At 39.7% G+C, this 576,716-nt stretch overlaps 11 protein-coding genes across 23 annotated transcripts in view; 8 read left to right on the top strand and 3 right to left on the bottom strand.

Annotated features, from left to right (window-relative positions):
* Positions 1–13,781, top strand: part of rbck1 (RanBP-type and C3HC4-type zinc finger containing 1) — a 14,007-nt gene extending 226 nt beyond the window's left edge. The window contains exons 2-13 of the mRNA XM_017450737.3: positions 265–302; positions 1,333–1,477; positions 1,565–1,655; positions 4,268–4,466; positions 6,064–6,182; positions 6,932–7,105; positions 8,393–8,553; positions 8,643–8,754; positions 10,255–10,434; positions 10,519–10,617; positions 11,063–11,206; positions 12,816–13,781. Coding sequence (XP_017306226.1) covers positions 266–302; positions 1,333–1,477; positions 1,565–1,655; positions 4,268–4,466; positions 6,064–6,182; positions 6,932–7,105; positions 8,393–8,553; positions 8,643–8,754; positions 10,255–10,434; positions 10,519–10,617; positions 11,063–11,206; positions 12,816–12,896 — 1,542 coding nt within the window. The 5' untranslated portion in view covers position 265 and the 3' untranslated portion in view covers positions 12,897–13,781. The remainder of the gene's footprint in view (positions 1–264; positions 303–1,332; positions 1,478–1,564; positions 1,656–4,267; positions 4,467–6,063; positions 6,183–6,931; positions 7,106–8,392; positions 8,554–8,642; positions 8,755–10,254; positions 10,435–10,518; positions 10,618–11,062; positions 11,207–12,815) is intronic.
* On the bottom strand, positions 13,780–23,851 carry tbc1d20 (TBC1 domain family, member 20). Of its 2 annotated transcripts, none has more exons than XM_017450738.3 (8): positions 23,017–23,851; positions 21,780–21,965; positions 21,620–21,700; positions 20,998–21,184; positions 18,939–19,040; positions 18,458–18,599; positions 16,783–16,967; positions 13,780–16,082 (listed from the first exon to the last, which is right to left on the bottom strand). In XM_017450738.3, exons 1-8 carry the CDS (start codon positions 23,087–23,089, stop codon positions 15,803–15,805), a joined length of 1,236 nt encoding a protein of 411 aa, XP_017306227.1. In that variant the 5' UTR covers positions 23,090–23,851; the 3' UTR covers positions 13,780–15,802. The 2 variants fall into 2 exon arrangements, with proteins under 2 accessions (XP_017306227.1, XP_017306229.1); XM_017450740.3 differs by having other exon boundaries at positions 23,023–23,486.
* Positions 23,852–25,849: 1,998 nt separating this feature from the next.
* bloc1s1 (biogenesis of lysosomal organelles complex-1, subunit 1) lies at positions 25,850–32,977 on the top strand (the record flags this gene model as incomplete). Its single annotated transcript, NM_001200592.1, is given in 4 exon segments — positions 25,850–25,992; positions 27,836–27,908; positions 28,584–28,716; positions 32,369–32,977. Coding segments are annotated over 4 exon segments (378 nt in total). The 3' UTR covers positions 32,480–32,977.
* Positions 32,978–36,553: 3,576 nt separating this feature from the next.
* On the top strand, positions 36,554–46,698 carry rdh5 (retinol dehydrogenase 5 (11-cis/9-cis)). 2 transcript variants are annotated; one of them, XM_017496524.3, is made up of 6 exons: positions 36,554–36,735; positions 40,368–40,431; positions 41,137–41,462; positions 43,507–43,765; positions 44,903–45,066; positions 46,100–46,698. In XM_017496524.3, exons 2-6 carry the CDS (start codon positions 40,400–40,402, stop codon positions 46,321–46,323), a joined length of 1,005 nt encoding a protein of 334 aa, XP_017352013.1. In that variant the 5' UTR covers positions 36,554–36,735; positions 40,368–40,399; the 3' UTR covers positions 46,324–46,698. The 2 variants fall into 2 exon arrangements, with proteins under 2 accessions (XP_017352013.1, XP_017352012.1); XM_017496523.3 differs by lacking the exon at positions 36,554–36,735 and adding an exon at positions 38,647–38,961.
* A 2,111-nt stretch (positions 46,699–48,809) lies between these two features.
* Positions 48,810–68,519, top strand: gls2b (glutaminase 2b (liver, mitochondrial)). 5 transcript variants are annotated; one of them, XM_017450951.3, is made up of 18 exons: positions 48,810–49,021; positions 50,645–50,744; positions 51,737–51,858; positions 53,157–53,286; positions 53,368–53,447; positions 53,565–53,728; positions 54,892–54,950; positions 55,385–55,417; positions 55,612–55,670; positions 55,756–55,822; positions 55,907–55,957; positions 58,706–58,882; positions 59,245–59,376; positions 60,729–60,821; positions 65,382–65,443; positions 65,541–65,617; positions 67,148–67,211; positions 67,557–68,519. In XM_017450951.3, exons 1-18 carry the CDS (start codon positions 48,810–48,812, stop codon positions 67,693–67,695), a joined length of 1,821 nt encoding a protein of 606 aa, XP_017306440.1. In that variant the 3' UTR covers positions 67,696–68,519. The 5 variants fall into 5 exon arrangements, with proteins under 5 accessions (XP_017306440.1, XP_017306441.1, XP_017306442.1 ...); XM_017450952.3 differs by having other exon boundaries at positions 65,521–65,617; positions 67,557–67,693; XM_017450953.3 differs by lacking the exons at positions 65,541–65,617; positions 67,148–67,211; positions 67,557–68,519 and having other exon boundaries at positions 65,332–65,442.
* A 10,712-nt stretch (positions 68,520–79,231) lies between these two features.
* Positions 79,232–84,808, bottom strand: LOC108255297 (transmembrane serine protease 12). Its single transcript, XM_017451169.3, has 8 exons — positions 84,668–84,808; positions 84,247–84,344; positions 83,996–84,096; positions 82,272–82,397; positions 81,125–81,261; positions 79,991–80,133; positions 79,677–79,826; positions 79,232–79,357 (listed from the first exon to the last, which is right to left on the bottom strand). The coding sequence occupies exons 1-8, from the start codon at positions 84,705–84,707 to the stop codon at positions 79,346–79,348; spliced, it is 807 nt and encodes a 268-aa protein (XP_017306658.1). The 5' UTR covers positions 84,708–84,808; the 3' UTR covers positions 79,232–79,345.
* A 41,154-nt stretch (positions 84,809–125,962) lies between these two features.
* Positions 125,963–475,782, top strand: asic1b (acid-sensing (proton-gated) ion channel 1b). Of its 5 annotated transcripts, XM_053674093.1 has the most exons (12): positions 154,834–154,959; positions 171,011–171,162; positions 174,794–174,989; positions 424,988–425,138; positions 433,306–433,433; positions 446,436–446,586; positions 449,720–449,776; positions 452,677–452,830; positions 460,886–460,977; positions 461,174–461,253; positions 469,713–469,814; positions 474,514–475,782. In XM_053674093.1, exons 3-12 carry the CDS (start codon positions 174,816–174,818, stop codon positions 474,607–474,609), a joined length of 1,185 nt encoding a protein of 394 aa, XP_053530068.1. In that variant the 5' UTR covers positions 154,834–154,959; positions 171,011–171,162; positions 174,794–174,815; the 3' UTR covers positions 474,610–475,782. The 5 variants fall into 5 exon arrangements, with proteins under 5 accessions (XP_017306603.1, XP_053530067.1, XP_053530068.1 ...); XM_017451114.3 differs by lacking the exons at positions 154,834–154,959; positions 171,011–171,162 and adding an exon at positions 125,963–127,808; XM_053674092.1 differs by lacking the exon at positions 171,011–171,162 and having other exon boundaries at positions 154,829–154,959.
* Positions 475,783–493,815: 18,033 nt separating this feature from the next.
* smarcd1 (SWI/SNF related, matrix associated, actin dependent regulator of chromatin, subfamily d, member 1) lies at positions 493,816–516,353 on the top strand. The gene is made up of 13 exons (XM_017450745.3): positions 493,816–494,035; positions 500,092–500,270; positions 500,368–500,410; positions 500,892–501,014; positions 503,162–503,284; positions 504,103–504,219; positions 504,304–504,405; positions 504,784–504,945; positions 506,050–506,147; positions 506,240–506,375; positions 511,567–511,689; positions 512,677–512,778; positions 514,346–516,353. The coding sequence occupies exons 1-13, from the start codon at positions 493,838–493,840 to the stop codon at positions 514,397–514,399; spliced, it is 1,560 nt and encodes a 519-aa protein (XP_017306234.1). The 5' UTR covers positions 493,816–493,837; the 3' UTR covers positions 514,400–516,353.
* Positions 516,354–517,593: 1,240 nt separating this feature from the next.
* Positions 517,594–530,012, top strand: gpd1b (glycerol-3-phosphate dehydrogenase 1b). The gene is made up of 8 exons (XM_017450744.3): positions 517,594–517,752; positions 522,250–522,427; positions 523,377–523,517; positions 524,952–525,090; positions 525,297–525,409; positions 525,537–525,773; positions 525,870–525,976; positions 529,320–530,012. The coding sequence occupies exons 1-8, from the start codon at positions 517,712–517,714 to the stop codon at positions 529,414–529,416; spliced, it is 1,053 nt and encodes a 350-aa protein (XP_017306233.1). The 5' UTR covers positions 517,594–517,711; the 3' UTR covers positions 529,417–530,012.
* A 5,319-nt stretch (positions 530,013–535,331) lies between these two features.
* cers5 (ceramide synthase 5) lies at positions 535,332–572,910 on the top strand. Of its 2 annotated transcripts, none has more exons than XM_053674195.1 (10): positions 535,332–535,743; positions 558,546–558,651; positions 560,323–560,453; positions 561,547–561,604; positions 561,995–562,045; positions 562,690–562,782; positions 566,205–566,333; positions 566,450–566,556; positions 569,067–569,223; positions 572,006–572,526. In XM_053674195.1, the coding sequence occupies exons 1-10, from the start codon at positions 535,571–535,573 to the stop codon at positions 572,078–572,080; spliced, it is 1,080 nt and encodes a 359-aa protein (XP_053530170.1). In that variant the 5' UTR covers positions 535,332–535,570; the 3' UTR covers positions 572,081–572,526. The 2 variants fall into 2 exon arrangements, with proteins under 2 accessions (XP_053530170.1, XP_017306282.1); XM_017450793.3 differs by lacking the exon at positions 572,006–572,526 and adding an exon at positions 572,538–572,910 and having other exon boundaries at positions 535,344–535,743.
* Positions 572,911–575,147: 2,237 nt separating this feature from the next.
* The window catches only part of LOC108255111 (cytochrome c oxidase assembly protein COX14 homolog), a 3,142-nt gene continuing 1,573 nt past the window's right edge, over positions 575,148–576,716 (bottom strand). For both annotated transcript variants that reach the window (XM_017450795.3, XM_017450796.2), the window contains exon 2: positions 575,148–575,476. In XM_017450795.3, the coding sequence (XP_017306284.1) occupies positions 575,284–575,466 (183 nt within the window). In that variant the 5' untranslated portion in view covers positions 575,467–575,476 and the 3' untranslated portion in view covers positions 575,148–575,283. The remainder of the gene's footprint in view (positions 575,477–576,716) is intronic.

The raw sequence follows: 576,716 nt of genomic DNA on the forward strand, positions 1-576,716 counted from the left end.
AATGTCACGGTCTCACTGCTGTTTAACTGTTTACACTTTAATCTCTTTGACTGTAGCTTTCTCCTATACTTATTATTATATTTATATTCCTTATTCTTCTGTATAAACACTCAGTAGGTCACTTCTTGTGAACTCACAGTACTACCAGAGTTCAGTCGTGTTATGCTGGACTTTAAATAGCCTGTCTTAAATGTTTGAAACAAGTTTTGATAAGCATAATTAATACCACCTTTCATTATTTTGTGTTTTTCATGTAAATTAAAGCATGGCTGTGCAATTCACCACCACCAACATGAGGAAAGGTAACTCTAAAGTTACTGGTATTTAATGAACTAGTTATATCTGTTTGGAAATGTATAAGATTTCAAATAGTAATACTACTCAAAAAATCTAGTCTTATTTGATTTTAAAATTATTATATAGCAACCACATATGTAGTACATAATAACTGGTACTTAAATATATCTAGAATATTATGAAAACAACAATAATAAACCGTGTATGATTAAACATTGTTATTGTAATTATTGCTATCCTTTCTCTTATTAAATATGTGTTGAAAATTTGGGATTTTTTTTTTTCATTTAAAATGGGAATAAACAGAAATGTTTACCACTACACTACAAAAATTACTAGTATACTATAATATATATGATAGATAGACAGACAGAAAGACCACTACACTACAAAAATTACTAGTTTAATACAACCATACAGTACAAAATACATTGCTGACAACTGAGATTCTTTGTATTTGGTATGTCCCCTTTTTGCTTTAATGACAGAGTGCACTCGAGTTGGCATGGACATCACAAGTTTGTGCAAAACCTTATGATCCATTTTAGATCAAATCCATCGGAGTGTCCTCTGAACACATGCTTCAATCGAAGAGATGAGTCATGTGGAAAATCTGACCTTTTGTACAAAGCAGTTAACATGATCAATACCTTTGATGACATTTGAGTAGGGTTCTAAATCATGCAGAATCTTATTATATTGAACATTTACTTTCTTTGTTTTAAATATTTCAAAACTTCTAATTCTTTTACATTGTAATCGTTCATTTCCAATTTTAAATGGAAAAAAAAACCAACAACCTAACAAACAATCCCATATTTTCAATGTGATCTCAGACGTTTGGACTTCACTGTGATGTCACGTACACATACTTTTTTACTTTTAACATATATTCAATAATATTAATTGTAGTTAGAAAGAAGTGCTATTGCTTTTATTATTGGTCTGTCAATCTTCAGGCGTTAAAAATGTTTGTGTAAATAAAACCTCGGCATCTGATTAGTCTGATATTTGTGATGTGTGAATCAATCCCAGCGGAGGAAACGGTTCAGTCGCTCAGTGAGGCCATCAATACGGGAGACAAAGCCGAGGCCATCCGATGTGTAGAGCAGCTCCTTACGCTGAACGTGCCTGTGTGTATGCGACTTACTCCGGAGGCCTATTCCCAAGAGTGCATCAGGTATATTCACAACATCCTTCTGATTTTCCCTTCATCATGACCAGAGATTCTAAGAGCTGAACATAGTGCTCCACTGATTCATTGCAGGTTGAGAGTTGGTGTTGAAGATGCGCTGTCTGACGCCTACATCACGATGCTGGTGACTCCTGGCATGACGATCTCAGAGCTGAAACAGAAGGTACAAACTTATCTTAACACTGTGCTGGGATTTATGTAGTGTGTGTCTCTTAATAAACTGCAGCGCTATGAAACATTCAGTGAATTGAAGTATTTAGTTAAGGATAGGTAGAGGGAATTGTTTTGGTTCTACTGATCAGTGTAGATTCAAATGCATATGAATGGAGTTACACAGTGTTGGTAATGTGGGGTCATTACTGCATCACTGCAATACTGTGTGTTCTGTCAGTTTTTTAGGCTTTGGTTGCTTCTCTTATGCTGCTTCGGTTATGTCATTGGTTGTAGTATAATGTTAATACCATGTCAATTGCTAGAAAAATGAACAGACAGAAATGGTTCATTGGTTCTTCCTCAAGCCTTCTACCATGTAAACCCTCATCTTAAATACCTGATGGAGAACAAGGGAATGAATTTTCCCAGTTCTTTGAAAGAGCCTTTGAAATATTGTTGAACATTGCCAATGTCCATATTTCAGCTCTGGTTCAGCTATCACGCCTAAATTTGGAGTTGAAAAACAGCTGACAGAGCATTTACTGGCAGAGCCAAATAATAATGGATTGCAAAGTAAAGGATGTTTGACTATTTCTGTTTTCATCTCTGTCAGTAAGACAGTTGAATTATGTTTCCTCTTTGGGAAATGCAGGTGTTGTGCAACAGGGGTAATCTGCATTTCTCATGCTGTCTCACACGTCCTGGCATTTTTGTTTTATTTTGCTTTGGTATTCAGTTTCTGGTGATCTGGTATTCAGTGTGTGATTTAGACTTTATTACAGATGGAAGCTTTAGGTTTGAAATAATGTTATTAATGGCGGTAATTGTGAATTATTCCTGTAATGCTATACAGATCTTTTGACAATGTTCAGCAGTCTGGGAAAATGGTCAGGACAACTTTCTTTCCATATGGCACTCTCAGAACGGCAACTATAGATCGTGGACCGGTATTTAGATTGTAATTGTATTGCAGATTCTATTACGTTCACCAAGGTTGCATCAGCAATGAGTTTTTTTAACCAAAGTTATTTTGTAAGGTCGTATTAGTTTTTCCTTATACCATATATTAATATGCGTGCTCGAACACATTAACGTCATCTATAGTCTATAGTCTATAGTAACAAATTACACAGGGACTTGTATGGTGGACACTGCACATATTTGAGTTTTTAAAAATGGGATAAAACAGTTCTGCAACAAGACATTTATTAAGCCTTTTTCAAAGGAGTCTCCAGTGTTACTGCTTTGTAGGAGACAGAGGTAAAGCTGTAACTTGTTTTCTAACACAGGAAAATATTCAAGTGTGCAGGCTTCATAACCACTCTCTGTAACATGACAAGGTGCATTTTCCCCCATTAACGTAGAGAGAGAAAAATAGAGCGGTAGATGAGAGGAAGACTGTGTATGGCTACTATAGCGTAAGTGAGAACAGGAACTAAATTGCTGTGGTATAAGAGAAATAAAACACTTCTGGACATGCTGTTACGGGAGGGGGGGGGGGGGGTTGGAAGAATTTTGTTGTGGTAATAGTAACTCTGGCTCATCAGTGCTTCAGGAATGCAGTTGGTCTTCATGGGAATTTCCATTTCCGTGAAAATGAAAGTGACTACTGTAAGCGCATATAAGTGTGTGTTGCTTTGTCACAAACTATACATATGTGTAGAAAGAAACGCACAAATGCAGGTAATTATAAACCTACAAAGTTTGTGAATTTATCATCAAATTTGCTGTGATCTTTGTTCATGTCATCCTAATAAGTAATTACACACAGATTTTTGTATTCTGATGACTTAACTGAACACAAAGATTCAACTTTCAACTTTATCTAGTATCTTCTTTAGCAGCAATAACCTACATCGTTTTGCCATAGGCGGGATGTGGGACTACTGTTTTGAAAAACATCGCTACTGTGTGCAAAAGATTAACTGGAAATTTCACAACAGCTTTAAAACAATGTTGTGGGGAAACATGAAACTTTTTGCTAGAACATTTTGACGCAAAGCTGTTTAATAAAAGGGTATGGCACAACAACAAAAAACAACAGTGAAGCATGGTGGTGGGAGCGTCATGGTTTGGGGCTTGAAATCACTGACATTCATTAATTCAATCAGATAGTGTACTTATTTTATCCTGGTCAGGGTTGCAGTGGATTCAGAACCTATTCTGAATTCAAAATTGTACTAAAATTGTTTACTCAAGAATGTCGGGATAGATGTCTGACACCTGAAGCTTAATGCTACAGACATTATCCCAATTGAGTTTCTATACCATGGCCTGAAAAGGACTGTTCATGCAAAAAAAAAAAAATCACAGAAATATTGATGCACTAAAATGGTTCTGTTTGTTTATTTGTTTGTTTGTTTTTAAGAATAAATGGTCTAAAATTGTGTGCAACGATAACAAACGTTTGCTGCTCAAGGCAGTTCTCCCAGTTGTTAAGTACAAGGGTTCATGTCTTATTTATTATTATGACCTTGATGAGTAATTAACAAATGTTTATTACAACTGTGTCTGTTGTTTCAGTGTAGTTCAGACTCCTGAATCCTCCAGCCATTTAAGCATTAGTGTTCTTGTCCTTGATATCATTGTGTGATGATATCTGTTTTTCCCCTTTACTCACAGGTTAGCCGAGACTATGGCTTCCACCCGTCACTACAGTGCTGGATCATAGGGAAGCGTTTTGCTAAGGATGGAGACACCCTGTTCAGCCACAACGTGACCTGTGATGATGATCAGGCATTTCTTTTCATCAGGTCTGCCCATTCTGCCAATCTAAGCCATGAACAGCAGAAACAAGAGGAGCAGAACAGGAAGATAGGCGGTATAAATACTCCTTCCTGTTCTTTTAACCTTTTATCCAGCTAATAGATTTCTGAATGTTATTGAACATTTGGTTCTTAGAACGTTAGGTGTTAAGTCTCCTGAAAACGCCTATATATAACGTCCTACAACATTTCTGCAACGTTTTTTTTAGTTGTAGGAACTAACTTACCTGACATGTAACATTAGTAAGAACGTTTTTGGAGCAATGCAAGACATGGTTCTGGTAATGTTCTTTATTAGCTGAGAAGTTATATACTGAACAGATTTGTTTCTTTAGCTTACTAGGTAATGTAGCTATTATGTTAGGGAAGCTTAGAGCCAGCAGCTTAGCATTGTGCAAACCGCATAGCCCAGCCATGGATTAGGTATGCAGTGTACACCAATTTAACACGCAGACACCAAACATGTTTTGGCTGATCTACATTTGAGTTATCTGGGCAATTGTAAAAATGGTACATTTTATTTTTGGCTGGATTTTAACTACCAAATAAATCCAGTTCAGCTGTGGATGTTATAATCTGGACTCAGAAACTGTAAAAGGTCATTCAAGCCTAATGAATTATGTATTATACCCTGACATTTGTTCAGGACAGGAGTGTGAGAGCATGGCATATATCACTAAATAGGTATGAAAGAAATCGGGTTTTACAGAATAATCAGTCAGTCATGTGGTTTGTAACTCAGTTAATCAGCAACTTAAAAAAAAAAAGCATGCAAACTGCTGAATGACATAAATAATAAAAAAGTGACGTGAGTATTTAGGTAGGGCTGACATGTATTGACATGACATGTATGCATTTTGTATTTGCAGTCGGACTACATTCCAGTATATTCATTGTTGTTCCTTATTGTAGCCTTTTTAATGATACCATACATGGATAGTGACTGAAATAATCCGATAACCTTTGCAGTGGACAAGTTGCGTCCCAATATCCTTGAGGCTCAGTGAAGGGGGTGTGGCCTCTCTGCCTGCCAGTTTCAGTAAAAGAAGCATGGACTATGTTCTTATCAGTCCCATGAAGGAGGCCACACCTTCTTACAAACCCAAAGGCTGTGCCTCCTTTACTGGGACTGCTGGGACTACTGAGACATTAAATCATATTGCATGGAATCATAGTTCATTTACTAGGACAGGCAGACTCCTTAAAGCTTATTCTTTAACTGTGCGTAGTGCCACATCATATTGCATATGAAGCTCTCTATTCTAGTGTATTAAATTACTTGCTGCTTTAAATGTATATTTCATGAATTTCATTAATACACAGAGATACACTTAAAGTGTTCATATGACTGCAGTTCAAGTCTGTAGTTCATAAAAGCAACTATAAAAGGTCATGCTACCCCGCTGTTTGACATTCAACATTAGTGACATTTAATACCCTTAGTTGCAAATGCGCTGGCACTGGCCTCAAATCAGTGGCGAATGTGCTGCAGTAACATCTGAAGCTGTGAAAATGTGTGTGTGTGTATGTATGTATATATATATATATATATATATATATATATATATATATATATATATATATATATATATATATATATATATATATAATCAACCTGAATGCCACCTAAATTGCTTTTATTGCTGTCTTAAGGTATAATTGAGAACATTGAGGTGCTCAGTAGAGGTGCAGCAGAGTTGGGAGCACGACGCAAACGACCTCAAACACCTCCTGAACAAAAAACTCCCCGAAAGCCTCCTCCTAAACCAGTGGTGAGGTTTGAACCATCCTTTGTTTCCTCCATAATATAAAATAGTCGTAATATCAAATGTATTAAAAGCCTGTGGGATATTAATCTATCTGACCAATCCACAACCCATTAAATTCTTGTTTGAGTATATTATCACATGTTTCCTAGCACATTTATTTTGTAGTACTAGTGTATTGTTGAAATGTGATTCATTTCATTGACTGGCTGTAGTGACATGCCTCTGCTGTGCTGTTCTACATACACTATGCTTTCCGTCAAAATTGTGAGGGTTCAAATTCCTAATCATAACCATAAAAGCAATGAAGATACTGTACAACTCTCCAGATAGTATGTGAGGAGTCTTATCAATTTACACAGTGCAATAAAGGGAGTGACACGAATATTAGATCCTGCTAGGTACATAGTACAATATAAATACCCTAAAAAAATGAACAGAATGGAATAATTTAGACTTTTAAAAATGCAGAAAGACAAGTGGGGGGAAAGACTGTGTGGAGTTTTGCTCGTTCTCCCCATGTTGTCGTCTTCTGTGTGTGAATGAGTGTATTTTTTGACATCGTGCCTACTTTATTTTATGCTTTTTGAGCATTCTTGAGCATCCTGTTTCTCATGTTTTGCACATAATCCAAAGTACTTTGAACTAAAAGTATAGATGAGCATATAAACGATTACTACGTTTTATAGTTTTGTTTGTATCATCATGATTTCACCATGACTCACACGAGCGAAATGTCCATGTTGTGGATCTAGATAGGATGGTCGTGTTTGCAGTGCACGTATATGAACAAACCCACACGGCCAGGGTGCGCAATGTGCAGTGCTGAGAGACCAGAAAACTATCAAATACCAGATATATACCAACCAGATGAAGAGGAAACGCGCAGAATTCAGCAAGAAGAGCTGGCCAGTCTACAGTACCAACAGGTATGACTTTTATTCTTCTATTATAAAAGCCTTTATATTATTCGTATTATTCTATTTGGCATGTTTCCCAGATGCTTTTCTGCTCGGCACAGCTGTAAAAAGTTACTGCAGAATTGTCAGCTCGAACCATTATGGCCTTTCTTGTCAAGAAGGCTTTTGGACAATCAGAACTACCTCTCACTGGATTTTTTTTTTTTTTTTTTGCACCATTCTGTCTAAACTCTAGAGAATACTTAACTGGATTTGCTGGAAGATCTGCAGTTACATGGAGAAGGAAACTAACTTATTAATTAAGAGACATCAATAATTATAATCAGGACCTAGGAGCATACTTGTAAAATATATGGAGTCAATTATTTTAATACATGAAGTGAATGGAAACACCACTATACATTGCTGTGAAAAAGTATTTGCTCCCATCCTGATTTCTTCTGTTTTTGTATAGATCTCATACTAAATTGTTTCAGAAATTCAAACAAAATATAAGATAAAACAAAGGCAACCTGAGTAAACATATAATACAGCTTTCAAATGATAGTTATTTATTGAAGCAAAAAACGTTATCCAATACCAACTGGATCTGTGTGAAACAATTTACACTTTTGTAAATTGTAAAATTGTATCACTTTTTTTTGTGTGTTTACTCAGGTTGCCTTTGTTTTATGTTGTATTTCATTTGAAGATCTAAAACTATTTTGTCTGAGATATACACAAAAAGAAGAAATCAAATACTTTTTCACACCACTGTATTTCAATTGATCACACTCCAAAATGGATCAGTTTGATTTGAATAATACAACCGTGTCATCTCCGGTTTATATAATACGTTTTAGTAATAAGCATTAGCTAAAAATTTATAATAACTTCTGATGACTGATGTAAGTAAAGTAAGTACACCCCTACATGTATCACACTTTCAAATCCATAAAATTTTAATCAGGTGTTGAAGATTGTGTGCCAGTGATTAGAACCTGCTTAGGGAGTGCAGGTGGAACCGGTCTTGTTTAAACCCCTCCCATATCTAGTGTCTGGTGTTCCTTTGCTATTGAGGTATATGGTGTCATCATGCCAAAATCTAAAGAGTTCTGTAAGGCCTTCAGAAAAAAGGTTGTGGATACCTATGAGTCTGGCAAGGGATCTAAAAAGATCTCCAAATTATTTGAAATACATCACTCTACTATTAGGAAAATCATCTACAAATGACGGATTAAACGAATCATACACTGTTGCTGTTTTCAGTGAGTCTCTATATTATTTTAATTTTGTTGATGGGATAAAATCTCTCAGTCCATCAGAGAGGAGCGAGAGAAGAATTTCCTCAGTCTGCTGGAGACCGACAATCACGACCTTGTTAGTAACACAGAGGAGATTTGCTGTCCCATCTGCTGCGAGGAGGTCGTGGCAGGAGAGGGCGTCACTCTCCGAGAGTGCCTTCACAGCTTCTGCAGGTAATAAATAACCACCACTAATTGCACCACACTTTCAGTGGAAATCATAAACATGACCAAAGTGACCGTGACGGTTTTTGTTTTCACAGAGAATGTGTGAAGATGACCATTCTGAACTGTGTGGATGCAGAAGTGACGTGTCCTTATGCAGATGGGGAGTACTCCTGTGACTGCAAGCTTCTGGACCGAGAGATTAAAACAGTAAGTCCTGATACTCAAAGTGCAGGAGAGACTCAAATATTAAAAAATGTATTCATATTGATGGAAAAAGGTAATGATTTGTGTAGTCAAGCTCTGTTTCTGTACTGATTCCCCACTTAAAGGAATAATCCGCCCTGAACAGCTACATTTCCCACAATGCCATTCAGCTACCCGCTGATAGTGGTGTAGTGGGATGTAACCCTTGCTTCATTTTCACCTAAAGAGAGTGATACAGCAGCACTTTAGTCTATTTAGTCTGGCCAGTTCTCTCAGCTCCTCACACTCTGCTGAAACAGATCAGCTTCCAAAGCTTCAACATTCATGCTAATACCGCCATCAATGCCATCGCACTCGTCATCTCATCGATCGCTGATTAGCTGAGCCGAGTCTCTGCCGTAACTACGGGTGGCTGAATTGCATTCTGGAACGAACGTTGTCGTCACTTACTGTATGTTTGAGATGGCTGAATTTTTTTCTTCTGTTCAACACCCTGTGATGTCAGAGCCTCCAACGATGGCTCAATGCACTTGTATGGCCAGATGAAAGAAATGATTGCTGGGGGTTAAAATTCATCTTTATATAAAACGTTCTCTATACACTTTAATGCAGTCTATCTGCAAATACAGACTCTCATAAAACCACAAGGCCAGAGAGACACTGATATGGTGCTCGAACAAAGCGAACGCTTAGCTTGGAATGGATTCGGCATCACTTTGTGTAAAAGCGTCTATAAAATGTGGAGTTTTCCTCTAATTACACATATCAGCAGTACTCAGTTACGAGCCGATATCAGTTATGAGCACCTACCGAGGCTAAAATAAACAGTATAAAAGTAAAGCATGTGTATTCAAATAAATATTTTTTTCTAAACAATAAAGTTGGTAAAAATACTATTTTACATTCAGATGCAGATAATAATCGGTGCGTAAAAAGGTGCCGCTCCCCACTTTGTTGTGACTGGCTTGCACTTTCTCTGTTAAAACAGTTTCTGATATTTTACAGCACGGTGGTTGTGGTGGGTGTGGCAGATTGTTGGTGGTAAGTGTGGAAGAGATATAATACCAATTGGACACCACATGTACACAAACCAAAGTACTTCGTCAAATGGTTCTGTAAACTATAACAAATCCGATCCAATGACGAGGTATCACCCAAACACCAAAAAAAGAGAGCGAGAAAGTTTCAGACCTGGGGTCTGAAACTAAAAGGTGATGTTGATGGCCATTCCAATATTTTTCATCCCTTCCTTACACATACACCCCACCATTATGTCTGGGAAGAGCAGTAAATGGAGTGATAAAATTAGTTTATTGCACTTAAAATTTCGGACATATCTGGTATTTTACAGCTGTACCGCGAAGAAATGTACAGACATTTTCTTTTATATTTATTGCTATAAACTAACACGCCCATAGCTGAGTAGTGAATACAGTGGAAGGATTTCCAGCACAGGTTTAACATTTCCATCAACACAGCTGTTGGCTGAAATATCTCTTTCAGCTCCTGTCACCTGACGAGTGCCAGAAGTTTTTGGAGTTGAGGCTGAATATTGCCGAGTCACGCAGTGAGAACAGTTACCACTGTAAAACCCCGGACTGCCCCGGCTGGTGCATATTTGAAGACGATGTCAACGAGTTTGCCTGCGACATCTGCAATGAAACCAATTGCCTCCTCTGCAAGGTGAGCGAGAAACCCGAGCTATACCGAAAGGGCCTGAGTTTGTTTTCATGAGGTATATACTGTAAAGGTGTGTGTCTGCTATAGGCCGTTCACAAAGACATGAACTGTAAAGACTACCAAGATGACCTTCGCCTCAGGGCAGAGAACGATGCTGCAGCCAAACGAACCACAGAGATACTCGAGGTTAGCCAACCAAAACACATTTACACACCATGTACAGTAAACTACAGTAGCTATATAAATGTAAACATACATGGACGTTATCACACTACAATCGTTTTATATGTAATGACAAATCTAATGTAGATGTCTATTGTTCTACTTACCTCTGATGTAGCCAAGACATAAACTACTTGCAATTAGACAGTTACGTTGAGCATTTCCAGGACAAATACACCTTCAAACATTTGGAGGTTGATACTACATGGTGATCTTTACAGTGTCCAACTACATGGTGATATTTTGTTGTTTATCAAGTCACTGAGGAAAATAAAGATAGCAAACATGTCTTGGCTAATCAGCTACATGTATAAATATGGTGTTCATGAGATTTTTCACTGAACCGTCCCTTTAAACGTATACATGTAGACATTCCTCAGATTGCTAACATGCCCAGTGTGTATTACAGATGATGTTGCAGAATGGTGAAGCCATGTACTGTCCTAAATGCAAAGTGATCATCCAGAAGAAAGACGGTTGTGACTGGATCTGCTGCCTCATGTGTAAGACGGAGATCTGTTGGGTGACCAAACAGGCCAGATGGGGTCCTCAGGTATAACTGCATTAGTGTTTCTTAATTCAGCATGTAATTGATTTACAAAGACATTTCTTTAGTCATGGGGTGTGAGGGTTTACAGATATGGCTGTACTGAGATCAGGAAATCTGAGTATAGTTATACTATAGTTATCGGGTTAAAGTTGTACATTTCCTGGTGTAGCAAATCTTTTGAAATATACAGCAAGAATAAGTAAGGGATAAAAAAAAAAAACAACACTTTGGGCGTGCTGGAAAACATAATCAATGACAGGATTTGACGTTAAGCGGAGATTATTTTCTCTATTTTATTGAGTGTTTAGTTCCTCTTATACCACATTGATTTGCTAATAATTACTTATATACAACTTACTTATGTTATAACAGCTATGACCAGTCATACCCTCACCAGCATCGATTTTTTTATTTTTTCATCTCTTTTGAAGAATTAAAAAAAATGCAAAAAAACCCAGCTTGTAATGTTACAGAGGAATTGGAAACCCCTACGTCCTGAGAGCTTTCCAGTAGCGGAAAACTTAAAGGAACACCTTTCCTCGGACGGTTATAAAAACTGTTTAGACACTGACAACGTTTACATGGACAGCAGTAATCTAATTATTGACCGTATTCTGAATAAGACAATATTGTGATTAAGGTGTTTACATGAGTCGCTTTTAGAATACTCCTTTCATGATCCCGTTTTAAATGTTCTAGAACATAGATCGATTAACGGCAGACGTCATTATGTCCCCGCGCCACGCCGTCCGACGTTCCCTCCAGAATTTCACGTATCGACATACAGTTGGTCTTCGTTATGGTACCGTATACAGTTTTGGGTGTTTTTATTAAAAGTTTTACGAACGCTTCAAGTGCGGTTAATTATTTGTCATGCTGTACGTGCAAATAGACGACTGCTTGATGCCGTGGGCTGCGTCCCAAACCGCGTACTTACCTTCTATATAGTAGCCGAGATACATGTATTTTTCCCCACTACAGACCTATAGTAGGCAAGTATGCGGTTTGGGACACAGCCATGCTCTCGTTTGCCATAAAACGGTTGAGCACTGCCGTGTGTGTACGTGTCCTGTCGCAAAATGAAAACTCTCACACGACATTAATAGTGAGATTAAGGTGTGTACATGTCTGTAATACACGTCCATAATGCGACTAAAACAGGAATACTCAACACGTCTTAATTTGATTAGTGTTTACTTCGAGTATGACCTTAATCGGATTAAGGTAATTAAAAATCGCTGTTTACATGCTAGTTTCTTAATCAGAGTATCGTCTTAATCGGATTAATATCGGATTACTGTTGTCCATGTAAACGCACTGAGTGCTTATGTGAAGCGTGAACATCAATTCATTGTTACTATAGAAGAAATAACATGTTATAACGAGCGCATTAATATAAACCTTGCAGTCAGAACAGCTGTCAGAGCTCCTGTTACTAAAAAGGAATCAACACCTTGTGACCAATCAGAATTGAGCATTCGGTTGTACAATTTATTCTATACTTAAGTCTGATTTCTGGTGTCTTTATTGCTTAGACGGTGATGTTTCATTTGTTGTTGAACCTTTGTCCTTATATCTTGTTCCATAACGAAGGCTTCTTATTCGTCCTCAGGGTAATGGAGACGTCTCGGGTGGATGTAAATGTCGCATCAACGGTGCCCCTTGTCACCCAAATTGTCAAAACTGTCACTGATCACAAATCTACCTAATCTGTGATGGCACATCATATTTTCACTAACACTCTGGAGTAAGGAAGTAACCTCTTCTGTCACTAGCAGACTGATGCTATTGTTCCATAAGCATGTATCCATAACACAATCAGTTTAATCAGTGGAATTACGAATCATCAGTTGGGTATGTGATCACCTTTATATGAACTGTTTACAAAAAAAAAGGATCATTTTCGTTATAGGGGTTTGTTATTTGTATATATTGATGACCAATTTTTTTTTATCTTGGGTAATGACCAAAGCAGATGTTGCACATTAAGCATCATAGCACTAAGAACATTAGGTGGATGAGAGAATATTTGTAGCATTTCTGCGTTGTAGCTCTCCTCTATCGTACAAGATAGAACATGCTTCCGTCGTGACACACGAAGCCAGAACTGCATCTTTTCTAACTTCTGTGTCACAGGGCACACTACAGACGTCCATAATTAGCTAATGTCACTGTGATTGACGGGTTGAAAAATGGAATATCATCCCTCCCACCCAGCGAGCATGGCCAATTTTGCTTTCTTTACTCCTGGTCACGGATGGCTATGGCATCATGAGGATTAAAACTCGTTATCTCCTGATAATGGGGTGCCACTTGGGAGCTTTACATATTAAACCTCGTGCATTATTCTATGTCATTTAGTTCTTATACAGGTGCATATGAAGTTAGCCTTCAAATAAAGTTACCCCCTAAAAATTCTACAGTTAGCCGTTAAAGGTAAACATACAGTACGTATCCAACATGTTAATGGTGCATTAATAATATGTGTAAATTATGAGACATGAATGGAAAAAATGTGCATTGTGTGTATACATGGATCTTTCATAACATTTGCAATAATAATCACTTGTGAAATATTTATGGTTTCCTAGAAGTTTATTTGTTGGTCAACATATTTTGCAGATTAATGAAACATTATTGAAAGAATGACCAAGTCAGAGACATATTTTCACAATTACAAAGTGCAACCAGCAAACATGAATTTATTTTAGTGCAAATAAATGACCAAAAATGGTTTATTAATAACTTAGGATCAAGTGTGTATGAAAAAAAAGGATTAAGCATGGATTGTGAACACGTATGACCAATGAGTGTTGGTGTAGTTCAAGTAATTATGAGTGAAAACGATATTCTGTGCTGAAATCTAAAATAGAGAAACCAGATATTTGTATGTTTGTATGCACCGTTTGTTATATTACATTGGATTCTATAACCACGCCATCAAGTAACTAAAGCAAGCCCACTGTTTACTCCTTACACATTATACGCAGACGTAATAAGGCCTCCGCTTACAGAATATACTGTAATGGAACACAAATTGTGCATAACAGATTGTTGCATAAAACTTTGTAGCTGTTAGTGTCATTAAATTGTACAGTAAAAATATTAGAAGAAAGATCACTGGGCTTTCAAGAATAATGAATTTGTATTAGACATCCAGACTGATCTGATCAATGAACGAGCATTGGATGATACTCAGAGCTCTGTTTTCAGCATCACGTATCAAATTTAAATGGTATACCATAATAATATAATATAGATTTTTGCCTAAACAAAGAGTATACAAACTGTGACCATTTATTCATATTCAGTTAAAGAGCACATATTGAAAATAATGAGCTGTACTAACCGCAAAAAAAAAAAAGAGAAAAAAAAAGCAAGGCGCTAACGATAAAGGTTTTTGGTCTCATTATTATTCATAAGGGACATATCCATTCAGTGCACTCTGCACATTTAGATGGACATCAAAATAATCATGCATAAATTGACAATGTAATCTTATGAAAATCCATAATCAGATTTGTGAATCTGTATTTAGGTGAATAACCCAATAACCTGTTTTGTAGGTATAAACCTTTTTTTACTTTTATTACGAATCTTACTTTCAAAATGTCTTACAATGTTAACGTTGCAAATATTAATTACAATTTACACACCTACAACTTTAATGCTATATTTCTGAATCCCTGGTTATGCTTCCAGGGTTTTTGAGGGTTGGGTCCAACTGAATGGGTGCAGAAAGGTAAGGAGGTGGGGCCAAGTGGTCAGCTTCAGACAACTCATGGGGTTGTTGGCAAGTGGATGGGTCCAGAAAGGTAAGGGGGTAGGGGCAAGTGGAAGGGTCCAGAAAGGTAAGGAGGTAGGGGCAAGTGGAAGGGTCCAGAAAGGTAAGGAGGTAGGGGCAAGTGGAAGGGTCCAGAAAGGTAAGGGGGTAGGGGCAAGTGGAAGGGTCCAGAAAGGTAAGGAGGTAGGGGCAAGTGGAAGGGTCCAGAAAGGTAAGGGGGTAGGGGCAAGTGGAAGGGTCCAGAAAGGTAAGGGGGTAGGGGCAAGTGGAAGGGTCCAGAAAGGTAAGGGGGTAGGGGCAAGTGGAAGGGTCCAGAAAGGTAAGGGGGTAGGGGCAAGTGGAAGGGTCCAGAAAGGTAAGGGGGTAGGGGCAAGTGGAAGGGTCCAGAAAGGTAAGGGGGTAGGGGCAAGTGGAAGGGTCCAGAAAGGTAAGGGGGTAGGGGCAAGTGGAAGGGTCCAGATAGTGTTAGTAAAAGAGTAAAGTATAAACCCATTGTACAAGTTGTACTGTACAAAATGAATAATTACAGAATAAGGAAACGTACAAACCTTTCAACAATTCAACTCCATATTTAGGCAAACGTGTTCAAATAAAAACTTACACTGTTTCTCTCGAACAACACAAATACTTCGAATGGCTCAGTAGTGTGTTACTCATCATACATTCCAGATCCTCAGCTTAAACCTATGGGGGAAAACACTTTACTGTAATCTCTCTTAGCATGACATTAATTAGGCCTCACAAATATAAATATAAATAAATGAAGGCAGCCCATCTCAAAGTGCTTGGAGAGAGACAGGCCTGTTCAGTTCATGTTAAGGGAACAGGAGGTTGAGTTTAGGTGCCCATTCCAGAGCAGAGTTCACTACAGCCAATGCAGCAGCCCCCAGTGCCACGGTGATGCCCATCACTGCCAGTCTGACAAGTCGGCGTGCAGCAGGTCGAATCACGGCCACGGTGCCAAGCTGAGGGTTTGCGGTACCACCATGCTGCTGCTGCTCCTGCTGCTGCTCTCTCCGCCTGCGGCGAAGCACTGTGTCGGGCCGCTGCTGCGCTGAGACCAGCTCAAAGTCTGTGAAGGTGGACGCGGCCGTTCTGGAAGAGACCGAAATCCTCGTCATGACACTTTGCAACTGACCCACAAACAGACCATCACAAAATCAACATATCTGCCTGTTATTTAAAACAACCGTTTAGAGAATTTGCATTATGTTTGCATTACTTTTGCACTGGAGCTACACGACTAACAATTAACTAACAAATAATAGTGGTTTATCTGCCTGAAACTGCATCTGGCCCTTCAGTGACGTCAGACAGACCTGGAGATGTAGTTTAGGACATAGTGTGAAGTACTGTCATTTATAAACTTGAAGAAAAAAAAACTTCCATTTGGGGCCTAACTTTCCTCCTTAGTACAATTTGCCATCTTATCTCCCTATACTCGATTTAAAAATCTGAATACATAGCAGTAATTTTAAGTAAACATTGAGAAGATTTAGGCTGAGATAGATTTCCAATAACTGTAAGCTGCATGAGCCTCATGACTAAAGGTAGTCAGGGAGAAATCTCAGTGAAATCTCTTACTAATGACCTTTCCATTTGAATTAATCGATTTCAATGTCCGGCAGCACATGCTTATGATGAATTATGATCAGGCTTACATGAAATGCGAAATACAAGTCAAATGAAAAACAAACAAACATCAACAAAAAACCCACTCTGAAGCAATAAGTGCTATATTGGTGAGACAAAGGCAGGAAGTAAGAGTGAATGGGGAGCAGGAAAGGTAACTCACTGCTGAGTGCGCTCCCGAGTCGCTCCCTTTGCCAGCTCGGATGGAGGGAACTGTACGAAAAGGTCTCCGGCTCGGCTGATCAGGGTCTCGTAGGGGAGATCCTGAGGGATCCGAGAGAGCAGGTGGTGCATCATGGCCATGTCACACTCACAGTCCAGCACCTCCTCCTCCCGATACAGCACGATCTGAACACACACAGATAATAAACAGATGAGGAATGGGTTGATCATGGGTTACATCAATACTTACAGGCACTATATGGTTCTAATCTGTACTATACTGTATATACCATTTTTTATAATGCTAGGAAACAGAATGAATGTTTAGGCAATTATCCTGTTGAAAACGTAATATATGACCGGGCTGGATGTTATTGTTTCTATAGTAACAGCCAGTTCACAGGGATTTGTATGGTATACGTTCTACATAATCTAAGGCTAAAAAGAAACAGATTAAAATAAAGGTTATTTAACAAAGAAAAATGTACAATCACTGATATGATGACGCTCTCAGTCAAGACATGTTTACTTAATATTTATGGAAGGAGTCTACAGTGTCAGTGCTTTGTAATGGTCAACACATTTTCCCCTGCAGGAAAGTCATCAATGCTTTGAAAAAAAAAAAAAATCAACAACAACAAAAAAAAAAAGGTTAATTTCTTAATACATTTTAAATTATAACCCTTGGCAAGCTGCTGTGGTATAAGATGAAGAAAACACGTTTGGATGTACTGTTGTTGGAAAATAGTCCACGTTAGCATGGTAACGGTAACTCCACTTTATGTCACGCTGTATCACATCATCCTGTAGTTGATTTTTATTTATTTATTTTCTTAAATAAAAGCACAGCACTAAGTTTTAGTTCTTTACGTATCTAAGGTCGCCAGAAATTTTGAGGATGATGAGTAGGCATAGGAAAAATAAGTGAACGGCTTCTATATCAATGCACAAAATTATATTAACAGGATGTTATGGCATTCAGACTTACGATTTAATTGACACCCTACATCAGACAATGGTAAAGTAACCAAATTTTTAGGAAAACTTGATTTCTATAAACTATAAACACTGGTTCAGTAGCAGTCAAACAGTGAAATTCATTCAGACAACCTTAATAGAAATACAATAAGCCTAATATTTTTTTCCATGATGGATGAAAATGATATGTAATCAAACCGTAGGGAAAAAAATCATAACGTATCTTACAGAAATTCCAAAAAAACAAAAAAAACCAATTGAGAATGTTTTATAACCACCTCATAGCATTCTCTACTATCCGGTAGTACTCTATCTATCTCCAATCAAAATGCAAGTTACATAGATATTCCCACAAATATTAGTTTGAGAGTCTTTTCTATTCTTCTCAAATGACCTGCATAGGATCACAATTTAAAAACAAAACAAATGCAGGTGCCATGTCTATTAAGAGCACTCTGCGATAATGGCTACTGAAATATTGATAAAACTGTGTAAGCCTAAGCAAACACAAAGTGCTTACGGCTGCAAAAGCGAGCTCTTATTTGCCCTGTTAAACTCAGCTGTCAAAAGCGCAATAAAAGCCTGCTTTGTACTTGTCACTGCTTACCCAAAATAGCAGAGACTGAGAATACCTGTCCTGAACAAGAGAGCGCTGTCTGACCATAGAAGCATTCAGTAAGCCGAGTGAGCAAACTCACCACAGCGGCGAAATAAATTGGCATCAGTGGATGGCAAGCCAAGAAGAAATCGTACAACCGCACTACGTGGCGGAAATCTGATAACACATGGCCGAACCAGGTGATGAGCCAGCTCAGGGCGAAGATGGTCCCCACCTCAGCTCTAGAGAAAATACAAAGAGCGTCATTGTTTCATTTTAAAGAATCATAAAATGTGGAAAATAAGATTAAATAATGCATCAACTTTGGCAAGAACATGATTACCATTATAATCATAACAGAACATACATCATAATGATAATAACTGTAATTTTAAGGTTATGATAAAGCTTAATTAAACATACACCGCGTTATAAGTCGGACAAAACTGAAACTCATCTTAACTTTCCTTAACAGTCTAAACACACATTCAACACTCATGATGATGATCCGGGCAACTCAGAAATATCCAAACAAGGAAACTTTATTTACAACCGTCTAACTTTCCAATAGGTTTACTCACTGTTGCATGAAGTTGTACACCTCCGGGTTGACTCGCTCTATAATCGGCATTAGGTAGTTGAGGATGTGTTTTGTGTTGTCCATGGTGGGGTCCATAAAGTCCCTGTAATGGGAAAAAAGGCTCGGTTCTCAAAGACAAATAATAAAATCTTACTTAAAAGAAAAGCATGTGGTTTATCACTGATTTATCTACCAAACTAATACATAAATAAATAAATGCGTGAAAAAAATCAATCAATCGATTGATCTAAGGAATAAGAATTGAAACGTGTAGACGTCTGGCAACAAGTCATGACCCTGTCAGTCTCTAGACACGTTTTATTCGGAGCAGTTAAAACATAAACTCAGCAAAAAAAGAAACGTCCCTTTTTCAGGAGACGGGATTTTAAATATCATTTTGTAAAATCCAGATAATCTTTACAGATCTTTATTGGAAAGGGTTTAAATGATGTTTTTCATGCTTGTTCAATGAACCATAAACAATTATTGCACATGCACCTGTGGAAAAGTCCTTAAGACACAGACTGTTTACAGGCGGTAGGTAATTAAGATCACAGTTATTATTAAGTTAGGACACTAAAGAGACCTTTCTACTGACTCTGAAAAACACCAGAAGAAAGATGTCTAGGGTTCCTGCTAGCCTGCGTGAACATGCCATAGACCTGCTGCGGGGAGGCATGAGGACTGCAGATGTGGCCAGAGCAATAAACTGCAATGTCTGTAATGTAAGACGCCTGAGACAGTGCTACAGGGAGACAGGAAGGACAGCTGATCGTCCTTGCAGTGGAAAATTACATGTAACCATGTGTCCCACCAGACGTGATGGAGAACTTGCAGACGCATTGGTGGAAGAGTGGAGGAACATCTCACAGCAAGAACTGACCAATCTGGTGCAGTCCATGAGGATGAGATGCACTGTAGTACTTAAAGCAGCTGGAGGATACACCAGATACTGACTGTTCGTTTTAATCTTGACCCCCCCTTTGTTCAGGGACTCATTATTCCATTTCTGTTCCTCAAATGTCTTTGAAACTTGTTCAGTTATGTCTCAGTTGTTGAATCTTTTTATGTTAATACAAATATTTACACATGTTAAGAAATTTGCTGGAAATAAAAGCAGCTGAATGCGAGAGGACGTTTCTTTTTTTTTTTGGCTGAGTGTATATAATATCGGCACCCTTGGTAAATATGAGCAAAGAAGGCCGTGAAAAATTGTTTCCTCACACCATTACACCACCACCAGCACCCTGAACTGTTGACACAAGGCAGGTTGGGTTCACGGATTCATGCTGTTGATGCCAAAATCCGCATCTGAATGCTGCAGCAGAAATTCAATCAGGTGACATTTTTTTCTAAACTTTTTGACTGAAAGGAGTGGAACCAGCTGTTGTCTTCTGCTGTTGTAACCTGTCCACTTCAGGATCTCTCATGCTTTCTGAGATGCTTTTCTACTCACCACAGATGTAAAGAGTAACTACAGCCTTCCTGTGAGCTCCAAAAAGTCTGGCCATTCTTCTTCCACCTCTCTTATCAACACAGAACTGCCAGCAGTGAGTGTGTATATATGTACATATGAATGCTTCGGTGGTAAATGAGGTTTGTGGTAGAAGTAAATGAAATGTCTCAGACCAGTGGTTTTCAAAGTGGGGGCCGCCAGGGGGCGCCAGGGGACCTCAACAATTTGGTGTGAAAAATAAATAAATACATGATTTTCTCTCTCACTCTCAGACAACCACACACACACACGCGCACAATCAATTCCTAATCTAATGTAATGTAAAGATGTAAGATGTAATTATTAATAATAAAAAAAGGGGGATATATTCAGAAGTCTGTATTTTTAATGTGTTTTAAAGACATCTTGCAAAAGGGGGGCCTCGGTCAAATGTTAATGCCATTTGGGGGGCCTTGCCCTGGAATAGTTTGGGAACCCCTGTCTCAGACAACTCCACAAGTGCAGAGAATTTTTTACTACTAAACATGATTAAGGACGACTTGTGTCCCCCCCCACACACACATATATGCTTCTGAAATGTATTTGTATGACATTGCCGTTCCACCTGAGATGGTGTGTAGAGAGTTTCTCGACCAGTGCAGTGGCAAGACGTTCTCCCAGCACAAGCAGGAAGGTGACCACGATGTCGTGATAGCCCTGATAATAGTGCAGCTGGGGGTTTTTCTGCAGCACGCGCAGGATGATGTTGATCAGCTCCTCCTGCAGTCCCATCCTCTGCTCGTCAGGCATACCTGCACAAAGTGCAATATTTGGCAATGAAGAAACGTCGAGACAAGCTGACTGTTTTATGACCACCACAGTTAAAAAAAAAAAAAAAAAAAAACAACAAAACAACATTTTGGTCAAAAGTGAAACACGTGCAATTTTTTTTCTTCCTTACCCCAAATTCAATCAAGTCAAGTTTGGCATCTGAAGTTTCTGTTCTTAGGTTGTTTTATTTTTGGTTTTTATTTAAAAGGAGCTACAAGATTAACAAGGTAAGATTATAGCTACCGATCCACCCAGCTGCATACATGCAATCATTACACACTCGCCTCAATCTGTCTCAAGCTCTTCAACATGTGGTTTCTGACACTGCATGACTCACTGTTATGTATAATCATAATCATAATAATAATAGACAAAAAGGTATATTACAGCAATGGCAGCATATTGGTGTTACAGACCTGGAGGAAAGCGTCTCAGGGATCTCTGCACATCCAAGAGCACCTGGTTGTAGTCCTTATTATTCTCTCTATTCACTTCATCTGGAGAGAAAGCAGATAAAGATTTGTGTGACTCTACCAACACCAAGTATGGAACAATTTCAGCTCACTCAGAACTGACCAAGTTTTTCAGGGATGTTCTCTACAGGGACGTTCAATAGCCGAGGCCAGACTTTACAGCGGATCTCGTCGGTCATGAGCCCTCCTTCACTGATGGCCATCCTCCTCAGCGTGCCTACGTCGACAGGTGTCGCATTCAGAGCCTGTGTGATGTCGGCCATCTTCCGCTTCCTCTTCGGGTCAGCGCCTGCCCACACAGTTACGGTCAGTCAAAAGTGCAAGAGATATTACCACAACATTATCGAGAGAAAAAAAAGTTTCACTGCTACAGAAAGCCAAAGACAGACATTGTGAAATGTTATTCTTAACCTCTTCCCTCAATCTTGTTATTCTCCTCAAAACACTGACCCTAGGCACACACAGAGCCTGAATCCCAAATGCCTCCCTGTTTGATACATAGTGCACTACTTCTTCAGGTGTAAGAGCTATTAATTCACACCCTATATAGGGCACTTATACACACAGCAGGACGTCATTTGGGATTCAGCCAAGATGTCGTTTTTCCTCTGAGGTTTTCTTTTGAGTAGACTAAAAAAAAAAGCTATTAATATTGACATGAAGTCATTTTCATACGGGTGCAAACTTATAGGAGTACACAAACTCTAAAATAAAACAAAGGTAACCGTTAATATCCCTCCAAAACCATGTTAAAGGTTTATAAACATTTGGTAGCATCAAAGGCTAAATGAAGCTTTACCTCAAGTATCAGTGTTATCACGATGGAATTATATATGGGGAAATACATGGTTTAAGATTATTTATCACTTTGTGCATAATTTAATGTTTAACAATAACACTGATATTTGGAAAGATACTGCTATAATTGAGGAGAGAAAAAACTGTATATTTTGTATACACACTCTCTCTCTACATATACATACATACATACATACATATATACACACACACAATATATATATATATATATATATATATATATATATATATATATATATATATATATATATATATAAAATGTATGTATATATGTGTGTGTGTGTGTGTGTATATATATATATATATATATATATATATATATATATAAAATGTATGTATATATGTGTGTGTGTGTGTGTGTATATATATATATATATATATATATATATATATATATATATATATATATAAAATGTATGTATATATGTGTGTGTGTGTGTGTGTGTGTGTATGTATGTATGTATATATATATATATATATATATATATATATATATATATATATATATATATGCCACACACCTTTACCTTGTTTTCCAATCCCATCTAAAGAGACGCTGGAGGCTGCGATATTTCTGGACTTTTTCAGGTTCATGATGTTGTTGACATATTACACCAACACGGCTTTGTTTTCGCTTCAACTCGCAGGAACAGCACTGAACACACAAGCTCCATCCGAGTTCCTCCACATCACCGGGGTTCTGCTCCACAGTCTGCTAGCATAACAGCTCCGAAAAAGGCCACGACCACTCAGATAACAAACCACTTTTTTACTAAACTTAACACTGATCTCCCATCAAACGCAAACATCTCACGTAGACTCATATATCAAATTTAAGCATAGTGGACATTATTTTATATGCATTAGCTACAAATACAGTGCAGGCTATACAGCATCCTCTCTGAGCTGGCATTCTCTTTGCGGAAGTAAGCCACAATAACTTCACTATGACCAGAATCTAGCAAAATAAAAGTCCTCTTAAAGACCAACTCTAACTGCTGCCTCTCGTTCCAGTTATTCATGAAACGCACAGTGATGATGTCATTTTGTACCGGAACCCGGAAGTTACATTACACTGGTTCCCTCGACAAAAACCCAATAGGATTTTCCCATAGGGTTTGGGGTTTTCGCAAAAACACAAGCTCTATTATCGACAAAAGTGAACACAACCTTTGTGAAGTTTGAAGCCTAAATACAATCTCCAGAAATAAAAAGCTAATTGTAGGCTATAAACGAACTACACCACGGTCGCTCGACTTGAACGTCACCATCAGCAAGCTTCCGACAACTTTTCCAAACTTGATTTAAAAACATTTTCCATATAATACAGATGAATATTCATCCACGTTTTTGGAGGGATTGTGCACAGCATAGCTGAACCAGTTTATCTGCAAAATTTTGTCCTGTTCGGCTTGATGACGTTTAATGTCCCTGACTACGTCTGTAGTCCCATTTAGCAACTTGTGAGCACTAAACCACTAAAGGTGCATTACCGCCACCTACTGGACTGGAGTGTGGGCAGTAGCTTGGCAGGGGAAAAATAATTAAATAAATAATAATAATAGTAATTAAAAAAATAAAAAATAAAATAATAATAATAAAAATAAATAGAAAAAACACTACTACTACTACTACTACTACTACTAATAATAATAATAATAATAATAATACCAAAACAATACTGCATAAATAAAAGAAAATAAAGAGATAAATAGCTATATACTAGTTATTCGTACTATAGATTACTAAATTCTCTCACTTATACCAAGGAAGGGCTAAAATGCTAACTCGTTTCCAGGTTTTGGCGCTACGAAATGACGTCATCCCCTTACCACTCTATTGCACAGGTTCCCTGCCTTGGTCCTGGAGTATTCCCTGTTTTGGTGTTTAGCACTTAATGACTTCTGTTCAGCTTGGCTGTCTTTGGTTATTCCTTTACATCTAAATTACGTTTTCATACAAAACAGTTTGCATCCCTCTCATTACAGGATGCTGAGTTTGAAAGATTGGATTTAACACACTCCACACTTAGGAAGATAGATGGTGCAACCCCAATTCCAAAAAAGTTGGGATGCTGTGTAAAATGTAAATGTAAAAAAAAAAATAGAATGCAATGATCTGCAAATCTCAGAAACCCATATGCTATTCACAGTAGAACATAGAAAACATATCAAATATTTAAACTGAGGAAATGTACCATTTTAAGGAAAAAATAAGGCAATTTTGAATTTGATGGCCGCAACACATCTCAGAAAAGTTGGGACAGGGGCAACAAAAGTCTGGAAAAGTAAGTGTTACTAAAAGGAAGCAGCTGGAGGAACATTTTGCCAGATGGCCCCTTTCGTCTTTAGTCCTCTTTAGTTTAGAGGATGTGGCGTGTGTGGTTTCCAAAAAGAATTTAAAATTTCAATTTGTCTGGCCACAGAACAGTTTTCCAATTTGCCTCAGTCCATTTTAAATGAGCTTTGGCGCAGAGAAGACGGCAGTGTTTCTAGATCATGTTCACACATGGCTTCTTTGCATGATAGAGCTTTAACCAGCATTTGTGGATGGCACGGTGAACTGTGTTCACAGACAATGAGTTCTGGAGGAGTTTCTGAGCCCATGCAGTGATTTCCATTACAGAATCAAGCCTGTTTTTAATGCAGCGCCGCCTGAGGGCCCGAAGATCACGGGCATGCAGTATTGATTTTCACCCTTGTCCCTTGCACACAGAGATTTCTCCAGATTCTCTGAATCTTTTGATGATATTATGTACTGGAGATGATGAGATTCATAGTCTTCACAATTTTACGTTGATGAACATTATTCTGAAATTGTTCCACAAATTGTAGACGCAGTTTTTCACAGATTGGTGAACATCAGCCCATCTTCACTTCTGAAAGACTCTGCACAAACACAAAATCAAAGAAACTCTACGGTATTCGGAGGAGACATTTCACATGACGTCATCACAACGCACATTCAGTCAAAGCCCTCTTCAATTCACGTGTGTTGAACATGAGTTCAGCTTAAAGGTATCATTTACCAACAAACATCACTGCAGAAGACAATTTCGTGTAATTGCAATTTCGCCAATTCAAGTAGTTTTCCACAAAAAAAGCACATTTCTGCAACTACATCACAAATGTGTGTGTGCATATATCAGCAAAGAAATATAACCTGAGGTAGTAAAATGTTTCCTGTTTACATTGAACATGATTTTTTTCCCATTATTTTATTCCCTTTATTTATTCTTATCAATTGTTGTATCATATCCACTACCTACACTTTTTGCGACTTTTAATTTGACAAGTCGCTCGACCTATGAGTGTTCCAACTGATCTGTCACATGACTTTGGCCCAAACGCTGTCAACAAATTATTCAGGGTTTTTTCCCTCCTCGAAAATATTGTGCCTTTTTAAATATAGCGTTAATGCAGTAATCGTTACAGTAATGTTATCGAGGCTGTTAAAGGAACATCAAGCAAAACAAAATGAAAGGAAAGAGCTTCAAGGTATGATTTTTTTTTCTTTTAGAGACGTGTTGAGCTGCAAGATTCCCTGCAGTATGAAGAAGGCGAACCAAGCCTGGTGTTTACATTTCTCTATGATGAAATATTGATTCGTCTCTGAGTTCTCTGATTTGTTAGAGCCAGTATGTTTTCAACCTCATGAGTTGCTCATTTATTAGCAATTCAAACAGCACACACACAGACTCATTCAGGGGAAAGTCGCTAATGTATGCTCAAAAAGTCGCCTAGAAGCCGCCAGATGACGCCACATACTTATTTGCATATTAATCGGCATCCTCATGGTCATTTGCATATCAAAGTGTTTTACATGAAGAAGTCAGATTGTCTGAAGACACTTCAAATAGCATAATAGTGAATAAATTATAACTTATTTGTTGTAGAAAGAAAAAAGACATTGGTTATGGCACCACAAACTATTTATGTATTTACAAATTACACCAATTAGTGATCTGTGATTGGCAATTTGGAATAATAGTGATCAGTGTTGGGAACAATGGTGATCAGTGATTGGTCATTGGGAACGATAGTGATCTGTGATTGGCCATTGGGAACGATAGTGATCTGTGATTGGCCATTGGGAATGATAGTGATCTGTAATTGGCCATTGGGAATGATGCAAGTTAAGGCTTTACTATGCAAAGCAGAAGCCGTACATGAACACTGTCCAGAAGCGCCTCCCAACTTCTCTGGGCTCGGTCTCATCTGAGATGGACAGTAGCACAGTGGAACCGTGTTTTATGGTCCGACGAGTCGACATTTCAAATAGTTTTTGGATAGTCTTTGGCCGTCATGTTCTCCATTCTGTTATCAGCGTCAGGTCCAAAAGCCAGTGCCTGTCATGGTTTGAGCATGTGTCAGTGCCCATGGCATGATTGATTGATTGAGAAAGTTTGGCGCATTATGAATGTGTGGCGCATTATGAAGTGCAAAATAAGGCAATGAAGACCCTGTACAGTTGCACATCTGAAGAAATACAAGCTGCTTGGCAATGGTCTTGTAGCCCATTCCAGACTTGTGTAGGTCTACAATCTTGTCCCTGACATCCTTGGAGAGCTCTTTGGTCTTGGCCATGGTGGAGAGTTTGGAATCTGATTGATTGATTGCTTCTGTGGACAGGTGTCTTTTATACAGGTAACAAACTGATATTAGGAGCACTCCCTTTAACAGTGTGCTCCTAATCTCAGCTCGTCACCTGTATAAAAGACACCTGGGAGCCAGAAATCTTTCTGATTGAGAGGGGGTCAAATACTTATTTCCCTCATTAAAATGCAAATCAATTTATAACATTTTTGACATGCGTTTTTCTGGATTTTCTTGTTGTTATTCTGTCTCTCACTGTTCAAATAAACCTACCATTAAAATTATAGATTGATCATTTCTTTGTCAGTGGGCAAACGTACAAAATCAGCAGGGGATCAAATACTTTTTTCCCTCACTGTACATAATGGATGAATGGGGGAAAATTCCACTTGCTAAACTTAACCAACCGGTGTCTTCACTCAGCATCCAAACTCTTAATAAGTGTTATTAAAAGAAAAGCTGATGTTACACAGGGGTAAACAGTCAACTCTCCCAACGTTTTTGGAGTATGTTGCAGTGATCAAATTTGAAATGAGTGTACATTTTCAAAAATAAAATACATTCACAAAGTAAAACATCAAGTAATGTGTTAATAAAGTATTTTCAGTGTAGTACAGGCTGAACTGAATATTCAATTTTTTTTTTCATGTTCCATACTGTCCCAACTTTTTCGGAGCTGGGTTGGTAGTATTTCCAATAACTTTTGCTTTTGCATGCTTTTTCTCCATGTTTCCCTTTAACACAGAGCGACGACGACGTGAAGCCATCTCAGCCGCCACCTGTTTAACGGAGGCCTTAGTGGACCACCTGAATGTGGGGTAAGAGTCCGACAGAGCTGTTCCCTGTGATGTCAGTGTGACAGTTCAAAGTTAGTTTGAGTAATGAATAGTTTATTTATGTATAACCAGTGCACATAAATAGAAGCACAAAGCCTAAAGAATGAGTCTGTGCATGTGACATGAGGCTCCGTGGTCATAATCGTAATCCGGGATTGTAGTGAAGAAACTGTGTGGGGTAATAAAGATTATAACACACAGAAAAGAGAGAGAGAGAAAAAAAAAAAGAAAAGCACCAAAATAACACAAAAGCACTATTAAGACTATGAGACTGAATGTTTATGAATGAAGGTTTTTTAAAAAATTCAAATAAATGATACAAATTTTCCTTATCCTGATTTTTATGTATCTTTGTATATCATCCTCTCTTTTGTTTTATATCTAATATTTATTTATTATGCTTATTTTCTTGTTGCTATTAATAAACTAAATGAATCTCTTCGTTAATTTTTTTGTTAATTGATCTTTTATCAGCTTTTCTCCTTTTCTGAATGCACTTTGGAAATTAAAATAAATCAGATTGGCTTGACAATAATATTATGGTTCTCTTAATCGTATGATTCTTTGAATTCTGCAAACTTACTGCATCTGCCAGTTTCGTCTTTTCGATCAGGTTCCTTCCCGTTAACCTGTCCGTCACTCTGTCCCTCCTACCAGAGTGGCTCAGGCGTACGTTAATCAGCGCAAACTGGACCATGAGGTGAAGACGCTGCAAGTGCAGGCAGCTCAGTTTGCTAAACAGACATCGCAGTGGATCAGCATGGTGGAAAACTTCAACCAGGCATTAAAGGTGCACTCTCATTGTGGTTGTTCTCATGAGTTCAGGTGTACCGTTTTACATTTTGATATGAAATTATAGATGTCCATTTTAGATCCCTTACTAGGTGACAGAGCCATCGCTTCAGTCATGCATACTAAAATGAAAGTAAGCGCTCCCCCAGTAATGCTTTGTGTAATATTCTAAATATTGTGTAATATTTTATATATTATAAATAATCTGGCAGGAGTTTGTAAGAAAGTTGGCTCCAGGCAAGATCCATCATGAACTTTATTCCCAACAAACAAAGTCTATGCACAGCATGCAAAAACATAGATTTTATAGTGTCCTGTGTCAGTTCTGAGGATCGTTCACATTCCTAAAAAAAAAAACAGAAAACAACTAATTATAACTTGATTGATTTGATTTCAATACTGACTGTTTGTTTTCTGGATCCAGTGTAGTTTATCTTTGTAATGGAACAGAATACAGACTATAGCCATAAAACCCACCCAAATATCACAGCTTTCAGTATAAAATGGCATCTATGTACAACTTGTTTTTAAATAGAATGATATAAAATGCAATGTAACACTGTAGCACAATTAAAACGGTTAACTTGTATACTAGACTATTGTTTAAGATGACTTGTTAAGGGGATCAGTAAAGGCTTGTGTGTGTAAAAACATACAAACTGGATAACACTAGCATAAAATGTGCAAGCTGATTCATTAGCAGAAGCAGAGATCCTAGCTTGTCATGGCTATTAAATAATTAGCATATGCCTAATATATAAATATTGATTCTTTCTCATGTTGGACACATGGATTCATTTATGCAATTATTTGTTTGTAAATCACACACAATGTGACTGCACACTTAAATTAGCCATTTGCGATTTAAAAAAAAATTAGAGCCTTGGTCTTCAGTAGTATAGCTGAAGATCAATTTCTCAGATTTTTGGCCCGGAATGTATTTTAAAAGGTAGGCAACTATTTTTTAAAAAATCTAATAGCTGAAAACTTGAATAATTATAGCATATTTCAAGCTACTTATTTAAAAAAATACTTGCATCACAACAACATAACTATTTCTGGTCACTTACAGTGGTGCTTGAAAGTTTGTGAACCCTTTAGAATGTTCTATATTTCTGCATGAATCAGACCTAAAACATTATCAGTCCTTAAAGTAGTCAAAGAGAACCCAATTAAACAAATGAGACAAAAATATTATACTTGGTCATTTATTTATTGAGGAAAATGATCCAATGTTACATATCTGTGAGTGGCAAAAGTATGTGAACCTCTAGGATTAGCAGTTCATTTGAAGGTGAAATTAGAGTACGGTGTTTTCAACAAATAGGATGACAATCAGGTGTGAGTGAGCGCCCCGTTTTATTTAAAGAACAGGGATCTATCAGCGTCTCATCTTCACAACACGTTTGTGGAAGTGTATCATGGCATGAACAAAGTAGATTTCTGAGGACCTCAGAAAGAATTTGAACTCCATCAATCCACAGTTAGGCAGATTGTGTACGAATGGAAGAACTTCAAGACCATCGTTACCCACCCCAGGAGTGGTCAACCTACAAGAGTAAGACATGTAATATTCTGCGAGGTCACAAAGGAACCTAGGGTAACTTCTAAGCAACTAAACTCTTTTCTCGCATTGGCTAATGTTAATGTTCATGAGTCCACTCACAGATATGTAATATTGGATCATTTTCCGCAATAAATAAACGACCAAGGATAATATTTTTGTCTCATTTAATAATTGGGTTCTCTTGATCTATTTTGAGGAGTGTGAATATCTACTCTAAATTATTCTGCATAAATAAAGGTCGTATTTATGCAGAAATGTAGAAAATTCTAAAGGGTTCACAAACTTTCGAGCACAACTGTATTCCCAGTATTGTCACTTGCATGTAAAAGCTTAAATGACGTCTTTGCTGCATCTGCTAATTTTTGGGTCATGCCTCTAGGTTTATTGGATTAGTTGACTCATAACTGCAAGGATCTTTTGTCTCTCTTAAGATTAAGAGATTTCCAACCTTACAAACATCTGTTAGTAAATCCGTCCCAAGCTGTTTTTAATATTGAAGCCCTGTAACTGGACATGCTGCAATTAGGTTCATGCAAAACATACATATGGGGAGACCTGAGAAAACACTTCACTTGGTCAAATGTGCACATTTTCTATTATATATATAGTTGGGAGTAGTTCCTCTTATGTTCCTCTTAATATGTTCCTCTTTTTGCATTTTAAAGTCTGTTTACCCCCAAAAGTGAAAAAGGAGATAATCATATTTGGAGCTTTCATTCCAATTCCACTGAAATACACACACACCTACAGCTAGATGTATATCCTCTACATCTAATTATATCCTCTACTTGTAGAAAATCAACATTACTGCCAAACGTCACAGAATGATGAATTCACAATAGGAAATGAGTTCTCACTGATTATCAGCATCATCCACATCAATCTCTGCCTCACCATCTAAAAGTCACTCACTCAGTTTAAACACAAGCTTTATCATCTCTGGTCTCATCTCATGATGTATGTCATTTAAACATTTAAACATTGTGTGCTGTTGTCTGTAGAGAGTGTGTAAGTGCAGGAACATTGCAGACATTTCAACAACTGAATTCACTTACACTATATGACCAAAAGTATTTGGACACCCGACCATCACTGCCATATGTGCCCATTCCAACACTATGGGCACTAACACAGAGTTTCTCCCCTTTTGCTGGGAAGGCTTTCTAGTAGATTTGGAGCGTGGTTGTGGGGATTTGTGGTCATTCAGCTACAAGAGCATTAGTGAGGTCACTGATGTTATGTGAGAAGTCCTGGTGCGTAGTCAGCGTTCAAAGTTCATCCCAAAGCGGTTCAGTAGGGTTGAGATCAGGGATTGGGCCACTCAAGGTCCTCCACAGCAACTTTGGTGAACCCTGTCTTTATGGACCATGCTTTGTGCACAGTGGTATGGTCATGCTAGAACATATTTGGGTCTCTTGGTTCCAGTGAAGGGAAATCTTAATTTTACTGCATATAAAGACATTCTATACAATTGTGTGCTTACAAGTTTGTGGCAACGGGTTGGGGAAGAACCGCATATGGCTGTGATGATAAAGTGTCCACAAACATTTATAGTGCAAGTCTGTTTTACTATTGCATATAACTATCCAAAAACTATCTTGAGAAAGATCACACTTAGCTAGCAAGGTTTAAGACATCTTATTTAGACGTCTTTAAGACATTTTATTGCTGCATATGTTGCTCCTTTCTCAACATGATCCTTGCAGGCAGAAAGCCAAGGCAAGGTTAGAAGTAGCATAAATAAAAACATTTCTACATAAATTTGGTAAAATATATTTGTTTTCTCAAAGTAGAGATGTAAAACTATATTATTACTGGCAGAAAAACGCAGTTTTGGTCAAGATGGAGTTTTTTATCAGTTTTGGTTGTCTCCTAGAAATCAGCCACAAGCAACATCTGATGGGTTTTTCTAAACAGCCAAGCATACTTTTTTTTGTCACTATAAGTTACAGCTACTGCTATAGAGAAAATTGTGTCCTACTGGTTGGAAGATATGGTACATAACATATATATATATATATTTTTTTTTTTACTCATCAGTCTTACCTATTTACCCATTCCTGTATTTTCATTTTTAAATCAGGAAATTGGTGATGTGGAGAACTGGGCACGCAGCATTGAGATGGACATGAGGACTATCGCCACAGCGCTGGAGTATGTTCACAAAGGCCAGATTCAGGCAGCGTCATCCTAGAATGCCCTTGCAGAGGGACGGCAGAACAGGGACAACAAATTTCTCTTTAGGATTCTGTAGTCGTGTAGACCTACTGCTACAGGGATGGAAGAATGGACTTGCTTATGATGAACTGCTAATTTCCTGACTGAGACTTTCAGCTCCCGCTTAAACCTAGACATGTTTTGCAGATGATGTTGCTAAATGATGATGTATTTTGTCTGGAAATGTTTTTTCACCCAAACAACTCGTACCAGGAGCACCTGTGTTTTTAAAACCCTGAGCTATGTAACAAATGTTTGCATTACAAATGATAGCTTTGTTTTATTGTTTGTGTCTGTTTTATATGATACAGCATTTGTGTTGTCGTATGTTCGTGTCAGGATGGAGGGTAACAGTCCTGAAGGCGACTCAGACACAAGTCCAACATGAAGCACAGATAAGCCAGATGGTGACATTGCCTCACTTGTAAGACTGAATAAAAATTAATAAATGTAAATGGAATGTTAATGTACTAAACCCACAAGCTGCAGTATGTTATTATTGGGTTTTTATAAGTAAACAAGGCTGGAGGTTAAGATAAGTATTTTCCAATAACAGCATGTCCAAAAGTGTTTTATTCTTATACAACAGCAGTTTGCTGTGTTAATGAATGAAACCTCATGTTTAAAAAAACAAACAAACAAAAAAACCTGTTTATAGTTACATGTAATGTGGAATGTCCATTGATCAAGTTATCGGTTAAATTATATTAGCTATAAACAGCTGTTTTCTCAGCAGCATATCTTTTTTCTCTTTCTTGAAGTTAAAAAGAAAAAAATCTAACACACCTGTTATAGTTGATTGAGAACGTCTTAAGGCAATGTATAGATGGTCAGGTGGGCACGATTATGGTTGGAGCTAAAGTCTTCAGGAAGGTAGATCTCCAGGAACAGGATTGGTGACCACTGAGTGATTGCCACTAAATCCGTGGGATTTAAAAAATCTGATGGGTTGGTATGTTTGGTGGTATTATAGATAATACACTTAATTTAAAATCCACATTTAAAACCTCAGAATGACTTATTGTTGTAAAGTGTGCAAGCAGTAAAATCTCAAGGAACCATGTAACCAGACTGCAAAAGGATAGAAACTACATGCCATTTCAATAGTTCAACATTCCAATGCTTTGTTTCAGCATACAATTTCAGTAGTACTGTATACAAATATGCAAGTGAAAAACTGTTTTAATTTTCTTATTTATTGAAAAAAAAATTCCAGAAGTAGAATTTTACTCAGATGATAATTATTTAAGACTACAATACTGTTTGATCCATTTCCCCCAACAATAGTTAAAATACCATATATTTGTCAAATGGAAAAACACACTATTAACGGGTAAGAGTTAATTGTTTTAGCTTAATATTGAGTCAGTTGTGTGTGTGTGTGTGTGTGTGTGTGTGTGTGTGTGTGTTATGCTCACTGCTTCCATTCAGGAAAAAAAAAAAAAAATCCTGTTTGAATTTGCAATATAAAGAAAGATAAAATGCTGGTTAAGAAGTCAAATTTGTTTTGTTTTTGAAAATTGTTTTTAAAGGAAAAACAGTTCTTATTCATGGCCTTTTAAACTCTTTGCGCAAGTCTCTGTGGTATCACATGAGGATGATTTTACCAGTTTAATTTTAACTCTCACATGATTTTTTTCTAGTGCTGTACAATGCAAGTCCTTTGAAAGAAACCACACTGAGTTTAGCTTTCGATCTGCTTTTGCTCCTTGTACAGAGCTCCCTTAATTAGAACAAAGAGTGCTCACACGGCGATAGGATTTATCGGCTTGTTATTTACTGGGTTAATGTTCAAAGCCACGAGGGTTACTTATGTATCTGCACTCATTGTTAAATTAGAAACCTCATAGTCTTACTGAATTACTATTTGTGTCTTTACTTGCAAATGATTACTGTAGCCTAGTGACGTGTAAAAGCCTACATTCTCAACCCAAATGGGAGTTTTATCTAGTATTGATAGTAGGTGTGTGCCTGAATAGAATTTAATAGGTGTATTGTTTATAATATTTAAATAAATTTAAATAAATTCTACACGACAAAAAAGATCCCTTGGTTAAAGAAGACATTCATGTTACTGCTGGAAAAAAAAATCATAGCATTGCTTTCTCTGAGAATCTAAAATGAGCTCTAAAAGCTGTCTTTATGGTGTCCTATGAAATGAACAGGCTTTAACTGAGGAAGACCTGCAGGGCCCAAAACAATGTAAGCCTCTGCTGAACTAAGCATCAGATTTGGCTGTAACATTCCCCAGCACACGGCTGTTAGTTCTGCTTGGTATCAGCAGTCCATCCATTTTTAACTTTCTTTCTTTCTTTCTTTAAACCTCCTTTTTCATAACATACACAGCTTATTTTCCAGACAATAAAACATTTAAGCAGGTGATGTTATTTGTACAGCAAAGTCATCATTTTTGTATTAACCTCATGTTGTATGTCTGTTCTTATAACACATCAATATAAGCCTTAAAACTTAACCAGTACACAAAGAAAAACGATGTTCTTAAATAATGATTACTAATTAATAATGATCATTTTTGAATTTGTCATGGCAATCAGAAATCATAGCTAAATTTAAACTTCTATTTCCAGCATGTAGGGGTGTGTTTCTGATACTGTGCTGTGACTTATAGTCTGAAAAACACTTTCTTGAGTGTTGTGATGGAAAAATGAGTGTGAAGGGTATGGGATTATAAGCATTTTGTTGAAAAGGAATTACTACAGTTGCAATGAAAAATTATAAATAATACAATTGTCAGAAACCATTAAGAAAATTGAGGCATTTCGCCCTCTTAAAAGGTCATAAGCTTCAAAGGCTTCAAATCACTTATTTATGTGCATGCAATAAATTCACAACGAAAAGTGTGAGCAGGCAGAGAAAAGAGAAATCCATCCATTGTATTTCAGTACGTTTCATTGTAAATAAAGTACAATTTCAACATACATTGCCTAAAAATAGGTATATTTTAACAATGGCCCCAGCGTTTTGGCTTGATTTTGGGGAAATAAGGTTCTCAACACGTCTTGAAAACTACAAGAAATTGACCTGGACCCCAATTTTAATATAACTCGTTATTTTCTAGAATTAAACTAAATAAGATTTAAACTATACATGGTCCAACTAGTTATTAGAGACGAGTAATATAATCCATCCATCCATTTTCTGTACCGCTTATCCTACACAGGATGGTGTGGAGCCTGGAGCCTATCCCAGGGGGCTCGGGGCACAAGGTGGATAACACCCTGGACTAGGTGCCAACCCATCACGAGGCACAATCGTACACCCTTTCATACACTACAGACACTTTGGACATGCCAATCAGCCTACCATGCATGTCTTTGGATTGGGGGAGGAAACCGGAGTACCCGGAGGAAACTCCCGCATTACAGGGAGAACATGGAAACTCCACAAATTTGAGGCAAACGTGCTAATCACTAAGTCACCGTGCACCCCCCTGTCAGTCACATGTTCCAATATTTTTGACCACTTGAATAATAGGTGGGTTCAAACAAACGGTGTCTGGATTTTGTTTCTTTAATGTTCCATTAAAATTATGAGACTAATATTGCTAACATGTAAAGGAAGATACCATTCCTCGTAGCTCCAGTATAAACTTAATGAATGCCATGTCTGATTAACTGACTATATTCAAGGTAAAAGAAACATTGAGTCATTTTTGTATTTAGCGATTACTTTAATCTAATGACTCATAATTATTGCTAGGACATAATTCTGAAATCTCTGCAACTTTTTATCTAGAAGCTGAGCTTCATGTTCTTTTCTCATATTAGCATCTTACAAATCCAAGTCAACCCCAGGGACATAAATCTGAACTGAGAATCAGTGGAAAAAACCTTGGATATATGGTTGTAAACGCAAAGAAGCAAAGAACAAAGCCAATTAAACATGAATAAGAAATACCGTTACAGACTGAATAAAAAGACATTCCAGCGGTATCTTAGGTTTTACCATGGAGACTGTTATATAAGGAATTTTGTTTCTGGAATGTGTTCTCATGTCATTCTGATCTGCCCCTCACACACACTGACACACACACACACACACACACATGAACACAAAGAAGAAGCATTATGCACTGCTTGGAGATTACAAATAGTGGACCTGCTTTAAGGGATAAACTCAAGGGATAAAGCCCTTGCTGAAACCTTCCCATTCTGAGGCAGAAAGTGGACACGCACAGGAGGGCAGACAGAAATTTTAATAAGAACAGAGCAGGTAGGACAAATATGATACTTTTCCAATGATTGAAAAATAGCCTTGTGCAAAATTTGTGACATGCAACATCTAATCATTTGCACAGAAGTTGGTTTTTGTAATACCAAATGCGTTTAAACGACAATATTTATTGAATAATTTTATAGTTTGAACGATTAAGCTTTCCTAGTCAAATCTGACTAACCAGCGATGTTCATAATTGCAACTGAAATAGGGTCAGCAATTTGTTATTGGTCAAATTCGATTTAAGTGTTTGCAAAACCTAAATGTATTTTTTTAATCCCATCCAAATCAACATGATGTTGACTGTTTTGTTTTGCATATGACTAATTTAGCTAATTGCATATGGCCAATATAGCTAACATATAATAATCTATCTGAGCCAAAAACATTTTCTCTTCATACTGTACATGCCCAAATACTCATATACTTGCTTCAAACATTGTTAAACGACATCTCTTATCATAAGATAAACACAAGGGGTACATAAGGGATTATATGGAACTACTGAATTTTATTATCCTCATAACTTATATATTTCCCATATAATTCCGTCTTCAAACCGGGGCTTAAAAAAGTAATTGCTGCACAAGGGGGTCACAACAGATACTGAAAGCAAAGGTTCACATACTTTTACCACTCACAGATTTGTAATATTAGATAATTTTCCTCGATAAATAAGTGACCAGGTCTAATTTTTTTTGTCTCATTTGTTTAATTAGATTCTCTTTATCTACTTTTAGGACTTGTGTGAAAATCTGATGATGTTTTAGGTCATATTTATGCAGAAATATTCAAAATACTAAAAGGTTCACAAACTTTCAAGCACCACTGGATACACTCAGTATCCTACAATCAATCAAGTGTTAACGAACATTTCCTCAACAACAATAACAAAATCCCTAATGAAAAAAAAAAACTTGATGAAAGTATCAGACCCTCAGTTGAATATGCCCTTTCCCCTTCATCTTAGCGCTTTCACTTTGTAAAAGATGATTATTCAAGAGAATTAATTTAAATGTGATGTAGTTGGCTGTGAGAGGCAATAGGGCAACATAGATAGATTACAGATCTGTTTTCTCTGTTCTGAGTATGTTTGCTAGTGGTAAATCTTTGTGGTTAGAGATGCTGTTATGGTCCTGACTTGTTTGGTAACATTAACTTTTTGAATATAGTGAAGTTTTTTGTGATGAAATGTATTAATGTATTTCCTTTAGGAAAAACTGCATTAAACCAATACACATCAAAGTAGGCCAAAGGCTGTAAAGCAAATGCACACGCGTAAAAAAATTCTGCATTTAAAGTCTCCATGAAGTGCCTTGAAACCCATAGCATAATTCGATGTGTTGACGCAATTTCCACGGAAATAGGAAATCAGCGACATATTGAGTGACTACTCCCCCATTTTTAAATAGCCAATACTAGCTTACCTCACAGCCAAAAAACTTACAACTGTTGGGGGTGGGACATTTCAGAGTCTAGAGAACATTTGATTGGACAGAAAATCTGATGAGAAGCCGAAGTGCAGGGCGATATCATCAAAATTGTTGATCTCTATTGGTGGTAGAGAGAGACCGTGCATTTTGAATGCATACATCCTCTAAATGCAAATTATGTCATTGTTTTGGAGTATATTAGCTTATAGATAACCTTAAGGCAAACATATTCATACTAAAAGTCACAAAACTTCACTTTTGATTTCATGGGAACTTTAAGCAGGAGTTAACACTTACAAAATTGTTCATTCTTGTGTGTTGTAATGTAAAAAGAACATATCATATATAATAACATAATATCATAATAATAACATGTTGTTAAAAGAAAAAAGTGAAACTTTCAATGATTCTGACCACTTTTGCTATCCAGACTCTCTACATGCATGTTTGTGATTCTATTGGCTTCCCATTTTCCTTCTATCTTTCCATCTTCTAGTTGTAACAGTCCGTTTTAATAGTACCTCATTTCCCACAACCTCAATTAAGCTCCTTCTTTATCTGTCAGTCTTTGGAATGACCTGTGTGCGTACATCAGTTCTAAGCTATAGTTTTTAGATCATTTTTACTTCTTTCATAGTTGTTCCTCTGCTTCCTGGTTCTAAGTGTATTGTGTTTTCTGCTTGATTTCCTGGTTTATGAGTATGGATCTACCCATGACTGTGTCTACCTGTTCCATGCTCGCACTTAACACTGAAATAAAACAGTGGTTGTATCTATACTGGCATGTTGTGTAAGTTATATGCTTGAAGTTCTATAGATAACAGCTAATTTGATTACTTTATACATTTCTAAGATTTCATTTATAATAGATTTAATCTATAATTCTATGACATCATAATTCTTGTAAGCTTATGTGTGTCTAATTGCTTGTAAGTAAAAAAAAAATCATTACATGCATACAGTAGGCATATATAAATAAAAATGTGTATTGATATATTCTGCTTAATCATGTGTGTGTAAATTGTTAAGCAAATTAGGTGGCATGGTCACTACATTGCTGGCTTGGATGTAAAACCTTTAAAATTGTTGGTCATATACTGTATAACATAACATATAACATGTATAACTATATATGTGTGTACATTAAATCCATCCAAAGCAATGCATCTGTCCAAAACAAGATTACACAAATCACAAGACTAATGACTATTTGTATGCAATTTGTATTTGTAAGTTATGTCAGCCTACACATACTGTATATTATTATAGTATTAGCATTAACAGGCTCTTATTGGATTAATTCTGCAACAGCAAAAATATAGCTATAATATATTACATATATATACTCCTGGTCATATATATATATATATATATATATATATATATATATATATATATATATATATATATATATATATATATATATAGAATGTAATCGAAATTGACAGCATAGTATGTTATTTTTATATTATTTATCCTTATTTCATGCTAAACAATTAGCTCTGAATTACGTGTATGGTATGCACAGGATGGGGGTTTATTTGTTTGATGTGCGTGTAAAATTTGTAAAATGCGTTTTGCGTGTAAAATGTAAAATTTATAGCGCATGAATGCAAGCATTTATACCATATATATATATATATATATATATAAAGTTAAATCATATGCTGCAATAATTATCACACGTAAACAAAAACAAAGGACCAGGATTAGCAGTGAGCGAGCTAAAAAGCCTCACTTTTGTTTCTGTAAGGTTTACGTTACTGCCTGTTCACTATGCCAAGGAGCACAAACATCAAGAAATAAAATTTCACATGCATTCTTAATATGGGTCTGGTGTGTTCTCTGAGTCCACAGTGCTAACCACACTATTAAAACTAATAATGCCATGGCACTAACTAACAATGGCTATGGCACTAAAGTGGCACAATGTAAAGATTTATATGTAGCTGACAGACTGACCCAAGCGAATGAAGACTGTGGTGCCATCAGAGCCAACTGACCTAATTAAAACCAATTGTTTATTAAGCAATAGTCCTAATGAGTGCTATAGCATTAACTGAGCAATCTCTAATTTAGAAAATAGAAATGTTTATAAAAATGTATTTTTCACATTTTGACTGGATGAAACATATTTCTCAAGAGGTCTTTGTTTGATATGGTTTAATTGCTTTTTTTAATGATATTTTTCTTCAGTTGTTTGAATCCTGCATCATTCAGGACCCCTCATGGACATGGAGCTTCTATACGAATATATCGGGTAGGAATGTGTGAAAAATATGATGAATAAAGTCTCGTTATGAGGTGCAGAATGCTCCAGTATTTTTCTTTAAATCTCATTTTCAACTCCATAACAGGTCTGGGTAATTATTTTTTAAATGCTTTTGTAACCCCTGAAGAAATGTTTTTTAAACTAATGTCGAGATGTACATCCAATGTGTTATTACTACACAAAATAATTTCAACACATTTGCTTGTACTGAGAAAAGAATAGAAAACCTGTCTACTTAATTATATAAAGTCTGTGGGCAGTTGTTTTAGATCAGTAAACATGTAAAACTTTCAAAACTACAACCATTACAGTCTTACAATGAGACAGACATTAGATAAGGTCTTACCAAAGCTGTTCCTATGTAGAACGTCCTGGCACTTACCATAAGTGGTAAGTGTATAAGGTATATGAAATACAATAATTGTGCTTCCATTATAATGATTTTCACTGTAAGTGAGTTTTGAGAAAATGGTTTTCTGTATTTTTCTCCGTACAAAGAAAAGTGTCAAAAGTTTTGCTGGTAATTGCACATATACTACAGATAGAGATTAGGTTGAAAAATGCTGGAGAATTTCTTTAAGATCTTATAACAATTTTTATCCTTATCATGAGAGAGTATCATTACATTCTGACATGACTGTACTTTTAAATACAGACATTGTGCCTATTTATGAATGTGTTTTTTCCATGCAGTAAGGATCACCTGGTCTCGTACACTGTTGGTGCCTTTGTGCTGTTGTGGGCTTTGATATGGCTGTACCGTGACAGTCTAGAAATCGACAAAATCAAAGAGAAGTACGTGTTCGTCACCGGCTGTGATTCAGGTTTTGGGAACCTGCTATGTAAACAACTGGACAAACGTGGTTTCCGTGTGTTGGCCGGGTGCTTGACAGACAAAGGAGCAGATGATCTGAAGAGAGTGACGGGATCTTACCTGAAGACCTGCATACTGGATGTTACTAGCACAGTTAGCATTCAGAACGCTGTGGAATGGACAAAAAAGGAGGTTGGAGACAGAGGTTAGTGTACAACACCAGGCATGTGTACAACCCCAATTCCAAAAAAGTTGGGAAGCTGTGTGAAATGTAAATAAATGTAAATAAAAAGAGAATGCAGTGATTTGCAAATCTCATGAACCCATATGTTATTCAGAATAGAATATAGAAAACATATCAAATGTTTAAACTGAGTAAATGTACTATTTGAAGAAAAAAATAAGGTAATTTTTAATTTGATGGCCACAACACGTCTCAGAAAAATTGGGACGGGGCAACAAAAGGCTGGAAAAGTAATTGGGGTTGTATTAGTTATTGTTATGTATAGTTAGTGTTCTTACTGGAACCTCAGCTTGTTTAAAAAAAAACGAGTTAAGTTCAGATAAAATACTACTAAGTACCTCTTTGGTTTAATTTATTTATTTTTTTTGCTATTTGACAGATATAAGCTGATGCGATCTGAATTTGATTGCCTTTTTAGATGTTCCCCAATTGTGGGGCAGTGTTTAGCTACCACAGAATAAATTTTGCACCTAGTGGTCAAAAATGGGAACTGCAACAAGCACTAATATTGTAGAGGCCCATTGGGACAGAAATCTTCCTGCCCCATGCTCAGGGGAAGAGCAGCAGACAGAACAGTTAATAAGGCTGACAGATTAATCTAGTTTAAAACAATCCCTCTTGTTCAGTTCGTTACACACCCACCAATTTTTTTTTTCTTATACACCTTCTCGGTCACTGCTGATGACATATTATGGAGGTGTCAGTGAACCCGGCTGAATATTATTAGCCTTAATTTGCACAAATCTATGGGGCGTGTCACTCTGTGTAATCATCTGACATGACTAGAAGGAAATCAGCTCCTTTTTCATATCGTCCTGTGTATTTTTCTTACAACCATTAGTGGTTCTGTTGCACCTAATCTTACAAAAGTCCATTATAATCTGACCAAAGCATATATTGATGCCTCTTTTGTAATTGAAATAAGGGGGGGGGGGGGGGGGGGGGGTCATAGCCATCTTATTTATACCATTTATACCCTGAATACTAGCATTTGGGATACAGTCCAGTCTCTTCATCTGTCACCCAGTAGAGTTTAGCTCCATTACACATGATATTCAGATAATCCTGAAGGCCTTTATTATCTGGATCATGTGTTAGATTCAGAATGGAAGTAAACTCCGTAGGGGGCCGATTTTGGCAGTCTTGCCATACAGTCAAAAAAAGAGGTAGAATAACAATCCACTTATGTTTGCACTTATATATTTTCCCCCAAATGCATAGTGTGTGTCCCAAAGGTCTTCAGATAAGTGAAGATTTAGGCTGGTATTTGTGTAAAAGATTTAGGGAAAGCAGTGAATCCATTACAGTACTTGTTTCCTACAATAGCATGGTAGCTCTGATGCAAAACTAAAGAAGCAAACTCCAGACTGTCAGACTTGGGCAAGTTGGATGCAGATTAAACCAAAGCTATAGAACAGTAAATAGTTCAGGCGATTAGACATCAGACTGGACTGGGATAAGACAAAATCAATAGCTAGGCCAACACTGACAAAACTGGACAAGCAAGGAACAATGAGTTGTGTAAAGCAATATATGTATGATTGGGAATGGGTGTGTCTAATCAAAAGTGATAGAGCTTGTGAATGAGGTGTGTGTCATGTGATAGCTCATGGTGTGGTTTGTAGCTCATGGCTTGGCTGGGGATCATGGGAGTTGGAGTTTGCAGTTTCAGTGGTGACACTCATCCTTAGTGATGTTATATATACCAAAAATTTTTTGGATAAACGTCCACATTTGCAATAAGTGGGATTTTGCAGTTGACTTTTCCTACATTCCATTCTTCGTAAATATGTTATGTTGATGTTTGAGTCACACAATATTGAATTGATTTTCACAGACTTACATGATGACTTAAAATATTTAGATTCCTAATAGAGGAAAATAGCATTATGCAGGTGAAACATGCTAACTGGTTTCTTCATTGTTATCTACATTGTTGTTTTTTTTGGGTGAATTATTATTATTTTTTAAGTTTTCAACAGATTTGTGTTTATTGCTATGGCAGGATTGTGGGGGATCGTGAACAATGCAGGACGCGCATTACCCATGGGTCCTTCTGAGTGGATGCAGATTGAGGATTTCCAGGGCACTCTAAGGGTCAACATGACCGGTGTGATCGAGACGACCATAAATTTCCTGCCACTTGTCAAGAAAGCCCGTGGGCGAATTGTTAATGTGGCGTCAGTGCTGGGAAGAGTGGCAGCAAACGGAGGTGGATACTGCATTTCCAAGTTTGCAGTGGAATCCTTTTCGGATTGCCTCAGGTATTTCCAAGCTAAGAGTGTAAAATCAAAGGTTTGCGACACCACAACAATGCTAAAAGAGATGTTAAAACATGACAATCAGTCGAGGCAAACCATGAAAATCAGTCATAATTGCTTCTATAAACAGAGGAAGTACTTTTACTATGAAAGTACTTCAAACCAAGCCAGTGAACAGGCATAAAATAAGGATCTACCTGTGTATGTGCCTACATCAGCAGTTAAAGGAATACTCCAGCATTTTCAACCTAATATATACCATATCTGCAGTATGCTGTATGTGTGATTATCACATTGTCCAATTTTTTAAATATGTTTTTCTGTACTGAGAAAAGAAAACAAAAGATAAAAGAATACCTTAGGCTCACATTTTACAGATGTGTAAAAATTTTTAATATTCTTCAGCCAATAGTAAATCTGTAAGTCTTCTGTCAGTGTAGGCATTTTCTGTCTGTTTGTGCATGGAAACCACAAAATATTTTGGCTGTGTTTTGCTGTATTGCTCCAGTGTTGGAAAATTGGATAAAACCCCACCAGGAACCTAGCTTTAGTAAGATTCTTTCTCATATAGCTTATTCTGAGAACCTTAATCTTAGAAGTTGTATTTTTGAATTGACAACTGATGCTTGACCTCCGTTATACTTGTCTCAATTCTGCAACACATGCAATAACCACACATATGCAGTAAACTGATAAATGGTAAATGATAAATAAGCTTGAAAAACCACTAGAGAATTCCTTTAAGCCCCTCCAGCCACAACAAGAAGATCTTGCGTTTACAGTCCCCTTCGAAACTCTTGGAAGGGCAACGTTGATTCTTTGGATTTTGCTGTAGACTGACGATATTTGGGTTGAAATGGAAAGATGAATATGAGAAAATAGTTTAGAATTTCAGCTTTTATTTCCTTGTATTTATATGTAGATGTGTTAAACGACATACAGTGGATATAACAAGTATTCACATCCCTGTTAAAATGGCAGGTTTTTGTGCTATAAATGAAATCACAATCACCTTTGTTGTGAAATTGCAACATGTAAGTGCCAAGCACCCAGAAATGTTAAGGATTAATTGTAGCTTATAAGAATTGGATGGTGCTATGAATTCATCATAAATAACATCACTTCAAAACTTTGTTTCAGGAGGGACATTCAACATTTTGGAATCAAAGTGTGTATAATAGAACCAGGGTTCTTCAAGACCCAGGTGACAAGCCTGGAACCACTCGAACGGGAACTTCATCGCCTGTGGAACCAGCTGACGCCTGACGTGAAAGAGAGTTACGGAGAGAAATATCTGGATAAGTGTAAGTACACCTGATATTATTTATTTATATATATGATTTTAAATGACAAACTTCTCTTGGACGCTTTGGATGCCTAACAAACCCTAGTTTAATTTTACATTTGAGCTAAAGTCACATTTTTCCAGCTCAGTTTGTTATGTGATGGTTTTTAGATGGTTAAAACTGAACCTTTTAGCCACAAAACATGCTTGCTAAGTTAGCTAACTATCGACCTCATTAGTGTTATATTTATAATATTATTATATATTATATTTATTAATTAGGCAGCTAGCTATCACCTAACAGAGATGACTGGAGGACACTGGGCTGTTTTAAATTTGGAATTATTAATGAGAACAAAAGTGTAGAGGTTCTAAGCAATTTTAGTAGAGTCTTAGATAATTAATCAATTTATGGTTGTACATAGATTATTTTTAAATAGTTGTAAAATGACATTCAAGGCTACTTCTAAAAAAAAAGCTATTTTATCTGCACCATGTATTCAGGGTTACCAGTCTCATGGTTTACATGCCAAATTGGGCTCATTATGGAATAAGGTTGTGGTGGAAAAAGTCCATAGCCACCAAGGTTTTGTTTTAAAGTAAATAATCAGAATTAAATCTAACAAATTTTGTAAACAAACATAGGCTAGGGAAGGTGTAAGTGTAGATGGTGCATCTATGATGTACAAAACCTTTTCTGTTGTAAGATACTGCATACTGCAAAGATTGAGAGAGGTACAGTAAGGCGAGATTATGGTTGTGGATAATGGCCGTACCATAGCAAATCAGGAATACATGCTCACCAAAGTGAACAACTCTTCCACAGTAAGGCTGAGAAGAAAAAAACGGCCCAAACTTGGACCAGTTTCTTTTTTGTGTGTGTTTTTGTGACATAATTGGAATGGAAATTTTGCTGAGACCTGGCAACCCTTTATATATTATCACCAGGTTACAAATTATCAAATGGTCAATGGTGCTTTGTTAGCCTCTAAAACACTGATCATTTCTTAAGCACAATGTTTTCCTTTTCTTTTTTTCTGCTCTCAATCCAGACATTAATGTACAGAGGTTGATTATGAATACTATTTGTGATGCTGATTTGAGTAAAGTGACCAACTGCATGGAGCACGCTCTGTCTGCTGCTCATCCAAGGACCCGATACAGTGCTGGATGGGACGCCAAACTCCTCTGGATCCCTCTCTCTTACATGCCAGCTTGTGTTGTTGACATTGCACTAAGACTGGTGTTGCCTCGGCCTGTTAAAAGTGTTTTATAGATCCAAACTTAAGTTGAAATTTATCATACTCAGTGTTCCCTAGCTAATTTAGACAGGAGATTAAAGTAGTCTACTCAAAAGAACAATTTATTTACACTGTGTTTAAATGATGCAAAGTGACTAATCTTGCTGTGAATATTTTTGCCTTATTTGATGAAGCTGAGAAATTGCTATGCTACAGGAGACATCCCTTCAAAATTGCCTTAGCAGCCAGTAAACCAAAAATGTCTGACCAAATTTCTTGTTTATAACCACTCTGTGCCTTTTTCACACTATACTTTTACTGGCTGAACAACAACAATATTTAATCAAAGTATAATACAAGTTTTTAGAAACACTAAAGCTGTGAATAAAACCATACTTTAATACAACTAAGTAATGTTTATGTTAATGAAGTTACTAATGTCTATACTAATGTATAAATGAAAATCACAATCGAATTAAACACTTATCATCACTTGAAACATCTTATCAACACTTCAAAAGGTAAAATTGTCAGCAAACAACTAATCATTCAACAGTGTGTATGCCATTTTCATTCAAAATTATTCATCTTTATATACAATATATAATATTTTTTGTCAGACTCTTAAATTCATCTTGCATCCATTACCTAAATGCACATATTAAACAACCTTTTCAGAACCTTGTAACATAGCCAATGGTTTAAGTTTTCTAGGTGTTTATGAATAGTGGACGATTGTAAATAATGTATGAACAATAATCTGAGAAAATTATAAGGTATAATTCTGCCAAAAATTTAATTTACCATTTAGCCCAAATGTAGTTAATTATACAGGACATGTCTGGTGTCTGAACTTTGTTTCATACGTTTTGTACCAGAACTATCAGGTTAATGTCATGGGGCATAAGTCATTAGACATTCACCTCATACTATGTCAAGTTGTTAGTTATATCAAACAGATTTCCGTGTGGTTTTCCCCACACTGTATGACACACTGCGATCTATAAAAACAGACAGAACTACATGGCAGATCTTAAAACACTGGTAATCACATAATTCTTTAGCACACGATTGCAAGGTAAGGGTTTTAACTGAAACTGCTAATAGTTGAGGGATGGGGCTTAAATGTTTCAAAATCCTCCCACTTCCCAAAAACATGTTCATATAAAACAAATTTGTATAAAACTGGAGAACCTGAAGAAAACCACATGGACATGGGGAGAGAAAGCATATAAGCGTGTAACCTGCACCCCCAAATTTCTACTCTTGAATTTCCTGATAAAAAATAACCACTAGAAGAATTAAACAATTATGTTAGTAAGTAATAAAAAATAAAACGGAAAAAGTGTAAAGGATTAAAAACTACCGCACCTGACCAGAACTGTACCAGCGCCACATAATTACAACCATCAAAAGTCACCTGTATGGTACGTGTACTTGAAAGAAACCACTGACATTCAGTGGGTAAATAAACAGAAAGTGTCAGAATATTGAAATAAGTACTGTAAATATTTAATATGCACTATTTCTAAGTCCCTGTTTAAATGTATTCAAATGTGTGATAGTGACCATGTTGACTACATTGTACTAAAGGTAAAATTTTCCTTGTGCCTTATCTCTTCTTTTGAAGCTTGTGTTCAGATGACACTCCAATGGATTTGATATAAAAACAAATCATGAAGTTTTGCACTAACTTGCGAGTCCATGCCAGCTCGAGTGCACACTGCCATCAAAGCAAAAAAGGGGACATTGCAAATATTTCTCAGAGTCTGCCTCTCTAAGATACTCTTTTCATACCCAATCATGTTACTGACCTGTTGCCAATTAACTTAATTAGTTGCAAAAAGTTCCTCTAGCTGTTTCTTTTTAGTAACACTTACTTTTCCAGCCTTTTGTTGCACCCAACTTTTTTGAGACGTTGCGGCCATCAAATTAAAAATGACCTTATTGTTTCCTTAAAATTGTACATTTCCTCAGTTTAAACATTTGATATGTTTTCTATGTTCTACTGTGAATAACATATGGGTTCATGAGACTTGCAAATCACTGCATTCTGTTTTTATATACACTTATTTATATTTCACACAGCGTCCCAACTTTTTTGGAATTGGGGTTGTGCTAAGAAACTCTAAAATTCATGGAAACATTTCAAAGAGTCTACTTTACACAAGTTGTTCTCAGTAATATAGTTTGTAATGAAATTAGAAAAGGTGGGCCAGCACTGCTTCACGGTCCAGGTCGATACTGAACCGACTATTCAAACAGAATTGATCTGCACACGTAATAACCCTGCAACTTTGTGGATAAACATACATGACTGTTACTCACTAGAGCTGGGTCAGGTTGTAATGAACAGGGTGTAAAACTGGACTATAAATAGCAACTGTATACAGCTGGTGCATATAAACATAGCTGCAGTTGAGTGCCACACGTGCGCACTAGTCTTCCGCACGTGCCCCTTCTGGAAAGTACAGAGACTGTCGACGAACTCTGTGTTTAAGCTTCGCCTGTCTGGAAGTGGATGATGATGTACTGTTTGAGGACATTTGGGAGGATTAATGTCGGAATGGCGGAGTTTCTTGTGGAAAATGGTGCTAAAAATGGCGCACTGGGCTTGTACTGCGAGAGCGCGCGACGAGTCTCGCGACAGAGGAGGTGTTTCAGTAACGGTTCCTCACAGCTTTACCTCAGCAAAGCAACTACTGAACATACTGAACACCCATTAACAGAGGGGTAAGTTAAGACATTACACAAAACAACATGTAGTTCAATAGCCATATTACTGTATAATTCGTGATGCTTACAATGTTTTAATATTAATATATTAATATTCACAGTTTTATTTGAACCTCTATTTAACCTTCAACAGAAATATATGTGGTGGCCTGGGAAAACCCTTCACAAAGTCCCTTTCTGAAATTTTCTGCTGTGTATAGTTCCGAAAACCAGGCTACAAGTTTTTCCTGAACTGAAATATGTTTCACTTTTGTGCCTTTTTCAACCCAAAATAAAGATTTTTAAAGCTTAGTTAACCCCAAAAGTGAAAAGACAGAAAATCTTATTTATGGTTTCATTCCAACTCCACTGAAACACACACCACCTCTACATGCATACCTTATCTATTTATGGTACTGACTATTTATTTATTATTTTATTTTATTTATTAATTCACAGTGGGGAATGAGATATACTTTGGTTATTAGAAACTTTCACATCAGTCTCTGTCTCATCACCTGAGGTGAAAGTCACTCACAGCATTTAAACGTGAGCTTCATCATTGCCTTCATCATTGTTGTTGGTTAAATGTCTTGTAATTAATTTAAATTAGGTCATGAATATATATATATATATATAATTATGTGAGTGTGCCCTGTGATGGATTGGCACCCTGTCCAGAGTGTCCCCCGCCTTGTGCCCGATGCTCCCCGGGATAGGCTCCAGGTTCCCCATGTCCCTGTAGGATAACCGGTATAGAAAATTGATGGATGGATGGATGGATGGATGGATGGATTGATGTAACTATCCAAAAACTTAATTGTCACACTCGTTGCATGAGAAAATGTCACACCAGTTAAAAAGTCTTCATGCATACTGACTGTTTTTACCCCTGTATTTGTTACCCTTAGTGGTTAGCACATTTGACCCGTACCTCCAGGTTTCGGTTATTTGAATCCCGCCTCCTCCCGCAGAGCTTGCATGTTCTCCCTCTGATTTGGGAGTTTCCTCCGGGTAGTCCGGTTTCCTCTCCAGTCCAAAAACATATGTTGTAGGCTGATCGGCATCACTAAATTGTCCGGTGTGTGTGTGTGTATGTGTGTGTGTGTGTGTGTGCGCACGTGTGTGTGTGTACCCTGTTATGGGCTAGCATCCTGTCCAAGGTGTCCCCCATCTTGTGCCACAAGTCCCCTGGGATTGGCTCCAGATTCCCGCAACCCTGTGTAGGATAAGCAGAACAGAAGATGGATGGATGGATGGATGGACTTCTTACACAACATGAATTTTGCAGGAAGAAAGCCAGATAGTTTCTAAAGTACAGATGTCAAATTATGTTACTGTTGGAAAAATAAAATTTTGGTCAACCAATGTTTTTGCTTCATTTTTTTGCCGGTTTTCCAGAATTTGGTCATAATGTCATCCAAGTGGGTTTTGCTGACCGCCTCACATACATTCCCACATTTGTAAATATGGACTATTGATTACAGTATTGTTTATATATAAATACGATTACAAAGAATAACACATCTTATTAGTTAGCTACGTTAGGCCTGTAGCTCCTGTGTAAAACTAAAGAAGCAAATGTCAGATACCAAAACACCGTATTTCTTGGCCGTTAATGTGCTCTCTATGTTTACTCAGAGGTAGAGCAGGTGAAGGTCTCTTTTCAGGACTGGAGGATTTGCTGTTCCACACCATAACTGATGGGCAGGACCGGATCCCCATCTCTCATTTCATCAATGTGAGTCAATAATTAACTACACACTGTCATCTGTCAGCTTTAAAAGGCAAAGTTTGAACACACAAGAGATGGTGAAATTTGCAGGGTTTAAACTTTTATGAGTTGTAAATAATACATACAATGCTTGAACTTGTTCGGTTTTTCATTATGTGCTTGGATGCCATTTTATTAGACACCTAGAAATACCTATACATTAATTGGCAAAATTATCAGGTATGCCTTTCATCAGGGCTGTAACTCGGGAGTTCTGGGCCCCCTGAAAAAATACTGATGTGGGCCCCCATCGCCCTTCACCCATATCATATATGGTATAAGATATGGGCAGGGAGGCCCACATCTACGGTGCCATGTAACCTAATAGGGATTTCGTACAAAATAACCAAACAGACAACATAAAGACAAAGTAATAAAAATAAAAATAAAAAGAAAAGAAAAGAAAATTTTAAAAGGACCAGCAAGATAGTGAAGAGTCTTTGCAATCAGACTGGTGTCTAACAGCTGGAGTAAACATTCAGAAATTGAAAAGAAATGCAGTCAAATAAAACCACTTAAATTACTGAATGTCTTCATTTTTGAACGGCAAGGCATCCCATCACATTGACATCCCTAAAGTGCACTAACCTGTCTTGTTGAAGAAGGTCTTGATAGACTGGGATCCTGGCTTCCCTCTCCTTCTTTCCATTACATTTATGGTACCCAGATTTATGTCTCCCCCACCCCCCCTTTCATTTAGGTGCAATTTATTTATTTATTATTTATTTATTTTAATGAAATACTGGTGGTCCTATGTTGGTCTCTTTCCTTTTAGTGGATGGAGTAGAGCCTCACAGATATGGCTTGTTTAGTCAACACTATACGCTACTGTAGTTATTCATTCTAGACTAAATCACAGTAGTTGATAAACCTGTTGTAGACTATAAACCTGTTGTATCATAAACTGGTCTGTGTTGTGCTAGCATAGTTGTGCTAACCCTCTTTCTCCTGTTCTTCAGGCTGTTAAAAGAACAGGTCTGCTGACATCCGACCCCCGTCTGCGGGACTGTATGGACAAACTGCGGCAAACTGTCCGAGAATCCAACGGTGATGTCATGATGGATCACAAACTGTTTCGAAGGTGTGTGCATTACTCCGAATACTTTTTCTGAACTTACTCAGAAAAATGTAGCAATATCTCACAGCATGATACAGTACTATACAGTACTATATACAAGACGGACACACACACACACACACACACTTACACATGCACAAACTAATCCAAACTAACAATCCCCACACCAAAGACATGCACTGTATGGCGATTGGCATTTCCAGAATTTTCTGCAGTGTGTGAATGTGTGTGATTGTGTCCTGCAATAGGCTCCATGCTCCCCTGCATCCCCAGTGCAGTATGGAGCTTACATTAAAAAAAATCTATTGGTTTGTGCAGGTAAAAGTTCTGAATTATAGTTTTAGACACTCCTGATAACCGACTGTTGCTTGACTGTTATTGATTACATTTATACTCTACCAGTCAAAAGATTGGAGACACTCGACTGAAATGTTTCTCATGATCTTAAAAATCTTTGGCTCTGATAGTGTGTGATTAAATGTTTGAAATCTGTGTTGTAGACAAAAATGTAATCATGCCAACATATTAAATTCTTTCCTTAAAAAACTAACATTTTATTTACAAAAAAAAAAAGTTTTTTTAAATGGATGACTCGGCGTGAAATATTCCGAAAAGCAGCCCATAAGTGTCCAGCGTAGGTGGGAACTCCTTTAATACTGTTTAAAAAGCATCTCGGGGAAATTCCTCAAGAAATCGGGTGAGGAATCGCCAAGAATACATTTCTGGAAATTCTAGGCAGAAAGGGCGTCTACTCTGAAGATGCTAAAATACTAAATTATTTAGATTTATTTTGGATTTTTTTTCACAACATAATTCCCATAGTTCCATCTTTGTAACTCCAGAGTTTTGATGACTTTATTATTATTATAAAATGTGGAATGAGTGTGTCTAAACGTTTGACCGGTAATATATATTTAATATATATATAATATAGTTTTGATTAGTTAACAGAAAGAAATTTGCTACTAACAGTAGAACTCCAATTAGTTTAAATAACTTGGAATAAAGTTGTTGTTTGTTTGACGACTGATTGGTTAGTTGTTCTTATTCACAAGCACATCACTGTTTAAACAAACACGAAGATTGGGAATAGAGATGAATGTCTAGTTCAGCTGTTTTTGGTGACGTGAAGAACATCTCAAACATCTGTCTGGAGGACTGCCGCCCAGCCAATCTAGACTTTCCTAGTCTATCCATTCTATCTATTTATTCTCTGGATATTCTAATCATTATATCTAACCATAGTTCTTAACTTGAATATGAGAATGATGAGATAACTCAGGCTTTTGTCTATCTATCAGGTGTGTCGGTGGAAACATTGTCCTGCTCTCCCAAGCGTTCCGAAAGAAATTTATAATTCCAGAGTTTGAGGCATTTGTTGGTGTCATAAATCAGATCTATAACAGAGCTAAACAGCAACACGAAGGTCAAGTGAGTATTTATATTCTTCATCAAATCCTGGATTTCTGAATGGTTCACTGAAATTGAAATTGAAATGTTTTTGTGTGTCAGGTGGCAGACTACATTCCACATCTTGCCAAGTTCAGTCCCAGTCTTTGGGGGATCTCACTGTGCACAGTGGACGGTCAGAGGTAAAAAGAAAAAATTCCTTATTGCACGAAATGTATGCATGGAGCCAGCACTGCTGCATGACACATATTACACATCAGTAATTTTGTTACGAATTGTGAATTCTATCTCTTTAAAAGGCACTCAACAGGTGACACCAAGGTGCCATTTTGTCTGCAGTCGTGTGTGAAGCCACTGGAATACGCCATTGCTGTACACGAGCACGGAACTGAACACGTCCACCATTTTGTAGGGAAAGAGCCCAGTGGGCTAAAGTTCAACATGCTTTACCTTGATGATGACGGTGGGCATGAGATCAGTTCTACTTCTGTTTTAATAATGACAAAATATTCCTCCACAAGGAATGTTAACATTACTAATAAATGTAATCATTAAAGCATTCTGTAGACGGATCATGCTAATTGCCTTTCACTTGCTGGGTGCATTAGTATTTTTGGGTAAATAATATGTTGCATAATCACTAGCACTACACTACTAATATTCTTCATTGCTAACTAAAACAAAGTCAGACTGAAGAAGTGTAATTTCTCTTCTAGTGACCCTTCACCTGGGAAAGTAGCTAGGAAGAATTTGATTCAGGATTTTTCTCAAGCAAGCCGTTTCTGATTTTGGGCAGAATGCCTGAGCAGTGTTTGGGGAGCCCTTGAACACTCCGCTGTCCTTCATAGTGGCCTTGGGATGAGCGTTGTTTGCTCTTGTTACAGATACAGTAGAAAAACATTTAGAAAGAGCTATTTACACACATTACCGGTCAAAAGTTTGGAAACACTTGACTGAAATGTTTGTCATGATGTTAAAAATCTTTTGATCTGAAGGTGTGTGATTAAATGTTTGAAATCAGTGTCGTAGACAAAAATATAATCGTGCCAACATATTCATTTCTTTCATTAGAAAGCGAACATTTTATTCACAAAAATCTTTTATTAAACGGTCGACTGAAATATTCCAAAAAGCAGCCGATAAGTGTCCAGCGTAGGTGCGGGCTCCTTTAATACTGTTTAAAAAAATCATCTAAGGGAAATTCCTCAAGAAATCAGGTAAAAAATACCAAGAATACATTTCTGGAAATTCTAGCCAAAAAGGGCGTCTACTTAGAAGATGCTAAAATATGAAATTATTTTTGATTTATTTTGGACACAACATAAGTCCCATTGTTCCTTTTGTGTCACTCCAGGGTTTTATGACTTTATTATTATTATTATTATTATTATTATTATTATTGTGAAATGTGGAGAAAGAATGAGCGTGTCTGAACCTTTGACCGGTGGTGTAAGTACATACCAGTGTAAACAGTTCCTCCAATTTTTATTGACGTGACTGATTTATTTCTAAATACACCCCGACCGCCATCTCATAAACAAAAAGAATTGCAGGGCTTCCGGGGTGCAGATCGAGGTTAAGGGAGTTTGGTATCTGTATTAGCATGTGGTTGTTTTGTTTTCTCAGATAAACCTCACAATCCCATGGTGAATGCAGGGGCAATCGTCATCAGCTCTCTTATCAAGGTAAACACACATAAATCATGCTTTGATTGCTGCTAGTGTACGTCACACTGCCGAGTCACTGACCTCAGAATCGAAGATGACACGGGACTGATAACCTGAACCTGGCTGGGTGTTAGTATATGGGGATCTGTGCAACCAATTAAAGGGGAGACTTTGATAATATGTCGAGGCCAGTTTAAAAAAAAAAAGTCCAAAACATGCCATCGAGTGTTCCTGTCATGCTATCTTCAGTAGAATATGAGTACATGAGAGATATGTATCAGTATGAATGGGGATAATGCAGTAACTCAGCCAGGTTGATTACAGATCTGACAGGATTCAACTTTTAACTGTCTCATATTCAAATATGATTTTGTTTTAAAGCTGTGTATTAAGTTATCCTGTATACTGTCCTGTTTGAGAGTGTTAAATGTTTTTTTTTTTCTTCTCTTCAGCCTGGGGCCAACAAAGCAGAGAAATTTGACTATGTAAGTAAGTCAGCACTAAATCGTGGCTGAAAAAGAACTTTCAAATGTTTCAATACAAATAAACCGATGCATCTGTTTAAAATCACATTCAAATTTTTAAAAAAGATGTAGTGTTCTCAAACTCATTTGAACAGCAGTGCGTTATCATAAACAAATACAAAATGCACTAAAAAAAACTTTTTCTTCGCCACCAGATGATGGACTTTGTGAAGAAAATGGCAGGCAAGGAATATGTAGGCTTCAGTAATGCCACGTGAGTCCTTAACGTTTATATTGCTGCCTTTAACTGGCTTTATGCTCTCGGCATTGATTTTGTGTAAAGCGATTTCTGTTTACAGGTTTCAGTCAGAAAAGGAGACTGGAGACAGAAACTTTGCAATAGGCTACTACCTGAAAGAGAAAAAGGTTTGTTCTGTAATTGCCTTTCGAACATTTGTTTAGACCACTCAACAAAACAAATATCGGTTACCTGTTTGTGTTTGTTTGCAGTGTTTTCCTCCTGGGGTAGATATGATTGACGCTCTAGACTTCTACTTCCAGGTGAGCATAACAGAAAATTGTATATGAAATGTTCAGTTCATTTGTAATCGGTGTAAAATCATCCAGCGTGATTGGAAGAGTAGAGAATAATCTTAATAAAGACTTCAATGTTTAAAGGTGTATCTAGACTTCTAATAATTATTGTGATTTTGCCATATTTACATACACACGTTTTTTTCTATCCCGGAAATGACTTCTGGTTCCAGCTGGAGTTCAGCTGTACCCCAATGGGTGGATCAATATGATTATGATCAATTCACATGAATAGGAAATGGGAGTGTCTTCACAATGTAGGCATTGTTATCATAGTTATTGTTTGACCTTTATTATCAATGCTTGTGGCTGCACAAGTTGTGCTCGATTGTTAGTAGGTTACATGCCCATAACATATACACTCACCTGTACACAACTGTAGGAACACCTGCACACCAGCTCATTTATGCAGTCAGCTAGTCATGTCGCAAACAGCACTGTGCATAAAATCATGCAGATACAGGTCAAGAGCGTCAATTAATGTTCATGTCAGACATTAGAATGAAGAAAAAGTGTTGTAATGTTCACATTGATGCTGTGAACATTAAAAGCTATTGACCCTGTATCTGCATGATATTATGCATTGTGCTGCTGCCACATTATTGGCTGATGGGATAAATGAGATGGTGTCCAGGTGTTCCTATCGAAGTGGATGGTGAGTGTATGTAGTTTTTGTTTTTTTTATCTGTGTTTTATTCTTTTGTATTCTTTTTATTGTTGAACTGAGCCAGTACTTGGCTTTGTTTTGGTTTCAACAGAAGACAAAAGAAAAGACTGCTTCCTGCTGTCTTAACCCCACCTCTCCATGAAAAACTTGTCCAATACAAATTGGCTTTAAGAAGAAGACATGATCAAAAAAATCTCTCTTTTTTCAACACGGGCTATAAAGTTTAATAGTGTACTGAAAGTCTTTATAGGTAATATCACAGTACTGAAAATGGAATTGGCTGCAGGGAATGTAAATGACTAGCTGTTCTATGATAAAATGTTATAATTACTTTTAAAGGGTACAGAAATAGCTCACATGACTTTGATTTCTTTTAGCCCTTTCTCCTTTGGTGACTTTTTTTAATTGAAGGGAAGTTTGTTGGATGAGCTGTTGGAGGTTAGAGGGATCAAGTCAAAAGAAGAAACTGTTGTTATTTGGCTATTATTAGCTAAAAGGTTTTGAATAGATGAAAGCATTTTAAATACACAGAAACAAAAATCCTTGTAAAAACACACTGAGATAAACTGAGAAATATATATATTTTAAAAATGTAAATGATCTAAATATATTTGTAAAGGACAGATCTTGATCGATCTAATTAAGAGAGAGCTATTTACATACATTACTGGTCAAAAGTTTGTGGACACTTGACTGAAATGTTTCTCAAGATCTTAAAAACCTGTTTGAAATTGATGTTGTAGACAAAAATATAATCATGCCAGCATATTTGTTTCTTTCATTAGAAAAACTAACATTTTATTTGCAAAATAATATTTTTTTTAACAGAAAACTTGGAGCGAAATAGCCAACTGAAGCAGCCAGTAAGTGTGCAGCGTAGGTGGGAACACCTTTAATTAATTTAATACTGTTTAAAAAGCATCTCAGGGAAATTCCTCAAGAAATCAGATTGAGAAAACACCAAGAATACATTTCTGGAAATTCTAGGCAAAAAGGGCGTCTACTATCTATCTATCTATCTATCTGTGTGTATGTGTGTGTGTATGTATATATGTATATATGTGTGTATATATATATATATATATATATATATATATATATATATATATATATATATATATTATAATATAATATAATATAATATAATACGTGTGTGTGTGTGTGTATATATGTATGTATATATGTGTGTGTGTGTGTGTATATATACATACATACATACATACATACATACATACATACATACATGCGTATATGTATGTATGTATGTATGTATATGTTATCTTACAAATGATACTAGCACTGTCTCTGTGTCCTATTTGTAGACTCATTGTCCAAGTGTTTTGCATTTAAAAAAGCATACTTCACAGTCCTATTAGGATCTGAGAGCAGCCATGCAAAGATTTTGGTCTTTGGTGTAACACTTTATTTTTCTGGGAACAGTTTAATGATCTAAATTGATTGATACATTAGTTGATACACACTTCTATCTTGGGAGGAGAGGTAAAAGATTGAAATGTTGGGTTACTTTACAATTAGAGGTCGACCGATAATGGATTTTACCGATAATTAATTCGGGCAGTGCCTGCCGATAACCAGTTAATCAACCGATAGTTTTTAAAATGGATACTGAATGAAAACACAACACTCAAAGTAAAATATTGCTGAACTTTATTACAAAAATAAACACTACTGGCTGTACTATGAAAATGTTCTGTACTTTTTTAAAACAAATTAAATAAAAGATATACATCCAAACTGAACCAAAAAGTAACACACCAAATGACCTAAACATAGACATCCGAAATGAATTAAAAAAACACTTCAAATAACACAATAAAATCGGACAGCAATAGTTTTTACTTTGCCTCTAGAGGTCGCTCTCGTACTGTATAATGACAGCGGACCCTTCTCAGCCGCTCCCGCACTCGGTGTGGATTTTTGCTGGTAACCAGCAGTCGGTTATCGGTGCCGATCAATCTCTCGACCTCTGTTTACAAACACATTTATGATGGTAAGTTGCAACAATCTGTGTTTTATTCCCCACTCAGCTGTGTTCTATCGAGGTGACATGTGAGTCAGGCAGCGTGGTGGCGGCCACACTGGCCAATGGAGGAATCTGTCCCATCACGGGCGAGCAAGTGCTGAGCTCGGAGTCTGTGAGGAACACGCTCAGCCTCATGCACTCATGCGGCATGTATGACTACTCTGGGCACTTCGCCTTTCATGTAAGTCCCAACTGGATTTGGATGACAACGTGGGAAATTATTTATGTATTATCATTTTATATTTTCCTTTTGATAATTTTATTGACTACAATTGATTTGAATTGCGCAGTACCATATGTGGGAAGAGCGTAAGTCAATAAGAGTATAAGGTAAAAAGCAGGCTCGGAATGCAGGAAGAGATCATAAACACACCCTGAGGAAGGATTACTGAAGAAGAGTTTATTGGAAAGGAAATGTGCTATATAAATAAAGCTTATTCTATTATTGTTTCGTCCCTTATTGTTTAGATCTATGATATTATATTTATTCATTTTTTAAATTAATGAAAATATAAGTGAGTGAGCTTTGTGCTTTTATGTCAGGTGGGATTGCCTGCTAAGTCAGGGGTGTCTGGAGCTGTGCTCTTAGTGGTGCCTAATGTGATGGGGGTCATGTGCTGGTCACCACCGGTGGACAGATTGGGAAACAGTGTAAGAGGCATCAGCTTCTGTCAGGTCAGTTTAAACTCTGATTTCTCCTCAATATACTGTGGACTGTGGTCAATTCTGAATAAATGTAATACCGCCTTACTTCATTTGAACTCTCCAAATTTCACAATGAGAACTCGTCGAAATTAAGACTCATTTGGACCACGCTTAAATGTTATTTTATAAAGACAAAGGCAGTGGTTTTAGTCTGCTTTTTTTTTTTTTTGCAAAGCAAAGGCAAACAAATACAAATGCTCTGGATTTTTAACTTGTTATAAAACAAAACAAAACATCAAATCTACATCAAGGAGATTATTTACCACAGTACTACTACTTGCACATTTATTTATTTATTTATTTATTTTTTCACATTTTAATTACAATTTAATATTACTAAATACACTAAAGACAAAAGTTTTTGGAACCCATGGAGTTTATTCTCTACAGTTTAATCAGTATTATTGACCCAGACTTAACGAAATCCTACATAATAGTAATTGAATAAGGAAACATAAAAGTGATTGTTCTTAGATCCTAACTGGACTCTAAACACATGCTTTATTAAAGCCAGGCAGACTCTGAGAATAAACCCGTTTAGCTTATAGATAAAAGATAACATACAGTGCTAGTATTAACTTTAAAACATAAATCAGGTGCTCCAAGCGCCTGATTAAAATGCTAGAACAATCCAATAAAATAGTGACTTCCAACACTTCTCAGGTCACTAACCATTTTATAATAAACCTTCCTTTTGTTTTAGAGTATTTAAAATGAGATCCCTTAAATAAAAATGCTAAAATATAGGGTGTTTGGAAATGTTCGACTGGCCGTGCGAATTGTTTTTCACTTGAATTTAAGTTTTCAGTGCTAAAATTGCCCAGGGGCAAAGTATACATTAGTTGCTCCCTTCAAATATGGCATTTTGAGGAACCTTCAATGTAAACACTTTTGATTTTACATCAGTTTGTAACCACACTACAGATGGTTGGTCCTCCTTTGAAGTTCCCTGTGTAGGGCACATCAATTCAGAATGTACTGCAATGATCAGTAGATTTGTGTTGATATGCCCTTCACTCCTTACAGTGAATGTGTCTTAATGCATATAATCATGATCTGATCTTTGTAGCAGTGCAGCTGGAAATATAAAAGATGTTTTGTCAATTACCAGTACGTTGACTTCTGCTGACCTGGAGTTTGAAATGCATGTAATGAATCATTGAAGTAATTTTTGTCAAAATCACATTTTTTTATTATTATATCATTGTAAATGTTATTATAGATATTTTTCAGTTATTTTTTTTTTTTGCTAAAGATCCAGGCTTCATATAGCACTAGATTCGATATACTGCATAAACATTTTAAAATTTCTTTGCAATCAGGAACTGGTGTCCCACTTCAACTTCCATAATTACGACAATCTGAGACACTTTGTTAAGAAACAGGATCCACGTCGACAGTCCGGTGATGAAAGGGTGAGACCAAATACTGAAAAACATTGTTGTTTTGCAAAATCCCACCATTTAAATGGGGATTTTTCTCCAGCAGATGGTGCTGTATGTCTGATATAAAGAATCATAAAGCTCTCAACAATGTGTGATGTCTGATTAATGCAGCCCATTAAATCGTTTGATTTTTACAGCACAAATTGACCATTCATTGAAAAACATTGAATATATATAATCTATTTTACAGACAGAAAAGGGGATTCTGTTATCAAACGAGCGTGCAAATAATAAATGGTGGGAATGGCCGATAACATCATTTCTTTGATCATTTTTATTTCTGTAATATACACATATTATGAATATTATTTAGGAAATTAAATCCAAGCAGGGACGCCATAAGAGCACAGAAATCCTTGAGTGATTCAAAGGGTCCAGAGCTAGATACAGACTATGAAACATATGTCTTAAGGCTTAAGTGTTATATTAGGTTGAGATCAGGGACTCTTTTCGAGTGTATGCTTTTTGCCCATGCATTTTTATCTTCATCCTTGGATCCAAGCACATAACATTTCGTGTCGGAAAAATCATTTCTCGGTTATTTTGACCCCAATAGAACAGAAAGATCAACCTTTTCAGAGCTGCTTTGAAATCGTACACATGTCAGACAGACTGTATTGTCATGACAACAAATAGATTAAGTTCCTTCTGTCAGTCAGGAGGTGCTCACTGACTGCGATGCCCTAACCAGAGCTGATAAAATGCACCTGCTGTTTTCGCACTTCTGAATAGGACATTATCCAGCCTATCAGAAGATATCATGATGTTGGACTGAAGGTACGCACCCAAAAGAAGAAAAACACTCATCCTCGGACTGCCGCTGAGGTGCTGAAAGGACGGTTCCCTTTCAGCACCCCGAGTGTTTTGGACCGTATAACTGTGTGGCTGAAAGGTGGGGCGGTCAAAATCACACACGGCTTGTGATCTCTCTGCCATCCGGGAGGCAGCGGCGGAGGGTAAAAGGGCCTGCCGGGAGCGTCAAGGTGAGCGATCTCCTTGTACTAAACCGGCTAACTCTGTGATTCTTTTGCAAATTTTTTCAGAAAACTCCGCCAACAAGGAAGACAACGCTCCCCGGCTGCCCAATGTCGCTGCTACCCTGCGGATGTTTTTTCCCACCTGGGAACCCCGCCTCGACGCTGCACAGCTCTCTGCTCGTGACAATCTCAGCTGGGAAGAGGGATCACCAGACTGCCTTTGATGCACCCTTCATTCCCTTCACTCCTCTCCTTCACGCAACCCCTTTTTATTTTGATTTTGTAAATATTGTAAATAAAACTGCACCAATTCCCCTCCAATCGCCTCTATGTGTCTGTGCTCTCTCTGCGAGTTTCGCTACACTGGTGGAGAACACGGGTGTTGAGCACAGACACTAACCCCACCCAAAAAAGGACACGGAGATGAGAACGTCATGGGAGAGCAAACTCCAAGAGCCAACGGCAAGACAACTTCAGTGTGGAGCATCGAGGAAGAGCTCCATGCCTGGAAGATCTTGCCAGAGCCACCGCTGCGCCCCTCTCTGGCCCCTACCGAGTTATTCAACCCGCTCACCCGAATAACGCCCAGACAGATGACAGCAAGGTACAGCCGAAAACGGTGAGGATGGGTATCCTCAGGCCGGGACTGTGCGAAGAGATAGTAACAGCTGGCAGCTATGGAATTTTAACTTCTGGTGACTCAGCTGAACAGCAGGAGGCCCGAAAAGGAGCCTGGAGGCACCTGGAACTCGGCGGGGAGAGCCGGCGAGTAAGAAGCCTCATCTGCCCCCAAAGTCCTCCACCTTGCCGATTTGAACCTGTTGGTCGTCTGGTCCTACCATGTGGAGAACCCATCCTGTGCACCCACCCTTACAGAGTCCGAAATGTACTGTCACACACGGCAGTGGGTGAGTTTACTTGGTCTTGACGGCCTGCTCAGTCTTTTTGGCAAAAGTACAGCCTGGATATTAGGCAGCACATCACCCTGAGCGATAGTCACTCCGCCTAGCAGTTTGTTCAGCTCCTCGTTGTTACGCTCGGCAAGCTGCAAGTGGCAGGGAATGATACGGGTCTTCTTGTTGTCATGAGTCGCATTGCCGGCCAACTCCAGGATCTCAGCGGTCAAATACTCCAGCACCGCGGCCAGGTAGACCGGAGCGCGGGCACCGACGCTCTTGGCCTAGTTGCCTTTACACAGAAGTCTGTGCACACAGCCCACGGGGAACTGATGTCCAGCCCTGGATAAATGCGTCTTGGCCTTAGCCCTATCCTTTCTTCCGATTGTCCCCCTGCCACTCATTTTGATACTCAGATCTGTTCTAAAAACAACTCCCCAGGGTTAGGGCTGAGGGAAGAAGCCCCCTGGACCTCGGGAAGTGTGGTGGCAGAGGCCAAGATTGATTTCCTGCTGGCTGAGGAGCAAAGGACCACAAACGCTTCAGGCGAATGCGCAGAGCAAGGAGCGTTTTCCCAAGATCAGGAACATGTAGTAGACCCGGGGATGAACCTCCTGAAACGGGCTCCCCACCAGGATGTTGTATGGAGAAAGGGGAAGAAAACTCTGGCTTTCTACCAGAGAGCCAGCACACAAGGGCCTGCCGGGAGCGACAAGGTGAGCGATCTCCTTGTTCTAACTGGCTAACTCTGTGTTTCTTTTGTGACTTTTTCCAGAAGACTCCGCCGTCGCGATCGACAACGCTCCCCAGCTGCCCAATGCCGCTACTCCCCGGCTGCCCAACGTCGCTGCTCCCCTGTGGATGTTTTTTTCCACTTGGGAACCCCGCCGTGATGCTGCACAGGGATCACCAGACCGCCGTTGACACACCCTGCACTCCCTTCACTCCTCTCCTTCACGCTACCTCTTTCTGTTTTTATTTTGTAAATATTGTAAATAAAACCGCACTAATTCCCCTCCGATCGCCTCCGTGTGTCTGTGCCTTGAATCCTGCCTTGTGTGCACAGAGTTTGCATGTTCTCCCCATGCTTTGGAGGTTTCCTCCAGGTACTCCGGTTTCCTCCCCCTAAGACATGCATTATAGGCAGACTGGCATTTCCAGATCGTCTGTAGTGTGTAAATGGCTGTGTGAATGTGTGTGTGCGCGATAGTTATCACTTGTATATAAGTTTAAATCGTCACACTATACATCACCCACAAAGATTGGATCTACTTGGAAACACTGGGTCTTGACAGTCAGCCCAATAGTTCTAGTTTCATAGAAAACAAACTGCATTATTTTCCCTTAAATGAGAGGCAGTGAGGGTGTAAAGACAACAAAGAATTTAAGAAGGATTAACGACTTGCTAGTTAGATAAATACGTATTAGCGCTTGTTTGTAACAGAATCTTAAAGGAGCATTTTGTATGGGTAGTTACAGCCCCCTGCTGCCTGCCTTTACTTTCTGTCTCACTGAACTCCTCTGCTGAAACTACATACTATGTGTGCGCTGCCTTTTAAGAAAAAAGCCAAGTCTATAGCGTTGCAATATTCAGAATCACTGTTTTTCTAAAACAATCTTTATATATATATATATATGATTATTACAGGTGTGGAAATGATCTTAAAATTATATTCTACACACTGAAGAGTGCTATAACATTTCTGTGCAGCAACAATTAAATCATCTTGCTTTTACTGTCTTTGGTAAAGTGCATGAGATTTACTATAGCTTCACTTAATATACAGTATAATTCAGATCTAAATGACTGGTCAAAAGTTTGTGGACACTCGACTGAAATGTGTCTCATGATCTTAAGAAGCTTTTGATCTGAAGGTGTATGATTTAAATGTTTGAAATCTGTGTTGTAGACAAAAATATAATCGTGCCAACATATTCGTTACTTTCATTAGAAAACTAACAATTTATTTACTTTTTTAAAAAAATTATTTTAATGGACGACTTGGAGCGAAATATTCAGAAAAGCAGCCGATAAGTGTCCAGCATAGGTGTGAACTTTAATACTGTTTAAAAAGCATCTCGGGGAAATTCCTCAAGAAATCGGGTGAGAAAATGCCAAGAATACATTTCCGGAAATTCTAGGCAAAAAGGGAGTCTACTCTGAAGATGTTAAAATAATAAATTATTTTAATTTAAAAAAATTTTTTTTATCACAACATAATTCCCATAGTTCCATTTATATTACTCCAGAGTTTTGATGACTTTATTATTATTATTATTATTATAAAATGTGGGGGGGGGATAAAGAATGAGTGTGTGCAAACTTTTGACCAGTAGTGTATATAATATAATCATAGTTTAGTCTTTGTGACTTGAGTTGGAAAAATGCACATACTGTACCTAAAGTCGCATTTCACTCAGGACCACTTGAGGTTAAGGTCTGTTTTTAGTTTTCATCTGCAGGACATAAACATCACTGCATTAAATGTAGTTGTAAGTAGTTTGTAATCTTCACACAGTCATTAAGGATGTTTTATTTGTAACAAATCTATTTGCTTGTATTGGAGATTCACAGAAACATTCACGCGTTATATATTTGTTTTCCAGAAAATAATGAACTGAAACTCTCATCTCTGTGTTTAATCGACCGCCTTTAGAACAAGTCTGTGGTGAACCTGATGTTTGCAGCTCATAGTGGAGATGTTTCAGCCCTCAGGAGGTAATTCACTTCTTATTTAATTGAATTGTATTGGATTCCTTGTGACAATTTCATGTTTTTGAATAAAAAAAAAAAAGGTGTATCTCTCTTCTTTCAGGTTTGCACTGTCTTCTATGGACTTGGACCAGAAGGACTATGACCATCGTACAGCTCTTCATGTTGCTGCTGCAGAAGGTAGATTAATAACTAATAGCTGCTGAAGAATGTACAACCCCGATTCCGAAAAAGTTGGGACAGTATGGAAACTGCTAATAAAACCAAAGAGGAGTGATTTGTAAATGTACTTTGACTTGTATTTAAACAAAAATACGTATAAAGACAAGGTATTTGATGTTTTACCTAATCATCTGCATAGTATTTTGAAATTAATGCATGCAACACGTTCCCCAAAAAAGGTTGGGACTGGGGCATTTAGGACTCATAGCGATGTGACGAATTGAAATAAGAAGGTGATGTGAAACAGGTGAGGCAATCGTCTAATCATAGGATATAAGGAGCCACCAAAAAGGCCTAGTCCTTCAAGAGCAAGGACGGGTCGAGGCTCGCTAATCTGGCAACAGGTGCATCAACGAATAATCCAACACTTTGAGAGCAACTTTCCCCAAAGACAAATGTGTAGGATTTTGGGCATTTCACCTTCTACAGTGCACAATATAATTAAAACGCATGATCTCTCAGACGTCACTGTCTTAAAAACCATCATGTGTCTAATGGATATCCTGACATGGGCTCAGGAATACTTTGGTAAACCTTTCTCAGTCGACACCATTCGCCGCTGCATCCACAGATGCAAATTAAGGCTTTACTATGCAAAGCAGAAGCCGTACATCAACACTGTCCAGAAGCTCTGCTGACTTTTCTGGGCTCGGTCTCATCTGAGATGGACAGTAGCACAGTGGAATCGTGTTTTGTGGTCCAACGAATCAACATTTCAGATGTTTGGACAAAACAGCCGTCGTGTTCTCCGGACCAAAGAGGAAAAGGACCATCCAAGCTGTTATCAGCAGCAGGTCCAAAAGCCAGTGTCTGTCATGGTATGGGGGCGTGTCAGTGCCCATCTGCACATCTGTGAGGGCAGCATTAATACAGAAAGATCTGTACACATTTTGGAGCAACATATGCTGCCATCCAGAGCAGGACAACGCCAAAAAACCCACATTCTGCCCGGATTACAAGCGCATGGTTGCATAAACAGAGAGTGCGGGTGCTAGCATGGCCTGCCTGCAGTCCTGACCTGTCTCCAGTTGAGAACGTGGGGCACATTATGAAGTGCAAACTAAGGCAACGAAGACCCTGTACAGTTGCACAGCTGAAGAAATGCATAATGGATGAATGGGGGAAAATTCCACGTGCTAAACTTAACCAACCGGTGTCTTCACTCAGCGGCCAAACTCTTAATAAGTGTTATTAAAAGAAAAGCTGATGTTACACAGGGGTAAACAGACAACTGTCCCAACTTTTTTGGAGTATGTTGCAGTCATCAGATTTGAAAGTATTTTCAGTGTAGTACAGGCTGAACTGAATATTGAAATGACTCTTTTTTTTTTTTTTTTTTTTTTGCATTTTCCATACTGTCCCAACTTTTTCGTAACTGGAATTGTACTGTATGTCTGCATTTCTAAATATGTTGCTAAGAGTAATTACTATAATCACCACTAGTTTGTTAAATATATTTATGCTGTTTTTTTTGTTGTTTTTTTCCAGGTCATGTGGAAGTTGTGCGGTTTCTAACACGTACATGCAAAGTGAACCCTTTTGTGAAGGACAGGTCAGAGGGTTTTTATAAAAAAAACGATCAAATCCTCATTCTTTATTACTTCTTATGGTACATGTCCATTTGCAAATTAACTGTACCACATTCAAGTCATTTCAATAGAGAGTTCTGAATGATGAATGCGGTGCAGCAAATGCGGTTCATGTGATGGTAAAAGTTCAGCAGTTTGGTTTGTCCACTGCATCGGGTTTAGGGTATAACTCACATAGTGCACTATATCCCTAATTGATAGTTATTTGAGATTTAGCTACTGCAAAGGAAGGAGGATGTAAACATCCCTGTTACTTGTGGATCCACCTAATAATTCATCATCTAATAATCATGTTTCTGTGTGTCCAGGTGGGGAAACATTCCTCTTGATGATGCGCTGCAGTCCGGTCATTACAACGTTGTGACGATTCTGCAGGAATATCAGCGGGCCTGTGAGGTTTTCGCAGAAAAAGACCCCCAAAAAATTGGCTCTGTTGCAGGGCAGTGAATGACTGCTTTGGATTCTGGTGTTAAAAACTGTGATTACACAATCCTCTCTAAAACTATTGGAACGGCAAGGCCAGTTCATTTGTTTTGTGTTATACACCAAAGACATTGGATATGAGACGACAGTTTAGGATTTCAGCTTCTATTTCCTGGTATTTACATCTAGATGCGTTAAACAGCATAGAACATAGCACATTTTGTATCAGACCAACCCGATTTTTAGGTGAGGAGTACAGGAACAGGTAAGTCTTGAAGTAAATTAAAGTAAACACTTAATATTTGGTCGCATATCCATTACTTGCAATAACGGCATCAAGGCTACGATTCATTGAACGAAATTTGATCTTTTTTTAAAAAACTTAACTAACCTTGCTGTTCCAATAGTTTCAGAGGGGACTGTACTTTATATACGAGACATTAAAATGTAGAGACATTCATCTCTCAAGTAACAGATCAGAAAAGGTAACACATCTCTTACCTTCTCTTTTTATATATATATATATATATATATATATATATATATATATATATATATATATATATATGTATTTAAAATTGACACCATTGGACTGAAGTCACAGATTGTGCGTTTAATCCACTGCTACTGCTTTGATCGATGGTAATCGATTGTTGTCAACTCTCATTAGTTGTAAACAGCATGTATGCAAACATACCTCTGACCCAGACAAATGCTAGGTGAATAATGCAGTAAGGAAATCTGTCATAATTATTCCACTTCATGTTATCGTATACCTCTTTAAGTGCTGCACATCCCATGAAATGTACATTTTAAAAGAATAAACCTACTAGCTACAATTAAGAGAATATTTTCTTAATACGTCTTATTAAAAACGGATATAAGGATATAATCCTTGTAAGGATATAATCATTATAATCATAATGATTATATCATTATATATAAGGATATAAACATTATATAGGATATAATCATTATAAGGATATAATGGTAAAGTATATGTCCTGAGGATTTTTTTCTGTGTAGATTGAAGCTTAAACGCATAACGTCGACTCTTTATGGATATTCCTACAAACAGAGCAGCTCCATGAAGTCACATCGACATAGTCTGATTTTCTTCCCAGTTAGGCTTAATCAGTATCTTGAAAGCAAGCGTCACGTTTCGGGTGTGTGTGCTGCATTCCTTATAGCACTAAAAAAACCCCACTGTCACTCTAGTGCCCTAGTACATGCTGTTGTTACGCTATATTAGAATTAGCTTCTTCAGACTTTTATTAAGAAGTAAATGAATAGGAATTTATCAGTCTGGATTTACAGTATTAATAAAAAAACATTCTCGTGCTACATTAGGTAAATAAGTGAAGATAATGATATGTACATGAAGACAAATATAATGCTCGATTAGTGTATACATGGGTATGCAAGTCATGGATGGGGGAATAGATTGATTAAGAACCAGGTTTTAATTCTTCAGCTGAACTTCCTTATAGGTTACTCAGTATGTAGAAGGCCTGACGCATCAAGACGACTGTCACCTGTAGTTTTGCATTGTGTCCTGTGCTGTTTGGCTGTGAGCGAGCGGTTGTTCAGCTGAGCAACACAGTGCAGGGGAAGACATATGGATTGAGCCATTTTGAGCTGCTTGTATACTGTAGATTCACACTGACGTAAAATGCTACCTAGACTTCATTCGTTTATCCGCATCCCTAATACTATACTAAATAGTACGTACAGGTGACGAATTAAAGAGAAAAAATGACCATAGAAACATGAGTGCCTGGACTACTGCATGATACAATTAAGCGGTTAACATTGTACCTTGGACGTGGACATGTATAAATGATGAGTAGGCCTAATTAACCTTGATGTTGGATCAACATGTCAAAAAAGTAAAGATCTAAGAGACTTGAAAATAAGTTTCATGATTGGGGCGGGACGGCAGGAGCTTCAGACGCAAAGATGGCTCAGCTGGCTGTGTTTCAATAGGAACAGGAAATACATTCCTGCATTAAGATCTATGGGAAAGACATCTGTAAAGACAAGGGTTGGAAATTGGGGTTGAAAGAATTCATTGCTCATACGTTAGAGCGATATGTAAGGAGCAACAGAAAAGCCACTGTCCTTGAGAGCACTATCAACGCAGGAGATCTGTAAGTGTCATTGCCCTAATGTTGTGACAGGAAGGTTGTGAGTTTGCATCCCCAGACTATCAGTATCATTTGTAAGTCAAACTGACTTACAAAAAATACTGACTGGATTAAAAAATAATGATACAGTATCATTTCACCGTTCTGATATTGCTCCATATTAAATGTATTATATTTGAATTTTTTTCCTGCCATAAAATGCATTGTATATTACTGTGCTGTATGTTACTCTATATATTTGTCATGGAAAAGTCGCTAAGGACGTTATTTTATCAAAATGATTTCAACAATTTTTTAAAATTGGTAAATGATATAGTCTGTAACATAAAACGTGTATTTTATCAGTCTTTATATTTCAATAGATTGAAATGTTTAAACTAAGTGTTTCTGATTGCAAACGGTATATATGAATATTCAATTCAGTTTTATTTGTATAGCGCTTTTAACAACGGACATCGTTCCAAAGCAGCTTTACAGAAATATATCAGTTCAGGATATAGATTTTAAATGTATGAATTTATCCCTATTGAGCGAGCCAGAGGCGACAGTGGTGAGGAAAAACTCCCGGAGACGATATGAGGAAGAAACCTTTAGAGGAACCAGACTCGTAAGGGAACCCGTCATCATCAAGTTGTGCGATTATAAATAAATCCCTTCCATAAATGTGCCAATACTATATGTTCAATAGTGCAGTTGTGTAACCAGGAAAAGTCATTACAGTTTTTACATGAAGTCTGTTTTGTTGAACTTCTCCACTGTTCACTGATGGAGACTTCAGTGCAAAACTGTTTGTGGCAATTGCAGTGCCGAGGTTGTAATAGCAATTGTAGCCCTAGCCATCACAGCATGACTGTTCGCATGAATTGAGGTCCAATTTAAGTGGTACCATCCACAGTAATCTCGATGGTCTTTAGGCTGCACCATGTGCGTCCGTCCTCTGCAGCAGCATGTAACTTTCAATTGATGAGAACTCCAACCAGAAGTAGGACATCAGGATGGATCAGGCAGGTCCGGAGAGCAGAAGGGGTCAGGATCACTGGTATCTCAGGAGTATCATGTGTAGCTCGACAGAAAGAGAGAGGGAAAGAGAGGGAGAGATTATTACGTATGCTTATTGTCCTGTAATGGTTTAGGACAATGTACTTTGCGCGAGTGCAAGCAGGGACTCCGGCAAGACTGGCTCTGACACCATAATTAAAAGGGAGCACCAGGAGGTAACACAGACACGAAGGCGCCCTGGGACATAAAGCGGCCAGATACTCCACCATCAGCAAACCTGGATGAACACTTGGAAGTGGAGGGGTGATATATCCAAACATCCCTGTTCACCACAACACTCTCTGCCCGTGAGCCCTCTAGATCTTCTCCTTTACCTAAGAAAAAACTATTCAGAAAAAGCTTGAGTAAACATGTTTTCAGCCTGGACTTAAACACTGAGACTGTGTCTGAGTCCCTGTGGATAAGATCGGGGTGATGTGGTCATATCTTCTGGTTCTAGTTAGGACTCTTGCAGCTGCATTCTGGACTAACTGGAGTTTGTTTATGCTCCTACTGGAACATCCAGACAGCAAGGCATTACAGTAATCTAGTCTGGAGGTGATGAAAGCATGAACTAATATTTCTGCAGCACGTAGTGACAATACATTTCTTATCTTAGAAATATTTCTGAGATGAAAGAAGGATATCCTAGTAATATTATGTACATGAGCATCAAATGATAGACTGGAGTCAGTAATCACACCAAGGTCTTTTACTGCTGCACATGATGAAACAGAAAGGCGATCCAGCGTTGCTATGTGATCAGAAAGCTTGCTTCTGAATATGCATGTGGATATAAAATGACTGAGCATAGAAGTGCTGCGCATATTTCTGTAATAGTTTCTCCAACTGAATCATAAACTAATGAAATTGCGTATAACAAAACACAAGATTTTTGTTGTTTTGGTGCCCCGTTGGCATAACCTATGAAAAAATAGTTATTTTAAGAAAAATATTATATAATAATGTGACCGTTTAAACATTTTATGTAAAAATTTATGTTTTTATAGTATAGTGGGATTTTGTGTGTGTGTGTGTGTGTGTGTGTGTGTTTTGAAGGCAGACTTTAGCAGATGATGGACTTCCTCAGTTGGTACCTTTAAGCATAAACAAAGCTAGTAAGTATTTGTGCCAAAAGCTTTTCCCATGCTTGGGCATCCTAATGACAGACATGTGTGTCCAGTTAAATCTACAAACATAAGTCATTTCTTAATGAGCTCATAAAGATTTATATTGGTAAAATAATTGTTAGTGTTTTTCTATTCGTAGGGAGAAAAAAAAATTCAGTGGGCGTTCTGACACAAATGAAACGAGCGGCTTAAAAACAGCCATCTTCCATCTAAGCATGACGTGCTAAGGTTCTTAAAGTAGGACATAAAAGTGTCTGGATGCCAGATGCCTTTGGCTCTCACCGGCTTTGCGTTCTGGCTCAGCTGGTGATATAGCAGGGGTTGTTGTTGGGCACGACCCGACCTTAGGCGAGCAGAGCCGCCAGCTGCACGTACACATTCAGGGTGTGTGTGCATGAGCAGACAGATGCAGCAGAGCGATGAATAAGACCTTATGAAGACCTTAAGAGTTATTTTTAGGCAAAAAGTAAATCTGTTTCAGAAAACTTAACTAATCAATACATCTACTCTTACGCGTCAATATAATATTTAAAATAAATAAATAAAGAATCAGATTGTAGATTTTTTTAAATCCTGACAAACATGTAATATAAGGCTGATATTATGTACCGGGTGCAAAATCCAGCTCTGCATAAGACTTATAATACTGTATATGGAAATATAACCTACCAAGGCCAAATCAATAAATAATGCTAAATAAGTAAAAATACATGCAGTTCCGTAGTAAACCACAGTCTTGCCTTATGTTGCCCCCGCTGTGCATCACAAAACCCCAGAAGGAGTCCTTGACTTCAAAGGTGGTGTGATTGTCACAGCTCTTCATACTGCATCGTTCAACGATTCAGATTTGTTTCTGGTATTTTCAGAAGTTGCCTTCTAATAAATAAAACTTTATATTCTGCAGCAATTGGTCAAATGTACTGTATCAAGGTTGGATTAGAAACCCCAAGCCTTAGCATAGGATATTAACATCATTAACGTGATTATTGGCAAATTGTTCTAACCACTCACTTACAATGAAATAATCATTTTAGAATTGTAACTTTTATGTAGACCATCTGTGTCAAATATTAAACTTGTCAAAGTTCCGCAGAGTTACAGGGCCAGGTCATTTTAAGGTGAATGATCAGAGTTTTAATTGTGCCAGGATAGGTTTGTTAAAAAGTTTGGTGTCATTGTGGCGCTTCGTGTTATCACTCTTCACAATGACCGCAATTTTATTAGTCCTACGAGCCAAACCTCTAGCTTCACCAGAGGCTTGTGTGTTTCATCAATGAATGTTGCCAAGATTTGACTACTTTCACAAGATGAGGCAGTTTACTCACATGGCAGATAACTACCCACACACCTTTTCCTGCAGTAAGCACACGAGAACATCTTGTTTCTTGTTTACCCGTTACTAAGCGTGCCACGCAACTCTTAAATACACTTTAAAAATGGGATCCTGTGAACTTTTTTTTTTTTTTTTTTTTTAAATCCAGTGACTATATATTGTTTCACAAAGCTCATTCAAGGAATCCTGTGGAGGGAAATATGTATACATGGAAGTGCTAAGTGCCAGTCAAATTATAATCTTCAAGATTCTGTGCAAAAGATATCTGACGCTCGATATCCTGCAGATGGATGATTCTATGACTCGGACTATGATTTTGTTCTTTCTAATGTCCAAATGAAAATGCAATTATTTTACATTACATTGACATTATTCTCGACGTGCCACTGTACTTTTGAATGCAAGCTTTACATTTGTTGAATAGCTTGTTAATGCTTTTAGTCTTGGACAAACTGTGATAAAGTGTCTGTCTGTCTGACTGAGTGATGTCATTGTCATAGAAATGATGTCACGGGCTCTGTAATTGGGTCATATTTAAGCAATACTGCACAAGCAAGAGTGCTGTTGTACCGAATACCAGCATGGCTGTGATTTGGCCGTAGGCATAAGGGTGCATGCTGAACAGCAGTACAACAGCACTATTCCAATTCTGCCCTACTGCTTTTATACAACAATTCTAAGTAATTAATATTAATATGTAACTGATATTTCATACACAAAATGACCAAATATTTAGTTTATTTTTGCTCTGTCAGCAAAAATATTTCCCATAGGAAGTGTATTAATGGTTTAAATGTAAAAAACAAAACAAAAAACTATTGCTAGACTTGGAATTTTATGTAGTGAACACTGACAAGCGAAGTGATACAAACGCTGAAATGTACCTGTGCTGTTATAATAAATATCAGCACTGCTGTAATGCCATTTGTCCACTCAAAAGAGTGCACATTTCGACACCTCCGTAGAAGATGGGGAAATAACAAGTAGATGTTTTTCTCTGTATGCTGAATGAAAAACGTTATATATATCTATACAATAGCGAGAGAACTTGTTGATTAAAATTCATTTAATTCATTTCTGTATCTGCTTATAGAGTACTCCTTATTTAGACTAGGGCGGCTGTGGATCAGGTGGTAGAGCGGGTTGTGCACTAATCGTAGGGTTGGCGGTTCGATTCCTGGCTCACGTGACTCCACATGCCGAAGTGTCCTTGGGCAAGACGCTGAACCCCAAGTTGTTCCCGATGGCAAGTTAGCGCCTTGCATGGCAGCTCTGCTACCCTTGGTGAGTGAGTGAGTGAGTGTGTGTGTGAACGGGTGAATGAGACACAGTGTAAAGCGCTTTGGATAAAAGCACTATAGAAGTGCGCCATTTAGACTTTCATTCAATTTTCTGGTAATTTCATTCTACAGTAATAATGTTCTATGCACAGAACCCTCAGCAAAATAAAAAAACCCAAAACAAAACCCAACACTTTACCTTTATCTTGAGCATTATACAAGGTGGTTTTACTATAGCTTGGATAAAGCCAATGTGACAGTGGTGTGTTCAGCTCTGACTACAGTATTGACCTACTAAATTCGCATTAGGCTTTGTCAATAAAAAAAACATATAAACCATTTGAGAAACAGTAAAAATTTATAGCAGTAACAAAACCCATTTATGCCGCAAATCAGATTTATGAGTAATTCTAAGAACTATGACCCGTTCAGCAGCAAAGTATGAACAATAAGGGTAGCTGCCAAAATAACAGAGCTAACTTTTGGAACTAATGAACAGTTTCATTAAAGGTCAAGAGTTTCAGAAGCATTGTAAAGTTAAAAATGTCTTAACTTATCAAGAAATCGTTCAGTGCGATTCTCACTCTAGCATTTAATAATGGTCTTTGTACTGCAGTGCTTTTGGGGAAACTCAGACCAGATTAGTAAATCAGGTGCTTCAAACCAAACAGGGAGAATTTTCCACATCAGCAGAGCACCAAATGATGGCCATTATTCTGGACGCAAGACCATCAATTATATGGTCTTTTGAGTGATAGTGCTGGAAATTAAAGCCTTACTGGCCAATCTGTATTTTCCCTGCGAATATCCCAGCCATCTCAAGATTACGAAGTTTATTGGCATGTGTTTTATGTTTTATGTTTTTGTCTTTCAATGAGCATTTGTCCACATTCATGAGCAAATGTACCGTATATACTATTGTAGCTGCCATACTCTTACTGATTAGGTATGTGCAATTGTTAAAACAATGATCTTTCTCTCTAAATTTAGATTGATTTCCATATATACTCTTTCTGTTTATTATAGTCTCTATCACAGCATACTGTCAGCACTGTTACTGTACATACAGTGGTGCTTGAACATTTGTGAACCCTTTAGAATTTTCTGTATTTCTGCATAAATATGACCTAAAACATCATTAGATTTTCACACAAGTCCTAAAAGTAGATAAAGAGAACCCAGTAAAACAAAAGTGACAAAAATATTATACTTGATCCAAAATGATCCAATATTACATATCTGTGAGTGGCAAAAGTATGTGAAAATTTACTTTCAGTATCTGGTGTGACCGCCTTGTGCAACAATAACTACAACTAAATGTTTCCGGTAACTGTTGATCAGTCCTGCACATCGGCTTGGAGGAATTTTATCCCGTTCCTAAGTGCAGAGCAGATTCAACTCTGGGATGTTGGTGGGTTTCCTCACATGAACTGCTTGCTTCGGGTCCTTCCACAACATTTCTATTGGATTAAGGTCAGGACATTGACTTGGCCATTCCAGAACATTACCTTTATTCTTCTTTAACCGTTATTTGGTAGAATGACTTATGTGCTTAGGGTCATTGTCTTGCTGCACTTTCTCTTGAGATTCAGTTCATGGACAGATATCCTGACATTTTCCTTTACAATTCACTGGTAGTTTGTTCTTGCAACCCTGACTTTGCACACCATTATTTTTCAGAGTTCTCCTGATGGTGTACTCATGAACATTAAAATTAGCCAATGTGAGAGGCCTTTAATTGCTTAGAAATTAACCTGGGTTCCTTTGTGACCTCGTGGACTATTACACATCTTGCTCTTGGAGTGATGTTGGTCGACTACTCCTTGGGAGGGTAATAATGGTCTCGAATTTGTACACAATCTGTCTGACTGTGGATTGGTGGAGTCCAAACTCTTTATAGATGGTTTTGTAACGTTTTTCAGCCTGATGAACATCAACAACTTTTTTTCCGAGGTCCTTCAGAAATCAGCTTTTTTCATGCCATGAAACACTTATACATGTTGTGAAGATCAGACTTTGATAGAACACTGTTTTTAAATAAAACAGGGTGCCCACTCACACCCATCAGCACATCATCCCACTGACTGAAAACACCAGACTCTAACTTCACCTTCAAATTAACTGCTAATCCTGGAGGTTCACATACTTTTGCCACTCAAAGATCTGTAATATTTTCCTCAATAGATAAATGGCCAAGTATAATATTTTTTGTGTCGTTTGTTTAATTGGGTTCTCTTTATCTACTTTTAGGATTTGTGTGAAAATCTGATTATAAATTACAGGGTTGACTTTAACAAGGTTTACATTTCTGTGCATACAATCATTTGAAGACATCTGGAAATTGTTGGCTTTTTTGACATATTTGGACAAGCAAACATTTGATAATCTTTATCTGATTTGATAAACAGTGCCCATTAATAAAGGTGATATATTTGAACAAACCTAGAAGGAAAATTAGCTTTTTTCATTCATTTATTCAACAGAAATATCTATAGATGTGAGATTCTTCTGTGGAAAAACTAAGTACATCCTTGGCCTCAGAAGTTAGTATTGCTCACTTTAGCAGAAATAATTTCTTGTAGGTGTTTTTTTTTTTATAACTGTCCACCAGGCTTGCTGGAATTTTTGACCACTCTTCCATGCAATATTCTTTCAGTTGCTAGATGTTTGAGGATTTTCCTGCATGTACTGACCGTTTCAAATCTCTCCACAACATTTCAGTGGGATTCAAATCCAGGCTTTGCCTAGGTCATTCCATAACCCTTCATTTCTTCTTTTTGAGCCATTCTGTGGTGGATTTGCTGGTGTGCTTAGGATCATTATCCTGTTGAAAGGTCCACTTTCAGTTCAACTTCAACTTTCGGAAAGATGGCTTCACATTATCTTCACGCACCCTTTCATATGACGCAGAATTCATAGCTGAATCACTGAATGCAAGCTGTCCAGTCCCTGAGGCAGCAAAGCAACCCCAAACCATAACATTTCCACCACCGTGCTTCACAGTTGGTATGAGGTGCTTCTCCTGAAAAGCTGTCTTTGGTCTGCGCCAAACATAACTGCTGTTACTGTGGCCAAACAACTCTATCTTTGATTTGTCTGTCCAGAGCACATTATTCCAAAAGCCCTGGTCTTTGCCTACATGCTCACTGGCAAACTGTAATCTTGCTCTAACGTCCTTTTTACACAGCAAAGGCTTTTTCCTGGCACACCTCCCATGCAGGTCAAATTTGTGCAATCTCTTTCTGATTGTAGAAGCATGCACTTTGATGCCAACAGTTCTGAGACTTACTAGTAGATCTTGTGATGAAATTTTGGAGTTCTTGGAGACTTCTTTTTGCATCAGACAGTCTGCTCTTGGGCTGAATTTGCCGGGATAGCCAATCCTGGACAAATTGGCAGTCCTTTGAAATCTGTGCCATTTTTACAGTAGATTATTTTCCATACAGTGGAATGATGTTTTTCAAATTATTTGGAGATCTTTTTAAATCCCTTGCCGGATTCATTGACATCCACAACCTTTTTTCTTACAGAACTCTTTAGATCTTGGCATGATGACACCACACACTTCAATAGCAAAGGTAACACCAGACACCCAGACACTAGATATGAGAGAAGTATAAATAAGACAGGTTCCACCTGCACTCTCTAAGCAGGTTCTAATCACTGGCACCCAATCACTAAACACCTCATTCGAATTTTATGGATTTGAAGACGTGATAAATGTAGGGGTATACTTGCTTTTCACATGTGACTGATCTGTTCATTTAAATTGTGAAGATTATTACAAAATTCCAATTTTATGTGTCACTTGATAGAGTGTATCAACTTTATTAATATGTTTCCAAGAGGATCAAATATTTGCTTGTTCAAATATGTCACAAAAACCAACTATTTCTATGGGGTGTACTTATTTTTTCACATGAATGCATGTCATCCTCATGTGACATTTTCACTTAGGGCTGTACTCACTTTTGTTGCCAGTGGTTTAGACATTAATGGCTGTATGTTGAGTTATTTTGAGGGGACAGCAAATTGACACTGTTACACAAGCTGTACACTCACTACTTTACATTGTAGCAAAGTGTCATTTCTTCAGTGTTGTCACATGAAAAGATATAATCAAATATTTACAAAAATGTAAATGTAACTTTTGTGAGATACTGTATATTCCTTGGTCTTACTCATTGTTATGAATGACTAAGGGAATTCGGCCTATGTGTTACTTCATATTTATACCCCTGTGAAACAGGAAGTCATGGTTGAACAATTTCCTGTTCCTAGTCACGCAGGTGTATTAAATGTTTTTGTTTTTTTTCAAATATCTCATGTGAATTCATAGGGGTGCCAATAATTGTTGCACACCTATATTGAACAAAGGTATTTTTGGATAAACCTGTGTTGAGTTTGCAATTGTTTGAGATCCGTGAGAGCGGAGTATTTTTCTGAATCTTTTAAACAAAATATCAAAAGGTTAAACAATAAAGGTAAAGAAAAAAAAATTCACAGTCTTCTTTGCTCATATTTACCAAGGGCACCAATATTAGTGGAGGGTTCTGTAGTAAAGCATTATACACATTCTGGGCATTTGATTGCAAAAAAACAACAACAACAAAAAAAAACACCAAGACCTAATTGAAGAATGGCTTTAACAGATACAAGGTGTTTATTGCAGATTTTTTTAGTGCATTGCTTGTAGGCATTGAAAACATGTATATCAGATGTCACGCATCAATATATCCATCCAGTTTATCCAGTAATCTGAAATGAATTGGGGAAAATACAGAAAATTACAGAATATCAAACCATATAGTGAGTGATGTCAGTCAAAAGTAACTTAATAGCTTATTATTAGCTTATATCTCACAAAATCAATGTTTTAAACCACTTTAGCTAGCTAGCTAACTATCATGTTGTTTATGTCAAGGGTGAACTTGTGTATTTACTTAACAACTACATAGTAGTAGTAGTAGTAGTAAAACTGGGGCATTCTCCCTTAAAGACGCATACTTTTTTTTTCAACAAATATTTCTTACATTTGAAGTCTCAGTATGACGCGCTAAACAGTAAGTGCACTTACTCCAGTGATCCAGCTAATGTAGGCTGAGACACGGGTGAAGACAGTGGGTTTCCTCACAGTGTTGCAGCCCAGAGATGATACAAAGCTGGTAACTCCATGGACAGCGTACCTCCCGCTCACTTGGCAGTTCAGGGGACCGCCAGAGTCACCCTGTGGTCATGAAAGAACTATTATATTTACTGATATGCGCACACAGACTTATTTTATCTCTTGTGGTGTTAGTAGAAAGTCAAACTTGACTTTTTTTTGCCTACTTAGACATTTAAAATGACCCAGACAACAGAAGACCTTCATTAACATATTTTAACTCAGACCTGGCAACCGGAATCATTGTAGCCTCCAGCGCACACCATGGTGGTCTTGACCGTGCTGCCCCACCAGCTGCTGCTCGAGCACGTCTGATGGTCCACCACAGGCAGATAGGCCTGTTTCAGCTTAGGAGAGAGCTGCCCGCCAGCTGGATAGATGACAAAACACTAAATTTAACCTAAGATAAACTCTCAAGTAACATATACAGCACATTTTCAAACCTTTATATTGGGGCAGCTAACGAAATTTGATCAACAATTTGCAAGGATAAACAACGTTTTCTGAATCAATATAAAACAAGTTGCAAGGGAGATGGAATCGGAGCTCAGACAATATGCATTTGATCTGAAAGACCATATATAAATTATATACTGTAGCTGAACACTGACCTGACATTCCTTAAAAGATTAACTATGTGGGGAATCTTTTTGGGGGGATTATATTAAGTTGGCTGTTATAAGAAAATAGTACATGACAGGATGGAGTGATTAGCACTCCTAAGATAATTATTGTCCTATAACAGCCCACCCTGGAGTGATTTATTTTTCTTATACCACAGATTTGCCAGTGATTATATTTTTTTGTTGATTAATGAATGACCCACCCTGTTTATAGACACCGTTAAAAAGCCACAGTTCTTGAAGTTACTTAAGAAAAAAAATACAGCTTGTCATGTGCTTGCAAAACCAGAAAGCCCTCTGTCCTGAACACTACCCCATGGCGGAAAACTTGGCGGAATCTCCTTACCGAAAGCTTTACCATATCAACAATGACATGTTTTCCTTGTTAATTAGTTCATTATTTAAAATAATAGCCTTATTTGACTATAATACACTTTTAGTAGACTAAAAAATAATACTTATTGAATTAAACAATCAACTTTTTAGCCTTATTTAATACTTAGTCCCTGTGAACTAGCGGTCACTAAAGAAACAACAATGTATTAGAAAGGGCACATTAATATAAACCTATCATTTGAATTACATCCAGGTCTACTATCAAAGCAGCTTTTATGAAATAATAATAATGAAATAAAATTCAAAAAGATCAATACTTTCTAACCAGATTCAAAAATTCAGCAATGCTATGGTGTAATTAGCCCTAAAATGATAGTTGGTGTGTTTGTGTAGTTCACTGACTCTGAGTTCTTCCCCAGCCCGTGATGTAACAGGGGTTGTTGTTGGGCAGGACCTGACCCGAGGGAGGCAGAGTCGCCAGCTGCACGTATGAGTTCAGAATGGCATCAGAAGACAGACGCAGCAGAGCGATGTCATACCTGAGAACAGGGCAGGAAATAGATGGGATTTGTGAGCCCAAATGTAGTATAATTAATCTTTTGGATCTTATCAAATTCATAAAGACTATGTAACATCTTACAAAAATTCCTAATCAGGTATCAAGTCTATGTTCTAAGTCTTTCAACATGACAATTTGTCTCTATTCTATTGGCCAGTCTGGGCCAGGAAATTTATGTCCATATATGATATATATTGAAACATGATTCCGGAATGAACTTGTAAAGTGAACGACTTCATCTTGTGAATCATAAGACATGTCAGTGGACTTTGATTTAATGACATCCAGGTGGAATAATGGCTAATCAAGTCACCTATAAAAAGCCCTTCATTTGAAGCTTACGTGACTGCAAGTAAAAGGTGCACTTAGTGCTGTACATCCCACAATCAGGGAACGGTAGGGATGTGTCCTCTTGAAAATGAAAACTACATGGTTAAGTAGTTCCAGTGCATTATCACTGACATGGTGCCCAAAAGTCTTACTGGTGATTCTCTCCATAATGCTTCAGATAACACCGCAGAAGGCCGTCGCGATGCCACTTGTTGGAATGCCAACAATGTCAGACATTATCAAGTAAAGCTGAACTATACATGCAAATAGGGAATTAGCAGACTAGTAGGATAGATCTGAACAGATGAGTATCTGACGCCTCCTTGTTTCCCAGCATAAATAATTTGGAGGAGGAAAAACAAAGCTGAACAAGTACTCATTTACGTCACGATTCTGATTCAGAAGTGCTTCTGGTGTGAGTCACATTCTGAAGTTATGAAGTTAATACGAGTTAAATTTTAAATCTAGTTTGTTCTGTAACTCAGATTCCATAGCACAATGATTCAGATTCAGAACCTCATCGGCTCGATGATTCTATTTGTATGCTCATCTAATATGATGAAACACGGCGGAATGACCGTTAATATTTGCAACTAGTATCAATCATGAGGATATCTTCTGTACATGTTACAGGAAATGTTAGTTTTAGTGATCTCGTACCCTCCAGCAACATTGTTGCGGTTCCACTGAGGGTGAATGTGGACAGCACTGACGCTCATGTACTGCTCTTTGCCTTCATGGACATTAATGTCATGATCTCCCAGGACAACACGCCATGTTCTCTGCCTGTAAAAATATAATTGCATAACATAAGAAAAACATAAAAATGGTTCATAAGATTACATATCTCTAAGTTTACTGTCAGTAGAAATATCAGTACATGACTGATAAATATTAACTTACTTATTATTACTTCACTTATTACTTTTTATTTTAAAAAAGGGGTTTTCATATCTCCCCATTAGTTTTTTAGTGTTTTCCAATAAGAACAGTTTTTTTTTATTATTTCATTTTAAAAATATTTCTTGTACCTTATTTACTTTTACTTTAGTTCATTACTTGCCATTAAATGCATTTTGTTAAATTATTTTTTATTATATTTGATGTGTTATATGTTTTCTCTTTAGGCCTCATCACAGTAATGAAACAGCGCTGGTTAAAGTAGTTAATACCAATTAAACTTTTGATACCATAGATCACAAGATTCCTTTAGACAGACAGCTTTTTCATGGCTTTGGGCTTTTTAGTGACTTTTCTATGCACACAAAAGTACGATGTTTGACAATTCTGGTTCTAGGGTGACCACATTTGATCCTATACGAGCTACCCCTGGGTATAATTATTTGAAAACTTTTGTCTTAGCTTCCACTGCTATGCGGATGACACACTGCTGTATATTTTACAAAAACCCTGTGACCAATCCCAGCTTAATAATGTTGAAGAAGGTATAAAGGACATTAGATAGTGGATGCTGAGTAATTGCCTCTGTCCGAATTCTGCCAAGAAAGAAGTACTTCTACTATGACCACAGGCAGTTTAAGCAAACTTTCTGATTATGCATTCACTCTGGATGGTGTTTTCAGTTACACCATGTGCACCAGTAAAAGACCTTGTTAGGATTATGGACTTCAGTCTCTTGTTTGAAGTCCATGTAGATAATATTACTACGATAGAGCTTTTTTATTTATTTCATAAAACAAGAAATATAATGTCACGCTTTTTATAATTTCATGCTTTTATTACCTCGAATATTCTTAGTTCCAGTAGTCATGAATGCAGCAACCAGTGTCCTTACTAGAACCACAAAGTTTGACCATATGACCCCTATTTTATCCACATTACACTGGCTCCTAGTTTAAAAAAAAAATCCTTTAATTATAAAAACTACCTTCTAACGGTTGTTGTTATCATAAAGATGTTTCAGGTCTCTAGAGTATTCTCAAGAAGCTCATATTGAACATCCTTCAAGACATTTAGTATTTCACTCTTCTACACCTGAATATTGTAATGATTTATAATCCCACTATCCAGTGTCACCCAGAAGAGGATGGTCCCCTTTTGCGTCTGGTTCCTCTCAAGGTTCCTTCCTCATATCATCTCAAGGAGTTTTTCCTTGTGATTGTCACTGCCGGCTTGGGATTTAAATCTACATCTGAATTTCTATTCAGCTCCTTTGTGACAAAGTTTATTGTTTAAAAGCACGAGACAAATAAAACAAACCAAATTGAATTGACTTGAATCTCATCGGACTGTAGTCATCATTTAGTAATGATGTTTGTGCTGTGAAATTTAGTGACAAATAGGACACAATCAGATTATCTACACAGACCTGACGTTGTTAATAACCCATGTTAGACGACGTTCTGTATGAGTTTATGACTCACGTGTCAACACAGTGAGCAGCAGTCATAACCCAGCGAGTCCTGATCAGAGAGCCGCCACAGGTGTGGTAGTAGGAACTTCCAGACAGATACTGTAGTGAGATCTACAGAAAGAGAACGAGAGAGAGAAGCTGCGATCACATCACATAGTTTATACAAAAATGCTACTTTATTTTTTCATATAAATATACATATATGTGTGTGTGTGTATGTATAAATTAATGTGGACTCCTTATGAAGAAACAATCATTTACCTGCCAGGGCCATGAGTGAGGTTGGGCCACTTCTCCACCCACAACTCTCTCCCCTATATGCTCCAGGAATCTGGGCTCAGGCCTCTCTTCGGCCAGAGCTACACCAACACACACACACACACACACACACACACACACACACACACACACACACACACACACACACACACACACACACACACACACACACACACACACACACACACACACACACACACACACACACACACACACACACACACACACACAGAGAGACAGAGTTAGATACGTCTGTAGCTCTTTATACACTTTCAATGAAAGTATGTTCTACTTGTTATTCAGGAACAGTAGGAACCATCTTAAGATCACATCCATTCCGTTTTTTGCTATTTTTTTGCTGAACTTTTCTAATTTTCTAGGTTTGTCTGAGAGTGATGCTTACCCAGGGCCACCAAGACACTCAGCAAAAGGAATCTCAGCATGACTGCAGACAGTCAGGAATCACAAACTCCAGTATTGTTATGCCAATGCTTTATATACTACCATGCAGAGAGGAATGATCAATTACAGGCGTAAGTTTTCCACCACAGGTGTACACACTCTCATGGTTATCAGAGTCAACAAGCCTATTTTCTAGCCATGCTCATGGTGATAAACCCTGAATCCTGAAATCATTTCCTACTGTGTTATATATATATTTAAAAAAAAACAAACCCTGAATAGATAAAAGGATTAAAAGGGGTAATATGATTCAATTCCATATGTAAAACTATAGACTAAACTGTAGACTGAACCCATCTCAGAGCAGTGTATAATAATAATATGTATAAGTATACTGTATATTTACATTTGCAGCATTTAATAGACGCCCTTATCCAGAGTATCCTAAATAAGTGCTTTGTAGGTTCCATCAGACATATATCCTCATACTAGTTCAATAGGCCAGGGTCTAAAAATACCATCAAGTTAAAACCCTATCAGGGAGAAGTCAGTACAGCAAGAAAAAACAAGTCAAAGGGGTTTTTTCGTTCAAATTAAATTAGTGCTCATTGCAGTTCTCGTTGAAGAGGTAGGTCTTCAGTCTTCATTTGAAGACAGTCAGTGACTCATATGTTCCCACAGTTGAAGGCACTTTATTCCACCACCTCGGTGCCTATATAGAGAGTCTTGATACATGTCTTTTTTGTGCCTTGAGGAATAGTGGGTCTAGTTGAGCCAGGCTAGAGATTTACGTTTATTATGGTCAGGGTCTCAGTGGATCCAGAGCCTATCCCAGGAACATCTTTATCTTAGCCAGTAGACCTATTGGCTTGTTTATGGGAGGTGGGTGAGAAGCAAGAGGACACCCAGGTGGACACATGGAGAACATGCACAGAAAATTCCACACTATGAGTAACCTGAAGCTCAAATCTGGGACGTTGGTGCTGTAAGGAGTCAGTTCTACCTGCTGCACCACCGAACCACCCTGCTTTAGCCTGATCAGGTTTAGTTTTCCGACATGAGACATATTTCAGGATGGAGGGCTTTGCAGTTTTTGGGAACATGATAGAGAGATAAAGAAAGAGGCTGAAGGAACTCTTATTTATATCTGCTATAACAAAATTAACTTGTTTCTATACAAGCACAGTCATGGTCATTAGTATTTGGACAGTGTACATCACCACAATTTTGCCTCTTTCAACCATGATTTAAATGAAGCAATCCAGGTGTGATTGAAGTGTAAACTTTCAGCTTAGTTCAAGGGGTTTCACAAAATTATTGCATTATTGCATCTAAGAAATCCAACCATTTATTACAGAGTCCCTCCATTTTCACAGGTTCAAAAGCAGTTTCATGGCCAGCTGAGGCCTGTTTTCTCATTATTTCATGACATATGTCTGGACTTACTGGCACCCTGTCCAGGGTGTACCCCACCTTGTGCCCGATGCTCTCTGGGATAGGCTCCAGGTTCCCCGTGACCCTGAAAAGGAGTAAGCGGTAGAAGATGGATGGATGGATGTCTGGAGTTGATTCCAAGTGTTGAATTTGCATTTGGTAGCTGTTCATGGGAACTCTCAATATGTGGATCAAAGAGGGGTCAATGCAAGTGAAGGAAGCCATCATTAGACGGAAAAAACAAAAGAGACCTGTCAGAGAGAGATAGAGCAGAAACTTTAGGAGTGGCCTATTCAACAATTTGGTACATTCTCAAAAAGAAGGAATGCACTGGCAAGCTCAGCAACGCCAAAAGACCTGGGAGGCAACAGAAGACAACTAAAGTGGATGATCGCAGAATTCCTTCCTTGTCAAGAACACTCTGGAGGAGGTAGGCATATCACTGTCAAAGTCTACAATCAAGAGACTCATTCATGACTTGCTAAAAAGCCTCTAAAAAGCCTGACCAGTTTTGATTAACTTGCATCAAAATGATGAGAAGAGAAGCATATGGAGAAGTAAAGGAATGGCTCATGATCCAAAGCATACCACATCAAACATGGTGGAGGAAGTGTCATGGGCTTGTACGGCTGCCAATGGAATTGGGTCACTGGTATTTATTGATGATGTGACTGCTGATAGAAGTAGCAGGATGAATTCTAAAGTGTATAGAGCTATACTTTTGCTCAGATTCAGTCAAATGCTACAAAACTATAGGACGGCTCTTCACAGTACAGATGGATAATGACCCAAAATGTTCTGTGAAAGCAACCCAAGACCATCTTAAAGCAAAGAACTTACTTAAATGTTCTTAAATGCCTGATGACCTCAACCCAACTGAGCATGCTTTTGACTTACTGAATACATAACTGAAGGCAGAAAGACCCACAAACAAGCAGCAACTGAAGATGGCTACAGTAAAGGCCTAGCAAAGCATCTCAAGGAAGGAAACTTTGATGATGTCCATGGGTCCCAGATTTCAGGCTGTCATTGGCTGCGAATTATTGGCATCCAAGTATAAAAAAACAGAATCCTAATATTTATCATTTATGTTAGTTTGTCCAATTACTTTTGTGACTGTACAAACAATATTTTTGTTAAACCGCCTGAATTAAAGCTGAAAGTCTACACTTCAATAACATCTTGATTGCGTCAATTCAAATTCATTGTGGCGGTGAACAAAGGCAAAATGACAAAAATTGTGCCACTGTCCAAATACTTATAGACCTGACTGTATGAGTAAAAATATTACAAATTGCAAATATTATAATGCTCTATTCCAGATGCAGCAGTGTAGCTCTGGACTGGTAATTTGCTTTAAAAGAGAGTCTAAAACTGCTTTTCTTAAACATACAGAACACAACCCACAGAGGGTTAAATATGGGAAGATTATTTGGCATGCATTAGATGGGGAGACTGCAGTGTAGCCACAGGCAGCTGGTTATACTTGCTAATTTATTTAGACTTTCCTGAGAAACATCATCAAAATCCACACCTGGAGTCAGAACCCTGGCAGACAAGGTGAACCAAGATAAATCGATAATCGTGTCCGTGACTGGGGCTGGGGTCAAGGCTACAAAATAGCAAAAAGCACACCAGAAGCCATGCCAAAATGCATGGACTTGTGTTCATGGGAGACATATTCTTGCAAAGTTATTTTTAAGAACTTGGAGGACTGAGAAAATTTGTGTAAGAGTTTTTAGAAGCGGTGAATACTTGCTTCCAACTTCACAAGGTAATCTAGCTAACAGTGGTGGCTTTGCGGTTAAGGCTCTGGGTTACTGAATGGAAAGTTGGGGGTTCAAGCCCCAGCACTGCCAAGCTGCCACTGTTGGGCTGTTGAGCAAGGCCCTTAACCCTCACTGCTCCAGGGGTGCTGTATCATGGCTGACCCTGCACTCTGACCCCAACTTCCTGACATACTGGGGTATGCGAAGTAAACAATTTCACTGTGCTGTAGTTTATATGTGACCAATAAAGACTCATCATAATGACCACTGCTCACAGTCCATGCTTGAATTGTGTTTGCTGAAAATATTAACTTAGTAAAGTAACTAAAGTTACCAGAGGACACTATTGTGAAGAGGGTCATTGTTAGCAAGCTTAGCTTACCAGAACCTCTGAAACAAACTTCTATATTAGGAGTTGCTTGAACCAAATGAGCAAACACAGTATTTGACAAATTCTGTCTAGTATTTTGTTATTTATTTATTTATTTATTTATTTAAAGAATTTTTGTTTAACCTACTATTTAGGTCAACTTTCAACTGAAAAAGTATTCCTTGTTGGTTAGTACTATGTTTTTACACTTTTACCAGCAGCTACACTGCTGCATCTGGAATAGAGCTTTATAATATTTGTAATTTTGTAATATTTGTACTCATACAGTCAGGTCCATAAGTATTTGCACAGTGACACAATTGTATCATTTTGCCTTTGTTCACCACCACAATGGATTTGAATTGAACGAATTATGGGTCTTTTCAATTTGCTGTCTTTAGCAGGTGACCCAATCAATGTTCTTTAGTTATGTCCTTCAGGGTTTGAACTGAAGGTGAATAGGGAGTGGAAAAATGAAACTAAGCGGGTATTTGATAACGTGAATAAGAAGAACATGTACTGTTAAACACTCCTAAGTGTTGTGTTAAAATTGTTCTTATTACTAATATTATTCATAGCTCAATGTGAGACCTAGGATTTTACTTTACTAAATTAGACTTCAAACAAAGTTTAGAAGCTTCAGTTATGAATGAAATTCCTCTCACTGTTTACGGCACTATCATGCCGTGTTTTCCAGTCAGCGCCGCTCACTGAGGGAATCTGTAGATATTTTATACTTGTGCCATATTAATATTGACATTTTTTATTAGTAGTCGTTATCAATATTACACAATTTTCCTCTTATTCTATGCTGTCTCATAAAGGAATCGCAATTCTCCCGCAAATTTTCCAAACTTTGTTTTGTAGCTTGTTTTGGATACCGTCAGTACAAACATGGGCACGCCAGATATCTGCACAAGGGCATTTATTTACTGAAAAGGGATTTTTCCATGACAAATCTGTGAACATGTGAGGTATTTCTAATGGTGTTTCCGTTTGATCTATAGCCTGATGATTCCAAATTGCCACTGCTACACTGACAGAAACATTCTCTGCTGCTGAAAGTAGATGTCTGAAAATAGGGGGCAATTTCCTTTAACTCACTAGGACATCTTTGACCTATCCTTCATTTTTGTGCCATTATCAGTTAGGAACCTTGATAGTATAGGACCAAAATGGCATTATTCTCTCTGAGAGGCTTGATGAATCCTGGCCCTAGTCAAGAAAAAAAACGTACTGGAAAAAGAAGGGATTTCGGAGAACAGCTATCTACAGTATAACTAAGTGAATAAACAGTTCATGCAGACCTAATCCTTCCTTAACTTGTGATTTTATAACTTTGACATTACCTGCTTTATTCATGTGTGTGGCACCTGTAGTCTCCACTCGTATCTTTGGTAAGAATGAATTTGGCAAAAATGTGCCTGGATCCTGAACTGAAGCTTTTGGGTCTTCATTCATTAGGAGCAAGCAGAAGATTAACACAGCCTCTGAGTCATCAATCAGTACGTTAATGTGCTGAACACATTGCTTAAGTACAGAAAAGTAGTGTGGAGACAAGAGTCTGATAAGAGAGTCCTTAATTTGGAATAAACACAAAGCATTTTTACTGTTAAAAAATTACTGAAAATTGGAAGGCCAAAAATTGTTTAAGTGTCAAACAATATTTGAATACTTTACTTGGCTGAATCAGATGAACTACTTAACATCTGACTTGCTAATAGTCTAAAAACAAAATACAGCTGTTATTAAGCTGGAAGAGTTAACCTCAGTTCATTGATTTAATGGCTAAAATAACGTGCCAACCCAAATAGGAAATCTGTGATGAGCCAGTAACGATCAACACTTACCACTTTCACCACAAAATGACAGTGAAGAAATTGCCGAGCACAATTTAACCCTGATAACAGCAATCTCAGGCAAGATATGGAATCAGGCATTACATTTGGCTCCCTTTTGGCCCAAAATGTACACGTTGCTTTGCATTGACTTGATTTTTGGGCCAAAATAGAAAATGCAGCTGATTAAAGTTGTATACCATAGCAATAATCAAATGTCAAAAAAGATTTTTAATATTTAATCTTTGTGGAACTGGGGTGGATTTACTCACAGACTAGCTTACACTCTCAGAATGATCAAACTGTACTTCTCCTTGTTGTTGGGGTGGGTACCACCATCAAGGATACTTGTTTTGTACCTTCAGTATGTACAGTATATTTTACATATAAGGTAGATAATTGAACCATAAGGACCACTGATGTACCATTCAAGCCTTAGTCTAAAAGCTAATTATAGTTACCACATGAACTTTCGCAAGTAAAAAAAAAAAAAAACCCAACCCTTTATGGCAACACCCCAATAGCGATAGAAAGTACATTTTGATACCTTTATTTCTGAGAGTGTTGGCTGCAGTTTAGTGGCGCCCATTATTATTAGGGCCTCCTGATTGGTTAGACATGTTTTAGAAATTGGTTTGAGTTTTTTTTAAATAAATAATTCACAAGCTCATGATTGTTTATGGGGTGAATTTGTAAAGGATGAGCCCAGACCTGTCTGTTTTGATCATCCAGAGATTGTAAACTGTTAGAGCAGTTGGAGTTGAATATTGTAACTGATAATCAAGAAATGTGAAAAGGCCCCAGACTTCAGATCAGGTTTACGCCCAGCTGGAGGAAATTGAAGTGTTATCCCAGTAGTAGCCAGTAAAAATCAAAAACGCAAAAACAAGAAGTAGATCAATAAAAATGACTGCATCTTCTCAGTGGACAAACACCCTGTACTAAAACCACTGCAAGAAAAAAAAACTGGTCTGTAATTGCCAAAGCCTTGGGTGAGACCAGGGGCTAAAAATCCTGGCCTCTCTGAGAAAGCTTACCCTGAGCCCCTGATGCCTCTCTGCCCATCAACATGGAATAGCATTTTATAATAGTATTATGAAAGCAATCTCTATAGCTCTATGTGTCCTCAATGTCATTTCAAAATAGGTTAGACATATCTGTAACATTTACAACAATACCAGAACCTCCTTCTAACATTTCTGCATAATGCTACAGGGATTTCTGTCCAGCAGACCAAAATCGAATGTCCATTAATATTATGGGGACGTTCCTTGTTAGCTCACTTCCTCCATCTTATTTTCACTCCCACCTGCACACACATTTGCCATTAGAAGGAGCTTTCACAAGCCAGGAGCTTCTCTAAGTCTTCCCTAAGTATCAAAATTATTCACATTTCCGAGAACTGATAAAAAATAATAATAATAATAATGGTTTGCTTTTTTACCTTTTTGTATTGCTGTAACTATCTACATTGATGTCACTTCCTGTTTAGAACATCTCATCAAATTTGTTTTGAAAGTTTTTATGTATGCTTGTTCAGTTGTGCCCTAAATGGATTCTCACATCTTATATATCTGATATAATGGGAATGTCAGAGTAATGACTCACTTTTTGAGACAGCTTTCATACTGAATGTGATTGATGTGGCGAAAAGCCATTAAATGATATGAATTTGTTCAAGATAAGCGTGAAATCTAGGGAATTCTAATGACCATAACAATCACTTCATCAGATCACTCAGTCATGGCTGTGCATTAGCAGCATAAACAAATAAGAATCTGGACCTGCTGAAGAATTTCTTTAAGAAGACAAATGATTCACTATATTTGTATTGAGAGGCTGTTTTATTTTCCACCGATCATATTAACAAAACCTTTGTCTGGGAAGTTTGATATCATGAATGATGTCCTGATTGAACCCAAAATTTGCCTTTATTGACATTATACATGTACACAGTAGTAATATAATGAGATGCTTTTCTGTATATATTGAAAGGAAGTTTATTGGTCAGAACTGGGTTCAGAGATCGTAGTGCCCTAGTGCGATTAGCGGTTAAAGGGCAATAGTGGAGCATTGACGGTCCTGGGGTTTGAACCCTAAACCTTTCAATTAGTAGCCCACATGACGTCAGTTGCTATATTGACCATCCTGGAAACTATTCAGGACTTCCTCTGTTATAAGTGTATTCAAAGGTGAAGCATTTTATGGTGAAATATTTTCAGTGCCCATGATATTTATCATAATGGCCTGAGCTCTGAAACGACAGAAATTTGACAATACGCAAAAACAATGTTTTAAAAGAGGGGCATTTTGTTAATCCTCTAGGTGTGAATGAGTGGACTGAGACACTAATTCAGGCAAGCTCCTCTCCACATACACAACTCTCCTGCAACATCTGAATAGCATCCATAGCTATGTCTGAGGCTTAAATACCAATGTGCACAATTTTGGTATGAATTCCTTCATTTAAAATACATAATAATAAAAAAAAAAAAATCAAATGTGTTTGATTTTAGTACTCAAACCTAGCAAAGGTTTCACACTCACAACTCTATACATGATGCCTGAACGTTACGATTCTATGGTTCTTTGGTTCATTATGGTTCTATGAGCGGATTAGGATCATAACATTCATGTTTTATCCACAAGTATAACTTTTGCTCAGTTGTAGTAAAAAAAACAACAAAAACAACAACAAAACTGGCATCATATTTGGTCTTTATAGAAAGACCTTCTATCTTTATCTCTGTCTCTCATTTTGTACTTCAGATCTATTTATATTTTTAACTAGTTGGTATATTATTAACATTCATATTAACCAAAGCAAAAGCAAAACCAGTATATTTTATAGACTAAGTTAAATCAATTAGATATTTCTTTGATCATTACACTAAAGCACATGCTCTAGGACAGGGGTGTCAAACTCATTTTAGTTCAGGGGTCACATGCAGCCTAATTAGATGTAAAGTGGGCCGGGCCAGTAAATTCATAGCGTAATTACCTATAAATAACAATAAGTCCATGTTTTTCCCTTTGTTTTCGTGCAAAGAGGTACACGTACATTAGGAAAATCTTCATATTTAATGAAATATCCTTTTACAAGACATATCACGAACAACCTCAGATTTCTTAAGACAAACATGCGCAATTTGCTTCTGATTATCATTTACATGTGTGCAGTACAACTGGTCACAGTGTTTGTACAAATGCAAAGAACTTCACAGGTATTTGTAACTGAAAAATATAGTATTGCACTTTAAAATGTATGGCATTGCATGAACAATAGGATTCCAACAAACCGAACTCTTTTGTAGTGAAGCTGTTGACTAACATTAAATTGCACATGTTTTAACTATTACTACAGCAAGGATTCATTTTCACAGAACTGTATTCTTTAAGTGCAATCAGTGTCTGAAGCAGCATTTTAGAGGAGTTAGTCAAGTCTAGACTACTTGGTTTTTGTTCCTGAAACTTGGCATCTTTTGGTCCTCACAAGTGCATCAATATCAGGCGTCATGTCCTGAGTAGCAGCCAATCTCAGAATGTCATTTAACTGCTTGTGTGTGAGCCTTGAGCGTAATTTGGTTTTATTGATGTTCATTACTGAGTAATCATGTTCACAAAGGTAGGTTGTCCCAAACATGCACAACATTTTTGTGGCCAGGCTGTTAATTTGGGATACCCTGGAAAGAGATAATGATCAAATGTGTCTAAGCCCACTGAGGCAAATTTGTCGTGTATCCACTTTTCTCCTTTTTGACAAAGACATTTTGGCTAATGAGGGTGTGGGGGCGAGTAGAATATAGGGTAGACTACACCGTAATAACAAACAGCAGAAGGCGCATTGCTAACATCTGCTGTTCGGTGTGAGTCCCAGAGTTGTGCCGTGTCTTCTACTCTGTATAAAACAGTGCGCCCCTAGCGGATAATTTAGGAATAGCATTTTATTAAAAAATTCTAGTTTGTGTCTTTTATGCATTTTTTCACTTTCAGAATTCATCCTGCGGGCCGGTTTGAGCCCCCTAGCGGGCCGGTTTTCACCCATGGGCCGTACATCTGACACCCCTGCTCTTGGACATAAAATTGAGCCTCTAGAAATCCAAGGCTACTTTCATGGGCCAATCCAATCTGCTAGCTATAAAGAAAGTTTGAACAGAGTTTTATTAAAGGAACAGTGATATACTTTCAAAATTCAAGAGAAATTAGAATCCTTATTTCTTTTGATTCCCCGTGCTTTCAGACAATTATGCGACCATGAGAGCGTAATTACCATGGAGGGGGTGAAAAAAATGAAAGGAAGATCACAAAATCCATTGGCAAAAGAATATGAAAAACAGACCTATGATTCAGTTGTGCGTCATACAGGGCCTCGGACCCACAAAAGAACTCCGAGTGTCCGTGTAGAGCAGAAGTATAATGGGCACATGTGTGAGAATTCCTGTTTTCATAATCATTTATATTAGACTCTAAGACGTTTTAGATGTTGGCGGAAAGAAAGTCATAATTAGGCGAAGTTGAAGTCAGAGAAATGTTCATTGACATTGACTTTGGCATTGGCTTAAATTACTTCTGTTCCTACTTTTAGCCCATCTCTTTAAAGAACGTCCTTTCAGATTTTCCTTCTGCGCCCCATTAGGGCCGAACGCGTGATCTCCACAAACAATGGCGCCTAAGACGACCAGGGACACTACCGTTGCCATCATCATTGTATTTTTGTTAATTAAAGCAAAAGTCATTAAATCAGTCTGCATTTTGGATTATGCTGTTATCTCTGCCTATTAAAGAGATAGTCGTCCTGCACGGTAATTGAGCCTGCTGTGACACGTACGGAAGGGCCATCAGGTCGGCTTGGCCAAAGACCATGTCTCTCTCAACACTTTCACACGGATTTGTTGGCTTTCTTTTCTTTTTCTCTCCGTCCCAATGGGCAGGAGGGATGAATCCAAAGTGCACATGAAAGGGAAGGAAGTGGTGGGGATGTTTTAATTAAAGATGTTTGTTCTTGATAGTGCACCATCTCTCACCATTCGGATTCCCATAAACGAGTACAGTGCGAGGGAGGAAATTGAGGTTTGAAAGTTAATGGCTTGCGGTGATGGGCTCCGAGATAGGAACTCTTAGGGGGCGTTCACTGCTGCGCCGCTTCTGCCACTGTTTTAATGTGGACAAAAATAAACTGCGCTTGGATTTTGTGCAAACTTTCGAATTATAGAGAGCTGCTAAATGACTCGGAAAGACTGGAATATGGTACATTAGTTTTCAAACTTTTAATTTATTAGTGAGTAAACTATGAGGTTGTACAGGTTTCTCAGCTGAACCTGAAGAATAATAGGAGTCAGGAACCATGCATCATGGCTTTCAGTATATCACATGAAGATCACATGAAATGCAATATAATAAAGCAGTGGCTTTCAAGCAGCAAGTACTGTATGTGAACAGTGAAATGTGTTCAGTAATTTATCTGTTTTCTTTCATTTTGACCTCTTTGAAAAGTAGACCACCCTGTCATACAGATCTTGTAGCAGATTTCAATTGGCTTTAATAATAATGATAATAATAATAATAATAATAATAATAATAATAATAATAATGGGGGCACAGTGGCTTAGTGGTTTTGCCTCGCACCTCTAGGTATGCGGGTTTGATTCCCACCTGCGCCCTGTGTGCTTGGAGTTTGCATGTTCTCCCTGTGCCTCTGGGGTTTCCTCCGAGTACTCCAGTTTCCTCCCCCAGTCCAAAGGCATGTGGTGTGGGATGATTGGCATCTCTAAATTGTCCATAGTGTGTGAATGGGTGTGTGAGTGTGTGTGTGTGTGTAATTATGCCCTGCAATGGGTTGGCACCCTGTGCTGTGTGTCCCTTGCCTTGTGCCCCGAGTCCCCTGGGATAGGCTCCAGGCTCCCACGTGACCCTGTGTAGGATAAGTGGTACAGAGGATGTATGCATGTATGTATGTATGTATGTATTATTATTATTCATACCAGTAACCGATATAACTATTACAAGGTTACAGTATGTTATAGCTTTATTATAGTACACCAAATTGTTATTTCCATATTCTGGAAATATAGTTTGAATAACTTTTGATTATATTAATGTATTATATTCATGTATTGTATTGATAACTGTTCATTCTTACACTACATGTAGAAGAATACCAAACATCATAAAAAGAAACATTGTTCAGAACTTACAGTTCTGTTGTCTGTCCTTTTGTGTAATGCATACTTTGATCGGATGATGTGTGTTTAGTCTACTTTTTGTTTCTCCTCCAAAAGCATTTTTTTGGGGGAAAAAAAGATGACATTACGTTTTACATTTATTCATTTAGCGGGCGCTTTTATCCAAAGCGACTTACAAATGAGAAAATACAAGCAAAGTGAGATATCAAGCGGAGAACAATACAAGTAGTGCTACAATACAAGATCCGTTCATTGAGTTCCAGAAGAAGCAAAGTGTGCAGAGTAGAGGTGTAAGTGCAATTTATTATTATTATTATTAATTTTTTTAATGGGTTTAGTTAGGTGTTCACGGAAGAGGTGGGTCTTTAGCTGTTTTTTGAAGATGGTGAGAGATTCTGCGGTCCAGATTGAGAATGGAAGTTCATTCCACCACTGAGGGAGAGTTAGTGTGAAGGTTCTGGAAAGGGGTCTTTAGCCACGCTGAGTAGGCACTACTAAGCGTCGGTCGTTGATCGATCGCAGATTGCGTGAGGGAACGTAGGCCTTCAGGAGAGAGTTGAGGTAAGGGGGTGCTGTTCCAGACAAGGTCTTGTAGGTGAGCATCAAGGCCTTGAATTTGATCCGGGTGGCTACAGGAAGCCAGTGGAAGGAGAGACAGTGAGAATAATCTACCTTCCCTGTGTCTGAAATCGCATACTGTGACAGTCCCTACTGCATTCGATTCAGTACCTACTGCTCGACCGTTGGTACAGTACGTACTGATCAGTATAAGTGGTAAACATGAATACAATCCGGACGTACTACATCCGGTACGCTGGCATTGTCATGTGACCTACAAGTTCAAAAGAGCCGATGCGCCATTTTTAATTCTGACAGCTCTTTCACGCCAGTCCCGTTGCATTATGGGATAGCGCAGTATCCACAGTGTCATCGGTTCTATACTGCAGAATCGACGCAGTAGCAGTAGATCATCTGAGTATTTCTCGCCTACTGTTTTATGAATACTGAAAATTCGGACATATTATTCCTTTAGCGTACTGCTTTTTGCCTACATTATAGTAGAGTAGTAGGGATATTCGGGTGCAGCCCTTGTTTGGGTTCATTACACCCATGAATGTATTTAACATGCGCCTTTTCAATCACTGCTCATCAAATCTAGAGGTTGTATCTCTCTGTCCATTGTCACTCTGTCACTTGACATGACTGTCACTGATATGCTGCATGAATCTACAGTCTGGACTAGAAAGAAATCAGCTCTGCTGTGTCATTTTTCATACAACCATTGTTAACCGCAAATAATCTGATACAGATGCCAAAAATAAATCTTTTTATTTATTTGTTTACTTTTAAATCTTTGGAAGATACCGGTGGTTAGTCTTGCACTCACACCAACTGCCCCTGGATTGAAATTAAACAAGGACACATCAACCACTGAATATGGTATCGTATTTTCGATACATTTGAAGGAGAAAATTGAATAAATTTCCTGAAGTACTCTGGCCTCAGTGAGCAGAAAACCTACAAACACTTCAGCCAATCTTCTGCATCTATTTCACGGTATTTTGGGAAGTAATTTAGTTCTGAGGAATGAGTCGTCTATTTTCTCATCCTATCAACCTCTCTGCTCCAACTCTTTCTCTGCAGGTATCTTCCTCTCCTGTACTGTCACATCCATGACAGCAGCAGGAACCTTGTTATGCCAGATTAACTAGGAGGCCATCAGATAGTTGGAAGCACAAAAACATGAGAAGAGCTTCTTCCACAGCTGATGGCATCCTGCTGCTGAGGAATCGCAGCAGGAAGGAAAGGAAATGAGGAACGGACGCTGGTTTTCGTGTCGGGGGTTTCGGCTACCCGTCCAGCGCTCAGACATCCACGTGAAGGGCAGATTGTGCGCACAGGAACTTCTTCCCACTGTGTCTTCTGTTCACTTTGTCCACCACAGTGGAAAATAAACAAGCACACTCGAAAATCCTCAACAAATGAGGATTTCAGGATTTCAGGAGCTTGTTTCAAACACTGCAGTGATGTGAGACGTACAGTAGTAAGGGGCTCGGTAGGCCAAAATTGGAGCTTCTACTTGAGTATCAACAAAACCCATCATTAAATCCGTCTCCTAGACAATTGGTCCTTCTTAAAATGCCGTGTCTGGATTTGAAACGGGAAACTTTGTTCATTTCTAAGAAGAATCTCATTCGTTCGTATTACGGAAAATTTGCCTGGAATGCATGTTATTCATGAGCCCTGTACATTAAATCCTATGAATTATTGTTAGACACATTTATGGGATGGTGTATGAATCAGGTTACCTTCTGCTGAGTATTAGCAATCGTAACGCATGAAGCGTGAGACGAGTAAGAAGGAAAATCATCTCCATGGACAGGATAAAAACAGGTCAGGACCTTCCACCCACAGGATTTATATGCACATTGTCAATGATAGGTTCACAGATGTATGCAGTATTGCATTACATTATGCTCATGACCTCGATTTGAAAGCTTTATTTTTTTCCCACCAAAGTTTGCTTTGGCTCAGTTAAGATATTGATTTTGACTTCTCTTTTCTTGTTCTTCAGCCTGATGTATTGACTAAAGTCTAGAAAGACATCCGATTGCCTATAGACATGTGGTCATGTGACATTTGCTGCAGCTCTCTGAACAGAACCAAGGACATTTCCCTGACCATCGAACATAAAATGAGGCATGTGACAACATCAAGCAGGATGTACCAGAGAAAATATGACATGCAGGTCACGAAGAACATAAAGAGTACATGAATAGAGCTTACCCTAGGCACACAAGGACTTTTGCACTAGGTAATATCTTAGGATAGACATATAGACATACAGACAGACAGATAAATTCATTCCTGATCCCTCAGATTCTTGGCTGACAGGAATGGAACACAATGAGGTCTTCTGCTCTTGTAGCCCATCCGCTTCAAGGTTTGACATGTTGTGTGATCTGAGATGCTTTTCAGCTGAACACAGTTGTTACTGTAAGAGTGGTTATGTGAGTTACCATAGACTTTCTGTCTGTCTGGCCGTTCTCCTTTGACCTCTCTCATGTATTAGGTGTTTCCGCCCACAGAACTGTTGCTCACTGGAGGTTTTTTGCACTATTCTGTGTAAACTGTGTGTGAAAATCCCAGGAGATCAGCAGTTGCTGAAATACTCAAGCTCGCCCATCTGGACCAACAACAATGCCATGGTCAAATTTACTCAGTTCACATTTTGCCCTGTTCTGATGTTTGATGTGAACATTACCTAAAGATCTTGACTTGAATCTGCATAATTTTATGCATTGAGTGAAATGATTGTACTTGGAAGTTGGAACCTTTCCTGAAACTGGAATCTACTGTACAGGGGTTCTACATAGAACCTTTAAAACTTCCCCCAGAAGGAAAAAAAAAAATGATCAAAGATCAACATCATGTCTTAAATGCAACATTAAATTCCATACCATTGTCTTACCCTAGACCAGACCATTTTAAAACCCCAAATTTCTATATAAAATGTTCTGCTCCTTGTGTTTGTGGTGTTGAGTGTCCACATTTGTACATCGTCCAGGTATTAGTGCATTATATCTTGGGGAAAATCTCATGGCCTTTTATGGCATTTTAATCCATTTTACAACTTGTGTTTAAAATGACACTGGACTGCAAGTTTACTGTAGTTCATCCAGCAAGAATGTGTCACTCCGAATAAATAAGCTCCTTCATTTCCTAGCACAGTATTCCCTGCACACATTATTATTTGGCGAGTGCAAAATAATTGGGTTTTTTTTGTTTTTTTTTGGTCCCCTTAGTTTCTCAACATGACATCATCATGAGCATACAACAGCGGTTGATGACAACTGTGAGAATTGCTTGGTATGTTGAAGCAATCAAATATCAATGGGTAAAATTACAGAAAAAAGTACAATGGTGATTTCCACAGCGTTGATATTACACGAGAATGCTGCTAATATTGACTGTTATGGCTGTTTCTTTTCTCTCCATCTTTCTGTAGAACAACAGGGATTGTAATGTCTTTACGAGATGGCTTCGGTATCATTATATATGGCAAACTTTTTATAATACATCTTTTTTTTTTTTGGATACGTCTACACTGGAGAAACTTGGAAGTAGGTGTCTACCTGAGGGGGGTGAAGGAAGTAATCATCAGTGGAGACTGAAACCAATACTGCTTGATCAACGGCCAAGTTCCCTGCAATTTCGTTCTCACCCAGAGTTAACACTGTTAGGGTTATAGAAAAGGTGAATTTGATTATGACACTGCACTGCAATCATGCTCCTACAGTAATGGTTCTTTAATTGTGTAGCTTTCTGAAGCAGCTCCCAAAGAAGCGAGTATAGCCCTTAGACATGGCCTGGTTTCAGGGTATGCAGTAGAAAAATATCATCTAGGAAGAGATTCAACCAAAATCACACTGAGCTGCCTGCCTCATAGATCATCCTCACTAGTGTGAACAAAGGTAGTGCATAATGAAATCAGACATCAAGGTGAGCTGGATTTAATGGTTCACCATACAAAATAGATGATAACTTTGATTGATTGCCTGTGTTAGCACCTACTCTCATATGGTGGAGACTGTGTACTGTTATCATATAATTCCATTAGGAGCTGTTGTTCTGAGTAAGATCTGGAGATGAACGAGAGCCACTGTTTTGTTTTACCTTTTCGAAACAAAGCTTCAAGTGGGTAATATGCGCCATCAGACCAAAATCATTTAGTGCTGTGTTGGCCCTAAGACTTTGATTATAATTGAGCATTCACCTTCAAAGAAGTATTTCAGAGTTGTTCATTTCCAGTTTACCTACCAGCCAACATGTATTCTGACTGATTGAATTTGCACCAGAAGTTTGAAAGAAAATGGAAAATGTCCATCATTATTTCTAGGCAAACAGTGCATTTCTTTATTTTCAGACATTACATTAATATTTGCTTGTTTGATTTGTTTGATATCTTGTACACTCTGTAAAAATATTCAATTTAATACTTTTTTGAAGTAATGATAGGAATTCTGACTCAGCTCACCAAATAGAGTTAAAGATTTTAGCTCCCAAACGCCTCATTGCCCTTTTCTTTTATACTGGACAATATTAAATGTCAGCTTAGTGTAAAAATGTGATCTTAGTTACTTTGCCCATAGCATGGTTGGAGGTGTCTGACATCATCAAACTTCCAGTAAGCGGCAGTTCTGCGGGCAAAAAAAATCCTTGTTGAGGAGAGAATGGAGAAAAGAGAAATGGCCAGACTGGTTCAAGCTGACAGGAAGGCTAAAGTAATTCAAATAACCAGTCTTTACAACCATGATGAGCAAAAAAGCATCTCAACCCTGTCCGCCAAGAATCTGAGGCTACAGTGTGCACAGGCATGCCAAAAGTGGAAAGCTGAATATCCCTGGTCTTTCTCCAATCTTCATCTGTAAAAAAGGAATGATTTTTTCATGTAAAATTTAAAATAAATAAATAAATAAAATACTCCAAATGCAGTCAGCCAAGACATCCAAAATGTGGTATTTCAAGTAACTACATTTTATTTGTATAGCACTTTTTACAATTTACATTGTCACAAAGCAGCTTTACATAAATATATATTTCTGCCACGAGGCGTGACCCAGGAGACGTAGAGTGTCGTGAGAGGTGCAGTGCAAACAGGGAGTTTCCACTATCTTTGTCTGGAATGACAGAGAGAGAGAGAGAGAGAGAGAGAGAGAGATTGGTTGATTGATTGATTGATTAGTACGTGTGTGTATGGCACATGAACTCACCCCGCTGTGGCCACCGCTCCCTTTTATAGCGGCAGCCCTTCTGCTGGATAGTAAAGAGAAGCCGCTGTCCAAAACAATCGAGGTGCTGAAATGGTGCTGTCCGTTCAGCACCTCTCCAGCAGTTGAGCGAGGACTCTGCCAGCCAAGTTTGTGATATTTAGGCAGGGAGCGAAAATGTATTCACTGCTGATGTTGGATGTGATAGATGTGATATATGAGGTTATTCTATAATTCTCTGGGTCTGTATGTTATCTCTGAGTTAGGGTTAACTAGCTGGATGCTGTCACCATTTGGAATGAGTAATGCTAACTCTGAGATGATAACATTACTGTAGCATACAGATCGCGGTAATGTTAGACAGTTCCATTACCTTTGTGAAAGTTAACAATCGCATAGCATTACAGCTATTCACCATGATGTAATACAGAGAGTGGGTTAATGTTACCTACATTTAGCAAGTGTTCTGGACAAGGCAAGCTGTAGTAATCAGCATTAGAAGGATGCGTTAAGGCTGTGTTTCTTCATGTATTCGGTGAATGTTAATGCTGGTTAACAGGTGCAGTCAGTCAGTGGCTAACGGAACTAAGCTGGTTCAGTAACGTCGAGGCCAAAAAGAGAATGGGGTTACAGTAGGTTTCCACCATCTCTGTAATGTTGGTTAAATGAAAAAATAATAATCCATCCATCCATCTTCTATACCACTTAATCCTTTTCAGGGTCACGGGGAACCTGGAGCCTATCCCAGGGAGCATTGGGCACGAGCCGGGGTACACCCTGGACAGGGTGCCAATCCATCACAGGGCACACTCACATACACACTCACACACCCATTCATACACTACGGACACTTTGGACATGCCAATCGGCCTACCATGCATGTCTTTGGACTGGGGGAGGAAACCGGAGTACCCGGAGGAAACCCCTGCAGCACAGGGAAAACATGCAAACTCTGCACACACAGGGCCACGGTGGGAATCGAACCTCCGACCCTGGAGGTGTGAGGCATGCTAACCACTAAGCCACCGTGTGCCCCAAAAATAATAATAATAATAATAAAAAAAAAATATATATATATATATATATATATATATATATATATATATATATATATATATATATATATATATATATATATATATATATTTTTGTGTGTGTGTGTGTGTGTGTGTGTGTGTGTGTGTGTACTACATGGTCGAAGAGGGTAACTGTGTAACCAGTAACATGAAGTTTATTTCGTCGAAGTTATCAACAGTTCACTGATAGAGACTTGAGTGAAAAGCTGATCGTGACAATTGCAGTCCTAAAGCTGTCTTAATAATTGCAGTCCTAAGCCATCATAGCAAAACTGTTCATATCAACAGTATCAATTGCAGTCCAAAGCCATCTTCATGGTTTTTAAGTGGTACCCGCTACAGTAATGTCATGTATCTTTCGGCTGTCTGTGTGGGGCCATCTCCAGCAGCGAGTGATTTCCAAGTGACTTTAATCTGGTACTGGAGCAATGATGTGGATCAAAAGTGATGGAGCTCTGTTACACCCAAAATCTTTCTGTAAATATCAGCCTCTTGAGGGATATTACACAGACATTCCGATGTGGTTTAGGACACTGTTTGTTATATAACCTTGTCCGCACACAATTTTTTAAATTGTATCATATATCTGTAAGCCCAGTTTTACAAAGTTTAAAGGTAGATTTGCACTGAAAAGCAGGACGTGATCCTGATTATTATAATATATTTGTATACATACAAATATATATATATATATATATATATATATATATATATATATATATATATATATATAACTGTTAACTTTTTGTGTCACTGCTATCATTTTTTTTCTCAACAATGAAGTTAGGTAGCTTAACAATACTATATGAATATATTATATTAACATAAAAAAAGGATTTAGGGTAACTTGTATGCAACATTAGGGTAAAACTAAAGAGGTTAATGTCCCACTAAATGTCTGATCAACTACGTTTGGTGGAATTCTCAGAAGGAAAGTTTGTTTGGTTACTAAACTAATGCTTTAAACTTGATTAATAAAAAATGCTCCTACTTGTTTATTATAACACCGAACCCCTAAAACATTCTCTGTGTGCTCTCGTTATACATAAAATGGTTGTTCCTTCCTAAAAATATGGTCACAATTTATTTTCTAAACACTTGCCTAAATACTTGTGGTGACTCGTCTTACCCCATTCAGCTCTACTCGAGTCATTTATATCTGCTAGTAGACTGTTTAATGGCATCCTGCGGCTCATAGTCTGTCATCTAGCTAGCTAATTCAAAATGTGCTATTTGCTCACAGGGAATGTATTTGTGGCGGATTTCCAACCAGGAGTCGGCATGCGTTCGGAACTCATCAGTGCTGCATCCTGCATGTTGACAGCAGTGAAACAGATCCACAAGACCTTGGGCAACATTTAATTGCAATTAAGCCATGATGAAAACAATCAATAGCTCCCTACTCTGTCTTATCTGTCTTGCTCTCCCTTTCTTTTCCTCTCGGTCTTTCTTCTCACTCTATTTCTTTCATTTACCTTTTTTTTTTTTCACCACCTTGTTTTCTTCCAAAATGGAAAACATTTTGCTACACAAACACAGGGATCAGTGAACTGGAATGGCCTTTGGGAGATGAAAGACGATCTGAAGAGCTCTGATTGATCTCGGGATGCATCGTCCATACGTCTCTGTCCCCCTGTGTAAATGTTACTTCTTTCGCAACCGAATGCTTCGTCATCGCTCGGCTCCTCCGACATCAGCCCAAATGGTAATTAAGAGCAGGTCCTCCTCTCTGATTTATCAGCGTCTCCATGTGTCATCAGGCCCGAAGCCGACGGCATTGATTTGTTGTCCCACCTCAGAGGAGACAAGGCAATATATTCTAAAATTATTTATTTAGGCAGAGCAGCGCGCAAAGTGGTGCTGCAAACCCATTCCTGACTCCTGGACAACTTAGTCTGAGATTTAAAGCGAGTCTGATTATTATGCCTGCATGGTTCATCCAAAGTTGGGAAACCAACTTGTTTTGCATCTGTCTTTGCAAAAGACTTGATTACTATTCTGAGCCGGAGGAAAAAATAAACACTGTTTAGCTCTGTGTACGTTTAAATTTTGCCGTAACAGAGGCACTTGATTGAGTAAGTTGTCAGCATAGCAGATAAAGAAAATCAATCAATCCAACAGAGATTAATTTTCCCTATTTATTTACTTATGAGCACAAAACTTATTTACATGACAATTAAAGGCTACCAGTGAATGATAATTGCAATACCAGCGACACAAAATATCTTTCCAGGCCTTCAATTTCCAGACTCGCTCTTCGCAGAAACAGTAAAGTCACTGTATTTTTGCAGTTTAAAGCAGGCTTTGGTTATCTTATGAGGATGGAATATTAATGTTTACACACGCTGGGTTAATTAAGAAAACTAATTAATGCAAGCTGCTCAAATCCTGTGGAGGAGTGAACCCATTACTCCATGATGAGGATGGTTTGTGCATTCTGCGCCTTAATCCTGACATTCAGGGAACCTTTGTGCTCCAAATCTGTTGTGAATTCTGTCAATCAAATTCCAGCGTTGACATTTGGCCTGGTCTTTTGAAAAATGCAGGCTCGAGGTTTGTGTAGTCTGAACATGTTTTTTTGTACTTTGCATTATTAGTAATTCGGTATAGTTAAAAGAAGTCACCCACAAAAGCATATGTGGAGAAAAATAAAACCTTAATTTATCACATTCAGAGTTTCTTGCTTTTTAAGTTTCGGAGATATCACTTAAAGATGGATATAGCTGATATTTCGTTCATTTAAATAAAGTCTGAGGCTTTGGGGTGAGCTTTGATAACAACAGGAAATGTCTCAGCTGTGGTGATCTTTTCATCGCAAGCACAAACCCATGCATAACGACATTTTCGTGTGAACTACAGCAGTCGGAAGTGCATTTTGATAATGACACGTCCACTCATCTTTCAAAGACAGCAAAGGCAGAGTAAGGACCATCTTAGTATCTAATCTCTAAATCTTGGCATTGAATTCTGCAAAGTTCCAGGAATCTTACATGTATACAGCGGATGTAAAAAGTCCACACACACTCTTAAAATTGCAGGTTTTTGTGACATAAAAAAATGAAACCAAGCTAAATCGTCAGATTTTATTTTACGCATTTAATATATTTAATATTTATTTATAGCAGCAGCAAAAATTCAAACGAAAAACAAACAGAAATGTTTGGGGGGGGGCCTTACAATAACTTGGGTGCATAAGTGTGCACACCCATTTATAATGGGGCATATAACTGTGCTCAGAATTAACCAATAACATTGAAACTCATGATCAAAAATAATTATCATACACCTGTCATTAATGAAGATTAACCACAAATAAAGATCAGCTGTTTCTGTAGGATTTTCTTGACATCTCATTGGTTTCATCTGACTGTTGAAGCCTTGGTCCGCAAAGAGTTGTTCAGGATCCCGCTGTTAAAAGGCATCAATCATGTGAGAGGTACAAAAGAATTTCCAAACAATTTGTACCATGGAACATCGTGAAAGCATTCATCAACAAGTAGAGAAAATGGGGTGTCAACGCAGTGACATTACCAGGAACAGGACATCCCTTCAAAACCGATGAAAGGACAAGAATAAACCTTATCAGGGAGGCTACTAAGATACCTACAGCAACATTAAAAGATCTGCAAAAATATCTGCCTAGTACGGGTCACTCCCTGAATGGAACAGCAATCTCTCGTATTCCTCACATGTCTGTGCTATTGACCAGGGCTGCATTTATAACCCCACTCTTGGCATTTCTGGTAAAAAACAACAACAACAACAAAAAACAGAAAAGCAAATAGACTCCAACACAGTGACAGCTGGTAATGATATTGAGTGGGAGGGCTTCAAAAATGACCTTACCATTACTTTTAGAAAACCATTAGGGTTGAACCATATCGCATGGGGTCTCATCATAGGTATAGGCATAAGACTATTTATACATACACACATCTTTATCTATAAACACAACTGTCACTGACAACTGTCCCTGGGCTAGAAAGAAATCAGCTCCAGCCTCTACTTTACATGTGTACTTTTTTCTTATGGCCCCTAGTGGTGCTGCGGTAAGAATGAAAGAATAATTCACTCCAAGCCATTTGTTATCAGTAAATAAAATGTGGATTCCAAAAACGGAACCTTTTTTTTTAATTGTGTTTTTATTTTCTTGAACGAAAGAAAGGATTGACCCTTTCTAGGCCCTGCTAGCCATATATTCCTTCAACATATTCAGCTGCTAGAGTCCTTGCCAAATGTACAGCCCACTTTACACCCACCGTCCAGCAGTTACACTGGCTCCCTGGCTCACTAAGAATCAAATACAAATTCCTTTTTCTTGCTTACAAAGCAGTATATAGCTTTGCCCTGCTTTATTCTTTGTCTCTGAGCTCTACAGCCAGACACTGCTGATTAGACGCTCGGGTCCAGACATCAGTGGGGAGTAGATTTTTTAGTTCCATAGTTCCCAAACTTTTGAATGTCAACCCTAGGACCTTTGTGACTGCACTTTGTTCTCTCATAAAACATTTCATTTCTTCCAACAGTTTTCCTTTTCCTACTAGACTTTTCTCTTTTTTTCTTTTTTTTTTTTTGTACAGCTACTTTGAATATTGGAAAGATGCTATTTTACAAAAGTCCTGACGAACAAGTTATGAAGAAAAAAAATGCTACATTGTTATTTCCACTTTATAATAATAATAATAATAATAATAATAATAATAATAATAATAATAATAGTAAATACCCAGGGTAGAAAATACTTGAAAGACAACTGTTTGAAGGTCACAGATGCTGCTTTTGTTAGAACATGCCTTGAGGCCATCATCTATTGATTAAAATGCTTATTTGTTTTAACCAATTTCACCAGTGATTAGCAACACAGCAATTAGCTTTCGAAGGCAGTACACAGCTCAGTGTCTAGACCTCTTACAGCTCTGTCACTCATAGCCTTGAAAAATGTCCTGTTCCTTTCAGGATTTGGATCTGGATAAATATGCCAATAAATAAATAAATAAATAAATAAATAAATAAATAAATAAATAAATCTTGTTCCTGGTAGAAATCTGCTTTCATGTTGATCTGCAGAGTATCAGCTTTAATTACAGAACCCATTGGGTATGAATTAAATCCCACAGCCATTATTTAGAGATGCAAAACGCAAGTGGGGAACATACTTAGTACTCCAGAGAGAGTAAGAAAAAGACAGAGAGCTGTGTCCAGAGGTAAAATGCACAACACATGCTTAATTATCATTCTTTGCAATCTATACAGATGAATTGGCCAATTAATTATAAAGATATGTTCCTTTGTATTACGATCAACAGTAATTCTATTTTCCTGACAGCCTGGAGTGCTTCTCTTGATCTAATTATTATGAAGGACATTGCAGATTAATAAGTAAACCAGTTCCTGGTAGTAAACACACAAAAACAACAGATGAGTCACAGTATTTCTTTATGCAGTATGTGAATGTCAGGAGCCTCCTGTGCCTTTTACAAATAGTTTATGAAGTTGATTTTATGTCAAAACTATTAGAATTTTGTCCTCTTTTGTGCGAGACTTATATTGGAATGTGTCCCTTTTTCCCATGACTAATTTTTTTTCTCCATAATTTGACTAATTTGACTAACGTGACTAATTTTTTTCATTTTCCTTTTTTCCAAGAGAAAAAACATTGCAGATTATCACATTACCGAGAAATTGGTCCTCTGTCCGGAAAACTTTCCCGCGGTCGAAGACTGTCACTGGAGACTCCTTTCAGAAATTTTAAACAAATATTTTCTTACAGAAAACTTCACCATATGGGTTTTTATGAGTATATAATATGTTTTTTTAAATAACATTTTACAAATCGATTTATTTTTATCCTTAGATTATGTAAATTGTCCACCATACAAATACCTGTGAACTAGTTGTTACTATTGAATTCAATTCAACTCAATTTTATTTGTATAACGCTTTTAACGACGGACTCAAATTGTCTCAAAGCAGCTTTACAGAAACATATAAACACAGGATACAGATTTTAAATGTGTGAATTTATCCCTAATGAGCGAGCCGATGGCGACGGTGGTGCGGAAAAACTCACCACGATGATATGAGGAAGAAACCTTGAGAGGAACCGGACTCAGAAGGGAACCCGTCCTCGTCTGGGTAATAACAGATAGTGTGAAAGTAAAGGGAAGTTCATTATGGGTTTTATATGAAGTCTGTTTGTTGAACTAGTCCACTGTTCACCAAAGGAGACCTGAGTGCAAAATTGTATGTGGTAATTGCAGTCCCAAGGCCACAGCAGCAACCGTAGTCCTAGAAACCACAGCGAAATTGTCCATGTGGAATTGAGGTCCAAAACCATTTCTATGGTACTTCAAGGGGCACCGTCCTCAGCAATCTCCATCCAGAGGTAGGGCATCAGGATGGATTAGACAGGTCCGGAGAACAGAAAGGGTCAGGATCACTCAAATTCTTCACACTCATTACAGTTTGTCTAAAAATAGTCTTATATATCAGGTTGTGTTTAACTTTTAAATAAATACTAAAACAATTATTTGAATATTTATGTATTAGTATGGACCCTGTGATACTGTTCCATATTTTCTGTACAAATTGCAACTAAAATATATATCCTTTGTCACATACATTTGATGCCAAACAAGGTTTTTTTGAATGAGCCTGCTACTTTGCTTCCATTTGTCCTTCGCTTACATTTAAAAATTTTGAAACTGGTAACCAGCCGTCAGAACTTTCTGTCTAGACTGATATTCATTGGCCTTATTCATTAGTCTTTCTGCAAATTCCAGATGTCAACACATTCAAAACACAGAAAATTTCCCTGGCTTTGTAAAGTCTAATTGCTACATGTCTTTTACCAGGTTACTCCTATTTAGCTTCAAAGCATTGCGTGGTCTTACCCATGATCTTGAGCTTCCATTCATTTACACATACTTTAAAATTCTCACAATATGATCTTCTTGTGGTTCATAGATACAGGCTGTGCTTAGCAGCAGAACTTTTAGTGTCATGCCAACCAAAATTTTAAATTCCCTCCCAATAGTCTCTTTCATAAAAAAAAAAACCTCATCCCTTCTCTCTGTGTTATCAGTTTACCTCCTGTGACCTTCATCTTTATCAATATCTGAAAGCAGGATGTTACCTTGATATGGACCTTCAGTCTCAGAAAAGCAACATAGAGACTTATTCAGATTTTAGATTCAAGATGGTTGCATTGCCATTCACATTATAGGTGCGTTGAAATTCTCACATAGTTTTTCCATCCACGCATTTTCCTTACTGCTTATCCTATGCAGGGTCGTGGAGGAGCACAGTGCGCACAGTGGCTTAATAGTTAGCATGTTTGCCTCACACCTCTGGGTTTGGGGTTCTATTCCTGCCGTTGACCTGTGTGTGTGGAGTTCGTGTGTTCTCCCTGTGCTGCAGGGGTTTCCTCTGTGTACTCTGGTTTCCTCCCCCAGTCCAAAGACATGCATGATCGGCATGTCCGAAGTCTTTGTAGTGTGTGAATGTGATTGTGCTCTGTGATGGATTGACACCCCGTCCAGTGTACCCTACCTTGTGCCCGATGCTCCAGGCTCCCTGAGACCCTGAAGGATATGTGGTATGGATGGATGGATTATAACAATAATAATAATTATTATTATTATCCTACATGTCCACATCCCTGAATGTGTAAACTGGTTTATTACATTACATATATTTTCCATTATTATTAAGTGATATTATATCAAAAGCATGTAGCAATGAGTGCCACATTTCATGAGTGATTAGTTACTAATTTAGAGACTACATACTGTCATTTTTATATTTTATTTGAATATATTTAATTGTCAGGTTAGTAAAATTCCCTGCTTCATAATTAGTGTTCTAGTATCAATTACTCCAGAATTTACTTTAGCTTGTTTTAATGACCACGAGTTGTTTTTTGGTTCTTATCTAACAGCGTTTTTTTTGTTGTTCTTGTTTTTTTTTTAATGGGATCGGAACACAGAGAAGTATGCAGATCACAATGACCCAACTCACATGGTAATGAAGCACAACTTGTGCTGAAAATACAGTGACACAAATTGCTTATTTGTAGCTTTTGTCAGATCACAGTTAAAGAAGCTAAAATAGTCTCTCTTGTCAGATTTAAGAATAATGTAACATCTTTAGACCCTGGCATGTACATTTCGAGCCTGGCCTATATATATATATATATATATATATATATATATATATATATATATATATATATATATATATATATATATATATATATATACAACGTCTTTCACAACCACAGCAGTTGTGTGTTGAAAACCTTCAATAGTCCTGTATTCAGCTATTCTCTTGACCTATACACCAGTCACTGTAGTATGTCTATGTATTGGGGATACAGCTGTTTGAAAATTCAACGTTGGAAACATTCCATTAAGTCTCATAACCAGTTTATTCATTTATTTTCAGTAACCGCTTTATCCTGTTCAGGGTCGTAGTGGATCTGGAGACTATCCTGGGAACACGGGAATGAGGTGGGAATACATCCTGGATGGGACCCCTTGTCCATCACAGGACATCATGCACACACATTCACAGCTACAGGTAATTTAACGTTGACAATCCAGCAACTGGCATATTTTTGAATTTGGGAGGAAACCACAGTGCTTCAAACATGGGGAGAATATGATCCCGAGCTCAGGATTGAGCCAGGAAGAGGAACACTCCACCATGCCACTCGACATGCCATTCAGTCTCATATACTCCAGGGTTTATAGCTTTCTTTAAATGTAGAACCCTAAATACAGCCATCTCTGAAAGTAAAACACTCTATTGTAGAATTCCACACTGAAACTTTAAGGATTTCTCCTAAAGGGATAGACCTGAAAATGCATTAGGATTCTAGAGTAAACCTCTTTTTTTTTCTTTTCTTTTAAATAAGAGTGTATTGCAAAGAGTTTAATTTGCATCTAATTTACTTTAACACACCAAGTGATTACTTTGAAAGTGACTATTTTTCCACATAAAAAGAGGGATAAGCATTAACCATCTGTAAACAGGGCACATTTTTTCTTTAGGATCTTTAGGAGCAGGCTGTGCTATACAAGAGCAGATAAGCTGCTGTCTGAATGTTGCAGATGCAGTGTCCATTCAGAATTTATTTTAGTATTTTGATTTCATTTTTGAGTCTTTAAAGTCTTTATACAGTATGTATATATTAAATAACTGTAGACCATTCGTTACTTTCCACTTGCGTCTGTTCCCACCGCCTCTGACCACTGTGTAGGTATGAAGTATGTTGGGGGGTAAAATGGTTGCTGTAGCACTAAGGGCAATAGCAAACAATGGGCATCTGAGAAAGCAAGAGATCCGTTCTTCTTAAATTTATTTACATGAGGTAATCCAACATATTCAATCTTGTAAACACCTCCAAAAATGTGCAAGCGTATTTATTAAGAGTGCAGCACAATGGCACAATGGCACAGCAGACATCCAGTGTTCCTGGAATAGATGCCATATGAAGTCTTTACAAAAGACGAACAAAGGAATAAATAATTTATTAACAGGATCACACCTTTTCAATGAGCAAAATAGCACGTCTTGTTCAGATTTTGGTGTGTTTTTCTTTCTGACTTTCTGATGAAAGTGATTTCTACCTGAAAATGCGACATACATGTCAGTGACTTTGAAAGGTATCAATTTAGCACATATAAAGTGTTTTACTAATTGCACAAACCAGAACGCAGGTGCTATATTTTTAGAAGTGTGTTTCCAGCTGCTAAAGTTATACTGAGAATATTTTCCGGATTAGGCCTTAATATCTCAAACTGATCAGAAAATTTTCATTCAAACTGTACAGTTAGTTTCATATTATGTTTTAGTAGCACATTAAAAATGGAAAAAAGTTTCGGAAACGCTCGTTTTCTTCAAACTCAAGTGCGTACGATGATGAATTCCATACACCTGTAAAGTACAAAGTGCGTGCACAGTACCGCTGATTTAATGTACTTTTAGTGACACCCACAAAAAAACATATACGGCAAAGCTTTTCAGAGAACGTGAACTGAAAGTGCAAAAAGACGATTAAACAGCAAAAAAAGAGGCGAGAGTGGAAGCTATTTTGCGTCTTGCCTAAGCCGATAAAAAAACAAACATTTATCAGCATGAATCTAGAACCAAATGACAGAAATTTGACAGAAACAGGCAAATTAGGTGTGAATTACAATGGTTTGACATGACAACTGAGAGAAATAATATATGTACTGTATCCAGATCATGGCCACCAAGCATGGACACGTTTTATTCAAAGCAAAGTGTCTTGAAGTTGTCGACCAGAAGTATCCCCAATGCCATGTTAATAAAACAGGAAGGCATGTGTCATAAGGAAGGTGATGCTGGCCTGCAGCACTCTAAGGAGTGTATCTTCACATTGCAGCTATGAGACACTTATCAGTCACTTATCAGTCACTTATCAGTCACTCTAATGAAATGTGGCACAGCATTAAATGAAGCTCCCATGGCAAACTTGCACTGAGCCACTGCAACCCATACCCATTTTATACAGTGCTATTTCTTCTTAATAGAATACTTTTATTTGTCTTATTTATTTGATTTGTGTTGGCTGGCCTTCTGTTTATTTCATGTTTAATATTTCTTTAATTAATGCAATTATGATCAAACAACTGCGAACTTAACTGCTTAATTTATATAAAAGCAGGATTCCATGCAAATTATATGAGTCAAGGACGATCAAGCAAAGTTTACATTAGTCAGTCTTCTTATACGTAAATGTACACACACTCTGGACCGTGAGTAGGATACGAAGGTTTTTTCCAAAATTATAGGATTTTCATGAATACCAAATTTCATGTGTTCCTAGGAATTCCCAAGCGTGATAAGTTCAGCCCATTATTTGGCATCTTAGTAAATCAGGGCTTGAAGGTTCTTTCATGTACAGCACATAATTCATGTACAAACATTTTATGAATTGGTCTTTCATGTAGCACGACAAATGCTATCATGTCTAAGCGTACAGATTCTGAGAATATTATATTTCTTCATCCCATATCTTCCATGCCACTTTAGCTCCTTTTAAATCCTTTCACAATATTTTCTCCTATAGATCTGGTTAGATTCGATGTGCTGTTTGTTCAAGTAGAAGTTCAGTTAAGTAACCGTTCATGTAACTGGCCCAAACAATGTTACAGTTTAATATTTCTCTGGATTTAAAACAATAACTAATTATCAGGTTGTGATTACCGTCTCCTAGTCTTACTTTATCACTTTTCTGCTTTGCAAATATTCGTGTGTATTTGTGTCTGTCTTCCAATTTATGGAAGTTGTGGTTTTATGTCTTTATATGAATTAATGTTGTGACATTCTGGTCATCAGGAGATAAACATTCCACTTTGACATTGTGCTAATATTCAGTAGAACAAATCGGCTGGTAAGTGCTAGATTCTTTGTTTAAACTTTCTATATGGGAACAGCTCGGATTCTCTATCATATTATGGGGCATCAGTTTTAGGGTCTGTGTAGGTTAATTCCTCTATGTAAGGGGTCTGTCCTTGATGTTACACCATGTGCCTCTTGTCTTGGCTTCATCTCCTGGAGGATGCTGTAGGGCCTCATTACAGGAAATTGTCCATCTGTCCATTTCTCCAGACCCAGCCAAGATCCCTTCTGCAAAGCTGACAAAATCTCAGATTATGCAGCCAAAGAAACAGTTGTTTGGAGAATGCTGGTGGCTTTTCCCTATTTTTTAAGGGCAGGGATCACAGTATGGTGGGGTCAAGAGCTTTTTGCTCAGTGATGAATCTTTTCAAGGCCAGGTCCCTAGGCACTGGCAGGCTATAGGAAGCAAGGAGCATCTGCTATCATTTTGACCACAGGAAAATGTAATGTAAATCAGCATGAATGTCCTAACCACTCGGGAATTTATAAGCAACTTCTTTTATACAGTGCTGTGAAACAGAATTTGCCCCGTCCTGATTTCTTGTACTTTGGCATATTTGCCACACCAATTAGCGTCAGATCCCTATTCAAAATCTAATATGAGACAAGGAGAATATAAGAAAACATGAAACACAGTTTTTAAATGATCATTTCATTTATTGAAGGAAAAAGGTTATGCACCACCTGTGTCACCCATGTGAAAAATTAACTGCCCCTAAACTTAACAACTTGTTGTTCCACCTTTAGCAGCAATAACTGCAACCAATTGCCTCAGATAACCGGAGATCTGTCTTTCACATTGCTCTATTTTGTAGAATTGCTTTAATTCAGCCACATCAGAGGTCCTTTTGAGCATGACCATGTCGGGGATAATAGCTCTCACTTTGGTTCATTGGAGTTCCAGAGCCTTAGAAATAGTAGGTACTGTATGTATGTATGTACTGTTGCAATCAAAATTATTCAGCCCCCATTGCAAATCAGGTTTATTGTGGAAATTTACAGACTATCAGTTATTTGCAATGAACAAATCAAACCAAAGCAATTGAAATAGTTCAACACAACGAATGCTTCAAGTGATTTCCACAAATTCAACTGAAAATGCAACTTATAATTAGGAGCACACTCTTAAAGGGAATGTTCCTAATCTCAGCTTGTTACCTGTATAAAAGACACCTGTCCACAGAAGCAATCAATCAGTCAGATTCCAAACTCTCCACCATGGCCAAGACGAAAGAGCTCTCCAAGGATGTCAGGGACAAGATTGTAGACCTACACAAGTCTGGAATGTGCTACAAGACCACTGCCAAGCAGCTTGGTGAGAAGGTGACAACAGTTGGTGCGATTATTCGCAAATGGAAGAAACACAAAAGAACTGTCGATCTCCCTCGGCCTGGGGCTCCACGCAAGATCTCACCTCGTGGAGTTGCAGTGTTCATGAGAACAGTGAGGAATCAGCCCAGAACTACACGGGAGGATCTTGTCAATGATCTCAAGGCAGCTGGGACCATAGTCACCAAGAAAATATTTGGTAACACACTACGCCGTGAAGGACTGAAATCCTGCAGCGCCCGCAAGGTCCCCCTGCTCAAGAAAGCACATATACATGCCCGTCTGAAGTTTGCCAGTGAACATCTGCATGATTCAGAGGACAACTGGGAGAAAATGTTGTGGTCAGATGAGACCAAAATGGAGTTCTTTGGCATCAACTCAACTCGCCGTGTTTGGAGGAGGAGGAATGCCGCCTATGACCCCAAGAACACCATCCCCACTGTCAAACATGGAGGTGGAAACATTATGCTTTGGGGTTTTTTTTCTGCTGAGGGGACAGGACAACTTCACCGCATCAAAGGGACGATGGACGGGGCCATGTACCGTCAAATCTTGGGTGAAAACCTCCTTCCCTCAGACAGGGCATTGAAAATGGGTCGTGGATGGATATTCCAGCATGACAATGACCCAAAACACACGGCCAAGGCAACAAAGGAGTGGCTCAAGAAGAAGCACATTAAGGTCCTGGAGTGGCCTAGCCAGTCTCCAGACCTTAATCCCATAGAAAATCTGTGGAGGGAGCTGAAGTTTGAGTTGCCAAACGTCAGCCTCGAAACCTTAATGACTTGGAGAAGATCTGCAAAGAGGAGTGATACAAAATCCCTCCTGAGATGTGTGCAAACCTGGTGGCCAACTACAAGAAACGTCTGACCTCTGTGATTGCCAACAAGGGTTTTGCCACCAAGTACTAAGTCATGTTTTGCAGAGGGGTCAAATACTTATTTCCCTCATTAAAATGCAGATCAATTTATAACATTTTTGACATGCGTTTTTCTGGATTTTCTTGTTGTTATTCTGTCTCTCACTGTTCAAATAAATCTACCATTAAAATTATAGACTGATCATTTCTTTGTCAGTGGGCAAACGTACAAAATCAGCAGGGGATCCCTGCTGTAAGGGGCCAATTATTTTTTTTATACAGGGCCAGTTGATGTTATTTTTTCAAGCATTGTTACTTTTAGGGTATGGATGAATTCATTAGTACTGTAAATCATTCAAAGGAGCAAAAGAAATGTGTTATTCATGAAACTCATTTTAGCTCAGAAACAACATTTGTATGCTCATGAGTTTGTGTCAATTTACATATAAGGAGACACGCTTGTAAATTCAACTGATACAAAGGTACAAGTCATATAATTGTCATAAATTACTGCCATTTTATATATGGATTATCTTTTGTGAAATAGTTTACTTATTTCAATTGCACATCTGACTTTAGTGAAAATTCGGTGAAAGATAGCAATCCAAATGACATCCATAAATTAGGACCAATAAGACTAGCCATTCAGTTAGGACAAAAGAAATGCCACCATATAAATAGATGAAGTGTCAGTGTGACCTTGCTGTTTTAATGTTTGGACATCATTTGTCATTTTTAGTTCTGTGAGCATAACCTTTTATGGAGTTTCGTCACCATCGCTAAGTGCGAATCAGCTCTGCCGTGAACATGCTTAGTAATTTTCAAGTGGCATTTATCAATACACACACGAGTATGAAGAAAATCAGCATGGCTAAAGCTTGCGTAACTCGACTAGGAATTTTATTCAGGTTTTGCCTATGAAAAGATTTGCACACAGCTTTAAAAAGATATAATGTGGACCATTGTCCACAGTGGCTATTACATAAAGTTACAAACTTAGAAATTAAATATTCATATTTTCATTACTGTTATACCAACATTGTGTGCTGCATGCATTATTGCAGTGTACTTAGTGGAACTTAACTTGGAGGGATGGTTATACAGATAACTTGTTAACCCTTTCTAATGTATACCAATGATTTCTATTTCTGCAGTGGTTTATCTAGGAAACATCAGTGAAAGCAAATCAAACTCCAAGAAACTCTTTTCCCTGTAATCTCTTTGAGTTCTAGCTTTTAAAGATGCACAGTTTGTTTCTGTCCTACATTTAAAAAAAAAAAAAAAACTATTTTTCATGATCTAATCAAATTTAGCAGAACATTTCAAAGCTTAGACATTCTCATTTTAGTTTTAAACCAGGTCAAACCAGCTAGTAATAGTAAACTTGCTGAATCCCATGGTAATGTATTGTATTGCTGGATGGTTGCAGGGATCTGCAGGCCTGCATATGATTAAATAATTGCTATATTTAATAATAACATGTTTAGAGTAGACTCATGTTGTAAAATGCATGCTGCAGTTACTGTCAGTCATCAGTAATAAGTGTGTAATGCAATGCCTCTATGCATATCTGTATCTGTGTGATGCTCCAAATATGCATATAAATCTGTATTCACATTTAAAGCAGAAGTGGGAATGGTCCAAACCAGAAGGGATTTTTTCTTTCTTTCGTTCTTTCTTTTTTACCTGATGTGGGTGGGAGAGTTTTTAAAAAAATTTTTTTAATTAAATTTAAATCCAGCTGTCAGGTCACCTCAGTCTACGAACTTCACTTCCCAGCAGGCGAAGACGGATGCAGTTGCAGGTTAAACAGTTTATTAAAACACAGGCAAACAAATCCAAGTCTACAGGCAAGTTTGGTGTCAGAAAGCAGGAAAAGGTCAGGTGATGAGCAAACAGACTAAAACAGGCTAGGCAGAGACGTGAATCAATAAACTATAAACAAAGTGAAAACCAGATCAGCAAACACAGAATACAAGCTTGGTAACGTCAAGTGTACAGAGACAAAACTGAGCATGTACTTCGCATTCATGTTGTGAAAGAGAATCTTTTTCAAAGGTGAGTGATATAAACAAACCAGTAAGATAAATTAAACTACTGTGAGCTAGCCCAGGCAGGCATGAATGAATGCTGTAACCGCTCACACGCATGACAGTAAAATAATTCTGTTCACCTCTAGTCTCAACTGGATGTCATGCAAACCTTTAAGGCAAGCTGTCTAAAATAATAAATAAATAAAAAATCAGAATAATGTTTTCATTTTCAGTTATGGCCCTAATCAGTAATGTCAGAAGACCAAACAGCACATCTACAGGTACCCATGTTGGTCATCAGTCGAATTGTTTCATTTGTTTTCAGAGTTAATATTTAAAATCCAAAATTTGAACTCATTGCAAATGCACTTTACAACATAAAAAGGCACACGATATAATATGAGGCTCTGCATACCATTGTACACAAAACATTATAAATCTGGGAACACCCAGACCCCCACCTTGTTGCTATAATGTAATCCAAGCACTGCCATATGCCTTTGTTTACTGTCACAAATTCAGCGAAAAGGGTTTTGATATGACATTGGGTTGCAGTACAGAGTCATTATTCACAAAGAAAATGCTGAGACAATCCATGAGACACCTATGACATCAGACCTCAGCACTGCAATAAATCACCAGAAGATTGATAACAGGCCACCTGACATATGTTGAGTCATACCAATGTTTTCGCTATTGCCACCCAGTGGCTATTTCAATTCCATCACACCTAGTGATTATCGCTGTTTTCTGTGTGTATTTCTGACAGGCCTCATCCACTGTGTTACTTGAGCCATGCTATAACAGCGATTCTCCTTGTGCATAGTCAACGAGCTGCTTAATTTCTCTGCGGAAGAATTCCTGTAAAAGGTCTCAGGACACTTTCTTACTGTCAATAAATCTTTGGCTGAGCTCTCAACCTCTGCTTTCATTACCAATTATCTTGCCGCCTTCGCTTTCATGCAGCAGTGGGCCATTTCATTTGCTGCACGCTGCAGCTTCACAAATGCATTATGGGGCCATACGAGCCAACGAGGAGTTTGGAACAAAGCTATGCAAATGGTCGTGACGAACGTTTCCATTTAAACATGCATGAAACATTCATGTTTTACTCACCTGCACCTAGAAAATCAAGAAATCTGGGTTTGATCGACAAAATATGTGGTAAAATCATAAAAAAAAATATTTGATCAGTTCTCAAACATGTAGGATTATCAGGTCCTGCACATTTACAATGTACACAGATGTTATTATCCTTACATTTTAAAGGCTTTATCAGTTTGCCTCTATGGGAAAACATTTATAGTGAACCTTACAATACATAAGTTCCCTTTCTAACGGAACTCAACGTTGCGTGAGCTTCACGTTGTGGGACCGGCATCTTAAGCTTGTGTAATATCATGCCTATTCAAAGGCCTGCCATGATCACTTGACGTGGCAATTAAGCGCATCACGTGATACATAACGGCACCTGTTAACCGGTTGATTCCTGGCCTACGTGACTCCATATGACAAAGTGTCCTTGGATAGGACACTGAACCCCAAGTTGCTCTCGATGGCAAGCTAGCACCATAGATGGTAGCTCTGCTACCATTGGTGTGTGAGTGTGTGTGAGTGTACGGGTGAATGAGAAACAGTGTACCGAGCTTTGTAGCAACCGCTAAGGTTAAAAAAGCGCTACATAAGTGCAGACCATTTACCATTTCAATATACAGTATATACACACAGAACTGTGCAAGTCTCAGGTGATAGAACATCAGATAGATGTTCAGTATTACTGAATCTGTACAAAACCATCAAACATCACTTTTCCAACAAAAAATTCAATGTTTCAGAAGCAATGTGAAAGAAAGCAACACATTTCTTATGCAACAGACCACTTTGCAGACATTAAAAAAAAACCCATAATGAAGGCAGCTGGGTTTTGCATGCACAAAAGAGGTAAGTGTGACTATCTCCAGAAGAACCATGGCAGATTCTCCAAGATGCTCAATAAAACTTACCAGCAAATTTCTTTATAAAACAACACAATGAAATTACAAGCTCACAATTTTTTTTTAATCAAACCGTATTTTCATGAATACCATATTGCTCCTGAACAATTTACAAATCAAATTGTTTGTATACAGTTTGAAAAATGCTGTTTTTCCACTGAACAAAATAGCCTCATGTAGATAGATTGTTTTATATGTTGCACTATAATCATGGAAGATCTTGATTTATTCCTTGGGATCGATTTTTAGAGCAAAAGTGTCAAATTAAAGACATGGTAGGTCACACTACAAGAGAGCTTAGTGTTTGACCTGCTCCAACACACCCAATTCAGCAAAGGAACGTGTTTTTTTTTTATATAATTGGGTCAAAATACTGTGTGTTAAACCACAGTAAACACTAAATGTTACAGTGGTTTGGCCGCATTTTCATTAAAGAGTGAATTGAGAACTATTTTCCTTTTCACATCCTGTGATGAGCTTTTGGGCAATTTATCTGTATTTATTTCAGGGACATAAAATGAACCAGCCTTCTGTTTTTTTATGCATGCAAGATCTAGAAATCATTTCCCTTAAAAATTCATTATGTGTCCACCATTACTACATTTAAAAAGCTGCTTGAGACACTACATGCATTACACTGTATTATTTTTCTTAGAATGGTTTTAATGATCTTAATTGCTTTTTTATCACCTCTGTTTATTGCTAATCTTTCACTCTTCTTTTTAATGATTGCATCTTATTGGTATCTTTTCATGATCACTTACTGATTTATTCATTTTTTATTCACCATCGCTTATTTGGTTATCATTTTTATTAGAGGTTTGGACAGGGATTGTTACTGGATGCAGGTCAATAAAGCAAGGCCATCACCATTGACAAGGTCATGATTCAAGAGAGAAGTGTCACCTGATCTCTCTACAAGCAGATTGCTGGAGTGGAGGTAAAGCTTTGTCCAAGCCTACTGGGAAAAGCCCTTTACCCTCCACACGATCAATCCCGCAAACGCTAATGGTGCATCAATCCAGATTATACTATCATGGGATTCATGAAAAGGCTTTAAGCACACAGTTGCAAATGAAGCAGAGGTCCCTCAGGTGTATCTACGTGTTTAACTATCTTGTCAGTGTCATTACAATAATGAGCAGTTTCCCAGAATTGTGTCAATAAATGTAGCTGCAGGAATAGGTTCCTAAACCTGGTGTCCAACTGTGACTAAATGAAAAGGAAAATCCCTTAATTGAACCAGAATTTCATCTTTTCTTCTATTGATACTATCAGAGACAGCGAAACCAGGACAGAGTCAATACTATAACAAATGGGGATTAAAGATACATTATGTGCAATTTCACGGATGGTTTCCTTTCGCCCTTTGGCTGTAAGTTTCTCAAATAGTGTTGACAGGATCATGGCATCAAGTTATTTCTCACGTATACCCTTGTTCTTCACAGTATTTTATATTTCATAGAGTGCAAACAGAATGTTAAACATGTAAGGCCAGCATTTGTTGTTTTTGGACTAAACTGAATAATGCTAATGTTGATCAGACCATTGGAAATCCTTTCAGTCGGCGCTTAACTGAAATCGGGGAAAGAGTTAGACTGGCCTCGAACATACAGTACATGTCTGCAGAATTCTCTACTATAACAGAAAGAGAATACAGGTCTGTATTCATAAATGTAAAATTTCGATCAGATTACTTTCTCAACGGTTTAGAAATAGGAAGATGTAGAAGAAGGGGAAGTATGGCTCACTGGAAAACATTTAGAGTAAATTTGACAATAATTTACTGCCAGCAGAATTGCCAGTAATGTACTCTACATTTACATGTAATCCATGACTGATTCTTGTTTTTACATGACGTACAATTGAGACAGGATACAACTGAGCAGAAGGTTATCGGCTTAACTCGAGAACCCAGGCATAGCAGGTTAGCAGTGCTGAGATCTGAACATACAACCTTCTGATTTGTAAGACAAAGCCTTAACCACTGAGCCACCATGACCAGTTAAACTAGCTGGCACTGATTCAACCACCTGTACCACTGAATTAACTTACACTAAAAGATAAATATCATATAGTCATTAAAATAAAGGGGACAAAAATGATCCACTAATTTGCAGATGTTGACACAAGGGCATTTGACCACTCTCACCCGTGACAAAATACAGTATAGAGTATATACACATGTTTGACCCTAATAAGTACAGCTGAGTGGTTTGTGAACCTTTGTGAAATTTTTACATTGACTACGTCTACATGGACAGCAGTAATCTAATTATTGACCTTATTCTGAATAAGACAATATTGTGATTAAGGTGTTTACATGAGTTTCTTTTAGAATACTCCTCTCATGTTCCCGTTTTACATGTTATAAAACATAGATCAATTAATGTCACACGCCATTACATCACTGCGCCACTCCAACTGACGTACCCTCCAGAATTTCACGTATCAACATACAGTTCGTCTTCGTTATGGTACCGTATACAGTTTTGGGTGTTTTTATTTTTCATTTTACGAACGCTTCAATTGCAGTTAATTATTTGTCGTGCTGTACATGCAAATAGACGACTGCTTGAAGCCATGGGCTGCGTCCCAAACCGCATACTTACCGTCTTTATAGTAGATGAGATACATGTATTTCACCTACTATACAGTTGGTAAGTACGTGGTTTGGGACACAGCCGTTCTCTCTTGTTTACCGTTAAATGGTTGAGCTCTGCAGTGTCTGTATGTGTCCTGTCGCAAAATGCGGTGAAAACTCCCACACGACATTAATAGTGTGATTAAGGTGAGTACATGTCTGTAATACACGTCGATTATGCGACTAAAACAGGAATACTCAACACGACTTAATTCGATTTGTGTTTACTTCGAGTATGACTTTAATCGGATTAAGGTCATCAATAATTGCTGTTTACATGCTAGTTTCTTAATCAGAGTATTGTCTTAATTGGTTAATAATGGATTATTGTTGTCCATGTAAACGTACTGAATGTTTCCACAACAGCTCCATTTTTTACACTCCTAAAGCCTGATGGTAAACAATAGCAATATTGACTCAGTCATACTGAAGCAGTAAAATTATTAACAATAAAGTTGACTGAGGTATTTTATTTGTCCTAAACACAGGAAAAAAGCAGACATATTTACATATTTTCTTCAATTAAATAATTCTAAATATTAAATAATATAACAGTACAAACACATGTCCACCAAATGTAAAGGTACAAATGTAAATTTATAAGATTGCACTCTAAAATGAGATAAAACACAATAAACACAAGCATGTGTTGGAAACATAGGTTTTTAACAGACCTGCATTCTCCCACTTTCTTTGCAAGTCATCTGGAGGATGTATTTTATTTATTGTCTATGAGGCATGAGTTTATAGGAACTGTCCTTATTCTGAGATTTTACAAACCACTGACAAATTTCAATAAAGTTGTTGTGAATCAGATAATTATCATATAATCCGGTAATTATATGTATGTGTTTATTCATTTGAATCAGAAACACACCAGATCTGAGTTGTTTAGGGTTAATGCTGTGCTCCATTATACTTAGAACTACTGCCCTCCTCCGACTTGAGAATGAGCAATGGAACGCTCAGTATTCCCAGTTGGAAATTTGGGCAAGGTCTAGCCGATAGCTCAGTCAAAGTTGCAGTGCATACAGTGAACGTTAAGCATTACTCCAATGTTTATTTTTTAAAGCGTTATTGTAACGCTGTTTTTGAATTCCATTCAAACAGTATTTGGGCGATGTCTACTAAACAGGAATATATTTTTCTCCCTGTAGTAGGCTACAAGCTAACATAAAAATAACCAAAGGATAAGTGTTATATTAGTGAGTGGATTTATTTTGTTGGTACGTGATGCTCTAGGGGGACAGTTAAATTTTAAGCATCAGTTTGTAATTATTACATCCCAACTGTTACCTCTTAAGTGAACTGCAATTGCAATATATATATATAAAACATTAACAAGGCTCATCATTCTCAACTGTCTGGACCCTAAACTATGTTTGCACCTCGATTTGCTTTTTAGGGAACAAAAACAAACCAATCCTGTTTTGGAGCTTAATTTGGGGCCAGAAAATAATGTAAACAAAACCCAGAAATTTAGCAAGTAGTGAGATTTGTTGCATGGTAGTATTGTTTATTACATTTGTAAAGGCATATTTCAAATATGAAAAACTGAGTAAGCCTGCTTTGGCATGGGGTTGAAGCTAATTTGTATTCTGGGCCAGAAATAATATAAACAGAAGCTTTAACATGAAGAAACCAGTTAGATATCCATCTATCCATTTTCTACGCAGGGTCGTGGGGAGCCTGGAGCCTATCCCAGGGAACTCTGGGTATAAGGTGGGGGACACCCTGGACAGGATGCCAACCCATCGGAGTACACAATCACACACACACCCATTCACACACTACAGACAGTTTGGGAATAGGCATCAGCCTACGACGCATGTGTCTGGACTTGGGGAGGAAACTGCAGAACATGGAGTCAACCCCCGAAGCACAGGGAGAACATGCAAACTGGAGTGGAGGTGGGATTCGAGCCCCCAACCGCTTAGGTGCGAGGGAACAGTGCTAACCATTAAGCCACCATGCCCCTTCAGTTAGATATATTGCAAGTATTTCTTATAATAGTTTTATATTTTTGGCACACTTGAAATATATGTTCACGTATGGAACACTTTCAAAAATAACAAACCGCACCTTTAAAGGAACTGAAAAGGTACTGTTTTTGGTTACAATATTCACGATATGGGCTTCCATCTAAACGTCTCTCGTGGTTTCAGGAAGGACCACAGGCATGACGATGTTTACCTGCAAACTGAATAGAAAGATTTCTTTCTATCTAATGATGATAAAGCCAACCGGTGTTTTTATTTATTCATTATAACTTTTTTTTAAAAATATGATGACTGAGACAACTTTGTAATGTCTTTGTTCCGTTGCGTTTTCCTGAGGAACTGAGTTAAAAGCAAACAGATTCATCTAACTTTTCACATTACAGCTAAATAATAATAAATAAATATAATACTTTTTTAACGTTCGTATGGTGGAGCGTTTAGAAGAAGTTTAGACATATATCCAACACAACTAAGAATTGCCCTGGGGCTCGTGCAGCACTTCTCTGGTAATCATCTCATGCTCATGGACCTGATTGGAAAGCATTTGAAATCTTCAGTCACATCTATGCGTGTTTTGGTGAATTAATTCGGTAAATCCATGACTTACACTGGGGCAGTGGAGTTATCTACAAGGATAAGATGTATGATTGCTGTGATAATGACATTAGCATACTGTGACCAGGTAGGTCGGGATCAATCTTGTTAGACAAGGCTAAAAGCTGCACATTCAGACACTTCACAGTCCATGGCGAGCTCACGTCAGCAAAAAGCACCAACAGCATCCCATCTCTCTCTCTCTCCCACTCTCTCGCTCTCCAATCTCTCTCTCTCTGTCTCCCACTCTCTCTCTCTCTCTCCAACTCTCTCTCCCCCACTCTCTCTCTCTCTCACTCTCTCTCTCCCACAGACGCAAAAATGGTCGAGATGGTCCAAAACCAAGGCTAATGGTGCACTGATGTGAACGCAGCGTCGCAGCGTGTGTGTGAGTGTATGAGAGAGAGAGAGAGAGAGAGAGAGAGAGAGAGAGACGGTGTGTTTTCTCCTTTCACATCCCCGTGCTGTGTGGCTGAAGACGTCAACATCCGCCACAGCGAGCCTTCGTGTCGGACTCCGGCGGGATTCAGGGCTTCACCTCGGTCAGTAGAAACTGAGAGCAGACCTAGCCGAGTTGTAGAGACGTTTCCACAGCGTGTCAGTCGGATTTACCGACCTCACAGAGTCAAGCGGATAAACCGAGACACTTATTTGTTCAGGTTTGGACCGAATTCTCTTTAAAAAAAAAAAAAAAAAAAGAAAGAAAGAACGAAAGAAAGAAAAAAAAAAGAAAAGAAAAGCTGACAGGATTGTTCTCGCGTGCGTCTCTGTGTTGATGTTTTTGGATGTCTCGTGCTGACCGGAAGCACCACTGGGATGGAGATGACACATTTCTTTCTGTGTAATGATGCTGTTTTTAAACAAACCGGCGATGTTGTTGTTGTTGTTGTTATTTATTTTTTTATTTACGCGTGCGTGTTAAAACGTTTCAGTAATGCCTGAGACAACATTGTAATCTCCGCTTTGTTGTATTTTCCTGTCGAATTGAGTTAAAAAGCAAGTGGACTCATTGGGTTTTTGACATCTTGACATTATCACAGCTGAATATTTCTACAGTAATATAGACTACTCCATCAGGACTTGGAGATTTCTCTCCAGGACTTGTTTCATTGTCAGCCCCGCAGTCATTAGGAGTCAGTGTGCTGTTGTGAATTAACGTCGTCTAACGAGTGTCGTTATAGAGGGGGAACAAGAAGAAGAAGAAAAAGAAGAAGAAGGAGAAGAAGAAGAGGCAAAGCTCATTTCCGGTGTGTCAATCAGTCGTGGCGGTTTTCTCTTGAGGGATGAAAGTAAAAGCTCCATCACTCTGAAAGGCTGGACTTGTTTTCCATTAAAGACCTCGCGCAGGAGAAAAGGGCGGGAAACTTGGCGCTGTCATCACGCGCTTCTTTCACGCGCATCCTCTGCCTTTCTGCGTTTCTCGTCCAGGCTCCTGAGTTTCGGCTGTAATCATGGATCTTAGAGGCGAAAACGACGACGACAACGTGGACTGCGAGCGACCGGCGCCCATTGAAGTTTTCGCCAGTAGGTCCACTCTTCACGGCATCGCCCACATGTTCACGTACGAGCGGCTGTGCGTGAGGCGCTGCCTGTGGATTATCTTCTTCACCGGCTCGCTCTCCTTCCTCGTGTTCGTGTGCGCGGACCGCGTGCGCTTCTACCTGCAGTATCCGCACGTGACCAAGCTCGACGAGATCTCGATCCCGTTGATGACCTTCCCCGCCGTGACCTTCTGCAACCTCAACTCCTTCCGCTTCAGCCGCGTCACGCGCAATGACCTGTACCACGCGGGAGAGCTGCTCGCGCTGCTCAATGGCAGGTGAGCTCCCAAATCTGGCAACACCGAAACTACTTGGAAACAGTTGTGCTAACACTTCCTATCAGGACCATATGTTTCACGACCTATGAATGCATCCATAATATGTTATAATGCATTCACAAGGCATTATACACATTGTTAAAATAAATATTTTAAAAAAGTAAGACTTTTTATGATGGCCATGTGTATGATGACTTATGGATACATCCATACATGTTATAATGCATTCATAAGGCATTGAAAAACTTTCTATGAAGGCAATATGAATAATGACTTATGAATACATCCATACATGTTATAATGCATTCATAAGGCATTGAAAAACTTTCTATGAAGGCTATATGTACAGTGACCCATGAATGCATCCCTACATGTTATAATGCATTCATAAGGCATAAACATACTTTCCACGAAGATCATATGTATCATGAGTTATGGATACATCCATAACATGTTATAATGATTCACAATAAATTAAAATGCGTTCTATGAAGGCCATCTGTTTAGTGACTTATGGATGCACCGCAACAGGTTATGCTGCATTCACAAGGCATTAAAACACTTTCTACGAAGATCAAATGTATCATGACTTATGGATACATCCTTAACATGTTATAATGTATTCATAATGCGTTTAAATGCTTTCTATGAAGACCACATGCATCATGACTTATGGATTCATCCATCACATGTTTTGATGCACTCATAAGGCAGTAAACCACTTTCTATGAAGGCCATATTTATAATGACCTATGAATATATTCACAACATTCTATAATGTATTATACACATTATTATAATTGTTTTTGGTAACAGTCTCTAAGAAGGTCACATCTATCCTTACGCATGAATACATTCATAACGTGTTATAATTCATTTATAAATGATAATTATTTTCGGCTATGGAAAGACATTACAGGTTATAACAATGTTTCAAAATGACGTTCTAAAATGTCAACAGAATGCACTATAAGCAGTGTTTATAACACACTATATAAGCCCCAGTTCACTGAGTGCATTATGTTCAGTCATAGACACACTACCAAGTTCTTTCAGAAGGTATAAAGTTGTGTAGTGTAATATCCTGATCATCTCTCAGGTATGATTTATATCTTAAAGAAAATAAACCAGTCCAGGTTCCCTAATGCAACACAAAGAGGAGCTCGGTTTCTTTAGTAGTTTTTCTGTAATATGTTGTCCAAACTACTTATAACGCATCATGCTAACAGTTCATGTTGCACAATAAAGGCAGCTATAAACACAATAAAGACAACTATAACCACTAAATTATAGTGCATGCATGATAACATGATTATGAACGTGTTCTGAATGAATTGATTATAAATATAACCGTCATAGAAAGTTGTGCCACATTTTCATTGTAAATAAGAAGAAAGTAAATGAGGAGAAAAAAGCATTTAGGTAAAAAACAAACAAACAAACAAACAAACAAACAAAAAATATCCAATCAGATGAGTGCAGTGTGGCTGGAAGCTTAGCCTGTATGGTTAAATGAATAATTCCAGGTGAGTTCACGTCTTAGGGTTGAATTAACAGCGTTTTCCAACCTAATTTCTAACCTATTCAAGGCATGCGTTTGTTTTATGTGTGTGTGTGTGTGTGTGTGTGTGTGTGTGTGTGTGTGTGTGTGTGTTTGTGTGTTTGTGTGTAATTACCACTGATTTCACTGAGAAAAGAACAAAAAACTGCGCACTCCATTCTCATAGTAGAAGTACAGAGCAGTTAGAAGTCTAAATAAATGTTTAAATGATGCGGATATTAAATCTACACAGCTTTAATTTAATTGACAAAGCGTATTAAAAAACAACTTGCATTGTTTGCTTTATTAACTCTCACACTAACTCTTATGTAACATGGATTTAGTCTCGTTGGTATTCTTAGACCATAAACTATTTGGATTTAACTACTAGCATGAGACTATGTTTTGTTTTGTTTTTTTTACAATAAATTTGCTCTGGATTGGAGCATCTGCTAAACGATTTCAATTTAAAGTTCAGTATATTTATCTTGCATTATTAGGAAGACACAGTCATGGGAGTATGTCCCACCAAAGCTGTGGTTATGTAGTTGATCTTTTTATCTTTCAAACGCATAATCACCAAAACATTTCATCAGTTTTCATAAACAGATTAAACTTGTATAGTTGTGTAACAAACATTGATAGGGTGATGTTTATTTAACATTTATGGAAGGAGTCTGGAGTCGGTAAGTTTCCCGACACAGAGGTTATAGCTCCTCTTATTGATTACATTATAGTAGATATATACACTCGGTCCTTCACCCAGATCTCCTATTGTTCTATCTCTTGAAGCTAATGAGGAAAAAAAAAAACCCACAAAAAAACCCACAGCTCCTCATGTTACTGGGAAACCGGAAAGAACAAATTCCTCTGTCCTCAAGTCTCGCAGACGTTCCATAAAAAGCACAGTGCATCGTTCGTTAATAAATAAAAATGCAATTGTTGGCAAATCACAGTGGAATACAAAGAGGAAAAGTAAGCTACTCAAAAATATGTTTATTTCTTTATTATTATTATTATTATTATTATTATTATTATTATTATTTCTTCTTCTTCTTCTTATTATTATTCCTCTTCTTCTTCTTCTCATTATTATTATTATTATTATTATTATTATTATTATTATTATTTTATTTTTCTTCTTCTTCTTCTTATTATTATTATTATTCCTCTTCTTCATCTTCTTGTTATTAATATTATTACTCTTCTTGTTCTTCTTATTATTTTCAGTTTACGGGAATCTTGAAAATCTGCTTCCTGCATCTTTGGCTTTAGAGCTTAATTTACAAGTTCATTTTACTGAAGCCTTAACGACTGCATCTACACAAATAAGTGCTACTCATAAACCTTTATTGATGGAATTTAATATTTATTGACGAAACGTACTGTAACTTCCCTGAGACTTTCCTTATAAGTGACTTTTGAGTAACCTGGTCTTCTGTTCTTTTCACAAATGCATACAGATTAAAGTCAAAGTTCTTGTCTGTGGTAATCACACAGATGTGGTACATAGAGATTCATTTGAAAAGAAGTACCAAGTACTGCTTATATACTTAATAGTGTATCTTAATCTCAGTTCCTAGCAACATGAAACAATATTAATGGGAAGTAGCTCAAAAAGCCTTTCCCATGTATTGGGGATTGTCCTGGAGGGGAAGAGGGAGTGTGTTTCAAAATGATTTGTGGTACATTAGGAAATGAAACCAAGCACATTGTATTTCAGTGTAGTAAAAGCCTATTTTTTACTCAAACAGAACACAGGGGTTAATGTTAACTGATCCTGGAACATTATATATTTTCAACCAATATCTGTATATGAAAAGTCTATTCAGCTCAATCTCTAGAGATCCTATATGTAGCTGCATGAGCTGTCCGGAAGATTGTGTAACTTTATCCTGAACCGGTACATTATTGTTACGGATTATGATCTCTTTTAATAGTATACATGAGCTCTCCGTAATGTATTTATGAAGATTGGAAAGGTAAGGTTTGTTCAACGTTCAGCTGTCCAGTTTGGGTGAACCTGTGCCCACGATAGCCTCAGATATCTGTTCCTGGCTGACAGGAGTGGAACCCGATGTGGTCTTCTGCTGTTGTAGCCAATGTGTTGTGCGTTCTGAGATGTTTTTCTGCACACCGTGGTTGATTGGTGATTTGATCCTCTGAGCTCTCTCATCAACAAGGAACTGTTGTTTGTGAAAATCCCATATGATCAGCAATTTCTGAAATACTCAAACCATCTCATCTGGCACCAACAACCATGCCACATTCACAGTCACTGAGATCACATTTTCTTCTAATTCTGATATTTGATGTGAACATTAACTTAATGTGATTTTATGAACTGCGCTTACTCCCACATGATTGGCTGATTGCATAATTGCATGAACCGCTACTGATGTAATGTCTATGAAACGTGCCGGATCTCATATTGTAATAATCAGCGTGCACAAGATCTACATTCCTCATGGGTTCCTCATCACTATGCATCATTTGTACTTCTGGGATGATATCTTGAAGAAAAGATAAGGACAGATGTTTCCTAAGGAAGGTTCTGTGTCTTTATTGGAAATGTCAGACTCACAGTTCTGTTTAAATTCACTTAAGAAGCTCATATCTATAAAAAAGACATCTGTGACTATGTTTACATGGACAGCAGTAATCTAATTATTGAGCTTATTCTGAATAAGACAATATTGTGATTAAGGTGTTTACATGAGTCGCTTTTAGAATACTCCTTTCATGATCCCCTTTTACATGTTATAGAACATCGATCGATTAACAGCACACGTCATTACATCCCCACGCCACGCCGTCCGACGTTCCCTCCAGAATTTCACGTATCGACAAACAGTTCGTCTTCGTTATGGGTGTTTTATTTTTAAATTTTACGAACGATTCAAGTGCGGTTAATTATTTGTCATGCTGTACGTACAAATAGACGACTGCTTGAAGCCGTGAGCTGCGTCCCAAACCGCGTACTTACCGTCTATATAGTAGATGAGATACATGTATTTCTCCTACTATACAGTAGGTAAGTACGCAGTTTCGGACACAGCCGTGCTCTCTTGTTGGCCGTAAAACGATTGAGCGCTGCCGTGTGTGATCGTGTCCTGTCGCACAATGCGGTGAAAACTCTCACACGACGTTAATAGTGTGATTAAGGTGTGTACATGTCTGTAATACACGTCCATAATGCGACTAAAACAGGAATACTCAACACGTCTTAATTCGATTTGTGTTTCCTTCGAGTATGACTTTAATCGCATTAAGGTAATAAAAAAATCGCTGTTTACCTGCTAGTTATTAATCAGAGTATCTTCTTAATCGTGTTAATATTGGATTATTGTTGTCCATGTAAACGTACTGTGTTTTATACAAATTATTGGTAGCACGTTGCCACCAAGGTTCCTGAACTTTTGGAAGAACTTATGAGTTTCTGAACTCTTCAGAATGGGAACAGTTACTAGGCAGGTTCCTGCTGTGTGTTCTCACTGTGCTGCAGAAACAGTGACTGTTATATAAAATGACTGAAGTAATGGCACAGCGTGGAATGTTGCTGCCTTACAGCTCCACAGTCCTGGGTTTGATCCTGAGCTTCGGTTAGAGTTTCCATTGCTCTTCTCATGTCTATGTGGCTTTTCTCTGGGTTCTCTGGATCCATCCCACTTTTCAAACACATACTAATAAGTGGATTGGCTATGCTAAATTGCCTTTAGATGTGAATAAACGTGTGTGCGCATGGTGCTCTGCATCCCATCTAGGGTGAAATCTTCCGTCTTGCCCATAATATCACCCGGACTGGCTCTGGATCCATCATGAGCCAGACCAGCATGGAGCGGGTGATGAAAATGACTGAATTTAGGATGCACAGTTTAGTCTTTTATTTTTTGCAGCTTTCCACAAATGGTGTGATATGAGTGGCATATATAAAACACACTCTTATGACTTTGTGACTCTCCTGTGGAAACATGGACTAAAGCAAGTGTTAGTAATAGTTTGTTAAAGTGCAAACTGAAAATGCCGGATGCATTTGACTAACAGGTTTTCAGGCTGTTTCCATGTTTCAGGATGATCCATGTTAGATCAGATGCATCGGCGTGTCGTCTGAAGAAGGAACTGATAAGACTCTGACCTTTTGTTACAAAGGAGATAACATGATCAATATCACAAGTTTGCGTAAATTTAAAATAATGACTAGAGCTGCAACAACTAATCGATAAAATGGATAACAATCGATTATGAAAATCGCTGTTAACTAATCTCATTATCGATTAGCCGTTCTGCCCTGCAATCTAGCACATGAATTTTAGAAGGGTAACATCGTCTCAAAAGGAACATGAGAGTTTTTTTAAAAACTGGAAGTATAAGCCGTTTCGCAGACGATGGCACATGACATCAAATGCACGTAATGCGACGCCGCTAGCTTTAGCAGAAGTCTATGTTACCTTTTATGCCCATCATGACCTCAGTCACTATCAGGCAGAGGCGTAATCGTCAAGTGACAGCGGAAAAAAGTGTGACCCAAGTCCTCTAAGGCAGGGGGACATTTTATATTAAATGTAGTGTGGAAGAATGTAACCTGCAAACTTTACAAAGCGAAGCTTGTGTAGCACGTACACACGACAGTGATGCAATCATGTCTTAATTATGTACTAATATAAATGAAAATTAACAACAAAAAATGTGTTCCATGTTCAAGTGTTTTTAACTATCCAATTAGCCAATGCATTAGTTACCTTCTCACTTACAGGTTTCGTTATTCGCCCACGAGCACCGCACTCCTGCAATATAGACTGGCGATAGAGATAGTAAAGATAGTTTCGGAAAGGTGTTTTGCTTGGAGGTGATATATCAAAGACGAATTACTTCTGTGCTAATTAAATTCGGCTTTGCAAACTGTGCAGATTACTTTTGTTTTCTCCAAAGATCTGTCGAGCAACTTTTTAGAGTGAAACTTTGCACCTAAAACTCCTTCCTTCCTCCTTATCCATCTTTAGCGAGGATGGTTCGGTTTGATGGTGCACACACTGTCACAAGTCAGAGGTCATAGGTCAGCCGGCACAGGAAGTAAACAAAATCCAGCTGCGTTAATTGTGTAAATTTTTTTAAAAGCATTCAATATTTCAAATGAATCACAAAAATATTTTTTTTTATTTTGTGGTTAATTTTGACAGCACTAATATTTATATATACAGCGCCCTTCACTAATATTGGCACCCTTGGTAAATATGAGCAAAGAAGGCCATGAAGAATTGTCTTTATTGTTTAAACTTTTGATCATATGTTCAAAAAATTCACAAAAATACTCCGCTTTCATAGATATCAAACAATGCTACCTCCCTTTGCCAAGATAACAGCTCTGAGTCTTCTGTAATGTTTGATGAGGTTGGAGAATACATGGCAAGGGATCTGAGACCGTTCCTCCATACAGAATCTCTCCAGATCCTCAATTTCGAGGTTCACGCTGATGGACTCTCCTCTTCAGTTCACCCCACAGGTTTTCTAAGTCAGTGGACTGGGATGGTCATGGCAGGACCTTGATTTTGTGGTCAGTAAATAATTTTTGTGTTTATTTTGATGTATGTTTTGGATCATTGTGCTGCTGGAAGATCCAACCACGGCCCATTTTAATCTTTCTGCAGAGGCAGTCAGGTTTTCATTTAATATCTGTTGATATTTGACAGAGTCCATGATACCATGTATTCTAACAAAATGTCCAGGTCCTCTGGTAGAAAAACAGTCCCAAAACATTAAGGAGCCACCACCATATTGCCAAAAAGCTCTATTTTGGTTCATCTGACCATTGAACCCGATCCCATTTGACGTTCAATTAGTGTCTGGCAACCTGAAGACGCGTGAGATGAGATTAGAGGTGAGATGGATGAGAGTAGAGACTTTTTTCTTGAAACCCTTCCAAACAACTTGTGGTGATGTAGGTGACTTCGGATTGTAGTTTTTGAGACTTTCTGACCCCAAGACGCACCTAACTTCTGCAGTTCTCCAGCTGTGATCCTTGGAGATTTTTTGGTTACTCGAACCATCTTCTTCACAGTGCGTTGAGACGATATAGACACGCGTCCAATTCCAGGTCGATTCATAACATTTCCAGTTGACTGGAACTTCTTAATTATTGCCCTGATGGTGGAAATGGGCATTTTCAATGTGTTACATCATATTTATACCCCTGTGAAACAGGAAGATATGGTTGAACAATTTATTGTTCCCAGTCACCTAGTTGTAGTAAAAAAAATTTAAATATCAATGGGAACTTCAAATATTTTTTTCTCATATGAATTCATAAGGGTGCCAATAATTGTTGCACACCTATATTTAACAAATATATATATGTATATGTGTATATACGTATATGTATATATATATATATATATATATATATATATATATATATATATATATATATATATATATTTATATTACTGTAAAGAGCAGTGAATGAAACAAAACTGATATTTGGTGTGACGACCATTTGCTTTAAAAAATGTATTAGTAGTCTCAGGTATTACTAATTTGTGTAGTTTTATAAGGAAATAAGATGGTAAGTTTTATTGAGCATCTTGTAGAACCAGCCACAGTTCTTCTGGAGACAGGGGCTGCGTCCGAAATCATGTACTGCGACAGTACCTACTGCGCGGCCGTTGAAACAGTGCGTATTAATCAGTATGCGTGTGTAGTATGAATACAACCCCGGATATATTACAACCGCCATGATGGCATTATCATGTGACCTTCGACATCATCATAGACACAGAAATCTTAAAGCGACCACCAGATTAAAGCAACAGCACTAACGGTAAAATGCACATCAGGAACGTGAACTGAATTAGTAATGTCATGTGGGCGGGGTTAACAGGCTGAGGTAAATTCATTGCCGTTAGCTTGGACGGCCAAGGCATGATGGAGATCACAAAAAAGATTTGTTTAAAGATTTGTTTAAACCTTCAACAAGTTAACAGTTTATTTGGGTATCGTTAAGCAAGTCCTGTTTAACCAAGGTTTAAAATTTAAAAAGAGCCGACGCGACATTATTTTTTCTGAGTTCGTCCTCACCAGTCCTGTTGCATTATGGGAATTTTTGACTCACGTAGTGTCCATCGGTTGCATACTGCAAAATCTCGCCGGAAGCAGTACGCCATCCGGGTATTTCACGCCTACGGAGAATTCGGACATTCTACCCCTCTGACGTACTGCTTTTCGCCTACTTGTAGTAGGGTAGTACGCCGTTTCGGACTGACAGCCTTTGACTTGCTTATTATTTTGGCAGCAAAACCCAGCAGCCTTCATTATGTTTTTTGTGTGAAAAGTGGTCTCTTACATAATATCCTGAGATACATATCTCATATAAATTAAACGCTGCTTTCCTAGTAGCAAACCTGTAAATCATGAGCGTGTATGATATTTTAGTCACGTCGCCCAGCCCTACTCAACATTGTACCGAAAATGATGTATCAGCCAACAATTATGTCATCAATTTGTAAACAATAAGTGTATTCTTTTTACTTGAACTGCTCAACTCTACTGAGAATATCATCTGTTTACTCTCAGTGTTTAGTATTGCCATGTGTTTGGCTGGCTTTACGGGATGAATATTTAGCTCATTTTATTTCAGTGTCTTCATTTAAAAAAACCCTGGGTTAAAAACAACCCAAATCGGGTTATTTTTAGCCGGACGGCTGGGTAAATATAGGACAGAACACATTTTGGGATAAACAAACCCATCAGTTTGGGTTGTTCATTTTAACCCAGCAAATGGATTGTTTTTCAACCCAAGGGAGTTTTTTTTATTTTATTTATTTTTTTAACAAAACGCTGGGTTCATTTTTTTCCATAAACAGGTTAATATTTTCAGGGTTATTTTTACCCTTTGAAACTTTCAAATATACCACATTATAAACAAATATGTCAACTTGGTGTCTCCTTTATTTATACACAAGGTGTTCAGAAATGTATTGCTAGAGCTGCTAAAGTGGTGTTTATATATAGACTTTGAAGTAAATGACTCAAATAATCATATACTGAAGACGAAAACGTCAGATTTTGATCAAAGGAGACGTTTAAAACATCCAAAACCCCCCCTGAGCAAATAACTTATGATCCAGTGGGCATTACAAACAAGCAAGCCAAAGATAACGAAGATAGCGGTGCATTTAATGTCCTGTAAACCGGACTGGTATCGCACATGCTTTTTCTAGTGTATGGTAATGGTTTTATGGATAAATATATTGATATGTAGCTTGTCTCTCCAAAATAAATCTAACAGTCTGTCCGTGTGAAAACTGCTACTTCCACCTGAGGTTCACTAACCCAGCGGTTGGGTAACACAAAATCTACCCTAAACTGAGTAAATAACCCCGTTAAATCACACCAAAAGGCTCAACCCAGCGTTTGGGTAGAAAAATAACCCAGCATTTTCCAGAGTGTTCTTTTCTCTCAATCAGACATGTTGCCAAGGGGTTCTGTCTTCAACCTAACATTTACTACGAATCACTGAGTTAAGAAATATGATTATTTACTTGTTATTGTTTCAAGCAAACATCTTCATGTTTCACGTGACAAAATGTCTTAAACTTAATTAAAGTAGCTATGCGCTGAATTCCCTGTAGACTAATTAGCTTAAAAGATGACAAGGGAGGTCTTCAGTTGTAGAAATGCTGCGATGTGTTAAGAAAGAATTTTCACTGGTAATCAAGAGCAACAGAAATTTTAAGGGCTTTTAAATTTTTTTTTTACTGCGGTTTGTTATTTTCTCTTTTTTTTTTCTTCCTTTCACAGTTGTTCAGTTGTTGGCTGTGTGCTTGGCTTTGTTCTTAAGACAAGACAGAAAGTGGAAAATGCACACACCCAAACACATACATGCAAACCTTGTAACCATGTATCTAATGGTCGGTCAGTCGCTCGAGTATTTTTAGCGTATTGATCCGGTGTGCAGTTTTGTCCCACACTCAGTGAGACAGTGCCTCTGCAGTATTAGAATGTCACGAAAACCATCTCAATTTTCCAACACAATTCAAAGAGTGAGCTCTGCAGCTCATGTTACACACACTGTAGCTGCAGGGGGAGGTTATCGCATCCTTCCACCATGGCACTGGGTGCATTTAACGGCACGCTGCTCCATAGCCTGAGGGTGTGAGGCATTATGTAAATCTAGACTCTAAGCCAGAATTTGTCTTAATGCTCAGTGAAGTAAACAACTAGCTTTTACGATTTCTGACCCCTTGCTACACCCGAAAACTACACTTTTCTGCTTTCAAAGCAAGTTCTGGGTTCAAACCAAATGCCTGGCAGTGAAGTGAAAAGGACACGAAAGATGCACATTCTCCTCTGGTAGAAGTTACTTTTACTTCACTCTATCTAGACTTCATCGAGGTGAACTCTGACCTGCGAATTCGTGAGCCCTTGTCGTATGAACCAACAGAAAACAAGTAGGTAGGATTGGCACATACTGTAAAAATAAAAAGAGCTGACTCGTGTCTTGGGGTGACTGGGGATTCTGTGGTAAAATTCAGTTGTTTTTTTCCTCTCTGCTGCTAGGATTTTTGTTAGCAATGTTTACACCTCTGGCTGTAGCACATGTAAGAACAATCATGCAATCAGGGTTCACCAATCAAGAACCATACATTTGAATCCAGAAAGAGGTTAAAGTAGTGGCAAGCAGAGCTTGTAGGTAAAAACATCAAGTATATTGTGTTGAGTGCCTCTTCGGAAGCATATATTTTTTCATTCAAGAAGTGTTTAATATCTGGAGGAGGGTCACTCATATTCACACTATGAGACTAAATACGGCTTGTAGCAGCAGTCAAACATCTTTTTTTTTTTTCCCGACAAAAGGTGGGATCTGCATGGAAAGTAATGGGCATGTAATATCCTGACAGGACTAAAATTATGAGACGAAATTATTTGGTCTGCAAATGTCTCAGAGGAAAGAGAAAAACACTCGGATTCGGATGGAAATAAAATCAAAGAGTAGCAGGTGTAAAATAGGAAATTACCCCAACTATCCCATCCGAATATGGCTTAAGTTACATTTGTCGAGGTCTGGAACCTAATAACAATGAATGCAACAAACCTGTAGCATTAATTAGCAGTTAGTTTTTTTTTTTTAGTCTTCTGATTTGTAGTTTGGTCTTTTTTATTGCTTTATCAGTCCGTACAGGATTTCAGGAGTTTTTCGTGATTGTTGTGGTCAAAAACGCTTGATTTTGCTGCGGCTTACCAAGTTTTTTTTTTTTTTGGTCCTTTTTTTGTGGAATACTACGTGAATTGACGAAATTGCAATTCCACGGAAATGTTTTTCACAGTGATGTTTGTTGGTAAATGAGAGCTTTTAGCTGTGCTAATGCTCGACGCATATGATTCGAAGAGGGCCTCGGTTTGAATGTGCGTTGTGAAGTCACATGACTCGTCTTGGCCCAAACCCGTGGAAAATCTGCGGTACTTAAAAAAAAAATCGCAAGCTCCTCCAAACATTGCGGCGTTTGCTTGATTTTACACTAATTTCTACGATCACAAAATAGCAAAATCCTGGAGGGACTGTTTATTCTTTTAAATGTTTTATTGTATTTTTATTTTATTTCATTGCCGTTTTGATTGACCTGAGTACATTATACTCAGGAGTGGAAAAAGTACTGAAAAATGATTCTTAAGTGAAAGTATATATATAAAGTGTCTCAGTTAATAGTGGGGGTTTCTGGTTGCTCTTGAACTTGACTTAGTCCATTAAATACTAAACGTTTCACAGTTATCTCGCTTTCAAAACCGAAAATAGCCAAAAGTGTAAATTCACTCACGGATATCTGATAATCAAATGCTGGAAACGCATCTGAAGTGTGCCTGATGTGATCGAACTGGGGGATCGATGTGACGTTTGGCGCAACCCTTATGTTATGAAGCCAGTGTGAACTGAGGGTAACTTTTATTACTTTTGAATATGAGACTAAAACTAGACATAACATTATACGAGAGTGAGTCAACTGAAAAGCTAAAAATTGAATTGAATTGAATGTAACTGTCACAGGTGATCTTGTGACAATGCCTATGTGTAAAAAAGCACTATACTCCTATTTGAATATTTTGAATGCTTACATTTTAGGATGGTTCAAAAGAGAACCTCGAGCGGAAATCCTCTGTAGAAAGCCTTACCTCTTGCCCTAGCAGGTGATCTGCTTGAGCTTTGGATGATTTTTAGCTCAGGGAAGGTAGATATGAGCAACTTGCCAGATTTCCTTGTTGTCTCGAAACTAATGGTCCATTGCAAGCACATCTGAAGACTCCCCAGATCATAGAAACAGAGGTAGATGATACTTGAGAATACACTGAAAGGGCATTTGTGGATGTGTTCCTGACAGGATTTTGCAAATGCAAATTCCAGTTTTATCACAGTGTCTAAAAAAGGCTTGCTACAAGCATGCTACAAGCAGTCACTGCCTTTAGTGCTGTGAAATAAAGCACCTTAAAAGACAGCTGTGCCTTATGTCCTGAATTAGATCTTTACTGTGTAGAATTGTCCTAAATGAGTGCTGATGGAAATGTCCAAAGCTCAGAATGCAATCTAATGCATTCCATTTATACTTTCCTAGCGAAAGTGTAAACCAAGAAGAACTACTTACACTTAGTTAGGTTTGTCTATACAACCTTCCATTTTCTATACCACTTATCCTCAGGGTCGCGGGAAACCTGGAGCCTATCCCAGGGAGCATCGGGCACAAGGCGGGGGACACCCTGGACAGGGTGCCAATCCATCGCAGGGCACAATCACACACACACTCACACACCCATTCATACACTACGGACACTTTGGACTCATTTGGACTTGCCTACCATGCATGTCTTTGGACTAGGGACTAAATCAGAGTACCTGGAGGAAACCCGGAGAACATGCAAACTCCACACACAGGGCCGTGGTGGGAATTGAACCCCCAGTTTGTTGTCAAACAACAAATACGGTTCAGCAAGTTCAGCAAATTAAAGCATTAAGCGGATAAAGAACTACTTCTTACCGTTTTAAAAGGTTGCTGAATCAGCTTAACGTAAAGCCTTATATGTTTTTCCTGCTGTGGGTTTAAGACCGGACTCGGTAGGTGTTCCGATCCATTTCACCTTCTACTTGTCATTCTAGAGAAAACGACTGAATTGTGCTGATGATGAAAGTTGAGAGTGGAGAGAGAGTGAAGTGCAGAAATCACCAGCTGAAGCAGACTGAAGTGTACGGAGGGGAGAGAGAGAGAGAGAGAGAGAGAGAGAGAGAGAGAGAGAGAGAGAGATGACAAGCTGAGGCAATTAACTTGTGTCTCGTAAGCTAGGTGATAAACAAGGCTTTATCCCCGTGTAATTAGCACTGTTTGTGAAAGTGCACTGTTGCCGCACTGATAAACAGGTGCTGCATCTCTACTCAGTCTCCGACGGTGAGAGCCGTGTGTGTGCGTGTCCGTGCAGACTCGGAGTCGTAGCATTAAAAGAAAGGAACGGAGAGACTTGTTTAAGGATGAGAGATAGGGAAAGCTGAGCATGGAGAATAAGGAATGAATTGGAATTGGAAACGTGGCATAGCCTTTCAGCCCCATATTTATGCACTATTATGGGGCACGAAAGCGTCAATGAAAATGAGAGATGTAACGGTATGGAAATTTCATGTCACAATTATCGTGACCAAAACTATCACGGTTATCAGTATAATCACGGTATTGATAAAATGTGCTGAAAATGTACAAAAAGTACTGATACACACACTGAAATCATTTAAACTGCTTTTATATTTGACTGTAAAGTGATGGATGGTTGTCACTAGGTTTGCTGCGATAGTCAGTGTTCCCGGTGTTACACGGTGTTTGGCATTTCACTTTCTCTTTCAAATTAGCAGCAATACGGGGGCGGCAATTGTTTAAATTGTGGGTTCATTATTATTCTTAATGAAAAACACAACAACAACAAAACAGTACAATGACAAACTTCCTTATAGTGAACAAATCTTCCACCATCTTCCTGTCAGTCGGCTCGCCTCGCTGATCCCGTCAGTCGGCTCGCCTCACTCTTCCCGTCAGTCGGCTCGCCTCGCTTTTCCCGTCAGTCGGCTCGCCTTGCTCTTCCCGTCAGTCGGCTCGCCTCGCTCTTCCCAACAGTCGGCTCGCCCTGTCAGTCGGCTCGCCTCGCTCTTCCCGTCAGTCGGCTCGCCTCGGTCTTCCCGTCAGTCGGCTCGCCTCGGTCTTCCCGTCAGTCGGCTCGCCTCGGTCTTCCCGTCAGTCGGCTCGCCTCGCTCTTCCCGTCAGTCGGCTCGCCTCGCTCTTCCCGTCAGTCGGCTCGCCTCGCTCTTCCCGTAAGTCGGCACGCCTCGCTCTTCCCGTCAGTCGGCTCGCCTTGCTCTTCCCGTCAGTCGGCTCGCCTCGCTCTTCCCGTCAGTCGGCTCGCCTCGCTCTTCCCGTCAGTTGGCTCGTCCCGCTCTTCCCAACAGTCGGCTCGCCCTGTCAGTCAGCTCGCCTCGCTCTTCCCGTCAGTCGGCTCGCCTCGCTCTACCTGTCAATCGGCTCGCCTTGCTCTTCCCGTAAGTCGGCTCGCCTCGCACTTCCCGTCAGTCGGCTTGCCCTGTCAGTCGGCTCGCCTCGCTCTTCCCCTCAGTCGACTCGCCTCGCTCTTCCCATCAGTCGGCTCGCCCTGTCAGTCGGCTCGCCTCGCTCTTCCCGTCAGTCGGCTCGCCTCGCTCTTCCCGTCAGTTGGCTCGCCCTGTCAGTCGGCTCGCCTCGCACTTCCTGTAAGTCGGCTCGCTTCGCTCTTCTCGTCAGTCGGCTCGCCCTGTCAGTCAGCTCGCCTCGCTCTTCCCGTCAGTCGGCTTGCCCTGTCAGTCGGCTCGCCTCGCTCTTCCCGTCAGTATGCTCGCCTTGCTCTTCCCGTCAGATGGCTCGCCTCGCTCTTCCCATCAGTGGGCACGCCTCGCTCTTCCCGTCAGTCGGCTCGCCTCGCTCTTCCCGTCAGTATGTTCGCCTCGCTCTTCCCGTCAGTCGGCATGCCTCGCTCTTCCCGTCAGTCGGCACGCCCTGTCAGTCGGCTCGCCTCGCTCTTCCCCTCAGTCGACTCGCCTCGCGCTTCCCATCAGTCGGCTCGCCCTGTCAGTCGGCTCGCCTCGCTCTTCCCGTCAGTCGGCTCACCTCGCTCTTCCCGTCAGTTGGCTCGCCCTGTCAGTCGGCTCGCCTCGCACTTCCTGTAAGTCGGCTCGCTTCGCTCTTCTCGTCAGTCGGCTCGCCCTGTCAGTCAGCTCGCCTGGCTCTTCCCGTCAGTCGGCTCGCCTCGCTCTACCTGTCAATCGGCTCGCCTCGCTCTTCCCGTCAGTCGGCTTGCCCTGTCAGTCGGCTCGCCTCGCTCTTCCCGTCAGTATGCTCGCCTTGCTCTTCCCGTCAGATGGCTCGCCTCGCTCTTCCCGTCAGTCGGCTCGCCTCGCTCTTCTCGTCAGTATGTTCGCCTCGCTCTTCCCGTCAGTCGGCACGCCTTGCTCTTCCCGTCAGTCGGCACGCCTCGCTCTTCCCGTCAGTCGGCTCGCCTCGCTCTTCCCGTCAGTCGGCTCGCCTCGCTCTTCCCGTCAGTCGGCTCGCCTCGCTCTTCCCGTCAGTCGGCTCGCCTCGCTCTTCCCGTCAGTTGGCTCGCCCTGTCAGTCGGCTCGCCTCGCACTTCCCGTCAGTCGGCTTAGCCTGTCAGTCGGCTTGCCTCGCTCTACCCGTCAGTCGGCTCATCCCGCTCTTCCCGTAAGTCGTCTCGCCTCGCCCTTCCCAACAGTCGGCACGCCCTGTCAGTCAGCTCGCCTCGCTCTTCCCGTCAGTCGGCTCGCCTCGCTCTTCCCGTCAGTCGGCTCGCCTCGCTCTTCCCGTAAGTCGGCTCGCCTCGCTCTTCCCGTCAGTCGGCTCGCCTCGCTCTTCCCGTCAGTCGGCTCACCTCACTCTACCCGTCAGTTGGCTCGTCCCGCTCTTCCCATAAGTCGGCTCGCCTCGCTCTTCCCAAAAGTCGGCTCGCCCTGTCAGTCAGCTCGCCTCGCTCTTCCCGTCAGTTGGCTCGCCTCGCTCTACCTGTCAATCGGCTCGCCTTGCTCTACCCGTAAGTCGGCTCGCCTCGCACTTCCCGTCAGTCGGCTTGCCCTGTCAGTCGGCTCGCCTCGCTCTTCCCCTCAGTCGACTCGCCTCGCTCTTCCCATCAGTCGGCTCGCCCTGTCAGTCGGCTCGCCTCGCTCTTCCCGTCAGTCGGCTCCCCTCGCTCTTCCCGTCAGTATGCTTGCCTCGCTCTTCCCGTCAGTCGGCTCGTCTTGCTCTTCCCGTCAGTTGGCTCACCCTGTCAGTTGGCTTGCCTCGCACTTCCTGTAAGTCGGCTCGCCTCGCTCTTCCCGTCAGTCAGCACGCTTTGCTCTTCCCGTCAGCCGGCTCGTCTTGCTCTTCCCGTCAGTTGGCTCACCCTGTCAGTTGGCTCGCCTCGCACTTCCTGTAAGTCAGCTCGCAATGCTCTTCCCGTCAGTCGGCTCGCCTCGCTCTTCCCATCAGTCCGCTCGCCCTGTCAGTCGGCTCGCCTCGCTCTTCCCATCAGTCTGCTCGCCCTGTCAGTCGGCTCGCCTTGCTCTTCCCGTCAGTTGGCTCACCCTGTCAGTCGGCTTGCCTCGCTCTTCCCGTCAGTCGGCTTGCCCTGTCAGTTGGCTTGCCTCGCTCTTCCCGTCAGTTGGCTCACCTCGCTCTTCCCGTCAGTCAGCACGCTTCGCTCTTCCCGTCAGTCTGCTCACCTCGCTCTTCCCGTCAGTCGGCTCGCCTCGCTCTTCCCGTCAGTATGCTCGCCTTGCTCTTCCCGTCAGTCAGCACGCTTCGCTCTTCCCGTCAGTCTGCTCGCTTCGCTCTTCCCGTCAGTCGGCTCGCCTCATTCTTCCCGTCAGTCGGCGCGCCTCGCTCTTCTCGTCAGTCTGCTCGCTTCGCTCTTCCCGTCAGTCGGCTCGCCTCATTCTTCCCGTCAGTCGGCTCGCCTCGCTCTTCCCGTCAGTCGGCTTGCCTCACTCTTCCCGTCAGTCGGCTCGCCTCGCTCTTCCCGTCAGTCAGTTCGCCTCACTCTTGTCACGTGATAAATGAAATCTGACTCCTGCTGATCTGTGTTGCGACTCTGACTCATTCGGCTCATGCCTAATTGAGCAGACGCGTTCAGTTTTTAATTGTAGTGTCTGTTTTCACGCTCAAAAACAATCTTGCATGCTGCGCCTGCGTTCGTCAGACTCTTGCTGGGTGTGTGTGGACAGAATTTACCGCTGATTTTATAAATCACAATAATCGCGCATGGTTTTAATGATAACTAAATATACACTAACTGTCGGGGAAAGTGAATTTGTTACATTTACTCAGAGAAAAGTCTTGCAGTGCTTAAACCTCATCATGTATATGCAATTATTTGCTTCCCCAGCTAGAAATGATTTCAAAGTGTAATCAAAGTGTATTCTCTTTTCCAGAAAATTCCACTGGAATGTCATTGCTATTGCAGCTCAGAGATGAGAGCTGCTTACAACCTATGGCACATGCCTTATTCAATTATTTACTGCAGTGGGTCTCAACGTGGGGTCCGTGGGGTCCCCCCCATTCAATTACAGTGTGGTACACTACAACAGCACACCTCCAAGTGTTTTATTTCTTAGATGCCACAGCTTCAACCTATTTAAATACAGCCCGAACGTAAAGCTTGAGGAGCATCCACAAAGACACGCTTGCATTAGGCTGACATTCAATATGACTCAGCAGTATATGAGTGAGTAAATGAGAAATGACCCAGCATGAGTGCAGCATAAGAACCCAAGCACACATTATACCGGACAGTCACATAGGAGTGAGGGCGTTTCAGAAGCTCTCATTTGTAAATGAATGTGTGATTGAAAGTGGGTCCATAAATAATAGGCTCGGCATAAATGGCTGCTGATGATTGAAGAGGAAGAAAATGGCCACTGCCAGCCACTTGGAAATGGAGAGGGCAGAAGTGCCAAGCTGCTTATGACTCCAGCAATCACAAAACACACCACTCTCACTACTCATTAGGCATGTGCCTATAAAATTTTCCTATTACTAAAATTCTCTGAAGGTTTACCACAGTTTACTCTATTATTTTGATGCTGCATTTAAAAATGACTGCAAGAAAATGTGTACACTTACTGAAATTAAACAGGTTCCTACATAATAGAAAAGTATGTAATTTGATTTTGATGAACCAGTGTAGAAGAGTCCTGTGTGGGTTCATTCTAACTAAACAGAAGACACACCTGAGTCTATTGAAAGCCAAGCAGTTGTGGCTCCTGCTTGATTGGAATGAAAACCTGCACCCCCACCAGCCCTTTGCGGATAAGGTTGGACACTATATGTTAAAGTGAATAAACAAAGCTGCAGTTTTGTGTAAATCATGTTTTTAGCTACGTATTTCTGTAATTTTTTAAGTGAGGAAAAACCAAAAAAACGTAAAGCTTAGCGTTTGTTAAAGAAAAAATCTGTTGGATGAGTATCAACTTAGTTTCAGTATCAGTGTCAGTATTAGTATTGGTGGTAGTCTGACTATACATCCTTTTTTCACAGGCAAGGTCCCATTTTTCGGACCTTAAAATGCGTCCGGACGGGATTTCTAAATTTGAGAAAATGTCCAGGATTCAGCTTTAGTTTCATGTGGGGGCGCACAGTGGCTTAGTGGTTAGCACGTTCACCTCACACCTCAAGGGTCGGGGGTTCGATTCCCACCGTGACCCTGTGTGTGTGAGTTTGCGTCTCCCCGTGCTATGGGGGTTTCCTCCGGTTTCCTCCCCCAGTCCAAAGACATGCATGGTTGGCTGATTGGTGTCCAAAGTGCCCGTAGTGTATGAATGGGTGTGAGTGTGTATGTGATTGTGCCCTGTGATTGGTTGGCACCCTGTCCTCGTGCCACCTCGTGCCCCATGCTCCCTGGGATAGGCTCCAGGTTTCCCCGTGACCCTGAAAAGGATTATGCGGTATAGAAGATGGATGAACTACATCATGTGTGCGCGTGTTTGCATTGCTTTGCCCTCTCTGTAATTCCCGCCTTTTCACACAACAATCGGTCAATTATAAAAAGCTTGCAGCAACTATTGGCAAAGTCCTGCCTCTCAACCATTAGCCTCTAAGTCGTTCTAAGTGAACGACGTACATTGTTGTGTACGGCATCAAACAGTTGCTTGACAATAGCAGCAAATGGCAGCTGTCCGGAGTCCAAACAATGCCCATGGCGTTATACAGTACAGTCATTTTTAATTTCATGCTTCATTAGTGTTTGTTATTCCATCTCAAGTGGTCCTATGCAGGTTGCTTGATTTTGTAAAAAAAATTTTTGACTGAGTACCTCTATGTATTGGCATATCAAAATCACCATTTTTTACTTGGTTTAACTATGACGACCATCTTTGTCTCATGGCACATGATAAAGGCAGTAATTGACTACAGCTCAGAAGTCACTTCCCCCGTGATACAAGCAGTAAACAACACCACCGTTCTGTTTATTACACTCTTCATTTGTAAACACCCAACTGAACATTTTACTTCCATATTTAGATAAAAATCTATTTGGATAAAATCTGTCTATAAAATCTAAGCTAAGCATACCAACCGCTGGTTCTTCAAATCTGGTCTTAGAGGTCCACTGTCCTGCAGAGTTTAGCTCCAATCTCAAACTCACAATTTTTTACAGCAGAATGTTACTATCGAGGACTTATTTATGTCAAAATTTCAGGGTCGTATCTGGTCCCCCACCGGAGATATTCAACTCAAAAGTGAGGAAAAGTGGGAAAAAAATTCTCACCCCATAAAACAGAAAAAGAGAAGTCTCAAACCTGACATGTTCTGCATGCACAGTATACTTACCTAGGTACCCCTAGACTGAGACTCAAACCCTAAATGTGGAACTGTGGAAATCTTGAGCATTACATTTGGACTTGAATGTGCAAAATGTTTATACATGTACATGTACCTTGTAAGGTGATCTGGAGATCAGTTTTTGTTCCAAGGAGCTACAGTAGGACCATCCTGAGCTGAGATATTGAGGTTTCCCTAAACAGCTGTATAACCAGAATTTGTTGTGTGTCATGACACAAAGATAACCGTCATAGTTAAACCAAGTAAAAAAACAAAACAAAAAACCCTGGTGATTTTGCAATGACAATACATAGATGTAATCACTTTGTAACCAACTTTGTAATTATCGGACCACTTAAAATGGACTGTCCTGTGTTTTATTTATGAATGAATGACAAGATAGTTCATGTTATCACTTACATTATAGCAGCTATATACCTTTTTACTATTTTGAAGTTAGTAAGACAAAAAAAACAGCTTTTCATGTTACAGAGAAACCAGAAAACGTAAAGTCCTCTGTACAAAAGACTTTCCTGTGTCGGAAAACATAATGACCTTTACAAAGCTCTGACACCGGAGACACGGGATAAATGTCTCATATTCTTTGTTAAATAGCAGTACATTTTATAATCCACTTATTATTAGTTGTAGATTATGTAGCACGTCTGACATACACGTTGCTGTTGCTGTAGAAACAATGATGTATCAGAACGAGCGGATTATTATTAACTTGTGATTTGCCTGGCAACTGGCACTACTGTCAGAGCTGTGTTGTGATACCAAGTTAATGACAAAACCAGTCGGTCAGATTTCGAGAATTCAACACCTCTGTGGCCTCATGAAATCTCATGAAGCCATATGTTATTCACAGTAGAACACAGAAAATATATCAAATGTGTAAACTGAGGAAAGGTACCATTTTAAGAAAACAATAAGGTAATTTTGAATTTGGTGGCAGCAACACGTCTAAGAAAAGTTGGTACATGGGCAACAAAAGGCTGGAAAAGTAAGTGTTACTAAAAAGAAACAGCAGGAGGTTAATTGGGAACAGGTCAGTAACATGACTGGGTATAAAAAGAGTATCTTAGAGAGGCAGAGTCTTTCCGAAGTAAAGATGGGCAGAAGTTCACCAATCTTGTCACGTATCGTGACAGAGTGGAGATAGGACAGATGCAATCGCAGTATGAACAGTTTTATTTAAGAGAGAGACAGGCAGACAAATCCAAAGTGTGAGCCACAATTTTACATTGTAAAATTACAATGTAAAATTGTGAAGACTATGAATATCTCATCAGCTACAGTACATAATATCATCAAAAGATTCTGAGAATCTGGCGAAATGTCTGTGCACAAGGGACAAGGGTGAAAATCAATATCGCATGCCCATGATCTTCGGGCCCTCAGGCGGCGCTGCATTAAAAACGGGCTTGATTCTGTAATGGAAATCACTGCATGGGCTCAGAAACACCTCCAGAACGCATTGTCTGTGAACGCAGTTTGCCGTGCCATCCACAAATACTGGCTAAAGTTATATCATGCAAAGAAGAAGCCATGTGTGAACTTGATCCAGAAACACCGCCATCTTCTCTGGCCAAAGCTCATTTAAAATGGACTGAGGCAAAGTGGAAAACTGTTCTATGGTGCAGACGAATCCAAATTTGAAATTCTTTTCTGAAACCATGGACGCTGCGTCCTCTAAACTAAAGAGGACTAAAGAGGAGAGGGACCATCCGGCTTTCTATCAGCACTCAGTTCAAAAGCCTGCATCTCTGATGGTATGGGGTGCATTAGTGCCATGGAATGGACAGCTTGCACATCTGGAAAGGCACAATCAATGCTGAAAGGTATATACAGGTTTTAGAGCAACATAACATATTCTTCCATCCAGATTCCATCCCATCTTTACTTCTGAGAGACTCTGCCTCTCTAAGATACTCTTTTATACCCAGTCATGTTACTGACCTGTTGCCAAGTAACCTCCAGTTGTTTCTTTTTAGTAACATTTACTTATACAGTCTTTTGTTTGCCCCCGTCCCAAATTTTTTGAGGCGTGTTGCTACCATCCAGTTTAAAAAAAATTCTTTAAAATGGTTCATTTCCTCAGTTTAAACATTTGATATGTTTTCTATGTTCTATTGTGAATAACATACGGGTTTATGAGATTTGCGAATCATCGCATTCTGTTTTCATTTACATTTCACACAGCGTCCCAACTTTTTTGGAATTGGGGTTGTACTAAACTTCAATGATGAGATACCACAAGTACAATTCAGTGTCCCAGTATCTGTAAGAAGCATGACTATTAAAATAAGCAAATAAATAAATAAATAAATAAATAAAAAGAGCAGGCAGCCATAGCTGTTTTCAGCATGTAATAATGTGAAAACTTTCTTCTTAATGCACAAGGCTGTTAGACGTAGCAGATTAAAGAACTGAGCGTAAGTCTCCCACATGTGTTTACTGTAGTGTGTACTACAGCAAGAGACACCATTGCATAGAAGGAAGTCTTCTACTTTCATTACAAACAGCTTTAAAAAAAACTTTCCCGAAGAACTTGTTTATCCACTGATAAGTGAACTCAATTCTTAAACCATGTGCTTGTGAAAAGATTTAATAACACTACATCTATTGGGGATTGAGATATAATGAAGCCTGCATGAAGTTTTCTGTAATCTGTAAACGCTGTGTGAAATGCGCCTTATTTACTGTGGCCATATTGCCGAGGTGCAGAGCTCGAAGAGATGATGCAGATGCTCTGTCATTCGTTACACCATCATCTGGAAATTAAAGTGCTCATGGCCCATAATCCAATTGTGTCTCTCCGTCCCCCTCCTGCCGCAACCCACACTGATTACTTTAGGGAGCTGTGGTGGGCCAATATTAAAACTCAGCACACACACACACACACACACACACACACACACACACACACACACACACACACACACACACAAAACCACACTCTGTTAACGGTGGCATCCGCTCGCACCAAACCCCTTAGACCAACAGTCGGGTAAAAAGATGGAGCGTGGTGTCTTAAGTGCTCTCCTGGCAGCTTCAGCCCCTTGAGACATCAGCAAGCCACAGGTCCAATTTAATTAACTCACTTTGCTTAATCAAAGCGAGGTGCAGTGATTTTGTGGAACAGCTGATGTGGCATGAGTACTGAGGCCTGGAGCTTCTTTTTCTCACATGGTAATGCTTGTGTCTGGTTTGAGCTACATGTTCCCTAAGGACTGAACAAGGGCGTGGAGAAAATGACACAATACATAACGTCGGTAACGCATCCCGCATGCATTACAAGGCTTTTGTATTTGGAAGCCCCTGGCAACATGGTTTCAAATGTTAAAAACAAAAACAAAAACAAAAACACAACCTGCCATTTAACAAGTACTGTTGAGGTCATAAGTTTGCATGCAACTTGCAGAATCTGCAAAATGTTAATAATTAATAAATATAATAGGGATCATGCAGTTTTCTAAATTATTTTGTCTTCTGTGAAACATGTAAATATCTCATGCAGCTTCTGAAGGGTAGTAATGAAAAACACAATTTAACAATTTGCACCGATCATCCTGGCTCTTCATGCATCGTGTTGCCTTCTTGAGCATCAGTGAATGTTTGCACCTTTTGTAATAGTGTGTACGAGTCGCTCAGTCGTCCTCAGTGTGAAAAGATGGACTTCAACATCATGTAGTAACTGTTGGAAAGGGACATAATATGTAGAAGATGCTGGAAAACCAAAGAATATGTAGAACAGTGGGCAAACAAGCGACTCATGAACAACATGGATCACACAACATGAAAACAGTCGTTGATCATCCAGGTAACACACAGTATTAAGAATCAAGGGTATGTAAACTTCTAAACTGGTTCATTTGTGTAAATTCAGTTATTATTGTGTCTTGTAAACATCCATCCATCCATTTTCTATATGTTATCCACAGTAGAACACAGAAAACATATCAAATGTGTTAACTGAGGAAAGGTACCATTTAAAGAAAAAAATAAGGTTATTTTGAATTTAGTGGCAGCAACACGTCTAAGAAAAGTTGGTACATGGGCAACAAAAGGCTGGAAAAGTAAGTGTTACTAAAAAGAAACAGCTGGTGGTTAATTGGGAACAGGTCAGTACCGTGATTGGGTATAAAAAGAGTATCTTAGAGAGGCAGAGTCTCTCAGAAGTTAAGACACTGCTTATCGTACAGGGCCACGGGGAACCTGGAGCCTATCCCAGGGAGCATCGGGCACAGGGCGGGGTACACGCTGGATAGGGCACAATCACATACACATTCACACACTACGGACACTGTGGACATGCCAATCAGCCTACCATGCATGTCTTTGGACTGGGGGAGGAAACCGGAGTACCCGGAGGAAATCCCCGCAGCACGGGGAGAACATTAGGGTTGCAACTAACTATTATTACTATTATTAGTATTATAACTATTATTTCCATAATCGATTAGTTGGCCGATTATTATTCCGATTAATAGATTAATCGGATGGGGGCGGGGCAAACTTTCTGTACCTTTTTTTGTTATTTAAAATAAAATCCACAAACCGAGTGTTACAAATATAAATTCAGGCTAAAACTTTACACAACTGTTTGTCCAAAACAGAAAAGAACCCAACACACACACACACATACACACACACACACACACAAACACAAGAATATATATATTATTAATTTAGGAATGTAGTTTAATTCTGTGCTTTTTGTAAATCCATAAAAAAAATAATGGATAAGTACTTATATATAATATAAATATAAACGAAATAAATCATATATATATATATATATATATATATATATATATATATATATATATATATATATATATCTGATTTATATATATTGTATTGTATTGTATTGTATTGATCCACCACAATGCTTTTAGTTTTACAGGCGGGTTATGAACTATGTGTGTTGTGTTGGTGTACTAGGTATAAATCATGATAATCTCAACCATAGTGTATTCCCATTCCTTTCACTGTTTTAAAGTAGTGTATATAAAATGGCAAAAAGTTTTAACTAGATGCAGTTTTGCATACGCTGGGGTGAAAAAAAAGGCTGAATAAGCAGGAAAGAAGTCAGTTTAGTTTTTGTGGTTGGTGTAGAAGGGGAGCCAGCATACAGATGGGTAATTCTCCAACTGATAGTAAGAAGCTAATTATGAAAGTTGAGAAGAGCTTTAATGGTGGAAATGCAATCAAGTTTGAATTCAGTGCAAAATGGCTAGTACTGCCAGACACGATTCATGTGAGCGGAAAAAACAATCTGCTGCTGCTGCAAAAAAAAACCCCATAATGACACCGAAAAAAATTAAACACATAGGTTGCTGTTGGGCTTGAGCACTGGAGGTTTATAGCTTATTGATCCAGGTGCCTAATACAGGCTGTAAGCTTTGTGCAATAACAGATTGCTGAATTATTTGGGGTGTATCTTGTGTGTTTATATCTAGCTACGTTATCAATGGCAATCAACAAATAGTCAACAGTGTTTGGAAACTAATTAGCCAGATGAACTTCTCTTCCCATTTTCTCCCATTTGGTCGTTTGCCAATTCTGACCTACTAGCCTGCTCTCCCCTGTCCGCACGCCAGCTACCAACCGAGGAGGGTGAAGACCTGCACATACAGTACTGTGCAAAAAGTCTTAGGCACATTCAAAGAAATGCTGTAGAGCAAAGATGACTTCGAAAATAAAGAAATTAAATGTTTCTCCATTTAAAAAATGCAATAAAGAGCAGTAAACAGTAATAAATGAAACAAGGGTAATATTTCGTGCGATGACCTTTTGCTTTAAAACAAAACAAAAAAAGTAGTCCCAGGTAGAATGAGTGTGGATTTTGTAAGGAAATGAGCTGTAAGTTTTATTGAGCATCTTGCAGAACCAGCCACCGTTCTTCTGGAGACTTTGACTGTCGCGCTTTCTTCTTCAGTGTAATACCATTGCTCTCTTGGAGCTCTCATGGTTGTCATATTGTCTAGATTCAATACAAACGCTTTTCTGTTGCGTCACTTGGGTGCCCCGTTCTGAATATTCTTGGTTCTTACATTTACTTACATTTATCTCATATATGTTTGAGTGGCAGAAGTCTAACATCTTAACCACTGGGCGTTCCACTGCTTTGATGATATTGGTGGTAATTGAGCTAATTACAGTAACATCAACAATAAACAGTACACTAAAGAATAACGCACAGGACAAGACAACAAATGCAAGAAATGTGGATTAATACTGAGCAGATTCAGCAGAATGTTGCAATAGTACAGATAGAATGAATCCAGTAGCAGCAGTAGTGAATGAATTGAAAGTATTGGCACACTTGGTTATGTTGGGGTGAGATTAGTATCATTACAACAGGACAACCACGTGCGCATGGTTTCTAAGTGGAAACCCGACGTTAAACAAAGCCAGCACAATGGCATGGAGTCACATCACAATATTAAATAGACTCTGTATTTTATTTTGCATCACATTTCCAAGACAGTTGTCATGTAATGAGAGAAGGAACTCTGGACTACAGTTCCCAGCAGCCACTGCACCTCACTGCATCACGGTCACATGACCACCTGCACCTGAATCACATCATGTTAATGAGCACCTGTGTATATAGCCACAGTTCGCAGCGCATTTCTTGTCTTACGTTTGTCTTTCTTTGCCGTGTTTTTGGTCACGCTTAGCCTTTAGTAAATCTTATTATCTGCTTTCGCATCCATCTTCATCTCCACCCGTGACAACAGTAAGCATTTTAACTATTGTCTGACTTATTTTCAAGAGGTCAGTTTAGTGTAGGATTCGTGCATGCATAACTTGTTTTACTTGAATGGAAATGTATTTAAAAGTTTAAATGTATACAAACCATACAATGCCCCCATCAGTGGACAAAGAACCAACCAACCAAACAAACAAATAAAATCAAACCCTAGCTCTAACACTCCCATACTAACTAATTAACATACATGGTTCTGTTAATAAATGTAATAATTTCCATAATAACGAACATATTTTGACCTGAAAGCTAGCTTATATCTAGCATTACTTACTTAGCTAGTAAACATTTAGCTAACTTACAAGGGCTAATTATCTAGCTAAGCTAGTAGTATTGGTCTTTGCGGTAAGAACTATTTTCTATTTTTATTTTATTTATTTATTTATTTATTTATTTTTAAACATTTGTGTTTATTTAAGCTATGAGGCTAGTGAGTGTACATGAAGAAATAATACATCATGCTAAATGTGATGACTTTGAGAACCTTTAGATTCTGCTAGTTCCTGTATGATTCAGTTCCGCTTAACTAGAACAGATACAGGTTAACATTTAGGCCTTAAAAAAAAACTTCATATCATGATAGTATTGCAAACCATAATAAAACATGCAGATATATGCAAATATTGTGACATAATATTAAATAATGTCTCAGACCTCTTCTGAATTGTGCAGAAGTTATGTAACCCCTTGTAGCTGATATTCTTTTGAACTGTGCTGCAAACACAAGGCTTCAAGGATACTCCATTTTCTGTACTGATATAATAGTGACACGATGATTGCACACATTAGTGAGAAATCCTAGGAGTGATTTTCAGGTTTTATGGAAGTTTTTCATAAAGTGGTGTATATTATATAACAGGAAAAAGGCATGCTATAGTGTGTCTTAAATTAATTTTAAGTGGATATCTAAGGATGTCACTTCTCTCTACTTCTAGGATTTCTGGCTCCTTGATTTGAATAGTCATATCCCATTTGTTGTTGTTTGCTTTTTTTTTTTTTTTTCTTTCTTTTTTTTTTTTTTGGAGAGTGAATAACATCCATTCATTCCAAGTAATCAGGTAGTTTGATAAAATTCAATGTTCTTTGCAAATGAACAAATCGCCTTGAATTTTTAAATTTTTTTTTTTTTAGTTACATTTATAGTTATTTTCTAGACATTCAAAGTGCTTTACGTTGTATGGGGGGAAAATCTCCTCAACCACCACCAGTGTGTAGCATCCACCTGGATGATGTGACGGCAGCCATAGTGCTCCAGAACACCCACCACACACCTGCTATTAGTGGAGAGAGTGATGTAGACAATTCCGGGATGGAGATTATTCGGGGACCGTGATGGATAAGGGTCAATGGGGGAATTTCACCAGGACCTGGGGGTTATAGGGGTTATACCCCTGTTCTTTTAGGATAAGTTTCATGGGATTTTTAATGACCACAGAGAGTCCTGACCTCGGTTTAACTGTAACCCCGTCCTCTCCATCACGTTAACCTTGTGAAGAAAGTTTGGCCTTGACATTATTGAGCTAGCTAAGTTCTGTTAGCCACTGACTGACTGCACCTGTTAACCAGCATTAACATTCATTGAATACATGAAGAAACACAGCCTTAACCCATTATTCTAATTCTAATAACGATAACTTCATTATAACGAGTCATTATTAGTCACGTATACATTATGTGCATTGTGAAATTCTTTTCTTCGCATATCCCAGCATGTTATGAGGTGGGGTCAGAGTGCAACTACAGCTTGCCTTGTCTGAAACACTTGCTAAATGTAGTTAACATTAACCCACTCTCTATTACATCATGGTCAATAGCTCTAATGCTATTAACTTTCAAAAAGGGAATGGGAATGTCTAACATTAACACGAGCTGTATGCTACGGTAATGTTATCGACTCAGGTGAGCGTCTAGTTTAGCATCACTCATCTCTACTGTGGCAGCATCCGGCAAGTTAACCCTAACTCGGCGCCTCAGATTAGATCCAGACCCAGAGAATTATAGAATAACCTCAATCCTTAGATCACAGCCAACATAAACACATGACACTAGTAGTGTAGCACCAACACTGAGGGAGCAGTACATGATCTTCACTGTTGAAGCCGTAGCGATCGGTGAAGTTAATTATCACAATTATCACTTATCACTGAGTTACTGTTTTCCATTGAATACATCTTCGAGAGCTCCCTGCTTAAATATCATAAACTCTGCCTGGCATTTTCAGCAGCATTAACGCTAAATAGTGATGAATGCTAACTTGTGGACATTTCGGTTCCTCGTTTAAAAAACCGCTACCTCCACCTGAGGCGATGTCAAACAGTCCACGCCGAGTTAATTTGACCCAAGGCGTTGGGCTGATGCGTCCTGGAGGTGGATGTCTGGGTGAGGGGTGGATTGATTCAACTGTCAGTGAAAATGACCCAGCCAATAACCCAACAGTTTGGTTACACAAAACTACCCAAGACTGAGAAAATAACCCTATTAAATGACCCAAAAGGCTCAAAGTTTTGGGTGGAAAAAATAACCGAACAGAGTGCAGTCTCAGGAAAAAAGCCCACTCGTCTGTCTCTACTTGTTGATATTGCATTAGACCAAGAAGTTATTTCATGTTTCTCTCTCTCTCTCTCTCTCTCTCTCTCTCTCTCTCTCTCTCTCTCTCTCTGTATACAGTATGTGCTCCCCTTGGCTTTGAATGTAGATAAGTTTCTTTTCCCAAAGGCACCAAGACCTTTCTTTCAGTAAGGGCAGGAGCAGGCACTGCAGTATGATTATCGCCTACATCCCCTTCCGTTTCTTTCCCCTCTAATCATTATTTATATCAGGTGTGTAGGCTCAAGTCTGAGACTGTCTGGGTCTCGTTCTGCAGAGGTGACTCGGGAGTTGGGACTTGAAACAGCTGGATGCTTGCGGGGATGAAAAAACGGATTGTTTTGATGGGATGCGGTTCAGAAATATCAGCAATAAATAGCTCTAATATAAAGAGTTATATAAATATCTGTTCTGTTCCTTCAGCTAGAAAAATTGAGTTTGGATAGATATAACGGAGTTGTATATCGGTCACAATATTGTATGAGTGGTGTGCAAGTTATTTAAAATGATGTATTATGTTAGTCTGTTTGCTGTTTTTTTGTAAAGATTTTAAAGTCATCGGTGCTTAAGTAAAGATTAAAATCGGAGTTAACAGTGGGCAAGGGCTCACTGAAACTGGGCAGCCTCAAGGTTTAATGTGTTGTATGTTCTGAGATGCTTTTCTGCTCACCATGGTTGTGTAGAGTGATTATTTTATTTATGTGGCCTTTCTGTCAGCTTAAACCAGTCCATTCTCCATAGAAGTTTTGTCAACAAGGTGTTTTTTTTTTCGTGCAGAACTGCTGCTCACTGGATGTTTTTTTTCACACCATTCTGTATAACACATGAATCCCGAGAGTTCAAGCATTTCTGAAATACTCAGACCTGCCCGTCTTGTACCAACAACTATGCTATGGTCTATAGATGTAACAGTATGAAAATTTCATATCACGAGTATTATGACCAAAACTATCATGATTATCAGTATCACGGTATTGTTAAAATGTGCTGAAAATGTGTAAAAAAAAAAAAAAAAAAAAAGGCAAAAAAGTACTGATATAAACACTGAAATCATTTTAACTGGTTTTATATTTAACTATAAAGTGATGGATGGTTGTCACTAGGCTTGTTGCAGTAGTCGGTGTTGCATGGTGCTCGGCCGCACACCGATAGCATCACTTGCCCACTGTCATTTTACTTTTTTATAGTAATAAAATTAATTTACTTTAGTTAGAGAAAGGACGCTACAATTAATAACTGAACTCGTTTGCTCAATTCAGCATGAGCCAAATGAGTCAGTCGTAGCACAGATCAGCTGGAGTCAGATTTCATTTATCACGTGACAAAATTGAGGCAAGCTGACTGACAGGAAGAGCGAGGCGTGGCGTGCCGACTGGCAGGAAGAGTGTGGCGTGCCGACTGACCGGGCGAGCCGACTGACGAGGGCCGAGACGATTTGGTTTAATATAAGCAAGTTTGTCATTGAACTGTTTTGTGTTTTTCATTAAGAATAATTCGAAAGTTAAATGCGCGTGGCCACATGTTCTGAAGTGATTTTAAATGCAACAGAGACAAGCGCCAAAACCCCTTTCGCAGCAACTTTCTTCTGGCAAGCTCTGTAGACAAGGTTACCATCTTCTATTAAGTTTCCCTCAGCAATATTATAAAATCCAAAATATAACCACACTTTAGATTTGATCCTCTTGGAATGTTGGAAAATCTCCTGAGCGCCGTCACTGCTTTCCTCTGTGGTCTCTTGCCCAAAAAAAGCAGTGTTGCATGCTGCGCCTGCGTCAGACTCATGCTGGGTGTGTGTGGACAGCGTTTACTGCGAGTTTTACAAATCGCCATGATTGCGCACGGTTTTAATGATAAGTGTAATGAATGAACAGGTGTTCCTCTTCACTGAGTGTAGCTATAGTAAAACTAAATGTCCAAAATTACCTGTAGAACTTTTTTTCTGAAAATCAGTGGTAATGTTAATAAGGAGTTTGTTTGTGGTTCTGGATGGCTTTTAACTAAATGCTGCAATATCGCTGCTAAATCTTGCTGGCTTTCATTCTGAGCCGAGAGCATTCGTGAGGTCAGGCACTGATGTTGGATGACTGGGTCTTGCACTCTGCTTAATCCCAAAAGTACCTGATGAAGATGGGTTTAGGGCTCTGTGGAGGAACTGCTTATTGGAGCCATACATCAGCTAAGATGAACGATGTTCCCCACAGAAAAGGTTCCACTCTAAGAGGCTCCTACTTTGACCACATAGGTTCCTGGTCTATCGCCTCTTGATCAACTTGCCTTTACGCTTGTACAATTGTATACTGTAACGATTTTTAATCGCACTACCCCGCATCATCTAGAAGAGTAAGAGTTCTCTTTTGGGTCTGGTTCCTTGCAAGGTTTCTTCCTCATGCTGCCTCAGGGAGTTTACATTGCCACTGTCGTCTCTGGCTTGCTCGTTAGGGATCGAGCGCTACACCTGGGATTCTGTAAAGCTGCTTTGTGATGTCGAATTGAATTAAACTTGTTCAATCAAGGAATACGTGTGAATGATCATCAGTTTGAAAAGATCCACCTGTTGGCTTCTTGCTAAGGTGCTAATGGAGGAAACGTTGGGTAAAAGCAGCATTGTGTTTGGTGATCATAGGCTTATGTATCACTATTCTGCCATGGCAACTCTTGCTTTTTGACTCCTGACAGACAGTTACAGACCATAGTGCTCGTGTTGGGCAAGGCAAGACATTTCCACTTCACAATAATATCACTTACAGTTGACCGAGGCAGATTTGACAAGCTGTGCAGAAACCTGACAAACCGACACATTGGACAGGTGCAGCGCTGAAAATCACTGTGCTGTCCAAAATGTCCCATTGTATTACCTGGGTTTTTCTGGTTATTACACAAATGTGGGCTCAATAGGCGTTAAAAGAGCAGTCCATCATAAAAAAAAATCTTTATCTATTGATCTCTCTATCTCTCTCTCCCTTTCTCTATCTATCTCTCGATTTCTCTCTATTTATCTCTCCATCTCGTTATCTATCTGTCTCTCTATCCATCTATCTCTCTCTATCTCTCTATCCTATCCATCTGTCTCTATCCATCTCTCTCTTGATTTCTCTCTCTTTCTATCTTTATCTGTTTCTCTCTCTCCCTATCTATCCATCTATCTCTCTATCCTATCTCTCTCCCTATCTCTCTCTATCTAGCCTCTCTCATCTATGTCTCTCTCTATCCATCTCTTTCTATCCTATCCATCTCTCTATCCTTCTCTATCTCGCTATCTTAGTCTCCATCTCTCTCTATCTTTATCTCTATCTCTCCCTATCTATCCATCCTATCTATCTATCTATCTATTGCTCTCTATCCTATCTCTATCTATCCTATCGCTCATCTTTCTCTCTATCTATCCAGCTATCTCTCTATCCTATCCATCTCTCTATCCATCTCTCATCTATCTCTCTCCATCGCTCTCTATCTTTATCTGTCTCTATCTCTCTCTCTATCCTATCTATCTCCATCTCTCTGTCCATCTCTCTATCTTTATCTATCTTTCTCTTTGTCTATCTCTCTCTGTCTTTATCTCTCACTGTCTATCGATTTCTCTCTCTATCTTGCTCCATCTTTCTGTTTTTCTCTATTTCTCTCTGTTGCTCTCTCTATCCATCTCTTTTTTTTTATTATAATATATATTTGGGAGGATCGCACAAAAAGATGCATTAAAATCCTTTCTCAGCACAATTTGATTCAAGAAAAGCATTGATTCTGCAGCACGTTGACAAGCACCACATAAAACAGAGTTCCACCCTTATTCGTTATGACCACTGACCATAGACGTGGTACCACGTGTCCTCAAGTGCACTAAAGTAGGAAATTGGGATAAACAACTTTGGAAAGCTTTTCTTTTTTTTAAGCAAAAAATGTTGAAACAAACCAAAACGCCCACTTGGAGTGAGCTGGAACATGGAAAATGGAACTTGTTCAGTCTGGCTAAACAAAAATGTAATATTATGTAATGATTGATACTTTCCTGAACAATGACTAAATGAGTTAAGTGAATATATGGAATGAGTGAGTCATGGCTGCACTTGCTTTCTCACTTCTAACTCACCAATGGTACAGTGTGCATGTTGGCAGAAGACCAGTAAGCTGCCATATTGAATCATTTTTAGGCTTTTGGAGAACAGTAATTTGTTCCTTTAAGCATGTAGATGGGCTGCTATTCACAAACATCCACTACTAGAATATCTGCTACAGTAATGGAGTTTGTGCAATGTACAAAAATTACATTAACATAAATATTGTATAAAAATTAAATATGTAGATCTATGCAAATTTGGTGTATTGAACGGTGTAAAGGATTACAAAACAGTCCAACATGTAGGAACAGGGTGTAAGATGCATGCTGGGATAGCATACATAGAGAGGCATAACCAAGTGGCTGGGATTGTGTTTATAGAAACATCTGTTTTGAGTATGGGTTAGACATCCCCGAGTCCCAGTGGAACACACCACAGAAAGTGGTTGAGAATAGAGCTAAGATCCTGTGGGACAGCTGCTGGCTAACCAACCAGGTATAGTGGATATGGACAAGGAGCAGAAGATGGCAGTTAGTTGTGGCAATCCCAGCTGTGGGTAACATCAGAAAGAAGGCACGTGGGAAAAGTGAGAAGTATGAGGGACTTAAGGAAGAACTGGAGCAGATGTGGAAGGTGAAGTCCAAAGTGGTCCCAGTGGTAATAGGATCGTTAGGCTGTTACCCTAAACCTGGGAGAGTATCTCCCACTGATTCCAGGTACAACATCTGAGGTCTCTGTCCAGAACAGTACAGTCCTAGGATCAGCTAGAACCCTCAAACTCCCAGTTTGGGAGTCCAGTAGCGGGTGTCCAGTAGAGGACCCAAGCTTGAGGAAGACACCTGAATTATCTTGCACTAAGCAATGAATTTCAGTGCTTTTCTAAGCCAAAGTTATTATTTTTAAACTAGCATTTAAAGATGCAGTACATTTTAAAGATGTGTTCGCCTAGAATAGTCACTGAAATCAAGGGAACAAAAACAAACCAGTCATTTTCAGATGTTGACACAAATACACTTTACCATTCCTACTCCTACTTAAACATATTAGCAATCCCAAGATGCATTACAACTGGTGTGGGGGGGGGGATGAATATTTTTAAACTGATGTCAATATTTTAATAGGCTAGCAAAATGATTTGTCGTTTTCATCATGCGTGAATTAACGGTAGGCCTAGCCCACATTCTGAACAAAGATATCGAACAGGTTAATAAATTGTATCATATTGTAACTGATTTCGTAGTATCGTCAAATGTCGTATTGTTGCGTTATGAATTGAAATACTGTTTTATCCTTGCTGATTTAGTGGTATAGCCAGATTCTGTGGTTGCCTCAAGAATTGAAATCATATCGTATGGCGTCCAAACATAACATCGTGTATAAGCTTGATGTTTATACCCTTATTATGCATTGTGTTTTCTGGTGTTTACGGTAAGCTAATGCACTGCTCTAATCGTGCGATCGTTTACAGTACAATCCTGTTAAATGCTGAAAAATCCCCTTTAATCAAGAATCATGTTGCTGTGGTGTCTAGTGGATACTAGACATACTGTATGGCCTGAGGTATCAAGCTGTTTTTCATGTGCATCTTTGGTTCGGCTGGTTTTGCACATGATTTTGTCCGCCACAGAAAATCAAGTTTAATTAGCACCTTGTGTGTTGCGTGGAGTGAGCAATGTTGCCAGGTGCACAGTTATCATGCAGAATTACTGAAGCAGGTTGTATTTCTTTTATTCCTTCTCACAGCCATTTCTTTGGTTAGGGCAATAATATGAGAGCATTTCACAATCTAGATGAAAGAAGACCAACTACAAGTTTAAATACCGCTTTTCATGCTTCTCCTGTCGTGCCGATCTTGCAACCCTGGTGTTAGAGCTTGTCATGAACGCATACAATTTCCTCACATCTAACAATGAAATTCAACAAATTAACCGGGGCTTTTGTGACGGTGACAATTTTGAAAGTGCCACAGTCGACCAAACGAAAAATGGAATACAGTTGATTTAATTCCACACTTTATATGAAGTAATTGCATTTTTGCTATTTGAGCGTTCACCTCAAGTGGAGTCATGTGGGCTGAGAATCGAACTGCCTACCCTACGATTAGTGGACAAGCTGCGCCACAACTGCCCACAATGAGCTGCAGCCATGATAAACTGATTATTAATGTCAGGGTGTAACGTGAGTGCGTATTGTAGCTGCTTCTTTATGTATGTAGGAGAGAGCTGGGAAAATTGTAATACGGTGCACTTGTAACTTTTTTTTTTTTCTTTGTTTTTATAGTGGTGTTACAGTTGACCCACACAATGAATACAATCATACCATTTTACCAAAAAACCACACACAAAAAAACCCCCATAACACAGGATGCCTTCTGGTTTCAATGAAAACATAACAGTACAGCTCACCTATGGCTCTGCAATTTTACTTCATTCCCTTATGAAGTCTGCATTAACTTTGGCTTGTGTTTCCATTGTTTAGCAAACAACTTCTCAGTTATATATTGCTTTTCTCTGTAAGGTTTCAGTTGTTTCCTTTGCCTGGATTGTGATTCCATGATAAAGGATTTGATGTAATAAACTTGTCAGCTTGTGTTTTTTATCCCTCCTGACTGTACCGACAGTGATTCCTGGATATATCCCAGTAGACCTACTCAGCACCTGCTGTGACTCTGCTGCATTACAAAAAGCCCTTTCTGCATGCCAGTACAGCTCTCTGAAAATCTAGGTGTATCAAAACAAGAAAGGAAATGCTCAGACAGTAATGCCCGTATTATGAAGTACCTAACACCTGGATCTTTTATAACGGCTGTGTGTGAGCGCAGCGTAAAGAAGCTGGATCATGTTAAAGATCTCTTTTCGTTCAGGTGAAGTAACTCTTACCATGATTACTCATTTAAAGATACTGTGCTTGCTGAGGTTGGGTACATCTACAGTACCATCAATCCTACGCCACTGAAGTTGCCATATTGATTCTTCTCTGAAAGGGTTGTAAAGACTTACGGATTCGTATCGGTGCACTAGTCTCAATATTTACAATACAGCTGTACGTTTGACTGCGTGTATTGAGCAAAAATTTGGAGGCAGTTGCGGATTAATGGGGAGTTTTTGGTATTGGTAGATTGCCATTCCACACACAGCTCTTATTACTGGCGCAGTAGTATTTGACAGATGTTCTGTTGATTTGGTTGCCTTTCTGGATGTTGTGCAACTGTAGTAAAGCATGCTTACTGACTCCTCTTTAGCTTCCATAGTGTTCTATTGCACCTAGTGGTCAAAAATGGGAACTGCAACAAGTGTAACTAGAGGGCCATTAGGGCAGGAATCACACTGTACCATGCTGGGGGGGGGGGGGGGGGGGGGGAGCAGTGGACAGAGAGGTAATGGAGTTGCCAGATTGGGGTAGTTTTAAAATACTATGTGCAGTCTGTACAGGAGTTTGGAGTTTTTTTTTGTGATCGTTGCCAAGATTTTTTTTTGTGATTGCTGCATTTATCAAAATTTGCGATGCCACTTCCTTTTTTTTTTTTTTTTTTTTAATTTGTGAAATTGCAATTTTTTTTTTTTTTTTTTTGTATGGTCTTTCTCAGTGATGTCTCTTAGTAAATGAGACCTTTTAGCTGCACCCATGTTCGAAGAGGACGTCACATGACGCGTCTTTGCCCAAATCTATGGTAATTTTTCTTCTGAATATTGCGGTTTGCTTGGTTTATAGCAAATCAGAATTAAGTCTAATAAAGTGCAGACAGAGCATCTCTAATGTACTGAGTCATTTCTACTGTGAGATATATTGCAAAGATTGGGAGAAGGGAAGGGAGATTATGGAGTGAATGTCTATACACGAGAAATGCATGTGCCCCGTGCCGACATTGTTTCTCATACAAAGACTGCTTTTCCCTTTTTAGTTGAAATCTGGCAACCCTGGATAATGCCATTAGCTCTTCTGTGTTCATCTCACGCCCAGAAAACACACCTGCTGTATCACAGCTGAACAAAGGCACTTCTAAAACCTCTCAAAACAAGCCTAGATGGTTTGCTGGGTGAATGTGTGATGTCAAATTTCTGCCTATTGTGGCACTCTTAAAATTCATTAGATGTTAGCCTATGGGATAAGTCAAGTGCGATTGCCTCTTGACTGAATTGTCATCCTGCTTCATCATAATCTATGGTCATGAGCCACTGCTGGAATTGAAGCACCTGCTTTCTGGAAATTGACTGCGTTCCGGGGCTTTTTCTTTTAATAAGAATTTATTATTATTATTATTATTATTATTATTATTATTATTATTATTATTATAATAAGAAGAAAATAATTGACAGAAATGTCAGAAGAAGCATAAACACAATATCCCTGCTTTAATCATATAATATGCTCATCAACTGCCCTTTACTGAGTTGTCCTCTTATCTATTATTCTAGCTTATTTTATCTTGTATTCGAGCATGGTCGAGACATTCATGGTCGTATTTATCAATCTTTCCAAAAAACATTATCTTGTGCCACTTTGGCCACAACGTAGGTAGTTTGTATTATAACTCCGAGGGTTAAAAATGATTGAACATGGGCTCAAATGATTAACCAACTCATTTCATGAAGCCTTTGCATTGGGCAGAGTTGTGTAGTGAGTAGCGAAGCTATTTGAATCAGTTAGCTGGAATAACACGCGCCACAGCACAATATATTTTTATATAACGATACAGAAGTGTTGCATGTCAAGTGTCCGTCCTGCTTTTGTTACAACTCAAATTCAATTAAAAAAAAAAGAATCGACTCACTGATTCCAGGCATTGAGTCAACTGCAAGGCTTTGGAGTCGATTGATGGGTGTTCGATTCAGAGGGTTAGGGTTAGTGAGACATGAAGTGGATATTTATTTAAATTTTATTTTGAATTTGTAAATAAATGAGGGCTTGAAATGCAGACTAGATATATTTGCAAAAAAAAAGTAGTCTGCAGTTCAAAAATGTACCGAATGCCATGAGCTTGTGTTAATTTTTGGGTGTCTCATTTGGTTGACAAGCACTTGATATTCTCATGCTGTGATGGATTATCTGATTAATGTCAGCAATGTATTGCAGTTAGTGACCTGCTGTTTAATTGAGCTTAGTTCAAAGTTCTGTAGTAATGTTTGTTGATTTGAAATGCTGCAAAGAAATTATTTATATGAATATTTTTGCTATTTAATATTTAAAAATCGAGCCGCGTGTGTGGATTTCTAAAGGACACCACATTCTTGGTTGACTGCATTGTGGAGTATTTTGGATAAATAGGCAAGTCTTTTCATCGCTGTTGGTATTTGTGGTGTTTTATTCGTGTTTTGTCTAAAAGGCATCCTGTACTTTTGTAAGACCCAGTATTCTGTGTGTTTGAGCACGTGACTTTTAACACATTGTAAATGTGCAGTTGACTCTTCCAGTCCTCCCACAGCATCAGTGAAATCTTATGATTGCAATCCCTCATTGTACAACAGTCATCATACCTACACTGTTAGCCCTAGGTCTGTGGATTACATGAAGTGCTTGGAGCACTGTATGTTCCAAGATCTTTTGTTTTCTTCCTTGTCCACTTTCTGGATCGACCTCTCGCTTGGAGTTCCAGTACCTCATGTCTAAATTAAGCACTTTAGAAATGTATATCCAATGAAATTTCATTTTCCATTGGCTATATATGTTGGACATGGCTTGCAAAATAACTTTCCATTCGCTTTTTATATCAAGATACTAAGCTTTGACGAACTTTCTGCCTTTCTTTCGTTCATTATCCATACTTTAATGCGGACGGGATATTGTATCTGTGTTTTTTTTATTTTATTTATTTTATTTATTTATTTATTTTCTACAGTCAAACTGTTGTAACTTTGATTAACTGTTGTAGCAACGTACAAAATGCTCGCTCGGCATGTGCATAGATATTTAATAATAATTAAAGCTGCAAGTAGCATTTTTAGGGGCCAAGCACCCAGACTCAGTGAGCCACACATTCACAGATGTGCTTCAATTGTTGCATGAGAAATCACAGGAAAGCAGAGCCATGACTATAGGTAAAGGGATTCAAGACTTATGTATAGTTTCATGCATTTGCCAGTCTCTTATGGGAGAACAGTTTCAAATGGAGTTTGTTTGACAGGTCTCAAGATGATGTGAGCCAAATTTAGTGGAGATTGGACATGTGTATGAGGAGTAGCTAAAATAGCAGTTGGATATAAGCATTTTTAGCATGTTATTTTGACTGTTGTTGTATTTGACTAGTAGGTGACATTGTTATGACATTTGTATAGCCTCAGGTCATTGTCCTGAGAATGCCCACCAGGTTTTCAGTGTGCACGTTGTTGCTGAGATACAGCCTCACTTCCTTTTTGGTGGCTTTGCTGTCAGATTTGTTGGCCCATTATGGGCAAACCATTTGGAGTATTCAAAATTCTTCTGATAAGTTTTGTTAGGCTTACTCTGAAGATGATGTGTGCCAAAATTGGTGATTGGACAAAACATGTAGGAGGAGTAGCGCAAAAACTGTTTTTGACAAAATCCAAGATGGCGGAAAATCTAATTGTGGAAATTGCTTTCCGATGGTACATTTGAACTGCTCTCAATCCAGGGAATTCAGGGATGCCTTGTATTTTTAAAAGCCATACCTGGTTAAAAAGTTATGACCATAAATGCAGTTCCAAATTGGGCTCATATTCAACCCGATGGTGGAGTTAGGATGTTGGCAGCATTTGGCCCAAATTTGGTCAGAATGGTCCTTAGGCCCTCCCCAATCAGTGTGCCAAATTTCACATTTTTAGCCGATGGTATTATGGGCTGCAATAGACACCCTGCCAGAAGAAGAAAATGAATAATGATAAAAGGGTAGAATAATAGTAGGGTGCTATGCATAATACAATATTATATTAATATATTATATTAATGCATAATATAATACAGGGTGTCCCAAAAGTCTCCATATATATAGAGGACTATCTATGCCAGCACCATGTCAGTTGTGCCTGAATGTTTGTAGACGTCCACTTCTCAGTTTGTCCGCAACACTTCCAGTCTTTTTGAATTTGTTAATAAGTTTGGCAACAGTGTCATGTGTGATGTCCTCGCCATGTTTCCTGTTCAAGTCCATCGCAACCTTGCGACAGCTTCCCGATCCAGCCATGAGAACATTTCAATATGAGCTTCTGTCATCAAAACGAAGTATGAAAAATTTTGTAAGACATTTTGCTGAAATGTGTCAATTTCAACTATGTACGGAACTAAAGGTGCACATTGCTATTATCCGATATAACTTTTTCCTCTGTATCTGCGTGGTTGGATTTCTGAACATGGAGGTAATGGTGTGAAAGCTGCACTGTCGATATACTGTCATGCCCAAATCTCATAACGCGTTTCTCTTGAGACGTCCTGCCACTGTTTCCTGCCCTGCCAATTAATCTTTTTACACTCAAGTCCCAAAACATTTGTTAAAGACCACCTGACATGGTTGCTCTGTACAGGGAGTACTTTTGAAGGAACGTATAGAATAATGGAAGGTCACGCAATAAATAGGTTCAGTTCGTCATGAAATGTCACCCTGCAGACTGCTGGCTTGGTGTAATGATAATAGCAGTATGTGCTGCTCGTCTTATATCTCTTCCTCTGAAGGTTTAGCAATGCCTTATGATGTTTTATTGCAGCATCGCTACCTCCTTATCTATTGTTATAAATATCTCACTCAAATTGACTTCCTTTTAGCTCCTGTAAATTGGGTTTAGTTTCTACATTGGGGGTTTTAGATACAACACCTGGAGGCATCTTCATGCTCAAGACTGATTACAATAAATCATACTTTGGGTTTTTATTTTTTTTATTTTGCTTTTTTACTTTGACAAAATGCAGGCTGTTGTGATACAGGCTGCAAAGTTGTTGTGAAATCTTTTGGAGCAGCAGCACCTCGTGTTTTATTCCTCTTATATTACTCCAATTTGCCAATGAAAAATTTTAGCATAGTAAACAATGACATCATGCAGTTTAATCATTTAGTTCCATTTAAACTTGACAAGTTAGTTCCCGTTATCACTTACATTATAGCAGCTATAAACAGTCATAACTTCACCAGCCTCTCTTATTTCCCCTGTTTTAAAGTTAATTATATGTTTTATTACTAAGAAATCACAGTTCCCTTTCCTAAAGACACAAATGTTAATCATGTCCTTACAGAAAGATTTACCCTATGAACGATTACACATTTTTCTTTATTAAATAACATGTTCTTTAAATCTAGATTGTCAATTGTTCGCCGTACAAATCCATGTGAAGGAGTTGTAACGTATCTGAAGGTCTGCATTCAATGTGCAGCTGAGTCTATTTACAGAGCTGCTGTTATAGAAATTTAACCAGCACCGTCTTGACCGATTATGTTTCGAGACTTCAACAAATGAATTAAATAATTTTATCTTCTGGGAATCATGTCATCTTGTCATTTTTGATGGGCAGTATTAAATGAACAAAACAAGATATTTAAACAAAATACTAACAATTTACTCAGCTCATCCTGCTCAAAATTTTCGCCCCCGGCTCTTGATGCATCGTGTTGCCTTCTTGAGCATCAGTGAATGTCTGCAGCTTTTGTCATAGTCGTGTACGAGTCCCTCAGTTTTCCTCAGTGTGAAAAGATGGATATCAACATCTAGTCACTGTTTGAAAAGGGTCAAATATGCAGAATATCATGGAAAAGCAAAGAATGTGCAGGACCTGTCGAGGATATCTACAGTATCACAAACGATCATATAAAAGATGAATACAGTCGTTTATTATCAAAAAAGGGAATTTCAGTCACTAAATATATATATATTACTACTAATAGTACAATAATACTACTGTGACAAACATTTTAAAAAGAATATTTTTCTGTTTTTGTTTATCTGCTCTGGTTACTGGTGTCCAAACATCACCAGAGAGGCTCTCCATGAACTCTGAAGCAGAACATCCTTATGAATATGCAGAATCCTGTGGCAAATTAAAACCCACTCTGAAATACTATACACTATCCTAGGAAACTGATTCAACAAGGCTTTAAACAGGAGATATTCCACTTGTATTTCTTTGCCATTGTGTCATGAAAATCAGGTAATTATGCACGCATCTTGTGTGATGTAATTGTGGAGTGAAAACAGCGGTTCATTTACAGGTGGGTGTGATTGCTTGTTTAGGTGTTAGTTGATCATTTTGTATTTTCTCAGAACGAGAAACCAAAACATTTGTTTTTGAATACATGTTCATGCTTCCAAGGTTCACATTCACAGGATTAAAATTAATTTAGCTGAATTGCTGAAGTGAATTTTTCTCTTATTCGCACGTCCTTTGCCATTGAAGTGAATTGGAGGTTGTTTTTTTTTTTTTTTTTCTTCTTTTCCTTTCTCTAGGCAAATATTTTCATACAAATTCTGACACCTCGCTGTACTTTATGCTGTTACAAACCTGGAAATTGTGGTACCTGTTTTGGAGGCCCACTATAAAGATGTCGTTTTGTTTGGGAATTTCTAATACTCCGAATGAATCTATAACAAGCTTCAAGGTAAATACAGACACATTCAATATGGGCAAATTCGAAAACTTTCCTGTGGTGGATAGTTATAAAGCACTGACGCTGGAGACTCCTTCCATAAATGTTACAGAAATGTCTTCTTGGAGAAAACATCATAGCTATTTTTATTAAATTTGACTCAATTCATTGACTTAAGGAAACACTGCCATATATTGAACACCAAGTGCTGATTCCATCCATCCATTTTCTGTACTGCTTATCCTACAGGATCGCAGGGAAGCTAGAGCCTATCCCAGGGAGCATGTGGCACAAGGCAGGGTACACCCTGGACAGGGTGCCAATCCGTTGCAGGGCGCAATCTCACACACTACGGACACTTTGGACACGCCAATCAGCCTACCATGCAATGTCTTTGGACCGGTGGAGGAAACCGGAGTACCCGAAGGAAACCCCTGCAGCACGGGGAGAACATTCAAACTCCGCATACACACGGCAGTCTGAGGCGAATGTGCTAACCACTAAGCCACTGTGCATGCCAAAAAAGAAATATTGTCGACTGGGGCATTAAACCACTGACTGCTCTAAATCACTGTTCTTTTATTGTGAATGATTGAACAAACATTTGTAAATTTTTGCAATTTAGTAATTAAGTAAACAGACTTGCTTGCTTTACTCCACAATTGATGTGCTTTAATTGTTGCTCTGATCAAACTAATGTTTCTAATATATAAAAATAGGACTGTAAATGAGGCAAATTGTGTTTTGAGCGCATTGCCAGGATAAACTGCTCCCTTTGTATAATGATAGACAACACATCCACAGACACAGACGCAGCTCAAATTTTACATAGATGTGTTTTTCTGTGCCAAATGTGGCTGTTCTGTTCAGAGAGTTGTGGCCTCACATGGTGGAGAATTTCTGTTTCGCTGTTTGAACGAGTCATCAAGAAGAGGAAGGAAAACAGCAGGACAAATGTGTGAATGCCAGAGAAAACCCATCACATGGTGAAATTAGAACATTTTCTACTACGGAGTGTCCCAAAGATCTCCATACTGGGGGGCGGGGTGGATTAACATTGTTTAGTAAAGTGTCTTCCAAAATTCATTCATTTGTAGTTTAGAATATGTAATGTTTTCAGATGGTCTTTAAGAATGCCTTTGATGAAAGAAGAACGTAACAAAATCATACTCGTGGCTGGATCGGGGATGTATGGAGACTTTTCGGACACCCTGTACATACAGTTCTAAAAGGGGGCGTGGTGGCTTATTGGTTAGCATGTTTACCTCGAACCTCTGGGGTTAGGGGTTTGAATCCCATCTTCTCCATGTGTGCATAGAATTTGCATGTTCTCCCCATGTTTCAGGCCTTTTCTTCTGGCTACTCAGAATTCCTTTCCCAGTCGAAAGACGTGCATTGTAAGCTTATTTCCATTTCCGAATTGTTAGTATTGTGTGAATGTATCCTGCTATGGCTTGGTGCCCCCTGCCTTGTTAACCCAAGCTCTCTGGGATAGGTGCCAGGGTCCTCCTGGATAAGCAGTACGGGAAATGGATAGTTTTGAAAACTACAGTGTTCCTCTTTGACCTATATCTCCACCACAGCATTTTGAATTCAAAAGTGAAAAAAAGGAGCCGTTTCACAGCTGGTATCTGATTGCAAACTGATTTGACTCAGTTTATGCCAGTTTCTCTACGCCATGCAGCCATCTAACAACTTGTTCATCTTTACCGTCTGAGGAAGTCACCCTTGGCTAGTGGGTTTTCAGGCATCGGTAGCCAGGCTGAATATTTTACTCAGTCAGCAGACAGACAAGGCAAAATTCAAAGTGAAATAACATTGTTTTGGTGGAATATCTTTTATGGTTTCTCTGTCAATGTAAAACTTTTTCCTTCCGGAATTCAGCCACTGCGATATCAAACGGTTTTTCCCATACCACCACACGCATTCTTTGAAAATCTTTGACATCATTGCTCCTTCGGCCAAACATTACATCCAATTTGTATTAGTTTTGACTGAATATGTTGTGTATATAATATAACCTTGGTCTCTAGCTTTCACTAGAGAGTCTGGTACATTGCAATTGACCAACCATTAATGTTTTCTTACTAATGATTTCTTTAAATAACTCTGAGCTGTTTTCTTTCAATCCAGTGACTATATTTTGCTAAGAATACATTGAAATATTGCAACCTTCAAGATTCTTAAGATTGTGACCTGAAAACTGTACATTGACCCATGGACATGTACCATCTGAGGCTGAAAGTAAGGTTGTCTGACCTTAGTTATGTTAGTTAGCATTATTAATGTTGGATTGATCTATCTAAATGTCTACTGTGTAATTGATAACTTTTTGTTTAAAATCAAGGAAAAGTACTGAAAGGTCCCTAGAGCACATTTTGTTTTTAACATGGGACAAAATATTTGTTTAAGGAAAGACATGAGGTATGTATGTATATGAATGAATGATCTCACAATCAGTCTTTGCCTGTTGATTGCTGATAATCTTACAAGACGTTTGTTGTCTTTACATTTATTCAAATAAGGCTTTGAATTAGATATGCATGGTTTGTAGTTTAATGTTTTGACTGTAGTAAGTGTGGTTTAAAAGGATTAGAAAGGAAACTGACATGGATATGTCATAATGACTCATTAATTGAAATATACTGTATATTACAGAACATGCTTTTCGGTTATGACGTTATGCAATTGTGCCAAGTGGGAGGAGCGTAAATCTTTAAAGTTGCTAACTTTCATATAATATCATTGTTGCAAAAGAGAAATTTTGATATTTTTAATTACTATAGTTTAAGAGAAGACATGGACTGCATCCGAATATCCCTACTACCCTTCTAGACTGTAGGTGAAAAGCAGTACGCTAATGGAGTAGTATGTTCGAATTCTCAGTATTGATAAAACAGTAGGTGAGAAATACCCGGATGGAGTACTGCTTCTGCGTCGATTCTGCAGTATGGAACCACTGGACATTGTGGATACTGCGCCATCCCATAATGCAATGAGTCTGGAGCGGAAGAGCTGTCAGAATCCACATCACGTAGTACGTCCGGATTGTATTCATGCATACCACCTATAGTGATCAGTACGTACTGCATCAACGACTGAGCAGTAGGCACTGAATCGAATGCAGTAGGTACTGCGATTTCGGATGCAGCCACGTTGTAGATTTCTGCAAAAAACTTTGAAAAATGATAGAACTGAGCGGGTGCACGGTGGCTTAATGGTTAGCATGTTCGCCTCACACCTCCAGGGTTGGGGCCGCTGCCCCGTGTGTGTGGCGTTTACATGTTTTCACCGGGTACTCTGGTTTCCTCCCCGGGTCCAAAGACACGCATACACACGTGTCCGTACTGTGTAAATGTGTATGCGATTGTGTCCTGAAATGGATTGACACCCTGTCCAGCGTGTTCCCCGCCTTGTGCCCCATGCTCCCTGGGATAGGCTCCAGGTTCCCTGCTATAGAAAATGGATGTATTGACACGTGTAAAATGATCGATCTTGACTATGGTTTCTACATATGTTAACAAGCGTCATTAAATTCGTTGGACTATCACCAAATATTACACCGGTAGCAATAAGACTTCCATTACGTTATACTATTATATTAGCACTAAGTGGCAATTTGCTTTTTTTTGTGTGTCTTCAGATATGAGATTCGGGACACTCACATGGTAGAGGAGAGCGTCCTGGAGACCCTGAAAGTCAAGGCTGACTTCCTGACCTTCAAACCGCGACCCTTCAACATGCGCGAGTTCTACGATCGAACGGGCCACGACATCAAGGACATGCTGCTCTCCTGCTACTACCGCGGGGACAAGTGCAGCGCTGAGGACTTTAAAGTGGTAAGTCGACATGTCTCGTAGCACCCTTTGCTCTCGCGCTGTCTCTGCTCGGGCGCATGTGAGATATCCGAGGAGTGTATTTCACCAACAAGAATCTTATTGATCAGTTGCCCATATAATGCAATAAGGAAGATGCACTTAGAGTTGGTTTTCCTAGTGGTCTGTGGGTTGGGTGTAGGCATGTGCTGACATTACACGGTTATCTCATGATAATTGACCAACCTTTCACTATGATTTATGTTTTTTTTTTGTTTTTTTTATATTGTAAATGCTGTAGCTGCACCTGTAGGGACTGAATTCCTGGCTGGTGAATAGGCTGCTTCTAGAATAGTAAAGATTATGTCCACATTATTGTGGAATGATAAATTGTGGTATACAGCATAACAATGTCTAGTGGGTAAAAGTTCTGCATATGAACTTTGTTCAAGTGGAAACTAGAACCTGTGGAAAACAACTCCATATTTTCATCACATTGTGAGTATTGAGCAGCCCTACTGTTTAACCAGTCACCGGTCTCGTCTGTTTGTGTTCACTTTCTTGGGTTTATTTAAGGATTTTTCATCTGTCGATCAAGACAGAACTGGAAGCAGCCTTGTTTAATTTGCATTTACGATGAATTAAAACTCCAGTGCCATAGCCAAACTTTATTTGGGTTTTCGGGTACACACTGGAGAGCAGGATAAGTGGCGCAGATAAGTTTATAGAGGGAGACGGGTAATTAAAACTCGAGCGTTTAAGCTTTACTGTGTTTGAAAGCCAAAAAAGCCCATGAACCTGTAAAATTCATGGTTTTAAAACGCGTCATCTTTAAGTGTACGACGAGTATATAAAGACGTCGCACTCGGATCAACCGATGTGTACACACCCCCGACAAGTTCCACAGATGGAATCAATATAAACCGTGATCTACTTACGCAAGAGTGCCTGAAAGGCAATTCCAGCAACCGCTAGACTGAGAAGGTAACAGATGGTAACATTTATGGTGCAAAATGCCACACAGACCATACACCGCTTTAACACTAGCAGCAATCTCTCTTTATTTGCAGTTTAGGCTAATAATCCCAACGAGCCTCTTTTATCAAGCTGAACACGAACACATTTATTCTTAAATCTTGCGTATGAGCATTTACACAAGAAATTTGATGTTCATTAAAATCCTGTGAATCCGGAAAACGTCCGCATCCTACTCGTGCTTCCGAGTGTGTGTAAGTTAACACATACGAATGCTAAGTAATGTAAACCTTGACTTTAGTGACATGACAAAAGGAATGGCACTGTGTGAATGGGGGATGGGCACACAGCTGTAATGCCTCAGACGGAAAATTTAGCACTTGCATATTATTATTATTATGCATTATCAAATTTTTTTTGTCGTATAAGCGAGTCAAAATCACTTCTGCTTTTACTCATTGTTCATTTCCAGTCAAAAATAACTTCCACTTTGAACACTTTTGGAGTTTTGCAGGTGTGACGAAATGCAAGCGAGCCATTTACACGCACGAGTACGAAGAAAAGTCAGCCTTTCTGAAACGTTTTCAAATCCGGCAGAAAATTTGACTTCAGTTTGGCTTACACAAACGTTTACACTTGACAACTTTAACTAAAAGACTGACAAATGAGGCCCGTTAATGGTACGTCACACTTCACAACGGCTAAGCGTTCCTAACGTTTGCAGATGTGAAACACGGTTTAGCTGTAGCGTTTAGAATTTTTAAAGCCATGCTTCAGCTATATGGGAGACACCTGAAAAAGACTCTGGAAAGGCATAGCGGCTCACTGAAGGGGAAAGGACGAAGGACATAAACACGCCTGTGCATTTGGAAACGGTTATTTTTCCTTTGCACTGACTATCTAGGTGAACTTTGACCTATGAATTCACAAACCTTGGAGCCAATAGACTGTTGTCTTGGTTAGTAACAGAATTTAACTGAAACAGGTTACCTGGTAAAATGTCTTTTCATCTCTGACTGCTAGGATTTTCTAGTTAGCAACATTAGCAACTCTGCGTTTAGGAAGTCTCTCTAGGAAAGACTGCTGGGAATACCCTACCCATTACACATTAAAGAGGCTCTTTAAAGATTAAAGAGGCTGTTTTTTGGTTTCTAGGCAAGGATTTAATGCCGTTATCTTGCCATGTGTGCATTCCTATTGAGCTTACAGTGCACATGCATAATCAGTCCATACAGGACTTCAGAGTTTTTTTTTTTTTGTGTGATTGTTGATTTTACTGCAGCCTTTTTTTATGTGTGTATGTATATGAAAATTTGCCATGCAACTTGCAGAGTTTTGTGCTTTTTTTTTTTTGTGGAAAACTACATGCAATTGCACAAAATTGTTTCGCACGATGTTTGTAGGTAAATGGGAGCGTTTAGCTGTACTCATGTTTGACGCACGTGAATCGAAGAGGGATTCTCTTCCGCAGAAAATCTGCGGTAATTTTGAAAAATTGCAAGCTTCTGCAAATATTTATTTATTTTTTTTTTTTTTTTTTTTTTTTTTTTTTTTTTGCATTTAATTCTGCGATCGCAAAATCGCTACATCCTGGAGGGAATGTATAATGCATTATGTGATACCTTGTATGACTGGTTCTACATTTGGGGTGCAATTTAACGTGTGGAGGGGGGGGATCCCCTTTTTCCTCCTTTGTTTAGTTTTTTGTTTTTACCAAAGTTAGAAAAATGTAGTTAACTAGTGTCCATGCTAATGGAACGAGGAGGTTAAGGACACTGATTAATTGTAAAAATTATTTCACATAAATCAGTCGTTTGCTTTCAGTCTGTCAATATCCTAATGTCATTGAAAATAACCTTCACGATCTGCTCACGCTTACTGTATGCGCGGCTTTAAGATAATAAAATGGCTTTGCTTTGGCCTGATTGGTTGGAAGAAACCATTTTTAAAGGTATCGTTGTCACCGTTGATGGTTTTTGTTCAGAATGCAGGATTTGAGTTTATAGACAGGATACAGGGTTTTCACTGGGTGTTCAGAGGGCTTGGGTGCAGCCTGGGCTTCGGGGGCATGTTGGGGGGGGGGGGGGGGGGGGGGTGACGAAATTATTCGAAGGAAATTTAACGTTTTATTGGGTTTTTTCATGTTTTTGACCATTTTCCTAACCATATTTGTGAAGGAAAGCAGTACTCAAAGGTACTCAAGTCTACTCATTTCCCCAAATAATATGTTTGAGATTTATTGAAAATATGTGGACCCATTAAAATACGTTTCACCTTTTAAATGATGTTTCAGCACCTGTTTTACATACTACTAACATTTAATAAAAAACAACAAAAAAACACTCTGACCATCGGTTTTCAACTTTGTTTAACAACCAAGCCACATTAGATACTAACATTAGTTCGGTCGAGGTATATTTATCTAACGTTATCTCACTAGCTTCACTGGCTAACGTAACTTAATTGAGTACATGAATACCTACATACATTAGCTAGGTTAGCCATTTCTTTACTTGTATTATAATATTAGCTATGCTATCGCTCTCGCATCCACAAGAGTTACTCCCTAACAAAAACTGTTCATACGTCACTTATCCTTTTATTGAGTTTTACCTCATCGATGGTTCGCAAGTTGCTTATCCGAGTCGATGGTTGTAATTACTATCCCAAGGTGACGGTACAGAGAGACAGCCAATCAGCTGTTTGCTTATGACCATTTATCACATGGACTTCTCCTTCCTGTGCTAGTTTACCTTTCCATTTGAGATCAAGCCAGTTCTGTTTTTTGGGGTTGTTTTTTTCTGGGGGTGGTTAGGCATTGCCTAAATGCCTTTTTACTTTCATTCAACTTAAGACGCTCCAAAAAAAAAAAAAAAAAAAACCCTGGAATTCATGTCAAATGGTCAAAACATGTAAAATACAGGTGAAGCATTCGCAGTATGATGAACACACAACCAGATGTCGTGATTTTAATTTTTTTTTAATATATATCAAGCAAGAGGAGGCTATATAACAATGGAATGCAAGTAAATTTCACTGGATATCACATTTATTATAAATATTAAGCACTGTTCATGTTTATCAGTAACCATGTTAGAGCCTAGATATGCAATAAATGGTGCAATTTTAAAGACACTGCTCCAGTGACTGCCCCTAGAGTCTTGCCTTGCTGTTTATTTTTTGTCAATTTGTATTTGCAAACATTTTTTTTTTAAACATGTGGTGTTAACTTTTAAAAATTAAAAAAAATAAATAACGCTCTCAGAAAAAGAGCACTGAACTGTTCCTCCCTTGTTGCCAGGGTGGTATCCTGAATGTATCTTGAGTTGTACTTTCAGCGTGGAAACGTAATGCACATGCCTGCATGTATGTACTTTAAAGCTTTAATTAGCACCAAAAGGTGATTAAAAGTCCAACAGTGGTCCTTACGACGATTAAATCATACTGAATGTATACGCTAATCACATTTCCAGCCGACGACTCAAAGTAAACTGATAAGGAAAGGTGCAGTTAATTAATATTTATTTATTTATTTTTAAGATCGTATAATTTTGTTTAAGAACAAAACCTACGGTCACTTCACTGCACGATTAAATAAAATCCTTGTTACATTCTGGATTAGATTTTTGGGATTATTTTTATTGCCAGTCCTGCTCCCAGTGTTGTGTGCTGTTAATGTGCTCGACTTTCACACCTACTCCATTTATTTTGGTACTGAGAGGTCAGGTGTAGTCACACTATTATAGAAATAACACCACACACTCCTTTCTCAATCTCACACCTATTGTCTTACTGTGTCTCTCTCTCTCTCTCTCTCTCTCTCCCTCCCTCCTTCCCTCTGTCTCTCTCCCTCTGTCTCTCTCCCTCTGTCTCTCTCCCTCTGTCTCTCTCCCTCTGTCTCTCTCCCTCTGTCTCTCTTCCACTCTGTGTCTCTCTCCCTCTCCCCCTGTGTCTCTCTCCCCTTGTCTCTGTCCCTCCCCTTGTCTCTCTGTGTCTCTCTCTGTCTCTGTGTGTCTGTCTCTGTGTGTCTGTCTCTGTGTGTCTGTCTCTGTGTGTCTGTCTCTCGCTGTGTCTCTCTCCCTCCCCTCCCCTCTCTCTTGCTGTGTCTCTCTCCCTCCCCTCTCTCTCTCTCTCTTGCTGTGTCTCTCTCCCTCCCCTCTGTCTCTGTGTGTCTGTCTGTGTGTCTGTCTGTGTGTCTGTCTCTCTCCCTCCCCCCTCTCTCTCTCTCTTGCTGTGTCTCTCTCCCTCCCCCCCTCTCTCTCTCTCTTGCTGTGTCTCTCTCCCTCCCCTCTCTCTCTCTGTCTCTCTCTCTCTCTCTCTCTGTCTGTGTGTCTGTCTCTGTGTGTCTGTCTCTGTGTGTCTGTCTCTCTCCCTCCCCCCTCTCTCTCTCTCTCTTGCTGTGTCTCTCTCCCTCCCCTCTCTGTCTCTCTCTGTCTGTGTGTCTGTCTCTGTGTGTCTGTCTGTGTGTCTGTCTCTCTCCCTCCCCCCTCTCTCTCTCTCTCTTGCTGTGTCTCTCTCCCTCCCCCTCTCTCTCTCTTGCTGTGTCTCTCTCCCTCCCCTCTCTCTCTCTTGCTGTGTCTCTCTCCCTCCCCTCTCTCCCCCGCTGTGTCTCTCTCCCTCCCGTCTCTCTCTCCCCTGCTGTCTCTCTCCCCCTGTCTCTGTCCCTCCCCCTGTGTTTCTCTCTCTCGCTGTGTCTCTCTCTCTTGCTGTGTCTCTCTCCCTCCCCTCTCTCCCCCGCTGTGTGTCTCTCTCCCTCCCGTCTCTCTCCCTCCCCGTCTCTTTCGCTGTGCGTCTCTCTCTCCATCCCCCTGTCTCTCTCGCTGTGCGTCTCTCTCTCTCTCTCCCCTGCTGTCTCTCTCCCCCTGTCTCTCTCCCTCCTCCTGTGTGTCTCTCTCTCTCGCTGTGTCTCTCCTCCCCTCTCTCGCTGTGCGTCTCTCTCCCTCCCTCCCCTGTCTCTCTCGCTGTGCGTCTCTCTCCCTCCCTCCCCCTGTCTCTCTCGCTGTGCGTCTCTCTCCCTCCCTCCCCCTGTCTCTCTCGCTGTGCGTCTCTCTCCCTCCCTCCCCCTGTCTCTCTCGCTGTGCGTCTCTCTCCCTCCCCCTGTCTCTCTCGCTGTGCGTCTCTCTCTCTCCCTCCCCCTGTCTCTCTCGCTGTGCGTCTCTCTCTCTCCCTCCCCCTGTCTCTCTCGCTGTGCGTCTCTCTCTCTCCCTCCCCCTGTCTCTCTCGCTGTGCGTCTCTCTCTCTCTCTCCCTCCCCCTGTCTCTCTCGCTGTGCCTCTCTCTCTCCCTCCCCCTGTCTCTCTCGCTGTGCGTCTCTCTCGCTGTGCCTCTCTCTCTCTCCCTCCCCCTGTCTCTCTCGCTGTGCGTCTCTCTCGCTGTGCCTCTCTCTCTCTCCCTCCCCCTGTCTCTCTCGCTGTGCCTCTCTCTCTCCCTCCCCCTGTCTCTCTCGCTGTGCGTCTCTCTCGCTGTGCCTCTCTCTCTCTCCCTCCCCCTGTCTCTCTTGCTGTGCGTCTCTCTCGCTGTGCCTCTCTCTCTCTCCCTCCCCCTGTCTCTCTCGCTGTGCGTCTCTCTCGCTGTGCCTCTCTCTCCCTCCCCCTGTCTCTCTCGCTGTGCGTCTCTCTCGCTGTGCCTCTCTCTCCCTCCCCCTGTCTCTCTCGCTGTGCGTCTCTCTCGCTGTGCCTCTCTCTCCCTCCCCCTGTCTCTCTCGCTGTGCGTCTCTCTCGCTGTGCCTCTCTCTCCCTCCCCCTGTCTCTCTCGCTGTGCGTCTCTCTCGCTGTGCCTCTCTCTCCCTCCCCCTGTCTCTCTCGCTGTGCGTCTCTCTCGCTGTGCCTCTCTCTCCCTCCCCCTGTCTCTCTCGCTGTGCGTCTCTCTCGCTGTGCCTCTCTCTCCCTCCCCCTGTCTCTCTCGCTGTGCGTCTCTCTCGCTGTGCCTCTCTCTCCCTCCCCCTGTCTCTCTCGCTGTGCGTCTCTCTCGCTGTGCCTCTCTCTCCCTCCCCCTGTCTCTCTCGCTGTGCGTCTCTCTCCCTCCCCCTGTCTCTCTCGCTGTGCGTCTCTCTCGCTGTGCCTCTCTCTCCCTCCCCCTGTCTCTCTCGCTGTGCGTCTCTCTCCCTCCCCCTGTCTCTCTCGCTGTGCGTCTCTCTCGCTGTGCGTCTCTCTCGCTGTGCGTCTCTCTCGCTGTGCGTCTCTCTCGCTGTGCGTCTCTCTCGCTGTGCGTCTCTCTCCCTCCCCCTGTCTCTCTCGCTGTGCGTCTCTCTCGCTGTGCCTCTCTCTCCCTCCCCCTGTCTCTCTCGCTGTGTGTCTCTCTCTCTCTCTCCCTCTCCCTCCCTCCCCCTGTCTGTCCTTTAATTGTCCTTGTGTGGGCATAAAGCTCACCATTTCATGCCTCCCCATTGATGTGTGCCATGTGAGTGTGTGGAAATCGCACGTGTAGGTGTACGTTAATGCTGATGTTTCTGCAGGCTTGTGCTGATGGCAGACGGGAGGCTAACAGCTCAGCAGTGATCACAAATAACGTGCGAGAAGTAGTTCTGCGCTTCACATAAAAACAACAGGGCTCCACTCACATTTTCTTGACACTTGAGCACACACACATACGAGCATGCTTACTCACACAGCTTTTATGCTCTGTTTCTCTACACATGAACAGTATATGCTGTATATTGCATGCCATTTCGTACATGTTGCATTTGTTCAGATCACTAGCATTTATCAGTCGACTTCAATATTAGGTACTGTTTATTTACTCACTCTTGATTTGTTATAACTACTTGAGTTTATTTTGGGGTGGCATGTTAATGTTTAATTGTGTCTTTAATTCTGCGAGACCGCATCAGCCCCGCCCCTCCCTCTTCGACTTTCCTCGTCACAGCCATCACAGTTAACCCACGCAAATCGAGCGTCCTGCGGAGCAGCATCCGCGTCTCCCTGACCTGACTTCGTTAGTTATAGCCAGGTAACGATAGTGTGTGATCTAAGCTTCAGCATTGTCACTGCTGTGAAATTAAACATCTCAATACAGCCTAACTTGTGCAATAGCCCTCCATTAAGCTTAACAAGCAAGCTAGTCTGGTGTTGGGGTAAAATAGCATCGTGCAAGGTCGGAAATGCCACCAAACTGAATAAAAATGCCCCCAAATTTCAAGATATTAATTGCCCATATACGAGTTCATGTTTTTGTAAACATTTATAACCTATATAAGCAATATTACATGAGCAAGAGTGCCGTTTTCCCAAATATCCTGTTCCTGTGACAGCCTCCATGTAGAAATAGTGAATGCTAAAGACCCTTGTCTCTTTATGAATTGGTATTAAACATCTGCATGGGTGTACAGGTATTAAAATAAATACGTCAATAATGAAAAGATGTCCAACAATATCCAACGTTATTTTTTATAAATGACTGAGGAATGCCTCTAATTCTAATTAGGAATGCAGGCATACAGCTCTGGCCAATCTTTCACTGGTGTGACTCTGATAGGGGTGTGTCTGACTATCTATATACAGTCTCCTCCTGTAATATTGGCACCCTTGGTAAGTATGAGTAAAGAGTGCTGTGAAAAATTGTCTATCGTTTAACCTTTTGATCTTTTGTTAACAAAATTCACCAAAAACACTCTGCTCGCATAGATATCAAACAACTGCAACAAAAGTTTATATATTAAAAAGTATCTTTGTTAAATGTAGGTGTGCAACAATTATTGGCACCATTTTAGTCAATACTTCGTGCTATCTCCCTTTTGCCAAGATAACAGCTCTGACTCTTCTCCTATAATGGCTGATGAGGTTGGAGAATACATGGCAAGGGATCTGAGACCGTTCCTCCATACAGAATCTCTCCAGAGCCCTCAAATTTCAAGATCCACGCTGGTGGGCTCCTTCAGTTCACCCCACAGGTGTTCTATGGGGTTCAGGTCAGGGGACTGGGATGGTCATGGCAGGATCTTGATTTTGTGGTCAGTAAACTGTTTTTGTGTTGATTTTGATGTATGTTTTGGATCATTGTGCTGCTGGAAGATCCAACCACGGCCCATTTGAATCTTTCTGGCAGAGGCAGTCAGGTTTTCGTTTAATATCTGTTGATATTTGATAGTCCATGATGTCATGTATCCTAACAAAATGTCCAGGTCCTCTGACAGAAAAACAGACAAACATTAGAGCCACCACCATATTTACCTGTGGGCATGAGGTACTTTTCCATATGGCTACCTCTCTGTGTGCTCCAAAGCCACCTCTGGTGTTTATTGCCAAAAAGCTCTATTTTGGTTTCATCTGACCATAGAACCCGATCCCATTTGAAGTTCCAGTAGTGTCTGGCAACCTGAAGATGCTGGAGTTTGTTTTTGGATGAGAGTAGAGGCTTTTTTTTTCTTGAAATCCTTCTAAACTACTAGTGGTGATGTAGGTGACTTCAGTCTTCATTGCGTTGAGACAATAGACACACGTCCAATTCCAGGATGATTCATAACATTTCCAGTTGACTGGAACTTAATTATTGCCCTGATGGTGGAAAAGTAATTATTGAACAATTTCCTGTTCCTAGTCACCCAGGTTTAGTAAATTTTTAAAATCACTGGGAATATACTTCAAATATATTTTTCTCATATGAATTCATAGGGGTACCAATCATTGTTGCAAACCTATATTTAACAAAAAATATTTTCTTTTGAAAAACCTGTGGTGTTTGCAATTGTCTATCCATGACAGCAGAGTATTTTTGTGAATGTTTTGAACAAAAGATCAAAAGGTTAAACAAAGAATTTTTCACAGCCTTATTTGCTCATATTTACCAATGGTGGCAATATTAGTGGAGGGCACTGTATTCATCCACCCATCCTCTCATTGTGCTTTTAGTTAGTATGCTGTTGAAGTCGTGCAGCTCTCTCTAGCTGTAGATGTGTTTAAACCTGTGGTCTCATGTGTAGCTTTGAATTTCCCAGTCGCTCTGGTAATTTCTTTAACCCTGACTGGATCAGTGAGGAAAATGTCTGGTGGTGGATCAGTGTGCTTAAGAGAACCAGGTTTTGTTCTAAATCCCCATAGTCGCCTCCTCTTATTTGAGATGGACATTTTCTGAAGAGGGAATGTAGGTTTGAAGTTCAAATGTTTATTATATTTCATGTATTATACACTGTGGTATTTTGTGATACATAGTCTACTTTATTATACAGTCTGTTGACTTGTTCTATATTGCCTTCTTTACTAATTTAATACAATATTCATTACAAATTGGTGTCTACATTTACAGCATTTTGGCAGACACTCTTATCCAGAGAAACTTGCATGTATCACATTTATACAACCGAGCAGTTGAGGGTTAAGGGCCTTGATCAAGGGCCAAGCATTGGCAGCTTGGCAGCGCTGGGATTTGAACTCACAGCCTCCCAATTCTTAATATTTCCCCTTTTTTGCCTTAATGATGGTGTGCACTGGAGCTGGCATGGACTTCACAAGTCATTAGCCTGTTACCAATGCACACCATGCTGTCATATGCTTGACCCATTAGTATTGGACCCTAATATAAAAGAAGCACTGTGAGTACTACAGGTAACATTACATCTACCTCTTCATATATCTATTCATTGCTCGTTCTGTCACTCGTGTTTATATTTAATCAGTTGGCAGACTGCTGATCCAGAGTGATATACAGTCGAGAATGGCTGCAGAGCAAGCATATAGCTGAAGGTTGAGGGCCATGCTGAAGAACCTGGCAGCACAGAGTACCTTCAGCACTGAGGCAGCGCGGCCCACGTAGTGCGCATGGTTGCTGCTTGCATCCAGCTCCCGTTTGCGCAGCCTTTGATCAATAGAACATGGAAAGAACCTTGTTGGCTTTTAACGTTTCACTGTGAGAAACACTGCCAGTGTGTGGGAGCATTAGGGATGCTAGTGAGACCTGGAGATGGATATGTGATTGAGTGTGTGGGTGTGTTATGACAGATTGCATTATAGCCTAAAACTATGATCCACATGCAGCCATATTCATAGTCTCTCTCTCTCACGTGCGTGCACACACAACTCGGTTTTGACAAGTCAACTCTGTTTAGTTGATCATTTTTCCCACAGATTTTTTTCAGAAAATTACAATGGGGCTTTAATTAACGGCAATTAAAGGAGACCTATTATGCAAAATTCACATGGTTTTTGAACGTAAATGTGTCGGCAGTATACACAACCACCCTACAATGGTAAAAAATCCCCCCCCCCCCCCCCCCCCCAAATCATAAACCTCAAAAGGAGTTGTTTTCACTCCAACATGACATCACATTGGAACGGGCCCCGCCCACGACTGGTGACGGACTCTGCCCTATTAGCATAGATCCTCCCCTGAGTGAGTTGCACACAGTCTGCCATGTTCTCTGCTCTGGAGCAGCTACAGTGATGAGAAGACATTCTGGTTCATTCTCACAGCTGTCCATCAGTGTCCGACTCTGGTTCATACATTATAGGGCTGAACATCGGTATTTATGGTGTCAGTCGTACTGTTTCTCCTGATTTGTTGCCGTAGTATTTGAAGCACGAGCTGTAAAGGCACAGCCCTCTTCCAGAAAGGGGGCAGAGAGCAGCAGCTCACAGATCGGTGTAAAAAATGATCCGTGGGATATTTTGAGCTGAACCCTCAGACACCTGAGACTTATTACATCTTGTAAAAAGGTTCATAATCGGTCTCTTTTAATGGCAATTTTGCTAAGTGTATTCAAGCTCCGCTGACTTAAATTTATTGACGCCCACAGAACTCCATAAAAGGCAAAGCTCACTAAGCGCCAATAATGACATGACGACTGAATAACGAAAGTGCTTCTATAGACACACTCTTATTGGGTGCCATTACTTTTGCCCTTATTGAATAGCTGATCTTATTTGTCTTCATTTTTATGGATTTCTTTTGAATTCATTTTCCTTCATATTACTAATATGGAACTACTGGGTTTCATAGAATTGTCATTAAATATGTGTATAATAGATGTAAAGTAGAAGTATATAAGTTAAGACTTGACTGCGTAATCCGAGTACAAGTTGCATTTTAAAAAAACAAAAACACATCGGCAATTATACAATTTGAAGCTGATTAGACCAGGTTCACATTAATGAGTAACACAGGAGCTCTCAAAGTCTTAATAGGATACTGTATCTAAATTTTCCTGAATGTGACTTCTTGTTTAAATGCTCTTGCATCCGAAGAGATGCAAGACCAAATTAATTTAGTAAAACGTGGTCCTTGCTGCTACCTTCATTTTAAAAAGGTTGACACAATCTAGCCCCCCCCTGCCTTTCAGGTCTAATTTTGCCTGATCAGAGCATTTTTTTTTTAAAGACAATTGGACGGTATGGAGCTGAGGCTCTCTTCACTGGTCTTTAGATGTTTCATTCTGACTGAAGCGATTGCTTTGGCAGACAATTCATTTAACTGGGTACAGCATTTCTCTCAGATCAAACCATGACAAATCTCTTGAGACCATTTGATTCAGCTTTTCATCCAAGACAAAACCACTAGGTTTTTCTAATATAGAAAAGAGAAGTTTTCAGATATACTGTCTCCTTTTATGTTCGGCGAAGTCCTCATCGGGTGTTTTCTATAAATGCCTGGTTGCAAGCGCACACACAAGGCGATGGAAGACTGGAATTGCTGTATTTTTTGAGTTCTTTCTGTTAAAATAAATAGCTGGATGGTTCAGCACAAGGACAACCTCCTGAAGAATTTTTGGAGATGTTCTACGTTACAAATGTAGTTGCAGAGCTACTTTCCATACATGTGCCTTGATCTACCAAGTTGATCTACTCCGTTTTTATTTATTCAAGGATACATCAACTAATATAAAGAACATGCAGGCTTGCATTAGCCCTTATTCGGCAAAGTAGATTTGAGCACCCAAGATGTTTGGACAGCTCTGCATCTGATTGTCAGATCGACAGGAACTCGGATAATCACTCTTTACAACAGTGGTGAGCAGAGAAGCATTTCAGAACACACAACACACCAACCTTGAGACAAATGGGTTACAAAAGCACTGATTCCACTCCCATCAGCCAAAATCAGGTATCTGAGGCTTCAGTGGGCACAGGTTCACTGAAACAGGACAGTTGAAAATTCGGTGGGGGGGGGGCTCACTGGGTCTGATTTCTGCTGTCAGAATTTGACATCAAGAAGATGAATTCATGAACCCAAGCCAGCCATGTGTCAGTCGTTCAGGTAGTGCTGTTATTTTTGGACACATTAGGCCAATTAATACTAATCATGCATCATTTTAATGCCACAGTTTCTGAGTACTGTTGCTGACTCTCATTGTGGCCACAATTTATTTGTGTCAATTGTGCCCAATTATGGGTTGGCACCCTGTCCAGGGTGTCCCTCGCCTTGTGCCAAGAGTCCCCTGGTATAGGCTCCAGGCTCCTTGCATCCCTGTGTAGGATAAGGGTACAGAAAATGGATGGATGGATAATGGCTACTTGCAGCATGATAATGCACCATGTCATTTAGACCGATTCCATGAACATGACACTGAGTTCAGTGTACTTCATTGTACTTCCCAGTCACTGGTTTCAGATGAATAGTCTAGGAAGTGTAGGTGTAGTAAAAATTTAGTGTAGTATACAAAGTATCCAGAAAAACAGGACGTTTTTGAACAAATGTCTTTCATAAGCTATGTAGGAACTAAATCCAGTAGATGAACTGCTTATATCAACAGCAAAAAAAAATCCATTATAAGCCGTTTGACTTTTTAAACTTTACCTGCAGGTATTTGTGAACTCTATTTATAGCTAGATTTCTTTTTTTTTTTTATTCATATGAGAAGTTAAACAGGTCAGATTTAACTGGACGGGTCTGATTTTAATTTTTATTCATAAATATAGATGAGCCAAGTTCCCATTCTCAGCCCACAGCTGGTGTAGCTCCGAGGTGCTGGAGTGACACCTTGGGTCCTGTGCGGTTCCGAATAAAGTGGTGCTAGAAAGGTAACAACATCATTTAAATAAACAAATCCTCATTTGAAATACCAAAAGAAATGAACAAAACACTAAATTTATGAAATGTAAACTAGCAAAATTCATAATCGCATTAAATAGGTCTGGATTGTTTTAGCATTGATGTAAAATCTAAATAAAATGTAAAAAAGTGCAGCGTTATCCAGGCATCTTTAAATATACTGGTTGAGAGGTTCACCTGAACATGACTTTTATATCCAGTCTTCAGTTGGTAGAATATTTATTTTTTTGCACAATAAGAAACATTTACACATTCCTTGTTGATATATTGTGTCCTACAAACTGCATGGGTTTCAGTCTATCCTGGGAACAGTGGGTGTGGATGGGACGTCAGTTTATAATAGGGCACCATTCGCATGTGCACAAAATTTCCACCCTCATTCACACCAATTTATCTTAGCCAATCCAACTACTGGCATGTTTTTGGGAGGTGGGAGGAAACCTGGAGGAACCCATAGGGATATAAGAACATGCAAAATTCAGCCCAAACAGCAACCCCAGCTCAGGATTCTCGTCAGACCTTGGAGTTTTGAGGCAGCAATGCTACCTGCTTTGGCACCATGCCACCCGTTGACCCTTGTTTTATGAACGATTTGATTGTCCAAGTTGAACTTCTGTGTTTTGAAGCACACTGTGGCATTACATCACTTCATTTAGACTAAAATGTGATGGGAAATGGTGACATGTTACAACAGAGCCCTCTGAAGTATGGGAACTCTTTATATTACACAATGTGGTTAGCCTTTTTATATGTAACATTTTGATTTGTCATTTGTTTGAGGAATGTCCTTGATTTTGAACCACACTTATTAACCGCTGTGCATTGAAGTCCATATGTAATCACGTTTAAAGTTGTGTGGTATGAATGTCAGCCTTACGGGTATCTATAGGCTAGTGTGCTCCAAAACAATGACAAAATTCACATTTAGAAGATATATGCATTCGAAACTTACACACTCTACACCACCAACACAGAGCAGCAATTTTGATGACATCACTCTGCACTTCGGCTTCTCATCAGAATTTCTGTGCAATCAAATGCTCTCTAGAATCTGAAGTGTCCCACTCCAAACATTATAAAACTACATGGTACGACTTGTACGGCTTAGCTCGGACTGTGAGCTAAGCTAAACGCTGTTGGCAATTTAAAAAGGGGGAGGAACCACTCAGTGTCCTGCCATGACTTACTGTTTTGATGGAAATTGTCAACACAACAAAGTTGTTAAATTGTCCTACTTTGTCGGGTTTGTTAGCGGTATCACATTTATGGTTGTATTTATTTCTTTCATGACCTATCAGAAAACATTCTTATATTCTGGCCAAAGAGTAATTTCTATGACAACTAGAGGGGTTGAAAATGATTGAACATGGTCTGAAATGAATGATTAAACTACGAGATGAACGTTTTCACTTCAAGCCATGACTCTTGTCATGAAGCGTGTGCATTATGCAGTGTTGGGCAGTAGTGTAGTGCTTCTTAACATGCACAGTACAAATTGTCGTCCTCAAAATTCACCGATTCCTGGCATCGAAAACTAAGTGTCAAACTCAAAGCTTCGGAGTCGATTCCGCACACTGAAAATGATTCGGCTCGTGTGCACTGAGTGTTTTTATTAGCAAGACAGCCAGTGGATATTTAGTTTTGCCCTTATTTGTCTGGTTGGAATTGAAGAAAAAAAAATCATGGGTTGAATTGCAGGTAAGACATAACTGCAAAAAATAAAATAAAATTGCAGAACCAGTAGAAAAAAAACAAAATACCATCACCTTATGTTTAGGTGTTGACATAAACACTTGATAATATTCTCATGCTGTGATAGATTTTCTGATAAATGTCACTAATATTACATAGCAGTTTAGTGATCATGTTATTTAACCCTCTCACAGTACACTGGCTTAACGTTCCACTTGCGGAATGAAAATGGACTTATCAGACATTTTCAATCAATATAAGCAAGTTATTTCATCACCGCAGGTCCGTTATAAGATTAGTCAGGACACAGTTGGGTTTGTGTGTAGGGTATCGTGACGGTGTGTTTAGCTACTGGTGAGCAGGGCGATGGGAAAGGGGAGGGGTGTGAGCACACTGCAAATTCTTAAAATCCTGAGTGTGTACTTTCATACGAGGCATTAATCACTACTGTGGAGTGTGACATCACAAATTCAATGCTAAACACGGGCACCACAAACAGGTGGAAGTTCCATTGTTTGGTCTCTGGTAAAAGAGTTAATTAAGCTCAGTTATGAGTTCTGTACCAGTATTAGTCGATTGATACTTTTTAGTTGCAGCCCTGGATACAAGCACATCATTGGAAAATGTAGAACGTTAGGAAAACTGTACTGTTTCTTGGCAGTATACCAATTACCAGAGGTACCACATCATTACCCCTCTGCGTTTGAGAGCTCTCATCTCCATGCGCTAGCCTGTTGAGAGTTGATATGGATGACACGAAAGATCTCTAATACTGGTGTAATCCTCCTGACTTTACTGTTCCACAAGCTTGTATCATGAAACTTTTGATCTTATGAAGGCCTAAATCACGGGCCTACATGCTGGAGAAATTAATCCTCATTAATATTAATAAATAAGCTGACTAACCGTAGAAAGGGCCAGGTATCCTGCAGGGTATCATAAAAAAAAATCTAAATTACAGAGACGCCATGATTTGAGATTCATGACCCGTGTTTAATTAAAAAGACTCCCAGCAAGTTGATGGCTTGCTAGCAGTCATAAATACAGATGACAACAGGCACAGTGACCAAAAAACAACCTAGTCTACCATATTTTTATCAAGGCTCTGCACAGCATAGTCAATCATTTCCCTTGAGAATTATTATTTTTTTTTAGTCTGTCTATTCTATTAACACCAATAACTTAAGCATTGAAAGTAAAATATATTAGGAAGTTTCTAGGGAGCAGAGACTATTGCACTGTATGAAGCATTAGGCCTACAATAGATGATTAGATTTACTAAGGTGATTAAAGTTTGTTTAAATATACTCCGTATGGCCAAAATAATACTGTGGACAATTGACAATCATTCCCATATGTGAGTCTTCCCCAAACTGTTGCCAAGTTGAAAGCACACAATTGTATGCGATGTCGTTGTATGCTTTAGCATTACAGTTTCGCTTCACTGGAACTAAGCAGCCTAAACCTGTTTCAGCATAATGTCACTGTGCACAAAGCGAGGTCCACTCCAGGCCTTCTCCCCAACATCAACGCCTGACCTCACTAATACTCTTGTGGCTGAATGAGCACAAATCCCCACAGCCACATGCCAAAAATCTAGTGGAAAGACTTTTCAGAAGAGTGGGTGTTACTATAATGGCAAAAGGGGATTCAATCTGGAATGGGATGTTCAAAAAGCACACGTGGATGTGATGAGGTGTCCACAAACTTTTGGCCAGATTATGTGATTTTGCTCGGCTGATTCATTTAACTCGCAATCTGCTACATTATTCTCGATAACTGAAACCTGGCTCAGCGTCCCTGTACGCTTGGCCAGTGTTCTAAATGGCAAAAAATCAAATTCAGCTAACTGCTGCTGGGAGTTAGTATACAGCAGTAAATAATCTATAAACAAATCTTTGCCTCACAATCCTTAATAGATCCAAAGCCCTTTTTGAGCACAAGGTGCGCAGAGAGGAAACGGAGAATAACCAAATGTTCCTCTATTTCCCCTTTGATGGTGAATCTTTCAATGCTTTTGAGGATGGAAGACTGTGAAATTGCTATCTATGTGTCTGCTCAATTCTAGTCTATGATTGGTCAGGTGGTGTTGATTCATTTTCAGTAAGTTTTCACTTGATTAATTCTGACAAATCACAGGTTTATCCAGTATTAATGTGCTCGTTCTAATGTGTTATCATTTGTATGGTAATTCAGAGACTTGCCAGATGCTCCGTTTAATCTAAAGAATCTAATAAATAGATTCAAAACGCGTTATTTAACAAAGACAAATGTATAATCGTTGATATTTTCAAAAAAATTTCTGTAAGGAGACATTTATGTAGTATTTATGGAAGGAGTCTCCATTGTCAGAGGTTGGCGAGAGATCGACTATTTTATCAGTTCTAACATAAGTGATAAAAGGAGTGAACTTGTTTCATTGATGACCCATAGCGTTAATTATTCAATACAGGCTGATTCCATCAATGCAGGTTTGCCTGACTGTTTTTCATTTTCCAAAATTTTCTTGGGATTACCTCTGTGTTGCCATTGCAAATCCACTATTATTATTATTATTATTATTATTATTTATTTATTTTATTTTTTTTTACTTGGTTTAACTATGACTGCTATCTTTGTGTCATGGCACACAACAAATTCTGGTTATACAGCTGTTTAGGGAAACCTCAATCTCAGCTCCTTGGAACAAAAATTGATCTCCAGAGCACCTTACAAGGTACATGTACATATATAAACATTTTGCACATTCTTGTTCCTTAGATTTAGAGCTTAAGTCCAAATGTAATGCTTACATTTTCCACATTTAGTCAATTTATAATAGGAAGGGTTTGATTCTCAGTCTTAATTTTTTGCAGAACTTATCAGGATTAAGACGTCTCTTAATTTACTCAACATGATGGATCAGGCTGGTCCTTCAAACCCTAAAGGTCAACTGTCCTGCAGAGTTTAGCTCCAATCTCGTACTTTTTGCAAAAAAATTTTTTTATTTCTGTCAAAATCTCAGGTTTGTGTCTGGTCCCCCACCAGAGTTATTAAACCCAACATTGAGGGGAATTAAAAAAAAAAAAATAAAAATACTTTGTCTCCCACATTTAAAGAAAAAAGTCTCAAACCTGAAATGTTCTGCATGCACATTTACCTAGATAACCCCTGGGGGGGGGGACCATGACTCAAACCCTTCCCATTATAACTTGACTCTAAATGTGGAACTGTGAGCAATTGTGAACATTAGATTTGGACTTGGAATTAGATTTGGAAAGTTCTAAGTCTAAGTACAAGAATTTGCAGATGTTTATAATACGTACATGTACCTTGTAACATGCTTATGTTCCAAGGAGCTAGGTCCATCCTGAGCAGAGATATTGAGGTATCCGTAGACAGCTGTATAACTGAAATTTGTTGTCATGACACAAAGACGGCCATCGTAGTTACATGAAGTTTAAAAAAAACAACCAAAAAACTTGGTGATTTTTTGCAATGACAATGCATAGAGGTAATCACTCAAAAAATATTAAAAAGCAACCAACTTTGCAATTATTGGACCACTTGAGGTGGACTGACTACAACATTATAATCTGATCAAAAATGAGTTGTTTAATCAAAAATTGTAACAATTGGCAAGTCATTTGAGAGGAGTAGAATCCTTCGGGATGTGGTGTTATTGCAAAATGATCAGCTTCATGGTGGTAACAGTAACTCCACTTCACATTGCATAAAACAAACTCATTGTGAAGAGTTTATTAATTTTGTAAAAAAATAACAAATTCCTGTTTATCTTCCTGGGCAATTCAGATGAGGTCAATAATTTTATTTATTTGTTTTTAGCTAGAAGTATGTGTGTATATATACACACTCACTTACAACTGGAATTTGGATGGATTTAGGAGAATGTCTTAATACAGACACTGTAGCATACAGCATGAACTTCTCATCTCATCCCTCCATAGATTGAGTCACTCCCAGCATAACATAATTGCCATGATCTTTCTCATTGAACCAGCGAATCCATTTCCCACCTGCACTCCCCACAGAGCATGAGACACCGATAATGCGATTGAATCAATAAAAGCTCATCTCAGACATCTCTTAGTGGTCCAGCTCACACAAACACTGTTGTTGGGTAGCTATTTTTAGCAGAATGCTTCATTGGACCTGGGTCATGGCAGAGCGTGCATGGCATTAGCTGTGTGTGTTGCAGGTTTTCTGAACAGGGACGGGGACAGATCTCAAATCCAGCAGTGATCATAATCCACAAAATTTGACTCACGATAGCAGTTTGGAACATGCCGGCTGTAATGCAAATCACAGGTTTATATTAATGTGCTTGTTCTAGTATGTTATCGTTTCTGTAAATGCGTTGCCACTGTAGAGACTTGGCAGACATTTCAAATAACTTAAGACTAATAATGAATGGGATTACATGATTATTTGTTATTTAAGAAAAACAATACAGGGTGGGCACAGTGGCTTAGTGGTTAGCATGTGTGCCTGGAGCCTGGATGTTTTCCCCATGCTGTGGTGGCTTCCTCCAAGTAGTCCAGCTTCCTCCCTCAGTCCAAAGACTGATTGGCGTCTCCAAATTGTCTGTAGTGTATAAATGGGTGTGCGATTGTGCCCTGCGATGGGCTGACACCCTGTCCAGAGTGTCCCCCGCCTTGTGCCCCGAGTCCCCTGGGATAGGCTCCAGGCTCTCCAGTGGTCCTATGCAGGATAAGCACACCTCTAATTTTAGTGTTTACATAGTTTTTCATTCTCATTAACATTCAGATGAAAATCTGGTTTGCCTGTTCATTTATATCCATGCTTTTCTGTAAATGTTCCTTTTGTAGATTTGAATTATGAACACAATATTGCATGGTATCCTGATACTATCGTAAAAGATGTTTATGGTATCATGACAACTCTAGTCTGCGTCGGCGTCATCGATTCAATTTATTTCTCTAACAATTTTTCATAATCCACAAAAACATATTCCCTCATTTCTCCTCTTGAAACGAGACTTTCCGATAATGTTTCTTTATGAAAAGGCCATGCTCATCAGAGACCTCGGCTCAGGTGAATCTGCCAGTCATATCAGCCCAATCAATTCCCACAACTCTGTCCGAGTCAGATCAATCAATTCTCAATTAACGTAGTGCTCAAAGACAAGCGATCAATTGGGTTCCACTTGATGAATAATAAACGCATGGCTAATGAGGTTTATTACTCAGGGCCTCATGCCACACTAATCTACACAGTCTGCCCTGTGTGCTGTGGCGTAATGGCCGAGCGCCAGGAGCGGGATCTTCTTCCCACTGAAGAAGCATGAAAGGGCTGGCGCACGGGAGGGGATGGATAAATCTGGGGAAGGATGCGCCAGGCTTTCGAAAGATGAATCCGAGATAAAAACACATCCTTATCCTGGCTTAACAAGTGGATGAAATTACGGATGAACTGTTGTGGAAATTAATAAATGGCCGTTAGTTTGAGACAATCATCTTTGAGTACTGATCTTCAGTAAAAAGATAACATGGAATTATTAAACATTGTAAGGACAGAGGCTGTACTGTTTTATATTGTGATATAGAATATAAACCTTTTGGGTTACTGGAGTCTCGGTTGATCATGGAAAGTAAAACATGAACACACTCTTGATCAGTGGAAGGTTGATGGTTGTAGTAGTTCTGGTAGAACCCTTAAAGTTTCTAAGCAGAGCCCTACCACAGGATTTTCCTTTCCTAAAATCTACCGTCTCGCTAACGTCGCTACAATTTTCTGAAACACCGGAGAAATCATCTGTTGTATTGGCGTATGCTTTACATAACCCCTTAAGGGTTGTGCCTAATTGGTCGATCAAGTAGCAGTTTAGAGCAGAGGTTCTCAAACCATTTGCAGCCCGGGACGTTTAACTGTACAGATTTATTAGAACACAATCCAGCTATTCATTCCGGATATCAGGCGTATTTTTTGAAGGTGCACAATAGGCATGTGATATTACGTCTACATTACGATGATATTATCGTTCCATCATGATTACATTACAATGATCTCCAGTGACGTTTTCCAGTCCGTACAGGATTTGAGTTTTTTCGTTGCAGCCAAAAATGCTTGATTTTGCTCCTGATTTTTTCAAACTGTGGTGCAGTTTGTGTTTTTTTTTTTTTTTTTTTTTTTTTTGTGTGTGCATAGAACTGCTTGAATTTGTTGGTAAATGCCCTCAGAATATTGCAGAGCTTGCTTGATTTTGTGTTAATTTCTGCGATTGCAAAGTCGTGAAATCCTAGAGGGGACTGATTTACCTCAGATATATTACCTACCAACCATTATGCGTTTTGTGTAGGAGCTCGCATCGGAGTACGCCTAGTACGAGTTATTACTCAAAAATACACCAAAAGAGCGTTCTCTTCCTCTCCGATAAATGGCAAATGAGCCGATCGACATGTAAATCTGGAATGATTTGCGCAGGGGTTTCGAAGTCTCCCATATTAAGACACCTCCTGGAAGCCGAGGCCCGTTCACCCAATCTCACGTGGTCTCGGCTTGCGTGGAGATCCTCACGCGGGCGCCATCACTTTCTGTCAAGATCAATGGAGAATCTTCCGAGTTGATCGATGTGAAATAAAAAATCTGAGACTGTATGTTTGAGTAACCTGACAGACACTGACAAATTATTCACCTATTTTGTCCCCCGAAAAGGCCTACAATGAGGTGTCGAATCTAAGACTTTCAAATAAATTCACCAATAATATTACACTGAGCAGCATCGATAATGTCGAACACCTAAACATTAGACAGCCGATTTGTAAAAGGATTATACAATGTTGAAAGGTGACATTGTTTTATTTAGCTGCTTATTTCGTATTACTGTAGTATCACTTAATTATCCACTGTCCAGCTGAGTTTTTAGGACTGCCACATTTTCCAGTTGCACTGCTGGTAATATTATGCTTCCCACACTCTCTTTAAACCTGAAATTATGTACAAGCTGGTCTTCTACTCTAATAGTTCTGGATGATTTAAATCATTTATTTGTTTATCGCTTAATCATTATTGTACACTAAATAGTGTACGATATTTTGGCGCTTTATTAGATCTTTTTTGGATTTTTTTTTTTTACTCACAGAATAAATCAGGTTTATTAAAATTGTCATAACGTATTGTTGGAGCTTAATGAAAATAACTGGTGGGATGGGATTTTCACCACTCTACACACCCCCCTTGGCTATAATACTGGTTCTCTGGACCCCACTTTGAGAACCATGGCTTTAGGATATTAAACGGAACTTAAACCTGTATTCCGACACTGGTCCTACTCTCGCTGTTCTCACTTCATTGGGATCTACAGCTCCAGAAATACTCTTGAATTCAACTCGCACTTTAACCTCACAGTCAGTGCTTCACTCTTTCAGTTTGCATGAGTAGGAATGTAGCCAGCATTTTCAACGACTTGCCATCTGCAGTGTTTATTAAAATGGCCTCCACTTTGTTAGTAGGGTGAAGTGATAGAAAAGTCTCTAGAAGATCAAGCGAACAAAGAAATTCTGCACAATTCCAAATGGAGTGAGTAGCTCTGCATGTACGAGTCATTCCCGTTTATCCGGGTTAAGGTGCCGGGCCTCGTTTATCAGTCTTTCAAGGTCAAGTTGTGTGTGAATGTTTGCGTGAACCAAACCGAACTAAAAATCGTTACAAAAGTACAGAAACGCTGATTTTCTTCGTCCTTGCACGTGTACGTTGATGGACGCCGATCATCTGTAAACTACCAAGCGAGAATTGAGGTTTTTTTTTATTTATTTATTTTTTAATTTTTTAATTTTTTTTTTAACGTTATGGACTATGTTGACTCGCTTTTTTTAAAAAATATTCTTTAATACCAATCATATAAAACGACCGGTCACAAAATGTTCTCCAATATACTGTAAGTCCCTGACCGAGTGAAATAGCACGAGGGTGTGTTTTGGATAGAGACTCCAAAGCACTTCTCTAAGTCGCTCTGGATCACGGCGTCTGTTAAGTGCTGTCAAAGTGATCAAAACAAGCAATATAAACCTGGCAGAATGTTCCAGATATAAAATATCAGCAGTCCATGCAAATATGACTTGAAATTGATCAGTTGGCGGTTTACATTAGTAAGGAGCTCTTCTTATGCGTAAACTTACACACACTCAGGAGCAGGAGAAGGATACGAGTGTTTTTCTGAATTTATTGGGATTTTCATGAATACCAAATTTCTTGTGCAAACGCTCGTATGAACGATTTACACACACCTGTTTGTTTCCACCTTCGTAAATGAATCCCAATGAATTTAGACGTATTGAAAAAGACAGATGTTTTGGAGAGCAGAGGTTTCTGCATAGCGCTTCAACCTTTAATATGATTCAGACGTATTGTAGCACAATTAGAATTAAAAAAAAAAAAAAATAGTTCCGCTTCAGTGATTAGTTTTTCAATATCGCCCATTCCTCCCCAGTGAACATTTAGCTCTGGATTGCATTTACCAAACACCAAACAGGCCCGAAATCCTAAATCAATATTACCACTTATCAGAAATTGATGTTTCTGCTGCACAAGCTTTGATATAGCGGCGGTGATTTTCATGATATCTGAAGACGTCCAATCTTTTCCATACCATCTAACGTAGTTATGCAGCCCATTGCGTCTGACTGCTCACGTGGATGATTCCTTGCAGAACTTTCTCACATGGAAAGCAGATTGCTCGGGGGACATGCCGCCATTAATTTCTCACAAGTGCCGTCTGTAGGATGGCATATCATTTCTAAGCTCCTTTCCTGGCGACGCAACAAACATATTAAAGCGGCTGCTGGCAGGGGTTTTAAAACGCTGCCAGCCATCATCGGTTCCACAGTTCCAGCACAATCCCAACGCAGCTATTTCCCCGTGTTGGTATATTTATCTAGGCTGGCGGTCTCATTAGGGGGGGTATAAACTAGGCCTACGCGTTCCGTTTGAGCCCCAGCTTCCTCTCACGCACTTCCAGAGGCGCACGAGTCCCAAGCATTCTTAACCGAGCCAAGAAACGAAAGAGGGGAGATGAATGAGAGAACCAAAAACAGATGTGTATTTTTCCCCAGTGACGGATACAAAGGAGACAGGCCTGCTATGTAAAGTTCAAAACAAATCTGGGAAGATGAATAGTATCTTAAGAATCAGTCTTAAAGCTGTTCCATGCTGTCAGAGTGATTGAAATATGAAATAATCACGAGTCCCCTGTCCCTTAAATAATCAATTATCAATGCTTTGGCAGAGATCACAAGCACTGGCTGACTGGATGGAGCTTTGTAGTGTGACACAATAAAGGGAAATGGGGACAAGAGTAAGAGATTTAAGCGAATAAATATGTCCGTGTATACTGGAATGGGTTCAGTACTTGTAAAGAGGTGTAAAAGAAGACGGTGGGGTTATAAAAAATAAAAAAAAATTAAAAAAAAATTGTTTGGATCACTTTTTTTGGTGAAAACCCTGTCAGGATAGATCATATTTATTCGTTATATGCTAACCCTTTATCCTTCTAAGAATGATGGGGGATTTCAGTGGCCATGCTCAGATCTGGACCGTTGAGCCCCCACACACAGTGAAGTGAATTTCTAAGTGCACTTGGTAATTATCCCATCCAGACTACTCGGATGCTCATAAACACCCGCTTCCTTATTTATATCGGAATTGCCTGATGTGTGTACACGGTAAGAACAGAAAATCTACCTGAAACACTAACTAGAACTCTAACGTTCGTCGAATGCATTTCCCGCCGTATTGAATCCTAATACTCGAACGCATCATGAAACGGGGAGGTGTAACATGGAGCATAAAGAATAGTAATGGACCGTGGGTGTGTTGGGATGTGACTCTATTCAAAGTAGATTGTTGGTACGTAATAAACTAGTAAACACGTTGGTCGTAAGAATCACCCACATCAACACCTTGTATTGGTTTTGTAGATAAGTGTCCGTCGTGCTCTGACGTCAGTGCTGAAATGATCTCGGATTAATTAAACGAGTTTTGTTCAGCTGTGACGGTGCATGTCCGACAGAATTTGACATGTGGTATTTATACCTTGTACAAACTGAATATATTTGTCTAATGCCAGTTTTGCTGTGGTGCATATCAGAAACACGATCAAAGCGTTACCTTTACTGGAGTAGAAAACCTTTAGTTGGCAAGTTAGTGATTTAAACATCTGACCATTTTAAAAAGGATTCTTTGCAGGTAGAAAGCCTAACACGCTAACCCAACAGAATCTACATAGGCAAGGTCCACAGCATATGTTGGAAGCCGGGTCACGGCACCAACCTCTTAGATGTTTGGCAGTGACGTGTCAGGAGACTGGTTTGAGCTTCAGATTCTTGATGTTTGTTCTCACTATTGAAAAAGATCAGCCTTTTTCACCAACAGAAGTGTAAATTAAGAAAGGCCACACAAGTTTAAGCTACAGATTGAACATTCCTAATTTGTGTAGGGAAGAGTAGAAGGGGGGGGAAAGAGAAGGGAGATAAAAAAAAAAAAAAAAAACAAGCCAGGGTGTTCCATCAGTTCTGACCTTTTGTGTGTTGTAACACAGACACCGTACCAAAACATATGAAATGAGAGACATCGGATCTTCACAGACAACCTAGGTGTAAAACTTTCATGACCAATATGAAATATAATACATGGATGAACTCAAAACATTAGAAAGTGGTTTTCGTATCTGAGGCAAATCATTAGAAGAAATATTTATTGGTAGCATGGTGGCTTGGTGATTAGCATGGTTGCCTCACACCTCTGGGGTTGGGGGGTTCGAATCCCACCTGCGCCCTCTGTACATGGAGCTTTCATGTTCTACAACTGCTTCAAAGGTTTCCTCTGGGTACTCCGGTTTCCTTCCCCAGCCCAAAGACATGTATTGGCTGATTGGCATTTCCAAATTGTCCATAGTGTCTGAATGTGTGTGAGGGGTTGGTAAGTGGTATGGAAAGAGGATGGATGGATTTTCTTTTTCGTGTACATAGTTTAATATACTGTAAACCCATTTTTTTTTTCTGGTCATGATTTATTTAATCAGTGCAGCAACATGGAATTTTCTATTATTAAGCAGCACTTCTAGGGATCCTAAATATGACATTTGCCAGGAATTCATTCAGTTAAAGTGCTCCTTACTGAGCCATGGACAAAATGTCATTGTAAAATTGTGATTAAAGGTAATTGTTGCAGTATGAAAAATAACTCTGCACATGTAGCAACAGCATTTCGAGGTAACTTGACTGACAAAAACAGGAGTGACCTCAAAAAGTAGGACGACGCACATTCTTTAAACATTCATTGTACTGAAAGATGGCTGTATAATATAACTTTATGGTTAGAAGCACTGTATGTTTCCTGTTTTGTTACTAATATGGCTGGAATCTCGGATGGAAGCAAAATCGCCTGCAGAGAGATTAAGAGTAGTTTATTTTTAAATTTTTTTTTTTTTTTTAGGGAATTATCAAATTTTTTCCCCTCTGTTTTAACAGTTGGAGGTTCTTTCTAGAGGCCTACCAATTTGCACCAAGACTTTTGCAGAATACTCGTATCAAGCGGGAATTACAGTTCATTACGAGAGGATGGCTAAGAGCTTTTCTTCGTCTCCTCTGATTAAGACACGAGACGATTTCAGTGGAAATACAATCCACGCCTTAACATCTTTCACTAATGTAAAGATACGAAGCGTAACTACCTCATACTATTATTATGCAGTCAACTTTTGCTGTGTTTGATGGACATAACACCCCTCTATACTTAACTCTAGAAACCATTTTTATTTCCAGCCATGCTTGCTAACAACGTGAGGTCGACACACTCAAGTCAGAGATTACAGAAAATTCAGAGTTCCCAACCGGTAATTACAAGTTGGACGACAAAGTGAGTGCCTTTTTCAAGTTGAAGGTCATAATTATAGTAATTCCGACATGAATTGATGTACATGCCTTGGTTGGTTTTAAGAAGGAAAAAGAAAAGGGTTTTAACGAGATGTTAAAAATCATATTCTGACAGAATGACGCACAGCCAGTGTTCCTGGGCAGGGGCGTTCGCTGGACTGTTAATCATTCAGGGCAGAACCCAGATTCTGTTCCAACAAAAAGCTTTTAAAAATGTTCTAAATAGACTGTTGCCATGCATTTTATCCTTGTTTGTGAGGGCTAATTGCTTAAAATGTGAAAACTGGAGAAGGAACGAAAGGTTTGGATTTGATTTGCCATATAATCTGCACGTGAACAATCCAGCCGCTCGAAGGTCTCAAAGCAGAATATTAGACAACTACTACCATTATTACTAGGCCTACGTGATGGAAAATCCTCAAAACCCATAATATAATGGCAGTTTCACGAACGAAAGCAGAGTCAACTTTCATAATCTGGTTGTAAAAACCTTGCTGATGGACCTACTTGATATGAGTCTCTTCTCGATAGTCCAGGGAGTGAAACATGAAAAAATATTAAATATAAAATGAAGCCAATGACTAATTCTGTCTTTTAAAAATGATGTCTGGTGAAATTGAGCCTACTTCAGTATCGTTACAACTGAAGGTGAGAAGGGATGCCAGGTTGCAATGAAATGACTGAATTTTTTGCAGTTAGAAAGAAAGACACGATCAGACAAAAAGTCGGATCTATCATAAAACCTGCCTCGGGTGTTATCACGGTCTGTAGGACTACCAGACCGATAAAATGTACAACTTTTTGGCTATCTACTGTAACACGAGACAGTTTGGTGTCGCTAGCCAAGAGGAGGCACAAGTAAGCTATCACTGTATGGGTTTAGCTGCTACAGTGCCATGCAGAGTACTTTCTGTCCTTATGCTCTGCTCATATCATGTTCATGTAACTCAGACATTTATACACCTTGTTTTCCTGAGAGGATGTTAGTGTTGTAGTGTCAACCCATTCACTGGTTAAAAAAAACAAAATGTAATTTTTTTCCCCCTCACCTTTGACTGACTGTGTGAGCTAGTGTTTGGCAAAATCGAGACATATCGTCCAATAAGACAAGTATTTTCATGTAAACCCTGTCTGATTGGTCTTCCCTCCATTCACTGAAGATAAAATAGAACAAATCTTGCCCAGGCCAGGTTACGCCCTTGTTCCTGTGGTTGGGATCCACTGCGACCCTAACTAGGATAAACCAGTTTCTGAAAGTGAAGGAAAGAATTTCATTCCTTTATTTATTTTTTACACAAACCATAGCACCGCATTTGAACTTTTATACTTCTACCTTGCATGTAATCACTGCTTAACAGCTCACCAATAATTAGGGGAACGGAGCTCAGTACATGATAAATAGCAGTTCTGTTAACAGACCACTTTAAATGAGACCTTATTAAAGCGTAATCTACTATCTGTAACTTGGTGGCCTGAACAAGTGAAAAGACGCACCAAACAAACGACTTTCAGGCATTTTCCAAGTGCACCACCTAGGGTAAAAGGCATTGTGAGATGATGAACCAGGAGAACATAAACATAGTCTGTTTAAAAAAAAAAAAAAAACCTGTTCTATAAAGCTATGCTATATTTCTGCACTGTGGAAGACGCAGCATTTAAAGCAGCGCTTGAAATATTTTACAGATGGTATGAGAACCAAAGGAGGAAATATTTCTCTCAATCTGGCAGCCGTTCAAATTCAGAAATTCGTGAAATATAGTCTAAATCCTGCAGATGGTCTTTCATTACTGTATACTGTGTGTATTGGTGAGGGTTGGGTTTTTTCTTTTTTTTTTTTTTTATCCTTCTCACAGCTTTGACTGCCACATTTACTTCCACTTTACTCAGTCTGTCATGTAAAATGGTACCAAACCCCACCTGGACATTAGACCGCTTGGTAGCTTTTGGTTCAGGAAGCTTCACTAAGAAAAGGAAAGAGTTATAAGCTGATATTCAATGAATTAGCTTGATTGATAAGATTGTTAAATGGAGTGTTAAATGCTAAGTTGAACTGATGACTTTTCAATTAAAAACATGTGGTTAAGGCTTCTGTGAACACTAACTTTAAACAATTTTTTTTTTTTTTTTTTTTTTTTTTTTTTTTTTTTTAAATCCACCACCAAACTCTGTTTGATTTTTTTCTAGTGAGATTGTCAGATTGTGTCACTTATGCTTGTCATCTGGAGCCGTGAGGTAATGACTTCAAGCTTTGTGTTGAAATGTAAGCATGCTATACCTCCTTAACCCTGTTGTGATACAGTGGCTGACCCTCCCTCTCTCTCTCTCTCTCTCTCTTTCTGTCCATGCCTTCCTCACTTGCACGTCCTCTACACTAGCTTTCTAATTAGGGCCCCTGGCCTGGTTGCCATAGCACTTTAGTTGCCATGGTGTCTATGAGAGCCGACAGACACAATGCTAAATGAGTGAAAAACTGAGTCATGACCTCAGCTTAGAGAAAAGAATAGATAAAGAGAAGGGATACACTTCTGATTCCACTACTTGGTATTACTTGGATGATCTTTCTGTGGTTTTAACAAAAGTAATACAAATGTATATTGTGCTGATGTTTATTGTTCCCATCATGTCCTGGATGATATAACGCGAGATCAACCGTTATGCTAAAAATTATACTGTATCAGAAATCTCTTCCCAAAGACATAATGGTGATAAACATCTGTACCTTCACAGCTGTAAGGCTAGACGTCTTCTGATGGCAATTATAGACATTTTCCATTTGTTTAAATGTGGGTGTTCAGTTTCACCTCGGGGTTTGAAATTTTCACAGCATCATAACCTAGTCTAAAAATATTATGGTTTCATGGTATTAATTAAGGGTGCACTGCAGCTTAGTGATTAGCACGTTCGCCTCACACCTCAAGGGGAGTTCAATTCCTGCCGCGGTCCCGTGTGCGGAGTTTACACGTTCTCCCTGTGCTGCGGGGGTTTACTCCGGTTCCCTCCCCCATGAGAGTAAAGTAGCCCACACGCGGGATTTGTACCGGAATGCCAAACGTAAACTTGCGGGAGCGTAAACAAAACGTTTGAAAGTGTAATCTCTGGCAGTGCATTCATAAACCATAATTGGCGAAAAGGAAGGTTTGAAAACTCTTAAAGAATGCGTTTTATTTGACGACCCTGTAAAGTTTTTGCCACACAACCTCTGTGACTCCTTCAATCAGACATAATGACTAAACCCTCGCAGCACACTGCAATCGTACAACGTACAACTCCTGGACAACAACGCTGGCTTTGATTGCATTATTATTATCTGGGAGCAGTCGAGATTTTGCTTCAAATCACTGCGAATTATACTCCAATGTGACCTTTAGAGACCATTCTCAAGATGTTCATCATTAACATTTCTTTTCACACTCAAGTTTTCTCTCAGCTGTAGAGCGCTCCTCTAAGCTAAAACGGCTAAACAAGCTAGTTAACTGTTACCAATTAAACGAAAAACATTAAATCATTCTTTCCCAAATGGAGGTTTAGCACATACGTAGCTAGTACTGAGTCTATATAGGTTTAAAAAAAAAAATTTAGAAGCCCTTTGTACAGCTGGAATCAGAAATCCGGTAGATAACAGGACCTGCAATCAGGTAGCTCTGCCATGATGGAGACACCCCAGCGCGTCTTCTGCTGTTGGACCATTGTTAGAGAGCGCCTGATTTGATCTCTCCCCCACAGAGAACAGTCTGAGATGTCGTATTGATAATGTGCTAGCTACACTTCTACTTAGAGCTCTGATGGCTCTGTAGATCAGTGAATCTCTGCAGGAAGTCTGCAGCAATAAGCGAACTTCACTTTTTCCCCTGCCTGTCCGCTAAAACTGGATTAAACGGTAAAAGTACAGCTAAGGTTTGGTTTTTTTTTATTTGTTCAGGTTGGTGAACTCCGCCTGGAAATGCTGCTACTGAGACTGTGCATGTTGAGTTAATGGTGAGGTCAAGAGAGTCCAAAGCATTAATTATATGCGTCAGTACACTAGCAAAAATACAGACACCAGCAATGGAAATTTCTATTAGGCTTATTGATGTCTGGGGTGTATTTTTGTAGAAGGTATGTTTCTCCATGTGTTCATTACTTCATCCAGTACCAGATTATTCCATTATGTTGTGTGCTTAATAGCCGCTCTTTTTAATATCTCTCTTCAAATGAAATTATGGAGCTGCTGAGGTGACATGGTGGTTAGTAGGGGTGTTGCTGTTCCAAATGCCTGTATCTACAGTACTGTGCAGAAGTTTTAGGCACCCTATGTTTGTAGTACAAACTTTGGTTTATAGAATTTTAAAAAAAAATTATTTATTTTTTTAATTTGACGATTTCTACATTATCGAGTCAGTACAAAAACCATTTTAGATTCCCAAACATTAGTTTTCAAGCACAAAATGAAATGTTTGAGAAATGTTTGTCAGTAACGAAAGCAGCATAGTAAGTGGTAAGAGACCACTTTTCAGGCAAAAACCATAATGAAGGCTGCTGGGTTTTGCTGCAAAAATAAGAAGCAAGTGCGACAGTCAAAGTCTCCAGAAGAACCGTGTGTGGGTCTGCAAGACGCTCAATAAAATGTACAGCTCATTTCCTTATAAAACTGCACACGTTGTATCGGAGACTACTCTTTTAATTACACTTTTTTTTTTGCCACACCACATATTGACTTTCATTTACTACTGTTTACTATTTTAATGTAGAAACGTTTAATTTCATTATTTTGAAGGCATTTTTACCGTACAGCATTAATTTGCATGTGCCGAAGACTTTTGCACTGTACTGTATATCTAAATAACCATATGTGGGTGTGGCATAAACGGCCATTGGTCACGAAGTCTGAACGAGCTTTTTCTCCTACAGCAAAAACAATTGAATTGGCCTTGCTGTTCCAATAGTTTCGGAGGACACCGTATATCATTCCAGTTCGTAATCGGCCTCAGCTAGAGATGCGCGCAGGAATGTATTTTAGTTTGGTCCTACTTGTTTTTAAAATGAATTCAGATATTCTAAAATATGAACATAGTAGCAGCCTGATTTACACCACCACAGGCAGTTACTCAGGATGAATGAATGAACTTTATACCTTCATGTTAATAGACGCGGCCTGACTTTGTCCGGCTTGTTTGCACCAGCACAAAAGTAAAACTCTTTCTCGTGTGGGATCCTACTGTAGTTCCGGGGCAGACCTCTAGTCTCAGCACTTTAAAAAAATAAATAAATAAAAAAGCAAAATTACACATCTTAGTATTTGTTTGTATCCATGTAGAAAATATTTGTTCATTACAGATAATGAATTTGTATTTGGTTACATTCTCAGTGGTTAATTTTTAAGGCATAGCAATGAATAAATATATTGAGGCCATCAGTTAATATTTGGAGGCCACAAAAGCACAATTATATTGTCACAGGATAACGGTCACAGATACAAAATGTGTATCTTGATGCCATAACTTAATATGGTGTGTAAACGTCATACTTGATCAGTGGCCTCCAGACAATGATTTGGTGGAAATGGGCAAAAACAACCACCGCACTGAGAATTTGCTTGTGACGGGGGCTAATGGTATATCCATTTTGCAATGCTAGTGAGTCTTGTATGTGTCTGTGCATTGTTCCAAGCCTAATATTATGTCATGTCTATGCAACAGTTGCCACACATGTAGTACTTAGTGGCCATGAAATGGATAATCCTCAATCTTATAAAATAAAACTTCAGAACCTCCAATATAGTAATGTGTGGCTACATCTTATTAAAAAATATCCACCCTGTCTCTCAGCCATAGACATCCACATACAGTGGCTGTTCCTAACTGTGAATTTTAGCATGTGCATGCTACAGCCTACAAAAAAAAAAACCTCAATCACAACTCTGACAGCCATGACGCCTTTCCTGAAACTTTCTGGCGTACCGTGAAGACGGGGAAAAAAAGTGTCTGAGATTCATTCTGATTTTTGGGGTCATAATAAGACAGCTGTCCAAAAGTGATATCCTTTAGACTTGTCATATTTGCCCTAATGGCCAACCCAGTGACAGCACAAAGCTGGACACAAGATAAGACAAGTCCAGTGCAAAATCTCATGCAAACTTTGAATGAATAAAGTTTTAAGATATGCTATAACTGCTAACCCCACCCCTTCACCAAGCTAGCATGTGCAAATTTATATTAATGTTTAATCTTGAGACCATGTTGGAAAGACAAAATCTGCTGGCAAAAGAGATGTCCCTTGGCTTCAAGGGAGGAAAGGTAATCTTTATAGGAGTACCTTCAATTCCAATGAAAATATTAACACACTACTCTGGCTTTCCTTAATAGGAAGAGTGTCAAGTGTACATGGGATCTGTGCCCAAAGCTAGATCAAGCTAAATACACCGATGCATTATTGACATGGTATACGTCTTTAAATGAATTTTTACTCTGGAGTAATAGTGATGCCTCAGTAGTTAAGCTGTGGTTGTGTTAAAATCTTCCAGAGAGCCACTGTTGGACCCTTAACTGTGACTCTATCTCACAGAAGAGTTTCTCCTTCAATCGAAAAACATAACATAAATAACAGTAATTATTTTTGCAACCAGTTTTTAATTAAACGAGTGTCAGTTTTGAGAAGTTGAAAGCCTAGTTCACGTTGCACCGACAGGCGACGGCCAACGGCAACAGACACGTTTGTCAGATCGGTGTGTTAACCCTGTGGGCGTTGGTCGGCATTTGTTTTCACCAACTGAACACGTTCAATCGGCGTTGGTCGGTCGTGGGATGTCTGAGGAGAGGTGCAAGATTTTCCAATAAACTCACTTAATCTGACCTGGGCACGAACCGTTGGCATGACGATAAGCCAAACCTCCCTGAAAATTCAAAATCGTTGCTGTGGGTAAAATGGCAGATTTCTGGACAATGAGAGAGAACAGGATGAATCGTGTATCGATGCGTTATCTAAATACTATTGTTTATTTTGTCCCCTGGCGAGGATCATCTCCATGTTTTGGATTTAATCGGGATCATACGCTAACCGCATGCCATCTTCCGTGCTCCGTTTCATGAAGAAAGATGTGAAATTGCCGCAAATGTTTAACTTAGATTTGCATAAAATAATATTGCTCATAATGTGTGATCTAATAATGATGTTAGTTTACCACATAGCCTACCATAAGATGGCTTTCTCAGAGTTGCTGAAACGGCTTGGGGGCAAACTGAGCAAAATTCTGAAAGCTTTGCACATCCTCTGTCTGCAGTTCTCTGCATTAATTTAAGTAAGCGCCCTGTCTCTCACGTCAGGGGGGAAAAAAAACTAGGTCTTTTCCGGCACGTGAAGACACTGGTAATAATCAAATTTGGATTGTAAAAGGATCATCTGTTTTTAAACCAGCCTGACTGACTGTAAAAGTAAGTTGGTGTCTGTTGGGGAAGTGTGAATGACAGTCGTGTCTCCCAACACTCTGAATCCATTTCAAAGTAGGTGATTGTCCATGTTGGTCGGCGTCTGTCAGTGCAGTGTGAACTAGGCTGAACACTACTCCTTTACTGGTACTGACATTCACAGTACCAGATGTCAATGGACCTCTCAGGTTATTTAACATTTTCTAAATAAAATTTGTGTTTTTAACATGGTAAGGCACAATGACGTTCGCTGTTCAAGTGCTGAAAATTGTGAGAACATTGTTGCACATTAGCTAGCTAATGCATTGGTTTAAAAATTAGCAATCTATGCATGCTAATTTGTGTGGTGTGCATGTCTCGGTGAGTTCTGCCCCCCCCCCCCCCCCCCCCCCCCCCAATTCACACTGCACACTTCATGTCCATGTTTAAATGCGAACCACTTTCTGGCTTGTAATCCACCATGTTCAACAGTCTGGGTTTTTCACAAGGTGGAGCACTTTAGTATAGGAATGGGGGCAGTGGTAATATGCTATAAACTACATTTGAGCTATAATGTAAGGGGCACCCAGGTTAACACACTGACACTGGGCTGATGTTGGCAGAGTTGTTATGAAAACTGCTTCTTTGCAAGCATTGGGCAAGCATTGTGGCAGCTTTGGCAGAGATGTTATGAAAAGTGCTGCTTTGCCAAACTTGGCCCAATGTTGGCACAGTGTTGTATAGGGAGGGCCAATAGAGTCACCCAAAATAGATTTCTGGCTGAAGTAAGTTTGCTTCCCGAGTATACCCATAAACTAAACGAGACATTACTATATTTCAGCTCTTACATGTGCACTGGCACATGCTCTCGCCTCAAGGACAATTCATAAAAATTTTGTGAAGGTACTTTGTGTGTGTGGGGGGGAAAGTCACTGGATTAACAAACTCTTATTTTTCAAACTATTTGATTGTATACAGTGAACACATGTTCCTAATGATTTGCTGGCCTGTAGAGATATTTGTGGTTTATTCACTAACCCAGTGAAAGAAAGTGCCAACATGTCAATGTGTAAATCGCTACACTTCTGCTACTCATGTCAGATAACTAACAATCGCCAGTGCAATTTCTCATTTTTACTTTTAATACGTTAGGGTGGTTTGTGCTACTGCAACACTTAACTAATGTGTTTTGTATTTCTATTGGCACAGATGTAAGAGGCGCTTCAGAAAAGCATCAGTTTTCAGTCCGTACAGGATTTTCTTTGCGATTGTTGCGGCCAAAAATGCTCGATTTTGCTGCGTCTTAATTTTTGAATCAACTTGCTGAGGATTTTTTTTGTGCTTTCTTTGTGGGAAAACTACTTGAACTGGAAAATTGCAATTGCATGAAAATTGTGTATGTATGTGTGTGTATATATGTGTAAAAAAAAAAAAAAAAAAAAAAAAAAACACAATACACACATGCGCGCGCACATTCACCTCACACCTCCAGGGTTGGGGGTTCGATTCCCTGGTGTTTTCTCCGGGTACTCCAGTTTCCTCCCCAGTCCAGAGACATGCATGGTAGGCTGATTGGCATGTCCAAAGTGTCTCTAGTGTATGAATTGGTGTGTGAATGTGTACGTGATTGTGCTCTGTGGTGGATTGCCACCCTGTCCAGGGTGTACTCTGCCTTGTGCCCGATGGTCCTTGCGATGGGCTCCAGGTTCCCTGCGACCCTGAAGGATAAGTGGTATAGAAGATAGATGGATGTTTCCAAGTCACCCTGGAAACAAGACAGCACCGTCAGGCATGTAAAATCTTTATTTGTTTATTTAAAGAAAAGTAAAATTTCTTTAGCATTAGCTGCAGACGAAGTTGCAGTGTCGAGAAATGTCAGCTTATGAAATGGTGATTAGTGTGAGAATATCGTTTTTTTTTTTTTATAGAATCATATTGTCGAGTCAGTAAACAAGGCAGGATTCGGATATAGTATGAATTACAGTGGAAGGCCACAGTGGAGGCTGTTGATGAAGCGCAGTGGCAAGTCCACAGAGACTCCCATCAGGTGCATTTCAGTGAATCTTCCTGTGTTTACTTACACTTTGGGATTTATCAGCTTACTCTTGTTTGGCATTGGTAATGAAAGTGTGCCAAGAAATGAGGTTACTGACTGTGCTAGCATTGGAGCAAAAAATCCCTTCCAGTTTTTGGTTTATTCTGTAAGTGTGTGTATGTATGTGTTGAGCAGCATTGAAATAATGTAGCACACCTGACTGATTAGGGTGGAAGGCTGTTTACTCGGCAGTCTAATGATCTGAAGTGTGCATTCTCAATCCAAGTGTGACTGGTGTGTGTACAAGTGTGTGCGTGTGTTTTATTTATGGCTAGATTATGCCCTGTAGTGTGTTGTGGACTGTGTTTTGGTGGTTTGAGCCATGTATAGTAGCGGCTGTGTTTTCTTGTGATCTAGACTTAATTTTCTCGTGATCTCGACATAAAAGTTGTTCCCTTTCAAAGGGTACTCAACGTTGTGTTCTCCATGGTGTGGGAAGCACCCTTTTTTATTTTTATTTTATTGTGAACGCCTTACAATTAGGCAGCTCCGCTCACGGCTTGCTCTCTTCTCCGCGCAAGGGAGGTGGGTTTCAGAGCCTCGTGGATGTGGGCCGGCCGCTAGGAGCCGGAGACTAGTGCTGCTCTATCCCTTGCTCTCTCTTCTGGGTCTGGCTCTTCGCCGGATTTTGGAGGTCGCGTCGCAGCGACTCCTTCCGCTATGGAAAGCCAAAAAAAAGAACCTTCTTTCGGACTCTGAGGAGCCAGCAAGCATATAAAGAGCTGCTTGAAGTGATTACTAAATCTGACCGAGCTTTTTCTCCCCAGTGAAAATAAATCTCCCTCACACTGCAGAAAAATCCCCGTTTTTGCAGAAGTGCATGACAAAAACCATACATAAGCCGTGTTTATAACCCTGCAATGTCGGATTATTCGGCCATCATAGGGAGTGAAGGGCACGGCTCTTTAGCTATGCTGATGGTGGAGGAGGTGCGTGTGAGCTACGTCTCTCCATTGACTGCAGGTAATTTAGGGTGGCTGGCTTTGCCGTCCAAGCCATGTAAGGCCAGCTTGGTGGAGAGCCAGGGGAACCAGGCATTCACAGTTGCAGCCAGCAAATAGGCCTTATTGGAGAAGGTTCATAAAGGCCATGCAGACAAAGAAGGAGCGGTCCTGAGGGGCTATGGAGGGACACATTAGTGGACATGAAGTTGTTTGGGGAGTTAGCCACCAGTACCAATGTAGGGCCTCCCCTAGCAAGGCCGTCCCAAGTTTTCAGTGTTCTCTGGTTAGCAAGCTGTCACAGGGCAATGAAAATAAGATTCTTTCCTTCTAATGGAATGTGGAAAAGTTAACATCACTTAAAGACCATTTGGCAGCATGGAAACTGCTGCCAAATGTCTCCATGGGTTCTGTCTACCGTAGAAAAGGGTTACCGGGTCCAGAGCTTGACCCCCCAGTTCAGAGGTGTGCTCACCACAGTAGTTGCACCGATCGGAGCCCAACATTAGCACAGGAAGTAGGATCCCTCTTGGACAAAGGGGCCATAGAAGATGTAACCCATTCCCTGAGGTAGGGAGGTTTCTACAGTCGTTATTTCTTGGTCTGCAAAAAAGATCTGTCATCTGAACCGTACTTTTTGGACATACAACTCAAACTTCTCATTCTACAGATTCAGTTTGAGGACTGGTTTGTGATGATGGATCTAAAAGATGCTTATTTCCACATCGAAATATCGCCCTGTCACAGGATGTTTCTGAGGTTCATATTTGGAGGCAACGCATACTAATATTGGGTTCTTCCCATCAGGCTAGCATTATCCCCTTGCACCTTCACAAAGTCCGTGGATGGGATGCCATTCTGGCTCGTTGTGACTAAAGGGCATTAGTGTACTAAATTACCTGGACGACTGGTTAATTCTAGCACAATCCAGGGAACTGGCGATTCAACATTGAGATATTCTCACCCACACGAAGAGCTTGGGGCTCAGGGTGAACCTCAAAAGTATGCTTTCTCCAGTGCAGAGGACAACTTGTAGGATTGTGATTCTACTACGATAAGGGCATTTCCCCAACATGTGTAGTGTCAATCCTATCAACATTTGAGCAAGATAAAGCTGGATCTGGGCATCCCCTCCAGTCTCTGAGACTGTTGGGGCTTATGGCAGCAGCCAGCGTCGTACCTTTTGACCTACCACACATGAGACCGCATCAGTTGTGGCTGAAAAGTCGGGACTTTAGTCTGAGGACTAACCCTCTGAGAGTAATCAGTGTCACGCGGTGATGCCTACGTGCTCTGAGAATTTGGAGGTGTCCATGGTTTCTAATCTTGGGTCACACTCTAGGGGCATCTCCTTATCACAAGATGGTAATGACACACCTCCTCACAGGATGGGGCGCAGTCTTGGATGGCTGTTCAGCTCCGGGTCTTTGGAGCAGCCCTAATCTGGAGTGGCATATAAATCACCTAGAAATGTGGGCCGTATTTCTAGCACTGGAATTCTTTCTTCCTCAATTAACCATGTGTTTAGTTTTGTCAAACAACACAGTGGTGGTCTCATCAACTACCAGGGTGGGTTATGTTCATGGCTCCCTGTTCAGGCATTTGCAACTAATTCTTCTCTAGGTAGAAGTAAAGATCTCGTCAGTGACTGCAATGCACATTCTGGGCAACTGGGAAGTGGGTTCAGACATCTTGTGGAGGCGGGGGCTGAGGCCCGGGGTTGGAGGCTTCATTCTCAGGTGGTGGAGTCCGTATGGCAGAGGTTCGGCCAAGCAGAAGTGGATGTGTACGCCTCCGAGGAGACAAGACACTGCCCGCTGTGGTTCGTTCTCACTCCCCCTGCATCATTGGGGCTGGATGCCATGGTGCACATGTGGCCAAGGTCACATCTGTGTGCTTTTCCCCCCGATCGCTCTGCTCCCACAAGTTCTAGCGAGAGTTTGCCAAGACCGTCTACGTCTGCTGCTAGTAGCACCTTATTGGCGAGCTCGAATAACGTTCTCAGGGATATTCCAGCTAGACGGCACTCCTTGACAGATTCTGTCTCATGTCAGAGGGCTGATTTTATCACCCTTGGCCAGAACAATGGAAACTGTAGGTCTGGTCCCTGAGGGGCACCAGCTCATAGATTCTGGTCTCACAACTGAGGTTGTAGAGACAATGTTGAATGCTAGAGCACTATTCACGAGGAAATAGTATGTGCTCAAGTGGCGATTATTTTATTTATTATTTATTTTTTTGTCTCGTGGTGTGAGGAACTTCAGCTAGACCCAGTGAACTTCAAGCATGGTACTTCAAGCAGGATAGTAGGCTTGCTATTCGATTATTTATAAATAATAATAAAAAAACCCAGATGAAACACAGTATATTGAATGTCAAAGTTTAAAAATTACTTGCGTAAGTAATCATTTGAGAGCTACGACGATAATCTACTTATGCTCGTCATTTACAGTAAGGGAACATGGTGAGCATCGACGCACCCTGTTTTTTGGAGGGCACTGAAAGGATTTTGCGATTGAGACAGCCCTTAAAATGGCCAACTCCCTGATCAGTCCCCTGATGGCTGAACTAGGGAGCTGATTGAGACATACCCAGTGTTATGTTGAGTACACAGAAAAATTATGCCATGATCATGAGAAAACGAGAGGAAAAAAATATAATGCTGAAGACTTTTATAGTTCTTGGAAAATGGAGGCAGAGTTCCTTTTACCACCCTGAAGTTGATTGTTTTCTAGTAACAGCATGTTCTGATATTTTATTCCTCTTATGCCTACAATTAGCCAAAAATTAAATTGTTAATTAAAAATCACACATTTAAAACAATGACGTGTTGCAGTTGCGAACGCTTACTTACTCACCAGCAACCCCCCCCCCCCCCCCCCCCCCTTTAAATTTTTTTTTTTCATTTTTACACTGTGTTACTGAGAAACCTCTCAAAGTCCTCTGTCCTTAAAGTCCCTGTGAAGCCTTGAAACATGTAGCATTTATTCACACTGAAACAGGAAGTCAGGGTCTGACACATCAAGTGGTCCCTCCCACTTTTTAAATATCCAATATTATTTAGCCTACCTCACAGCCAGGAAACTTACAAATGTTATGGGCGGAGCAGAAAATCTGATGACTAGGCAAAGTGTAGTGTGATGTCATCAAAACTGATGTGTGTTAGTGGTAGAGACTGTACATTTTGAATGCATATCTTCTAAATGCGAATTTTGTCGCTGTTTAAGAGCACACCAGCTTATAGATAGCCTTAAGGCTGACATATTCATACTAAGTCACAAAACTTCAATTTTGATTTCATGGGGACTTTAAAACTTTCCAATGGCAAACTTTTCTGACCTTTTCAAATAAAGCACTGACACTGGAGACTCCTTCCAGAAACTTTTTAAAAATCCATTTGTTTGCCTTAGAATGTGGAGCGACTAGCATACGAGTCCTTGTGAATGAGCTGTTTAGTATAGAAACGGTAACGTATTCGAGCAAGCGCATTAATTTAAACCTGTGATTTGCCTTGCAGTCAGAAGTACTGTCCATGTTATAGAAAATTCATCTGCACTGTACTATAAACGTGTGTATATTTTATTTATTTATTTTAATATTATCTTTAGCTAATATGTCTGACGGTGAGTATTGCCGAAGCAGAGAGTGAGTGAGTTTGGGTTTGTATTTTTCCTAATATAGGAAAGTAATTCAGTGCTAAAGCCAGACTGACAGCCACAATAGATGTTCTGAGCCAGGGTTACAAATCAGCAGATGAGAGCAGGCAGCAAAGTGCAGCTCACTGAAATACCGCTGCTTTTTCCGCTTCAATTTCCCCTGTTATGTCGCTACTCTCCTGGCACAGGTGACAGCCTCAATAACAATATTTGTATTTTGCTTATCATGGAAGTACGGCGCAGCATTGGGAGTCAGATTATTTCCAGCGGCTATCTCTTATTTATGACTAAGTCATAAACACGAAAAAGAGACTAGCGACGTGTGAAGTGAAAACAATGATTGAGGAGTGGGCCTGGGGTGCAGTCACTGTTCCAGTTTATCGAAAATGGGGTTTAGTAGGGTTGAGGTCAAGGCTCTGTGGAGATCACTTAAGTTCTTCCACTCCAACCTTGGCAAACCATGTCATGTCTTCACTTCATGAGCTCACTTTGGACATCGTCATGCTGGAACAGGTTTGGGCTTCACACTGGGCATGGTTGCTGTGGTCCGAATCGAGCACTATTGTTCCCAGTTCCTCCCACAGCATTGGTCTGGTTTCAGACTCACTTGATTCTATCAAAACCCACTGCATTTGCGTTCATCTTGCGTCATCTCAAACACACATGGAGAACACAACGTGACTCACCACTTTTTTTGTTTTTTTTATGCACAGCAGTGGACCACTTCTGTGTCCCACAAAATGCCACTCATGGTACACGTGGAAACTAAAGATGTCTTCATTGGCTAAAGCACATGCACGTGTTTTACTTCCTGAACAAGTGCGGACCTGATGGAGTTGTTCTCATTCACGGGAATCGCGGCACAGTTCCAATGCAACTGATCTCGGGTGCGGTACCAAGGTGCGCTTCCCTGTCTGCATGACCGCTTTCACCTTACCAATTTTTAATGCAAACTACAGTTTAGTCTGGAACAGAGCATAATGTTATATATTCAAATGTGAAAATGGAGGAAAAAGTTGAAACACATTTGAAGAAGTAATGGAGAAGAAATAGTCAAGATCTCTTGTTTGTGATACTGGCCAACTTTATAAAAAATTAAATAAATTACTTTACGTTTGATCCCAACTGAAGCATGTCTTTACATGACACACAGATGGATTTGATCCAACATGAAATCAGGGTTTATAACGAGTGCACACTGTCATTAATGGGGGTGGGGGGGGGGGGGTGAAGGACATGTATACTGGAACATACTGAAAAAGAAATTGCGAAATTCTTGTAGATATTTCAAAGATTAAACTTTTCAAGTTGTTATGCTAATATTTGTAATGACAAATATTTTCATGGATTCAATTTAAAAAAGACTTTTGGACTGCACTGCATATAGTGTCTTTGAGATTTCTAGGAGGTAAAAAACTTTTGCATAAAATGCACTGCAGGAACAGTCAAAAAAACAAAAAAAACCACATGGTACGAGTTGCTTTGCTTATAAAGTGCGATAGACAGATTTGAATCCTGCTAACCAGACATGTTCGCTTACAAGTGTAAATGGTCTAATCTTATCAGGACTCCAAGCAAGAAAAAGCCAGGTGTAATGAGTATATTTTAAATCCCAGTGGTAAAATGTCACGGAAATTAAGGAAGTGATGTATATGAGGAAATATGTAAAATAAATAAATAAATGCATTCCTTTTGTGAGAGTCAAGCTGGCACAATAGTGATGTCTTTTCTCATTAGTGCTGCAACGTGTGCACCGAGACTAGATAAGCGTTCAGCCAACTGTATTTTAATCTTTACACTAAATGAAAAGCATTTGTGTGTGTGTGGGGGAGAGATTTACTTTAAATAAAACTTTATTGACACAAAAAACATAAATTAGTTAAAGCACTTCATCATAAGAGAGGGGAGAGAATGAGACGTTATACTGTAGATTTAAAGGAATAACTCGACCATCCATGCTAATGAATGGAAGCTTGTATCTGCAATTATGATATTCACATCATGCTATTTCGAGGATATTTCCTTTCACTCTTTGTTAGCTACATTTTTAATTAAAACTGTTCATACTAAATGTCGGGGGGGGGGGTAAAGTGCTGTAGCGAAAGTTTGACACAGAATTCATTCCAATACGCTTTAATGTTGCTTTAAATTTTCTATTCTCTTTTCTAACAAAATGTAGAGGCCAGTGACGCAGTAAAAACCCACTTGCTCTGTTATGACAATGTTCCCATTCTGTTTATATAGTGATGAACCGTTTTACTAGGTGGATTAATTCAAGTGAAATATTAGGATTCAAAAATGTGCAGCAAAACCGTTATATACTCCAACGTTCCTGCGTACTACACAAACGTCGATGCTAACAAGGCACTAGAATATATGTTCTGTATGATGCCAGGACGTTAAAAACACAACTCCTAACCCTTTATTGCATGGTGCTGTCATATGGCAACAATTAATTTATATCCAATTTTAATTTTTTTTTTTTTTTTTTTTTTTTTTGTTTAGGCAAAACATTCGTCATTTAAACAAGTTTGTATATTTGGAATGTTCTATTAAATGGTTAAATGTAATTGTTGCCGTATGGTAACACCATGCAATAATGGAACTGTGGTATGTGCGTTTATGAAGTGAAACAGAAACTAGGCTTCTATAATAGTGTGTATATACATTAAAAAAAAATTTTTTTTAATTTTTGTTCACATTTCAAAGTAAGGAAAAACTGTTGTAATTTCAGACACTTTGCAATAGTTCCTCATTTTATAAATTTTATGTTTCAAGAAAGAGTTCAGAATTCACCCAAAAACATGCTTGGATCTAATTCTTCTATGCGTTTTGAGTGAGTAAATTCATCCAAATACTTTTTACAACTGTAATTTCTTACTAGATTATAACATGTACATGCTTACCTGGTAGCAAAAAACCTCTCCAAATTATAGTCTTGAATATTGGAATTGTATCTCCAACATTTTGATATTTTTGACTGATACTTTCCACCACTGCACATTGCCATATGACGACAATTTACCAATGACACTCCTAATTTATTTATTTATTTTATATACAGTATATTTGTTTTACTTGAACAAAGTCAATTATTTAAAAAAGTATTTTATTTTTTTTAAATGTAGATGTAATAATTCATGCAGTAGAGGACTAAAAGAAACCTTAGCCACGAAATTGGTTGACAAACATATCCAGGGCACAAACATTGTGTGGTACATTAGAACCTAGGTTTCTAATGAAGAGGCTAATAATTCTGTAAAGTTTGTAGTAATGCCCTTAAGTAGCTAACTAACTTGCAGTTTCCGTTAAAGTAGCTGCCTTTTTTGTCCTAGTCTGTTTCTAGGCAACTAAAACATGGGTCTGGGTGCTTTTACGTGTCTAGTGATTTGTCCATCCTTGCGCACATTTAAGTATATGCATTTAGATGGACGCCAGAGCATCATGCGCACTCAAACCCGGTGAAATTTAAAGTAGACAGACCACCGAACTGCATGTTTATGGAAGGAAACTGGAGAAACCCTGAGGAAACCCCTGCAGGCACATGGGAGAACATGCACAGAAGCTCCACACAAACAGCCAGAGGCTTTAAAGAAAATGCTTGGCAGAATAAGAGTTACACCTTGGGAAAGGTGATGATGCCTGGCAAGACATCCATCGTCTCAAATGATAACACCAAGCCAAGGGCTAACACAACCCACCCTGGAGCTGTAAGGCTTTATTTCAGCTGTAATTTACATTCAGCCTGTGGGGATAAATTGTCGAAATCAATGAAATCAATATGAATTCTGTGTGTAGTCAACTTGATAAGGAGCACACAGGAATGGCTAGCTATCTATGCGCTATATTCAGGCAGTTTTGCCGTTTTAATGTGTTTTGCAACAAGCTTTTAACGTCGGAACTGAAATGTGTCCCATAATCAAACCCCATGAATATTGTCAAGCCAATATTAAAATGAACAAAGCCTGCTAAGGAATTACAAAGCACCACAGACCCCACAGTTCACAGCAAAACATAACATGATTAGTGGTTGTAATATTTAGTTAGGGTTCAGAAATGCAGATGTAGCTCATTTACACTTCCGTGTTGATGCTCATGAACGCACTACTAATTTCCCACTGGCCTGCACACAACCCCTATATTTGATTTGCAGATCACTGCTGTAGTGTTATTGACTCAGTGATGTGATATTAAATCATGATCTATTTATTTGTGTACACCATCAAGGACACTTCCTGGACTCCCAACAAGCAACACAGGAACTTCAGACTCAGCAGGTTATGGAGCGCTGTAAATCTTGCCATTGTAGCCGATTGAAGAGGCGCATTCTGCAATGATGTACACACTATGATCAGCTGATCGGCTTACCAAGAAACAATGAGACACACTCTTGTAGGGTTATTTTCAGGGTTGGGCAAAAAGATACCATCAGATTATTCGTATGTGAAAGTATAGCTTCTGTAGTCAAAATCTTACTCTAAGAGTGCAAGTTGTCAAGCTGAAAATGTCCAAGTGAAGTTAAAAATAAAAAAAAAATTCATGTTGCAGTATCTACAGTTAGCTAGAACCTGACTTGCTGCCAAGACAATTTTGTTTTGCAAACGAAATCCATACCAGTCTGACCTGGCATTAGCAAAGAATGCAAGCTAACTTGCTTAGATGTAGATAGCTTATTGTAATGTTTGGACACCAGAGGTCCAAATCTATGCCGCCCATGGAGTTAAAATATATAGAGAGCATGCTGGTCACATGATCGCCTTCTTTCATGGAGAGCCTTGAAATTACCGGGAATTACCTGCACTTGTGATGTGACCGATAGCTCTGGATAACTATTGCTGACATGCTTTATAGGTCATGCGGTTAGACAACCACGTTATAACAGTTTAAAAAAAGAGCTCTTCTGTAATCTCCAGTGCCCGAGAAAGATGCAGCGGAAGCAGGGCATTTTAGCCGACTTTGGAGCTCTAGTTCCGAGGCCTCAGGTCCTGCTACTAAGCTCATTATGTGTCAGTTGATCATTTTCCCCAGGTTAGAGACTTTGTTTATTGAATCAATTTTTTGGGAGAATTAAATGTTTATCGTGAACCAGTAGTAAATTTCGTTTACAATATTAAACCTCTGTTCATAGTAATTTTTTACTTATATTTAGTTTTATATCGACAAAAATGCACCCTTGTTTTGCATTTTACTTTTTTAGTTGTAATTTTCCATCAATAAACGTTTGTTCATAATATTCTGTAAATTCAGTTTCATCGAATTGTGAAGGCAGCATCATGAATCGAATTGTTTTGGAGTGTGTGTGTGTGTATGTATGTATGTATATATATATATATATATATATATATATATATATATATATATATATATATATATATATATATATATATATATATATATATATATATATATATATATATATATAAAATATATAATAAATAATACACACAGGTGGATAAGTCAGTAGCTCAAGCAGCACAGTTCTCTTCTTAACAAAAAAAAAAAACCTTATAAAAACGTGTATATTTTATTCACAACTGCCTGGTGGACAAGCAGGGCCATTTCATTAGACATAACATGCCCCAACTGGTTCTTATATTTCACACTGCTGCAAAAAAGCATGCAAACTGCTTACTTGCTCTGGCTGTTGGTAGGAGCTGCTATAATGAGCTTGAACAGATTCTAGACAGTATTCACACATTCAGCAGTACAAATGGATGCGGAAACCTGACAAAAGTGCAGTGCTGAATAAAAACTGTTACATAACTCTACTGCTAGCACAACCCAGTCACCTCGCATTTAAACACTTTACGATATAGAAAATTAAAACACTAGCTCAAATATCATCTTTCTGTGCACCACACCACATAAACAAATCTCCAAACCAAAGACTTTCTACCTTTTTGTCGAGGGAACAGACACGGTGCTTTATCTCTAGGGGGTATACACTATTGCTCGATGAGGTCACCTCTCCTAGGGATTTCAGTACTCGCTTAGTTTCCACAGTCTGCATGATGCACCTAATTAGCACTTCCTGATTAATTAAATTAAATAACTAAGTTCATGCTTGATGCTGCTTTTTATCAGAGTTAATTGGACTTCCAGACAAGCATAACATGAGAACTGTAGCGCATTGGACTTTTTTTGACTTGCCTGGTGAGCTAGCTAATAAATTTATTCGTTCACTCCTCAACATAGGTTTATATTGTATTTTTCATAATGAACACAGTTGTGAGATGAACACTTATGTTTATGTAATGTTTATTCCACTCAATTGGAAGCACAGGTCTGGCAAAGTGGAGCATAAATCAAAATTAGGCATTGTGATAGCTATATTTCATATTAAAAAAAAAGTTTAATTGATTGTGTAACTTTGTATAATGTGTATGACTGGAACATGCACGTCGGCATGAGAACATCTAAACGATAAAGAAGCGTTTCAGGACTTAACCAGCGTAGAACGCTGAAACGGCCATCAAATACGATGTCAGTTCATGAAAGTGATATTAGGCTGGGTTCATTTCTTAAAGCAAAACTGGCACATACTGGCAAGGTAGGAAGGTAGAAAATACTAGAACCTGAACAAACTCTACAAAATTAAAATGAAGAATAAAGTGAAATATTTACGAACAGTTAGAAATTATGAAGGAGGTCTAGGCTTAGGGTATTTATTTAAAAAAAAAAAAAAAAAATAATAATAATTTATTAGTAAGGTTTAAGAAAATAACATCTGGATAAACGTACAGAATACTGACAAAGAAGAAAAGGACAATAAATAAATAGTGCTGTGTGTATGTGTGTGTGTGAAAATGCCTTTGCAGATTTAGTCTCCTCTCTGCTGTTATAATAACCGCCACTCTTCTTGTGAAGGCTTTCCATTAGATTTATGGGGATTTGTGATCATTCAGCCACCAGAGCATTAGTGAGATCAGGCACTGATGTACAGTGAGGAGATCTGAGGTGGGGGTCAGCATTCCAGTTCATCCCAATGGTGTTCAGTGGGGTTGAAGTCAGGGCTCTGTTCAGAACACTCGAGTTCCTCCAGATCAACCAGGGCAAACCATGTATTTATGGACCCCGCTTTGTGTGCAGGGGGTGGAACAGGTTTGCATTAGTTCCAGTGAAGAGAAATTGTAATGCTACAGCATACAAAGACATCCTGTACAATTGTGGCAACAGTTTGGGGAAGAAGCACATATGGCTGTGATGGTCAGGTGTCCACGTATTGTCCAAAACTATGCCTTGCAGTTAATGCATGATTGATTTCTTCATTGACACACAAGGCCAGTTTTGTGTTGACAGTTTATTAGGTACTACACACTATTTGATCAGGGAAACCTACCACATAGACACACATGGTGCTATGCGTAATTTGTCAGATCCTGCCAATTCTGTTTATCATGGGAAAGATACAACCAAAGGACGACTACTGACCAGATATTATTCAGCCCAGCAAGGACAGTGTGTTACACTGCTCTCAGCAGTGTGGATTTTTTTCCTCAGCATCACTGATGGGCTGTGAAACAGGAAACAATCCGTCAACCAAAACTCTCCAGTCAGTAGCAGTCCTGAAGGCAAAAACTGACAGTGATAAAAGATTGTGGATGATTTACACATGCAGTGCCATGGAAAATGAGCTGTAATCTCTAACTGTACCAACACAGCAAGTGCATCTGACAAAATTCTCATATGGAAGATGTTTCTACCGTACATGACATGTATCATGATGTATAGGTGTTCTAACAATTTCCCAGCAATACAGTAGTGTTTTTTTTTTTTTAAATCTGTATTACTCTTTAATGTATATACAAATGCTTTTTTGCTTTTATATAAAATTTTTTTCTTTATGTAATTTTATATATAAAAAGTAAAGCATAGGATATTAAACAAAAAGACTGTAAATGTTGTAACACTTTACTGACGACAAACTTTTATCAAATCAGCTGCTTGTAGGCAGTTCGTAATTTAAAAGCATAAAATATATATTTTTAAAAAAGATGCCACAATCTGACGTCACCACAAAGTGTATTGTGACGACATTTATCATGAAATCGATATTATCATATCATACATAGTGTCTCCTAAGTTGGCGAAACATTCCAATGGTTTATTTAATTTCCATTAAAATACTTTAGATTTTTTTTATGATTGAAAATTACACTTTTATTTAAATTCAATAAATAAGGGAGAAGGGAGAGTAGTTTTTTTATTTATTTATTTACGTGTTTAAAAAATATTTCTAAGAAATTAGAATATTAAAATATGCAACACTAAAAGGCTATTTCCCCCTCCAAAATATAACACATTAGCTTTATAGGAGTTTCTGTTTTTCTTATTTAAAGGGTTAAAAGATCACAATACATCTACAAAATCTCAACATTGTGACATTACAGTAGATCACAGTATTGCTATACCAGTGTGAGTGTCTAATAAATTGACAAATTACGAATAAATCTTTGCTTTATTACTGTCTAAAAAATATTCATAGCTTAACATTTGTTCTTTATAACATACATGAACTTCTAAAAAAAAAAAAAAAAAAAAAAAAAAAAAAAAAAAAGTTTGTTTTTTTTAAAATGTAACAGTGAAAGGAAAAAAAAATCTAAACTAAAAACATTTTTACATAATTTACAATTTTAGAGTAAAGGTTAAATCAAAGCAGCTGCTTTTAGTCAGTTGATGATTATCTGGAGAAAATTACATTAAATGTATAATAAAATTGCGATATGGGGCACAGGTGGCTTAGTGGTCAAGGCTGGGGTATGCGAAGGAGATAATTTCACTGTGCTGGTGTGTGTGATCAGTAAAGACTAATTGATATTCATTATCTCCACAATATCTCAAAAGTGCATAGTGACAAATTCTCAAACTGATCAGCAACTTGATATTAATGCAGCAGTTAGTTCCAGATCACTAATATGATTGGAGTGTTTTTTTTTTAAGTGACTATTTATAAAAGCACTGTTAGATTTTACTATTTGTATCACTTGTACATGTGTTACACACAATTTCAATTCTAGAAAGACCGTCCCCTATGAAAGCATTGGAACAGTAAAGCCAATATGATTTTCACTGCACATTGAAGACATTTGGGCTTGAGGTCAGAAGATGGATGAGATGCTGGATCAGAATTTCAGCTTTCATTTCCTGATATTTACATCTAGATGTGTTGAACAACTTGGAACATGGTCTGATATCTTTTGTATCAGACCACCCAATTTTTAGGTGAGTGAGTATAGGAACAGATGGTTTTAAAGTTAAAATAAATAATAATAAAAAAACTTAATATTTGGTTGCATATCCCTTACTTCAAGCCTGTGACCAGCCCTATCACCAAACTGTTCCCTTTTTTTTATTTTATTTTTTTTTTATTTTATTTTATTTTTTTTTTAAATATATAAATGCTTTTCCCGGCTTTATACTGCAGCCTCTTTTAGTTGTATTTGGTTTCGGGGTATTTCTCCCTTCAGTCTCTTCAGGAGGTGAAATGCTGCTCAGTTGGGTTAAGGTCTGATGACCTTAACCCTTAACACCCCCCCCACCCCCCCCCCCCCCCCCCGATGAAGTCCTTTATTGTGTTGGCACTGTGTTTTGGATCGTCTTGCTGCCTGATTAAGTTCCTCCCAATTAATTTGAATGTGTTTCTGTAGACTTCTGAATTCATTCTGCTGCTACCATCATGAGTTGCATCATCAGTAAAGATTACCGCCACCTGGGCAGCAAGAAACAGAAATCAGTCGTGTGTTCCAATATTTTTCGATCACTTGAAAAAATTGAGTTCAAACGAAAGGTGCCATGTTCGAAGTTGTTTAACAGCTCTAGATGTAAATATGAGGAATTTCTTTTCCTCTCAAACCCAAATGTGAAAACAATAGAACTGGCCTTGCTGTTCCAATACTTTTAGAGGGGACTACGAATCGGCGTGGGCTCAACAAGCAGCAAGCTAGCCAGCTAGCCTATGGGTTGTCATTGAGTCTGTGTTACATGGCAATACTCTTTCCATGTCTCCTTTCTGCTTTTGTGTCTGAAATGTCAGTTACTGTTCATTTTCATCTTAATAAAACTGTTGTATGAAAGTGGTTGCATGTCGCACTTGCAATCATGATGTTGTACTGAATATCCTACACCTCTCTTACTCGTGTGATATTGCTTAAATATATACGCCAATGAGCGTGTGTCATTCTTGCTGCTCACTAGATTAATGCACAGCACTCTAGGCAGTTGCTGGCATGTCAAGGCGCTGCAAGGCTGGTTGTTACAGTCTGGTAAGCCATCTGGCTAGAGGGTTATGTTGTGCTAAAATGACGTGAGACCAGTCCTCTTCAATATCAGTAATATTCCACCTGGTCTGATAAAATCTCATGAGTGCTGGGGATTATACGCCGCTACTGACTCTTTTGTAACCTTTTTCAGCCTGATGAACATCGGCAACTCTTTTATTGAGGTCCTTGGGAATCTCCTTTGTTCGTGCCATGATGCACTTCCACAAACGTACTGTGAAGATCAGACTCCCTGTTCTTTAAATAAAACGGGGCGCTCACTCGCACCCGTGTGTCATCCCATTGATAAACGTGACTCTAATTTCACCTTCAAATTAACCGCGAGTCCGAGAAGTTCACGTACTTTTGCAACTTACAGACATGTAATATCGGATCATTTTCCTCCATACACAAATGACTAATGTTTTGTCTCATTTGTTTAATTGAGTTCTCTTTGTCTACTTTTTGGACTGATGGGGAAAAAAAAACTCATGTTTTAGGTCCCATCTATGCAGAAAATTCTAAAGGGTTCACAAAATTTCAAGCACCACTGTATGTCTATCTAGAACACGAAGTTTATCCATATATGTGAATGTGTGTATGTATGTGTTGGTGTTTTTAATAGCAATCCTTATCCCCATAAATGGTGTGCACTGGAATGTCAGAAGCCATGAATCACAGCTCTGGTGTGACTGTGGCTGCATCGAGGAGCTAATATTTTATGCAGTTAAAGAGCTGTTTATTGATGATGAGCCAGCGAGCGAGGAAAGGCTAGGCACCGAGCCGGATGCATCTCCCCCGATACTTTCATTACCGCGCCACAGTGTTGGATAGGAAGGCAGATTTGTCAGCGGCCAGCTCTTGCCTGGCTGAAAGAATGGCTCCTCCTTCTTCTATCAGAGTGAGCCTCAGCCTAGCTTCATAAATATCTGTCTAAATCATATGCATGATGTGCATATGTAATGTGTATAATGTTCCCATGCGGGAGATAGAAGCCATTGACTCTTCAAGACAGCTGTTGACTGGGCTTTTATCGCTAATGTCCCTGCCGCGTGTCAAATCTGTTATAAATTAACTTGGGGCTTTATGGGATCTAATTTCATTCTGCTGTGATAGAGACGCGATCATGCTTTTGTGCACCATGGTGTACTCGATCTGTATAGGTATGGCGACCTTGGGCAAACTAAGCGTTCAAGTGTTCAAATCACAATGACACGACCATTCGTCGTAGCACTTGGCACTTTTCTCCAAGCGAGTACGCTCTTTCAAAAAGCTGAAATGACTGGCGTGCTTCCGAGGAAGATTTTCAGATTCTTAGATTGCTAGCGATGAGGCGGCTTGAACTAAATAATCGGAATGAATTCAATCCTGAGTAAGGAATAAACATACTGTAATATCATGCTTCACAATGGTAAAGCATAAAACCAACGATGGGGTACGCTGTTGGAGGAAAACAAGCGTTTTACTTGGTAGATTTTGCACATTTTAACATTTCGCTCACCAACTCACCGTCTGTCTGAATGGCAGCTCACCAGCAAACTGAAGTGCTCCCATACACCAGACCTTTTCGGATATGTTCCAGTTTCTCCTTTCTTCTGACTGAAGCCGGTGCCGTTTTCACGAACGAATACACTAGTAGAATAATCACAATGTTTAGAAATCAATAGCCTCTCCTGATTCAGGATAACAAGGAAGCTAGAGAAGCTTTTTCAGAAGAATGGAGTGCAGGCTTGATCAAGTTTACCTTATTATTACACCTCATGCCGATAAACCAGGTGGTAATATATTCAAGCCGTATCATATGAGCAAGTGTGTGGTTATACTGAACGTTTGGTATAACCACACGAGTGCGATATTGCTTTCATACGACCGTTCTGTAAGCAAGAGATTAATATCGAATAAGTGACATTTCACACAGTATGACCCAGGTGTTCTGTTTATTTTCGCTCCGCTAGCTGAAATAGGTTTATATAGCTAGCTGGCCAGCTAGCTCACGTTGAGTTGTACGTTCCTGTTATAGGTGCTTCTGGTAAAATTGCCGTCCCTTCCTTTTCATCTTCATCTGAAGAACTTTTTTAAGCCAAAAGCTACATTCCTGAAAATGATAGTTTGCCATGAACGCTGCTGTAGTATGTTTCGAACTAGGAAGTGGCGTGATGGACACGGTGAATCATCCCATTCTGGTTATAGGAAATATAGGCACTGCTGGAACGCCGCTCGACCATCAAATTAGTAGCCCAGAACTAACCGTTGTATAAAGAGGGTTATTCACATTTTGTCACAAACAGCCTACTTTATTATGCAGTCTGTTGAATGTATTGTCCCAGACACATTGAACTGAGAGCCTTGTCTCGAAATGAAACAATACAACACGCCATAACAGTATAATGTAAAATACATGCGTGGAGAAAATGTATGTATACAAACATGAGCCACCAGAACAGCTTCACTGCACCTTCTACAGTCTGTACAAGTCTCTGGAGCTGTACTGAAAGCATGAACACTGGTCTGCCGAAAGATATTCTCTCAGTTGGTGTTTTGATGAGGGTGCCGGAGAGCGCTGTCTAACACCTCGCTCCAAAATGTGTTCAGTTGGGTTGAGATCTGATGACTGATGATAAAAAATTCAGTGAGCTCTCATGTCCTGTGGAAGTGGGCGGGGTCATAGTGGAAGAGATGACGCCCATCAGGATAGAAATGTGTGCTCATGGGAGAAAGCTGGTGAGTCAGAAGAACTTTGTGTTGATTTGCAGTGAGCCTTCTCTTTAAGTGGAGATGCGAACACTAGCTATGTAAGCAAAATGCCTAATCAGCTAACAGAGCCTTTTTTTCTTCCTGTCACCCATCTGTATTAGAAAATATATTGCATATCGCGTAAGGGAAAAGCCTAGAGGTTCTATCCGTTATGAAATCAATCACGGCTCATGGTTTTTGACACTACAAGACCATTTTGTCACAGAAAGAGAAGCACATTCCTCTTTAAATTTTCTCTGTACTGCGAGTGATTACGTTATGAAAATACGGAGAGTGAACAGTCTTTGTCCTCGCCTCTTTCATCGTGCCTGCAGCCCTCCTACTCATTCTGATTGTCAAAAGAATGTGTTTCAGCAGGCCTTTTGGACCGAGAGACGATCGCCTGTGGTCCTCTTCGCACCTTCGTTGTCCGATAGAAATGCAGAACTGCAAACACAACCTCAGACCACCGAATGACGCACAACAGTATTCTCAGACAAAGCATCGAGAGCACCTAGCAGTGAGGAGAAGGCAAAGCAGACATCGGAGCCCCTGGGGGTTGTGATGCTTTAATCCCTCCCAAAATGAACAAAAAAATTTGCTAAGCATTGAGGCTAAAACGGAATCGGTTCTGCCACAGGGATTTCACTGTAACAAGCATAATGTTCATGCTAATACATCAGCCTCAGCAGGGAAGTGGATTAAACTGAGGCCCTTCACTCGAGCTTTAGAGTGCTCTAACAATCTACCTCTGGCAGTTTGTAGTTTTTTTTTTTTTTTTTTTTTTTGCAAAGCTGCAGCTTGACTGAGCTTCCTAGTGACATTGCATTCACTGCTTGACACATTTCAATATTCCGTATCATTAGTAACTACAATAGTGCCCCAAGCCATTATGACGATTAATAATAGTGACCTTTGACAGGCACAGATTCAATTTTCACTTCACTGACCTTTTGTTCAGCATGTGCTACAGCGTTACTTTATTTTATTACTTTGAGTAGGTCACTATAGTTCTTTTTGCACAGTTGAATTATTTTTTTTAAATCAGGCTGAAACGATGCGATTATAAAACGATTCTCTATGCACCTTGATGCATCTGTTTTATTGTTCTGTTTTTTTGTTCGTGTTTTTTTTGTTTTGTTTTTCTTTTCACTGAATCATTTTGCATTTTTTTTTTTTATTGCATGCAGTTTGATTCACTGCATTTTTTCGTCTTAAAGGATAAACGCTGTACCTCGGGTCCTTGGCGCAGCGCTGAGAAAGTCCAGATTTTCAACAATGACAAAGTTGCAATGAAACTTGCGGTTTCCGAATTATGTGGAAACATTCTTAAATGCTTGAGCAAGAACCGAAGATATGGCATACATTCCCCTCCAAAACTACTGGAACAGCAAAGCCAATTCATTTGTTTTTCTGTAGACTGATGTGTCTGAGAGAAAGATTTGTAGGCGAGCAAAAATATTGGAACATGTGACTGACTGGTGTTTATTACCCAGGTGTGTCCTGTTAGCTTGACTGACTAAACAGTAAATATCTCTGAATGTCTGCGCTTGGTTTTAGGGTTTGCTTTCTCCTGTGAAGGCTGCGTCTGTTAAAAAGGATAAGACAACATGATCAGCAGCGAGCTGTCTATGGGAGAAAAGCAAGCCCTTTTGAAGCTGAGAAAAGTGGGGAAGAAAACAGCGACACCACCAACAACCTCCACAGGGCAGGGATGAAGGCTTCACAATCCACTGTTCGAATACGACTTCAAAAGCAGAAATATAGATGTCATGCCACATGATGTAAACCACGCATGAGCAGTAAGAATAAGAGAGCCAGTTTGGAATTCACAAAGAAATAGAGGTGAGCCACAAACATTCTAGAGGAACCTCTACCAAAGTGATGGAAAGGCCAAAGTGTGGAGAAAGAAAGGATCTGCTCATGATCCAAAACATACAAGCTCATCTGTGAAACATGTTGGAGGTAGTGTCATGGCTTGGGCCTGCATGGCTGCTTCTGGAACAGGTTCACCAATCTTTATTGATAAGTCATGATGGTAGCAGCAGAATGAATTCAGAGGTTTACGGGAACACTCTGTCTGCCAATTTACTTCAATTTAAGCACGAGGAACATGATGCAGCAAGACAATGATCCAGAACACACTGCCAACTCAACAAAGGACTTCATCAGGGGGAAAAGTGGAAGGTTTTAAACTGGTCAAGTCAATCACCAGACCTTAACCCAATTGAGCAGCATTTCACGTCCTGAAGAGGAGACTGAAGAGAGAAACCCCCGAAACAAACAACTGAAATAGTCTGTGTTAAAAGCCTGGAAAAGCATCACAAAAGAAGAAAACGTTAATTCGGTGATGTCAGTGAGTCTCAGGCTTGATGTGGTTATTACAAGCAAGGGATATGCAAACAACTTCAGGGTTTGTTTGTTCCGATAATTTTGCTCACCTAAAAATCAGGTGGTCTGCTACATTTGGTTCTATGTTTTGTTGTTTAACTTGTCTACATATGAATACCAGGAAATAAAAGTTGAAATCCTAAACTCTAATCTCATATGCATCTTTTGATCTCAAACGCATCTGAGTTTGGTGTATTGCGCGAACGAATCAATCGGCCTTGCCGTTCCAATAGCTTCATTGTGGACTGTGTTGTATTCCCAAAAAACACTCATGTCTGCCACTTTCAAAGTGACTGAGTTTGTTCATCTTCAAATCTGCTAGCTAGCGTGGTTAGTATCTAAAGCATGCACAGTATAAACACTAGCTTGTGTCCTTTCTTTTCACCACCAATCTTGTGTAGCCGATTTTATACGACTGTGCTGCAAGAATGAATTCGTTTCAACCTTTAGAAATTCGTTCATGGTTATAAGACAATTCAACACGATTGGTGTGTTCAGTACACGGTAGTACACTACAGCTTACCACTTTTGACTAGCGGCATCTGCTTTGAGCAGATGAGACATGTCGGAGTGGGGAACATAAACCTTTTGCAATTAATTAAGCATTTTGATTTTATCAGTGCCTTTTCTTTTTTTTTTTTTTTTTTTTTTAAGCCATGTCACTTTATTAAGCAGATCAGAGTGTAAATGAATTTAACTTTGCCCTTTCTGAATTAATGTGTGTAGCCATGTGGCTAGTCTCTGGTTTGATGGGTTGCCTTTAGCTAAATAATTAACATAAATGCACGTGATTGGAAAAGCCATGAAAGAAACTCTGCTCCAGAAATCAGAATGTTGTGTTGGGAAACTTTCCGAACTGTAGGCAGAGTTTTTCCACCCCATACGTTTAACAACTCTACTAAAGTATTTTTCAAGTACTCGGTTTGGTCTGCTGAAATACTTTACTAAGTCTGAATCTCTACCGAGGTCAACCAATTGATGACCCCCTAGTTTTGACTTGCAGTCAGAAAAATATATATTTTAGCCAATAATGCATAAATGTAACTTGCTTCATATTGTCTTTGAACTGTTTTGTGGTTCATTGAAAATATAAATAATAAGACACGTATGGAGAGCTGTGTATTGAATCAGAGTTTGATTTGAATATAACTTTTTCTCATTCCTAGTGCTGGAAGAAACGGCCAAAATCAATTCCGGCATGCTAAAAGTATACTGATTTTGCTTAAGTTTATTTCTAACAGTCGTGATATCAACTACTGACATCCTAAATTCCTTAAAGGGTGAGAAAGATTTCTAGAATTGTAAGCCCAAGAAACATTCCTGAGTCTCTCTGGTCCAGATTCTGCACCATCAACTAAAGACCTATCCATGAGGCAAGATTAGTTCACAGACTCTATTGTGGCATGTATCTATTACGCGGCATTGTGTCCTGGTGCCTGCCCAATGGGTACATTTAATACACAACCGTCTGTGACAAACAGCGAAAGTGTGATCCGGGAAGCCGAATCAATAGCACTTCCCTAAAGCACTCTCAGGACATATGATTCCCCAACTGGCTGCAGACACACAATAATAAGCAATTAAGTACTACATCTCATGCTGGCACAACAAGAGTGGTTCAAATCACATCGCACTTAATGACTGGGAGATGCGCACACCCACTTGCGGGTCAATATCAGGCAGCTGGCACGAGGTGGCATGTTGGATTAATTAAATGGAGATGTAGAAAGACACATGGCTTCACTATTAAGAGTTTAATCAATGAATGGTCATGATTATGATGTACTGCAGGGCTGTTTTCACTCATTTGCCTTGACGTGTGGCTAAATTTAATATCGTTAAACGCTGTATCTCGACTAAAGCCAATTTTTCTGTTTGTAAAGTTATAAAACGCTCTGCTGCAACTCATTAACTTAGAGTTGAAAAACAAACACACAAAAAAAAACCCTTTAACTTTATGTATTAGAATAGAATTATATAGAAAGTGTTATAAATCAGTGGGCCTCCATCTTCGTCTCTAATGCTAGCCAGCTAGCTAACATAAACGGATCTTCTGAGATTATTTAAAATCATGTTCATACATGTTTCATAATAGTCACTTCTAATGATTGCAGCTAGCTAACATGAGCTAATCTCGCACAACTTCTGCGAGGAGTTTTAAAGTCAAACCGATAAATTCTCAGCCCCTATTTCTCAGGGAGCGTATCTCTGTAACCAGGGTCCTATGTACCCTAGCTTTATATGGCACATAATGAAGACACTGTGATTTAAAGCTGGAGTTAAGTTTCAGCACTAGTGTGAGCTGGGGCTTGTTGTTCCTTTTTATGACTGTTTTACTGTGTTTTATAGGCTTCAGTATGGTATTTCATTTTAATGTATACATTTTAGTATTGTTAATGCATGGAGTTGAACTGTATGAATGTAGACAAACAGCTATTTTTAGAGCAGCACTAATGAGGGTTCAGCGTGTACAACCGAATTCATTTTGAAGTGTAGATTAAGGATGTATTTTAAACTAATGCATGTTATTCATTTAAATGTGTCTCTGGTGTTTAAAGTTGAAAAGTAATCAGGTTAATAGGGCCTAAGTTAAATGAGTCCTGGCTACATAAAGCCTTTTGAAAAGTTTACTTAGTGTGTTAACAGAATATTGAACCGGGGAACATAAGGCCCTGGGAACATGGGAATGACCCCAATATGAGCTAACCTGACAGGATTTCTGAGAGGAATCTTAAATCATGCTTAAACTCCTGTAATCCTTAGCTGTTATGCTAGCTGTTTAGCGAATATAAACTAACCTGACAGGATTTCTGACAGGATTTTTTATGTCACACTTAAGTTCATATAATGTTCAGTCGTGATTCCAGCTAGTTAGCGAATATAAGCTAATCCGACAGGATTTCTGAGAGGATATTTAAGTCATATTCATAAATGTTCAGAATCTTCACTTGTAATGCTAGCCACCTAGCTAACCTGATACTATTTTTGAGAAGAAATTAAGATATTTAAATGATAAATGTTCTTAATCCTGACTTTGAATGCGAGCTCTGGATAAGTTTGGTTCTTTTGTAGGTCTTCCTTAGGCTATTTACACTGGTTTTTATGGTTTTAGAATAGAAATATCACAATGGTATGCCATCAGTAATTTTATTTTAATTGAAAAGACAAAGATGAACATTAGTATTGAAGGAATGTCATGAGGAGACCATATGCAAGCAATTTTCTTGATTTACAATGAAGTGACTGATCAACTTATGATGAAGTGACTGAATTCAGTATGCTTAACCCCTGCTGAACAAAACCAATAGAAATCACTGAAATTCTAATGGTTTCCACTACAAAACCATTATCATTACTGGTCTTAAATGGAATCCACTAGACATAAGATGCCACCAATAGCCAACAAATTATCAGTAGGGCCATCACATTTTCCATTAAAACCAATACAATTCCCATGAAAACTATTAGAAATTGAGGGGTTTTTTTAAAATTAAGATTGGTTTAGATCAAATGCCAAGCATAATCTGGCTAAAAAGATAGTAATGAGTTTTTCAATTTCTTGAAGCAATTCAAAGTAAAATCTATAATCTACTCTGGATTTAAATTGAATTTGTATTATAAATGATAAAAATTCAAGTAGAACTTGAACATAGATTTTGTTTTTCCTAACAGCTCCATTGCATACTGTATAACATACTGTGCTTTTTAGTCTGTTCATGATCTCAGACGAACTCTATGTACCCATTTCTTAAAACCCCTGAAATACTACACTGAAATAAATAACGTTAACTGTATCAGCCCTAAGCACAACCTCTAATACATTAAAATGTATTCATTTGGCAGACATTTTTAATCACAGTGAGCTGAGCAGTGTAGGGTTTAGAGCCTTGTTCAAGGGCATATTATAGCTGTAGTTCTCTGTGGGAACACAATCGTTCAACAATTAGCTTGGGACCCACCTTTAAATGTAGGGATAAAAAATATTAGAATATTGCATGATGTATGTTCAGTCTGTGGGGCTTCAATATGGCAGTGAATTTAGCAGATGTAGCAGTGATGGAGAAGCTTGTGTCTCTGTTGCCGTAGTGTCTAAAGCCTGGCTCGCTTTTCTGGATAATGAGCTGTGACTGGGCATCTCTCTGATTTCTCCTCTAAGCCCGGCTTCGACCACAATGTGAGCGCCCAAAGCCCATCAGCAGCAGTGTGCCATTACTATAAATTACACTGGCTGTTTTTTTTTTTTTTGGTGTGTTACTATGTGCAGGTCTGTTTTTTGGGATAGTTTGTCTCTCTCTTTCTCTGCTTTTCAAAGCCTTTGATTATAGAAGTCCTCCTTCCCACAACATCGAGCTCCGTGTGAAATTGCGACATGATTTAATTATAGCAGAAATGTATTCTCTATTTGTTTCCACTTGCTAATTTAGTATTCTGTGTACCTCATTTAGAATCTAGTGTTTCTAATGAGTATATTTAATTCACCGAGACACAACGGTCACTGTTAACAGACTGAGGTTATGGTAAGCTTGAGGGCTATTCCTAGATTCGTTTGTTTCCTTAGTGTGTATGATGTGTTTTTTGTTTTGGCTCTTGGTTAATGGTTGAAACAATTAATGGGCACAATCTGTGTGTGGCAGGGCGTTGTGTGTCAGCATTTTAGAAGTAGGATAAAAATAGTTCCGCCTAATAAGGACATAAAATACAAACGTTTTTCTTTTTAAGGCGAGACGCTACGCGTTTTCAGATTTGCGAATACACTTTCATCATATATCACTTTCATATGTCTACAGTGAAACTGTAGTAATAAAAATATCAAGGTCTACTTTAGTTTCTGCAACACTGACGAAGACTTTAGCTCCGCCCACTTGGCACAGCCACAAAAGGTTGCTCTCTGGAATTGACGTATTAGAGATTTCTTTATAAACTGCACTTTCTAGTTTGGGAATCTACCGTGCGGTTCTTGAAGCACGAAAAATCAGTGTGGTATTTTATGATGAACACTCCAATAATCATTGAAGTTCATAGCAGGGTTCAAAGCACAGGCAGAAAACATAAAATAAGGATAATACATGATCAGAAAGGAGAACACGACCACGAGTCAAAAGCACAAATTAATGGGAAACCGTGGCTCAGATCTTAGTGCGCCTATTATGGTTTTTCAAATATTACCTTTCATGTAGTGTGTTAGAGCTGTTTGTGAATGTAAAAAGTCTGCGAAGTTTCAAAAATCAAAGCACACAACAAAAGGAGTTATCGACTCCTAAAAGAAGGAAGCGATTCTGAACAGCTGAAACGAGTCGTTAGTGATTCCAGGCTTTACTTCCTGTACAAACCTACGTAGGTTTGTGACAAAAACCCCCGCCTCTGGTCTTCATCGGCTGCTCGCTGACAGATGGAGCTGAAACTCGTTATGGTAGTGGGTGTTTCCTTTTTGAAACCCGCTGACAGCGGTAGACCAATCACAACAGACTTGAACATCTGACCAATCAGAGCAGAATATGCTCTCTGAAAGGAGGAGTTTAGAATAGAATGAATCCTAGAAAGAATGAGTTGTTTGACACTGGGGGGGGTAAACGCTGCAATTTAAATTATGAGCACATTAGTGTTTTTTTGATCTTGGATGCATGTAAATCTATTGTATGAGACCTTTAACACAAAATTAGGCACGTTTCAAAACCATAATAGGTGCGCTTTAACCATATAAATGCACAATAAGACTGTCGTGAAAAACAAGGCATATGAAGGCAAACTAATCAAGGACTTGACGCAGAACAGGTGAACAGTCAGGTAACGTACGGAGGACAATTGAAGACACAATCGCAGGACATGACATGAATTCAAAGCAAAATATGCAGTCAGCGTTCATCTTTCTGAGGGAGAACTTGTGTAGTAATTCAAAATTAATACAGTGACCTTTTATTGTCGTCATTGTGAATATTGTTTAGAGCCAAAAATCTTGTTACTAAAAGACCTGCATTCATGAAATGAAAATATTAATTCCTAGCCCTATTTAGCATCTTATATCTGATGAATTTCTTAATGTTGATGATTGTTGGATTCGACTTAAATCTGAATGACATCAAAACGTTTTTAAAACCGCGCAACGTTTTTAAAACCGCGCAAAAATCCAAACTAGATTTTTAGTTTTCTAAAGTATGCACGTGTACACAGTGTTGCTCGAAAGATTGAACCCTTTAGAATTTTCTGTATATCTGCATAAATAAGATGTGAAACTGCATCAGATTTTCTCACAAGTCCTAAAAGCAAATAAAGAGAACCCAATTAAACAAATGAGACGACAATATGCTTCGTCATTTAATTATTGAGGAAAATAATCCAATATTACATATCTCTGAGTGGCAAAAGTATGTGAAACTCTAGGATGAGCAGTTCATTTGAAGTTGAAATGAGTCAGGTGACTTCAATCAATGGGATGATGATAAAACAGGGTGAGTGAGTACCTTGTTTTAATTTAAAGAACAGGGATCTATTGGAGTCTGATCTTCACAACACATGTTTGAAGTGTATCATGGCATAAAAAAAGAGCTGTCTGAAGACCTCAGAAAAAGAGTTGTTGATGCTCATCAGACTGGAAAACATTACAAAACCATCTCGAAAGAGTTTGGACTCCACCAATCCAGTCACAGATTGTGTACAAATGGAGGAAATTCAAGACCACTGTTACCCTCTATAGGAGTGCTCAACCTACCAAGATCACTCCAAGAGCAAGACGTGTAATACTCCATGAGGTCACAAAGGAGCCCAGGGCAACTTCTAGGAAACTCTAGGCCTCACATTGTTAATGTTCATGAGTCCACCATCGGGAGAACTCTGAACCCCAATGGTGTGCATGGCAGGGCTGCAAGGAGAAAGTCACTGCTCTCCAAAAAGTACATTGCTGCCGGTCTGCATTTGCTAAAGATCACGTGGACAAGTCAGAAGGCTAAAGGAAAATGTTTTGTAGACAGATGAGACAAAATTAGAACTTTTCGGTTTAAATGAGAGAGGAAAGAATTGTAAGAATTGCATCAATCTGCTGAAGGATTTTTTTTTTTTTGTGTTTAAAACGACTCTCCTGTAGTGTCTTGCCATGATATGTAATATTTGACTTCCCCGTAGTAGTCCCAGGTTATGAATTTAAAAAGGCAAGTTTGCTCTAACATGTTTCACCCCTGACTGCTAACAAGATGGTCCTAATGCTCTGAGAACCAGGCACTCTGTCACTCTAATCTGTGGGCATTACTAATGCAAATCCATATTTTTCTATTTTTATGATGCTATTTTTAACACCAGACTAGCATGGTGTCAGGACAACGTTAGCAGCATTGACTTTAATTAACACCACAAGGAAAAGATGGCGAAATCACGTCACTAAGCGGTGTGTTACAGGCCACCATCTATATCTTTGGGCCTCGTTTCACAGAGGTTGAGAAGGTTTACAACCTAAAAGATGATGTCCTAATAGAGATGGGGATTTACTCAAGGTGGATGCAAATAAAACAAGACGGCCTCACCCCTGTCCATAAATAAGACACTGGCTCTCTGCTCAGCCATGCAGCGTGCAGCTCCTAAATCAGAAAGCAGCTCAGGTCCTTCTCCTCCCCATCCCTGTTCTTGATCTTGCAAGAGATGCGTCGGCCATAATTTCCTCGCCATCACTCTTCCTGCCCCCATTCCTTTTTCACCAGCCTCATTATTGCTGGAGAGGCCTCTTGTGTCTCAGTTGTCCATCAAGCAGCCTGCTTTGATATTCATGTTTTGGGGCCGGAACAATTGGCATGCAGCGTGCGCCCAAAAGCCTGAGGTCCTCCACTTTCCTGCTTGGTCCTCTTGGCCTCCTGCTGTTCCTTTCATCGTTATGTTTTGTATCAAGCAGCAGTCACTCATTCCCGTTATACCCTGCTATTCTCGAAAAAAGAAAAGAAGAAAAATTGCTTTTATGTGCATATCATTGTACTTCCTTCATTTTTTATTTAAAGAGATACAAGAGTATCTCTTTTGAAAATAAAAATGTAGATTTAGAGATTTCATTCGGTATCCATAGTTTTCTTTACTGAATTGAAAATGATTCAGACAGAGGAGGAGAAATCCAGCCAGGGACTACGTCTGGATCTGCTGGCTATGTCTGGATCTAACAAGCCTGAAAAGAGAACAAAAGTCTACATTTAAATAAAATGTACCTCAAATGTCACCTCTTTCCAAATCTCAAAATCTCTTCACCCTCAGGTCTGTGCTTTGAGGATCAGCCAAATCTCCGAGATTCAACTGGGTCAATCAGTTGCAGGGTCTGCGGTTAGTGCACACTAGGGGTGTAACTCTGTCTGTCTTCTGTATCTGTTTAATGCTGAGCCCCCACTGGTGACGTCCCTATTTAAATAAATAATGCGTGGCTATGACATGGTAAAGCATGGCACTGATATTAATAAGTCGAGGGAACGAGATAATTAATTGCAGCCACATACTAATGTGGTGTGATATCTTGCTCAAGGGCCCAACAGTGGCAGCTTGATGGTGCTGCGGCTTGAACCCCATATTCTTTTGATCAGCAAATCAGAGCCTTAACCATTGAGCCAGCACTGTTCAGTCAAAACATTCACTTTGTATGTAAATAGATTAGTTTAGGCAGGTAGGAACACAGCAATCGCATTCGAGGGCTGACCAAAACTCCTGGTCTGAAATGATATCACTCCGGTTTCAAGTAACTTCTAGTGTGGATCATTTTGCAGCGAGAGAACGATTTGATCCTAAATCAACCCGGATGCAGGAAGTGAACCAAACATGCTGTATTTTGGTCATGTACAGCATTTTAATTTTGTAGATGTGAGCTGAACTGACCCACAAGGCTCAAACTGAGCCAGAGGACAGAGCTGTAGTGCTGCACAAATGCCACAGGTTCTGGAAATTTAGGATCGATGACCAGCAATGATGAACGTTGGATGCGACACACAAAACTGCCTATTTATATAACTGTCTAGTCATTTATATAGTGCTGGTGATCTCTATGAACACTTGGCACTTGTTTAAAATTCATATATATATATATATATATATATATATATATATATATATATATATATATATATATATATATATATATATATATATATATATATATATATATATATATAAATGAATTTTAAACAAGTACCAAGTGTTCACTATATATATATTTACCTTTTTCTTGTCTATTTTTTTATTTTTTTTTCTTCCAAGGACTTTCACAGCCCTACGCTTCCCGCTTGTTTTAATTATGTGCAGTGTGAAACTGAACCAAATAGCAGACGCAGCAAACGTGTATCCGCTTCTCTCCTGATTTGCACTCTGTTCCTAGAACTGTAACAGTCAGAAAACCCTCTGCTCAATCTCCTTTGTAAGTCGCTTTGGATAAAAGCGTCGGCTAAATGAGTAAAGTGTAAATGTAACCGAAGATCGCTAGCCGAGTTGGGGTTTTAAGTGTTTGTTAGCATCAGGGACCTTCCCATAACTTTTCCTATAACTTCCACATTAGCGCACCTAGCATAAAATGTAACAAATGGGGAAACTGTTGCTTTACTGTATAAGTCACGTAAGAAGCCTGTCGTATACAGTGTATCCTGAAATTACAGTATCTATACAGGGCATGTGTGAAATCATTTTCGAATCATTTTAACGACATAAAAGCATTTGATATCTGGTACGATTTGTATAGCCATGATTACTGATGCATTTACTCTGTACTTGAATTCGAGAGGTGACACGCAAGTAAATAAAGCCCGGTAGTGTCCTGTCACATCACACATGTGCTATAGTGAACGATGAGGCGTTCTGTGACTCTCGCTTACCCTGTCCTCGCCATCATTTCGACCAGGTCACAGTTCATGGTACTGTAGGTCCTGCGTGTTTGATGCAATGTGGCCTTTTGCCTTTTTCTTTTCAAAATCTTCTTCGGCGTAAAACGTCGCTTTTGAATCCATCCAGTTGACCTTTACACACGTGCGCACAAGTTATTTCATTTGGCCTATGAAGTGCACATTTGCTTTGCAGATCCAAGTGCCATTGTGGTGCATATAGTCCCACCGGTCACAAAAGGGAAAGGCTGAATGCTCGTGTTCATAAAGCATATACAAGTCATTTCCCCTTTAAGCTGTCTGAGAGAGCAGGGTGAAAAGCTCCTGGGACTGTATTTAAATTGGCTGAGAAAGCGTTCCGTTCAATCTATGCCCCTGGTGAAGGGTTTTAAATCTTCACATCGCCCGACTTTGAAGAATTCATCCTTATCCTTTTTATGGCGTGAAGGCGAGGCCTGATCTCAAGCGCTTGCTTTCATGGAAACGTTCCAAATAAATTACACTTACGGATTTCACATCCTTTTTCGGAGGAAAAAGCCGACAAAGAGAGAGAAGTTACGGAGTCTCTTCTGCTCTATAAACGTTAACGGTAACGGCGTTCCTACAGGCCGATCGGCTTCTGCGACTTCTAAGAGAGGCGTGTGGTGTCCACTAACGACCTGATAAAGTAAGTTTGACTGTCTCACCTCCAAGGCCAAGGGTTTCATGATCAATCTTTATTGCTACCGAAGTTATCTCCGCTTCACATTCCTGAGCGAGAAGAGCCTATCGTGTTGTGTGGAGCACTTAGAAAAGATGGAGTTTTATATCTCTGACACCAGTTGGTCTGCCCTACATCCTCAAGGCTTTTAGAAGCAGAAGGTTTATACTGTAGCATGATGGGATGAGTGCTGAAGTATTACAGATATGGGGAGTGGGTTGGGAATGATATGGAGGGAGAACTTTGCCCCTAGCAAACCAAATATCTCATTCCAGTACACATTCAAAAAGTTCGAAGTGCATATAGCAGACTCTCGAGTGACACAGCCGCTGGGACAGACCTGCCAACCTTAATGCATTTTGCAGCAGAGCTCGACGTTAACATCGGAGTATGCTGCTACGAGTTATGACTCAAAAATACACAAAAAGAGCATAAAAATATCAGGTCAGCCAGTCGACACATGAATCTGGAATGATTAACAATTGCGTAGGTGTTTTGGACTCTCTATTAATTGATCCCTAGGAAGCCCCGCCCCCCTTCACGCATCTCACATTAGCAGCCTCATGTTTCGGGCAGTGCTCTTGTTTTCTAAAGGTGAACTGAGAGAGGTTTCACTTTATTAATGTGAAATAAAAACTTTGTTTAAATATTAGCCAGGTACAAAGTTAGCAAATGTAATATTTATCAGGGAAGAAAATCTGTTTGCTCTCCTGCTGGTCAGTGCAGGTGCAAAAAACAAAAAAGTCTACATCTTCACTGACAGCCAAGCAGCAGTTGTTTTTTTTTTTTTTTTTTTTTTTTCCTTCCAGCATCTGGTGGTTGCTGTAAAATCCTGTATATATGCACACTTTAGCTTCTACTGTAGACAAGTGATGTGTGAAAGGACTATACAGTCCTCTCCGAAACTATTGGAGCGGCAAGGCCAGTTCATTTTGTTTTGTGCTATACACCAAAGACATTCGGGTTCGAGATCAAAAGATGGATATGAGACGAGAGTTTAGGATTTCAGATCCTATTTCCTGGGATTTATATCTGGATGTGCTAAAGAATTTAAAACGCAGAACCTTTTGTATTAGACCACCCAATTTTTAGGTGAGCAAAAGTATAGGAGCAGATAAGTCTTGAAGTAAGTTAAAGTAAATAATGTTTGGTTGTATATCCATTACTTGTAAGAACTGCATTAAGATGGTGACTCGGTGACATCAAATTGTTGTTGTTTTTTTCTTTTGTGATGCTTTTCCCACAGTCTTTCAGTTGTTAGTCATTTGCTGAGTTGACATTGTGTGGTCTTGCTGCATGATGATCATGATGAAATTAGCAGACAAAATGTACCTGAAAGCTTCTGAATTCATCAATAAAGTTGATTGAGTTACACATCAATAAAGATTAGTGAACCTGTTCCAGAAGCAGCCATGCAAGCCCAGCCATGACACTACCTCCACCATGTTTCTTTCTCCACACTTTGGACTTTCCATCACTTTGGTGGAGGTTTATCTTGGTTCCAGAGCTTTCATGGCTCATCTCCGAGCAGTCTGAATGAGCCGAGAGGGAATTGAACAAAGGCGCTCTCTGCTCCGGTGGAATTATCAGCTCTCTGCTCCACTCGCATGCTCGGATTGCAATATTGTGATACAGATGGTATCATGATATCTTTTTATTAAATTTTAAATGTTTTTTTTTTTTTTTTAAATCATTACAAACTGGAAGCATTTTTTTGTTACAAAAACATTGTATTTAATCATTTTAAATTGTAAAATGTTTTTGTTTTTTTCTTTACAGATTTTTACACTTTTGTCTCCTTTTCTGTGTCAAAGAAATGTCTTTGAAAATGGTGATATCATATCTTGGTCATATTGCCCACCCTAACTACAGTGTATATATAGCCACATTGCTGACTGTGGCCTGGAGTCAGAGTGCATACACTCGGGGAGGGAAGGAAACGGCTTGTGTTAGCATTCACCTCGCTAGATTATTAGTTCTCATGCAATAATGCAGACTTGGCTAGTGAGTGGGAGTTGGCCCTAAGAAAGCATCAAGCAGTTTGAGCTTTTCTGAGAGAATCGATATCATTCATACCTGTATAACAATTACCAGCTGCATTGATGATACGGTAACAATTACTCTGTTCACTCTAGCAAGTGACTGGTCGCTTATAGTTTTTGTCCTGTGGGCATGTAGCGACCGCTACTGTAGTAGCTTGAGTCTGTGCACTATCCATTTTTTAAATGAGAGATGATGATTGCTATTAGAGGTCGACCGAGTAATCGCTTTTGGTGATTAATTGGCACCGATAACTGATTGTTCCATCAATCGGATATCGGCAAAAGTCCACACCGATCAGTTTTCCCGGTTGCGTCCGTTGCGGGAACGGCTGAGAAGGGTCCGCTGTCGGAGTACGAGAGCGACCTCGAGGCAAAATAAAAACGATCACTGGTAAATTTTGTCGTGTTTTTTAAAATTAATTTTGGATGCCTCTCCTTTTTGTTATTTGGAGTGTTAGTTTTTGGTTCAGTTTGGATGTATGTCTTTTTATTTACTTTCATATTTACTTTTTTGTAATAAAGTTCAGCAATATTTTACTTAGGTTTTCATTGTGTCAATTTTAAAAACTATCATTTAATTAATCGGTTATCGGCAGGCACTGCCCGACTTGGATATTGGTAGAATCCACTATCGCTCGACCCCCTAATAGCTATGTATAGCTTCTAGATCAGATAGCTAAATGAAAAACTGTAGCGGCAGTGTACGCTCACTGGAGGCACCAAGGATTTGTTACTTTCTTCCAAACTTTATTTTTATTAATGTCTGTGCACATTTATTGCTTGTTAAAATTGTAAGATTATGTGACAGGAAGCTTTTCTTCCATTTTTGCATGTCTGAGAGTAAATGGGAGCCAATTCCAGGTAGGAACTAAAGTTGAGAGTGGAGAATTGATGAAATGTCAACCACATATGACAAAGGAATTATTTAAATCATTTGGATTTTGCCACAATCATTAAGAATGATGCCCAGCACGGTGGCTTAGAGGTTAGCACATTTGCCTCGTACCTCTAGGGTTAGGGGTTTGATTCCCGCCTCCAGCCTGTGTGCGTGGAGTTCGCTTGTTTTGCTTCGGGGGTTTCTTCTGCCTACTCCAGTTTCCTCCTTCATGTGCTATGGGCTGATTGGCATTTCCAAATTTTCCATAGTGTGTCAATGGGTGCGTGTGATTGTTCCCTGCAGTGGATTGGCACCTGATCCAGGGTGCCTTGTGCCCAGAGTCCCCTGGGATAGGATCCAGGTTCTCCCGCGACCCTGTGTAGGATAAGTGGTATGGAAAATGGATGGATGCTCAGACATCCAATCATTTTTTTTTTTAACACATAGTATTGTGCTCCACCATGTTCCAGCTAATAGCACCGGTTTCAAATAAGGATGTACAGGTTCTCATATTTGCAGGCAAGGGAGTCCTGGTTTTGAAAAGCGCTTACGTGATTTATGCCAGAACGTGACAATTCAGCTTAATCCTCTGGTCTATAGTGTCACATTGGGAATAATTACTCACTTAATAGTGTGTGAATGTGCAAAGCGGAGGCAAAAAGAGCCATGACAGCAGAACTCTCAAAGTGTTACGGTTACATTTTTTGACTTTCAGTAGCTGCCAGAGCACGAGTGTGTGTGTGTGTTTGGGAGAGATACAGACTCCTAAAGAAAAATCAACAAAGTGAGAAGGAAAGAGATAAGGAAAATCAGAAATAAAGATGGAGAGAGGACTTGTATGTTGACTGTTTTCCAGGTGCCATAGATTTATCAGTCGAAGAAATCCTTGCTCTAATATGGCTGAAATAGGAGTTCGATGTCTGGGGAAATTGTTTCCAGCTCTATATTTGTTTTGAACCTGTAATAATAAATAAAAAAAACTATCTATGAAATGGTCACTTCAGCTGCGTTTCTCAGATTGTTTTCTTTTTAAAAGTGTCACTGCCTGCTGAGAGAACATTCTAGAACTAGAATGAGCATTTTTTTTGGCATGAAGCCTAAGTTCAGACCGTGCCAAAGCATGACTTCCAGCAGCCTAATCATGTATACAACTTTCTCTCGTTTGAGAATGACTAGCCTTGGATGATTCATGCTTGTTGAGCATCTCATTCCATAACCATAGGCATTAATAATTGATCCTGCCTGTGCATTTAAGAATACTCCACTCCACTCGTGGCATTGTGCATGGTGGTCCTTGGCTTGTGCTAACATTTCCAGAGGCAGTTGGAAACTCGTTACTGAGTGTTGCAATGAATGACAGATTTCCACTTCACAATAACAGCACTTACAGTCAACCATGGCAGTTACAGCAGGGCAGAAATCTGAGGAACTGACGCGTTGGGAAGGTGTCATCCCTGTAATGCCACGTTCAGCGGCACCGTGCTCATCAATACGACCCGATTCTGCCACCGTAGCTTGTCTGAGGAGATTGCATGGCTGTATGTGTGACGTAGGCACCTGGTTAAATGATCTGAAACCACTAATTAAGAACAGAACAAGGAGGTACTCCAGGACCAGACATGGGGATCTGTGCTTTAGAAAATGTCGATCAGATTTTTTTATTTTTTATTTTAAAACATCCAGAAATCTGCACAACGTGCAAATAGTGTTTCTAAAAACTACAGTTTATTGAATGTTCTAAAGAAGAACGTAATCAAAAGACTCCATCTGGCTGGTGGCTTATTGAAAGTCATTATCCGAGATAATATCCAAGGTTACTGCTTAAAATATGAATGAGGCGGCATGTAACGCTCAACGTGGCGGCTGTATGTATCACGTTAAGTCCGTCCCACGGTGAAAAGATTCAGTTGCTTATTTTAATGTAATATTAACTTAGGTTAATGAACAGATATAAAGCAGTTTGCTCTGTTAAGCACTCACACATCATACAATGCTTCTTTGGTGTAAATTTCTATCAGTGGTCATAGAATGTGTAAAGCAGTGGTTCTTAAGGTTTTTGCAAGTGCGACTCACCCATTTCAAATCCATAGCTGCATCCAACTATCTCTACTACCCTACTAAAGTAGTACACCAAAGGAACAAATGGACACTGCGCTATCCCATAAGGCAATGGGAGTGGCGCGGAAGAGCTGTCAGAATCCGAAATGTCGGAAGGCAGCGCGTCAGCTCTTTTTAACTGTAAGTGCTATAGGTATTAAATTTTGTTCCTTGTGGTTAAACCGTACTTGTTTAACAACACCTAAGTAAATTGTTGAAGATTTGAACAAGGAAAAAAACAGGTGCAGGTGCTCTAATCTAATCTTGCAGGCTCTTTAAATGTGTGCAGATATTATGATGTCATAGGTCACATGACAATGCCAACATGGCGGATGTCATACGTCCGGATTGTATTCATGCTACACATACGTATACTGATCATTACGTGCTGTCTCAACGGCCAAGCAGTAGGTACTGACTCGAATCCAGTACGTACTGACAGAGTATGTGATTTCAGACGCACGATAAGTTTAAAGCATCGTCTCGTCAATCCTTTCGTTATATGGGTCTTTCCCCATTCAGCAGATGCTAAGATGGCTGCCAGGTGGATATACTTTAATGGAATGATTTTGTACCAGACATTGATTGCCATCATTCATCACTTCCTCCATACTAATAGGGCTTAACATAACATTTGAATGGAAACCCAACCCAAAGAGGCTAGTTTCATGGCTTTGTGAATACGAACCATTCTGTCCTCTTTTCCACCTGGATGAGACTGTAATAGTGCTGGAGCCAGTGGTGAACCTTTTTTGTCCCTGGCAGCACGCGCTCACTGTTCCTGTTTCCTTGAATAGTAGAATCTGTGCACCATTGACCTTGCAATCAGGGGTTGTATAGATATTCTGGACTTTCACTCTAGCCTCTACAAAGCTAAGCACCGCGGCACATGTTTTTGTATTTTTGCCATTTTCCCAGTTCCTAGTTTGGTTGGTTATTGGTTTGTCGAATGTGCCTGCCTGACCTCTTGTTACGTTCCTAGCCCAATTTTTTTCTTTTGTTTAGTTTTTTTTTTTCTTTGTTTCTTGGTTCCTGTTGCATATAATCCTAAAGTTCTAGTCTTCTTTCTGTTTACAGCGTGCTACAATATTATCTTTGTTTTATTTACGTTAAATGAAGCATGATTACAATTTTTTTTTTTTTATCCATTTATAACTATATTCAATGTGGCTATCGACAAAATGAGTTTGTCATCACGCCTACACTGAAATCCATCAGGAACTCCACATCCCAGAACATACCATAATCTACAAACATGGCCGACTCGGAGGCGTACGTACAGGACAGACGTGTCTGCAGTCCCGCATACTGAGAGGACCCCCGAGGGCTGATCGCTTAAATAATATGAAATTTTCATTTTAATAATGTGCTACAACCTCCCAGCAGCCCCCTTAAAGGGAGCCCCTTTGGGGGGGATGTTATGTTTGCGGAGCTTTATTTCTAAAAATGAATCTGAAAAATGAACCCATCACATTAGTTTAAGACGGACATTTCGTTTCCTCACAGGAGTTTGATTTCCTATTTGTAAAAAAGTGCTGACAAAGGAGGTTCTGTGGTTATATTGAATAGTCAGAGATGCAGAGACAACTTTCCATTACTACCTTCTATAAGGAATTCAAATATAATCCTGCATCTTCAAAAGTACACGACTTTTGGAAACAATCTTTACAGCGTGGTTTTATTACCGAAGCAGAGTTCGATTTAGGGATGCGCGGAAATTTCGGCCGCCAGAAAAATATCCGATAGTGCTTTAAAAAGTGCTTTTTGGACGAAAGAGAAAACGGGCGGAAAATGTATTCCGCCCCGCCCCTCCGTGCTCGGCGCTCAGATTTCACTCTCGATCTAGCCAACTGTTATCGTTGCATTGCAACACTAATAGACCCGTGAATTAAAGAGCATCATTTTGGCCCGAGGGAAATGTGTGCGTACAAACGCCCTCGCTTCCTGACCTGTTTGACGAGAATCTACAGGAGAACGCCCGATCCACAGCAGCGCCGCAACAAGCGCGGCTACGCTTTCCATTGCTTGTGCAGGTATTTCTCTGCCCCAAGCACCGGCACAGAGGGCGAGAGACTGTTCAGTGCAGCATCTCATGATGTTCATAAGAAGAGGAACCGTCTCTCCTGCCAGAAAGCTGAGCAACTTTTGTTCTTGAAGAGAACCTGGCACTTTTGCTTAAATAGAAAGCAACATCTGTTGTTTACAGTTCGAGGTTGGTTTTAGTTCTATTGCTGCTGTTTTGCATAGTAATCTTTAATTAGTGTGGAAATACATCTGCATAAACAGAATAGAGACCTAGTTCATTACTTGACTGCTGGATTTGGACAATTGGGTGTAAAAAAAAAAAAAAAAAAGTTTGATTGTTACAGAACTGAATGAATAATTTATTGTTTTTGTTTGTGTGTTATTTCAATAAAAATGTGATCATTTTACTGGTTTGTAGCTTTTCAATTCAGATTCATGAAATGAATTAAAGTCTAATACAATTATATTTTTAAAAAATATATATATTTTAAAATGGGTTTAAAAATTTTTTTTTGCCAAGTGGATCCTGAATTTTTTCCCGTTACGTCCCAGAATTTTTCCTTTCAGTGCATCACTAGTTTGATTGCGTGTCGATCATCCAGTATGGCCTGTTTGGTACACACTCGTACACAGATATTCTTCCTGCTAGGCTGATGGTGTCTATTGCATGATGGCTATTGGCTCACTGACTGGAAAAAAAAAAAAAAGAAATTCTTCAACCTCCTTGTTTGCTCTCTGCCTTCTTATATTAGGGATACAATGGATTTCATTGGGATGATGCGATCTGTACGATCGCCTTCAACACCCGTGTCCTTAGTCACGATGGATGTCGACGCTTTGTGTACGAATGTCCCATTCGAATGGGGTTTGCAGCCACAGAGCACTACTTGAATCAACGATCCCATAAGGTTCCTAACACTGCTTGTTTAATTGATCTCATGACACGTGCTTACACAAGTATCGGATCTCATTTTTATCTGCAGCTTTCTGGGGTTAGTATGCGCTCAGAAACGGCTCCGAGCTTTGAATCTCTATTTTGCGGGTTGTTTGAAGAACAGTTTGTGTACAGTCAAGCATCTAATCCGTTCATTAAACCTATCGTATTGTGGAAGCGCCACGTCGATGATATTTTCTTTGTTTGGACTGGCACGGAATCCCAGCTCTTAGTTTCATAGCCTTGTTAATGCGAACGTATTACAGTGACTTTTACGATGAATGTCCAGCAAGATCAAATATTTATTTATTTATTTAAAGATGTTCTCACTGAAACCAGGCTTGAAACTAGTTTATATCGTAAACCCACTGATCGTAGTACGCTTATACGCGGGTCATCGTATCGTACTGTTCCTCTGAAGCGTTCCCTGCCTATCTCCCAGTTTAGCCGTATTCGTCGAATCTGTAGTGGAGATGAGGATTATCAGCGGCAAGCAGAGATCTTGGCAGGCGGAGGGTGTACAAGGAGGAGTGGGTTCAGTCTGCTGTAGCACATTTCAGGAAGTCTTCTCAACAACATTGCCTGGTCAAGATATCCAAACAACAGCGAGTTAATTGCTTTATCCAATATTCTCTACTGGCAAAAGACCTCGATTTGCAATTGATTTCTGCCAGACCACCTCGTGTGGTTTAGAAGAGACCTCCAAACTTGCGCAATATGCCGGGAAGGCCGGATCTATCGGTTCATCAGCCTACACATCTTTTGAGTAAAATACCTTTTGGTAATTTAAGTGTGGTGGTGGTCAACAGTGCAATTTGACAGAAACACAAACGTTTAACCATCCCTGTACAGGGAAAAAGTTTAATATCTGACGAGCTGCGATTTCCTGTGTAACAACTAGTGTAATTTGTTAGGTTGCCCTTGTGGACTTTGTCGGCAAAACGAGTAGACTGCTTAAAACTCGTGTCGCCGAACATCGAAGCGCATCGTGATCCTAGACGTCCAGTAACACAACTCATTTTATTATTATTATTATTATTATTATTATTTTATTTTATATTTTTTATCTATATATAAGTTCGGCATTCGGTTTCTACTTTGCAATATGTAAAGATGTATAGTGATGATGATAATTTACTTTTAAAACCTGAAGCATATTGGATTTACACTTCGAACACATGATCACCTAATGGTCTTAACCAGGGGTTATCCGGAAAGGGCCGGTGTGGGTGCAGGTTTTCATTCCAACCGAGCAGAAGACACGCACCTGAGTCTATGGAAAGCCAAGATCAACTGAGGAAACAGGTGGAATCAGGAGTGTCTCCTGCTTGGTTGGAATGAAAACCTGCACCCACACCGGATCTTTCCGGATTAGATTGCCCACTCCTGGCACGAACAGCTTGCCATTCGCCCTTTTCTCTAATAGTGGTATGCATTTATGTTTGGATTTATTGCATTACTTATATTTTGTTTTGGTGTTGGGTATTTTTTGATATGTTTTTTCTAGTGATTTGTTCGTTGCCCTTGTGTTGAGCACAATTTTGTGATTCATCGTGTGACTCATCATGTGATGCAGTTCGTGTGTGTACAGTAACGGCTCATCGGTGTATGTGGTCATTGTCTGGTGAAGAACTTTTCCTTCCTTTTTCCTATTTGCAGACATTTTAAAAGCAATGACCATCTTTAATGTTCGTTTCAATTTCTCACAGTCTAGCTCTAGTCCTCCTGACAGTTTGTTCACTGTGTAGAGTCTCAGTTCTGCTTCTTCTCATGTATTTATATTCAGTGAGCAGTTGAATTTGGTTTGTTTATTACATTTATCCCTGGCTGCAGTACTCTTGTTCACGTGTTTTAGTTGATTAATAAAGCCTCTTGCGCTGGCAATTCAAGAGGCTTTTGAGCTGCATTCTCCACACACAGATTCACTAAGATGAGCTTTTTGCGAATTGTCTTTGGCATCATTAGAACCAGGTCTCAGAGGTTTTTAAATGTGTTTGGTTTTGTGTGGGGAAAAAATGGGTATTTTGTTTCGTTCTTTATTATTTATTTATTTTTTTTTAGTCAGACGCTAGAGTTGATGTTTTCTCCAAATGGCTCTGAAATGGACTGCACATTATTGTCGTCCACAACAAAAATGTCTCATTAAGATCAAAGAGTAATGAGACTCTTAATGGCATTATCGAGTAGCGAGCGATGCACAGTCACATCTCCCTCTCTTTTCTGTACCTCCTTATGCTCTCTTTTGATGGTAATTGAACTGACCTGTGATTGGGGGCAGATAGCTCTCATTGGGATGCTGCGTGCGAGAGTGTGTGTGTGAGAGAGAGAGAGGTGCTATCGTCATCTTTTAGTCATTTGACGCGACCGATGGAACTGGGCCCGAGCAGGCATCTTTTACTTTTCCTCCGAACTTTTCTCTCATACTCTCTCCAGACCACTTTTCTCCCAATTACTGTCTTATTGTGCCCATCGTTCGCCCCCTCCATTGCACAAGTAATGGCCCTCTCATGTGTTTTTCCACCTTTAGCAAGTGCGGGACAATTACAAAACTCCCACAGTGCTTTTACATCACATTTTTACTCATCCAGGGGACTTTGGATGGAGTAAGAAGCGAAAGGAGGAATGGAAAGATGAGGTTCAGATCAGAAAATAAAAGTACTAAAGCAAAGCTTCTAAAAGTATGCTACAACAACTACTTTATATAACACAAAAAAATTCACAACATTATGACTAGGTGTAAATACGCTGTGCTTTAGCTAGGTTTGTCCTGATAAGCAATTATGGAATAAAGCACGACTGGACGTTGTGATTATTTGAGCGTTGATACTTTTCCTATAACAGCATGTCCTAAAAAGGTTTTATTCCTCTTATACCACAGACATTTACCAAATATTACATTTTTTATTAACGAAAGAATGCTGTTGAACGTCCACAAAATAAGTTGGTTCCAGTAATAGATTTTTAATAAGACCATGGAAGGCCATTTCTACCATGGAGAATTTATTTATTCTTTTAAAGGTAATTGCGACTTTATATATTGCAATTCTGACTTTATTTCTCACAATTGCGAGTTCATATCACACAATTTTGACATTATTTTGAATACACTGACAAACCACCAGTCATTTTTTATAAATAGGCTATGTGAGAACACTTACCCCCCCCCCACCCCACCCCCTTTTCTCTCCCTTTGTGGTAGAAACAGGCTTCCATATAAGACAGGAAAAAACCCCAAACAAAACAGCATTTCATGTTACTGAGAATCCAGGACTATTAAAGTGCTAACACTGGAGACTCCTTCTTTCATGATTTTCTATGTTAAATAACAGCATGTTTTTTTTTTTGTTGTTTTTTTTTGTTACCAGCCTCAGATCATGTGACATGTACGTGTGAATGATCTGTTACTATAGAAACTAATGAATTAGTACGAGCGCTTTAATATAAACCTGTGACTTAGAAAAAGTAATCACCACCTTCTGACCAATCGGATTAGAGAATCCATCAGTGCTGTGATATACAGTATCGTAAATGTGGAAAGTTTAAAGAACTGTTTTTTGGTTTTTTTTGAGCTCTAGTTTGAAAGGCAGTGCAGCGTCCGTTTATTTTAAAGAGAAGTTTGAAGGATCGTTGCGCGTGTGCCGTTAAAGTCGGCAAATCGCATAGTTCCGTTCACTGGCGCTTATCTGATCTATCTATAACTAATTAAATAAATAATAATAGCTAAGTAAAGCAGTGTGCTCAGGATTAGCAGTCTGGCTGAGAGGAAATGCATAAATACTGTCTAATGCCGTTGTCAGTGTTAAACTAATAACAGTGTGAACACATCTTTTGACTCTTTGGTTCTTTTTGTTCATAACATGTCACTGTGACACTGGCCTTTGAATTGCCGGCTGTTAGCTCCTTTTATGAATTTATTACACCGAGCTGTCAAGGGGCGTGAGTGAGTCACAACATGACTAATGACAGTACCGAGCGATTCCTGCAGTGAGCGAGCCTAGTGTTTGACAGTGAAACCACAAAGCGCTGCGATTTACCATGTCATGAATGTGTACAAGGCTGTGCGCTGTTGCGCTGACGGTTCACGCACGAGAACGCGAAGAAAATACGGCATTTGCATCTGTCGCAGTCATCTCTCAACATAAGGACCGAAGAAGTGTCGATGCCAGTAAACGAGCCCATCTTGTGGCTGACGAAATAAATAAATCATTCAGGGAAATCAAAACATGTTGTGGATCTGTCCAAGAGACTGCACTGGTGTGTGATTGGAACCGGACTGGAAGTGTTATGGACAGATGAGATCGTAGCCCAGTGAAGACCAAGAAAATAATGTTATGTAAAATGAACTTGCCTAAAGCTTCATGTTGTAGCAATTATGGTAAACTGGGCTTTTTTGTCCACGATGCTGAGAAAGGAAACGCAGGAACCAGGCGTTTGCTGTAGCTGGTTGATGTTTAAAGTGTTTTTTGACGTCATTTGGAAAGATGAGAGATGGGCATTTTATGACTGGACCTCGAGTACTCTTTGTGCTGGAATCTCTGCACCAGAGGAGGTTCAATAATATCGTTTGTAACCTGTTTGACAGATTAATTTGGAAGTGTAATTTGCACAAAGTTTCACACATAGCCCAGATGCAAATATCAGCGCACAGCAGACATGACAGTCAAGCAATTATAGAAAAATATGGGAAGACAATAATCAGCGCGCGGCCAGGTCTCTTACGATGTTTTCTATTAAATTCGAACGAGGTTGATTTGAAATTGCGGTTACTCATATTTACTAAAAATCTACGCTTGGTTGAACACGGAAGGTAATTCCTTCTGAAATTATGACTCTTCAGATGGGCATTGCTGATTAAAATCGCAGAAGTTGTTGGACCTCACTTAAAATACCGTAAGCGCCAGGAATAATACTAATCCATATAATCCTTTCTTACTCAGCCAGAGAGTTTGGCTGGAGGAAGAAGCAATGGAAGAGTGGAAAGACGGGCTTTCAGGTCAGAAAATAATAGGATTAGAGCAAAGTATGATGCGACAATTACCGTATATACTGTATCAAATCACAGACTGTAATTATGCTGTGCTGTGCATACATACCTGTAAGTATGGCCTGATAATTGATTGAGGAATAAAAGCGATGCCGAGTTGATCGTTTTCCTGTAACTATACATCCCAAAGTGTTTAATTCCTCTAATACCACAGCAGTTGGCCAACTATGAAGTTTTAATCCGTTTATAGTTATGTTGTGGAAGGTCAAACACGTACGACTGAGACAAAGTCCTATAGACGTGTGCTTTTGTAAGACAGTTGACCACAGTCGTGTATGACTGGGACAAAGCCTTATGGGCCAGTGAATTGAAAGAAACACAGAAGACTGTACCGGTACGTGACTGAGACAGAGACTTAAGGCTGGAGCTTGAGGGCCATGGGCAACTACTGTATGCCAGTGCTCTATAATTCGGATAGGCTGGTCAAAATGGAGACGAAGGTTTAAGTCCTCCCTCTCTTTGAAGAAAAAAGTCATCATAGTTGCTCTTAAAAAATGGCTTGGTGTGGATAATTATTATTTTTTTTTACTTTTTACCCAGAACAATACCATTACCATCAGTCATAAGAGACTGGGGCTGATTTCTTTCCACCTCAGACTGTAGAGTAATGCGGGCTATTGTTGATGCTGTGTCAAGTGTTTATAAACAGAGAAATGCCCCATACACATGTCTATATATAATAGTTTTATGCCTAGGCTGACAGTGAGATTACATGCTATAAGGCCCGACCTTAATGTTTTCATAATAGTAATAGCAACTTATTTTTTTTTTTTATCCCTCCCATTCAATATCACGTCCAGCTGTCACTGTGTATAACTAGGATCAAGATAAAATGTACCAGATTGATGCAAAAGAGGAAAGTGTGTAGTAAAAAACACAACTACTCGTATTAAAAAGCATCCCACTATATCTGAGAAACAGCGTTCCAGTAGTACTACAAGGCGCTCAGATGGCTGCCAGTACCATTGGCTCATTCAACTACAGATCACAAGAGCAGGATGGATTTTGAAGTGAGGAGAAACACATTTTACTACAAACCAACCAAATTCCTCAAAATACTCCAGTGGATGCTGAGTCACCCTGTTGTTGTAAGATGATGGCCTTAAACAGACTGCCACAGCTACTACAGAGCTTTTGAGTGCTGAAATGTGGAATATAGACCTATTAGATGGAAAGATGCTCAAGTTCTACAGCAAAGTATATGCAGCCAAGGATTAAACATGACCATTTTTATTAGCCCTCTGTATACACGTGTCTGTTTAGTACAGCAAATAGCTGTATGTGTATTTGGATTTAAACCCAAAGTGGGCATATCCGGTCTGAGATCCTGACAGGAATGTGAACTAATGTCATGACCGTTTGTCATTTCATATCAAATATGAAAGAAGCCTACTTAATGGCGCCATGTTAACGTCTGTCTACGTATAATGTGACTCAAGATGATTTGCTCTTGAAATGGTACTTTTTAAATACTCTAGCACTCTAACATGCGCTCTAAACCAAGATAATTCTTTCTTTAACCAACACGTAATTTATCTTTAATGATATTTTTGTCTATACTTGGGGCCCCAATACGACTCACATTTATTTTGGCATTATCAACTCATTTATTTTATCATGTGCAAATAGCAGGAAAGGTCACATACATAATTAATTGGAATGAAATATTTGGGCATGGACAGCATGCTAAGATGGATGGAATCAGCTGTTCTCAACCTACACACTCAGCAATAGTGCCACAGGCGAAAGAATGAAGTGGTTGAATGTGTATGAGATACAATAAGTTCTGCATTTTCAGAGCTTTGAGGAACAGAACGTAGTCGTATTGCATGATAAGAAAAGGTACATAAACAGTTGCTGTAGAGCCACTGCTGGGCCCTTGAGCAAGGCCCTTAACTTCTAGCTGTACAGTATGTTTGCATTCTGCCAGAAATTTGGTAAACGAGTCTGTCAAATGACTTAAATGTCAATACCGCAAAGCACACTTTGTTTTGGGGACTCTTTAGAGTATCCATGCAGATGAGATACTCTAGTACAGGGGTGTCGAACTCAAATCCTTTGCAGGCCTCATCAGCATTTTGTGAGCCCTTGAAGGACCATAAACTACAGCTATTAGTTGATCACATATTATTCTCTACTCCATCAATTAAGATTAACACCAATAACTACAAACTCCCCAGATCTCCATCCGATCAATCATCTGTGGGATGTGCTAGACAAGTAAGTCCGATCCACGGAGGCCCTACCTCACAACTTACAGGACTTAAAGATCTGCAGCTAACGATTTGGTTCCAGATACCACAGCACCCCTTCAGAGGTCTTGGGGAGTCCATGCCTCGATGGCTACGAGCTGTTTTGGTGGCCTTGCTCGGGGGACTTGGCAATATTAGGCAGGTGGTTTTAACGTTATGGCTGATCAGTGTATATATCGGTTTTTACAAAATATAAAAATATATAATATTAAGAAAGAGATTCAATGTTGGCAAGAACACAGGCTACATGTCTTTCGTCTCCCAACTTCTTCCACAATACATGTGGGTATCTATGCTTGGTGATGCGTTTTGAGACTTGGAGTCAATTATTGAATCATACTACACTATATAGCCAAAAGTACAGTATGTAGACACCGGACCATCATACCCTTAAGTGCCCATACCCAGGAACCCACACTCTTCTGGGAGGGCTTGTTCAGTGGGGTTGAGGTCAGGGCTTTGTTAAGGGCATTTGAGTTCCCCCACATCAACATTGGCAAACCATGTCTTCACTGACCTCACTTTGTTTACAGGAGCTTTGTAATGCTGGAACACATTTGGGCCCCTTAGTTCCTTTGAAGGGAAATCTTAACGCTACAGCATGTAAAGTCATTTCTGTACAAGTGTGTGCGCTTCCAATTTTGTGACGACAGTTTGGAAAAGACCCACATATGGATGTGATGGTCATGTGTCCACATAACTTTCTACAAATAGTGTATAAAGACCATGGATTTTCATTAGGCCCACACAAACTTACAAACCACAATACTTAAATATTATTTTTGTAAGTGTGCACAAGCTAAATACAAGACAGACTGCACCTTGGCCCTTAGTACCTACTACTCAACATTTTTTACACTAGATCAGCAATATATAGCGCGCAGGTTCCCAGTCCTGGTCCTTTACAATTTTCTTTTCCTTGCTCTAACAAACCTGATTCAACTAATCATCTAATTAACATGCTGAGTTGAAGAGTGTATTAGAGCAGAGAAAAAAAACAACAGTAAAAGGTACTCCAGGACCCGGATTGGGAACCACCGCTTTAGAGTATCCATGCAGATGAGGTAGTCTAGTAGAGTGCTCGGTAAGCTTGTCCTTTAAACCTTGGGAACACTTAGTTTACATCAAAGAATACTGAACTGACAAAAATATAACTTGACAATTTTATTAATTGGACAAATTCAGGGCTCCCAAGTGGTGGAAAAGAAAAGCACCAGAAGCTTGCAAGTTCGAATCCAGACGATGCCACGGCCCTTCATGGCTGGAAACCAAGAGAGCAAAATCGGCTGTACTGTCCGGGTGGGAGAAATGGCATACTCTCGTTTACTTGTCAATCACATCGAAGGGAGTCAATCGTGGTCAGCTATGAAGTCCTGTATGCGGAAGAGGGTAGATAGCGCGTTCCTCTAAACGTGTTGTTCCGCCCTGTGGTGCAGCATGAGCAGCAGTTCAAAACGATGCAGTTGGTTGGCTTCACGTGTGTCTGAGGAAGCATGTGTTAGCATTCACCCTGCCCCATTGGTAGCTGCTGTGTGATGGACAAATTCAGTGTTAAATGTAAATGCAGTGAAGTTGATGAACACATTTGGTTTTCAACCCTGATTGAAAACGTTTCCTATACTCAAACACATGATCCGACAAATGAGCTAATTAACGGACCCTATCTTTGTCAACGTGGATGTGATGGTTCAAGGCTCGGGAACCACTGTAAGATTATTAGTGATGACTACCATATTTGACACGGTTAGGGTGGGGGTCAGATTAATGCTCATAGTTTTTCTTACTTTATTCATTCCAACTCGCTTCCGTTTAGAATTCCTATGATGTTTCTGCATGGTGGAGTTGCTCATGACATAAAAATCAATGGCCTTTTTGAACAAACAGCATACAAGATGAAATTGCGTGCTTGTGAATGTCTTGCTATATGGTTCCATCATCCTCCCTTGACAGTTGTGTGGGTGTCCGAGGGGACAAAGCAGCGCCGGCCTTGCAGATTGGACTTCATTAAAGCGTGCCAGATTGCTCCAGTCAGGGATCACAGAACGCCCTCTACACTATTTCTTCCCCCCGCTTCCTTATTCCACGGAGTCGAAGCCCTTTATCCCAACGGCGGATTAAACGAAGATGGAGGAAAAAATAAATAAATAAATTTAAAGTCGAGAGGAAAAGGAGTGGTGAAAATTATCTTATTAAAACTTGAAAGGGAAGTGGTGGAGAGGGCAGGGCAGAACCTTCGGAAAGATTTCACACCATTGATGGCTGTATGTGTATATGAATGTGCAGTTAGCGTTCCTGCTGTGCCTCCAGCCCAGGGTTCATACCATTTAGTGCCCAGTGCTATATTAAAAAAAAAAATAAATAAATAAAAAAAACCCTCAAAAGCTGTATCCACACACATCTGTAGCACAGAGAAACAGCTGGACATCTGTTAAACGTTTTTCTTTGCTACATGTGTAACTATTTCAGTTTTAAACTGTAAATTAGCGTGGTTTTAACGATACCAGGCAGTTTCATTCAATAGTGCGTTAAATGTTTAGCACTTTTAACAACGGGAATTCAGATACACACAAAGCAAGTTTTACAGGAACATGGATGTACCGTAGATTTAAGTCCAGTGGCAACATTGCCATGGAAAAACTCCGAGATGACATGAAGAAAGTTTGAGAGGAAGCAGACTCAAAAGGGAAAACATCCTCTTTTGGTGACACTGAATAGTGGGATTATAAATTATTACCGTATGCAGGTGTAGAACAGCAAATTCAAACAGTACTATGTGTGCTGAAAGGATGTTCAGAGTCCTGGGATAAGCACATCGCAGTCTTAATGATTACTGCAGCAGTTCTTGGGTACAAATCTACAGTGTCCAGGTGAGACATGGACAGAAAGTGCAAAACTTTAGGGTATCTATGTGGAATCATACACGGTGGCAGAAGGAGAAGCTCCAAGCAGAAGTAGGAACAGTATTTAAAATGCTAAAGTGCGTTATTACGTAATATCAATATCTTTTTCATACATAACTCGGTCAGTGGGAGGCCACATTAAGATTTCCAGATTGAAATTCAGATCGAAAAGGTTCTCAGCCTAGAGACCTAAAGATGGGTCCTTGATGGGTCCAAGGCTCTGAACCAAGTGCTTAGCTTTATGCTTGGACAGATGGTCTGACATTTTCTTTTAGAGCTCACTGGTATAATTCAGAATTTATTGTTCCATCAATGATGGCAAGCTGTCGAGGCCCAAATGCAGCAAAATGCAGTCCAAACAAGACACTACCACCAGCATGTTTCACAGATGGGATAAGGTTCTTATAGTGGAATCTAGTGTTTTTCTTTCTCCAAACATAACGCTTCTCATTTAAACTAAACAGTTGTATTTTGGTCTCATACACCCACTAAACGTTTTTCCATTAGCCTTCTGGCTTGCCCACATGATTTTTAGCAAACTGCAGATAGGCAACAATGTTCTTTTCGGAGAGTGGTGGCTTCCTCCTTGCAACACTGCCATGCACAACATTGTTTTTCAGAGTTCTCCTGATGGTGGACTCATGACCATTAACCAATGTGAGAGGCCTTTAGTTGCTTAGACGTTGCCCTGGGCTCCTTTGTGACCTCATGGAGTATTACACGTCTTGCTCTTGGAGGGATCTTGGTAGGTTGAGCACTCCTGTAGAGGGTAACAGTGGTGTTGAATTTCCTCCATTTGTACACACTGACTGTGGATTGGTGGAGTCCAAACTCTTTAGAGATGGTTTTGTAAGCTTTTCCAGCCTGATGAGCATCAACAACTCTTTTTCTGAGATCCTCAGAAATCTTCTTTGTTCGTGCCCTGATACACTTCCACAAACATGATCAGACTCTGATAGATCCCGGTTCTTTAAATAAAACGGGGCTCTCACTCACACCTGATTGTCATCCCACTGACTGAAAACACCGTACTCTAATTTCACCTTCAAATGAACTGCTAATCCTAGAGGTTCACATACTTTTGCCACTCACAGATATGTAATATTGGATCCTTTCCCTCAATAAATAAATAAGCAAGTATAACAATTTTGTCTCATTTGTTCAATTGGGTTCTCTTTGTATACTTTTTTGCACTTGTGTGAAAATATAAATGTTTTAGGACACATTTATACAAATATATAACTCATTCTAAAGGGTTCACAAACTTTGAAGCGCCACCGTACAGTGTTATATCTCTGGTAGCACACTTGTTTATTAAGTGTAGGGTGTGGGAACTTGTTTGTAAGGTCTGTGATTGTACACGAAAGCATTATGTAACCAAATAGAATGTTTATTTGGTCATTTAATGGCTAGATAGCATTGTCTTTGCGGATCAACCCATGAAACTAAGTACAGGGTCACAGTGCAAGGTCCTCTTTTGTGCCCCTGGGGCCGCTGGGAGTTAATAAGCTTGTTGAAAGGGCAGAAGAGGACAGCAGCACTGAGATGCCTTCAGCTATAGGCTTGCACCTGTCAGCTATTCTACTTGAACTCAGAGGTTCAAACTTAATAGATATTTTGAATAATATACGGTTTTGTTTTCCTTTTCAAACATTATTTCATGTTATCTTGGAACATTTTTGAGAACATCTACGGCAGTTAGATTTTTCAGCTTGTCCCCATATTTTAGTGTGAAGCAAAGACTTAATGTCTGCAGTTTTGTGATAAGACACAAAACTGCATAGCACATTAAACATAGCGGCACATGTTTAACAGTATTATGTTAGGGCATTTGAATTAAAAGGCTCTTTGGTTAAAAAAAAAAAAATGCAAGGTAGGAAATGTTTAGGTCACCTTTTAAATTTGCATATCCAGAGTATCATTTTATAGTAATATTTGCTTTGCTACTTGTGTGGTTTGTAAAAAATAAAATAAAAAAATTGAGGGTCGTAATATTAGCAATAATGCCCCATGAACTGCCATCTAGGACTAGTGACTAACACATTTTATTGGTTGCTTCGGTGGGGATATTGACTAGTCAGGGTGGTGGGTTAAACAGTGAGGCATACAGTAAGGAGAAGGAAAAAAAGCAGCTAAATGTATTTTGACCAGTGATGTGTGAAAGAGCACTTTCAGAGCCACGGGTTGCACATCACGATCCGATCTCGCTCAGTTCATTTGGAGTCAGATCAACGGCACATGCCGGCTCAGAGTCCTTGTGTGCAGACAATACTGGAGTAGACATCACATCCTCCATCCTTCATAAATGCAGCTTGTCCACATGAGTGCATTTCGAGAAGTCGTAGATCCTTACGTAGTGTAATATGATACACACATTTTAGAAGTTTAACTTGCAGTCTGTTGAAGGCTGTTAATTGCTGCACAAACAAAACAGCCCAAAAATACAGGGTGTCTGTATATAAGTCTCCATACACAGGGGATTATGTCTGCGAGAACCACGTCGGTTGTGTCTTCGTGAGTGGATGTTCGTGGACGTCCACCTCTAGGTTGGTCCGCAACACTTCCCGACATTTTGAATTTGTTAATAAATTTGGCAACAGTGGGGTGTGTGTGATGTGCTCGCCATGTTTCCTGTTAGTCCTTCACAACCTTGCGACAGCTTCCCGATCCAGCCATGAGAACGATTTCAATACCTTTTCTTTTTTTGGTCAAAGGCGTTTTTAAAGGCTGTCTGAAAACACAATAATATAAACTAAGTATGAAGAGTTCTGGAAGGCATTTTGCTAAAAAGTGTTCATTTCCCCTATGTATGGAGACATTCGGGACACCCTGTAGTGATGTCCTGAAACCGTTTTTGCTGTTTGCATGTAAAAGACGACTAGTCAACTACTGTGTTTGGGTGGGGGAATGGTACTTGTACAACCCTACCAACCTTTCTTTACTAAGGAACCAAAGTGAAGAAACATTTGATATTGACCTTCCTTAGACTCACTTTGCTCATAAGCTCACAAGTTCCTGTTTACACAATTGCAATTTGACTATCTAGTGTACAGAAGGGAAATTATTTATTGACATCTTTATTCACTGTCTGGCGTCACCCAGGTGAGGATGGGTTTCCTCATGTCATCTTGGAGTTTCTCCATGCCACCGTTGCCTCTGGCTTGCTCATTAGGGAGAAATTTATACATTTAAAATTTCTCTGGAATATATAAAATCCATCCCGATATTTTGTTGTTCTACACGATGAAAACTTTGGATTAAACTTATGATAGTTCACCCAAAAATGAAGGGAAAAAAATAAATAAAATTTTTACCCTCATGTCATTCCAAACCCATAAGACTTTCATTCATCTTTGGAACACAAGTGAAGACATTTTAATGAAACCTGGGAGATTTCGGTCCCTCTGTTTTAAGTCCAGTAACAAATTTTCACATCACTTCATAAAATTGGGACTAAACCACTGGAGTCACATGGATTACTTTTATGATGCCTTTTATAAACCTTTTTGGTGCTTGAAAATTTTGGTTACTGGACTGTAAAGAGGGACAGAAATCTTCCAGGTTTCATTAAAAATGTCTTCCTTTGCATTCTGAAGATGAACGAAAGTCTTATGGGTTTGGAACGACATGCCGGTGAGTAATTGATGACCGAATTTAAATTTTTGTATGAACTATCCCTTTAAGAAACGTAAGATTCCTTTGATTGGTTGCAATGGCCTGTTTCATTAAGTATATCCAAGTGCTGTTACAGACTATAAGGAACGCTCAGGATAGTGTGTAAGACGCATCTTTGCTATTGTTTATAGCTAACCGCGTCGATAGAAACATGTATGAATTACCATGAGCTTGCTCGCTAGCTAATGAACCTAGCAAGCTATTTCATGTATTTTTATATACAGGTACTGTTGATAATGGAGGTGGTGTTTACTTCAGCATAGCTCACTTGGCTAGTTAACATTGTTCAAAAAAAAGCATTTCTCAAATGTAGAACGTTTTTGGGCAACTTGTCCGTTGTAGACGTGTAATATTTTTCACCAGATAATGTACTGTGTTTACTTTAACTTGAGGAATTTTTTTAAACTCTACATTTCCTTTTACGGAAGTGAATTATTACTACAGTGGCAGTACACTGAGTTTTCCTTTCTACAGAACCCCGCACATGTCATGCAGGTCAAAAAAACCCAACGATGTTATTTTGGCCATGTTTTATTAATTAGTTTCTTTGTCTTAAGTAAATCATTGGCCATGTTTTACTAAATTGTTCCCTCATTTTATGTAAATGTGATCAAATTAATAAAACATGGCCACGATTGACCTAAAACGAGGAAATGAGTCATGGGAATTCATTCTTAATTCGTGATCACAATATATTGTGTTTTTGTTTTTTTTTTGTTTTTTTAAATACGCGTGTGTCATGTGTGCGGCTCTGTACTTTTCACTACTGGAAATTAGACCTAAAACCATTCAATTGAAGCTCCAAACTCCTAAATTAGTTCTGAAATTACACTACATTCTCTAGGTCCTCTAAAGATACTACCCCCCTCTAGGGAGTCACCCCCTGATTAGTATTTGTACCCTGAAAGGTATCGCTTATTACCTGTCTTCTGAGAGTTAAAATATCAAGTGCTCTTGACTTGTAGCATATGTCTAGGTTACAAAGTGGAAATTGTCTACCTTCGTGAGGAAATGTTCAGCGTATTTGTGGTATTCATCATTTTAACAGCAAGCAGAGCTAGCCAGGTTAGGGTTGTTGGGACCACACTGTATATAGAGGATATACAAAAAGCACCTAACTGACTTAATAGACAAATGTTTAGGGTGCAGCATAATAAATGTGGTAGTCTAGGCGCACTCCGGCTTAGTGGTTAGCACGTTCGCCTCACACCTCTGGAGTTCGAGTCCCGCCGAGGCCATGTGTGTGCGGAGATGGCATGTTCTCCCTGTGCTGCGGGGGCTTCCTCCCCCAGGCCAAAGACACGCATGGTAGGCTGATTGGCGTATCCAAAGTGTCCGTAGTGTATGAATGGGGGTGTGTGTGTGCCCTGCGATGGACTGGCACCCTGTCCAGGGTGTACCCCGCCTTGTGCCCGATGCTCCCTGGGCTCGTTTTTTAAGCAACTGAAACAAGGAGGTGTCTATTTTATTATGTGAGAGATTACTTGCTTAAAAGCTACTTGATTTAAATAAATAAATAAATAAACCAGTGATAATAGACTCCATATACACCATACTCCTGGAACATGTAGTTAGTAGTTACCCTGCTGTTTAACATGGCCTTCTTTATAAATGCTTGGTTACATTAGTTAGATGACTAGTTAGCTATGATGGTGTACACTGCAGAGCCGAACTGATGATGGAGTGGGGAAGGCATTTACTCTACCTGTCTACAGTCGTACTGCTATTATGGTAGATGATGGATATATATATCTGGCTGATCTAGCTCACTAGAATTGGCTCCATTCATCCCTTTATAAAGGAGTCTGAGAGAACTCGTTCTCCAAGGCTAGAAGAACAATCCAAAAAAATGAGCACTGTAATTTTATTTGAAGGTCTTCATCAAAAGGCCTCCAGTATCTCGTCTTCAAACCTCGAGGCGAATAGATTACACAGGGGAAAGACTCATCTTAGCGCCCACATATATAAGCTCTTCGTTAGTGTGTTTTTAATACATTTTTTTTTCTTCCCCCCCCCTTTCTCTGGTTTCTTCTCCTAGACATTTCAGATGTTCCATGAGTTTCATCTCATGGCAAACAGTTGCTTTATTGCTTTTTTTTTCCCTTTTTTTTTTTTTTTTTTTTTTTTTTTTTTTTTTTTTTTTTTTTTTTTTAAGTTATTGAAGAAAATCTGGAGCCAGAATACGAAAGCGCTCATCCCGTGTCAGACGCACGTGTGAGGTGCCGTACTTCGCTTCCATGCACATTTATATTACCATCTGTGCCCTGAGGGGGGGGGGGAGAGAGGGAGAGAGAGGGAGAGAGAGGGAGAGAGAGGGAGAGAGAGGGAGAGAGAGGGAGAGAGAGGGAGAGAGAGGGAGAGAGAGGGAGAGAGAGAAATGTAGCTTGAGGTTGATGCCAATATGCTATCTATCCATCTCCTTTTTTTTTTTTTTTTTTTTTTTTTTTTTTTTTTTTTAAAGTAATACTCAGGTAAACACAAAGCATGAGTGTGTGAAAGAGAGATGAGAATCTAAGTGTGAGAAATGAATAGTGCGAGAGGGGAAAAGGGGAATGTTTTTTGTTGTTGGTTTTTCAGTAAAGTGTAAAGGGAAAAACTAAGTAAAATGGATGGGAGAACGGACAAGAAAGCGGTGCGAATGAAATAAAGAATGATGTGGACACTGAATAGTGTTTGTAATATACCAGTCCAATACTTGATTCCAAGTATTGTGTGCAGTATCCCGGTGCAATACTGAGTATTTTTGTAATATTTGATGCTAAGTATTGTTTATAATGTTCCAGTCTGTACATTATTATATTACTGGATACTGAATATTGTTTGTAATGTACCAGTCCAATACTGGATACCGTGTATTGTTTGTGTTCTGCCAGTGCTATACTGGACATTAAGTATTGTTTGTAATGTACCAGTTCAATAATGGACATGGAGTATAGTTTGTAAAATGCCAGTCCAATACCGGATAGAGAGTATTTAATAATAAACCAGTGCACTATGGGAGATTGAGAATTATTTGTAATATACCAGTGAAATACTTGATGCTAAGTAGCGTTTGTAATGTACAAGTCCAATACTGGATACGGAGTGTTGTTGCAATACTGTGTATTGTTTGTGAGTTAACAGTGGATGCTGAACTCTAATTTTTATATTATTTATTTATTTATTTATTTATTTATTTACCAGTGCACGCATGGTGGTTTAGCGGTTAGCACATTTGCCTCACACCTCCAGGGTTACGGGCTCGAATCCTGCCTCTGCCACATGTTCTCTCCGTGCTTCGGGGGTTTCCTCTGGGTACTCCAGCTTCCTCCCCCAGTCCCAAGACATGCATTGTAGGCTGATTTGGTATCTCTGCATTGTCCGTAATGTGTGATCGTGGCCTGCGATGGGTTGGCAGCTCATCCAGTGCGTCTCTCGCCTTGTTCCCTTGGATAGGCTCCAGGCTCTCCCAAACTCTGCGTAGGATAAGCGGTATGGAAAATGGATGGATGGCTGCACCAGTGCAATACTGGATACGGAGTATAGTTTTTAACGTACCCGTCCACTGCTGGATACAAAGCATTTTTGTGATCTACCAGTGCTATACTGGACACCAAGTATTGTTTGTAATATACCAGTGCGATACTAGAAACAGTATTTTTTTTTTCCTAATGGATCGAGAGTATTGTTTGCACAACACTGGAAACATCCATTGCAATACTAAGAAATTTTTTGTAGAGTACCAGTGCAACACTGGATACAGAGTTGTTGTTGTTGTTGTTTTTGTTTTTTTATGTACTAGTGTAATACAGGTTACTGAGTATTGTTTGAAGTGTACCAGTGCAACACTGAATATTGAGCATTTATTTTAATGTAAAAGTCCAAGACTGGACACTGAGTAGATGTTGGCTTGAACGAATATTTCAAATCGAGTGCAGTGAACATGTGGTATTGACTGATAGCACAGTTAAATGGAATTCATGAATTCCTGACCTTAACACAGGAGTCCTAACACATGACATGCTTACTGCTTAAGTGGCTAGGGCCAACAGCATTGCTTGGCAGCTGGGTAATATGGATTCTGAAAGATTTGTCACTGTTACTGTAAATAAGGCAATTTTACTAGCTTGCTCAGAGATCCCAAGTCTTTTACAGTATAAGGTTAATGTAAAAACACAGTGGCTGACATTATAGGGGCGGCCGTGGATCAGGTGGTAGAGCGGGTTGTCCGCCAATCGTAAGGTTGGCCGTTCGATTCCCGGCCCACTTGACTCCACATACCGAAGTGTCCTTGGGTGAGACACTGAACCCCAAGTTGCTCACGATGTCAAGTTAGCGCCTTGCATGAGAGCTCTGCTACCCTTGGTGTGTGTGTGTGTACGGGTGAATGAGACACAGTGTAAAGCTCTTTGGATAAAAGCGCTATATAAGTGCAGACCGTTTACCATTTTGGTGCGAAGACATCTTTTTGGAAGAATAGTGTTCCACCCTTCTATGCCAAGGTGCACTGGAGCTTTTCTGACAGCTCGTGGTGGCACTCGGTGGCTGTTTTTTCTTTTAGTTTGCCACATTTTCGGACTTTGTATAATCCTCTGAATGTCCACTTCCTGCTTTGCAGTTTGGAGTGAAGAGGCAGGGCTGAATGGACTCTTGCTCCTTTCCTCCATTTGACTTGGTCATTTTCCTCTCCTGCCATATCCTCTGCTTTTCTGCTCCCTGAGCTGCTGCGCTGGTCTGTGTTTCTCCTCTCCGTTCCTTCTGTCGTTCACACTCCCGAGTGGGAGCGCGCTTGCACACTGCCAGGATAACGAGAATGGAGCTGGCTCACATTGGGGCGTCAGTCAAGTCAGATTTGATGCACTTTCCAAACGTTTTGTTCTTACATTCTACAAACCACTTCATCCCTCCTTCCTGCACTTATTTTTTTGTCCCCCCCCTTTGTGTTCTTTTGTTCTGGTCCTAAAATGCACTATGTTTTAAAAGAGAAAATCAGCAGTAAGTTATTTTGTTCTTCTCAGTAATAGACGCTGTGTGCCTTATGTCTTTCCTGAGCCCAGGGTACACGCTCACTGCTCTATGAATCATACGCCGGTCAATGCCCCTCCCCAGGTGCGCCTAGCTGCTCACACTGGGAGGAAAAGCGGTGTTTTTGTTCTCATTGTCATTAATTCTGCAGGCCTCTCCACTTGGTTGGTGGTGTTTTTGTTAGATGTGCATAGTTTGGGAAGAGGAAGTTGGAGCAGAAGTTTTTTTCAACATGGGGGGGGGGAGCTTGGCAGGCAACACTGGGAGATGTGGATGCAGTTAAGTCAAAGAGATGGGGCTAATGGAGCTGTCTGACTGTGGATTGGTGGAGTCCAAACTCTTTAGAGATGGTTTTGTGATGTTTTCCAGTCTGATGAGCATCAACTACTCTCTTTCTGAGATCTTCAGAAATCTCCTTTGTTCGTGCCCTGATACACTTCCACCTAATAATTTCACCTTCAAATGAACTGCTAATCCTAGAGATTCACACAGACATGTGATGTTGGATCATTTTCCTCAATAAATAAAGGACCAAGTATAATATTTTTCTCATTTGTTTAATTGGGTTGTCTTTATCTACTTTTAGGACTTGTTTGTGAAAATCGGATGATGTTTTAGGTCACATCTCTGCAGAAATATAGCAAATTCTACACTATTCCACAAACCTTCAAGCACCACTGTACATAACACTATCCAGATGAATTCTCAAATCGGATTGGTCAGATGTTGATTCATTTTCTAGAACAGCACAGCTTTGACTTCAAATCACAGGTCTATATTAAAGGGATTTTTCTTAAATGCTATCCTTTATGGTAATGAGACTTGTATGGTGGGTACACTGCATAGTCTAAGGCTAATAACAAAGACTTTTTTTTTTTTTTTTTTAATTGAAAAATGTAACATCTTTGATATGGTGATGTTTAACATTGATGGAAGGAGTCTCTAATGTCAGAGCTTTGTAACAGTCAGTAAGATTTCCACCATTGTAAGAAAGTCTTCAAGACAGCGGACTTTGCACTTTCTGGTTTATCCATAATATGACAAGCTGAACAAATTATTTAGCTCGCTTCAAGAGGGGAAAAATCGAGGCTGCTGAGGGAATGCCTGGTTATAGATGTTTTAATAGAAGGGATAACAGGAACTAACTTGTTTCATGGACTTTCCACAACATTAAATGTAACTATATACTAATCTGATGGCGTCTGATTCTTTAATTAATAAAAACATGTTGGGAAATTGCTTTGGAATAAAACACGAGGACATGCTATTAAAGGAAAATTTCAGGTAGCAACAGCCAGGCGCACTATTTTATCACCCGGAGTAGTTCAGTTTGGGGTTTTTTGTATTTTTTTTTTTTTTGTATTTTTATTTTATTTAACTTGGATACGAGAGAAGGAGGTTTCATTTCAAATCATGCACACTCTCTGCTTTTAGAGCAGGAAGTGTTGCCTTTACTCTGTGAAGCTCAACAAGATGTAGTGTACTATTAATATCAGATATGCTTAAACCAGCAAAACTGAAGAGTGAGATGCTGGATACTTTTGACACTTGGTGGTTGACCAAATTCACGTCATATTGATTCCCAACCAAGAATAGTACTTCAGCATGCACAAAATACAAGCTAAAAGCTTAGGGCAGGCACTATGGATTTTAAAATTGGAATTTGTTTCAAAATATCAAGATGCTCATAAAATATATAAGATTATGTACAAGTGTAATCTCTATGGTTAAATGAATTCAGTTAAATTCAAGTAAGCAATGTCACCAGATTTGCTTGTGTTTTTGCAAGCACTGTTGACAACTTTGTCCAAATCTGATTGCTTTGTGAGTTTCCTTCAGGATTTGTTAAGAGAAAAGCATTTAGGTCTTTTACCAGAGGTAAAGATCATTCATTCATCTTTGTTCTGGTCAGGGTCGCAGTGGATCCGGAGCCTATTCCCAGAACACTGGGCATAAACCTGGAATACATCCTGTAAGACACCAGTCCTGGTTTAGTGGTTAGCATGTCTGCCTCACACCTCTGGGTCGGGGCTCAAATCTGTGTGCACAGTTTGCGCATGTTCTCCGTGTGCATCGGGGGTTTCCTCCAGGTACTCCCCTTTCTTCCCCACTCCAAAGAGATGCATTATAGACTGACTGGCATTTCCTAATTGTCCGTAGTGTGAGAATGTGTGCAGTTGTGCCCTGCGATGGAGTGGCACTCTGTCCAGGGTGTTCTCCGCCTTGTGACCCGAGTGCCCTGGGATAGGGTCCAGACTCCATTGTGACTCTGTGTATGATAGGAGATGGATGGAAGACACCAATCCATTGAAGGGCACCACACACGCACACCTAGGTGCAATTTAGCATAAACATTTCACCTATTTGCTTTTGAGAGATGGGAGGAAACCAGAGAACCCAGAGGAAACCCACTCGGGCGCATGGAGAACATGCGAAACACCACACTGAGGGTAACCCAAGCTCAGGATCAACCCCTGACCCTCTCTTCAATTGATCTGACATCTGCTTGGAACACAAATGGACCATTTCAACTTCTGAGACAAAGTTATACACAGTAAACACCGTCTTCATCATTCAGACAATGGGACAATGTTTGGGGACAGCCAGAACCTCTCCAAGAACATTTGAGCAGGGAAATTGAAGCCATGCATCACTTCAGCTTGACTGACAAACAGAAAAATTCCATTAAAGAATGTTGCAGCCCTATCAAGGTAGGGGTGCGCGTGTGTGTGTGTGTGTGTGTGTGTGTGTGTGCATGCATACATAGGAACTTTAGGGAGAGGACATAAGGAAGCGGCACAGGAACAAAGTGGTGCTCCACACTCGTACATCATTGTCATTGTGTTAAGTAAGACTATTACCGACTTTAGAGTTCCTCACTAAGGCAAGCTGAGGTTCCCAGAAGCACATACATCTCACTACACACACATTAATAACTTTATTACCTGCCATGTCAATGTGGATCTACTGCTAGCGCTTATAAAGCTGAATCGAGGAAGATGAAACATGGCCATAGAGGGCCAAAATGTAAAATCTAATTACGGTGCGGGCGGCTTATTACATCGTGGGTTAAGTCATTTTTACAATGTGCATAACCTCAGCTTCTTACAAGCTTTTATTATTAACTGAATTAACTCCTCATTCAAAGGCTGAATTCTAAGCCAAGATTTGAGTTCTGCCAGAAGTAGTTTTTTTTTTTTTTTTTTTTGATGTTTCTATCTATCCATCCATCCCCACCCCCATTGTCTCCAAATTTGGTCATTTTCCAATTCTCACCCACCCACTAGCTAGTTGTATTTTCCACCATGTGGTGTTTTGTCAATTCCCACCCACTAGCTAGTACTCCCCTATCCCTCCCCCCCTAATATATTCTCTCAGTATGTTCTTTGCCAGTTCCCACCCACTAGCTTGCTCTCCCCCATCATCCCCCACCTTCATTTTCTCATTTTCTTCCAATTTGGTCATTCACCAATTCCCTCCCACTAGCTAGCTACACTATATGACCAAATGTATGTGTAAATGCGACTATCATACCCATATGTGGACTGCTGCCACAAAGTTGGAAGCACACAAGTGTACAGGATGTCTTTGTATGCTGTTGCATTAAGATTTCCCTTCACTGGAACTAAGAGGCCCAAACCTGTTCCAGCATGACAGTACCCATGTACACAAAGTGAGCTCCATGAAGACCTGGTTTTCTAAGGTTGGTGCATAAGAGCACGAGTGGCTTGCACAGAGCCCTGACCTCAACCCCACTGAACTGGAACTGTGACTGCGCATCATGCCGCCTTGTCTTACATCAGAGATTTACATCAGTAATGCTCTTCCCGCTAGTGGGAAGTCATCTCAAAAGATTAGAGGCTGTTATAGCAGCAAAGCATGGACCGAGTCCATATCAATGGCCAGTTTTTGGAATGTGCTGTTCAAGGATAGACTGAGGTGTGATGATCGGATGTCCACAAACTTTTGACCATAGTGTCTCCCCACACTTCTTTTTGCTAATTTTTTCCTCCATTTTATGCCAATTGATTCTTTCGCCAAATCCCACCCACTAGCTACTTACCGCTCCCTTATCATTTCTTTCCCAATTTAGTCCCACCCACCAGCTAGCCCCCCCCCCCCCCCTCCCAATTTGTTCCAGCCTCCACATCTTCTCGACCCGCTGCTCATGCTACTTCATAGATCACTGTAAGACACTTGAGTGAAAGTACTAACCGTCATCTTCTGCATACCTGAGCTTGCTGGCACCTTCGATTGTTCAGGGAAGAGAGTAACACCGTCCTTCCCACACATACCGCATGGGCAATTACCCTTTTGGACTCCCAGCTATGGAAGGCTGTTGCATTATCGGGATTAAAACTCAACATCATGGCAAACGCTCCACTGCGAAACGCTAATTTTTACCACTGTACCTAATGTTTACAAGTGTACAACTACATGGCTGCTGATTTTTATCAGCTCCCAAGAAATAAGCTGTGGTGTAAAATAAAAGTTTCATGAACTGTGAAATGTGTAGAGGTAACAAAAGCAGCCGAGCATGCAAATGCAACCAACAACAACAAAAAACCCCACGTTTGTTCCTATGTTCTTGAGAATAATGGGATCTCTTTGAGCTTGTTACCTAGTGGAGCAGCTTTACTTTTCTTTTGGCAGAGGTTTATTGCTAATGTTCGTCATACTGCTGTTACTACTACTCACTTCTCTGGAAGTCTTGTTGGACTGAGTGGCACAGGTTGACATTGACTTGATTGTTGATTGCTGGTGGCTACTTGGGTAGCACAACAAGCTATCCATTAAAGCTACTCACCTCTGGGTTCCCTGGTAGACAGATTTCCCGAGAGGACTCATGAGAACTCCTGGAAAAAATGAAAATTGTCCAGGCGAAAGGAGGAAAGCTGCAAAATTCCTATTTTTACATTCCATTCTTTATTTAGGATTTCATTACATTATTGGCAATTTCCAATTGACATTAATACAGTTATTACACTACTGCAATTAAATCCTATCAATATTGTTGCTTATCGTCATGCCATTGCCTGCCCATAATGTAATAATAGATCATTCATTTTTGGCCTTATTTTATTTAGTGCCTCTGCTTTTTTGTTTGTTTGTTTTGTTTGTTTGTTTGTTCCCCCCCTCCTCACTCAGTCACCAGGACACGTGTTTATAAAAAATTATACGGTAGTATCGCACTTGAATTTCTAAAAATCTCTTGAAGCTGAGGCCTAATAATGAACCTGAGCATAAAACTGCATGGAAAGAAGAACTGAAATTGTGTCCTAAATAAATAAATGCAAATGCTGTTTTCATATTTGGACGAGTCTGGATTTGCGAAGCTGGAAAATCGAGCCATCGCCGGGGCAGAAAGAAAGCAGAGCGAGTGTCTTGGATGTAATGTCATGCTAATTTGTGTTTTCATTAACTACAGTAAAACTAATCACTAAAATTGTTTGATTTAAAAATTGAAAAACAAAACATTTAACCCCATTAACCCATCGACCAGCCCAAACTTCGATCCCTCACTTCTGTAATTACATAATTAATTTTACTATTAATCTCACTGTAGTTAATGAATAATGCATAGTAGTTATAGAATATAGATCTTTCTGCCCTGTCGATGGCATGACTGTTTTATTTTGAACTTTAGCTGTTTTTGTCCATGGATCTGATCCTGATCCAGACAGGTCAAACATGAAAAGTTGCTAAGCCTTTACATTTATTCATTTAGCACATGGATTCATGCCAAACACTGATTTAGTCCTACTTGGAGAGCATGGCTAATTCCATCCTTAGTTTTCTATCACAAAATGAAGTGTTACAGAAAAATGTTTGTGCATCAGTTAAAAGAAAAAAAAGGGCAGAATGTTATGCATGACTAAACCACGTTTCATACACACAAAAAAACCCACAATGAAGGCTGCAGGGTTTTGCTGCAATAATTATAATTTGAAATATTAATCTAAGGATATTCTACAGCAAACTGGGCAAATACAAAGGCAGCTGTGCTTTTAACCTACCTGCCACATCTGCTGAGGTTGAAACAGACATGGAAGGATCAGTGGATGCAGGTGCTGGTAAGTGCTCCTCACCTGCAGAGGATGGAGCTGGAAATAATAATAAGCTAGCTATCTTGGATGTCTTATTAGAAGGTAATGCAATTGCCATTAAAAGGCATGGTTAATCCGTATAAATATATTGATCTGCGATTGTTGAAAACCCACCTGCTGTATCATCACCTGTAGTATTGGCACTTGGGGCAGGTGGTGTTGGTTGTGCTCCACCTCCAAAATATTTCAGCAGTGCTCCTAGAGAACTAAGGGAAGTTTCAAAAGAGTACATGGTTCATGGAACAGAATGTTATTTTAACATAATACAGCCGCTCAGGGCCGGGACAGGCAGAACAGACACTCGGGAGGCAGAGATGGTGCAAAGGGTGTGTGGTTTTTATTTAAGCTCGGGTGGAAAGGTGTTGCGGGAGTGAGAGACGAAAGACGGATCACTGGCCGTGTTTTGAGAGAATAAACTCACCACACCGTGTCTGCTGCGCCCTTCTGTTGCCGTTCCTCTTCTCCGACAGTGAGGAGAAGCCGCTCCAGTCATCCGCTGCCAGCCGTGTTTTGTTTCTGCCGCCCCGCCTCGCAGCCATGTGCGCTCTCGCTGTCCCAAACAGCCTGTGGGGTGCTGAAATGGCGCTGTCCGTTCAGCACCCCGCCAGCAGTTGCGTGACGTGTGATGTGCATTGTGTGTGTGAGCTGCAGGATCGCCGTCACGATAAATTATTATACACAGCAGCAAGCCATACGTACACGTATAACTAGCTACTTGAGGCATATTGATATTGGAATATAATGGCAAAGACCCCAGAATGGGCGGCTAATGTAAATAATGTTAAGCTGTTATCAGTACCTAGTTTATGCAACAGAAGCTCATATTTATTACAAAAAGATTTACCCGGGAAGTTATTTTTACATAGAAGACGCAATCTTTCATCTAAAACTAGCTAAGTAATATGGTGTACTATAATATGTACTTAAAAAAATAAAATAAAGATATGCTACCTAGGCCATGTTAACTAACCAGCCAATGTTAGCTCGCAACATAGTCTACTGTAGCGTGCTGTTTTTCTTTTCCTCGGTTTTCTGCTTTTTCCTTTTCTCTGCGCCAGAGGGTTTTTTTTTTTTGTTCGTTTGTTTTTTTTTGTGAAATGTTTTGTCTGTTTTGCTTGGGGTGGAAACCTCGCATCTCCATATTTCGTCACTTTTTTCATGAAGCAGTGCTACTGGTCACCCTTTGTCTGTCTCCTGGTTCTTTTTTATAAATATTTAACCAATGAGAAGCATTAAAACAGCTTGTGACTCGTAACTCTTGGATCCTCAAACTGCCAGTAAACCTCCTAGCTCCACCCCTCCTCCATCTTGAATGAACTGCTGCGTACACCATAGACAGCTCACGAACACTGATCTTAAGGGTAAATGAAGAACTGGTTGTTTGAATAAGTACAGCATTTTCATTACTCAAGAGAAGCAGTATGTCTATAAAGGCTAAACTGTGACATACTGTGTTTGATGTAATATAGCCAAACAAACGAAACACCTCAAGCTATCATTTCATGTGCTCTTGTGGGCCCCCTGGTGGCCACAGGGGCCCTAAGAAGCCGCTTAGTTTGCTTATGCCTTGGGCCGGCTCTGGTATAATGTTATCTATGTACTTTCTCTATGTGGAGTCCACTAGGATGAAAGAAGTAAAGACTATCATTTGATTAGTTTAACCATCCATCCATTCATCTATTTTCCATACCGCTTATCCTGCACAGGGTCATGGGGGAGCCTATCCCAGGGAGCCTATACCTGGAGCCTATCCCAGGGAACTCAGGGCCTGGATGGTGTGCCAACTCATTGCAGGGCACAATCACGCACACTACAAACGATTTTGGAAATGCTAATCAGCCTACAACACGTTTTTTGGACTGGGCAGGAAACTAGAGTTCTGATGCTAGCAATTTCAGCTACAGCCGACTCGTAACCAGCTTTCGATATTTTTTCCCCCTGCAATAAAGTAAATCGTAAGCGACATGCGTCACATGTCTGGCCATGCCTGGCCACAGGCGATACTGTCGTCAATCGGCGGTGTTTAGGAGGCACGATAGGCTGATGGCATTTTACACATGGTCATACAAGACTACTTTCTCGAAGGCCTAGGATTGCCGTAACCGTACCCCTTCACGATAAACAAAGCCATATTCAGAGTTCTTGAATTAAGCTCAAAATTTATGCCAGTATTTATGCAGGGAAAGCTATTAGTATTCAGAGTTTAATTAAGCACGTGCTTAAGTCAAGTTTTCTAGGCTCTCCATTCAGATTATTCGAATGCCCTGCACCGACAGATAAATATGCACACAGCTTAATGAAGCCACGAGATACCAAATCAAGGTCATGAAATTGGAATGTGTCCACATGATGTAATCTGTTTTCCCTCATGCTTTTAATTCACGATTTCAAATAAATAAAGCAGATACTCAATAGACGGACTCCGGTCTTGATTCGGACTGAAGCGCTCTCCAATCAGTGTAAAAGCTCGGTGTGAATGTCCCTTTAAACTGGCATGTTAAATGTCTGCAACAGAAACAAGCAAAAAAAAAAAAAAGAGAGCCAGTAATTTAATGCTTGTGCTCCCCTTCTGTTCTGTTCTTAACCGTGTTCATGTGAAAGCGATGTTCAGTCAGAGCAGTGTAATGGCATCACTATGACCACCCTGTATTTCCACACACGTTTGTCAGGTGGCGAATTTGTTTTGGCGAGTGGCGTTTTAGCAAATTTGGAAAATGTCGGAAGAGCTACTAAAATGGCCCGGTCCAAGTTGTTGGATCCAAAAAAAAAAAAAAAGGAAGGTTGACGATGAAAAGTGACTGAAGATGTCTTCTCCTTAATGGAAGCACCAAACCTGTGTGCTTAATTGCAGCGAGACACTGGCAGTTGTTCAGAGTGGTGACGTTAATCGCCAGACATTTTGGAGTTTTTATTCTTTTACGTGGTTCTGTGCTTGATGGGACAGTGTCGTAGTGTGTGGACTTTCAGCCCAGCGGAGGATTGGTGGGTGATCCACACAGATTTAGATTTGAATACCCCTGGAATATAGTAATCCAGCATTTTTGTTCATTCGATGTGCTCTCCTGTAAAGAAAACATGATCTCTACTATGCTTATAGCTCACTGTAAGTGTCTCTCAGGATGTTATGTGAAAAATATGTGATGAGCAATTTTGCCCATTAAGATGTCGTCATCTCTGCGGTTATCTTTAAGGGGATGGGGGTTTTTTTTGTTTGTTTTTTTTTTTTTTAAACCTCCAATTTGGTCACCTGCCAATTTTCACCGATCAGCTACTAACTGAGGAGGATTATTCCGAGACGCATGCTGCTCATGCTGCATCACAGGGCAGTGTAACACTCTCAGAAAAGTGCTGTCGGCCCTCTTCCGCACATACACGAGCTCACAGATGCTCCTGATTGGCTCGTGTCACTATAATGGACCGAGAAGCGAGAGTATGCCCCTTTCAATTCAATTGTTTTATTTGTATATTTATTTGCCTTTAACAACGGACATTGTCCCAGAGCAGCTTTATAGAAATGGATCAATTCAGGATATAGATTTTAAATGTATGAATTTATCCCTAATGAGTGCGCCAATGGCGAGGGGGGAAAAACTCCCTGAGACGATATGAGGAAGAAACCATGAGAGAAACCAGACTCAGAGGGAACCCGTCCTCATCTGGGTAACACCGTGCGATTATAAATGAATCCTTTCTATAAATGTGCTAATATTACATGGGCTCAGGTGGTAGAGCGGGTTGTCCATTAATCGTAGGGTTGGCGGTTCGATTCCCGGCCCACGTGACTCCACATACCGAAGTGTCCTTGGGCAAGACACTGAACCCCAAGTTGCTCCCGATGGCAAGCTAGCACTTTGCATGGCAGCTCTGTGTGTGTGTGTATCATTGAATCATTGGTGAATGAAAACCAGTGTACAGCGATTTGTTTTAGCCCGCTAAGGTTAAAAAAAAGCGCTAGATAAGTGCAGACCATTTACATGGTCAAATAGTGCAATGGCCCTCCCACCCAGACAGCACAAAAACTTTACCACTTAAGAGGAATCTCTGGGTTGCGTCCCCACCTTGTCTCCAATACTCTTTTCTTTCATATGATGACTGTAATCAATCAATTTTCAAGGACGCAGTTCTTTTCATTTGCAGTCATTTCTCGAACCCTCCTTGTTTCTCAGCACGCAGAGGTGAAATATCTGAAGTGGAATTTAGGATTAGACCCTCTTATTCCATAATGAACATGATGTCATAACACTGCTTTCATTTTTTTCCCCCCCTCACTGAAGTTGTCCAGATTAAACCTGAGCAAAAACTCTCCTTCTGCTGAGTTTGCTGATACACACTTCTTTGCTGAATGGATGATGAAACTGGATGTAAAAGCTGCTGCTCCTGTTTGAAATGGAATCTATCCAAGTTGTTGAAAGGGCAAGCCTACTGGGAATAAAACAATGTGAGCAATGTGCTGTTGATGCTCCTTTTATTATTTATGCTATTAATTTACACTGTTAGTACCCCATTGGACATGTAGTTGAGGTGATGGGTAGTATAATAAAAATGATATTCATAATTAGATTAATAATAACGATGATGAGATTTCACTATTCTCCCATTTGCCTCGAAATTTTTCAGCTAAATAAAGAGCATTACAATACATTCAAACACGTACACAGATGGGACAACCCTGGACATACTACTGGAAGCGTTCTCTAGTGTCCAGGTGCTGTAACCTCACTCCATACTGCCGTGTGTCTGAGTCGGAGACGGATGCGATTGCAGATTGAAAGTTTATTAAAACTGGTAGACAAATCTAAAATGTTCAGCAAACTTGTAAACAGGGACAGGCAGAAAGTCAGGCAATTCAAATATAAAAACCAGGAAGCAAAGCGAGATCAAAAAACCAGGAGAGCAGACACGTAAACAAAGGCTTGGTAAGTCAGGTACACTGTTACTTCGCAGAGAGTCATTGAGAAAGTTAGTGTATACCGTGTATAAGGATTGGAAACGGCCGGCCTTGACGGTAATCGGGTGAGAGTGAACGTGCTTCTGGGGCGTGGTCCACGGCGGCCATGTTTGTATGCCACAGTGTGTTCTGGGAAGTGGAATTCTTTCTGGATTCCAGCGTTGACATGCTAGATACACTCTGTATTTCATGACACCGTATGATATTTACATTCACCTCATTTGGCAGATGCTTTTGTCCAGATGCGACTGTCCAGTTAGGCTGAGCAGATGAAGGTTAAAGGTCTTGCTCAAGGTCCAATCAGGGAGCAGACAAGATTTGAGATCTTCTGATCAGTAGCTTAAAGCCTTAAACACTGAGCCACCACAATTACTGACCCACTATTGATTAAAAAACAAAACAGGAAGTAATCCAAGTTTGGCTGAACTATCCGGGAAGAAAGTTATTTCCTTTATAACAGTATTCGGATTTCATTCTTTGTGATCTTGTTTCTGTCCAGTTTCAGCCGTGTTGCTGCATTTGTTTATTAAAAAAAGCATTAATTGTACTTTCCTTGTTGCTGGGGTGGAACCCGCAAGAGTACGTCGTTTGTACCTTTTTTACTATATATGCTTCACCTGGGAACAGGGATATAGTGTACCTTTACAAGTAATTTAAGGTAGAGAAATGTTCTGTTATTAGTTTGTTGAGAAAAGCACTATTCTAGTTTAAACAGCATTTTAAATGTGAGTTTTTCTGAAAATGTTATCTATCCATCTTCTAAACCGCTTCTCCTATGCTGGTCACGGGGAACCTGGAGCCTATCCCATGGAGCATCAGGCACGAGGCGGGGAACACCCTGGACAGGGTGCCAATCCATCACAGGGCGTATACTCACACACCCATTCATACACTACGGACACTTTGGACACGCCAATCAGCCTACCATGCATGTGTTTTGACTGGGGGAGGAAACCCCTGCACACACAGGGCCACGGTGGGACTCGAACCCCCGACCCTGGAGGTGTTAGGCGAACGTGCTAGCCACTTATTTTGAAATAACACGTTCTAGCTCAGATGTACATGTGACAGCACGGCACACGAGTCCTAAGCCTAGCACTAGATTCAGTTTTTACGTTCTCGTGAGGTCGATTTGAACGGGAATATGTGCCCTGGGGGTGCTTACTATTTGATTACTTTTCATATGAGTTCAAAAAAAACAACCTATGGCCATTTCTGATATGTAACGGATTAAAATCACAGTTTTCATGAAGAATCACTTCAGTTAATTTCCCTTGTGAGGCGAAACTAATTCAGCACAAATACAGCCTTAATCTTGTACATTGGAAGATGTATTACGAGCTACCCGGTTATTTGAATTTCCATCTGTAAAATGTTTAAATACTCTACATGCTGGAGTTAGTTTCCGTACTGTGTCTCTTCAGATGGTATCACTTCACCTCCATACAGCATTCACTGGACCTTCATTAGAAGGAAAAAGTCAGTAAAGAACAGACATGCCAACAAAAGCTGACCGTCACTCTCCAATCACTTTCTTACTGGGTGGCATTGTGTACCCTATAAAACTCCATGGCAGTGGATTGGTCCTGACAACTTCTAATAGAATTTCCTATCTAATGTTCTTGTAAAAGTTTACCGGTCATACAGTTATGCTTACTGTGTGAAAACCACAAAGCCTGCTTCCATGTATTTAAGTGGGACTTGGACTAGGATTTTTTTTTTTTTTTTTTTAAACTCTTTTCTTTTACTTTCTGATTAGTACTAGCAAGTCCAGGCTTATTCCATATGTGATTAAATTGGCTTGCATTTGAGAAACTTTGTATAGCTTGTATAGCACTGCCAGCGTTCACCTGATAGGCTAGCACAGGGATGGATGGAGGGCCATGAATAGGTCAAACGCTCTGTATTTCGTCGCTTCGTCGGCCCCGAGTCTATCACTCAAGGAAAGATTTTGCATTACTCACTCTCCTGCTTTATACCTGCTGGGCCTGGTTGTGTTTAATGGTGCCAGAGATAACCGGAGTGGGAGAAGGGGTGTGTGTGTGTGTGTGTGTGTGTGTGTGTGTGTGTGTGAGAGCATGTACCACTGCAGCTGTGTTAAAAAGATAACAAGATGCTGACTTTGGCGAACCCACTACATCTCCACATACAGAGAGAGGGGGAGAGAGAAGGAGCCTTTTAGAACAGTTGAAGGGAAAGGGCAGATGAAGGAGGGGTAAAGACCAAGGAGGCGGTCAGCAGGAAACAGAAGGTGCCCACCGAATTATGATGATCCTCGCTACTCCCTCCTATTATTTTTGTCCACTGTGAGTGGGCTGCTCAATGTCCAAGGGCTCAGAAAGATGTCTCCTTCCAGGCTGTGTGGTGGTGGGGGGGGTTGATGTGACCGAGCAGTCTACCTGACACATTGTCTCATAAAGTCTAACGTGGTTTTCATCACCCAGATGGCTCAGTGGATATTGGGAAATGGTTGTAGTTTTGCTCAGAAAAGATTGCTGTCGCCACGGTGATCAAAAGTATGTTTGACTTTTGCGCGGATAAAACTGCTGCATGGAAGTGCAGGCAACTAATGAGAGACTATGCTGGTTTCATCCAGTTAAATTTGCAGTGCCTTGCGTAAGTATTCACCCCCTTGAACGTTTCCACAATTTGTCCTGGAATTTGAATGGACTTGAACACGATACAGCACGAAATAATCGCATAATATTTAACTGGGGGGAAAATCAATATGCATCCATCCATCCATTTTCCATACGGTTTATCCTACGCAGGGTTGCGGGGAGCCTCAGTATCCCAGTGGACTCGGGCATGAGACGGGGGACATTCTGGACAGGGTGCCAACCCGTCACAAGGCGCACACGCACTCGCCCATTCCCATACTACAGATAATTTAGACATACTTAGTCATATTTAGTCTTAATTTCATTGTACATTTGTATAGTGACAATAAAAGGCATTCGACATGCCAATCAGCCTACGATGCATGTCTTTGGACTGGGGGAAGAAACTGGAGTGACCGGAGAAAACCCCCGAAGCACGGGGTGAGCATGCAAGCTCTGCGCACACAGGGTGGTGGGAATCGAACCCTCAGCCTTGGAGCTGCGAGGCAAACATGCTAACAACTAAGCCACCATGCCCCCTGGAAAAATCAATATAGTTTGCAAAATAACTTACAAATCTAAAGATTGAAAAAGTATTCAACCCAATTGGACCCCGATTAGAAGTCACGTGGTGCCGGACATGTCTACAGTGTCCAGAAGTAAAACTGACCAGTCCTGCACACATGCGTTAGAGTTGTTGCTTAGTAACTATGGTTTCCGTTGCAAGTTCTGGTTGCTGTAGCCATCCCTACAGCCGTCATTACTTCATACGGGTTCTGACGAGACCAGTCACGCGCTCGGGAAATCATATTTTCGATGTATTATGATAGACACCGCATTTCATTACTATTCAGATTTCAATAGTATACATTTTAGTCCTGTGCATCTGTAGTCAATGGTGTCCACCATGTATCTAAAACACCACGTCACTCCATCACTGCACAGCTCTAGGCTTGAAATGGCACTGATATTGCAGTGCAGATCAGAACTTTGTCTCCGCACCATCTCATTCTCCAAATGCACTTTAATATTCTGTTATTGTGAGTGCTTGAAGAAGCCCCAGTTTAAAATTCAATATACGGATACCGAGTACAACTGAATACAAATGCATTATTCAGAAAGCAAACTGTTTGTTTTTTTTTCTTCTTTTTTTTTTTTTTTCTTTGAAAAGTGTCAAGTTCATAGGACGTCTGGTTATGACGAAGTGTGCATTGGGACCGGGATAATGTGAGGTATGATATATACCGGGGCACCTTGGCGGTTAAGGCTCTGGGTTACTGATCAGAAGGTTGGCGGTTCAAGCCCTAGCTCTGCCAAGCTGCCACTGTTGGGCCCTTGAGCAAGACCCGTAACCCTCTCTGCTCCAGAGGCGCTGCATCATGACTGACCCTGCACTCTGACCCCAGCTTCCTGACATTCTGGGGTATGCAATGAAAAGAATTTCACTGTGCTGTAACGGGTTAGGGTTTATATGTGATCAGTAAAGGCTCGTTAGCTTTATAAGGAATAATTGACAACAGGCCGTTGAGTTATTAGAAAATAATGAGTCGCAGTTACACCTCAGGTGTGCATTATTTTCTAATAATTCAGACAAATATTCTGCTTTTACCACAGTTACCACACCTCAAAACATTGTTCAGATGTCTTATTCCATGACATTTGCCGGGTTTTTGTCCTTAAAATGCTCTTACGGCATCCCATCTCAAGCCTCTGTTAAGTCCAAAACGTAATTTTAGAACCTAGAAAGCCATTGATATGCAGTTATTGGAGAGGGAGAGGGAGAGAGAGAGGGAGAGAGTTCACAGTTCTAAAAATAGAACAAACAAATAAATAAATATTGATACTTGTTCATGTGCACTTCCTTTTTTTTTCTTGCTCTTCCTCTCTCCAAAAACTGCATATCAATGGCTTAAGCCTCTGCTGCACCTCGCGCAGTCGTTACCACATCGAGTGCGCATTACTTTTTTTTAATAATTAAACGCAGCGTCTTCAGTTATTACTTACTTATTTCTGGAAAATGTAATGTGTCCGTCCGTTTGTTTGGTGTTAAATGTGTGCGCTGTGGTGGACACCAGGCTAACTTTCCCATTATCTCAGTTCACTTGGCGAAGTGATGGGGAACTGTAACGCGGTCAAGACCCGACTGGAACTACTTTAGCTGTGCATTTACTGAAAAATAAGTGCACTCCTCAGAACGTCTATCAGCCAATCAGAATCGAGAATGCAACGCCACTGTGGTATAAGTAAGAAAAGGATACACAGCTATCATTCAGTCATCCTTAGTAAGTTCCTGGTCGGGGTCGCAGTGGTTCACATTAGGCAGCTAATTTGGTTTTGTTTTGGAAAATAAAACCAACTAATAAATAAAAATATAATACATTTTAAAAATAAATAAAATACAGTCCTGCGAACATTTCTACTTGGAGGTTGAAGAACTGTTATGGCCAGAATTCACACACCATCTTGACAGTGCTGTCCCCCCCCCCCCCCCCCCCCCCCCCCCCCAACATTTCTCCAATGTTTCCAACGGCATAGTGGTTGGTCATTAAAAAAAAAAAAAAAAATTTATTTACGCCACACCTATTTGAATCTGAGTACAGCGATATCTATAGCACTAAACAGATAAAGATAGTGGCATTGCTTTACACTCATACAGCATGTGTGTACAGTACAATACGTATCCTCCAGATCAGCCTCATTGTGTGATTGAGGCCTTTCTTGGTGTGTGTGGGTGGAGGTGGGTTTGTGAGGGGGTATGTGTTTATCCTGAAAATGCCTGCTGGCATTAAGGAGTGTTTAGTATCAGGATGGTGATGGAGTGAGAACAGTGGTGTGCAGCATGTGGCCAGTGCTGCAGGGGGGCTCAGAGGAAACCAACTGTGTGTGTGTGCTTTCTCCTGATGCAAACCCCAGCTGCTGTTCTACTAAGAAATCCATTTTTCTCATTGTCCCCCCCCCCCCCCCCCCCTGTTATTTCTGGCCCTTTCCTCATTGTGAGTGGGTCTCTTATCCAAAAGCAGGACAGAAGCCTCCAGATGTACTTACTGTATGTCACCACTCATTAAAACCGTTGCTAGGGTACGTTAGCCCTGAGAAGGTGTAACAAATGCTGGAGGTCTTTTCCCTTCTACTGGAGTGCTACAGAGCTGAGACTGATCGACATGATGCACTGTTCTAGCTATGCTAAAAGCTAAATCACCGCCATACTGGTACGAGTTTGAAAGAAATTCTAAAGTTACTTAGCAAATCTCATCCAATGTTTAAAAACAGTTTCAGTACAGCAACAACAACAAAAAAAGATTTGGATATTAAATTTACACTTAACCCAAACAGTCAACCAACTAGGATGTCTTTGTAGGCGAATGTCTCCTTTATGTCTGTTGTTAGCAAGCTCTAAGAAAATGCAACTTGCTTACAAGTCCTAATTTAAAGCCTGGTATGTTTCTGTACAATGGCTCTCCCTGATCAAGCTGGATACACATGACTTTATTTGTAAATTGTTTACTGAAGAGTTTACACGATAAATTGCTGCCACGCATGAAAATCCAGTGAGTCCGGCGCAGCTTAAATTTTATATACAGATTACACAGTCAAATTTAAATAGCTTATTTATTTCGAATGCACGCACAAATTACACGAATGTTTCGTGTAGCTGAGAAAGAAAAAAGCAGTCTAAAACACATCCACAAATTAAAACCAAATAAGACGAGATATTCAAATTAGGACAAGAGAAATGCAGACTCGCTGCAGTGGCTGAGCTGCGTTATCTGAGGAGTTTTTCACCTCATTGTGAGCTTTACTGACAGTTTGCTCGATTGACAAGTTTCAGTAATCAAAGTTAATCAGGTGGAAATGTTTTATTCGGTATGGCCTACAGCAACATTTACTCACAACGGCATAATGTACAAGTGAAAACTCATTGAGATACTTACAGTAGTAACTTTTTTTTTTTTTTAATGGTACATGATCTATATTCCAGTGTTTAGCTTTGGCAAAGATTTAGAAACAAGCTGTTATAGTCACAAACATATAAACTGCAAGCGTAGGAAAAAGAAGCTATTTAACAAGGAAATGGAGCAAAAAATCAAAACTGGTCAAGCTACTGTTGCCTAACCTGGGACTGGATTATTCTCAGTCTCACAGGCTCTCTCAAAGCCCATGATGATGCCCGGAGCATATGATGTTTTATACACTTAGCTGGCCACATACACAAAATCTTGAAGGCTGCAGTCTAATTGGCTGTCCAGTTGGTTTTGATTTTTTTTTCCAATTGGAAACAACCTGTTTGAGTTTTTAAGAGCAAGAAAAACATTCATTGCATCATGTTTTTGAAAAGTTGTGTGTGTGTTTTATTTATATACATATATAGATATATATAGATATAGAGATATGTGTATATGCGTGTGTGTGTGTGTGTATATAAATAATATAAAATATTTTAGTTATAAAGCGCTTAAACCTGTTATGGTTTTAATAAGTGCCTAATTTAGTTTTAAAGCTCTCATCCAATAGATTTACATGCATCCAAGATCAAAAAACACGTTCTAAAGGATTCATTCTAAACTCCTCCTTTCAGAGAGCATATTCTGCTCTGATTGGTCAGATGTTCTAGTCTGTTGTGATTGGTCTACCGCTGTCAGCGTGTGTTGAAAAGGAAACACCCACTACCGTAAGGAGTTTCAGCTCCGACTGCCAGCGAGCAGCCGATGAAGACCAGAGGCGGGGCTTTTTGTCACAAACCTACGTAGGCTAGTACAGGAAGTAAAGCCTGGAATCACTAACGACTCGTTTCAGCTGTTCAGAATCGATTCCTCCTTTTGGGAGTCGATAACGCCGTTTGTCATGCGCTTTGATTTTTGGAACTTTGCAGACTTTTTACATTCACAAACAGCTCCCACACACTACATGAAAGGTAATATTTGAAAAACCATAAAAGGTGCACTGTAAAAGTTGTGTAATGTCCTCAAAACAAGCTAGTTGCTGTTTTACTTAGTAATAACAGTAGTTTTCTCACCAGCTCCTCACGCAACTCAGAAATGCTCTCCATTTTGAAGACCTTCCTCATGTTGGGGGGGCTGTAGCTTTACCTTTGACTGTTGATCAATAAATATTAAATGAATGTCACCTCACAGAAAACTTCACAATGGCGCGTCCACCGTACGAGACTCTGTGAAGAGCTTGTTACTATGGAAATTATAGCACACTAGAACGTGTGCATTTAATATAAACCTCTGACTTGCCTTGCAACGAAATCCACTTTCAGAGCTGCTGTTATTGAAAAGCAGTCAGCACATTCTGACCAATTAGCCCGCTCGAACTGCATATTACACACTATTACATATCACTAGTCTTGGCAAAGTTGTTGAGCTGTACAAAATTCAGTACTTACTGCCTCAGAATTGTGCAGCTGTGATAACGGGCATGCTATTGGAAATGACATGCTAAGCTTCACACTTCAATTCCTACCACATCCAGAGGGACGGCACATCCAAAATACAACACCCGCCCCAAGTCACGTCGTGCTCTCTCTCTCTTTCTTTTTAGCCATAGCCTTGGATTTCAAATGGCGCTAAAATTGCAGATGATTGTGCTTGCATTGAGCTGGGATAGAGGTTAGCTTCAAAATTTGTTTATATGCCACCATCTTCAAAAAAAAGTTGATTGAGGTTGCCAGCCTGTGAAATCAGAAGCATAATGGAAGCGTATTTACATGTCTTTAATGGAAAGATTGAAGTCATGTTTCTCATGCGGAGCTGAATAAATAGTCATATAGACCCTGAAGGAAACTAGTATTTATCGTGAAAATACAGTCCTCTGGGCTTGCTTTTCCAATACTTTACAGTTCTTTTGTTTTTGCTATACACTGAAGACATTTGGGTTAAAGATCAAAATATGAACATGAGACGACAGATCTGAATTTCAGCTTTCATTTCCTGACGTTTACGTACGTTATCTAACTTGGAACGAATGACACGTGTATTTAACTTTGGTGGCAGGCCACACAATTTTTAGGTGCACAAAAGTATAGGGACAAATGTGTGTGGGGGGGTTGGGGCGGCGTCTCCCGTCAGTCTCCTCTTCAGGAGGTGAAATGCTGTTCATTTGGGTTAAGGTCTGGTGATTGACTTGGCCAGTCTAAAACCTGCCTCTATTTCCCCCCTGATGAAGTCCTTTGTTGAATTGGCAGTGTGTCTTGGATCGTTGTCTTGCTGCATGATGAATCTCCTCCCAATTAATTTTGTAACTTCAATTTGTAAATTAGCAGAATGCTTCTGTAGACTTCTGACTTCATGCTGCTGCTGCTGAGTGTTCCAGAAGCAGCCATGCAAGCCCAATCCATGACACTCCCTCCACCTTGCATGACCAGTGACCTTGTATGTCTTGAATCATGAGATGCTTTCTTTCTCCATCAATTTGGTCTCGGTTCCAGAACTTCTGTGGCCCATGTCTGTCTTTCTTTGTGATTTCCAATCTGGCCTTCTGGTTCGCACTGCTGGATGGTTTTCATCTTGTAGTATGGCCTCTATAGCGCTGCTCTTGCAGTCTTCTTCGAACTGTGGATTGTGATCCCTTCACCCCTGACTAATTGCTGTTTTGGGGTTTTTCTTCACAGTTCTCACAATGTTCGTCATCAACTGCTGCTGTTTTCCTTGCCTGACATCTAAGTATCTGGTTGTTAGTACAACAGTAGTTTCTTTCTTTTTCACGATATTCCTAATTGTTGTATTGGCTATGCCCAATGCTTGTTCAGTGGCTCGGATGGATTTTCTCTCTCTTCTCCGCTTCGAACAGCTTGCTTTTCTTCCATAGACAGCTTTCTGGTCTTTATATTGGTTTGTCCTTATAGATTAAATAAATGCATTTGTTTAAAAATAAATAATTAAATGTAGCGCTTTATTTGAAGCATCAGTACCTATAGTTGTATGGAAAGGTCTGGGCACCCCTCACCAAATTGCATAATTTATTTATTTTTGGGGAAAAAATAAAATACACAAATGCTAAAGCAAAATAGTTCCATAATAAATGTTACTATATAGTTACTTTATATTTTATTAACCCCCTTTGGCAGGTATCACAGCTTGCAATGCTTTCTGTAGCCAGCTAAGAGTCTTTCTGTTCTTGTTTAAATAATTTTCACCCCTCTATTCCTTGGAGAACATTTCTAATTCTTATATACAGTATTCTTGGGCCATCTGGTATGCACAGCGGGTTTAAGAAATACAGATTTTCATTTATTCAAGTCAGGGCACTGTAAGGCCTTCAGCTTGCATTTCTTGAAGTAGTTGGTAATGGATTTTGAGGTATGTTTTTGGAATGTTGTCCTGTTGTAGATGTCAGTCTCTTTTCAGCTTCATTTTCTTGACTGGCTGTGTAAGACTGGCTGTGTGTTGCATCCAGAATTCGCCGGTATTTACTGAAATCCATTCTTCCGTCTACCCATGCAATGTTTTCTGTGCCACCGGCTGCCACACGTCCTCAAAGCATAATAGATCCACCCCACGCTCCATTTTTACTTCACCAGTCCACTGTCCAAACTTCCCCTGTCTTGTCTACTGTAGATATTGCCTCGCATTTATTCATTTAGCGGACGCTTTTATCCGAAGCGACTTACAAATGAGAAAATACAAGCAAAGTGAGATATCAAGCGGAGAACAATACAAGTAGCGCTACAATACAAGATCTTTAGTTGAGTTCTAGAAGAAGCAAAGTGTGCAGAGTAGAGGTGTAAGAGCCAGAGTAATTTTTTTTGTTTTATTAATTAAATTTTTTTATGGGTTAATTAGGTGTTCACGGAAGAGGTGGGTCTTTAGCTGTTTTTTTTTTTTTTGGAAGATGTGACTGATTCTGTTGTCCGGATTGAGGTTGGAAGTTCATTCCACCACTGAGAGACAGTTAGTGTGAAGGTTCTGGAAAGGGACCTTGAGCCACGCTGAGTAATAACTACTAAAGCGTCGGTCGCTAATCGATCGCAGATTGCGTGAGGGAACGTAGGCCTTCAGGAGAGAGTTGAGGTAGGGCGGTGCTGTTCCAGACAAGGTCTTGTAGGTGAGCATCAAGGCCTTAAATTTGATCCGGGTGGCTACAGGAAGCCAGTGGAGGGAGATGAAGAGGGGTGTGACATGGGTTCTCTTGGGCCGGTTGAAGACGAGGCGTGCTGCTGCATTCTGAATCATCTGGAGGGGTTTGATGGCGCTGGCTGAGAAGCCCGAGAGTAGTGCATTGCAGTAGTCCAGTTTTGATATGACGAGCCTGGACTAGTAGCCGTGTAGTCTGTTCGGTGAGATAGGGTCTTATGCATCGGATGTTACTTCCGTGATGGTCACAGGTAAGGTTTCCTTCTAACGACTCTTCCGTGCACCATGATTACGGTCTCAACTAAACCTACCTACAGGTCCTTAAGGATTTTGGTTTGTTTTTCTGGTCAGCGTATGCGAAGGTCTATGCAAAGGTTTTCTCGGTCTTTCTGATCTCGCCTTGACTTCCACAGTTCCCCATACATGACATTTCAGACAGTGAAAATTGTGAGCTAGAACTGCTTTGGTACCTTTCATTTGATTCATTTCAGATGCTCAGTCAGCTGTACCTGTTGAGTGTTAGCACAGGGTTTGAAGAGTCAGAATTTATTACGCTCTAGAATTGTTTTTCCTAATGACAATTCTCGACCGATCTAACAAGTCCTAATGAGTCAATTAAGGCCTAACAAGTTAATTAAGTTCGGAGACCTATTCTGTGATTTAAAATAGTTTTCAGCAGGGGTTGTGTTTACTTCTTTTCACTTCCAAATTCAATACATTGTCATTTGGCCAGGGGTGCCCACACTTTTGCGTAGAACAGTACATTGTCATTCATAACGTCTTCTATTACTATTTGTGAAGTAACACTAGAGATTTAAGGTAGTGGATCTTTACATGAGGGAGAATAGAGCCTTTTGAATTTTTATTGCTTTTCTTCCTACTGTTATATTGCAGATTTCTTGCTACGGAGATTCCCCCAGGAACTTTGCAGTAAAGATCAGCAGCACATCGCTTTATGGAAGATATTTGCAATACTACCCTGGCCATCTGAGAGACAGACAACAGCGTGCTAGGCTTACTATCTCTGCTGACTGTTCTGAAGGCCGGAGGTTATATTGGGTACAGAACAAAGCATTTCGGTGTGAGGTAGACAGGCTGGGAGAGTCGGTGTTGGACGTTGATTTGTCTCAGACGTTGCGGGAAATGCCTTCAACAAAAGGCTGAATTGTAGCAATCAAAAGCTCCGAGACTACACTATTCAGACAACATCCTTGCTATTGTACATCCCGCTTCAAAAGAATAACTCTAACCAGTGAAAAATCCGATTCACTATATAAAATAGTTTTTATCTCAGCTTCTCATGTGAAGTAGTGACGTAGGCGTGCATTCTTAAGTGTAATAAATGCTAAATCAATGACCAATTCATAAATATCTGTCTTGTACTTTTATTTTTTTGGCATTTGGCAGACGCACTTATCCAGAGCGACTTACCAACTAAGCAGTTGAGGTTTAAGGGCCTTGCTCAAGGGCCCAGTAGTCCACCATCTTAACCAGCCAGCTACCACTGCCTTCATGTGTAGCTGGCCTGGGCTTCTTAAATGAAACTGTATTGATATAATACAGGGTGTCCCAAAAGTCTCCATGCATAGGAGACGGGTGCGTCTTCGTCAGCGGTTGTTCGTGGACGTCCGCTTTCTCGGTCAGTCTGCAACACTTCTGGTCTTTTTGAGTTGTTTAAAAAAAAAAAGTCTACCAACAGTGGTGTGTGAGAGATGTGCTTGTTTCCTGTTAGTCCATCACAACCTTACGACAGCTTCCCGATCCAGCCATGAAACTTTAAAGGTGAGAACATGCTATTTCAAGAGCATCAGAATACCATCTCTTGCAGAAGCAACTTTTTTTTTTTAATTTATATTCCGGTGAGTGTGGTTAGTTAGCTAGCTAGAGCTATTTAGCAGCAATATTCAAGGTGCAATAGTGTGTGTGTGTGTGTGTGTGTGTTTTTTTTTTTTTTTTTTTTTTCTTTTTTTTTTTCTTTTTTTCTTTTCTTTTACAAATAATCTGGAAGATGATTAAAGAATAATTGTTAAACTATGACCTCAGCACAGTTGTACCAAGTGGCTGAGAGAACCCATTTGGAAAACTGACTTCTGGTCCGGACTGCTTGGCCTCCTGTCAATCATTTTACACACACTTTACAGGCCACTGTAGAATCTGGGGGCAGAGAGTTGTGAACATGGGTTGTAACTGTGGGTGTAAACTTAAATAAATAAATAAATAAATAAATAAATAAATAACCCCATACATTAAGTCATCAGACTTGATGTCTAACTGACTGCTAGGACTAATCTTGATTGCTTAATGCACTTTCACATAAGAATAAGGGGGTATAAATTGTTCTATAGGGGGCACCTCTGGGGTTGGGGGTTCTATTCCTGCCCCTGCTCTACATGTACGGAGTTTGCATGCTTCAGGTGTTTCTACTGGGTATTCCTGTTTCCTTCCCCAGTCCAAAGACAAGTGTTGTAGGCTGATTAGCATCTCTAAATTGTCCGTTGTGTGTGTGATTGTCCCCTGTGATGGATTGGTATTTTTATATGGTCTAATATGGATGCCTTTTGAAAAAAGTTTGGACATCCCTGGATTAGTGTGTCAAGTGGTGGAGACGGTCACAGTTTCAGGCTAAGCTGCTTAATTTTACCGAAGGTGAACAAATCCCACATGATAAGCAGAGTGAAAGTCAGTAAACAGGAAGAAGTCAGGCAATGTACTAACAAGTATACTTGTGCAAGAGACGTAGAAATGAACCAGAAACGTAGTCATAACCATAAACACTGTAGCACTGAATAAAGGCTTGGTATAGACAGGTACGCGAACCTGAAGGTTTGAGGATCATCAAGGTGTGTTTTGGCGAAGTTCAGACGAGGCTTATTGTTCTTCTGGGTTAGCGGTGGTTTTCGCCACTCTTCCATGAATGGCATTTTCCCCCAGAGTCTTTCTGATAGTGGAGTCATGAACAGTGACCTTTATTGATGCAAGAGAGGCCTGTAGGTCCTTTGATGCTGTCCTTGGTTCTTTTGTGACTTCCTGGATGAGTAGCTGTTCTCTTGGAGGAATTTTGGAAGGTCGGCCATTTCTGGGAAGGTTCACTACTGTGCAGAGTTTTTCCATTTGGAGGTAATCCCCTTCACTGTGGTTCTTTGGAGTCCCAGAGCCTTTGAAATATCTTTTGTAACCCTTCCCAGACTCATGTATTTCAACCACCTTCTTCCTCATCATTACTGGAATTTCTTTCAATTTCAGCATAGTGTTAGATTTGGTGTTAATTTCTGAAACAATCTAGCACGAGATGTAAACAGAAACGGAAGAAATCAGTAATCAGCAAATACTTTGTTCTTTTATATGCATTGGCAGTTTACATATAAAGAATTTATTTGCCAGCATCTCAGATAAATATGATGCATGTTATTGTGGCACATATTTCTTTATATATGTAACTGTCATTAGAACAACTCCTTTAATCACAACTCCTGTGATCTTTTGCCCTTCTAATTTTGTGATTCAGGCAGTGTTTTATATGGATACACACACTTGGTGAATAAATAGGGCAAGTACCAGCGGTCAAAACTTTTTCTGATGAAATAGATACATGGCCAATCTACTGGTGTCACTCCAGACAGGACTGAAATGATGGTTGGTTAAAAAAAAAAAAAAAAAACCCACCAGTAGGTAATTTGGTTTTTAATTTTCTCAGGGGAAGAGGGAGAAAAGCATCTACGTAGCTGATCCAGATGGAAATAAAATCACAGTAGCACCTGCAAATGCTGGAAGTGTCTTAAAGGGCCCCTATTATGCTATATAAAATGCCTGATTTGGTTTTAGAGGTCTCATACAAATAGGTTTAAATGCATCCGAGGTTAAAAAACACTTTAATCCTCTCATAATTTACATCTCAGCGTCACATCTTTTTCTCATCGTCACAAACGACTCGCTCAAGGATCCGTTCACTCTAAACTCCTCCTTTCCGAATGCCTACTCTGCTCTGATTGGTCACATGTCCCAGTCTGTTGTGATTGGTGTACAGTGTGTGTCTGAAAGGAAACGCACATTACCATATCTAAATTTCAGCTTAGTAATAATGTCTTATAAATATATACATAAATAATCATGCTTACAGGTTGTGATCCAGAAATGCGAGATGGTTCAAATAAAGTGGGTACGACTCTGTCTTTAATGCACAATCGTTTCGCAAATCCCACCTTGACTTCAGCCAGATTTCAGAAGCAGTCGTCTGAAATGATGGGAACACAAGCGAAGGTCAGAGTTGAACGGCTGTGGTATCGTTTTAAAAATGAATTCTAACCACTGACGCTTTACATCCTCGTCCTTTGGGAGTCCATGCGAAGCGGTTTTGCTCTTGCACCGCAGAAAACAACGTCTTCTAGTCAGGAACCAAACTCTTTCAGGACGCAACTCCCGTAGTGTTTGAGGGCGAGTCAAAGTACACGTTGTTTGCGAGCAGCCAATGAAGACCAGAGGCGGGGGTTTTTGCTACAAACCTATGTGGGTTAGTACAGGAAGTAAGTCTAGAATTCCTGACGACTCGTTTCAGCTGTTCAGAATCGGTTCGTTTTTGATCGCACTTTTGATTTTTGAAACTTTGCAGACTTTTTACATTCACAAATGGCTCTATAACACACTACATGAAAGGTAATATCTGAAAAAGCATAATAGGTGCACTTTAATTCCCCATGTAAATCTAATCCTGTCTGGTTCGGGCTATAGGCAATCAATATCTTCTAGTTAAATTCATTCACAATTAGTCAAGGCAAAGTAGTAACTTGCAAGGTAAGGATTAAAAAACTCATGTATAATAATTGTGTGTGTGTAAGAGTTGGGACATCCTACAGCATTTAAAAAAGATTTAAGCAATGCTTATGTCTTATAAAGGCCCATAGTGACCCTTGAGCGGACCCATTACCCGACCCTGGGGTATGCCGTGCAGAACAAACCCATACACCGATCTGTAAGTCTGTTACTAGACAACTCCCAGCTCTTTGGCTCCTGTTTGGGGTCGCCACATTGGCTCACCCTTCCGCATATTTTGATTCTGGCACGTTTTACGCCGGATGCCCTTCCTGACACAACCGTCTCCATTTTCCGGGCTTGGGACCAGCACTGAGAGGGCACTGGCTCGTGTCCAGACTAGATCAACAAAAATAAATGGCTGATGTGACTAGAACTGTGTTTGCTTTATGGGGTTTTTTTTGTTTGTTTTTTTTTAGGAATCAAAATAAATAGTCGATATTGTCTTTGGAATATCTCCCTTCTTTCCTACGAAGAAACAAGAAGCAAAAACGCTAAACAGAAGCTGCATCAATGTCCTACTTCCTACTCTATCTATTTAAAGTGCGTCGTAGTAATACCGCAAGTGAACGACAACACAAAGCAAGAGAAATGGTCTGCCTAGGTATGTATCATGTTGAGTCGTCATGGAGAAATCCAGAAGCTTCAATCCAACGGGAGAGAGCAAGGTAGTGATGGGTTCATGAACAATCTGTAACACGTGACGAATGACTCGGACCAGAGCAGACATTCAGGAGGTGAACTCATTTTTTTTGTGTGTGCGGCCTTCACATGACAAAAGAATGAACGACTCGTACCTGAAGACCCGGTTGAGTGCTGAATGAATCATTTCTGTCTCGTCATTTGTCCTTGACTGCATTATCACTTTTCCTTATTCACTATACAAAGAAAGTTTGCTTAAATAGACATGTTGGGGGGGGGGTAGCTTAAATTAACATTTCAATTTAATTCTAGTCGAATGAGCGAAATGATTAGAATAAAGATTCATTCATTTTGCTGAGTGAGATTCTAAGATCCGAGTCAATAAAATAATCTGATCTTCCCATCACTAGCAGGTGGTAATCAATGATCATCCAATGAGGTACAAGGTAACGGGCTGGACCTGAAATATAAGACACACCCACCAATATACCAACATGTACAAATACACAGGAGACATAACAGAGAGAAATACACTGTATAAACCACTCGTTTAGCTATAGCTAAACGCAAATTAACGTGACGGTCAATTGCATGTGAGCTAAATAAATACTTTAATAAATCGGAACTTTTTTCTTTAAATATTCAACTCAAAACGAAGTTATTCTAAACATGTTTCTCTGGTTAAATCTGTTTACTGTATTCATTTTTTTTCTGTTTAAAAAAAAAAAAGGTCACATCTTGTACTGTTGTATTCACGTTGCCATTTTGAAGGTTGCAATTATAGCACGCTGCACCAAACACTTCACTGCATACCAATAATAAGCAAGAAAAGTGATCTAATGCCTCACGACGTCGCATGAATGAAATGAAATATCGATAAGAGATCCAAAGGGGATCGGAAAAGAGATGTCAGTGGTGCAAGCAGGATGATTTTTGTCAGAGCCAGAGGTATGGTAACTTGTTCAACTCGAACTTGGTGTGTACACACACACACACACACACACACACACACACACACGAGCACTGTTCCCCTTACTTCAGACTTTTTTTTTTTTTTTTTTTTTTAAAGCTCTGGCTCTAATATTAGACGCGCACCCAGCTTTCCTTTTGTTTAATGTCAGCGAGTTTATGTTATGATAAATGTGCCTCAATTAAGCTTTGCGTTGTAGACTATAATGTGTCATTTTTTTCTGCAGACGTTGATTTAACATTCATTCAATAAATCTAGCGCGCTGTCTGGAGAGGAAAAAAGGACCGCGAAGATAAATGAACAGCGAGATTGCAGGTCATGCGCGCCATATCTGAAATAGCGCCCCTGATTATTATTGCACTTGCAGCGTCGCTTTGCGTCGTATTCATCAAAAAGCCCCAGCAGCAAGTTGTTTGATTGGGTTATTTTCCGCTGACTAATGTCCATTACTCTTCATGACTGGAATTTGCTTTCTTGCATTCGTTTCAGTAAACATCCTTCGGCCATTTCCCCAGCATTATTTGAAGACGGGCTCCGTGCTCGTCTCTGGAAAACAACCTGCGAGATTTGAGTGAAGCTTCCAGATGAAATAAAAGTGAGAAACGAGACAAGATTGCCCAGGATTGGGAGCGCGAGCAGGCAAAGAGCACTGTGGTAATTTGCTGCTGACTGATAAAGGCCAGAATAGATGAGTGGTCAGAGGGGTGCGTTAGGTCTACGTTTAAAAAAAAAAAAAAAAAAAAAATCCTCATTACTGTTTGAGTGCGCAGCAGAACGGGTCACCTTCAGGGCAAATTGCTTTCTCTAAGCATTTGATTAGAGTGCCATTCTGTCTGAAGATTCTATGAAGCTTCCAGAGATATACATAGACATCTGATACTCAGAATCTCTGATCAATAGCGCTGCAAATGAATTCGATCGAAAGCAACGATTTCTTTCGACAGCTACTTAAACGTTTGTTTCAGTGCAGTTGTTTGGGTGAACATGCAAAAGTGAAGAGAAAAGAATCTCTCAAAACAGCACAATTAGGAGAGTCCATTGTGATGATTTCAATTAAGCGTGTGTGATTAATGAGATTTCCGTATGCACTTTAATATATGATCGGGATCTGATTTCTGGAGTGTGTGTGTGTGTGTGTGTGTGTGTGTGTGTGTAATAAGGCTCTTGACAAAAACCTGATCTACTGAGAAGGCCAAAACAACACTGGAGACTAATTGATCAAACTGGATATGAATGGATTTCTTCAGAAATTGTGCACAAGAGCAGTTACACATGAAATCGTTGTATTCCTGAAAATCCAAGCGGTTTGGAAGCACGTTCGTCTTCGATGATTCACTTGAGTGTACGTTTACATGTAAATATGAACCTCCGGTTAATCGGCTTCAAATCATATAATAAGAAATGACTTGCTGCACGTTTATTACGGGACGAAGGCAAGCCGGTGGTGGGAGTGTGATGCTCTGGGCAATGTTCTGCGGGGAAATTTTGGGTCCTGGCATTCCTGTGGATGTTACTTTGACACATACCTCCTGCCGAAACGTTGTTGCAGACCAAGTACACGTCTTCATGGCAACGGTATTCCCTAATGGCTGTGTCCTCTTTCAGCAGGATAACGCGCCCCTGCCACACTACAAACATTGTTCAGGAACGGTTTGAGGAACATGACGAAGAGTTCAAGGTGTTGACATGGCCTCCAAATTCCCCAGATCTCAATCCGATCGAGTATCTGTGGGATGTTTTGGACGAACAAGTCTGATCCATGGAGACCCGACCTCGCAGCTTACAGGACTTAAAGGATCTGCTGTTAAAGTCTTGGTGCCAGATTCCACAGCACACCTTCAGAGGTCTTGTAGAGTCCATGCCTCAATGGGCCAGAGCGGATCTAGTGGAACAAGGTGGATCTACGCAATATTAGGCAGGTGAGGTGGTTATAATGTTATGGCTGATCGGTGTATAAACAGATTATTGTGTCGGATTCAATAGCTTATTTGCATACACAAATGTACTGACAATTTTGTGAGGTTTTTTTTTTCCTTCATATTTACAGCTTGAAAGAAAGAAATCCAAAACTTTTCAAATAAGAAATTTAAAATAGGACAAAATGAATGGCACCATGTGAAAGGAGGACGGGTTAGTGCACGTCTATGGTAGCTGCTGCGCTGCACCGGCCCCCGCCTCATGCCACAAGTTTCCTGGGATAAACTCCCTGCGACCCAGTGTCAGATAAGACTACATATCAAAGATTTAGAAAGAAATGTGCTTTTTGACAGGCTTAACATTTTCGCATGATTATATTACGGTCATGTAAACGTGTTTAGTCTCCAATCGGAGATCTGTTTACACTTATTTGAATATTTTGAGCATATAAACATGTATTAAACCGATCAGTACGATGCTATATTGTGACTGGAAGTCTGTAAAGGTTGGAGCAAATAAAAAAGGAGAGAAAGGAATGATGCTAATAACTAAACCTTTCACTGCCACCATACCGTTATATGGCATTAGAAAATGTGAGTTGTGACCAGATACTGTAATGTATTGAAAGCTGAAAATTGGACGGTTATCAAAGCGTGACATTTTCATCCATTTCCAGCTTTAATTTCAGCATTCAGTGCAGATGGCTAATGGATGGCTTTTTACTTTAGGAAAAAAAAAAAGAGCAATGATGTGCAGTAGTCGTGTAGAAAATAAGGGATGCTTTATGCAGACATCACCACACATTCAGAAATAAAAGGAGGAGCTGGAGGAAGAAAAAAAAAAGTAGCCGTAATGAAGCCCAGGTGTAATGTGCAAGGGAACAGCCTGTGAGTTTTATGAGAAGATAAGGTGACATTCTGGAGCCGTGACCATTACTGCTGGTTTATGCGAGCGCACACGCGTACATGCTTACACACACTATTTCACACGTTGTTATAATAAAGAATTTAGGAGACGGTGTCATTTATGTGTGTGGTACGGAATCAGAGAGAGCTTTGTGAATATGAAAGTACACACATCAAACGGTATAGGTGGATAAAATGTATCCAGTTCCTTCAATGACGCAAATATGCTCAGCAAAATAAGCACTTTATTTAATCGTCACTAAATAAGATTAACATAAACGTTTCAAGAAAGAAAAAGGAAATGAATAGTCATGCAGAGGATTTCCTTAGAAATCCTCAGGAGATTCACTCGGAGTAGTTTGACATATCGATTCAGACAAAGAAAACAAACACACTGTCAGTAAGTTAATTACAGGTTTATAGCTTGCATTTTAAAGTACTCTGTTAGACAGGAGCTTCCAGTTTCAACATTAAGATCTTTTATGTAAATCTTTTCCTTTTGGTTGGTTAAATATTCCTATGACCTTGTTATAAAAGTAAGAGTTTACGAATGCGCCAACGTTACGTACGTGCTGCAAATGTCCTTTTATTTCCTTTATAATAGATTAGATTATGCATTATATTGTCATGTTCAAAGCGTTAGACAAATATTGTGCTGGTCAGAATGTTATATGCTAACTGATCGATCAGCCAATCATGTGACGGCAACACATACAGTAAAGCCCAATGCATAAAATCAGGCAAGAGCTTCAGTTAATGTTCACACCAGACGTCAGAATGGGGCAGCAATGTGATGGCTGCGACAGTAGCACTGGTGGTGCCATTGGGCACTAGCTCATCAAAACTGAACAGGTTGGAAACACCCCCCCCCCCCCCCCCCCCCTTTCCCTCAACTTTCCAGTTTAAATGAACCTATACGTTTTGTAGCCTCAGTTCCTTGTTCTTGGCTGACAGGAGTGGCGCCTGACGTAGTCTGCTGTTGTAGCCCGTCCACCTAAAAATTTGACGTGTTGTGCGTTCTGAAATGCTTTTCTGTTCACCACGGTTATAAAGAGTTACTGTAGCCTTCTTGGCACCTCCAGCCGGTCGCGTTCTCCTCTCACCTCTCATCAGCAAGGTGTTTACGGATGATTTTAGGTTTTTCGTAGCGTGGGTGTGAAAACTCCAGGAGTTTCTGAAATATTTAAAAAAAAAAATAAAGATAATTCATCATGCATTAACAACCATGTTTTTTTTTTTTTCTTTCTCTCTCATTCTGATGTTTTGATGTGAACATTACCTGATGCTTTGACCTGCATCTGCATGATTTTAAAACGTAGCACTGCTTTATAATCTTGATCGTTTTTGCCTTGCTTGTCTCCGGTTGTTTCTTGAACTTATAAACTCTTTGCATTTTCTTCTGAATTATGTATTTAGTGCTACTTCTCATATCCCAGCAAACCAGAGACTCAATTTCCCAGAATGCACCACCGACTGCAAACATGTGCAAGAGGACTACAGTCCTCTAGTTGAAATATGGTGAATGGGACTGGTGTTACATGCACGTTGGCATCTTCCCCTTTCATAAATGTAATAACTGCCCGCTGTAGAGATGGACGTTATCTCCACATTAAGAGAGAGGGATGCCCCCCTTCTCAAGTGTCGGACGCTAATGTGGAAGTCGTCAATCCTGCAGGGTTGACGTATTTTTGTAGGCTACACCAGAATTTAGCATCACCCTGATTCCCTCGACAAAAAGACAGTAGGATTTTTCCAATAGACAATAGGATATTTGGCTCTTGGATTATTGCAGAAAATAAGCTCTGTGACCAACGAAAGTTTCTGATTCTGACATGTTTTGTTCATTAAGATAAGATTCATACGATTTTGAAGACTGTACCCTGCCCAGAAGTAAAAAAACGAATGTTGGGCTGTAATGTTAGGCTACGCTTCCGACAACTCTTTCAATATTTATTTAAAAAAATACAATACAATTGGAAAATACTATAGCTTGATAAATCTGTGTATAACCACAACGAGGCTGTAATAGAGTTTTCCTGTTCGGCGTGATGACGTTTATGTCCCTGACGACCTCTGTAGTCCCATTTAGCCGCTCGTTAGCAACCGTCTTTTTCAAGACGCGTAAAAGCTTTTTAAAAACTCCCGAGTTGGGTGCTACCGATGTATTTTATGGTGTAGTATAAAACATGATCATATCTTGAGCTTGTATTAACCGCAGACCTTATTTTATGCATTTAACCAAAAAAACCCATTGACTTCGGGATGATGGATGTCCGGTACAGTAGAGATCACGAGGAAACGACGGGGGGGGGTAATAATGCATGGCCGCTTAGGGCTCGGTTGATTTGTTCTCTGTCTATACCAAACTGTGATACCGTGTTTGTTTTCTTGGTGTTGACTTTGTTCTCGTATACGACCTCGTTTCTCTGTTTGTCCGATCGCCTGACCTCTGCCTGTTTGAAGTTGTGGATTTTTTTTTTTTGTATTACTCTTTGGATTTGTTGTTTTTGGATTAAACAACCTAACCCGCACTCGCTTCTGTCCACACCTCCTTTACGTGACACTACTGCTTATCCGTGTGCGCAGTTACAGGATTCATCACATTAAAACGGACAGAATGACCCATATAAAAACTTTACGAGCTGTATACGGAGGCAGTTAGTTTTCATTCCATGTCTCCAAGCAGGCAAACAATTGGCTTGTGAATGATTTTGAATTTCTTTGGGAAAATTAGTTGGTATACAAAGACTATAAACTGTTCATTAACTCTTAATTAGAAGTCTGTGTACACACAACAGCCTGATGAAAAACCGAGTCTACGTTCTGAATATACACGCCAGTATAATATATATGCGCATGAATGGTCACTTGCTTTGCTATTGTATTGTATTAATACCTGTATATCGAATAATTGTATCCAGAGCTATTTAGAATGGAGGCGGGAATGTGCACGCGTATGTAGAGCTAAGCAGTTGAGTGTTAAAAGGCCTGTTTGTGACTCTATGAAAATCCTCAGATTTAAACTCTTAATTAAACTTTTTTATTTATTTATTTATTTTAGTGGTATATGATACCTGGAACTCAACACATCATTCGAGAGTATAAAAAGATTGATAATGTACCGAAATCTTCTCTTATGCCAGACTTTCTGTCTAGATATTCTCTCCCGGCTCCCGTGGACCATCACAAAGCAGAGTGGAAGAATATCGCACTCATCGTCGCCTAATATATTCAAATAAAAGCGTTTCCATGAGGTGATTTACTCTCTATTGCTCTCCACTCCAGTTCATCATCGGATATTGTGGGCACTGAATGAAACTATTCACAAAGTGGAAATTGCACTTGTGTAATGGGATCTTTCTTTCTCTGCAATATGAACGCGGCTCCTTCTACACCACTGTTCTCGATCGTATAAAAAGCATGTGATGACTTGGATATTTCCGTGGCTAAGACAAATGCGGTCGTTTAAGAAAGCGTACACGGGCTTTAAAACGTGATTACCTTTTTGTTGCAATACAGTGTAACGTGTTCTGCTTTTGATTGCACATGGGAAATTATATTCACACAAGGAAAAGAAAAAATAATAGATTAAAATAATAAGGCTTTGGTGATGTAAAAATGCAGCACCAGAATTGTTGGCACCCTTGAATAAGATGGCTTAAAAATGGTTGCACTAAGACTTTTGTGTAACCAACCAATGGCACCAATGGCTCTTACACCTCTACTCTGCGCACTTTGCTTTTCTAGAACTCGATTACAAGATCTTGTATTGTTCTCCGCTTATAGCTCTTCTGTGAGATCAGACCAAACGGACTAGCTGTCGCTCCCCACACTCATCAATGAGCGTTGGAGGTACGCGTGACCCTGTCGCTGGTTCACCGGGTGTCCTTCCTTGGACCACTTTTGGTAGGTACTAACCACTGCATACCGGGGAAAACCCCACAAGACCTGGCCCTTGTCAGAGTCACTCAGATCCTTATGGGACTCAAAGACGCGTTAAAAACTTGTTGTCCAATGAGGGATAATCTTTCCTCTTGTTGCAACAGTGAGTACAAGAACACCTAACAGACACTAGTTGATGCCAGGCTTCAATGGGTGTTTGTTAGCACTGTATCCAGGAGATTTTCATGCAGGCTGCATCAATCACCCAAAACAGTTTAATGTGCAAACAGTGAGAGATTGCAGTGAGATCTGATCATTTGATTTTTTTTATTTATTTTTTTAAATACTGAGTTCCACTCAGATTGATGAATAATGTAGATACTTCAGTAAAGTCGCCTTACGTTTATCTCATTTACACAACTGAGTATATGAGGGTTAAGGGCCTTGCTCAAGGGCCCAGCAGTGGCAGCTAGGCAGTGTTGGGATTTGGACTCGCGACCTTTTTGTTCAGTAGTCCGACGTCTTAACCACGGAGCTACCACTGACCCGTTCAGTGCCACACATCATTAATATTTTCACTAATTATACTCTGTGCTTCTTCACACAACAAATTCTTCAGCTTCTTTGCTTCCATGTGGCTTTTTTTTCTTGTTTGTTTGTTTTTTTTTTTTTGTTTTTTTTCTTCCTTCTTGCTTTCATCCCACACAGCAGAATTGTTGCTGGGTTTATATTTCGTAAAGTTCTACTTATGTAACATACAGAGTGACAGATTCTTCACCTGAACAGCAAGAAGGCAGTTTACTTTTTAATACTCGCCTCAAGTTGTCTAACCAAAAAAAAAAAAAACCCCATGAAATATATATTTATACGTGCATGCCTCTCTTGGCACTTATGACTCCAGCGCTGAAACCACAGGTCTTGTAGAATCACGCTGAAGTTTCTCCTACTTGCACAACTGTAATAAAACACTGACATTTTTCATAATAAATAAGATGTTTTAAGCCGCACTGCACGATATACCGAGAGTTAGCTATATGGTGCTAACTGATCAAATGTTAATTTCACTGCTGCTCACGTTTCCATTTTTGGATGAGCGATTAATAATGGATAGTCCTTGGCGAGAGAGTGTTGAGTGCAGGAACACATGTATAGGTCTGTGTCTGTTGTATGAATGCAATGTGAATGTGTTCAGCGCAGTACTGTATGACGGGCGCACTGCGTCGAGTCCTCGCTGTCCGATAGAGCCGTCACGCGGCTGCCTTATTGGCTCCCATGTGCGTTTCTATAATGTGACCTTTTCCCACTCGCACATGAGGTCTCAGCCTTCCACGCTAACAAATATGACCGAGGGTGAGCTGCTCAGGGTGAAGAGCTGCTGCCCTTTTAGGAGAGACAGGTTTAACTGTTAGCATTTACTTGTGTATGCGGTGTAAAGATGCGTCTGGACAGACTGTAAAAGCCAGGCAGGTTTTCAAGTGGCGAGATTTGCGGCTCTGATCATATACACACTGTTAATCGGCACTATAATGTAAAGGGATTCGCAGGTATTATCAGGTTTACATTACTACGCCGATGAACTCGAGTTCAACGAGATATTAAATGGACCAGTGGTGCTACAGTACATCATTTAGATATAGCTTTTGCTTTTACTCCTGCTCTGCTATTGATTCTTCATTATGCTCAGTAACTGGCAGGATGCCCCCTCCATGCTGACCAGTGAGCAGCGAGGGAGTGATCAAAAGCTGTTTCAGTAACAGCCCCGGTGCTTAACACAGCCTCTGCTGAGCAACATGGTGCGTGTATTGCCGTAAATTTTTAAGTGTACAGCTTGCAACCTTGTTTGTAGGACGAAATGGACATGATTCGCACGGTGGACTTATTTTCAACCCTCTTCGGCTTTTTTATAAAGAAAAAAAAAAGAAAAACGAACGCGGTAAATTTTACATAAATCATCGTGATCATTCGTATTTTATCAAGTGGACCCAGTCAACCTCACTCATTTGCTTTGAGTACCCGTCGAGTCTTTACGTAGGTGAACTTTAAGTGAAATATTTAAGCGTCATAAATGGCAAAACTTGTTAATTAAAGCGTGTTACTTTTCCGTTTGTGAAATACTATGTACGGTGCTGCTCGGAAGTTTGTGAACCCTCGAGATACGAAATACGACCTAAAACCTCATCATCCAAAAAGTAGACAAAGGGCTCATTTAAACAAATGAGACAAAAATATTATACTTGGTCGTTTATTTGTTAAGGAAAATGATCCATTATTACATATCTGCGAGTGGAGAAAGTATGCGAACCTCTAGGATTAGCAATTCATTTGAAGGTGAAATTAGAGTCAGGTGTTTTTATAGCGTATTTTCTAATTAAATAAATGATATGTATTGAGTTATTAAAGTCCTGTGACTTCCAGTAGAGGAGTGTTTTAAACCAGCAATTAACCACATGATTAAAAACAGCCAAGTAATAAATCAGCATGTAGACATATTAAGTGCATGCTTATGTAGGAAATGTTTGACTCAATGAATGCATTAATCAGCTCGTATGTAACCAGTGTATATTGTGACACAGTGATATTCACAAAAGTGGATTAGTCGCAAATGTCTGCGCTTGTGCTTAAGCTGGAGGAAAAAAGTTCTTGTTAATAATGTAAAGGACTTGGGATGTTCAAACAGAACAATATGGAGGTCAGAGACGGCATTTGGACATATGATTGATGTAAAAGTAAACGCCGCCTAGTTGAGCTGACTGTTTCAGGACAGTATATAAGCCTGTGTTACGGTTGTACCGATTCAGACAGCAAGACAACGACCCTAATCACGACCCTAACGGTTAAAGAAGAATAAAGGTAATGTTCTGGAATGGCCAAGTCAAAGTCCTGACCTTAATCCAGTAGAAATGTTGTGGAAGGACCTGAAGCAAGCAGTTCATGTGAGGAAACCCACCAACATCCCAGAGTTGAAGCTGTTCTGTTCTGCAATTCCTCCAAGCCGATGTGCAGGACTGATCAACAGTTACCCCGAACGTTTAGTCGCAGTTATTGCTGCGCGAGCGAGTCACACCAGATACTGAAAGCAAAGGTTCACATTCTTGTGCTGCTCACAGAAATGTAATATTGGATCATTTCCCTCAGTTTTCCCTATTTCAAACTTACCGTTTTTATCTAAAGTCCTAGAAAAGGTTGCTTTAAGTCAATTGCAGCTTTTTCTACTTCAGAATGATATATTTTCAACATTTTTCAGTCGGGGGTCAAAGCGAATCACCACACAAACGGTCTTGTTGAAAGTTTTAGATTATATTTTGATTCTGGTAGTTCTGTGATTTTTAGTCTTATCTCGGCGCAGATGTCAGTGATTTCCATTACAGAATCAAGCCTGTTTCTAATGCAGTGCCGCCTGAGGGTCTGTAGCTCACGGGCATACAATATTGACTTTCACCCTTGTCCCTTGTAGAGATTTTTCCAGATTCTCTGAATCTTTTAATGATGATATGTACTGGAGATGATGATGACATTACTCTGAAATTGTTCCACAAATTGTAGACGCAGTTTTTCACAGATTGGTAAACTTCCGCCCATCTTTACTTCTGAAAGATACTCTTTTTATACCCAATCACGGTACTGACCTGTTCCCAATTAACCTCCAGCTGTTTCTTTTTAGTAACACTTACTTTTCCAGCCTTTTGTTGCCCCGTCCCAACTTTTTTGAAACGTGTTGCGGCCACCAAATTCAAAATTACCTTATTTTTTTTTCTTAAAATGGTACCTTTCCTCAGTTTAAGCATTTAATGTGTTTTCTATGTTCTATTGTGAATAACATATGGCTTATGAGATTTGCAAATCATTTGCATTCTGTATTTATTTACATTTTACACAGCGTCCCAACTTTTTTGGAATTGGGTATGAAAGTATGAAAACGTTTGGTAAACATGTTGCTAAAAAGTTATAATTTCCCCTATGTATAGAGACTTTTGGTACACCCTGTATATTAAAGTATTTTTATCTCCACCACTAGGTCTCTGAAGAACGAGTCGTTGAGTGTCTATTGAAGTTTGGTATGATCATTGTAACCCGTACTGTAGATGAACTGATTAGATTCTGGAATTGACGATAAACAACAAACAGGGTCAAGATCACAGCAAGGTCAAAAGCTTCCTTCCTGTTTAAAGCATATTGTAAGACTATTTAAGGCATACAAATGAGTAACAAGAAGCACTGTTGACACTGTTAGCATCTAATTCTACTTGTTGTTGTTGTTATCATTTTAACTGCAATCCAATATTTAACCATTATGCAACACACTCCTATGGCTTCACACCCCCCTGATTGAGAAACCCTGTAGTAATTTTACATTAGAAGTTTTTTGCATAATAAAAACAACCTATCCGCACACAACTTAATAATCTATTGCAGCACACGAGTGGACACCCTCCCTGATTAAAATGAATGAATTTTATCCCACCTTTTGAGACACAATCTGGCAACTCTGTTAGAAATAAACACTTGTATTGTAGTGAAAGGTGCAGGGAAATACACTTTTTAAAAAAAAAAAAAAGAAGAAGCAAACTCTACAACAAAGGGTGTGGACTTGGTTCACCAGTATAAGATGTCTGTAATACATTTTTTGATAAATATTTGTGATTGTGTTGCATTAGACTATTATACTAGCTAGATTTCTTGCTCTGCTAGATTGTTGCTAGATTGTTGCACAAATACGATCCATGCAGAATTTAATAATCAATTGCAGCACTAAGCTTAGAACATAATATAGGCTAGAATTGTATAAAAACAGCTGTTATTATTGTTTAAGCATTTTTTGGTTGTTGAAAAGATTTCAAGATTCCTGAATCATTTCTTTATTCTGAAGAATATTGCTATAAGGAATAAAACACAACAAAGTGCTGTTCCAAAATATTCCATGATATTACCACATACTGCAGTGTTTTATTCCTTTTATATCACGGTGATTCGCCAAAAAAAATTCCATATCTAAAATGGACTCTCTCACAGAATTGTTGAATAGAAGTGAAGGATGCATATTCTCACACTATTCAGGTTTTTTTTTTTTTTAGGTGAGTCGTAGACCACGTGTGTTTTAGCAGATGGCTCCAAGAGATACTTGCACACATCACCCACAACAACAGATGCTCCTCTGCCAAAGCCCAATCCAAATTGGTCATTCTGTCGCCTAAATCTCTTCAATCGTAAATGACTTTAGTGCAGTTCACTTGACTTCTAATGCTATCCGTTTAGCTGAAAATGAAGCAGGCATTAGTCTATAAATGAATGGGACATATATGGCACATCTGTCAAGAGATTTCAGAGGCTGTCAGATACAAACTCAGATGCAAGAAACCATCAGGCATTAAGCCTGCAGACTGATGACTCGTAGATAAAGGAGTGACAAGTGAGCAGAAGGTCTCGTCCCAGAGGGATTTCCTAAACAGCCATGGTAGGCTTAAGAGTGATGGGAATCTTCAAGTATGGAGCGAAGATAGCAAAAAGATGTTCTTTACTTCCTGACCGGCGCCCACTCGGTTTCCCTCATTAATGTTCACGCCTTCTCTTTCGCCAAGGGGTCAGTCCATCTCAAGTGGTCAATAATTGTAAAGTTGGTTACTTGACCATTTGAATTACTTTTTTTTTTTTTGAGGGATTACCTCTGTGTTGCCATTGCAACACCACCACGACGGCCATCTTTGTTTCATGGCTCACAACCACTTTTGTTTATACCACTGTTTACGGAAACCTCAATATCTCCGCTCAGGATGGTCTTAGCTCCTTGGAACAAAAACTGATCTCTAGAGCACGTTACAAGGTACACGGATGTCTATAAACACTTTCACATTCATGTTTCTTAGAGTTAGAACTTAAGTTGTAATGTAATGCCCAAATGTCTCACTTTTAGGGTCGATTTTATAATGGGAAGGGTTCAAATCTCATTTATTTATTTTTATGGGGCTTTTTAAAAAAAAATTTTTTTATAAAGATTCCCCTTTTTTTTCCAGGTTGAATATCCCTGGTGGAGGACAAAATACAAACATGAAATTTTCACCGAAAATAGTGTTCTATAGTAGCAATCTGCTGTAAAAAGTTTGCGTTTGAGAGTCCAGTGTTTACAGAGCTAGGGCTAGTAGAAATCTGAGGAAAAGCCTACTTTATTCATGCATTTTGAGAAATGAACAGCTGTAATATAAGCATAACAAATAATAAACATGAACAGTATTTTATAGAAATTATGTTTGTCATACAATAGCAGAATGCTACTATAGAAGACTTATTTCTCTGAAAATTCTGGTTTGTATCCGGTCCCCCACCAAAGATATTCAACCCGAAATTTAGGGGAATCTAAAAAAAAAAAAAAAAAAAACCTGCACTTTCTTTAAAAATTACGAATATTAATAATGGTCAAGCAACCTATATTGGATCAGTTGAGATGGAATGACCCCTGTCTTACATTTTGTGCACTTTTTCAGCTCATTTCCGTCATTATTTTAACACAAATTCATTCACACGCTTTTTTCTTTTTTCTCCCCCCTCCACTCATTCTAGCATGCCCCCCAGGTCGCAGCCCTTGACACAATTAGACTATCAACGGTAGACTAAAGGGTTCTTGGCATTACACAGCCCCTCTTCTCACTCAGTTGGGTCTCAATCAGAGGTTGCCCCTGAAATGGGCCAGCATTAATTAGCACTACAGAGCCACTCCAAATCCTAACGCAGAATCCCCAGTCTGATCCGGCGCATGAGGGATCATGACTCCCAGCCTGGCTCAGAATTCTGATGGCTTAGTTCTCATCCTCAGGACTGTTTTCCTTCATTTATCTTGTGGACACACATCGCTGCCTCCCACGTCTCTTGGCCGATTCGGCTCGACACCGGCATAAGCTGTGACAGAGCCAGATGGTGCAGCTGCATGAGCCTTCAGCTCCTGTACGGCTTCTGCAAACAGGTGAGGAAACATGTAGCAAGGAGAGCTGGAGGGACTGCAGTGCCAGTACAAACTCAAAACCATCAATGGCTTACAGTTAAGACGCAAAGGAAAAATCCACCCTGAATGGCTTGCGTATTAATATTTATAATCAATACTGCGCAAAAGATAATGTTAGGGTGAAATTTTAAGTGAGTCAAATTTTTGTTGGTTTAAACTTTTTTTTTTTCCTCAATAAGTTTGTCTATTTTTACCCAGAATTCTGCTTGGTGGCCACGACCAGTGGGACTTTACGTACCTACACTACTTCTCTGTTGGGTTTCTCATTAATACGACACAGAATGTCACTCAAATCTTGTTTGTTTGGTTTTTTAGGAACTAAAAGTTGAATGTGACAGTGGCCACTTGTGTTTGAAATGTTTTTCCTCTATTAATCTCTATATGTAACTGCATCAGCACCACAATCACTAACGTCATGACAAGTATTTAAATATTGATATACATGTTTTAGGGTTTAAAAAGACTGGGATGACTTTCTGTCTGAGAACACTCAGATTAGATTTGTGATGCCTAACCTTGAGTTTTTATTTGGATGGATGCACAGATGGATAAACAAATCTGCCCCTCTATGGAGAATTATCTTTTTTTTTTTTCCCAGTACACACGAAATGCTCAATAATGGAATTAGTCACCATATTGTATATAGTCATGTGTATCCGTCCCAAATGGCTTCCAAAACCTTATGCAGTCATCATGAGCTCTTCAAGTGCCGTGTAGATGGATGAACGACGGGTAGCTCACTTCTTTTACCGAGACCGACTCTCCCAGTCACTGTGAATGTGCTAGGTGTTGACTACTCGTGTCCACTTCAGTACGCCCACATGGCACCTCGCGCTGCTACGTGAAAATTGAAAGGGTAAAATTAGGCTGTAGCTTCAAAAGTCTGGAAGTGTTTTGCAGGCGGGAAAAAAATTGCACTTTTTTCACTCCAATATTCTCATGGGGTTTGTTTTGTGAGTGCTTGCATTTGTACTCCGCCCCTAAAGTGGAATAAATGAACATTCATCAGGACTTACATCCAACAAAATTGCCCTGATATACATAATAGTACCCTGTATAAGTATTCACCCTGCACCCCCGCTTTGGTAATGGGTAACAGCTCCAGGTTCCTGCATCAATCCTGTTCCTGGGTTATCGTCTGTGCGTGCTTCCAGTTCGAGGGAGTGAACTGTAATGGTACATATCTTTACTATATATGGCGAATACATTGCTTCGATGATGTCTACGAAGGTCTCGATGGATTTATCTGTCCCAGACAATGTATATATATAATGTGATCTTGCCATCTATCTCCACATTTCTCTCTTATTCCATCTTTTTTTTTTTTTTGTTCCTCTTTATTTTTGCCCTTCCTGTCTTTTAAGCATCTGTTATAGTGCTCATATATGCTCACTATACACTTGGCTATTTATAGATGCTGAGGCATATTTAGAGCTAGATTGAATAACCTTATACAAATTCTGAGGAATTGATTTGGAGCTTAACTAAGGTTGATTCATGCAATATACGCAGATTGCTGTTGTCCGGCGATTTCAGTACACTCCAGGATCGTCTCACAGATTGAGCTAGGTAGCCCGGATGTATGTGCTAATTGCGTCACTTCTACCATTCAAAGGATACTGAACATTTATCATTATTGTAGTATAAAAAGGCAGATCAATTGTGATAAATTGCATTTCTGCTCCAGATAATAAGAAAATGCACTCAACCTCAGAATTGCACCCTAAATGCACAGGTGTTGCCTGCATGCCTGAATAACTATACATAATTGAATTGTAAATAGTAATGAAACACACATTTGTTTAGCTTTTTCACTGCCACATTTATTATGAAGCCCAGCTTTAATGAAGACATGCAAAGCACAAGTAGTAAATGGTTTGGTTAGGAGAATTTTTAAAAAAAAAAAATTTCCCCTTTAAATATATGTTTGAAAATGAGTTGTTAAGATAATTCCTCTTAGTCTTTAATAGTTTTATTAAACCAATGCGAGGGGGGAAAAAAAGCTTTTCATTTTCACCTGCAGTGTTTACTTTTAATGTAAACAGAGGGCAAGGTGGCTCAGTTATTCGCATGTTTGCCTCGCACCTCCGAGGGTTGGGGAGTCTAATCCTGCCTCCGCCCTGTGTGCATGGAATTGGCAGGTACTCCGGTTCCCTCCCCCGGTCCAGATACTGGACGTGGTGTAGGTTGATTGGCGTTTCCAAATTGTCCGTGTTGTGTGTGTGATTGTGCTCTGCGATGGTTTGGCATCCCGTCCAGGGTGTCTCCCGCCTTGTACACCGAGCTCCCTGGGATATTAGGATGGATGCACTAGAAATAATGATTTAATAACAGCTTAATCTATACTTCATGGGTTAATTTATACAGTTAATGTTTACATCAAACATCAGAACGGGGAGAAAATGTTATATTGATGACTTTGGCCTGTAACTGCGACATGGGGGACGTTTTGTTTGCACAAAATTGGTTCCCTTAATACCGATCGAGCATCTCTGGAACGCCCAATTTGCCCATCTTATAATATTATAACGACAATGCACCATGTCATAAAGCACGGGTCGTCTCAAAATGCTTCAATGAACATGACGGAGAGTTCAGCGTAACTCCACTGTGCTCCCAGTCAGCAGATTTGAATCTAATAGCTGCTGACAAATCTGCTGCAATTACACGATACAATCATGTCAACATTGATCAGAATCGTAGAGAAATCTTTCCAATATCTTGTTAAATCCACGGCATGAAGAATTGAAGCTGTTCTGAGAGCAAAGCGAGGTCCTAAACAGTATTAGCATAGTGTTCATAGTGAAGTGTCTACCGAGTGTAAAAAGTACAGTATACAACTTTTATTTTTATTTATTTTTTTTTATTTTTTTCCCCCAGTTGTACAGGACACTATTTAAAATGTCTTTGTGCAAAAAACGACTCGACTCAATTAGAAATGCAGCATCTCGCTCAATTAAACTTTGCTTCATCCGGGACAAGTTGATGAATGCGCACGGATGAATATAATCTATAATTCAGTTTGACAAAATGATTAGTCGCGTAGTTATCATCGGTCGATTCGCTCCGCTCGGTGAAAATCTGATGGCGATCCTAGGAAAACTCGGGCTAAAACGTGAGACGTAGAGATAAGCAGCGCATTGGCCCGATATGCTCGGGACATCTGGCAGTTACGGCTTAAGGAATTTTATCAGCCAGCATGCCTCCTTTAAATCGAGCCCAGTGATGAGGGGTGTAGGTCCTCAGAGTCTTAAAGATGGACAAAGAGACAGAACCAGAAGACAAATGAAATAGGGAGCAGAGGTTCGACTAGATTAGACTGGAACATCATTTGTAAGACCCTGGCGTGGACAGCTGGCAATACAACAATATTTGCTGTGCAGGAAAGTTTGTCTAGGTGAGTGGGTTGGTGTTATAATCTTTATGTAAGATGTTTCTTCACTTCTAGGCTTCAGGTGGGAACTGACTGGTGGGAACATGCGAATATATATTGGGATTCACGAGCTTAAGATTGATGAACTGCCAGAACAGATGGTTGTCACAGTTGAATGTAGACAGCTTCCTTTACTCGTCTTTCACATCAGTTGTCTTCTTTGCCCAGAATATCTCCCTTTTTTCTTTGTGGTAGACCACAGTCTTGGTTTAAGAAATTGGCAGTTTTTACATCAAGACCTTCTTATATAATTTGAGATGACTGTACATCTTAGACACTTTAGATGGTATGATTTATGGTCAGATTTTGCTGTTACAGTCGAAAGTCGCACATTGTGAAAGAATTCTTTGGTTGTGACTTGAGCTCTGCGGAGAGTCTTAAAACGTAATGTGACAGTATGACCTGTGGCTGATCCAGTGCAACCAAAGACACCCGATGACACAGTTCTGGCAAGTGTGAGAGATTTGATCAAAATCTCAGTGCGAGAGCTTCTGTGATGCTCGCCTAAAAGCCACTTATAGCAAGACGGCATAGGATCATGCAAAACTCGCAGGACGGCTACACATACAGTAGTGTCAATGGCGAAACGTGAAAGAAACCTCCTGATAGACGGGGGGCATTTTTACCTCAAGCTTACTTTGAAGAATATTTGTTAACCCAACCCCATTTTTACCATGATGCCAGTAGCAATTTTCTTCAATCGCAGGCCCATCGTCCACTGTCTAATCCGACGCAGAGAACACGTTATCACACGGTCTGTCGTAGAATTCGGACAAAATATTATTGGGATGATGTCATGCAGTGTGACGGGTCGTGATCTTAAACGACCGCTGTGATCGCATAGTTGAAAACTGGCTTCATACAAAGGAATCAAAATGGCACCTTTTGATTAATGGAAACCTGCACAGACGCTTGACTGGGATTCTTAAGAGGAAAATGGGTTGGAATTACAACTTCAGGTCTTAATTTAGGCCGTGAAACGTATGAATAAGTTGTATATGTCGTGATGGAAACAACCAGAATGGGTCATGTCTGAGACGGAATTCATTGCGATGCCCTGATTAGAGGAATTAATACATAAAACATTTTGTTCAAAGATGAAGTCGCATTACAAAGATGGATTAAAAAAATAAATAAAAAAAAGAGACAAAAAGCAGAGCAAGCAATCCAACAGGCAGCAGGACCTTGTTTTGCATTTTCCACAATAATGAAAGAACGCGCACTGGCTATTTTAATATTCAGTAAGACCTGCATCTCTTTGCCTGGGAGACAGTGGCGTTGTAAATACAGAGTTTTCAAGGACATCCAACATCACAGTAAATTGGCCCTCTCTGGAGGGAACGGACTTCCCATTTGGTTATTTACAGTTTAATAGAAGGAAACAATTGTCAAACCCCAAATCCACACCATTTTATATTTCACATCAGGGCATAATCTTATTGCTGAATACTGGCCCAGTCCGATTCCTGCTAATCAAATGAGTAGTCCGTATGCTTATGGTAAAAGGATAGGCTTAGCACCAACCTGTTGTTTTCCCTAGCATGCAATATCCAATCATCACACTTCACAAAGATGAGTTACTGTACTAGCGAGACCATCATTATCCAACACAAATGTAATCAAATTCACAATATTCTAATGAACAACAGAGCATGAACTCTCTTTACTGCCCCATCAAACAGCTGGCGATCGGCATGAGCGCTGAGCGCGTACTCTATATTGTCTGCTTATTGTCTTGTAGGGATATATATCTAGGGGACTTGCTGGGGAAAGGAAGTGACTTCATGGTGAAGCTATGTTTTTAACTACAGAATTTAACCTTCCATATGAAGGAGGTTGTGTTTTTTTTTTTAATAGTTTTTATATAATATATAATTTTTTTATTTATTTACCCATTTATGACTCAATACAGCCGATTCTGTCCAGTCACCCCACAGACCTGGGAGGACGAAGGCTAACGTCTCCTCCAAGACATGTGAAGCTACTTCATATTTTGAAAGTGTTACTGAAGCACAATCATAAGGCAGCTGAATGCGCTTGAGCAGCTCTAACCCCCAAGGAAATCTGCTAAAGGTTTAATCTGAAGATTTAATTCCGATTCTCGGGTGGGATTCGTTTGGGTATTTATTTATCACACGTGTTACTCCTAAAATCAATTAGGAGGAATAGAGTGAGGAAAAAAATAGGGATGGGATTTATTTTTTACCGCTGCACCACTTTGAAAGTTGTTAATTAATGGGTTAAACATTTAGTTTTCTTGTTTTTTTTGTGTTCTTTTGTGTGTTGTGTTCTCTTGTTGTGGTGTTCTGTTGTGTTCTCTTGTTGTAGTGTTTTGTTCTGTTTTGTTGTGTTCTTTTTTGTGGTGTTCTGTTTTTTTGTTTTTTTGTCTCTTTTGTTGTGTTCTTTTGTGTTCTCTTGTGTTGTGTTCTCTTTTGTTGTTTTGTTCTGTTGTGTTTTTTGTTCTCTTTTGGTGTTTTGTCGTGTTGTGTTCTCTTGTGGTGTTCTGTTTTCTTTTGTAGTGTTCTCTTTTGTTGTTGTGTTCTCTTTTGTAGTGTTGTGTTCTCTTTTGTTGTTTTGTTCTGTTGTGTTTTGTTGTTGTGTTCTCTTGTGGTGTTCTGTTGTGGTTTGTTCTGTTGTGTTCTATTTTGTTTTGTTGTGGTGGTCTGTTTTTTTTTTTTTTGTTTTGTTGTGTTCTCTTTTGTTGTTTTGTTCTGTTGTGTTCTCTTGTGGTGTTCTCTTGTGGTGTTCTGTTGTGTTCTTTTTTTTTTTTTTTGTCGTGTTCTATTTTGTGTTTTGTTGTGGTGGTCTGTTTTTTTTTTTTTTTTGTGTTCTCTTTTGGTGTTTTGTTCTGTTGTGTTCTCTTGTGGTGGTCTCTTTTGTGGTGGTCTCTTTTGTGGTGGTCTCTTTTGTAGTGTTGTCTTGTGTTCTCTTTTGTAGTGTTTTGTGTTGTTTTGTTCTGTTTTTTGTTGTTGTGGTGTTCTCTTTTGTTGTGTTCTCTCTTGTGTTTTGTTCTGAGTTAGAATGATATTTGAGTAAACCAGAATTGTAATCTCTTCTCCAAATATAAATTTAAATGCCCGCTAAAAAATGTTCTGTAAAAATGTTACTGGATCAAAACTTGCTCTCTCATAAACAAATAATTTAATGTGGACAATAAATAAGTGCACAAGAGTGTTGAGAACTCATACATTTTATACCTGTATTACTACAACTAAAATAATAGTAGGAATATGGATTACTTGTCCTCTAGACTACTTCTCTTCTTATATGTACTTTTTAAAGGTGGGGTATAAAAAGTACACTAGTGTAGCTCTCTATAAATCATGGGTGCTCATTATGTCGTCGCGATCGATCAGTTGATACGAAGCCTGAAACCAGAGAGAGATGCAGCTTGGCAGAGCTTGCGAGACACTTCCTCCACACCGGAGTTCTACACAAATAAATAAATAATCATTATTATAATAAAACAACCTCCAAGATCACTTTTATTCACTATCCCTATGCCTAATGATTTATAAGAGAGATCTCCAATTCACTGCCATCATACGATTGTGATCATACGCTTCTGAGGGTATACGGTTACCATAACAACCTATAGCAAGTTCATCAGCAGTTAAAGCATATTACGGTTGCAAATTCAAAATGGCGGACGAGGCAGATGCAGGTAGAGCGCCAAAATGTTATTTTATTCAAAATGTCTCATTTGTCAAAAACAAATCTCTCAATTAATTCTCAGACTCTAAATTTAGCGTGGACGTGCGTGTTTTACATGCTGGATCTTGCCGCCATAATGAAAAAGTAGCTCTCTTGTCTTAGAAGTGAGTGCACCCCTGATCTAAGTACAAAAAAATATCAAAGCATAAATAACACTAGTGTGCTTCTCCTCAAATATTTTTAGACATGATAGAATATGGAAAGCATGCATCTATATTTTGCTTCCATTTGCTGTCTAGGAGAAACTATAGAGGTGATGAGATCTGTTTCTAGATTAGTCTGTGGGAGCTACTCTATTGTAGAGTGGCACCGCTCTGATCTGCAGGCAAGACAGTCAGGTGGTCCTTGCTACCCAGAGAGCATGGCCAGGGATCTTGGACCCATAACTTGCCGTTGTTGTGGTTTGAACTTGTGATGTCCAAACAAAAGGGTGAATATTTTAGTCGTGCTTTTTGTTGATTATTTTCTTTAGTGTCAACTTGCACCATGGTCTCATAGTCTCTTATCCCTAATGCGCGTCACATGATCGGTATGACTGAAAGCTGTGGGTTCAAAAAAACGAGACAGATTTCGGCTGTGAGTGTTAACCTTCAGTGCACTCTAACTGGTCTCAAAAAAACCAACAAAGAAGCAACTAACGATTCTCCATTGGTTTGAGATGAAAAATAGCTGCACGTGAACACTGAAGATCAAAACGATGAAAACATAATATGAATGGGAAGATAGCAAGCATTTCGATGCGTAAACCTTTTCATAGGAGTCTAGTTTAGGGCCGGTATATCTTTCAGTACGTTTACATGGACAACGATAATCCGATATTAAGACGATACTCTGATTAATAACTAGCATGTAAACAGCGATTACCTTAATGCGATTAAAGTCGTACTCGAAGTAAACACAAATGGAATGAAGACGTGTTGAGTATTCCTGTTTTAGTCGCGTTATGGACGTGTGTTCCAGACATGTACACACCTTAATCACACTAACGTCGTGTGGGAGTTTTCACCGCATTGTGTGACAGGACACGATCACACACGGCAGCGCTCAACGGTCTTACGACAAACGAGAGAGCACGGCTGCGTCCCAAACTGCGTACTCACCTACTGTATAGTAGGTGAAATGCGTGTGTTTCTGCAACTATATAGATGGTAAGTACGCGGTTTGGGACGCAGCAGTCGTCTATTTGCACGTATAATATGACGAATAATTAACCGCACTTGAAGCGTTCGTAAAATGAAAAATAAAAACACCCAAAACTGTACACGGTCCCATAATGAAGACCAACTGTATGTCGATGCGTGAAATTCTGGAGGGAACGTCAGACGGCGTGGCGTGGGGATGTAATGACGTGTGCCGTTAATCGATCTATGTTCTAGAACATGTAAAAGGGGATCATGAGAGGAGTATTCTAAAAGCGACTCGTGTAAACACTTTAATCACAATATTGTCTTATTCAGAATACGGTCGGTAATTAGATTACTGCTGTCCATGTAAATGTAGTCTTTGTATCAATAGTCCCAGTTGTAAATATCACACTCGTTATTCTTTTTTTCATTTTTACCAATATTTTAGTTTGTAACAGTGTTTTGATGCAACAATACGGCTTCCGTCTGCATTATTCGGAAGCTTAGAAAACGGCAAACAGTGGAGAAGAAAAGACCGAGGCAAAACACGGGGAAGTCTGTTAATTATATTTTCTCTTTTTCAGTCAATTCAGTAGCGAATACAATCTCAGGACTTATTGGTGAGCCTCATCTCCTGTAAATTGGGGGAGGAAAGAAAAAAAAAGCAAGGAGCAAATTTGGATGCAAATCTATTTCTGGAGATTAGAGTTGTGCCACTTGTTATTACACGACAGTAAATTGCTGCTGTGGCAACAATTCGCAGTCCCTGTTATAATTACGCGTTGTGCACTCGCTTTATTATTGGCGCAATTTTCATAACGAGCACATTTCCAGCCGCTTGCTGACCGCCAGATAAAAGCAACTTTTTCCTCTCTTCTCACTCTACTTTGCTTTTTTTTTTATCATCTTCTCATTTAAAAACAAAACAAACGTCTAACCCGACGGAGCAATAAAACGGGTTCGCCCCGGCATTCGGTGTTAATGACGATAACGAAACTTCCAGAGATGGTGATTTTTGTTTTTTTTTCATCACCTATGTTTAGCGGTTTCTCTGGCACGACGTTATTGAAAGTCTCCAAGCAGTTTGGATATGAGCAGACGCAGCTGGAGGTGGTGAAAGGCTCGTGCACTGTAATTACATCTTCGAGAGGGGTGACAATCGATGGTGAAGTCAGGGAACAGAGGCCAAGCGAGAGCACCCTTAACCTTTAGCCTGAGCACTGACTGGCTGCCAGGCTTCAAACTGAGAACTCTGGGATTTTTATTTATTTTTTTTTGTTCTTCTTTCAAAGCCTACATGCTGGGTGGAAGGAGATTGACCTTTTAAACTATACAAACGCTTATTAGGCGGGAGCGTACCAGTCTCGCTGGGATCGGTTTACCAAATTCAGTAGTGATGAATCTTAATCACAGTTTCTGTCCAGCAATCAAGTGATCCTAGGAAACCGCTACACCAGATACCTGGTTTAATTGGCTTTGATAACACTTTTTAGCGTACTCTAATGCAGAACTCGAACATCATTAAGCTTTTTTTGGATTGATCTTTGAAAAGTTTGAATGTTTCACATTTTCTGAGCCAGGTATGCCATTTCAGTTCATTTCTCTTTATTTATTTTTTGCCTGAAGCCCCTTCCCACATGTATGGAGAAAAAAAAAAAAAAAAATCCCCTAGGATTAAAAACAAATTCCCCTCGATACAATGATCCCGCCTACATTTTCAAAAATGTCCACATGGCAATGGTTTGAAAACGTTCACGAGCTTGGCAGGCCAGTGGAAGTATAAACTGTTAGGAGAAATACCTCAAGGATAACGTTAAGATCGTGCGTATTCGGCAGAAGGCGAGATTCAAACCCAATTGTTTTTTGTTTGTTTAATGTGTTTCTGAATTAGCGTTTGTCTTAGCGTTTCTGAAATGGGCTGCTTTTTAAATCTGCAGTTGCGTTTCTAGAATTCGCTGTCCTGCACCCGAAATTGCCGCTGTTTCGAAGTTCTCTACCCTGTTTCCGAATGTGCTGTTGTGTTTTGCAAATCTGCTACCGTCAGTGCCGGTCCTAGACTTCTGGGGGCCCTGTGCAAAACTTTGTCAAAGGTGCCCCTTTCAGTGCCTTCATAAAAACCCCAAAATGACCCGCACCCCTTAATCTGTACCTTCAGAGCAGTTTCACTGTCAACAAACAACACAGTGCGTTAATACGTCAGTGATTCTCTAAATATGCAAACTTTTAGAACCATGGGCATTGTTTTTAAAGCACTGAGAGGAGTCATATGACGGCTTGCCTTGCTGAACAGGAATATGTTTATTTCCTATACAGTAAAACACGTATAAGGACGTTTTGATTGTTGATACGAGACAAACTGAAAAGGACATTTCACCATGGGGCATTTCTAACACCTCACAGTGGACTACTAGTGAATCTGTTGCTCTTGACTGGCTGGAGTGTTTATAATTCATCCATTACATGGTTTGTCAAGACTAAAGAATTTCCAATATTACAAAGCATACATACCTTTTTAAGTTCTTCTTGCTCTTTTGCTTCACTTTCTTGCCGCTTTTTCTTTCTTTATTCTGCTCCCAACAGATGGCTTCATTTGGAAGCCATAGCCATGTGTCGATGATGTCATTACCTGCCGCACTGCGCACGATGTCCGCGACCGAGGCAGTAATTAAATAAACGTAACCGTGTGTGGAAATTTCCACTTGACTCCTCTAAAGCCGAATCCGCATTTATATTTGCATGTTATGCAAAATTTTACGCACTGTAAATAACATACGAGCTCAAGGGGGCCCCCTGGTGGCTCGGGGCCCTGCGCAACTTGTGGTGTTTGCGTATATGGAGGACCGGTACTGGCGATCATGTGAATTTGAGGTTGTGTTTTTGCGATATTAATGTTCCATACGGGTTATTGTACAAAACCAAAAGACAAAAAAAATATGTTCAAAAATGTGTACGTGTGGGCGGGAAGCTCTGGGTGTGTACGGCGGCCGAGCGCTGTGATCCTTCCTTCATGTCGAATTGAATCAGGCGTGTAGAATCCATCAGCACCAGCTCTATTCCCCTGTACCCTCGAGTTGGCTTCCTGAGAAACCATAAATACATGGACACACACACACACACAATGGCAAACCCAATTATGTTGGCTTGATACCTTAATGCTGCATTTTCCATTTTCTCCTCTCTTCTTCTCCACCTCCAGGCGACTTCTGTGGTGTTTTTGGTTCCTCCTCTCTGTTATTTATGGCTTTGAATAGTGCCGCGAGCGGTGTTTCTCCCCGCATTGTCCTCGTGTGTTTGGAAAAGTCACTTGCTTTTTAATGAGCTCCGTCTGCTGGACTCCCATCCCGAGGCTGCTCAGTGCTGACCTGGTGGCATTTGTCTCTTTGTCTCCCTCTCTTTCTCTCTCTCTGTCAATCTTTGTCTCCCTCCTCTTCTCTCTATTTTTTTTTTCCCCCCTCCATTTTCTCTCCCACTCACTGCTTCTCTTCTTGCTGTCTCGGTCATGATCTCATTCATTCTCTCTCTCTCTTCCTTCCATTTCATCTCTCTCTTTTAGTCTAGACCTCTCTCTGTCTTCCTCTCTTCCTTCCATCTCATTCCTACTCGTTCTTTCTCGTCTTTTGCTCACTGACTCCATTTCTCTCTCGCTGCCTTTTTCTTTCTTAACTTGCCTTTCACTCTTTTATTCACTGTTTTATCTCTCTCTCTCTCTCTCTCTCTCTCTCTCTCTCTCTGGCATGAGCTCTCATTCTTTGTTCTCTTCCTCTATCCCTTCCATTTGATCTCTCTTTCACTGTCTACTTTTCTCAGTCTTTGTTTTATTCTTTCTCTTCCTCTTTCCCATCTCTTATTCTTTCGTTAGATTATCACTTTCATTCTCTTTTCCCCTCATTTTGCTCGCTTTATCTCCGTTTCTTTCCTACTGTGTTTTTTTTTCTTCCTCCCTTACCTTAATTTAATCTCTTTTAGTCTGTGTCTATTTTTATCCCCATCTTCATCTCTCTCTCTCACCCACCATTCGTTGTCCTCTCACCCTCTCTTAATTCGTCACTGTTTAATTCTGGGGTTTTTAAATCGCTTTCTCTTACTCTCCTCCTCTTCCTATGTTTCCAACTCTTTGTCACTACTTTCTCTGTATTTTTTCTTTGTTTCCTGCGCTCTCTCTCTCTCTCCCCTTCTCTCTCACACTCATTCACGTTCTCCTCTCCATTTTGCTCTTTTACTCCTTCACTTTATTTCCTCCTGTGTTACTCTCCCATTCTTTTCTCTCTTTATATTTCACTTTACGTCTCTGTCTCAACTTCCATCATTCTCTCTCTCTCTCTCTCAATCAGGATTCTCATCCCTTCATCCCTCTAACGCTCCTTCGCTCTGTGCTTTTGTCTCACTCTTCCTTTCTCTACTCTATTAGTCTTTCATCACATTTTCCCTCGCTTTGCCTTCATTTTGCTCGCTTTATCTCCATTTGTTTTTTCATTCCTCCCTTACCATTAATTTAAACTCTTAGTCTCTCGCTCTCTTGCCCTCTTTCTCGCTCTCTTTTGCTCACTCACCCTTTTCCTCACCGTTTGGTTCTCTCTTTCCCGATCACTTTCTCTTTACTCTCACTCTTCCTCTTATTATCCGACATGTTCTCTCTTTTTCTTTTTCAATGTTATGTCATTCGCACACTTTTCTCCTCACTCCTTCTGTCCATTTCACACTCTGGCTCTATTTTATTCTTCCCTTAACGCCCCCTTTCACAAACTTTCTCTCTTTAAATTTCGCTTTCTATATATTTCTCTCGCTTTCCCTTGAAATCTCACTGTCTCTCATCCTTTCTATTTCCTTCCCTCTCTCTTTCTCCGTTTCATTCTCTCTTCCGCCTTACACTCTCTGCTCCGTCTATAGATCTCGTTCCTATTTTTCTCATTCTCTGTGTCGTGCATTTTTTTTCCTCTTCGTGTTCAGTCTCTCTCAATCTCTCACAGCACCTCACTCCGAGTTCCTGTATGTTCACGTTGTGTGTTTTTCTCTCGTTCTCTCTCTCGTGGCGTCTCCTTTCTCCTCCCCCCTTTGTCCTGCTTTCACCGTAGTGAAGGAGGTATAAAACGTTAGCGATAGCCGTAGATCGAGAATTGTCGAGCCAGGCAGAACAGAAGTTAATAATGTGCTGATGTTTTCTTTTCTCTCCAGCATGTCCTCTCGGGCTTTTCTTGGACAATGGCGAAGACACATACATCATAACAAACAGAATCGTCCCTTTGTGTCCCCATTCACTCCGTTTTGATTGACCTCCGTAGAGTCCTCCTCGCATGTGCGGATCGACTATTTAGCTTGCGCGTGGACTGAAAGTGATTAGCGGACCGAGGAAGCTTCATGTCCTCCAGTGGACATGTCGGTTAGCAGTGAACAAAGTCTGAAATGGTCTTTTTACACAGCACATGAGTGATGTCCAAAAGCTGCTCCTTTTCAAAACCGGAATAAAAGCGGCTTTCTTCCCATCGCCGTCAGCGCCAACACGTCCGGAGTTGTTCTTGAGTCCCTTTAATAACGTCATTTAAATTCTCATTTTAGATAGCGCTAATGAAATTAAGAACTGGTTCTTTTGAAGCCTTTGTGCGTGTGGGCTGGGGTTCTGACAGTCTCGTTAGATTGAAACATGAACAGTCGGGTCGAGATGGAAGGGCACACTTGAGTCGCAGTGTTGAATCGACTCGGCTGGTTTAACAGCTGATGAGTGCAGAGACATTTTCTAAAAATAAATAAATAAATCGTTCATCTTGGCCGTGCTTTCTTTTTTTTTCTTTTCTTTCGTGTTTTAGTAGCAAAGCACCTCACGCACACTCTTGATCGTTTACTTGCAGGCTGAAGATCTGCCGCGGAAAACCTGTACAATCCTAGGCGGTGGTTTGAATTGAAAAGAAGTCAATAAAAAACATCAAGAGAGAAAGAGTGAGAGGAAATACTTTGCTCGAACCTGGATACACCTCACTGAATCAGTAGCATTTTAGGAAAACGTGTCACCCTGCGCTGTAGTACCGAGAATTAATGTCTCACCGATTCTCAGACAAAGAGATGCTTTAAAGGGTCAAACTTATGACGGATCAATACACAGAAACGCCTCTTATTGGATAGGACCTGAATCTAATCATATCCATGCTGAACTCCATCAAATCAGAGTCAGTAGTGAATTGAAGTGTATCGGATTATCTGTCCTGTATTGTATGCTTTATATCGAGATGTGTATCGTATCATCTGAAAGAGAGATTCGTTCCCCGAGTCCTACAGGATTGTCTTGCTGAACTTGTCTGCATGATGGGGACACGGTGTTTCACAATGTGGCCAACTCTCTGTAACGTGAACGCGTCGTTACGCTTGCGCTCGGATACACGCTTTCACGTTCGCTCAGCCCCTTGAGACCCGTCCCATTTCCGCGAACACCGTGAGGGAATCCAACCTACCACAGGAATCTACATCAAACCAATCCAGCGAGTACCTCAGAGCAGACTTCTCATAGAGCCGAGCGCACATCTGAGGAACGCACAAACGGTGATTATATCCGACGACGGAAAAGCAAAGGAGAGTAAAACGAAGGGAGAGCTTCTGATTAGAATCCGTCTGCCAGATACAAAAACACTTCCTGAAGAGTATTCACTCAGCCTTGTACAATGATTAGGTTTCGAAACATAACAGTTCTGCATGGGTGCCTTTGCAAATGAATAGTGAAGCATTGCTGACAAGATGCAACAGCAAAGATAATGAATTCCTTCGTCCCGGGCACTGAAGAGATATTTCCATGGCTTCTTGTTATTCGGGACTGGGACGTAAGCTACTTTCACACTCCATATCATACTGACCGCCAACACTCCAGCAGCCTGGGACATCAAGAGGCTTTTATGGGGGATCAGAGTTTATTCAATTTGGTTTGCTTCCCAATTTGACCCACAAAGTAAGAGAAACTCCAGAAGCTCTTCTGGAAAGTCATAAAAATATGGAGCACAGAGCTGGAATATGGTGATTTCTACGACCGTATCAATGCAGAAACAAAATGGCAGAATTGTAAAATGTAACGATGAGAGAGACATGTTGCCGTATACGTTAAGCGCCCACGAAATGGTACGAGAGCCGGGATTTGAAGCCGTATGTTGACGTAATGTCTTTTGAAACGGGGAGTCGGGGAAAGAGCGTGTCAAAGGGACTGACTGACTGTCCACAGCAGCCAATAGCGTTTGAGATGCGCCACGCCGAATCTAAACACACTCGAGAGTGTATTTGAAAACCAGCTAAATAAGAAGCCACAAGTTGAAATAGAGCGTGTAGGTAGCTTGTATGCCAGATTTCTCACTGCATCCTTATCGTGCCCAGTATGTTTAGCAAACCCCAGAGGGTATATGGTTCAACCCCAAAGGGTATATGGTTCAACCCCAGAGGGTTCATGGTTCCAACCCCTGAGGGTTCATGGTTCCAACCCCTGAGGGTTCATGGTTCCAACCCCTGAGGGTTCATGGTTCCAACCCCTGAGGGTTCATGGTTCCAACCCCTGAGGGTTCATGGTTCCAACCCCTGAAGGGTCATGGTTCCAACTCCTGAGGGTTCATGGTTCCAACCCCAGAGGGTTCATGGTTCCAACCCCTGAGGGTCCATGGTTCCAACTCCTGAGGGTTCATGGTTCCAACCCCAGAGGGTTCATGGTTCCAACCCCTGAGGGTTCATGGTTCCAACCCCTGAGGGTTCATGGTTCCAACCCCTGAAGGGTCATGGTTCCAACTCCTGAGGGTTCATGGTTCCAACCCCTGAGGGTTCATGGTTCCAACCCCTGAGGGTTCATGGTTCCAACCCCTGAAGGGTCATGGTTCCAACCCCTGAGGGTTCATGGTTCCAACCCCTGAAGGGTCATGGTTCCAACTCCTGAGGGTTCATGGTTCCAACCCCTGAGGGTTCATGGTTCCAACCCCTGAAGGGTCATGGTTCCAACCCCTGAGGGTTCATGGTTCCAACCCCTGAGGGTTCATGGTTCCAACCCCAGAGGGTTCATGGTTCCAACCCCTGAGGGTTCATGAGTCTATGATGAAAAGTTCGATGTCATTAAGTTCAAAAATACATTATTTCAAACAACTAATATCCAAACATGTTTCCGTAACTTCATAATTAATAAGAAATATAAGTTGACTGAATTACTCATTGATCACATCATGTGCTAATAGTTTTTAGCATGCGAGTTGTTAAATGTTCATTATAGTTGGTTATAAATAGCTATCGAATTCATATTTTGTGGCTAAAACGTTTTTCTTTCAGCTCCTTGCGATCTTTTTTTTTTTAAAAAAGGTACATGTACACTATGTGGCCAAAGTTTTGTGGACACTTGACCGACCATCACACCCGTATGTGCGTCTTCCCCAAACTGTTGCTCCAATGTTTGAATCGCATAATTGTATAGAATGAGTCCAACTAAGAATACTGTATTCTGAGTGTTACTTCGCAAGGGCTTAAATGCACCGACTAATCAAGGGAAAAACAGAAAACAGGTGAAAGTAATCATGACGTTGGTAGACAACCAGTGACGATACGCACATGGCCACATAAACACACCAAACCCATCTAACTTCCTCAGCCTTTCAACTCACCCTATTTTTCCAGTAGTGTTTCCTATTCTGTCCCTGTTCTTTCCTCCGTCTCGGTCTCTCTTTCTCTCTTTTTTTTCCATCTCTCTCTTTCCCTTTCATTTTTTGTCCTACACATGTGATGCTATCAGCCTTCCAGCTTTTGTTACCAAGGGCATTTACTGGATCGGCTTCAGCTTTCTGTACGAATATGAAATCCCCTTTGAAAAAACAAATGAAAAACCCCCAAAACAAATGGTGTCGGTGAGAAACGCCTCTCTATCTTTTTCTCCATCTTACTCCCTGCCTGTCCCTCTTCCTCTCTTGCTTATATACTTGCAGGTCTTAGCACTTTGCCAAAAAACGACTCATTCTGATCCCTGCAGAGACATCTGTCTGTTATTTAATTGGTCTCAGAACACAGACTGGTTCCTCCATCCATGTGGCACGCCGCTCCCATCGCTGGTGCTGAAGCTGATCGGCCTGGTCTTTATAAGCCTATGCCAAGCTTTCTTCTTCTTCTTCTCGAGTCTGATCATCGTTGGGAAAATATAATCGCCACCTTCTCCTGACACTCTTCCACGCTTCCCGACAGAGCAGAGATGACATCCTGTTTGAATTTTTCCCACAAATACGGTGGGGTTAACTCTTCCCCTGGGCCAACTGTCATGAATTATGAATCAAGTTAAAAAAGACGTTCTCTAGTTAAGGGTGCACATTCGGAAAGGCGAGTCACTCTCCCCGGAGCCAGATTAGAGTGTCCGGATCTGAGTGCATCATTATTATACAGAGGGCATTTCAAAAGCCCTGATACTGATGAGTAATGTCATGTATACCAACAACAAAATGCTCACATGTTCCTTTCAATCAGAGAATATCCCATGCACATGCATTATTCATGCTTCTCGTTTTTTTTTTTGTTTTTTGTGCTAGTAAGCCACAGGGCTACAGACAGTGAGGTGTTAATGAAAGCGAAAGCGCTGCACGGTAGGTTGAATGGATCCCCAGGGAAACTTGACACTTTCTACAGGCGATTGTGATCAACACTACACTTAACCATAAAGAACAATCCACCGTTGATTAATTCGTGCAGAGAGTCGTTCAGAGCCAGGTGTTTGGATGAAAAAAATAAGGCCGCCTCATATACTGTCCTACAGCTTGTAGAATAATGTTTGTGATCATACAACGGTTTTCTCTGTATCCGTCCCCTAACTGGCTCCTTCCTTAATTTTCTATTTGGTTCCCTTCATATTTCACGAACATCTCCCTGTTCTTTGCTGTATGAAATGACAATGGTAGCAAAGTGATTCAACCTGACCTGCTGGGCTACACATTGCTAACAGCATCGTCAAAGCTAAATGTTGCACCTGTACTGTATCCTCAAGATCCCATACTGCACTCTACACTCTTTAAAAAGTTCCTAAAGGGTCCTTTGGAGAGTTAAGGGTTCCCACAAGCTGAAACTGAAGTCAGATGTTCTCAAAAGTTTTGCAACAAGGGAACCCTTTAAATGTCGAATCAATTCCACGGACCTTCGCGAATTATTTAAATATGTACACTTTATTTGTTGGCTGTTTATTGGAGCCGTTTTTAATTCGTCCAAGACGTTACTTAAACTGTGAGTCGTTTACTGAGGTTTGGGTTAAACCCATTGAATTGTGGGCTCAAAGTGACCAGTCAAACAGGTTCATAATTACTGTCAATTATCCAATCGGATAATCATGTGGCATCAGTGGGGGGGGGGGGCATTCAGAAACAGATTTAAAAAAAAAATTTGTTTGAATATGGAAAAAATGTGATGTCAGTGATTTTGGTGTCAGACAGTCTGATTGGACAGTCTCAGAAACTGAGGGATTTCATGCACGACAGTCATCAGAGTTTACACAGAGTGGTGTGAAAAAACAAAAAACATCCAGTGAGCAGCAGTTCTGCAGGCACAAATGCCTTATTTAAGGCATGAGAGAGACCAGTGGAGAATGGCCAGATTTGTTTGAGCTGACACGAAGTCAGCAGCAATTCAAATCACTCTTTAAAAGCCGCTATGAATTATCAACCACGCCACAAAGTCAGAACGTTAACGCTTTCTTTTTATACATTGTGCCGCTGCCACATAATGATCTAACTGGATGAATGCACAGAGGTACAGGTGTTCCTATTAATGTGGCAGGTAGTGTATAAGAACTCAATAATCAATTTAAAAGACTAGAAAAAGGTGGGTTGTGATCGCAGACCCCTAGGGGGACCTCGGACCCTACTATACAAAGCACTGGACTAAGTACTTCCTGGGGTGTATCATACTGTAAATACACACTTGTTCTCCTGAAAAATCCATTGGCGTGGTTGCCAGATACGCAGCACTGCATGACCTTTCCGTATAAGTTTTCCTCTCTAGCAGGCAGTCAACAGCCCAGAGCGTTTAAGGTTTTTCATCCTCACACTGCACTCTCAGACTAATGAATTTGATCTTAATCTTGTGAGATCAGGAAACCTTGCATGTTAGATAGACTCCTAGTTCAGTGACCAGGGTTTTCATCCTGGCTCACTGTCGGAAATGGATACCAGCTGTCTGGTGTGTGTGCGTCATGTTTTGTGCCGAACTCCGACTCGGATTATGTACGGAATGAAACGTGATGGGGAATGCTGTTATTTTCCTGTGACAGCACCCCGAGGTGCGAGTGTGTTAGTGAATGTGCGTACCATTCACGGTGTATTCCCAGCTTGCGCCCAGTTTTTATGGATAGGCTCCGGCTCTACCACAACCCTGTCCAGGATAAAGCGCTTACTGAAAATAATTGAATGAATGAATTAACTAGATCAGCCAGTTTGGTAGCATGACATGCAGGTTCTGTGGCTGAAAGATTGAGTACCACGTCATCCTCTAATAATGGACTGTGGTCGATCAAACGCCGTCGAGTCCATTTCCTGACACCACTAACTGTGCTTAAAGTGGTCTTTCTTTGTCCTGTGAGCTTCATATCACACCACTCGTGCTCTGTTTCAGTGATCCCTTTCTGGCAAGAAAACATGAATAGTGTTTCATCTTTTCCTATCTGTATTCAAAGCCATTTAGAACGCATTCTGTTCATTCCTCATAATGTATTTGCATCTGTTTTGCTTCTCTTGCATGCCTTGTATACATATCCATGTACAGTATAGTATGTGTGAGGCTGTGTATTTCTTCTTTTCCGACCGCTTTTGTGCGACAGCTGTAGAGTTGTCGTCCTAGGGCCTGGAACACCTGTGAGGCAAATGGAGATGTATAGGGGCAGGTGTAACAACACTGACTTAGCTAATGATACAATTTAGCCACAGGGGCCGTTCTATTAAAAACAACAACTGTGACACGCGCGCGCGCACACACACACACACCAACCGACGCAATGTAAGCAGGGAGGCATTCATTTTGCTGAGGTAAAATTAAAAAGCCTTCCATCAGTCGAAACACTCATGTCCCAAGTGAGCCTGTTCCCCTAAGATAGATAGAGACTGAAAGTGAAAATATGATTGAAAAATGTTACTTCGCAAAATGTGACTTCGAGCTAGGTGTTGAATTTGTAGCAGATCTGAGACATTACAGATGAGACAGATGGATAAGATAAACGTTTTTCCGTCGCTTGAGTGCAACTACTTATTTTCCTGTACTCAGTATTTCAGACGTATACCTTATCTGGGATAATAATCTGGAGTGTCAGTCACTTTGAGTGGCAGTAGTAGTGATGACCACTGCAGTTGTCATTGTTATGTATATAGATATCCTTTGTTAAATGTGTTGTTTTAAGCTTGCGCTGATTGTACAGTGTATTGACTATGGGCTCGTTATAGGCCTGAAATGTAGGAGGATGGTTATCATATTTGACAGTTCTGATGTCATCAGTGTGTGTAATTTTAATGGCCTGCTGCACTGCCTCAGTTCTGATCGATCGATTAATTTTCTGTAGCAGCAGTTCTGGCAATAGTTCATAGTAATAAGTTTATATCAATCTATATCAATCTAAGACGTTTTTGTAGTAACGGCTAATTCACAGGGGTTTTATGCACGTTTTCATTCTTGGCCCAGATACAATACTTGAGTCTTAGATCGATCGCGCAATTCCGTCCGTCATTCTCGTGCACGTCCATAATAATAAGCTGTGTTTTCACAGAGCGCCTTTAAAAGCAGCTTCTCAAAGCGCTGAATTCTTTTAGAGGACCAGAGATCCTGGACCGTTCCAGTTCTCTTTCACACTCCACCAAACTCTTGAAACCAACAGCCTTGAGTCCTGGGGAAAAAAAAAACAAACAAAAACAACTTCAGAACAATCTATGACTAATATATGGACTAAAAAAAAACATGTTCTGTAACGAAGAAAACGTATAAATGTTGATATGGTGAAGCTTTCTGGAAGGAGAAGTTTATTGGACGTTTAGGGAAGGAGTCTTCAGTGGAATTGCTTTGTAACCGTGAGTAAAAGTGGCACATCGCTATGGTATTTGAGGAATAAAACACTTCAGGGAGAACGCTGATGTGGTAACAGTAACTCTGCTTCATCACGCACCATATGACTGATTATTCTGCTCTAACATACACTAGCACCACAACTCATTACTGTGAGGACGTCAACATCGGATCAGTATTATCAGTAATAGCTTGATGGCTTCAAAATGGGAAAATTACATTGGGACATAATTCTTCGAGAGATTTAACAGTTACAAAGACAATTTCCACTTTGCAGGTATAACGTGTTTCAGATTAATCACTGAGATTAAAACGTAACATTTGAGTGGATGAGTCCAGCCTGTAATTCATTTTTTATTCTCCACGTCTACACTTCCGTCACGAAGAAACGTTGTGCATTTGCCGTCCGTCCAAACTCGACGTGCATTTCGCATCGTTTCTCGTTATTGTCATTAGGCACGAGCTCTTTAGATGCCAGTCATTGAAGTGACTCGAGTCTCGCTTGCAGTGCCAAACCCATTAGCACTTGGCACATCACTATAGCCTAGCGTAACACAATTGCAATTAGACTGAGATGAATGAGTGGGCTTTTTAGATTGATTGTCGAAATATCCTGTAATCTTCCTGTTTGAGTGCCATTCTTCATCGAAATGCTACCACTGATAAATCCATCAGCTCCAGAGCCGTTAGCGAGACAAGATGATTCTGAAACCGAAGAGGTCACCTCGAAGTTTTAGAACATGACAACTGCGGTCTCTTCGGCATGAACCTTAACAGGATGAGCTCGCAGTTCTTCATGGATTGTCACAGAAATGCCTCTTAATGAGCGTCTGAGGCTGCAGAAGGTTAATGTATGCCGAGTCGGTGCAGGACGTTTGGCTCTTTTAATAATAGATGCTAATTTCTCAGAGCTGCTTCCGTCAGTTGTGTGCATCCGAACTTGAGCATTGGTGTTAGACGGTCTCATCTGTACTTTTCTCCTCCCCACCTCTGGAGCTGTTTTCCTTGACTTCGGCAACAGCCCTGGGTGATTTATATGTTTATGGCCATTACTGACGTTGAGTAATCCATTTCAGGGTTCGTTCTTTCTTTCTTCCTTTCTTTCTTTCATTTTTTTCGCCACTCTTGGCAGCACCATGTAGCTTCTCTGAGGAATATCAATTACTCTAGTTCTTTTTTTCATCACGATTTTCCACATGTTCATGGAAAGGCCGGCCGAGACTGCTGGTGCACTGTGACATTGAAGAATTCCTACTTTGTGTATTATCTCTATACAGTTATGCTCACATATGAGATGAAGGTTGTTTCAAAGTATACCAATATAGATGTACAGACCAAACATACGGTAATGTATCATGCACCTGTAACATACAGGAGTCAAGCAGAGTTAGGATCCATGTGCAAAGAGGTCTTTAATGAGATTCTCAACAAAAATATTGAGACGCAATCCAATGTCAAGGTCAGTAAGCAAGCAAGGGTCTGAAATACGGCGGATAGTACAAATAAGGCCAAAGGATAATCCAATGAGTAGATCGGCAAACACAGAAAGGGTCTAGTACACAGTGAGGTAGTCAGAACGGCATGGAATTTACACGAGCTAGGATGGGAAGACTTTGCAATGAGCAAATACTGTACACATGAGCTGCTTAAACGGTCCAAACTTAGGAAGTGTCCCGGAAATGAGGTCACGCTAGAACCAGTCCCTCCAGGACTGGATTTTGTGATTTCAGAAATTAACGCGAAATCAAGCAGACTCCACGATATCCGGAGGAGCTTGCGTGTTTTCAGAACGACCGCAGATTTTCCGCAGATTCGAGCCAAGACGTGTCATGTGACCATCACAACGCACATTCAGCCTAAACCCTCCTCGGTTCACGTGCGTCGAGCATGCGTACAACAAAAAGGTCTCATTTACCAGCAAACATCACTGCGAAGACATCACACAAATCCACGCAAGTGCAATTTCGCCAATTCAAGTCGTTTTCGGGGGGGGTGAGCGAGCACAATAAAATCTCAGCAAGCTGCTTTGCAAATTTTGAAAAATGCCACAGCAGAATCAAGCATTTTCCCACCACAATCAGAAAAAAAAAACATTCAGAAATCCTGTACGGACTGCCAGAACTCCGTTGAATGCACTCGTGTAAGACTCTTCTTATATACACCAGTCAGTGGTTCTGCAGTATTTAGCCTGCATGGTTAGTACTAGGGATGCATCAATAGCATTTTTCAGGGCAAGTATGAGAACATGTTTTTTGCTATACTTCGATATCTCGAATAGAGAGCATGAGGGCAGCTGACCTGCGAGTCCAGAGCATTATCATATGTAACCAACTTGGTTATTATGACTCAGTGGTCGCAGAACTGAAATGCTTTCATGTGCTTCAGTTTCTTTTACTTCACTGCTCTGTATCTGTGCAGTTCACTGCTCCATGCGCTCATTTTGTAATGACCACGCTCGCTGATAATGATCTGCACCCTTGAGCATCTGCCCTGACATTCTGTGTTAGACAGTGTTTACTAACCCCGTAAAGATGTTTTATCAGTTACTTGTATTGTAGAAAGATTCTGTAGTAGCTCATCTTGATATTTTTGCAGATTTTAGTTTGCAGTCAGCTTTGATTTGCTTTGAGAATGTCACATGGTATTAAATACAGTATAGAACTCTGACCTTTTTTTTTTTTTTTTTTTTTTTTTTTTTTTGACTGTGTGCATGGAATTGGACCAGTATCATTATCATTGCATCCCTATTTTATACCCATCCCTGATCTGCTATCATGTCTCTGCTACAGTGAATATACAAGGTTTTAATAACTTAAATAACTGCATAAACTTTGATAATGGTGCTGCTTGGCCCTTGGAGCAGGGTGTGCTTTCAAATGAATGATTTGCATACCTCTTTCAGTTGCTCGATAGCACAGAAAATGTGTCAGGTTGACCTTTATGGTGAACATTTCCATGAAACGTTGAAGATATTAAACTGTGATTTAACTGTTTGGTTGATTCTGAATTTGGGGGACTTAAAGGAGAAATACAGTACGGTTAAGTGAAAGTGTTGGTGTATCTTGAAATGTGTTCATTAAGATTCTCTTTATAATACTTTTAATAATCCACACTCTAATTTGAGTATCTATTACTATGTAGTTTGTAGGTGTCTGTTTCAGACTAATATGAATTTCTGTCAAAGGTTCTATCACAGTTCTCGGGCCATAATGATTGAGCATAACTTCCTTGAAATCAAAAGTTCTTCCAAAAAACTTCCAAGTAAATTTTTATTTCCTGCAAGATCGAACATCTTTTAATGTCCTCCAAAAACTCTAGAACTTTAAATTCCTCTATACCAAAACACCGTTTAACTTCCTCCACACCAAACACCTTTTAACTTCCTCTAAACCAAATACCCTTTAAATTCCTCTATACTGAATATCCTTTAACTTCCTCCAAACCAAACAGCCTTTAATTTCATCCAAATCAAATTCCTCTGTACCAAACATACTTTAACTTCTTCTGTACCAAGCACCCTTTGATTTCCTCCAAACCAAACATTTGAACATCCTCCCTACTAAATACCCTTTGATTTCCTCCACGTCAAACGCGTTTCAACTTCCTCCATATCAAATATCCTTTTAACACCTTCCAAACATCCTCCAAAGAATCCTTTCACTTCTTCCAAGCTAAATATTCTTTTATATTCCCTCAAGCCAAACATCATTTAACTTCTGCCAAGACCATTTCATTTTTTAATTTTCTGCAAAATGTTTTTGGCTTCCACCCACCAAGTGTTATTTGACTTCTTAGAACTTATTTCATCCAAAGCCAAATCTCCTTTATTTCCTCAGACCAAACCTCCTCAACTCCCTCTGAACCGGACACCCTTTAACCCTTTCATTTTATTTCCTCCAAAACGAACCACCCTTCATTTACTCCAAAACAAAAAAACCGCCCCATCCATTCAGTTCCTCAAAACCACTTCGTAACATCGCCTAACCCAAACCTCATTTGACTTCCTTTTAAGCCAACATACATTAAGTTTCATCAAACCAAATGTCCTTTAAATACCTGCAAACCAGACTTCCTATAAATCAAACATCTTTGAAATTCCCCTAAACCAAATGTCCTTACATTTATTCCAAAAACAAGACAGCTTTCCGTTCAGAGACCCCTGCTGAGTCGCCTGTCAGTAATGTTAATTCCTTCCAGCTTCCTTGCACTCCCTTAATGCCAGATTAGCTTCCGCTGGGTGACGAGAGAGTGGCAGAAGGAGGTTAAGAGTACATCATCAATATTCATTTGGATGCTGTTCAGATGTAATCTTCAGGGAGACTCTAGGCTTCCTCTGCCTTCTGTCTAGCTGTTGACTCGTATCTGGAAAGGATTACTGTATACTGTTTTTTTTTTTTTTTTTTTTTTTTTTTTAACTACTTCTCTTAGCTCACCACAGAAGTAATGTACTATGTTTACATTGCATGACAGGTATGATAATGATGAGTCTTTATTGGTCACATGTACACTACAGCACAGTGAAATTGTTTTCTTCGCATACCACAGTATGTCAGGAAGTTGGGGTCAGAGTGCAGGGTCAGCCATGATACAGCACCCCTGGAACAGTGAGGGTTAAGGACCCTGACCCAGTGAGGGTTAAGGACCTCAAGGGCCCAACAGTGGGGCTTGAACCCCCGACCTTCAGATCAGTAACCCAGAGCCTTAACCGCCAAGCCGTCACTGCCCCCCGTGTTTGCTCTGAGAATCATAACTCATTCTGGTCAGTAACAGTACGTTTAGCAATTATGTCATTATGCAGAACAGCGAGCGATGAAGTGCATTTATTGTAACAATAGTATTCACCAGACTAAATGGTTGACAATAAGCATAATTATCAATCTCATTTCTTAAATGCCACATGGGACAGGAGACAGGACATAGCGTACGGGATTGATCATGAAAATTAGACTGTGCTATCTATAATTGTCAAAACACCAACACATACAAAGACAGCCCACGGACTGTAATTGGCATTAATGGACCCAACCTGTTAACATCTGGAGAATATCTGTTTATGCAGCCAAACATTGCAGACCTCATCCCATTATTCTGTCCTCATGAGGTTTTATTTTAATCAACACACCAAAAAGCCACAGCCATCTCTGTTTACAGCGCGAGTCTCTAATGCGGTGTCCCATTACGGCTGATGCACCGTGTATACCGCCTGAGCTCCCCTAATGACCATATTTACACCGTGCGCTGCTGAGAACAGATCATTAAGTTCAGTCAGAGTTTGCCAAGGTGTAAATTAATGCTCTAAGAGGACTTTATGATGAAAATAGATCATTGATTATTTGTTGTTGAAATTGTGTGTTAAGTGATTTCTTCTGGCGTCATGCTTCAGAGATTCTGACAGGAACAAGGCAAGGTATTAGATGGCTTTGATCATAATAAACACAAAATGTCAAGTCTGTAAGTTGGGATGTGCTTACTATCAGCCAGGTAATGTGCATGCCATTACCGAGAATTTACAGTAATTACGGTTATAGAGGTGTGTATCTCTCTCTCCATCCTAGATGCATTGCAGCATGTAATAATCAATGACAAGTTGTGATATAAAAATTTTCAGATACAAGGTAATGTGATGTAGCATTGTGCAAACAGTTTAGAAACAACTGATGACACAACACCTTTATGGCAGCTAACAGGCATGAAGGCCATACCTCCTTAACTGCAACTAACAGGCATGAAAGCCATACCTCCTTAACTGCAACTAACAGGCATGAAGGCCATACCTCCTTAACTGCAACTAACAGGCATGAAGGCCATACCTCCTTAACTGCAACTAACAGGCATGAAGGCCATACCTCCTTTACTGTGACTGACGGGCATATAGGCCACACCCCCTTTACTGTGACTGACGAGCATGAAGGACTTTACTGCAACTAATAGGCTTTAAGGCCACAACTCCTCTGCTGTGACTGAAAGGCATGAAGGCCATACACCTCCTTTACTGTAACTGACAGGCGTAAAGGCCTCGCCTCCTTTTGTTACTGACGAGCATAGAGGCCTCACTTCCTTTATTGTGACTGACAAGGATGGTCACAAATCCTTTTCTGTGGCTGACAAGCATAAAGGCCACACCTCCATTACTGAGACTGACAGGCATAAAGGCCACACCTCCTTTACTGCAACTGACAGGGATGAAGGCCACATCTCCTTTACTGCAACTTGCAAGCAGAATAACAAGCACTTCCTTTACTGTGACTGACAGGCATAGAGGCCCCACCTCCTTCACTGCCACTGAGAGGCATAGAGGCCCCACCTCTTTTACTGTGAATGACAGGCCTAGAGGCCCCACCTCCTTCACTGCCACTGAGAGGCATAGAGCCCACACCTCCTTTACTGCGACTGACAGGCATAGAGGCCACACTTCATTTTGTAAAGCCTCTTACAGATGACACACATGCAAAAACATCCTCCATATTTGCTCACACGTGAATCAGTGCTACACTTCAGTATTTACAAATCATTGCATCTTGAGTAGGAAATGCAAAGTGTGTGGATTAGATGTGCTTTTGCACTCAGGCTGATTCCTCCCTCATCACAACACAGAGACTTTAGTAAATAAACCCAAATTAATTTGCTTCATGAGAAGCCACGTGTGAATCATCTTCCTCTGCCTGCCTGAGGAACTCCACATCCTTACCAAGAGGCTGGTTACTGGCTGTCCCCTGGAGCCCCGCTCATCTTCATGTGACATGACAAATAGATGGACACACACACTCCCTTGGGGCATGTGGAGGAGGATTGGACCGCTGCATTCTAAAATAGAAGAGCAGGTGCTTCGCTTCACCTTCTGCCTTTCCGATTGGACCCGACATGCAAGGAGAGTTTAGCGGCCATCTGTGGCATCGCTGACAAAATAGCTTGACCAGTGTAAATATATATACTGCACCTCCTCCTCGGCTTTAGGGCAATGTTAGTGCCTGGAGCGTTATGATGTAGATAGATGTAATGTGTGTGTTAACCTTCCCTCACTGTCACAATTCCCCAGAAGCACACCAGTGAATGACACTTAAAGTCCCATTGAGTATTGGATAAAATATTAAAGATGCTTGTCTGATACAAAAATGAAACCCAATGAATCACTGTGGAAAAATACAACAGGATGTGCTGACTGGTGGGTGTGGTCTAGTATTATAATGAGCAGCCTCGATAGGTTCTACCCATGAATCTCAGCAGGCATACCGCTCAAACTGAACTAAAACTAATCTTGCAAGAGGGCAGAATTCATGTTCAAACTGAATCGTAACCAATTACCCAATTATCACAGTAGGATACACTCACTAGTTTAGTCTTTGATCACCATGTTATCTTTGCTGTCACTTCAAGAGTCTGTACAAGCGTGAACGCATAATTGTGATACAAGCTCCGTGGGAGAGACAACTGATGTTACCCAAGATTAAACATTTTTTTAAAAAAAAGTTTGCAAATATACTTTATCATGTCTACAAGTCATACGTTGTCCTAATAATAAGGAAGCACTCACACATTTAGCTGCTTTTAGGAAAAATGCGTGACAGAATGACATGGCTGCTTGAATGTTAGTGTTCAAAAATAAATATGCCACTGAATTATATTAGGGTTTATGGCTCTTGGAGAAATTTAACTCGAGAAAAGTAAGAAAGAAACTTCTAATTTATAATAAAATAACTTGGGTCACCCTCAATAGCCAGATTGTGGTGGGGGGGATGCTAATGTAGACCAACATAATGTAACACACATTAGAAATAAAACGATCTATGCATGAGCTGTACTATAATCTATAGTTAACAATGGTTAATGCTGCAATCCAGGGTGTATTCCTGTCTCACACTCAATGAATCCTAAACTAGGATAGGCTCTGGATTAACCAGGATAAAGCTAAATGAATGAGTAATGGTTAATGATTGTTAATAAGGGGTTTAGTGGTTTGCATCACATCTCCCGGTTTGGGGTTTCCATTGCACGTTCTCTACGTGCTTCGGGGGTTTCCTCCGGGTACTCCGGTTTCCACCCCCAGTCCAGAGACATGTATTGTAGGCTGATTGGCATCTCTGAATTTTCTGTTGTGTGTGAATGGGTGTGTGCGATTGTGCCCTACGATGTGTTGGCACCCCGTCCAGACTGCCCAGTGCCCCAAGTCACCTGGGATAGGCTCCAGGCTCCCCGCAACCCTGTGTAGGATAAGCGATATAGGAAATGGATGGATGGAACATACTTTGCACGAGTTTAGATGGAAAATGTCTGTTTACACAACTATACAAGCGTGATATTTAGGGGGTCTTAGTCCCCGTCTGAATCCAACATATCAGTAATTGTACAGTACAGACTGCACATGTGTGTCTGGAAAGAATATTCCATATATTACTTTTAGATAAAATGACCCAGGCAGAAATTCGATTCCAGCCTCCGCTCTGTGTGTGTGGAGTTTGCATTTTCTCCCCGTGCTTCAGGGGTTTCCTCCAGGTACTCTGCCCCCCCCCTCAATTCCAAAGACATTCATTGTAGACTGATTGGCATTTCCAAATTGTCCGTAATGTGGGTTGGCACCCAATCCAGGGTATCCCCTGCCTTCTGCCCCGAGTCCCATGGGATAGGCTCCAGGCTCCCAATGACCTTGTGTAAGATAAATGATATAGAAGATGGATGGATGGATGGATGGATTACCCATTCTTTCTGTGTTTTGAACTGGTCTAAGGACCTCAACCCATGATTTAAGAATAAACTCTAATAAAGACCCAGCACATACTGTAAGTCCACATTTCTTGCACTTCATACAAGCCCACCCTTACACCTTAACTTTTTTTTTCCTTGTTGTATTTGCCATGGTATACATAAATTCACCAAATCACCAACAAATCCTTTATCACTGTATAGAGCCATAATCCCCTCTTCCTAGCCTGAGAACACTCTGCGCATGATGCAATGCCGTTTTCATCATGTTTTTCGACAAGTGCATTGCTGAGTAATTCTCTGACATCACTTTGCCTTTGTTACTGTGTTTAAAAGGGCTTGGACACACATCTCAGGCAGGAGAGTTAAACACTGGCAGCCATAATGCAAACTCGCTGAGTGATGATCATATTTTTGGCTGCTCTCACCATGTCCGGCCACACACGGAGTGGGGAAGGAGCGATTAAAAAATGAGCACGCTGGTGCCATATTCATGAACAGATGTGCAACTCTTATTCTGTACATACTGTCCAAGTGTCCCGATGTTTGTTTAGAGAGGATGTCATGTTCAGCCAAGAGTAATCTACAGCTAATAAATAAAATCTGTGTTGTGTCGGTGAATATAACACGATCACATTCAACTGTTGAAATGCCATTGATGCTACGGTCATCCATGGCAAAGAGCCCAATAGACCAGGTCTGGCGAATCTCAGAATGTTATGTTAGAAAACACTGTAACAGATATCTTGGGTATACAGGATAGGGCAGGTAGCATTCTCCTTCAAGTGTGTTTAGCCGGTCTACAGTATGACATTCAAAAAGATGTCGGGGTTTTGTGTGTTGTAGGGAGCATGTGTTCACCTTCACCCTTTAAGCTGTCATGCCATGGTGGAGACTAATGACCAAATTAAATACTTCACTGGACTGGAAAATATGTCCAATAAAATGTGAAACCTCAGCTTTTCTGTGCAATATTGATCTAATAATAATAATAATAATATAGTTTAAAGTTAAATCTGTGGAGTCAGTGCATCTATGGAATTCCTTGGATATAAACTCAACCTTGTCACTAGGACAGAACCTTAACCGTCTGGCTATGCCTGGTTCTACCACCATCATGCTTCACAGTGCGGATAATTGTGCAAATTTTAGGGGTTTGTTTGATTGTTGTTTTTAAGTTTTTATAACTCAAATATTGGTGTCAAAATGTTGAGCCTTGAGGAGGATGGGTTACACAACCAAAGGTGATTCTGAGAGGCCTTTGTAAATAGTGGTTGAGTTACCGCAGCTTGCCTGTGAGGTCAAACCATTCTAACCTCTCTAATCACCAAGGCAATTCCATCCACAAAACTGCTGCCCACTGGATGTTTTTTGTTTTTCCTCACCATTCTGTGTAAACTTTACTATTGTGTAAGGGGCGGCTGTGGCTCAGGTGGTAGAGCGGGTCGTCCACTAATCGTAGGGTTGGCGGTTCGATTCCCGGTCCGCATGACTCCACATACCGAAGTGTCCTTGGGCAAGACACTGAACCCCAAGTTGCTCACGGTGGTAAGCTAGCGCCTTGCATGGCAGCTCTGCTACCATTGGGGGGTGTGTGTGAGAATGGGTGAATGAGACACAGTGTAAAGCGCTTTGGATAGAAGCGCTATATAAGTGCACCATTTACCATTTGTGTGTGAAAATCCCAGTTTGTGAAATACTCAAATTAGCCTGTCTGGCACCAACAAACATGCCATGGTCAAAGTTACTGAGATCACATTTTTACCTTGTTGGGATGAACATTAACTGAAAGTTCTTGATCTGCATGATTTTATGCATAGCATTGCTGCCACATGATATCTGAATGGTTGATTGGATTATTGCATGAATGAGCAAGTGCACGAGTGCTTCTAATAAATAGTTTTTCATTATGTACCTCACTGCCTACTAATTGCCAGGAACTTTCAATTGTAGGCCTAAGCTGCTTATTTTTTTTTTTACAAAATAGCTCCTTATGTAACCTTCAAGAATCATTAGGCTATTAAACTGGCTCATTTTTATGGATGGCTACTGTAATTTTCTCTCTGATTTGCTTGGAAAGTGCCGGAGAGCGAACAGTCTTTCCTCTTAGTATCCGTCCATGCTCTCAGGACTAAAATGAGATGATGGGGTTCCATTCATTAAAATGATCAGGTGAACTTAACAAGGGGCAGAGGGAAAGGATGTTCTGCTTCAGCCGGGTCATCATCTTTAGCCTGTCTAATGGTCTTTTGCAGTTCTGGATGCCGGTCTTATTACAACCCCAAAAATTCCCAAAAAGTTGATGCTGTGTAAAATGAAAATAAATGTGAATAAAAACAGAATGCAATGATTTGCAAATCTCACGAACCCGTATGCTATTCACAATAGAACATAGAAAACACATCAAATGTTTAAACTGTGGAAACGTACTATTTTAAGAATAAAATAAGGTAATTTTTAATTTGATGGACACAACATTCTCAGAAAAGTTGGGACGGGGCAACAAAAGGCTGGAAAAGTAATTGTTACAAAAAAAAAAAAAAAAAACAGCTGGAGGTTAATTGGCACAGGTCAGTACTATGATTGGGTATATTTCACCAATTTGTGAAAAACTTCCTCAATGTAAAATTGTGAAGACTATGAATATCTCATTATCTCCAGTACACATCATCCTCAAAAGATTCAGAGAATCTGGAGAAATCTGTGTGCAAGGGACAAGGGTGAAAATCAATACCGCATGCCCGTGATCTTCGGGCCCTCAGGCAGCGCTGCATTAAAAACAGGCTTGATTCTGTAATGGAAATCACTGCATGGGCTCAGAAACACCTCCAGAACTCATTGTCTGTGAACACAGTTCACCGTGCCATCCACAAATCCTGGTTAAAGCTCTATCATGCAAAGAAGCCATGTGTGAACATGATCTAGAAACACTTCCGTCTTCTCTGCGCCAAAGCTCATTTAAAATGGACTGAGGCAAAGTGGAAAACTGTTCTGTGGCCAGAATAATCAAAATTTTAAATTCTTTTTGGAAACCATGGACACCGCGTCCTCTAAACTAAAGAGGAGAGGGACCATCCGGCTTTTTATCAGCGCTCATTCCTATGGAATGGGCAGCTTGCACATCTGGAAAGGCGCCATCAATGCTGAAAGGTATATACAGGTTTTAGCGCGATATATACTGTATGCTTCCATCCAGATTTACTCCCATCTGAAAGACTCTGCCTCTCTACGATACTCTTTTCATACCCAGTCATGTTACTGACCTGTTGCCTGTTAACCTCCAGTTTTTTTTTTAGTAACGCTTACTTTTACAGCCTTTTGTTGCCATGAAATTCAAAAGTACCTTGTTTTTTCTTAAAACAGTACGTTTCCTCAGTTTAAACATTTGATGTGTTTTCTATGTTCCGTTGTGAATAACATATGGCTTCATGATATTTGCAAATAATTGCGTTCTGTTTTGATTTACATTTATTTATATTTTACACAGCGTCCCAACGTTTTTCCCAACGGAATTGAGGTTGTAGTGTTTTTGCTGCAGATCAGTCTCTAATAGGCTTTCTCCTCACCTCTTCAGCTTTCACTGGTTTGACTTCTAGTGCTTTCTGGTGCTGCTTCAAAAGCTGACCAGTCCCACTCATTGAACCGAGTGTGCTTCTCTGCTTGCCCTTTTTATACTGCCATATTGGAAATCATTGGCCATTAATTCAAGTTCATGATCCACTATTTATGTGCATGTGGTATGTTTGTGTGTGTGAGAGATAGAGATGGAGAGAGAGAGTCAGTACTGCCTGATATTGGTCACACCCCAGCAAGCCCAATCTCCACTTAGGATGAAGCCAAGATAAAACAAACAAACAAAAAAACATTGTAATTCGATATTGGCAAACCCGCTGCTGTTCTGTCCTTTCCATGACTTTTATCACGTGCTAAAATGTGGCACACAGTGGATCTGCCTCAGTACAATTACCAGTGTCGTGGTATTAGCCTTATTAATACTCTGAGCTTGCACATTTTTACAGTAATATTCCAGTGCGGGAAAAAGTGCACTAGTTCTCACTTACCCCAAAGTGTTTTTCACACAAGGTTTGCTGCTTTAGTTTTGCACAATTTTGTACTTGAAAGTCTGTCTGACCCAAACTCTTTTTTGTAAACATTCTATAATTTCTCAAATATCTTACAGTATGACTTACCATTATCTCTCTCTCTCTCTCTCTCTCTCTCTCTCTCTCTCTCTCTCTCTCTATATATATATATATATATATATATATATATATATATATATATATATATATATATATATATATATATATATATATATATATATATATATATATATATAAAAATAAAAATATCATTGGGGTTATCCATGTAAACAATTAGGATCACCTTTTTTTCCCCATTAATTTAATTTAGCAGCTTCCTTCCTTGTTATTTTTCAAAATGGTGACATTAGCTTCATCGCTTCAGTGAAGAACTACAGAAGAAAATGTCCGACACCAAACCTATGTGACAGATTACACGGATAAAACTGAAGTAATCTGATTTTTCAACAAAACTCCGCCTTTGAAACCCAAGTGATCCGTTTTTGCCTTATCAACATTCAACGCGTGATGGTTTTCCCTTTCAGCAAGCTCATGTGCTATCGCTATCTCTTGACAACCCCCCCCCCCCCCCCCCCCCTGTATTTTCACATTAAGGTTCATTTAAACCCTCTCAGTGAGGCACATGTGCGAAATGATCCATAAAGTATGTTTAATGGACTTCTCATGTTACGTAATACTGCTTGTATGTAGAAACAGAGCTTGACCCTGTGTTCCTGCTAGAAGGTCACAAGTCGGTAATGCTAGCCATTTTTTTTCTTCCGGGCCATGCACTTTTTTGATCTTCTGATAAGAAATCATAGTAAGTAGCCACGGTATTAATAAAAGGATATTATTTCTGGTGCTTTTAGTTTTTTTTATGAATAAACCATGATTATAAAATGGGGTGGCATTCTATTTTCCATACCGCTCACCCTACAGAGGGTCGTGGGGAGCCTGGGGTCTTTCCCGGGGAACAAGGCGGGGTCAACCCATTGCAGGGCACAATCACACACCCATTCACACACTACAGACAATTTGGAAATGGCAATCAGCCTACATTGACCCCAAACAGACGGGGTAAACATGCAAACTTCACGCACGCAGGGCAGACGCGGGATTCGAACCCCCAACCCCCGGAGCTGTGAAGAAAACATCCCAGTGGTCTAGTATTTTCAACATCCCTAATGACAAAATGTTATGCTTTTAAGCACATCACACCTAATGGTGGTGTCTCACGTCGATTCTGCAACTATAGCACATGCTTCTGATTCCAAACGTTGGTCGAAGTGTGACCAGGCTGACGCTCGAATGAATTAGAGGTTGTAATGAATTCGTGTTGACGGAAGACATACGAATTTTCCAATTCTGAATATACAGTTTGGTGCAAGGCTGTCATGGCTTTCCTGATGTGAGGAGAGAACACTACAGGACAGAACCGAAATGCTCGGCAATGGCGTGATGAATTTTTGTCACGATCACAAACGTCACGTGCTACGTACTCTCGGTCATTCCCCGTAGTTCATATATTAACTAGTTAACTAGATTGCTGTACATTATCTGATTACATTAGCTACTACTTTTTTTAATCCTAGTCCGTTTCCAAGCAATCGGCTTAGGGCTGGGCATCACACTGGAGCTTTTAATTGTGCAGTGGACTAACTGCTGAGTTTTTGATTTGTTCACACCTTCCAGTCATGCGTTCCTGCTTCAAAAGTAGCCATCTGACTTAACAAAAAATGTACGCCGTCTGTTTTATGTAACACCGATGGAGTTTGGTTAACGCTGTGCTTTATGCGTACGGTGGCAGTATAACATTCTGTATGTTGATAGTTCATGGGGACCAAATGCAAACAGGAATCTCCGTAGGAAGAAGAAAAAAAAAAGGAGAGGAGATTAACTTGATGGACGTCAGACACTTTGATTGGTCAGAGAGATTTACCGAAGTCATTTGCATTTGCCCTTTTACTGCCGTAAAACTAATTTGCACAAGATTTGATCAAATCGAATTTGATCGTCACTTGTTTCCAGGGTAGCCTCCTTGAGCTGTCTCTTCCAAGGTTCCTTATTGTTTTCCGTGGCCTCCATGCGGGCTGGAAAGCTCAGGCTTTGTGATTCAGAACTTTATAAATATCAAGTTAAATCGACCTAGCAGAGTGTAATTTATTGACACGAGAAAGATTTATGAATCCCATGTCCCCGTTATACAACCAAGCACTCTGTACTCAACACGCCTGTTCTAGTCATCACGCCTGCTTCCGCTACACTGAAATGGTGGCCTGCTGCTTTGTCGCATTTTGCAGCGTTCGTAAGTTTCTCAGTGGAAGAACCTGACGTTAATTCCGACAGGAACTCTAATGAAGGATTGTGCAAATGGAGCGGATTTTCCCTTAAAAGCCACACTGTCAGGGCTGACTGCTTAAACTGCTCACAGACTGTTCACGTTCATACAGTAATGTGTGTTCCGAGCCCTTCGGTGACACTAAATGTTGCTGTGAGGTTGAAAAGGCTGAACCCCTTGCATATCAATAAATGCTTGCTCTTTTGTGTTGCAGCTGGCAAGTGTAAAATGCTGTGATTAGACCTGCTGATTTGTGCAGTCTACTTTTTCTTTCCCCCCCCCACCCCCCCCCCCCACCCCCCCCTTCAGAGTTATTACGGTTTTCCGTACTTTAAGTCAAACCAGAGTTTAAGAACCTCCCCACTGTATTTGTGCTTGGAGATCAAATGGAAACCAACTTCATGGTAAGTGTAATGTATTTTTATATAATGTTTATTGAAAAGCATTACCGCCAAGTCAGCTTAATCCAATGTAGTTGTACTAATTGAACATACCATATTCTAAGACTTCAAAAGATGAAAAGTAAAGGTGCACACTGGCTATACCCATAGACTACTTAAATGTTAAAAAATAAATAAGTGTTTTCTTATAGGACAAGACATGCATATCCTATATATATATATATATATATATATATATATATATATATATATATATATATATATATATATATATATATATATATATATATATATATATATATTATAAGGATTTTTAATAGGGTCCATTTGGGTTCTTGTTCAGGTCTATATGGGACTTCAATGTGAGCTTTTTAAGAATCCTATAGGTGTACTTTTCCACTGTAATTTATTATGATTTTTTTATTTTTTTTATTTTTTACAAAAAATAGCACACTTTGTGTCTTGCAGTTTGATCAAACTCACCTCAATGTATACTATACAGAGAATATCAACTTATGTTGCACACTGGTCAACCTACAGGATCATAAACATAAAGGGCAGCAGCATAGAGAGTAGTGGCAGCACAACTTACCAATGTAATCACCTACTGTATGCTTGGTTCGAAATAGCATACCACCTAACTACTCTTATTATAGTATGTTGTGTTGAAGTTGCTGTATAAATGTTTGCAGAATTTTATTGTAATTAGCTGGGAAAACAGCACATTTTGCACAGTGTAATGTTAATGACTAATACAGATGAAGTTGCTTAAATGATGGTTTCTTAAGATTTATATGATATTTATTTATAAGTAATAGTTTTAAAATACTCTACTTTTTAGAATTTTAAAACTCCCAAAAACACCCTCTGTAATTTCCAATAACTTTTCAATAACAAGATATTATTTCCAATAAAAATACAAGTCAAGTTAAAGTAAGATTATAAAAATCCAATGTCCTACAGGACAAACTGAAATTCCATTTTTTTTAAAAAATCACAATTGTCCAATAAGATTGTCCCTTCAGGACTTTTTTTTTTTTTTTTTTTTTTTTTTTTTTTTTGCGATCGCAGAAATTAAACCAAAATCAAGGAAACTCCAAAATATTCACAGGAGCTTGCGCGTTTTCTAAATTTCCACAGATTTGGGAAAAGACGCGTCATGTGACATCACAACGCGCATTCGACCAAAGCCGTCTTCGATTCACGTGCTTCAAACATGAGTACAGCGAAAAGGTCTCATTTACCTCAAACATCACTGCGAAAGACCGTGCGAAACTATTCTGTGCAATTGCAGTTTTGCCGAATTAAGTCGTGCCCACCCCACCCCCCCACCCCCCCCCCCCTCAGTTTTTTTTTTTCAAAAAACTGACATTTTGAAAAAAGCCACAGCAAAATCAAACATTTTTGACTGCTGAAATCTGGAATAATTATACCAGAATTTGTTCGTTCATTTTCAATAACAGCTGCTCTGACAGGAGTGCTAACTGTACTTCAAACTGTAGGTTTATATCAGTACATTATTGTTTCTATAGTAACAGGGACTTGGACAATCCACATATTTAATCTAAGACTAATAATAAACCATTTCAAAATGCATGCTGTTAACTAAGAAAGTCATACGGATGAGTAATTATGTGGTCAAGCTTTCTGTAAGGAGATGTTTATATAATATTTATGGAAGGGGTCTCGTGTCAGTGCTTTGTAACAGTCAGCTGTAGCTTTATGGGGTTTTTTCTGTGGGGAAACTCTGTGCTTTGGCGTTCCTTGGTAAGAGGTTGTTTTTTGTGTAAGAACAACAGATCAGTTTCATGTTATCTGCTTAAACATAAGAGATGGCAGGAACTAACTTGTTTTGCGGACATTCTACAAAAGGAAACGCATGACATTCTTTAATAAATAAATAAATAACTGTAAATGTTGGCACAAATTCTGTCCTATAAGGGGAGTAAAACACTTCAGAGGATGCTACAGGAAAATAACGAACCTCAGGGTTGTAACAGTAACTCTGCTTCATGTCGTTGATGATTTTCCTATAACAGCATGTCCACTTCTTTTATTCCTTTTTTTTTTTTTTAAATCACTGAATTTCTCTTCATGTATCATTTTGTTTTAATATTTGTATGTATGTGTTTGAAAGATACTGTAGTTTAATAACTTCCCAGCTTTTTCTTTTCTTAATATCTGTGGTCGATAATATACATGATGCATATTATCAATAAGAACATCATGTGATTATAGAGGCACTACAATGTTCATTTTAGGATCTTAAGTACGTATTTGAATAAAACTGCACTCTATGCGGCCATAAACACAACTGATTGTATCGATACTCACAATTTCATATTGGATAAATAAACCTAATCTCGGAGTCCATGCGTTTCTCTCTTCCGGACGGTCTCTCTCTCTCTGTCTGTTATATAAAGTATAATCAACGATACGATCCTGAGTCATTCTCAGAATATGGTATCAACCCTGTCCTTTAACTTACAGCTTATTACTCTTTTATATACTTATATTCTACAGTTTTTTGTGCTTGTGCCTGTGCTTATGACACCAGTGACAATTAATAACTTCAGTGACTTAAAGAAGTGGCACCAGATTATCGATTTTTCTTCTTCTTCTTCTCTCAGCTGCTTTTGTTAGGGGTCGCCACAGCGGATCATCCATCTCCATCTCACTCTGTCCTCTGCATCTTGCAAACAAACCCCCCCCCCCCCCCCCCCCCCCCCACACACACACACACACACACACACACACACGCCCTCTCTCACCACATCCATAAACACCCTCCTTGGTCTTCCTCTTTTTCTCCTTTGATTATTCATTGACAAAGGATTTAATTAGACTTAAACCTTGTATGTCATGATCGTAGCACATTCTAAAAAAAAAAAATAAAGAAGTGGTTTTTGGTTTGTTTTTTTTGTTTTTTTTAATGCTGCAAAAGTGGGCTTTCTGGAGCAAGATATGGTCAATGGACTGAAAAAAAAAAGTTTTTAAGTTATTAGAGGGTTTATTTTAACAGTTAGTCTCTTCTCTCTCTCTCTCTCTCTCTCGCTCTCTCTCTCTCTCACACTCTGCTTGACTATTCCTCTCTGTCTCTTTCCTTTTTCTTTGTCTCTCTTGTTTCTCTCTCTCACTCGGTCTCTCTCTCTCTCTCTCTCTCTCTCTCTCTCTCTCTCTCTCTCTCTCTATATATATATATATATATATATATATATATATATATATATATATATATATATATATATATATATATATTGTGTGTGTGTATATATGTCGTTCTCTCAAATGAATTCAAAAGTTGCTTCATTAAAATGGCAAATATGAATATTCGTATCGCCAAAGCTTTGATGCACTCTGAGATCACACCAGAAAGGAACCACTGATATAAATAAATGCATATAAATATACATAAACTCAAATCCATAATCAAATCGATGGAACAATACAAATGCACTTTTTGATTTACAAACATTGCGCCTCATTTATCAAGCGGCATGTGAGCTGGTTTATTCATAAATAGTCTGCAGGAGCATTTACACAAGAAGCGTGGCTAACATGAACGTCGGTTGACTGGCTTCCGAGTCATATTTTATGCGGTCATGTTGAAATTGCTTATTTATTTCAGTTATACTCATGACTTGAATGGAAATTTGCGATTTCATATTAACGACGTGAAAGAAAGCAACCCCGTGCAAATCCTTAAATTAAGACAAATAAGATCAATCATATTCACATAAGACCAAAGAAATGTCACAGTAGGAAGAGTTAGTGTGTGTGTTTAATAGCAGATGCGCTGCAGTGGCTGAGCTGCATCATTGGAAGATTTAGTGCACGCTCTGTTTGGTCATTTTTAGTCGTCATTTTAGTAATCTGTGCTTTTCCTGTTATAGAGTTTTGTGGGTGTGGCTAAATGTATATCAGCTATGTAATGAATGTGCTTGGTAATTTACAGGTCAGTAGGCGCATGCGAGTATGAAGGAAATCCGAATTATCGGACCTTTTTAAAGCTCTTGGCAATATTTAGTTGAGTATACGCCGCTTTATGTGCACTATCCTCACTAGAATTCTGGGTTTGATGCACAAAGCACTCGATGTGCACCACCATCACTCGCCTGTCCTGTGAGACAACAGCTCACCGTAAAAGCTTTCAGTTGCTCAGAACTGCAAATATGACCAGACATGTTTCTCTAACTGCAGTTCTGTTTCTTTTAGCGATTGTTGTTGGCTGTGTTTGATCTGCCTCTTGAAATCATACACACTCATTTCACAGTTTGTGTGACTGTGTGTGGGAAGGACTGGTGCATGTTTGGAATACGACCTTGGGTAGGAATATCTGGCAGTTTTGACCTTGTGGGGTCCCCCTGAGAAATAAGGGTTGGTTTTTTTTTTTTTTTTTTTTTTTTTTTTTTTTTTTTTTTGACAAAAACTGGGGCTTTTTATTTAAAAAAAAAAAAAAAAAAAAAAACCCTGGTTCCTGAGGTTGAGGTTAAATTTAGGTGTAGTATAGCATCTAATTATGCCTTAGTTGAAGGTCCTCACAAGTATAACGAATGTGTCGAAGTACACATTTATAGCCATGTACATCTATAATAGTAGGCCTTTGTGCATCCTTCCCTCAGCTGTCGGGTCTCCATGGTAACAAGGGGTCCGGCACGGTTATCAAGGCTGAGCGTAAGGGAAAACAGCATAAACTCTTGTCATTGTCAACACGTCACACTTCAGCCTAAACACCCACCTCATCTTCTACAGTTTGTCACTCCAGTTGCCAGTGCTTTCTACCCCAAACATATTAATTAACCTTGGTAATAGCCTGAGCACGCAACTCACGAGTATTAGAACAGTAAACATAGTAGTAGGCTAGAAAACTTCGAGTAGTCTTAGATGATGTTCCATCATCACTTATAAGGAACACACACACTGCCCCCCAGTGGCTCAAATAATAATAACAATAATAAGCCACTTTTCATTATGCATTAAGATCTCAGTGGTTTGCATCAAATGAGACAAGGAATCAAACAATAAGTATAAGGAAATAAAGATCGCAATAAAGAAAAAATGTCAGAACAATTAATATATAACAATGTTTTTAAAAATTTTATTGTAATTGATTTATAGAATAGTAATTGATTCATTAATAAAAAAAAAAAACTAATCACCAAATTTTTCTTTATGTATAAACTCACTGGCCACTTACCCACTGTTCAGGACCTGGCTTTCTCTCAGAACACGCTCGATTCATCATGTCATGGATTCTACAGGGTGTTAGAAACGTTCCCTTGACATTCTAGTCCATGTTGACATGACTGCATCACATAATTGCTGCAGATTTGCCAGCTGCACGTTCATGCCGTTCATCTCCTGTTCTACAACATCACAAACATGCTCTATTGCGTACCGTGCTGGTGACTGGGGAGCACACTAAAGCACACTGACCTCATTGACACGCTCATGGAAGCAGTTTGAGACTCGTGCTTTGTGACGTGGTGCATTATTCTGCTGAAAGTAGTCATAAAATGGGTAGATTGCTGCCATAAAGAGATGCATGTGGTCAGCAACAATCCAACAAAAAGATGCTGTGGCATTCAAACAGTGCTCAGTTGGTATTAAGGGACCCAATAAACAAACATGAAACCATTCCTCACACCATTATACGACCACCGCCAGCCTGAACTCTTGACACGAAGCAGGTTAGGACCGTCCGCATGTCGGAGCAGAAATCGAGATTCATCAGACCAGGTCATGTGAATGAGCAGGTGTAAAGGTGTTCCTATTAAAAGTGCATCATATAATAGTTTAGTATTTTTTATTTATTTATTTATTTTGGGTGGTTTTAGCTTGCTGGCTAATTTGTAACATTTGAATAGTCTCCATAGTCAGTAGTGCGCGAGGATGTGATTTCAGACACAGCGTGGGGCTTAATTTAGGGCAGACTCTGGGCCTCACGCTCACCCGAGTGATGAAGACATTCTGGATTAATCAGATCTCCTCCATCATCAACAACAGCCTGACAGGAATCAAGGTCATAATTAAGGTACTAATAACATACATACATAGATGTGTGCATGATCATTTTATGAAGTAAATAGTTCCAGTGATTAGTTCATTACACAGTAAATGCTGTAATTAGCTCATTTTGAAGTCCAAAAAAAAAAAACACAAAGATGGTGGATGGAAACGAAATGATAACGAAACAATCCACATAAACAATCTGTTGCATGCTAGTTTCCCTGATATCTGTAGTTTCACAGAAATAAAAAAGGCTTCTCATGCAAAGAATTGAAAACCAGTGATGCTCTACGGCGTGACGTGGAAAAGTGCAGAGATTCAATAAAGTTAACAGCTTGTGCAGTTATTAATGTGAAAAATGAAAAATGGGATCAGCGAACCTCGAATTCTTTGCTCTGAGCTTTTAGGATTGCGGCTCTGAGCGCCGTACCCGATTGATCCTCTGGTCGATCAGGCTTTAGTAAATGTCATACGGTACAACACGTATCCCAACCTTTTATTTAATCGTTAATGAATATCTGAACACACGTCCGGCCGCGCTGCAGATTAGAAATAGTACTTTCTTTCTTTAACACTAACTTTACAGGATGGGAAAGATTAGACAGCGTTGCATACGTAGAGCTTAAAACAATCGTGAACACTGGTTCTATAGGCTGAGCTTTCCGAGTAATTGCATAAGGTGTGGTTTATTTGACAGGAAAGTACCATTCATGGTCTGACTCATGGTAAATTGTGTTGTGTTGACACTATTGTAAGGACCAAATGGTGTTTGTGTTTGTAGTACGATAACAATTCATCAATAATTTTAGGAATAGTGTGGTTTTTAGTTTAGGACCGATGTAATATTTGAAATTTTTACGTTGTGGATTATATCAGTAATGGTGTTATTTCTGAGTTTGATTGGTCTGATGCTCTATTATTCTGGGCTGTTATGACGTCAGGTGTAAGAGGGATTCAGTGTAGGTGATGCAACTGTTTTTAGTATAGCAGGGATGCATAGAGCAGCAGGTTTTTGACCATAGTGCTCAATTTTTGGCTTAAATTATTACTGAAGTTCAGTAGTCCTAACTTTCACATTTCTGTATGAGTATTATAGAGCACTATAAAAACTGTATATGGTGTTGGGGTCATGACCACCTTAGCGAAGACAGAAGCAAGACCATAACCAAAGCCAATGGAGTCCCAGTCAAGACAGAGAATTACAGGGGGGCAAGACCAAGACGAGACCAACACCACACACTGACGAGACCAGACACTCGGATGTGTTCATTTTCTGGTTATACTGTAGTATCTTCCTAAACTGACATGGAATTTCTCTAGAATTAACTCAAATTTAACCCATCTGCTTTGGTATGGTGAGGTAAATGAAATGACACAGGGTTTGCTAATAATACGAAACATTTTATTTATTTATTTTATTATTTTTTTTAAAGAAATGCTGCAGCACATGTAAAGAGTTACAAATCAAAACGCTTCCTTTGATTTAAGCACACAAGGTAAGGTAAATAAAACATGTTAAAGACTATAGGGTATCCCTAATGTCTCCATACACAGGGGGGAAATGAACACGTTTTAGCAAGAAAAATTCATTCTAGTTTATATTGTGTATATATATTTTTTTCAGAATGCCTTATATATGCCTCCATATATGGAGATCCTGTAGAATGTGTTTTGGCATAAAATTGATATTATGGTCTGGGGTGGTGTCGGAAAACCATTCCGAGTCCTCGTAGGCCGAGACTAGACGGAGTAAAATTTCTGACAAGAAATTAGTAAAAGTCTGAGTAAAAGTTTATGACAAGGGTGAGACCACTGGTACCAGAACACTACAACTATAATGTGTTAGACAGGAAAGGTTCATGGTTTTAGATATAAATACTTAGAACTCTGCTGCCATCTGGTGGCTGATGCTGGCACAAACTGGTGGAACCATTTTTTCCATTGAAGCAGCTTTAATGTCTTCATGGGTTTTTACAAAATATCGAATGAAGAATTTTGATTTGGCTTTGTGCAACAAAGGTATATCTCACAGACTGGTGATGAAAGCTGTATGTTTTGAAGGAGTGTAAAATTACACTTAATCCTTTTATATATGGGGAAAGAATCTGTAGCACATTCAGCAAACACGACACATACAAAGCATTGCCTTTAATGAGTGTCCATCAAACCCAGATGAAAAGCAAAAGTTTAATTTCACGGTTTTCACATTACTTAATATGAAATGAAAAAGATACTTGTACCGAAATACATTTAGGTATTTACTTTTAAAGTAAATAAAATGTTAAATTCATGTCCAAACGGAATGCAGTCCACTCAGTTACAGTGCTGTTGAAAAGTGTTTGCCCCATCCTGACTTATTCTGCTTTTGTGTATGTCTCATACTAAATTGTTTCCGAAATTTAAATTTCAAAAATTCTTATAAAATCTAAGATAAAATATCGGCAACCTGAGTAAACACAAAATACAGTTTTTAAATGCTAATGTTATTTACTGAAGCAAAAAGTTTATCCAATACCAACTGAGCCTGTGTGAAAATGTATTTGCCCCCATAGTTATTAATTCCCTCAGTCTATGAAACATTCATAATGGGGTTCAGCTGGACTAGACACAACCAGGCCTGATTACTGCAAACCCTGTTCAATCAAATCAACACTCAAATAGAACTTTTTCAACGGCATGAAGTTGGGTAAAAGGTCTTACCCAGTAACACACTATGCTGAAATTGAAAGAGATTCGAGAAATGATGAGGAAGAAGGTGATTTGAAATACATCAGTCTGGGAAGGGTTACAAAGATATTTCAAAGGCTCTGGGACTCCAGAGAACCACAGTGAGAGCCGTTATCTGCAAATGAAAAAACTCGTCACAGTAGTGAACCTTCCTAGAAGTGACCGACTTTGCAAAATTCCTCCAAGAGCACAGCAACGACTCATCCAGGAAGTCACAACCGTTCCAAGGACAGCATCAAAGGACCTACAGGCCTCTCTTGCATCAATAAAGGTCACTGTTCATGACTCCACTATCAGAAAGACACTGGGCAAAAATGCCATTCATGGAAGAGAGGCGAGGTGAAAACCACTGCTAACCCAGAAGAACATTAAGCCTCGTCTGAATTTTGCCAAAACACACCTTGATTATCCTCAAACCTTTTGGGAGATTGTTTTGTGGACTGATGAGTCGAAAGTGGAAGTGTTTGGAAGACAGGGGTCCTATTACATCTGGCGTAAACCAAACACTGAATTCCACAAAAAGAACATCATACCTATGGTCAAGCATGGTGGTGGCAGTGTGATGGTGTGGGGATGCTTTGCTGCTTCAGGGCCTGGGAAACATGCAATAATTGAGGGAAACATGAGCTCTGGTCTCTAGCAGAAAATCCTAAAGGAGAATGTCTGGTCTTCAGTCTGTAAGTTGAAACTCGAGGAAAGACTGATCTCCAGTTATCAGAAGTGTTTGCCATTATTACTATTATATAAATAGTAATTGTTGGTAATGGTGGCACAACCAGATTTTAAGTTTAATGGGGCAATTAGTTTTTCACATGGGTGATTTGATGTTGGATAACTTTTTTTGCTTCAGTCCAAAAAAAACAAACAACAAATAAATAAAAACTGTGTTGTGTGTTTACTCGGGTTGCCTTTATTTTAGGTTCTATTTCATTCGAAGCTCTAAAGCTATTTAGTATGAGAGAGACACAAAAACAGAAGAAATCACTTTTTCACACCACTGTATATAGTGCTTCCTCGAGTGCTTCAAAATGAAATGTCAAGTACATCACATCGCATTTCTGCACATTTTATTATAGTCTTATCACAATCCTCTACTGATTTGGGGACCCAGTTTAAGGTTACATAGTTTCACAGAAGGATGGTTCAGCTCCTCAGAGACGACGCTTTTCATTATCCGGCTTATGCTTCATGACAGACCGGTTACCTAAAATACGCCCCTGAGTTCCCTACAAGACGGTGGTTTTATATTTAATTTTATTACATTCTGGCACAACTCCTGCAATGTTGATGGAAAAGCAGAAGAAAATGCAAAGTATTACACATGCACAGTGAGCTATTTAAGTGAAATCACTGATCTAATTTTATATTGCCTTGAATAATACAGTACTTACACACGGTTTATACCACAGCACTGTTGATTTCCCAAATCTGATTGGTCAGAAGGTCTTTGCTTTCTCCATTGGGAGCCACGGGGGGGATGTTTAAAAGTCCTATAAAGGTCTCTATAAAAATTGTACCAAATAAATTCTAATTAAAAAAAAAAAAAAAAACAGGGTTTCCCTTTCAGGAAAAAATATAAAAATCCAAGTAGAACCTTTTTCCCCCCTATGAGTGCACATGTAGCTGCGTTTCAAACAGGGTTATGTTCAATTCTTACACAAATTCACTATTTCATTCTATAGACATGCATTCTAATGTATTCTTTTTCATAGTGTGTACTATATAGAAATATTTATTGTTAATATAATTTTAATAATAATTATGATTATTTTCTAATTTTCCTGCACTATTTAGCATGTTTTAAAAATACATCTCATTGTAATTATAATTGTAAATGGTCTGTACTTGTATAGCGCTTTTATCCAAAGCGCTTTACACTGTGTCCCATTCACCCTACACTCTCACACCAAGGGTAGCAGAGCGGTCATGCAACTTGCCATCGGGAGCAACTTGGGGTTCAGTGTCTCGCCCGAGGACACTTCGGTATGTGGGCCGGGAATCGAACTGACAATCCGCTCTACCACCTGATCCACAGCCGCCCTAGCTAATACATTCCTTTTATAAGCTCCATGAAGAAAAAAACTTCTTTTTTTTTTTTCCTCTGTGAAGATGGTATTTAACTGTGGCAGAGATTCTGCATCATCGTTTCTGAGATGTATTAACTACTGTATCATTGGAAAAACTCATTAAGCTACAACCTATTTTTAACAAAAAAAAAAAACGATTACTTACATTCTGGGCTTGAAATGAAAGACATTGGATCCTCTGCTGCGTTAGATGACTCTGGAACATCAAAACCAGGTAATAAACCTTGTTTATCTCTGTAAACATTTGGCAGCAGTTTGTTTTCCTCTAAATGCTTCATAGGGGAAATTTCCTTTTAAGAACAGATTACAGATTTGTACAAATAATAATTTAAAAAAAACAAAAAAACAGAAAGCTTAGGATTCTGCAGTACTGAGAGGATGGTTGTAAGTCCAGACCACATATTTGCAAGAGAGCCACTCTTACCATAGAATCCTTGAACAAAGCAGTGTCGACTACACGTGGATAAACGCTTCTATCAACTGAAAAAAATGTAATAAATACAAATCTATTACTATTAATTAGAATAACACTATTACTAGCACTAGTATTGGGGTACGGCTTGATGAATCAGCTTTCAGTCATCTTTGCATGTAGTTTGAATTTTGTAATGAGTCATACTGTCACCCACTTTCTTTAAACATTAGGGAAAACATGCACTGTTAATTACCCATTAACAAATAGTGATAAAACACAGCAGCTGTGCTCACTAGCTCCAGTTCATAGCCAGACTGTTGAATTGCTAATGCAGTGTGTGTTTGCCTTGAGAGAAGCTACAGTTTCCTTGACTTGCACTTTGGAAAAATAAATCTCTGACTATCTGATTTCGCCAAAGTCAACAAATCCAGTGTACTGTATGCTGAGAGCTGCCTCTGACCAGCAATGTGATCTAGGAAATGTGGGTTCAAGAGAGATTATTAAAAATAATAATGATGATAAATGCCTCCAGGCTGGTTTTGCTTCCAAATGATGAAATGTGTTCAAATACGAAGCCTTAGGCTGTGATAGCTCAGGAGTGGAGAAGGTTGAGGATGAGAAGTAGTGTTTGAAAGATTGAGATCCTGCAGAGAAAGCAGGGTTTTTATCTCCTTTCAACGTTGTTAGTTTGGATAAAAGCATCTGCGTTTGAAACAAATACGTGTAACTGTATATAACTCCAAATAATCTGGGAATTAAATAAACGGAAAAGAATTAAAGAGATGAGATGTTGGCATACAGTATTTAAGCAAAATGTACAAACGAGCCTGTATTTCATCCTGAGAGCATTCACGTTCCACATAGCTCATTACAGATAACACTTTGTTAAAAGGAGAAAAATCCACCCTGAAGCACTTGTATGGCGATATTTAAAATCAATACGTGATCTTCCGATTTATTTTAGGATTCAGTTCTAAACCAGCTTTTTTCGGTTTAAACGTTTCATCTACATGTTGGTCTGTTTTCACATAGGTCAGCGTTTTCCTGTTACCCACAATGCTGTAGGTGTGTGATGGCTATATGAAAGATGAAGAAATGACAGGGGTAAAGATTCCTTCATATTATTACACTTTCTTGCCACAAAGCCAACAAAAAATGACCAACATCCTGTATTTCACTAAGCTTTATTTACCCCATGCCCCATAGGTTTGTGTAGTAGGTGCTCAAGAAATCTGGAACTGTCTTAGAAAAAGTGGTAATTTAGTGTTTATCTATCATGTGCTTGACGGTCAGGGCTACCCAACAGGTGATACTTGGATGATCTAAATAGATTTGAGCTTAGCAATCTATTGACACATTAAAAAAAAAAAAAGTCATTTACTGTATATGTCCTGGTGGGAAGGCAAGAAAGATGATCAGGTTCTGACATCATGCTGTGAGTGCAGCAGTGGCAGGGCCTGATGGGAGTATAATGTATCAGTGTGGGTGTGGAGGGGCAGGAGGTGCTCATCCCAACCTTGAAGATCCTCCTCAGATGCTCAGATCTGAGAAAAGGGACATATATTGGACTTCCGACCCTTCAGGCTCATTCTCTTTAGAAGGTTTCCGCATCTAGATTCAGGTCTTGTAACGCATTAGTAGCGTGACCTTCTGAGTCATTCTTCCAGCAAGATTGATCAGTTACAGTTATTTGAGGAACTTTAAACCAAGAGGATGGTGTCCTAAGCTGAACCGAACTGTTATGAAGATTATTTTACTGCTCTTACTGCTCTACAGTTCATTTTGGGCTTTCCTTGGTGTCATTGACTTTTAACAAGGAAGGAAGGTCATAATCCATCAAGCTGCGAATTCCGGTTGCTTTCCAAATTCTTGTCCTAAGTACACTATATATACGCTTTATATATCCCTGCACTTCGAAAGCCATCTTTTCCGTGCTGGACCCATCTCTACTGCAAGCGAGCGTTCTCTCGATCCGGACGGTTGTTCTTGAAGATAGACGATTTTAAACATGGTGCGAATTACATGCACGATCTCTGTTACGACAGGAGATGAGCCCACTGGGGGGTCCTACGCGAGCAGCTTTGATGATCACTACAAACGGGTAGCGCGGAGTGGAGAAAGCGATCTGGGGAATTACAAGGAAGAGAGTGGTGAGCTGGAGGTTTACGAGGAGGAGGAAGAAGAGCCACCTAACATTGACTTGGCAAACTTTTTTAGTGGTTGTACCCTTCACGGTGCCAACCACGTCTTTGTGGAGAATAAGAAGTTTGGGGTGAGGCAGGGTCTCTGGGCGGTGTCATTCCTGTTGGCCCTCTGTATGTTCTTGATGCAGGTGGGTGACCGAGTTGTCTATTACGTTCAGTATGACCATGTCACCATGCTGGATGAGCGCAATGCACCCAACATGACCTTCCCAGCCATCACTCTCTGCAACTTCAACACCTTCCGTCGTTCCCAGGTTAGCTACAGCGACCTGCTCTTTATGGGACCACTCATAGGGTATGAGGACAACATGGCACCTGGGTTCCAGCTTGCCCCCGAGCCTGATCGCCAAGGTGCCCGGTTCAGCATGGCCGAGTTCTATAACCGGACACGGCATCGTATGGAGGACATTCTTCTGGAGTGCACATTTGCTGGAAAGGATTGTGGTCCTGAGCACTGGAGAGAGGTAGGACAAAAAATTAAGGTCCGAACCTAAAGCCGTGGCAAATAGCAGCTCTTGTCCCTTTTCCTCAGTGTCTTATTTAAGATACAGAGATTTAATTGGACTAATTGTGCCAGAGAAAATGAATATGAAATTTCAGAGCAGCTAACAGGAACCAAATAATCATTTATTCGGAGTGCAGTGTTTGTCTCGGAGAAAAGACAGGTCCCCATAATTAGAACAGGGTGCCTTGTGACTGATAATCATATGGTGCGGCACTCTGCTCATGGTAATCGGTCTCTTTATTGCTTCTCTGAGCACTCTTAATTGCAAAGGAACGTCTAAAAGTTCTATAAATGACTAACCCTTATAATAATCAATGGTGTTTTTGCAAGGGCCATATTAACAGTTGCTACTACACACCATGGTAGCTTGGTAATCTGTAGAGCTTAAGAGTGAAATAATTATATAATATAAAACTTGCCATTTACCATCCTGTCTTATAGCCTTATATTCATTGCAGAAAACGCCTGGCATGATTTGCATCCCGAAAAAGGTGAAAGTCATTTTTCCATTTACGCATTATCAGCTCTGCAGAAGTTCACCACTTTAGCAGAAAGCTTTCGGTTTTATCAGTTGAAGCCAGAGGGTTTGCATACAAAAGAGTTCAAGAGACTTTGCATCACATGCTGGGGCAAATGGAAAAAAGTTTCCACCATGTGCTTATGGAAGGTCAGATTCCCATTTGAGAAAACAAGTCTTGCTTGGCACGGCGCTAAATGATCAAGCTGCGAAAAAGGCACTGATACCAGAGTGCACTTCATTTTGTTTCTTTCTTTCTGCAAAACACCTATTGGGTTTTAAATTATAAAATGGCTTGCAGTGCGGTAAAAGGCATGCTAGCATTCACATTTAAGTAAGGGGTTTGCGCTATAGTGTTTTATATAGATAGGATATATAGGATAGAACCTCTTGGGTAAGGGTATTTCGGGGTTTAAAATCAGCCAGCTGTATGTCGTTAATGGCTTTACATCCTCTGAGATCTGTAATGCACTCGCTTGAGATCTTATTTAGATTATCTGTAAACACACTTGTGCAGCTACAGCATCACAATAGCCTTTCCGGCTCCTATAATCCACCTATATCAGCGTAGCGGCTTGCCCAAAAGCCTCATGATGTATCACCTTGCACATTTATCCGCTTATTTAGTCCATCGACGATGTGTGTTTATCCATGCTGATCACGTTATCGGCATCAGCAGAGCACTACAAGCAATGATGAGTGGTTGGCTACAGAGCATGTTAGCTAATTATTGGTGTGTTAGGATGCTCAGAGCATTTTACTGGTGGTTGAATAGGCATTGATTGTCAGAGAGGATATTTAACAGAACTCCAGGTCGGATCGATAGAGAGCCAGACTGTGCCAAGGAGAAGGGCAACTCGGATTTCCATCCGGGGGGCAGAATTCGAGACGCCACAGGCAGCGTCGACATCCGCAGCCTCCATTAGACACAGCTCTGTTTTCACTGTCCAAAGATCGGGTCGTGTTTCATTCTCCTGAGTGCCTCGTAAGTGCAACAGCTCAATAGACTTTCAAGTAGATAAATGAAAAGGCAACTACTGTGGGGTCAGACAGTGGAAGACTGGCCTGTGGGACATTTTAAATCACGTGTGAATGCGCAGTCAGAGTGGAAGCTTTGCTCTCGGAACAGCTTCAGTTCTTCGTGGCAGGGATTTCACACGATTGCATCACGTTAGTGAAGATTTGTCAATTGTACATTTGTGCTGTGAATGTCCTGGTCTATCAAATCCCAAAAGGGGTTGTGTTGGATCCAGATCTGGTGACTTAGGGAGTACACTGAACTCACCGTCATGTTCATGAAACCAGTTTGTGACATGCCACATTATCATCCTGGAAGTAGCCATTATGAGATGGGTAAATTGTGGCCGTAGTGGAATGCATGTGGTCAGCAATAATACTCGGATTAAGCTGTGGCAAGCAAACGATGCTCGATTGGCACAATGTGTGCCAAGAAAACATTCCCCACACCATTATACCACCACCAGGTTCAACTATTAACACAAGGCAAGTCGGGTCAGTGGAATTGTGCTGTTGCTGGCAAATTCCGACTCTACCTTGTGCAGTAGAAATCGAGATTCAGTAGAACATACAACATATTTCCAATCTTCAACTGCCTAGTCTCCTATAGATTCTTGTTGTTAGCTGACAGGAGGGGAACCTGTCAAGATTTGACGTGTTGTGCATTCTGAGATGCTTTTCTGCTCACCGTGGTTGTAAAGAGTGGTTATTTGAGCTACTTTAGCCTTCCTGTCAGCTCGAATCAGTCTGGTCATTCTCCTCTGAACTCTAATCAACCAGGCTTTTCTCCCCACAGAACTGCAGCTCACTGGATGTTTTTTTTTTTTGTGTATTAGAATGATCATGTTGCGGACTATGAGAGCACGGGCTTTCATAGAGGATGCGAGTCGGCCTAGTCATGGCTGATTTAGGGCTGAGAAAAAGACGCAAAATATCTTCGACCATGTTTCTGGCTCTATGCTTGTTCTTCAGGTACACCGGTGCTGAAAAACCAGCCTCACAGAGATAGATCTATGCAAACGAGAGAGTTTATTTATTTATTTATTTATTTTAATCCAACTCCATGTCTCTAAGTGCTCGGTGTGCACAGAGATCCCCCCCAAAAAAAAATCCACAAAGGGTTTTCTCTGAAGCTCTGTTTGCAATCATTTAAGATAAGTTTCCCCCGTGCTACCGCTTTGCAACCCCCCTGTTAAGAACCGCTGCTCTAGACGCATTGCGCTGTGCTGCTACTATGTGACTGACTGCCTGGATCATTCTTGAATGAGAAGGTGTACAGGTGTCTGTATTAAAATTCCCAGCGAGTGTATATATTATCATGTTTACTAGCCAAGAAAGTCACATGATCAATATTAAAGATTTAACAAAGGCATACGTATTGCCTTTTCCATAACGTGAACTATATTTTTAGTTTGTGCTCTTTGCATTAGATGGGTCCAAACCCTTTTAAATGTTTAATAATTTACAGGTATTTCACCTGTATTTCATCTCTTATACACCGTTCTGTTTGCCGTAAGTACACTATATAGTTGATAGTGTGTTTTTTTTTTTTTTTAATAACTAAATTATTCTCTGCATCACCAGAGTCATGCTTTCATGCATTGTCGCATAATATCCTTCACACTTTGAGCAATCACAGCTTCATCTATGCTGTCTAATTGGAAATTTTAGAGCAGATGGGTTCTCTGGAGAGCTGACGACAGCAAGCCATCAAATATTAAAAAAGCCGCAGCGCAGATATCCTTCTGAAATGTCCCCCCACAGATTTCTCTGCAGAGGTCAATTTCATTAACTCTTCCTCCTCTGTCAACAGCGGTATAAGTGTAGAATCATTGGTAATAATAGTGAGTTTATGTGACTGGACTCCTGGTAGAATTTGGTCAGTCTAAAGAGTTTCATAAGTTCTCTGAACTGTCAGTCTGATTTAGTACACATTTCAATAATGTGTACTAAATCAAACATTAAGGTTCCCTTACATCACTTAAAGCATTAGTTAACATCAACAGATGACCAGATTTTGACCTTTGAGCCTGCTGTTTATAGTACATATAGTAACTTCCATCGTGAATGAATCCAATTCAAAACCTTTGTCGAGTGTTGCTTCATATTTTTAAAAAAAATCTTTTCTTTTTTTTTTTAATGCTAAACTCTGACTGAATTTGCCATTTATATTTTTTCCTCCTGTTAATGTTTAAAATCTAATCAATCATGCGAAATTTATCAAGCAGAACAGTGTTAATGAATGAATCAGTGATCTTTTCATTTACCGATATGATTTATTGCAAAGGAAAGCAACAGTCGTTGCTGTTAGACAATCAGTGTGTTGTGTTTTAGTGACGTCACAATGACATCTTTCAATGCAATTTTAAAGAGACTTTAAAATGGCTTCGCTTTGATTCTGGTCCAGATACTGTACGTGTATATTAAAAAATAATTAAAAAAAAAAATTAAAAATTCAGTTCAAAATATATTTCAGTTCAGGGAAACCTGTAGTTTAAAAACAATATACACTCGAAACTGTCAAAATATGAAGATGTAAAGAGTTTTTCCAGGCCACCGCACAAATGTGTTTGTGTTGCTCGTATCAAGTCTGCTTATTTTCTAATGCAAGGCTGTAGAGTTTCAGAAATACTCAATTTGATGTGCTTAGTCAGATCTAGCTTGTAGCAAATAACTATCATTTGTGTATTTATCTGTGCCTAGATGTTACAGACTGACAAAAAATAAACAGGAAATGGGTTACTTTACAATGCTACTGCTGGAGCAGACAGAGGGGATCCTCAGGCACTAGATGGTGCCATGTCAGAGGCTACTACTGCGATGGCTTAAACGTTGGAAGCCAACATCTAAACATAGAAGCACAGACACTCACATAAAGACTACAGCGGACTTGAAATCAAAGCAGGTCACAGCTCAAACAGGGTAAGTACAAAGCAAGCGAACAACAAAATAAGTTAATGTTTTAGGGCTGTCCAGCTTCAGTGCATTTGTGAGAGCAGTTCTGACATTTACCTTATATTTAATAATTAGGTTTGGTACTCGCTTCTATCCAAAGCAAGTTATAGGGTGAAACAGAATCCCATGCAATCCAATCCAAACCTGGAGCTGAGCAACTGAGATGTGAAGTTAAGGACTGAGATTCGAACCTCTGTTCATGTGTGTATACTTCATTAAAATAAAATAATTTTAAAAACTTTATTTAAAAAAAAAAACAATCTTGCATCGTAAATCCTGTTTTTAATCTTCTAGATGTCAAAATGTATAATAACAATCAAACAAAACCTAGTCCGTGGTAGTGTTATAAATAACGTGTTGTGTTTTCCACTGGGATGGGATACAGGTATAATATTCAGCTGTACTCAGCTCTATATGAATGCATTATTGAGCTTGCGAGACAAAGTGACCACATTCATTAACGCCAATGCATTTACCACATTTATTCATTCATCCGTAGTAACTGCCTGGTCAGGGTCATGGTGGTTTAAATTTAGCATAATAGTTTGTTTATATTTTGGGAAACTAAATTTCTTATGAAATTGTTGTGGGCAAAAAAAAAACCCAAAACAGTCCAACGAACAGCTCTATAAAAATTAGTAATAAAACAAAGCAAGAAAACCAACAAAACACTAAGATGTAGGCCACACCCACTTCCATACGCATACAGACATCCAGTAACACACAAATGTAATGATCAAAGCTATTTTCTTCCTGACTCCTGAGGATGGAGAGACTGATTGTGTGTCTACTATGGCACAATTATCTGTAAGACAGTCAAGAATTACACGTGACGATGTGTTACTGTGTTCAGAGGGAGATTCAGAACATATGATGCGAACCAGCTGTTGAGTATGAAAATAAAAACATAATGCCATCTTATTTATTTAAGAATTTACAAGCCAAATATATCTTATTCTGAGTATTTCTCTATTAAATGGTTTAGTGGGTTAAAAAAAAAAAAAAAAATACAACCCTTCTTACCTATGCCATTAACGATGAGTAAAATGCATGAGCTAGAGTTGACACCTAATGGATACAGGCACTTATCACTGGCTAACTGACTGGGTAATTAATTGCAAATGGCTTCTTAATGCTCTAATTTTCAGCACGGGCGTCTGTGTTCGGCATGAGCAATCGTTGTACTAATCGTTGTTTTTAAAAACAATTCTCAGGTGAGCAGTTTTTACCATTTCAGCAGTTACGCTTGGAAGGGTAGAACTTGTACACACATTGCAAAGTAAAAGACAACGGCACATATCATCTGGTTCACACTTGGCTTCTTTTCTCCTTTAAGCAATCCTGTGAGTTAAAAGTCAGCAGCAGCCTTAAAACCCTATCAGCATCATTCAAAATCATATTGGAATCTCATAGATTCGTGTCTTAACATTTTTTGTTTGTTTATTATGAAACTGCGCACATGGACATTGAGACCTCAGGCATGACTACAGACTTAAGTGCTATTTAGACTCATTTGAGTGAGAATTGCACTCGCAGGACAGAGTTTGGCAAAAATAAATAAATAAATCAATAAAATTCTGACCTTGAAGCCAATTTTTTTGTCTGATATCGGCTCGAGTGAGGAGCAGTATCGGGTCCGGTGCCACTGTGTGACCATTAGATGCAACCATGATCAAGTTGCATCTATATGTCATGTGGATATTTATGTGTTGAGCAATAAATACACTCGGAAAGATTACTACTAGTCATTTTTCATATATAAATTAGCTTTTGCTTTTATGTTGCATAGTATTAAACCAACTCTGAATGCAAGGAACTTTCCTTGTTCTAGATGCGCTGCTTTGAGTATTTCAGAAACTTTCACACAAACCAGTTTGTAGAGTTTACACAGAATGGCCTGATTGGTTTGAGCTGACATTAAGGCTATAGTAACTCTCATAACCGCTCTTTGCAACCGTGGTGAGCAGAAAAGCATCTCAGAATGCACCTGAATTGAACCTTGAGGCAGATGGGCTACAACTGCAGAAGACCACATCACGATCCACTATTGTTAGCCAAGAACAGGAACCTGAGGCTACGGTGTGAGCACATGCTCACCCGAACTAGAGAGTCGAAGACTGGAAAAAGAGCAGGAGACATTCAGTTGTAGCGCATCTGCCTCAAGTTTTGATGTGTTGCGCGTTCTGAGACACTAAAGATATATAATTTCGTTACACTTGCGCAAATGCTTTTCATAAGACTCAACTCTCCGTCTCGTTCTCTCTCGTGCTTCCATCAGGAACAAAATGACTGCCTTTCCGATGACCCGTATTATGCCTTGAGAGAGTCCAGCTGAATGTGCTTATTGAGCAGTGAGCATGAATAATATTTTAAAAAGCACTCTTTTAATGTCCCATCATTAATGTGAAACCAAGCACATACATCCATTTACTGCCTGTATTCACTTGGTATTTGAGAAGACAAGGGTTAAAGTTCTGCTCTCACACTGTGTATCTTTCACGCTCACTCAGACACACACATCTTCCCCAGACCTCACACAGACGTGTCTTGCCTCATTGCCTCATTAACCCTGTCTGGCTGACAGCTTCCTGACACGAGCATCCTGTTTTCTGAGATCTGCCTTCCTCCAACCTCATCTTTTACCAAGTGTTATGGCAAAATGAGTAAGTAAGGGTAAAAATGGCCAAGTAAAAGAGAATGGAGATGCTATTAAAATCTGTCTGGGAGGGTTTTCAGTCATCCAGGCCATTTTTGTAATGTAGCTGCCCAGATTGCAGAAGTATTGTTGTTCCAATTTGATTTACACTGATCCTGACGGTTTACCATTGACTGTAGTTCATCTGTTGTGGTCTTCTTCAAAGCTCCACTTTATCCTGTCTGCCCTTAGAGCAGATATTGTTTGGACAGTGGTTCGTTCTCAGCATAGCAGTGCTGCTGACATGGTAGTGTATGTTGTGGTGATGTGTGTGAGGGCATATGAGACATGTCACTCAAATCACCCATAGGTGTTCAACTGGATTAAAATCTGATGAGTGTGAAGGCCAAAGCATTTGATTTACACCATTTTCATCCTCAAAGTATTTACTGAGTCCTTGTGTCCTGTGGATGAGGGTGGGGTCACCCTGGGAGAGACCACGCCCATCAGGTTAAAAATGTTTCTATCCTGATGGGATAATGCAAAAGTGATCAGTTAGAATAACTTTATAGAATAATTTTGTATCCCTCTAAGGGGATGAGTCGATCCAAAATATGTCAGTATTTATTTTATATATACTGTAAACTCATTCCCAAGTATTATATTATGCTAATGCATCCTGCTTGCTTTGACAATAAGCTTAAATTGCTGAGTGACCTCTGAAGTTCACTTACGGCTAATTACTGTACACCGAGGTAAGTGTAAACAGCCATTAACCTTCAGCCACGCTACTGTACATACACATAAACAACAAGTAAATCCTGTAATTTTCTATTTGATTGCCTTGTTTTATTGGTATCACGTTGAGCAAATGAGAAATAATAATCCCTCTTGTAGCCACAGGTCAAGACAAAGTGAGCGCTGCAAGACGTGATGAGATTGGCTTTAGCTGCAGAGACAGGAACATGGCGTCCTGGAGGTGCAATAACATTGTTTCTATATATTTTGGTGAAAATCTCTTGGTTCAAGGGTTGCACACATAAATGCTTACTGTACCTTTTCCATCATCGAGATCAGTCAGAAATGAACACCTTCAGATATACGGAACATGTTATGACGAAAGAAAAGAACAAGGTGGACATTTCTTTTGTCAAGTAAGATATAGGTCTATTGTGGAATTATAAGTAAATTACAGCTTCACCGCTTATGAGAGGTTTTGTGTGAAGTTTTATGAAGTTTTGGATTGGCACTACAACACTATACAGATTAGCAGAAGGTATCCAACTCATTCACCAGACATATGTGTTTAATGCCAACACATAGACTTAAAGTTCATGAAGGATCTATTTCAAAGAAGCTTATGCAAACGAGACGACCCGAACACAATCACGGGTCTAGAAAAGTTTTATTTATTTTTTTTTTTTAAATGAGCTTTCTAAATACTTAAGTCTTAATTAACACAATCAGTCTGCTTTCACTGCACTAACCCAACCCTACTTCTTACAACAGTTTAATAATAATCAATGATAATGAAATAATCACATGCAAATGGTTTGCAAATGGCACCCATTTGTGAGAGATTATTTTTAATAATTATTTTTTTTTTGGCTGTTTGTGAAGAAGAATCAAAAGAAAACAGTGCACTTGACTAGTATATTTATATGGTAGATGCACTGTCTTCCTCACTCTTCTAATACCTGCTATACACTTGACCACCTGCTGTACCCTTGACCAAGACGATCATAATTTTATCAAACAGATAAATATTTTTTGCCATCTTTAGTTGCATAGGCCAGGGATCAGTGTAGTCCAGGCGCAGACCACTGTAGCAGACTGAACTGAAAAATATATTGTATTGTCTTCACTGTACGAAAAATCGCTGTAGTTCGGTGACTCCAGATTTCTAAACATGACGCAGGACAACTTCAATAGCAGATTTTTAAATTATTTTATTTGCTCTCCAGTATGATTAGTGAAGTGATGACATGACTTGTTTATAAATAAAAAAAATTTTAAAAAAAGAGAGCGAGAGAATGTTTAAGGACGAATGTACAGAGAAGTATGCGTTTTTTTCTCCCGGCATATGTCTCCTCTACATGAAGCTCCACTATGAAACAAATCCTAACCACTTCAAATGATCTTATTTATAGCTGTAAAAGAATCATTTTTTGGTTAAGCATTAAAATGTAAACCATTCTGTCACGTTGGTTCCTTTGTAAGCAAGGAATTTTATGGCGCTAGACTTTCACAAATTTTAGTTAAATACCCCTGACATACCAATTACATTTCTTAATTTGGCTGATGCTTTATCTAATTTACAAGTAAGGCCAACTCCACTGCCAGTGTACAGCTAAACAGTTGAAGTTTTAACGCGTTGCTTAAGGCCCGAAAAGTGACCATCTGACAGCGCCGAGATATTTAAAACCTTCTGGACCCTTAATATCCATGTCGCACTGTCACCTTCAAGCATGAACACCTTCCCATCCCAATTTCTCAGTTTATCTTAAGGCATATGTGCCATCAGAGCGAAGTTTCAATAGAATGTTTTTCCACCCATAACATTGATATATTTGAAAGCAAAAAAAAAAAAATTGAATCACCTCATATAACACATTCCATAAACTTCTGGGCCAAATGATGCAAGTCGGTTGGCAGTTAAGCAGTAAACATATTTATATTTACCATTTTTGCTTACTATTTCTCTGATAATTACATGGATCACAGGCAGCTTAGGATGTAAAATCTAATTACTTTTAAATCTAGCAACAGGTCAAATTTTTCTGTGTGAGAATAAACATACAACAAATCTGAACCATTTAGGTTTGTGATTTAAAAAAATTGTAATAGAGAACAGGGGCGCACAGTGGCTTAGTGGTTAGCACATTCGCTTCACACCTCCAGGGTCGGGGGTTCGTTTCCCACCGAGGCCCTGTGTGTGCGGAGTTTGCATGTTCTCCCCGTGCTGCGGGGGTTTCCTCCGGGTACTCCAGTTTCCTCCCCCAGTCCAAAGACATGCATGGTAGGTTGATTGGCATGTCCACAGTGTCCGTAGTGTGTGAATGTGTGTATGTATGTGTGAATGTGTGAATGAGTATGCCCTGCGGCACCGAGGGTGTACCCCGCCTCGACAACTTGGAATTACAACTAGCTGGAAATCGCTACGTTCGTGACTGCTGTGTTTTGATTATTACTGAAACCTGGCTTCATCCGAGGATACCCGATGCTAGCATGCAGCTAGCAGGTCGTACTATGCTTCGCTGGGACAGGACTGAGGACTCCGGTAAGAGCAGAGGGGGGGGCTCTGTATGTATGTGCATGAGAATTGGTGTAACAACGGAACAATGATAGATAAACATTGTTCCCCTGACCTCGAGTACATGTCTTTAAGATGTCGGCCCTTTTTTCTACCGAGAGAGCTAACAGTAGTGATTATCACGGCTGTGTATATTCCACCTGATGCCAATGTGAACACGGCGCTCTCTCTCCTGTTGAACACCATAAACGAGCAGCAGAGGGCTTACCCCGACGGTGTTCACATAATTGCAGGAGACTTTAATAAGGTGAACTTGAAGACTGTACTCCCAAAATTCTATCAACATGTTAAGTGTTTTACTAGAGGGGCTAACACTCTGGATCATGTTTACTCCAACATTAAGCACGCGTATAGAGCCATACCTCTCCCTCACCTCGGCCAATCAGACAATCTCTCCCTCCTGCTCTCCCCTGCCTACACCCCCCTCAGACGCAGTGTCAAGACCACTATAAAGACTGTTACCACCTGGCCTGATGATGCATTCTGCAAACTACAGGACTGCTTCGAACAGACAGACTGGGATTTGTTTGAACATCAAGAGCTAGAAACGGGAACGGTACTGGACTATATCAAGTTCTGTATCGGAAATGTGACTGTGGGGAAAAAACATCCGGGTTTTCCAAAACCAGAAACCATGGATGACCAAACAGGTCCGCACACTACTCAAAGCCCGCGACGCTGCCTTCAGGTCTGGTAATAGAGCTCTGTACAGAGCTGCCCCTGCCAACCTGAAAGGTGGTATTAAGGAAGCTAAGGCAGCCTATAAGAGGAGCATAGAGTCCCACCTGTCCAGCAAAAATAAACGGGAGGTGTGGCAGGGCATACAGAACATCACGAACTACAGAGGCCGTGAGGCGACAACAGGAGACCTGAGTGCGATTCTGGCAGAAGAGCTAAATTGCTTCTTTGCTCGCTTTGAAACATCACAACAACAGCACTCATCTGCTCCAGCCCCACCTCCACCCTCATCTGGCCCCCGTACCAGTCCAGCCCTGCCTCCATCCCCTTCTGGTTCCTGCACCACTCTACTTACTGTGAGGGAACACGATGTTAGACGGATGTTACTGGCAGTGAACCCCAGGAAGGCTGCTGGCCCAGACGGTGTACCTGGTAACGTGCTCAGATCGTGTGCCCACCAGCTTGCCCACATCTTTACCAGAATTTTCAATCTCTCCCTGGCCCAAGCAGTCATCCCGGCCTGCCTAAAATCAGCCACAATCATTCCAGTGCCAAAGAAGTCGCCCACCACTAGCCTGAATGATTATCGTCCTGTGGCCCTCACTCCAGTTATCATGAAGTGCTTTGAGAGATTGGTTCTTCAGCACATCAAGGACTACCTCCCCCCAGGTTTCGATCCTTTTCAATTTGCTTATCGTGCAAACAGATCCACAGAGGATGCTATAGCCGTAGCTGTCCACTACGTGTTGAGACATCTAGAGCAGCAACAGAGCTACGTCCGGATGCTTTTTGTGGATTACAGTTCGGCTTTTAATACAATAATTCCGGACATTCTCGTCACCAAATTGGTCACCCTTGGCCTCCCCCGCCTCACGTGTGCCTGGATAAAGGACTTTCTCACCAACCGGTTCCAGACAGTGAGACTCGGACCCCACCTCTCCTCCACTCGCACGTTGAGCACAGGTTCTCCACAGGGCTGTGTGTTGAGCCCCCTCCTGTCCTGTCTCTACACATACGACTGTAGACCAGTTTACAACAATAATCTTATCAAGTTTGCTGACGACACCACAGTGGTCGGACTCATCTCAAAAGGAGAGGAGGCAGCCTACAGAGAGGAGGTCCTAAACTTGGCAGCCTGGTGTTCAAAGAACAATCTGACTCTAAACACCAAGAAAACCAAGGAACTTATTGTAGACTTCAGGAAGCACAACACTGAGCTGGCCCCCCTCTTCATTAATGGTGAGTGTGTGGAGAAGGTCCAAACCGTCCGGTTTCTTGGCGTCCTTATCTCTGCAAACATCTCCTGGACGGACAACATCACAGCGGTTATCAAGAAGGCTCAAACGCGGCTACACTTCCTGAGGGTTCTCAGGAAGTACAATCTGGACTCCAATCTGCTGCTGATCTTCTACCGCTCGTCCGTCGAGAGCCTGCTGACATACTGTATCACGGTGTGGTACGGTAGCTGCACCGCAGCAGACAGGGAGAGGCTTCAGAGGGTAGTAAGAGCAGCACAGAAGATCATTGGCTGCCCTCTCCCCTCCCTGATGGATATTTACACTTCCCGTTGCCTCAACAGAGGAAAAACCATCATTAAGTACAGTTCTCACCCTGGCTTTGATCTGTTCAATCTGTTGCCCTCAGGGAGACGTTACAGGTGCATCAAAACAAGGACTAGTAGATTTAAGAATAGTTTCTTCCCGAAAGCTATTACCATGATAAACAAACACATGTACTGAGTCCACAGCATATGTATATAGTGTCTCAAAACTGTGCATTTCATAGTACCTCCCCCATCCACCCCAATATCTATCTTGCATATCTATTTTGCATATCTATCTTGCATATCTTGTTTATTTATTTTGTTTATTTACGTGTATTTATCTGTTTATTCTTCGTTTATTGAATGTACATGTTTGCACGGAACAAAAAAGGAGTGGTTCTTAATTTCATTGTACATATGTATAGTGACAATAAAAGGCATTCATTCATTCATTGTGCCGGAATGCTCCCTGGGATAGCCTCCAGGTTCCCTGGGACCCTGAAAAGGATAAGCGGTATAGTGGATGGATAATAGAGAACAGCAGAATTGACGTCACATTCTGTCTCAACAGAGAGTCAGAGAAGGATGCATACGCAGTTTATTTAATAAAACTATTTTATTTAATTAAAGTCCAACAAACCAATCCAATATGTAAAGCAAGTACAAAGTCAAGGCAGGTTTTAAAAAAAACCCAAAAAAGGTCAGGCGATCAGCAAAGAGGATATCGTAGAGAAACCAAAAACACAAAATACCAGGAAACATTCCAAAATTCCAAAAAACAGAATAGCAATACGGGAAGAAAGGCTCGGGAATGACTGAACAGAAGGAAATTGAGCAAATACGTTGCAGGGAAGCTGTGACTGAATGAGGCTTAAATAGGTGATTAGTGTGAAATTGAGAACAGGTGCAAACAGTCATGTGACATGGTCAGGTGAGGTGCAGTGGCTGATTGGTACTGGCAGTGGCAGTCCCTTTTCCGGTATTTCCTTTATAATTGGTGTATACAATATGGACAGATAGTGTAGAGGTACTGCTGAGGTTCAGTCTGCATGGGGCAGTATACATTTATAGGCTCATTAATATTCCAATGCGTCTATCCATCCATTTTCCATACCGCTTATCCTATACAGGCTCGCCCGGGAGTCTGGAGCCTATCCCATGGAACTCTGGGCACCTGGATGCGGGCCACCCTGGAAGGAGTGCAAACCCATCACAGGGCATAAACATACACCCATTCACACACTACAGACAATTTGGAAATGCTAGTAAGCTTACAACACACGTCCTTGGACTGGGGGAGGAATCCGGAGTACCCGGAGGAAACCCCCAAAGCATGGGAAGAACATGCAAACGCCACACACAGGGGGGAGGTGGGATTTGAACCCCCTTCCCCATAGGTGTGAACCACTAAGCGACTGTGTCCCCATATTCTGATTCATCTGAGTACTAAATATTTGAAGTTTACAGTATATGCCATTTTAAAGGAATTTGACACTCACTCATTCACTCACTGAAGGGATAGCATATAGAATACTATAGGACTCGTTTGAGAATTGTAACGAGAAGAAGAGAAGCAGGAAGTGGATGTTCTTGTGTGCAGTCTGCATTAGGCAGATAATGATTGTTCTGGATCAGTCCATCTGAGACATTTACCTGAACTGTCTACTCGTACCCAAATGCTCAGCGAACCAAGCTGTCTAAATCTTTAATGCACTGGATAATTTAGCTCGGCTAGCCTCAGCCATCTGAGACATTTACCTGAACTGTCTACTCGTACCCAAATACACTTCACTTTTTCTTCAGTAGCACTTTCTCTCTCACACACTGCTAGTCTTTTACTCTGTTTCTCCATTCCCCCCCCCCCCCCCCCCCCCCCCAGTTGGCTCGATCTGTCCTCACTCCATGTCATTAATAGGAGCTCGAACTCCTTCCATCTCATCTCTTTCTTTCTACCGTCAGTCCTTCTTCTTTAGTGTATCCCTGAAATAGGTGCTTCTGTCTTTCTGTTGCACTTCAAAACACACAGTGCAGGGCTCATTTCACTCATTGTGTCCATCCTGCCTATACAACCTTCCTTTCCATGCAGTCTACCATGAAACAACCATCTGCCGCTTCTTTTCTTTTTGCAAAGCTCATCGATGTGTGTGTGTGTGTGTTTGTGTGTGGAATGGCCTTGAAGCTTGAAGAAAGAGAAACACCTTGTGCTTAAACAGCAGATCATATCCTCAATTATTCTCCAGGCTGCCACAGTAAATCTCCACATGCTGGCAGATATGTAGTTGGCAACCTTCTTCTCCACCAGTGGTGTGGACTGAAAATACATACTAGTTAAAGTCTACTACTTTGGGCAGGGCTTCTCAGCTCTGTTCATTGTACAGTTCGACTAGTGCATTTTGAGGTTCTTCCTATTCCCAATACACCTGATCCAACTTGTTAAAGCAGGGGTCGTGAACTGGCCTCACCAGCTTCATGCGCAACATTGCAGGTATAGAGCCTCTGAACTCACCACTACAGTTTCCTGAATGAATAAATGAATGAATGAACTTTCTTATTTATACCCATAATCTAATCATTAATGTTTAAGTTGAATATTCCTGCATTAGGGGCTTGGCCAAAAGTATGTGGACACCTAGCCATCACAATCCTATGTGCTTTGAGATCCCATTCCAGATTTCCTACCTTTGCTGCTGTGTAACAGCCTCCATTCTTCTGAGAAGGTTTTACATGATATTTTGGAACGTGGCTGTGGTGAGGTCAGATATTAATTATCAGGCGAGGAGGCCTGGCATGCAGTTGGTGTTTCGGTTCATCCCAAAGGTATTGAGTTCTTCTACACCACTACACTTGTCCTGGACCTGAGGCAATGTGCATCTGAGGTTTGCTACATTTGACTGTTTTTCAACCTTAACCGTACAGTTGAGGTACCCTTGAATATGACAGTTTAGGGTTTCTGGTCAAGGTTGTATGAAAGCCCCTGCTCCAGGGACTGAGCATCAGATAACTTGACTGGTTCTACTTGTCACGCTACTTCCTGTTTCAAATTTCACAATGTCGGAGAATAGGATGTCGTGTAAAGGAGATTTGCAAAAGGGGTGTAACACAATGCCACTGCCTGCATCTATATCTGTTTAGTGCTCTAAATATCAATTTATATATGGATTCAGTGGGCATGTCTTTAACTGGAAGGTTGGTTGTTTTTTTTTTTTTGTTTGTTTTTTTTTAATGATTATTAAATATGAGCCCTGCTACTTTGTCCCATGGAGCACTGGGTGGAAAAAAAAAAAAAACCCAAAGGTAAAATGGCAGCACTATAAGCATGCTCTGTGAATTCTGGCTTTTACAGTTCCTCAGCCTCAGCTACATCACTCAAGTTCATAATTGGTCTCAACTATAGATAGTGTGTGTGTTTTGTATGTATCTGCCTGCAATATTTTCCAACCCTGTTAGAAAGGATGCTGTAAATGCGCTGCATGTTCATGTTGTCTCTCTCTGTCTAACCATTCGTTCATTCCTGCATGTAAGTAAAAACCTCCCGTTCATGAAACTTTTTTGGTTGGGTCCTGCAGGATCCTAGTCCCAGTGAACATCTCTAGTCTCATCCAGATTCCTTTTCTGGCAAGGTTTCTATTGATGTGTTTGCATCCATTTAGGACACATTATCTGTTCATTCCGAATAATGTATTCATATGCAGTTACATCCCTAATGTGCAATGGTGAAGTCTGGAAACAGTACTGACTGCAACTCATTAAAAAAAATATAATACATATATATATTTTTTTGTATAAGCACCCAGCTTTAGCTAAACTTTTTACCCATGTCTATGATTTGTGTCACTAAAAGAAAAACTAATTAAATGAATAATACATGAATTACCTTTTCAGATACACTATACCCGTTATGTCCAGCTTTGCAGAAAAATACAGTTTTAGGAAGAATTGTATGAAAACAAACCTGTTTTCTTATTAAATAAACGCTTTCGTATATATTTATGACTACCTTATCTGCCATTGTTTGTTTTAAAATAAATGCATCATGATGGATCAGACACCCATTTGGATAAGAAAATATGCGTTTTCAAATTTACCCGTGTTACATCACACACTGTAAAACCGGATAAGTTCGTTTAACTCCAAAAAAAAAAAATTTGAGGAAACTAATCAATTTCTTTAAGCCAAATACACTTAAATGTAACCAAAAATAATTTTAAATTACAACATTTGAGTTAAATTTGTTAAAGTGTACTTGGATTTATCAACTTAACAATTTTGAGGTAATTAGTTTCCTCAAATTTTTTTTTTTTGGAGTTAAACGAACTTATCCGGTTTTACAGTGTGTGATGTAACACGGGTAAATTTGAAAACGCGTATTTTCTTATCCAGTGAAAATTGTCCAAAGAAAAATGAGTTGTCTTCTACAAGCTTGAATCCAAAATAAATTTCTAGTTTAGCTCAGGCTGAGAAAATTGGGGGCTGGGTTTTTGGCACAGACATTGCCTGCATCCCAGTCGGCACACTAATATGTACTTTTTTGTGTGAAGAGATGTGTATTAAGAGTTTGCGAGTACTGGGACATAGTAACGCGTCGTGTGACGGAAGAGAACGTTGTTGCCCGGAAGAGAAAACCAGAAATAGACCATCCGGGTACTTTTTGGATACTCATTTCAACATCCTACAATTTGAGATATACTAATTCTAATCTTGGATACTATTTAGTACAGAGAGTATACCGATTGGGACGCAGGGATTATAAATGGGGGAAGTTCATAACAAATAAACAAGTCAGACTAGTAAAGAATAACTTTTGCACACTTTTCTGGCTATAAGCTTCTGAATCAGACCGGCGCTCTGCAGTTCGGTGTAAATACCTCTTGAACACTGCGACACGATGAGCGGTTTGGAGGATGGCACAATCCCTGGATCGAAAAACATGTTTGGACACATGAAATCTCAGTCAAACGGCCCGTTTGAAAGTAGTCATTTCTCGGCCGTGTTTATTGAAAAATATTCCAGACTCTCTGTTGAATGTTGAAGTAAAGAGTGTTTGAGAGTTTCCAAGGGTATACGCTGTAATTGTAGTAAGTGGACCATCACGCCTTGACTCAAAGCTGTCTTCTTATAAATCAGTGTTTTATGAAAGAAACCTTCTTGACATTTCCCAAAAGTTATTTTCCTATTGAGTATGTAGACCGTAAAGTGTTATTTTCCACAGAGGAATCAATAAACTTTCCACCAAAGCTTCTCACTGACTTTACTATTGGCCGTATAAACGAAGGGAAATTAAACTCCCACGGTGGTTTGTGCTCTGTGCTCAAAATCAATGATGAGTGCTTTTCTCTCCGAGTTACCCATGAGCTGTAAATGCTGTTATTTCCACACCGTTTTCAGACTCACTGAAAGCAGTTCGTTTTCAGCAGCAACTTACACTGAAACGAGACGCCGGCCATTGTTTAGTAACCAGCCTTTTAAAGATTTATTGTCCGGAAGCTTTTTTTTTTTGTAAGCGTATATTTAACTTGAACTCTGTAATACAATCTTTATGTGCTGTGAATCACAGCCACGAAGAGAGATGGAGAAGTTTGGAGGGCATTCAGGCGCTGTATTAGTTGGATTTTTAGATAATTCTCATCAGAAGTTTTACTGGAGGCATTATCGCCTGAATGCTCTTTATTAATGACACGTTACAGCTCGTTATTATTTATTGCTTATTTGCTAATGGCAAAACTGGTCATGTGACATGGCATACTGGAGCAGAATTTTTAAAATACAGCTTTATTGTTTGAGGTTTTTTTTTCTCTCAGTACTAGTAATCTGATGCTTTTATCCAAAGTTATACAAGCAATGGTCAAACAATGCGGCTCTGTTGTGCTCTAGCACAATGTTTTTTAACAACCACTGCAACTACACTGCAAAAATTGTTCCTCTGGATTTTTTTTTTTTTTTTTGGATAACTAAAGGATATTTGCTCTGTTGTAGGATTCGATTAAGGGTTTCTCTCCTTATGTTTGATTTTGGGAATCTGTTTGTTTTCGGTTTTTCTATTCTAGTCCTGTCATTGGTTTATTACCAGGTTGTGTGCACATCATCTATGTTGCCTCCTGCTGTTTTTATTCCTCCACCACCTAGTGGCGTTTTCGGGTTGAACATGCCTTTGTCTGTCCGTCCATCTGCCCATCCACCGGTCCATCTGTGCGTCCTTCCGTTGAATATCTGTAGGATCTATATGAAATTATCATTGTAACCAGCAGATGGATTGATAAAAGTTTGGAATTGATCCAAACAGGGGCAAGGTCATAGAAAGGTCGAGTCTGAAATAGATTTTCTTCAATCGCTCCTCGTTTAAAATGTATATTTTATGCGTAGCTGAGGCATACAAATTAGTAACAAGGACTAGTGATGTCACAGCTTTGAGTTCTACATGTTTTATAGTGCTGTCTTTGTACCGTTTTCCTGATTCTACCTCCTAATTTTCACTCTCGCCTGTTTCCCTGTTTATTGATTATGGATTATTCCTGTTTGATGTTGTCGGTCTGTGTTTTGAGCCCCACTTTATACTCTGACTACAGCTGTTGGATTTGGTCCAGTAAAGCATAAGCTGAATTTATGCACTTGTGTCCTGCTTCTACTCACCACACATTACAAAGAGTTCTAGATTTAACATTGTGTTACCTACCTTACCTATTGTAACACCATGTAAGGTCAACCCCATTATCAGCAACGAACTCCGTTTCCCAGATCCCACCACAGACATACAAACATGACTGCCCCAGATTACACTTCCCATAACACGCACACCTTCCCTGCATCCCAATTGGCATACTTATACTATGTACGGAAAAGTATGTACTCTGTGAAGAAAAAACACACACTTGAGTGTGTAGTAAGAGTACGCGTGTACTTGGACACACTAACATGTCGTGTAACGGAAGAGAACGCGGTCACCTTAAAAAATAAATAAATAAATAAATAAATAAAAATCCTCGTTGCACTTCAGCTTTTCTTCATTCATTATCATTTATACTATATCATTTCACTTGTCGTTCCCTTGATTTATTTTTCCACATTTCATTTACGCCTTTCTAAAATGCATCCTTGAACTCAGCAAAGCACAAACCGTCACAAAACTCCACCTCCCTCGTGCAAGGACTTCTGGGACTTAGCTGAAAAAGTGCCCACGGATCCACACTTTGAAAATGAACTGGAAATAGTGGACCATCTGGGTACCGTTGGGATGCTTGTTTCAACATACTATGACTTGACAGACTATTTCTCATCTCGGATACTATTTAGTATGGATAGTATGCCAATTGAGACACAGGGCTTCTCGGGTTCATAGTCACCAGACTTGAAATCATGCACACCTGTCACTAATCACCACCGGCACTATATATTGGACTCTCTCTTACACGCACTCTGCAAAGTAAATGCTCAGTGTACACGTGCCTGACTGGAGCAAGCCCTTGTTCTCTGAGGCTATTCACTGGTTTCCTGGCTCTCTGTGTTTTGGATTGTCCATGCTACAATTATTTGCCGATCGCCTGACCTTTGCCTGATTACTGATTACGTCTCCCGAGTGACGATTTGGATCGGATTGCCAGTACCTTTTTAAATAAAGAGCAGAACTGCGTTTGCATCCTCTTCAGCCGTTCCTTTTTGACACACTACGTTAGAAATCAGTCCAGACAACCTCGTACATATTCTCAGACGTTTGAAATTGAAAAATCTGTCTATTGAAGTGGAGGGAAATCGTCTGTTGTGAGGTTTTTCTCTTCCTCCCACGTTTGCACTCTCATCAATGGAAATGAGATCATAGCCCGATGAAGGCAGAGTGAATTTGGCAGAACGCGGTTTGTCTTGTCTGTCTGTAGTGTTAACATTTCATGTAAACACCAACTACCCACACAGTTCAATTATAAATGAGTGATTTAGTGAGTCAACGTGTTTGCACTTTCACAGTTCTATATCATTTCACCTGAGCTACTCTCTTTGTAAAATTGATTAATTAAGCAGAGGGCAGCTTTTATTTATGTATTCATATCACATTCCAGCACCAGTCTCACCATTTATACAATATTTATAATACAGCTAACATTGATTCAAAACAGTGCATCAGGCAAAAGCTGGGAGATGATGGTGACTGAAGAACTAGCGTTAGGGTTACGGAAGTCTGTTATCGCATGTAGAGCTCTTTTCATTACAAATCTTTATTATTTAGAACTGGTAGCAAATTCCTTCGTCCCAGCTTCTAGATAAAATTCCTACCCATTAAAGGAGGCTCAGTCCCAGTGAAGGAGGTGTGGTCTCTGTGCCTGTTTGTCCCACCGAAGGAGGTGTGGCCTTTTTCCCTCAGTCCCACCGAAGGAGGTGTGGCCTTTTTCCCTCAGTCCCATTGAAGATGTGGCCTTTTTCCCTCAGTCCCACTGAAGGAGGTGTGGCCTTTTTCCCCTCGGTCCCATTGAAGGTGTGGCCTTTTTCCCTCAGTCCCACTGAAGGAGGTGTGGCCTTCTCCTTCAGTGGGACTGAGGGGGAAGTGTGGCCTTTTCCCCCTCGGTCCCATTGAAGGTGTGGCCTTTTCCCCTCAGTCCCACTGGAGGTGTGGCCTTTTCCCCCTCGGTCCCATTGACGGTGTGGCCTTTTCCCCCTCGGTCCCATTGAAGGAGGTGTGGCCTTTTCCCCTCGGTCCCATTGAAGGAGGTGTGGCCTTTTCCCCCTCGGTCCCATTGAAGGACATGTGGCCTTTTCCCCCTCGGTCCCATTGAAGGTGTGGCCTTTTCCCCTCGGTCCCATTGAAGGAGGTGTGGCCTTTTCCCCTCGGTCCCATTGAAGGAGGTGTGGCCTTTTCCCCTCGGTCCCATTGAAGGAGGTGTGGCCTTTTCCCCTCGGTCCCATTGAAGGAGGTGTGGCCTTTTCCCCTCGGTCCCATTGAAGGAGGTGTGGCCTTTTCCCCTCGGTCCCATTGAAGGAGGTGTGGCCTTTTCCCCTCGGTCCCATTGAAGGAGGTGTGGCCTTTTCCCCTCGGTCCCATTGAAGGAGGTGTGGCCTTTTCCCCTCGGTCCCATTGAAGGAGGTGTGGCCTTTTTCCCTCAGTCCCACTGAAGGAGGTGTGGCCTTTTCCCCTCAGTTCCAGTGAAGCAGGTGTGGTCTCTCTGTCAGTCCCAGTGGAGGAGGTGTGGCCTTTGTGCCTCAGTCCTAATAAGGACATGTGGCCTCAGTGGTTGCAAGAAGGTGTGGCCTTTGTACCTCAGTCCCAGTGCAACAGACGTGGTTTCTGTACCTGTCAGCCCCTGTTATAGAAGTGTGGAATCTGTGACTTTCAGTCTCAGTGAAGGACGCATGGCCTCCCAGTCCTCAGGTCTAATGTTTCTTTTAAGTGCTGTCGATAACTGGCTAGTGCCGATATTCATACTCAAACACCTGAGAAATCATATTTACAAGTGGGTCATATAATGTGACTTTTGAATTGTCCAATGGTGAAAACGTGAACATATTCAATTAGTTATCAGAGTTATCAAATCAGAGTTTTATAATAATGGTATTTTAGGTAGGTTATTTTATCAGTCTGAAGTGAAGTCTAAATATACATGCATGATGTATTTCAATGATTGTTTCCACTTCACTGTAAGAAGTGCGAACATCTAGATTTGTATGTTTTTCAAAATACCAGACAGACATTTTTCCATTTTTCTGAGTGAAGTTGTATTTACTAGTTCTTATATGTACGATTTTCCAGTGAACCCCTGAACACCCTAAATTTTTGAACAGGTGTAAAATACAAAGTATTTTTTAAATTTACTAAGAAATAAATATTATAACAGTATATATGATTCCATCCATGTACCTATGTACATCCATTAAAAAAAGAATATAATTAAAGACTTTACAGTATACTGCATAATAGAGGGGCATCCAAAGTCCAGGGCTAAACGTGGCCCACAGACAGATATTAACTGTCCCACGGCTTCTCTATTAAGAATTATATATTATATTATATTATATTACTGCTTTTCAGAGTCAGTAGAAAGGTCTCTTTAGTGTCCTAAGTTATTGTAACTGTGACCTTAATCGCCTAGCGCCTGTAAACTGTTCCGGTTTTAAGGACTGTTCCACAGGTGCATGTGCAATAACTGTTTACGGTTCATTAAACAAGCATCAAAAGTATTGTTTAAACCCTTTCCAGTAAAGATCTGTAAAGCTTATTTGGATTTTACAAAATGATCTTTAAAATACCGTCTCCTGAAAAAGTGACGTTTCCCTTTTTTTTTCTTTTCTTTTTTTTTCCTTGAGTTTATATCACATTGTATTCTCCTTCAGTTTTGTAGGGTGTTAAAAGGAAAATAGGTGCAGAGCTTCCGCTGAAAATGAAAACCCAGACAATGTTATTAGAACGAACCAAATGAAGCCTGGTTTCTGCTATTACCTGGCTGTTATGGGTGATGCTATCTGCTATTATATGCTGTTGTGGAGTTACTCATCCCTATGTCAAATCTGATATTAACTCTGCAATAAGAACAGTGTGTCATTAGAATGGATGCATTTTCTCTTTCAGCCATGCACTATGAATCTTCAAAATCGCCTTTAATATAGAGAGAAGCTGTTGATGCCGAAGCATCGTTTGCTTTCAGTGACTGACGTCATTTGCTCAGGTTGAGCTAAAACAGTTTTGTTAATTGTATTCTGTGGGTGAACTGCTGAGCAGAACCATGTGCTCTGATTCGCATTAAATTAGAAGTGAGCTTCAAAGATAATCAGCACAAGTGGCGAGTCTCACTTTAATTGATTTGTGGCCTGCGTTGATGATGATTTTTTTCCTTCGCAGGCTTTCACTGAAGGTCAAAAAGGACAGTGTTGCCATAACTGTCAAACCAGGCAGATATATTTAAGAATCGTGGATATTTTTTAACTGAAAATGGCTGACCTTCATCTGTAAATGCGGCACTGATTAATGCTCCAGGGTTTGGATGTTTTGGTATTGGTGCATGTACAGTATATTGGTGCATGAAGCAGTATTTGTGGTAAAGGCTGATTTCTCAGCAAGAAATAAAGGAGCGGCGTGGGTGGTAATGCCAAAATTTTATTCATATGTAAAGAAGATAAATGGAGATCATCTTCTACAAACTACCCTTCTTACTGTATATAGAGTTAGAGATTGCGTAAGAGAGCAGTTGATTGAGACACTGGAACTTCTGACCAGAAAGTCATGAGTTCAGCTCTCAGCGCTGCCACCGCTGGGCCCTTGAACAAGGCCCTTAACCCTCAACTGCTCAAATGTATAAATGAGATGCATGTACGTTTCTCTGGATGAGCGTAAATGTAATTTATTCATAATCTGTCAGTGTGTGGAGTATGGTTCCTCTCAAGGTTTCTTTAAGTCATCTCAGGGAGATTTTCCTTGCCAGTGTCACCTCTGGCTTGCTCATCAGGGACCCTACATCTGGATTTCTGTGAAGCTGCTTTGTGACGGTGCCTATTGTTAAACACGCTATACAAATCAAATTTAAAGGTCCAGTAACATTTAATTGATTGTGTACTGAGATAAGGTGTCATCTTTAAAATGCAGGTAGTCCTTATTTATTTAGCAACCCTAAAGCAAACAAACAAAAGAACTTTTCACTTATACCCTCACAGGTATATCTTTTGTACCTTTTAATATTTAATATTTCCCACCCTAGAAATGTCGACATAGTGTACCTTGGAAAAAAGATTTAACTTGCATAAAAGGACTATTATTCGTTTTTGGAGTAAAGAGTAAAGGTACACTGCATGCACATTACCCTTGAGAGTACCACTACAGTAACAAGAAAAAGTATAAGGGTACCTTTTATTTCCGAGAGTGTATGAACTGCTGAGTAGGAAGTCTATTAGCTAGGCAAAGATGAAGTCATTTGAATACTTGCATCAATGTATAAATGTATAAGGTTGTTAAACAACTGTATATGTTCCTGTAGAAGCCATAAGTGAGTCTAAACTTTAAAAAAAAAAAAAAGTATGTATGTATGTGTGTGTATATATATATATATATATATATATATATATATATATATATATATATATATATATATATATATATATATATATATATATTTATATTTATATTTATTTTTATTTATTAGTGTAAAGTTTACAGGTCACAGTTCTTAAGTGAGACCCATAAATGCTGACACCCCCCCCACCCCCCACTTTTTTTTTAACCAAACTTAGTTCTTGAAATACACTAAGGCCAAAAGTATTTGGACACCTGACCATCACACCCATGTGTGGGTCTTCCCCAAACAGTTGACATAAATTTGGAAGCACAGAATTGTCTTGACGTATGCTGTAGCATTACAATTGCCACTCACTGGAGCTAAGAGGCCCAAACCTGGTCCAGCATAACAGTTCCGCTGTGCATAATGCGAGATCCATGAAGACATGGTTTGCCAAGGTTGAGGTGGAAGATCTTGAGTGATCTGCACAGAGCCCTGACCTCAGCCTTTGAGATTAACTGGAACACTGACTGCACCCCAGGCCTCCTCACCCAACGTCAGTGCCTGATCTCACTAAAAAGGTCATTTTAAGTTTATTTCCCTATATAACACATTAAGTGCAGTCTTATGCCATTTTTTCCCCCCATTAAAGCGATATGATTCATTTCATAGTTGGCTGTTTTCTCGAATGTCTATTGAACTGATGACTGAAACAGGATGTTGTTGAGGGGAAAAGTACTGTACAATGCTGTGTAAAAAATTTGCCCCATCCTGATTTCTTCTTTTTGTGTATATCCCATACTAAATAGTTTTAGATCTTCAAATCTTCAAATAAAACATCCTGAGTAAACACACAATACAGTTTTTATATATAATTGTTTTTAGTGAAGCAAAAAAAAACAAAAAAAACTTATCCAACACCTATCACCAATGTGAAAAACCAATTTCCCACTCAAACGTAAAATCTGGTTGTGGCACCTTTAGCAGCAATAACTGCAACCAGACGCTTCCGATAACTGGAGATCAGTCTTTCATTAACTCCTAGGACTAGGATTTACTCCTATGCTTTGGATCATTGTCTTGCTGAATAATCCAGTTACACTTGAGTTTCAACGTACACACTGAAGGTCAAACATTCTCCTTTAGGATTTTCTGGTAGAGAGCAAATTATGACCCAGTATCACCAACACTACATACTGTACATATTTGTTGGAATGAAAACTCTCCAACACGATGTCTCCTCCTTCTGTCTCTAGCTAGCCATTCCTGACCTTCAAACAAAAGGAAGGGGTATTCTATTTGCTTGAGCAGAGAGGGCACTGTGCCAGTTACAGAATACTAGTAGTTAATCCACTCAGACTTTTTTTGGAGGCTCTCTCTTTGAAGCAGCTCTGACTCAGCCACATTTTAGGAATAAGAGTGAATCTTAATGATTCAGAAAACAGGTGCGAGTAGCAGTGGGATGTGACCTGAGGGCACAAAGCCAATTCCTTCCCACATCCACACATCACAGGTTTCAGATCAGAGCCCTACAATGAAGTCAACTGACCATGAAAGAGACAGATGAGGAAGAGAGAGGGAAAGAGGTGTCCCTATCTTAGGGACGTGCAGTGAATTCTAAGCATTGTAAAAGCATTTTGTTTTTCTTAAGATCAAACTATAAAAACTGATGTCGGCTTGATTTTCAAAGGAAAGAAATGGTCAAAACATTCAGAACATCTCTTTTAACTGAAATAGCTTTTAGAATTGTTTGGGGTGTAAGTGCACTTCAAATTTGACATTGAATTAGATTGTGTTATCATACATCCCAGGTCTGATCTACACAACATGGAGAATCTTCTCTATTGTCTTTATATTGGACGATTGTGAGCAGCGATGGCTGGCTGTGATATTAGATGGGAGCTTCACAATGAAACTATTATGGGTTGTAATTGAAACTATTAAGGTCTCGTCAATGGTATAATAAGAATGATATCTGAAAAACTATTACACGCACAGGCACAGAGGCAGGCCCATTTATAATTTCCAATTAATGTATTTCAAGGCTGTGTTTCCTCTGAATGCTAAACAGAAAAGCTGGAGAAAAAAAAACTTGCAATTCTGTCATATGTCCTTTTATGTGATTTGTAATTTGATTGGACAATGTATGATTGGTCTACATGTATTTTCCCATCCAAAGACATTTTTTTTGGGGGGAGGAAAGAACGATACGTGTAAATAATCCACCTCATTCTTTTTCATTACACCTGCGATGAGCTGTTGGTGACATGTTACAGGTTAGTGATATGGGCTGAAAAATCGTAAATATTATCCCCTATGCACACAAAGTCTAGGGATTGCTAGATTAATTAAATGTAATCACCTGACTTGAGTGTCACTGGTAGGCTGTGTGGACCTACAGTATGGGCTAGAAAGAAATTAGCCTCAACCTCACTTATTCATACAATTATGTATTAATTTTATGACCACTGGTGGTGCTGTTATGGTTGGTTCTCAAAAAAAATTCCAAAAGAATCCACTTTAAGACATTTGTTCACTGCGAATAATCTAATGTGGATGCCACTAGAGGTCGGCACTGATAACCGATTGATGGAAATATCGATCCACACCGATAGCTTTTCCCGGTTGCGTCCGTTGGGAGCGGCTGAGAAGGGTGCGCCGTCATTATACAGTACGAGAGTGGCCTCTAGAGGCAAACTAAAAACTATCACTGACATTTTGTTGTTTTATTTGCAGTGCTTTTGCTTCCTTTTGGATGTCTCATTTTATTTTTGCTTCCGTTTGGATGTGTATATATTTACTCTATTTATTAATAGTTAATATACGTTTATCTTTATATACTTTTCATTTTAAAAACGTACAGTACATTTTCATGGTACAGTCAATATTGTTTATTTTCATAATACATTTCAGAAGTATTTTTACTTTTAAGTGTTTTTTTTTCAGTAGCAATATTATCATAATAATTATACAAAAAAAAATACATAATTTTGTCTTTTAACCCTTAAAGAAGCACCGTGCAGCATGATATTTTTTCTTTTTGGCATGTCTTTGCCACAGAGAATACAGTCCTGGCTCCTTGTCTTCAGTTGGCGCAAAGGGCAGGGGGGGGACTTCCAAATGCACACTTGCATCTTTCACATCTCATATTCTTTCCCTTTCAGTGAGTTGGCTTTTCCTCCAGACAAATTTCATTCTCATTTGGTCTAACCACTGCTTTAGCTGAGTTAACAGAAAAGTTGTCAGGTGTCTCCAGTATTACCACGGCAAGGAGTCGAAACGTTAAAAATGCTACAGCTAAGCTGTACATGTTGGCACCTCTGCTTAGTGGTAAGACATCTGATTTATTGTCAGATGGTGGTTTTGTATGTGTTTTGTAGATATTTATGAAGTTTGTGCAACCATATATTTCAAGCCTCAAGGGAAACCATGGAAACTGGCAGTAATTCAAGATAATAGTATAGAAACTTGAGCAGTGCTCAAGGTTAGTCTGCTGTTTTTGCTTCTAAAAGCTTCTTGGGCATGTCATGAAACTAGCCTTTTCATATTGTGAATGGAAACTGTTATGTTCTCTGACAATTGATAACAGTATGGTATTTCACGAGAAAGTGGGTTGCCACTTTGAGGCTTAGATGTTGTAAGAAAAATGTGTCAATTTCCCAAATATATTTAAGCTTCCCGTTTATTTTAAGACCCTTGATTGTCAGTGTCTAGTGTATATTATGATTTTGAGAAGATATGGAATACCTACAGTATATATGGATTCACTGGCAATTCACTGTGATCCTCACAGAACAATTCACTAACAGTTCGCTCACTAAAGAGAGATTACTTGCGTACCCTGAGTGTACTGTGCGCCACTGATTGAAGGGTGCATGAGTGTACTCGAAGCTAAAAAAAACCCCGCCAAAAGACAAACCGAGACCCACTCGTTGCGTGGTAAATGCCATGCCATATAACAGTACAGTCTGCAACAGCCATTAAATCCTTGTCAGAGTCATGGCAGATCAAAACTGATTGTGTCTGTACTCTGACTGCTTCCTGTGAAGTCTTATGGACAGTAAAATCTATATCTTAATCAGATGAAAAAGATAAATCAGAGTAGAAGGAGGAGGAGTGTATTCCAGGAAGATCGGAAATAACTGCATATGATGAGAAATTCTTATCATGAACATTGTGCTATACCTATATACTGTAGGTAATGATTATAGCAGTCTTTTAGTTAGTGGATTTATGTCTCAGGAGAAGCGAGGGTTAATACTAACCATATCGGATTTGTCAGCAAATATGCCAATGAAAAAACAGGCTGATTTGTCCTACAGACTTTTTTTTCCCCCCATTTGGTCAGCTTATCTACTGCCAAGCATTCAAACAAAGCAAAATTCTGGTACCATCTGGTATTACAAATTTCCCTCTGAACCATAGCACCTTTCCCCCATTTGTTGAATGGCAAGTGTAAAACAAAGTATTCTATTTACTAAGGAATAAACAGTATAATAAATTACAATGTAATAAAGACTCCAAGTGGAAAATGATCAGTCATCAAACCAATAAAAAATATGGTAGAATTAAAAAAGAACTGAATCAAAACAACTCCAGAATTTTACTTTAATTTTTCAAAGTGTTGGACTATTGATGTTTTACGTTGGTGGTGATGGGGGGGTGAAAAAAGTAATAAAATAAGAAACTGTTATGAGAAGGAACCAAATGAACCCTAGTTTACTTGAGCCCCCCGTATGAGATTGTAGCTGTTGTGCAATGGGGGTAACAAGCTACTGGGTAGGAATTGGCAACTAACCTGGAAGAAGGAAAGTAATTGGTTTTAAGAGAGGATGAAAGAACACTGAGGATGGTAATGGTAGGTTTATAACTAAAAATATGGCAACCTTTAAGTGATCTCTGGCTTCTAACTGAGAAGTGTCGCACGTCTTTCAGTCAGGGATAGGAAGAAGCAGAGTAATCATTTCCTCTCAGTGCTCAACAGGCGGCTCAGGACTCCACTAAAAGGAATTGATATGTTCATCTGAATTTGTCCAGTGGCTGAATGTAAAATGGCTTCCCACACATTATAATGAAGGTGCACCACATCTGAAATGAAGAAATGGCTTCTATATATGGTTTATATATATATATATATATAATATGCGCATATTCAAGCCGTTTGGGAACGATGCGTTCTGTGATTGGGCGAGTGCCCTGGGGCACCAGCCAATGGGGGGCAGCAAATGAATGATAACTTTAAGTGTGGTCACCCTATAGGGCACCACGCTGTGTTCATCCAGGCCTGTTGATTTTCATGGTTTTTCATATATAAAAAACCCCCACTAAAGTTAGCACTTTGTACAGTAGGGACTCCAATAAAAATGAAGGCAAGATGAACTAGAAATGCACAGTTAAGCAGTTTGGGTGGAATATCCAGAACAGTGAGAAATAACATTTATTCATGCATTCTTCTCCAATAAGTGCTTGATCCTGGTCATGATCCTTGATCAAGGTTGTGATGGATCCAGATGCTATCCCAGGGCACAAGGCAGAAATATACCCTAGATCTGATATTAGTCCATTGCTCATTCACACTTGGGAGTCATTGTACCAATTAGCATGTTTTTGGGAGGTGGGAGGAAAACCAAGAACCCACAGGAGACCCACAATAAACGTGCTGGAGAACATGCAAAAACCATGCAGAGGATTGAACCCGGGAGCTGTAAGGCGGCATCACTACCTGAAATCTGCAGATTAGTACACAGTTAGTATTGAAAATGTGACATGCAAGTGTTACTGCATCATAAAATACAAAACCCAGTCATGTTCTAGCATGCAAATCCAGACTAGGCAACACTGGTTTATCAGAATAAAGAGTTAGGTGTGGAGGTTGTTGGTAATTTGCATAGTCACCAAGTTTGTTTAAATGGGACGGGGGAAATGTAGGTCTGTGACATTACGGTGTTTGATATAGAGCTGAGGGTGTGCATGTGGGTGTTTTTGATATTTAATGGATGATCACTTGGAGCCTTGCGGTGGACCTCGTACTCCCTGATCATCGCTCCACTGAACACATTGGGTTCCTGAAATTTGATTCAGCATACAGATTCTTATTGTCTTCACAAAACATCAAATATAAGCACAGTGAACAGGGCATTCGAGTCAGATGAATCACAGCTGCGTAAGAACGGATTGATGGCCAGAAACCTGACTCCAAAAACATGTACTTCTTTCTAATTAATTGACAGAGCAGGTCATAAGCAAGACTTGATGTCATGTCATAATTAAGCACTTAAAAGATGCCAGATTGGACTCTCTTCAACCCACTTGCAGTGCTTTTGATGGATTGTTACTGAGCCGGTTGATGTAATAAGGGAAGGTTTATTGCAACAACAAAAAAAATTCATTTCAATAGAACAATCAGAAAATGTATGGTTTATTCCAGATTCTGTAACCGAAAAACTCCACTGTGGAATAAACTGACACCGATCTCTAGACAGCAGATTTTCATCTGGTGAGGGAGCGCACATGTTTATTTTCAGAAACTTCCGGTAGGAAGACGAAAATGGCTACAAAAGAACCCAAAAACCAGAAAGCTAAACATAGTCTCAGGGTGATGTATATTATTTTGGTGATATATATTATTTTATAATAATAATATTGTTGTTATTAGTATTATTGTTGTTGTTTGATAAAACATAGGCCTAGGCTGTAACTGTGTATAACAGTACACTACGCCTCTATTCACATCTACATCTCTATATATCTCTATGTATCTATTCTTTAGGGAACATCTACATCAGAGAAGTGCAGACTGCAGCAAGAAACAGTTTTAAGTAAAAAAAAAAAAAAAAAAATAGGTTAGTCACACACAAGCAAGTCAGACCTTTTGAAAACAAAGTTATGCCTACAGGAACAGAGTAAGTTAGTATTGGGTAGAACTGATGAACAGTGTGAATATTTGATATTATCCAGTTTTAAACATTCGCATTTATTCATTTAGCAGACGCTTTTTATCCAAAGAAAATACGAGCAAAGCGATATATCTAAGCGGAGAACAATACGAGTAGTGCTACCATACAAGATCTTTTAATTTAGTTCTAGATAAGCAAAGTGCCAGAGTAAGGTTGTTTTTAACAATGTGGGGGTTGGCATTTTAGGGGTTAGTTAGGTGTTCACGGAAGAGGTGGGTGTTTTAGCTGTTTTGTGAAGGTGGTGAGGGATTCTGTGGTCCGTATTGAGGTTGGAAGTTCATTCCACCACTGAGGGAGAGTTAGTGTGAAGGTTCTGGAAAGGGGTCTTGAGCCACGCTGAGTAGGAATTACTAAAGCGTCGGTCGTTGATCGATCGCAGATTGCGTGAGGGAACGTAGGCCTTCAGGAGAGAGTTGAGGTAGGGCGGTGCTGTTCCAGACGAGGTCTTGTACGTGAGCATCAAGGCCTTGAATTTGATCCGGGTGGCTACAGGAAGCCAGTGGAGGGAGATGAAGTGGGGTGTGACATGGGTTCTTAAACATTTAATATATTCTGCCATTAAGTACATAAGTTGAGAAGGGTACATGAGCAATAACAGGCAACATCTAACTTTACTTTTACACCATCTCTTATATCACATTATATCCAACTCAGTGAAATGCTGTATGAAGAGAAGCACAGTATGAGTAATGGTGTGGTGACAGGTTTGGGTTAAATAAGACTGTGAAACATCAGTCTGTGTAAATGCTTGTGTATTAAAGCTGTTATTGTTCAGTGGCTCTGTTAACATACTGTATGAGAATGTAAACAGTGGTGCTTAGCTAGTTTAACACAGAGGGAGACACAAGACTACAGCACGTAATATGCTACATGTTTCCTGCTTCTCACTATATTTATGGCAACTTTTTAGACCCCATTAATGACTTTATTTTTAAAAAGAGCCGATGGACAAACCTAGTGGCTTTTTCAGCAGATATTAGAAACTATCCTGCACTTGATACAGCTGTCCAGGTCACATCACAACTGCTGGTTGTAAGAGTTGAGAGAGCAGGTTCAGTCCACTCATCCCCAGTGTGTAAAGCCCAAATTTCACTTGTGCAAACCAGTGTTTCCCTTTGACCAATCAGTGATCACTATTATTCTCAAAGACCAACCACTGATTGCAACTTGTTTCCTTAAAACCAATCACTGATCACCATTGTTCCCAATGACCAATCACCGATTACCATTATTCTCAGTGACCAACCATTGTTTCCCTGCAACAAATCATTAATCACCATTGTTCCCAACGACCAATCAGTGATCACCATTATTCACAATTCCTTCATGCCTATTTCTCAACTAATTATTACTACTGCTTCTATAAGAAATAAGTTCTATTTGTATTTATGCCACAGCATGGTTGAATTATTGAATTTGACTGGTCAGAAGGAGTGCATTATTTTTGCACAACAGCCCTTGGCTTGGACAGTGAGCTGTAACGTGAATGACGGGTTTATATCAGTGTGCTCATTCTACTACGGTACAGAAACATGTTTAATAATCACTGATGCAGCGATGTTTTTGTTAGGAGAGATTTATGTTACATTTATGGAAGGAGTCTAAGATGTAAGCATTTTTACAACGGTCATGGTACTTTGTAAAGTTTCCCTAGCATGGAAAAGTCTTCAGGACAGAGGAGTTTGTACTTTCCAGTTTCTCGGTAAAATGACAAGCTGCGTTGTTAAGGAGAGTGGGGAGAGAGAGAGAGAGAGAGAGAGAGAAATATGCGGATGAGGGAATGACTGTTTATAACATAAGTGATGACAGGAATTCACTTGAATCTCGGACTTTCCCCAACATTATATCTAACTACAACCCGTTAAAATGTGCTACGTGTCATTCATTCATTCATAAATGAAACATTTTTGGCAAATTTGCTGTGATCTAAGCGGAATAACACACTCCAGTATGTGCTGTTATACGAAAATAATGCACACCAAAGTGGATTATTTTCATATAACCACATGGCGGTCGTGTTTTATTCCTTACGTAATAATCTGTTATTTCTATTCTATTATTTCTATTCTATTGTATGTGTCTTCACCCTGTAATGGTTATAATGGGAAGTGTATTGGTTTGAATGGAACCTGTAATGGTCCCTGTAGGTCTCTACTGGTAATTTATTACCTTCTGTTGGTGGCATGTTATGTCTAGTGGATACCATTTAAGGACTGGTTTTAATGGTTAGTTAATGGTTTGTAATGGTATTTGTAGTGGAAACCATTAGAAATTCTTTGTTTTTTTTCCCCAGCAGGACAGGAAATCACCCTTCTTCATATAACAAGTTTTTATAAATATGCTAATTAGTCTGTGGCGTCATCCAGTGAATTGTACCGACTTTTTGAGCATGCACTGGCTACTTTTCCCTGAAAAGAGTCGGAAACACTGTTTTGTCCTTCATCATATCTTCTGTCTGTTCATATTCCACTTTCAGCACCTCGAGCAGGACTGAAGCATTTCTGATGCCAAACTGAAATTCACCCAAAAGAATGGTGATCTTAGTGTAGAGAGAGTCTTTGATGATTGACGGTTTAACGCAGTCGGACACTCCTCTCAGTCAGTAGAGCGCTGACGGTGCGGTGGAGCGCAGGAGGTTCTTCATGCCCCGCGCAGAGCGGAAACGTAACGGCAAAAGAGACGGAGTAACAGGGCGCGCGCGCTTTAACGGGCACCGCGCGGCCATGCGCCTTCGCCGCGCTCCGGATAAGTGACTCAGACTATTTTTTTTTTTTTTTTGGGTTTGTTTTTCCGGGGTACCTGAGCCGCGCGCTCACTCCGCGTCTCTGATATTTTTCCCTTCAAAATGTGCCTGAGTGAATCGGCGCCGAGGGAAAAGCGCGAGCGCAGCTCCGTGCGCGAGGCCAGCGAGCTCTTCCTGAAGCACACGACCTTTCACGGGCTCAGGCACGTCTTCCTCGGAGGCTCGTATCCGCGCCGCGCGGCTTGGCTCATCGCATTCATCGCCTCGCTCGCGCTCTTGGTCGCGTGGTCCTCTAACCGGGTGCGCTACTTGCTGTCGTCGCCCGTGCACACGAAGGCGCACGTGGTGTACGCCACGCGCCTGGTCTTCCCCGCGGTGACCATCTGCAACCGGAACCTGCTGCTGCCGCGGCGCATGAGCAAACCGGATATCTTTAGCGCGGGACGCTGGCTCGGGTTACTGGGGAAAAACCGGCAAGTGTCCGCGAGCGCAGCGGAGGCGCTGGGCGCGCGAGGGGATTCGTCTACTCCGTTCTGGGCGCTGGATTTCAGTCGCTTTCTCCCTCCGCCGCGTGAGGCGCAGCCCTCCATGAGGCAACTGCTGGACCGACTCGGGCATCAGCTCGAGGAAATGCTGCTGTACTGCCGCTTTCAGGGCGAGAGATGCGGCCCGCGTAACTTCAGCACCGTAAGTGTGTGTGTGCGCGCGCGCGCAGCTTCACGAATCTTGTTTTGTTGTTTGCGCCTTTGCCCGAGCCGCGCGCATTATCTGCAACAGTTTTTTTTGTTTTGGTTTTTTGCCAGATATACAACAAAATCCCTCAGGGTTTCATTCAAGACTGTAGCACATGTGTTCTTTCAGTATAATCAACAGAAATTGTCCATCCATCCACTTTCCGTCCCACTGATGATACACGGGGTTATAGGGGAGCCCGGAGCCTTTCCCAGGGAACTCTGGGCACAAGGCGGGTGACACCCTGGACAGGGTGTCAACCCATCGTAGATTACAATCACACGCGCACACACCATTCGCACACACTACGGACAATTTGGAAATGCCAGTCAGCCTACAGTGCTTGTTTTTGGACTGGGTGAGGAAGCCGGAGTACCCAGGGGAAACCCCAGAAGCATGCAGGGCAGAGGCGGGTGGCAAATCGGCTAACCACTAAGCCACCTTGCCAACCCACCCCCCGCCCGCCCGCCCGCCCATATATATCGTACTGTATTCAAGTAGTATTGAAACTCTATTTCGCTTAAAATATTTTCCATAAATACTTGTTCGATCTTTCATGAATGTTTAGAGATTTTTTATTTTTTTTTAAAATTACATTATTTTCTAAAACAGCGGGGACAGACCATATTTACACGTTTACATTCAACATGGACTTTTATTGTCATCCTCCTGATTCACCTCGTACTTAGAATTCAACTTTTGGGTGCTTTAAACAGAGGGTGGAATTATACATCCTTGTTCCTGGGGTGTAGTACCCTTATGTTCTGTACCTCGTATCTTCCTCATGGAAATGTGGATGTAGTGTTCAATTTATAAAAAAAAAAAGATTTAAGGTAGATAATTGGGCTGTAGTTACCCTTTAGAGTAAAGCTTTAAAGGTAGATTATATGCACAGTTCTAGGGAAACGATACACACTACAGCTGCGAAAGGTGTATGCTCGAGGGTAATACCCCAGTAGCAAGAAAAGGTAAGAGAGCATAAGGATTAGTTCAGAAGTATAAAATGAAATAAATGGTGTGACAATGCCTCCAAATTTCCTCCATACCCCAAATGGACACGCCTCTTCCTCTTTAGTTTTGTATTCTATCCAAGTAGTAATGGAAGTTCTGACCGAGAATCTTTTTCATAAAAATTCATAAATTCAAACACTTGCTAGTTACAAAGTCAAAATGTTAACGTGGATTTTGTGCAATAGCAGGGACAGACTATATTTCGAAATTTGAATTCAAAGTGTATTATTATTATTATTCACATAAGTAAATTTCCCCATACAATTACATCCTTCAAATTTTGGATGCTTGAACCAGAGGGTGGAATTATACTCACACAGAGGAAAAAAGGGATTCCAGATGTCCAAGATGTTTGCTTTCATAACATCACATTGTTCAGCTGTTCACTGAACATTGTTCATGTAAGGAATGAAACACAACAGCACATACTGAAGTGTTTTATCCTCTTATACCACAGCGATTTGCTACTGAAACCGTACAGGATTTTGCAGTTTGTTTGTGATTGTTGTAGCCAGAATGCTTGATTTTGCGGCGTCTTTTTTCAAAAATTTGCGATGCAACTTGCAGTGTTTTTTTTTGTTTTGTTTGTTTGTTTGTTTGTTTGTTTTTTCTGCCTTTTTTTTTTGTTTTTTTTTTTAAGAAAACTACATAAATTGGCAAAATTGCATGAAATTGTTTTGCACGGCCGCACGTGACTCAGAAGGCGTTGGCGTTGTAATGTCACACAACACGTCTTGGCGCAGAAGTCAGTATTTTTTTCTCTTTTTCTTAAATAGTTCAAGTGGCTTTATCATTTCAGCTATGTACAGCTGGTACAGTACACGGTGACACAAAACAACGTTCCTCCAGGACCACGGTGCTACATAAAACAACACACTAACCACATGAGACGACACAGAACTAAATAAGATCTACACGTTTTTACTTAAAGTGCACGTGCAAACGTGTGCGAACAACACAGGACAGTACAGTACTACTAAAACAGGACAATAGGCACAGTAAGTGACAGTGTAGCACCGAACAGTACACAGATCTAGTGTGGAAGTGTCTGATATAAAGGTAGTGTATTAGATAGGTGCCAAAGAGTAACAAAGTCATTTAAAAATGGTATAAATGTCAACATAGCATGCTATGACTTAATGTTCAACGGATTAGCTTATGCCAAATATGGACATAGCAGTTATTGCAGTAGCAGCGAGGTAAAGTGTATAATTGTGACAAGAAATTAAATACGATAGTGCAGTCGCAGCAAAAATGCAATAGAGTCAATGCAGGGATGTGGAAATATTGCAATGGGAGTGGGTTGGTGTTCAATTCAGAGTGTGTGTGTATTAGTCCAGTCTCTGAGTATTGAGGAGTCTGATGGCTTGGGCGAAGTAGCTGTTACACAGGCTGGCCGTGAGGGCACGAATGCTTTGGTAACTTTGTCCAGACGGAAGAAGGGTGAAGCGTGTGTGTGGGGTCGTCCATAATGCTGGTGACTTTGTGGAGGCAGTATGCGGTGTAAATGTCTAGACCCCAGTGATCTTCTCAGCTGTCCTCGCTATCCGCTGCAAGGTCTTGCGATCTGATAAGGTGCAATTTTCGAACCAGGCGGTGATGCAGCTGCTCAGGATGCTCTGAATAGTTCCTCTGTAGAATGTGGTGAGGATGAGGGGTGGGAGATGGGCTTTCGTCAGCCTTCGCAGAAATCCGAGATGCTGCTGGGCTTTCTTGGCTATGGAGCTGGTGTTGAGGGACCAGGTGAGGTTCTCCGTCAGGTGAACGCCAACGAATTTGGTGCTTTTGATGATCTCTACAGAGGAGCTGGCAACGGAGATTGGTCACTCCGTGCTCTCCTGAAGTCAGCAACGTTTTTTGTCCACATTCCGAGTCAGGTCGTTGGCTCTGCACCAGTCTGTTAGCCGCTGCACCTCCTCTCTGTATGCTGACTCGTCATTCTTGCTGATGAGACTCACCACAGTCGTGTCATGGGCAAACGTGACGATGTGATTTGAGCTGTGAGTTGCTGCACAGTCGTGAGTCAGCAGTCATGAGTGAACAGTAGTGGACTGAGCACACAGCCCTGAGGGACCCCTGTGTTCAGTGTGGTGGCGCTGGAGATGCTGTTGCCGATCCGGACTGGCTGAGGTCTCCCAGTCAGGAAGTCCAGGATCCAGTTGCAGGTAGAGGTGCTCAGGCCCAGTAGGTTCAGCTTTCCAATCAGGTGCGGAGGAATGATTGTGTTGAATGCTGAACTGAAGTCTATCCGAGCATTCGGATGTAGGTGTCCTTTTTGTCGAGGTGAGAGAGGGCCAGATGTAGGGTGGTGGTGATGGCATCATCCGTCGTCATCCAGTGATGGGGGCAGCAGGGTCTTGATGTGCCTCACGACGAGCATCTCTAAGCACTCTAATTATAAATAACATTATAGCTGTGTGTTAAATGACAATACTTTATTCAGTTTATTTTAGCCTTTAGATTACTTAGAGCATCAATTCACTGTGAATGAGTCATTACTCTGGAAACATTAACATCCATCCATGCATCCATTTTCTGTTCCGCTTATCCTACACAGGGTCAAAGGGAGCCTGGAGTCTGTCCCAGGGGACTCGTGGCACAAGGCAGGGGACACCCTGGACGAGGTGCCAAGCCATCACAGGGCACAATGGCGCACACACACAGTCACACACTACAGACAGTTTAGAGATGCAAATCAGTCAAGCTCTGTGCACACAGGCCGGAGGCGTGAATCGAGCTCCCAAATCTGGAGGTGCGAGGCAATCATGAGAACTACTAAGCCACCATGCCCCCCCCTAGAACATTAACATATTTAACATATCATTTTAAAGATTGCAGTAAGTTTCCTAAACCACATCAGCAAGAACGTGCAACACCACTGAAGAATTTTTGGATGAACTGTTCCTTTAATTCAACAGTGAAGTGTTCTTTCAGCACTGGGGGAGTTTCTTCAGCACTTTCTTTGTTAGATTGCCCAACAAGGTTGGATGATTTTCAAGTTCATCAATCTGTGTTATATAGATGGCCAGAGTACAAATTAAATGGTTATAGGAACAAATACAGAAACACTTTTCAGATCATTATAGCAAGGCTCTACAGTATGAGTGCTTTTTCCGAATTTGGTCTTGGGAGCACACATGCAAGGGCAGATTTTGACCTGTGCAGCGTGCTACACCTGAGGTAACTTTATTTCTTTGATAAACAAAAGTATATCTTGGTAAAAATGAGGTGTTTTTTTTCATACAGCACTGTTTGCTGTGCCTCTCTCTCCATTTCACAGATCAGAATTCCCACTCGGAAGCTTTTCATACAGCTAATGATGAAATCTTTTGCGTTTGCCATGACCGGAATTTTGTTAATGTAACATCCAGGCTTGTTTAACGACGTTAACGAATGTTAGAATTGTTGGTCGGAGCAGAATCAATATTTATTATAATATCATAACTGCAAAAGTGCTCATCTTGGTCATACACGGATGCATTCTCACTTGCAGTCTGCACGTGCCCAGGTTACATGGGATTTGGATCCGGATCTGGAGATGAATGAGTGACTGTGTTGAGTGGAAGACAGCAAAGTTAACACAAGCCAAGTTTCCAACCACTTTGTGTTTTTCTGTTATCGACAAAGTGGAAAGTTTGCTGTCTACCGCCTGTTTACATCCGATTGGCGTTTTCCCGATAAAATGGTGCGAGTGATGATGTATTCCTTGAAAAAACAAATTGTCGCATACGTTTTGGTGCATCGCAAAAGAAATATGCCCTTGAAACTGCCCCAAATCGTGTCCTCAAATCTCTAAAACGGAGAGAGTATTGAGACAATTCATTGGAGTTGGCCAGCTTACGGTCGTTTTAATTTCACAAATAATTGCAATTGTATGAAATATCAGAAGACATCAGAATGGAGCAGTTGCTCATCTGATAGTGCTTCAAGTAACTGCCCTTATGCGACAGAGCTCATGGGTCTGGGAGAGACCACGCAGTAGGGCGTTCTAGGAAGCTGTGGTGGAGAGACGGCACGTCTCTGGCTGAAACATTTTAGAATGTCACGGCCCACGTTATTGGTCCTGATGTTATGTCCATCGCATGTTGCCTCCACCCACTGGTTTCTAATAGTATTATTTCTGATGATAAAGAAATGAAACAATTTCCAGAGGAGGGCAGTGGTGGCTTGGTGGTTAAGGCTCTGGGTTACTGATCGGAAGTTCGGGGGTTCAAGTCCCAGCGCTGCCATTATTGGGCCCTTGAGCAAGGCCCTTAACCCTCTTTGCCCCAGGGGTTCTGTATCATGGCTGACCCTGCACTCTGACCCCAGCATCCTGACATGCATCCTGACATGCTGGGGTATTCGAAGAAAATAATTTCACTGTGCTGTAATGTATATGTGATCGATAAAGCTTGATTCATTCTAATGTTTGACACCTGCCCAAAGGAAAGTATTTTTTATTTAACCTCTTGAAAGTAAAGCCTACCATAGAACCTTGATTATTCGACTTTAGTCGTGTTGTAAATAATCAACAGATGGTCATTAGACATCGAAAGCTCGCACTGCGTACTTTAGTCAACAGTTAATGCTTAAGCAAAGATAATATTCATATTAAGTACGTCACTAAATATTGGCTACCAGTAATATGTTGATATAAAAAGTTTGTCGGTCAGACTAAAAACAGTGAAAATACAAAGCAAATTCTTTGCAGATTGTAACTTTTTACCCTCCCTGGTTGGGGTTTTTAATGCTTCAGTGCCATTTTCATTACATTTCCATTAACGGAAATATCCTGGCACTCAGTATGAATCATAGTTTTAAAGTTTTTCCCACCTCAGACCTCTCTCCCGCTCGCACCCACACGCATGCACATGCATCCCAATACTCATTTTTCATACTACATAATTCAATTATGAGATAATTCAAAAGTGTGGCGCTTTTGCATAGTTGAAACGAGATCAACTGCCTTGTGGATTGCTGGAGTCTCTGTGGGGCCTTTGCGTAGATTCTCATTTAAATTGCCTCCACATCGCACGATCGGTGCTGGGATTGTGGCTCAGTTGAGCTTGAAGGAAACATCATAATTACTGCACTGGAGCGCATGCCCCATGTTTGATTCATTTCAATTTTCATCATGTTCCCTACTAACTTTTGCAGCATTTCCCTTGATGCTATCAGGAAAAAAAAAGGTCTGCACAAATTAGAGCACCACTCTACGCAAAGTTATAAGCAGCTGTTGTAACAATTTTAGCCTGTTGTTTGAAGATTTTTTTTTTTTTGGTCCAAACTATATTCAATTACATGTATTGATTTGGGAAAACCTTTAATACAAAATAACTTACAACTTACTTCTGGTCAAATTTCTGGTCACAGAATATTAAACCTAAATATGGGATTGTTTTATAATCAGGATGATGGTGGTTTTGTGGGACATAATATACAGCGCATACCTCACCAGGAATTGTTCCTCTCTCATGGTTTCCCCATTTCTCCATAACACCCCTGTCCTATCATTGGTTTGTTACCTGACTGTGTTCACCTATTCTGTGTTGCTTCTTCATTAGATTTAGTACGTACACCCTGCCACCCAGTCCAGGGTGTCCCCCGTCTCCTGGGATAGACTCCTGACTCCCTTCGACCCTGTATGGGATAAACTGTACACAAGATGGATGGATGGGTGGACATATACCCTTCTTTTTTTTTGTTTTGCTGCAAAGCCAGTTCCAGGTGAAGATTTTGTAAGTCTCCAATGTCAACAATTTGTAACCGTTAATAAGTTTTCTTACGGTGGGCTACTGATCGGAAGGTCATGAGTTCAAACCCCATCACCACCAAGCTGTCACTTTTGGGCCCTTGAGCAAGGCTGTTAACCCTCAACTGCTCAGATGTATAAATTAGATAAATGTACATGACTCTGGATAAGGGCATCTGCCAAATGCTGTAAATGCAAACTATATATAGATTTTAAAAAAGTCGTTCATTAATAAATAAATAAAAATTGAATCATTGGAAAATTGCTGTGGTATAACAGGAACACAATGCTTTGGAACATACTGTTATGGTAAAATAATCAACTCAACTTTGTATCAGGCCATATCACCCCACCCTGCCATTGATTGGTTTCCTATCTATAAAACAGCATGTCCCCATGTTTTATTCCTTACATAAGAGTACATTTAAATGTGGATTATACAGCTTCTGTAATAATAAAATAAATACCCATTATACTGAAAGGAGAGCTGTAAAGCAGTTGCGCATTTCTGGATAATTACATCATTGATAATTCTGGTCACATGTACGTAAGATTTAGAGCATTAGATGGAAAGAATAGTGTCTTAATCAATTCATGTGGACGTCTCATGGCACAACACAAAGCTTCTTTGCGGTCACTGAGCTGTGATTCACCGCCTGCAGATGAATGCAGTTAGCACAAAGACTAAGAATGAAGTAATAGAGCTGTATGTGAAAGTTCCCTCTTAAAAAGAACTGAGACATGGAGTCCACAGGGACCAATTTATCCACTGATACGTCTCTAATTCCTTATTTCCGAAGACACTAGAGTCCTGCAGATGGCTATTACTAGGAGCTGATATCTAAAGTAGCAGAATAATTGGCACTGTATTGATTTTAAATTATTTAAAGTGCATCCCTAAGCTTTTCTGCCGTCGTGAAGGTGCGCACTGACTGGCATCATTACCCCTGTTCGGAAGGGGACATAAACTTATTGTTATTATTCATAAAACTGTATTTATCACAGTCTCAGTTTTATTTTACGGCTTAAGGCATGGTCCCTAGCCATATGTATGCAAGCTGTATCTTTTTCTGTCGCACTGTTTAAGGGTTTAATGCCCGTTTTGCTGTTTAGTGCCATTACTGTTCAGTCATTACTATCATATACCACCCTTGAGACCAAAGTGGGTATGCAGAAGGGCAAACAGGTTAAAGGAGGACAGAAAAGTACATCATATCTACGCTGGTGCTTGAAAGTTTGTGGAATTGTGTATTTCAGCATAAATATGACCTCAAACACTTTTTTTCTATTTTTCTAAAAGTACATAGAGAACCCAATTAAACAAAAATATTATACTCGGTCATGTATTTATTGAGGAAAATGATCCAATATTACATATCTGTGGGTGGGAAAAGTATGTGAACCTTTGCTTTCAGTATCTGGTGTGACCGCCTTGTGCAGCAGTAAGTGCAACTAATTTCCGGAAACTGTTGATCAGTCCTGCATATCGGCTTGGAGGAATTTTAGCCCGTTCCTAAGTACAGAACAGCTTCAACTCTGGGATGTTGGTGGGTTTCCTCACATGAACTGCTTGCTTCAGGTCCTTCCACAACATTTCTATTGAACTTTATTCTTCTTTTCCCATTCTTTGGTAGAATGATTTGTGTCCTTAGGGTCGTTGTGCTGCTGCCTGACCCACTTATTCTTGAGATTCAGATCATGGACAGATGTCCTGACATTTTCCTTTAGAATTCGCTGGTATACTTCAGAATTCATTGCTCCATCAATGATGACAAGTCGTCCTGGCCCAAACCATCATACTATGACACCACCATGTTTCACAGATGGGATACGAAGGTTATTATGCTGGAATCCACAATTTTCCTTTCTCCAAACATAACGCTTCTCATTTAAACCAAAAAGTTCTATTTTGCACTCATTCATCCACTAAACATTTTTCTATTAGCCTTCTGACTTGTCCACATGATATTTGAACTGCAGATGGACAGCAATGTTCTTTTTGGAGAGCAGTGCTTTGCTCCTTGCAGCCCTGCCATGTATACCATTGTTGTTTAGTGTTCTGCTGATGCTGGACTCATAAACATTATTAACCAATGTGAGAGGCCTTTAGTTGCTTAGACGTTACCCTGGGTTCCTTTGTGTCCTCACGGACTATTGCACGTCTTGCCCTTGGAGTGATCTTTGTAGGTTGAGCACTCCTGTAGAGGGTAACAGTGGTCTTGAATTTCCTCCATTTGTACACAATCTGTCTGACTGTGGATTGGTGGAGTCCAAACCTTTTAGAAATGTTTTTGTAATGTTTTCCAGCCTGATGAGCATCAACGACTCTTTCTGAGGTCCTCAGAAATCTCCTTTTGTTTGTGCCATGATACACTTCCACAAACGTATTGTGAAGATCAGACTCTGATAGATCCCGGTTCTTTAAATAAAACGGGGCTCTCACTCACACCTGATTGTCATCCCACTGACTGAAAACACTGTACTCTAATTTCACCTTCAAATGAACTGCTAATCCTAGAGGTTCACACACTTTTGCCACTCAGATATGTAATATTGGATCATTTTCCTCAATAATTAAATGACCAAGTATTGTAATTTTGTCTCATTTCTTTAATTGGGTCCTTTTTGTCTACTTTTAGGACTTGTTTGTGAAAATCTGATATTTTAGATAACACACTATACGAGTAAAAGTTAGTAGATGCCAGACCATTACACTCATGTGCTCGTTGAGCATCCCATTCCAGATTTAGTCCCTTATTTGCTATAATAACCTGCTACCTGCTATACTAATTTTTGTTGTTATAACCACCATTCTTCTGGGAAGGCTTTCCACAAGATTTTGGAACATATATGTGGAGGTTTTGCGCCCACTCGGCCACAAGAGCATTAGTGAGGTCGGTAAAGTCAATTAAAGGGGGCTTTTTAATGCTGTGACATTCTAGCGTGCTTCAAAACTTGTGGCAACAGTTTAGGGAAGGCCCACATATGGCTGTGAAGGACAGGTGTCCACATACTTCTGTCCATGTAGTGTATGTTTTTTTAAGTAATGTTGCCAGAGGAAGTCTGCGGTAATTATGATTAATTAGAACGGGAAAAGTGATCTTTGTATAAATCACATACTGTAGGTAGGAGTGTCTTCACAATTCTGTGAGTAATGCATACACCTCATATTAAATCCACATTTTGGCGTCTATTATAAACACTTGATGTAGTGTGCATGATCAGCAATAGGTCACATGACTAACACGTATGTATGCTATACCGTTTCTGGGAAATTGATAACCAACCTAAAGCCCCATCAGAAGCCTTTTCAAATTTGTTTTAAACTCAGACTTGGTTTCAGTTTGGTTTCAGTAGGACATGAAAAGAGAAAGCTTCTTGGAGTGTCTTTATGATAAGGAAAAAGTGCAAAAACTCATTTTCCACAGGATATGAAAGAATTTCCATAAAATTTCTACATTCTAAGTATTTATCATGTATTTTAATCAGTATTTTGTTAACGTAAGGTCTTGAATCCATGACACAGCTACAACCCTACTAGCATTGCATCTCAAATAAAGCAACACCGTTATTCTGTTCAGCAGGTAAGAGCATTATGAACGTCTTCTGAATAACAGTATTGCAACATCAAAAGCCATGATGAAACATAGGACGGTATTTCTGATGGGAAAATATAATATCGGAACACCAGTCTGTGCACCCTAGGTGATTTTATTGTAGTCAATGTGACTAGTCAGCAGTCGTTGTGGCTCAGAGCCAATTCAGTGAATTAAGAGAGAGGAGGAGGATATGGAAAGGTAGTGTGTAGAGATGGAAGTTGGCTGTTTCCCACCATCATGACATTGACAAATGAATAGCGCACCTTCCGCCTTGAGACTATCCCACCAAATTGTGGGCCGTTACATCATTGACACCTCAGTCAGAAATATCTGTGACTCCCAGCACTCCGCCAGTCAATAGTCATCGGCATCGATTTCTTCGTGACTAAACCATCACGGAGCACAACAGGGTCCCTCCGGCCATCTTTGTTCTTGTATTGATCTCCTCTCCTTAGAACCGTCTCATACCCCTCCGAGCTGAAAGAATAGAAAGAACACTGTGTTTTTCGCAGACTAGAGAAGAAATAGCACAGGAAGAAAAGGAAGAAATGAAGACAGATTTTGGACAAAGAAATAATGTTAGGCTGAACTGCGGACTATTAAATCTTTGGTACATAATCGGCGATAATAAAAATGTTATGGCTCCATAAGGCAGGAGACTTGAAATCATGTACAAAAGCCAAAAAAAAAAAATATATATATATATATATATATATATATATATATATATATATATATATATATATATATATATATATATATATATATATATATATATATATATATATATATATAAATATATAAATAATATAATATAAAAATATCTCCGACTTCACATGAACAATAGAAGTCATCTTTGAGAATAAGTGTTGCTATTATTCCATCAAGCAGAGGAGCTCAAAACTGTCCTGTCAGTGATGCGAGTGATATAACAAATATTGTCATCAGTTTCTCATGCAACATTATAATGCTCTGTATGGCTGGACAGTTTGTTTTTCTCCTTGTAAGATGTGTCTCTGCAATTTTGCTGTTATGTTTACATTAATTTGACTCCTCAATTCCAAACCAATTTAGAAGGCAGACTGAAATCCCTTTGAATTAATGCATGAAAATGATAAGAAAACAAACTAATACCAGGACAAGTGCAGGACTAAAACACTAAAAACAAAAACCAGAAAGAAAAAACAAGACGGGACACTTGCTGTTTCCGGGGGGGGGGGCGCACTGCAAAACGGGGAGGTTGAGATCACAACTAAGAAGCCTATTTTGGAATTTGATCTCACAACCTTCCAGTCACAATCACAGAATTTTTCTTCTGAAACCAAATGTAGTAGATGAGTGAAGATGCGTCCTTGGAGCTACAAAGCCTATAGGCACCAATCAGACATTAAAACCACCTGCATAATATTGGGTAGGTCCCCCTTGTGTCGCCAAATCAGCTCTGACCCGTCAAGGCATGGACTCCACAAGACCTCCGAAGGTGTGCTGTGATATCCGGCACCAAGAAATCAGCAGCAGATCCTTTAAGAAGTTGCGAGGTCGGGCCTCCTCGGATCGGACTTGTTTGTCCGGCACATCCCACAGACGCTCGTTTGGATTTAGATCTGGGGAATTTGGAGGCTGAGTCAACACCTTGAACTCTTTGTCATGTTCTTCAAACCGTTCCTGAGCAGTTTGTGCAGTGTGACAGGACGCATTATTCTGCTGAAAGAGGCCACTGCCATTAGGGAATACCGTCGCCATGAAGGGGTGTACTTGGTCTGCAAAATTTAGGCCATCCACATAATGTAAAAGAAAATTCGATTCATCAGACCAGGCCTCCTTCTTCCACCGTTCAGATGCTCACATGCCCATTGTAGGCACTTTCGGAGGTGGACTGGGGTCAGCATGGGCACTCTAACCAGTCTAAGGCAACATAGCCCTATACACAACAAGCTGTGATGCACTGTGTGTTCTGACACCTTTCTATCATAGCCAGCATGAACTTTTTCAGCATTCTGTTCTACAGTAGCACTTCTGTGGGATTGGACCAGATGGGGTTGCATTCGCTCCACATGTGTGAGCCTTGGGTATCCATGACCCTGTCATGTACACCAGTTGTCCTTGCTTGGAGCACTTTTGGTAGGTACTAACCACTGCATACCAGGAACACCCCACAAGACCTACCGTTTTGGAGATGCAATGACCCAGTCGTCTAGACATCACAATCTGGCCTTTTGTCAAAACTTTGAGAACTGACTATTCACTTGCTGCCTAACAAATCTCACCCCTTCACAGGTGCCATTGTAATGAGATAATCAATGTTATCCACATCACCTGCCAGTGATTTTTAATGTTACGGCTGATCGGTGTAGCTGACAAGTCCGCCTTAACCAAAATCTTTTCCTCAAACTGCATCTAGTTCTTCAGTGGTATAATGTAAGCTCATCGAGTGAGTCAGAAGTTTATAAATCCAAACAATTCTGTAAATTGAAGTTACGTATCAGTTCAGCCAGTGCACTTTTCCCCATTTCCCCCCTCTCTGCTATGATGTACTTGTTGGCAGTGCTACGACTTTGATAAATGATCCATTTAAAAAGAAATTGTGTCGATTTCTGAAAAAGTTTACCTAGACACACTTACATACTAGCTGTAAAACACCATGGAATAGTCTTGAAAATGTTTGGTACCACTATGCTGTTTTTCAAACCAGCAAGCCTCGAGCTTAAAGAAACATGTCTTTTGGCTACAGATGAATTATTCATTTGGAAAGCAATAGCTGTCATTTGAACAAGTAGGAAGAGTACAGCTGGCTGTATCAATCTGTGCTTGCTGGTGAGAACTATCCAATACTCAGTCTGCGAATGTTTTTATTTCTTTCCCTCCTGATTCCAGATGAAATATGCATTAATTAGGATGCTTGGTGTGTGTGATAGTGGTGCGTTGAGAGACTGCCTTTCTGTTGTATCAGGAAATTGCTTGCAGAGGTGATAACTGTGTGATTGCTATTTATTTACATATGGGGAGCATTTCAATGGCAGCCTGCAGTAAATTGACTGAAGCAAACATTCATCTGAAGTTCACGGATTATAGAAGAATAAGTTTTAACTACTGGAGGGTATTTAATTTACTAGCACGTTTATAACCTAAATCCGTCTCTGGTCACATTTTACATGTGTTACTTTGTGATAAGTGATACTGTAGCTCAGCAGTGGAAAGACTAATTGGGTAAAATAAATAAGTAAATAAATCTCGTACAAAATTTCCCCTACTTCCACTTTGTTGTCTTGGTTTTGAACTGGAGCTATGAGGCAAATGTAGCTAACAAGTAATGGAAGTTTATATGACTTGCATTTCATTTACAGTGTTACATCATTAACATTTCGTCTTCAGTTTTGTTCACATTTATGACTTAAATAAAGTTGCACTGTTTCCTAAACTAAGTCTGTGTGGCATTCGCTGACCAATTGGATGCAAGATATTAACAGAAACAAATTTAGGTCACATGATTGTCCATTACTTGTTAGGAGAAGTAGGGGAAATTTTGTACATTTGATTTTTCACCAAACTAGTCCTTCAACTTCTGAGCTACATTATCGCTCACCATAACGTGCACTGTAAACAACGTAAAGTTGACAGTTGTATGCTGTAAAGCTGCAACACTGTAAAGCTGTAATAATGGAATGCTGTACCATGGCAAAGCTGTATCACTGTTAAGCTGTACAGTTATACACTGTAAAGCTGTACATTGTAAACTGTAACGCTGTAAAGATATAACAGTGTTACAGCTTTACAGTGTTAGTTTTACAATATATAACTGTACAGCTTTACCATTTTACAACTTGACACTGTTACATCTTTAGTGTTACAGCACAACACTGTAAATATGTAACAGTGTAAAGTTACAGTTGTAAAGTGTCATGACAGAGTAAAGCTATACCAGTATGAAGACGTAACACTGTAAAACTGCAACACTGTAAAGATGTAACGGTCAGTGTGTTTACATGGACAACAATAATCCGATATTAAGACGATACTCCGATTAAGAAACTAGGATGTAAACAGCGATTTTTAATTACCTTAAGCCGATTAAAGTCGTACTCGAAGTAAACACAAATGGAATTAAGACGTGTTGAGTATTCCTGTTTTAGTCGCATTATAGACGTGCATTACAGACATGTACACACCTTAATCACACTATTAACGTCGTGTGGGAGTTTTCACCGCATTTTGTGACAGGACACGTACACACACGGCAGCGCTCAATCGTTTTACGGTAAACAAGAGAGCGCGGCTGTGTACGAAACCGCGTACTTGCCTACTATAGGCCTGTAGTAGGAGAAATACATGTACCTCAGCTACTATATAGACGGCAAGTATGCGGTTTGGGATAACACTGTACGGCTTTACAGTTGTCTGCTGTAAAACTGTAATGGTGTAAAGCTGTAACACTGTAAAACTAAAGGTGTAAAGCTGTAATAATATAAAGCTGTAACGGTGTAAAGCTGCAACACTGTAAACTACAGTATATAGCTGTAACATTGTGAAGCTGTACACTGTAAACCTGTATGGCTGCAGCACTGTGACACTAACATTATAAAGCTGTAACACTGTAAAGCAGTACAGCTATACACTGAAAAGATGCATCACTTTAACATTATAAGGCCATAAACCAGGAATAATATAATGCTATAACACTAAAGTTGTCACTTTGGGGGATGGTCATCTTGGACAACCATATTGACCAATTTCTTTGGTATCATTTATGGTCTTAATTGAATTTTTGTATTTACTGAATACTCGTACTGCAAAATCAAGAAGACAATCTCATGCCAAACATCTCTTGGCCATTAACAACACTTGGTGTCAGGGGAAATTAATTTTGAAGATTCCTTCAAAGTTTTGTTACTGACCCATCCGGATTCAAAGACTGCAAGTGCTCTCTTAATGTTCAGTTGCTGAGCTCATGTGCTAAGCTGTTTTGTATAACAGGCTTTGCCTGGTGCATAAATGCTTACGTTTACATTAGCTGAGTTGGGTCATATTCAGTCCATTTCAAAGGCCTGCTCTGTAATTCAGTGTTTTTTTTTGTTTTGTTTTTTTATCATTACACTAGAGGAGGTTAAAATGCTTATTTGAAAACATTATAAGACAGAGACCTGTTTCCCAGTGGGGTCTCGCTCGCTCGCTCGCTCGCTCGTTCTCTCTCTCTCTCTCTCTCTCTCCAACTCAAACACTGGTGTGCACAGTGTAAACCAAAGTTCAAAGAAGCTCTCCATTTTAAAGTGTGTCTCAGTTCACAAACTCTTTTTTTCACAGTACTGTTGTAATGTTTGATGTTTTATAGTTTTTCTGAGGTTTCAGATGGAACTGATGTGTCAGAATACGGGTTGTTGGTTGTTAAAAAAAAAATAAAAAATCCTTTGTGTACCATTCACTGTGCCATGTACTGACATCTGTATGCAATAACCGAGTGCCTGTTCCAGGGGCCTTAGCTGGACTGTTAATCATCTGAAGCTGAGCCTAGATTCTTCTCCATCAAAGAAAAACTTTTTAAAACACACTTCTAAATAGACTGTTTCCATGCATTTTATTTTATTTATTTTTTGCATGTGAGGCTTCAAAATGTGAAAATTAGACAAAGTTGGATTTATCCTAAAAGTTTCCTCGGGTGTTATCACTGTTAACACTGGATTAGAAGACCGATATATAAAATATAAAACTCTTTGGCTGTCTAACACAAGGCTAGTTTGGTGTTGCTAGCCAAGGGGAGGCACAGCTAAGTACATTAGCTGTCCTTATGTTATGCTCATATGATCATGTGACCTGGAATTTACACAACTTGTTTGTGAGCTAGTGTTTGGCAGAATTGAGACATGTCAGCCAATAAGACACTAGTATTTCCATGTATTTTTCTGTAAACTCTGTAAACCTTGTCCGTTCACTGACGATACAAAATTTCAACAATGCCGTCGTCTTATACTGACGTTCAGTTGCGTAGTGACGCACCACTCCAAGTGGAGAATTATTCGGGGCTAAAGTAAAAAAAAAAAATCAAATACCCAGGCAAGGTTACGCCCCTGGCCTGTCCCTTACATGTCATTTTGCCTTTCAGTTTCATATCCAGTCTGGAAAAGCAACTTTAGCGGACGAAGTGTTGTGTGATGCAAAACTAAGAATTAAATCGCTCTCATGTATTCTGAGGAAAAATATTTAAAAGCCCTATAAAGTGCTCTATGAATGAAACACTTGATTATAAGTCACGAGCTTACTGTATGTATGAGAAGATGCCATAAATAACTCGGTTCATAATGGTAAGCAGGTAATGCTAAGTGTAATTATAGCGCCATATTTGCCCTATAGAATCTGAGCTATATATCTGAGGAAAATGTGATGTTCCCAATAATGTAGTCTCAATTTCACCATCATTCAGATTCTATACAGTCTGTACAAAAGATTTAATGGCTGAACTATTAGCCTCAATCACAGGCTAGGTTATAAGAAAGGGAATGGCAGTAAGCACCGAGCTGGTTTACAAATGCATCATACAAATCTTTTGTGTAAGCGAATCCATTTTGTTATAAAGGGTTTTTTTATATACTCTAGCTTGAACTCGTATTTGATTACCATTTTTATGACCCGTCAGGCTTTACACAAGTGTGTTGATTTATGTAGTGTGCTGTTATACATTACTAATGAGCTTTTCTACTGACAAATCTATTAACATCATACCACATTGTACCATTAGTATTGTTAGCCAGGTGTTAAGCTATTTCAAACTCATTCCTATAAATCTGAGAGAAAAATAACACCACCAGATAATTATCAGATAGTCACAGTTGCATCCAAAAACACAATCTACCCTAGTTCACAATAGCGCGTTAATACCAGAGAGGGGCAAAGTTCTAAATCTTAAATCTTGCAGCGTTAAGAAAGAACACTCTCTGCGTATCAGTGTATGACTTGTGAATTTGTCTTCCTCTGTTTTGACCAGAATTTGGATTATGATTTGGAGAATACTCAGACTTGGACTCGAATGACAAAGGGTTCCTGTTTTTACAGACACAACTGTTTTGCTTCATGGGTTTTTTTTTTTGTTTGTTTTTTTTTATTATTATTATTATATTAATTTTAAAGTGTCCCTAAAATGGATTTTTCTATATGGACAAGTGTTCTCCATCACAAGGTCACCAGCCCCGAAATGAACACGTTACCACAGCAACTCGACCCAATCATGTTTGCCCTCGTCTGTTCATTGTATCTCGGAGACAATTGTCGCTCTTCATGGCTGGTTGAGGCACTCGTACACTCAACCACTCAGATGCTCAAGTCATTAAAGGATTAGAGTCATGTTTATAGCCTCTCAGGAATGATGATCTTAAATTGCAAGAGGAGAAATGGTATAAACATTGGCTTTTTATCTCTTAGACAAACTTATTATACAATCTCTGTTCTAAGTAATTTGGACCAAAGGTTTCATATTACTAAAAGAAGAATAAATGAGTTTCACTAACGAAGACTCCCAGTCAGTGTAGCCAATTCAATCATTTTGAAAGTTACTGTGCTTTCCAAAAGAATTTATAAGGCATGGGGGGACTATATAATTCAGGAGGTTTATATTAATTAGACTGTAGTAATTTTTGTGTAAGGTTTACAGTCCCCTCTGACAGGGCCAGTTCTTCTGTTTTTGCTATACACTGAAGAAAGAAAGGATCTGCTCATGATCCAAAACGTACAAGCTCATCAGTCAAGCATGGTGGAGGTGGTGTCATGTCCCTTACAAATTGGGGGGTCTGCCACCAAATGTTTTAAGTTGTAAATATCCGGAAATGAAAGCTGGAATTCAGATTTATCGCCTCATATTCATCTTTTGAACTCCATACCAAATGTCTTCAGTGTATAGCAAGCACAAATTAATTAGCCTTGCTGTTCCAGTACTTTTGGAGGGGACTGTATGTGTAATGTATTTTTTCTTGGTTGCAGTTCAAGATGTCTGACCGGTTTGCCTGTTAATCTCAGTAAAAGTGGTGTGGACACTTTGTCTGTCAGTTCTAGTAAAACATGAGTGGCCTCTTTGCCGGTGAGGCTTAGTAAAGGTGGTGTGACTACTTTTCTTGTTAGATCCATTAAGGAAGGTACAGTGAAGGAAAAAAGTATTTGATCCCCTGCTGATTTTGTACGTTTGCCCACTGACAAAGAAATGATCAGTCTATAATTTTAATGTTAGTTGTATTTGAACAGTGAGAGACAGAATAACAACAAAAAAATCCAGAAAAACGCATGTCAAAAATGTTATAAATTGATTTGCATTTTAATGAGGGAAATAAGTATTTGACCCCCTCTGCAAAACATGACTTAGTACTTGGTTTAAAAACCCTTGTTGGCAATCACAGAGGTCAGACGTTTCTTGTAGTTGGTCACCAGGTTTGCACACATCTCAGGAGGGAGTTTGTCCCACTCCTCTTTGCAGATCTTCTCCAAGTCATTAAGGTTTCGAGGCTGACGTTTGGCAACTCGAACCTTCAGCTCCCTCCACAGATTTTCTATGGGATTAAGGTCTGGAGACTGGCTAGGCCACTCCAGGACCTTAATGTGCTTCTTCTTGAGCCACTCCTTTGTTGCCTTGGCCGTGTGTTTTGGGTCATTGTCATGCTGGAATATCCATCCACGACCCATTTTCAATGCCCTGTCTGAGGGAAGGAGGTTTTCACCCAAGATTTGAGGGTACATGGCCCCGTCCATCGTTCCTTTGATGCGGTGAAGTTGTCCTGTCCCCTTAGCAGAAAAAAAACCCCATAGCATAATGTTTCCACCTCCATGTTTGACGGTGAGGATGGTGTTCCAGGGGTCATAGGCAGCTTTCCTCCTCCTCCAAACACGGCGAGTTGAGTTGATGCCAAAGAGCTCCATTTTGGTCTCATCTGACCACAACACTTTCACCCAGTTGTCCTCTGAATCATTCAGATGTTCATTGGCAAACTTCAGACGGGCATGTATATGTGCTTTCTTGAGCAGCGGACCTTGCGCGCGCTGCAGGATTTCAGTCCTTCACGGCGTAGTGTGTTACCGATTGTTTTCTTGGTGACTATGGTCCCAGCTGCCTTGAGATCATTGACAAGATCCTCCCGTGTAGTTCTGGGCTGATTCCTCACTGTTCTCATGATCAATGCAACTCCACGAGGTGAGATCTTGCATGGAGCCCCAGGCCGAGGGAGATTGACAGTTCTTTTGTGCTTCTTCCATTTGCGAATAATCGCACCAACTGTTGTCACCTTCTCACCAAGCTGCTTGGCAATGGTCTTGTAGCCCATTCCAGACTTGTGTAGGTCTACAATCTTGTCCCTGACATCCTTGGAGAGCTCTTTGGTCTTGGCCATGGTGGAGAGTTTGGAATCTGACTGATTGATTGCTTCTGTGGACAGGTGTCTTTTATACAGGTAACAAACTGAGATTAGGAGCACTCCCTTTAAGAGTGTGCTCCTAATCTCAGCTCGTTACCTGTATAAAAGACACCTGGGAGCCAGAAATCTTTCTGATTGAGAGGGGGTCAAATACTTTTTTTCCCTCATTAAAATGCAAATCAATTTATAAAATTTTTGACATGCGTTTTTCTGGATTTTTTTGTTGTTATTCTGTCTCTCACTGTTCAAATACAACTACCATTAAAATTATAGACTGATCATTTCTTTGTCAGTGGGCAAACGTACAAAATCAGCAGGGGATCAAATACTTTTTTCCTTCACTGTATGGCTGCTTTACCTGTCAGTTCCGGTAAAGTACATATGACCACTTTGCTAGTCAGTCCCAGTGAAGAAGGTGTGGCCACTTTGCGTCAGTCCCAGTGAAGGTTGCTTCTGGCTCCTGTGACTGTCTATTGAATTGAATCATTTACTGCTTTCATACATTGCAGTGTTGTTGACATATTAAGAGGGACATCAATATGCACACCCCTATTTTCAACCTTTATGGTCAGGCTTCTATTCCAGTGAGTCCATTAAGTTAATGCATTTTAGGGAAAATAAGAGTGTGTGTCCTGCAGTGCCTTTTGAAAATACAAAACATCCATTACTCTGTCGTTGACTTCATGCATGAGGTCGAATGCATGTCTGAACGCAGACAGAGCTTTCTTGATTTGCCTCCCGACACAAATGTATGCCAAATGGATTCAGGTTGTTTTTCATTTTCATTGGCTTGAAATTGGTCATGTGACTCAGCAACATGACTACTATGATGTACTTTGCCAGCAATGCTCTTCAGAGGGTCCTTGTTGAGTTTATTTTGTATTCACTTTTGTTTTGGCCAAATTCTCATCATGCCCGCTGTCATTTAATGTAAATTAAGGGAACGAACAAAGAAAGTAGGAAAGAAAATTAGCATATTACACACAGTGGAAAAACTACAGCAAAGCACTCCACTGAATTCATTTTTATTTCATTTCCGGCCACTGACTGAGCTTACTATTTAAGTGTAGCACAATATAATGAGTCTAATCTAGATAGCAATCTAGGCTAGTTAGTTAGCTTGCACTAGCAAGGTATGGCTGTATTTGCAATATATACACTGAATGGTGTGATCTACTTTATTTCATAACAAGAAAAGCACTCCAGCCAGCGATTGTTGTTTATAAAAAAGCAGCCTCAAATTTCCTGCCTCTTTTTTGTTCCTGTACACTATTTATGGTCACTAAATGTGAAATGGAGTTGGCATGTAGCATATAATTAAGAAAAATGTTATAAAAACCGATTAAATACAAAGCTTGCCAAATTTACTGGCATCACAGAGATGAGGGATTACAGTGGTGCTTGAACGTTTGTAAAAACCTTTTAGAACTTTCTATATTTCTGCATAAATATGACCTAAAACACCATCCTATTTTCACACAAGTCCTAAAAGTAGATACAGAGAACCCAATTAAACAATTGAGACCTAAATATTATACTTGGTCATTTATTTATTGAGGAAAATGATCCAATATTACATATCTGTGAGTGACAAAAGTATGTGAACCTTTGCTTTCAGTATCTGGTGTGACTCGCTTGTGCAGCAATAACTGCGACTAAACGTTCGGGGTAACTGTTGAGTCCTGCACATCGGCTTGGAGGAATTTTATCCCGTTCCTCAGTACAGAACAGCTTCAACTCTGGGATGTTGGTGGGTTTCCTCACATGAACTGCTTGCTTCAGGTCCTTCCACAACATTTCTACTGGATTAAGGTCAGGACTTTGACTTGGCCATTCCAAAACATTACCTTTATTCTTCTTTAATCATTATTTGGTAGAACGACTTGTGTGCTTAGGGTCATTGTCTTGCTGCCTGACCCACTTTCTCTTGAGATTCGGTTCACAGATAGATGGTCTGACATTTTCCTTTAGAATTCGCTGGTTATAATTCAGAATTTATTGTTCCATCAATGATGGCAAGTTGTCCAGGCCCAAATGCAGCAGAACAGGCCCAAACCATGATACTACCAGCACCATGTTTCACAGATGGGGTACGGTTCATAGCTGGAATGCAGTGTTTTCCTTTCGCCAAAAATAACTCTTCACATTTAAACCAGAAAGTTCTATTTTGCTCTCATCCATTCACAAAACAGTTTTCTATTAGCCTTCTGTCCACATGAACTGCAGATGGGCAGCAGTGTTCTTTTTGGAGAATAATGCATTTCTCCTTGCAGTGCTGCCATGGGTACCATTGTTTAGTGTTCTCCTGATGGTGGACTCATGAACATTATTAGCCCATATGAAAATACCCTGGGTTCCTTTGTGACCTTGTGGACTATTACACGTCTTGCTCTTGGAGTGATCTTTGTTGGTCGACCACTCCTGGGAATTGGTGGAGTCCAAACGCTTTAAATCCTCAATAAATAAATGACCAAGTATAATTTTTTTTTGTCTCATTTGTTTAATTGGGTTCTTTTTGTCTATTTTAGGACTTGTGTAACAATCGGATGGTGTTTTAGGACATATCTACAGTATGCAGAAATACGGATATTTATAAAGGGTTCACAAACTTTCATGCACCATGTAGCCCCCTGCTTTGTTCTCAAAACAGGCTTAATTATTCCTGGCATGAATTCCACAAGGAGTAGGAAATCTCAAATTCCTTTGAGATTCCATGTTGGCATGATCGCATCACATAACTGCTGCAGATTTTTCAGCTGCATATTCATCCTGCCAGTCTCCCATTCTGCCATATCCCCAAGGTGCTCTATTGGATTCAGATCTGCTAACTGGGGAGGCTGAAGTGTACTAAACTCATTGGCGTGTTTATGGAACCAGTTTGTGATATGGTGCGTTATCATTTTGCAAGTAGCCATAATAAGATGGGTAAATTGTGGCCATAAAGAGAGGCACATGATCAGCAACAATGCTCAGACAGGCTGTTGTATTCAAATGATGCCCGATTGGTATTAAGGGACCCAATGGATGCATAAGAAAATATTCCCCACACCATTACACCACCTTCAGCAGACTGAACTGTTGACACAAGGCAGGTTGGGCCTATGGCTTCATGCTGTTGACATCAAATTCTGACCCCACCATCTGCACGGTGCAGCAGAAATACAGATTTATCCAAATCTTCAGCTGAATTTTCTCCCTGTAGCAGATGTAGCCTCAGATTCCTGTTTTGGCAGGCATGAATGGAACCTGATGTGGTTTTCTGCTGTTATAGCTCATCCGCATCAAGATTTGATGTCTTGTGTGTTCTCAGATGCTTTTCTGCTCACCACAGTTGTAAAGAGTGGTTATTTGAGTTTCTGTAGCGGTCCTGTTAGCTCAAACCAGTCAGGCTAATCTCCTCTGACCTCCCTCATCAGCAGGTGTTTCCGCTCTCAGAACTGTAAGCACACGACACATCCTTGTAAACTCAGCGTTGGGTCTTTTGAATGATCTAGTGACCACAGTGCCCACTTTTTAAAACTTTTCCTTGGCGTGATTTGACTTGAAGCATCCTAACTATGTTTTATTACTGAGGTGGAACTGAACTTTCAAATTAGCCAGTGAATTTAGCTTGACAGGATGGAGTGTGAACCCAGAGACTCGCAGTGCCACAAAACGCCTTTTGTAATTGTCTAGGAATCGTTATGATTATTCATGAGTCCATGGAGTGTGAGTTAACATTAGCATAACCAAAACAGGAAGTCACATTAGCCTGGCATAATTGTATAGAAATATGATTCAGCTTTAAAAAAAAAAGATTAAAGACATTTGAATTTCAATAGGAGCATCTACATTATTCTTTTCCGGCATTAATTCTATTATTTTATTTTTTTTACCTTCCTTGCTCAGGCTTAGACTTGCCCACGCCTCTTCATCAGTATTTATAGCTGTTGCCCATGGTTAGTCTTGTTAGGACTAATTCGCCTCTATATCTATCCTTTGGGAAGGCTTCTATGTTTTTATTGTAGTTTTGAGCTTCTTAATTACCTTATTTTTATAGTACTAGTTTCCCAGTTCCCAAAGCTTGCTCAAGTAGTTCCTGGTAGTGATGTGAAATCATTTGGAAAGTAAGTGTAAATTAAAACAATCCAAGCTAGTGGTATCAGGAAGAGTCAAATATGCTCTGCAAACTGACCACTCAATGCAATGCATGTCATTCATTCAGACATAAACAAAAAAAACAGGCAGAGAATGTTTGTTAGTTAGTTAGTTAGTTTGTTTCTGCTGTTTTTGGTGTACGAGTCTCATTCAGGATGTATTCTTGCCTCACAGCTTCCCAGGATAGGCTCCAGATCCACCACAATGAATATCCATCCATCCATTTTCTGTACCGCTTATCCTACACAGGGTCACAGGGGAGCCTTGAGCCTATTCCAGGGGATATGGGGGGGGAGGTGGGGATACCCATACTCGCACACTACAGACAATTTAGTGATGTCAATCAGCCTATATATAACCAAACATGAATGCATTATTCGGAATGAACAGATAATGTTTTCTAAATGGATACAACTACAGATATGAACAGGAGGTGCACTATTAGTTAGTTTGTTTGTTTTTAGAAAGCATTCCATAAAAGATTCACAAAACATCTTATTCAGTCTAGAACTGTGGATCAAAGCTGCATTCACACCATGTCGTAATTACGAGATTCCGACTTGTAAAAAGTGTTCACGTCCTCGTATAACTTTCAGAGGAATTTTCTGAGAGTTCCGACTTGTACCCCCTGAATGCTGCAATGTCGTGCAGAAACCCTGCAGTAATATGTAGTTAAGCATATTTCTGTGTAATAATTTGAATAATTGACTATTTTATTATTGTTGTAACACATTACCAACACCTGTGTTATTTCGCATCATCTCGCACAGATTCGTTTTGCTGTATAGGAACGCGTAAATCCGAGTCCGAGGATGTGAACAGCTCCGAGTAGAACGTCCCGGTTGCCATGTAGTAATTACGGTAATTCTGACATGGCGTGAACACAGCACAAGACTGGGACCCTGCGAGATGCAACAAAAACAGTACGCCGGAGTTTTTTACGTTCATATGGAAGTGAGCGAGTGGTCCGATATGAAGCTCGCAGGACAAATAAAGGCCATGTTCCTTAACGTGAACATGCGCCACTGTGCAATGCATTTACAGAATTCTTAGTAAATGCCTGGTCAGAGTTGTTGTGGTTTAAATTAGGCTGGCAGTTTGTTGACTATATTTTGGGGAACCAATTACATTTGTTAGAAAATATCGCAGGCAGGTACAAACAAATAATAATAACCATGCGAACGGGCTTAAAAAAAAAACCAGGCCCGAACACGAGTGCTGTAGCTGAGGTTGAGGAACTGTCACAGCCGTCATTCACAGAGACCATGGTGACAGTGCTGACATTTCTACTGCTGTTCCCAACCCCAGGGTTTCTGTGGGCAAAGTGGTAGGATTCATGTTTAAAATAAATAAACAAACCAATAAAACCCCTTTCAGGTCAGGCTTTACCTACCTTGCATTTACATTGAAGTCCAGATACGGATGCAAATACGGATGTTTGGCGCACTAAACGCATGCAGATACAGATAAAACCTGGTGTTTATGGGTGCAGAGGAAAACTCGGGAGGCAGGCGGAATTTCAGCAGCGATCCGGGGTCACTTTTTTCTCAAAAAAGCCAAACCAAACGGAAATGCGACCCAAAAGGGGCCGTCACCATCTCGTAGCATTTGCGTCGTTCCACGTTAAGACGTGAGTGAGTGTGTGCAAGATCCTTCAGCTAAGTCTGTCCATCTCTCCCTCTCCCCACTGCCACACACCCCTGTTAAACACATTTTTGTACATGATTTTATCCAAATAAGCAGAAGAGCACATCATTCTTGTGGTATAATCACTGCAAGTGGAATCCAACATTTGACGATTCGGAGAGTTTTCTTCGGAATGTTTCAGGTTTCAGTACAGAGGTTCAAACAGAATTAAAATGCTTGAGACTATTTCCACCATCATTACTTTCTGACTCTTACTACTTTCACCTCTGTCTGTCTGGTCACCGTTTTATTACTGATTTTTCATCTACCTGTACTCCTGCCTAGACCTCTTACTCCTGCCTAGACCTCTGTTATAGCCTCTGCCTTGACCCCAAGTAAATAGACCGTGCCTTTGTCTCCTCTCGCTCCTGGCTCTCCTGCATTACACTGCAAATTCTGTTCTTATTTGTACCACATGGATTCAGTTCCTGAACTCGGGTCTCTATTTAAAGCACAGCAGAAAATCAATATTGAGATGTATTCAAAGCAGCCTTGCATTTCCTCACGTCACATCAGACAGAGTTTCTGCGAGAAATCGGTTCTGAATGGACCCGTACTTCCCGTTGTATCTTATATGATTAGCTCTTCATCCATTCATTCGGCTTCAGTAACTACTCTATGCCGCGTTACTTTAATTCCAGTCATGTGAAACTCAAAATACCTATTACTCCATTATGATCCTGCTCTTATTTTTAAATGAACAATTTCAGAGATGTTCAGTGACTAATTTCCTGAAAGCATTAAGAAAGCGCACGCCAATATCCAAGGGAAATGAATAACGTTCTCGATACTGATGCGAACTTAATCATTACTTCGGAAAAGCTTTTCCAATTACGAGGTTTCCTGTAGGGATGTTCGTTTAAGGCCCGTCTGATTCTGTGTTATCTTGTGTGATAACGTTTTGTTTTTTGTTTTCTTTATTTCTGCAATCATCATTTTCAGTAAAGGCTACCACTCTATGTTGCTACAGGGACGGAAAATTAAGAAGTGTGTGCTGGAGTGTTAAAAATGACGCAACCTTGCTTCTGTCGAACGGATGGAGTTGTGTTTTCCATTATGTTCCTCTGTATTGGAAAGTTCAGGGTAGTTTTTTTGTTTGTTGTTCATGCGTAGAAATGGAGATTATATTAATAGACACACAAATACATAGAAATGGAGATATATTAATATCAGTTTGATAGAGAAATGACCTTGTGTGTGTTTTTTTGTTGTTTTTTTTTTTTTTTTTGGTCAAACTGGCACAGGGCAGTGGTTTTTGGGTCCAATGTGTTGATAGTGTGTTTAAGTGGAAAAAGAATAATCGGATCATATTGGCTAGGTTGTGCTGAAGAAAACGATACTTGCATGGGGAACGTTTTTAAAGCTTTTATATAAAGGCAAAATCATGCAAAACAGCCAAAATAGCACTTTCCCCAAGGTTAATTGATCATCTTTGTCATTAATTATTCCAGTTTTATTAATTGTAATGATAAATGTAGAATCCTGGCACTGTAATTGGAGGTAATTCAGCTTCAAAATAGTTATTGTTGTATTTGTATTGCAGATTTAAAGAGGGGGACGTGGTTGCGATGCACATGCACATACTTCAATCTCAGTTTGAGTGAAATTTCTTTTCCATCCTGCCCATTTCTTCTTTCCATCATTAGGGATTTTTTCTTACTTATACCAAGCTACTGCTGAATTCTTGGTCAGAAGGTGTTGATTCATTTTCTACAAAAGCTCTGATAGTAGTTCCGACTGCAAGGGTTTTAATAACGAGCTCCTTCTAACACCCTATCGTTATCTACAGTATATTAACAACTGACACATGGACGTGCATGGCGGATGCTCCACATAAGCGGATGGTGAAGTGTGTGTAAATGTTGGCTTGGAGAGGTTTTCAGTGAGGAGATTTTTATTTTGCCTGTTACTCCAGTGTCAGCGCTTTGTCACAGTTCAAGCCGTTCCTTTACGTTTTCTGACATGGGAAAGTCTTCAGGGGGTGTGTTTTTTGGTCTCATTAAATTTAAGAGAATAAACGAAGAGCGGCTGGTGAAGGAATGGCTGTTTCTGGCTGCGATAATTTAAGTGATAATGAGATGTTCCACGGCATTAGATGCAACTATAAAAGGGTAATATTATGACACGTCATGCTTTAATAAATAAAATATTGCAACTGTAGGAATTAATAGGCTGTTTTGTTTACACAAGGCCGAAAACCGTATCGTACATCCTGCATGTTTTAAACATGAGACAGATGCAGTGCAGGCCAAAAAGTTGAATTTGTTTTTTCAAAGAAAAAGGTTGAATTTGGTCGTTGATGGCTGCCTTCAAGGCTAACAGCATGACATCACAAACATCTATATATATAAAGCCGATATGTCGAGAAGCCTGTATGTCTATATAAAAAGACTTTTATGTCTTTTTCTGCAAAATAATAAGAGCTTTTGGTTGCGGCAGATGTTATTTAGATTCTCGTTTTGTTTCTCTGCAGATCTTCACTCGATATGGCAAATGCTACACATTCAACTCTGGCCAGGATGGACAGCCACTGCGCGTCACCACGAAAGGGGGTATGGGCAACGGCCTGGAACTAATGCTGGACATTCAACAGGACGAGTACCTGCCAGTGTGGGGAGAGACAGGTAAAACACACACTCGCGCACAATTCTACACACTCGCTGGAAACAAATGCCACTAGTACATTAAAATACTAGTAGGGGAGAGAAGAGCCACTAAAGCTTGAGCCGATGGAGGGGATTTGTGTGTGTGAATAAATAATATCTCAATAAACAATTAAAGGATGCACGAGAAATAAACTCTGTACTTTTTTATATATAACAAGCTCAAATCAAGGCAAGGGGATTCCAAACAACATGGTACAACTTGAAATGAATGAGGTTATAGAAAATCCTCTCCAAATGATGTTTTCCCATTAGTCATGAAATTATAATAAAAATGACATTTCAAAGTTAAGATTTAACTCCAGTACAATGAATGCACTTTTTCCCTGTTCGCTTACTTAGATTAGTCCTAAACAAATATGCAAATGCATTTTGCCCAGAGATAGTAGTAAATTCTGTCGAAATAACAGCTTTAGCCATTCCTTTTCTGCCAAACATGCATCTTCTCCTTGGTAAACTACACTAATAAGTAGTCGATCCCCAGCTCTGTGGCATGGTGGTCAAGTCAAAGTGACAGGAAGTCACACAGTGATGTCATTGCACTTCGGGCCCTGCTTTGCAATCCTTTCTCTGTCTCCACTGAAGAAGAAGAGCTCTCCTCACATGCAGACAGCGGAGTTGTGCAAGCTAGTCACATACACACGTAGAGTCACAAACAGACCCACACATCCAGCAAGACAAGTTAATTACACATTAAATGACATTTGGACGTGCGGAGCGTTCAAGTCCGTCTTTTGCTTTCCGCTCAATAGCTTAGTGTAGCTGAACTTGAGGTCCCATTGTTGTAATTGAAAAGAAAGCACGGAGAGGCGGATCTGGGAGGAGCAGTGCGTCAGTTTATATAGACAGCCCGAGATGTGCCTGTCTGTCTGACCTGCACTTCCAGAATGCTGATTTTGCAGAGCTGTGTGTAGCACTGTGTGCCTTTCCTTCGGAGATAATATGATGTCCGTGGTACAGTTTATAAAGGATACATTCAAAGCAGCTAACGATTAATACGATATGATGAAGAGATGTTTTAACGTGTGACGTATACGATGACTAGCATGTTCCATACTGTCCCATCTTTTTCGGAATTGGGGTTGTATATCATTTGTGGTCACATCAGTCCCACGAGAGACAAACTGGCTGTGACATCTCCGACTTGCGAGTACGAGAACATATTCAAGGCCAGTTCACACCAGAAGCATTTTGAACTTCTTTTTTTTTTTCTTCTTCTTCTTCTTCCCCTCATTCATGCGCATATGTGAAGCTCGAACTCAGTAGAAATTTGGCTGTATGGTACTGTTCCTAATGGATAACCAGGGCAAAGATGAATAGGTTATTTGTTCACTGACCCATTTTTTTTTTAATGCCACATTTTTATTAACGTCTCTAATGTTAAACTGGTACAGTTCTGCATTTGGGCAGTAAGTAGTTTTATTAATGAAAATGAAGTGTAATGTAATGCACCGCTCCTGCAGCGCATCCCCAAGATTACATGACATGAATTTGGGTCACTTCTAGCTTCCGGCGTTTTTCAGAAGTGCTTTTCCAATAACTGTGGTCTGATTTAAATGTAGTCGGTACATCAGGAATCAGTACATCAGGACCCAGGAATGCAAAAACTGAGTGAATAGCACATTATTAAAAGAAAAGACAGACAGGAAACTAGGAACAAGGATAGAGAGATCAACTCCTGTCTGCGATCTCACACATGCAATATTTTACCCACACTCTGAGTCAACCAGATGGGTATAAATACACAGCTTAATGAGAGGTGATGGGGAAACAGGTGGAACTAATTGACTACCGTAGCAACAGCGTCACAAGAACAGGAAGCTCTGACCATGAAAGGAAAGTGTAGGGGATAAGGAGACAGACTAGATTGAGAGAAACAATTATTTTATTTTTTAACCCTTTTATATATGGTGTCCATACTTAAACCGAGAATTTAAGAGAAGTACACTATGTGGCCAAAAGTTTGTGGACAGCTTATCACGCACACCTACAGTAAATGTGCTTGTTGAACATCCCATTCCAGATTTAATCCCGCTTTGCTGTTAGGAAAACCTCCATTCTTCTGGGAAGACTTTCCACCAAATTTTGGCATGTGGCAGTGGGGATTTGTGTCCATTCAGCCACAAGGGCATCAGTGAGGTCCGGCCATGATGTTGGGTGAGGTGCAGGTTTGAGGTGCAGTCGGTGTTGCAATTCATCCCAAAGGTGTCCAGTGGGGTTGAAGTCAGGGATCTGAGCAGGATATTCGAGTTCTTCCACTCTATATTTGAAAACCATGTCTTCATGGACCTCGCTTTGTGTAGAGGCGCACTGTCATGCTGGAACACGTTTGGACCCCTTAGTTCCAGTGAAGGGAAATTGTAACGCTACAGTATACATAGACAATATGTTTGTGCCAACATTTTGGAGAAGTCCGACGTATGGATATGACGGTCAGGTGTCCACAAACTTTTGGCCATATAGTGTGTATAAGAGATAAATCTCATGTAAATCTCCGTAGCAGTTCAATTGTATATAGAGCTTTTCATGATTGTTTATTACTCCATCCCCACACTCCCAATCCAACATGGTTAACAGTGACGAAACGTTTCTACACGAAAAGGTCTAATCAAGTAAAAACAATTAATAGGATGTCGTCATGTTGTAGCAAAACTGCATAATTGCATTTTGTTCAAATATACATTAAAAAAAAAAATGATCAACACAAAAACCTAAAATATTATTGAATAGATTTATACATTGCAAGTATTTTCCCATCATTTACATTTATTTACATTTATTCACTTAGCAGACGCTTTTATCCAAAGCGACTTACAAATGAGAGATACAAGCAGAGCACAATACAAGAAGTGCTACCATACGAGATCTATTAATTGAATTCCAGAAGAAGCAAAGTGCAGAGTGGAGGTGTACGTGCATTTTTATTATTTTTTTTTTTTTATTATGAGTTTGTTAGGTGTTCATAGAAGAGGTGGGTCTTTAGCTGTTTTTTGAAGATGGTGAGGGATTCTGCAGTCTGTATTGAGGTTGGAGGCTCATTCCACCACTGAGGGACAGTTAGTGTGAAGGTTCTGGAAAGGGACCTAGCACCACGCTGAGTTGGAACTGCAAAACGTCGGTCGCTAATCGATCGCAGATTGCGTGAGGGAACGTAAGCCTTCAGGAGAGAGTTGAGGTAGGGCGGTGCTGTTCCAGACAAGGTCTTGTAGGTGAGCATCAAGGCCTTGAACTTGATCCGGGCGGCTACAGGAAGCCAGTGGAGGGAGATGAAGAGGGGTGTGACGTGGGTTCTCTTGGGCTGGTTGAAGATGAGGCGCGCTGCTGCATTCTGAATCATCTCAAGGGTTTTGATGGAGCTGGCTGGGAGGCCAGCCAGCTCAATCATTTGAATATTTTTTTCCATTTTACTTTTACGTGGTGTCTGCTAACTAAAGTTACTTTTTAACATAAGTGAAGTCTAAATTTATTTGAATGATTGCCATTTTTTTGAATAATAAAACCATCTAAAACGATTATATTTGAAAGGGTTGTAGCTTAGCAAAGCTAAGTAACTTGAGCAGTTACACAGTTAAAATATATATATATTAAAATGTAGTGAGCTCAAATTATGGTTGTCTGTAACAATACAGTGTTTCTGTGCTGTGTATAGAAGCATTTTCGGTCATGTTTCCCTCTGGAACATTTGGAAAATCCGATTTCATTGTTCAGTTGTTCGAAGCTGATGAGGCCCCACTTAAATGTGTGTGTTAACCACTGGACTATTTTATTATCATTATAATCAGCTGTCAGAATAAAAAACTGCTTGAACGATCCGTTTGATCCTCCATGTTGTGTGCGTAGCCCGTGTACGGTGCCATCCCACTAGTTAATGTAAAATCCATAAAGGAAGAATACATCTGAGCCTTACACTGCCAGTTAGTATTGATTTCTCTATAATCATAAGCGTTTGTTTATTCACATATTCATTACGGAGGTGGCGTTGCATCCACGTTTAGGGATCACAGTGAAGCAGTTCAGACTGTATTTCAGTGTTTCTCTGCTCTGCTCCTCGGGTAAATATACAGCCGGCTATGACACGAGCTAAGAGCTTGGCAGCCTTTCAGCAAAGCAATATGATACATATGATTTAATCAAGGACGGAGCAGACCTAATGTTCAATAGAGCATTTTATCACCACTTTCCTGATGACCTTTGCCAAAATGCTTCAAAGCAATATTTCCAGAATTTATCTCATCTCACGGTTTAACCAGACTAAGCACTAATACTCGCCTTTTTCAATATCTGTACAGTGGAAGAACAGAAGAAGCCTTTATTTTTCACATTTACATTACAGCACAGTGAAATTCTGTTTTTCACAAATCCCAGCTTGTTAGGAAGTTGGGGTCAGAGCGCAGGGCCAGCTATAATACAGCACCGCTGGAGCAGAGAGGGTTAAGGGCCTTGCTCAACAGCCCAATTTGGTGGTACTGGAGCCCCTGACCTTCTGATCAGTAACCCAGAGCATGTTAACCATTGAGTCACTACTGCCCCTCTTTTTTTTAATAGTTTATTACTGTACATTGTGAGCTGAGTGAGCTCAGCTGTGTGTAAGAATATAAATCTTTACTTGTTTGAACAAATGTCTAACAAACAAACTATTTATACATCTTCAGAATTTTGTTTATTCTTTAATTGTTCCTTAAAATTTACCATAGTATCTAGCAGCAGAATGATCATGCACCAGTATTTATTGCCTTCAATTACATTCAAGGAAATAGAATTGCATTTTTAGCACAGATTGTCTTTATATCAGTGCCTACATCACTCTTGAAGAGAGAAAAAAAAAGACAGGCTGGTGCTGGCCATTCCATCTCCGGTGGTCCAATATGGGTTGCTTGACCATTTCAGTTTTTTCTTTTTCTTTTTTTTTTTTCTTTTCTTTTTTTTTCTTAATTTTTTTTTGAGTGATTATCTCTATGTATTGGCATTGCAAAAGCACCTTTTTAAAAAAATTTTACTTGGTGTAAATATGACGGTACACAAATTTCGGTTACACAGCTGTTTACGGAAACCTCAGTAGCTTGGCTCAGGTTGAGACTAGCTCCTCGGAACAAAAAGGAGCACATTACAAGGTACATGTACGTATATAAACATTTTGCACATTCTTGTTCCTTAGACTTAGAACTTAAATCCAAATGTAATGCTTAAGATTGCTCACAGTTCCACTTTTAGGGTCAGTTTACAATGGGAAGGGTTCGAGTTTCAGTCTTCATTTTTTAGGGGGTACCTAGGTAAGTATAGTGTGCATGCAGAACAGTTCAGGTTTGAGACTTCTTTTTTTTTATGGGGGTGAGGGAGTACATTTTAAAAAAATAAATAAATAAAAATAAATCCCCCTCACTTTTGGGTTGAATGTCTCTGGTCGGGGACGAGGTACGACCCTGAAATTTCCACTGAAATAAGTCCTCTACAGTAGCATTCTGCTGCAAAATGTTTGAGTTTGAGAATCCACTGCTATAGAGGACTTATTTCTGTAAAATATTTACAAGGAGCTAGGACCATCCTGAGCTGAGATAAACATGTTTCTTTAAACAGCTGTATAACCAAAATTTGTCGTGTGCCATGACACAAAGATGGCAGTCAGGGTTAAACCAAGCAAAATAAACAAACAAAATGGTTTTTCAATGCCAATACCTAGAGGTACTCACTCAAAAAAATTTTTTTAACTCAAAACGGTCAAGCAACCAACTTTACAATTATTGGACCACTTGGACATTCTGGTAACAGTACCTCAAGCTATATCACCGCATCCCAGCCAACACGCTCCATCATTTTATCCTGTACTTATTGAGCTAGCCAATGTCAAAGAAAAAACCTTTGCAGGAACCAAGATTCAGTAGGGGGCCGTAATTCTCTGCATACCTGCTCTGTGAATTATGAGAGGGTTTGTGTGTGTGTGTGTGTATATATATATATATATATATATATATATATATATATATATATATATATATATATATATATATATATATATATATATATATATATATATATATATAAACTAGTCTAGGATATGTTATTTATATGGTATAAAAGTTACTGGTTAGTGATATGCATCACTGAAATCAATATACTGTAGGTAAAGGAAACAGCTTATTAGTCTTTTATTTATATTGGAGCATATTATTCAGAAGCGACAGTAAGTTTTTGTTTATGACAGCGAGGAATATAAGTTTAGACCTGGGAATGTAACGTTTATTTTTCGTTTATTTACTTATTATGCAAATGAAGTAAAATGGAGTGTACACTGATCGATCAAGGCATACTTTAGGGAAAAGATCTATGATGTTATTTGTCTGTTGTGCTACTGCATCTGACTGATCAGATGCAACTGACTCAAAGTTTGAGGGATACGTGCTTGCTCAGTTAAAATGGGCACAACTTCACAGTTTAGTGTAGTTTAGCTCTGGAATGTCCGCAAAACAAGTTCCTGTTATCACTTATGCTATAACACTTACGAACAGGTTACTCACCAACACCCCCCCCCCTCCCTCACTTGAAGTTAATATACTGTAACAACAAAACATTGTTGTAGCTTGTCATGTTTCCCCCAAAAAACACAAAGTCCTCCATCCTAAAGACGGATGTTTACAAAGCATTTACCCTGGAGACTCCTTCCAAAAATGCTAAGCAAGCGTCTCTTTACAGAAACCAGCACAATGACTACATTTACATGCACATTAATATTCCGATATTAATCAGAATTTGGCAATATTCTAATTAATATTGAGTCGTGTAAATGCAGCAATCCGATTGCCCGATGGAGATTAAGACAATATTCTGATTCCTCAAATTCTGATTCCCACCCCGGATTATGTCTGTTTTAATCGAAATTGTTTCCTTGTAAACACCTTATTCAGAAAATCCACCAAAAGGAGATATATGCGCATGCTCAGTGTGCAAGGAATTGTGGGTGGTAACAGATGCTTAGCTGTAGCCTAAGTATTTAAGAATGGCAAATCGGACATACTTACTGCAACCATGTATACAGGAATATTCCGATGCCTGTACGCATATAAACATCATATTCGGAATATGGCTGCAACCCGAATATGGACCTTACAAGGAATTTGATGTGAATGTAAACGTAGTCACTGTCAACAATGTATGTGGAACATTCACCTGTGAAAGTTTCTGTGTAAGTTGTTACTACAGAAACAAGAACATAGACTAGAAGGCCAAAAGTTTGTGGACACCTGATCAATCACATCTCTATGTGCTTGTTGAACATCCCATTCCAGATGTAGTCCCCTTTTGCTGTTATAATAACCTCCACTCACATGGAATGGCTTTCCACTAGATTTTGGAGCATGGCTGTGGGGCTTTATCTTTCAGCCACAAGAGCATTAGTGAGGTCAGGCACTGACTTTGGGTGAGGAGGTCTAGGGTACAGACAGTGTTCCAATTCAGTGTTCAGTGGGGTTGTGGTCAGGACACTGAGCAGGCCACTCGAATTCTTTCATGTCAACCTTGGCAAACCATGTCTTCATGGACCTTGCATTGTGCACAGGGGCGCTGTCATGCTCTAACAGGTTTGGGCTACTTTGGTTCCAGTGAAGGGAAATGTTAATGCTGCAGCATACAAAGATGTTCTAGACAATCGTTTGCTTCCAACTTTGTTTAGGGAAGACCCACATATTGCCGTGATAGTCAGGTGTCCACATAAGTTTGGCCATATAGTGTATTAGACATGCTGTTATCAGAATCAAGCATTCAACAGTGCTATAGTATAAATATATATGAAGAATGAGTACATTTTTATTCAAATGCAACCTCTTAAAGTGTTTAAGGAAAAAGGTTGCCTCTGTACCTTCTGCATCTGTGCTTTCATATTGTAATAGATTACTAATGAGTGTTGGCATGACTCCTAATCTATTGTATTGTATTATAAGCAGTATATCTAGCGCAGTTCCTCAGTCATATTGGGAAGTCAGTGGTCAGCACACTGTCAGGGATCCAGCATGGTAAATCAGACTCCGGTACCTTTTCTGGCACATTCCCACATCCGTCACGAGAACCAGGATCCTAAATTGTTAATGCCACCATGTATAGAGGATCACGCTATATCATATCTTCTCTTCCCCTACAGATGAGACGTCTTTTGAAGCCGGCATCAAAGTGCAGATCCACACTCAGGACGAGCCGCCTTTCATTGATCAGCTGGGATTCGGAGTGGCGCCAGGCTTTCAGACGTTTGTGTCTTGCCAGGAGCAGAGGGTAAGCGACTGACTGCTGCTGTCCGAGCCCCTGAATTAATCCCTGCAGATGTGACTGCTAATGGTAGTCATGCAGCAATAATTTAAAGGGGTTTCACAAATTGATTTTTCTAGTGAGTTTTGTGTCTTCATTCTCAAATGACATTGAGAAACTGCTAATGAATATCATTCTGTGTTAATCAACTGAGGACTCCAGTCACGGACTATTATGGACCATATGCAAAGATATTGCACACATTTTGATACCAAAGCTATCAGATCTGCAAATTCAGTTCAGCTCAACTCAGTTTTATTTGTATAGCACTTTTAACAATGGACATTGTCACCAAGCAGCTTTACAGAAATGTATAAATTCCGGATATAGATTTATGAATTGATCCCTAATGAATAAACCAGAAGTAAAGGTGGCAAGGAAAAACTCCGAGACAACATCCTTGAGAGGAACCAGACTCAAAAAGGAAAACATCCTCATCTGCATGACACCAGATAGTGCGATTATAAATCATTTCCTTTCTATAACTATAATAATTCCTTAGCTTTATATTAGATTTACATTGTGGGGGGGCGGGTCTCCTTAACCACCAACTGTGTGTAACATCGACTTGTATACCCAAAAAGTGCATAAGAGCTTATGAGCAACTTATGAATATGAGCATCTGAGTTATTTCTGAATTTATTATAGTTTTAACTTGAAGTCTGTTTTGTTGAAGTTATGAACTGTTCAGTGATATGGACTTGAGTGCAAAACTCTTTGTAGCATTCGCAGTCCTAAGCCATATTTATTTTTTTAAACGGTTCCATCCGTTTGAGAGTAATCTCATTGATCTTAAGCCTGTCTGTGTGGAGCAATCCTCAGCAACAGCAAGTGGTTTTCAGGTGATGGTTTCAGGTAGGACATCAGGATGGATCAGACAGGTATGGAGGGCAGAAGGGTCTCAGAGAGAGAGAAACACAGATTATTAGGTATGCTCATTGTCACGTAATGGTTAAAGGAAATGTACGCTGAGCGCAGAATATACAAGACTAGCTATGACAGCATAACTAAAAGGGAGAATCGGATGATAACGGTCATGAGGGTGTGCTGGGACATAAAACGACCAGCCATTTCACCATCAACGAACCTGAGTGAACGTGTGAGAGTGGGGGAGCGACAGCATCCAAACATCCCAGTTTACCAAAACACGTGTCCACGAACCCTCCAGATCTGTAACTTCGCCCAACAAAAAAAAGGGACTACAAAAAAAACACTTTTTTTTTTAATGTGTGTAGCTGACTTTGTTGAACAATTGCACTTTCGTACTGCGCGTGTTTATTCACAAGCATTTTGATGGGGAAAGTGGCAGGTGGCATTACGTAGTGCACTCTGCCTTTTTGGTCACAGCAGAGCTTTCTTAGGTGATTTCGGAAATGTGCCGATTGACTTCAAACCTTATTTATTTATTTATTTATTTTACCATCTGAGGTCGCAAGTTGGGGGCAAGCAAGAAAACAAATGTGGAGGACAGAATGCTGTTCATGTTAGCAAGTGAATATGAGCAGATTGACATGCTAAATCTATATTGCAGTATAACAAATAACAACTGTCGTGTTGGGACGTTCACTGGTATGCAATGTGATGCCCCCTGTGGCTGTAATCAATTCGCACAAGCAGCTAATAATAATAATAATAATAATAATAATAACAATAATAATATGTTTAGTTTATATAGCACCTTTCCAGAGCTTAAGGACACTTTGCAATAGTAATGCAATAGTAATACAATGAATAATCATGGACAAACACAAAATGTGAAAAGCCATGAGCAATCAAACACTGAAAATGAAATACACAGTACAGATAGTACAGTCACTGAGAAAGATGCATAGCAGCAGATTAGGACGGATAACACTGAGAAAACAGATACGTTTTTAATTGGGATTTGAACTCTGAGATGGATGTGATGCTGCTAAGAGTCAGAGCGAGTGAATTACAGATTTTAGGTGCTACAACACTGAAAGACCTGCCACCCATGGTAGAGAGACGAGATCTAGGGACAGAGAGGAGTCCGAGCCCAGAGGACCTGAGAGAGCGGGGTGAGTTGTAGGGGAGAATCAGGTCACTAAGATAGAAAGGTGGCAAACCGTGAAGGGATTTAAATGTGAGCAGGAGTATTTTATATTTAATGGAAATTAAACCGATAGCCAGTGCAGTTCAGACAGGATTGGAGTAATGTGAGCTGAGTGCTTGGTATGTGTAAGAAGTCTAGCGGCAGAGTTTTGAATATTTTGAATTGGCTTCACTTGTCTTGGGTTAAATTAATCTGTATTTCATCTCTATTGCTGCTGATAATCTAATCTATGTAGTAAGCTAGGCTAGGTAATTAACCAGTATTAGTTGGGACTATTACGAATGTTGTTTGGTTAGAATGTGTACATCACGTGATCCACTTTTATGACACTGAGGTGTTGTTTTTGGGTTGTCTGCTTGTCCGAGATTAGCATGATATCCCAAGAACAAATGGTTGACTCTTTGTAGTATTTGGAAGAAGAAAAGCCTTATGTACATTGCAGTACAATGAAGTGCTTTCTTTGAGCATGCCAGATAGCTAGGAAGTTGGGGTCAGAGCAGAGGGTCAGCCATGATACCGTGCTCATGGAGCAGATAGGCTTAAGGGTCTTGCTCAAGGACTGAACAGTAGCTTTTATATGGAATTATCATTGTAGCCAACAGATGAACTGATTACATTTTGGACTTGATCCAAAGAAATACAAGTCAATGTCACCGCAAGGTCAAATGTCTGAAAACGTTTTCCTTCAATAGCTTCCTTATGTTTGAAGTATATGTTAAGAGTATTTTTGCAATGCAAATTAGTAACAAGAAGTACTGGGCTTGTGCTGGATTCAGAAGCCTTTCATGCATGGAAAATAGGGATCCAGAGACCCAGGACACATTTGTGTGTCTGGACTACCAGATTTTCATTCGTAGTTGGCCAGTGTACTAGTAGCTCACTTGCCGCAACAACTGTGATTTTAATTTACTGAGTTTAATAACTGATAAATTGTTCAAGCATGTAATTTGACCATGTTATCAGCAACAAAACACCAAAACTCCTGCACTAGCAGGTGTACCCAAAAAATTTCCACGTCTTACGTTTATCCTAGTGCAAAATAATATGCACCACTTTGTATAGATGTCTAGGTGTTGGGAGCTGTTAGGAAATAAAGAGCCTTATAGTCTGGAAATGGTAACAAACACTCAGGGTTTTTTTTTTTAAGCCCGTGGAGAGGAAATGCCACTCTTAATCCTTTCAGCGAGCAAGTGAGAGGTGGTCTGATGCTGATATGTTGCTAGTCAGCTCTCTGGCCCTTGTAATTGGAGACAAGTGAAATTTCGACTCGAGGCAAATCGATTTCTTGAACGTCCAACTCACTTAACTTTGCGGTTGCATGCAGATCTCATCACAAGTACTGGGTTTCTCGCCCTCTTTACTCAGTGTGTGTTCTGCTCTCATCGCTTTATCATAAACCACTCTGCATGTAAATCACGTAAAAAAAATTAACAACAAAGACTCACAGGATGGAAGTGCTTGCTGATACAACGATGATATACAGCTAAACATAAATGAGCATGTTTACATACCCGATATGTGTTCAAACCCTCAGCACAGCATGTGTGGGTGGCTTTGTTTCCACTTATGTGGCTGTTGGTTTTTGCCATGCTCGTAGTGAATTGGCTGCAGGCCCTTGGCTTTGAAGACGGTGCGAGTGTTAGTAGCTTGCAGTGGTTTAATGCCCCACCCTCCTTTTCTTTCAATTCCAGATGACTGCATTTAGCTGGAGCTATTCATGTTCAGCAATGCTAATGCGCTCCATGCTCGTTCCTCTCTCTACTCCAGCATGGACTGACAGAGAAAACTGTTGTAAACTGAACAGCCTGTTCTCACTGTATTTAATTAGCCCGGTCACTCAGGCTGTCTCTTCCATCTATGACAAGCTGTCACTCCCTAGCTTACTGTGACTGACACGATTACAGCCGACCATTTCAAGTAAAGTCGGTTAATATTTTGTCGACTCCCGGACTGATTTGAACTTTGTTCTGCTTCTTTATTAGGAGTGTATCACAATTCTATTACTTATGTGTCAGTTTCTGTTAACTAATCCAAATCTACACATCTGTATTTGTAATTGAATTTAAACATGAAGTGGGTGTGGTCTAACTGGAAGGGTATTTATTATTATTATTATTATTATTATTATTATTATTATAATTATTTAAGAACCCTGCTTCAATGCGCATAGAAACACTGGAAAACAAAACCCGAAGATAGAAATGTCAGTATGGTGTGTGAATTCTGGCTCTGACAGTTCCTCAACCTCAGCTACCTCACTCCAGTTCATGTTTGGACTCAACTAGAATAGTACATTTCCTATTCGTTGCATCTCTATTCTTGACACACAATCTGTGACTGATAGCTAGAAATCTGACCACTAGTCAGACTAGAGCGTCTGATGTGTTTGGTCTCTAATTGTGGCCATTTCACTGACTTTATTGCTCTAACCAAAGTCCAATGTCCTTGCAGAGGGGGTCATTATAATTACGGAATAGTTCAAACAGAGAGCTGTTGCATGTCAAAAATGATGATATGATCTGAGAACAAAATAAGACTCTATATACAATATTTAGGTGTTTTATTTATAAATAAATTGAAAGAAAACCTTTTTGTAAGCTTTCTTTAAACACGGTTGGTGTCAGAGTTGTGAACATGGAGCGACGTGTGATCGCTCGACGCTGCAATATTAAGGTCATATCAATTATAATTTTGAGAAGCGTTCACATTATTTTGAGATACAGATGCATAATTTTAATGAAGTATTGGTGTTTTTAGTCCTCAAGTGCAAATATAATACCTGCTCTTCACTCGTATTACCTTACAAACATGATTGGCATTCCTGAAGTCATTTCCTGGCTGCAGCAAAAGACATATGGGTGCTCAATTAATCCCACCCTGTATACTGTATTCATAGGCGGACACACTCTAAATGATGTATTCATTAAGGCAGATATGCAAAATAGACATGTTATTTTGCTCATAAGAAATTAGCAGTCCTATGTAGACCCCGGTACTAAATCAGCTTGTGACAGATTGCAATCTTTGAGATGCTGAAGCTAAGTGCGCAAAATAAGAACTGAAAATATCGGCTGCAAATGTTTTCTTTGCGAGTTTGCTTGGGGGAAATGTTGCTTTATCACTATTTTTTTTAAGTCCGTTTTTGACAGTGTTACCAAGAGAGAGTCCGTAGACAAGTCTATGGAGCCAATTGAGTTCCAAAACTATATAAACATTATGTTTTATAAATATTACTTGCAAACTATGTGTAAATAGACTCATGGTGCCATCTGGTGCTGAGGAGGAAAACGTTGCCCCGTGAGGGGAAAAAAAAAATCACGCCAACAGTAATATGATTAGTGCAATGTATTATTTTTTTAATTTGTAGAACATGTATTTGTTTGCAAAATGTGATACAGACTTAATAGATGCGTACGTTATTTCTTTATTTCTATAACTTTTTCCCCTACTGGTAAAACGTACTTATCGGTTACGTCGAAGGTGTTAAAAATGCACAGTATTTGATTTACATTTGAAGAACTCTATTGTGTTTGTTTAATACTCGTGTTTTGCATTTTCGATGGGGACAATGGGCCTCGTTTATCAATCTTTTAGTAAAGTTGTGTGTAAATGTTTGCATAAGCCGAACTAAACTAATAATTTCCACCGGATTTACCAAAGTTTTGGTGAACGTCGATGTTCTTCGTACTCGTGTACGTACAGTATGGTGATCACCTGTAAAGTGTGTTCCCAACACAGCTCATTTGCATGTAGCGATGCCCACAAAACTCCATATAAGGTCAAGTGCACAGACAGCTAGAAGCACAAAATGCCTACTAATGGTGAAAGAAAAGGCAGAGGTGTCATTTATTTTGACTCACAGCTCCATAAAAGTGCTACAGTTCTGGGTCACACAAAAGAATGGAAAATTCCCCCATGACGCTTGGAAAAGTCACCGCTATCGCCAGCAAAATCCACCTTGATTATGCATAATCAATATTTTGTCATCAGTGCTGCAGAACATTTATTTTATGATTCAATTCCGAGTTGACTTTTTTGGTTGAAACGTCACTTTCCTAAAAGACCCACAATGCCGTTCGCCAACAGTGAGATTCCAAGACGACTAGGAACCTCTTACTTCCCACATTAGAGCGTCAACATGAACTCAGCTGTCTGAAGTCAGAAATAAAATGAATACTCACTTATAAGCTGTTTATGAAAACAGAAATGAAAGAGTTGTTCGGTTAGTGCTTAATTTATTTTTAAAGCGAATGTGATAATTCGCTGTTACAAACTTTAATTGTCATGCTAATACCACGCTTGTCGTTTTGCAGATCGATAACTAGCCAAGCCGAGTCTTTGCCGTTAATCAGCGTAACTGTGTCGTAAATCTGCATTGCATTCTAGAACTTTTATTAATATGACATTGAACATTCCTGGGAAATGGGGAGTGAGAAAAGAAGCCCTCGCTCTATCATTTTTAGGAGCTAACACTGAAATCTGATTATCATCACTTAAGTTTGAGATTGTTTCAATTTTTCTCCTATTACTCACTATTGCAACCATGCTAGCAATGTCCCCATGTGACATCAGCACGGAAGACAACTGCTAACTTCTCACTGGATTAACAAAAATACATCAACTAGGGGCGTAGTGGTTGCATGTTTGCCTCGCACCTCCGGGGTTGGATGTTCGAATCCTGCCTCCTCCCTGTGCACGGACTTTGCATGTTCTCCCTGTGCTTTGGGGGTTTCCTCCCCCAGTCCAAATACTTGTGCTGTAGGCTGATTGGCCTTTCCGAAATGTGTGTGCGATTGTGCCTTGCGATGAGTTGGCACTCTGTTCAATGTGTTCCCTGGGATAGGTACGACCCTGTGTAGGATAAGCGGTATGGAAAATGGATGGATGGACAACATTAACCAAAAAAAAAATGAGCAGAATCACTAAACACATCATGAATATTTCAATGTAAACGTGTTTCAGGGTAGAATTTTTTTTAGACTTGTGACTGCTGTCTGAAACACACACACACATATATAAGCAGTCCCCTTTCCTCTCCCAACACAAAACACATGACACATTTCAGAAAGAAATGATGTGGTGAGAAAATCTCTTTTTGTCTGTCTTGGCAGGATGATCTGTTATTTTTGTCAGTAACACAGACAAAGCATTAGCAGGAAACTGGACATTTTAGAATTACTATAATGACTATAATGTCTTTATAATGAATACATTTTATTATAAAATTACCTTCTTTTTTTTATGAAATAACCTTTAGACGCTCCATCTCTTTCTCTCCACTGAGCCATTTACAAGGTCTAGCTGCACAGTACCCGGTAGAGTGACTATTCAATCAACATAGACTTTCATTCAACATTTTTCATTAAACTTCCTGCTGTACAATCCAGGTGTCCAGGTTCAAAACATGGGTAATTATATTTTTACCCTGACCTCCCTGTTGTCAAACTGTCACACAAACTATACACAGTACTCTGTTACACTGCATACCAAAGCAATAGTGCATTAAATACACTGGAAAAATCTAGACAACCTGTAGCGTAAATCTGTTTCCCGTGTTTCCAAAGACTAGTAAAAGATTAAAAGATTAATAAAAGAGGACACCCTAATACTGGGTATGAACAAGTCTCAGCCGTAGACACGTACCTACAGTGCCCTCCACTAATATTGGCACCCTTGGTAAATATGAGCAAAGAATGCTGTGAAAATTTCTGTATTGATCTTTTGTTTAAAAGAAATTCACCATGTACTCTGCTGTCATGGATATCAGACAACTGCAAACGCAACACTTTTTTTTTTTTTTTTTAAATCTCAGTTAAATCTAGGTAATGCAATAATTATTGGCAACCCTATGAATTCATATGATAAAAATATATTTGAAGTATATTCCCATTGATATTTAAAGTTTTTTAGTACACCTGGGTGACTAGAAACAGGAAATTGTACAACCATGACTTCCAGTTTCTCAGGGGTATAAATATGAGGTAACACATAGGCCAGATTCCCTTAGTCATTCATAACGATGGGTAAGACCAAGGAATATAACTGTGGTGTGCGTCAAAAGGTTGTTGAGCTTCACAAACTAGGAAGTGGCTTTAAGACAACAGTAAAAGCATTGAAAATGTCCATTTCCACCATCAGGGCAAAAATTAAGAAGTTCCAGTCAACTGGAAATGTTATGAATCGACCTGGAATTGGACGTGTGTCTATATCGTCTCAACACACTGTGAAGAGGACGGTTCGAGTAACCAAAAAATCTCCAAGGATCACAGCTGGAGAACTGCAGTAGTTAGTTGTGTGTTGGGGTCAGAAAGTCTCAAACTACAATCCGAAGTTACCTACATCACCACTAGTTGTTTGGAAGGGTTTCAAGAAAAAAAGCCTCTACTCTCATCCAAAAACAAACTCAAGCGTCTTCGGTTTGCTGGAACTTCAACTGGGATCAGGTTCTGTGGTCAGATGACCCCAAAATAGAGCTTTTTGGCAATAAACACCAGAGGTGGTTTTGGTGCACACACAGAGGTAGCCATATGGAAAAGTACCTCATGCCCAAGGTTAAATATGGTGGTGGCTCTTTAATGTTTTGGGCTGTTTTTCTGACAGAGGACCTGGACATTTTGTTAGAATACATGGCGTCATGGACTCTACCAAATATCAACAGATGTTGCATGAAAACCTGACTGACTCTACCAGAAAGATATTAAAATGGGCCGTGGTTGGATCTTCCAGCAGCACAATGATCCAAAAAATGCATCAAAATCAACACAAAAACGGTTTACTGACCACAAAATCAAGCTCCTGCCATGACCATCCCAGTCCCCTGACCTGAACCCCATAGAAAACCTGTGGGGTGAACTGAAGAAATTTGAAGGATCTGGAGAGATTCTGTATGGAGGAATGGTCTCAGAAGCGTGCCAATATTATTGGAGGCCACTGTACCTGACGGTGGAGATTCAGAGGATTCAGAATGTATTCACATCCCTTTGGACTTTTTTCCCCATCATTTTGTTATGGCCTCATGTGAAAATGGATTATATTCCTTTTGTTTACTCTTCAATCTACAAAAAATATACCAAAAAATGCATAATTACAAAGCATTATTACAAGTGAAACACATTTCATACTTTTCATACCCTGTACAGCAATTGTAGCTTTAAATCTTCTTCAATTTGATATTTCAAGCTTGTCACATCTGGATCTTTCTCTGCCTCCATATCTGCAGAATTCCTTGAACTTTGTCAGGGTGGTTGGAGAGTGTCTCTCTTCAGGTCTCTCCAGATATGTCCCACAGACCTGACCCAAAGCCACTCCTGCATTGTCTTGGCTATGTTTCTGGACTGGAAAGTGAACCTTCTCCCCAATCCGCTTTTCCTCCATGGTGTCTCTGGTTGTCTCTATATTATGATCTATTCACTTTCCACCAATAAATGGAATCATAAAGGCCCAATTGGTGGTGCTGCAGAGGTGGTTGTCCTTCTGGAAAGTCTCTTATATCTCCACATAAGGAAATGTGGAGAAGTTTAATTTCTGAATGTAACTTCTGTCAGAATCTTGTCATTTACTCGCCATCGTCATTTGTGTGTGTATTTAGATTTGATTTTACATGTTGCCTGCTGGACTTCATACAGTATTAGCTTCATTGACAAATTAGCAAAGCAAGCAAATTGTACTTCTTTCCAAGCTTTATTTTTCTTAGCAACATCTCTATGCACATTTACTAAGAGGTTGTATATGACAGCATAGAATGAAAACAAGGTTATAGGTGTTTTTCGTTTTTCTGCTTCAAACAGGAAATGGAAACAAATTACGGGTAGGAATTGCTTTATTCTGGTCAGGTTCACGTTGGATCCAGTGCCACTGATCACAAGGCAGGAGAATTCACCCTGTCTGGGGTGCCTATCCATCACAGGGCAGCATGCACGCACACATTTATTCACCCATTCGCACCTAGGCGCAATTTAGCATAGCCTGTCTACCCACTGGGAGGAAACTAGAGAACCCCAAGGAAACCCACATGAACATGGGTAGAACATGTAAAATGCTGCACAGGCAGTAACCTGATCTTAGGATCTCAGGATCGTGCCGGTACCCTGGGGCGGTGAGATGGCAGTGCTATCTACTGCACCACCATGTCAACCAGAATTGAGATTCCCAGTTCAAATGTTGCACTGTTGCTTTGTTGTTTGACACTGTCACTGAAATCGCGGTTCTGTCCCATACTTGCATAGAAACTGATCAGTTACCTGTCGCTTTGCAGCTCGCTAATGTGAACATAGGCTGAGAGCTAGCTAGTCTCGAGGAACCCATTCTGCATCACATGGCAGGAAGCATGAGATATCACGCAATAACAGGCAATAACAGGCAATAACAATGTTCGGTCTGTGGTTGGTTGTGTTATATATGAGTCAAACAGCCTCTATCTGGCAGAGTAGGTGGTTTTTGGAGATAATGAGTGACATAAAAAAAACATCTAGTGGTAGCACCACTAGTCTGGCTACGTATTTCAAAAAGTAATGAGGTCCAATGAAGCAGGAGGATACAAACTTATACAAATGTGAAAACCAACAGTAAGAAAGCAAACAATGTGCAATAGGTTTCTCAGGATAGTTTTCTTGCCACTGGCTGGTTCTGTAAGAAGTAGGTTTTGTTGATTTCTGATGCATCTCCAAGCAAAGTGATGGTGGGATATAGTTGTTCAGCAGGATGGATAATTGACTAAACACTTTTGGCAACATGCCATTAATGGCTGTTCAGTATCATATGGCAGGTATGCTGTTTAACATTTTTGCCTTGTATAGTGTGTTCTGTGGATCAATGACCTACTTGGGTACTAAAGTATCTTCCCAGCTGTCAGAGCTACACAAAGTTCAACTTAATCCCATTACTCAAAACTGTAAAGTTGACTTTGTGTAGCTCTGACAGCTGGGAAGATATTTTAATGCCTAAATATGTACTGTGGTCTTTGCTTATGGGGACACATAGGGTCATGATGGTGGCAAAGTAATGCTAGAGGCAGGATGCATCTGTGTTTGCTTGCCATGAGCTTTATTAGGGAAATCCAAAACTCAAACACAAAGCTCGGTACAGGGGTCACAAAACACATGCAGACAGAGTTGATATAGAAAATTCAATACTCTTAAACATAAGCAGAGGCCAGTTGCACAAACAGGTAACACACTAAGATTTCAGAACTACAAACAAGGCTTAGAAGTGATAAGATGTCGCAAAGACACAGGGTAATAACGAAAGGTAGAAATACATACTAATTAAGGGGGAACAATGTACAGGTGAAAACAGTCGGGAACACTAACTAATGAGGGTAGAAACAGGTCCGAAAAGTCACACTCACTGCAATGAGAACCATGATGTTAACATGGAGGGAGAAACTGTGACACTAAGGTGTTCAAACTGGAAAATGCCAACAGTTGTAGTACAGTGAAACGAGCTGGGTGATGTGCTATTTCTGCCGAACAAATGAAGTATGGAGTGATGGACACTTTTTGCACAAACCTGTCCCATCATGCACCACAGAAGAGAAAAAGAGATGCTTGAACCAAAATGCCTAGGTATTACCTCAGGAGAAATTTTCTCCATGGGGCTGCTTCTGTTTGTTTAAAAAAAAAAAAAAAAATCATTACTATTGAGCTATATATTAACATGAATTTAACAAACGTCTCGTGTAAACGAACAAAACATTTCAACCTATGTTCTGTGTTCATATATTTTAGATTACTATGTAGTATATACCTTTATGAGGTTTTAATGAGTGTGAAACACAGCTTAGGTGCTGCATAGTGATGTTTACTTTATTTATTTATTTGTTTATTTTTCTGGTTTCTGGGAGCCTATCTCCAGGCACAGGGCACACACCCGCGTACACACACACACACACACACTTCCTCCATATCCCCTGAAGCAAAGCCTCTTTCAAATCCTGCACAGTCATAGTTGGCTTTAAAACAAGCTTCCTGTATGCTGCTGTAAACAGGTAAGCGAGAGCAGATTAACGCTGTACACATTTGATTTCCTCATTTGGCATGATGCTTTTACTCAAACGGAATAACAAGTGAGGCAGAATTCAATTCAAGTTTTTAACTGAGTAATTGAGGGCCATTCTCGGCATTGTTCAGGGTGCCAACATTGACTCCTGCAGTCTTGAGATTTAAACGCACAACCGTAACTACTGAGACACTACTGCGTGTTTGGCATGGGTGAAGTCATTACTGGGCAGGATGGATTAGAACACTGTATCTTCTGACTAAGCGTCCCTGCTCTGAACTGTCATTTGTCGGTTGTATATTTTTGAAGTCATTTTTTTTCTCATCCCCGCTAGTCGGAAGAGAAAATGATCACGGGGATTTTAGTAATTAGATTGGGCTGTAAACAGTCATGATATGAGAATTGATGTCTCTGCATGCTAATGTATTAGTGCAGAAGTGCTTTAGAGGAGTCAGGAGCAGAGGACACACAGATTGAGGACTGTGTGTGTGTGTGTGTGTGTGTATGTGTGTGTGTGTATATATATATATATATATATATATATATATATATATATATATATATATATATATATATATATATATATATATATATATAAAAATGTATGTATATGTGGGGGGGGGGGGGGGGGGGGTGTTTTGACCTTTTATTGATTCCCATGAAGAAAATGCTGCAGCATTTATTTAAAAAAAAAAAAAAAAAAAAACAGCTAAAAGATCCAAGAAGCTTCCTTTCAGTTGCTAACATTAATGTATAATCAGTGGGCGGGTCCTCGCATGTGAGTGTGTAACACAAAATGGCTTCAACAATTCTGTTACAGTCTTCTCTTTTTGAATATGAATTAATGAATTCTTTCTTTCTTTCCATTGTCCTTCCTTTCTTATCATGTTTACTTGCAGTTGACCTACCTGCCCCCTCCATGGGGCGACTGCAGGTCCGAGCCCATTGACTCGGACTTCTTTACCACCTACAGCATCACTGCGTGCCGCATCGACTGTGAGACGCGCTACCTGGTAGAGAACTGTAACTGTCGCATGGTTCATATGCCCGGTGAGGACTTTACCTTCATTTATCCTTACTCCCATCTTTACTGCGATTCTAGAAAAACATCAGCAGCAGAAACGCACGTCATGTTTGATTTCTGTAGCAGCATTAGCTAATCCAATCTGAATCCAATTTCTGTCCAGGTGAAAATCTGTGCATTTGCTGTAACAACATAAAAATGGCCCTGTGAGAAAACAGTGAGGAAAAGAATTACAGCACATAGAGGGCATTTTACTGACATGTTTTCAAATTTGCGTATTAGAGAAGACGTTTCTACTCGTTTCTCAGCGTGTACGTGTACGACGTTTGCACACAGAATGAAAGTGATATTCCTTGTTTGAACGATCCATCTATTCCACAATACCGACAATTCCAGCTCAGTGGTGGAGCATGAAGACCTGTTTAGTGCCTCACTCAGCCTTGACTATGACTTGGTTGCCATGACTACGTGCCAGTGGGGTTTAATTAGGAAAGTTTTCATGAGAATGGGCTCCACTTATCGTCGAGGCCTCGGGAGCTGACGGGAAGAGCTTGTTTATGAGATGCATGACCTTGGTGTCTAGGCACTGTGTTATTTTACCTGCAGGTAGAAACAGGAAGTTTGAGAAGGTAGTTTGCACATGGTGGAGGAACATCTTGAGGGTGATGTGTGGGGTGCCAAGAAAGTACTCGCTTGTCCCCAAGTTTTGTACCTGCTTGCAGCTTAATCCTGGATCTTGGCTGGAGTTTTAGGAAAATCAAATATCCGAAAAATCACTGCATATTACTCTGGAAATCAAGGCTGCGATCATCATAAAGTATTCCTCAAGGAGTTCTTAACTTTCTAAAATAGATCCTATTTAGAGCGTTCAAGAATAGGGAAAAATGTTTTTGTAGAGGTCTATATAGAATGAAGAGAGGGACAAAAAAAGGAACCCTTTTGGATTCTTTTACCCAATTTTCTCCCTGAGTTGGTCATCTGCCAATTCCTACCCACCAGCCAGCTCTCACATATCAGCAGCTTTCAATTGGGGAGGATGAAGGCTAACCTCCAAGACACGTCTAGCCAGCCATCTTCATCTTTTCAAATGGCTGCTCACGCCACACTGCATCACGGGGCAGTGTAACACACTCTGAGGAACGCGCTATCTGCCCTCTTCCTCATACATGAGCTCACAGACACCCATGATTGGCTAGTGTCACTGTGATTAACAGGGGAGAGTGAGTGTGCATACAGAGGCCTGCAGATGCTTACAGCTGGGAGCTATTGGCTGGAAAACGCAATTGGACCACAGCATGAAGCCTTTCCTTGTCCAAGTTCAAATACCAAATAAAATGAATAATTTACACGTTTTTCTAAGGGTATGTCCATGCGTTTTGGAGACTCCAAAGGGCCCTTGGTAACCATGTACACCTAACTCAGGATAAAAGTTTGCTGCTCTTGATTTTTCTTATGATTACCATATCACATATCCAACAATCTACAAAATGTATATTTTATATGTATTTTCATGTGTGTATTCATGATTGAAACCTTTGTGCACTTTTGTGTGCTTTTGTGCCATCGTTTACAGAGCATTACGCAGGGACTTTTAAATTGCAGTGTTGAAACACACCCTTGAAGCAAGATATCATTCTTTTCAGCAGTTCAGTGGCTATACGATAGGCAAGTCATCGACACAGCCGGGAACACTTAGCTCGCGCTATTCGCGTAGGAATGGGGGAAGGAGCTTCGCTTCAGCACGGACTCTCATTGGATTTTGAAGCCTATAGACATGACGTGGACACTCCTATGGGTGCAAATGAGGTGTCCTTGGATAGGTCACAGCCCAGGGGACATTTTGAAATCTACCGATTTAAAGGATTTTCACTCGTGTGTTAAACAGATAAGAAGAAAACATGATCATCTGAGATCATTTGGAACGACGCAGAAGCAGTGCGTGGGGATGTATTGATGTAAAATGTGTTTTGGACTAAATATTTTTACGTAATTGGATTGTTTGGACCTTTACCGGTGCAACACGTTTTTGTCAGGATGTTATGGATCAGTGGACTGCTATGAGGCTTCAAGGGTTAGTCGCCTCCGTTTGGTGTTTTTGTTTGTATGGTGGTGGTCTGACCAAGACGTTGATTGTAGCTGCAGTTGTGATGGTATCTTTAAACAGTTTGTATCAATCAAATGACAAGATTCTTAGCTTTCCAACGGTATATTGCATGAGTACATGCGTACTATGTACAACTGTGTAAATGGCAACATTCTCCTAATAACATTGCAAAAAAAAAACCACTAGGCGGACAAGAGATCAGCCGATATCTCAGAGCTCTGCTATTAGTCAACGTCTTAGCGGAAATGAAAATTGGTATCGGCTTAAACCTACTCAATACAAATTATCAGGCTGTTTTGGATTTGGCCAGGCTTATGTTTCCAGCTTGATGAAAGCAGGTGCTTTTAAAGCTGTTACTGTGCTTTTGTAAATGGCTCAGGGAGTTTGGATGCCACTGAGATTTTGGCTTTTGGACACACCGTGTTCTGGTTGATAATTTCTCAAGACCTTACTCATTAGTGTGATGTGTGAGTGGCAAAACATAATGAGCAATGAGAGCAGTAATGGCATATGGTAATCTGCTGTATTTTGGATGCATTTGTTATTCTCTCTCTCTCTCTCTCTCTCTCTCTCTCTCTCTCTCTCTCTCTCTCTCTCTCTCTTAAATTTGGAGGTAATAAGGTACAGCATTAATGAAATCAATTAAATGATGAGATCAGATTTGAAGGAGAGGTCATAGGCAGATAAGGACAGCGTGACTGACAGAGACACGGTTTAATTAAAAGAACTGACTGCAGATGCTTCACTACATGTTATCTGCGTTCAGAGCCAGAACATCATGTTCTCTTGGTCCTCCTTTCATTTCTGTTTTATGTCTCCCTTGTTTCTTTCTACTTGATTGTCTCGGTTGCTTGATTTGGGATTCTGATTAGCTCTCATTCTTAGGCCTGGTGTTTATGGTAGGTTTTTTTTCCTTCTTTCTTTTTTTTCTCTTTTTTCTTCTTTTTTTTTTTTTTTTTTTTTACAGTCTATGTGATATGGTATTTCTCACCTGTCATATTTTTCTTTTCCTTTTTTTCCTTCTTCCTCGCTGCTTGTGCTTCCTGTCTTTCTAGGAGATGCTCCATACTGCACGCCGGAACAGTATAAAGAGTGTGCAGATCCAGCTTTGGGTGAGTAGAAGCAGACGCGAACCACAAGAGATTTCTGTGGACTAGAGATCTAAAAATAAATAAAATAAATTACCTGCCTGAAAAATATTACGTTCATGCTCTACAAGTGTTGTAGAAATTGTCTTATTTCCCTGTTAAAGTTATACTGCACTCTGAAAGATTTGCATATTATTCTTTGTAATTAAAATCTGATCTTCAGTAGCGCACACAATTTATTTTGTTAAGAAATTCTTGGTTTACTGTTTCCCACAATGCCGTTTGACTACCTGCTGATAATGGCACCAGTGGGATTTAGCTCTTGCGTCATCCCTTTAGCATGTCCAGCTCTCTCACTTCCTCATCTGTACAACCTGCTCAAACAGATCAGCTTCCGAAAGCTTCAACTACTGTATCGTGCTCGTAGCACCATTACCACCATTGTGCTTGTTACCTTGTAGATCACTAACTAGCTGAGCTGAGCCTCTGTTGTAACTCAACAATATATAGCTGCATTGCATTTTGGGAACTTTGAGTGCAGTGTTTTCTGTCTCCACCACTCCTACATTGGATTTCTCGTTATTATGAACATTCTGCTGGAAATGGTGAGAGAGAAAAAAGCTGGGGTTTTTTTTTTTTTTTTGGGAGATAACAGCGAAGGAGAACATTTTTTCCTGGTACTGTAAATGTCACTGTAACAGCACTAGCAATGTTCCCCTGTGACAAAATACAGCACCAACTAACAAATTAGCCCTGGAATCACTAAATACATTGCAAATATTCCGTACGTTTCAGGGTAGAGTTTTAATTTAAGTTTTGGTTAGAAACGAGGGGTTTTAAATCATCAGGGTGTTTTTTTTTAAACCCCCTTTCTGTTATCTAGGTATATAGAGACAATTGAGCAAATCCATTAGTTTCAGGAGCGGAACAGGATTCCTAATGCACTCGATTAATCACCAGAATAATTAGGAAGTGACCGTGGAATCAGCCAATAGAGTTTTGATTTTCAATCATTAGGACCATTTCATTTGGAAAAAATACATTGCTTCTGGAAGTCCAAGACGCATCACTGACTGTGAACAGACTCAGTAGCCCAACCATTACCTGGCTGTTTTATGCAATCATGCATGTTTATATGCAGTCAATCACCCTGTGTGTGCTGAGGTTGTGAGACATAAGTAGAGACATTAATGATTCTCAAATTTAATTCTCAGCGAGCATAGACAAAAATAATTCAACTGATCACGTCCTAAAATTTTTCTAAGTCGTTAAACGTTGGCTGGCAAACAACTTTTTACAAACGAAAGCAAACCCGTTCTGATTTTAGGTTCCTCTGTGTCCTCCTTAGCTGGACTGGCTGCCAAGTTAGGTCCTGTCTCGTCGAATGTACAAGATCGTGTAAGAAGTCTTGGAGTGATTTTTTTTTAAAATTCATTATTACTTTTCAACAAAGCGAGTTAGTGCAGTTGTAAAGGGGAGTGTTCTCCATCTTAGATCTGTCGCTGAAGTCAAATATTTTCTTTAGCAAAAACCTGGAAATTGTGATTCACTCGTTAAATACATCGACTATTGTTATCCGTCGTACATTGGTCTCCGTAAAACTGCGTTATCCCGCTTACAACTAGTTCAAAATGCGGCAGCTAGGCTTTTAACAGGGTCTAGAAAGAGGGATCACATTTTCCCCGGGATTAGAGTCTCTTCATTGGCTTCTCGTGAATTTTAATATTCTGCTCTATGCCTATAAGGCGCACTCTGGTCTCGCACCCAAATATATCAGTGATTTTCGTCATGCTTACTCCCCCACGAGAGCGCTCCGGGCGTCGTCTTTTGAGAGTTCCCCGTGGTCGCTATAAAATCAAAGGCGTTCGTGCCTTTTTTGTTGTAAGAGCTAAACTCCTTTCCATGTGAGGTCAGCTTCTTCAATAGTCACTTTTAAACCTTCATTGAAAACATATTTTTATTCTCTAGCTTTTGAATAGGTCTTTTAATAGGTTGAAATATGAAAATACTCAATGCTGTATTTAAAGGTATCTATTTATTAATCATTATTATTGTTGTAATTTTTATTATTTGGTTGATTTTGATTTGTAAAGCACTTTGAGTCAGTTTCTGTTGTTGGTCAACCAACTAGTTAACCTCAGAAACTCAATCTGTCAAGGTGGTATAATGGCAGATGGAGTGTTGATTTGGTTGTTGATTCCCTGTTGATAAGGAAAAATTGGACGCATTTGGAATAGCCAATCAGCATCTGTGTTAGCACTGAGCATTGAGTACGACTATTTTTACTGTCCTGCAGCATCAAAGTTTTTCTTAATGGTTGGCTGTTTAGCATTTTAGTTTTAACTGTATAATAGTTTTGGTGCATCAGCTGAGATTGTTGGTCATGAGCTGATGGACACGTTGAATTGTTATTGGTAGATATTTGAGTGCTATAGCCAATGTCCTTTTATTTAAGGTAGTTGTGGAAGATGAATAATGTATGGTATGCACATGTCTGCTGTCTATTATCCAAATGGAAACTGCTTCTTTTAGTGCCAAGGAATGTACTCAACTGAATGTAGAGAATTGTGTGTAAGAGGGAGAAAGAGAGAGACAGAAAGTGAAATTAGCCCATTTAGACTGAAACAGCTAGATCTGCCAGGCACCTCACTCTCTCTGAGCACAACCACTCGTTATGGATAGCTGAGCCTGAGGCAGTGATGGGGCTCAATTTATGATTCCTCTTCTCATCCCCTTCCTCTGTTCTTCCTCCATCCACCCCCGTAGCTCTTCTCATTGCCCCCCACTACATCACCCACTTCACTTCACTTTTTCCACATTTTGATTTTTTTTTCTTTTTTTTTTTCTTGCCATCAATCTGCTGTGATCACCATCCTGCCTAATGGTGCCTCTTTCTCTTCCATTCCCTCCTCTGATCTTGCTAGATTTCCTGGTGGAGAGAGACAATGATTACTGTGTGTGTGAAACACCCTGCAACATGACGCGCTACGGCAAAGAGTTGTCCTTCGTCAAGATCCCCAGCAAGGCTTCAGCCAAATACCTGGCCAAGAAGTTCAACAAGACAGAGCAGTACATTGCGTAAGTGTCCGTGAACCCAGGTACAATTCATTTATTCTGTGAGATGTTTTACAAGTCCATGTGCTCAGGGCCACTTTACCCAAAACTAATTCTCACAATGTTCTCTAGTTCATTTCTAGTGTAGCGCAGTGGTTATCAAAGTGCAGTCCAGGGACCCCCAGGGGTCCGGGACGCATATCTAGGGGGACAGAAAAAGGTCAACATACTGAAAGATCCGGCCATGGCCCAGGTGTAACTCTTGACAGAGGCAGCAAGTTTTTCATTTAAAATCTGCTGAATCTATAAAGGGGTGGAAAACATATTTAAGAGTTTGTTTTTTTTCCTATATAACCATCTTTTATATATATATTTTATTTTTATTTATTCTTTTTTTTTCTGTTGGAACACCCAAAAAACAGTTATACGGTAGTCTAAACAATAACAGATGAACAGCTTTCTAAGCAACAACACATACAGTAGTTTAAACGACACATTACACCATAGTCTAAACAACAAAGTTTACACAGTCGTCTAAACAATAAGTTATACCATAGTCTAAAGCAGTGGTTTTCAAAGTGGGGGCCGCCAGGGGCCGCCAGGGGACCTCAACAATTTGGTGTGAAAATTAAATAAATGTATGTTTTTCTCTTTCTCACTCTGACACACACATACAATCAATTCCTAATGTGATGTAAGATGTAATTATTAATTAAAAAAAAGGGGGGGGGGGGGGATATATTCAGAAGTCTGTATTTTTAATGTGTTTTAATGACATCTTGCAAAAGGGGGGGCCCTCAGTCAAATTTTAATGCCATTTGGGGGGCCTTGCCCTGGAAAAGTTTGGGAACCCCTGTTCTAAACAAGAACAGTGACACGGTAGTCTAAACAAGAACAGTGACACGGTAGTCTAAACAAGAACAGTGACACGGTAGTCTAAACAAAAGCACATACACAGAGGCATAATGAAGAATCCAGACAACAGTTGTTGTTTTTTTTTTTTTCCTTCCCCCTCTGTTACAACCAGTGAGGCTTTCGTGTTTACCAGACTGGAGATCTAAAAGCTGCAGCTGCTCATTTCAGTCTCGGCACTGTGCCTTTGTAGGAAAGAATCTGAATATTAAATTAGGCTCTCATCCAAAGGTTTTCAGCTGTCGCAATAAGAAGGGTTCAGATGGGAAAGGTTCAGCCTATCTGCATCAGATATGAGGAAGACGTGTAGTTCATTAGATTAAGTTCTTATACTCCATGGTCTTAAATTTGTCATGTGAGTTTGTCAGTGTTATGGGTATAACATAAAGTGTTTTCATTTTCATTTCCAAACCAAATGCTTTGGCTGGCAGGGACTGTTTACATGAAAACATGATTTGTTTGAATGAATCCATTAATTGATTCATTAATCCATGAATTAATTCTAGTTGCAGTTTCCAAACAGACTTTTTAGGTATTTACCCGAAACTTGGCACTCTGTCCTCCGTTTATGTAACATGTAATCCTAACCAAATCAATTCACATTTAATGTCTATGTTCCTATAACAAGTGTTGAGTCTTGTTAATATCAAAGTGACTAGTAGCTAATATTTTCTCAGTTTTTAATCGTCTCATTTTTAAATTATGTTAGTTTAAGCAAAGGCAATTTTAAACACACTGAACAAAATATTAGAACTAGGATTTGTGTCCCAGATCATTCTTAAAATGATCATGTAGATGCCCATTTCACCCATCGACCTTTGCAAAAAAAAACATTTAGAATCTGTAACCCGAGCTCCCATTTAATTTTTCTCACACCATGCATCATCCAAATGATGTATCAAAGCTGTTTTAGACACCTGGATGCCAAAGAGTTTCACAGATACACTCGTTTTGAACTGATACTTTTTTAATTTCCTACAGAATAGTATAAACTTCGACTTATAATTCATTCTGTGGCGTATAATAAAGTTGTATCTAATTAAATGCTCTGTAGACTGTGCGAATGATTCATTGACTTTTGGGGGGTGGGAGGGGTCAGCTCTTTTTAGTTTGGCCAGATAAACTAGTCCGTGTAATACAGACGCATGCTTCAGTGAACCACTATGCTGTGTCCTTAAAACAGCACATGAACACACTTTAAATCCTATAATTCATACAATGCTGTTCAGCCTCATGTGACGAATAGTGCCATGAATGCCTTAAAGTAGTCTGTACTTTCTGAACTATTCCTCAACTTACTTGACTTTTCTTGCAAGTGTAAAAAAAAAAAAAAAAAAAAAAGCCTTATGTCTGTTCCCTTTCTCTGAATCATGACATCACCAGTGTTAAATTAAACCTGAGTGCAAAAAAAGGCCTCTGTTATTTCTATGTGTAAAGGTCACTGCATTAAGTTTGTATTTATTATCAACTTAAACTATACACGGATAAAACAGACGTTTGTGAGTCATGACTCAAGGGTTGAGTCTTACACAATGGTGTGGTATTGAGCAATTTAGAAAAGGAGAGCAAAAAGAATATATTTTAAAATGCCACAGTTTTTACAATGATGCACCATCTCCTATCCATTTGACCGCTGTATGGATGATCATGAGAGAACATGCACACACATGTAGCTTACTGTCAAGCGTGAGAATATGTGCCAGTTAAAATACACACTGTGAGTAACGTATTTGGTCTAATTTGTGTGGTTGCAAATTATTTGTTCAGATTCAGAGTTGTATGCTATGTTAATTAACTGTATTTTATCAGCTTAGTTCATTTACACTCGAGACTTAAAGTGACCTCATGACAACAGGTAAACTACATCTTGATCATTTCACCATAAACATTTCATTTTGATGAACTGTGCGGGAAATTCATGCTTGAGGTTGCAACTATATTTAGAATACGACATTTATTTTCCCAGAAAAAGTGTCTTTCAAACATTTACGGTATCTCCCATGCTATCTGTATTGCCTTCGGCTCATTGAGTGCACGATTGACCCATTTTAGGGGTGGTCGATTTGATATTGGCATTTTCCTTTCAGATAGATTGAGCAGTGTCAAGACCCCTCACACAGGTTATTTTGATGTCCTTCAGTGGGGGATCAAGCCTTATTTAGAGGGTCACCCCCAGCCTTCCTCCCAAACCCCCCGTAATTCACACCCTGTATCTATAATGTTTATGTCCATCTAGCATTCAAAAAAATAAAAAAATCCACATCTAGCAGGGATGTGACGTATCTTGAGTTTTATTGAGTAATTAATTCAAGCCCCTCAATACAATACATATAACTTTCTCTCTCAAACAAAGCAAAATATGCTCAAAGAAAAGTTCATACTAATATTTTCCCCTTAAAATAAGCATGTATTGAATGAGGTTTTTTTTGGCAGTCTTGCCAGAATACACCGATTTTTATTATCTTGTAACCTCTTTATAACGTTTTAATGACATGTTTTTCGGTTACAAACTCAAATTATGCTTACAATAAAGAAAAAAGAAGAAAAATAATAAGAAAAAATAATAAAACTCCCTCACTCCAGATGTTAATCCAGTCTGAGACGTCAGAGTGACATTTATTGAGTCAAGAATAAAGCATGATGGATAAATGCATTTAGTCCAATTACTTGCTTTTAAAAATGAATTGTTTGGAAAAAGGAAGAGAGAGTGTAAGTTCTAACCTCCAGTGAAGTTTATTGCATTGGTTCAGAAGTGCAGTATGCTTCCCCGGTCAGGATAAAACGGCACTCAGTAAACATGAGCAGTTGTATTAATCACGTATTATTGGTACTAAATTTCCTGCTCAGCATAAAAGTGATCTATAGAGGCAGATTACAGTGAGCAACTTTATTAATAAACAAGCACAAAGTTCTTAAAGGTCTTACTCTGACCAGACCATCCAACTTTTCTATATAAATGATAAGGATGAGTAAAGCTGAATGATAAATAGCTACAGGAGATTTGTGAAAAGAAAAGGCAGATTGTAAATAACCTCTCCATAATTAAGAAATAAGAGGAACAGAACCTCTGTGACCTTCAGAGCTTAATAATATGTTTTGCTTCTTTATAGCCAGCCAAGTTTCACCTTTTTTTTATTCTAAATGTGATTTTAAAAAGAACTTATTATTAAGCAAAATGCCACCATATTCATTCAGAGCCACACTCCCCGCTGTGCCATTGTCCTGCTCCAAAATGCCAAGATATTTATAATAAAAAAACACAATCATGTACCTGCCATCTAAATTGTAAATATGGATTTTGCTGTTTTCATGATTTCTGGCAGAGGCGAACAGACTAAATTTGTTCCGTCAGCATTTATCTCCTATTTGAGATTGATTACAACCTTTTAAACATTATTAATTGCACATGAAGGCTTTTTGGCAATGTGAACCATTTCAGATAAGCAATACAGCATCATGTCATCAAAATCAAATGCACAGAAATATATGGAAAACAGGATAGGACCTAACACGAACCTCTGTGGGACACCTCTGACTAAACTGGGAAAGCTGACTAATTAGGAAGTACTTCGTAAAAACTTCGTAGTTTTTAAGGGTTCATAAAACTCATTCATTGTTGATTCTTTGTTCAATTTTTTTGTCTGTCAAGTTGCTGTTTTGTACAGTTGTGCACTGGAAGCTTCTGTCCCCAAGACAAATTCCTTGCATGTGTAAGTCGAATTTCTGGGGTCTTCATTCTGATCATACAAATGAAAGTTACCTGCGTGTAGTTCACGCATCCAAGGGTTGCCAGATTTTCTCGAGAGGTGTCAAAGACGGGGGGTTTCGGTAGTCGAAGTTAACTGTCATTTTTAGCACGTTGCGTGGCTAAAATAAAAACATAACACAGTTCCTTCAGGAAACTACTGTGCAACATGTAGTAGACATTGACGAGGACTAAAAGACAACAGTAAATACAGAATAATCAGTTGTTATTGTAGAAACAAAATGATGCTGATATGCACACAGTACACAGAACCACCCACATACACGCACATGTAGCTCCCATCTGCAGGGGAAGCTTAAACTTATATAGTTTTATCATTTTTAAATATATATATATATATTTTTTGATATCTCTCATGCCTCAGGCTGTAATATAATTTCCATTTCCTTAAGCTCACTCAAGCATATCCGAGTCAGAAAAACAAAACTCGGAAAAAGAATACACTGGGGTTTGCTCTTTGATATGTACTATTTAATGACTAGGTTAGATCTACAGAGAACGTGCCTGCACACGGTTGTTCCACTAGAACTGATTCATCTGCCTAAGGTCAGTGCAGGTTTTCTGGCTTGGTGCTTCTTCATAGCAGACAACACTTAGATTTGACCTGGAGTCAAATTCTTGCAGAATAAATACATTTTGAGTCAGACACTACCCAACACCATACACACTCTAATACACAAACTCTGGGGCAAACAAATGAGCCAATGTTCTTTTTGCCACAAGTGTTCATTATGCAAAATTTGGACCCACTTCATGTTAATGTATCATCTGAATATCACCTGTGGGAGGCCATTAAAACTGAATGGACAAACACTGACATGTCCATGGGTAAGTTTGTCAGCAGGTTAATGCCAAAGACTTCATTATTATTTTAATTTTATTTTTTTAATGAGGGAAAAAAAGGGAAATGTTTTTGAGAATTCAACTGTGCTGTGATATAATAACGTTCATATCACAGCCCCGCTGAATTCTTCAATCTGATTGGGTAAAATCTGTTTATTAAATTCTATAACAGCAACTCTGACAGCAGTGCCAGCTTTAATTCAAATGATGTACAGTATATTAATGTACTCATTCTAATACATTATGGTTTCTATAGTACCCGCTAATTCACAAGGACTTGTACTGTATGTTGGACGATCTACACAGACTACGGCTAAGAAACAGATTTTTAAAATGTGCTGGTAAGCAACAAAGAACATTTTGAATTGTTTTATTTGTAAGGAGATGTTAATAAAAAATTTTAGGAGTCTCAGGTGTCGGAACTTTGTAACAGTCAGTATCAAGTTTTTATTAAAGGAAGGAACTATGGGACTTTGCACTTTCTGGTTTCATGGTAACATAAGCTGCGTTTTTTGTCTTGTTTCTGTCGAGAGAGGGGAAAAGAGAAGCTGGTGCTAGAACATAAGCGATAATAGGAACTAACTTGTCTTGTGGACATTCAAGAACATTGTCTTTATATTCTTAACATTGTAAATGGTTAGAAATATCACGATGTGTTATTCATTAATAATTAAAACTAGAAATCTTTGGCAAATTATTGTGGTATAGGAGGAATTAAATACTTCAGGATATACCGTTATAGTTAAATGATCAGCTTTATGGTGGTAACAGCAGCTTTGCTTCTGCCAGGCTGCATCACTCTATCCCATCATGGATTATTTTCCTGTAACAGCACACATCATGTTTTGGTCCGTTCTAATTATAATGGTTAAAAATGATAAGGTATTTAAAAACAGTACAAACATTCAGTGCGACTGAGAGAGATTTCTTGTTTTGAGAGATCAGTTATAATGATTGAAATGTTTAATTTAAAAAACCAATACGCGGTACACAGTGTTCTACCTACATTTGATATTCGTTTCATAATTGATATCTACCGTTTGATATTCAGACAGGAAAAAAAAAATGAATGGGAAAACCAGAGCCAAATGAAGCGCAGTACAAAATACACCTCTCTTTACATATTTAAGTGAACGGTTATGAAGTAATCCCAAATAAAAGCACTCTTCCCAAATACGATTTATATAAAAAGCTCACCGCCGCTTCTCATGTTTTACAAGAACGTGTACGGACTGAGATGGATCTCATTTAAAACTGAAGTGCCTCTGCTTTTAATTACTGATTCCTCCTCAATTACATTCTTGTTCTTCACTGTTTGTCCAACACTTAGCCTAACAGCGCTTATCTTTTGCAGTCCTAACAGCTCTAATAGCAGTGCTTTTGGCTATGTATGTGTACGTTTTCACTCTGCAGTCTTGTAATGATGTGACGTTGTAAAGTGTATGTAGATCAGGCAGGACAAAAGTAAAACCCACGTGTGGTTTATTCGTACTAATCCAACAATCATAGTCAAAGTCCATGGTCAAAACACAGGCAGACCACCTCAACCTGCGGATTCTCCATAATCATAATACTAGGATCACGGAAACACGGAACACTACAAACCGATGAACAAGACAAAGGAATATGAGGGTATTATGAAGGCAGATTAATCATGGGATTAATACGGAACACTTGGACACAATCGGAAAAAACACCAATGACAGGACCGAGGCGGAGACGAGATATGAATCAAAGCATAGGCAGAGGTCGGTGTAAACAAGAAGCACATGAAGTGAACTAAATCTCAACATGATAACAGTGTTCATTACGCTTTAAACAAACGGATCATGCTGAAAGGGGGAATTTGTGACTGTACTCTCCTGGGCAAAAAAAATGGGCCACGCCCAAAATGGCAAAATATTAAGCTTTTAATGGTCTTAAAAACAAATCATTGGTGAGAAAATGAACAAGAATTAAACACATGCACTCCTGTGGCCTGTTTGGGGGGGGGCGGGGGGGGCTAGAAACAGGAAATTCACTTATATAGTGTTCTCGTACACACGGGTAAAATCATGATTAAAATGCAAATATCTAACATTCAAACCAACACAAGTCTGGGTGTACAAACTTTAAATAAAATAAATAAAATTTCATTTAAAAAATCTAATAAAAAGCTGTCTGCAAGTTTACCTAAGGCTTAAACATTTTAAAGAAATCACAGGAGAAGCTATTCATACTAAGTTACTTTATCTATTTGTTTAATTATTGCTAATTTCCTGACCAATGATTTGTTGTTAAGACTATTAAAAGCTTAATATTTTGCTATTTTGGCCATCTATTTTTCCCAGGAGTGTATGTAATTACACATTTCAGTAGGTCTTGATCATAAGACAGTATTCAGTACTCTTTCAGCACCCTTTCTTTTTTATTTTTATTTTTTTTTATAAATGTTACATAATTTTTAATGTGACTGCAAAATTGGAGAACATTTGATTAGGTGTAAGTGGTCCAAGTTGACAATGTTCCAACAGAAATAAATGAAAGTTTCCTGAATAAGCTTCTCAATCTGTTGACAGGGATAACATCTTGGTTCTGGATATCTATTTTGAGGCTTTGAACTATGAGACTATTGAGCAGAAAAAGGCCTATGAGCTGCCTGGATTACTGGGTAAGTCCTATAAAATCAGGTAAATGTTTTGGATTGGAAACGAACCTGTATTAGTAAAAGTAGTGATATTTAGTATTGTAATAAGTCTACAGGTTAATATCTGATTTTACATCCTTGTCACATATGCAGTAGGTAAATATTGATGAATAATCAGAGGAACCAGCAATGTCCAACGTCCAGTGTATTCCTTCTCCAGGTGATATTGGTGGTCAGATGGGTCTTTTTATCGGAGCCAGTATTCTGACAGTTTTGGAGCTCTTTGACTATCTTTATGAGGTAAGATCTTCCAACGTATATTAGCATTTTGAAAGCATTCAGAAAGGCATAAGTGATTTCATAGATGGTGCATTGGTACATTTGGACCCCCTATGATTGGGATGAAAATGTTGTGGAAAATTAACATTTAACAGAAAATATCTTTTAAATATGTTTCAAAATGATTTATGCTTTGTTGATTAATTAATGTCTGCACTCTCAAACTGCTGGGATAAATGTAACCCAGTGCTGGCCCAGTACATAATATAACTGGGTTGCTTTAATTACCCAAAGCGTGGTTCATTATGATACTGTTACTTGGTTTGTTCCTAATTATTCATAACCCAGATGTGGGATTTGAATACATTTTATATCGGAAAATGGAAATGTTTCTGGGATGTATTTAGTTGTTTACATTTACAGTATTTCAAGAAACCTTTGCAGAACAATTAGTTTACAAAAAGGCCAGTGTGAAATGTTTTTTTGTTTTTTTTTATGTATGTACAGTATATTTTTATTTCTTTCAAATACACTTCACTGATACAATCATGCATTATAGTAAGCAGAAACTGACGTAATTCTATGTCACTACACGTGTACGGTAACTGTACCTGCTGTTTCAGTGACCGCAGTCTGAAAAAAATTGAATAGAAAATTCCAGAAATAAAGTAAACATTCATACTTTAAATAGCGTGCTGTTCGGAGTAACATGATGAAGTTAGTCATCCTTTTGTCCAGGGTATCCATGCTGTACACGCTACTCAGCCTTTATCAGAGCACCTCTCATGGTATCGCAGTGCTTGTGTTCAAGTAACCCTTTTGTTGTTTAATAATGGCCCCAAAGCGCAAGAGTAGTGATGCTGGCAAATCGGATGTGCCAAAAAAAAAGTCGTAAAGTTCTTCCTTTAAGTGAAAAGATGAAAATTCTCCATTTAATAGGGAAAGAAAAAATGCTGAGGTTGCTAGGATGTATGGTAAGAACAAATCTTCTGTCCATGAAAAAAGGAAAAGAAATTTGTGCTATTACGAAACTTTATCATACCTATGTAGCGTATATAGTGTTCGCTACTATCCACCATTTCAGGTATCAGCTGGGGGTCTTGGAACCTATCCCCTGAAGATATATATATCTCACCTAAGCAAAATAGATATATCAAGAAAAAAAAGGTGATATGTTTTTCCGCATAAAGAGTCTTGATGGTGGTACTTGTAATTCAATCATGAAGATGTTTCGTTGCTCATCACAGGGACTCCATTAGTTCTACTTGCTGATGGGAAGATCTCAAGTATTTAATCCCAGTTTGTGATTCACACTTTTAACAACACATGAGTCTAGAAATGTGACTCAGAGTCAGGATAAACATGCCAGGATGATGTAGACAGCCCCTCTGTTCAGAAAGAGTTGTCCCATCCAAGTTATTTAATTAAGGTTATTTAGACTAATCTTAGCTTGCTAATGGTGTTAGTTGAGATGACCTGATATCTAAGTTTTCTTTTACATGTTGTGTGCATTGTTTGTACAAAATACAATGTCATCCATATCTTTATTTCAACTAACTTCTACATGTTTTAATAAGGTATTTTCTCTCAGCCGTTCACGTCGCCTCTTAACTGCTGGCTTCATGTTCTCTCGCAGCAGAACTACCACCAATGCAGGGTTATCACATTCCAGTCGAAGAATTTAAATCAAATGCTGGGTTCAAATGGCAACCCAGCTGTTACTGGATACTGTGTGACTATCCCAAACGCGGGATTAATATACAATGAAAGAACCCAGCAAAACCCACTCAACCCAGTGATTGAATAATGTAAATATCCCAGCATTTTTTGAGTGTAGGGTTTCAATTTTACATCTGCTTAGTGACCATGTGACATAGCTAATGACCTCAAAATTTGAGGACATTTTCAGTCATTTTTTGGTTAGACTGACAAAACTTGTTCTCGCCATTTCTATGCTAGTAGACTGATATAGACTGAGTGATATCTTCATTGTCACATATATACTTGGATACAAGTGCAAAGCATTTACTGAGGGGGAAAAAGCAGTCCACACGCCACAATCAAGTTCAGTCAACAGCAGAGAATCAAAGCATTGTATTCTGGGTAGTATTTGAGGGAAAGGCAGACCAACTAAACAAGACAAAGGTCAAAAGTTATATATAGTGGATGCACAGATTGACATTGGCAAGACATTAGTTTGCAAGGACAAACTAAGACATGTAATGCTGTATGTGTATTTCAGTCAGGATGGATTGGGATGTGTGCTTTGGTTTGATGTGCTGCAGTAATGGCATGGCCTCTCAGATGTAGGGTAAAACAGTGCTCATGGTGATATGATTGCAGTGATGATTATCTGTGCTGGGTTTCATTTTTGATCCTTTTTTTCATGATGTACAGTTGTGAAAGTGAGCCTTATCCTGATGTTACCTTTAGTCCTATACACCTAAATTTGCATAGCCAATATGTAGCATTATCTCTCTTTAGCTCCGGTTCTCACACACCATGCTTTAGAAGTGTAAAATTGCATGTGACTCAAGATTTTGTTTGGAGCAGTGTATGCTCACATGGATAGTGCTTGTGATTTTGAATCTGGCAAATCCCAGGTCTATTTTGTAGTTACTGCTGTTGATGTGATGAAGTACTGTGACACATACTGTAAAGAGATGTACTGTTTATAGTTTTGGCACTTGGGGAATTTATATTATATATATATATATATATATATATATATATATATATATATATATATATATATATATATATATATATAAAAATAATACACACACACACACTCATTTATTAGTTTGATAAAGTAGGCCTGTTACTATAGCAGTTGCCGTAGTTTGGCACCAAGGTAGTAAATTAGCACTATTGCTAGATTGGTGCTAACAATAAAATTGAAAATCTCATTAAGTCTCAATAATAATGATGATGATTAAAAAAAAAATCCATTATCTTAGTGGCCATGATCAGACAAAAAGAAGCTATGTATGACGTGATTTACAAGGGTTTGACATTAATTTGATTAATCAAATTAATTTCTGGGCCTAGCCGGAAGGCGCAGTGAGCACTGTGACTGAATTACGTGACAATATATTAGAAATGCTTGAATTCTTTTGACAATGACATACTCAATATAAGCTGGAACATGAGCCATATTAATAGCCAGCTTCTTGAGAATAAGTTCAGAAATAGCATCTAGTTCAGAAATAATTGTCCAAGTTATCTAGTTAAGAGGTGGGTGCACGGTGGCTTAGTGATTAGCATATTCGGTTAGGGTTGAGGGTTCGATTCCCGACGCTGTCCTGTGTGTGCGGAGTTTGCATGTTCTCCCCGTGCTGCGGGGGTTTCCTCCGGGTACTCCGGTTTCCTCCCCCAGTCCAAAAACATGCATGGTAGGCTGATTGGCATGTCCAAAGTGTCCGTAGTGTATGAATGGGTGTGTGAATGTGTAGTGATTGAGCACTGAGAGGGAATTACTTGACACCATATTAGAAATGCTTGAATTTAACTTCTTTTGACAGTGACATACCCGAAAAAAGCTGGAGATGACACTTAATTTGTTACAACGTGCTTAAAAAGTGCTTTGATTAAAGAAAGGCATTTAGGGACATTTAATGTCAGAAAATTGTGGAAAATTTTGTTTATACATTTTTTTCATGTTTACATTTATTAATCTATGCGATTTTTTAAAAAAATCTTTGATTTTGGAAAAATGTTCCAATGTTAATACAAGGACAACACTGAATTTTAGCAGAAGTCCTCACCCTCATGCAGAACATCCTCTGCCCTTATGCATAATACTTGACTGAATAATGATATATTTTATGAGGCCCAGAAAATGCAAGTCTGGTCCAGTCTGACTGGAAAATGAGCCATATAATAGCCAGCTCCTTAAAAAGAATATCCATCACACCCATTGTAAAAGTTGGAAAGTAAAAAGATGTGATGGATAAAGAACCTGTTCAGAGCATGACATATTGTATCTTGTGTAGTCCTTGAAACAAAAAGCAAAAGTCCTTCAAAATCCTAGGAAACCAAGAGAAAACTGTTTAAACAGATTGTCTTTGTATATACAGCTACATACTAAGATAAGCAAGGAAAGTACGGAGGGCAAAGCACAATGAAGTACAAAATAGGCAGCAGGTCATACACAGCCAAAGTTTATATATGTTTCACTTGGCCAGGCAAAACAAAGGCAATGTACAGTCAAGAGTGTGGTGCGTTACTGAATAGAAACCAGGAGCAGCTGCTATCCGATCAGAAGTTGGAGGCAGGAACAAGGCACGTGGCAGCAGCTATCATCCAATTAGAAACCAAAAGTAGGAAAAACGCAAATGGCAACAGTTATCATCAAATAAGGAGCCAGAGGCAGGAAAAAGGCACATGGCACAGCTCACATCAAATAAGGAACCAGAGGCAGGAATAGGGCGATGGCAGCAGCTCACATCAAATAAGGAGCCAGAGGCAGGAATAGGGCGATGGCAGCAGCTCACATCAAATAAGGAACCAGAGGCAGGAATAAGGGACATAGCAACAGGCAATCATCTAATCAGGAACTAGAAGCAAGAACAAGGAACATGGCAGCAGGCTCGACATGACACAGGCAAAACAGAAACCAGTCATCCAATTTCATCCAATCAGAAACTGGCAGTGGAAACAAGGCACGTGGCAGAAGACAATCATCCAATCAGAAACCAGAGGTGGTACTCGGCACATGGCAGCAAGCAATCATTCAATCAGATGCTGGAAATGGGCACATGGCAGCAGGCGGCACGTCACGCCCAAACATCCAGCTCATGGAACAGGTTTTAACAGGAAATATCTCTACAGAAATACATCTCCTGTGTCACATAATAGGTATTTTAATTGGTGTGTAAATCTTTGTGTTGCTACAACAGTTAAAGGTCGTTATTATAACAACAACAATAATTATTATTATAGGGGAAAAAATAATTGTCTGTATTGTCTCCTCTGGACACACATTTTATGATCTGTATCTTAATTAGCATGCAGTTTGTTAAGGCATAAGCGGATGTTGTTCTCCTGACCAGTGTGAAAATGTTTCATTGTCCATGCCTAGTAGAACAAATATTTCAGAGGCTGTTAGCTCAGCTCTGCCAAGCCAAACCCCAAAGTCAAAAAGCTGTATTTACTGTCCGATAACAGCAACACTGGTGACAAGGGCAGGACTAATAAAAATGAAAATAGTCAGCAGAGGCTTGTTTTTCTCACAGTGCCACATGTACACGGAGTATCTGTGCAGCCGTGTGATTTATAATGGGTTGTCCATCTCCAGCAGGCTACAATTATAGAGACACTGCTGACTCTTCACAACAGTACACACTGCAGCTATCTCACAACACGCAGACACTGGAGTAAACAAACACAAGCTAAATAATAGCCATGAGCAAGTATTGCTATTATTGTTCTTTAATATTAGGATCAATTTGTAACCTTCAGCTATATACAGTATTTATATCATCAGTTCAGAGGCTAGATGTGGCAGTTTGTTTTGAATATTATCTGTTCCATGAATAGTTATCAAATATTTTTTAACAAGTTGAACGGTATTACTTTAAAAGTTATTGCGAGACCAATTGATGGGACAGGGCCAAGTGGAGTGGCGCATGTTGCTTACTCTAAGACAAAAACCACACGACTTTTGGTTTTTCTCTTACAAAATGCATGTGAAATTTGTGTACACTCGCTTTACGTTCCAATTTGATCATATGCACCTTTTGATGAATTTTAGAGACAAGATGAAGAGACTCAAATAAAAGAATATTAGAAAGTATACTTCCAACACAGTACTGTTTTTCCTGTGTGTGTGGTTTCATGATAAATGACATCTCAGAGCTACAGCAGTTAGCTACTCCACAGAGCCCGAAACAATCCTCACTTGCAGGATCTTCAATGAATTGCCTTCTATTTACGGGCTCTGACGGACCAAACATATGGCTTCCTGATCCACAGTGGCGATCCCTAAAGCATCTGGCTCATTTCATTTTCACATTCCCATTAGTACAACAATTTGTTTGTGAAGCTATTTGGTTGAAAATAGTTTAGAAGATTTTTTGTTGTTGTTGTTCCAACAATGAAGATAAGGGGTTACTTACATACCACCAATGTTTTTTTTTTAGTTCTCTAAAATTAGCAGTTTAACAACCATAAATTAGACAGGCTGTAAAAAAAAATAAATAAGTAAATAAAAAATTGCTAATGTAAACTAGGGATGTCACGATACCAAAAATCTAGTAGTCGGTACCGATACCACCAAAAGTACACGATACTCGATACCAAAGTTGATACCACGGTGTGGTATAAAAATAAAATTAAAAACTCCTGGAGGACATCCTCCTCTGGCTGATACTGGCAAAGAGAGAGAGAGAGATTTGAGTTATCAAACACTGTCTGACAATGACTAATAAAACAGTGGAGGCTACAAGTGCTAAGGTGCACTCCTAAACACACACACACCTTATACTCTGAATGCAAGCATTAGTTTAAATTCACTGATATGGTGGCAGGCCAAAAAGATTTATTAAAAGCATGAACATGTGAATAATTATTAGTGACATTAGGTTACATGTTGCTACATTGTTCACTCTTACCACTTTTCCTCTCAACGAGTCGGGGCGGAGCTAAACTTGTCACAGTTTCCTATAGTTTTTCCCGTGTGCTTGTAGGTGGTGTTCTTCTTTACCACTTGTGGACAGACTAAAACACTTTCGCGTATTTGCTGCCCCCTTAAGTTCCAAAAGAATTACAACCTCGTTATCTTCATTACCAACTGTACCAACGCTAATGCAGAAAAACAACTACAGTCACGTTTTAAGAATGTTGGTACCGACTTGGTACCGAAGTATCGGTTCTCGTGACATCCCTAATGTAAACGTACCAGAAAACAATGAACACAATTTAATTTTTTAAATTTTGAAGAAAAAAAATGCAGCAAAATTAAGCATTTTTAGCCGCAACAATCACAAAAAAAGTGAACTCCTTACGGGCTGCCAATAAATACACTGAGTACGAGTTGCATGTATGCAATGAACCAGTTCACAATGGAAAAAGGGAAAACTCCAGATGAACCTTCCATCTTTATAAGAGATGATGACGATAAGGAATTATAATAATGCCAGGACAGACACCAGCTATTAGAGGAGGGGAGAGTGATGGAGATTTTTAATGGGGCTATGATGGAGAAGGGCCAATGGGGGATTTTTAATGACCACAGAGAGTCACGACCTCGGTTTAACGTCTCATACGAAACACAGAGCTGTTTTTACAGTATAGTGCCCCTGTCACTGGGGCATTAGACCACACAGACCACATTGTGAGCGCCCCCTGCTGGCCTCATTAATACCACTTCCAGCAGCAACCTTAGCTTTCCCCAGGAGGTCTCCCATCCAGGTACTGGCCAGGCTCAACCCTGCTTAGCATCAGTGAGAAACCAGGCAAGATGTGCAGGGGGATATGGATCTGGCATAATCAGATCGACAAATAGCCTATCGTTTTGACTATCTGTCTATAGACAAATGGAAAAGAAACCGTATGTTTTATGGCAGGGCGGACCCCCAGCTGATTAGCTCACCCTAAGGAACTGTATGTTAATTAAGTCCCCGAGAATGATTCGGTGGGAACAAAAGGCAAAAGATCTCCCCTGCAGACCAGGTGGTGCTAGTATGTATATGTGTGGGTGTAGGGGTGTGTGTATGTGTGTGGGAAGCCAGAGCACACATTGCAACATATACTGTAAATGTTGTTTCCTAAACCTATATGATATTGATGTCACCACGTTGTTCACCATGAAATATGGATTAAATTAATACCAAACATGCCCTGAGGAATACTGTAATTAAACATAGTTTAGATGACCAGTTTAAGTTCACATGGTGTCTCTGAAACACACTTCTGAATCAAATTACTGCCACGATTTATAAAATACTACAGGCATATCAGAGCTAGTCTTTGACATTCCAGGGTTTGGCATACCATAACTGCCATATGGCATATTAGAGCTGCCGTTTGGTCTAGAAAATCACCAGAGCTGGTGCAAAGCTTGTCAAAGCTGCTCACTGATGTGTGTAAGATGGCATTTAGCATACTCGATCTAGTGTTTGCCATACAGAAGCTGGGATCAATCATTGTAAAGCTGACCTTTAGCATTTCAAACCTGACATTTTGTATTCTGAGGTTGGTGTTTGGCACTAAAAACTCGTGTTTCATTTTGAAGGTCATTTTGAAGCTAGAGTTTAGCATCCTGAAGCTCACATTTGCCACAGTTAAATTTATGTAGGTCATACCAAAGGCCATGTTCTAAGCTATGTATACCAAGCTGATGCAAGTTCTTGCAAGCTGATGCAAGAAGCATGTATCCTTTGTTGTCACTTAATTCATAACAGAAGGTAACGGACATTGTGGACATGAAGAAAGTGGCATATCTTAAGTTCAAACCCTCCGTGTGCTCTCTTTAACAGGTGATCAAGTACAAGCTGTGCCGCTGCAGGAAGCAGAACCAGAAACGCAGCAACAACAACGACCGAGGAGCCGTGCTGAGCCTGGACAACGTGCAGTGCCATGTCAGTAACTAACGGACAAGTGAACACTTTAGAAAGACATAGAAAGGAGAGCGAGAGAGGAATAGGAGAGTGGGGGATAAGACACATGACAGAATGACAGATTAATCTCAAATATAACATGAAAAGTTGCCTAAATGTTTACATAATGTTTCTGTACTCCTAACGCACTGACCAAATGTGATTTCCTTGCCCGTGATGAAATTAATCTCAAGGCTCGGGGGAATCTGTAGGAGAACAAATAAAACTATTTGAACTAGAAACTTTAATTATTCTCTCCAATTACTTAAAGATGGCACAAGCCTAGATAATGAGTTAAGACTACTAAAATTGAACCGAGTTAAAAAGAAAAACAACTTCAGGCAAATGTACTGGTAAACAAACACATTTTGGCAAAACTGTGCACCGCTGTAGGCAGTTTTACCTCTTTAAAAACAGTTTTTTGCTGTAATCTGACTTGACTCGAAGCAGGGTTTGATCAAAACTAGCTGTGAAAATGTCAATTGAACAAAGGAAAAGGAGAGAGCATAAGCAGTTGCAGTGGATGGATGTCAGGATTGTTGACTGTTTACAGCTCTGTGATTTCAAAGAGGCCAGTTTAAGCTTTAATTGCAGGTGAAGCGGATTATGAACTAGTCAGTGTGATGTCTATTCTCTTGTCCTCTCTTCTCCCCTCTCCTCTCTTCAGTTTCTCTTCACTCTATCCTTGTCGTCTTTTCTTCTGATTTGCGCTCTCTCTCTCTCTCTCTCTCTCTCTCTCTCTCTCTCTCTCTCTCTCTCTCTCTCTCTCTCTCACACACACACACCATAAAACATAAATCTCATTGGTCATTTGTGCTGCATCCTCTCTTCTGCTTTATTCCTATTTCTTGCCTTTCCACACTCGTTTATTCAATAAGTTACACAAATAGTGCGGTTAGCTTTATAGAAATGAGTTACTGGAAAACAGTGTCGAAGAGAATTTTATTCTAGCAGCATATATTTGAAAGACATCCGAAAAGTACTACAATTACCATGTACAGTCAGTCAGTTTTCTTGTGATTGTTGCGGCCAAAAATGCGTGATGTTGCTGCGACCGTTTTTTTTTTTTTTTTTTTTTGTGGGGGGGTGCGGAAAACTACTTGAATTAGCGAAACCGTAATTGCTTTGTAGCGTGTTTCACAGTGATGTTTGTTGGTAAATGAGACCTTTTAGCCGTATTCATGTCCGACACGTGAATCAAAGAGGGCTTTGGCTGAATATGTTTTGTGATGTCACATGATGCATGCGTCTTGGCCCAAATCTGTGGAAAATCTTTTGAAAAATTGCACGCTCCGCTGAATATTGCGGAGCTTGCTTTATTTTGCATTAATTTCCGTGATCGCAAAATCCTGTACAGTGTGTGTGTATATAAGAACACTTTGTTAGGACACCCGTACAAATACTGATTCATGCAATTATCTAATCGGCTGATCAAGTGGCAGCAGTGCAACGCAGGTACAGTTCAAGAGATTCAGCTAATATTCACATGAAGAATTCAAAATGGGGGAAAAAATTGAATTCGGTGACTTTGGTTATGGCGTGGTTGTTGGTGTCAGACGGACTGGCTTGAGAATTTCAGAGGGGAATGGCCATAATGGTTTAAGCTGACAGGAAGTTTGATGAGCAGAAAAGCATCTCAGAATGCACATCATGTTGAGCCTCGAGGCAGATGGCTCTAACAGAATAAGGCACATCGGGTTCTCCTCCTGTCAGCCAAGAACAGGAATCTGAGGCCACACTGGGCCCAGATTCACCACAGCTAGGCAGCTGAAGAGCAGGCGATGTTTTCCCAATCTTCAGCCGCCCAGTTTCGGCCCACTGTAGCCTCAGATTCCTGACGAATAATGTATAATAATAATGTGATTTATAAAACACAGCCAACATACACAACCAGTCAAAAGATCACATATCATTTCCCCCCAAATTTTGTGTCATTAATAAAGACAACAAATCATCAAATAACGTGAAATTTTGCAGCGATAGAAGAAAAAATGTATTAGTCAAATTAATTCAAACTTATCTTTTAAATCCTTTAAAGTAGCTTGATAAAGCTTTCCATGCCCTTGATATTCTCTCAGGAGCTTCATGCTAAACAGCGGCTTTTCCTCATTATGAATTTCAAAAATATATTTAACATTTAAAATGTGCAAATACTGAGACATTAATTTTTATTTAAAATTGTTTTTGCATGCAAGCTGCATTCGTCCCTCAGGGTGATGTACATATGTAATGAAAGATTTTGCTTCTGTGATAAGATTTTAGAGTGCATACAGCAATTTTTCCCTTATAAACACAATGTTTGTGTCATACCTGGTGATACATGATTGGGAATTTGTTCATGAAACACTGCAATTATGACATTGTGGCATTGCAATTATGAAGGGAGGCTTTATATTTCTAGCTGTCATTATAATAGCCTGTTTAATCAGCCTGCAGGACTGTGCTCTTTTGAATGATTTTCCTACTAATGTGCTCCCAATGAGGTCAGTATGGAGATAAAGTGATAGCGACCCTACTCGCTACGTTTTTAAACATTTTTTCTGTATACTTATGCAAAAATGAAAAAGCGTGGCATGCTGCTGCGGTCAAAATGATTTCCAACACACGAGGCGGTTGCTTGTACAAGGTCTGTTCGGAGAGGACTAAAGGAATTTAATCAGGGGTGAAGAGAGAAAAATACCAACATGCCACTGTTCAACAGAATGAAAATACCTCAACTCCAAATAGAGCTTCAGAAACACTCTTTCTTACCGAGAAAGAAAGAAAGTCTTTAAGATTATCAATTAGGTTTCCAAACTTTTTACAGTACTAGAGTAACCTTGTACAACACATGGCACAAAGGACTGACCACAAAAACTCCTACAACCCACAATGGGTCAAAACTTGCCCAACAGTTAAACTAGAACAATAATCATCAGCGGCTACTAATACATGTGCTACAAAGCGGCATCACAAAATCACTCAACTTCACGTCATCTCTTAGATAATCATTAAACTGATTTCTATACAAAAAGTTAGACAATACTATTCAAATGTTTAGGATTTGATATGACGGAACATTTTTAGATTAAAAAAATTATATTGACTGCCCCTTACACTACCACCGCATACCACTAGGGGGCTAAAGCTCACAGAGTTCTTATACTGTGGTGCATCTTACAAGCTATGTCTCAAATAGCGTATTCATACTGGGATACTTAGCATCATAAGAATTTTTCAAAATGGCCGACACGTTTACATCAGTGCACAAATTTGTGTCGAGAGTAACACTTTACGTTAAGATTCCTAACAATACTAACGTCATTTACTACATTAGTTAAAATGAATAAACTTGAACATCAGCATTAATAAATCATGAGTAATGCTAACAAAGTTAACACATGTATTAGTTGATGTAGTGTAAGTTTAAATGTTAACTAAATACACCTGCACTGACTAACGTCTATTCAGTTCTGAATTTTGCTACGTAACAAACCTGTTCATGAAGTTGTTTGTATTTGTCATACTGGACTTAATTGTACTCATTCATGGTATTAACACTGTTTAAATCAGGTGATATTTTGACTTATTTGCTTTATAAAAAAGTTAATAATGTTATAAACGTTATTATGGCAGTGGCTGTTAATATGACAGTAATGTACAGTTGAGGTCATAAGTTTACATACCCCTTGCAGAATCTGCAAAATGATGAGAGGGTCATAAGTTATATTTAGTTTTTCATTTAGTCCTGCCCTGATTAAGCTATTTCACATAACAGATGTTTACATCTAGTCGACAAGACACAATAACAACTGAATTTACACAAATGAACCGGTTCAAAAGTTTACATACAGTACGCTTGAGAATTAATTCTGTGTGTTGTTACCTGGATGATCAACGACAAACATTTTTATGTTTTGTGATAGTTGTTCACGAGTCCCTTGTTTGTCCCGAGCCGTTAAACTGTCCGCTGTTCTTCGGAAAAATCCTCCAGGTTCCGCACATTTTTTGCTTTTCCAGCATCTTCTGTATATTTGACTCCTTTCCAACAGCGACTATATGATGTTGAGATCCATCTTTTCACACTGAGGACAACCGAAGGACTCGTGCACAACTATCACAAAAGGTGCAAACATTCACTGATGCTCAGGAAGGCAACACTTTAAGAGCCAGGGGGGTGTAAACTTTTGAAAAGTCTTCTGGGAAACATGCAAATATCTTATGTAGCTTCTGAAGGGGAGTACTAAATGGGGGGGGGGGGGGGGGGGTCTTTAAACAAAGTAATAGCAATGGACTGGAAATCACAATCAACCCTTATCAAAATGATTATCTGTATTGTAGTTCTTATAGTTATTAGCCTATGTGACTTGAATTAGATAGGTCATGAAAAGTACAATAAAAGCTCTTTGTTCCTAAATAAGTAACCTAATCGCTGAATTATGTTCAAAATTTGCAAAAAGTTTTGAGAATCCCCGTCTTATGGGGTTTTAATGCTGACGCTCATATTAACTAATGTGTTAAATCATGTCAGTTAGGAGAACCTTAAAGCAATACTGTCGCAAAAGATTTATCTGCCATTTGGATTTCAAAATTAGTGTTTGTTCCTGTTGTCCTCTTCCCAAAACCCATGCGAGTCAGATGCATAGAGCACGACTTGAGACCGATAAAGAGACTTAAATAAACATTTCGTCTCTGTTTTCAGCCTCCCTGTGAAAACCTGCGCACTCCCTCTACGTATCCGGCCAACATCCTACCTCACCATCCAGGGCAGGGCAACTTCGAGGACTTCACCTGCTGAGTGAGTGAGAGTAGAGTTGGACTCCAGCTCACAGTGTACAACCAAAGCCGTCTGACTACATCCTCACGAACACCCACCCATCCCGGACCACACCGAATCGATTTTGGCTGGATGTTTTAACGCACCGCATTGTGTCATGTAAAATAAAAGGAACATTGAAACCATGAAAGACTATTTTACTGTTCCATAACACAACCATGTGTGTACTTTTAAAGGATTTTTGGAACACTGCCTCAAAAGGGAACTCCTTCTTGACGAAGCCTCTGAGACATGGAACAGCGCAGCTCAAACGGACAGGCTTCCTGTGGGCGGAGTCCCCTGCCTTTACTGTATATAACAGCGGATATACACCGTCGTAACTGAGTGGCTTAATTAGATTGTTAGAAATAATGTAGTGCTTAATCCATGTAGCAGCATTCGTGGTGACTGATGGACTCCAGTGATGTTCCGCTCACGATCAGTGTGTCTCATTTAAGAATGTATTTTTCCAACTGACAGGAAACGATCAACTGTTCGTGGTGACGGAAACTGCGTTCAGCAGTCTATTGTTCCATCCAGCTCTCATCTCGTGACTGCATGCTTGTATTCGTCTTCCTGTGCATGTTTTCAGTTCTTTTCAGTAACCATTCTTATTATTGCCAAGTTTGCCTCAATTATATATGGGTGTGGGTGTGTGTGTGGTGTTTGGGTGCCTTAACCCTACAACTGTGTGTACTATGTGTGATTGGATTAATCATGTGTGTCCTCTGCCTGAGGGGTGTGCGTGTGTGTGTGCTAGATATGATGTGTATGATAATGACATGACGTGTGTGTGTGTGTGTGTGTGTGTATGGTTTGCTGCTTATCAATGAATTATTCTCTCTGTTTCACTTCTGTGAGATGATTATTATTATTTTTCAGAATGATCACTGTTTCAAACCTCATATCGAAGCACAAGACCACCATTATGTAAAAGCTGAAGAAAAAGAAAGGCAGGATCATATTCTTTCAGAGACTATGATCATCATGATAATCAGAATCGTTATTATAACTCTATTATTCCGATTTTCGTTTTTCTATGACCAAAAAAAAAAAAAAGTAGACTTGTTGCCTGATAGTCCAGTCGCCATCTTTACAGATATTAGACTGTTCTATTTATCTATGAAGGTATAATAAATATCATTGAGAGTTTTAGATGCGTTCTTTGTGTTGTATGTTTCGGGTTTAGTTTGGGAAGGAAGAAGAAAAGAAGAGATTCCGTTTGCATTTGTAATATGTGTATGAAATAGGAATGCATCCAGTCCCAGATAGTATCTGGATGTGGGCCAATTCAGGAAGTGATGCGGCACTGCTGGCCGCCTTTTGGCCTGGGTAAGATGGATATGAGCCTGAAGTGGCCCACATGTAAAATAGCAAATATGGCACGAATATCCCAAATCACAAGTGGGACTTTTTAGGCAAAGATGCTGTGTTCATGGCAGTGTGTAATCTGGGTGTGATCCTAAAGTAGACCATGTGCTAAATAGTGAATATGGCCCAAATATCGCAAAGCAAATGTGGGCCACCTTTGGCAAAAATGTGTCACATGCGGCATTGCTATGGCTTGCTTGTGGCCCAAATCTGGCAAACAGGAGAGGACCGCCCAAGTGCCATAATTCTACACGGTACGTGGGCCGGAAGTGCCAAGTGTGGGATACCGACATCTGCATGCAGGTGATACTATGTGACACAAGCATACTGCAGTGCACGTCGTCACGCTAATGAACAGATGACACAAAATGACTGCGATCTAGACACCTATCACGATTAATGATCGCAATCAAAGCAAAGCAGACTGCAAACTGCTCTGTGGAAGCATCAAGAGGAGGAACTACAACATCTTTAGTAACCTATTAAAACTTCTTTATGGAGGTTAAACAGTATAACCTGAGCACTCGGAGCACTATCAGCGAGCATAGTCATTAAAAATGAGTGCAAGGTGCAATGAGTTCTGCACACAAAAGTATTCAGGAACATGGAGCAGTGAAGCGAGCGTGCAGGTAGAGAAACTGTTGGATGTGAGCGAGAGAGAGACAGCACATCAATTATGTGAGCAACTGAGACACACCTGCTTCCTGGGCCACCAGGGTCTAAACATTGCTCTAGAGTTAAGGTGCAATTTACACCAATGCCATAACGTCCATCCTTCCATTTTCTGTACCGCTTACCCTACACAGGGAACCCGGGGCATGGGGACATGCTGGATAGGGTACCAACCCATCGCTGGGCACAATCACACACATTCTCACACAACGGACAATTTGGAAATGCCTGCCAGCCACAACATGACTTTGGACTTGGGGAGGAATCCGGAGTACATGGAGGAAACCCTCGAAGCACAGGGAGAACATGCACGGCAGAGGCGGAATTTGAACCCTCAACCCTGGAGCCACTAACCACTAAGCCCCAATGCCATAACATCTTCAACATGAACAAAAAAAAAAAAAAAAAAAAGTCTACAGACAATGGTAAGTGAGTGAAAATAACAGCACTTACCCAGTATGTTCTTGACAATCAGCCACTATAGGTCATTGACAATGAAAACCATGAAACGTACTTTACTTACAGCTGAACAGAATCACTCTACTGGAGTGAAACAAAACCAGCACTACAACCCTACTCAATGCAAGGTAACTAACATCGCTGGCACTTTATCCATTAAAGATCAATTAGCTAGCATTATAAAGAATGAGTTTAGTAGCCTAAGTGCATGAACATGCATGTCGGTGCTATTCAATTCAATTTTATTTGTATAGCGCTTTTTACAATAGACATTGTCTCAAAGCAGCTTTACAGAAATATCAACACGGTATACAGATAATAAAGGTGCGAATTTATCCCAACTGAGCAAGCCACTGAGTGGCGACGGTGGCAAGGAAAAACTCCCTAAGATGTTTTAAGAGGAAGAAACCTTGAGAGGAACCCGACTCAGAAGGGAACCCATCCTCATCTGGGTAACAACAGATAGTGTGAAAAAGTTCATTATGGATTTATATGAAGTCTGTATGGCGTTAGGAGCAGCCGTAGTCCCAGCAGTCTGGAATTAAAGAAGATTTGAGCTCCATCCAGAGGCAGAAAGGATCTGAATCTCTAGTATCTCCATAAATTCGTGTGGGGCTCGGCGAAAGGAGAGAGGGAGAGAAAAGATTATTATGACTGCGAAGTAGTAGAACAGAATCTAGTCAGGGTAGGCTTGAGTAAACAAATATGTTTAATATGTTATATGCTATTAATGGCCAATATGTAAACAGATGGAAACATAAACAGAGATAAGTAAATAGCACTTTGCTTAATACCAAGTAGGTTACGCATTTCGATATCAGTATTTGTATTGTACCAAAAAACTCAGTACTCATTCTGAAAAGAATGGTGTCAGTGCATCAAATAATCCGATCCCAGACGTGCATTTGCCAGTCCCTCCAGGATTTCATGATTTTGCGATCACAGGAAAGAACACAAAATCAAGCAACGTCCACAATAGTCGGAGGCGCTTGAAATTTTTCAAAATTACCACAGATCTTCTGTAGATTTGGGCCAGAACACGTCATGTGTTTTCATCACGACACTCATTCAGCCAACACCCTTTCGATTCACGTGTGTTGAATATGAGTACAGATAAAAGGTCTCATTTCATCACTGCAAAGGAATGTGCGAAAGAAAAGCATACGATTTTTGGCCGCAACAATCACAAAAAAAAAAAAAAAACTGTATTTACGTGTGTCCTCATAGCTGGGATCGGATCTGTTTCTCCTTCATGATTTGTAAATGATCTAGCTAATCATGTAGTGTGGGAAGTCAACAAGTGCTCAGCATAGCAGCAGTTAGATCAGTGATGATTATTAAATTGTATGTCCTGTACTTCCTCTCCCAGGGAATTTAAAGCTTGTGTTCTCACTGATGATGGAAAATTAACCACAACTCTTTCAACTTTTTGCTACATCACGCACATCAGGATCAGATGTTTTCAATGTGCTCAAAAAGCTTTCAACACTGGTAGTTTTGCGACCAACATTGCACATGGTCATTCCTCTTTTTTTTTTTTTTTTTTTTTTTTTTTTTTTGAAGAATTGCTTTCACCTGAGTGGCAGTAAGTGCAATAGGATCTTCTGTAAAGTCTACTACAGTGACCCAGTTGATGCAGATGAGAGCGTGTAGTGATGTCTCGTGAGAGCAGATCGTCTGGAGGAAATTTTAACTGAAACTTCTTTCCTTTCATCAGACATCAAAGGAGCACATAAAATGAAAATATGGAATAAAATAACACGAGCTGCCAGCTCAGTTTCTGCAGACAAATGTAAAGGCCATGTCGTTTGAAATCTTTTTAGCAGATATTCTAAGTATGATGGAAGTGACAAATAAATATGCATGTATATTATATATAACAAATTTAATTTACAGTTACGCTCTTATGTGTCTAATCAACTGCAATGGGCTGTTTTACCTCGACCCCAGACCTCACCCCGCTTTCAAACTCAACTGTTAGTTGGACTGGAACTAGCAATAGCACTGAAATACTGCGTGTTCCTCATTAGTTCCTATTGTTATCCGAGTTAAATTCCAGATTCATCTGAATTCATTAAACCTATGGTGTTGTATATCTATGGTTTTCAAAGTGGATCAACTTTGCATTGGAAGGGGAGAAATTCTGGTGAAGTACATGTAGAAATTGGAACGTCACCAGTTATACTTTGTGTATTATGACCTGATCACAGGTTCCCGTTCCAGAAAGTGTCTCCATAAGTGTATTTACAGTAGCTGTATACCTGCTCAAGATCTTAACCTGTATCTGCATGATTTTATGCATTGCACTGCTTGCACATGATGGGCTAATTGAATAATTGCATGAATGAGCAAGGGTACTTTAGGGTACCTTACCTCCACCATGTTTCTCAGATGAGCTTGTAGGTTTTGGATCACGAGCAGATCCTTTCTTTCTCCACACTTTGGTAGAGATTCATCTTGGTTCCAGAACTAGTGGTTCATCTCTGTATTTCTTTGGAAATTCCAATTCTTACTGCTGATGAGTGGTTTGCATCTTGCAGTATGGCATCTATATTTCTGCTCTGTATTTCTTCAAACGGTGGATTATGATACCTTCACCCCTGCCCCGTTGGCCGTTGAGGTCACTGACTGTTGTTTTTAGGTCTCACGATATTTTTGTCAACGGCTCTTGTTGTTTGATCAACCCAGTCGGTGTCTGTTGCTCAGTACACCAGTGGTTTCTTTCTTTATCAGGACATTTCTCTCTTTTCTCAGCTTCAAAATGGCTTGCGTTTCTCCCATAGACATCTCTCTGATCTTCATGTTGGCTTAACCTTTTTAACAGATGCAGTCGTCACAGGTGAAACGGAAGGCTAAAACCAAGAGTGCTGTGTTCTATGTCGTTTAACACGTCTACACATAAATTCCAGGAAATAAAATCTTTTGATCTCAAACCCAAATGTCTTTAGTCTACAGCAAAAAAAAACAAACAAAAATGAATTGGTTTTGCCATTCGAATAGTTTCAGGTGGGGACTGTATACAGTACTTCACCATAGGAAAATATTGAGACCATGTCCTTAAACATTTCTGTCTGTCTCAAACAAAGAAAATGAACATTCAGCAAGGCATAAAAAGGAGGTGGGACAAGAATGAAGAATTTACAGATCATTTTAAGCTGGAAGCTGCTGAAGGTAATCGCCATGGTCTGGAATTTCACATCAGACTATTCCTACAAGTTGTATCCAATCAGCTACTGTTGTCTGCATACACACTAGAGGACACTTGACTGAAATTACAATCTTGACATTTGAAGCCAAAAAAAAAAGTTGAAAAATGCCATTCCCCAAAAGGTAACATCTTGTTCTCTGGAGTCTGACACTTACAGCCCCACTATGCAGGTCATGCTGACAGACCTGTGTTAATCAGATAATATAATGTCATTCTGTATGACATGGCTTCTCACATGTTATTTCCATCTACTGCTTCTGCTGACATACGCCGCACTGAGATTTGTGGTGATATTTGTGGTAACAGAGTCTCTCTGTGCATTCAGATGAGCCCGCCTATCCTTCGAAGGGAAATTATACATCACCTGATTTTTCAGCCTTAAGACAGATTTAACCAGTGATACTAATGACAGCTATATAATAACTGTCAGACTTAAGCGTTGATTTATCTGTATTATAAAATAAACTGCCATTTGGTGTATTATACACCACCTGATTTCGCAGGTTGAAGTAGACATGACTGTGCATTAACTTCATTATATTGTCAGGTAGATAAGAACAATATCACACAGTGCCCAGAATCTTAATCCTACTGCCTGTAGATATTCTACTATTCTACATCTTGTACGGGATGAAACACATTGACTACCAGCCTCTGATCTTCTCTGTTATAAGGATTTAAACTCTGAATGTCCCTGGATTGTGAGACACTGGCATAGCTTCTAAAGTTATGGATGTTATTATTATAATAGTTGTGTTGGTACAGTTCTTAATGGGATCCATTAACCATGAAATTGCAGTTGTAATTGCCCATATAAGCCTCTCAAGATCCTGTCAAGAGAACTGCTACTTAAAACTACTTGAACATGAAACCTCATAATCATATATACTGTAAAACATGTTTCTAATTTCTAACCTGGCCTTACTTGTCCTCCTCACAACTCAAAAGTAAAAGTGTTTGACAATGTAACATACAGGGAATGTGCCACAACCACAAATCTAGAGGGAAGAATAGGCCGTCTACCAAAAGTCAGTGGCCAGGCAAGTGAATAACAAATAGTAGTGAATATGGTGTGTATATATGTGTGTGTGTTTATTTTTATATATATATATATATATATATATATATATATATATATATATATATATATATATATATATATATATATATATATATATATATATATATATATATATAAAATATACACACACATATACATACAGTCATGTGAAAAAATAAATACACCCTATATGTGGCTCAGGTGTTAGAGCGGGTTGTCCACTAATCGTAGGGTTGGCAGTTCGCACATTCCCGGCTCACATGACTCTACATACTGAAGTGTCCTTGGGCGACACACTGAACCCCAAGTTGTTCCCGATGGCAAGTTAGCGCCTCGCATGACAGCTCTGCTACCGTTGTTGTGTGAGTGTGAATGAGACAGTGTAAAGCGCTTTGTGGAATCACTAAGGATAAAAAAGCACTATATAAGTGCAGACCATTTACCATGGAAATGGTTGTTTTTTTTGGCATATTTGGAAACATTTGATCCTCTTTGAAACAGTGCCTATTAATAATTAAACACTCTATCAAACGACACATAAAATTGACATTTTGGAATAATTTTCACAATAAAAAAAAAAAAAAGGTTTACTCAGAATGGTGCAATAAACAAAATCCATCCAGTGAGCGGCAGTTCTGTGGACAAAAGCCTTGTTCATGAGAGAGGTCAATGGAGAATGGCCAGACTGGTTCAAGCTGATAGAAAGGCTACAGTAACTCAGATAACCACTCTGTACAATTGTGGTGAGCAGAAAAGCATCTCAGAATGCACAACACGTTGAACCTTGAGGCGGATGGGATACAAAAGCAGAACACTGTCAGGTTCTATTTCTGCAAGTATTCTATCAATCAATCACTGCTTGAAGGCCACAGTTGATTTGCGTATTGCTGCTGACCATGTGCATCCCTTCATGGCCACAATTTACCCATCTTCCAATGCCGACTTCCAGCATGATACTGCACCATGTCATCTCAAACTGGTTTCATGAGCATGACGATGAGTTCGATGTTCTTCAGTGGTCTTCCCAGAGTCACTGGACCTGAATCCAGTAGAACAGCTTTGGGATGTGGTAGAACAGGAGATTCGACGCATGAAAGTGCACCTAAAAAAATCTCCTCTCCACTAATAGCTGGTGTGTGGTGGGTGTTCTGGAGCACTATGGCAGCCGTCGAATCATTCAGGTGGATGCTACACACTGGTGGTGGGTGAGGAGATTTCCCCCCATACAATGTAAAGCGCTTTGAATGTCTAGAAAAGTGCTGTATAAATGTAACTAACTAACTGTATCCAGTGTTAGTGTAGTGTTCGTAATAAAGTGCTCATTCAGGGTATTACTGGCATATTAGCTGCATTGGAACTGTCCTTCAATCAGCAAAGAGATCTAGGGAACCATTAACCATGAAATTAAGGTATGAAACATCATGCACATCATATCGCCTTCCCCTCACCATGCCATTTCCATGCCGGGAAAAATTTCTACTTCTACTGTATCTTAATAACTATCAATCAGAATAACAGGAGGACACCAGATTTGCCTCGACTACACTTTTGTCATGTAGATAATAATGGAAAATAATAATGGCATAGGTTTTGTCTAGGGTGTTAAAGCTAATAATCAATCTGCAAAAACTCTTAGGAACCATTAACCATGAAATTAAGGTCTTAAGCATTTTAATTGCTCATTTCTAACAATATAACCCTATCAAGACCCTGTTAGGAACTTTTTAAATGATTGGAGCTGAAAGTTTGAATTGATTTTAGGTCCTTATTAGTCTATTTAAAGCCATCATATTTCCTCCCACTGAAAGTTAAATATTAACAAAATTTCACTCCGTTCTTCATTTCCCACGAGCGTCACAGCACTTTCCCCAGACTAGGAACGAATTTATCCTGTCAGATCTCGAAGGGCAATTAGCACGGCCAGCCATTTGTCGTCCATAAGATTTCCAGAGTGTTGCTCGGGGCATGACTTTCCTTCCCACTCATTACAAGGATTGATATACTTTTTATACTTTTTTTTTTTTAAAGATCCAGTAAGAGATTGTGCTTTGATCATTGACAGATTTGCATAAATTCATACTGCTGATTGAGGAACAACAGCATCTGGTTATTAAGTCTGATGGAGCTGTCAAGTGTGTATATAAACATCATTAATAATGATTTTTCGCTTGGAGAATGGTGCAATGTTTCTACTGATGTGAAAGTCTGACAACCAGGTATGCATGATGAATCTTTTCCATATATATAATGTGTGTAGGTCTACTACAACAGATAATAGAAGCTCAGCAGATAAATAACCAGTATTTTATGAGCTCAAAGCCCAGGACAGTTAGAAATCACTGTTGGCAAGATCTACTCAGCTCTATGCGTGGATTGAGTTCTGTCGCATAAAGACACTTTGGAGGAAAATACAGTGTTAAGGAGGTAGGACAGAACCTCACAGACACAGTGTAGCCAGTTTAGCCATTTCAGATGGTTTTAATTTCTAAAGGTCTAGTTTGATGTTTCATTTTATTACAGTAACATATTGTATATGGAGACTTTTTTTTTTTTTGCCAGACTAGCTAGCTCAAGTTAGCTTCCGAATAGCTAGCCCAAACAACCTCCTATATACTTTGAAACATAGCTGGTCCTAATGCTGTGTTTTTAGTACTGTTTTAAACATGCCAATGTCTAACTCCCAACTTGCAAGTATGGACCATCTACGTATGTCACACAGATGCTTTGATTTTCCTTAATTATATGGAGTAATATCAGCTTACTAACTAACTAGCAAACTTACTGGCTTGGTAACCATCTGATTCTGTAATTGTCAAATTCAATGAGATAAAAGGTGTCGACTTTCATAAACGGAGCGATGGCTATACAGATAGCTAGAACAATTGTAAGACAACCAGAGCTGTAATGAACGTGCCTGGGAAAAGATGCATGTGCATTTTGCTTGTATGTATACTGCAGTATGGTTAGAGAGGCACAAATTTCTCCAAGGAACACCAGTAATTTGTGTATTCTCTCTAAAAGAATACTGGGCCAAGCCCAAACGTTTTCCAGTACGACAATGCCTCTGTGCACAAAACGAGATACATGAAGACGCAGTTTGTCAAGGTTAGTGATAGAATTTGGGATAAATTGGAATGACTGCTGCGCACCAGCCTGACACCAGTGCCCAATCTCTTGTGCTCTTGTGGCTGAATAGGCAAATCACCCCAGTTATGCTACAAAATATAGTGGAAAGCCTTCCCAAAAGAGTGGAGGCTGTTATAGCAGCAAAGGGGGAGCAAATCAATATTAATGCCCATGGTTTTGTAATGAGTTGTTCAGTACACGCGTCCACATACTTTTGGCCATATAGTGTATATTGTGATTACATTTTAGCAGATAAAGTATAGACCTGATCTCTCACTTCTGGAGTTGAGTAGCACAGAGATCATTACGGTGACCAGCTGACACTGCCGTCTCGCATCTGTGAATTAATTTTTAGAATGACAAGCTCGGACAACAATCCTGAAATTATGGATCTTTTTTGCCTCGTTTAAATCATCATCGTGGTAGTAATTCAGTTTTACCATTACTTATAAGGACAAGAATTATATCATTGATAAAAACACCAGTGTGTGTCTACAACATCAAATACTGCATACGCATGAGGTAACATATCCATCATGGTAGCAGATCTTCAACGGCGTCTTCAAAGTCGTGCCAAACTCTGCCTGTATCATATTAGAAAAACAATAACCAAGGCCAGAGTGTATTTCTTGTTGTTGGATATCTGCAGTGTAATATAGTGACATTTGGATTAGATTGTTGTTTTTTCCCCCTATGTGATTGTACTGTATATAGAATCTAGAGCTGCATGCTTCAGTTAACAAACAGGTATGAAGTGGTCCAGCCCATTGTGGAGGTGTTTTGAATAATATGGTAATTCTGTCATTTTTAAGAACTCCAACCTTTTACTTAAAAGTGTCGTCTCAGCACTGGTGATAAAATGGCTGATAAGGACTCTATAACCCAGCAATCAATGATTGTTTTTCTTTGTGAAATAGCAGCACTATATTATTTGCCTTAGCATTGTCGAGCATCCGCGATACACATCCCTATGAATTACTTGATCATACATGTCAGAGCTGCTGTTATAGAATATTAATCAGATTCACGAAATAAATAACTATTTAAAACCTGTTTAAGTTTAATATTTCATGACGATAACCATGATTGTCCTACAAAGACTAATTTTGCTGAAAGCATTGCTAATCTTACCTATGTATTTCTACCCGTTTACACCTGTTATTCCTAGCAGAATGGACTGAACACATAATGTAGTGCAAATCTTCTCACATCTGCATGCACTATAAATGCACTAAGAGGTTTTTTTTTTTTTTTTTTTTTTAAATGTCTTGAGGTCCAAAATGCACTGCATGCAAGGAATAACCTGTAAAAGGCTGAGAGAGTATTTCAAGAATATTCAAGTACTCATTATGGAGAGTCCCCCAAATGTCCTCATCAGTACAGTTTATTTTATGAACTATTCAAATATTAGGCTAAAATGTGTACAATAATATTGAATATTCTGGCTATTGAGGGGTCACTGTGGCTTAGGGGTCAGCATGTTTGCCTTGCACCTCTGGCGTTGGGGATCGAATCCCATCTCTATCCTGTGTGTACGGAGCTTGCATGTTCTCCCTGTGATTTGGGGGTTTCCTCTGGGTACTCCAGTTTCCTTCCCCAGTCCAAAGATATGCATTGTAGGCTGATTGGCATGTCCCCTGTGCTCAGAGTTCCAAGGGATAGGCTCTAGGTTCCCTGTGACCATGTGTAGGATAAGCAGTATGGAAAATGGATGGATGGATTCTGGCTATTGAGGGCTGCTTTTTATTTCAGAACTTTTCACTGAGAAAATAAGTCTTTGACATTAATTGTAATTTTATATAAAATATACACACACACACTCGATTTTCAGTTATTAAGGTAATTAAACCCATTTAATTCAAGCAGCAACCACAACATTATTTTTTTTTTCCACATTTATTTATTTTTCCCTAGCCCCTTTAGATTATTTTCCACTGTGCAAAAATTTTTACCCACTTGATATTTACTCCTCTTCTTCAATTTAGAAATGAATCTTGAAAAACAATTTGTTCCAACTCATGTTTTTGTTAGATTCTTTTCAATTCCGTACAGTCTTATCAGTTGATCCCCCTCCCACTGCTTCATTATACAGCCTTACTACCTCCAGACAGGTTACCTTCACATAACTGGTCTACTTTTTGTCCTAACATTGCATCTCATCCACATTTCCAGCACCAACATAGTTTGAAGCCATGATGACCGGTATATTGTAAAACCATTTGACCAGTGCCACCCTCCCATCATGGCTCACAACTTGGTCATACATTCCTCACTCCTTTCTTGACATGTATTTGTCGGACATGAGTGTTGGCTTTGTAAGACAGCAGGTCCTTGCTGCCCTGGCAGCATGAATTTTCTTCTCTGCCAGTACATCCAACAGATTATATGTTGTGAAAATATTATTTATTCATGTATTTATCATTATTTTTTTTCCTGGTTTCCTTGTCTGCCTCATCTCCTGACTCCAAGCTGTCAATACTGGATAGTTCTTCACTTAACAGAAGTTCAAGAAAGTCTGTCAATGTTTACTCTAAAATATAATCATATTAATAATTAACAAACATTAATGTTCATAAAACATTAACATGATAATTTTTTGCTCTGTATTTTAGCTCTGAAATCCTTGCACAAATTTCACAGCCTGGCGCACTAAGTCATGAGGTTCCTGCTGATATCTTTCAAGATCTGATGTCCATTACGGTGGACTTTTTTTTTTAAAAATCCCGTGTTCTACAACTCTGAAAGATCTTCAAATTAACTTTGAATCTTATCACCTGATACTATTAAGATTTTTGATGAGGCTACTATGAACATAAATTAGTATATATGAGGTGAATATAATGCTTACTCCTCCCCCATCCGGTTTAGTTGGTGAGCCATGCCTGTCTAATGTGATGCTTGATGCTCTCTCAGATTAATTCAGGGCTCATGTCTTCATTGTGATTGGTTGATCAGGGACCAATTAGTGACCAGGCATTAATCATATTATAAAAGTGTACAATTGTACTGGTTTAAACCAAACCAATTTTATTATAGCCAAACTATGGTCTTAAAAGCAAAGACTAGACCCAACCACCCACCAGTTACTTTAACCCCTATTAAATACTAAATATAAATCAAGCCTAACCGAACATATTTTTAACACCAAATCATTTCATTATGGGCTTCACAAAATTATTTTGTTGATAGCAATCCACAAAGAATGAAGTGTTTTGGAACAAAAATGAGGTAAATGCACCTCCAGAATTACAACTGTGTGAAGGAAACATTTAGAACAATCTGCTCAAGTGTTTTCTTCATTACGTCAATGGGAATTGCACATGGGCAGGTCTCCAGGCAAGGTGGATAATCTGGGTTTGGATGATTTCCACACTGTGGTGTTTTATATTCAACACCTGGTACCTTGCACCTGGCAGCGCTGCCTATTAAGCTCCAAGCAACATGCTAATTTACACCTGGTTTTGGGAGGCAGATAAAATTATATGCAACGCTTAGTACATCAAACCAAGTATATAATCAGCCACTCTGACCATTTATCCACCCTTTTTTTGCCCTGACTTCTCACTATTTGAACCCTCAAATACATATGTATGATTGGGCAGTTTTGTTTATACTATTCGAGGTTTTTCACACCTTAAAACAGAAAGAGAATCTTCAATTTGGATCAAAACACACACCACACAGAGATAAGAGCATGAAAGATAAAAAAAAAACAAAAAAAAACAAGCATAAAATGATGCAGCTTTGTTTGTGATAAGGTGAGAGAGATTGCGTCTGTGGTTTTGATTCTCTTTGATGCTCAGCTTTTGTTTGTTCTTTCAGTATCTCAATGACATTTTATATACCGCAACCACTAAGCTTATTCCACCGTCTTTTTGAACTTGTTCAGAGATGGACTGGTTAGAGACTCTGTTGTCGAATTCATATAGGATGTTTGAGAAGGATATTTGTCGTCAATTTTACTGCCTGCTTTTTGAAACTCGGCAGACAGTCTTTTAAGAGCAGACAATAGGTCAGAGATCTCTGCTGTGTGCTTCTTAATGGTAGATGAAAAGTTAAAGTGTGTGTCTATGGTGTACTTTGATACAGGACACTCAGGAAAAGGAAGGTCAGGGCCATAAGACAGAGAGATATCTAGCCTTAAAAAAGACAGGAATATTAGCTCTAGATCTCTGAAGGGGTCGCTTACTTTTTCCGCTCATTAGATATTTCTAAAATAATCATCATCATCATAACAATAATAAATAACTCTCATTCCCAATCTTCCACTGCCCAAGTCTATTTCTAGTCATGAAGTAAGAAAAGAACAGTTAAAATACCTGGAAATTTTCTTGATCCAACTTGAATATGGAGGAAACTTCAGTTAGTGGCTTGTCAATGATGATGATGATGATGATAATAATAATAATAATAATAATAATAATAATAATAATAATAATAATACATTTATTTGGATTATTTACCCAAGATACCTACAGTAGACTAAGCACACACAGTCCAAATCAAAGACAAAAGGGTTGCAATTTTTCAGTTTTGCATGTTTGATTATTCAGCAGAAATGCAGCAGAAATCACAAATGCCTGTCTGCTTTTAAGTATATATGTGTAATAGTTTTCCCCATAGAGTGCTGCAGGAATGAATAATAGCACTCGGAAATTACTTGGCAGTTTAGCACTTCCGGTTCCATCAAGTCAGGGGGGTTTATCGAAAAGGTTTTTGTTAAAAATGCCTGAAATAAGGTCTGTGGTAAATACAAGCTCAAGGCATTTTTATGTTTTATTCGATGACATAAAATACATCAGTAATACCTCACTCGTGATTTTTTATTTATTTATTTATTTTTTAAAGCTTTCACATGTCTTGAAAAAGACGGTTGCTAACAAGTGGCGAAATGGGACTACAGAGGATGTCGGGGACATTAAACGTCATCAAGCCGAACAGGAAAACTCATCTACTACAGCCTCGTTGTGTTTATACTCGCACTCTTGCAAACTATACCAACTCAAACTTTCCCCCTTGTAGATTTATCGGTTTATAGTATTTTCCATTTGTAGTCTTTTTTTAAATAAAGATTTAAAGCATTGTCAGAAGCGTAATGGTGGTGACGTTGAAGTCATGTGACCATGGCGTAGTCCGTTTATAGCCTAATTTTAGCTTCAAATTATTTCTGGTGATTGTATTTAGGCTTCGAAATTCATAAACATTGGGTTTAATTTTGAGGATTATCTTGATGAACAAAACGTAAAAAATGTAAGAAACATACAATTTTATTGGTCACAGTGCTTATTTTATGCAATGATCTAATAGTCGGTGGAAAAATCCAGGGTGATGCTGACATCCTGGTTGGACTACAAAAACACATCATCCCTGCAGCACTCTATTCTTAATGTCGTCTATAATCAGTCCTAATTGTTTCTTTGTGGAGTTATTGGTAGATATTAGATTTTAGCCTCCCATCTAATATCATAAGAAGCTGTCACTGGTTAACTATTTGAAGAACTATTCAAGGTTTTGTGTTTTGTGTTCTTTTTAAGAGTGTAGAAGTAATATCTTCCCAATGAACAAATAACCTGAATGCTACACAATGCAGATCATTCTGATCATTCATATCATTCTGTACTTTGTAGCTCAGCAGCAAATAGAAATAACCTTCTACCACTCTTAAGGGATGAGGTAGATGAATTGACCATTTATTTGAACACAGCCCTTTTACTTTCCTTCTAGCCTTCAGCACTGTTAATTGCATGATTCAGGATGATGCCCCATCTTGTCCCCTACTCATTGCTTTTACTCTGGCTCCAACTCTGGTGATGGATGGTGTTTTTCCTCAGTGGTTCAAACCATTTAATTAGAAATGCATTCTACGTGGCCAGTACAATAAACCAAGTCATCAAACATCTCCTGTCTCATTGCTTATGTGTAAATTAAAATGACTAGCAGTAAGCACTACTGAACAAATCAGACCAGATGACTCGATATGAAATACCCTTTGTGCCACAATGAACTTGATTAAAAAAGGTAACTGTGAAATAAATATTCACACAAAAATAAGCACAAAAAAAATACATGTTTTAAATAATAAAGGTCCTCTAATTATTATGAAATACATTTGCATCATTTTTCAACAAGGTAGTCTTTTTAAATTTACCTCCTGCTGATACTGATTCCCAAACAACACTTTTCCTGAAGACTCGTTACTCAGTTTTCTCTCAAATTTAAAATTGAATACCCACTCTTTTCACAATGGTTTTGTAATAAATTGCTTGCATGTTTGCTTTCATAAACATTTCCATTTGTCCGTGAGTAATGCTCGGAGATAGCGACTCTATATTTCTAGTAAAATGTGAATGTGGAAGGACAGCTATTTATCATCAACTTGAAAATGTCACTGGATAAGGGTGAGCATGACAAAACTTTAACCACTATATGAGGAATTACTGCTGGTGTAGAGCTTTAGCCTTCTAAAAATACATTTATTGTCATATAAGCAACAGAAATGACTACCATTCATGAACATAACATTTCAGAAAATTAGGAGAGGCAAAGGATGACTGTTTTTATGAGCAACTACATTATACTGGTCAGGGTTGTGGTGGAGTCATTGCCTGTCCTGGCAAGCAAGGCTAGAATACCATCTGGATGGGATGCCCATCAATTGCAAGGCACCATACACTCACATTTATAACTAGGGGTAATTTATTTTAGACAATCTGTGTACCAGCATGTTTCTGGGAGGTGGTAGGAAGCTGGAGAACCCACAGGAGATCTACTGAGAGAGTATGTGACTACTTTGTGCACAGACAATAACCAGAGCTCAGGATCAAACCTGAGACCTTGTAGCTAGGCTCGTAATTGTCATTGGCCCAAGTGCAGAAATGCAACATGACCAGCTGGGCAGCAGACATAGGCACTTTAGGAATATAATCCAGCCCAGGATATAGGAAGGCCTTGGCTATTCCAGGGGCAAAGTCGAGGCAGGAAGGGGCAACAAAGAAAGCTTGTAGATCTTCTACTCGCTTGAGAGATGCCAGGGCCAGCAGAAGAGCTACCTTTAGAGTCACAAGCTTCTCTGAGGTTGACTCTAAGGGCTCAAATGGGGCGGCTGACAGACCTTCCAGGACCACAGAAAGGTCCCCGGAAGATAGGCGTGGTCTGCAGATGGGCCTCAGCTACCTCTAAAACTCTCTCAGGACTGCACACTTGCTATGTTGTGCTTTGGCCACCAGAGGCTCCTATTGTTCCCCCATGTTTTCCCACTGTTTGTTAATTATGCCAATTTTTTCAAAATTTTACATTTTGCAAATTTTGAAAAAAGCTACAGCAAAATCAAGCATTTGGCCAGAATAATCATGCACACAAAAAAATACTCAGCGAAATCTTGTGTGGACTGAGTAGTGGCACAATCTCAGATCTAACACTTTACAAATAATGTTAATGGTATTGAAAATTAAAACATTGTTAAATACAGTTTGTTTGTTTTGCTCTTCAGCACTCAGACATGTTCAAACACTTTGAGCAGCAGATCAACAGCGAAAATGTCAGCCATGTTGACATAAGACGACCTTTTTGTTAAAGGATTCAATGGCAGATTATCCTGACATAGTGGAAATGCTCATTTTCCTGTTCTTTTTTTAGGTGATCAGTTCTGAATGATTAAATCATTAATTGTGTGTTTGTTGTTTTTATTTTTATTTTGATGGTAAATTGTGTGCAGAGAAAAATCAACATCATACAAGCCTTACTGGAGCTGTGTGGTGGCAGCTCTACCTGCTGAGCCACCATGCCATCCCAGTTCCACGTCATTTTGGTAAAATATACCTATCTTTTCTAAATGTAGCAATCTCAGATAGGTTTTCACAGGCTGCCACATATATATGCAAATAATGTTACATGTAAAAATAAGCTCAATGTGCAAATCTACACATCAGCAAAAATGAGCAGGAAGCTTGTTGCATAACTGATCCTATACAATACTGACCCCTTGTGGATATAATCTACAAGAACGTTTAAGAAGTAACCTTTTTTTGTGTGTATTAATTACAGATTTAAAAAATGAAAATTAAATAAAGGATAAATAAATTACACATGAATAAATCTAATAGAAATATTTAATACTAAACTATATATTATTAATTTATTCATTTCTGTTTTTATTTTTATCTTAGATCTTTATTTATTCATTTTTGCATTTATGTGTTTCTGAATGTATTCCTTCAGTTCCTTTATTTACTTCTGCATTTCTTCACTCACTTGGAAATAAGGGGACAGATATATGAACCTAAAAATGATAACCTATAATATACTAAAATATAACTTTACATGTATAACTATACTTGTAACTAAAATTAAACTAAAACTAAACAGAATAAAAATAAACAATGTATTTTCTGAAATATGTTTATGCATTAATTCATTTGTTGATATGTTTATTTATTATTTAGTTTACTTTGAATTTTGCCAGATCTGGTCCTTCATCTTTTTAAGCTTTTTTAAAAATTATTTTATTATTTTTTTTAGATGCACTCAGCTGAAATGTAAGCATGAATTGCTGAATTAATTGTGGACTGTATTCTTATTGGCATATAACATTTAACTTTCTCTCATTTTTAGAGGGAAAAATCTATTCCTTTGCCAACTTCCATCAGCTGTGACTGACAACTTCTGAATAAAATGTTCTTTACATCACAGCTTTCCATAATGCTGAGTAGTTTAATAACACCACTTGACATTTGCAAACCCATATGTTTAAATAAATAAAACTGGAAAAAGCTAAGCAGAGCTGACACTGTGAAGTTTTTTCCCAAGCTCCAAAGACAGAAATGAGCTACACTTACACTCTAAAGTCCAGCTTCACTTCACATTGAGATGTCTGTACAATACCCAGAGATCACTGTCACTAATGGCACTGTTTGACTAAAAATACAATTTGTACATTAATAAACTCACAACATAGAATGAGTTAATGTTTAAATATAAATCAAGGGATTCTGGGTTCATAATAGTTGGCACAACAGTATTTACCTATAGAATGTACTATTCATTTTTTTTAAAAGAGAACAGTTAATGTCAATACGTATATATATATATATATATATATATATATGTATATGTATGTGTGGGTGTACAAACTTTATGACTGCTTTTGGTGATCATTTGTAACACCTTGTAAACAAAAAGAAAAAAATATTAAAATAAAAATTTAAAAACTACAAAGAAAATGTTAGTCAAGACTTCCTATTTCCTGTCACGTGACACGCCTCGGCTCCCCATAGGTGGATTGTTTGCTCGGTATTTCACCGTGTTGAGGAGAGAAGATGGCGGCGCGTGGCGGTTTTCAGCAAGCGGCATCTGGAGGCGGCGGAGGCGGCGGAGGTGGTGGGATGGGACCAGGACCTCCGGTACCGGGTGGAGGAGGACCAGGAATGGCTCCTGGAACGCCTGCAGGAAGGATGGGACCCGCGGGGCCGCAGAATCCAATGTATCGTTCTCCGATACCTGGGCCTGGATACCCGGTAAGCGCGAGAACAAAGAGGGCTGGACAGGCACACGCCGAAAGGCTGGATCTCAAATGGCTCCATGAGACCTATATAAATCTGATCCATGACGTATAAAACGACCTTATTCTGCGCCCTGTGTAGTGGACTATAAGTTGGACAGGGAGCCATTTGGTATTCAGCCGAAGAGTCGGTCAGTTCTGTAGCCAACGAGCTAACTGATTAGCTAGTTAGCGGTATTTAAAAAAATTATTATTGTTGTTGTTATTATTATTTTGGGGTTATGGTTTAGTCTTTTCAGTTGTTATTTGCATATTGCAGCGTAAAATCACCAACAACAGCAAAAATACTATAAATTTAGACGTCGAGGGAAAAGAAAATAAACCTTCAAGGTTAGCTGAAGCTGTGTTACGTGGTACTGTAGTTGTGTGTTATAGTACTGTAGGTAGGTGTGTATGTGTGTGTGTGTGTTAGTTAGTTATAGTACTGTAGGTGTGTGTGTGTGTTAGTTATAGTACTGTAGGTGTGTGTGTGTTAGTTATAGTACTGTAGGTGTGTGTGTGTTAGTTATAGTACTGTAGGTGTGTGTGTGTTAGTTATAGTACTGTAGGTGTGTGTGTGTTAGTTATAGTACTGTAGGTGTGTGTGTGTTAGTTATAGTACTGTAGGTGTGTGTGTGTTAGTTATAGTACTGTAGGTGTGTGTGTGTGTTATAGTACTGTAGGTGTGTGTGTGTGTGTGTGTTATAGTACTGTAGGTGTGTGTGTGTTAGTGTTATAGTACTGTAGGTGTGTGTTATAGTACTGTAGGTGTGTGTGTGTGTTATAGTACTGTAGGGGTGTGTTACATGGTGTGTGTGTTGTAGTACTGTAGGTGTGTTACATGGTGTGTGTGTTGTAGTACTGTAGGTGTGTTACATGGTGTGTGTGTGTTGTAGTACTGTAGGTGTGTTACATGGTGTGTGTGTGTGTTAGTACTGTAGGTGTGTTACATGGTGTGTGTGTGTGTGTGTTAGTACTGTAGGTGTGTTACATGGTAGGTGTGTTATAGTACTGTAGGTGTGTGTTACATGGTGGGTGGGTGTTATATGGTGGGTGTGTGTTGTAGTACTGTAGGTGTGTGTTACATGGTGGTTGTGTGTTATAGTACTGTAAGTGTGTGTTGTAGTACTGTAGGTGTGTGTTACATGCTGGGTGGGTGTTATAGTACTGTAAGTGTGTGTTACATGGTGGGTGTGTTGTAATACTGTAGGTGTGTGTTATAGTACTGTAGGTGTGTGTTAGTACTGTAAGTGTGTGTTACATGGTGGGTGTGTTGTAGTACTATAGGTGTGTGTTACATGGTGGGTGTGTGTTATAGTACTGTAAGTGTGTGTTATATGGTGGGTGGGTGTTATAGTACTTTAGGTGTGTGTTACATGGTGGGTGGGTGTTATAGTACTTTAGGTGTGTGTTATATGGTGGGTGGGTGTTATAGTACTTTAAGTGTGTGTTACATGGTGGGTGTGTGTTATAGTACTGTAGGTGTGTGTTATATGGTGGGTGGGTGTTATAGTACTGTAGGTGTGTGTTATATGGTGGGTGGGTGTTATAGTACTGTAGGTGTGTGTTATATGGTGGGTGTTATAGTACTTTAGGTGTGTGTTACATGGTGGGTGGGTGTTATAGTACTTTAGGTGTGTGTTACATGGTGGGTGGGTGTTATAGTACTTTAGGTGTGTGTTACATGGTGGGTGTGTGTTATAGTACTTTAGGTGTGTGTTACATGGTGGGTGGGTGTTATAGTACTGTAAGTGTGTGTTATATGGTGGGTGTGTGTTATAGTACTGTAAGTGTGTGTTACATGGTGGGTGGGTGTAATAGTACTTTAGGTGTGTGTTACATGGTGGGTGGGTGTTATAGTACTTTAGGTGTGTGTTACATGGTGGGTGGGTGTTATAGTACTGTAGGTGTGTGTTACATGGTGGGTGGGTGTTATAGTACTTTAGGTGTGTGTTACATGGTGGGTGGGTGTTATAGTACTGTAGGTGTGTGTTACATGGTGGGTGGGTGTTATAGTACTGTAGGTGTGTGTTACATGGTGGGTGGGTGTTATAGTACTGTAGGTGTGTGTTACATGGTGGGTGGGTGTTATAGTACTGTAGGTGTGTGTTACATGGTGGGTGGGTGTTATAGTACTTTAGGTGTGTGTTACATGGTGGGTGGGTGTTATAGTACTTTAGGTGTGTGTTACATGGTGGGTGGGTGTTATAGTACTGTAGGTGTGTGTTACATGGTGGGTGGGTGTTATAGTACTTTAGGTGTGTGTTACATGGTGGGTGGGTGTTATAGTACTGTAGGTGTGTGTTACATGGTGGGTGGGTGTTATAGTACTGTAAGTGTGTGTTATATGGTGGGTGGGTGTTATAGTACTTTAAGTGTGTGTTACATGGTGGGTGGGTGTTATAGTACTGTAGGTGTGTGTTACATGGTGGGTGGGTGTTATAGTACTGTAAGTGTGTGTTATATGGTACTGTAGTTGTAGGTGTAACGTTACGTTGTAGAGAATGAACATGGAAACATAATACAAATGAGACTCCTGTTTTGAGTCTCAGATAGGTTAAGATGGCATATACTACTATAAAAAAATGTTAGGTTTATGTCAATAGTTAGCCTAGAACATGCCTTAATAAAACAATTATAATCCATGCTTATGTGTTATTACTTTTGGGACTGATTCACTGGCATTATGTGCATGCCATAAGTCAATTTCTCTTACAGGAGAATAGAAAACTGTGTTCTGAAAATGAAATTTAAATCCCAAACGTCACCCTCGTATTGCAAGGAAAGGAATGTTGTGTAGAAAAGGAGTCGGGCCTAAACCAGGGTGTCAAACATTACTTTTTTTCCCTAAAAGAGGACCAGATTAAACCTCTAATTAAAGCCAGGCAACTGCATCCATTCGAACTGCTGCTCCTGCTGCATCACAGGGCGGTTTAATGGAGGAAGAAAAATCTAGAAATAGTAGTTCTAGCATTTAAAATCATCCTGTCGAAGCACGTGTGAACTCGAACTTAAGTAAAGCGCGAATTCGGTAACACCGTGCTAAAACACGGACGACGGATAATTGAAGCAGGAAGAATTTGCAGTTTTGTATTACAGTAGTGTACTCATTGTAATTGTATTGTTTCACGCGATCAGGATTTCACGATCAGGGCAATTTTGATGGTTTTTGTTGGCGCATATTTAAGTTAATATGTAAAATGTTGTGAAAGTTTGGTTGAATTTTTGTATGTGCTCGCCAAGTAAAATGCCGCTGACTGATATTCAATGCCCTTTCAGAGTAAAATTGACTGGATTAATATACGACATGAGGGAATAGACTAAATTTGAAGGCTAAAAATACGACTAAACACCGTGTGAAATTTAACACTAGAACAGGCCCGAGAGCCTGGGTTAAATCTTTCGATTGTATAATGTTCTGCACTTTAACAGCCAGGTTTGTTCTTTGCATTAAACAATACAACAAAGCGCTGTTTTGGTTTGTATTTATCCGCTGCGTCCTCTCGTGGACTGTTGATTTAAAAATCTGGTGTTCGCTAGTATTTTTCTGCTGTCTTTTAGAATTCGAGTTTTGGAAATGTTTACGTGAAAATTATACCACTGGTATAAAATGGTCTTAAAATGACGATAATATTGTTTATCGCAATTATTTTCTGGGACAATATATCGTCCAACAATAGTAGTTATCATGACAGACCTATATTTACACTCTTCCACATACATGAGCTCACAGATGCTCACGATTGGCTAGTGTCTCTGCGATTGAGAAGAGAGAGAGTATGCCATCTCTCCCAACCAGAGAGCATTGTTTTGAACAGTTCAGCAAACAGACTCCATATAAAATCATAATGAACTTTCCTTTACTTTGACACTGTCCATTATTACCCAGATGAGGACGGGTTCCCTTCTGAGTCTGGTTCCTCTCAAGGTTTCTTCCTCATATCATCTTAGGGAGCGTTTCCTTGCCACCGGCTTGCTCAGCTGGGATAAATTCACACAGTTAAAATCTGTATCCTGTGTTTATATATTTCTGAAAAGCTGCTTTGAGACAATGACGTTGTAAAAAGTTTTATACAAATAAAATTTAATTGATTTGAATGGTCAGTTTTGGTCGTCGGGATTCGATCTCGTGCTCTTCCGCTGAGAGCCGCAGTGTAAGTTTTTATGGTAACTTCCGGTGTTTTACTGTTTAGTAAGGTCATCTTTAATTAACACGGCTAAAACAACCACCTCGGTTGTCATGTATACAGTCCTGGTGCGAGAGTATCAGGTCTGTCAGTTTCCACAAGAGACCTGGATGGAGTGGAACGATTCCATGAGGAGTTGAATTAAAAGGGCTGTATGAAAGGATATTAGTCACTACTGAATTTATCTTCATCACTCAGGGATGTTTTTTTTCCTCTAAAGCCGCGTTCTGCGCTTTTCTCTCGGTGGCCTTGACGACTTCCACAGAACGCTTGCGTGTCGGTGTGTTCAGCATGTCCATGGTCTACGCGCTCGCACTGAGTTTCAAGGTCGTAGGAGCACGCTGCGCTGTGAAAGGAGAGCGGCTTTTTTTTTTTTTTTTGTGGAAAAACGAGTCTTTTGTCACATAGTAGAAAATGTACAGCTGTCAAACAGCATGCTTTTCATTGCCGTCACAAAGAGTTCGCGTCAGTGCTCTGCCGTTGTATCGTGCAGCAGTACTCGCTGTGAGTGACGCATGCTCAGGTTGGGTAAAATGTGCTGAAGAGCTGTGTAGCAGTACTTAGCCTACGCACGCCGGGTGGAGTGAAGTGTGTGTCGTTAAAGGATCAGCAGCTGGATCATTAGTGGTTTCTCAGTGAGTAAACGTGAGACAGGAGGCAGGTGTTTGAATACAGACCTTTGGGCGGTTTTCTTAAACCCGTGTTGCACATGTGGTCTGACACGCGAAGCCGCTTATTTGAGTTCCTGGCTCATGGCTTGGTGAGTATTGGGGAAATTCTTCTTTTTCTTCTTCTTCTTCTTATTGTTGTTGTTGTTGTTGTTGTTGATTTAATTTTTAAATACTTTTTTTCTCCCACTGATTTTTCTGAAATTTCTCTGTTGCTTTGGAGAGGTTGGTGGCCATCATCACCTATACATGTTGTGCTTAACATGTCAGTAGTATTGCATTTCAAATTATGTCGCGACTCGTATTCTCCACTTGAAGTAGAATCCTCAGGCTGTACTACAAAATAGTACATCCATGCAACATTAGAGCTACATTATTATACAAATTGCTTGTTTTGCTCAGTGTTCGACTGAGGGGTATCAGGACTGGGCGATATGATTTTAAAATATCACGTCACAATGCTTGAAGGCTGTTTCTGTGATGCACGTCATGTATCGCGATATACAGGTTCGCTAACAAACTGCCGAGCAAAACCGTGTTGAGTTGTGTTCGAGATGGATAAAACTGCAATACTCATCATACAGCTGAGGTCATAGGTTTATATACACCTTACAGAATCTGCAAAATGTTCATTTGTATAAATTCAGTTATTTCCGAGTCTATAAATGCATTTATCCATCATGCTTTGTTCCTGGCTCAGTAAATGACACACTTACATCTCAGATTGGAGTGAAGGAGTTTTATTGTTTTTATTCGTATTATTTATTCTTCTTTATTGTAAGCATAATTTGTGTTTGTAACCCAAAAACAAGTCATTAAAATGTTATAAGATGATAAATCAATGCGTTTTGGCAAGACTGCCAAAAAAATTCACATATTCAACACATGCTTATTTTAAGGGGGGAAAATATTAGTATTAACTTCTCTTTAAGCTACCCGTGAAACAGCTTAGGAGATGCGATTTGAGTCATGTTTTGCTTTCTTTGAGAGAGAAAGTTGTACGTATTGTGTTGAGGGGCTTGAATTATTTCTTAATTCAAGGGAATCTGAGCTTAAGTCTCTGTAGCAGTGTGTACAGCAAGTGTCTGACTCCTTCTTGACTCGACGTGCATCTCGAAGACCAGAAGATTGGTCTTGTGTTGAATTAGATAACGGACCGTACCTTTCTGTATATGCAGAGACCCGGGATGCCCCCAGCAAACCGGATGACTCCTCAAGGCCCACCCATGGGTCCTCCAGGCTACGGCACTAGTCCAGTACCTCGCCCTGGAATGCCAGTCATGGACCCGTCTCGCAAGAGGCCTGCACCACCTCAGATCCCACAGCAGGTCCAACAACAACAGAACCGCAACCAACAGTGAGTAAACCAAAAATGTGTATCTGTGCAGCTACCCAGTACTTTTGTAGTATCTTCAGATCTAAATTGTTTTGTTTTGTTTTTCCGCCTCTTTCAGTGCCAAGAAGAAGAAGATGGCTGATAAAATTCTACCTCAGAGAGTAAGTGGCGTTTTCCCCAAATTAAGTAGAAGTGTGTTGCTCCTTATAAAACGCACATAAAACTGCTGTTGTTTTGATATGTTAATGTTTGCAAGATGTGATTCAGTAGTTTGCAAACAGTTGAATTTCTGTCAGAAAGACTTGTTAGCGTTGACAAGTGGGAGGCCACACCTCTTTCATTGGGACTAATAGGCACATAGGCCACGCCTCCTTTCGATGGGCCTGACGGACGCAGCACGATCGCCACATTTGATGTTTCTAAGTAATAGCAGGCTATGACGTGCATGTCATGTAGTATTTGACTCTTATCTACATGTTTACTCCGTATTAACAGATGTTTATTCAGTCAGTTTTGCCTCCTGATTATGTACGACATCATCATTTAAATAAAAATTCGCAAAAAGCCAAATCTAACGCAACACAATCCTGTAACTTCAGTCAGTCTGATTTTCACGTTTCTTCCTTCTTCCTGTCGCTGCAGATCAGAGAGCTAGTCCCAGAGTCTCAGGCTTACATGGATCTGCTGGCCTTCGAGAGGAAGCTGGATCAAACCATCATGCGCAAGAGACTCGATATCCAGGAGGCACTGAAGAGACCCATCAAGGTTAAACATCTGTGCTTACATTCAGTAAAATCACCTGTACCTGGAAGTACAAATGCATGAGAGAATATTCAATTATCACAATAATCACTAAAAACATTTTATAGCTGCTTATGATGCTTTTCATAATATATTTAGAATAAAAAATAAAAAAAAGATTTCTATGTGCTTATCAGTATTGGCATTGGGCAGAAAGTGTGATCGGCTAGGGCAGGGTTCACGGTGACTTTGCAGGGGCTTCATGAGACTTTGGTGGTAATGTCAGCGACTACGTTTACATGGACAGGTAATCTAATTATTGACCTTACTCTGAGTAAGATGATTAAGGTGTTTACATGAGTCGCTCCTAGAATACTCCTTTCATGATCCCGTTTTACATGTTAGAGAACATAGTTCGATTAACGGCACACGTCATTACGTCACCGCGCCACACCGTCCGACGTTCCCTCCAGAATTTCACGTATCGACAGACAGTTGGTCTTCGTTATGGTACCATGTACAGTTTTGGATGTTTTTATTAAAATTTTTACGAACGCTTCAAGTGCAGTTAATTATTTGTCAGATTATACGTGCAAATAGACGACTGCTTGAAGCCGTGGGCTGCGTCCCAAACCGCATACTTACCTACTATATAGTAACCGGAACACGTGTATTTCGCGTACTGTATACATGTATTTCTCCTACTATACAGCAGGTAAGTACGCGGTTTCGGGCACAGCCGTGCTCTCTTGTTTACCGTCAAACGGTTGAGCACTGCCGTGTGTGATCGTGTCCTGTCGCAAAACGCGGTGAAAACTCTCGCACGATGTGATAATAATGTGATTAAGGTGTGTACATGTCTGTGACACACGTCGATAATGCAACTAAAACAGGAGTACTCCACATGTCTTAATTCCATTTGTGTTTCCTTCGAGTACGACTTTAACCGGATTAAGGTCATCAATAATCGCTGTTTACATGCTATATTTTCTTAATCAGATTATCGTCTGAATCGGGTTAATATCGGATTATTGTTGTCCATGTACACGCACTGAGTGACACATTAAATTACATATTAATTTGATGTTTTTACAAGTTAAAAAAAACTAAATTCATTAAACCCATTGATACTGTAGTGTTTTATTGTAACCTCAAATAAAAAGTGATTGAATTACTTGGTTCATTCATAGCATGTGAGAGTTGAACGTAAATTACATTGTAAGTTCGCTATTTATTTAGTATTTAGACTTGCGTGCCTGGACATTGACGAGGCTGGACGCTTCGCCGCGTGTGTGAGATATTTGAAGCAGCTTTCTAATGAAAGAATGAAGCCTGCTTTCTAAAAACGACGTTTGGAAGTAAAATCTGAAAATCTGGCCATAAAACCAAACAAAGGTTGAATAGATTAGATTAAAAAAGCAACAAAAGGTGGTGAATGAGTAAATTAACTCGCTTAACAGGCAAATCGCTTTAGAGGCTAGAGCAATAGAAATTTAAACTTTCACAAGGTGTTGAGTAGTAAAGAGAATTCCAGAGCTGCTTTCTGTGCCGCTTTTAAATACCTAAGGGGCCTCGTTCTAAATGGAGCGCAGGGCTAGTGATTCATTTCTAGTGTTCTTAAAACCAGTCTCGTGAAGGTTAAATCTTATGCTGTATCGTGTATAAACGATTGACACCTGCCTAGTTTAAGTGTTTGTTGTGAAATGTAATAAGTCATTTTGTGGCTGAGTATTCAGTAATCAAATACCCTATATTGAATGTAGACTCTGAAATGGGGTTTTGTTTTACTCAACAGAAATAGAAACATTTCACTTTTTCGGCTAAGGGGCAATAACTAGAATGTTGATTTAAATCTAGTAAATGAACAAAGTGGTATAATTCTGCCATTAGGATTAATTAATTAATTATAGTCTCATCCAGTGCTTTATGTAATTTTGAAAAAGTAAGCTGGAAGCTGTAACAGGATTATAGCACAACTGGTCATACATGAACCTGGAAAGGATTTTCTAAGCTACTGCGGGAAAGTCCAGGTTTGTGATAAACATTGGTGTGTGTGTGTGTGTGTGTGTGTGTGTGTGTGTATACACCATCTCTGAGGGAGAATAAGATCATCTGACTGATAAATGAAATCACTTGGTCAGTAAAATGGTTGACTTGTGTTCTTTACACAGCAAAAACGAAAGCTGCGAATTTTTATCTCCAACACTTTCAACCCTGCCAAGCCTGACGCCGAGGACGGTGAGGGAACCGTAGCATCGTGGGAGCTGCGAGTCGAAGGCCGGCTGCTCGAGGACGTAAGTATCGACGTGTCTAAGTATTCTAGATATCCTGGAATTATAACGAGCGCTTTTGTGTAGGGATGTTGCCTTTTAGTTATTTTACTTCTGAAGACATTCTGTTCATAGTGAAATTGTGTGGGCCTGAAGTCTCACAGATGCATAGTAGGACATCAGTGTCGCTAGAGAGTTGCTGCAGAATTGAAACCCCACATGTATTAAACCTCAGTAGCAGACAATGGGGAAAAGTCCAGGCAATGTTTTTCTGATCTTCAGCTTACAGAATTGGGGAGCCTGTTCCCACTGGTAGCCTCAAGTAGTTGTGAAGAGTGATTGAGTTACTCGAGGCTTCCTGTCAGCTTGAACCAGCCAACGAGGCGTTTCTACCTGCAGAACTGCAGCTCACTGAATATTTGTTTATTTTTCACACTATTCTCTGTAAATTCTAGAGATTTTCCTGCATTAAAATCCCAACACATAAGCAGTTTCTGAAATACTCAACCCATACTCAAACAGGTCTCGGTTGTAGTCACTGAGCTCACATTTTCTCCCCATTATCTGAAGATCCTGATGTGTATCTGCATGATTTTAAGCATTGTGCTGCCATGTGATTCTCAAATTGTGCAAAATCCTTTGAGAAACCTGTTTGTTTTTAGCTTGGGAAATCCATCTCTGTAGAAGTCTGTCTTTGCAGACGAGTTATTTATATATAATAAATATATATATAATATATATAAAAATAGTAAATCCCATGTTTTGCTCTGAAAGCATATCAAGTTGTACATGAAGCTATTTTGCTGAGATCTTTCCTTATCTGTCCAATTCATTTCTTTTAGACTGCTGTATCTAAATACGAGGCCACCAAGCAAAAGCGGAAGTTTTCCTCTTTCTTCAAGTCTTTAGTGATTGAACTGGACAAAGACTTGTATGGGCCTGACAATCATTTGGTAGAGGTAAGACACTTTGCCATTGATAGCCGTCAGTCACACAACAGAGGCTGTGCTTGTGTGTAATAGGTGATTGATTTGTTTGCGCAGTGGCACAGAACACCCACTACTCAGGAGACTGACGGCTTCCAGGTGAAAAGGCCCGGAGACGTGGGAGTACGCTGTACTGTCCTCCTCATGCTCGACTACCAGGTAAACCATCTGCTATGGACCGGATGTGAAATGTATTAACGTTATACGAGTATTTCAGATGTCCTTAGCGCAGAAAAACCTGCTAAAACAGTGATGCACCAATAACCAAAACAATGGTCTGTGTGTGTGATAACTGCAGAGCTCTAAATTTCTACTGGCAGACCAATAAGGTTTTCTTTTCAAAACCTGCTGAAATCTGTAGGAACCACCAGGTGTTGCTGTAATCACATAGTGAGCTCAACAGAGGGAAAGGCGCCGTATTAATAGTCGTGATGTCATTTCTAATTTGCCTCTTGAGTCAGCAACCCATAGTGTGATGAGAGCGTAGAGATGAAGTGTGTTCTGTTTTAAAGTGATCTTGTCCTGTGCACTCTGCAGCCTCCTCAGTTTAAGCTGGATCCCCGACTGGCTCGCATGCTGGGCATCCATACCCAGACCAGACCAGTCATCATCCAGGCTCTGTGGCAGTACGTGAAGACGCACAAACTGCAGGACCCACATGAGCGCGAGTTCATCAACTGCGACAAATACCTCCAGCAGGTAAGGATGAGAAATGCAGCGAGAACCTGAAAGTGAATAAAATCCCTTGTTTTGTTTTTCTTTTTGTTTTTTTGTACGTGCGTCTTGGTCTTATGGGTGTGTGTGTGTGTGTGTGTGTGTGTATGTATGTATGTATGTATGTATGTATGTATATATGTGTGTGTGTGTGTGTGTGTATATATATATATATATATATATATATATATATATATATATATATATATATATATATATATATATATATATATATATATATATATAATGTATGTATATATGTATATGTATATGTGTTATTTTGTGGATAATTCTGTTTGTCAGTTGCTGAAAATTGCTTACAATTTTCTTTTCTATTTTAAACTCCTGCACTTTTATTTGGATTGTTTCTTACAATTAATACATCTACACTCTACAACTTATTTTACATGCAGCTATCTGGCTAAGCTGCTTTAAATTCGGTATATCCTGAACACTATTTACCGTCGTGGAAATTCAAGCCACTTGTGACACCTTTCATGTCCCAGCCTATCATGATATTTCAAAATATGTATTAATTAATGCAATCCTCTCGGTTTCTTCAACCTGTTTTATGGACGCTTTATATGGATGAGAACATTGTTTCAAGTACAGGATAAAACATGAAGGAGGTTGTGTGATGCTGCTACCACCCGAAAAATATTTTACACAGCCAACATTAGAAGCAATTCATTGTACCTTATTATAATTGGTTTTAATGTATAAAAACGTTTAGTGTTGGAGTATCCACAAAACCGGTTGGTTGAGTCATCCTGACCCGCTATTCTCCTTTTTCTGCTGAAGCAAAGTTTTTGTTGTTGACCATCTGGCATAGAAGTCCCTTTGTTTTGGTTATTACTACTAAAACAGTAATGTATAAGAAACAGTGAATGAATATAACCCGTGAATTGCAGGGAACAGAAATACTGTAGGTGACATTTGGTGCTTGGTCAAATTGGTTAACAAATAAAACAGTACTAAGAACTAAGTACTAAGAACTAAGCACTAAGAATCCTGAACTCAATACTAGTGTAAAGATTAATAAAAAAAAAATATATATATATATATATATTTAACTCTTGTTCTCTGCAGATCTTTGAGACTCAGAGGATGAAATTTTCTGAGATTCCGCAGCGGCTGCATGCTCTGCTGATGCCTCCCGAACCGATCATCATTAACCATGTCATAAGGTAGAACTCTAACGTTATGAAAGCGTTTTTGCCTGAGGTACCTCGAAGAGATCCACTCATTCTTTATGTGCTCCTATTTGGCCCATCACCAGCGTGGACCCGAATGACCAGAAGAAGACGGCCTGTTATGATATTGACGTTGAAGTGGATGATACCCTCAAGACCCAGATGAACTCTTTTCTGCTGTCTACTGCCAGTCAGCAGGAGATTGCAGGCTTGGATAACAAGGTATGCAAAAACCCTTTAGTGCCTTACCGTTTTAATTAAGAGCCCTCAGATTGAATGAATTGGTTGAACATCATTTCATGGATATGTATACAAGGGCAAGTCTACTTACTTATATTAAAGCTGGCTAAGAATGTAGAACGTTATCTTTTTAATGTCATGCTATCACACCAGATAGCTAGTAAAACTGGCACTGTTAAACATTTGGCTGTTCATTACAATATTAACAAACAATAAACCTAAAAGATTAACTGTTTTGTATTACCTTTTATGTAGGCTGTCCTCAAAAAGAACGGAAATTCATTTATTTAAAAAAAAAAAAAAACCCGTTGGGCATGTCATCGTGACCCTCCGTGTTGTAGTAGTAATAATAGCAATAATGATAACAATTAAAGCTGCAAGCAGCATTTTTGGGGGCCAAGCACCTGGATTTGGTGAGTTGCACGTTCAAAGACGCAATACAGTTGTTGCCTAAGCAATCACAGAGCCATAACAGGAGAACAGTTTTGAATTTCAGAATTCCTTTGATAACTTTTGTTCGGACGGGTTTCAAGATGATGTGAGCCATTTTTTGTGAAGTGTGGTAAAAAAATTTTAGGGGAAGCAGCAAAAGTTGTGGTAACTTTTGACCAGTAGGTGGCGCTGGCATGAAATTTGTTGCATAGCTTCAGGCCATGGTCGTGTATGTACCTACCAAGTTTTGCTTCAATTTTGTTTCATTATGAACAAAACCATTTAGAGTATATTTTTAAACATTTTAAAAATTGAATTTTTAAGTTTTTATGAGGCTTACTCTTTAGATGATGTCTGCCAAATTCGGTGGTGATTGGACTAAATTTGTAGGGGTAGTGGGGAAAACTTTTTATTTATTTATTTTTATTATTATTATTATTATTATATAGATATTTTTTTTTTTACATAATCCAGGTTATTGACATCATAGGATGCGTTGAACTCATCTCGGCCCAGGGAATCCAGCGTTGCCTGGCTTTTTGACACACCGCTATGACCATAAACTTTCTTCCAAATTAACCCCAACTTTGACCCGATGGTGGCACAAGAGCTTTGGCAGCACTTGGCCCAGATTTGGTCAGAATGTTCTTTAGACCCTCCCCAATCAGTTGGCCAAATTTCACGACTTTTTACCAGACAGGTCTGTGGGCTGCCATCGACGCCCTAGCCAGAAGAAGAGTAATAAGGAAAGGTAGAATAAATAGCAGGCCTACGCATCTTCGCTGCCTCCTAATTATACACGACAATGATAATTATAATTTATTATAATGTATTATGATTGTTTACTTTAACACAGGAAACAATTGTTTCTATAGCACCTTCTTGCACTAATTTGCTGTAAGTAACTGATGGTAGAAAAGACAAAAATGTAGATGTTAGTTTTCAGCAATCTGAAATCCTTTTTTCTGTTTGCATTCTTCAGGGGTTCTGTTCTGCTTGCAAACTGAAGCTCCTTGGCAGCTAATTAACCAGTGCACCTGTGATTTAAGGTCTTTTTACCACAGGGACTTCACACATGTGTAGGCAGACTTTAAATAAAGCAGCAAAAAAGTGATTCAAGATTTCAAGTTTGAACACCCTTAGGGCACAATGAGGACACTTTAGTCTTTTTTTTTAGTTGCAAGTATCAGAATTGCTGAGCTCTCAGTCATCAGTACACGCAGATTCATTCTCATGGCTATTCTTATCCAATGTCTTTAAAAATAGCTGGGAGTTTAAACATGTTAGGACACCCCCCCCCCCCCCCCCCCCCCTTTCTTCTTTCAATAATTGCAAAGCTCTTAGACATTGAAATCATTGTGTCTGTGGTTTGGAGTCATTTTTGAATATTTGAGTGAAACTGTGATCGTGTTATGCGTGGACCAATCACTGGCAGGGAAGTATATCTTTCCACCTCTATAGATTTCTTACTTAAAAGCCAGATAGTCTAATGCCAAATACCTTATGTAAATCAGGGTTAGATTCCAAAGCTTTTTCCTCTGACTAAACTGAACTCCTAATTTTCTATGATGTGGTGTCTTGTTGCGGATACTCCAACATTCTCATTTACAACCCAAGAATCCATGGGGTATGCAAACATTTATACTCGCTTCATGAGCGAAAGGGGAAAAACAACATGGCCCATGGACAGTGAGTCACCTTATTGGTGATTATTGGTCATATAATCACCTTATAGGTCATAGTTAGTTGTTTGCTATCACCTCAAACTAATAAACGCATTAAAAGGTCCTGGCACATGCAGGGAAGAATGGTACTCTTGAAAAGCGGTATTATTTTGAAATGCTTTGCTTGCGTAAGGACCTTTTGTTCATAGGTGTATCTTCTTATCAGCATTACATTAATTTGTGTACAACGACCACAGTGTCTCTTCTGCTCCTGTAGGATTAAATGACACCATGTTTTAGCACATAACTAACTGTTCAAATCATGAAGGGTCTCAGGAATTACTAAGTGAATCATTTGCTAGTCAGGGTTTTTTTTTGTGTTGTGTAATCATAATGAATACAAACATATATTAACCACATTTAGAGTGATTAGGCCTAGTCTGGTACTGAACTGTGTATGAGCTTGTTGTTTGTCCACTGGTGAATCCACAGTTTTCTATTTGGAGCTGCTGTCCTCACTTTTTTTTTTTTTTTTTTTTTTTTGTCTTTTCACTTTGCAACCTTTGTGCCCATTGTTTTTCATTGTTCCCTTTGACCTGGTTTCATCACTAGTCAGTCAGCTTGCAGTGATTTCACTGATTCTGCCATTCCGTGTTAGTCTTTCACCTTTATCAGTTTGCGTGTGGGCATGTCTTGTGGCTTGTGGCAATATTAAATGTTTATACTGCATTCATTGCTCAGCGGTTTATTACATCAGTGTTGTATTTAAAGTGACGGGTTTGAAGAGAAGCCTTATTGTTGGGATTGACATGAGTTTCTGTTTTCTGTATAATTTGGTATTTCATTGAAAACACATCCAATCTCAGTCACATTGCAGTATTAAAGATTCTGAAGCTTGCAGCCAGAAAAGTGTACAGAAGGTCAGACACCCCCTGAGCCAATGGGAAGAGCATCTGAGACTGAGAATAGGGGGTAGGTTCACATATGCAGCATTTAGTCCCTTTGAATCCAATCTTGGACCAAAACAACTTGTCTAAGAGTGTCTAAGTAAGCTTCTGTTCCAAGTCAACACTAGCACAGTTTGATAGCAGTGAAAAAGCGATTCGATCCTAAATGGACCCAACTGCAGGACATGAACCGAACGTGCTGCGTATTTTGGGTTGTAGATTCAAGTTGTTAAACTGAGCCCCAGGACCAGAGCTGTAGCACTGTAGAAATGCAGTGTGTTCTGGGTATTTGGACCAAAACCTTAAAAGGGAAAATAAGCTGTGGAGGTTTACGCAAAATGTTTTAAACTAGTTATATATAAATTTATTGAGCGCCACCTTTGTGCTTGGGTGAATTTATTTATTTTTTTGTAATATTTGTTTTTTGTACCCACTCATGGTAAAGGTACTTTTTTCCGTTGCTGCGTTTCTGACCAATGAAAGTTTCAGAAGTGCATTTTCAGAATTACGTGCCGCTTAGCCGACTTATTTTTGTTGCTTTTTGATTTGATTAATTATGTGAAGTGTAGGGTAGTTGCACAGTGTACCGGTAGCATTGTCGTATTGTGATACTAAAGCTTAAAAATACCGCGGATGCCACTGAATTTATTTTTTATTTTTTACATGTAGTATCGTCAATATAGTAGCACCGTAAGCAATGTTGTATGTGTGGCAGTTAGTACTATTTTTGCTAAAACAACACCCCTCACTGCTTTTTCAGAATACATTAAGGTTAGGGACACTTCATGTAAAATAAATTCTTTACCTTGATCTTTAAATATTTCCTGTTTGCTAGTAAGCTGTGTAAATACTAAAATTAGCCGACGCGAGCTAATGTTCTGGTAACCGCTGTGTGTAAAATCTAAAAATAGCTGTGTTTGCTAGTAAGCAAGCTGATGTTCCCAATCTTCATGATTTTTTTTGTTTGTTTGTTTGTTTTCCAAATTCAGTTATTTATTCCCATCACTTCTACTCATATTCGAGGCACTGACAAATACCTTTATTATTTGCAGTGTATTGATCATTGTTGTAATCTTTTTGTCAAGTGCACCGTTAAGACCAATCCCCCAAAACAAAATACTGAATTGATAATTAATAAAGTAATCACTTTTTCCAGACGAAGGTCTGTACTGTCTGGTTTATTCACGATTGCCAGTTCACACTGTCCGTAAGCCCTCAGTGACTGGTCTTTTATCCAGCTTGTGTTGTGGTTAGTCACTTCAGCTGTAGAGTGAGGTAAACAATAGGTTCAGTCCAGTCTGTTTTTGTTCTGTGTTGTTCAGGGGGAATGAAGAATACAGTTTATTTTTATAAGTACTGAAGGTTTACAGCATTGTTTTGCTGCGCACCCTGTTCCTTTTGGTCATCTTTCAAAGTGTTGTGCATCTTCCGGCAGCACAGCTTCCAAACACTCTTTGTTTGCATATAGTTTCACACAATGGGCCTTTTTCCCCCTTAAAAAAAAAACCTGATCTAGGAAAATGCTGAGAGAGAGTGCATTTTAATCAGTTTTACAGCTGAACATTTTACAGTTAATTTCAGAAGGTTAGAATGATGTTTTTGGCCAGTGTTTGTGCACATGGCAGAGTGTTATAATGGCCTTGGAGTGGAATTCCTCCCTTTTTTGTGGTTTGGTAATGACTGGTCTAAAACTGGTGTCACAGTCCATGCCCTAATGACCCTACTCAGTTCATTGGCATTTTGCAACCTATACATTTAAACAACTAAACTGGAGATGTCCTGTAAAGATGTACTTTGCACTTTTCTATCAAACGTTACAGCAAACGTTCACTCTGATTGTTCTATAGTGTTTTATGGCCTTTATGGCCCAGTTCTGTTGCGTATAATGGGAAAAGTTATTATTGTAGTATTTAGACTAATGGTGTATTTACATTTTTGCTTTGTGTTCTCAGAGTTAATCCCCCCCAATTGTGGTGTTTTGTTCCCTTGGACCTAGTTTTGTCACCAAGTTTGCTTGCAGTGATCTAATTCTTTTTTGTTTGTTTCTTTTATTGCCTTTATTTATTTATTTTCAACACATTGAGATTTTGGCTTTTGAACCCTTTTCATCCATGTCGGCATCACCTTTAGATTCACGAGACCATTGAGACCATCAATCAGCTGAAGACTCAGAGGGAGTTCATGCTGAGCTTTGCCCGTGATCCTCAGGGCTTTATCAATGACTGGCTGCAGTCCCAGTGCAGGGACCTCAAGGTAAAATACACTTTATGATCAACCCCAAAGCGCAATGCTGTATTTGTTTTGACAGAGTAATATCCTGCAAGTGAATCTGAAGTTCGATCACCAGTTATAAACCTTGTGTTCTTATTGGGTTTGAACTGCAGGTTTCAGTGCTTCCCTCATTCAGTAAGATTAGCGATGGATTGTTTAACCTTCACCCCAGGCCTCCATCTATACCCGTGTCTGTTTGTTCCGCTCAGCCGTTTCTTGGTGGTGGGCCAGTATATGGCTGACTGGACTAATAAGTGGTGGGGAATGCATGAGCGTGACTCTCCATCGAAGGTTGTGAATGTTGCTGATTTCACAATGCACAACTAGTGTGAAGTCATCCAGTTGGTGACTTAATTTTGTAACAAGCGTTGATTTTTAAACGATTCTGTTGTTTTTATTTGTTGTGTTTTTTTAAAGTGAGGATGTATTCACATGTAAGCACATCCAAGCACACTGCTTTTTAAACAGTGTTGTTTTTGACCAGCTTAAATGAAAATTTAAATGAACCAAGAGCAAGAAAGCTGTAGGAAGAACAGTGGGAACCACAACTGAAACCAATGGGTTGGGTTGAGTGCAGTGACAACTAGTTACAGTGTACAGAGCAAATAGTCCAGGTTGGTTATTTTAGGCACCTTGAGTGAGTACCTGAGTTTCTCAGGTAACGGACAGGATTGATAGTGCTGTAACTCTGAATAGGCATTTGTGCTTTCAAAAAGGCTTAGTGGAGGAAGTCATTGGCTACTCTGATTACAACGGCACTGGAGATCGGAACATGCAGTCAACATCAACTGCACGGATCATTTCAATCACAAATTATCCTCCTTTGGAAGGATTTAGGTTTTCTTATTTTGGTCGTGGATTATTGTAACAAAAATTACAGTTAACTCTGTAGGTGGGCATCTCCCTGCTCATACATGAAATTAAACTAATCACTAACTGGACTTCCCATGATCTTCCTGTCTCGTGTAGACCATGACCGACGTGGTAGGAAACCCCGAAGAAGAGAGAAGAGCCGAGTTTTATTTCCAGCCCTGGGCTCAAGAGGCTGTATGTCGCTACTTCTACTCCAAGGTAAGGCTTTGTTTGCCTGGCATTTGTGTGCCTTAATAAAAGAATTCTCAAATCAGATTTTCTACCAATGTTCATTGTTCGCTATAGTCTTCTAAGCAAAATGATCTAACGGATCACCGTCCACTCCTTCCTATGCTCACGCCACACCCAAATAACTTCTACAAGAACATCGGCTTGTTTTCGAATTCAAAATATCCGCCTTAAGGTTTTGCTCTTAATTTACAGAAGCATGGTGGTGGGTTTTCAGAGCATCAGCTATTTTGAACAATTTTGACCACAGTAAGTCTTCAGATACATAGAGCAGGCTCTGATTGCAGAGTGCAAAAAGGTCTACAGTTCCACATTTCTTTTTAGGCTGTTTTTTGTAATCTAGTTATTAATAATACTATATCTTAGCAATAAAGCAGATATGTCTTAAGTTTGTTAGGAATGGTCCAGTGGCCCCTACCTGACCGAGAAAGAATTCCCTTGTGATGTGTCCTACCATCCTGAGGATCTTTGCCTTGAAAACGTGTCTTCTTATGGTGGTGGTGTTTTCTCAGTGCCATCTGTAGTATGGTATATTTTGTTTTATTTTTCTCGATAGCCATCTGGATTTTTATGTCATGATACAAGCCAGATAGTAGCCTTTTTTCCCTCATCTTTGAACTGGGATGTTTCTACCTTTTACATCAGACACCGTTAAATATACACCTTATTAATTATGGGAGCATGGAATTATTTTTCAGATTCAATAATTTTATATCATATATAAAAAATAAAATGAGGCTTTATACTGGTTGTAGCTTTCGCTGGCCAGTTTAGTCAGCTTGTGGGGTTGACGGTTCGAGTCGAGAGTGTGGAGACAAATCTATGTCCCGTAGAGCTTTTTAAAAATTAATTAATTAATTTATTTATTTATTTTTATATAAAGTGTATTGGTTTTTTTCAAGAATTGCCTGAAGTATTCCATGGCCCTAAGTGCTATGTGAGTGAATACACCAGTCCGTTCTCAGAATTAAAATGTTCCAGTCCAGGAGGCAGCACCTTTCTGTAAAATTAGTGTTTACCCAGGCAGGGCTACATTTTAGCCTGGCCTTCAGTGGTGTTTAGTTGCTCTGATAGGATGCATGTGAAATTCTGACGCCTGAGCGCGTTTAGGTCCCGAAGGAGACTCCTTGATCGCTGAAGGTGGATAACAGACAGATATTTAGTCACTAGTGTACGTGCAGTCTCTTCTGTACAATGATGCCACAGTGCACCGAGAAATTCTCATTGTCCAAGATGGCTGCCCTATGACGTTACAGCGTTCAGCTACAATTTTGTATATTTGAGGCAGTCAAGAAACAGTGGGTGTGAATTTTCCCAAGGTGAAAGAAGGAAAATAAAGAATCCATTTCAAACTGAAATAAAAATCAACGGGTAGCACCTGTAACGGATCTCATTACTCCGCCTCTTCATGGAGCGTTAATACCATCCAAATAGGGCTGTAACCTTATTACCTCGTCAGAGTGCTGTCCCTTTGAAGACTTCAATAGGGTTATTTCTGTTTTCCCCTGAAATAACTGATGTGTTTATTTAATTCCAGGTCCAGCAGAGGAGACAGGAGCTGGAGCAAGCACTGGGCATCAGGAATACATAAGCAGGAAGGGACACCTAAGGGAACAGAAGAGGCTGTCTGCTGTCTTTGGTTCCTTATCAATGACACTAAACTACAGTTTGTTTAACCACACTCCTGCTGTGGCTGGTATGAGACGGCGTTCAGTGTTACTCCTTCTAAACCAGAAAGATCTCACATGCTTTGGTTCCCTGAAAACCAAAATGTCTCGTCTCCTACTCTGTTCCTTGTCCTGTTGTTATCTAGGGGGAGGGGTAATAGATGCTTCTCCCTTTTTAACGTGTTCCAGCTAGACTCAAATGTCGTTACTGCAGTGGCTGTGATCTGAAAAATCTTTCAGCCAAATTCTTTATAGGCTACTAATAGAAGTAAGTAAGCTTCAATGGTATTTAGTTATTCTGATAGGATGCATGTAAAACTTTAACGCCCGAGCGTGTTTAGGTACCGAAGGAGACTCAAGGCCTTGATCGCTTGACTTGGATAAGACGACAATACTTTTCATAACCCACAATAGATATTTAATAGTCACTAGTGTAAGTGCAGTCTCTTATGTGCAATGATGCCACAGAGCACCAAGAAGACATTCTTGTTGTCCAAGATGGCTGCCCCATGACGTTAAGCGTTCAGCTACAATTTTGTATATTTTTAATACAGTGTCCTGAACTACACTGGCAAGATCACTGACGAACTGGATGTTGTTTGAGGCAGATATTTACAGAACGATTTTGGGATGGATCTCTATTACTTTAGCCTTGTTCCTCCAGTGCAAAAACAATTAGAAGCAATTTTCAGACACAAACTATGTCTCGGCTGTTCGACCATGTATTTTGTTTTGTTTTTTCTTTCCAACTTATCTGTTTAAATAGCTCAGTAATTAGAAAGACTTTTCCAGTATTGTTTGAATTGTTGTTTCACCAGCTCTAACAGTGACTATATGTTATGGCAGTGTCTCTTAAAGTGCTAAACAGCTCGACGACCAACAAAGCTGATTGATCATTCTCGGTTTCTCATGAGCGTATCACACATGAGGTTTAATCATCTTGGCTTTGTGACTTCCAGGATTTATGTTACGAGTTCAGTAATTAGCCTCCATTGAGATATTTAAACGTCTCCTGACTGACAATACTCCGTTACTGCATCATATTGAGTTGATTTAATTTATATATATATATATATATATATATATATATATATATATATATATATATATATATATATATATATATATATATATATATATATACACACACACACACACACACACACACACACACACACACACACACACACACACACACACACATACATATACATACACATACATACACACACACACACACACATGAAATTCCTTTTGTAAACGGTGCTGCATAGATTGTAGTGGATTCCAAACTGTGGTTTACCTAAAGGATAAATCGATGATGTGTTGTGGGGCCACTTTTACTTTGTTTTTTTCCTTTGGCAAATGGTAGATATTTGTCTTTTGATATTTTTTATCATTATATGGACTATATGAATATTAGTTAGGTTTAGATTCATATTACAGAAGTAGTGTAGTATGTCGGCTCTACAAAGCCGCGAAATGGTGAGCAGATGCTTAGAACTAGTCGACTGGCTTTAAATTCGATATGACTGTCACCGTCATGCTCAGGTATTTTCTCCACCATGAACATCTTTAAGCAAGTTCTTTCCATTTCACTGGCCGTCAAATGAATACTTCTGTTCCGTACACTCACACTTTCATGAAGGACACACTAAGAGCCATGATTGTAGCGGGCTTGAGTTGCCAAATTTTCTGAAAGTCAAAGAACTAGTCATGTGCTTAAGATTTTCCAAACTGTCAATATTTAATCTTGTGTGCATCATTTCATTTCTTCATTACAAAAAAGTGTAAGGTTTTTTGGGGTTTTTTTTTCCCGTTTATGGACCAAACTTGTTTGAATGTGTCAGCCTTATAATAAAGATGAACTTATATTGATGTTTATTGTATGATTTGATATAACCCTAAATACTGAGTCTAGAGGTCGACCGATAGTGGAGTTTAACGGTATCGATAACCAAGTTGGACAGTACCTGCTGATATCCGATAAATTTTTTAATTAGTTCTGAATGAAAACGTAATACATTGCTGAACTTTTCTTGCAAATATAAACAGTACTGTCTGTAGTGATTGAAATAAATATATAAATATTAATATATGAACTATTAATTAATATTAAAGTATATAAAAGGTATCCATGCAAACTGAACTAAAAAGTAACACTCCAAATACAAATAGACATGCCAAATGAATCACAAACACTTCAAATGACAAAATTGGCCAGTGCGAGTTTTTATTTTGCTTTTAGAGGCCGCTCTTGTACTGTATAATTGCAGCTGACCCTTCTCAGCTGCTCCTGCAATGAATGCATCCAGAAAACTATCAGTGTGGATTTTTTCCGATAACCGATAGTTCCAGCAATCGGTTATCGTGCTGATTAATTGGCAAAACCGATCAATCAGTCGACCTCCAATTGAGTCACATTCCAATGTATGCTATCATTGATTTTATATAGCACCTTTTCATGTCAAGCTGTTATATTCAACTTTTCGCACCTTTTAATGTGAAACTGTTATATTCCACTTTGAGGTGGTAACAGTAAGTCGGGGCACATCATCGCTTTTGTTGATTATTTTTCTAATACAGCACACCTTTTTTGTGTATTATATCTTGGTGGGCATGTAGGAAATGATATTGGCCTGTACAAAAGGCGAACCCTTTTTTAAAGACCAAATGACTTCTTTGAAGTCTTCTTTGAAGTTTGATCATTTGAAAGGCTCCATGTTGCATAATCACACAGATTTTAAAATAGCTATGTTTTTCAGAGTTCACAGCTTGTGCAAAAAGTTGCATTTTTGATATCCTAAATCACACCATGCAGTTGTTATTGGTGTTACATGTTGCAATTCCCAATACTTTACATGAGTTTAGTCCTTACGTGGATTTGTTTATCATGGAAATCCATGCCTCTGAGATAGTAGGTTGGGGTTGCAAAATCGGGGTGATAATAATAGTACATTTAAATCACTCAAATGTGTGATTAAATGACAGCTACAACTCTGTGCGAATGGAGAGGATTCTACTTGATCTGGCAACACTGCGCTAGTTTTAGTTATGCTTTGGTGCTGGTGTATAATGTACTGGGAGTGTTTTTGTAGTCGAAATGGGTGGTTCAGTGGGTCAATCTGGCAACCCGTGCATGGACTATAAATACGCTCTGCAGCGAAGCTCCATGAGTGGTCGAGTGAAGCACAAAGCAGCTCCTCCAAACAGCCTGGAAACTCCAACTGTACAGGATGGCACCTAAGAAAGTCTGTCTTATCGGCTCTGGCAACTGGTGAGTACGTGTACGTGTGTGTGAGAATGTGTGTGTGAAAGAGCGTGAAATCTGCACCTACATATTTCTCCTTGTAATGTAGCTGTTTTCAAGGTGCTTCATGCTACTGCATGACACAGCAGGATAAACATAGCTATGGGACAACAGAAATGTGTTCTATCTCAGTGGACAGAGATTCAGAAGGAGCTGTGTGGTGGACAGTGCATCTGCGTCCCCACAACCGGGAACCTGCTTATAAATAAGGAGTGATGAAAGAGTCTGAGAAGAATCGGTTCTTTTTGAACGACTCCGTTGAAACCTTGTAGTGATTCAATTAACCAGCATGTGCTGGTTACATGGATATTACTTTAACTAGCTGCATTATACTGACTGACAGCCTGTGATATCACAATTATCTAGCCAACTGTAATGCCCTTAATCATTTTTAAAACCACACAAATTTTACACACTTTTTATGACAGTTTTTATTAGCCTGCTACTGTCAATTATAACTCGAATGAGGACAAATTAAAAATGTTCGCCTCACACCTCCAGGGTCGGGGGTTCGATTCCAGCCGTGTGTGTGTGTGTGTGTGTGTGTGTGGAGTTTGCATGTTCTCCCCGTGCTCCGGGGGTTTCCTCTGGGTACTCCGGTTTCCCCCCCCAGTCCAAAGACATGCATGGAAGGCTGTTTGGCATGTCCGTAGTGTATGAATGGGTGTGTGAGTGTGTATGTGATTGTGCCCTGCGATGGATTGGTGTACCCTGCCTTGTGCCCAATGCTCCCTGGGATGGGCTCCAGGTTCCCCGTGACCCTGAAAAGGATAAGCGGTATAGAAGATGGATGGATTTTATTGACATTTTCTAATGCTAGATATGAATGAAATCGGGCATAAATGAATGAAATATAACAGGACTTAATTCAAGTCTTATTAGTTTAATTATGCTCAAGTTTTATTCACTCTACGGTAGTATCTATTAAGACCTGCCTTGCTACATAACTGGGGATTTATGTAAAACCCTGCTAAAAAAAATAAATATCTAATGGTTTCCACTACAAATACCATTACAAACCATCAGCTAAGCATTAAAACCATTATCGTTATTGATCCTTAATGGTATCCACTAGACACAACATGCCAACAATAGAAGGCTACAAATTACCAGTAGAGGGTACAGGGACCATTAGTTTCCATTAAAAACAACCAATACAATTCCCATTTTCACATTAAAACCATTACAAATTCTGAGAGTTTCTTTTATATTTATTTATTTATATAAACTATATAAAAACCTGTTTATACAAATTATTGAGCAATATTTTTTGTAATTGATTAATGATGACTAAAACACTACTGTAAAATGTGGCACACATGTGGCCCAGCTTTTTATTAGCTCTTAAAGCCATAAACTGCAGTCACCTGATGCCCCTTAGCACCTTAAGATATGAGTTTAGGTTATTAACTCATGCTCAATAGTTTTTGCAGGTTAAAATGTTAATCGCACATTATTACATTATACTAATTAATTATTAGACATTTTAATCCAAAATCTCAAGTTATGTAGCAATGCATGCATGTGTGACGATTAAAACATACTGAATAAACTATATTTACAAGCATCTAATTTAACTTAATATAACTTTGGTTAAACTCTTGTGTGTGCCTTAAAATAGTGTTACCAAATACCAGAGTAAATGTCAGTGTAAAAATGTGGTGTTTATGATTTAATCCACCACAGTCATTAAAAGCTTATATGTATCTGTCTAACCGCTCAGCTCCCCAGTATAGCAGCTAATTAATTAATTCTATATATATATATTTATATATTCTCAGTTGTAGACCATTCAAAATATGGTGATTAATTGTGCAGCCCTGTATCATGTTGTTTTTGTTTATCTAGCGATTATATGAAATGGACGCTGAGTTACTCTGCACGTCTAAAAGGAAATCTACAAACCAGAGGAATCAAAGCTAAAGATTCACTTTTAACTGTTTGTTCAGAGGAATCGATTCAGTAAAGCGAGTCCTAGCATTACCCTTGAGATGTACAGTTGCTGAGTAATGCTCCAAGACAGAAGGCATGACTGCACACCCTGACTACAAAAGAATCAGCACCCAGTTTACATATATTTCCTACCCTAATGGGGGGAGCTCTTGCTGCTGGTGTGTTGGTTTTTTTTGGTTATTCTTTACTTATATTTGCTGTTTCAAAGTATATCGGCTTTCTGCAGGAGATCAGTGAGGTAAGATGTCAAAGTCTGTTCCTGTGTACAAAGAACAGACATTGCATCTGACGCAACACACTCTGGATTAGACTGATTACACATTCTGCATTCGAAAATTAGCCTGGTCTGTTTCTTATGTTTGGAAAATTTGTATGTTTACACCGTATCACTATGGATAGAAATAGACAGAACCTGTTACACATGTCTGGAAAGGCTGAATTAGGTAGCATTGTTGCCTCACAGCTCCTGGGTCCGGGGTTCTATCCTGAGCTTGGGTTACTGTCCGGGTGGAGTTTTCTGTGTTCTCCCTGTGTAAATGTAGTCTTCCTTAAGGCTCTCTGGTTTCCTCATACCTCTTGAAGCATTACAGAGAAAACCATTATGTAAAACTTATCCATTGCAGGGGAGCCTGGAGCCTATCCCAGGGGACTCAGGGCTCGAGGCAGGGGGATACCCTGGATGGGGTGCCAACCCAATCGCACATACATTTACACACTACAGACAATTTGGTAATGCTAATCAACCTACAACACATGTCTTTGGACTGGGGGAGGAAACCAGAGTACCTGGAGGAATCCCCCGAAGCACAGGGCGGAGGCAGGATTCAAACCCCAACCCCATAGGTGCTACGCAAACGTGCTCACTAAGCCACCATGCCCCCTTACAGACATGAATTGCCTATGCTAATTTGCCCCTAGGTGTGTGTGCATGGTGCCCTGCAATGGACTGGATTTCATTTCAGTGTTCCTCATGCCAGTGTTCCTGGGATAAGCTCTGGATCCACCACAACCCTGGCCTGGATAAAGTTCTTATAAAATGTCATACTTCCATGCATATCCCAGGGGATTCAGGGCCTAAGGCAGGGGACACTCTGGACAGAGTGCCAACCCATCACAGGGCACAAACACACACATTCACACACTGCAAACAATTTGAAAATGCCAATCAGGTTAAAATACGTGTGTTTAGACTGGGGGAGGAAACCCCCAAAGCACGAGGAGAACCTGAAGCTTTGTGCATACAGGGTGGAGGTGGGAACCACTTTAAAGAACCCCTGTTTACAGTCATGACTATGGAAATGGGGGCAAACTCTCTGATACCAACTTCCACTTTACAGCAGATCACATTTTCACACAGCCTTCTAATTCCTGCAAGAAATTTCAACATGCTGGACCGTGATCCATGACAGTGCTGTTGAAATGGAGGTAATGATTAAACCCTTCTGTGTTTGCACCATGAGTTGTGTGTTAGGAAATTTTGTTACTCTGGCCCTTCAAAGTTCAGACATTATTTTTGCCAAACCTAATAATGAAATAGCCATGCTTTATATTGCTTATGAAATCTATCATTTTGACAGTAGTCATAAGGACAAATTTACTAAGTCTGTCCTCAATACTCCTTACTGTTTAAGCTATGAACGTTGATTTAGACCAGTTCCTGATTTTCCAACACTTGGTGGTTCATTTTTTTGTGCTCCTGATTTCACTGGAGACATTTTTATTGTTCTTGGCTTTTGGCTGTTTGCTGACACTTAACCAATAAGCAGTGCATGCCGAGATGACGTCGTTTACGCCAGTGTTAAATCAGGATGTGATTTGCTATGTTCTTGGTCATTTATTCATTTCTCACCATCCTCCTTTGACTCCTCTGATACACCGGTTGTTTTATCCACTGGTAGTTTTTGCACTATTCTTAGTAATCCCTACAAAAATTTGCTGAAGAAACGATACATGTCGGACAGGTCATGTCTGTTTACAGTTAGCTCAGAATGTTGTTGTCCATCAACGTTGGACCCATATAAAATTAGTCAGTGATTAAGAATCTAATAAAAGGAAATTCCTGATCATCCTGCGTTTAACAGCCCACATACAGATCTACAAATCGATGGATACCGATGCCATGTTTGCTAATAATCCAGCTAAAGCTTTACAATATAGTGTGAGAGATGTAAGGGGCCCATAATAGACCCCTGGAGGAACCAAGTCTAACTTTAAATATTTTCTTATGGAGCCATTGTTTACAATGATGAAATAAAAGTTCTGCCACCACAGACTGTTGACATCAGGTTGCACATGCCATATTCAAGTCCTTCCATCATTATCCCAACAGATGCACTGGTTAAACATCTCGCAGATGCTTAAATGCAATGTCCTACTTCTCATTTCCACTATCTTCTCAGTATACATCTTCTCAATTGCAATTTGTTCTCACCACCTTATCTCCGTGAGTTCTGCTAAAAGTGAAAAGTTTTTCACTAATCATGTAGGTCTATGTTCTTTGTTGATCCACAGGGGATCTGCCATTGCCAAGATCGTGGGCAGCAACACTGCGAAGTATGCTACGTTTGAGGACACGGTGAACATGTGGGTGTTTGAAGAAATGGTGAACGGACGCAAACTCACGGAAATTATCAACACTGAGCATGAGAATGTCAAATACCTGCCAGGACACAAGCTGCCCCCTAACGTGGTATGGCACACTTGCGTTCTGCTTCTCGAAGGTCCGATTCAAAAAATACATATCAGTTGATTAAATTTCTTTCTTGGTGGTCAATCAGTCTGTCACAGACAATCCTGAGACTTTTTTTTTGGCCAGTAGCACACTCTAAATCACACTCTCAACCAATAGGTCTTCAGTGAAGAAATGAGGTAATAGAAGTATAAACCGAATAAAGGATGACCCCAATGCTATGTATTCAGAACAAACTACCAATTCAAGGATCAGTGGTGTAACTGCTACCTTTCCACTGTGGGAGACATGGAGAAATTGAATTCCCTGCAAAACATAACGTTTTATCCCTTACCTATTGTAACTCATGTATGCAGATTATGACCGCTAGTGCTCTCCTCCATGCAATGTCACATGTGCAGCAGTTTAAAAAAAAAAAAGATTCATGTGGCTGTTTATGTGTGGGAGGAAGTGTAAGTTATTCCTTCCCCTCTCAAATAAGATAATTAGCTAGTGGGTGGAAACGGGCTACAACTGTACAACTATGAAACACTGAGTACGTTAATTAACAAACCTTTCAGTACCTTGCGGTTATTTTGAGATTGTAGGTTTAATTATTGTGCTTGTGCTGGCCATTTTTAGTAAAACGACGTGCCCGTGGCTAAAATTGTCTTCAACAGAAGATTTCCGTTATAACGGTAATGTCTGAAAACATTTCACAGTTAAGAGAGCAATAACATCCTTCATTTATGTGGACAATATATGGATCATGCAGTTTAATGTATATTACCGTAGTGTTATAATCGAGTATAATGTATATTACTGTAGTATAATGTCTCCTTAATCTACATTACTCCTCATTGGCATGCATTTCTCTGATGTGTTTAATCTTGAGATCAAACACCTTTGATCTACAGCACTTTGCTCATGAACAGAGTTCCTTACGTTGTAAAGTTGTTCTCTTTTCCAGGTGGCTGTTCCAGATCTGTTAGAAGCTGTGAAAGGGGCGGATGTTCTTATATTTGTAATCCCGCACCAGTTTGTAAAGAGAACTTGCGACACGATCAAAGGTCACATCAAGACAGATGCGGTGGGAATGTCCCTGATCAAGGCAAGCTCTCAGACTGCCATGTGGAATTTGTATATGTTCAGTTATCTAACTGCTTATTGCATGGTAACTAAAATGAAATGTACAGTGCTGTGAAAAAGTATCTGCATCCATCTTGATTTCTTCTGTTTTTGTGTACGAAGCAAAAAAATATTTATCCAACACCTATCACCAATGTGAAAAAGTAATTGCCCCTTTAACTTAAAATCTGGTTGTGCAGCAATAACTGCAAACAAACACTTCTGATAACTGGAGCTCAGTCTTTCACTTACTTCTAGGACTGGGACTTCTAGGACTACTATGCTTTGACTCATTGTCTTGCTGCATAATCCAGTTGCACTTGAGTTTCAATTTACGGACTGAAGACCGGACATTCTCCTTTAGGATTTTCTGGTGGAGAGCAAAATTCATGTTTCCCTCAGTTATTGCATGTTGCCCAGGCCCTGAAGCAGCAAAGCATCCCCACACCATCACACTCCCACCACCATGCTTGTCTGTAGGTCAGGTTACATTTCAAGTCCACAGAACATTCTCCCAAAAGGTTTGAGGATCATCAAGGTGTATTTTAACAAAATTCAGATGAGCCTTACATGTTCTTCTGGGTTAGTGGTTTTCACCTTGCCACTCTTCCATGGATGCCATTTTTGCCCAGTGTCTTGATGGTGGAGTCAGGAACCTTTATTGATGCAAGAGAGGCCTTCAGGTCCTTTGATGTTGTCCTTGGCTCTTTTGTGACTTCCTGTTTGAAAAGTTACTGTGCTTCTGGAGGAATTTTGAAAGGTCGGCCACTTCTGGGAAGGTTCACTACTTTTTTCACCACTTTTCTGAGATTTTTTTTTTTCCGTAGACAACAGCTCTCACTGTGGTTCTTTGGAGTACCAAAGCCTTTAAAATAGCTTTGTAACCCTTCCCAGACTGATGTATTTCAGTCACCTTTTTCATAATTTCGGGGATTTCTTTCAATTTCGGCATAGTGTGTTACTGGATAAGACCTTTTAATCAGGCCTGCTTGTGTCTAGTCCAGCTGAACCCCATTATGAATGCAGTTTAATAGGGGAATAGTAATCTTTTGGCCCCTGCTCGCAGTTCTTGAAAGATGCACTGATCTGGCGCCCTTGCTTTCTGTCCAGGTGAATGTAGAATGTTTTGTTTTTTTCGTTGAAAATGGTCAAAAACAGCTCTTTTTTTAAATTGAATGGGCCTACATCAAAGTAAATGGGATGAATTTTTTGGGGGAGGCAGTGGCAGGAGGCCACAAGTTCTCATAAATACTGAGAAGTGGGCCTCTTTTTCGGGGGGGGGGGGGGGGGGGGGGGGTGGCTGAATGTGTCTGCTCTCAGGAAACATGTGATTTAGGTTGTCCATTATTGTAGCACTTACAGCATTGAGCTACATTGTGACGTTTTTCTTCATGGTTTTTATTTATGTTTGCTCCAGGGTGTTGATGAGGGTCCAGATGGGCTGAAACTCATTTCTGATGTTATCAAGGAGAAGCTGGGTATCACTATGACTGTGCTGATGGGAGCTAACCTGGCCAATGAGGTGGCTGAGGGCAAATTCTGTGAGACCACAATCGGTAAGTGAGCAAGAAAAATAGCCATTATTCTAGAAATGCTTGAAAAATTGCCAAAATCACTGTGGTATAATAAGCATAAAACACTTCAAGATGTGCTGATGTAGGAAAATAATCAACTTCTCTGTGGTAACGGCTACTATCAGATCACACCAGCGTAGATTTACTGCAATTGGTGTACTTGTTATTATCTGTGTCAAACCATTCAGGCTGTAAAAGCAAAGAACATGGGCCACTGCTGAAGGAACTCATGCAGACAACGAACTTCCGGGTCACTGTCGTGGAAGAGTCGGATGTTGTAGAGATTTGTGGAGCTTTGAAGGTACCCTTGATTGATTTACTTGAACAGAGGCAGTTAGCAAAACCATCTGTGCATGGTCTGATGTGAAGAAGATGTGAGGCAAAAGACCAGACAAACAGGAAGTGATGGGTATGTAATTTCCTTCCAGAACATTGTGGCAGTCGGTGCAGGTTTCTGCGACGGCCTTGGCTTCGGTGATAACACCAAGGCGGCAGTAATCCGTTTGGGTCTGATGGAGATGATTGCGTTTGCACGGCTCTTCTGCACGGCCAGTTCTGTTTCCCCTGCCACCTTCCTGGAGAGCTGCGGCGTCGCTGACCTCATCACCACCTGCTATGGAGGACGCAACCGTAAAATCGGTGAGGCTTTCGCCAAAACCGGCAAGGTCAGTCGTCTCTCTGTTTGGTACGTAGCTTCTAATTATTGGTTACCATATTTGGATATCGTCTGATGGGAAAATATGTGCTCTTGTCAACTTCAGTCAATTGAAGAGCTGGAGAAAGAGATGCTAAATGGGCAGAAGCTTCAGGGTCCAGCCACTGCAGCTGAAGTGAACCACATTCTCAAGCACAAAAACATGGTGGACAAGTAAGTGTTCATGTAACTGATCCATAAGCAGAAACATTCACAGTGCAGCCATTTCCAGGCCATGTCCTGAAAATCCAAATGCTTACATTGGTCAGTTCCAATCCGTGTCTTATGGTAGTGTGACCACATTCTGGTTTTCCAAAAAGAGGACACCTTTTTTTTTTTTTTTTTTTTTTTTTTTGGCGGGGGTCTTAATAGCGTTCAAAACAGTGTTACTATGAATGCAGACTTTAATACACAAAAAAAATACACACTATTAGCATGACATAAATATATATAGATAAAATTGTTTCACTCTGCCCAGGTTTTAAATTCTTTCCTACATTCTTTTGAATGTTTATGGATTAAAATTAACTATTAGATGCCTTGAGTGTACTTTCTGCCATTATTTACACATTTGAATGACCATGCAATACGAAGCAATGTGATAACATGAAATTAAAAATGACCTTATATAGCCATGGGTGGTGTTTTAACTCAGGACAGCTGTCATTTTCTGCTGTTGTCAAGCAACTGTTTGACGCCGTACACAACAGCGCTTCACCTTTGCTCATTCGTTGAGTGTAGGTTAATGGTTGAGAGATGTTGATAGAATTTGGCTAATAGTTGCTGCAAGCCTTTTATAATCGACTAAATGGTGTGCGAGAAGGCGGAAATTACAGATAGGGTTTGACGCAAAGTAAACATGTGCACATATGATGTAGTATTAGACCAAAAGCACATCCTAATGAAACTAAAGCCAATTCCTGGACATTTTCTCAAATTTAGAAAACCCGGCCGGACGCTTTTTTAAGGTCTGAAAAAGAGGACATGTCTGGGGGGAAAAAAGTGACTGTATGGTCACCCTACTTATATGCTCTCACACATGCAGCATTTTGTCCATTTGAATTGAACTTAAAGGTGTGGTCTTGATCCAACTCCAAACGAACCCCTTTCTTCCCAACTCCCAAAAACATGGCTATGTTAAATTACCCCTAGTTGTGAATGAGTGTGTGAATGTCTGTATGGTGCCCTGCTATGGACTGGTGTTCTATCTAGGGTTTATTCCTAAATTGTCTCGATCTTGGGCATTGGTCTTGCAAGATATGGTCTTGGTCTTAATTGCTTCTTCTAGAAAATCTAGCCTAAATATTGTCCCAATGCTTGAATGAACCCAACTAGTTGAAGTACAGGCTTGGCCTTGTAAAGGATTTGATGCTTTTTGGTCTTGATCTTGACTCTGTCTTGCTTTCATTTGGACTTGATCTTGACTTGGTTTTGACCCTCTTAAGACCTGATCTTGAGTCGATCTTCGTTAATCCTGGTTTTTGACTTGTCTTGCACTTGTAGCTCTCTATGTCTATGGTGCCCTTGAATGCTGACAATTGAAATCAAACCAAATAGGAGATGAACCAAAATTCTGAAGTTTATTCTGATTTAGACTTGACAACATATTAATACTTGGGGGGGAGTGCCCATTCATAGCTATACTCTTCTAGACACAATCATTATTTGATTCAGGCAAATTAAGTTAAAAACTAAGGAAGGATGGCTAGAAGGAGTGTAAACTGGGTTTTAAGAGGTTATATAAAATATCTTATCTGCAGTGTGCAATATTGTAATAACTGGTGTTTGGGGTAATGTATACAGTCATGTGAAAAAATAAGTACATCTCATGGAAATTGATGGCTTTTTTTACATATTTGGACAAGCAAACCTTTGATAATTTTTGTAACAGTGCCTATAAATAAAGTTGATGTACTTGAACAAATCCACAAGGAAAAATAGCTTTTTTTAATCGTTTATTCAACAAAAATTTCAATAATTGTGATATTCTTCTGTGGAAAAAGTAAGTATACCCTTGGCCTCCGAAGCTTGTATTGCCCCCTTTAGCAGAAATAACTTCTTTTTACATAATTGTCCACCAGGCTTGCTGGAATTTTTGACCACTCTTCCATGCCGTATTCTTTTGCAAGATGTTTCAGTTGCAAGTTGTTTGAAGGTTTTCTTCCATGTACTGCAGTTTCAAATCCCCCCTCCCCCAATATTTCAATGGGATTCAAATCCAGGTTTTCACTAGGCCATTCTATAATCCTCCGTTTCTTCTTTTTGAGCCATTCCTTGGTGGATTTTCTAGTGAGCTTAGGATCATTATCCTGTTGAAAGGTCCACTTTCAGTTCAACTTCAACTTTTGGACAGATGACCTCACACTTTCTTCACGCACTCTTTCATATGACGTGGAATTCATAGCTGAATCAATGAATGCAAGCTGTCCAGTCCCTGAGGCAGCAAAGCAACCCTAAACCATAACACTTCCACCACCGTGCTTCACAGTTGGTATGAGGTGCTTCTCCTGAAAAGCTGTCTTTGGTCTGCGCCAAACATAACTGCTGTTACTGTGGCCAAACAACTCTATCTTTGATTCGTTTGTCCCGAGCTCATTATTCCAAAAGGCCTGGTCTTTGCCTACATGCTCACTGGCAAACTGTAATCTTGCTATAATGTTCTTTTTAGATAGCAAAGGCTTTTTCCTCCCATGTAGGTCAAATCTGTGCAATCTCTTTCTGATTGTAGAAGCGTGCACTTTGATGCCAACAGTTCAGAGACGTACTAGCAGATCCTGTGATGAAATTTTGGGGTTCTTGGAGACTTCAGACAGTCTGCTCTTGGGCTGAATTTGCTGGGACGGCCAGTCCTGGACAAATTGGTAGTCGTTTGAAATCTGTTATTTATAGATGATTTTCCTTACAGCTGAATGATGTATTTCAAATAATTTGGAGGTTTTTTTTAAATCCCTTGCCAGACTCATAGGCATTTTTCTGAAGGCCTTACAGAACTCTTTAGATTTTGGCATGGTGACACCACACACCTCAATAGCAAAGGGAACATCAGACACTAGATATGAGAGGGGTTTAAATAAGACCGGTTCCACCTGCACTCCCTAAGCAGGTTCTAATCACTGGCACACAATCTTCGATTCAAATTTTATAGATTTGAAGGTGTGATAAATGTAAGGGTGTACTACCTTTTTGTCTAGTGATTGATCTCTTTTGTTTTGTTTTGTTTTGTTTTGTTTTTGCTAATTTAAATTGTGAAAATTACTACAAAATATCAATTTTGACATTTGATAATGTATCAACTTTATTAATAGATATTGTTTCAAAGACTATCAAATGTTTACTTGTCCAAATATGTAAAAAAAAACAAAAAAAAAACAACCCAACAATTTCCATGGGGTGTACTTATTTTTTCCACATCAGTGTAGTATCTTTCCTAATATTTAACTATTTTTTAACTTATTTAACTATCCTGGTGTTCAGAGTTAACACTTTTCCTATCTTACTGTATATTTGTCTCTTCCAGATTTCCTCTGTTCAACGCAGTGTATCAGATCTGCTTCCAGGGCCATCCAGTAAAAGAGTTCATCAACTGCCTACAGAATCACCCAGAACACATGTAACTCATTGACCAACCTGTACTGTGAGAGAGTTAGTCTAGCTAAAAAGCTACTACTAATCTAGTTGGAGAGATGGGGCTGTCTTCACTGTGCCTATATTTCTTACCGAGGAAAGAAGAATCTGAACTAGAGCTGATCTGAGGATGTCCTCGCCAAACTTAATTTCAAAACGCCACACCTCAAAAAGCCTTACGTCAACATCCTACCACTAGATCAAAATTCTAGATCTAGATCAAATTGTCCGTGTCAGATTTGAACTTAACCTAAGGATACATGTTGTTTTGTTTTTGTAAATGTGTCAGAGATATGACATAACTGTCTTCCTGTAGCTGCTAATGGGTGAGTAGACTGCCTTGAAACACTGGTGTCTAAAGGAGAATCTAAAGGAGTGTGGATTAAAAGTGCCTTAAATTGTTTTTACCTGAATATTCATCCTGTCCAGACTTTTGTTTTCTATTCCATAGAAAACTCCCAAATAATTGTACAACACTAATACAAAGAGTACATCCTGCTTTTTACACTCTGGTTTGTTTTTGATTCCATGTGTACGGCTCCACACATGACGTACTGTCATTTTGAAATAAATTATTGAAACTGAATCATTTCAAGGCTGTGTGTTTTATAGTATAGTAGATGCATGCAATTTGAAGGTGAACAATCGAACATAATTAACTCTTGTATGAATCTGTAGCTCTACAGCTTGGACATGCTTGCACTCGGACACACACGCTCCTAGCATGACATATGATTCTTTCTTGCCCCGCATGCCCTCGGGTGTTATCCTAAACGCTTCACCTTTTAGCAGCTCTAGGCTTCATCCTTTGACCTTTATTAGGAATTACGAAGCACTGAAGCACTGTAGATGTTGTTCTGGGATGGTAAGTTTTCTTACACATCGTTCTTATATTCCCAAATGATGCATACTTCAGATTAACAAATATCAAATACACAAATGGGTCAAAATATCAGTCACAAAATGAGTTTATTCGAGCTTAAGTGTCAAATGATTTCAATTTTATACACCCAAGAAATCTTCATGAAGACCAAGGAGCTATCAAAAGAAGTCTGGCATAAAGATCTGGGAAAATATCAATCATGTTTTGGTCATTTAAAAAAAAAATATCGTGGACTGTGAACATCCCACAGAGCACCATTATATCCAGTATTTTAAAAAAAGAGAAAAGAATATGGCTCAACTGCAACTATGCCTATCGGAGGCCGAGCACCAAAAGTTAGTGACCAGCTAAGGAGGGCATTAATCAGAGACGGAAACCAGTTTCATGACACAAAATCCCAGTTAAATCCATTTTAGTTCCAGGTCAAAAGTGAATCCTAACTAATAGTAACTAATTAGTTTCATTCAATTCACTACAGTGTCAATTATAATGTAGCATAAACGTGGATGGTCAGGTGTCGGACAGTGAGACTGTCTGGATCCTTTTTTGCTTCATATTCAAGCAGAACAGCACTGATACTCCCACATTCCAGGATGAGAACTGTAGGTGCACAGGGCAAATCATTAGTGTCCCTTTTTTATTTATTTATTTATTTTAAATAAACATTTCATGTGTTAAGTACGCCGATTAGCCATAACATTACAACCACCGGCCTAATATTGTGTAGGTCCCATTTATACCCCTAAAACAGCTCTGGCCCGTCGAGGCATGGACTCCACAAGACCTCTGAAGGTGTGCTGTGGTATCTGGCTCCAAGACGTTAGCAGAAGATTCTTTAAGTCCTGTAAATTGCAAGGTGGGGCCTCCGTGGATCGGACTTGTTTGTCCAGAACATCTCACAGATGATGGATCGGACTGAGATCTAAGGAATTTGGAGGCCATGTCAACACCTTGAACTCTGTCATATTCCTCAAACCGTTCCTGAACAATTTTTGCAGTGTGACAGGACGCATTATCCTGCTGAAAGAGGTCACTGCCATTAGGGAATAGCGCTGTGAAGGGGTGTACTTGGTCAGCAACAATGTTTAGGAAGGTTGTACTTTGTCAAAGTAACGTTCAGATGATTGCCAGGAGCCAAAGTTTCCCAGCAGAACATTGCCCAGAGTATCACGCTGCCTCTGCCAGCTTGCCTTCTTTGCATAGTGCATCCTGGTGCCATCTCTTCACCAGGTCTTCCTCACACACATAGCTGACCAGCATGAACTTTTTCAGCAATTTGTGCTATAGTAGCTCCTCTGCAGGATAGCACCAGACGGGCTAGCCTTCGCCCCCCACGCTTATCAATGAGCCTTGGGCGCCCATGACCCTGTCGCGGGTTCATCGGTTGTCCTTCCTTGGACCACTTTTTGTAGGTACTAACCACTGCATACTGGGAAACCCCACAAGACCTGCCGTGTTGGAGATGCTCTACCCATTTTTCCTGCTTCCAACACATCAACTTCGAGAGCTGGCGATTCACTTCCTGCCTAATACATCCCACCCCTTGACAGGTGCCACTGTAACAAGGTAATCAATGTTATCCACCTCACCTATCAATGGTTTTAATGTAACGTTGTATGTTATTCTTGTAAATGTAACTTTATCTGCAAAATATCTCAGCTTGGAGGTTTTCTCACTTGACATTAGCGGAAATGTCCATTTTTTACTCTGACCTAATCTGTGAAGAAGGGAAAGAAGCATATCTGTCCTAAGGCTTTGTGAATAATCTACCTGTTATTTATTTGCTCATTTTTACTATCTATAGTGTATAGGAATACTGATTGTGTGTATGGACTGGTTTTCAATATTTTTTCCAGTTAATAAAGATTTCATTAGTCATAGCCAATCCTGTGACTTATGGATCATCACAATGCGTATAAAGCCGTCTGACTGTAATCCTGTGAATACTTCATGGGCTGCCCTTCCAGTCGCACTGCTATTAATATTGCTTTCTATCAGGCAAAGTTAGAGCTATAATTAGAGGGGTGTGGGCAAGACCAGTAGACAGTAAGGCTGAAGCATGAGACTCTAATTCTGTTTTATCTCAAATATCAGTTTCATATGGCACCTATGCATTCATTATTTATGCTGATAAAGACTTTTTAAAAACTGCAGTCAGGTTGATCAGCTTGTGAGTTTTAGACATGGAGGTTTTATCAGGTAAAGTATCAGATGAAGACAATTTAATAACATGTTTTTTCCTCTTATTTTAAGTTAATTGCCTTTCCAGCAGAAGTGTACATATGTTGACATGGAATCATAATCACACTCAATATCCAACGCACCTTTCTCCAAGATTGAAGTCAATTCAGATTCTAAGAGACATGAAGGCAAGTTATATATTTATAAATCCTATAGGGTTTTTTTTTGTTTGTTTGTTTATTTTTATTTTTTTTTACAATGATAACAATGATCAATGTCAAATTGCAAGATAAAAAACGGGAAATTAATACTCTATGCTCAAGGCATTTTCTATTGTTATATCTTGACAAATTGTTTGTTTGATTTTCTCTGCCATTTTTGACTGTGATATGTATCATAAACACCCCTTATAAAAAAGTAACACACAACATCTGGACATGTCAATTTTACACGTGGTTGTAAACACGCACTTCACATGCGTGTCCTGCTACATGCAGTTGTCTCATGAGGACTTTTCTCACGTGTTGTTGTTGTTGTTGAATTCACACGTGCAATCGCAGGGCCTAACATTTTGGAATGTACCTTCATGTTTTTCCACATGATCACTTAATATTCACACAACCATACGTGGAAAAACGTGATATTTGATGTTTTCGTTGCTTGTGTAGATGATTCATTCATTCATTCATTTACAGCATATGTTATTATTTGTTATACCATAGGCTTCATCAAAAATAAAGTAGATCAGATTTTTAACAAAAATACTAAATGATCCTAATCCTACATGACCAACCTGAAATTTTGGTAGAGAGAGAGGGGATTTATGGGTAATCACAGAAGATAGACCTGTATTTCTACTCATCAGCTGCTATTTGTAAAATTTCCACATGATGGCAGCACCAACAAACATAGACACACTATATGGTTTTTAGAGTTAGAGCCTTGGAGTGCCATGTATGTTGCTTTCTTCAATTTGATCTGCAAAATGTCCCAAGATCTCCAGTTTGGACGTTTTCTCATTTGACATAGGCAGTAAAGTAATGTTTTGCTTGAGGCAGTTTGAGCTAATTTATGAATCTATATATATATATATATATCTCAGCATATCATGTTACAGACAGAATTAAGACTGGCTGTTCTTGCTGAAAGACATCCTGCATTAGACATTCTCAATCACCCGAAGAACAGTTGCTGTTGCATATTTCCTTACATGTTGCACTAACACATGAGCATCATGGCCACAAAGGGTGTGCTTTCAACCCCAGTTTCCAACCCTCTTCACTGTCTTTACCATAAATCTAAATGCAGAAGTCAGTTCCTAATGAAATCACTGTTCCTACTGAAACATAAGTCGAGCAGTACTTGGCAGCTCAGTGGTTAAGATGTTGGACTACTGATCAGAAGGTTGTGAGTTTAAATCCCAGCGCTGCCACTGCTGGGCCCTTGAGTAAGGCCTTTAACCCTCAACTGCTCAGTTGTATAAATGACATAAAATGTAAGTCGCTCTGGATAAGGGTGTCTGATAAATGCTGTAAATGCTTGTGCCTGAAGTTTTTGTTATCTGTGCCCTATTAAGCCCCCCCACTTTTTTTTATTATTTTTTTTACAGTCACTTGATCTAAAATCTTTACCAAAAAATTCTCTCACTTCTCACATCTCTCCCATTCACTTCCACAACAGAGAGAACCAGCAGAGTATGGTCTCTCTATGTGTACTCTGTCTCCCTCTGGAGGATTTCTCTGTCAATAAACTGCCTGAGCAGAAGGAACTTCCTCATCCTCATCACGTGTGCAGGGGTTGCCAGACGGAGTGATATCCCGTTTAAAAATCAAAATGGAATGGAAACAGGCTTTGGGTTGAAAAATATCAATTGAACTCACTCACTCACATTCAGTAACTACTTCTCCCAGTCAGGGTGGTGGTGGATCCGGAGCATGTGCCAGAAACAATGGGAGTGACATGAGATAGACCCTAGATGGGATGCTATTCGATCACAGGGCACCATGAACACTCACTCATTCACACACTAAGCCATTATCTTCTAGCTTGAGACTTCTTGATTGTTTGGCCGTAAGCTAAGACCGGCGGTCTTAAAACACATAATATGACATGTTCACTAATGGCCAATTTAGTGGCATTGTGACCAGACACATCTGACAACAAAGTGTCCATAATCTTAGTGTTACCACTGCTGACACTTGTCTAAAAGCACAGGATTATGTAAAAAATTACAGATGCAAATATAGTAGTGACAATCCATCCATCCATCCATCCATCCATCCATCTTCTATACCGCTTATCTTTCAAGGTCACGGGGAACCTGGAGCCTATCCCAGGGAGCATCGGGCACAAGGCGAGGTACACCCTAAACAGGGTGCCAATCCATCACAGGGAACAATCACATACATACACCCATACACTATGGACACTTTGGACATGCCAATCAGCCTACCATGCATGTCTTTGGACTGGGGGAGGAAACCGGAGTACCCGGAGGAAACCCCCGCAGCACGGGGAGAACATGTGCTCTCAGTAGTGGCAATGACTAAACGTAAACAAAACATTCTAATGGACAGAAAAACATCTTTATTCCTGTTAGCTCAATTTGAAGAATGTTTGTGTTCACACTAACACATTTTCTAGAAGAGCGCTGTTTGATGACGTAACCACAACGTAGACATTTGGAATATTTTCATTGTATAATCTGACATGGAGGACATGTTTCCACTCGGTCTGTTATAGGATTCAGAAATTCACGTCATTCAACGTGACAACTAATAAGCTTATAAAACTCCACTGCAAACGGAACCCTATTAGTCGTGATGATTGCCGAGAAACAGCCAACCCGGCAACCAGATTTCAAACGCTCGCTCTAATCTGGCAACCCAGTTCGGGTGTGGAAAGCAGCTGTCGATGGAGCTTCACTTCGATACACGTTTGCTCTCGTGCACAGTAAAAGGGGGCGGTGAATAGTTACATCAAACCCCCTTTGTGTTGTTGTTTTTTTTTTTCTATCTATTTAGCTAGCTATTTTACACAACCTTCTCAAAACCTAGCTCTTTATTTCCTCCCCACGTAACATGGCTGCTCTCTCAGCCTGGTTTTGGAGCGAGGATTTCTGGCTTCCTCACAACGTGAGCTGGACGGACCTGGCGAATCCCGCGCCCGGGGTGGAGTACCCTAGAGCCGGGCACTTACTCAAAGCTTTCCCGCTGGCCTTGGGCATATTCGCTGTTAGGATATTTTTCGAAAGGTATGGAAGTTTTCTAGAAATAAAACCTTATCGACTGGGTGTCAAACCGGCGTTAAAAACGGTTCGTGGAAGAAAAGAGGGAAGAAGGAGTGGAAAAAAGGGGGCGGTGTGCAACTTAGCTGGCTAAGCTAACTAGCTTTCTCTGGCAACGTTAATTTCCTGTACTAATTTACTTAAATAATAGCAGTTCATCTCCGTGAACTGTTTTGACGTACTATTAAGTGCGTTAGTACGCTAGTACTGGCAACCCACAACGAATGGCTCCCAGGGTTTGGTATAATGTTTCCACATGCTGTTTAGTATGTAGTGTGCAGATTAAAGACTCAGCTTCAGGGTTGGATTTAAACTCTTCTTTAAGACCCAGATCTAAAGGATATGTGTGACTCAGTATCAATCGGCTATGGATATTTATCTTAATAAGGTGTTAATTGTTGTTGAGTGGATAAATTTAAGAGATAACCGGCTTAGCATCAAAGGCATGAAGGAAATGAGGACGTATGTCAATAACATGTTGACAACACTCTGACATTGAATAAATTAATCAAATAAAATAAAGATAAGATGCTTCCAGGCATGCATGTTATAATTTCACTATGCAGATTGCATGAGATTTACTTGGTGACCATGAGTTTCTATTAGCTGTTAGCTTGGCCAGCATATTATACATAAAACACACACACACACACACACACACACACACACACACACATATATATATATATATATATATATATATATATATATATATATATATATATATATATATATACACACACACACATATTATACGATAGTATACATAAAACACAAACTATATGTGTATACACAATTATACGTATGCATATATACATTATACAATATACATAAAACACATTATTTATGTATAGATATGTGTGTGTATAAAATTATACATCTGCATATGTGTGTATGTATATAAAATTATACATCTGCATATATATATATATATATATATATATATATAACACGTTATAATATAGATTATACATACGCATATATATACATTATATGATATGATACATAAAATACATATTATAACGAAGTCTTATGTATAAATGTCACAGAGAATATGCGAGCCTGAAGAGATGAGTTTTTAAAGACCTTTTGAATCTTGAAATATATTCACGGTTGCGGACGTGATTTGTGAGTTGAGGAAGTGAATTTCAGAGCTTGGGGCTAAAATGAGACTAACATGCTCAGTGAAAGGAAGAGTTTCCGCACCAGCATGTCTTAGCTGCTCGATTAAGTATGAGGTGTGGAGTAAGGATATTTGTGTAAATTTGACTTCTTCCCCTTTAACTTTGAATGCTCCTGAGTGTTTATAATTGTCAGGGAATGGGCTGGCTGTCTTGTGATCTCTATAAAACAGCCCAGATGACTATGGTTTGCTGTCTCGAACAATGAGAACCCAAATATGTATGCAAAACCCCCTGTGCTATCCAGAGCGACTGGCCGCTAACGGCAAGTTGGTTATAAGACTCCACTTTTGGTGTTTTGCAGGCTGAAAGTGTATTTTACATGGTGGATTCGATTTGCATAAATGTTTTGAATATGCACCTTTTTTTTTTTTTGTCAGGTCATGTTAACACACCTGATTTTGGAGACTCTTTATACAAAGTTCTCGTTCAAATCAGGATTGTTTTGTTCACACCTTAAAGAAAAAAATCAATTCGCATTACAAAGCGATTTTTAATGTACACAAAGCGCTTGAGCTTATTATTCCATTAAAGGGATGTTAAATGTTTACCTGTCTCATAATAAACCCAGCGTTGACTTTAAAGAATAGTTTCCTCAGTGGCATGCCTGCAGTCTGCATGCTTGTGTAATGGTTCCTCAAGGAACCAGTTAGTGATGCTGATGCGATGTTGCGCATCCTGTTACGGTGGAGTCTTTCGATGGTTTTGAGTCTGGTTCCACTGGTTCTATAAAAGTTTCTCTGTAATGCACAGTAGGTGCACTGTCTCGGTTTGCCCTTAAGGTATGTGAAGTATGGTCTTTTTTTAGCTTAGCTGGGTGAACCGGTCCCGAGCAAGACGTTAAGGAACTCCAAAAGTGCATAGCTGGAGTTTTACTTTCGTTGTTGGCACTGAATCATAACTCGCACAAACACCCTAAAAAATTATTTCACACACACCCTACGACTCATGACGCTCACCTGAGTGCCAGCACGGACACATCCCAGTAATCATCATAAACTGGCGCCGATAAGTATCAAACGCTCGGCCCGCAAATCATCATCACTCACGCAGTCCAAAAACTGATAACACGCTCACACCAATTATCATCGAGCATTCACCCTAATAATCTTCATACACTCGCCCCAAAGACTCCGAAAAAATCATCTAAGACTAAGCCTAGTAATCTCTTACTCACACCAGTAATCTCTCACACACACACCAGTAATCTCTCACACTCATCCTCACACCAGTAATCTCTCACACTCACACCAGTAATCTCTCACACTCACACTCACACCAGTAATCTCTCACACTCACACTCACACCAGTAATCTCTCACACTCACACCAGTAATCTCTCACACTCACACCAGTAATCTCTCACACTCACACCAGTAATCTCTCACACTCACACTCACACCAGTAATCACTCACACTCACACCAGTAATCTCTCACACTCACACCAGTAATCTCTCACACTCACACCAGTAATCTCTCACACTCACACCAGTAATCTCTCACACTCACACCAGTAATCTCTCACCCTCACACCAGTAATCTCTCACACTCACACCAGTAATCTCTCACCCTCACACCAGTAATCTCTCACACACACACCAGTAATCTCTCACCCTCACACCAGTAATCTCTCACCCTCACACCAGTAATCTCTCACACTCACACCAGTAATCTCACACTCACCCTCACACCAGTAATCTCTCACACTCACACCAGTAATCTCTCACCCTCACACCAGTAATCTCTCACCCTCACACCAGTAATCTCTCACACTCACACCAGTAATCTCACACTCACCCTCACACCAGTAATCTCTCACACTCACACCAGTAATCTCTCACCCTCACACCAGTAATCTCTCACACTCACCCTCACACCAGTAATCTCTCACACTCACCCTCACACCAGTAATCTCTCACACTCACCCTCACACCAGTAATCTCTCACACTCACACCAGTAATCTCTCACCCTCACACCAGTAATCTCTCACACTCACACCAGTAATCTCTCACACTCACCCTCACACCAGTAATCTCTCACACTCACCCTCACACCAGTAATCTCTCACACTCACCCTCACACCAGTAATCTCTCACACTCACACCAGTAATCTCTCACACTCACACCAGTAATCTCTCACACTCACACCAGTAATCTCTGACCCTCACACCAGTAATCTCTCACACTCACCCTCACACCAGTAATCTCTCACACTCACACCAGTAATCTCTCACCCTCACACCAGTAATCTCTCACACACACACCAGTAATCTCTCACACTCACACCAGTAATCTCTCACACACACACCAGTAATCTCTCACACTCACCCTCACACCAGTAATCTCTCACCCTCACACCAGTAATCTCTCACACACACACCAGTAATCTCTCACACTCACACCAGTAATCTCTCACACACACACCAGTAATCTCTCACACTCACCCTCACACCAGTAATCTCTCACACTCACCCTCACACCAGTAATCTCTCACACTCACCCTCACACCAGTAATCTCTCACACTAACCCTCACACCAGTAATCTCTCACACTCACCCTCACACCAGTAATCTCTCACACTCACCCTCACACCAGTAATCTCTCACACTCACCCTCACACCAGTAATCTCACACTCACCCTCACACCAGTAATCTCACACCCTCACACCAGTAATCTCTCACACACACACCAGTAATCTCTCACCCTCACACCAGTAATCTCTCACACACACACCAGTAATCTCTCACCCTCACACCAGTAATCTCTCACCCTCACACCAGTAATCTCTCACACTCACCCTCACACCAGTAATCTCTCACACACACACCAGTAATCTCTCACACACACACCAGTAATCTCTCACACTCACCCTCACACCAGTAATCTCTCACACTCACACCAGTAATCTCTCACACTCACACCAGTAATCTCTCACCCTCACACCAGTAATCTCTCACCCTCACACCAGTAATCTCACACTCACCCTCACACCAGTAATCTCACACTCACCCTCACACCAGTAATCTCTCACCCTCACACCAGTAATCTCTCACACACACACCAGTAATCTCTCACCCTCACACCAGTAATCTCTCACACACACACCAGTAATCTCTCACCCTCACACCAGTAATCTCTCACCCTCACACCAGTAATCTCTCACACTCACCCTCACACCAGTAATCTCTCACACTCACCCTCACACCAGTAATCTCTCACACTCACCCTCACACCAGTAATCTCTGACCCTCACACCAGTAATCTCTGACCCTCACACCAGTAATCTCTCACCCTCACACCAGTAATCTCTCACCCTCACACCAGTAATCTCTCACCCTCACACCAGTAATCTCTGACCCTCACACCAGTAATCTCTCACCCTCACACCAGTAATCTCTCACACTCACACCAGTAATCTCTGACCCTCACACCAGTAATCTCTCACCCTCACATCAGTTATCTCTCACACACACCAGTAATCTCTCACACTCACCCTCACACCAGTAAATCTCAGACACTCTCACCAATAAGATCTCACACACACACACACACACCCTCGCACCAGTAATCTCACACTCACCCACACCCTCGCACCAGTAATCTCACTCACACACACCCTCGCACCAGTAATCTCACTCACACACACCCTCGCACCAGTAATCTCACACTCACCCACACCCTCGCACCAGTAATCACATACCCAGCCCAGTAATCACACACTCACACCAGTAATCAATCAATCACACACACACACACACAGTTCTATTTGAGTGTTGATGTGATGGAACAGGGTTTGCAGTAATCAGGCCTGCTTGTGTCTAGTCCAGCTGAACACCATTATGAATGCAGTTTCATAGATTTGGGGAATTTAGTAACTATGGGGGCAAATACATTTTCACACAGGCTCAGTTGGTATTGGATAACTTTTTGCTTCAGTAAATAACTATAACTTAAAACCTGCATTTTGTGTTTACTCAGTTTGCCTCTGTTTTACCTTAGATTTTACTTGTGAAACAATTTAGTACGGGATCTACATATGTAAAATAGATTGTCTCCCCTTTACCTTGGATATTATCTGGACACAGAAGTAAATCTGGTAGGTGAGGATTAAAAAGTCAGAATCTATTCTGCAACTCAGAACTCGTTTGATCCTTAATCAGGTCTCCACCCACTAGCACCCCCCCCCCCCCTTTCACCCACGACCAACTATATAACCCCGATGGTTCAGCCTAACTGCCTGCTCCAGCACTGTGTTCCTGTTACCACACCCCCTCCTTCACTGGCACCACCATCACCTGATGTCTACCTCCGAGAACACCAGGTCCTCCTAGGATCTTGTTGTCTTTACTGTCTCCATTGTTCAAGTTCATGTTGCTCCCCTGCTGTGACTCAGCTCTGGATGTTTCAGGCTGTGCTGCTTATTTGGCAGTCCAATTAGCTTAGTTGGTCTAAAGAGGATTGATGTGGGTTTAGCTGGTTGACTGGGACCGAGTGATGAGGAACGACAGTGGAAGCTCTAATACCCAGCTGGGGAGCTGCATTTCCCCTCAGGCCCTGGCACTCCGCCAGTCCGTTCTCGCTCTCTCATTTATTTATTTATCAACGATAACAACTTCTTCACATGCGCACTTGGCCCTGAGTGCGGTCAAAAATTCTGTCCGTTGTCAAGGCCAGTTTCTGGGTCGCCGACAGGCTGCATTAATACCACATCTCAGGTAGATCCGGTCAAACATTCAGTCACACTGTTGATATCCCGTATCCTCTCTGTTCAGTTTATTAGGAACACCTGTACACCTCCTCAATCAGGCAATCATGTGGCAGCAGCGCAGTGCATAAAATCATTCAGAAATAGGCCAAGAGTTTCAGTTAATCTTTGCTTCAGTCTTCCAGTGACTTTGACCGTGGCGTGGTTGTTAGCCTTGTTTACACTAGAGACTTTTGGAAATGCCAAAGACCCCGTTTTAGTGTGAAAACTCCGGGCTCACGCTTCAGTGTAAACAGACCAAAACAAAGACTTTTGAAAATGAAGGCATGGCTCCGCCCATATTCACTCCCTGATTGGGCCTTCTGGGTCATTACGTATCCTGCCCTGATTCGTCAAGCCCCTCCCATATGATCATTACGCTACCTTGATCGTATAGACAACAACACGAAGACTGAACCGCAAGCTTTGCTGGCGTTGTCGTCCTTCTTAGCAGCCATTGTGCAGTTTAATTCTGTATTTTACAACACTGCAGCTGCCTACATGTGCAAGACGCGAGCTACGATTGGAGCGATCGCCAACAAATCTCATTTCAAGCGGCGTCAACCCTACATGGAACGCCGGTTTGTTGTGCCTGCCTGTGACTAACAATCAAATTCCTGTTTACATTTGTATGCACATATCCAGTGTGCATGAATGGTCATGTGACACGCGTTTTCGGTCGTGTAGTGTGGACGAGGATTGTTTTCTTTTTAGAAACGGAACCGCACTAGTGTAAACAGGGCCTTGGTGCTAGATGGGCTGTTTTGAGTACTTCACACACAGCAGTCTTGAATGGTGCGAAAAACAAAACAAAAAAGCCATCCAGTTCTGCAGGCAGACGAGAGAGAAGTCAGAGGTGAATGGTCAGAATGGTTTAAGCTGACAGGAAGGCTACAGTCACTTAAATAACCACTCTGTACAACCACGGTGAGCAGAAACGCCTCTCGGAGTGCTCAACACACAGCACGACAGGCCAAAACAGAAGAAAACCACGTTGGGTTTGGAAGATCGGAAAAACCAATCTTTTCTTTTTTTTTTTTTTTTTTTTTTTTTGTGAGACTGTAGCCTCAGATACCCAGGTGTTCTTATTAAAGTGGCAGGTGAGTGTAGGTGCTTATGACCACGATCATGTGTGACAGTTTAGACGAGGACTGTATCTATATTTATACTTTTGCTATTGCATCGATAAACAGCAATAAGAAAAATGAACGACTTTTTTTTTTGTTTTGTGCTTGGCCAGAGCCGTGGAAAAATAATATCACACCTAAACTCAGTGTTGATTATAGTGCATGGCAGATACAGAAGCCCTGAACCATCAGTTGGGGGAAAAAAACCCTAAACTAAATATAGAAGTGCTGTGCCGATTTAATAACTCGTTATGTCGAGATATAATGTGATCATTTTGGCTTAATAACTCGTAATGTCTTTATTGAAACATATCTCCTCATTACTTAAACTTGATCAATTTATCTCTTTATATTGACTCATTTATCTCATTGTTGAACACACATCTATAATTAAGACTGTTTATTGAATATTAGCGTATGTGGTTTCCCAGGTAGTAAATAAAGTCAGATGTCGCTTTAGTGGAATTCAGCTGGCGCACACGCGTAATGATTGATCATTTATTTAAATGCAGTGAAAAACACCGCCATTCCCCTTCTGAAATTCTGTCCGTTTATAAGTGTTAGGAGTCACAATAAGAGAACGAGTTATTAAGTCAAAAATAACAATGTAATGACTTTTACAGTACGGAGTATTTAAGTCAAAATGATGACAAAACACTTCAGTTTTTTTTGCACAAATTTTATTTTATTTTCTCCAAGTACTTAAAATGTAAATTTTGCTATAAGGGTCCAGTTATTTGTACAGAAATGCTTGAATTAAAATGAACAAGAACAGTAGCTCCTTTTACGGTGTAACCATAGCAACGGTCGTATAATGGTGCTCTGTAAGGGTCGGGAGCATTAGAAAGTTCGCTAGCTGTAGCATCTTTCCTGGGGGGTAAAGTTAATGCTGCGGTTTAAATTATGAGCACATTAAAGTGTGTGTTTTTTTTTTTTTTTTTTTTAATACCTTGGATGCATGTAAATCTATTGTATGAGACCCTTAAAACAAAATTAGGCACGTTTCAAAACCATACTAGGTGCACTTTAACAGAGTGATGCGTCCGTGAAACCGTCTCATTTTTATTGGCCGACTCACGTACGCGCACTTAAGTACTGAACACTCGCATTGAGACACTCGCGTTGCGGTTCACATTGAGAAACATGTTTTTTTTTGGGAGATGCCCACACCTCTGCTCTGCTCGTCTTTATTTCACAAGAATGACACACACACTCATGAGATTGTTTGTTTCTTAACAAGCGTTGTTGGAAGCTGCACTAATACACAATCTCAGCGTTTAGAGTTGATATATTTTCTTGATAGAAATGCATTTTGGTGAAATGTAAATGGGCTGTTTGTTAGAGAAGGGCAGGGAATGCAACTTGGGCGCTTGTTGTCTGCTTTCTTAACCAGCTGGCCCTTACCCCCATCCCAAACGTCGATATTCATTCGAATGACGTGGTACAGTAGTGTTTCATTTCGTCTAGATGAACTACTTCAGGTTTGAGAAGCTTCGAAGCACGAGGCAATAGAAAAGAAAGGTGGGTTAGGCATGGAATGTTTCTAATGCTGCAAGCCATCGTACTCTGAACTCTTGAACATATAACATATTGAACATGCACCTTGACGTCACATCACTTTATACATTATAAAACTTGATTTGACTCGATATGTAGCTCTGGGTTTTTTGTTTTTTTTTGTGAAATGTTTTGTTGAGATTTACCCCCCACCCGCTGGGACCAGGTGACGGGATCATGTGATCAGCTCTGACGGACAATAACGGCTCGTTTTCAGAGCGAGACGTAGAGACGCGATTTGAAGTAGCTTTAGGGCGTACAAATAATCCCCGGCAGAATCGGTCTCCCGTTCACATGCGCGTGTGTTACAGATTTATAATAACGCTGTTTGTTGGGCTGTGAAATCATCAGTATGTCTTAGGGCTGCAACGAACGATTATTTTCATAATTCATAATGATTAGTTGGCTGATTATTTTTTCGATTAATCGATCGGACGGGTGGTCAGACTTTCAGTACCCTTTTTTTTGTATATTTATGTTTAAAATCCACAAACTCAGTGTTACAAATATGAACTTCAGACTAAAACGTTACACAACTGTTTGTCCAGTTTTATAAGACAGAAAAGAACCCAATACACACATAGCAGAATAGATATTATTCATTTAGGACTGTCAAACGTGCCAAATAAATACAGTTCACTGATGTTAGCTCCACGCCGTGATTCATCAGACCCGGCCACCTTCTTCCATTGCTCCGTGGTCCAGTTCTGATGCGCATGTGGCCAGATTTCTAACATAATTTCATTGACTTCAGCTGAATTTTGTGAACACGATAAGATCATTCTGACACTTTTTCAGAGCAAAGTCCTATCTTCCATGTGATTTTTCTCATTGCGAATCAGAAATATTTCATGTAGACCTTTTATATATTTATCCAATGCAGATACAAGCCATATAAATATGTCCTTGCTCTAGGCATCCATGTTTTGTTTGTTTTTTTGTTTTTGTTTTTTTTATGAGCCAATGCTCTGGAATTTGGGAAAATCCACTTGGAGCTTTCCAAGTACAGAGGGACTGCTGTGTAAGAAAGTTAATAGTTAATCAAGTAGGCCAAAATTTTGCCTCACAATTTTCCTAATGCTGCTTGTTGATCTCTCACAAAAGCAAAACGAAACTTTAGTGCTTAGCGGTTCGCATGTTTGCCTCGCACCTTCGGGGTCGGGGGTTTGAATCCCGCCTCCGCCTTGCTTGCACGGATTTTGCATGTTCTCCTCGTGCTACGGGGGTTTCTTCCGGGTAGTCCGGTTTCCTCCCCCAGCCACAGACATGCTGTAGTTGTAGGTTGATTGGCATCTCTAAATTGTCCATAGTGTGTGAATGGGTGTGTGCGATTGAGCAGTCCAGGGTGTCCCCTGCCTTGTGCCCCGAGTTCCCTGGGACAGGCTGATCGGCGACCCTGTGTAGGATAAGCGGTATGGAAAATGGATGGATGGATGGATGGAGGTTCGCACATGTTATCTGTTCACTGACCTCCTCTGTGTTTTATTAGTTGCTCTATGTAATAGGGCAGTAACTAACAGTATTTTTGCACGGGATTAGTTTAACCTGGGGTTGTTTTTACAGGCCGTTTTATAGAAGGTAAAAGACGCTGTAATCTTCACCGGCTTGGGAACGTGCAGTCCGGGAAAAAGTCCGGAAAAATAACCGACATGACCAGTTCATACGGGATTAAAATCGCATCACCCCACCTCCCCATATAAAGCTCGTACTGTCCAAATAGTGCGGAATGGAGGAACTGCTAGCTGTTCAGACACCAGACTTTTTGCCTCTCTATTTTCTTAATGTTTGTGTTGTTGCCCAGTTAAAAACGCAGCCGGCTATTTCCTCCCAAATCACATGACCGTCACGTCGCTTGACTCGTCTGTATTTGTCGATCGATGTTCTATACAAAATCATTTTTATACTTCATACAACGTTTATATTCTGGAAGCATTTTTCGGAAAACGTAATGCACCAAACCAAGCAATCGCTATGCTCCTCTGGTTTACTGGACGGTTTTTTATAGCCATTTTAGAATCATTTCTACCCTGAGAAAGAGGTTTGGGAAAGTTAAATTCCTTTCTCACACACACACACACACACACACACACACACACACACACACACACACACACACACACACAAGCGTGTAGACAGCCTTACACATGACCATATTTGTGCTAGTCCACTACACCCACTCATCTAGGTATTTATCTCTCTCTCTCACACACACACACACACACTAACTCACACACGCCTCTGTTCAGACTCCAGTTTGCCTTAATTTGCCGTAAGGAATGCGTGAAATAGCTGATAAAGTGCCTGAGCTGCAGAAGATTCTTCAGTACAATAGATGATTCAGGTTATAGTAATGGATTAGGACCTTCTTCTAGGCCATTGTGTCCATCTGATTTCTGGGTTAAAATAGGATAAAGGTCTCGGGTTGAGAGGGTTTCACGCTAAAGCCCCAGCCCTTTGCTTAAGCTCTGGCTTCAAAGTTCATTGAAATGTTCATTCAAGCTAATTAGTGCTGCGTGTACTCCTGTTAGAGCTCAAACGTAATACAGGCCAAATTACACAACCACCTTCTAGCAGAAAGAAAATGGGGGAAACTGTAATATCCAGGGTATAAGCCTGAAATTTCCTGTGTCTTAAGAACCAAAGGCTAAGTTTCATTCATTGCTCATATCCTGTGTGAAGGGCAAGTCACTGACATCATGTGAGATGTTGGGTGTTGAATATTTTCCTGTGTGCAGTGACACTTTTCCTGTCATCCGATTGCATTACAGTGGACATTTGTAAGCCAAATGTGACGCACATGGCCGGGTGACGGGATCATGTGATCAGCTCCGAGTGGACAAAAGTGCGCTCATGCTTGACTGACAATAACGGCTCGTTTTCAGAGTGAGACGTAGAGACGCGATTTGAAGTAGCTTTAGGGCGTACAAATAATCCCCGGCAGAAAGAATCGGTGTCCCGTTCACATGCGCGTGTGTTACAGATTTATAATAACGCTGTCTGTTGGGCTGTGAAATCATCACTATGTCTAATCACACGCACACAGGGGTCGGATTTTGCAGGAAAAAAAAAAATATATATATATATATATATATATATATATATATATATATATATATATATATATATATATATATATATATATATATATATATATATATATATATATATATATATTTAGATAATTTTTTCTATACATTTTTTTTTTTTTTTTGCTGTTTTAACCGTTTCTTGGCTGAAATGTTTCTGTGATGTCCCAAATAAATATAGTTCAGCGGAGGCATTATTGTTTACAGGATGTCCGTCCATCGGTGCTTTCATCCAAGCTTCTAGTTAGTGCAATATCTTAGGAAGGTACAGTTGAATGTTTTGTAGGATTTATATGGAATTATCATCCAGTACATTTACCTGGACAGCAATAATCGGATATTAACCCGATTAAGAAACTAGCATGTAAACAGCGATTATTGATTACCTTAATCCGATTAAAGTCATACTCGAAGGAAACACAAATGGAATGAAGACGTGTCGAGTATTCCTGTTTTAGTCGCATTATGGACGTGTATTACAGACATGTACACACCTTAATCACACTATTAACGTCGTGTGGGAGTTTTCACCGCATTTTGCGACAGGACACGATCACACACGGCAGCGCTCAACCGTTTTACGGCCAACAAGAGAGCACGGCTGCGTCCCAAACCGCGTACTTACCTGCTGTATAGTAGGAGAAATACATGTACTTGTATACTATATAGTAGGTAAGTATGCGGTTTGGGACGCAGCCCACGGCTTCAAGCAGTCGTCTATTTGCACGTACAGCACGACAAATAATTAACCGCACTTGAAGCGTTCATAAAAATTTAAATAAAAACATCCAAAACTGTACACAGTGCCATAACGAAGACCAACTGTATGTCGATGCGTGAAATTCTGGAGGGAACGTCGGACGGCGTGGCGCGGGGACGTAATGACGTGTGCTGTTAATCGATCTATGTTCTCTAACATGTAAAAGGGGATCATGAAAGGAGTATTCTAAAAGCAACTCATGTAAACACCTTAATCACGATATTGTCTTATTCAGAATACGGTCAGTAATTAGATTACTGCTGTCCATGTAAATGTAGTCAGCGATAAGCAGAACGCTGCAACAGACGAACTGATTGGATTTTGAAATCGGAAGGTTAAGGTCAAGGAGGGTTAAGGTCACAGCAAGGTCAAATGTCTGAAATAACTTTTCTTCAACAGCTTGCTTCTTGGTTGAAGGGAATTTTAAGGTTATAAATGGCATGCAGATTTAGTAACAACAAGGACTAGACTTGTGGCAGAGGTATCCATGTCCATGACGCCAATTGTTAAATTGGAGAGCTCCTATGCGAAACGTTGCCAGGTCTGGTAATATTATGTAATCTCAGCATACATCAATGGATACTGTTGCAGTGTACTACTTAGTAGAGATGATTAAAGATTTATATGGCAGAAGCCTAAAAAACACATTTCTAATACAACTTCATTAAAAGTCAGATTGCACGCATATAAACAGGCTTTTCCACCGAAGGTTCGTTAATCCAGTGCGACGTGGTCGTTTGAACAGGATGCACGCTGCTACTATAGGCCTACAGAGTTAAATATTAAGCTGACATCCAGTAAAGCTTTTACCGAGTGTTTAATATTTCTTTACATTGCATCCATCAAACACGAGCACATGCACCAACACGGCAAGGAAGGACGTCGAATTGCAGTTGGGGAACATTATATTCGATTACGCCGTGTCCGTTCCGTTTCCTCCTAGCTCTTAACCGAATATCCGTTCGTTATCGCTTACGGGTATTTATATATTACAGATCGGCAGAATGCACCTCACGGGTTCGCTGACTTTATCTTCCGCTGAGTACACTCAAATTGAAAGAAACTTATTTAGGTTTCAGAGATGATCCTCGATTCTGACAGGTGAGTGAAATGATCGAATACTGCATGCTGAAGTGGTGTTAGTGAAAATTTTTCATTTCAGTCTGTTTCTGAATGCGAAATGAATACTCTCTGGGGGAAAACAAAACAGTATGCGTTATTAAGTGCCTCCTTCGTCTTTCCTGTCTCCTGAGCACCTTTTGGATGATCTCAGTTTGGCTCGCATTGGGTTTGGGTTTCCGACCTAGCGCACCTACACACGTTCTTCCAGACATCTCAGCTGTCATACACCACCTTCTTCATATCACGTCTGGAGCTTTTTTTCTTGTTGATGTGAATTACCATGCTTGGCATTGTATTCCTTTGGCATCATAGTGCCATTTGCCATTTTCCCCCCATTCAAAAGCCGTTGGCAAACTTTTTTTTTTTTGGCACGTTCATCTGTGCACATCGTATCACATCAAAAGGAGACACACACTGTAGACTGAAGATTTTTTTTTTCTTCACACACAACGACCTTCATCAAATGTGTATATCTGGAACATGATCTTTAGACGTCCTACCAGTGCACTCGGCAGCGCATTAACACTGACATGGCAGACAGTGTCTATATTTACATTCAGATCTCTCCTTTTTCTACCAGCCGAGTAAAGAAGTGTTGATTTAGCTTCGTGTGGTTAGCTTGTAGGTAAAAGCACGGCCTGTTAGCAGCAGACTCGGCCACATGTTGCAGTTTTTGTAATTTTAGGGTTAGCTATGCAGGAAGTTAAGAGTCGAGTCCGAACATGTGTCTGAAACAACCTTAGATAAGAGTAAAAAGGATGCAGTTTGTAGTCTCTGGATTATTGTGGTTGTTTTCTTGAAACCTGAGACACAATTTCTGTAGTTCCAGTGGAATTGTGTAAATACTAGGGTGGTACAGTGTATTGTGAGTTATATTATTGCTGTATTGGCCTGTTTATTACACAAACAGCTATCTTGTTAGGTTTTAAGACTACAGTTCTTCTTTTTTCTACGTACAGTGTGTGTTAATTGTTAATCTAACCATAACTAAACTAACCATAACTAGCAAGCGGGGTATATTATAGCTGTCAGCTTTCAAACCTATTTATTATGATTCGGATTGTTGTCTAGGGGCTTAATGGTCAGCATGTTTGCTTCGCAGCTCCGAGCTTGGAGGTTCGATTCCCGGTGTGTGCAGCTGAAGAGTCCAGGGTGTCCCCTGCTTTCTGCCCGAGTTCCCTGGGACAGACTCCAAATTCCACCGCGACCACGTGTAGTATAAGCAGTACGGAAAACGGTCCAAAGACATGCGTTGTAGGCTGATTGGCTTCAGTAAATTGTCCGTAGTGTGTGTGTGTGTGCGCGATTGTGCCCTGCTGTGGGTTGGCATCCTGTCCAGCGCACCCCTCGAGTCACCTGGGATTGGCTGAAGGCACCTGTGTAGTCTAAGTGGTGCAGAAAATGGCCGGATAGTTGTCTGATTGCAAGATATACTCGCGTTTTGTTTCTTCAGGTGTGGATTAAAAATTCAAATGATAAATTCATTAGCCAACACGTCGGGCAAGTGAAAGCTAGAGTGTGCTGTCCAGTCCAACATTTTGGTTGCCCGTAAACTCTATTGACTAGGCTAAAAAAAACCAAAGTGGTAGCTAACGTAATTTTAACTATAAACTATAGCGTTATACAGACACAAACGAGCATAGAACTTCTCACAGAGAGGACAGCTCGGCCTTGGTCGTTGTAAATTGTTCTACGAAAGTGCCCAAGGTAGCACGTCCTGTTTGCGTCCTTGATGAGCGATATTAATCAAGATGTTTACCCTCTGAGGTGGCAGGGTGTAGTAGCAGGAGAGTTATGACAACACCTTTATGCTGCTGTTTATTTAACTAGGTTCTGTCCGTGTTTCTACACATCTGTGTGGTCCTGATCCCGAGCCCGAAAAGGTCGTATTTCACCAGTTCAAGGAAATTCATTTGACTAGTAAAACCTGGTGCAGCAGGTGGAGGGATTCAGGACGATTAGAGTGTGTGGTAGTTACAGCTTTGAGGCGTGTCGCGTCACAGTGAACTGAATTTTGTTTAAATATACATACCAAATGAAGACTTTTGTTTTGTGAAGGTCGATAGTAGGGTTTTTGTGCTTTCTCAGGTTGTTGAAGGAAAGAAGGCGAATGGAGGAAAGGGGGGGGGGGGGGGGAATGAAGAGTTCATAACTGTCTAAAAATAGGCCAGACAGACTTGTTATCTTCTTGTCCCAGTGTGGGCTACTGATTTGAATTTTCTACTACCACCATTTTTTACATCTTGGAATTCTAAATCATTGATTCATGTTGGATGGAGAGACTCGGGAGGATGGAGAGCGAGAGGTTGGCTTTAAGATACAAGTCTCCATGCGCAAAATGGATGATCGGTCAATTATTAACTGTGATACACAGCTATTACACATGTAATTTTCTCCATATTTCCACTAGTTATTGATATAAGTGTGTAAGTAATTACAGCGGATATGAAAAGTATACACACCCGTGTTAAAATGGTAGGTTTTTGTGAAGTAAAAGAATGGCACTAAGACAAATCATGTGTACAAATAAAGTGGAAAAGAATCAGAAACGATTTTGGGGGGGTGGGATATTCTAGTTGCATAAGTGTACACACCCCTAAAGTTATACTTTGCTGAAGCACCTTTTGATTTTATTACACCACTCAGTCTTTTGGATAAGAGTCTGTCAGCGTGGCGCATCTTGACTTGGCGACATTTTCCCATTCTTTGTTCTAAAAACATTTGAATGATAATGAGTCTTTATTGGTCACATATACGTTACAGCACCGTGAAATTCTACAGCGCAGGGTCATGATGGTTGCTCGAGGAGCGGAGCGCAGCTATGATGGTTGCTCAAGGGCACAACAAGTGGCAGCTTGGCAGTGCTGGGGCTTGAACCCCCGACCGTCCGATCAGTAACCCAGAGCCTTAACCGCTTAGCCACTACACTCCTGTGCACAGTCTGCTTTCTGGTTAGGCCATTCAGAAGCATCGATGATCTTTTCGTTAAGCCATTCATCTGTTGATTTGGATGTATGCTTTGGGTCATCGTCGTACTGAACCGTGAAATTCCCTTTCAACTTCAGACCGAAACGTCAAACTCCTTTTCATCTTCACACGGTTTTGGGGTGATGTAGTCAGGCTTGAATGTGCTTTTTGTAAACGTAGCCCAGACACGTGAAGAATATGAGAAATTGTTGTCACATGCAGAGAGCAGTCAGATATTTCTGTCGCTGTAGATCTCTTGGCAGCCTTCCTGGTCTTATTTTATTTATTTATTTTTTTTGTCTCGTCCTTTTGTAAACTTCATGATGTCAGTGTGGTGCTCCGTTCTCTCCGCTTGTTGATGACGGCCTTCACAGTGTTCCGTGGTACATCTGTTGTTTTGGAAATTCTTTTGTACCCCTTTCCTGATCTATACCGTTAGACAGTGAGATGCCGTACGTGCTTTGTAAGCTCTTTGCAGACCATGGCTTCAGCAGTCAGATAAAACTAAGATGTGAAGAAAATCCTACAGACGCAGCTTGTCTTTTTGGGCGGTTAATCAGAATAATTCATTGTAATGACAGCTTTATGATAATGACTTCTGAGCATGAACATGAAACATTTTTTTTTTTAGCACAAAAACCTGCCATTTTAACAGGGGTGTGTAGACTTCTTTATTTCCCATTTTAACTGCATTTGATCTATACGTGGCCCTCGCTTAATGTTCTCTCAGGTTCCCCGTGTATTCTGTGAAGAAACATTCTTTCTCACTCAAACAGCCATGAGCTGTGAAGGACAGTTAGCATGACCTCAGGGTCAAGGGCTGCGTCGCAGGACTCCCACCTGCTAAATTTAGCTCCTGAACTTTTCACCCAGGCAATGAAATGGTATTTATCCTTGACGCTAGATTCCACAGCTGTGCATGCGGTCATGAGGCAACACACTGTGTGCTATGCAAATATACAATAATCTTGCATGGTTTCGTGTGCATGTTTGTTTGGGAAGTAGCGCATGGGGAATTCCCCCCACCAGTTTACATTGGTCTTGGGAGATTTTTCTGTCTGGGCCTTTTACCCGTGATGTAAAGCTGTTTGTCAGAAGAATTCATGTCTAGATTGTCATGTCAAATGCTAGAATACAAAAATCTTTTTAGTGTTCAGACTGGGTGGTCTTGGTGGCTACATTGTTTTATCAATTTTAGCTCTCCAGTTTCACTGTCTGTGCCCACAATAGCCTGTTCTTGACTGATAGGAGTGGAACCTGATGTGGTCTTCTGCTGGTTCAGTGTGTTCTGCATGTTCAGCAATTTTTTTTTCCTCACCACGGTTATACATCCTCACCATTCCCCTCAGACTTCTCTGAGTAACACTGCCGCTCACTGGACGTTATTTGTTTTTCGCACCATTCTGTATATACTCTAGAGACTGCTACAGTGGTACTTGAAAGTTTGTGAACCCGTTAGTATTTTCTATATTTCTGCATAAATGTGAAGAGAACCCAGTTAAACAAATAAGACAAAAATATTTTACAAATATTTGGTCATTTGTTTATTGAGGAAAATGATCCAATATTACATATCTGTGAGCGGCAAAAGAATGTGAACCTTTTGCTTTCAGTATCTGGTGTGACTCGCTCGTGCAGCAATAACTGCGACTAAACGTTCGGGGTAACTGTTGATCAGTCCTGCACATCGGCTTGAAGGAATTGAAGAACAGAACAGCTTCAACTCTGGGATGTTGGTGGGTTTCCTCACATGAACTGCTTGCTTCAGGTCCTTCCACAACATTTCTATTGGGATTAAGGTCAGGACTTTGACTCGGCCATTCCAAAACATTAACTTTTATACATTCTCTGGTAGAACAAGTTGTGATTAGGGTCGTTGTGTTGCTGAATGACCCACTTTCTCTTGAGATTCAGTTCATGGACAGATGTCCTGACATTTTCCTTTAGAATTCACTGATATAATTCAGAATGCATACTTGTATCAGTGATGTGAAGTTGTCCTGGCCCAGATGCAGCAAAACTGGCCCAAACCACGATACTACCACCACCATGTTTCACAGATGGGATACGGTTCTCATGCTGGAATGCAGTGTTTTTTCCTTTCTCCAAACATAGCGCTTCTCATTTCAACCAATCAGTTCTATTTTGGCCTCATCTATCCACAAATCATTTATCCAATAGCCTTCTTGCTTGTCCACATGATCTTTGAACTGCAGACCGCAATGAATTGCAATGTTCTTTTTGGAGAGCACTGGCTTTCTCCTTGTGAACCTGCCATGCACACCATTGTTGTTCAGCGTTCTCCTGATGGTGGACTCATGAACAGTAACATTAGCCAGTGTGAACGGGGCCTTTAGTTGCTTAGAAGTTACTCTGGGATCCTTTCAAGCTGTACGTGTGAAAATCCAAGCTTAGCTGTTTGTCAAATATTCAAACCAGCCCATCTGGCACCAACAACCATGCCACGGTCAAAGTCAAAGAGATCACGTCTTCCCCCATTTTAATGTTTAATGTGAACCATGACTGAAACTCTTGACCCTGTATGTGCATGATGTTATGTGTTGCGTTGTATGTCTTACCACATTATTGGCTGGTTGGATAATTACGTGAATGCACAGTGCAGTAGTGCACACTTATTGCCTTTACGTGAAAATAGCGTTTTCTCTGATATACACGGGTCATGGTCTATGAAGATTAGTTTCTGTGATGGGTACATCGGTGTGATGGATAGATACATCTGTGATGTATTGTTAATATGTTACAAAAATTAGCAGTAATATTTTCAAGCGTGGTGTATACTTGCACATGTTGAAAAGATAAACCCTCTGGCCATCCTTTAGTCTCCGTGGTGTGTTATTCATTTAACTCCGAGTGTAGCTAAAGGCCACTCCTGACTACATTCGGCTCATGCTTTGTTTACCTGCAAACAAAGTCATCCATTCAATATAATCTCCTCAGCTTAGCTAGCCCTTCTGTCTTTTTGTCATAGTCCCTGTCAGGAAGGTGAGGTGGAGCCTTGTTAGCAGACTTAGCTAGGTAAATGTTCAGACTTGGTTCAGTGCTGACCTCTGTAGAATATTGCGGAGATAAATGATTGCTAGTGCACTGGACAGGAAATCTGATTTTAGTTATTAACCAGGCAGGTCTGAGTCGTCAGTCTTTTCCTCCCACTTTCCCTCATTCTGAGAGGGTGTTATTGATGTTGGTAGGAAATGGAAAGGTATTTTATAATGAATGGTTTTGGAAATCATGGGCGTTTATCTGCTGTTCTTCCTATAACAACAGGTTTATTTAAACCGAACATACAGATTTACTCACGCGTGGCAATAGATGAGGAAAACACAGTCGCGTAGTGGTTAGAACGTTTGCTCCGCACCTCCAAGGTTGGGGGTTCGAGTTTGCATGTTCTCCCCATGCTTCAGGGGGTTTCTCCGGGTTCTCCGGTTTCCTCCCCCAGTCCAAAGACATGCTCTGTAGGCTGATTGGTGTTTCCAAATTGTCCATAGTGTGTGAATGGGTTTGTGAGTGTGTGTGTGTGTGTGCGCGATTGTGCCCTGCGATGGATTGGCACCCCGTCCAGAGTATCCCCTGCCTCGTGCCCCGAGTCCCCTGTGATAGGCTTCAGGCTCCCTGCAACCTTTTGTAGGATAAGCGGTACAGAAAATGGATGGATGGATGGCTGGGGCACGTAGTATTTTTTTTCTGTTCACAGTTGGTTGTTTTGTGAATTTTTTTATATTAATGGCAGGAGGCTCTATTAACAGCTATGTAACAGTTAATGTTTTATACTTTTTTTGTATTAAAGAAAAAAGAGAGGCTGGTGACAAAATGACATTACAGACACGTGTCCAATTCCAGGTTGATTCAGAACATTTCCAGTTGACTGGAACTTCTTAATTATTGCCCTGCCAGTAGAAACGGGCATTTTCAATGTTTGTGCTATTTTCTAATAGCCACTTCCCATTTTGTGAAGCTCAGCAACCTTTTGACGCACATCAGTTATATTCCATTGGTCTAACCCATCGTTACGAATGCCTAGGAGAATTTGGCCTGTGTTGGTACCTCATATGAGAGGAACATTTGGTTGAACAATTTCCCAGGTGTACTAAAAAATGTAAAACATCAGTGGGAATATACCTCAAATATATTTTTCTCATGTGAATTCATAGGGGTGCCAATAATTGTTGCACACACAGTTTTTTTTTGTTTGTTTGTTTGTTTTTATTTATTTATTTAGGATAAACCTGTGTTGTTTGCATACATGCAGAATTCAAGATTTAGTATTTAAATATTAATTTCAAAATGAATCGACCTCTAATTCCATACTCCTACAGACCGACCGAACATTACCATTAGTACCATATTATATTTATATCACCGACATTGAATGAGAAAATATTACACATGATCATAAACGTTATTGTTAGTGGAGGGCACTGTAACCGATACCAAGTCAGTGGTATGTGATGAAAACGAGTTTGTATGGAAGGAAAACACGTTCACAGATATGTCCGTTTTTGTACAGGTGGCTGCACATTTAATTAACGAGGCCCCCGTTCACACTTCCTACTTGTGAACATAACACGTGGGAGGTTGAGACTGCAGTCGTGTTTTGTTATTGTATTGTTGCTTGACTTTGATTTTAATATCAGCGTAGCTCCGAGTGCCTCAGTAACAATCATAGCCCACAGACTAGCTCGCTACTTGAAACAAGAACACAATATACTCCTGTGACGTGAAGTTAGTATAAAGTTTGTACCTCTGTGACCGAGTGTATATTACCATTCTGTACTTGTGTATTTTGGTTATAAAACTCGCCAAGGTCCCTTATTTCAATATAATACAAATGTACATAATGGAGACCTGCTGCAGTTCCAGCTTTACAGATGTGACACTTGAACGCGTATGTCTCATTGATACTCATACTGATGTGCTGAAGAGCAGAAAAAGACAACATTTCCAACATTCATCTATCCAGTTTCGCTCAGGATTTAGCCTCAAATTTGTGTTCCTGACTGACTGGAGCGGAACCCGATCTGGTCTTCGGCTACTGTATACCATCCGTCTCGGGGTTTAAAGTGTTGTGCATTCTGAGATGCGTTTCGTCATTTCTTCTGACGCCAACAGCCATGCCACAGTCAAAGTCACTGATATCACATTTTCTCCTCCGTTCTGATGTTAAACGTGAGCATTAATTGAAGCTCTTAATCGTGTAATTAGCTGACGGAATAATTACGCGAATGGGCACATCAACGTATAGATGTTCCTATTAATTTGGCTCATATGTGTAATATAGAAATATTTGCATGGAATAGTCACCCATTTTCTCTTAGCAGTGTTACATTGCAGATTGTTGAGTGTTTAAGTTCTGCTTCGTCATCTCACTCTTGGTTTCATTTGTGTGTCCCTGCACTTGACTGAACCTAACACTCAGTACATGGACATGGACAACAATAATCCGATATTAAGACGATTAAGACGATACTCTGATTAAGAAATTAGCATGTAAACAGCGATTTTTTTATTTATTTATTTTTTATTACCTTAATGCGATTAAAGTCATACTCGAAGGAAACACAAATGGAATTAAGACGTGTCGAGTATTCCTGTTTTAGTCGCATTATTGACGTGTATTACAGACATGTACTCGCCTTAATCACACTATTAACGTCGTGTGGGAGTTTTCACCGCATTTTGCGACAGGACACGATCACACACGGCAGCGCTCAATCGTTTTACGGTAAACAAGAGAGCACGGCTGCGTCCCAAACCGCACGCTTACCTCCTATATAGTAGGTGAAATACATGTATTTAGGTAAGTACGCGGTTTCAGACACAGCCTGTGGATTCAAGCAGTCGTCTATTTGCACGTACAGCATGACAAATAATTAACTGCACTTGAAGCTTTCGTAAAATTAAAAATAAAACACCCAAAACTGTATACGGTGCCATAACTAAGACGAACTGTATGTTAATACGAGGGAACGTCGGACGGCGTGGCACAGTGGCATAATGACGTGTGCCGTTAATCGATCTATGTTCTATAACATGTAAAAGGGGAACATGAAAGGAGTATTCTAAAAGCGACTCATGTAAACACTTTAATCGCAATATTGTCTTATTCAGAATACGGTCAGTAATTAGATTACTGCTGTCCATGTAAACGTAGTCCCTGAAAGCTAGCGGCCCTTCCTATTTAAATGAAAGGTTTCTGTTTCGTCAGGTTCATCGCAGGTCCTTGTGCGCACATCCTCCACATCCAGGCCGGGGTGAACCGGAGAGCCCAGCCAAATGCTGTCCTCGAGAAAGTGTTTACATCCATCTCAAAGGTAACTCTAATCCATCTTGCTTTTCGCTATTAATCTTCTGTGTAATTTTTCGTGGACTCTTCAGACTTTTTGTGCTTTGAGTGTCCGTTATTCATGGTTTAAAAAAAAAAAATAATAATAATAAAAAAATTATTTTGGTTCTGATTATCCTATATTTTCCTGATAGTTTGAAGAATTTTCACCTCTTTTAACAAGAGCTCCCTTTTCCCACTTGGCTTCATTTTTATAAAGTGTACACGCCTACTTTTTATTTTTATTTTAGTAGACCCATTTACTTTATTGTGTGCTTTCAATGCACTTTGATCCACAGACAGGGAAAAACAACACCGTCTGAAAGAAGGTTCATCGTTACTGTTGTAGTAGCTTGTCAGGTTCAAAGCACTTTGCCAAATGCAGTAGTTCCTCTTCCAGTATCCTTTGACCATCTGGGCTGCATCTCTGACATAAAACAGCCAGTCATAGATTAACAGCTTTGGCAACACCTTGCTTTCATATACAGTGGATACAAAGTTTACCCACCCCTGTTAAAGCGACAAGGTTTTCGTGATTTGAAAAATGAAGCCATGATAAATCATGTCAGAACTTTTTTCACTTTTATCGTGATATAGCAACCAACAAAGTTCATATGAAAAACAGATAGACACTTTGGAGGAAAAAAGAAAAACACTTACAATAACCTGGTTTCATAAGTGTGCACACCCTGTTATAATGGCTGTGCACAGAATTAACCCTAAATAAAGAGCGGCTGTTTCTGTAGCATTTTCTTGACATCTGCTTGGTGTCATCTGGCTGCTGAAGCCATGGTCCTCAAACAGTTTATAAAGCGTGTACGGGATTTCACTGTCGAAAGGTTTAGATCAGGAGAGGGGTACAAAACATCCCGTTTCCAGAACATTAGATGGACCATGGAGCACTGTGAAGGCCATCGTCAACATGCGGAGAAAATGGGGCACTGCAGTGACCTCACCAAGTACAGGACGTCCCTCCAAAATTGATGAAAGGACAAGAAGAAGGCCGCCAAGATCTACCTACAGATCTGCAGGAATATCTGCCGAGTGCTGTTCACTCCCTGCATGTGACAGCAGTCTCTCGTGTTCTTCATATGTCTGTGCTACGTACTCTAGCAGAGTGGCTAGATTGACGTCCAAACCCGCCTAAATCACCCCCAAAACATGTGAAAAAATGTTTTATTGATGAGACCAAGGTATAACCTTTTGGACATAGTTCTAAAAGATATGTTTGACACATAATACAAGACAGCTTTTCACCCAGAGAACACCATACCCATAGGGAAGCATGGTGGTGGCAGCATCATGGTCTGGGGCGGCTTCTCTTCAAATGGGACTGGGGCTGTAGTCAAGATAGATGGAATCATGGACCGCTCCAAATATCAGTCTATTTTGGTGCGAAACCTTCAGGCCTCTCTTATTAATTAATTAATTAAGTAATGAAGCCAATAATTAATTCATTAATGTTGATGAGTTTAGGTTACATGATTGGGAAAAGCTAGATATTTTTTGTTTTCAGCTCTGCATGTATTAAAGTGGATGCGGAGAGTTTATCCTATAAATAAATAAATAAACATCCTTGAGATATTTAATAGCTTATTCCTCTGGGTGTGTTCTTAGAGAAGTGCCGACTCATCTCGTTTTTTTTTTTTTTGTATTTTAGTGTCCAGATGCACGCCAGCTGGACGGTTTGTCTAAGCAGCTGGACTGGGAGGTGAGAAAGATCCAGCGATGGTTTCGTCATCGGCGGAATCAGGACAAACCCAGCACAAGGACCAAGTTCTGTGAGAGCATGTAGGTCCTGCCGTGTGTCCTCTAGGCTGCATCCGAAATCGCGTACTGTGACAGTGCGTACTAATCAGTATGCGTGTGTAGTATGAATCCCGGATATACTACAACCACCATGATGGCATTATCATGTGACCTTCGACGTCATCATAGACTCAAAAATTTAAAGCGACCACCAGATTAAAGCAACAGCACTAACGGTAAAATGCACATCAGGAACGTGAACTGAATTAGTAATGTCATGTGGGCGGGGTTAACAGGCTGAGGTAAATTCATTGCCGTTAGCTTGGACGGCTAAGGCATGATGGAGATCACAAAAAAGATTTGTTTAAAGATTTGTTTAAACCTTCAACAAGTTAACAGTTTATTTGGGTATCGTTAAGCAAGTCCTGTTTAACCAAGGTTTAAAATTTAAAAAGAGCCGACGCGTTGTCTTCCGACAGTTAGTTCAGACAGTTCCGAGTTAGTGTCTTCCGAGTTCGTCTGCACCAGTCCTGTTGCATTATGGGAATTTTTGACTCACGTAGTGTCCATCGGTTGCATACTGCAAAATCTCGCCGGAAGCAGTACGCCATCCGGGTATTTCACGCCTACGGAGAATTCGGACATTCTACCCCTCTGACGTACTGCTTGTAGTAGGGTAGTACGCCATTATGGACGCAGCCCTAGTTTCCTCTGCATGCACATGACCTTGGACCTTTTTATTACTGCCATACTAGATTAGAGTGATAGCATTGTTGGCAGCGTGCCTCATGACCTGGAGCTTTTCCAGCGGGGAATAGTTAGATGTTTTGTTAATTTGTGTGTTTGTTCAGGGTAGGGACGTGACGGTGAGGGAAATTTTCACACCGGTTAATCGACATGCGACAACACCGGTAAAACCGGCATCACTGGGAGGGGATTTAAACACAAAGTTTAAATTTTAAAAAGTGAAAATAAGTGATGTAATCGGTGTGCGGCCAAACACTGTGTAACACCGACTATCGCAACAAGCCTAGTTCAGGTGTGTGTGTGTGTGTGTGTGTGTGTGTGTGTGTGTGTTTCTCAGCTTTTGTCACTATGAACACAATCATTTTGTTTGACTCTTATTTCTTTTCAGGTGGAGGTTTACATTTTATCTGGGTATATTTACCTATGGGTTCTGCTTTCTATGGCAGGTAAGCAAAAAAAAAAAAACAACAAAACATTACAGGTTGAAAGATGATCTGGAATAGATATTCCAAAAGTAATAGGTGCAAAGCATTCTTCCTGACTCTAGTGCATAAAATTGTTCATGGCTTTTATCATGTTTGCGTAAGACCAACACATGAGGCACGAGCACAGCGGGCAGCTTTTTTTTTTTTTTTTTCCTGAATAATAATGAACTTCATTCTTGTTATTTTGTGAATGTAGACATCAGTACGTTCTACTTTAAGCAGTCAAGCTTAGATTCAGTGCCGCTATAGAACATGGACTACACATTCTAGTCTTCAGCTTTTCCCATCAATCGTAATACATTTTGACACGTGTGTGTGTGTGTGTGTGTTTGTGCGCGCATGCTATTTTAGTCCCCCTGGATGTGGGACACACGACAGTGCTGGTACAATTACCCCTATCAGGTGAGCTCTAATCCTCCTCAGTGTGCAGCCGAATGAATTTCATTCATGTTGATAACGGGTTTAACAATACATTCAAATATTCCATGCAGACACTCGTTATCGTAGACACATTAATCACAGGCATGGCATTTCGGGGTTGTACTGCTGAAATTAAGGCACTCCAGCTGTCTTCCTTGTTTTTGGCCAATTTGTAAGTGTCCTCCTTCTGAACAAAGAGATTTGCTTGTAGTTGTAGTTTTCTGTCCCGTAATTGATGAGTAAAAGAGGCATGTAACAGTGCTGAGATGCTAGAGAGTGAGGCTGCTGTCATACTAGGCATTTTTTCCATTATTGCTGGCTTATTTGGGGGGGGGGGTGAGGCAAAACAGCTCACGTGACTTGCACGCTACAACCGTAACACTACCACTGGGTCCTAAGTAATAAATAATAATTAATGAATTAAACACACCAGGGTAAGCTGTTATAGGAAAATAATCCGTGTTAGGGTTGTACGACATGGTCCACTGAAAATCACAGCTACTGTTACAACCCTGAAGTAGATTATTTTTCCCACAGCAGGACATTCTGAATGTTTTTTTTTTTTGCTCGTACCATAGCAATTTATCAATGATTACAGTGTGTGTGTGTGTGTCTTCTTTTTCAAGGCCCTCAGTCCTGGCCTGTATCACTACTATGTGACAGAGCTGGCCTTCTACTGGTCTCTCATGTTCTCCCAGTTTACAGACATTAAACGAAAGGTGAGTGTGTGTCATTATTGCTGTACAAACACATCCTCGCTCGTGACAACAGCCACTTTAATAGGAACGCCTGTACTCCAGCACATTCACCCAACAACCTTATCAGTCAAGTCTAGTAACTTTATTTTGCTTACAGCAGTGAGTGTATTTTTGATGCTTAGATGGTTAGATAGTATTTAGGTGTGTGTGTGTTTGTGTGTGTGTTGGTGCATGCTGTAGTGCAGTGTGGATCTCTCATCTACCCTGAGCTCTGTCTGCTTGACACAGTGATCTTTTTTTACACACCTGCTCTACTCTTAGTCAATCACACACACACACACACACACACGTTGCAAATATTTCCAACATGCAGAGACTCGCTGTTCACGCTGGCACTTCCAAACGCACACTACGGACACACTGACTCAAAACTGTAATTAAAATATGCTTGTGGCAGTAGAGCGTCGCAAGGAATGATAATTGCGAGTACAATTTGTAGCTTTGTCAATGGTGTAAATGTAATCAGATTTAAAATGGGTGAAGTTTGTTGGAATTGCCTCTGGTACATTCAATCACAATTCCCTATTCATAGATCTGAAGTGTATTTGATTGCACAGGAACAGTGATTGAAAGATTTTTACATTTTGATGTTAGCTTATAATGTAAAAAGAAAAACTATGGAAACATAATTCAGTTTGCACCACAACAGGACGTGCTGTTATAGGAAAATAATCAACAAGGGGGTGCATCACCTTGAAGTTGATTATTTTCCCCCCTAATATCATGTCCTGAAGCATTTTATTCCGCTTGTACCACAGCAAGTCTTCGAAGAATACGTTTTTTTTTTTTTTTTTTTTATGGAAAAACAACATCTCATATATATTTTATGCATGTATAGTTACATGTAATGTTTTGGAATGCCTGTGAAACATGTTATTGCCTGTTATCACTTACATTATAGCAGATATAAACAGTCGTTCCCTCACTTTCTCTTGACGTAAGTAATACGGGTACATTTCAAAAAATGAGAATATTGTGGAAAAGTTCTTTTTTTTTCTGTAATTTAATTCAAATAGTGGGGCTTTCATATATTCTAGCTTCATTACACATAAAGTGAAAGATTTTTACCTTGATGATTACGGCTTACAGCTCAAAGAAATCAAAAATCCAGTGTCTCAAAATATTAGAATGAAGAATTTATAATACAGAAATGTCGACCTTCTGAAAAGTGTGTTAATTTATGCACTCTGGGTTGGGACTCCTTTTGCATGAATTACTGCACCAATGTGACGTGGCATGGAGACGATCGGCCTGTGGCACTGCTGAGGTGTTCTGGAGGCCCAGGTTGCTTTGGGAGTGGCCGTCAGCTCGTCTGTATTGTTGGGTCTGGTGTCTCTCATACATTCTCTGTGGGGTTCAGGTCAGGCGAGTCGGCTGGCCAATCAAGCGCAGTAATACCATGGTCCAAAAAGCAGTTACTAATAGTGTTGGCACTGTGGGCAGGTGCCAAGTCCTGCTGGAAAAGTAAATCAGCATCTCCATAAAGCTCGTCAGCAGATGGAAGCATGAAGTGCTCTAAAATCTCCTGGTATACACTTCTTTGACTCTCAACTTGAGAAAACACACTGGAGTATTTACTTTCGTCTTCCCCACGATTGTGGTTGTGTGAACTGAACCAGACTGAGAGATTAAAGCCTCAGGAAACCGTTTCAGGTGTTTTGAGTTAATTATCTGATTAGAACTCTTCTCAGGTCGACATTTTTGTATTATAAATTCTTTGTTCTAATATTTTGAGATACTGGATTTTCGATTTCCATGAGCTGTAAGACGTAATCATCAAGAATAAAACAAACAAAAAAAAGGCTTACACTTTCTGTAATGAATCTAAAATATATGAAAAGTTCCACTTTTTGAATTAAATTACAGGAAAAAATGAACTTCTCCACGATGTTCAGATTTTTTTTTTTTGAGATGCACCTGTAAGACAGAAAACTACAAACAAAACACACACAAGATGTTAAAAGTTATAGCTTTACCTCTGACTGTTACAAAGCTCTAGCACTGGAGACTCCTGCAAAAAATTCTAAGCAAATATATCAAAAGGCAGTTGCATTAAGACTTATCCATACAGATTCTCCTTGTTCAGCTATATAACACACCTGGGCACTGTTTTGCTCTCTTTCACTACGTTTTTTTCTTTTTTTTTTAACTCCCCCTTACCCACTTCCTCTCACCATTTCCTCTTAGAAGAATTTCCATCGCATGGTTCATCGTGTTATTACATTAACTTATTTATTCGAACAATATACCGTATTAATCTCTGCTTTAAACATGGGTTGGACCTAGTCAGCTATGTGTATTAATCTATTAGCTACTTAGCATGCTAGGGACAATAGTAGTAGCGAACTGTAAATAAAAATGAATCAACTAAAAATTAAAACTTGCATTTAGTATGTTTAGATTTTTATAGCCTACTCAACTTGCACAAGATTTAATGTAACTTACTTGTATGTTGTACGTACACTATATGGCCAAAAGGACATAGAAACCTGACCATCACACCCACATGTGATGGGGTCTTCCCCAAACTGCTACCACAAAGTTGGAAGCACGTGATTGTGTAAAATGTCTTTGTATGCTGTAGCATTACAATTTCCCTTCACTAGAACTAAGAGGCCCAAACCTGTTCCAGCATGACAGTGCACCTGTGTACAAAGCAAGCTCCATGAAGACCTGGTTTGAGAATGTTGGTGTGGAAGAAATTGTGTCCTGTACAGAGCCCTGACCTAAACCCCACTGAACACTTTTGGGATGAACTTTAATGCCGACTGCACCCCAGATCCCCTCACTGTACATCAGTGCATGAACTCACTAACGGCTGTGGCTCAGGTGGTAGAGCGGGTTGTCCACTAATCGTAGAGTTGGTGGTTCGATTCCCGGCCCACATGACTCCGCATGCTTTGGGCAAGACACTGAACCCCAAGTTGCTTCCGATGGCAAGTTAGCGCCTTGCATGGCAGCTCTGCTAGCATTGGTGTGAATGAGAACCAGTGTAAAGTGCTTTGGAGAAGGTTAAAAATAGCGTTATATAAGTGCAGACCATTTACCATTTGCTAATGCTCTTGTACCTGAATGAACACAAACCCCCACAGCCACGTTCCAAAATCTAGTGGAAAGCCTTCCCAGAAAAGTAAAGGTGGGAACCAATTCCATATGAATACCCATGGGTTTGGAATGGGATGTTCAAAAAGCACATCTGGTGCTTGACATGTAATGGTCATGTGTCCACATACTTTTGGCCATATAGCGTACAGGTGCTTTAAAGCTAATCAGCATACTAAGAGCAGTAGGAGCAATTCTCCAAACGTTATTCAAACGTTTTATCCTGTTCAATGTCTCGTCTAATATTCTAAATATTTTCATTTCGCTTGCCATGTCTGTAGGACTTCCTCATCATGTTTGTGCATCACCTGGCCACTGTGAGCTTGATCAGCTTCTCATATGTGAACAACATGGCACGCGTGGGCAGCCTGGTCATGTGTGTGCACGACGCCTCCGACTTCCTCCTGGAGGTACCGTTTCTTTTAAAAGGAGCTCTAAATTGTTTGAAAATGTTAATGCGAAGTACTTTTGAAACCTTGCTCAACGTTTAGTGTTTTATGTACAACGTTGAATTTCTGTTTCGCAGGCTGCCAAGTTAGCCAATTATGCCAAATACCAGCGGCTGTGTGACTCCCTATTTGTGGTATTTGCTGCAGCTTTTATTGGGACAAGGCTCATCATTTACCCTTTTTGGTGCGTAACTGTGTGTGTGTGTGTGTGTGTGTGTGTGTGTGTGTGTGTGTGTGTGAGAGAGAGAGAGAGACTGGGCTGTCAATGATATAATTGAATAAATGTCTCTTTTAGTTGTTGCTTAGTGACCTCCTGTGCCATGTACTATAGGTTATAGCTGTTACAGGAAAATAATCACTACATTTTGGGGTGGTGTTACAGCCTGAAATGAAGCCGAGTTAGAGTTAGCAACCCGAAGTTGATTTTCCAGTAACAGCACGTCCCAAAGTGTTTTATTCCTCTTATACCACAGCAATTTCCCAACAATTACATTAATTTTATTAATTAACAGTGGTGGCTCAGTGGTTAAAGGCTCTGGGTCACTGATTAGAAGGTCAGGAGTTCAAGCCCCAGCACTGCCAAGCTGCCACTACTGGGCCCTTGGGCAAGACCCTTAACCCTCAACTGCTCGGTTGTATAATGAGATAAATGTAAGTCGCTCTGGATAAGGGCGTCTGCCAAAATGCCATAAAATGTAAAAAAAAAAAAAAAAAAAATGTAATAATGTAATTAACTTGCGCCGTCTTGCTTTTTATCCATTTGTATTTACATTTAATGCTGTGGAATGTCTGGGTTGAAACAAGTTACCTCCTGTTATCGCTTGCGTTCTAGCAGCTCGTTCCTTCACCAGCTTTGAAGTTTAAAAAAAAAAAAAAAAAATTGCAGCTTGTCATGTTCATGAGCAACAGTGCTGTCCTGAAGACTTTCCCATGTTGACAGTTACAAAGTGCTGACACTGGAGACTCCTTCCATGGATGTTAAATAAACATGTCTATACAGGAAGCATCGCAGTATCGACAAATCTGCATTTCTGTGTTAAACACCACCATGTTTTTACTCCATTTGTATTACAGTAGTTGGAGGTTCTGCCGTACAAGAATCAGTGAATTAGCTGTTACTGTAGAAATGATGACCGATGAGAAGGAGCACATGAATACAAACCTGCGATTTGCCTTGGAGCCGGAACTAGCTTCAGAGCTGCTGTTATTAAAAAAAAACAAACAACAACAAAAAAACACCAACTTCTGACTAATCAGAAATGAGAATTCAGCAGCACTCCGCTAATAACGCATGCAATTGATGGCGTACTTATTCACATTTAAATAAATATTTCCGTCTTCAATATAAAGTTCAGTATAAAAAAGATTCAAATATGTCCTAAAGCTGATGAGTAGGTCGTGAGTTCGCTGTCTGACTTGCTTAAGAAATCAACACCCATTTCTCCTTCTGCGGTTGATGCGATAGTGTTACTACCAATGTTTGCTCAGTCTGTGCCAGTGGAAAAAAAAAAAACGACAAAAAAAAACCTGCTATTCGAAATGAAATTTGTCAGCCCCAGTGTGTGTGTAAGAGCCCCATTAAGGCCATTTCCGATAAGGACCTCTTCAGATTGCGTTCGGCGGCGGAGAGTAACGTGAGCAGGCGGATTCAGTGTCTAGGGGTTTAGGGTTTGAGCGGCGGTGTCATTACTGAAGCACACGCAACAGTGCAGGAAGAGCCGAGCGCTGACGACGCGCGCGCACACACACTGACCACAATGCTCAAATAAACCTGACCTAAAGCTCATTCATCTCTTTAGCCATTCGCAAGGTTTACATTACACTTATTCATTTAGCAGATGCTTTTATTCAGAGTGACTTGGCAGCGAGGCACAAATCCAATCAGCTGAGCGTCAAGGGCCTGACAAAGGCTCGCTTGACAGTACTGCGGTTATGAAATCAACCCGCTAGTGAAAACACTGTCCACGACAAACCTTTTATATAAGTTTAGAACCGTGTATAGCATACAGCCATTGGCCGGATGAGAGAAGATGACCTTGTAACAAGTACTTAGAAGGTCTAAACACAAATTTAATGAGTAAAATCTGCCCTCCCCCCCTTACAAATAAAGTACAGTAAGAAAGAGTACACATATTCAATTTCAGTAGTATAAATAGTAGTAGTATAAACACACCAAAATAAAACTTTAGTAACAAAGTACAATCACTAAGTAAGTATGTTCTTTTCCTTGTATATCCGCCCTCCACCTTCATTGTGAAACAGCATCCCATCTTCAGCTTGCTAATGACGTGAAGTTTATTGCCCTGATTTCCCCCCCTAGTGGAATAACAGAGCCTTTTATTCCCCCCAGATCTTCTTTTCCCCACTGATCTTTAAACTACAATCCACAAGATGGTTTTAATTTTGAACACATATTTTAAATTGATTTGGCGATCCGGATTACAGCCTTTATCAGGCCAGTCTCAGCCTGCAGGCCGTATGCGTGACAGATTGGTGTCAGTGTCACACAAACACTGTTAATATTTTACAGTCTGTTTCCCAGACAGGATATGAACATGTTGACAAAAATGAACGCTAAAATCGGAAATAACCTTTGTGAGACACTGCTTTTGACTTATTTTCTGATTAAGTAAGAACGAGGTCTGTAATGTGTGTGTGTGTGTGTGTGTGTGTGTGTGTGTGTGTGTGTTGTAGGATCCTGAACAGTACAATGTTTGAGAGCTGGGAGATCATCGGGCCGTACCCTTCGTGGTGGCTCTTTAACGTTCTGCTGCTGGTGCTGCAGGTTCTGCACATCATCTGGTCCTACCTCATAGTACGCATCGCCTTCAAAGCCATTATGAGAGGAAAGGTGAGTCACTGTTATGTGCCTCTAGAGGGCGCTCGCACATCATTATAAGAGATCATAAAAAAAACTACAAGCGGTTTTAATTAGTCCTGCTCTGATTAAGCTATTTCACATAACAGACGTTTACATCTAGTCGACAAGACACACTAATAACTGAATTTATACAAATGAAGCAGTTCAAACATTTACATACAGTACGCCTGAGAATTAATACTGCGCGTCGTTACCTGGATGGTCAACGACTGTATTTATGTCTCGTGATAGTTGTTCGTGAGTCCCTTGTTTGTCCCGAGAGGTTAAACTGTCCACTGTTCTTCAGAAAAATCCTCCAGGTCCCGCACATTCTTTGCTTTTCCAGCATCTTCTGCATATTTGACCCCTTTCCATCAGCGACTATATGATTTTCAGAACCATCTTTTCACACTGAGGACAACCGAGGGACTCGTACACAACTATCACAAAAGGTGCAAATATACCGATGCATAAGAAGGCAACAGGATACATTCAGAGCCAGCGGGGTGTAAACTTCCCTGGAAGTGACAATTTTGTTCACTTGGGACAGAAACGGTGCTTTTTTCAAATGTTTTAAGCAATATTCCAATTTGTCGCCTAAGCTAAATTCGCAACTTGGATGGAAACGTAGGCAATTTTGAGCTTAAAAATAAAATGTCTAGAAATTATGTTGGTTTATTGTAATCTTCTAGGAAATTAATGACGAATTATTTCAGTGTACTGGATCATGTGAAGGATGAACTTCAGCAATAACACAGGACACAGTTTAGTGTTCGGTTCAAAGGTCATTACGTATTGCCTTCTTTTGCAATGTCAGAGTTGCGTAATGTCGCAGTGATAATGTACAGCCGTACTGTACAATGTATATGTAAACACTGCATGAGCCAGGTTACAAAATCTGAACATTATCTAATGAGTTGTCTTTGTTTCCATTTTCCCCCACGTATTAATTATAAAGTTTAGACCTGAGGTACAGAACTCAATTTAATTCAGTTCAGTTTTATTTACAGTCCCCTCCAAAATTATTGGAACGGCAAGGCCAGTTAAATTGGTAAGTGCTATACAACAAAGACATTTTGGTTTGAGATCAAAAGATGGCTATGAGATGAAAGATTAGGATCTCAGCTTCTATTTCCTGGTATTTACATCTAGATGCGTTCAACAACATAGAATCTTTTGTCTTAGTACACCCAATTTTTAGGTGAGCAAAAGTATAGGAACAGATAAGTCTTGAAGTAAATTCAAGTAAATAACACTTAATATTTGGTTGCATATCCATTATTTATAATAACTGCATCAAGCCTGTGACTCAGTGACATCGCCAAATTATTGGTTTCTTCTTTTGTGATGCTTTTACCGCAGCCTCTTTCAGTTGTTTTTAGTTTCGGGGGTTTTCTCCCTTCAGTCTCCTCTTCAGGAGGTGGAATGCTGCTCAACTGGATTAAGGTCTGGTGATTGACTTGGCCAGTCTAAAACCTTCCACTTTCCCCCCCTGATAACTGATAATGATTTGTTTTGTTGGCTGTTTGTTTTTTGATCGTTGTTGTGCTGTATAATGAAGATTCTTCCAATTAATTTGGATGCATTTCTCTGTAAATTGGCAGACAAAATGTTCCAGTAAACTTCTGAATTCATTCTGCTGCTCCCATCATGAGTTACACATCAATAAAGATTGGTGAGCCCGTTCCAGTGACATTCCAAACTGTTGTAATGCCTCTGATTCGTTGTCCCTCTTTTCTCAACTTCAAAATGGCTTGCTTTTCTCCCAGAGACAGCTCTCTGATCTTCATGTTGGATTATCCTTTTTTTTTTTAAACAACAAATGCAGTCTTCACAGGTGAAAGTGAAAGCTAAAACCAGATATTCAGAGCTATTTAATGTTTAAATAATCAATCTAACCGGACACACCTTGGTGTCGGTCACGTGTTTTTGCTCTCCTACCAATCGGGCGGTCTGATACAAATGTCGTTGAACACATCTACATATCAATACGGGGGTGGGGGGCTGCTGAGATTCTGAAGTCTCTTCTCGTGTTCATCTTTTGATCTCAAACCCAGATGTCTTTGGTGTATCGCACAAACAAATGAATTAGCCTTGCCGCTCCAATAGTTTTAGACGGGACTGTGTATTCTGCTTTTAACAACAGACGTGGTCACAAAGCAGGTTTTCATAATTCAGATGTCAGTTTAGAGCAAACCTGAAGCAACATCTGCAAGGAAAAACTCTGAAACAACATGAGGAAATAACCTTGAGAGGAACCAGACACAGAAGGGAATTGTTCACCTCTTTACCTTTACCTCTACCTCTTCTGGGTGACACCGGATAGTGGGATTATAAATCATTACAGTATACATGTGTAGAAGAATAAAGACAAACAGTACTAGGTGTGTTGAAAGAATGGTTGGAGTCCTGGAATGAGCACAGGGCAGTCTTTGTGATTTACAGCTGCAGTTCAAATCCGGAGTAAGCAAGAATGAGACTTGGGCATAAATGGTCCGGCAGTCCTGGAGACCCAAAATGCATCACAGTTGTAGATTTCCTTGTTCAGACACCTCAGCTGATACTAACCAGGTTTAATTTAGATGCAAGGAATCACGTCTGACTGCTATTAACTCTCCCTGGTTTATATTAAAATGGTGTATCTCACATTTAACCCTTGCAGTCCAGCTTCCCTTACCAGGTGTTCCCGTTTATCTTTTTTTCCCCCGTGCTCTGTACTTTCCTTCACTCTCTCATCCTTCGCCTGTTGCTCCTCCCTGTTTCTCCACTGCAGAACTGGCTTCTCTCTTTCTTCACCCTTTCCTCTCGGGTGGAAGGCAGCTGCTGTCTTTCTGTCGCTCTTTCCTGATCGAGATCTCTGCCTGTTCTGTGTGCTTTAACCTCGCTCGCTGTTCTCGCCTAGTAGACCCCGTTCTCTCGTTCCTCAGCCGTAAGTGTGCCTCCTCTTCCACTCGTTCTCCTTTTAGTTCTGTGATATTTCAGCCCAACACTCTGCAAGGAAAATTCAGATTTTCCCCAAAACACATTTTTAAAGGTGCAGTTTGGAATGATTTCTTGGTAACCTGTAGGAATCATGCAAGATATCCGAAAAATTGATTGACCGATGAGGTTTGAGAGGGATTTCTGGTGTTCCTTTCAGGCTGTTTCCATTCTCCTACCTTGAAATTCGCTCGCACTTAAAAGCCGTTCGTCAGTTTCTAAAAAATCACAGACTGCTCCTTTTAAAATGATTCTTTTACAAAGTAGCTTTTAGAATGCACGATCTCGACAACCATCATCGACTGCGAATGCTCTCTTCGTCCCAGGTATCCAAAGACGTGCGCAGCGATATCGAAAGCAGCTCAGAGGAAGAGCCCGAAACGAGTCACACCCTCACAGCTTCATGCAAACAGGAAAACGGCACCAACGGCCATTTCGGCTCCCAGCCCTGGACCCGGAAAGACGAGCGCTGGTGACACGGCGACGCTTCACGAGCCATTCACAAGAACTGTTCTTACTACAGCATCTTCATTCCACTCCTCTGTTTCCTGACCAAACTGTACAATAGAATGAGGCACTATACACACATTCCCCACATTACACACACTTTGAGATGACATAGTGTTAAATGTTGACCTTGATGATGAAGTGCTGGATCATGTTGGCTGTATGGACACTGATGCTTCAATGTGGGGGGGGGGGGGGGGGGGGTTGGGGAGAGACAGACTACAGTGAGATTAAATGATTGTTTTTTTTTTTGTTTTTTTGTTTTTTTGTTTTTTTTTGCGTCTAGTTTCAGAAGCAGAAGTATGTGCACTTTCTTCCTAAACCTTCATGTTTTACTGAAGTCAGGGAGGAAGTCCTTTCCCGTTCCTCTTTTATTCTTTCTTTTTGTCTAATGTGCTTGAACTCTTGGTATAAATTTTTATTTTTTTTTTTTTTTTTTTTTTAATACAGATTTCATCATTCGGTTACTCGTTTTGTCTTTGCCTGTCCTGTTTTTCCATTATGCGTGATTTTTTTTTTTATTTAGAGACCAAATAAGTTTATTAAAATATGAGTTGATCGCTACACAGTGAGAGATGATTTGGTTCTCCGTTATGTCATAAGAAAAAATTCTACACAGCATCCCAGAGTAATCAGTACTAGAGAGGTTTACCTAATGAACCATCACCTCGGTGCAAGAAGATTAAATGAACGGTTTGGCGAAATGTTAAATTCACACGATTGGCCCCCTCGACACAAATACAAGCAGTCAGTCAGCTTAGTAATGTTTGGTGTCCATTTGTTTTATTGGTTCCACTTCCACTGGGACTGATGCTTGGATTCTTGGAGATACTCCTTTTTGTAGAACCAAAAGTCCAGGGGGTGGAGCTTAACCAGATCCAATGCCTCCAATAATTCTAAATCCTAAGCCTCATGAGATGCTGTACAACAGAGAACACCACACCATCTTGAAACTCACAGGTAGAAGTGGCTGAATCAGGTCCGACTTCACCACCTGGACGTTTGGTTCTGCAAACAGGGGGACTTGAGTATTTGCGACTTGCTTTAGGACACAGTGTGTCCCAAAACTCTCTATACATAAGGGACTATGTTTGCCAGCACTACATCGGTTGTGTCTTCGTCAGTGGATGTTCGTGGACGTCCGCTTCTCGGTTGGTCTGCAACGCTTCCAGTCTTTTTGAATTTGTTAATAAGTTTGTTGACCGTGAGAATGATTTCGATACCAGTCCCTCCAAGATTTTACGATTGCGGAAACTAACGCAAAAATCATGGAAACTCCGCAGTATTCACAGGAGCTTGCAGTTTTTCAAAATTACCGCGGATTCGGGCCGAGACGCGTCACCCGCCATCATCACAACACGCGTTCAGCCCCTTCGATTCACGTGCGTCGAACATGAGTACAGCTTAAAGCTCTCCTTAGCCTACAAACGTCACCGCGCCAATTCACAAAAAAAAGCAGAAAAATCAAGCATCTCAAATAAAACGCTGCGAGATCCTGTACAGACTACACTGCATCCTTGTTTCGTCAAAAGGCATCCCTAAAGGCTGTCTGAAAGAAATGATATATATGTAAATTAAGTATGAAATATTCATTTCCCATATGTATGGAGACTTTTGGGACACCCTGTATAGACTAAAATAAACCTTTACTGTGTAACTAAACACTAAAGTTACATAGGCAGCCATCTTGGATACAGGAAATTTTGAAATCACTCCACTCCATATCGCGAGCCGCCTGCAAAGATGATGGTCTTGTACCACAAGTTAGGATGTTGGGTGTGTATTTATGAAAAGTAATAAATACGTCTCACCTGATGAGAGCCTTTCATTCATCGTTCGCGCCAGTGCAAAGGTAAAAGACGCAACGTCGGACACCAAATACGTCTCAGCTGATCAACTGCCATTTGCCAAGACAGTTACATACATGTCATTTATGCTGATATTTTAAAGTGGATACTGTATTTCCTACAATTATGATGGATTTTGTATTTTAGAAAGCTGTACATTTTAAGGTAAATTAAGTTACAAAACGAGTGGTTAGATATTCAGCAGCAGTCTCAGGCAAACTGCTAATGAAGTGTGATATCGATGTTGGATATTTATGTTAGAAATGTGTATCTCCCTTCATGTGATGTGATCAACAGTTTAGTGTGAAAGATGTAAAGTAGCCAACAATACAATGTTATTTAAAGCTGTGTCTATGCACTACACCGTGAACTTGCACAGCTGTGCGAGGATTAAAGCAGACTAGCTGAAATTTGTACTTTGTATATAATCAATTAAGTCTTTCTTGAGGCTGGGATTTTTTTTCTACAAAAGAAAGGACATCGTTTTGGAATTACCAGGCAAAAAAATGTTAAACCATTCGATAGTTTCTTCTAGGTGACATTTCCATGGTTAACTGTTCAAGAATTAAAAGGACACAGAGGTTTAATTTGTACTCAATTTAATATATTACAACAGACAAAAAAAAAAACATTTTCTGCTCACTAAAATATATATTCGTCATGGATAGGTGAACGTGGGCAGGTGCTCCTCCTCAGCCATTCCTGTATGAACAGGTTCTCAGTCCTTGATAATCTCAGGGTCAATGTTCTGATTCTGTGCAGCCAGTTTGAGCTGCTTCTGTCTAAGCATGTAGCGGTAGCCACGCATGGCGCACAGGTAGCCTCCGTACAGGGTCAGCAGCATCATGGACCCGGAGAAGACGCGGTAGCCCACATCAGCTAGACGCTTGGTACTCAGCATGGGGAACTCGCTAAAATGCAAAGAAGAAAAAAAAAGACCTTCAGTTATGGCTGCCCAAGTTCCTGGAGACCTGCTTTCCTAAACTCGACATGTTTTCCCATCCAGTCTGTTAACATGCCATTAACACAAGACGAACGACTTGTAGCGAAATATTCCGAAAAGCAGCCCATAAGTGTCCAGCGTAGGTGGGAACTACTTTAATACTGTTTAAAAAGCATCTCAGGGAAATTCCTCAAGAAATCGGGTGAGGAATCGCCAAGAATACATTTCTGGAAATTCTAGGCAGAAAGGGCGTCTACTCTGAAGATGCTAAAATACTAAATTATTTTGATTTATTTTGGATTTTTGATCAGAACATAATTCGCATAGATCCATCTGTGTAACTCCAGAGTTTTGATAACTATTATTATTATTATTATAAAATGTCTGTGGTCAAACTTTTGACTGGTAATGTGGAATCTGTACGTGACAAGACCAGATTTGGACCCGTGTTGCGTGCTACTCTGAAATAATATTTATTTCATATGTAGCAGTCTGCAAAAACCCAAATCATACAGAAGCTGGAAAATAGCAGCCAAGAGCAGAATTCAGTTTTTCATGGAAAAATTACGAGTCATTTTTTAAAGTTTAGTTTAAATCCCAGCTGTCTCAATCTGTCCATTTTCCATAGCATTTACTGTCACGGGGGAGCCTGTATCCTATCTCAGGGAACTCGGGCCACAAGGCGAGGAGCACCCTGGACGGGGTGCCAACCCTTCACAGGGCACAGTCTCATGCTACGGGCCATTTGGGGATGCCAGTCAGCCTACAATGCACGGCTTTGAACTGGGGGAGGAAGCTGGAGTACCCAGAGGAAGCCCCTGAAGGATAGGGAGAACATGCACACAGGGCAGAGGCGGGATTCAAACTCCTAACCCCGGTATTGTGAGGCAAATGTGCAAACCACTAAGCCACTGTGCCACCCCCTGCCCATAGTATCCATTTACCAGTATAATTATTTTAGGACAGTTCATCTAATGAAAGGTTTTCCAGTTAATGTTAGTTAATAATAATTTAAAAAAAATCAACATTTGCCACAAATTTGTGCTCCAGCAACGCTTCGTGTCCTTGATGTAATGTTGACTAATATTGACCAGATCTTGTACATGAACAAGTGTGCAGAGAATCAATCGATTAAGACGACGTCAGTATCAGATCAGTGTCAGGTACCAGCACTGGTGATTTGTGAAAAGTTGGAGATTATTATCAAT

Source organism: Ictalurus punctatus, chromosome 21, assembly GCF_001660625.3.
Source record: "Ictalurus punctatus breed USDA103 chromosome 21, Coco_2.0, whole genome shotgun sequence".
In the NCBI taxonomy this organism is placed as follows: Eukaryota; Metazoa; Chordata; class Actinopteri; order Siluriformes; family Ictaluridae; genus Ictalurus; species Ictalurus punctatus.

What these genes read in the sequence shown, in the direction of transcription:
- tbc1d20 (XM_017450738.3), bottom strand. Translation starts at nt 23,089, where the DNA reads ATGAACCTGAAAAAGTCCAGAAATATCGCAGCCTCCAGCGTCTCTTTA. An exon ending in GATTGGAAAACAAGGTAAAG is followed by an intron (nt 21,966 to 23,016) that starts GTGTGTGGCATA and finishes CTGTGTGGGCAG; the next exon opens with GCGCTGACCCGAAGAGGAAG. An exon ending in GAACATCCCTGAAAAACTTG is followed by an intron (nt 21,701 to 21,779) that starts GTCAGTTCTGAG and finishes CTTTCTCTCCAG; the next exon opens with ATGAAGTGAATAGAGAGAAT.
- rdh5 (XM_017496524.3), top strand. Translation starts at nt 40,400, where the DNA reads ATGGACATGGAGCTTCTATACGAATATATCGG. An exon ending in AAAGGAGGTTGGAGACAGAG is followed by an intron (nt 41,463 to 43,506) that starts GTTAGTGTACAA and finishes TTGCTATGGCAG; the next exon opens with GATTGTGGGGGATCGTGAAC. An exon ending in AGAGAAATATCTGGATAAGT is followed by an intron (nt 45,067 to 46,099) that starts GTAAGTACACCT and finishes CTCTCAATCCAG; the next exon opens with ACATTAATGTACAGAGGTTG.
- gls2b (XM_053673989.1), top strand. Translation starts at nt 48,810, where the DNA reads ATGATGATGTACTGTTTGAGGACATTTGGGAGGATTAATGTCGGAATG. An exon ending in TGCACAGTGGACGGTCAGAG is followed by an intron (nt 53,448 to 53,564) that starts GTAAAAAGAAAA and finishes TCTCTTTAAAAG; the next exon opens with GCACTCAACAGGTGACACCA. An exon ending in GTAGGCTTCAGTAATGCCAC is followed by an intron (nt 55,671 to 55,755) that starts GTGAGTCCTTAA and finishes TTCTGTTTACAG; the next exon opens with GTTTCAGTCAGAAAAGGAGA.
- LOC108255297 (XM_017451169.3), bottom strand. Translation starts at nt 84,707, where the DNA reads ATGCTGAGATTCCTTTTGCTGAGTGTCTTGGTGGCCCTGG. An exon ending in GGGCTGGGGAAGAACTCAGA is followed by an intron (nt 80,134 to 81,124) that starts GTCAGTGAACTA and finishes TCATCTATCCAG; the next exon opens with CTGGCGGGCAGCTCTCTCCT. An exon ending in ACAATGATTCCGGTTGCCAG is followed by an intron (nt 79,827 to 79,990) that starts GTCTGAGTTAAA and finishes TCATGACCACAG; the next exon opens with GGTGACTCTGGCGGTCCCCT.
- asic1b (XM_017451112.3), top strand. Translation starts at nt 361,218, where the DNA reads ATGGTGCGAATTACATGCACGATCTCTGTTACGACAGGAGATGAGCCC. An exon ending in TGTCTTGCCAGGAGCAGAGG is followed by an intron (nt 433,434 to 446,435) that starts GTAAGCGACTGA and finishes GTTTACTTGCAG; the next exon opens with TTGACCTACCTGCCCCCTCC. An exon ending in GTGTGCAGATCCAGCTTTGG is followed by an intron (nt 449,777 to 452,676) that starts GTGAGTAGAAGC and finishes TGATCTTGCTAG; the next exon opens with ATTTCCTGGTGGAGAGAGAC.
- smarcd1 (XM_017450745.3), top strand. Translation starts at nt 493,838, where the DNA reads ATGGCGGCGCGTGGCGGTTTTCAGCAAGCGGCATCTGGAGGCGGCGGA. An exon ending in TACCTGGGCCTGGATACCCG is followed by an intron (nt 494,036 to 500,091) that starts GTAAGCGCGAGA and finishes CTGTATATGCAG; the next exon opens with AGACCCGGGATGCCCCCAGC. An exon ending in CCCAGTGCAGGGACCTCAAG is followed by an intron (nt 511,690 to 512,676) that starts GTAAAATACACT and finishes TGTCTCGTGTAG; the next exon opens with ACCATGACCGACGTGGTAGG.
- gpd1b (XM_017450744.3), top strand. Translation starts at nt 517,712, where the DNA reads ATGGCACCTAAGAAAGTCTGTCTTATCGGCTCTGGCAACTG. An exon ending in ACAAGCTGCCCCCTAACGTG is followed by an intron (nt 522,428 to 523,376) that starts GTATGGCACACT and finishes TCTCTTTTCCAG; the next exon opens with GTGGCTGTTCCAGATCTGTT. An exon ending in CACAAAAACATGGTGGACAA is followed by an intron (nt 525,977 to 529,319) that starts GTAAGTGTTCAT and finishes TGTCTCTTCCAG; the next exon opens with ATTTCCTCTGTTCAACGCAG.
- cers5 (XM_017450793.3), top strand. Translation starts at nt 535,571, where the DNA reads ATGGCTGCTCTCTCAGCCTGGTTTTGGAGCGAGGATTTCTGGCTTCCT. An exon ending in GGTACAATTACCCCTATCAG is followed by an intron (nt 562,046 to 562,689) that starts GTGAGCTCTAAT and finishes TTCTTTTTCAAG; the next exon opens with GCCCTCAGTCCTGGCCTGTA. An exon ending in CTCATCATTTACCCTTTTTG is followed by an intron (nt 566,557 to 569,066) that starts GTGCGTAACTGT and finishes TGTGTGTTGTAG; the next exon opens with GATCCTGAACAGTACAATGT.